Source organism: Thermobia domestica, chromosome 2 (assembly GCF_964235325.1).
Source record: "Thermobia domestica chromosome 2, izTheDome1.hap1.1, whole genome shotgun sequence".
NCBI classification, from domain to species: domain Eukaryota; kingdom Metazoa; phylum Arthropoda; class Insecta; order Zygentoma; family Lepismatidae; genus Thermobia; species Thermobia domestica.
Window position 1 is genome coordinate 296,253,999 of NC_137455.1, and position 576,716 is coordinate 296,830,714.

A 576,716-nucleotide genomic window follows, 5' to 3' on the forward strand; every position below is an offset into this window, starting at 1 on the left:
CTGATGGGGACTATTTTTGATCTTCCAGGTTAGGTGACATATCGATGTTCGAAGGTGGTGGGTGAAAAAGCAACAAAACTTTTCTTGGTTACCTTTATATTTAAATTTAAGACCTTGTATACAGAACCTATCTACACAAGATTGATTTTCTTTGAAATTTCACTTTATTTCTTTACGGTTTCCTGACAAAAATATTTATTTATTATTCGTGACTTAAAAAAACATAATTATTTTATTATACTGAGTAGAAATGAAAGAGAGAGCGAATGAAATCCAAATTGAATAAAAGCATTGTTTCTCACCAAATTTTCCATTCTCTATGTCTTTTAAAACACTTGTTAAAGCATATAAAAATTTACTGTACTTACACATCAGTTTAGTACCTTTGTTTTATGGCTGTATTTGTAGTACCTTGTTAAAACGTTTGTCTTCAAACTGTCAAATATAAAGCGCAGTGAATTGTGTAATCTGCTGTCACAAAATATCCTATTTTTCGATCGGTATAAGGAAGAGATACTATACTATTTTTCGCTCGGTGTAGAAAAACAATATTTCTCCATACTATTTTACCGTAAATTATTAATTGTCAATAAACTTTGTTACTTTTAAATGAATGAAGCGAGATAATTTTACTATGATGTTTTAAAAGTTGGTCATTTGGGGGGGCCAGGCCCCGATGGTCCCCCCTTGGCTACACCCCTGGTTACAAATGAATTTTTTTGTTAGTAGGTGAGGTGCAGAAAAGTTCATGGAACCAGTGGAAACACATTGAACAGCAAATCCATTTCTCATCACGTTTGTCTTTCGAGTACAACTTACCACAAATAGGGTACACTGCATCACCATCATCAGTTTCTTCGTTGTCTATGGACAAGTCGACATAATCATCATTGTCATCACTTTCACTTGACGCATCAACATATTTGTTTTTCTGCTTTGTTTTGTGGATGGAGGGTTCTTTGGTGATTTCCTTTTGTGAAGACTTAAGTTTACTATACTTTCTGACAATGGAGTCTTGAACTTTTGTTTTATGTGGGGAGCTAGTCACCAAAACAGAGCCTCTGTGAGCTGACGCAGATGACTTCACTATGGGAACTTCTCTGATTTGATGTGGACTGACAGTAATTCCTGACGTGCTAGGTGCGATCTCATCCTGTGGTGCTGAGGGTTGATTTTCGTTGTTACTCTGATTCAGTCTGTGTGCAACGAAGTCTGCCTCTGTAAAAATATCGGGGTTGAGTGGCATGATGCCTGTTTTGCGAAAACCATTCACTGCAGTTTGCAGAGTAGCTGCACGTATGTAGGCTTCGTTAAATAATCTTGCCAGCTGCAGATTTGTAACTACCTGTCCAGGATGGCTGCTTAGCCACTTCTCTAATGCCTGTGCGTAGAACGTCTTGAAGGGGAACATGAAGGCTACATCTAGTGGTTGCAATTTGGAAGTAGAATGGGGGGGGGGGGGGCAGACATACGATTGACACTCCACTGTCTCTTGCTGTGTCAATCACATTGAGATTGTGCGTATGGGAATAGTGCCCATCTAAGATAAGAATCACGAGATCTTGTTTAGTAGGTTTTACAATCGATATGAAGTGCTGAAATCATTTTTCGAACAAGGCAGCAGTTATCCAACCTGACTCGTGAACAGCACCTATGGTTCCAGGGTAAGGGGGGGGGGGGGGAGGGGCACCGTCGAGTAGTGCAGCCTTCATTCATTTCTTTGGAAATATCATCATGGGTGGCACATAGTGGCCACCAGCAGACATGCACATGACGAGAGTAACCAAAGCTCCTCTCTCTGCAGAGGACACTCTCTGCACCGCTTTCTTTAAAATTTACCTTTTAGGGCAACGATTTTCAGTGACTTATGCTGTACAACCGATATTCCTGTCTAATCGACATTGTACAATCGCATGGGGTTATGATTTATTTTGTCTAGTTCCTGTCTTAAAATTGAGAAAAAATGTTCAACGTTTTGAGGGGAAAATCCTGCAATTCTAGCAAGAGAAATTGGCTCTCGTTTTCCTAAAGATAACTGTGGATGTCGCTTGAAGAACAACCGCATCTAGTTGCGGCCTGCAGCACCTTCAACTTTCGAAAACGGGTTTGCAATGTTGTTTCGTATGGCAAGCTAATATGCCATTCGGCGAAGATCCTTCACAGTTAGACCGCAAGAACTTTCCTCCATTGTGCGACAATATGAGACTAAATCCTCTCCTATTCTTGCACTTAATACTGGTTTACGCCCTATTTTGGTATCCACTAGCTCATCTGTACTTAAATGTCCCCCTTTCCTGCAATAGTCTTTTAACGTAGCACAGGGAACGTTGAAGGCTTTACTGGCAGCTTTATAACCCATGTCCTTCTTGCGCACTGCATTAATTACCCTCTTCATCGATTCCTTGTCCCATTGTTTTCTTGGTGCATCTGAAACGACAAGAAATCAGAAGCACAAAATGAGTGCTCAATTTCGTCCCCGGGACAGAATAGGGAACATGACAGGGGACGAAATTAGGAACATTGCTACATGCAACATGATGGTACGTTTCCACGAACAGATGGAACCACAACACCACAACGATACGTGGCTTACAACTTCGTTATGCCACAACTATAATACAACACAGCACACTCACACATTGTTCATATATTCAGTTTTATAGTTTTATAAACTTGACACTGCCACACCTCGACGACAGCCACTCTCACAAACAACTGATTAGATGGCGCTGTATGCGTCTTGCTCATTGGCGTTGCCAGATCATTGGCTCATTGGCGATACATGGTTAGAACGCGTGGGGGACGGATTTAGGAACGGGGACGAAATATGGACCTATTGCCGTATATTTTGAGGAATGATGGTACAGGTCATGACAAGCAATTGATCGACATATCATTGAAAAGATGCATTTCGTATACATTGCTTCGAAGGCGCATATCTCCGGAACTAATGAAAATATGGGAGTTATTCAAAAACTAATATATAACACACGTAACAGGCATTAGATAAGTATCACATTCGTTACACTCACAGATCTAAGTATCCCGGAATTCATATTCAAATTCTATCTGTCTATTCAAATTTCTGTCTACCCATTGAGTTGAAACAATTCACAACAACGCAAGCGAGCGGGGAAAGTACAGAGGTGTTTTCACAAGTTTATTTGGCTTCTTTCTTCCACTCTTGGCTAGGTCATATGTATGTATGTGTGGGTGTGTTTATATCTGGGTATAACAAACGGTTCTGCGAACTCGAAATATTTTAACAACCGGTTCTAGAGAACCGGTCTGAACCGACTGATTAGCACCACTGGTTGAATCTACCAAACACACAAGATAAAAGACATTATATGATTTAAAATGTGGATAAATTTTTATGTTCAACTACTGTACGTACATAGTAGTTTAAGGTAGAATACCAAGTAGATACGTTATAATTAAAATAAAAAAAACACCGATTTAGTACTGCGTAGATGTAGTGTCTTCTACTATTGGACTGCTAAAAAAAAAAAAAAAAAAAAAAAAAAACTGTTTGCAACTACGGAATGTGCCACTTGGTGAACAGCCTTGCAATTATGTTTTCGGCTCTCGTTGCTAAAATCTTTTGCAAATGCACAAACAAAGGAGGCAAACAGTTTCTTGTTAATCAGTGGAACTAATTAGATGAAACTGAACTAAAGAAGTTTGTAGAAGTTTGTTGCTCATTGATATGTGTAAATCCAAGAACGAACTTATAAGTTAGTTGTGAAGCTGCCAGAAATTGGAGTTCGAAATTTTCTAATATACCCCTGTAACAAGTTGTAATAGTCCCCCCCAAAAAAACACTTTTAAGAGTGATGCACCTTAATGTGCTGAATGAAAAAAATGTTAATCAACGAATTATTTGGTGTGGGGGCTAAGTATTTGCAAAGACACACACACACACATTATATATATTGTTATAGATGAGTGACAGAGGGGTCATGCACTAACAGAAAAATAAATCAGTACCGTGACCATTATGTAACGTGCATTAATCTCTTTACACGTCAAGAACTTCTAAGGGTTTTGCTTTCAAAGTGTCTGACACGAATTCAGAGACCTCCCCAATAACTTGGTAACTCGATATATATTTACACATTCTCTTAAGAAATCTATATTTGTTTAGTAGAGAAATGATTGATATAGCCCATAGATTTTGATCTTACATTTCATCTGTATTCTTTCTTTCCTTACACAACCTAGTTCTATCATTTTTGCTGGGAATATAGATGGCAATACTTAACAATTACTTATCTGTTTCTCAGGTGCAGAATAACACCAATTAAATATTGCATACATGTAGTGTCTTGTACATTGGACTCCGAAGAAAATATTATGAGTTCACGCCTGTACGTATTTATTGGTACATTATGACGTAGTAAACTGTAATTGTCATCAGAGTTTACGGTTCCTAAACTGACGAAGAAATTCACAACTAGTGTTGTAAAATTTCTGGAAATTTTGAACTTGTCGGTAAAAAACCGTCTTTTCCGGTTTCTTTTCGGAAAATTTGGAAAAATAGGAAAAAATTAAAATATTTGTATTAGGTTAATTTTACTAGTAATGGAACAGTTTTCTATCGAACGCGTGAAAAATATAAGTTGAGAAATTTCAATATTGCGTATATTTAAAAAGAAACATTCGAAAATAAAACTGTTGTAATTATTCTTTAAAAGTAATAGTCTGCACTCATTTCCTTTATGTGCTTTTTAGTCTTTATTCGTGGTTGTGCATTAATTAAGAACTTTTACAGTTGCGTACACATCTACCATCATGAAGCGTTTCTGTTGCAACAAATAGGGCTCTTGAGTGAAACTGAGTTCTTAATGTGCTCTTTGATCTGGTGAAATTTTCTTAATTTTAACCAAGTTACTTCTTAAAAGAGAGAGCAGTAGAAAAATTTCACTAATACTCATGTGCTAAAACGTATAATTACTGTTATCTAATATTCTAATATAGACTTTTATATAAACTTTATGTACAAAATTTTGTATGTAAACAAATACCTGTTTTCTAGTGCGACACATTATCTATAAGATGAAAGTGACTATATTTGTAACTTAACAACTCTTGAATAATCAGATCGATCTGGATAAGATTTTCAACATAGATGAGGTTCGGACCTGGGATGTTTTTTATCATTTCACTTTGAAGGGCAAGTTCGAGGAAGGAAGGGGGCATATATTGAAAGCGACCGATATGAGTGTCGAATCCATAGTTTTCGGGGTTGTGAGATGAACAGTGACGCTTCAGATGCCGTTTAAATAAAATTTCAGGCCTGCACTTAGCGGAGGGGTAAGGGTGATCGAAAATAGCCGACATTGGTGTCAAATCCATAGTTTTCGGTGTGGCTGAGGTGAAGAGTGACACTTTCGATGCTGTTTAAATCCAAATTCAGCCTCATTAGTACTCATAGGAGGATGATATGTAAAAGTAGATGAAAATGACCGATACTTATGTCAAGTTCATTGTTTTCTGGGGTCCCTAAGTTCATTGGGGACAGTTTTGGTGCCCTTTATGTCCAAAATGAAACGTATTCTCCCCGTATTCCGCTAGTCTCTAATTATAACGAACAGAAGTTTCACATGTTAAATTTTTTAATGTTTCTCGCTGCTCAAATTTACCCATTTGTTAGGTGTATGTAGGCCTAAATATGTAAATAAGATCCTCTCTTTTTACCAGAAATAAGAAAACTATATAGTAAAATTAAAACTTGTTGTTTTAAGTATTTTTTTTCTGCTAGCGGAATAGGTATACATTATATATGCTGCAGACACGTTACAACAAATAAGATTAGCATCAGGCGAAGAAATAGTTTTTAAATTATATTTTCCGGTTTTTGCCAATATTTCCAAATAAAAGATTTTTTCTAATGGGTTCAAAATTTCGGAAATTTTACACAGCACAAGAAAGATACGTATCTCCATAAAATAAATATTGATTTTACCGGTATTAACTAAAATGATTCTGGCCCCGTTATGTTTACACTTCCCTGCCAGGAAGAGGGAACTTCGTGAGATTGCTTAAGATAGTTTAAATGCGTCTATATTAATTAATCTAACTAGGATTATATTTTAGTGTCTCCTGTAGCCATAATTCCATTCTGTTACGGTGCTAACTTTAAAGGAGTGGTGCAGATATGCGTATTTGTTGCTACAAATTTTCTCTATTTTCATTAAAGGAACTAGTAGATATAAAATAGTTTTCATTTTAAAAGCATAATGTAGTAAAATATTCGAAAATTTCAATTTTAAAATTTTTTTCCGTTTTTTTTTCCAAGCTCGCGAAAGAGTGGTAGACAAGAATTTTAAAAATGATCTAAAAATGAATCAAAAGATTGCGATCTTGGACAAGAAATTTAGGAATGATCCAAAAATGCATCCAAAGATTGCGATCTTGGACAAGAAATTTAGAAATGATCCAAAACATGCATCAAAAGATTACGATCTTGGACAAGAAATTTAGGAATGATCCAAAAAAAATGCATCAAAAGATTGCGATCTTGGACAAGAAATTTAGGAATGATCCAAAAATGCATCAAAAGATTACAATCTTGGACAAGAAATTTAGGCATGATCCAAAAAATGCATCAAAAGATTACGATCTTGGACAAGAAATTTGGAAATGATCCAAAAAATGCACCAAAAGATTACGATCTTGGCCAATAATTAGTTTTTGGATTAGGAGTTACAAAAGTTTGGAATGGCCCCTAAATCAAGTTTTCGAATTTTTTACGGAATAAGTACATCATACTAAGTAATTTGTTCGTTTTGGTTTGACTACGCTATATGTAGTTATCAAAGTATGGGGAGATCAAGAAAATGTTTGATTGAATGAAATATATTGAATTTTGTGGATCAGGGGCGGCAAAATTTTAGAGCTGCCCCTAAATCGAGTTTATTTTTATTTTTATTTTTTATTTTTATTTATTTATTTATTTATTTTTTTTTTTTTTTTGGAATAAGCGCATCATACTGAGTAAATTGTTAGTTTTGGTTTGGCTACACTATATGTAGTTCTCGATAAATAAGGCCTACAAGAAAATTTTGCCTGAAATATATTGGATTTTTTTAAATCCAAAAACTCGTTTTTTTTACTCAAAATTTCCGTTTTGTCCAGGGCTCTACAACACTACATCACGACCATTTTTGAAATTCAAGACAATGTGATGATAGTTTTCTAAAATTCTTGCTTTGTCTCTTGATCGCAGTCAATTTGAGGAGCATTGGCGCTGATTATATTCAAAATTTCTCCTTCTCCTGGTACGAGCTTGACTATAATAATTCTGTCTATAATATGACATATGAATATTATATTTTGTCTATAATGACTATAATAATTACTCTATTCACGTCTACCAATTTCTCCCTCGTATTTTTATTCAAGACAATTTCAATACCATTCTTTCTTTTGTTATTCCCCGTATATATAAGCTTGAATCCATATCCTATTTCCTTTGATCTTCAACCTTTCCATTTAGTCTCCTAGATGTATGCTATGCTTACTCTTCTCCTTACCAGAGTCTCCTTTAGCTCGTAACTCCTACCTGTCAAGGTTCTAACGTTCCACGTTCCTACTCTGATCTGCTGTTTTTTGGACTCATTTCCTTAGCTCTTACATCCATTGTTAACGGGTAGCCCTTGCTCATTTATCACGATCTTAAGACGATTTTTTCCAAACGTCGCTTCTGGGGTACGCCCTATCTTTTTTCTCACTCAAATTCCTTTTTCGATTCATTATTGGATTTGGAAATTGTTTTTACAACTGACTGCCTACCTGTCGTTAACCATTAACTTGGAGGACCAGGATTTTCTGTCGATTTTCTCCCTTAATTTGAAGGTTCTACTAGTATATGACTACTAAAATTTACCAAACTACTATTAAAATTACAAAAACTACTACTAAAAGTTACAGACCTGCTACTAAATTTACTGATCTAGTACAGCGTGGTCCAGAAGCGGGTGTACCCCCCTTTAGTTTCAATACTATAGTGTTAGTTATGGTAGAATGTCTGTACACAGTTACCTTGAAGTCTTAAGAGTCTTAAGAGTCATAAATATCGGTATGATCACCATCCATGTCGTAACACAACTGAATTCTGCGCCAAGTTCTGGCAAGTGTTTTGCGGAGATACTCCGGAGTCACGAGGGTGAAGGCGGTTTCACAGCTGCTTGTAATTCCTGCGTTGTATGATATCGAGTGTTTCTTACTTGTTTTATGAAACTCCAGAGAACATCGTCTGGTGTCGTCAGATCGAGACTTCTTGGAGGCCAGGCAAAGGGAGCTGTAAAGATGCACAACCTCTTTCAATCCAGCGGCCAGGAAATGTCTGATTCAGGTAACTGCGCACGTGAGTCGCGAAATGCGCTGGTGCTCCATCCTGCTGTATCACAATAGTCTTTGATACCAGTTTCTTCCAGTTTAGGCACCTACCACTCATTAAGCATCTCCAGGTAAGAATGTCCATTAACATTGTCTTCGAAGAAGTAAGGCCCAAAAATGTGTGTTGCACTCATTCCAGCCCACACCATCACGTGTGGTGAGTTTCTCTCCATCTCTTTGTAAAACCGGAGTTTTTCCTTACACCCATTACAACTTTCCAAGAATGCTTACTCCGGTAGATAGCACACTCGTCTGTGAAGAGGACTGCAGCACGGGATCCTTGGAGGGGAACGCCTTAAGAAGAGTTCTGCATCCCTCTTTCCGCGCATCCATGTCGGCGTCACTCCGTTCATTCACATGTATTGGACGGTAAACCTTCAATTTTAGATCTTCTTTTATGTGCCTCATCATGGTGGTCTGAGAAATACCAAGCTCCGAAGACCTTTAAGTGTTGATTTTGAAGGAGATTGATTCCACTTTACGTTTCCCACCGTTTTATCGGTCGACCGCCTCGGGGAAGATCTTTCGTGAAGCCAAACCTGTGTATCACCTTTCGTGAAGCCAAACCGCAACAACTAATGTTTGTTCATTGCTATATGGACTGTGATCACACATCATTGATTACTCCAACTTCACTGCAAATAACTGTTACCAAGCAGAAAACAGCGGAAAACAAATGAACATGTACAGCAATCTTGCCAGACAATGCCAAGCAGTGATACCTAACAAATGTGGGCAAAACCTGAAACCGTCAGAAAACACCAATTAGGAAATTACTCCTAAAATTACAAAGCTATAATAATAATAATAATAATAATAATAATAATAATAATAATAATAATAATAATAATAATAATAATAATAATAATAATAATAATAACTCTATGGCCTATGGAACCCGGAGGTTCAATGCTGCATTCACAAAAGCTCTCCACTGACTTCTATCCTTAGCCAATTGGATCCAGTTTCTACTTTGTATTCCTATCTCTGTGAGATCCATCTTAATATTGTCCTCCCATCTGCGCCTAGGTCTTCCTAATGGTCGTTTTCCGATTGGTCTTCCAGTCAAGACTTTGAAAGTGTTTCTACTTTCTTCCATTCTAGCTACATGTCCTGCCCACATAAGCCTTCTAGACGTGACGATCCTAACAATGTTGGGTAAACCGTATAAACTATGTAGTTCCTCGTTATGAAGCTTTCGCCATTCCCCATTCCCGTTCCTCTTGGGTCCGAATATTCGTCTCAGGATCTGGTTCTCAAATATTTTCAGTCTATGTTCTTCCCTCAGAGTAAGCAACCTGTTTCGCAACCATACAGAACAACAGGCATGATTATCGTTTTGTATATTTTAAGTATCAAATTTCTCGACAGAATTCGCGTCGACAAGATATTTTGAACCGAATAGTAACAGGAATTCCCTGCTTTTAGTCGACATTTAATTTCTTCGTGAATATGATTTTCGTCTGTTAATATTGATCCTAGATATTTGAAATTATCCACTTTATCAAAAGTATTATTTAATATTTTAACGCATTTGCCGTATTACGGTCCCGACGCACTTTCATGTATTTAGTTTTCTCTGCATTTGCTTCTGAACCCATGACCTTCCAAGCGTTTAATAAGATCTCTGCATTTTTTTCTATTGTTCTCCTATCATCCCCTATTAAATTTACATCATCATCATATGCCATAACCTGGTGAATACCGTTCAACTGTAGGCCCTGGTTGCTATCTTTGATTTTCCTTATAACGTATTCCAGAACAAAGTTAAATAATAATGGCGACAACGCATCTCTTTGTTTCAGGCCATTTTCGACGTAAAAGCTCGTGGACAAAAATTTTCCTACCCGGACTTTACTTTGGGATTCACTTAAACATATCTTAATTAATCTAATTAGCTTTCTCGGTATTCCAAGTTCTGTAAGAACGATGTATAATGTTTCTCTCCTAACGAGTCGTACGCCTTTCTAAAATCAATAAATAGTTGATGTACCGGGGTATTGTATTCCCACTTTTTTTTCGAGTATTTGGCGAATGGTAAATATTTGGTCGATAGTTGATCGATTTCGTCTAAATCCGTACTGATAATCTCCAATAATTTCCTCTGGGTAGGGGGTCAATCTTGCTAATAATAATAATAATAATAATAATAATAATAATAATAATAATAATAATAATAATAATAATAATGAATATTTCGAAAACGTTAATAACTTGTAATAAACCTAGCACTTTTGTTATAAGTCCTTTCTATTACTTTTAATTAAAATATAACTTAGGCACTTCATAACATACTAAAACAGAGTCTTTCTCCAGCTGACTTACGTGAACAACATTTACGTTTTCATGTCGAAGAAGAACAGTCGTTTTGCAGTATACCTAGTAACTTAATAACTAATAAGCCTTTTGGGTATGAAATGGTACTTGACGTTCGTAGATGTGTAAGAAGTGTCGGAATCAGATGTAATGAGTGAACTTTCCGCAAAATGGGGCTATATTGAACAATTCTAATTCAATAAGGACACAAATTCTGCGCAGGCTTGTGAAGAAATTTGTGCTGTTTATGGCCAAAATAGTTATCGAAAGCAACAGCCAAAAGATGTTTCAGTCGCTTTCTTTCTGGAAATTTCGATATAAAAGATGCTCCTCGCAGTGAGCGACCAATCACAGGCAAAATGGACTATATTCTGTCAAAAATCGAGCAAGACCAGAGTGTAAGAAGGCATGACATCGTCAAGCACTTAAACATCTATCACCAAACAGTACTAAACCATTTAAAGGAAGTTAGATACAAAAAGAAGCTCGACGTTTGGGTGTCACATGAGCCGACTCCAAAAACATTTATTCCATCGAAGTTCCATTTCTATCTTTCATAATCATTTAATTTACTTAATTGACCGTCTCCACTAGCCTGGGGAGCATAAACGTGGAACTTAAGTTAGAAATATATTCACAGTGCAGCAACTTTAAATAATAATAAAAAAAAACCTCTCAGTTTAACGACCTACGATTTACTTTCTAGGCTAAGGCTGACGATGATAAAGAAAACTGAATGATATTGGATGAATTGGTAGAATGAGAATGCAGGAGTACCCCTTGGAAACCCACGGCAATTTTAAATCGAGACTGGAGCTTCGAGGCTAGAAAAAAAAGAGTGAACATAGAAAGTTTCTTAGCTTGGATCATTCAAAGCACGACCCTCTTGTATCCGTTTATCGTTCCACCTTGGTCACCAGAGCATAAAAGAATTGCTGGAAATCCTTCTGTGGAATGCTGCTGGAAACCTTTGTCGTAGCCATCTTGATGGTCACTACATCAAAGTACGAACCTTTCAATGCAGACTTGAGTTTAGGAAATAGATTATAATCGCACGGGGTCAGATCTGATGAATAGGGAGGGTGTGACTACACATAGTTCCCCTTCTAGAACAGAAAGTCTTTCACAACAAAAGTCTTGTGATTTGGGGCGTTGCCATGGAACAGGCGCCACTGAACATCACACCGATATTAGGGCACATATACGTTGCAATAATCGCTTCAGAATTTCAAGATAAAATGTAAAATGAGGCATTAACTGTTTGACCTGTAGGCACAGATTCCATATGTACAATCCCGTACTATTGTAAAAAAGAAAGCAAAAACTTGATTTTACAGACTTGAACTCTGCTGCCCTTTATCGTGAGTCCCACGAATCTGTTTTGTCTTGCTTGCCGACTTTGGCTCTGCTATCTTGCCTCCTTCTTGGTGTTGAATTTTTAATGGCAATTAGTGTTTAAAAAATCGCACAGTTTTTGAGCGTATCGTAATTTCATAATATGAAATGAAAATAGAGAGACGAATCAAAGGTAGACTAACTCCAATAAAAGGTCAAAGGTCTATATATATATACAAGGCATTATGTCGTCTGATTTGCCAAAATGTATTATAATATAGTAATATGCCTAGACCGGCTTGAGGTGCTTTAAAAATCATATTTATTTGGTGACATAAATAGTTAATGGAAGACTCTGAACTATTTGTAGTAGTAGTATAATAGACCTATAAAGTTTGTTTTACATTTAATGAGATTCACTTATATAGCACCCACAAAAGTCCTTGAATTTCAACAAACAATCTGTATTTTCCTTCTCTAATATGGACTATTAACTTCGAAGCTTATAGTGGTTCCTGTTACCTACATATCACTCCCTAAATATGGTCTGATCAATGCATAGCACATAAAGAACTCATTTGTTGCTATATGGTTAGGATACAAAGCGTACATGCTTAACAAAGGAAGTTCGAGAAAAAGCACTCGCCTGCAGAGAAACTAAGCATGCCATTTGAAGGACCAATTCATGCTGATTGCAAGAAGCTAATACAATTTTTGTACGGTTGAGAACAATTCGAGAGATTCAACTTGGAAGTTTACATGAAAAAATGAGCATATGCGCATTTAAACGCATAAAACGCGTTAAGTACAACATATTTAGCAACGAAATTGAAATACTAATTAAAATCTATCGGAGGTAACAGAAAAAACTGTTTTGCAATAACTAACGGGCTTGTTAGTTAAAATTAGTCATTATATTGTTGACAATAATGATACGTTAGAGATAAAAATTGATCGCATTTCTTCTATTCTATCAAGAAATGACGCTAGCAAAAGACTTCTTTGCGCCATGAACATTTTATTTGTGCAATTGCGTTGTAGCCGTCAAGGGAACAGATTCCATAACGAAAGCAAATTCGACAGGTGATTCAAAAAGTATATAATTTGTTCGGTAACCTGCCTTGTGGAATGCAAACTGAAACAACCCAATATATCACGGTGATCAGAACTGATTCATTAGCATGGACACGAACTTCATTTGATTGTTTCGTTGGTACATCATAATGTCCATATGAAGGAGTTTCATACTATGTAGAAATTTCCTGCCATAATCTTTGATTGGTTGGAATCCAAACACATGAAATGGTTGTACAAAATCGAATGCAGTTCTTTGGTATATTCTCAACCATTACGTCTTTGCCATCCGCCATCCAACTTGCAATTGACAATTTGTCTGTGAATAGACTCCAGTGATTAAGCAGTAACAAGTTCAAACTATCAGGCTGTATAATAACGGTAGGTCGCTAGAAGACGCTTTCGTACATTTAATATTGAATCCCTCGAAAGTTCTCAACCGTACAGGAATTTTATTAGGTTGTTGTAATCAGCATAAGTTGGTCTTTCAAATGCATGCTTAGTTTCTCTGCAGGCGAATGCTTTCTTCCGAACTTCCCTTGTAAGACTTGGATTGGAGTCTCGGTGGGATCTTATGTGGGTAGAATTGCACGTTTAATTTTATATCTACTTCTTGTCTCAGTGATGAAAAAGGATATCGATACCAAGCTATTATATTCTGTTCGACTATTGTTTCAAAAAGTACAAGTGTATTTAATGCTCAACATAGCCTTCTACGTATTCATACTTCAAGTTAGTTCAAAGTACAGTGAAACTTGTCTACCAGGTATATTGAGCACAATCGGTTCCATTCAAAAGTGGCCAAAAGTGGCCAGAAAATAAGTGTGATTGAAGTATTTTTTAAATAGTATTTCTAGTATTAGTTGATAGTAAAATTTTATTAAGCGATGGCACGGCATCTACTTTTAAATAGTATATGTGATCATAACAACGTACAGTACTAGAAAAAATACAATGAGATGGTAACCTTTAACCTTGAGAATTTTCCGGAATTAATAAAAAACCCCACTTATGAATGGAGCAGATACAGGTATAGCTAATGGTTTTACCAGAACAGACAGGGTAAACAAATACGTACAACCATTTCCCGAATTTATGTACGCGCTTTTTCTTATTCACATCTTCCTTCACTATTCCTTTATCAGGGTAGTGTTCTGGCTATTGACCTCCAAGAACAAATCGAGAGAATCCACACTTCTTTGTCTTTAGTCACAAATGCAGAACATCTGCCTTTCATTATGAGAATATGAAAGAGTAAGGAAAATAATAAAACTTATTTTTGCGTGACCAAAATACGCAGGTAAATTTAACATTAACATCATAGAATGAATATTGCTTCAATGTGATAAACTTCCAAGATAGACAGGTGGCCAACTTACAGAGTAATAAGTAAGGCTGTCTTATGGGAAAATGCAGGTTCAAGACGAACCAGGCCAAGATGAGCAAATGACCAACTTAGAGATGTGGCCAAGTTGACAGGTTTTATTGTAAATAACGTATTTTCAAATCTAAGAAGGTGTGGGTACTTTTTCTTTCTGATGTTACTTAAAAGAGTTTTCAAAGTATACCACATTATTTAATCTATAAGAACGTATATGGAAGAAAAATATGTTTATTTATTTTGTACAAAATTTACGGATAAATGAACAGAATCAGACAGAATGTCATCAGGAGAATAACAAATAAATAAGTAAATAAATAAATAAAATAAAAAATAAAAAACTAAAAAAATAAAAAAATAAAAAAAAATAAATAAAGGTTATTAGAGTAGGTTGATAAGGAAGAAAATCGATGTTAAATTGTATACTGTATGTGTTCGCTGACATACGACATGAGGTGAAAAGGGAGTAGAACATAATGTGACAGTGTTTCAAACTTCTATGTTACTAATTAACCCAGAATGTGTATGCTGCTGTATTGGAGGAAAATATATGAACAAATAAGACGAGAGTTGCATCTGAGATAAATGTAGTAAAATGGAGCAAAATTTTGGGTGGTATCCTATTTTATAGGGGAATAAATTTATAAAGCCCAAGAAAGATTTTTTGATTTTGCAATAGGATTGTAAAAGGATGCAAAGAATGTAACAAAAAAATACAGGAATGTTACATATTAATTGTATAATAAAGTAGAAGAAGTACGAAATGGACAATGTGTTCTGTACCACAAAGTACTCAATAATAAAGACATGATGAAATGAGGTGCTATGTCAAGGCAGTGTGGAAACTAATACCGCAAGTGTCGTAAAGCTTTGCGACACATGATGCACATCCTCAATGTTTTCCACTATCCTTATTTATAAGTATACTCACTGTTGCTGACGCGCCTGCTCCCTATAACACACTCCCTCGCAACCGTTCGGGTCCTGCTGCCCTGATTCGGTTAGATAGCATTCGTGCTTTTTGTGCACTGTAGTTCTTACGTCATACATCCATACACTGTATTTATGCTCAGCCCTCGTGAAGTCAATCTGTACCTATTAATGGAGCTCTACTTCTAAGAAACACTTTCTAAAGCAGTATGAGTACATGTGATGCTGAAAGAGATTCATTTTTCATGAATGTAAGTATTCCCCCATTGAATGCTTAGCACGCAGGAAAGAAGTATTTTCGTATACGTTCTGTAACTATATGTGTTTGATAGGGGACCGCACCACAAATCCCCCTGAAACACACAAGAAGGAAGGATGATATCATCACCGAATTTTTAATAGCAGTTTTAAAGCTATATCCTCCATCGCAGTGAGAAGAGGATTCATAGTTTTAGTAATTTCTGAGTAGTACGTAGTTTGCAACACTTAACAATTCGAATGTATTAATTTTGCTCAGTAGTACTGTATAGATGCATACGGATGAAGGAAAGAGCAAAGGTAGTGTCAAAATAAAAAAAAGAAAAATATTTGTGATTAACGAAGTGAATAGTGGAGGCCTGAAATGAAACAGGGGTGATTGTAGATAAGGTATATTAATATAAGAACTGATAAATAGTAATACAATGCAAGGGTAAAAGTGGATCTGAAAAGATAGGAGGACGAATGATGCATCACACCGTCCCTCGCACCTATCTTTGGTGGGGTGCTGATTGCCACGGGTGCTGACTGCCACAGCCAATTATTGGTGCTGATTGCCATGACTGGCGCTGACTGCCAATATCAAGGTGCTGATTGCCACGATGGCGTGCTGATTGCCACGAGCCTGTGAGAAAGTTGCTAGACGTAACATTACCGGACGCCAAGAAGCATGAAAGAAACGTGATGAACCTTAGGATCGTGTTGTTCAGACCAACTCCTAATAAACGTAAGCAGGTCTCTGTATGTACTTTCAGTTCTGTCAGGAAGCGGTGCGTACAAAATTGGTACAATTTTTGCGTTCTCACTTGAACTCCCTATGTGAGCATGAACTGTGTACAACTGCGCAAATTGTTTCGAGCAACTCTTGAAAGTTCCATCAAAAAAACAGTGCTGGCTGTTCCTCACAAAGGAAGTTTGGGAGAAAGCAACGCCTGCAGAGAAACTAAGCATGCCATTTGAAATCCCAATTCATGCTAATTACAACAAGCTAATAAAATTCCTGTATGGTTGTGAACTGTTCGAGAGATTCAACTTGGAAGTTGATATGAGAAAATGAGGATATGCGCATTTAAACGCGTTAAGTACAACATAATTAGCAACGAATATTGACATACGAATTGAAAGCTATCGGAAGTAACAGAAAAATAACCATTTTGTAATAACTAACGGGTTTGTTAGATACAATTAGTCATTATACTGTTCACAATAATGATAGGTTAGAGATGAAAATTGATCACTGTTGTTCTGTTCTATGAAGAAATTATGCAGGCAAGACTTCCTAGCACCATGAATATTTTATGTGTGCAATTGCGTTGCATCCGTTAAGAGAACAGTTCGCAGAACCAAAGCAAAAAGCACATTCGACAATTTATGCAGTAGATATAGGCCTATAATTTGTTCGTAACCTGCCTTGTGGAACGCAGATTGAAACAATCCAATGTATCGCGGTGACCGGAACTGTTTCGTATGGAAACGAACTTTATTTGATTGTTTCGTTGGTACATCATAACGTCAAGATGAAGAAGTTTCATACTATGTACAAATCTCCTGCTATAATCTTTGATTGGTCAGAATCCAAACAAATCAAATGGTTGTACAAATCGTGTGCAGTTCTTTGATATCTTCTCAATCATTGCGTCTTTTCCATCCGTCATGCAACTTGTAATGGACAATTTGTCTGTGAATAGACCCCAGTGATCAAGCAGTAGCAAGTTCAAACTATCAGACTTCACCATGGGAGAGAATACTTAACGCGTTTAAATGCGCATCCACTCATTTTTTTAAATAAACTTCCAAGCTGAATATCTCGAACAGTTCTCAACCGTACAGGAATTTTACTACCTGTTGTTATCAGCTTGAATTGGTCCTTGAAATGGCATGCTTAGTTTCTCTGCAGGCGAGTACTTTTTCCCGAACTTCCCTTGTCAGCGCTGCCTTTAGACTATTATATCCAAAACACAAAATCCGTTTATCTTGTTCTTTCAATCTATTGTACTGCACAAAGGAAGTTCCATCTTCGAAGCAAAGATGTTCCTCTGGAAGATCTATTTCTTTAAACGTGGAATTGTTTTGCTTTATGCCAAGAACTGTCCTCCTAGCATTGTTTAAATAGCCCTTCCTTTGACTATAAAAAACATTATTAGGGTGAATAAATACACCCTAATTTTACTTTATAATACTGATCCTTTATATAATACAATAAAACAACTAATTAAACAATGAAAAGTGCAAATTGTACACATAACAAAAGACAACTTTATAAACATCCAAGCGTATGTCATTCTACTGTGAGCAACTTTGTAACTTACAGAATACTACATAGATAATTGATGATTACTAAATTAATCCCTAATACTAAATTTATTATTAGTAAATTTAGTATGAGGGATTAGTTAATTCCGCTCTTTCCAAATATAGTTTCTCCCAGGCTCGTGGCAGTCAGCACCTTGATATTTGCAATCAGCGCCAGTCGTGGAAATCAGCACCAATAATTGGCTGTGGCAGTCAGTACCCGTGGCAATCAGTACCAAACCCTATCTTTGCCCATCGCATTTTTTTTTAAATAGGGGACGCCACAGATATTTTCTGAAAGTGGAAGGACGGCATCCGTCCCGTACCTCTTCACTTTTACCCCTGATACAACGTTGAAAACAGGTTCATGTGGGTCTTATCCGAGGCCGCCATCTGCGGCAGTTTGACCGTTGTTTTTTTAAATCAACATTAATAACAAATATCTAAATCAAGTGTTTATTGGAGATTTACTTTTTTAAAAAGAAATTAAACAATTTTTCCGAAATATTTAGAAGTTACCCTTATGTTCTACATTTCTCGGCGTCACTGCACACTTCGGAGTTCATGGGATGCACCTATAAACAATAAAATTATAAGAAAAAATAGTCTAAAATAAAAAAAAAATAATGAGGAGACAATCATGCAACTAATATCACGCTCTAAATTAGGTTTGAAATTAATATTGAAAAACAAGAAGGTGAATTAAAAAAGAAACTACTTTCATAAATAACCAGTTGAAGCATGAAATTAACATGTGAACAATTGTTAGATATAAATAATCTTTGGAGCAAACATCAAACCAATAAAATAATAAGAATATATTTGTCCAAGAATAACAATAGTGTACGTCATGCTGCAATTATGTGGACGATTGAGGATTATTTAATCGTGGAAGCACAAAAATATGAATCTAATACATGGGATTATTTAATGAAAGCCAAAGAATAACGATTTAACAGAAGGTAAATGATATACTGTTCTCTATCTTAAATAAAGGTTACATGCAATGTGTTCGTCACGGAATATTATTTATTCATTCATTCATTTGCCTGTTTCGTTAGCTTACAAAGCATGAGAAATTCTCATGTAAGCATTACAGTTGTCCAAAAAAAAAAAAAAAAAAAAAACAATATTGTCAAGTACCAGAGGTATACATCATGCATCTTTCTAAAATACAAAATCACACAAATAGTATATATTAAGTATAAAAACATGACAATTTACATCTAATTAGGTAACTGTTTGTACCACACCAGGCATGTACTCACGGGTAAGTATCTGGAATTAGTCCCAGAAGCGACAGTCCTATTAGCGACAGGAACTGTTATTTGTCCTATGTGCGACCGATTCATTTACATTGAGATGATGGAAGATGATATGATTCCTTCTCCTAAAATATGTTTGCCTCTGGCGCTATTAGCTCTGGAACAACCTTGGTATGAAATATGTACGTGCCAGTGATACTGTTCGTCGACTATATTTTTCCTCTACTGTGAGTGCAAATAAAACTTATTTTAATTTTGAGTTAAATTTGACATAAAACATATCAAACAACTTAACGAGACAACATTGATTTTCCATGAAAAGCATATCCCTATGTAATTATTGAAAATCCAGTTGTAATATCCCCTTTCTTCAAAAGCTCTGTTTTCTGTACTTAATTTGATTCAAATCTAATTACTCACTAAGCATAGTAATATATTTTATTTTGAAAAACTTAAACGTGTAACAGTTTCTCCAACTATCTACTTTTTAGACTTCCTAAGACTCTATGAATAAAATGAAAAAAACAATAACAACACTCTAAACAATCCAAAAGGTAAACAAACTCTTTAAACTACCTTCCCCCCTATTGTAAGCTACTAAAACGTAAACTAATTGCTTAATTTGCCTTCCTCCCTTGTTTTGACTTATACATAACAGCTTGTCGTGTAGCAATCTGAAATTATCCCTTATAACCAGATAACCAGACGAACTGTTAAGTCCTGCGAGAGATTTGCAACTTGTGTAATAATTTCTTCGAATACACCGTGTTTTTAGATTTCTTTGATATAATCAAATGGTGAACACCTTTCTTCCATGGGCGCCCGATGGGAAGGCAGGGATCGCCCTCCTGGCTCACAAAAATGTATACGTAATATAGCAAACCACGTATATGAAATACCAGATATACCAGACGTGATACAGCAACCATGGAGATGCACCTCCCTAGAAAATTTTCTTCGGGCGCCCCTACCTCTTTCTTTCTTATGCCATAAACATATTCAATCTAAACGTATGCTCCGTATCATTTTAACATGAAAATTTTAATTACGTATATTAGAATCATAGACATTACTCTAAATATTTAGTTAGTTTTCCCCTTGATAGTCAATGTATTCATAGAAATTAATTCAAAAATATAATATTAGGAAAAACGTATAAAAGATTGTTAATGTAATGAGAGTATTCTCACGTATTAAATTCAGGTAGAGCGAAATTTTTCATAGTACATGTTGTTCGGTTCTAAATAACAGCATGAATCAAGTTAAAGAAGAGAGAACCTTATTTTCTTCCATTATCTTAGTATGAACGAATCGGTGACTCATAGGGCAGTTAACAGATCGAATCGGTCGCTCATAGGACAGTTAACAGTTCCTGTCGCTAATAGGAGTGTCGCAAATGGGAAGACACCAGTATCTGTTACCAAGTCTTCAGTTAAAGAGTCATTTAAATATTCTTTAATTGTATAATAGCACTTTTCAGTGAGTAGATTATATAAAGTCTTACCAAGAATGGAAACATTGGTAATATTTTTCAAGTACAGAGGAAGTTTATTATACAATCTGACACAATTCATGTACACGGTTTCGCTTATATTAGCATATTTTTGATGCATCACAAATATGTCACTACCCTGTCTTGTATTATGGCTATGAACATTTTTGTTAAAGATAATAAGATGCTTGTTTTTCACAGTAAAAAGAATAGATTTATAGATGTATAAGCTGAGAAGTGTTAAAATTTTTGCTTCTCTGAAAACCTTTTTACATTTCGATTTTGTGGGTAACCCAAAAATTATTCTAATCGCTTTCTTTTGCAATCGGAAAGTGCTTAAACTATTTTCAGCAGATCCCCAGTGTATTATACCGAAGTTAATTAATGAATTAAACTTGGCGTAGTAAAAGCTAAGAAGTGCTTCTCTCGATACAGTACCTTGAAGTTTGTATAAGGCAAAACATACGCTACTTAGTTTCTTGTTTAAAGTGGAGATATGAGCAGACCATGAAAGATCATCACTTATGATTACACTTAAAAGCTTTGTTATGCAAGAATATTGGAGTAGGTTAGAAGAATATTTTTATTCTAGGTAATATACGCGGTTTTCCTGGAAAATGAAAGTGTAAGAGAATCGACTTATCATGATTTATAATTAACCTATTCGCTGTTAACCATTTTACTAATTTGTCCGTAAAAATGTCAGATTTCCTCTCAACTTCTTCTATTGATTATCCTGATATTATCATACTGATGTCATCAGCATATAGAATACATTTTGCTGGATGCATAAATTCTAACAAGTCATTTATATATATCAGGAAGAGAATAGGACCCAAAATGGAACCTTGAGGAACACCTCTGATTACAGTTGATAAAGACGAAGAAGTGCATTACTTAGCGCATACTGTTTTAGTTATATAATAGGCATTCTTTGAAAGTGTTCATATTAATTCTATCGCTTTGAGTACAAGAATTTCTAACTCAGACCAAATGTTTACATGTATGTAAGAACAAATAACAAAAACATAGGAAGTAGATTCTTGTATCTTTCCATAATACAATATGTAGTACTAATATAGACCAGTTCATTGTGTTGTACGTGGCGGTAATTATGGCTTAAGTTTAGAGTTACCCCTCCAGTTTCAAACCTACAAAAAGGCAACTAAAACATTAAATATTGTTATAGAGTGAGTGATTTTAGATATTGGTATGAAGAAGAAATTAACAAGGATTATATGAAAAACAAATAGGTCTATCACAGTGCAATTCGAAGCAGGTTATGTAAATTCATTTATTTCATTCAAACGTTAAAAAATTCATAGAATAAGGATGTGATACAAGAGTTGTCAGCTGCTCTTCACGCTGAAATTAAGTAACGTGAGTGGAGACGGTAGTGCCGCCACTCAAAGGAGTTAAGTACCACGAACTACTAAAAGCAAGAACGAATTAAATCATTCAGAGCGCGTGAGAGTGATTAAATCAGCCAATGATACAATTAGCTAAAACCAGTAGCAGACGATGCAGTTAGTTACGACTCTAGCCGACAGTATTGTTGATGTCACTTTTGTTGCATTATGGGACAGATTTGAATTTCAGTTGAGTATATACTGAGTGGTGTATCAGGGTGATCAGTGTTAAAATGTAATGCAAGATTTTACTTTAGATAATTCAAATTTACTCAATTGTTGGACTTCTTAGAAGTTTGTTTAATTGGTTTCATCATTGCAACATAACAAAACCTAAAATAATTGAACAATACGACATCAAATATGCTCTACTACGTATAAAGTAAAATCAGCTCTTGTTATAAAAGAATTGCCAAAAATAAATATTATCAAATTTAACATATCAATAACATAATCAATATTAGAAACATACATACACTATGTGATCAAAAGTATCCGGACACCCCCAAAACATACGTTTTCATATTAAATGCATTGTGCTGCCACCTACTGCCAGGTACTCATTATCAGCGACCTCAGTAATCATTAGACATCGTGAGAAAGCAGAATGGGGCGCTCCGCGGAACTCACGGACTTCGAACGTGGTCAGGTAATTGGGTGTCACTTGTGTCAGAAGTCTGTGTGCGAGATTTCCACTTATAGGCCCACTGTGTCTGATGTCATAGTGAAGTGGAAACGTGAAGGGACACGTATAGCACAAAAGCGTACAGGCCGACCTCGTCTGTTGACTGACAGAGACCGCCGACACTTGAAGAGGGTTGTAAAGTGTAATAGGCAGATATCCACAGGAATTCCAAACTGCATCAGTATCCACTCCAAGTACTATGACAGTTAGGCGTGAGGTGAGAAAACTTGGATTTCATGGTCGAGCGGCTGCTCATAAGCCACACATCACGCAGATAAATGTCAAACGACGCCTCGCTTAGTGTAAGAAGCGTTAACATTGGACGATTTGAAGGTGGAAAAACGTGTGGAGTGACGAATCACGGTACACAATGTGGCGATCCGATGGCAGGGTGTGGGTATGGCGAATGCCCAGTGAACGCCATTTGTCAGCGTATGTAGTGCCAACAGTAAAATTCGGAGGTGGTGATGTTATGGTGTGGTCGTGCTTTTCTTGGAGGAGCTTGCACCCCTTGTTTTGCGTGACACTCTCACAGCGCAGACCTACGTTGATGTTTTAAGCAACTTCTTGCTTCCCGCTGTTGAAGAGCAATTCGGAGATGGCGATTGCATCTTTCAACACGATCGAGCACCTGTTCATACTGCACGGCCTGTGGCGGAGTGGTTACACGACCATAACATCTCTGCAATGAACTGGCCTGCACAGAGCCCTGACTTGCGCCCTATAGAACATCTTTGTTATGTTTTGGAATGCCGACTTCGTGCCAGGCCTCACCGACCTACATCGTCATCTCTCCTCAGTTCAGCATTCCGTGAAGAATGGGCTGCCATTTCCCAAGAAACATTCCAGCACCTTATTTAAATTATCCCTGCAAGAGTGAAAGCTATCGTCAAGGCTAAGGGTGGGTCATCTCTATATTGCATTCCAGCACTACCGATGGAGGGCGCCACACACTTGTAAGTCATTTTCAGCCATGTGTCCGGTTACTTTTGATCACATAGTGCATATTTGTATGTTTTCTTGATGTACGAACAACCTAGGGTTAAGTGCCATAGATGGCGGCCCCGAATTACAAAATTTACGGAGAAATAAACCAATCAGACGAAGTATCAGCATGATAGTAACAAAACAGGTAATGAAGGTCATCAGTGTACGATGTCCGTCGGCGTACGGTGTACAAATCTCTAACTCTTTCTGCGATTGCACATCCTTGCCTGTCTGCTACTATTAAATTTTTTCGTTTGCTTCCATTACGCTTTGCACTACTTTTTGGAACATTTTTTCACAAGCAATTTTACTTGCTTGTACATTCATTTGTTTAACATTAGCTACATTGTTAATTTCTACATTTGAACAACTAAATAGCCTTGCACTGTCAGTTTTATGCATCGATTTACGTGATGTACTTAATTTCATTCGGTCATTTTGTGTTATGTGATTGTCAAAAATTTTTAATCTATTCCACATAGTTATTGGTGATAGACTTTATGATGGATTCTTTGTAATGTTAACACCATTCACCACATTTATATAAGTGCGATCATTTGAGCCTTGTACTGTAGCATAGTCATGTAACTCAGTGTTTACCAATTCAGCATTTTGTTTTAGATTGTTCACATCTTCAAGAAGTATTTGGATTATTTCATCTTTGGTAGCAAGTTCGGATTTTAATTGAACACATTGATAGCATACTGAGTATCAGCTTCAGGTCTCACCTGTTTATTATTTTTACATTTACCACTGCACGGGTGTTTACTGAATCATAGTTTTTCACTTTTATGAGACAATTAGAACACAGAGAACTACATGTATTGCAATTTGCTTTACATGTTTTGCAGAATATTGCCAAAATATTAGTTTTCGCTCCAACTTGTTGATGTACCTTATCTCTATCATCCATCATGATTATTATTATAGTATTTCACTTGCTCTCTTGAACGATACCTCGCGATACCCAAGGATGTTATAAAATAGAGGATCTGCTCGTATGTATCTTCATCCTATTAGGTAACTGAATGACCGCCATATATGTTGCCTCAAAACATCGTGATCTTCATATGTCTGCCGTTTATCTTTATTTAAGTCGTTGCTTGAGATTTATATTATACAGTACCAGTACAATGGTTACATGCTGCACGTATGGATGTACAAATAGGAGTGAGAAAAAATTACCCTAAATAATCTTTCATAGGTAAGAAGATCACCAATACGTATGGCTATGATATATGGCTTCACGATTTTGTGGTATGGGCAGATCCTCTATTTTATAACATCCTTGGTGATACCTCCACGTGTTGTCACCAACCGCAATGCATCCTGGGAAAAATGATGGCAGAAAGACGACCCGCTCGGGAGAGTAATACTCCCGCAAGTACGTTTTTTCGCGCGCTACTCTAGACAGCTGTTTTACGCATTATCCTTGTCAGTTGTTTTAAGTTGGTCACAAACTCTATATCATTTAGTACAAAGGGAACAAAACGACCCTTTCATCACGGAATATAAGGGCAACAAAACGAGCCCTGCGGGGCTTCTAACCCGTTCCTACTACTACTACTACTTATCTGCACAAAAGTAAGTAAATCACATTTTTGAGCATTATTTTCGTATTATTTTAATTTAGAAAGTGTTATAAAAATGTAAAAAATAACTTTCCTCGGGCCGGGTTTGAACTCACGCCAAAAGAGATTTTCGTTACTAGCATATAGCGCTAGCACACTTTTTTTCGACCGTGACAGGATTCGAACCTGCAATCTTCGGATCCGAAGTCCGACGCCTTATCCGTTTTTTTTAACTGATTTATTGACAGCTTAACAATACATTTGTGCAATTAAAAAAAAACTACATATTGTACAACAGAACTACTGATCAAAATACCGCCCTAAGTTATGAGGGGGAAACAAAAACTTCAAATAATTAGCAAAAAATCCATAATAAGAAGGAACATTTTGACATTTGACATGCGCACCGTACATAAACAATTTGTATTGGTATTCTCAATAATCTACATGAGTAACCAGATAGTACACCGTATAAGCACACAACCAGAGAATCGAATTTTGTTTAGACTGCGGCATATAGCAAAAATCAGGAAGATGTAATAAAGTATCTGGGAATGCTTGAATTCCACAGTGGCATAGATATCCTAACATGGCCCGTAATAAATGCCATATTGTTAAAACCTTAGAACACGTCGTGAGACGATGTTGAGAATCATCTTCTTGTCCACAAGAGTGACATACGTTGTTTGCAAGTAAGTTAATGCGTGAAGGAAGGAGATTTCTGATACAGTTTACAATACCATTTTGTGAAATACAGAACATAACACTTTAAACGGATATTGATCAAATTAAGACCTCCACTCTCCTTCCTTTTACATAATATTGAATAAGGCACACGAAAGATTTGCCCTTTCCAAATATACCAAAGACTCAAAGATTGAATTTGACGGAGACTATCTTCCGGAGCAGGCAAAATTTGGGCAACATGCCATAATTTTGCATAAATATAGCTATGACAAATCCAGATTCGTTGTTCCAAATTAAATGGTCGAAAACGAATATCCTGACAAAGTAACTTCTTATTAGTGACCACTCTCTTCCAATTAGAAATAATCATTGAGGAAACATTTGGGTGGTAGACTATACCTAATATAGAGACTTGCGACACAACAGATATAGTAGTCGGCAGATAAGTCGGAGTTGTAACACCAAACTTTAAAAATTTACATTTATGTATATTTGGACTAGCTCCAGCAGATGTTCTAAAATGAGCCATAACCTGCATAACTTGTTGATAATCCTCTTTTGAACGGATAATGACACTAATGTCATCTGCATAAGATCGCAATGCAACTTTAGTGCCGTTCATTGGAATTCCAGTAAGCTGGCGATCGAGTTCCGTAATAAGAGGCAGGAGATATATACTAAACAAAACCGACGACAAGGGGTCTCCTTGGCGTATGGACTTACGAATTGGAAATGCTGGTGTCAAGAAACTATTGACTTGAAGTCTAGAAGCTGCATATAAAAACAGGGTTTGGACTTGTTGAATGAATTTCTGAGGTAACCCTATATGTTGCATAACATGAAATAAATAGGAATGTCGCACATTATCAAAAGCTTGACAGAGGTCTAAACTCAGTAAACCACCCATAGTACCAGTGGTATCAAACCAAGCAACTGTGTCGCGGAAGTCCATTAGAACATCTAACATTTTCTTACCAATACTAAAGCCACTTTGGGCGTCATGCGGTAGATCAGGCATGAAAGGGTGCAATCTACGAGCAAGACATTTCGCAATAATTTTGTAATCACAGTTGAGTAATGTAATAGGGCGGTAATCACTCAACACCTAGGGTTTATCTTTCTTCGGTATTAAAACAATGACCCCCGTAGCAAATGTGGCAGACACCTGACCCGTCTCTAGAATATAATGAGCGACTTCAAGAAAGTCCGAGGGAATAATATCCCAATAACATTGATACAAAGCATACGGAAGTCCGTCAACTCCTGGACTACTCAATGTACTACAAGATTTAACTACTTGGTGGATTTCGTTCATTGTATATGGTTGGGTCAAGAGGTGTGTTTCAGAGGTAGGAAAATTCACTTGAAGCAGAGGAAATGGCGGATCAGACTGAGTAGGATCAGGTATGTCATTAAATTTATTTTGGTATTCGGAGAGTATATAAGCCGCTATATCAGGTTGCTTCTGAAGGACATTCGCATCCCCTGTATGAAGAGAAGGAATACTGAGACGTTCTCGTCGGCGAGTTTCTTTTATATGTTGGTGCATGGATAACCTTTCGTGTGGAATCGTCAGAGGATCACGTCTTCTTGCCGTAAACCCTTCTAAGTTTTTTCGTTGCAAATTTAAAACTTTCGCTTTAAAAAATTGCAATCTTTGATATTGATCTGGAAGATCATTCCTGTGACTCAATTCTTGGAGACATTTGTGATAAAATTGCAAAGTAGGGGTAGTCTGTATAGCCTGATCTTGTGCGATGCGCATAAAGAAGGTTTTGATATTGGGTTTAACCATTTTCTCCCACCAATTAAGAATAGAGTTGAAGTGGGGCTTACGTTCACACCATTTAATCCAACAGTTACGGAAGTTTTCTTTAACTTCAGGTAAATCTAACAAAGAAGAGTTTAATTTCCAATAAGATTTACCCATTAACTTTCGTGGTACATCATAAGGGATCCATATTTGTACTGCAAAATGATCGGAAAAAGAATTACCACGCACATCATACATCACTTGTGGTGTACACAACCTATCACTAAAATAAAATCTGTCTATTCTACTCTTAGTACTATTACTACGGACATACGTGTACAAATGGTCTTTCTTTTTAAAAATAGCAACATCCTGTAACCTAAGTCCATCGACTAAATATCGCAATTCAGGACTATAACTAGTGTCTCCTGTGGCATCTTTTCCAGGTCGAATAATACAATTATAGTCTCCCCCAAAAATTACATGATCATATGTCAATTAAACATATATACTAATGTTTCATTAAAAAATATCTTACGTTCATTTATTTTATTATGTCCACTAGGAGAATATATATTAAGAAATAATATTTTGTTCCAAAGAAAACCAATAGCACGGCCATCTGGTGTCATGCGCAACTGAGAAATCTCAAATTCGTGCTTGATCAAAATTGCAGTACCTCTCCGGTTCACTCCAAAATTTACATAAGATTTATAACCAGTGAGATAAGCAAAATTATCTTCAACTACCTCTTGCAAAAAAATAATTCCGGGATCGTGGTCAAATATAAACTGTTTAAACAATTGACGTTTCGTTTCCGAACTCATGCCATTAACATTAACAGTAACACAACTCAATAAAGACATAAATAAACACAGTAAACTTAGTAAACCAAGTAAATACAGTAAACACAAGGCAACCTTAACACTCATTTCCTGTTAAATGTAAACAACTAAAGGAAAACGAAGTATTCAGGTATTTACAGACGCCGTTTCAGAACAGTCCATATTGCTTGGCTGATTATCACCCGCATTTAATTACTTTTGTGAGGCAGTACTATTATTTTGCAGATGAAGCGCACTTTGTTGACGTGTCCGTCTTTTTGGCGATGCATTATCATGTCTTTTATTCTCTAATTTCGAACGTTTAATTTTCGGTTGGCTAGATCGTAGTAACGGAAAATCATCATTACTATCGATGTCAGCGTCCTTGAGAAGGTCAGAGTTATTATCGTTTGTATCATTTTGAAGCACACAAGAAGCCTCTGGTTGCTTTCTATCAACACTCCCCGTTGTTGTTGTTGTTGAAATTAATTGACCTTCAGTTACCTCGATCTGAGCGAGTTCCGCGGGAGAAACACCAGCTACTTCCTCTGGTGTTACGTCAGCTGTTTCTGCCTGTGTTTGGTTCTCAAAACCTTCGCTTGTAGCTACAGGTCGAACATCATTAGAACTGAATTGAATTTCTTCCTTCGTTACATGTAATTCACTGTCCATAGTACTAGATTGGATGGCAGAGGGGGAGGTACAGGCACTTGACGGGGAATAGTAGGGGGTATAGGCAACACAGTAGGGCGAGAATTTAAAGGACAATTAGAGCGTTCATGTAATTCTGAATGACACCGTTGGCAAGTTTTAGACTGTCCTTCATAAATAATATGACCTTGATATTTTGAAAACATCACAAATGATGGATGATAGAATGTTTCGCTTAAGCTGGACACTGGCAAGATAAATGCCATTATTTACAGTATATCGATATTGTCTAGACCATGCATCAGGTGTAACACTTAACACATTACCATAGGCACTTAAAGTCGTCTGAATACAAGGAATCGAAGTCTCCGGGGGCAAATTAAATATGCGTAACACTTTCACTTCTAAAGTAGCATCATTTACCAATACTTTAGCAACGGCTCCATTATTATATTTGAAAGTGAGTTCACCATTAGCGTCGCGAAGAATCTGCTGCATTCGAGTTTTCCGCACTAATTTTAAATAAACACAACGTTGGGTTGTCGGAATTTGAATAGCAGCGATTTCGTCTTCTTGCAAATGAAAAGTTTCAAAAATCCAATCATGCAACTCAAAAGCACTAGGTTTCTGTGCGCCATTTTCAAATAGAAATTGAATCGTATTTACACGATTCATTTTACTTCACTTTTATAGGCCAAAAGAATAAACCACGTACCTGCAATACACAGGAGCAATAAGCTCAGAAAATTATTAATAACAGTACGTCTCACTAACTTTCCTATGCAACACAGTAAGAACAGTCTTCCGAGAACTCTTCCCCACGTCCGCACTCGTCTTGCTCGGCCACGAGGACCGACAACAACAATCGTCTGAATTCTGGTATTTGAATGCAACATGGCAAGACATAGATAACGCCAACCAATCAGAACTGTGTTTTTCGTTCCTACTTCCTGGAGCATTACTCACCTGAGCTAGTCCTGCAGAAAGGCTGAATCGAGAGTCCCCTGAAAACAATCAATGCAAAGATTGCCAGCTCTTGCTGATTGATTCTTTTTAAATTATGGAAGATTCTACCAAATTCTATATTAATTTTCTTCGTTGTTGTATGTTAAATGATAGCCAAAAATATTATTATTACTTATATAGTAAACGGTACTTTTATTTCTTATATTCTCAGTACTTAATTTAAATGTTTACTGAATTGCTTGTTATTTCTGGAGTTTCTTCTCTCCTCCTTCTGCCATCAGTTGACTATGTATGGAATGAGGACACTCTGCTCTCGCATTGCCACAGACTAACGCAAGCCAAAATACAACCAAGGTACGGGAGGCAGCCATATTGAGTCTAAAGCAAATATAAACATTTGCTACGTCGCAAATATATTTAACATAAATAATATGACAGAAATGGGTCCGTCATGAGGTAAAATCTATTATTGCAATGCTTAACTGATTGCACAAAATCTTTTCTTGCTATCTGTAGTGTTTTGCTCTATACTGGTTATTATAAAAACAAGAAATTGTTTATTTCTTCCACTTCTGATTTCAAAACACCGCCGTCAATGAATTATATTCCTATTCTTTTACTCTCTACATTCGGGTCAAAATTGATGGAGACCTATCACGTAGTTCTGAAGATTTTTTATCTTCCCGGACGGACTCATAAGCACTGTTAAACTAAACTCCTAGAAAAAAATTCTTAACCGTGCAAATTATTTTTCAATCATTTATTTCGTCTTTTTAGTCATACATAGGGACACGAATTTTTTGCACTAAGAATTTGAAAATTTCGCGTTTCGTTTTTTATATAAATACTAGGTGCTGTCCAGAATTTTCGGGACTGGTGCTGGCATCTGGAAAGTAGTGGTAGTAGTAGAGCTTTGCACCGATATCTGGTGAAAGAGTGCACCGTTTCATGCAGCTGGGTTGATATGTTGAGTTTTCACAGTGCTTTTCATGATACTCTGTGTGTGGTGTGTAGCAATTTTACGATGGATCCGAGAATAGAACAGCGCGTGTGTATCAAATTCTGTGAAATCTCGGGAAAAGCGCTACAGAGACCTTTGCAATGATTCAACAAGTGTTTGGGAAACACAGCATGAGCCGTACGCGTGTGTTTGAGTGACATGCTTGGTTCAGGGTCGGCCGTACAGATATCGAAGACGATGCCCTCACTGGAAGGCCGTAAGCCGCACAACGCCAGACATTGTTGCCAAACTTCAACAACTGGTTCGTTGGGATCGACGTCGAACCATTCACGACTTTGCTGATAAAGTGGGAATTGGTTACGGGACATACCAACGAATTTTGGCTGTTGAATTTGGCATGCATCGTGTGGCAGTTCGCACGGAGCTTCGTCAGACCGCATCTGATGATCCAACCTTCTTGTAATCGGTTATCAACGGCGACGAGAGCTGAAAAGCAAGTTGAAAGACCGCCGGTTCGACACGCTGGAGAGGATTCAAGAAGCATCGCTGGCGGTGCTAAACATCCTCAAAGAACAGGACTTCCAGGATACGTTTGTTGAAGTTTGGCAACAATGTCGGGCGTTATGCGGCTTGTAGCGCCCCAGAGGGCCCTAATCCCTGGAAAGCCACAGCTAAGTTTAACGCCCAGTGCCAGAGCACCGAGTTAATAGGTATACGAAAGGGGTCGCCACCTGTGAACTGCTGTGAACACAGGAATGAATTAAAACATAACACAAAACAGATAGAGGATAAACCTGCGCCAAAGAGATCCTAAGAATGCAATAAAACAAAAATACAACGGTAAACGAATCCAACCTATGCGATACTGTCACCTATACACTCTACGAGTGCATAGAGAACAGCCCTTTTCTTGCGTCATGATTTCCTTACCTGATAGTAAACCAAAATCTTAATTACCAAAGATACACTCGTGAGGTTTGGTTTCTCTAAATATAAAGAGTGGGATTATATGGGTTGTAACGTTTATTTAATTATATATATATATATATATATATATATATATATATATATATATATATATATATATATATATATATATATATATATATCTTTCCACAAGTAAAATTATTTAATAAGTATAGTGCACGTAAAACTTGAATACTGTTATTTTCTTGCATTGAGACTAGAATCAACAAAAACAAAGTCTTATGACTTTTGAACGTGTGCAGATATGCAGCAAAACAGGCTTTTGCTATGTATTGAGAAAGCTAAACATACTGCACGTATAAGTAAATATACAAAGAACACACATATAAAACAATAGAATATTATACTAATCAATTTACCATGGTTTTTAGTACACACGTAAACAAAATAGCTCGAGCACTTTGACTTTGAGAACCTCGACTAGTCGGATGGACATAGAATTGGATAGGACATAGTTATCTTTGAACATCATACATAACTGACTTAATACTAAAAGACAAATTGACCTTTCAAAAGAAACATCATGCCATATTAATGTTACTCGTAGTAAACGCATGATTCAATAAGGTGGACAGCAGGTGGACAATCGCCAATCGCGGCAATAATTAACAGTGTGACACACTATAATAATTGACATTGTTACATACTATAAGATAGACCCATGTAATCAATCTACTGTAGACCAAGAATGCGGCTGGGATACCTTCAGACAGAGGTTAAGAAAAAAAAGAACTGGAGAGGGAACAACATGACTTCCGCGGAGAATTGAATTAGCTGTGAAATAGCTAGTATAACCCAAGAGGACAACAGAAGGAACCAACTTATGCTAAGTGGCCAAGCAAACTTTGAATGGACAAGGTTCCACACAATGCCAAATCACATGGTGAACTAAAAAGAAGACCTATATCCCAACACCATTCGTAACTGCTTCGACTTTTGTTGATCACAATGACTAACTAGCGTAAAATGTTCTATGTAACACAACGTGAGCTAAACCCACTGCTGAAAAGCAGATGAGCTCTATAAACGAAGATATACCAAAAATAAGTTGACCATGGAGTATCACTACATCCTGTTATTCCTCCATGTTCTGGCGGGGTACCCAGTATTCTTTGCGCGCGACCGCGAGCATGATGTTTCTACAGGGTTGCAAACTACAATTATATTACAAGATGTGTCTTGTAAATTACACTAGTATTACAATTCTAGTCAGGTTATGTAGGGGCGTTACAACCCGCCCTGGTTGAAGAAAAAAAACTTTGCACAAACAGTTTTTTTATAAGTACGTATTTACTAAGAGTTCCTGGCGTTTTTCCAGAGAACAGTTGAACAATTTAACATTATCCAAATTATGAGCGCCAATCCATTCGTTATTTAAATTTACCAAACTTACTGCATTATTTTCCACAGCTATGACCAAAAATGGACCTAAATATTTCAAGAAAAATTTGCTAATGGTCTTATCTATTATAGAACTATGCTTTTGATTCTTTGCAAAAACAAGATCACCAATTTTGATTTCAATACCTTTGGTTTTAACCTTAGAATTGTTTTTTCTAAGACTCTTCCTAGTATTTAACAATACTGACTGATGTCTAAACTTATGGTCTACTTCACCAAACTCTGAAGGCCAATCTAATTCTTTCTTGAAGTTATCTAGAGCTGAAAAATTTAGAAAAAGCTCTGAGGGAGCGTATCCTGTAGCAAGAGACACAGAGTTATTTAATAATGACTGAACCTCTGACAATTTTTGACTCCATTGAGTATGATCCTTATTGATAAACACTCGTAACAAGCGAGAAACTTCTGAATGATACCTTTCCACAGGATTGGATTTAGGATTGTACGGACTTAATAACAAGTGCTGAATGCCATTCCAGCGACAAAAACGACGCCATAAACAACAAACGAACTGTGCTCCCCTATCAGTGATGAGTTCCTGGGGAATCGGCTAATGGTAAAATTACCTTTTAGTAAAGATAGAAATAATTTCTTTGGCATTAGCACTCCTTACTGGATACAACGCAAGAAATTTACTATAAACATCTAAGATAGATAATATGTATGAATAAGAGTTACTTTTTGGTAAACGCCCTATGAGATCTACACTTAATTTACAATGTGGGCGGTCTGCCTCGACATGACAAATTTGATGTATTTTAGCTTGAGAGCGTGGTTAAGTTGCGGCACAAATTTCACAATCATTTACAAATTTAGCAATATCACGCGTCATATTCGGCCAGTAGAAAAGCTTTTTACAATACAGGTAACATTTCATGGAACCAAAATGTGCTTCCTTGTGAATTTCGTCAATTACTACATGCACTAGACTTTTAGGAATAATTAATTTCCAGACATTAGCTTGCTTAATGTATACTAAATTCAAATGTTTACAATAATTTGAGTTACCTTCTTCCAATTTAGTCAAACATTTACTAACAAAAGCATCATTTTGCTGTTCTTTAGACATTAGCTGTAAAAAAGAAGATTGTGTTAAATTTCGAAATACAACATTCACCATATACATAGTATCACCAGATTCATCCTCATCAGGAGGATTACGTGTAATGACGTCAGCGATGTAGTTCTCACCAAAGGACAGGTGTTCGAATTGCAAATTATAATCCTGCAGCTTTAATAACAATCTAGTTGTTCTAGAGTCTAGATTACGTATGGTCTTTAAATGTGTTATGGCCTTGTTGTCTGTATGGACAACAGTTTCTCTATCAAGAATATAATCTGCAAACCTCTCACAGAGAAATACTACAACTAACAATTCTGTTTGGAAAATAGACAATGACATTTCAGTAGGTTTAATGCGTCTACTAGCATAAGAAATTACTCTAAATTCGTCACCTTCGTACTGGCCAATGTATCCGCCAATGGCTATGGCAGAGGAATCTGAAAAAATGTGAAAAGTTTTACTCATGTCAGGCAATGCTAAGGCAGGAGGAGAAATTAACTCTCGCTTCAGTAACTCAAAAGCTTCCACTTGCTTTGGACCAAATTGAAATTTCACTTCCTTACGTAGGAGATGCACTAAATCTTCAGTTAACTCGGCGTAGTTGTTAATGAACTTGCGACGCCAATTAGCTATTCCCCAAAAATTGACGTAATTGTTTACGAGTTCTTGGCACAGGAAAATTTCTGATAGTTTCGTTGAGCTTAGGGTTAACTTTAACTTCTCGGCCAGATATGATATGTCCTAGAAATAACAGTTCAGGGAACAAAAATCTACATTTACTAAAATTTAGAGAAAAGTTCAATTTGTTTAAAGTGTACAGGATAAATTCTAGGTGCTCGAAGTGCTGATTTATAGAGGGTGAAAAACAAAGGAGATCATCCAAATAACATGAGACAAAACGCTTTGTGGACAGGTTTAAAATGCTGTTCATGACGAACTGGAACAAACTAGTGGCGGATTTTAGTCCCATCACCAGATAACGAAAGCAATATTGCCTTCCTTCAAATAAGTAAGCTGTCTTCTCTTAGGACTCTTCTTCCAAGGGTAGACAGTAACATCCATCCTTACAGTCGAAGGAGGAGAACACAACAGAACCTTTGAGGCGAGCCAAAATGTCTTGTATGGGCTCCACGCGCACATTAGCAGTTATTACCTTTCTATTCAAGTGTCTCAAATCTAGCGTGGGCCTGATGGACTGCTTTTCTGCCTTGTAGACACAGTGCATAGGGTTTAAATACGGCGACAATCTTTCTTCGATCACTCCCCATTCAAGCCACTTCTGCAAGAGTTTCGTGAATGGTTCTCGCATTGAGTAGGCTATTGGGTACGGCTTACACACTACTGGCTCTTCATCGGTAAGCTCGATCTTTAGAGGTTTTATCTTCACTGGTCTAGGCCGCTCGGAGAATAACTCTCTGTAACGAATTAGTAAATCGGCTAACCTGGACTTAACGTCCTCAGCTAAATCAGTTCTAGACAAGATGGTGTCTCGAATTTCACTCACTGGCACTAAATAATCGTCTTCTTCGTTTACTTCTTGTATTAAAGGTTCCGGTTCCACTGAACTTATCCATAAGGAGTTCATGTTCAACTTCGCTGGCTTACCATTGAGATCTTTGAAGGTGAGAATGCGGTTAGAAAAGTCTACGAAACAACTATATTTATTCAAGAAAGGAGTTCCCAGGAGAACGTCTGATTTCATACCTTCCACAATGAAGAAAGAAACTTCGAGAACATGACCAGAGAATTCTAGATACAAAGTATTTTGACCTTTAACTCGGTGTTTGTTATCACCCACAAAAGCTTGCAAAGTTACATGCTTAGCCGGAACTAGCTTGGCAGTAGGCAACACTTTTACGATTCTTTTAAACTTATCATAACTCAATAGGTTAGCTTCACAACCACTATCGATTATGCAGGATAGAGATAAACCGGCTATTTGGCCTGACAGATAAGGTGATCTTATGAAAGCACTATTTTCACTACCACTGTCGTGTGAATTTTCATTCAAGATAAAGAGAACTTGTAGAGGAGACTGAGTAAACCATGTACCGTTGGTTCTATTAAATAACATAGCTTCTGGCCGCTGACAACAATCTTGGCGGGCTCCAGGCGACCAATCAGGAGTCTGCCCTGTTAATTTAAAGCTGCATTACATTGAGCATAAGGCTCAGAAACAGTTTGTGGATTTACACCCATACTTTCATGGTTGTTCCTAAAGTTAGGACAATGACTACAATTACAACAAGATGATGTAGGTTCAGCCTGCTCACAAGAAATTCCTGACTGATTATTGGTGTTTCTGGTAAAACCATTATTAATGTTGCGATTTCTAACGTTAACCCTTCTAACGTTGCGATTATTCTGTCTAGCTTGAAAACCATTATTACCTTGTTTATTGCTAAAATTATTACTACTATTGTTATTATTACGATTACCAAAGCCAAACCTTCTTCTGTTATTACGCCTAAAATTAACATTATTGTTATTACTATTGCTATTGTTATTACCAGTAGGATTATTGCCTAAGTAATCCTTCACATTGGCATATCCCACTCGAGCCCATTTCTCTTTAGTAGTTACCTTATTTTCAGAATTAGAATTTGTACCAGAACTACCTTTTTCATTATTATTTTCATTAATCATGGTAGTGGCAAGGTTAACATCAAAATGCACATTGCGTTTCTTACTTTTACTAGGAGGGTCGTTATCATTACCTGCTTTACGCTTGAAACTAAATGACTCTAAAGACACTAAAGGACTGTTTAGCAGCTTAGTTTTATCGGGTACCTCTAATCTCATCAAACGCTCGGCGAGCTCAGAAACAGAAGTGATTTCCACTTGACTTAAGGTAAATTGATATTCTGGAGGTAGTGTGTCAATCAGATAATCCACTAACTCTGTTTGTGACATATTATTCTTAAGCATTCTCAAACCTTTGGAAAGTTTCCATACAAACTCAGAAGCTTTTCCATGAATGCTGGGGTTGTACTTAGTAGACAACAAATATCTCCACTGAGCCCTACAGACTTTTGGATTTAGATACAGCGACAAGAAAAGACGTTTAAAGTCATGATATGAATGAATTTGATCTGAGACCTGCGAGATCCAACAAGCAGCGGAGTCCTTCATGGCTCTCATGACAACTAATACCAGATATTCGGGATCAAGATTCAACAACTTGAAATTCTGCTCCAATTATTGCAAGAAATCAAGTGGGGAAATTTCCAACACACTCCCTGTAAACTCAGGAAAATGACTCAAGTCTGACAAACGCAAAGACTTTAAACCATGACGATTATTATTATTGCCATTAATGCTAGACAATGGACAACCATTGGACAAGAATGAGGGGACATCTGGCTCCAAGGTGGAAGTTCTTGGGTAGGCAGAGTCACCACGACCTACACTGACTGACGAGATACAAGGCAAGTCATTCCTTGATTTAAGATTTTGAGAAATAAAAGGGTTGAATAAATTATTTCGCTCATAACCAGTAAAACTATCAGCCCTCCGACCATCCAAACCTTTGTCACGACTAGACTGAGAATGAGTACAATGACTATGAGAAGATGCCATGAGAAGATGCAGTAGAAACACAACTAACATTATTAAAGAAATGCTGTACTTGGGACAGATTGACCTTGGCAGGGCGAAAACAAGAAGTGGTGGTTAGTGAAGTAGCTCCAATCAAGGGACTAGAAACAACCACTGGAATTTCAGAATGACTACTACCTTCGCAAGTACTAGGATTAACAAGACCTAAAAATCTTTCAAAGTCTGTGAAGTGTCTACGCTCTACATTAACAGCCCCAGAATTGAACTGGTTACCTTGTTCTTCCACTTCTTCGTTATAATCTTGATCAAAAAGGCTATCAACCTTCTCCTTCAGGGCTTCCAGGTCATCTCTTAACCCTATACAAGAGCTGCTGGCCTGATGGATTTCTTTAACTTGGGTAGGCAAAGCTTCCAATTGACGTTTACACATACTATTGTCTCTTAAGCAATTAAGTAAGGTTTCTTCTTGAGAGGCTAAATTCTCATTTACTATTTCTATCTGATGATTCAGTTCAGCGGTATTGTTCTCTAATTGATTGCTCAATGCTGCAATACAAGCATCCTGCTCTTTGATGTGACGATCCACGGTGTCCTTCAGCTCCGACATTTCCTTTTCTACTACTTCGGATATTTTATTGATCACTGTTGCCTTAACCTGAGAAACTACTTCGGTTACAGCTGATTTTAATTGGGAAGTTTCTTTAACTACATCTGACCTTAGCTGCGATGTTTCTTCCGTTACAACCACTTTTAGTTGGGAAGTTTCGTTGGCCACATCCACCCGTAGCTGTGCGGTTTCCTCAATCACCTTTAACTTTAGTTGTATTGCTTCTTCGGTTACAACCACCTTAATGGAATCTATTTGGGCGGTGAGCTGCGCTAGGAACTCAGAAAAATTAGAAGCAATACCAATTTCACTACTACTTCCGCTTTGACTTTTCTCTACCAAAGATCTAGAATTTAAGTCCTCATTTTCAATGGTATCGTCTACTACGTCGGGAGATTGTACCAAACATGAATTACAATCCCACGAAACATTGGGCGTGCCCTTCTCGGCAAAAGCTTCCTCACTTAATCCTGAACATTGCTTATAGTACCAAGTATTACAGGAAGTACACTCTAATAAAGTGCCTGAATGGCCACACGAGCTTGGTCCTCTTAGACTTGTTCATTTTGGCACCAAAAGTTTAACACATGCACTAAAATTAAAAGAATACACTGAAAAATAGTTTGTCTGACGTTAAACACTCAAATAACTTTTACTTCACTGATATATAATGCGGGTCTCCAACCCAATCCGACACCGTCAACCAAGAGCACTTTGCACTTCACTTACAATGAAAGTTGATTTAAAGTGACTAGGTTTTTTTTAGGAAATATTCAGTGATGATGGTATCCATCTTTGGAACTTAAGAAACATACAAGATATACAAGATACCGATAAGCAAAAATTGTAACACAATACCGACAAGATCCTACATAGAGGAGTAAAAATAGAAATCACTAGAACACAAGAAAAATCAAACGCTACCAGCTGATATCCTGGCGATTAGGTCGCCAAAAACGATTAAACCGCTGTAGCGCCCCAGAGGGCCCTAATCCCTGGAAAGCCACAGCTAAGTTTAACGCCCAGTGCCAGAGCACCGAGTTAATAGGTATACGAAAGGGGTCGCCACCTGTGAACTGCTGTGAACACAGGAATGAATTAAAACATAACACAAAACAGATAGAGGATAAACCTGCGCCAAAGAGATCCTAAGAATGCAATAAAACAAAAATACAACGGTAAACGAATCCAACCTATGCGATACTGTCACCTATACACTCTACGAGTGCATAGAGAACAGCCCTTTTCTTGCGTCATGATTTCCTTACCTGATAGTAAACCAAAATCTTAATTACCAAAGATACACTCGTGAGGTTTGGTTTCTCTAAATATAAAGAGTGGGATTATATGGGTTGTAACGTTTATTTAATTATATATATATATATATATATATATATATATATATATATATATATATATATATATATATATATTTTCCACAAGTAAAATTATTTAATAAGTATCGTGCACGTAAAACTGGAATAATGTTATTTTCTTGCATTGAGACTAGAATCAACAAAAATAAAGTCTTATGACTTTTGAACGTGTGCAGATATGCAGCAAAACAGGCTTTTGCTATGTATTGAGAAAGCTAAACATACTGCATGTATAAGTAAATATACAAAGAACACACATATAAAACAATAGAATATTATACTAATCAATTTACCATGGTTTTTAGTACACACGTAAACAAAATAGCTCGAGCACTTTGACTTTGAGAACCTCGACTAGTCGGGTGGACATAGAATTGGATAGGACATAGTTATCTTTGAACATCATACATAACTGACTTAATACTAAAAGACAAATTGACCTTTCAAAAGAAACATCATGCCATATTAATGTTACTCGTAGTAAACGCATGATTCAATAAGGTGGAAAGCAGGTGGACAATCGCCAATCGCGGCAATAATTAACAGTGTGACACACTATAATAATTGACATTGTTACATACTATAAGATAGACCCATGTAATCAATCTACTGTAGACCAAGAATGCGGCTGGGATACCTTCAGACAGAGGTTAAGAAAAAAAAGAACTGGAGAGGGAACAACATGACTTCCGCGGAGAATTGAATTAGCTGTGAAATAGCTAGTATAACCCAAGAGGACAACAGAAGGAACCAACTTATGCTAAGTGGCCAAGCAAACTTTAAATGGCTAAGATACGCTCGTGGCTTAGCGGCGATGATCACAAACGACAACTATTAACCATGTGCATTATCTTACTCGAATGATGTTTATAACACAACTAAGGCTCCCGTAAGTTAAGAATAATTGTCTGAAAAGACAATATTTAAATAATGTACGTGCAAATCCACAAATGGGTGCAATACGTACTCGAAATGAAAATAAATCATTAGAAATGTCGATGAATTCTGTACGAAGCAGAAAAACTGGCCAGCTGCGAGGGCAGGCGCATATCCTTTGGGTACTTACCCTAACTGCAGACAATAGATAAATATACTTCACTATTATTTTCTTAGATGCACTTGCTACACAAATGAGCAACATATTTAGGAAAGAAAAAGAATTGCACGAGACACACGAACTAATGCATCACTCACATACACAATATAATGATCTTGGGCAAATTAATGAATCATTATTACGATGTTGATCCTCTTGACTACCCATGGCTGAAATCGGTTTGTAGGAAGATGTTCTCATCGTAAATAACCTCCTCCGGGCAGGGCGAAGCCGGCGACACATCCACTTCCTGGATAGTAGTGGGTAATTCGGATGATATGGTGGCTACACACTGGCTTAATGTGATCCACATGCATAACATATGTAGTAAGTACAAACATTGGGTTATCAAAACAAAAATCAAGGTTGGCTACTTCAGCTAGCACATTGCAGAAACACACACACACACAAAAAAAAAAGTGTCCGAGTAAATTCAATGGCATGGAACTATATACATTCAAGGCACAAAGCCATCTCTCACTTAAATGACATCTTGCTTCATCTTCACTTTTCTGCTACGTAAAGGGATTGAAGTGTTCAGATTGATTATACGGTTACATAAGCACAAGCTGCTGAGAGGTGAATTCATGGTTTTAATGATGGTATAAAGAGAGTATATGAACCCTGACTGGTTACCATACATGTTACATTGGCTGCTTCCTAAGAACACATTCACAAAATTAGCTTGTCCCTGTTGTACTGACAATAAGATCCGTGGACTTCCATAGTTGAGAACAGAATTGATGTGAGCTAATGGTGAAGGCAGATAGAATACTTAGTCATCGTGTTACTTAGTTGACGAAGTGGATGGGTTGGGGGCCACTGACGGAAGCTTAACTATGCATGACGAAAATTAAATTATGCTGAAAACTGAGTTTATATGCTATTAATGGCATAATGACAAATTCACACTACGACTATCACAGTAGATGCTAAAATATGCTTCACTGGAATCACAACACAAGACTGTGACAAGCTTCCACACAATGGCAAATCACATGGTGAACTAAAAAGAAGACCTATATCCCAACACCATTCGTAACTGCTTCGATTTTTGTTGATCACAATGACTAACTAGCGTAAAATGTTCTATGTAACACAACGTGAGCTAAACCCACTGCTGAAAAGCAGATGAGCTCTATAAACGAAGATATACCAAAAATAAGTTGACCATGGAGTATCACTACATCCTGTTATTCCTCCATGTTCTGGCGGGGTACCCAGAATTCTTTGCGCGCGACCGCGAGCATGATGTTTCTACAGGGTTGCAAACTACAATTATATTACAAGATGTGTCTTGTAAATTACACTAGTATTACAATTCTAGTCAGGTTATGTAGGGGCGTTACAGGCTAACGGGCCTTCCAGTGTGGGCATCGTCTTCGATATCTGTACGGCCGGCCCTGAACTGAGCATGCCACTCAAACACACGCATACGGCTCATGTTGTGTTTTTCAAACACTTGTTGAATCATTGCAAAGGCCTCTGTAGCACTTTTCTAGAGATACGCACAGAATTTTATACACACGCGCTGTTCTATTCTCGGATTCATTGTAAAATCGCCACACACCACACACACACAGTATCATGGAAAGCACGGTGAAAACTCAACACATCAACCCAGCTGCATGAAACTGTGCACTCTCACTCATCAGATAGGCTAGTCTTGCCACTTATCGGTGCAAAGCGCTACTACCAGTACTTTCCAAATGGCATCACCAGTCCTGAAAATTCTGGATAGCACCTTGTATTTCGCGTTTTGTCGCATTTTCCAAATAAAGTTTGCATTTTGCAGCTCTTGTGGAAAAGATGTTCCTGATATTTTTATAGTTGTTCCTCCTATTCATAGATCACTACAAAAATAAACAATTAATTACCTAAAAACAAAATACACTGAATATTCCACTTGACATTGTAAATTAAACCTATAGAAAATTATATATTTTTAAACCTGAAGGAAATCAGTAACTATACTTACTGTGAGTTGGAAAGTTTTGCTGTCTTCTCAAACACATAGGGACAAGTCACATTTAATTAAACATAAGCATGTTAGATATTTCCACATTGTTGCACGTTCGTCACTTATCACCAGTCCGTACTTAAAAAAAACTCCCAATTGACATTGCTTGTAGGAAGCCATACATATGTAAGTGCATTTACAACAAACTTCAAACAATCATCACTTCGGAACTTTTGTCCATTCAAAATATTCACTACACTGCACTTTCAAGACAAATCACTTGTCAAGAGTTTATAAACCACTTTGTAAAACTCCAAATACGGTACTTCATAGTCACATGCTTGCATATTTTTTAAATGAAGGCAAAGCTTTAAGAAACATCCTTAACGCAACAACGTCTGGTTCACTACCACATTCCATTACAGAAGGATCAAATAGCTTTCCCAAAGCATCGTATACTTCTGTAGTTTGGGAGTCTTTTCTTTTGGAAAAGCTTCAAGAATGATCTTTCTGCACATTTTCTTAAAGTCACATTCAACACTAGCCCTCTTTTCACATCGTGACAAACGTAAGTGTACTTTAGTTTTTTCACCAAAGAGGCAATGCAACATGTTCTCTATAGCTGTGTCCGAATCTCCCAAAATGCACCGTTCATGCCACGTTCTACTGTTCGGTTAGCGAAAAGCTGGCGTTTCCAAATTAATGAAAACGGACTTATAAAATTTCGCGCAAAATTGTCAATTTCGCGTTTTACCGCGCAACGGAAACCAATAAAAATACATATAGAATGCCATAAAACGTCAAGAAACTGAAAATTACCTAATTCTGACACATTTCGTTTTATCGCGCATTGTGAAAAACTCATGCCTCTAGTCATACATATTACACTATTACGTGCGTATGAATGACTCGTCAAAGGTACAAAGATATAAAATACATAGTAATGACAAATATATACCAATTGAATTAAACTACTATGATACATCTACGATACAAAAGCAGGACGGAAAAATATACATCTCCTAGACTATCAATAGACAAATTCATTCACATATCTAAAAATTCATTTACAGAATAAAAGCAGTGCTGGAACAGGTTATATTGTATTAACCTCGTGAATTCTCCTTTTTGTTCTGCCCTTCGAGTATATTGAGGAAGTTTATTATATAACATGGTACCCATAAATGTTGGATTCCTTTCGTATAACTTTGTGCAGTGCTGTTTGCTGGGGATTTTATCCTTACTCCTGGTATCATATTTGTGTGTTGATGGTGTGTTAATAAAGTCAATGTTGTTTTTAACAAAGAACCATGCGAGTAAAGAACAATTCTCTTTGTGTAAAGTGTACCTCTATATTCTTCTGAATTACTAAATTCTTTTAGTGGTATCCCTTCGTGGCCAAGCAGCTAGCACGAATGCTTTCTGTATGCATTGCTCTGGATTCAATCCTCTGTATGGGTGCTTGTTTCGGATAAAATCTCGAGCAATCGTTCAAGATCCCACTGTAAAAAGCAAACATCGTCTCTATACCCTGGATGCTCATCAGAAAATTTAAACTCAAAGAAAAGAAAAATCTTTAGCAAACCTCTCTCTAAAATATTTATTTATTATAGCTTCACCATGGCTTTGTGCTTAGTATACTTGTCTCAGATCTCTGTTCGATTGCCAAATGAAACTCACGTGCTTTGGATCTCAAATGAAACTGTATGTGCAAGTTTCTGATGCTGGAAGAAGACATTTAGCTCCAAATCAACTAAACAAATGTATTGTACTGTTACATTCATCATATTACTTTTCTACAGGAAGAACAATATCAAAACACAAAAGCAGTTGTAAATTCTGCTTTATTTAGAGCTGTCACATGAAATGTCAATTTTCTATGTAAATAAAAATTAATAAAACGACTTTGCATTTTAACTCTTCGTTGACCGCTGCATCGATTTTGACGATTTTTGGTACATGAGTGGATCCTCGTCTAACTTAAGCTTTTAGCATACTTCATTCAAGGCATGAAAGGGTAAGAAGGAGTGAAATGTATAAATAAACGATATTAGGATCCAAATCACAGTTTTTAATGTTACTGAATGGATAGTGACATTCACGATGCTATTTAAGTCCAAATTCATTCCACGTCGGCATGAGGGATGAGGAATAGAGGTCGAAAGTAGATGACATGTAAGAATATTGGAAAACAACCAGTACTGGAGTCCAATCCATAGTTTTCGGAGTCACTGAGTTGAATACTGACACATCCGATGTCGTTGAAGTCCAAATTAATCCTCTGGAACGGAGATGGATGGGAAGGTTAAGATATGTGAAAATTATCAAAAACTATCAATTTTAGTGTTCAATCCGTAGTTTCGGGGTGATTGAGATGAATAGTGATAATGCTGATGTTTAATTCGAAAATTCATCCATGAAGCGTATTCTAAGGGGAAAGAGAAAGGGGTTCATGTACTTTTCATAATTCCATTCTCCCCACAAAAGGGAAAACACCTAGTTATTTATAAATTTATTCCGACCTATTATTTGTTTTATTATGCTGCAATTTGTGATATTTTGAAACGGTTTTTTAAATTTTAAAATGATGCTCTTTTAATACAATCAAAATTAAATCTTAGGGGTAAATAAATAAGAAATAAACATAAATGATATTGTCAATTGTTACTTATTTTACAATTTGACTCACTTGAAGATATCAATGAAAATTGTTATTGTTATTTAGATTAAGTTTTCTCACCATTTATAAGGAAAGGAAGCAGAAAACGACTCAGCACAATCAATATCATAATCAAGGCTCTTTATAAGCCCATGTAACATTTTTTTTTAATTTACAAGACAACCACACAACTGACACAAAATTTTCTTACACTGAAATAAAGAAACATTCAGTTCTTTAATCTGTTTATTTATAGGTACACCCTTTTTGACCTTATAGGCTAAAGGAGATCAAAGAGTGAAAAAATGAATGTAAAGCAATTAGTGGAATGATTATGCTGGAGGAAACACCTGCTAAGATCCACGGACAGGTCTTATCCATTACAAACTCATATGACCTGGGATCTAACCACAAATACCTCTCAGCTGAGGTGAGCGTTCTACTAATGTATTACCGCCACGAAAACATCTTACTCTTGCTTCCAGTGTTTTAGTAAGTTTAGTGACAGATATTACAGTTTAATAACTGTTCATGAAGTGATTGATTGAGACAGCTCATCATGTCATCGTTGAAGAGATTTTCAATATTATTACGTTTCAGGCCAGACCTTGTACGTTCTTCCTTGTCAGTCCATAAGATCTGCTCTCCACAAGAAAAGGTATTTTACCAGTTCTTGCTCCAACTTACCCGAAACAATTAGAGGCCTTCCCAAAATTTGTAGAAATTACTTCAAAAGCTTTATTGCCTGTAGATGCAAGCGTATAGTGTGTTCATTTCGGCATTTTTAAATGTTTGGCTGCTTCGGAGGAAACTGGAAAACCTCAAGGAAACCCAACGGAAACGATGTTATTCTATACAAACTCACATGACCTATGATCAAACCGGAAACACCTCGCACCAAAGTGAATATTCTGTCACTGAACCACTTGACCCCACCTCCGAAATTTACCTTAGGCATTATTATCCTGGGCAAAATGATCACGATATGATATGAAGGATGTGAGACAAGAACATGGTAACCCACAATTTTACTATTTGAAGAAATTAGAGGTTTTCTCCTGGACAATTCATTTTAAAAGTTAGAAAGCTGATTTTTCACGTAAGACTATACATCAAGGACTAAAATAATAGTATCAAATCAAGATAGCGAATTTCTAATTTGTATGCTGCTGTATGGGTTATCATGTTTTAACATTTAAGCCATAATTGATACAAACATGATCTTCTGAAGCGTGTGGGTTTACTTTGTGTTGTTTTCTCATGTCAGGAAACAATATTATTGACTCGTTTTACAAAACATGGGTATTACAGAAAGGTACCTAACGATACAAGAAAACTAACAAGTGGGGTTTTAATTCAGCTAATGCAAATATTACAAACTTTGTGAAAAACCTTATTAAAATCGATTCTAAATTAAGAAAATCTAATATAAAAACGAATTGTTTTCACAATATCTAAACAGAAGTTCACAAAAAACTGAATCTTGAAAATCTTTGTTTTACGTCCCATGGTTATGCTGGCGAGGTTAAAGGGGACGGAAATGAATCTTGGAGTATATTCCTTTTACTTCATGACGTGTTGGCCCTCCTCTGTATCATCAAGTTCTCCTATGTTAATTTGATACACACGTAAGAATATTAAGATTGGCGCTATTTTCATTTTTCACCCCAAAGAGCTATTTCTAAACCTAACTTAACCCAACCCTAACCGTAGTCCAGTTCCACTCCACCAGCCTTGAATATATGTCACAATTAGGTTTGTTTTCTACATCAAACGAAAACTATAGTTACTTAGGATTCGAAAAGTGGGATGTGGGCCCTTGTACTTCACCAAAGTAAAGCAGTATTAATGAAAGAAAATCACGTCAGGCGACGTAACAATAATAGTTCTTTCGGTTTTGAAGTACACGGGTCACATGTTCACTTGTTTGCCCAAGTTACAAAATCTTGCTGGACCAGCCACAATCCGGCATGAATTCCCACCAACACAGTGCGTATTCCGGAAGAATGTTTGCGAATACATACTGTGCTAATGGAAGCTTGCTGTTGCAAAAAATTGTTACCCTGGATTTTTATTGGACCAGAAACAGATCCTCGTAATTTTTTTAAAAGACACACAGTGTTGCTGGAAATACATACTGAATTCTTGGTGGTCCAGAAAAAAGATCTGGGTGACGTATATTGAAATTACTAAAGTGCAATACTTTATATACCACAGCAACTACTACAATGCAAAACTTGATATCCCAAATTAACCGCTTTTATTGAAAATACAGCATGATTCACTCAACCCAATTGCACCAGTTGGTAACCTTTATCCTAAAACAATTATGGATTATGCAAAAGCGAATGGAAAGTACCCAGATTAAATTCTGCAAAATCATGAAAACAGATCATGGTAAGCCACGTACAGACCACGACGACCCAGTTGTTATCTTCGCGACAATACTCACTTTCTGAGTCACTCAACAATAAATCATCTTCATTGAATTGGTTGTAAGAAACATCAAATGTGCTAATTCTTTTCTTTCTAGATGGGAAGGTGTTACACGGTTCCTCATTGTCCGCCATCTTAGCTGTGAGTTACCATCTTATACATTCCAAAAAGTTACAAAGAGGTTTACCATGGTAATATTACTGCGATCTATAGAGCACAATTTGGTCTTGGACAAGATAAAACGAAGCAGTATGCTTTGCTCTCTATCGAATGTTGCATAACTCAGAAATTGAAAATTTGTACGTTATCATGTTCTTGTCTCACACGCTTCATATAAAACTCACTGAAAGTGAATCTAGAATCAATATCACTAGCCTGCGAATTTTAACTTTTGGATCATTGCATGAGGTATAGTATACCCACGTTTCATATTTCGGGTGTACCGAATTCAGAACAAAAATCGGTTTAGTTATTGCACATCAGGTTTTCTTGCAAATTGCATATTAACATTGCCAACATCAATGTATCTAATGGTTTATTGTTATTCATAACACTGCTACAAATACTGATACACTTACTAATATAAATAATATTAATATCTATTATTTGTATTTCAGTGCTGTATGCGACAGTAAGTTAACTCGTAATCACGATATTAGAAACACATGGTAAGAAAACGGGGAGAAAAAGAAGCAATGTTTATGGATAAGCATTCACTATAAAACAGTAAGTCTCTTAAAGCAAGCAAACGTAAACTCCATAGTGTTTTTGAATTTGTGCTCTCATCTGCGCTATTTTAAATGAGGAAATAACGCACCCATAGGTCATGACATACAGCACAAATATCCACACTAGTAGGTTTTACGCCTTTTCCGTGAGAAACTAAATCTTGTCGCTGCACGCTTGTGACTAGTGGCAGAATCTTCTCTCTACAAGAACCATCAGTAGTCTGCAAGCATGTTGCAATTCCACTTTCCTTGATAACGACGTTCGAGTTCCTTGAGGTCCTGATGTAATTTCTCTCCTTGTTCCTCAGTCACGACTCCAAGATTGTTTGGAAAATAGTCCAAATGGGAAAACAGCATATGCACTTTCAAACTCATGTTACAACCCAATTCTTTAAAACACAGTAGCATTCTTTACAACTTGTCTTTATAGTTTGGATCCTTTCTGTTGCCAAGAAAGTTTTTCGCTTCATCTCGGAAAGCTTGCCATGCTGAACGCTCTTTCTGTTCATGACATTTTCAAAATTTGGTCACCAAAAAGTTTCCTAATATCTGGACCATTGAAGATGCCCTCGTTAATTTTTGCATTACTGATGCCAGGAAATTTTTGACACAGATATTTGAAGCACTCACCTTCAGTATCTAGAGCTTTTACAAATGCTTCGTTAAGTCAATCTTAATGTGAAGGGGAGGTAAAAGTATATCATGTGCATTAACAAGACTTGCGCGTTGTAAGTTTTTCGAACCAACATTCCACTGCCTATCTGTCCATTCCTTTTGAGTCCAGTGAACTGCCCCTGCCTGACTGTCCCACTCACACAGAAAACATGGGAATTTGGTATAGCCTGACTTTTGACCCAACAGAAGGCCGATGACCTTAAAATCCCCACATATTTGCCATTGATGTTCGTGGTACTTTATCTTGCTCAATATCAAATCAAGGTTTTCGTAGCTTTCCCTCATGACAACAGAATAAGCAAATGGAATGGATGCTAGTTTATTTCCGTTGTGTAGGAGTATACACTTCAAACTCCGCTTGGAAGCATCGATGAAAAGTCTCCATTGGGATCGATCACAGTCAGACGATCTAATTTTAGTATTAACTCCGGAATGTTGTTGAAAAATACTATATTATCTTCTGCAGAAAAGAAAGCAGCAAATTCTTGTTCACGATGCCTGTGCCAATAGTACGAAGTCTCAGGCATCAACAGGTTTCTCTCCATTAGTCGTGATCCCAGTAGTTCGACAGATTCCTTTGTGAGACTAAGGTTACGAACTAAATCATTTAAACCACTCTGTTCGAAAAGTATAGGCTCTGTTGATTCTTATGGGTCAAAGTCCGAATCGTCATTGTTGTCACTAGGAGATTCGGAAGAGGCTTCGATTAATTGGTTTGGTGGCTGTGGGACAGGTATGTCAGGACCATTGGTTGATTGATTGATTTTGAGTTTTACGTCCCGTTCAGCAGCGAGGCTATATGAGACGTGCACCTACTGATTAACGTGGAATCCGAACCACATGAGCTCCCGCCGGTCAGGACCATTGGATACTAGTAGACTGACGGAGGGAATTGTAGTTGGATAAGCAAACCGTTGTAGCCGTGTTCCTACTGTTGAAACCTTCCACATTCACAGAACAAAGTACAATTTGGTGCTGTGGTCAGTAGGCTCACGCCACACAGTGGGGATTCCAAACGGCAATGCTCGTCTCTCACCTTTCATCTATTGCCGCAGTTGTTCGATGCACGTTCGACAAACCTTATGTGGTGCTCAAGACTTGTCCTGATCTCCCAGTGCTATACCAAAATACGCAAGATAAGTCTTTCGCACAAAGGAAGTTATATTGCGTCGTTGTTTCATGGGCACAAATGTCCCACATACATAACAGAATATATCTGGATTATTCTTACAATCACGACGCTGCATTTCGAAAAGTCTGCGAACAAGCACTTCACTTTCATCACTAAATACTAAGCACACACCACGATATTAGGGACTTCAAAGCACTGAGCACAATTAGGTAGTTTACAACGAAACTATGAATCATTCGTAGGAAAAGCAATATACTAAACAAAACAATGCCGCTAGGTGTTACTATCGTACTGTACCGCTAGGCGGACACGATAAGCTGTTGTTTAGCTACTGCTACAACATTTCACGCCATGAGAGTAATAGCATTTCAGCCAATCAGGATGTTTAGTCTTCCTGGCTTGAGACGCATATGAATGAATAGGTAAAATGATTATCTCGATTTTGTCACAAAATGTGATGTAATGAGACAAAACTAACTTCACTTTTAGGCTTAGGTGGCAATCACCAAATCACAGAAATATATTGCACTTATGCAATAAAATCATCGCAGGCTAGTGTATTTAGTCGAAATACTATAATTTATTCTATAACTTTTTCTATCAATTCATCTTTTTGGATCTCAGTTTATCTGTATTCTTACAGCTATAGCGTTTCTTAATCAAATATTAAACATTTAATTGTACTTACTCTTTTTTTTAAACACCATATTTAGCTTTTACTTAAATATATTTAATTTTCCTTTTCAGGTTAACACATGGTCACCCATACGTCCTTATAAAATTGATTATTACAGTATTAGAACGTTGAAGAGGACGTCACCATGAAACATGCTGAACTGTTGATCATGTGGTTAGTGTGCCTTGTTCGGATATTGCCTATCCATGCATCTAAAGACACAAGCTATAGACTGCCCACCGATATTATCCCTGTGCACTATGACCTTCGAATTCTTACTTATTTTGAAGAAAGAAACTTCATGTTTGATGGTGATGTGCGTATCTTGGTGAAATGTATAAAACCCACGACAGCAATTCGACTTCATTCAAAGGATCTCACTATTGATACAGATTCTGTGTTAGTGCTAGATAGTAACGAAAATTCATTGTCAATCTTGAATCATGACTTCGATAAGAAAAACGAATTTTATACAATTACTTTGAAGGAGGCATTGAAGGCGGGTCATGAGTATGTTGTAGATATACCATATAATGGCACACTTACTGATTTATTGTCTGGATATTACAGAAGCAGCTACGTTGACCAGAAAACTAAGGAGAAGAGGTGAGAATTAACTTCTTATATTATTGACGAATTTCTTTTTCTTTCTGCTATCAGTAATACTATTCATTCTAGCAACTGGACACATTTAATTTTCATTATATCTTCATATCTTGATTTATATCTTGACTTTAACTTGAGTGAGAGTATTTTCAATACTTTAGAAAGTACGGTGCAGTTTTTCAAAGGTACAGTTTGCTACAACTCAATTTTGATGCTGTTTGCCACAGCACTTACATCGTAGATTTTGACGCGTTCAGTGCTCTCTCTCTCTCTCTCACACACACACACACACACTTATATATATATATATATATATATATATATATATATATATATATATATATATATATATATATATATATAAAGATTTGCTCATTTTGGCTGTATTTCATCTTTACGATCTCTATATAAAACTCCTTCAGAGCGTTTTACTTTGCGATAGTCGTGATGGCACTAATAATTATTTCTTGAATTTTTGGTTGCGTCGCGTGGCGATTCGCAAATTTTGCGGAACCTGCTAAGGGATTTGACACAAGAAAGCATACCAGATGCCTAAAGGCGTTGCTATAAGATTGGACAGGTCAATTAAGCATTGTTATTGATCATATTGCTAAAATTATTTTAATAATAGTAATATAATAATAATTTTTCGGCATTCTACGGCTTCGAAATTAGTTACACTTGGGTTGTGTACTCACACAACAAAAATTCATACGCCTCTGCTTTACCTACATACTATAGGTATTATTCTTCATTTGAGCGAAAAACACACGTTCGCTAATGTATAATAACATATAATAATGACTGTATATTAAATCGTCCGAAAATATTGTTAATAAAAATATCAGGAGGTAAAGGAACTCTATAGGGTCAATCCATTCTAAGTGATCGGGAAAAAAGGAAAATTGCCGCTAGACCTTTTCAAAAAATCTAATTTGTTAAGAAATATTGAGTCGATATAAGAGTACTTCAAAACCACAATTAGTTATTTTTACAACATTGCATGGCGACGCAGCGGCTGCCGCCATTTTGCGTTTTCTCGATTTTAGACGTTGTTTTGAATATCTCAGCATGTATTTGTCCTACCAAAATGAAAATTGCTGGACGTCTTCAACTTGTGCAGAGCTAAAACTTTGTCCTCTTAACATTTTTGCTTAAACCACTTGAAGAGTTTGAAATCAGGGCCTACAGTAGCAACATTTTTGGACATTGAAGACATGTTTGTAAAGGGGAAGCAGCTGACGTAGAGGTCTGAATTTGTGTGTGCATGTCTACCGCGGTCATAAGTTTATAAAGAAAACTTTGCAGACCTGTAGCTGCTCCCAAAGGCCTGAAAAAATTCGTAAAGTTGCGGAACTATGCCAATTTGGAATATTTCACTGTCCAATATCTCCAATGGGTCTGGATTTTAAAAAAAATCTGAAACTCACTCACTGTAAACACTGGGGAATGCAGACCAAACTAAAGGACAACAGTCTCCTGCTTGAGTTGACAGTTGAAACAAGAATAAGCAAGGAATGAATACATTGATATAGCAAGCAGCAAGCGTAATGGGTACTTACAGACTTTTTGTCAAGTGTGCATTTTGAATTTTCTCACCTTCTGCTAATAGTGGCATTCTTCACCAGTGCTCCTGAGGGTGTGATAAGATAATGAGTCACAACTAGAGGAAAGAAACGAGCTTGAGAGCCTTGACTGGACTAATCATTCATCCTACTTTATTTTACTTCATAATAACGAATTTTCAGTTGAATTTGTGAACAAAACATCTCCTAAAGAATGACGTCATTCGTTAATACTTTGATCCCGTTCTGCTCAAAAACACAAAACGCGCTTTGTTATGTGTTATGATACACTAAAGGAGTAACTATTCCCAAAATTTTAGATTTTTAAAATCCAGGTCCATTGGAGATATTGGACTGTGAAATATGCCTAATTGGCATAGTTCCCCAACTTTACGAATTTTTTCAGGCCTTTGGGAGCAATTACAGGTCTGCAAAGTTTTCTGTATAAACTTATGATCCGGTGGACAAGCACACACAAACTCAGACCTCTACGTCAGTTCTTTCCTCTTCTCAAACATGTATTCAATGTCCGAGAATGTTGCTACTGTACGCTCTGATTTCAATCCCTTCAAGTGGTTTTAGGCAAAAATGTTAAGAGGACAAAGTTTTAGCTCTGCACAAGTTGAAGACGTCTAGCAATTTTTATTTCGGTAGAATAAATACATGCTGAGATATTCAAAACAACGTAAATACCTAAAATCGAGAAAACGCAAAATGGCGGCAACCGCTGCGTAGCTACGAGATGTTGTAAAAATACAATGATCATGGTTTTGAAGTTCCCTTATATAGGATAAACATTTCTGGGAAAAATTGATTTTTTGGAGATGGTCGAGCGCACATGCTTGATCACTTAAAATGGATTGACTCTATAGAAAATTATTACTTGTCTCCTGATATACAACTTACAATGTTTGCTTCTATCGAAACATTTTTCGCAACGAATTTTAAACATTGATAATAAAAAGTTAAACCAATGTTTCTCCAGTAAGTATCCAAGCAGAATTCCATGACTATTTCGTTTATTATCTGGCACCAGTAAACGCTCGATACTATCTGGCAACGCCGATTCATGCAGCGTTTAGCGTAGCACTAAGAAGACCTAGTGGTCCACCTTAAAAGATTTATGTCCAGATGTAGATAACTCTTAAAATGTAAATACTACTACTACTATTACTGCTACTACTACTACTACTACTACTACTACTACTACTACTACTACTACTACTACTACTAATAATAATAATAATAATAATAATAATAATTTTTCCATGCACTTAAGCGTATCGTAGAACTTTACAAGAACGTCCGTTCTACTCTATGATGAACTGAACGAGAACATTTCAGAATAATAACGATAAATCTTCGAAATATTGGTATGAAGAAGAATGAAAAATTGGGTGGAGCGGAACGTCAATAAAAGAATGAGGAGTGAATTGCAGTGCTGGATGTAGTCGAAAAGAGGAAAAGAAACTGACTTTGGACATTGTCTGATGATATATCGTATTATTATGGAAATTATAGAATTAGCTTAGGTTAAAATGGAATGATTGATACCTATGGAGGTGTAATATATGAAATCTTCTAAATTCACAAGTGACATACCAGTGATAACAATATACTGTTATGCAGTTCACAAGGCTTCATACACGCCAAGTTATTTGAGGTTCCTCATTCTCCGGGCTTCATCTCTGGATGCATCTAAATGAAAAAAGTAACAGGTTGCTTTGAAACTTTCTCTGTGACTATTGGTTTTCTCCGTTGTTAATACCTTAGAAGGTTAAATGAAAAATTTAGTTTAGGCAATTCGAATGATGATTTTAGGATATACAGAAGAGAACCCATCCATAAGAAAGGGATCCTCACATAATAATACGAATAGCTATTTTAAGAAAGTTAAAACAACGAGCGAAATGTTTCTGAATGCACCAATTTGTGGCTATATATATTTTGGAGTAATGAGCCAAAAATACTAAGTTCATGCACTTACCTAATATTTTATTAGTGCTGAAACATGAAGAAAATGAATTGTTTAATAATTTAGTTAAATCATAGTATTGTATCGTGTATTTTTTTAAAAAAGTTTGTATTCTTATTTGTATGTTCTGATTTAGTTTGTGGCGAGAAACGTTGGAGATCATTACAGTTTACATTCTCGAAGACTATGTTCTCGCCGTTGCTTCAAGTTCGATCATTATTTTTTCCACATAAATTTTGCAAATAGTTGGCTTAAGAAAACCATGGAAATCAACAACCATTTCTTCTCGTAAATTATATTTGTTTAACTGTTCAGTAAGTTATACTAATTACTTTTGTTTTCCTTTCAGATGGCTAGCTGTGACACATTTTGAACCCACAGACGCCAGAAGAGCATTCCCTTGTTTCGATGAGCCAGCAATGAAAGCGAGATATAAGATTACCATGGGAAGAAAGGAAGGATACGTCTCCCTCAGCAATATGCCATTGGAAAAAACTGAGCCAATGTAAGTCCTACCACTGCATATTATTCGAATTTAAAATTGTAAGTTCTAAGAATAACAATTCGATATTCTAAGAAGCTATTGATATTTGATTCGATATTTATTCGATATCTATTCGATATTTGTGTATAAACACACTGAATCTATAAGGAATTAGGTTAGAAATTGTTCCTGGGGATTACTGGCATCTATGCCCTATAAGAGCCCATACGTGTGTGGTATGATACCACTTGGCTATCTTACTACCCGGGAAATTGGGGAAGGAAAGCAGCCTGAGACGATATGTTAGGTACCATCCCGGGATTTTTGCCTGCCGTGAATGAGGAAAACACAGGAAACATCTCAGTCTGGATGGCTTGCATGGAAAACTTTTAAACTTTTTCGACCAAGTGTCCCCATCGAGTATAGAACCCAGGACATTTAAATATATATGCATATTGCCCTTAGAAAGAAGAATATAATTATACTTTGAAAATTTATATCATACTTCCATTTCATTTACAAATGGCACGATCAGTGCACAAGGGAATTAAATTAACTTTTTGGGTCATTTTGGACGTATTTTATCTTTAAAACCCCCTTCTGAAGGTCCTTTCAGAACTTAAAAGATTCATATTCTTATAGTGTGAATAATTGTGGGTTTATAATAATATAAAATCAGTGGTAACGTTTCCATGTACTACTATGAGCAAAATAAATGACGCGTCTCTTTATTTTGAAGTTTTTTGAAAATATCTCCGTTTTCTTTATATGTTCGAAATTTCGGAAGGTTTCCCCAGCAGGACAGGTTAATAACAAACTCGTTTTTAATATTTGTGTTAGATATTAGCTTAAAATAAAGAAATTAGAAGCAAAAAAACATTAAATCGACAGAAATCTCGAGAATTACCAACTCTGCTAAAGTGGGAAATTTTCAAGAACGCGAGGGAATTCTGCAGTTCAACACGAAGCAGCGACATCTATGTCATTGAGAGAAGCGTGAATTAGATCTACAAACGAAAATTTTAACGAAATATTTCTAGTATGTCTTATTATATGCATTATCAGCGAACTCCAAATATATGAATCTATGCTAAGTATTAACGTATAGATAGTGCAAATAGTGGAAATTACCTATGGAAAAAGACGAACTGTTAGCCCAATCGTAATGAAAATCGTCTTTACTGTAGAACAGGTTCAGCTTACGTAACAAAGCAAATAGCTCAGTTAGATAAAGCAACGAGTTTGTATACCGAAGGTAGACGGTTCGAATCCCGTGGAAGTACTGTTGTCATTTTTATCACTAAGGTTATTTTATTTATTTTTTATTTGGGAAAGAATCAAAATGTAACATATGTGTAAAACTCATGACGATACCAAAAAAAAAAAAGTTTGGATATTTTGATAACAGATTTCCCTATTAAATGTTTAATTTTCTCTATAAATATTTGTCTTAAATTGAAATTGTTTTGAATTTACTACATAAGGAAACTTGCCCGAAGGAGGAGAACTCAAGTAATTGATATTCTATGTAAAAGCAACCTATTGTAGAATGATGATGTTTCTTACCTTCAGCACATAATCTTAACGTTAGAGAGTCAGAGAGAGAAAAATCGTGTTTTTCCTCCCCTATGACCACTCATCTTAAAGCTCTATCTATAATGATTCGTGTCACATAATTTCGGCTCTCCAAAGACATTCATATTTATTATTATTATTATTATTATTATTATTATTATTATTATTATTATTATTATTATTATTATTATTATTATTATTCCTGAATATGAGCCAGAGCCCACTCTGAAAAATTGCATCTGGCGTTCTGAGTGAAAGTTCTATGGGATTATTAGAAAAATATATTCCCGTTTCCACGCTGATGGTAGAATTTCTTAAACAGTTATTGAATTACGTTCGAAAGGTAGGAGTAAATAGCGCCCCCGCAACAATGTGGCGTGGGGACCGCACAAGCTGCAAGGCCAAAAAATATACAGAAAGTACGCCGGGGCGGAGCAGGCCAAATTTTCACACGGGCAAAGTGACTTTTTGGCGCCCTTCCCCTAGTAGTAGCCTATATTTTACATTTTATCACAGTGTTTTTAATAGTTTAAACCAGGAGCGTCATTTCAGATTTTGCTTTGGGGGGGCAAGACCTCTTGATATAAGTAAAATTTCGCGTTTTTCACTGATTTACTACTATTCTAATGATAAAATCTATATACATCTCAAACTCAGGGGGGGGGCAAATGCCCCTCCCTGCCCTCCCTAAATGACGCCCCTGTTTTAAACCCATTTTCAAAAAGAAATCCATTACCTAGGAAAACTTCACAAAGAATATGGCCCGCTATAAACAATACCAACTCCACCCCCTCTGGTCTAGTGGCTAGCACGCCTGCCCTCTGTGGTACCGGGTCCAATTCCCGGTGGATTACTGTTGAACGATAAAAGTGGTTCGGATTCCACTATAATTAGTATCCACATCTCCCTTGCCCATTAAGGCATAACCGTGGAACGCTAAACTCAAGCAAATAAACAAACAATACTTAATTCCCGGCACTCTTTATTCTACATGCCATCTCTCAATTTTTCGATACAGCCCCCTTAGTACTATGAAACTCTCTTCTTCCATAGTGAAATGTAAAAAGATCATATAATTGCCACTACTTTACAAGAATATAAACCAAAAACGTCAGTAGAAAGCACATTGTAAAATTTACTTTTTGAGGCTCGTTTTGGTGCCCCTCTTTCTCTGGCACCCCGGGCAGTCGCCCGGCCCTTAGTCCGCCCTTGAAAGTACGGACGCATAACTAAGGACTGCGGAGGAGAGGTTAACCTTCATGTTATGCCACTGGTTTGACGTGTTTGAAATGTTCAGTAAGTGATCGGTTAGTGAAATAATTTCGACGGTTACTGATGTTTAAAGTTTAGCTAAGACAAAGCTACCTAATCAAATACATTTGATATCGCGATGTCACAATTTGATTTTTCCTCACATAAAAAAGATAAAAACAATAGTAATAAAAACCCTCACTCGTACTGGGCTCCTAACTAACTAACAACCTAATTCGTACAGACTAGTTGCTCTGACCAACTGAGTTTCGATTTCTTACGTGAGAGAAGTCTGTTATATTAAGAGGCATGCTTTTCATTATCAAAACTGTTCGAAGTAATACGAACATGGCTTAAGAACAGAGACGGAACTGAATTACCACTCGATTGACCTTGAGGGCAAATCACCAAAGCGTAGCTATAAACGTAAGTTCCAGCATGCATTTCTCTGGAGTTGTGTTCAGTATTCCTATCTGCCAGTCATGCTTGTTCGTAGGAGTAATATGTTACAAACCTAACCTTTCGATAGAGCACAATGACAGAGAATCAGAGGAAAGAAACTCTTGCCATTGTGAACGTGGGATACCACACTGTGCAATAAAACTGACGCGTCTCCTTGAAGTGATATTTCATCGAAAATAACTCGTTTTCCTTTATATAGTCTATCCGAAGTTTTTGAGGGTTTCAAAATGAGGAAATGTTCTGACAAACAAGAACGCATTTATGGGTGGGTCTAGGGGGTCCGGACCCCCTCTGAAACCCCAACTTTTCTGTAAATTTAGCCTAATTTTGGGGATTATCTTTTAAAATTTTATTATAATTTATCCTAATATTGAAGTCGGACCCCTCCCGAAATAAATTACTGCATACGTGTCTCTGACAATTTTCAATATATTCGTTAAATAATAAAGTAAAATAACTAAATTAGGAGCAAAAAGCTTTAACACGGGCTAACTTTTGTCTACTGCCAATATTGCTAGAAGGGATATTAATAGCAAAAACTGCTAGTCAATGCTAAACCTTGGAACGTCATCCCGAACAACAAGTCTATTATTGAGAACTACATATGAAACATGTTATTAAAACTTATCCAGCTTTTATCTGACATGAAATTATTATATACACCAAAATTCACTCTCCTAAAATGTGTATCTAAACAATGTACGAAGCAATGAAAATTTTTTATCGAAATATTTGGGCAGGAAACTCTAACAGCCAGCCATTTTATTTAAATCGTAATAAACCCTGTAACCGTACGTTAACGTGAGGACAAAGCTTGGTCCATTGGTAAATTGTTTGAAGAATAAAAACTCAATGTTCGTAGGTTCGAATCTATCCAGTCACCACAACATTTTATTCTTATGTGTAACGATGAAATAAGAAAGAAAAAATGTATAACCGTTAAGACAAAACTTCTACCAAGTCTGAAGAGAACAATACTAAAATAGTAACACAATGACGTCAACCAAAAATTATTTCATGCAGCGTTTGGACGAAATTACAGCTGTTAACAATTGCAGAAATAAAAACAGGCTGATAGCTGTAATGTAATCTAGACTTCTGAATGCATTTACTTCCTGAAAACTTCCGTCTCGTCATTGGTATGCCGTTAATCATTGTAAAACCTTTCAATTGGAAGTGAAATGACACAAACTAAAACAGTTTTAAATCAATAAATAATGTCTATGTGTAAAAGTAGGTGTCTTTTATCTGTAGTTCTGAGTTCCTTTTACTTTGAAGTGACAAATGAGAGAAGAAAGTATGGTGTTGAAAAAAAATCAAATTTGAGATTTCAACGAATTTATACGTATTATAGCATCTAACACCGAAAAAGTTATTTTTCGATACATAGTCCAGGAACTTTAGTCAAAAAATGGGTGTTTCTTCGGAAAAATTAGAAGCCAAGGTTTTTCTTCACAAAAACGTTCATTAGGTCATTCTAACTGACATATCGAAAGTCCCCGACTCTCTGATGTACGCTTCCCCTTTTTTCGGGGGGTGGAAGTAGGGAGGAAAACGCAATTTAAAATACAATCAAATTCAGCTTATTTGCATGTTAACCTAAATATTCCGAATAAAAAACAAAATTTACCGGGTACGCTTAGCACATTCGCTCGTAAATGTTTCACAGGAAATCCCAAAGAATATCGGGTCGGGTTTCGGAAATATGACGTCATCAAAATGGCCGACACCAGAATTTGTAGTGTTTTGTGGGAATGGTTATAACTTTCCGCAGAATAGTGGTAAAACCGTCGTTTTTGTTTCAGATTGAAGATAATTAGTTACCAAATGTACGGAATGAAACGTGCTTCTGTATCGTTAATTTCTTTCGAGATACAATAACAAAAAACTATTTTTTGAGTACCTGGTTTTAAGTGTAAATGCAAATAACTCAGTAATCATAAAATATTTCAAACTATATCTTCAAACAATGGTTGTAGGGCATTATAAAGCCTTTTCAAATGTACCTGTACCTGCATTTTTTTTTGTATTTTGAAATGTAAGGAAGGTATGTTGTTTTATTTAATAGACCGACTCTTGTAAACACAATATAAGCCTACTTTTTTAAATTTAAAAAATGGATATAAGATTCAATATCCATTAGAATCCGTAAGTCACACACACCCCAGACACAGATACAAAAATGAGGATTTACAACGCTCGGCAATAGATTCTTATCGTTTGTAGAATGAGCAATGTAAAATTCAGAGTAATAATGAATAAGAGATGTAAACTATTCAACTTACCTGTAATGGTTTACTTATTGAGTTCCTTTGCTGATTGATAAATAATAATTGTAATTATAGCATGTCCACCTGGTTTGGGACATGCTATAATTACAATTATTATTTATCAATCAGCAAAGGAACCCAATAAGTATTCGGCCTCTATTTCTTCGGCGTCCATGAATATTTCACGTTCAGAGATTCCTTCCGTTGGAGTGACATTCAAACAGGATTGTCCGTGACAATTCGCACAAGCAAGAGAGCAGAACAGACCCATCTTTCGACATCCACACAAATTGCCACATCCTTTAGAACATGAACAGAAAATCATTTTTAAAAGGGACGGTGGAGCAGGTGGCTGCGTTGGTCGAATTGGTACTAAAAAATTGTCTTTCATAACCCAACCCCACTCCTCAGGATTTAGTTGGTTTCCGAGCCATGTTTGTACGTGGTAATAAACCCGAAACAAATGTTGTGCTGCAGCTGAAGTCGGTGATATGGCTTTTAAATCGACAGACTTATTTTTCTTCACTGATTTGGTGAAATAATGATAACGGTAATCATTTAGTGAAATGTCATTTGCAGATGCACCGTATAAACTCCCCAAAAAACTGTATGTCATTTTCAGTTATTTCTGGATGGGAAACATTACTTCGATTTAAAATTTCTGCGACATGTTTTAAATCTTGACGTGTTTGTAATAATTTCAAACAAGCTGATTTCCCCTTCTGAAAAACGGAGATGTTCCATCATATCCTGAAAAAGCATGTAGAAATAAAATGTGATTTTTGTATACACCTTTTAAACTCCTTGATGAGTAAATCTTCTGCTCTGTATTTCCTTTTCCTGGCTTCAAGAAAAACAAATCTAAATTCGGCGGAGATCGAGGTGTCATGATTACTAACAAATGAATATCCTCACCAACAATAACTGCAGAATTAGAATTAATTTTTGATATCGTGAGTGCGGTTTCTACAATGAGGACATCGGCATCATTCTCTGCTTGTTTGACATCAATATTGGCAGTCTTGAATTTATCAGTGAGCAAACCAATCAACCTACTTTTGTTGTTTGCATTGGCGAGAAGGTTTTCTTGGCTCGTATTCGCAACCATGTTTCCATCAAATATAATTGTTGTTGATGCTGCTTTCGAGCACCGTCGCTCGAGGTTGCTCTATGCCTTTTACATTTTTCTGAGGATTACCATATCCATCAAATACGATAAAGTGTTTTGACCGAAGTGTTTTTCCACATATGCCACATATTTATCACTAATATCCATGAAAGAATCGTTTTGACGCCAAACCACTCAATGAAGAAGGAACCCTCCATCAACGACGTAGTTTGCGTTTCCGAGATCAGGATAAACATTGGTCGAGTTGAAGATGTTGAATAAGGATTATTTCTTCGTTTTTCTCATTCCAGTTGCATCAAAAAGAGCCATTGGGTAAGGATCCAGTTCGAAATTTAAACATGCTCGAAGGTCATCATCTGATCTTTTGATTACGCTGAATCGTTGAAACAACAGCAGTGGATCGACAAGCACAGTAACATCATGTACCGAAAGGTGACTGTTCACTGTTTGAAGAGAAAGAACCCTATTAGTATGAGAATATTTTATGTCATGAAAATTGTCACCAACTTTTCTTTAAATCATTGTTGCTCCAATGTTCAGTGTATCGTAGCAGTTTATCTTCTCCACATTACCTGTAACCTCTGTTGCTATGAACATGATCACTTTTACATTTGAGAAAGCGTTGTGGGCACTGAACCACTCTGATACTTTCCTAACATCTTCTTGGTCCAGTTTGATAAAAATGCTAAAGTTCCTGGACTATACATGTCTATCTGCTCGTCCGTCCGTTCGCTACACTTTTCTGTGCACTCGAGTAGAGGCCATACCGTTCAACTTATCTGCACCAAATTTTAGTTTAAGATTTTCATAGTATTTCCTATAGTTTTTTTTATTTCCCTCCTACTCCCAAAACAAGGGTAGTTTCCTGTACGATGAAAATAGAAAAAAGATATTTTCTCATAACTAGCTCTAACGATCTTGTTTTCTTTCTTTTTTTATAAATCAATATTTAATTAGCAACCCTATTTTGTGGTATAAGGCATTTATCTGAGAAAAATCTACAAGGGGTAGTTTATACTAAGGGGGTGAGTTTTTTCTCAGTGATTTTCTCAAAATGGACTCAAATGTTTTCGTTCATATTTCATAAATAAAGATTTCATTAATAACTTATCAATATGGCATAACTCGTTTGTCCTAAAAAATGCGAGGGGTAGTTTATTCTTGGTGGAGTGTTGTCTGGGCGATTTTCTCAAAAACGACTCAAAAGAGTTTATTCATATTTCAAAAATAAATATTTCGTTAATAACCGAACAATATGGCAAAACTCGTTTGTCCTGAAAAAATATGAGAGGGGTAGTTTACTCTTGGGGGTGTTTTTCCTCCACGGTTTTCTCAAAAATGAGTCAAGCAATTTTGTTCGTACTCAGAAATAAATATTTCATTAAAAACCTAGTAATATGGAATAACTCGCTTACCCTGAAAGAATCCTCTAGAGATAGTTTATTCGGGGAGTTATTTTTCCTTCACGATTTTCTCAAAAATTACTCGGACAATTGAGTATTGATGATTCATAAATAAGTATTTCATTAATAACCCTATATTTTAGTATAAGTCATTTCTATGAAAAACAATTACAACGGATAGTTTATTTTTGGGGTCAAGGTTATTTCCCCGACAATTTTCTCGAACGACAGGCGATTTTGTTCAAATTTCGCAAATAAATATTTCATTAATAACCAAAAGTATATCTTAACTCATTGTTCGAAACAATTCACAAGAGGTAGGTTACTCTTCACGTGTTCTTTTTGAACGACTTTCCCAAAGTGACTCATTTGATTTTTTTCATATTTCATAAACAATGATTGCATTAATTGGTCTATTATATGTCTAATGAAAATGTGCTCAAAGTGTGAGTTAGTTTTGTAGTGTGGATTTTCTTCAATCGAAGTTTTTTATTCGATAATCTGACATTTGATGTATTTGAATAATACGATAATTTTATTCGTATTATCCAAATACACACTTCAGTAACAACTGCGGCCTAACACAGTTAAGAAATTGAATTGGAAAAGTTTAGTGCGGTGGCCCTGTAATTGAATATTTTTTGAGAAACTCCCTAGCTTTTTGTGGTAAACTTAGGCTTTTCTTTTTCGAGCGACAAAAGAGAGAAGAAAATATAGTGATTATGAAAATAATATCAAATTCAGATTTCAACGGATTTACATGTTTCATGGCGTCTACATACCGAAAATGTGACTTTTTGACACCCGTCCTTCCGGTCCGTCCGTTCGGCACACTTTTATATGCACTCGCCTAGAGGCCATACCGTTCAACTTATCTACACCAAATTTTAAACGTAGGGTTTACTTAGTATTCTTACAGGAGCTTTTCCATTTTTTCCTACCACCTAAAATAAGTGTGGTTTACAAACAACCGAAAATCGAAAAACGCTATTTTCTCAAAAATGGTTTTAACAATTTTGTTTATTTTTCATTAATCAATATTTAATTAACAACCCTATATTGCAGTATCAGATATTTCTCTTAGAAAAATTTACAAGGGGTAGTTTATTCTTGGAGGTTACTTTTTCTCGACGATTTTCTCAGAAAAGACCCTGGCGAATTTTGTACACACTTCATAAATAAATATTTGACCTTACAACATGGTATAAGTCAATTGACCTGAAAAATATATGAGTAGTAGTTTATTCTTGGACTTGAATTTATTCTCAGTGAGTTTCTCAAACACGACCAGTTGGCAACCCTGTATCTCGACAACGAAGCTGAATTCGAAAACTGCAAGAGGACCATTTGTCTCCTTTTGATGTCACGAATCACCTCCCGAAGTTTGTGGACATATTTCAGGTTCACCCTTAATGAAGCTTCTTTTCGAAAAGTTAACTATTAACTTTAGACATTGTTTATCTTTTTTTAAATCACAAATGTTGTTATTAATTTTAAGGCAGAGAACTACTTCTGAGAGAATAGATCTTGAAAGATAATATTAAAACTTAGACTTTTGTTTTCGAGACATTCCAGACAAGACGAGACATTTTACAAGCTATCTCGTATCCAAAACATTTGCCTCGTATTATCTTGGATGTCACAAAGCGCGTCTTGTATCTTTCTCGAGACATGTCTTATCTCGTGCGCATTCGTTAACACTTGGAAAGGATTATCTTTCTACTCAAAGCATTGTTTTTATAATGGTTGCATATTTATGATAATTGCTGTCCACATAAATTACAGTCCTTTCAGTTGAATTAATTATTATTATTATTATTATTGAAATTGCAATATCTAGTTTAACGTTGGTCGATTATGCACCTACGATAAGGGAGAATGATGATGAATGAAATGGTGAAATGAAGAAAGTGGGAGGAAAATGGAAAATCTCAAGAAAACACATACCCATGCCCACGGTATTTGTCCACCTCAAATTTCACTTGGCGCGAAGTGGAATCGAGCCACGGACCCCATGCACCAAAAGTGAATGCTCTATTATTATTATTATTATTATTATTATTATTATTATTATTAATAATAATAATAATAATAATAATAATAATAATAATAATAATAATAATAATTGTAGCGAGCTCAACGGGTTTCAACCGTTCGACTTAACCAACGTTTGAGTGCCTATTCGTTCGTCGGCTCCATGAGAACTTCTCATAAAAGACATTTCATTTTAATGAAACTAGTAAGTGCCTTCTTTTAGCTCTGCGAAGTAACTATTGCTTGGAATATGAATCTGCAAAACATACGAGGTAAAATTAACCAAATGGTGCAAGTTTCCACTTATATATACAAAACAATTTTGCAATATCAACTACGTGAATCTTGTCCCATAAAGAAGATGAAACCCCTACACCGAAGAGCCCTCCGAGATTTGATCATTGTCCACACGGACTGAAATTGTCATTTGAAGCCAAGGCTTTAATATGAAGCCAATAATTTCTTTAAAATAGACGGAAAATTCGGAAGTTATAAGCATTTTCATATTTTTGCCTTTTCTTATAAGGGAGCCGTAGCCCCCTATACTGAAGAGCCCCCCCCGGAGATTTGATCATTGTCCACTCGGACTGAATTTGTCATTTCAAACCAACACTTTAATACGAAGCAAAATATTTCTTTAAAATAGACGAAAAATTCGAAAGTTATAAACATGTTAATAATTTTGCCTTTTCTCATAAGGGGGCCGTATTAGCCTACACTGAAGAGCCCCACGAGATTTGATGATTGACCACTTGGACTGAAATTCTCATTTGAAACCATAACTTTTAATATGAAGCCAAAAATTAAACTTTTACATCAATTTAAACTGACTGGGTTCCGGTTCCCCCCACTATTGTTTAGTTTAGTTAAGTGGTAATTTGTGACAGCTTCACATCATCAAAAGAATGTTTCACTTCAACTCCCCTCCCCCAGGAGTTCTTGCTGGATCCACCATTGGAATCAATAGACACTCTTCCTATTCTTTTTGTCACCCTTGTGTGTAGGGGCTCCCTCGTACAAATAAAGAAGCGGTAATATTACAATCAAGGGGCGCTATATATTAGGTATTTTTTTAGTTACCTACCCCTAACCGCACAGGGCCATCTTTCGTAGAATAAAAAATATTACGTGATATTCCAATCATGAAAGGGGAGAGGATTCTGTAAATATATTTCTTATTCATTTTATCTGTCCTGCTTATCAAAAATTACTTTCTGTTGGAAGGGTACTGAAATGAGAGGGGCAAAATAAAAAGTCGTACCCCCTCCTACATGGTTGCTCAAATAAGTACTAAAGAAAGCATTTTAAACTAAGATATTTAAGATTTAAACTAGGAAACTGATATCCTTACATTATGTAAGGATGGCATATTCAGGATTATTATTATTATTATTATTATTATTATTATTATTATTATTATTATTATTATTATTATTATTATTATTATTATTTGAATGTTTTTGGAGCACCGAAATTTTGTGAGACGAACAGTGATATGTAGAGGTTTAAGATGGGTGGTCATAGAGGAGGAAAAACCAGGATTTTTCTCTGTCTGACTCTCTAACGTAAAGATTATGTGTTGAAGGTAAGAAGCATCATCATTCTACAATAGGTTGCTTTTACGTAGAATATCAATTACTTGAGTTCTCCTTCTTCGGTCTACTTACCTTATGTAGTAAATTCAAAACAATTTCAATTCAATACAAATACATTGTAAAACTTTTCCGTAATTAAACATCTAGGGAAAATTAAACATTTAATAGGGACATCTGTTATCAAAATATCCAAACACGTAGATAGAAGAGTATCTAGTGAGAAATATTGTGAAACTTTATAAAATTCTCCAAATTAGAATTAACATTTACTGGGAAACATTCGTTATGCGCCAGCGAGCATATGGTGAGCAGTGAGCACAGGGGAAATAATTACGAAACTGTTTGCAAACAAAATTAGGGACGCTAATGCAAGTGCGACAACGGCATTTTTTTCTTTTTTTGGTATCGTCATGAGTTTTACACATACGTTACAATTTAATTCTTTCCCACATAAAAAAATAAATAAAATAACCGTAGTGTAGAGATAAAAATGACAACGGCACTTCCGTGGGATCGAACCCACTACCTTCAGCATACAGACTCATTGCTTTAACTAACTGAGCTATTTGTTTTTTTACGTGAACTGAGCCTGTTCCGGTAAAGACGATATTTCATTACGATCCTCATACCAATTCGTCCTTTTCCATAGATAATTTCCACTATTTGCTCTATCTTTATGTTAATACTTAGCATATATTCATATATTTGGAGTTTGCAGATAATGCATATAATAAGACATACTAGAAATATTCGTTAAAAGTTTAGTTTGTAGATTTAATCCACATTTCTCTCAATGACATAGATGTCGCTGCTTCGTGTTGAAATGCAGAATTCCCTCGTGTTCTTGAAAATTTCCCACTTTAGCAGAGTTGGTAATTCTCGAGATTTCTGTCGATTTAATGTTTTTTGCTTCTAATTTCTTTATTTTCAGCTAATATCTAACACAAATATTAAAAACGGGTTTGTTATTAACCTGTCCTGCTGGGGAAACCTTCCGAAATTTCGAACATATAAAGAAAACGGAGATATTTTCAAAAAACTTCAAAATAAAGAGACGCGTCATTTATTTTGCTCATGGTAGTACTTACGGATGTCGTAACTTTCTCTCTTTTTTTCTTATAGCTTTGGTATCTAGACTTGTTTTCTTTGTTCTCTGAACGCCCTCAATAGGAATTGAAGTGAGTGAAGCAAGCTTCTACCATTGGATGTATATGTTAATACTGCCGTCCTAATCGAAAAGACCTTAACTCCACATTTTTCGAAAATCGAGATATTGGTATGGGAATGTTCGTAGTACACTTCTGCATCTCTCTAAAGTGAAATTGACGTGGTTTGACCAATAGGTAGGGTTATGACGTCATGAGTGTTTACCTTATGTTCAAAACTGTAACTGAAAGTAAGCAAAAAGACCTTAAGTGGCAATTCATAAGCAAGAATATTTAACTGTATTACCACATAAATTTTAGATCGTGAAAATATATTTAATAAAGTTTTACTGAAATACAACAAATTTGAACGTACAGCCTAAGCCAAAACGCGTATTGCTTATATTTTCTCGAAAGTATGTGAAATGGAGATAAGGCGTTTTCGCTTAGCAGAGCAGAATAAGGCTTGTATGTATCTCTTTATTGCTTGATAAATTTTATTTAAAAAATGAAATGAAATCTTTCAGTTTTAAGTCCCATGGTTATGCCGTGTAGGCTAAAAGGGACGATAATAATGAGAATGAATGAAATAGTAGAATGAAGAAAGTGGGAGGACCCTTAGGAAGCCCCCTACAAGGTGTTTGTTCCTCATAAAGGCCAGCAAGCTGGGATCAAACCATGGACCCCACGGACTGGTGATGAACTCTTGAACACCGCGGCCCAACTTTCATAAAAGCCTACAGTGTATGCGTTGTCTAGGTTGGGAACAATTTGTCTAAGTAGTAATTTTAACTGTCTTTGAGACTTCTGTATTCGTGTCCCTATCGTGTTGAGATACATAGAAAATGATAAACGAGTGAAATCAGGATATGTAAGTTTTTTTTAAAAAAATATCTAGGGCGTGTCCCTTCGGTGTATGCGATTCTGGGTTGGACTCTCGATTCGAGAGCACAAAAACTTAAGTTTCAGTTAGTTAACTTTTTTGTGATCCACAAAAGGGTAAGTAAGATTTTCTCGTAAATTTTGTTGAAGTCTTGTCTTACTTTGTTTCTCGAAGAATTCTTTTTCGTCCTGTCTTGATTCTCGAAAAATTCTTTTTCGTCCTGTCTTGATTCTCGAAGAATTCTATTTTCGTCTCCTTCCGATTCTCGGAAAAGCTTTTCTCATCCTTTCTTGAAAATTTTCTTGTTTCGTTTTGTTAATTCATGTACACTCATGTCTAAAATCAGTGTTGCATATTTATAACTGTCTTCTTGTGAGAATATAATTTGATAATGATTTTGCAGGGTACTTTTAATACTGATACTATGTGTATAATTTGGAAAAGTATATTTTTGATAAATTTCATAGAAAAAGAATTATAAATACGAAAATTACATTGAGTAAAACAAAACGTTGCTAAATGGACAAGAAAGTTTTATTTTCGTTTTATTGTTCTTATTTACTGCTTCGAAAGTAACGCGTTACTTTTAGGTCCGAAACTTTGAATATATGAAACAAATCTTATTACTTCAATTTTCCGTACTATCATTACTACCGCTATTATTATGAAACTTGCGAGGTACATGACTTGCCGATTATACACGAATTAACATTATAAGAAGTATCGGGTGAATTCGTTATCAAATTATATTCCTACAACAACATATTTATAGACATGCGATAATAATTTTGGACATGAGTGTACAACAATTATGACCTGATTTCTTGCCTAATTCAATCGGTCAAAAAGTGCAAAAGCTTTTTCAGGCCAAGCATCCTAAGCGAGATTTTCCTGAGCTTTCTTTATTCACACCAGACAAATGTCGAGATGGTACCTAAAATACAGGTCCCAGGTCGCTTCCTTCTTTCCCCCATACTTTTCCCTCGGATAGTGTGATCCCCGAAGGATATCATCCTTCCTATGTGACGGGCGAACGTGATCATAGATGCCGAAAGCGCAGATATCTAATTCCTAATCCTAATTCTAATCTTGCCTAATTTAATCTAGTCCTAGAAAGATGCCTGACTTACGCATCTGCGCCTGCGCTAAATAACCTAAGCAGTTCACGATTTGTCTACGTTCAGTATTTGAGTAGTGGTCAAAGTAGGAATATTTAATTTTAATTGTTTGTTCTTCACTTTATTTGTGCTTATTTTGTGTAGCTGGGTCACATACGACCCCAGGGTGTTTTTTTCTGCTACGAAAATAGCATCGTTAGAAACTTTCATTTTTTGGATTTTCCTTTGCACTCTTTACGGTCGAAGAGCAAAACATCATGGCCTAAATAGGTAAGGAACTCATATTGGGAGAACTACCTGCAATATTGGGTGGGGGAGACCAGTGTTGGGTAAGTTACTTGTAATAATGTAACGCGTTACAAGTTACTTTACTTTCTCTTAAAATGTAACGCGTTACTAACGCGTTACTTGCCCCAAGAAAGTAACTGTTACTTTACTTCGAAAGTAACGCGTTACTTTTATGTCCGAAACTTTGAATATGTGAAACAAATCTTATTACTTCAATTTTCCGTACTATCATTACTACCGCTATTATTATTATTATTATTATTATTATTATTATTATTATTATTATTATTATTATTATTATTATTATTATTATTATTGTTATTATTATTATTATTATTATTAATAATAATAATAATAATAATAATAATAACACTGTGTATAAACATTAAAGATAGGCGGTTTGTATTTGAATACTAAAAAAGTAGGTGATTGCCAACCTCTGTAGTCTTGAAGTCTAAGAGTCAAGGACATTGTTTACGAGCTTCTGAATTTGGGTTGAGGATCTAGGTTGAGTATTCGGGCTCGAGCCAAACATTGTTAAAAGTTATAAGGCCCTGTTGAAATATCTTCAAAACTGGTCGGCCCAGGTTTAGAATTGCTAAAGACTCGAGCAGCTCGGCTCACAGCTCATTAACTATCGACCCGAGCCGAGAAGTGAAATTGGGCCCTTGGCTCAGTTGAGCAGAACCGAGCAGACGGCTCATTTCAACCAAGTCAGCTCGAACCGATGGTTCGCCCTAAATGAGCCGGCTCGAGCCATCGGATCAGTTGAGCCGAGCCGAGCTGAGCTTGTTATTTAAAAAATCTCTTGTGGTCTCGCTACCGAGACGAGACGCGATGCGAGCAGTATCCCCTCTCGTGAGCAACATTAAAAGTATTCCACATTACTGCTTAGCTTATATTTCTCATGGATTTCTCTTTCCACTGTAATCAGGCTATGATTTCAAAACGAGTTAAAACGAGAGAGCCATTTATCAAACTCGATTCGACTCGAAACTCGACTCCAAAAACAGTGAATCGGCTCGGAACTCGACTCGAGAACATAACCTTTGATTCGACTAGAAACTCGACTTGAATTCGAGTCGATTTTTTACTTGACTTGTGCCCATCCCTATGCGTTAGAAAAAATGGTTGCTTATTATTATTCTGCTAAACTAATTATATAATAATAACAATGTTGTTATGTAAAATTTAAAATACAGAGTATAGATAAACATTACACTACAATTAATAAAAAGAGAACATATAAACTGGGAATGAATCAAAACTTGCCAGTAACTAAAAACGATACATGCTTTTTAAAGCTAGTTGTTCCAAACTCTATAATCAACGGGAATTAGGATACGCAAACTAACCTAAAATAAGTAATATTACATACCATCAACATTACATCAATAAAGTAGGCCTGATCAGAACAGTTTATTCATATTAACCACTTACTGTATATTGTTAATTATGGCACCCTAGTTGTTGAAACATATTTCCCACCGGTACACCACTTTACTTTTAAATTCTGTCCACCATCATCTTCAGCTTTTAAGAAAAAGTGTTCTCAAATGTTCGAACGATAAAATATTTTCATTCTCCATCTTTATAAAAACAACACCAATCAAAGTAAAATAGACTACCGGTACCATTGCACTCGTAGTTCACTCACTGAATATATTGATTTGGAGCTGTCAAAATCTACAACAAAATCTTCCAGGTGCTTGCAATCAGTACACATGATTTCCCTGAGGCTGTTCTCATCTTCCAAAAACAGCAAGTGGCATTATGATCTTATCTGTTTCTTTTGTGTCAGTGACCGACTGTTGGTCACTGACATACGTAGTTCATGCTCCATTGTTCCATTCTGAGAAATTCTCTTACAGGAAAGAAAAATTTGTTTCCGACAATATATATATATATATATATATATATATATATATATATATATATATATATATATATATATATATATATATATATATATATATATATATATATACATGTATTGTAGTTATTCATCCGAAATGTAACACGAAAAAAGTAACGCAAACTAGGTACGTTACTTAAAAAGTTGTAACGCGTTACTAGGAAACGTTACTTGCGTTACGTTACTTCCCAAGACTGGCGGAGACATCTGCCCAAAACTGTGAAAGAATCACCAAGTGGAAGAATCACCTATTCGGTGTGTTTTTCTCTCCCCGGGAGAAACAAGCGTGTGTATTGCTTACGCAGCTTATATGCTGAACATCACTTTGGAATTTGTGGCGAATGTAAATATGTGAAACGCCCTTCAATAATGCTGTGAAAAAAATTGTGTAGTTGTGTATTGTTTCAAATAATTTGGACGGGAAAAATATTAACATTTGGATTACTAATGAAGAGAAAATTCTGTATTCTTCTAATTGGTGAAATACCTGGCTATAACAATAACCTAACCTAACTTAATCCAACCTAATCAGTTGCAAAAATACATGTTAGGTTAAGTTATACGTCGGTAGGTCACCAGTTAGAAGATTACTGAAAATTTAATAATAAACCATTAACGCAATATTTGTATTCAATAATCAAAGCTGTTCTCGAACTATGAGAAATTTCACTTGCATAAGTGTGAGTACACATTTTGTAACCTAATCTGCAATAAATTAGCACATGGTAAAAACTCTTACTTGACTGATGGTTTCTAAATGTATACATTTTGTAATGAGCCGTATATGACCCCACGGTGTACTTTGTGCCATGGTAATGCTATGATGTTCTTCCAGGGCTAGAAGTGATCAGAATCCTTCTGCGAGACGAAAAATGAACAACGAAAAGCGTGATAAAGTAACATTTAAACTATATTTATTATTGGAGTACATTGTATTGTGTAAATGATTTGCGTATCTTTAAACGTTGATAAGTGCTCATTATATTCGTTCAACCATTTTATCAATTTTCAGTGTTTATGCTATGATCCACACAACACTAAAACAGTGTTTAAGATATTTGGATGAAATGGTATTATTCCTCTCGTTGTCTCGAAAACAAGTATTGACAAATTTTTCATTTCGTCTCTGATTTAAATAGACACTTCTCGCCTCCAATTATTCTCTTTCATTATTAATCCATCTCCTTTAGCCTAAAGGGCAGAAACGTGGGATATTAAACTAAAAATAATCATTTCATTTTCTCAAGTTAATAATGAATATGAAATATAACCAAAATTTTCGATAATATTGAACTCTTTATTTAGTAATTATTTAGTCCCCATGTTATTTGCAAATGATGTCTTATTAATTCTGACACATTATTAATTTCAGTGAGGACAAACCAGGCTGGTTTTGGGATCATTTTGGAGAGTCTGTTCCGATGTCAACGTATTTGGTGGCGTTTATAGTTTGTGATTTTGCAGCTGTGGAATCAGAGAAAAGCTTAAGTAACACAAGGTTCCGAATCTGGGTTCGAAAGGATGCTATAGACCAAGCCAAATATGCAAGTGAGATTGGACCCAAAATTCTGGAACATTTTGAGGAGTATTTTAATGTTAGTTACCCTCTTCCGAAGCAAGATATGATAGCAATTCCTGACTTCAGTGCAGGAGCTATGGAGAACTGGGGTCTTATTACTTATAGGTAAGGATATTTCAAGAATATATTCCTCTTCGTAATAGTATTTCATATAAAATTACTTCATTACATGTAGATGGAAAACAGTATATCTACTTTTATCAAAATAAAAGGGTTAAAGACTAGAGTAAGGATGCTGATTGGGTATTTCAGATACGGTTTGATAAAATGCCGTATGTTTATATTAATTAGGTCAACAAATAATTGTGTTATGTGTACACCATGTGAAAGAGTTTGGTTTGTATGGCGTGAGAATTTCTCAATTGATACTGAAACCAGAAACGACCACTTCGGGTTTCAGTGGAGAGATTAGAGTGGAGTTGGCGTATACAGTATTCTTGTGGCGCTTAATTGATTGCAGAAAACCGCTTCCCGCTGTCTATTACAGTTTTTACTTTGTAGTGATTAACGTTAATACCGGAAGTGGTTTGATTCTGCCGAAGAGAGAAGAGAGTACTTATATTTAGGACACTAAATGAATTTTAAAAAGCTGAAAATGCTTGAAGAGAATTGCCAGAACGAACTTAAAAACAATTATTGTGTTCGAAATTTATATGAAATCGTATACTAAATTTATTTGATTAAATTCAATAAATAATACACTTACATATTTGAAACCAGTATAGTAGGGGATTTATTAACTTAGCTATATTGAGCTGCCACTTTTTATCACCGTATATATACTGAAAATGCAGATACAACCAGCCACCATTTATTATTTAGTACTAAAATGTTCACCATCCCCTTAGGTATTGATCAACGCCAATATGGTCTCTGTATCACTTACGCTTCCCGAGATATGGCTCCTTAAATCTCCCGAGATCGGAACTTCTCGGCAACGGTAAGAGTGACGCGAAAAATTCCATCACTTTCAGATAGTTTCTGATGCTCTATCGAATGGAGGGCTCCAAATTGAAAAATGGCAAATAATAGACATACATACACACAAACGTAAAGAATTCAGTAACGAAGTTTTTATGTTCGTTGATAAGAGCTTGTTATTTCTGATCGTTTTTGTCCTATGTAGATCAAGATTGGAACTGGAAGTTGTAGTGGATTTCAATCACTTCAAATTTTATTACAGAGATAAGAATGGAGATGAGATGTATTCTTGTAACGCTTAATGAATTGCACAAAACCGCTTCTAGGTATCTATGACCGCCTTTGCTCTATCGTAAGCAACGTCAAAACCGGAAGTGATTGAGTTCTGTTACTTCCAGTTTGAATATCATCTGCATACACGAATTTAATTCCTAATTTTTGAGCTTCCGTATCTTGCTCAAATTTGATGGTGATTAATCGACTAGTTCTTGGGATTTTCTTTCTCCCAGACGCACGGGACAAATGGACATAGAAAAAGGGAGATTAATAACACGGAGTTTTGGTACAACAAACTTCTTTAAAAATGTGCGCTTTCAGTGCTCACACATGATTACTCACTCTAAAAGAATTAATTGTTATTCATTACTCATTATAAATGTACAGGTTTTACCAACTTACATTCAATTGCAGCATAAAAAATTCCATATAATAACACTTGCAATCTAAAAGATTTTCAGTCACCCCACCAACATTGCAGTTTGTATCCAAAAGGGCCTTCTGACCGAAGTTAGCTTCTCTCAACAAATTTTCATTCTACAATATATTGGCGTATAATTCGAAACATTTTGCCCAAAGATGAAGCATACTCTGCCAACAGATCCCATTCAGAATAAGAAAAACATATACGTAAAGAGAACTGGTATGCCTGGTTATTTTTTTATAGGATATTCATAAAAATAATTTTATGCCACTAAAAATATATATAACGTATATTATTGGTGATCAAGGAGAAAAATCTCAATGGAATGCCCCTATTAAAATGAAACTGTTATTAAAACATACAATATTAAACTTTTCTTTACAACACTGGCTAAACAACAGTACGTATTTATGGCTAATTGAAGTAGCTCTAGTAGCCAGTTCACCGTGTTTTCATGCTGAGTGGAGGTGAGTTGAGAGCTCCGTGCTTACATCGCCTGTTTTCAATTGTTTTTTCTTCAGTTTTTGGTGGTCCTGTGAGTAGGACTGTTTAGTGGTTATATACTGTAAATTATGTTAAGTCGTACGACATCATGAATACTATTCGACAAAACACGTTAAAATTTGAATTTGACAAGAATTTCCGTCAATTACGACCACCTCTGGCGGAACTACGCGTTTGGTTAAGTGAACAATTTCCTGATATTATGAATCAAATGATTGCTATCCAATTACACAATGACGATTTCTGTGTCTATATTAAACTGGGTACTGCCCTGCATTTTGAGCATGCTTTACGTACTTTGCCCAATTCTGTTCCTTTCCGTCATTCGATTGGTGTTTCCTCTTTGGTGCATATTTTGGATGCTGCAACCATTATATTAAAGTTCGCATTTGTGAATTACCGTGCGAACTTAGTGACGATATAGTGCGTGATACTTTGAGTGAATATGGTGAGATTAAACAAATAATACATCAAAAAAGGAGAGTTCACTTAAAATATCCTGTGTTGAATGGTGTACGCGCTGTTTATATAGAATTGGTGAAACATATATCCCATCTAAACTTCATTTCATGGGTTATAAGGCTTCTATTGTGTACCCTGGACAGCTTCATACATGTTTCCGCTGCTTAAGTACTGATTATCTATTTTCCAACTGCAATGCCCCAGCTCGACAGTTCCCTCGTCCTTAGCATAAAACATAGGAACTTCGTACGACACCTTTATCCAACGGTACTCTCCCAAAAACCCCGCAATACTCGTTAAACCACCTGTCTATTTCCTTACGCCCCGGTGTTCCTACAAGTGGACCTGATATGTCTTCAGCTCCCTCTCCTCCGCCCTCTCCCGCAGTGAATGATCGTACTGAATTTTCTATTTTAAGTTCAGAAGCCATAAATAATACTGTGTCAACTACTCCGGCTCTACAAAAAAGTGTGATTCCGCATCAACGGACCTGGACCAGCCCAGTGTTCCTCGCTAAATTTGGCAACGTCGCAGAATGATAATGTGCCCTTGTCCACCTCAAATGTTCTTCTAACCAAGAATCCAATAACAACTACTGACACTTCATTTGAATCTTCTTCGCCCCTTACTAGAGTTCCTGGAAATCAACTCAGGAGGTCATTACGTAGAAAACGAACAGTGATATCAAATAAAACAGATAGTGGCAGCCAAGCAACCCAAGACTGCGTGAGTGATCCGGAAATACATATCGATGGCGGTGACCTTGACTCTAATCTGGTTTATAACACTCTCTGCTACAGACGAATCTCGTGATCAGAGTGTTGTTGCAGAACCTTTTGTTTCGTAAGTTCTTGTGTCGTGCTTCTAGTCTTCAACATTCATGTAATTTCTTTCTTTTTTTGTTTTGATGCTGTATGCATTCTTTTATACGATTCATGCAGTGCAGTGTTCATGTGATGTTTCCAAGACTGTTTATTTTATTTCTTTCTTCCATTATTTTTTTAAATAAATGTTGGGACAGTTGGAGGCGTATGCATTCTTGGAGACAGAAAGATTTTTCTTTCTTCATTTCTGTAGTGTGGGGTATTCTTACACACCTTCTCTGTTTTTTTGTTGTTATTTTTTCATGTTTTTTTCTTATATTTCATTATTCACTTGATGGCAGACCACCCATATATTAATCGACCTAATGTTTGCCGTTTGTGTTCTATAAACATTGTTGGCATTCACCATCCAGCGAAACAAAATATAGAACCATAAACAAATACTTAATATATCATAGGAAAAACTATATAATCTGAATCTAAACAATCCACATAATACACTATTCTTTTTTCTTCTTTTAAACATCTTTACACTTTTGGTATGTGCAGGTATTTATTACGGCACTTACATCTCAAAACTAATCAACCGTGTATACACAGACCAAAAAGTTTCGATAAGGCAAAAACTATTCAAAAATACAACAATCTCGCCAACACATTTGAGAACCTTAACTATATTATTTTTTAATATACAACCAATGAAATCTTTTAAATTTGAAAAGTCCGCAATTATGAAAAACTCAAAAAAGCAGAAAATAGTACATTTCTTTACAATAACAATTCTCCATTGACTCAAACCATAACAGAAAAAGGACAACTAGGATACTCATGTAACAGATCGTTACATCTCCTGCCTCCTGAAGAAAAAATTCACAAAGCAGGGAATTTTTTTATACATAGATAACCTGAAAATAAACAGATATACAGTATTATAAATATTAAAATTCCAATAAGCATAAACATTTAAATGGTTATTCAAAATTTATAGTTATCCTTCTAATAATGTCACAAATTTACTATTATAAAGATCTAACATTTTCAAATATTTAATTTTAAATTTACTTTTTAATTATCAAATGTTAATACTAGCATAGAAAGATTCCAGATCATCTAAAAACAAATTCATGTTGAAAATTTAATTACATTAACTATATAAATTTAAAAATTTTACTAATTGTACATTCTAACTACCATTATTTTAAAAAAATATTCATTTGTGAAATTTAAAGCTTTTAGTTAATGGATGATCACAATAATACTAAATATTAACAATTTCTATATCAAGTTAGAGCAAATATAATCCCTGAGAAAAGTTTTTAATGTACATTACAAATGTAAACTCCCAACAACACAAAAAATTTTAATTGATTGCCATCAATTAAGAAAATATTAATATAGTAATTAAATAACATTGAATGAAGTTCTTACATTTTTTACAATAAATTACAAACATTAAACAGAATACATAGGCTTTTTTGAGAACCAGACTTTCCCAAAATCAATTGTATCGAGGCTCTCTATAAATTTTAATTTCCGAAACGTGACTTCTGCGCTATGATCCCAAGTTATCATTTTCGTCTGAGATCAAAACAGTATTGGGTGTTAAAAATTTTCTAATAACATATGGTCCATGCCATTTATCACTCAGTGACTTGGCTATCTTATCCTTCAAAGAAGATCTTATGTGAGTCCTTAACAAGACCTTATCACCAATGCTAAGGTTAACATCCCTTCGACGTTGCAACATTAACTTTCATCTACGATTCCAACTTTTCTCCATATTCGACAATGCAGATTGCAAAATATCATTACATGTTTTTCCAGCGAGATCTGACTCAACAATGTCCCATCGGATTTCAAGAGGGGTGTAATTTCGACGTCCGAGAAAGGCTTCGATAGGAGACATCTTGAGTCCAGAATGCTCGCTCAGATTCAAGGTATATTGAAGATCTGGAATGAGAGTAGACCAAAGATGCTGTTTATCTGAAAAATACGTTCTCAACGATGACTTTAAGGTTTTTATAAAGCGTTCAAAAATATTCCCACCTGGATGGTATGGGCTCAATCTAATGTGTTTAATACTTAATCCAAAAAGGAAGTTCTTAAAATTCTCTGAAAGGAAGATAGAGGCATTATCGGTAGAAATAGCTTCTGGGAAGCCTAATCTACTAAATATCTCCAAAATCTTATTAGATACACATACAAAATAAGAGTTCTTAATTTTTCGAGAACAACAAACCTGCTGGCATTGTCCACACCAATTAAGATGAATCTATATCCTCTTGAATTAGGCAGAATTTCGATTACATCGAACATCCAGTGGGCTCCAATGCGTTTACTGTATTCCGACACTAGCTGACACATCTTCTTCTGATTTTCTTCTTTAGATAGTTGACACCGATGACAAGTTCGAACATAATTTTTGACATAATTTGTTATATTGACCCAAGTAAATCTTTTCATCAACTTCTTCAAAGTTTTATAAATTTCAGAATGACCAAAGACTAATTTATCATCGTGGTGATATTCCATCATCACACGACTTAAATCTTTCGGTATTACTATCTTATAGGGATTTATAGCTGAGTTAGTTTTTTCATCAGAACACGTTTGTTCAAAATATACCGGGGACAAGATTCCCATTTTTCTATTTGGTCACTAATAAGTTTTAACATTGGGTCGTCTCTTTGTAAAACATCAATTGCTTCTTTTACCAAGGGTAAACGCCAAGTATGAGCAATTTTTAAATTTTTATTGAATGTTGCCAAACCAACAGGACCATCGATAATTCTAATTTCAAAAAGGTCATGAACCCGGGTCAACACATCGGCAACTAGATTGTCAGCTGACCTTACATGCCTAGTTCTAAAATTAAATTGGCAGAGAGTCTCTACTAATGGACCATATTTCAACACCCTTTTGGAATTTCCCAGTATCCAAGTTAAAGCCTTATTATTGGTAAGCACATCCAATTCGTTGATTAAATACTGAGAAAATCTAGAGATTGGCTTTGCGAGACTTATAAATTCGATTTCGTAAATACTTCTGTGCTTATCGGCTTCGGACAATGTTTTATTAAAATAGGCAACAGGTTGCATCTCCCCTTTGCTATTTTCCTTGGACAAGCATCCAGCTATACTTTTCCCGCTTCCGTCAGCGTTAACAACAAACCGTTTGTTTAAATCTGGGGTCTTAAGGACCACATTATTAATCAAAATGTTCTTTAAACCATCAAGGATTTTTTGATGTTCTACGGTCCAGATAAATTTTGAGTTAGTCGACTTTAATTCGCTAAACGGTCCCATAATTTCTTGGATCTCTGACGCAAACTTAGCGTAGTAACTGAATAATCCCAGAATCTTCATTAACCCTCTTCTATTCCGGGGAGGTGGAATATATTTTAATAGCAGACTCCCTTGAAGGGTCAATTTCCATTTGGTCACCGGAAATAATATAACCGAGATAGTTTTTTTTAAAGAAAAACAAACAGTTGTCTGGAGACACTGTTATATTATATTCCCTAAATCTTTCTAAAAATTTAATTATCGTTTTCTTATGTTCCTCAATACTATTGGAAGAAATGAGGATATCATCAAAATGACTCTTAACACCTTCTTCTCCCAAGTCCCCAAGTACTTTTTGCATCGCTCGAGCTAGAAGGCTACTTCCGGTTTTGATTCCAACGGGAACCCGAGTATATTGATATAACCCCTTCGGGGTGACTATGGTCTTATATCTCTCGAGTTTTCATCCAGATAAATCTGATTATAAGCTTTCTTGAGGTCTATTTTTGAATGAAAGAGCTTATCTGCTAATCCTGTAAGATTAGGAGCCGGAAAAGCATCATTTACTATTCTTTCGTTAGCCTTAATATAATTTCCGACTATCCTGAAAGTATTGTTCTTATTTTTTACAAGGAATATTAGAATGATGTACTTCTATCAATATACCTTCCCTAACTAGCTCCTAAATTTGGTCATCGAAAATTTTTGATTTATCCCTTGGAACCGGAAATGGATTCTGCTTAAAAGTTTTATTTTCTTTCAAATGAATATGACCTACAAAATTCTCAATGCAACCAATTTTTGTTGAAACAACATCTGAATAATCATTCTTTATCGAGTCAATGAAATTTACAATGTCAGGACTCCTATAACTCCAGGATTCATTTACTGAATTTGGTTTTTCAACCTGAGTGTAATGTTCGTTTTTCACCTGATCCGACCGATCCTCAACTATTTTTGAAATTGAATCACCATCTGGCAAATACTTTTTATTTCGTTCCAACAGGGCATGGAATTTTTCCGCTTGCTCTATGTCCACATCTGACGTTTCTGAAGAACTGTCTTTTAAAAAGTCCTGCCTTGGCAATTGTTCTTTATAATTTTCAAGACTTTTTGTGTCACTAAAAGTCTTAGATTTCTTCTTCTGCTCTGAATCCATTGCTGGAACACAACCTTCTTCCCTGATTATATTTTCAGCCAAACTTTTATTTTTCTTCTTAGTTCTCTTCTTTTTCTTCTTCTGATTACTAGTAATTAACAAAGCATCAACCACCGAAGACTTCCGAGGAACATTCTGGGACTGATCCGTTGACACCTTTTGTTCATCACCGTGCATTGATCAAATTCTAGCCATATCTGAGGAACATTTTTCACCACCATCTTCTATCGAGCTCTTTATAAAGTCCCACTTTCTATTTTCGTGAACCTCAGCCGCCTTTAGTATATGATCATCAATCATAGTTCCCAATAGATTTTCATCAGCACCACTACATGGATTAAATCCTATATTAACTAATAAATAATAGCGTTACAGTTTCGGCAAATTAACTTTGCCTTCATCAGACACAGATAATGTGTCTGATGAAGGCAAAGTTAATTTGCCGAAACTGTAACGCTATTATTTATTAATTAATATATGCTTTGGTCAGAATTTGTCTGTTATTTTATAAAAGAAGTTCCAAAGCTAGAATGAGTGGCATTCGGATTAAATCCCTTAACCACTAATGGATCATCTTCATTTAAATCGCACTCAATCATATTAAGTAAGTCTAACAATTGAGTGGGATTAGGAGCGTTGATTTTCAAAATTTTTGATTCAAAATTATCAGTCTAAATCGCATTGCACTTCTTTATTAGATCTTCCAACTGAATTCAAATCGGCACGAATGAAGATAGAAGTCAATCCAGAATGAAGAACAGAAGCAGAAACTATCTTTTTCACTCATACTCGAAAACTTTTTATGGTCATCACGATCACCTGTCCTAAACTCCAAATCCCTCATTCCTCGGTGGTAACTCAAGCGAATTCTTTTGTTTCCGTTGTAAAGAATTAAATTATTATTATTATAGTCAACCACTGCACTAGTTGCTCTCAAGAAAGACATACCCAAAAGACACTCGCATGGTAGTTGCTCTACAATTCGAAAATTCACCCTTTCAAAATGTCCAGACAAATTCACGTTGAGTGATATTTCTTGTTTCGTAACGAAATTTAGTCCTGAAGGAGCATTAACCACTCGTTCTTCAACTACTCGAACGTATTTCTCGGCATTACAAGGTCTCACTAAGTTATAAGTGACGAGATTAAAACTTGATCCACCGTCAATGCAAATTAAAACCGAAACAACATTAATTTTTCCATAAACAAACGTCACCACACCTCCATCTAACTCGGATCGGATTCTTCGATCAAAATTTGAAATTTCATTCTTGGATCGGTCTTTATTTTTCTCCAAATGCAATCCTGAAGTCATCTGATTCCGTGACTTTCCTTTCAATTGACTCGATTGTTCATTCGGAAATAGCTTACAAGTTTTCTGATTAATTTCGGATTTATGAACAAAATTTCGATTATCCCGACTATTAGATAAGAGTACATTCTCTTTTCCTTTATTACTTCCTATAAATTTATTATATTCAAGCTGATCCCTATTTCTAAGTACATACTGTTCCGCAATATTAATAAGTTCAACTTTATCACGAGGAGCATAAAAGTTCAACATACAAAAACCTCTGGTTAGGATGCATTCCATTCAAAATGATTTTAACAAGCTCTGATTCTTAAATCGTCATTCCAATAACATTCATGAATATCACTATTGATTTAACATAATTATCAATTAATTCATTAAGTTTTTGTTTCCTGTAAATACGCTCGGAAATAAGAGTATGAATACATACAGGAGTGATAAAATTCTCTAACAGTATACGTCTCAGAGTTTCCCAATTCATACTATCATTTAATGCTGAAATAATATTCCGTAATACAGCCCCTTCGCACTTCGAAACCAATACTGTTAATATCATTCCTAATGAGTTTTACGTCCCACGGTTATGCCGGCTAGGCTAAAGGAGAGTCATTCCTAATGAATAGCTTGTTTCCAGCAAAACTTCTTCAATCCTAACTATTAACTCAAAAATCTGCAGGCTATTATTGCCATCAACATTTCTAAATTCTCTAAATTTATTTTCCAAATACTCAGAAGATCGCTGAAAACAATATTTTACCATAAATTTATGTTCCATATCTAAAGTCATACTCTGAGGAATGGAATGTGACACTGGTTTTACTAAATTTAATCTTTGTCCTTGATTATTTGGATTTTTACCATCTAAATCAAAATTTGGATTTAGATAACCAAAATTAGTATTTACTGCTTTAGGGGTACTGTTCCGAATATAAGAAACCCTTCTGTAATAATTATCAAGATTTAAATATCTACTGGCAAACCTATCATTTGGATCATTATTTTGAGGCGGCCTTGTATAACAGTTCTCTGGAGATGGCTCAGCAAAACTAACCTTACCATGATCTCTCCTATTTTCACCTAAACTCGGAGCATTCGCTACTCCACTATAACCAAAGGTATCATCAGATAACTGTATTGAATTATTATAATCATTCTGTACATGGGAAGGAAACCGTCTAACATCAAAACTATTTTGAGCCGGAGGAGTCAACTCCATACTCATGGTTCCGAAACTCGACCGTTGGTCTAACTGAAATTGACCAGTTGCATCTAAAGTCACATAATCTGATTCGGGTATTTCAATACTAACATATTCTCTAGTTTCCATAATGTTAACAGGAAGAAAAAGCAAGCTATTCAATAAATTAAAACATTAATATTAAAAAAACTACTATGACTATTATTACCAAAATGTCTACACCAAATGGAAAATGAGCAATCAAGGCGCCAAAACCCAATCAAGTTCTGGAAGTAAATAATTAATTTACTATAACAAAACTACAAAAATAGACAATATCACATGAGAAAAATTCTTATCAATAATTAATATTTGGTTTAATAAATTAACCACAAATTATTAAGCAAGAGGCAAAGATGTACTTACTAATTTCCAAATTACCAATAATTCAAATTACTTATATTATCACATTCAAACATGAGGACAAACACATAAATAAACAAAAAAGAAAAATAGTGGACTTGACTCTTATTTTATGTAACGCTCCTATCCACCCTCCTCCGCAAAAGAATCCGAAGCAATCGAACAAAACCAAATTTAACAAAATCGAATGATTCCTCCGGACTCACTCGAGGAAACTAATGGCAGACGGAGCATTGAGGGAAGCACAGGTCTCAGCCGAGTTCTCTTTTGGTATATATCTATGATCCGATATTTGGATTATGCAAAAGTTGTTATCAATAAATACAAACAAAACACAACAATTCAGATGTTTATATAACAATTTATTATAACCAAATCTGTTGTGGTGAATATGCGGTCAATCGTTAGTTGACTATATATACACCGTTAAAACAAAGCAGAAAAAAATCCATAAACTAGAAATTCGGTTCAGTAGAAATTTACCATAGGAATCCGGGCTCTAAACTTTCATTCAAAAATTTCAAAAACTATAAGCTAACAAACTTAGAGTCTTTTTTAAATCGATTGTAATCAAACTCAGCATTCCAATAATTAATCAATAAAGCTAAAAATATGTAAAGGTGAAAAAGCAACTACTAATCAACCGTGTATACACAGACCAAAAAGTTTCGATAACGCAAGAACTATTCAAAAATACAAATAGACATATCAACTTCGAGATCTCTTATCAATCAGATGAAAACTAACCCAATAATAGCATTAATTAAAAAGGTATACGAACTTTTGAATCAACCTAAGAATTTATATAATTAATCGGAAGTAAGAAATCATCCAATCAAATTACTAATTTTCCAGTCTAAAGAAATTCAATTCTCGCAATGTTGTACAATTTCAAAAAAAATTAATACTCCAAAATTCAAGAATTTATAAAAATTCACAAGTTGTATTTAATTTCAACCTTAAACAGTCATATATCCTGCATTCCTAGCTAATTAGAAGCAAAATAAGGCAATAAAACATTTTTCCAATTTTTTGTACGAACTTTCCAATTTTTTGTACGAACCTAATATTTGTTCTGAATTCATTTAAATATAGAATCACTCATACCAAGAATTTCCATTCCATTAATTTAAAAATCAGAATAAGTTTACATAAGTAATGAAAAGTATGATTCTAAACTTTCTTGTTCAATTTCTAAAAGTCAGAACGATTGAATAAATTAATTCGTATTCAGAGCATTAATCCGCTTTTTCTGGCCAATTTGTAACAAACACCAAAAAATACAGGAAAAATTCTTAAATCAAATAGGTAAGGAGGAGAGCAAGAATACTGGATCATATAACCGCGTCTCGACCATTTTTCGCGGGGGAGGGGATTCCGAAGAGAAAATATATTTTTTTAAAAAAAAAGTTTACAAAAACACAAGAGATAAGCAGAAAGGACCAATCAAAATGGGCTAATAGACAACCACTTTTCGGAAAGGCACATCTACACCTCTACACATGCAGTCTAAATAAGTCACTTACCATAATTTTAGAGACGTAAAACTTTCACTCCTTTTCGTTTACTGTCCAGAATTTATGAATCTGCACCCTTTGGTCTCTTCGTAGACTTGTATTTTCTACACTATTGACTGATTAAATGGAATCACGGCAGTGTAACGTAGTTTTGTCAAAGCGAGCCTAATGATCAAAAAGGACTCACGACGAAGATGAGATAATTCAAGCCAAAAAATTATAGTAGCAATAGCCATTCACATTGTGCTAAAAAGACACAGAAGGAAAGCACGAACTTTGCAAAAATAAGCTTGTAACACAACACATGACTATAGGTCAAACAGACCATGCTGCCCATATGAATCACATCCGACCATTTCAATTTTTTTTTAAAAATAGCAAAAAAGAACAAAACAAATTTGTAATTCTTTCACTCGTATTTAAATTGAATTAAAAAGCACTGAAATACGTTATAAAGCATTTCACGAGTCACTCACTTTCAACCCACGCTACACTGTCGATCCACGTCCAACTTTAACACACTATAACGAAAGCACAGCTAAGAGGCAGACACAAGCAACAGGAATAGAAGTCAAGGCCAAGACATGTTATCCCTGTGCACGACAAGAGTCAAGTCATCGCCGGGAAGCTTCCTCCCACGAACGACAGCTTGATTTCCAATACAAGGTTGCCAGCTCTGAACACCTAAACTTTATTCTCGTTCTTTCTGGCTTTTTTTTAAAAAAAGCTACCAAGTAATTAACACATATGAAAACCTTAACTATATTATTTTTTAAAATACAACCAATGAAAACTTTTAAATTTGAAAAGTCCGCAATTATGGACAGCTCAAAAAAGCATAAAATAGTAAATTTCTTTACAATAACAATTTTCCATTGACTCCAACCATAACAGAAAAAGGACAACTAGGATACTCATGTAACAGATCGTTACAAAAGTTTCCTACATACGACTGGTTTGTGATCTGACGTAATGTGCACACCAAAATATTATCTTCAGACATTCGTATTGTTTGATTGAGCTTTGTTCATGATTTACATCCTACTAATGAACGACTTCACACTATCCATCGTGCTGATTCTCCTAATTCTGTGTACTCTGGTTGCCTGGATACACTTTTGCATCGTGTATCGGAATGTAATGATAGTCTTATGGGGTGATCTGTCGGACCTCCTTATGTGGTTTATTGCTGTGATCTGTCGTAAACCGGATCACTATTTTGATCGCCGTGTGCTTGCTCTTCCGGACTATGTGTGGTATCCCTATACTAAACTTAATGCTGTTAATTAGCTTATTGGGTATACTATCTATTATACTCTGTCTTTGAGGCCAAAGTGTACAGTGGAGGAATGTTATTTGTGTTTAAAATATGTTCGTAATCAGACTTTTCTTCAGTTTACTAAGACTGACCGGTCTGTATTTGCAAATTTTCTCACAGTGATCTTGTAAAGTTTCATAATATCCTTGTCCGACGTTATGTAATATCAGTATCTGTAATGTAATGTAATAGGTAATTTAGTTCAATAAATGTATTTAGTAATTAAAAAAGAAGTAGAGCGTTGGCTTTGCATTCGGGAGGTCGTGGGTTGGATTCCCGCTGTTGACTATTCTAACAGGTTTTCCTACCAGGCAAATGCCGGAATGGTACATACTAAACCGGCCCTAGCCGATACGTTCGCAAATCTTTTCCATTGTTGTTAGATATCCAGTATAAAATGGCCTCTGAGCTGTATCGGGTGATTGTTAAATAGATAAATAAATAAAATAAATTAATGTAAGAACCTAAAATTCTATCTTACTCTTAAACTTTAATTTTAAATACCTTTTAACTACTTCTTTCTTGTTACTTGTACAAATATTTAAACTGGCTTAAATTATTCATCAGAGTAAAATATTTTCCAGTCTACTTTTCGCGTTTTCCCCACGGTAAATTTTTAAGGTTGAAGTTTTCTATGTTCTTAATGCATGTTTTTGAGTTTCAATTATTGCTGGATTTATAATAACTTGTTCTGCAGCAAACGTTATTCAGTAAGATTTACAATCATTTCAAAACGTAGATGTGAATACAATTTATAATAATGTGTTCTTGTATTTTTCTTAAACACATTTCACATTCGTACCATTTGACTGTGATTCTCTCTCTCTCTCTTTAGTGGGGACTTTTTTTTGTTTACTTTGTTCAACACAATACCCAGAAACATTTGATTAATAAATCCAATTTCTGACTAAAACTTTTAATGCTAAATTAATCGTTAGTGTTTTTTATTTTATTTATTGTAGAATTGGAGTTTTAAATCAATTAATCAGTAGCAAGGGTTTCTACTACTCTGGATTTATATTATGACATTGTGATGCTCTTGAACTATAGTGAAATAGAGCGCTTTATATCGTTTTATAGAGAAACAGCACTTCTATATGACCCTGAGGTTTCATCTTTACCAAACAAGGAATGGACGGCAAACGTCATAGCCCATGAACTAGCTCACCAGTGGTTTGGCAACCTCGTTAGTCCCAAATGGTGGACAGATCTCTGGCTCAACGAAGGTTTTGCAACATATGTTGCCACTTTAGGGGTTGATCACGTAAGTTGTTCTTCATAATATACAGATAGTTGATTTATTAGTATCACTAATTTTATACTAATTTCTATTTGAAAAAATGAAAAGAAATCTTTGAGTTTTACGTCCCACGCTTACGCTGGTGAGGCTAAAGGAGACGGTGAAGATGAGAAATGAATGGAATGGTGGAATGAAGAAAATGGAAGGAAAGGGGAGAATCCCGAGAAAACCCACGAGCATAGTATTTGTCCATCACAAAGTCCATTCTAATTTCTATTTGATTTTAAGGGTGATTTATACAATCATAATTAGTAGTAGAGGTTCGATGTGCATTTTTAACCAGTATGTTTTTTATTTATAGAGAAATCCCAAATTAATAATCATTACCTCTATTACAGTGATGAGATGTACTTTAATATACGTACTTTACTGAAGTTACGTTCAGCGTTACCTCTGACCAAAATTACAATAAAGCAAAGACTTTGCTCGAAAGAGTAAATGCACAAATTTTGTTGGATACAGTATGCAATATGAATCAAAAGTTCCAGAAACACTAAAAAAAGTCATTTATTATAGGAAATATGGAGATAATACGTGAAACTATTCCCGGCGACCAAATTAATTGTAATAATGTGGAAGTAAATCTCGGCACGGGTCTAAAAGGTTAATTAATGAAAGTAGAATTATGGGCTTTAGTCATGATATGCAAATGAATTACAGAAGGAAATAAACAGAGCAATGTAAGAATTTTACAAAAGAAAATATGAAGACATACGTAGAAGAATTCGGAAGAGCCGATGAAATATATGGAAATTCAGGGGAAACAAGGAAGTACAGGAAGATGGAAAGAATAATGCGTAGAATAGACTTTCAAGAAAGAAATATAGTAAGCGAGGATGATAAATGGTTTTTAGTACTTTGGGACAATTTTAAAATAGCTGCTACATTGAGGCGGGAAAGGAGAGGCAACGTAGTAATTTCAGTAATACGTCATTCGAATTTACTATGAACATTTCCACTTGTTTCTGTTATTCAACTTCGGAACAAGTAAAAATGTAAAACCCTATCATACTCCGGACCTCACAGTTTGCAGAATTCTCAATTTTGTCGCACATGCTCAGTGCTCACAAGTCGATAGCTTTGATATTCGCAACTAGGTTTAAATCTCGTTACGATGGGTATGGAGAGAGACAAAAAGGAAGAAAAAGATAATAAAATAATCAATTGTTATGTAAAGTATACTCTCTTCATGAAAGAGAATGATTGTAACTATGTATCAGTTTCCCTATCTTGTCATTACTTTTTTAAAAAAGAAGAAAAAGAGAGAGTAAAAAGATTGCAAGCTGCTTCGATCAGCTGAGTTTTGTAGTCAAGGAGAGAGGGGAGGAATTCTGTTGTATTGCCTCAAGGCCGATTACGTGTTACGCGTGTCTCAGCTGACGCGATGGTAGCGCCAATTGCTTTGGTGGGTTCGCTCGTCCTTCCTGACAGCGAACTGACCATGAAGTGCTAGGTGTGGAAGGATGTATAGAATATGTTGTTCGGAGGAGGAGAAAGGCTATATCCTGTTCGCGTTCTATATAGTTAAAAGAGGCCTTTACTTAATGTGACGTTGGATTCAAATTTCATTCCATTCCAAAGCTTTTGTGGAGTTTCATTACTGTGTGGAAGAATAATAGAAATGAGAATAAGAAGTTGTTACTGTGCATGTGTTTTGTGTAATTTTTCTAAAAAGAAGTGCTGTGAAAAAATAGTGTTACTTCGTGGTCGAATTAATAGTGCAGTGCAGTTTGTGCCCAACTGTGTTTCCCAGTGACTGAAGTTTCTTTCCATTTGCCACTCTTTATATTGGTTTCATTTTTATGCCTCTTGTTTTTCTGCCGTGTTTCTCACGTACGAAGAAGATATATAAGATACTTTGCCTAAGTCTGGCCAAATCGCTGAGTTTCCCTATTCAAGGAAAGCTCTTGTTGGAAGTGTTAATTTGCAGTTCTCTATTTGGTGGAATGAGAACGAAGGAAACTCGTGCTTGAACTGGCAGAAATATCCCACTTCAGACAGTGTTAGCATTCCGAAGCGTCGGGGATTGAATGGAAATCACGTGGTACTCATTTTTATGTGCTACTTTGGAAATTTGCTGAATGGTGGAATGGGAATGTAGAAAACGTAAGTGCGTATGGTGTCTAACCTTTGGTTTGTACAAAAAAGGTTTATTCCCACCACTTTGTAAAGGTTCCTTTTCTTCATTTTCATGAAGTTGCTATTAGGGGAAAAAGTGGAATGCGGATGTTGGATGTCACGAGGCAGAAAATAGCTCAAACTGATAGAGAGAGAAATATCAGTCCTGGTTATATCTTCATTGGGCTTAATTACAGAATTGTACAGAATTCAGTTGAATTGTTCAGAATTCAGTTGCAACAGTTACAAGGGAGTGTTGCGAAGTGCAGTAGTTGCATGCTGACTGAAAAGAGGAGTTTTCCTATCTATACGATTTGACTAAAGTTTGTCAGAACTTCAATACAGCTTGATTAGATTGCACAGCAATAACCAATTATTCTCGTTTCCCTTGTCAACTTGGTAAAGTCGACATGCAGTCCCAGGATAAGCATATGAGGAAGTAACTATAGAATTGAAAACGACGTGAGGTGAGTGTTAAACTATTTAATTATTAGTTGGTTGTCCTTGTGTGTGTTGTTTGTTCGTGGGTCGTGTATTCGTTTCCATTACAGCTCGTTGTGGTCTAATACGTTTCCGATTCTTCTGTAGTTATCTAACCGCGTGATAATTCAACATTTAATATTTTGGCCGAGAGCCATTATTATTATTCATTTATCATATTTATATGTTTATATTCGTATATTATTGGTGTTACCTTAATTTATTTCGTCTCCTGAATATCGAATATAGAGAACGTTTGGAATTTTGGTTTAATATTGAAAGATTGTGTACGAAGTTTAGATGCGTTAGACTTACGGGGTGAGATACTGCTTTGGCGTATTTGACATTGAATTCCAATTAAAGTTTTCCTTCATTAAACGTTAAATATTTAACTTTCTGCTTATTTGAATTGTATTTAGAATTCAATCCCCCCCCCCAGAATTTTTGACTACTTTGAATTACTAGTTTATGAATTGCTATTATCGCTTGTAATACTGAGGAAGTAGAAAGAATTGATCTCTCTCCTTATTAATATATTAAATATAATTAAATATTGAAAATTTTGGATATTTTTGTAAAACTTCGAGATTTCAACACATTTATGATTATTGATCTTTCACTAATTTTTGAAGTATTTAAATTGATATTTGAAACTACAACGTATTATATTTATCGACGGAGAATTTATTGTTGCCATCGGATATCTGAAGGATCAGATAATACTTGTAAATATTTTGTTAATAAAATTTATTAAGCTGAATTGTGTTTGCTTTCATTTCTTTGATATAAGTATATTTGGTTATTTGTGTGGTATTTATTTGAATTATTGGATAAATGCTGAATTATCTTTCATTGCCCGAATCCTACTCTGAATATAATCTGGTGACGTCCACTCGCGTAGATCCCTCTGTAGTTGGTTGAGGGTGTTGCTAACTAATCAACATATCTTGCGACGTCATTATCCATGTATCTTGGCGATTACTCTGACTTTGACGGCGGATGGGAACGCTACACCTCACAGTTGGCAGAATTCTCAATTTTGTCGCACATGCTCAGGGCTCACAAGTCGATAGCTTTGATGTTCGCAACTAGGCTCAAATTGACGAGTCGTAGGTAGAGTATGTCGCGTGCTAACTGCTAAAGTCGAATGTTCCTTCTTTCCTTCTGCTAGTGAACTCAAAGACGCTTTGAGTACATTGGCGGCAACTCAGTACAATGACGTAACAGCAAAGAATTTGTATTGCCTTATGATTAAATGCATGAATGTTCTGACTGATATGTTGAAATGTAGAGTACGGTAGAATTCTCTTTTATTAGTGACCTTTGAATATTTTCTAGGTGGAACCTCTTTGGAATGTAAAAGAATACACTGCTTTCAACTTATTGAGTTCTACATTTGGTTTGGATTCTCTCAAGTCTTCTCATCCTGTATCTGTTCCTATCGGAAATCCTGACGAAATTCCTCAGATATTTGATACAATCTCTTACGAAAAGGGTAAGTACTTTCATAGCAGTGTTGCAAATTGAGGACAAATTTAGATTTTAAATTTATTGAAAACGGAAATTAACTTTGTATACATGCTGTAATGCAGTAAAAATTTCAAAACAGAACTGAAATTAAAGAAATCCGCAGCAGATATGCTGTGAAACTAACGAAATTACACACAATAAAACAATATAGAGATAGCTATCAATGAAAACACTCTTGCACTGCAAGATATACTGTAGCTACTCTTTGGAGGTTAGTAACATTAAACATTCATGCACTGCGACTCTCTATTAGTGTTGTGTTGTGTGATAACACTGACTTGTGAGAAACACGTCACATATAGGCCCTATATCTGATATAATGTTCATTTCTCTAATGCAGTTTTTGAATCGGATTTCAAATCTGAAGGGCATTTTACTATAGCACGTCAAATTTTGATGATATCGTCAGTTTTGTCATTCAGCATTTATTTCAAGTTTCCGAGGAGTCGTGCTCAGATATATGAGCAATTCAGGGGAAGATGATGGTACGTAACATCTTGTAACTTTTGAGTAAGTATGAAAAAGTGCAACATTCCTATGCAATGTAATATTTGGTCCAGGAATTAATTCGTGCGGGTGGACAAGAGATGGCGCAACGAACGGAGCGTCCCACAGTTCCGTGTATCCACACATGTGTTGCAAACCCCTGTCATCGCGTATCGTTCGTAGTATAGGGCAGTGGATTAAAGCGTCAACAACACCAGTTTGTAGTTAAGTGAACATGGCGCAATTTGTGCCTGATAAAGTGTTTTTGCGGGGTGTCCTGCTGCATTACTTTAACATGCAGAAAAGTGCGACTGAAAGTCATCGTATTTTGGTGGAAGTGTATGGTGACCATGCTCTAGCTGAGCGAACGTGTCAGAAGTGGTTTGCACGGTTTAGAAGTGGTGATTTCGGCTTGGCAGACCAAGAGCGAGCTGGACAGCCAAAAAAATTTCAAGACGAAGAATTGACAGCATTGCTCGAGCAGGATTCGTGTCAAATGCAGGAACAACTTGCAGCAGCATTAGGCGTTGATCAAACAACAGTTTCCAAACGCTTGAAAGCCATGGGAATGATTCAAAAGATGTCACATTGGGTTCCACATGAATTGAAAGACAGAGACGTTGAAAGACGAAAAACCATTTGCGAATTGCTGCTTCAACGACAGAGCAGAAAGGGGTTTCTGCATCGAATTATTACGGGTGATGAGAAGTGGATCCATTACGAGAACCCTAAACAAAAAAAGGCCTGGGTGAAACCAGGTGAACCAGGTCCATCACAACCAAAACGAGATATTCACTGTGCAAAGGTTATGCTGTGCATATGGTGGGATATGAAAGGTGTGGTGTACTATGAGCTGCTGCAACCGGGTGAAACTATGAATGGAGAACGTTATCGACGACAATTAATGCGTTTGAAGCAAGCTCTGGCCAGAACACGACCAGAATGGGAGAACAGACATGATAAACTTATTGTTCAACATGATAACGTTCGCCCACATGTCGCAAAACCGGTCAAAACCTATTTAGAAAATGTCGGATGGGAAGTTTTACCCCACCCGCCGTATTCACCAGACGTTGCTCCTTCGGACTACTACTTGTTCGATTGCATGAACAACGATTTGATTGGACAGCGGTTTACTTCTTCAGAAGATATCGAAACATGGGTCTCTGACTGGATCGCTTCCAAGGATGAGGACTTCTTTCGCCACGGAATCCGTACATTGCCTGACAGATGGGCGAAAGTGGTGGCTAGGGATGGACAATATTTTTCTTAAGGTATTTATGTGTTTTGTGTTTGTACTACAGCTTCAATGTGTGCGTACCAACCGCACGAATTAATTCCTAGACCAAATACAATGTTACATATCAAGCAGGCCTCCCGTATGATGTGATGGTACATTTCCGAACTTCAACTACCTACATACTGTTTTGTGCTCCGATCCAAACAATCTTACTGAATAGCTCAATTTCGATGTAGGTGGCTCCTACTATTAACCTCTTCAGAGATTCATATAGGCTACATATGAGGATAAATGGATTTTAACTATTGGTACAGCGACTTCACACTTCCGGTACGGACAAAAATGAGTGGACAATTCTTTGCAATGAGTGACAATACGTATTTGCTATTGCACGAATTCGAGGTCTTATGCTAAGCTTCGGGTGGAATACAGTATTGAAGCATCTCAACTATTCATATTGAAACATCTCATTTATGTAAGACAATTTGAAGGCAGTATTATTACACAATGGAAACATATAAGTATCAGCATCGTTTGGATACTCTCCTCAGCTGAAAGAGATGTACGATACTATGTTGCTAGTTCTTGAAAGGAAGAAAAAAATGTGATTTTCAGAGTACAATTGGCGTGTATGTAGTGATCTAAAAGTAATGACCATTCGCATGGGAATGTAGAGAGAGTACAACAAGTGCTGCTGCTTCATCTGCGAGTGGGACAGCGGAAATTGGAAGCACCATTACATAAACAAGAATTGGCCGATCGCAGATAGGATGCAGGCAGGAACTAAAGATGTTCTTCATGTGCCGTTGTTTTAGAGTAACACACTTATCATGGCACTGTATCATATAAATCTGCGGTTCATGAATTTCGTGAAAACACCAGATAACAACTCAGGAATTTTACAGTATTTATACAACTACTTTTGGAAATTAAGTTATGCAAAATTGAAAGGTGTGGTCATAAGTCCACAGAAGAAGATAATAGCTGTCAGTCATTTCCAAGACTTAATGGGTGGTACTGAAAGAAATGTACGGGTGGCATCAAGTTATTGTACCCTATTTCCTATAAATCTGCTTACTACCTGTATGTGAATGTTGTGAAGAAATGCATTAGTGCGTACAGATAACTGGATTGCAACATATCCCTTAAAATTAATCACCTTCATTCTCATTGTCGTAATTAATCTAATTGAGTAGAAAATTGGTATTAATCAACGAAACTTATCACCATGAAAATGCCAAACACGTATTTCAAACTTTGACCGTTTCTGATTTTGGAAACGCTCCTGCGTACGCTATAAGTCTTAACTAGGAACCTCGTATATAACATCTTCATTAAGAAATCATATCTAATACTTTTTTTTTTAGTAATACGTCAACGTTTGTTGTAACTCTTATTGAAACGTTTGGGTTGCAAGCGGAGCAAGCAAGACAATTGTTCCAAATGTATTTCTTTGCAAACCAACAACAATCTTGATTTAATATTGCGCCAATACCTTTGCAACGGGCCACGTCGTTTACTCTTTTCCAACACATTTCCTTTCTGCTTGTGTGTTCGGCGCCCTCTTGCTTTCAGCGCCCGGAACCACAGCCCCGCTCGGCCCCCCAGTTGTTAAGGCTCTGCCAACTGAAAACATAGGAAAAGTTTCTTCCAGACTTTCATTAAATTGTTCAATCACTTACCACAAAGCAGTAAACTGAAAAAATAAACGAAAACATGTTAAGAAATTCAAGGCTGTAATAAGAAAATTTCTATTAAATGCTCCATTTTACTGTGTCGATGAATTGCACAATGAAAAAAAAAAGAACATAAAGATAGATGACCATAGCTATTATTATCTGTTCTGCTTAATGTCATTCATGTAATTAATATTTTCATATATTGAAATTAATATGTAACCATAGTATGTACCAAATTTCTCAAAAGTAAATCCCCACGTTAAGAGGGTTTGCATATCCAGGCTCCTAACTGTGAAAACATTTACGATCACTCTAACCCCAATCATTTCACAGATTCAACCTGTTGTATATAAGTTATTAGGACGTAAAATTGAACATAATTTATACGAAAAAGACTTCTATGCATTGCAAGACCTGTAACTGCCAAATATTCACCACAAACGTATAGTAGTAGTAATGGGGTTACTTTGCCTAACTTTTTGGCCCCTGGGTCCCTGCCTCAGGACCCATGGTCCCTGGCCGGGGTCAATGACCTAGGGGTACATAGGACCACCCCCTCTAAATTTTGGCAGGGGTACCATGGCCCACCCCCTAAATTTTGGCAGGGGTACATAGGACCACCCCTCTTAAATTTTGGAAATTGCCAAATCTAAAAATTCGGTATGGTAGGGTAGGACCATAGTATGTACCTCTATCAGTATTGGGGGTCTATGTCGTTCCCTTTCATGGGTAAAAAATTGCCAAAAAGTCAAATTTCGTGGGTTTTTGACCTAATTTATCCCCTTGGATGAGGTATTATTACCCTATATGGTTATATGGGCGTATACAGGGGTCCATTCCCTTTCATAAGACATGGGTATATTAATGCACCCCTTGAAAAATTTGGGAGGGATACCTTGGCCCACCCCTTAAATTTTGGAAATTGCCAAATCTAAAAATTTGGTATGGTAGCCTAGGACCACAGTATGTACCTCTATCAGTATTGGGGGTCAATGTCGTTCCCTTTTATGGGTAAAAAATTGCCAAAAATTCACATTTCGGAGGTTTTTGACCTAATTTATCCCCTTGGATGAGGTGTTATTACCCTATATGGTTATATGGGCGTATACAGGGGTCCATTCCCTTTCATAAGACATGGGTATATTAATGCACCCCTTTAAAAATTTGGGAAGGGTATCTTGGCCCACCCCTTAAATTTTGGAAATTGCCAAATCTAAAAATTTGGTATGGTAGCCTAGGACCACAGTATGTACCTCTATCCGTATTGGGTGTCTATGTCGTTCCCTTTCATGGGTAAAAAATTGCCAAAAATTCAAATTTCGGGGGGTTTTGACCTAATTTATCCCCTTTGATGAGGTGTTATTACCCTATATAGTTATATGGTCATGTATAGGGGTCCATTCCCTTTCATAAGATATGGGTACATTAATGCACCCCTTGAAAAATTTGAGAGGGGTACCTTGGCCCACCCCTTCAATTTTAGAAATTGACCAATTTAAACATTTGGTATTATAGTACAGAATCCTAATATGTATTATGATAAATTTGGATGGTCCACCTCGTTCCCTTCTAGGGGTACCAAATTGCCAAAAAATATAAACGTAAGCAATACGTAGTACCACGTGTTTGGTTTTCGACCTAATTTATTCCCTTGGATGAGGTCCTATTACCTTATATGTTTATATGAGCGTATACAGGAGTCTATTACCTTTCATAAGACATGGATATATTGGTGCACCCCCGGGAGGGGTACCTTGGCCCACCCCTTCAATTTTAGAAATTGCCCAATTTAAACATTTGGTATAATAGTATAGAACCCTAGTATGTATCACGATAAATTTGGGTGGTCCACCTCGTTCCCTTTCATGGGTACACAATTGTCAAATTTTAGTACAACCACGTGTTTGGTCTTTTGACCCAATTTATCGCCTTGGATGAGGTCCTATTACCTTATATGGTTATTTGGTTATGTACAGGGGTCTATTCCATATCATAAGACATAGGTACATTTGTGCACCCCAGGAGGGGTACCTTGGCCCACCCCTTATATCTTGGAAATTGCCCAATTTAAACATTTGGTATTATAGTATAGGACCCTAACATATATTACTATAACCTCGTTCCCTTTTAGGGGTACAAAATTGCCAAAAATATAAACGTAAGCAATACGTTGTACCACGTGTTTGGTTTTTGACCTAATTTATTCCATTGGATGAGGTCCTATTACCTTATATCGTTATATGGTCGTGTATAGGGGTCCATTACCTATCATAAGACATAGGTACATTTGTGCACTCCTTTAAATTTTTGTTAGGGGTACATTGGACCACCCCTTCAATTTGGAAATTGCTCAATTTAAACATTTGGTATTATAGTATAGGACCCTAATATGTATCATGATAAATTTGGGTGGTCCACCTCGTTCCCTTTAAGGGGTACAAATTTGCCAAATTTTAGTACAACCACGTGGTTGTTTTTTGGCACAATTTATCCCCTTGGATGAGGTCCTATTACCTTATATGGTTATATGGTCATGTATATTGGTCCATTCCCTATCATAAGACATGGGTATAATGATGCACCCCGGGAGGGGTACTTTGGCCCACCCCTTTAATTTTGGAAATTGCCCCTTTTACATGTTTGGTATTATAGTATAGAACCCTAATATATATTACTTTAAATTTGGGTGGTTCACCACGTTTCCTTTCATGGGTACGAAATTGCCAAATTTTAGTACTTTGGATGGTCCACATCGTTCCCTTTGATGGGTAAAGAACTACCAAAAATCAAATTTCGGAGGTTATTGACCCCTATTTAGCACGTTATATGGTTTATTACCTTTATATGTTTATGTTCCCTTTTAAATTTGGGAATTATCAAATAACAAAATTCGGTAAACGTTTTCTAGGACCCATTGGTGTTCCTTTTATGACCAAATATTCAAAATTTAAAGGTTATTGACCGGCTTTATTATTGAATAAGTACAGGATTTATTACTTTTTCATAAGACACAGGTGTATTTGTGTACCAATCTTAAATTTTGCGAGGGGTACATTTCTTATTGTCATATCAATAATTGGTAATTGGATAGTATCTCATTCATTGGGTAAATCATTATGATCACGTGATCAGTTATTAACCTATGATGGGATTAGGAGTCCAGAACATTGGTACATTGAAACTTTGTAGGATAATTTGAGAATGCGTCATTGGTTTTGATTATTCCCGCCAAATATAAACGCAAGCAAGACGTTGTACCACGTGATTGTCCTTGATGAGGTAGTGTACAGGGATTCATTTCCTTTGTTGTGGTACTTCTTAAGTTTGAATACACACACACTTCTAGAAAACAGTTGGTTCTACTCAGGTAAACAATTGACGGACATTATTGACCTTATTGAACATATAATGATATGATTAACTCTAAGACTTAGGTATATCAAGAGAAGTATTATTTAAATTTGGGAATGGTGATAAACAGAATTTTAACATAAGGTGCGAAATTTGAAACAATACATTGAACTTTAGTCACAGCTCATAGTCTAAGATCATTGGTGGTGATTGATTTGAAATCTGATAGCTAACCTTATTGAATCTTATGACTCATAGACGAAAGGCAATACATGCTACAACAGTTTAAAATTTAATCATAAGGTGATGTAATCTGACACTAGCAAAGTTATTGTTAATGCAATTTGATTGGATGATCACTATCTTTCCTGCAATCTGATTGGTTGATCACTATCTTTCGTGCAATCTGATTGGTTGATGATTTTCAAATCTTTGCTGTATTCAGTTTTAAGTTTTGTTTAACATTTAAAAATCTTGGTTTCGTTCAACATTTTGGACTCACTGATAAATATGATCAAAACCGTTTATTTGTTAATCGAATAGTTAAAAACCGGATAAAGTTTGACGGTTAACCGTGAAACGTAAAATTTTTAGTTTGAATTTTTTTTGTTTGAAACTTTTTGTTTGAAAATTCTTGCTTTCAAATTTTTGTTTGAATTTTTTGTTTCAAAATTTTGTTTGACATTTTTTTGACAACTTTTGTTTCAAACATTTTTTGTTTAAAAATTTTTCGTTTGAAATTTTTTAAAATTTTTTCGTTTCAAAATTTTGTTTAAAATTTTTGTTTGAAATTTTTCGTTTCCAAATTTTTTGTTTGAAATTTTTTGTTTCAAAATTTTGTTTGAAATTTTTTTCGCTTCAAAATTTTGTTTGAATTTTTTTCGTTTGAAATTTTTTGTTTGAATTTTTTTTTCGTTTCAAAATTTTGTTTCAAAGATTTTTGTTCTAAATTTTTGTTTCAAAGTTTGGTTTGACATTTTTAAAAGTTTGTGCACTCATTAGTAAAGAACCGGAACTGTTTAGAGCAAAAACCTCTGGCAACATTGTGGTGCAATAGTACACGTCAGAACATGATAATGGAACGTCATCAGTTCTTCATCATATATAAGTATCGTTCGAGTTAGTATTCATGATAACATCATCATGGCTACTTGTCTGCAGTTTCTAAACACGCGTGATGTGATGAAATCATTTACCAAGATTACTGATTTACAACAGAATGTACCTTATAGAATCTTAGCTAGCCAAATGATCCCTACAAAGTTTGGATTAAGAATCGTAGTGAAGCTTGAAAATGATAAGAATATAATTTTACCAGCAAGATATTTACCCATGGAAGCATCAAAACAAGAAGAACTGCTACGTTTCTTAAATACTGGATCTGTATCTTTATGTTACAAAGGATTCTTGGGTCGAAGTCATCAACTTGAATTTAGTACACAGCCAGATTCGTCAGAAATTGTGATGAAATCATGAATTCAAACGTCAGCACATTTCTTTGACGTCAGACATAGTTGTATGAATGTGGTTGCTCGGCATGACGTCAGCAACTGTGATGAAATCATGAATTCAAACGTCAGCACATTCCTTACCAATGACGTCAGCAATAACTATAAACCAGCAAATACAGTGTCATCCCACGAAATCATTTGAGCAAGTACTTTTCAGGAGGAAAGATGTGTACTTCTAACGATAAAGAGTTCATCTTCGCAAGCTATTATCCAATAAATATACTTCAAACAAAACATGTGATGATTGGTATCAGTGCTAGAACATTTGAACCTGTGATTCGATTGGGCAAATCAGAACAATTTGGTGTACAACTGACCTTTGAAGAATGGCAAATATTATGTTCACGAATCGACCAAATGAACGATTATTTTCATGATGAGCTAAATGTGACCATAGTCAAATCATTAGGCTCAAATCATGAAGTGGTGCTGCGTACAGTCCTCGAAGAGAAGATGGTGCTGTTACGTAAAAAGAGTACATTCCATGCCCCTCGCAACATGGTGTATCTAACGCAAAGGGAATGGAACAAATTCATCAGCGTATTTCAGTGTGCGAAACATGCAGTGGAAGTGTGCAACAAAACAAGTATATTTCTAAAAAAGTACTATTTTGAAAAATGTGTTATGCATATTGTACATCATGTATCTAGATATTGTGATGGTTGTCAACATCGTTCGTGGGTGCATACCTGTATTGATAAACAGTTTATTTGTGATCAAATGGACATTGAGTTTCCACTAATTGATATCGCAATAGACCTTAAAAGACTTCAATTGGAATTAAAATTATACGCTAAAGACAAACTAGTGCAAGAAGTTCAAAATACATTGTATCGACAATATCCAGAACCACTATCTGGTATGGATGTATGTGGAATGTAATAAAATGATCCATTTCAATGAATTGTGTTTTTTCATTTCAAGTACAACCCCATATACTGACTTGTACTATTGCACCACAATGTTGTCAAAGGTTTTTGTTCTAAACAGTTCCAGTTCTTTACTAATGAGTGCACAAACTTTTAAAAATGTCAAACCAAACTTTGAAACAAAAATTTAGAACAAAAATCTTTGAAACAAAATTTTGAAACGAAAAAAATTCAAACAAAAAATTTCAAACGAAAAAAATTCAAACAAAATTTTGAAGCGAAAAAAATTTCAAACAAAATTTTGAAACAAAAAATTTCAAACAAAAAATTTGGAAACGAAAAATTTCAAACAAAAATTTTAAACAAAATTTTGAAACGAAAAAATTTTAAAAAATTTCAAACGAAAAATTTTTAAACAAAAAATGTTTGAAACAAAAGTTGTCAAAAAAATGTCAAACAAAATTTTGAAACAAAAAATTCAAACAAAAATTTGAAAGCAAGAATTTTCAAACAAAAAGTTTCAAACAAAAAAATTTCAAACTAAAAATTTTACGTTTCACGGTTAACCGTCAAACTTTATCCGGTTTTTAACTATTCGATTAACAAATAAACGGTTTTGATCATATTTATCAGAGAGTCCAAAATGTTGAACGAAACCAAGATTTTTAAATGTTAAACAAAACTTAAAACTGAATACAGCAAAGATTTGAAAATCATCAACCAATCAGATTGCACGAAAGATAGTGATCAACCAATCAGATTGCAGGAAAGATAGTGATCATCCAATCAAATTGCATTAACAATAACTTTGCTAGTGTCAGATTACATCACCTTATGATTAAATTTTAAACTGTTGTAGCATGTATTGCCTTTCGTCTATGAGTCATAAGATTCAATAAGGTTAGCTATCAGATTTCAAATCAATCACCACCAATGATCTTAGACTATGAGCTGTGACTAAAGTTCAATGTATTGTTTCAAATTTCGCACCTTATGTTAAAATTCTGTTTATCACCATTCCCAAATTTAAATAATACTTCTCTTGATATACCTAAGTCTTAGAGTTAATCATATCATTATATGTTCAATAAGGTCAATAATGTCCGTCAATTGTTTACCTGAGTAGAACCAACTGTTTTCTAGAAGTGTGTGTGTATTCAAACTTAAGAAGTACCACAACAAAGGAAATGAATCCCTGTACACTACCTCATCAAGGACAATCACGTGGTACAACGTCTTGCTTGCGTTTATATTTGGCGGGAATAATCAAAACCAATGACGCATTCTCAAATTATCCTACAAAGTTTCAATGTACCAATGTTCTGGACTCCTAATCCCATCATAGGTTAATAACTGATCACGTGATCATCATGTGATTTTTTAAATGCAATTTCAATATGACAAAACGTGACTTAATATTTAAAGTGTTTGGCAATGTAAATGGAAAATTGGTTCATTGCTTTTAACAACTAAGCAGACGTCGATTTTGAGGTCCGAGTTCCCAGCTCATAAGATATGAATCGCTGTGCTAAACGAAATATGTCCTTTTCTTAAAGTTCTAATCGATCCGGGGTTCGACACCAGGTAAGGAAACACACATTTTTGTTTGTTCTATCGCAGGATGTCTTAACATTTGATGGTTCAGATTTCATCTTAATGGTCGCTAAACTAAGTAGTATTTCATTCCTGGTGATCGTACAGGCTATGTCCAGAAAAAATGTTCACGGCTACACAACTACAACAAGATTGCTTTCATGAGCTACGATGTGAAATCAGGCTATGGCTGGCCAATGGGTTCATTACATAAACGAAGTCAATCGTTCTCAAGACAATATAAATCTTAAACCGTAAACTATGTTACATTACTAAAAGGGACGGCTCGCGAAACGAGTGATCACTTTCAATCTCTGTTAAGATTTTCTAAAAGTTTGAGTTTGATAATTGTAGTTCGAAAATATTTTAAATTCGAAACTTGAGTTTCAAATTTTGATTTTAAAACTTTCTGTTCGAAAATTTTTAGTGAGAACTTTGAGTTCGAATTTTTTTAGTTCAAAATTTTAGATCGAAAACTTTTTTAGTTTGAAATTTTGATTTGCAAGTTTTAAGTTTGAAACTTTCTGAGTTCGAAAAAAAAATTGTTTGAAAATTTGGTTCGAAAAGTTTTTTAGTTTTCAAATTCGGTTCGAGTTCGAAAATTTTAAGTTTAAAAAATTTCGTTCCAGAAAGTTTGATTTTATTTTTTAGTTTTAAAAATTTTAGATTTTCAAAATTTGTTTCAAAATTTTATTTGAAATCTTTTAGTTTGAAAATTTTTGTTTGACAATTTTTTTGTTTAAATTTTTTATTTGAAATTTTTTAGTTCGAATTTTTTTTGAAAAGTTTAAATTTTTTTAGTTTGAAAATTTTTAGTTTTTAAAATTTTTAGTTTTGAAAAATTCTTGCACTCAGCGGAACCGTTTCGAAAAAAGAATCGGAGCAGTTTAGATTTTCAAAATCTGGCAACATTGTTTCCATCAATGAAGCGCTTACTAATCAACAAACGCTGAGCGTTTAAAAATCGCTCGAACAATGAACTAATCAGATTTAAGCAAAGAGTCATCTTTTTATTTAATCCATGAACGGAAACGAGAGGTCCAAAATCACATCATCCCATCCGCGTTTGTCACTAATGTGTGAGGTCCCTGCTTCAATCCTCAATCAAGTAAGTTCATGTTTTTCTCATGTTTCGTCCTATCACTTCTCATCATCATCGTTTTTCGGAGACGTTAAATTCATCATTTCCTGAAACTAGCACCAAGAATCGAAGTCGGGACGATTGCAACACATGTACGGTGTCCATGTTCACCCCTAAAGCGGAACAAAATGACCCCTAAAAGGGAACGAGGTGGACTACCCAAATTTATAGTATTATATATTAGGGTCCAGTACTATTATACCAAATGTTTAAATTGGTCAATTTCTAAAACTTAAGGGGTGGGCCAAGGTACCATTCCCAAAAATTTCAAGGGGTGCATGAATATACCTATGTCTTATGATAGGGAATGAACACCTATACATTACCATATAAGGTAATAGGACCTCATCCAAAGGAATAAATTAGGTAAAAAACGAAACACGTGGTACAACGTATTGTTTACGTTTATATTTTGGCAATTTTGTACCCTAAAAGGGAACGAAGTGAACCACCCAAATTTATCATGATACATATTAGAGTCCAGTAGTATATGCTTAAACTGGAAAATTTCCAAAATTTAAAAGATTGGCCATGGTACTCCTCCCAAATTTTTAAAGGGGTGCACAAATGTACCTATGTCTTATAATAGGAAATGGACATCTGTATACGTCCATATAACTATATAAGGTAATAGGACCTCATCCAAGGTGATAAAATGAGCCAAAATACCAAATACGTGGTTGTAGTAAAATTTGGTAATTTTGTGCCCCTAAAAGGGATATAATAATACATATTAGGGTCCTATACTATTATACCAAATGTTTAAATTGGGCAATTTCCAAAATTGAAGGGGGTGGGCCAAAGTACTCCACCCAAATTTTAAAGGGGTGCACAAATATGCCCATATCTTATGAAAGGTAATGAACCCCTGTATACGTCCATATAACTATATAAGGTAATAGGGCCTCATCCAAGAGGATAAATTGGGCCAAAAGACCAAACACATGGTACAACGTATTGCTTACGTTTATATTTTGGCAATTATGTACCTCTAAAAGGGAACATGTTTTCTCCTGTTTCGTCCTACCAAATGTTTAAATTGGGCAATTTCCAAAATTTAAGGGGTGGGCCAAGGTACTCCCAAATTTTTAAAGGGGTGCACCAATATACCCATATCTTATGAAAGGGAATGGACCCCTATACATGACCATATAACTATATAGGATAATAACACCTCATCAAAGGGGATAAAATCGACCAAAAAGCAAACACGTGGTACAACGTATTGCTTACGTTTATATTTTTGGCAATTTTGTACCCCTAAAAGGGAACGAGGTGGACCACCCAAATTTATTATAATACATATTAGGGTCCTATACTATAATACCCAATGTATAAATTGGTCAATTTCCAAAATTTAAGGGGTGGGCCAAGATACCCTTCCCAAATTTTTAAAGGGGTGCATTAATATACCCATATATTATGAAAGAGAATTAACCCCTGTATACGCCCATATAACTATATAAGGTATTAATACCTCATCAAAGGGGATAAATTAGGTCAAAAACCTCCGAAATTTGAATTTTTGGCAATTTTTTACCCATAAAAGGGAATGACATAGACACCCAATACTGATAGAGGTACATACTATGGTCCTAGGCTACCACACACAATTTTTAATTTGGCAATTTTCAAAATTTAAGGGGTGGGCCATGATACCCCTCCCAAATTTTTCAAGGGGTGCATTAATATACCCATATGTTATGAAAGGTAATGGACCCCTGTATACGCCCATATAACTATATAGGGTAATAATACCTCATCAAAGGGGATAAATTAGGTCAAAAACCCCCGAAATTTGATTTTTTGACAATTTTTTACCCATGAAAGGGAAGGACATAGACCCCCAATACTGATAGAGGTACATACTATGGTCCTAGGCTACCATACCAAATTTTTAGATTTGGCAATTTCCAAAATTTAAGGGGGGTGGTCCTATGTACCCCTGCCAAAATTTAGGGGGTGGTCCAAGGTACCCCTGCCAAAATTTAGAGGGGGTGGTCCTAAGTACCCCTAGGTCATTGACCCCGGGCCAAGGTCATTGGCCTTTGACCTATGACGTAAAAGAGAGTGAGGATGAGTCATTCGGGCATAACGGGACCCCTACTACTATAGTCGTATCGACATAAACAAAAAGAAGTGTGGAGCAGGAAACTACTTTACCCAAAAGTCAAAAGAGACCCACTGAAGACATACGAACTGGTTATTCACGCTGTGAACGTTGTCGAGTAAACACGTTCTCTGTGCTGTCTGCGGCTACACTTGTGTTGTGTGCCGTGAGTCAAACTCACCCATTAAGTGAAACATTTTTTTCTTTCGTTTTTGTTTCGTGTTATTATTGTCTGTAATTGTGTGGATCTTTCGGTGACAGTTTTGGTGTTTTTTTTTTCTGGTTCGTGACTGAGAATACCTTCAATATGTCTACACGTCGAGTGAATACATTGAAATTTGATTTCGGAGCGGTTAGCCAGCGGCCTACCTCTCTGACAATTCATGAATGGTTATATGATCGTTTTGCCTTTCCTGTTGAACAAGTTTTGAGTCTTGAACTGGATATTTACCGTAAGTGTGTGTTCCTCAAACTTTCATCTCTTGCGTTATGTGAACAAGTTTTGAATGACACTAGTGGCGTAGTTCAGTTTACTGATCCCTCAGGCACATACGATATCCGGATTTCTTGGGCTGATACTCAGGTTGTTACTGTGCGCTTACATGTAATTCCTACGGAACTCTTAAATGATACCATTAAGGATCTTATGAGTCAGTATGGTACTATCTATAATATTCATGATGAACTATATTCTAGTGACCATGTTGACCAAATTCGAACTGGGAGGAAATTATTACGAATGGAATTAAAGAAATCGATTCCATCATTCGTACTGATTCAACAGCACCGTTACTGGGTTACTTATCCTGGACAGGAGAAAACTTGCATACAGTGTCACAGTACCCAGCATTTACATTCACAGTGTCCCCAACGTCCCAATAACGCACCTCGCAGTTCCACTAGTTATGCGGGTAAAGTGGCTCCTTCTGCTTCTAGTTTGGATGCTGCAGTGAATTCTTTTGTTCCTCAATTCTCCAGCCTACCGGTGCCATCTCAGGCTCGGGTTCCCAACCTATCGCACTCTGAGGCACCTCAGTCCCATCAGAACTCCATGGGCATTAATGTTCCTCAAACAACAGATAATCTACATGAGCCGCATGCACCTCGTCTTCAGGATAGCGACTACCCCCCTCTCCCCTCTGTTGCCGTCCCTCCGGATGATGCCTCTCACGCTCCGTCTGTCTCAAAGCTCAGCTTATCAACATCTGTCGATGATCATCCACCGGTAGTCTTCTCAGCCTTTTCATCTTTGGTCGTCACTGATTCTCTGCATACTTGTGCTACTCCAGCGTCAACTCCCGACGTCCGATTGGCCCCTGCGACTCCTTCTGCTTCAATCAACACAGGAATGACGACTAGTGATAGTGAGTTCAGTGCAAGAACTCTCCCTTCTGTTACTGTTTTGCCAGTTTCTACCAGCTCTATGGCACCGGTGGTCCCTGTGGGTTCCTGCGTGGTCGGATCTGGCAACCCAGAGAGTGTCGATGGTGATAAAGATTTTTCAACTTCCATTGTTGCTACTGGTCCTTCTCCTCTAGTTGTGGAACCTCCAGTTGTGTGCCCTAGTGTAACCCCACCTAGTTCTGCTTCTGGTACTGGCGAACGGTCTCGAATTAAACGTTCGAGGCGGCAAGACCTCGGTGACAAACTGTTTAAGAAAAACAAAGAAGAGGCTGACATCCTTCTTGACGTTGACATTCCAATTGTCACTGCTGCTGGTGACTCTCAATCCGATGATTCCTCGCAGAATCAACTTTGATGCTGTAATATTTATAGAAAATCATGTTTTCCATTGGCACATGTCTTGATACTGGTGTTTGCTTTTTATGTGTGTGTATTGCAGTGGTGGCGCTCAGTGCGAATTGTGACAAACGTGTTATTGTTTTCCTTTTTTTCAATATCTGTACTCCGCCCTTGTTTGTAGTGCCTACTTGAAAGTTATGTGATGTGAGCGTGTATGTCATGCCCACCTCTCGTTTTTATGTATGTTTCCTTCTCTTTTCAATGGCCTTGAAGATTGCTACTATTAATATTAATAATTTACATAGTCCTACCAAGCTATTCTCGCTGCGTGACCTTTTTACTAGAAGCTCATATTGATGTCGCGTTATTGCAAGAAGTTGGGCTGGAAGTGTTAGACCTTGGTCCTAATTTTACTGTTTACAATAATTTTACTGTCACTGGCACTGGAAGGGCAATTGTTGCTCAGCATCATGTTCATTTCTCCCCCATATCACTACACCCAACTGGCCGTATTATCAGTGATAGGCTCGGTAGTATTCACCTTCTCAATCTGTATGCTCCTAGTGGCTCTCAGGCACGTGTGGATCGCAACAATTTCTTTGCCTCTGCTGTGGCTTCCTGTATTCTCCCCAACAGTGACATGTTTCTTCTTGCTGGTGATTTTAACTGTGTTTTAAATCCTGGAGACCAGTCTCCCGGGTTTAATTATAGTCCGACCTTGCAGGAGCTAACACAAGGTCTTCATCTCCAAGATAGCTGGCTGTCTACTTCTCCACGTCGGCAGGCCTTTACTTATTTCAGCCGTAATAGTGCTTCTCGCATCGACCGCATGTATATGTGTCCCAGGCTGATCCGAGACATATTTGACGCTGAAATTGTACCTACCATATTTTCTGACCATTCTGCTTATATTGTTACCCTGCGTATACCTGATGTCAAGGTTGAACGAGGGCCTGGTTATTGGCATTTTAATACTTCTCTTCTTGAGGATAATGAATTTTGCGAATCTTTTACAACCAAGTGGGCGAAGTGGTTAGCCCAGCAGAGACATTTTCGAACTGTTACTGACTGGTGGTATCAATATCTCAAACCACGTGTTGCCAGCTTTTGTCGCTGGTATTGTGCTGAGCGGGAGCGTGATCACCGAACTCTTTTCCATTTCTACTATCGTTGTTTGGCTGATGCTAAAAGTGCTGTTCTACATAACCCTTCTGCCTTACCTCTCATCAAGCAGTATCAAGCTAAATTGTTGTGTCTGACCCGCCGTCGCATGGAAGGAACGAAAATCCGCAGCAAATCTACAATCATCGAACCTCAAGAAGAACCGTCGATCAACCATGTCTTGGCAGAATATAAACGAGGTACACGCAAATATATTGAGAACATCAAGGATGACGAAGGCAACATCCACCATACTTTTGCAGGTATTAAGCGGACTTTTTACACCTATTACTCCACCTTATATGGCACATCGGACACCGTTGACATACCATCTTCCTTCTTAGATCGCCTCCCATGTGTGCTCGATCAACGTGAAGCGCAATCACTGGAAACTCCATTCACCAAAGACGAGGTGCAAACCGCAATTATGAGTGCTTCGTCTGGAAAATCTCCTGGAATTGATGGCCTTCCAGCTGAGTGGTACAAACGTTTCTTTCCACTTATTGGCGATACCTTAACTGCTATAGTGAACGAACATTTTGCTCCTGCTGCAAGGACCCCGTATAAAGCGGCTGGCGTGACTATCTTTTTACCGAAGCAATCACATCCTACTACCGTTTCCCATTACAGGCCAATCACCTTGATGAACTTTGACTACAAGATTCTCGCTCGCTGCTTGAACAACCGCTTATGCCCCTATTTAGCCAAGTTAGTGGGTCCTCACCAATATGCGTGTGTTGAAAACAAGATCTACCACCTTTTACAGTGCATTCGTGACGTTATCGCTCCCCTTGAAGACTCTTCTGCCTGTCATGCTCTCCTGTCACTTGATTTCCACCAAGCCTTTGACCGCGTCCGTCATGATTACTTGTGGTGTATACTCTCCACCTTAGGTCTCGGGGAGCAGTTCATTCGCTGGATTCGTATCTTGTACGACAATGCTCGAAGTAAACTTAAAATCAATGGATTTCTCACTGAGCCTGTGCGTATCAAACGAAGTGTGCGTCAAGGGTGCCCATTGAGTATGAGCTTGTTTGCCATTTCTCTTTGCCCTCTTCTTTATAGTATTCATGCTCGTCTCTCCGGCCTTTCCCTTCATGGTCATACCTTACGAGTCTGCAGTTATGCTGATGATGTGACAGTTTTCATCCACGATTCCAGGGATATTCGTACCCTTGATACCTGTTTGATGGAATACACCGCCTTATCTGGCGCTCAGATAAATCAGTCGAAAACTAAGCTTTTGGTTCCTGGCACACAAGCTTCTTCTGAGTATCCCACTATCACTAACGTTGTTCCTCAGTTAAAAATCTTGGGCATCACATTTTCCTCTACCATTCTTGAAACAGTCCATGTGAACTATAACTTACTCGTAACTAGTATCCGGCATGTTCTCCAGTCACATCGATCACGCCAGTTGTGTTTATTGTCTCGGATATACTTTCTCAATACTTATGCTCTATCAAAATTGTGGTATGTGTGTCAGCTGCTTCCTATGCCCAGTGAGATATCTCAACGCATTACGAGTGTCGTTAATTGGTTTCTTTGGCATGGTCACGTCTTTAGAGTTAAGTATCCCTTCACATGTCTCTCGCCAAAAGCCGGTGGTCTCAACCTTATCCGCGTCGGTCTGAAAGCTCGGGCTCTGTTTCTGCTCCGAGGCTTCCACAGCCTCACAACCAGCCTTACGGGAATCAGCCATACCCTTCTTTCTTCCTGCCTTGACACTGTTTCATATACATTTCCACTTAATATCTGCCATATTCCTGATGTTTATTGGTATTATAGTGATGTTATTTGTTCCTATGCGTATATGTCTACAGCTCTAACTGCTGCGTTGCCTAGATCAGTGAAGGACTTGTATCAGTATTTACTTCGCCAAATTTCTCTCCCTCCTCATCGCCTCTACGAAAAGCACCCCGCACGACATTGGACGAGAATATGGAGTAGTATCTTTGCCTCTCACCTTTCTGGACCGACAATCTCGAGTTGGTACGCTGTGGTGAACGACCCTGTGGACACTCGTGCTAAACGACATCGCTTACATTTCAGTGACAGTGCCCTTTGTATCAAGTGTAGTCGTGTCGATGATTTGGAACATCGATTAACAATCTGTTGTAATACAGTTCATATTTGGGCAAAGTTTCAACGAATGATCAGTACTATTTGCCGTACTGTGCCAGCTTCTGTTACCAGTGATCTCGTCTTATTTCCTGATTTCCGTCTCTTTCCCAGCGCTAAACACAACTCAGTGCTGTGGTTAATATCGAATACTGTTCATTATATCCTTACCACTGAGTTACGCCGTACCACCGAATACCAGGATTATTTGTATACCAGATATAGACATTTTCCACCCACCAGAAGAAAAACCCTATTTGCACAGTTCCTCGATGTAGCTCTTGTTCAAGCTTATAACTAACGCCCTCAACTTTGGACGTCTTACCACTATGTAATCGTGCATTCTGATCTCTGTCACTCTACTAATAGAAAACAATGACCTGTTCTCTGATACTCATGTAACCTGACTATACTTTATGTTTTATATGTAACTCTACTGCAATAAAAAAATGAAAAAAAAAACTGGTCGAGCGGTTTGGGTCACTAGTCTATTAATTAGAAGTTTGTGTGTTCAAACCCTGAAGGGAGTACTCGTTTTTTTAAGTGTGTCCCTATTTTCATCAGAGGACTGAGAACATTTCTTTAAATAAATCTTTGGCAACTACTTTTCTCTCAAATTCCATTAGAAGGGAACATTATATGAATTGCAAATCTAAAATCCACAGCTGAGAACAAAATATTATGTTCAATATTTCATTATTATCCTTTGATTTGTAATGAAAAACTAATTATAAACATTGACGATTTCAGAAGATTCTCCCCCGGTAAAGGCCAATATATGAATGAGAGAAAACTGATAAAACATTATTAGTCCACTTTGAGCATGGTCGAAGATAACTTATAGCCACGAAGGGGGAAATTTATGTCGACAGAGTCTCAAATTCTCCCACAGATCATGCCCTGAAATTATCAGTTTGAAAGGTTTCCTTAACAAATAGAATATTACATTTATTTCTCGTTCTACGTTTTGAAATTGAAAAATCATAATTTTAAAGTGAATTGTAATACGATAAGCATAAAGATTTATAGAACTAATGAAGTAAATATTCTTGTGTAAGTTATCGATTTCTAATCAGATTAAAACTCGAATATTCGTTTGCATCGCCTTTAAAGTAAATCCCCTCTCTATATAATTCTTATTGGAAAGTATGTTTAACTCCAACTACTTAATCAATATTTTTAATAATATATTTTTATTGTAATACTTTTACTATTCAATGTTGTATACACTTCATTTCCCAAAGCAAAACCTCGCAAATGTATAGTGGACTAGTGAATATTATCAAATAAATTATCATTTTGTTTACGTAAATACTGCATCGTCTCATTTGAAACTTCGTCCTTTAAATAATAATAATAATAATAATAATAATAATAATAATAATAATAATAATAATAATAATAATAATAATAAAATCATAGCCATACCTTTATCAGAATTTCAGGCTTAGTCGATAAATGAATTCAACGTGGTCTCTATTCGAAGTTCTATTTAATCAAATCCGATAGAAATACAAAGAGAAACTTCGAGAACAAGTAAAAGAAAACTCTTACCTTGGTGGGATTGGATGTAACTTTTAGGAGTTCTTTACCATTTACAAACAAATGCTTTAGACAGTTTTTTTCTTTTCTTTAAGTTAACCTATTCACCGAACGTATCTGAGTAACTTCTCTCTATTTTCTACCCGGTTATATACGTTTTACAATCATTTCCGTTAATCTTGAACGACAGGAACACGAATACAAAAACATCTAAGATAATTAAAATTCCAAACTCCCCCACCGGGAATCGAACCCGGGACCCCATACATCTCTAGGCACACGTGCTAGCCACTAGACCAGCAGGGAAAGCAAGTGAAATGCATTTTGTAGTATCTGAAGTTTACACCTATTTCATCCTGCTGTAATAATGTTTACCGTATTCGTTACTTTGAGGAATGATATATGTTATTCGTATAGGTTCTATTACATATTCGTTCATAAATATTAGATAAATTATCAGAATTATTCATGATCTTCCATGGAAATTCACTGTTGCATGCGCAGTAGAAACAGAAGAATGCAGTTTACTGATATTAGTCAGAATGCAAATTTCTAACAGGCTATCAGAATTCCTTAACGGAAAGTAATGGTTCCCAACCTGGGGACGCGCAGCTTCCTCTTGAATAAGCATGAAGTGGGAAAAGGGGGGCAAAAGCTACTGGCAGAAATGATTTGTGAAATAAATTATTATTATTATTATTATTATTATTATTATTATTATTATTATTATTATTATTATTATTATTATTATTATTATTTGTCATACCGCTAAATCAATTTCTTCACTGCTTTCTTTTCACAGCCCAATACCCTAGCGATCTGAATGAGAGTTTGTTCAGCTTTTACTCGACTATAATTTCTCCTCGCAGACTAACAGATAGTTCTCTACAGCCTTTAGAGCTAGACATTTTGACAACTTGTAGAAATTTGCATTATGATTCGTATTAGCAATGACAGCAAAGTGGATCTTTCTGTTTCTACTGTGCATCATCAGCATTATTATATCAAAAGTATTCCGCCATTACCAGTGGGTCACTTACCGCAGCTGAGAAGCTGCCATGCTCCACAATCTTCTGTTAACCTCTCCATCTTCACATACGATTTTTCTGTTTTGATATCGCCAATAGCCTAATTATGTTTTTATATAGTCTAATTCGTCCCCTCCCTCTCTTTCCTGCCACCATGCCCTCTAGTACATCCCTCATGATACAGTTCCTTCTTAACCAATATTCCAACCAGTTTCTCTTCCTCTTCTTAATAATATTTTTCTCCTTCCATTTCCAACCCTCTCATTCGTTTTCCTATTGACCCAGCTATTTCTCTCCATTCTTCTCCACGCACATATTTCGAAAGCCTCCAATTGTTTCTCATTTGTGCGTAATGCCCATGTTTCTGTCCTATAAATACAGTAAAATACAATACACGAAGCATTTTATGAGTCTTTTTTTTTTCAACTCTAAGGCCCCAATAAATAGTATTTTCTTCATCCTAAAGGCTTCTTTCGCCATTTCTATCCTTGCTTTTATTTCACGTTCGCATGACATATAATTAATAATACTACTCAGACATCAAAAACTAGTCACCTGTTTTTTTTTCCGCTTCTACTTCTATATTTGACACCGATCGCTTCGTTTCAATCACCATGTATTTTTTTTCTTTCTAACATTTATTTTCATCCCATATTCTTCAGAAGCCTTTCTCAAGTTTTCTACATCTTATTAATTTTCTTTTTAGATTCTGCAAGAACAATCATATCAACCCCAAACCGTATACACCTCATCATTCTACATCCTACCAAAATTCCATCTTCATTATGAAAACTCATTTTTGCTATCTCTTCTACATAGCTATTAAATAATGTCGACGATAATATCTGTTGAACTCACCTTTCAATTACACTGCCTGTCTACTGTGCATGCGCCAGTGAATTTCCATGGAAGATCATGAATAATTCTGATAATTTATATAATATTCCTCAAAGTAACGAATACGGTAAACATTATTGCAGCAGGATGAAATAGGTGTAAATTTCAGATACTACAAAATCCATTTCGCTTGCTTCCCCGCTGGTCTAGTGGCATACTGTGTTTGCTTCTTGAAGTGAGTAGACGTGTCTTCGCTCTGTGCAACAAGCTCTGACGTGTTTACTTTCAACGCTGCCTTCCTTAGCAATCAGGTTTGCTTTTGTTGTTTTTTTTCTTTCTTTTTTTCTGTGTTCTTTTTGTGAGTGAATTAGTTGAATGAACCATGTCATTAAAAAGGGTAAATACTCTTAAATATGATTTTGGTGGTGTTTCGCAGCGACCAAGCACCTTGAGTTTGCATCAGTGGCTCAGTGATAACTTCAAGTTTACTGTTGATGATGTATTAAGTATCGAAATGGATGTTTATCGCAAATTGTTATATGTGAAACTTCGTACCGAAGAGCTTTGTGAATCAGTTTTGCGTACTTCTGACGGAACTGTGTACTATAGTGATACAGATGGAAACCATCCAGTACCAGTTTTGTGGGCCGATGTGCAAATTGTAACCGTTAAGTTGCTTTGTACGCCAATGGAACTTGAAGAACCTGAAATTAGAAGAGTTCTTGGGGACTATGGTGTTATTTCTAAAATTTCAGATGAACTTTATTCTGCTGATCATGTTTACCCTATACGAACCGGGCGTAAATTGATACGAATGGAAGTGAAACGACCTATTCCATCGTTTGTTGTAATCCAAGGACAAAAGTTTTGTGTTACGTACCCCAATCAGACCCGTACATGCCTCGTGCCTCAGGTGCATGTATTCTAATTGCCCCCTTAGAGTTCCCAGTGATCCCAACAGTTATGCAGCTAAGGTTGCCCCTACACTTCGCACTAATAATTCTGCAGATCGTCTCATGCCTAAATTTGACAGTTTGCCCATTACTTCCTTGGAACAAACCCACCATCATTGTATCATTCTCATCTGACCCAAGTGTGCCTACAGTAGATGCAACTCAATTTCCAGAACTACCAACTACGAATGTTTCCTGTGAGCCGAACAATGCTACTAGTGTCTCTTCAGAATTGTCTGTACGTGCGTGTCCTAATCCTTCCACTGAAAAAACAGAAGCCCCACAGCAGTTACGAATTACATCTGATGCCCACTTGTCTAATTGTGTTACGGATGTTGAACCAGTTTCTGGAGAACATGACTTCTCATCGATTGCGTCGGCTTCTACGATCGTTCATCGTAACGAGTGCTGTACTTCTGGTTCCCAGGACAATTGTGGTTCGTCTGAGGATATGCTTCGTGCACCATCCACCCCATCCCCACCTAGTGAGATGCAGGGTGCTTCTCCTATCACGGAGTTCAATGCAATTAGTGACGAAAATCGAAATCGCCGCAAGCGTTCCAAACGTAATGAACTGAGTCAAAAACTGTTTAAGAAGTGTGAAAATGACCCGACCACATCTATTGTATCTACAAATATTGATACTATGTCATGATATCATGGTTGGTGCATGCGTTATGTGTCAATGGCTCCAGATCAATTGTGTTACGATCAGTTAGTATCTTATATACTGCGTTAGATTGACTTGTATGTCATTCCGATGTTCTACGCTTCCCATCACAGTTTTACTTGTTTTTAATTATGCTCTTATTATTATTTTCTTCGCTCTTTCTTTTGTATTGGTGGTGTTATGTGCTTTCTAGTGAGATGATGCTTAAAATTGCTATTATTAACATTAATAACTTGCAAAGTTCTCCAAACAATCTGCACTACGTGACTTTTTGCATGTAGAGGGTATTGATGTTGCTCTTTTACAAGAAGTTGGTCTTTTTGAACTGAATCTCGGTCCAACCTATACTGTAGAAAATAATTTTGACAATAGTGGCACAGGTACAGCGATTGTTTTTCGCGATTCAACAAGTTTCTCTTCTCCTGTGTTCCATCCGTCCGCTCGAATCATACGTGGTAACCTAGGCGATATCAATCTTGTCAATCTTTATTCTCCGAGTGGTTCTCAAGCTCGAACCAGGCGAAATGCCTTCTTTTCCCAGGACGTTGCTCTGTCGCTTGGATCCAATGTTGAAAGGTTAATTTTGGCGGGAGATTACAATTGCGTTTTAAGGCCTGAAGATCAAACGCCGGGATTTAACTACTGCCATGCTCTCCAGGAATTAGTGACTGGACTTCATTTACGAGACACATGGATCTGTCTGAAGCCGCAAGCACGGGATTACACCTACTTATCACACCAGAGTGCGTCACGCCTTGACCGCATATATGTATCTCCCGTATTGGTGCCCTGCATTAAGCAAGTTGAAATTGCCCCCACCTCCTTTTCTGATCACTCAGCTTATATTGTATCCTTCACCGTTCCTGATCTAACTGTTGAACGAGGTCGCGGTTATTGGCAATTCAACGCATCGTTATTGGAAGACGATCAATTTTGTGCTGAGTTTCAATCCAAATGGCATTACTGGCTTAGACAACGTCAATACTTTCCTACTGTTAGTGATTGGTGGCATGCTTATTTCAAACCACGATTTGCAAGTTTCTGTCGGTGGTACTCAGCTGAAAAGTCCAGAGATCTTCGTAATCTGCTTTACTTATATACCAGGTGTTTGCGCGAAGCTCGATGTGCTGCTGTTTCTGACTTCACTATGTTCTCTCAGGTTAAGCGTTATCAAGCCTTGCTTCTCAATTTGCATCGCCGCCGTATAGCAGGTATCAAGGTCAGAAGCAAGGTTCCAATAATAGATGCTGATGAAGAGCCATCATTACATCATATTCTCAAAGAAATCAAACGAGGCCAAGGAAAATGGATCCATCGAATCACAGATCACGAAGGACATCTTCATCAGGATGCTGCTTCCATTAAACATGTGTTTTGGTTGCACTACTCCAAACTTTATGGTATGGCTAACATTACTCCAACGTCTGAGGAATTTTCTACACCACCCTCTGCTCTTCTTGATGATGCTGCACAGCAATCTCTTGTTCGCCCTTTTAGTATTGAAGAGGTACAGCACGCTGTCCTTGCAGCTCCCAAAGGTAAATCTCCAGGGCTCGATGGAATCTCTGCAGAATGGTATGTCAAGTTTTTCCCTCTCATTGGTGAAATACTAACCTGTATCGTTAACGAGTATTTCAGTACTAACCCACAGCGACTGTATTGTAGCCCAGGTGTTACAGTATTTATACCTAAGCAAGCACATCCCACAAGTGTTAATCATTATCGCCCTATCACTCTCCTCAATTGTGATTACAAGTTACTTGCCCGTTGTTTGAACAATAGACTCAGACTCTATATTGATATTCTCGCTGGACCATTTCAATATGCAAGAGTAGGTGTGAAGAAAATATACCACGTACTTCAAACTATTCGAGATGTTATCGCAAATTTTCAGACTCACACTACTAGTCATGCCTTGCTTGCCTTAGATTTTAACCAAGCCTTTGACCGTGTAGATCACAATTACTTGTGGTCACTAATGAAGCATATGAACGTTGGAGACTTATTTGTTCGTTGGATTCGCGTCCTGTATGATGATGCGCAATCAAAATTAAAAATCAATGAGTTCCTTACTACACCTTTTCAACTCAAACGCAGCGTCAGGCAAGGATGTCCATTAAGCATGACTCTTTTTGTCATTTCTATCTGTCCCCTACTATACAGAATTGCCGAGCGTATCCAAGGCCTTAATATTTGTAATGTTCCTGTCAAGGTGTATAGTTTTGCTGATGATGTCCATGTTTTCCTTCGTGATCCACAGGATTTAGCAATAGTTGAAGACTGCGTTGAAGAGTACTCTGAACAGTCAGGAGCACTTCTTAATAGACTGAAAACGAACCTCCTGCCGTTAGGCAATAGTTCTACAACTGCATTTATAAATTTTCCTCAAGTAGTGAAGAATATGAAAGTTCTTGGCATTTATTTTTCCTGTAACTTGCATGAGAGTATAGCAAAAAATTTTGACGATGTTTTTCTGAAGATAAGATCTGTTTTACATCATCATAGATCTCGTAACCTCTCGTTGATATCTAGGGTCTACTTTGTAAATACATATGCCTTTTCCAAGTTGTGGTACATCTGTCAAATTCTGCCTATGCCTACACCTTACATTCAGAAGTTCACCAGCATTGCTAACTGGTTTGTGTGGACAGGTATGATTTTTCGAGTACGCTATCCAATTCCATGTCTACCATATAGTGCCGGGGGACTAAACCTTCTACATGTTGCCAGCAAAACGAAAGCCTTATTTTCTCACCGGGGGTTCCAAAACATTCAAGGTATTGGAGATCACCTCAGTACTACGCTCCTTTCGTCTCTAGTAGCTACTAATGATGGATTACTACCAGTGAACTTATCTATGATTCCTACCGATTTCTGGTATTTTAAAGATGTCATATGTAATTATTTTTATTTGTCTGTGAGTGGCCTGCAAAACTTACCTCAAACAGTAAAACTTCTCTATAAATTGTTTCTACACGAACAACCCAGCGAACGTCATCATATAATTTCCAAATTCCCATCTGCGATTGGCAACGTATTTGGAGGAACATTTCATGTAATTTTGTGTCCACCTCAGCTCGTTCGTTATGGTACAGATCTGTTAATAACATAATAGATACTAAGGCTAAACGGCATCATCTTCAAATTACAAATGACAACCAATGTCATATTTGTGGGAAAGTTGATACTTTGGAACATCGTCTCACTACCTGTAACGAATCGCTCTCCGTTTGGAAAACTTATCGTGAAATGGTTCAGTACTTGTGTAAAATAAGCATGGATTGCATTACTGTTCAAATGATCTTGTTTCCTGATTTTAGATTTTTTCCTACAGAGAAGCAAAATTCTGTTGTTTGGCTATCTGCTAATACTATAGAATTTATTCTGTCGCCTAGGTTACCTCAAGCACATCACACATACAAGGATTTCCTTTGTTCACGATATGGTAAATTCCCACCACCAAGAAAGAAAAAACTCTTTGCACATTACCTCAACTACTTATTGTATGGACGCCCGCTATAATTGACATGTAATTTTTTTTTAATTTCCCCTACTATACATTGACTTTGTGCCAATGTACACAGTGTGTACCAATATGTAACTTTATTTTTGTATTTTGATACAATATGTAACGTCAATTAGTAAAAATAAAAAGTGATTAAAAAAAGTGGCTAGCACGTGTGCCTAAAGGTGTATGGGGTCCCGGGTTCGATTCCCGGTGGGGGAGTTTGGAATTTTAATTATCTTAGATGTTTTTGTATTCGTGTTTCTGCCGTTCAAGATTAACGGAAATGATTGTAAAACGTATATAACCGGGTAGAAAATAGAGACAAGTTACTCAGATACGTTCGGTGAATCAGTGAACTTAAAGAAAAGAAACAAAGTGCCTAAGGCATTTGTCTGTAAATTGAAAGGAACTCTTGAAGGTTAGTTCCAGTCCCACCAAGGTAAGAGTTTTCTTTTACCTGTTTTCGAAGTTTCTCTTTGTATTTCTATCGGATTCGATTAAATAGAACTTCGAATAGAGAACACGTTGAATTCATTTATTGACTAAGCCTGAAATTCTGATAAAGGTATGGCTATGATTTTATTATTATTATTATTATTATTATTATTATTATTATTATTATTATTATTATTATTATTATTATTATTTAAAGAACGAAGTTTCAAATGAGACGATGCAGTATTTACGTAAACAAAATGATAATTTATTTGATAATATTCACTAGTCCACTATACATTTGCGAGGTTTTGCTTTGGGAAATGAAGTGTATACAACATTGAATAGTAAAAGTATTACAATAAAAATATATTATTAAAAATATTGATTAAGTAATTGGAGTTAAACATACTTTCCAGTAAGAATTATATAGAGAGGGGATTTACTTTAAAGTGCGATGCAAACGAATATTCGAGTTTTAATCTGATTAGAAATCGATAACTTACACAAGAATATTTAATTCATTAGTTTTATAAATCTTTATGCTTATCGTATTATAATTCACTTTAAAATTATGATTTTTCCATTTCAAAACGTAGAACGAGAAATAAATGTAATATTCTATTTGTTAAGGAAACCTTTCAATTTGTTTATTAGTTTTCTCTCATTCATATATTGACCATTAGCGAGGAAGAATCTTTTGAAATCGTCAATGCTTATAATTAGTTTTTCATTACAAATCAAAGGATAATAATGAAATATTGAACATAATGTTTTGTTGTCAGCTGTGGATTTTAGATTTGCAATTCATATAATGTTCTCTTCTAATGTAATTTGAGAGAAAAGTAGTTGCCAAAGATTTATTTAAAGAAATGTTCTCAGTCCTCTGATGAAAATAGGAACACACTTAAAAAAACGAGTACTCCCTTCAGGGTTCGAACACACAGACTTCTAATTGATAGACTAGTGACCCAAACCGTTCGACCAGTTTTTTCTACTTTTTTTAAAGTTAACTGAGCCACCGAACGTGCCTCAGCAACTTACTTGACCTAAGTACACTTCACTTGCTTTACGTGCTTTACTCGGTTAACTGGCTTTACCTAGGAACGACAGGGACACGAACACAGAAACATAGAGGACAATTAAAATCACAAAGGTTCTCCCATCGGGAATCGAACCCGGGACCCCGTACACCAAAGGCGCACGTGCTAGCCACTAGACCAGCAGGGAGGGCTTGACCAGTTCGTATGTGTTTAGTGAGTCTCTTTTGACTTTTGGGTAAAGTAGTTTGCTGCTCCACACTCCTTTTTGTTTATGTCGATACGACTATACTTTGTGGTGAATATTTGGCAGTTACAGGTCTTGCAATGCATAAAAGTCTTTTTCGTATAAATTATATTAAATTTTACGTCCTAATAACTTATATACAGCAGGTTGAATCTGTGAAATGATTGGGGTTGGAGTGATCGTAAATGTTTTCATAGTTAGGAGCTTGGATATCCAAACCCGCTCAACGTGGGGATTTACTTTTGAAAAATTTGGTACTAGTCACAATGTTTTCTGACATTTCTGACATATTATATACACTATCGTCTCTGGCATGTAAAATTTGTTGGGGGGAGGAGTATCAAAGAAAGTGATTTAAATGGTACTACCTAGCCCAACTTGTTTATTATATTCGATTCCATTTGTTACCTTTCTGCTTACCTACACGTTTCACAGCATGAATATTATATTACCAATAAATATTTATTATTATTATTTATATGTTATTCTGTCGTTAGGAAATAAATTAAATTAGAACAAAATATTAAATACTTTGTACTTCAAAATATTGTGGGGGACGTGTCCCCCCCTCCCAGAGACGCCCGTGATGATATACCAAAATGCCCTTGTATTTGATACACTGACACAATGTCTTTCATGCAGGGCAAGACGGAACGATGAAGACAGTAGCAGTCCTAGAAGAACAAACACAGAGTACTTAGTTTACAATAATGTCACAAGAGGACCTTACTCTCCGGGCGAAGCTGTTTGTGTTACGGAGAAGCACGTTATTCTTTGTTTCACCACCAGATGGTAGAAGCTTTTCTAATACACTCATGAACAACATACATTTTGAGAAACGGCGATCTTATTTTTTACAATTGCAACTCGCACTTTTTTAAACAACCTCCTATTTTTTCCCTTATAGGGAAGTTATCAAAAATCGCTGAAACATGTCTTTAATTATTTTATAATGAAAAATCGAAATATTAAATATCAAATACCATCCAATGATAACAACCATAACCCCCATCCTTTTTCATCCCTTCTAGAGCAAACACACGCACACACACACAGAGATGAGAAGTCTAAATAGGTCTACTGAATATCAAAATTCTAACTTTAAAAGATTCTGAGATATGGACATCTAAATATAATGATTGCCACCTTTCTTCCTCCCTTCCTTGTCGAATTTCCATCTGTCAGTTTATTTATTTATTTTGTTTTAAATAAAGATTGGCTGCATGTCGTCTTGGCATATTTTCTGAGTTCTATATGCGTATTAGGTTTACAGCACCTCATTTTAACTACATTCTATAATTTTAAATATAAGAGTATTTTTTCATTATTGGAAAACAGAGTTCGAATGCTAAACATTTGTTGATTCGTATTTTGTAAAGACAATTATGAAATCATATTTAAAATACTTTAACAGTGTTCGGGGATCCCCATCATTACAGATAAGCCTTTAACTTCGTCACCTTTCATTAAGTGAATTACGTACCTAACTTGGCTTCAATTTTATTGAACTTGCATTTGCCTATAAGACATGCATTAATTATTGACTTATAGCTTAACCATCTTTCATGGAACTCGTCAGGTTTGCAGCAACGTTATTTTTATGTTAAAATTTTCTCTTCTCTTTGGGGTCGTCCACATATTACGTAACGCGACAAAGGGGGAGGGGATTCGGCCTTACGTTACGAAGTGTGACAGGGGCGAGGAGGGGGTTTACGACCTCGTTACGTAAAGCACTTTTTTGCTATAATTTTTATTTTCAGGTTTATATGCAATCTTTTTAACAATTTTATTCAGATATTTTTTTTATAAATAAATATTTCTTTTGTTTTAAGAAATTGCGAACATATAGCCCATATAAATTGAATCATGCAGAAAGGATTCCAAGATGCTTGACTGGTGACGAACCTTGCATGTATTACAATACAATGAAACTTTATTTTGTGGCTATCGCAGCATTGTGTTTACGGTATATGCTTTTCTGGAGTTAGTTGTTAGTGATCGTAACCACTGCTTGAAAATGCCCTTGTCTCCTCACTCATATAGCTATTTTCGAGAATTTTATTTAAAACTTTTGATTTGAAGAATTGCCCACTCTATTCTTTTAAGGGGCTTCCCATGTAAAGCAGAGGAAACTCTGTTTTGTGAAGCAATATTTTCCGCGATGAAACGATCCACGATTTGCAGAGCTAAATAAGATACTAAAAATCTAATTCTTCGGATATTTATCTTGTGCTAATTTTTTGACTTTCGATTTGAATATTTTAAAAAGAATTGAGTTTATTCGCATTCTCGCACTGATTTAGGACAGGAAGAATTTGAAAAGGGGTAAACTGAAGTGCAAAGTCCAAAGAAGATTCTTAAAAGCTTGTTCACAAACAAGATTCCTGCTTTTTCAATTGTGCAGGGACTTTGAAGTGTCGAACTTCAAATACACGAAGTTCCTGGATCTCGGAAAACAATGTCGATGTTAGTTCTGTATATCCTGTTTTATTTGCACCTTCCTTGCCAATCATCGGTGACCTAAAAAGATAGGTGCGATCTTGGGAAACGACAGTATGCAATTTCGAAGAATTAAAACTAGTTAATTAAATAACCTTTTGGGGTTAAAATATTACTATACTACCATTTTTTAATAATTTTATTTGTTGGCGAAAAAACACGACAAATATGTTCAGAATACAAGCATTTTGTAATCAAAAGTTCTACTATTAAAAGTAACTAACAAAATAAGCACAACTGGTGAAAACAAAAATCAAAAAGTGTTACGTAAGAAAAGGGGGGAGGGGTTTGGCATTACGCTACGAAGTGTGGCAAGAGGGAGGGAGGGGGTAAAAATTTGTCCTAAATAGCGTTACGTAATATATGGACGGCCTTTTGGACACCAAACTAAACGTTCAACACTATACGTGATTTTAACTTCTTAGAGCTCTTTGCACATCATATTTTACAGTTTCTATAGTTTCGAAGATTAACAAACCCAAGAGGAAAAGGTGCGGGAGAAGTGGAGGGAGGGCTTTGTGAATTGAGCATCTTCTCGAAAAATATAAGAAGCAATGACCTACTGCTTTTACTGCTATTTGTGTTTATTGTCGCGGATATACGTACGAACAAATTAGCATTTTTAAATTTCCCGTTCATATCGCACATTGCGAGAGAATCCGAGTCCTTCTCAGATAGATTTATTGAAGTATTGTTGAACTTTGTCGTCGTAGCTAGTTCAAGGTTTTTTTTTCTTCCGGCACTTTTGCGGGAAATTTATAACAAACGATGATCGAGTTCATTTTGCAAAGTGTAAAAGAGAAAGAAAATATAACATCAGAAGACCTTATTTCATTTGGATGATACTGATCAAAATCCAGGATACAATCCACAACTCAGGGTTGCTATTGATATTTTTCTGTTTAGAGATGCGAAACAGCTTAGGTGTTTCGAGTGTTTCTTGGAACTGGCGATCTTTTCTCTATATCACCACAGATGGGAAAAAGAAAAGAATAAAGAGGGTGTTGTAGACTTTTAACATGCTGAATACAACATTTAAATCATAGTGTGTGCATGATAAATTAAAATGGATATTTATTACATGCGATATTTATTTCGCATGAACACATTTCACAATTAGATTGAGGAATATCTCATGACGGTTTTCCAAATTTATTTTAAACAAACAAACTATAACAAATTGACCATTAATACTATACTCTCCATTCTTGTTTACGACTTCCTCCCATCGCTCAATAAGTTTTTCGATGCCTCAACGATAGAAATCGACCAGTTTTCACTTAAAGAATTTGACCAAGCAAGCTTTCAATTGCATGAAGCAAGTGTGGCCTCTCGTAGCGTAGTCGCTAACGCTTTCACCTTCGGTGCTAGCGGCCCCTGATTTGATTCCCGGTGGGGGTACTCGGACGAAAAAGTGTTAAAAGCTTTTTCAGGCCAGCCATCTGTAATGAGGTTTTTCTCATTCACACCAGGCAAATGCCGGTATGGTATCTAACTAACAGGTCCCAGGTCGCTTCTTTTCTTCCCCGATACTTTCTTCCTTCCCTTTCCCCGGATAGTGTGCTCGCTGAGGGAAGTCATCCCTCATACGTGACGGGCTAAATGGCCATAGATGCCGAAAGCCCAGAAATCTAAATCCTACATCCTATATCCACAACGCAAGCCCTCAATACCAAAATATTGAACGATACCGCACATCGCGCAAAGCATCCGAAGACGATAGAAAGCGGTGAATATCAGATGGCGCCAAATATGGAAAGTATGGTGGATGAGGCAAGACTTTCGATTTGAGTTTTTGAATTGTGGATTTGGTCATATGGGCAATGTGAGGACAGGAGCAATCACGTTGGGGAAGAAGGCCATTTCGTTTATTCAGCCTTTTTCTTCCTGAATTATTTTGTTGAGTTGGTGCAGGTGTTGAACGTAGAAGTCCATATGATGTGTTTGGTGGTGCTCAAGCAATTAGTAAAGAATTATACCTTTCCAGACCCACTTTACACACAACATGGTCTTCATAGATGAAGGCCTTGTTTTGGTTGCGAAGTAGGTTGTTCGTCGGGGCTGAACGGTTCTCTTCACTGCTTACATATTGACGTAAAAGCACCATTACTTATCGCCAGTGACTATGGAGTAGAGAAAACGCTGTTCGTGACCGTGTGTTGAGCAAGGATACTGCCGACAATTGTGGAGGATTGATTTTTGTTGATTTTATTTCAAACGTGTAACACTCAAGCGGTGAACTTACCCATTGAGTAAGTTTAAATTAAGGTGGTTTATCATAGCCTTTTTTTTTTTTTTGCATCACAGTCCATTTGCTCCGCCAATTCTATGGTCATTTGATTCCGTGCATTTTCTCACTGTGCAGTTTCACAGGGTGCTCATTATCGAGGAATTTCACACAGTCTTCCTTATCGGACAAATCATTCTGCAGGTGTGGTGTATTTTCACACGGTCCACCTGTCAATCACATGATTCACCCTGAAACCGCTTTCACTGTAAGGAGAGAAATAACAGAACAAATGTCAACTAAGAAAAGGAAAAGAGCCAGGGCCGTGCTGGGATACTATTGAGGGCGGTGGACAAGTCTACTAAAAGGGCGCCGGTACAAACGGGAATAAATATATATATATATAGATAGATATATATAACGGGATATAGAAAGGCATACATACTTTCTTTCAAAGTATATATATATATATATATATATATATATATATATATATATATATATATATATATATATATATATATATATATATATACTTTGAAAGAAAGTATGTATGCCTTTCTATATCAAAATCACCACAAAATTTGTTTTAGTATTAACGTAAATAGCTAATTTGTGGAAAACTTGAATCGAAATCCTCTTTAATAGAGAAAAAACTTTTTATTTCCTCTAATAACATCTCTGTCAAATAAAAAGAAGCTAAATGTATCAACAATTTAATATAGCTCTATGTCCTGTGGACACAGGAGGTTCAGTGCCGCGTTTACAAAAGCTCTCCATTGATTTCCGTCCTTAGCCTACTGGACCCAGTTTCTACTTTATATTTCAATTTCTGCGACAACCATTTTAATATCGTCCTCCCATCTGCGCCTCGGTCTTCCTAATTTTCGTTTTCCTATTTGGATTTCCAGTTAGAACTTTGAAAGTGTTTCTAAATTTCTTCCATTCTGGCTACATAACATGCCCATTTGAGCCACCTAGACTTGATTACCCTAACAATGTTTTTGTAAATGGTATAAAATTATGCAGTTCCTCGTTATGAAATTTCCGCCATCTCCCATTCCTGTTCCTCTTGGAGTTCGAATATTGGTTGAAGAATCTTGTTTTCAAATACTTTCAGTCTGCGATTTTCCCTCAGATTCAGTGACCATGTTTCGCAACCATACAGCACAACAGGTATGATTATTGTTTTATATTTTAAGCTACAAATTCCTCAACAGAATTCGCTACAACAAAAGATTTTTAACAGAATAATAACACGAAATCCCTGCTTTCTGTTGACATCAAATTTTTTAGTGATTATGGTTTTGGTCTGTTAATAATGATTCTAGATATTTGAAAGTATCCATTTTGTAGAAAGAAAATATTATTTGGTATTTTAACGTATCCATAAAATGCAGTATTACAATCTCGACGCACTTCCATGTATTTAGTTTTCTCTGCATTTACTTTTAAGCCCATATCTCTGAAGGGTTAAGTAAGATTTCTGCATTCCTTTCTATTGTTCTATCATCCCCTATTAAATTTACATCATAAGCATACGCCATAACCTCCTAAATACAATTCAGTTCTAGGACCTGATTCCTGTCTTTGATTTTCCTTATAGTGTTCTCCAGAGCAAAGTTAAATAATAATGGCGACAACGCATCTCCTTCTTTCAGGCCATTCGCAACGTGAAAGCTCGTGAACAAGAATTTCTCTACTCGAACCTTACTTTGGGATTCATTTAAACATATCTTAATTAATCTAACTTTCTCCTTATTCCAAATTCTGTAAGCATGTTGTTCAATGTTTCCCTACTACCCAAGTCTAAAGTAAATAACTGATGTACCAGGATATTGTATTCCTATTTATTTTCAAGTATTACCGCTCTGATAATCTCCAATAATTTCATCTGCGTATGGAGACAATCTTTCTAATAGAATGTTTAAGAGAATTTATTGGATGTTGACGAAATTATTAGCCAGTTTTGTCGCCTTTCTTGTGTATTGGAACAATGATTGATTCTTTTCACTCTTGTGGCAATTCTTCCTTGTTCCAGACAAGGAGAATGAGTTTGTGTATCTTGCTCTTCAATTTTTCCCCTCCAGCTAAAATTAAGTCAATCAGAATTTCATCTACACCCGGAGATATGTGTTTCTTTATTTTTTTAATAGCGATTTCTATTTCTGTCTGGTTAGATTCTGGAATATACGGTTATGCTGTATGCATTTCACTTTCTCCACATACATTAGTTTTTGGCTATGTGTTAAGTAAACCGTCAAAGAAATCTTTCCATCTATTAAGATGCTATCCTGATCAGTGAGAACTGTTCCTTTAGCTTTATTTAATATATAAACACGAAATTGATAGCCTTTCTTAAGTCCGTTAATGCATTTATACATATCCCGAATGTTTTTATTTTTACTATTATCTTCAAGTTATTAATTTCAGCTTTCAAAAATCGCGTTTCTTTGTTCTAAAAGTTTTTGAAGTTTTCCCCCAGATGACAGTGAAATTTGATGTAGTTTTTTTCGTTCGGATTTTGTAGCTAACGCTGTTTCTTCTGTTTCCTCTTCTCTGCTACTTTAGTGCATTCCTGGTTGAACCATGCTTTGTTCCTACGTATTTCTGCGTTTCCCAATATTTCTTTTGCTGAAATCTTAATGTTATCTCTAATTTCAACCAAGTATCCTGAACACTAGTGCACTCCGAACTTTTTAAAACCCAGAATCTATTCGACACTTCAATCTGGCTCCCCTCTCATCCGACCCTCCTCTAATTTCTTTAAATTAAACCACTCCGTTTTCAGATATTGAATATCTCCTTTATTCAACGATAGTCTCTCTCTTATTATCATAATCAACTCCTCTGGACGACCGAACATCAGTTGTGCTAGGCTGTTTTCTTCTATCTACTAAAACGTGATCGATTTGATTATGTGTTTTCCCGTCTGGTGAGGTCCATGTATATTTATGAACGTCGCGATGTTTGAATTTTGTAATCATCACGATAAGGTTTCTGTATTTGCAAAGTTCACGAGTCTAACGCTGTTATCACAACCTTCCTTATGCAGACATTTATTCCCTATAATCGGTTTGAAAATACCCTCTCGTCCTACCTTCGCATTGAAACCGCCTAACAGAATTTTCATATGGTATTGCAGGAGATGATCAAATACCCGTTCTATTCTTTCGTAAAAAAAAAAAAAAAAAAAAAAAACTTTTTTAATTGTCATCCTTATTTTCTGTTGGGACATGCATTTAAAACAATAATATTACACCACCTACTCTTAAGAGAAGTAAAAGAAAATCTATCATTAACAAATTCAACCCATGTAATTGCTGATATTATGTATTCGTTCGTGAACGAAAAGTCCTGATCCTAGTTGGTAATTTTTAATTCGTTCTCCGTAAATGAACGTAACATTTCCCGACTTGACTAATCCATTTCCTCCTCATCTAACTTCCTGATATCCCAATAGGTCCATCTTCTATTTCTAAACACATTCGTTACACATTTTAACGCGCCTGCCCTTATAGAGACTTCTTATCTTCCATGTTTCAAATCTCATGTTGATTTTACTTTGCTGAGTTCGTGCCAAGTTATCAGTTCTGATCCGAGGATTCTGCGAATATATCTGAGCAATACTTTTTTTTTTTTTTTTTTTTTTTACAGGATGAGATTGTTAGCCCCACACCAAATTCCCAAGCTGGAGTATCGCCACTTGTCGTCTGTGCGCGACTGCTTATTCAGTATATTCGCAGCTAAGCTCTATATCTAGAGACCTTCTCCTCGACCCACAACCTGAGGTGACAGGAGGACCACATTTCACGGAAATAAATATAGCTATATTTTAGAAATACAATAGGTACTGATAATTCGAACACTGCTTTAAAACCTACAGGAACAATCGATATGCTCGGATATATAGATGCATATTAAGACTGTGAAAGCTCCGATGCCGTAAAAATCGTAAATTAGAGACTAGTGTCAGTGTAGTATTTCATAAATACATCGTACGTTTGACTATCCAAATTATTCTTGATGTATTACATTGTTTCGTTTTATAGCTACATAACTTTATAATATTTTTGTAAGTGATTATACTCTTTACCTGTTCTGCCTATAGCAACTGTATGAATTTATAATACAAAACTGAAATACAGAATATATATAATGTGATATTTTGCAGGGCATCTCATGGAAAGGGCGCCTTGCATTCTTCACAGCTTCTTTATTAACAATCATTATTCGAATTTATTATACAAAGCTGGCACACAGGATAACTAAAACCACTTAGTATCTATAATGTGATGTTCCGTAGGGCGCCTTATGTAGAAGACGCACTGTACCTTTCACGGATTCTTTACCAATAGTAACTGTATGTATTTATTGTACAGAACTGTGGTATAGAGAAGAGTAAATAAAATCGTTCATCTTTGGTGTGGACTCGCAAGGGCGCCTAATGTAAAGGGCGCACTGCACCTTTCACGGGTTCTTTACCAATAAAACTGTACTAATTTATTACTAAATCTTGTACCTTTATTTATACTGTGATGTTTCAGAGGGCGCACCGGGACACGTCCCGGTATCCCGGTGGGCCAGCACGGGCCTGAAAAGAGCAATCACAGGTTAAAATAAATACGAACAATTGAATTAATACTAGTTTCAAGTATTTTTTCCCAATTGTACACCATGCATGCAAATATAGGATCCCCACGAGTTAAGAATCTTAAGACGTTGATTATGCCAGTCTCGTATGCATTGATGCCAGATAAAACAGAGCAAACATACAAACAACTGTTCACATTTCTTAAAATGTGGTCTGGTCAGAACGAATCTCGAGTGCTAAAAGTGAATTTACAGCTTGATGGAATCAATGCATTGCGTGCGGTGTTTCCTACTTCCCAGGTTTCCGTCTGCCATTAGAATTTAACCAGAGCATCTGGTGGAAGGTTCAGAGTTTAGGCTCGTCGAAGAATCCCTCGACAATGAAGATATACGTCATCATGTTCGTATATGTAGTGCCTTAACATTAATATCAAACAGGATCGATGAAGGTTGGCTCATCGTCATGGAGGATGTCCATCTGGCCAGAAAACCGAAGAGTTAAACGATTATTTCGTTGAACAACGGATGAACATTTGAAACATTCTGAGAAATATAGAACTCTAATGGTCAAAGACACAGACCAATCCAGTGGAGTGTTGGCGCAATAAGTTAAACCGCAGCATATCTAAGAGTATACCACGTACCTTGAAGCGTACGAGTGTACTAAAAGCGGATGCGACGTCTAGTTTTCATGCTTTGACGAGACGGGGATTTGCAATCCGGAGAAGCGTAGAAAATCAACTTTCACCCATCTTGGCCCCAGATTGCAATTCGTCCTGGAGAAGCTAGGAAATGGCGTGAAATTTAAAAAATGCCTGAGGAGCTTGAGTTTAGGAATGCGCATGAGTCGAGCTAAATCTTTATTCGAATTCAAGTCGATTTTCGAGTCGAGTCGAATTTGATAAATAGATCACTCGTTCAACTTGTTTAAACTTGTTTTGAAATCATGATCTGATTAGACTGGAAAGCAAAAGCCATGAGGTTTGTAAGCAGTAATGTGGAATATTTAATATTGCTTACCAAAGAGGACACTGCTCGCACCTCGTCTCGTCTCGACAACGAGATGAAAACCGATTTTTATAACGAGACAGCCTAAAATGTCATGAGCACCAATATAAGCATATACTGTAGTTCTTACCAAAGCTGAGACCTACATGGTCGAATTTTTCAGCCCAAGCAGAAGCCCAATCCGGATAGTGATGTCAACTGGCTTGGCTCGGTTCAACTGAACGAACAACTAGTCCGGGTTGAAACTAGTCCATGGACTCGGTTTGAGTCTGCTCAACTGAGCCAAAGGCTCGATCCAGCTCGGTTGGATGACCTGCTAACTCGCTCACTTCTTGGTTCGGCTCGATAGTGAATGAGCTGTGACCCGAGTAGCTCGAGCCGTTGACAACCTTAAACCCGGGCTAAGCAGTTTTGAACATGTTTCCTCGACGCCCTATAACTTTTAACGATTTTTACCTCGAGCCCGAATACTTGCTCCTCCGGAACTCAAACTGAGAACTTCGTGAACGATGTCCTTGCTTCCTAGACTTCAACTAGCTTTTGGTATTCATATATAAACCGCCTGTCTTTCATGTTTATACGCTGTGTTATAATAATAATAATAATAATAATAATAATAATAATAATAATAATAATAATAATAATAATAATAATAATAATAATAATAATAATAAGTTGTAGCATAGTAATAACTTGATAATTATATTGTCTATGTAGGATACTTGAAGAGTGTATTTGAAACTACCACACAGGATTTGGCTCAATTTTGCTCGACTCAACTCTAAACTCGACCTAAATTTGGATAGAGTTGGAGGAAATTTTTCGAGCCGAGTTCTCGAGTCGGGCTCAAAGATGTCTGTTTCGAGTCGAATCGAGTTTCAGAGAAAACACGTTCTAACTCGCTCGTGCCCATCTCCAAAAGCTGGAATAATGAACTATGAATTATACAAAATGGATTGAAGATGTACAGAAGTAGATGACTAGGTTCTTCAAACCGCCTTGCAGTATGGAGCTAATGTTTTGTGTTTCACAAATCACAACGTTTTTCTATGCTCTAGAGTGGGCACATTTTGATTAGATTTTTGAACTATCTGTCTGAATTTTCTGATGAGCTGCTTATTTGGTTTTTATTTATTTTAATATGTGATTGTTCTATCTTCTATTCCTAATTATTTCAATTTTTGATTATTCTTTTCCTGTTTTTGTTTATTTTCATTTGTTATCCTTTTTTGTATTAATATCAATTTGCGATAGTTTTTATGATTTTTCTCATTTATTTCAATTTTCCATTGATATGCTATTTATAACTTTTGTTTGCTCATTTTTTGTTCTGTCTTGTTCTTTGTTATTTTAATTTCCGTTTTTTCTTTATTATTCTTTTTGTGAAAGAGAAATATTTTCTAAGTTCTACTCCTCTACTATTAATTGTAATTGTTAGCAAATATTTTAACTTATGTTTGCTCCTTTTCTGCTCTTACTAGTTCACATTTGTTCTGTATCCTTCCTCCCCTTATAGTGAAAGTGTATTCAGAATGAATCACGTGATTGATAGATGGATCGTGTGAAAATGCATGACACTTGCAGAAACGATTAATTCGATAAACAGGACCGTGTGAAATTGCTCGATATTGAGCACCGTGTGAAATTGCATCGTGAGAAACTGCACGTCACCGGTCGTTTGATGTAGATTTTTCGTGAAAAAGGTAATTCAATCGCTCTTTAACGAACACAATTGGTTGACCAGTGTTCGATCCACCATCCTTGAGTTAAAAATTCTCGTTTTTGAAATTCGAAAACAACGGTGGGCAGTATTTTGAAGCATTGCTTCTTCTCCATACATAGCACAAATCTTACGATCAGCTTCAGTGGCCTTAACATCTTTATGCTCAGTTTTGTTCGCGTGTTATTATTGATTTAGAAGGACACAAAAATCAATATAATTAAAAATTCAAATCATACTATCTTGTGAAGCAAACAGTTCTCTTTTAAATAACATAACACATTTTGCCAATGTATTTTATTTCTGTGTGCATTTTTAAATTTTAAAATATCATAAATTATTTCTTAACATAGTGTATAATAATTATAATATACAAACAAATACGTAGATAAAGACTGGGAACTTTATTAGAAATGTATGTACAGTAAAATCCAATAGTTTTTACTATTTAAAAACAAATATACACGCTGTACGTTGGCCGCCTGCCTAAGTTGGCTATTTTTCGATGGAACTGGTCAATAGTATCATATAAAAATGGGTTTCACTGTACATTTTATAAGGATCTCTTCTTAATTGGGTATTGAAATATTTCCATCACTGTCAGTTCACATAGGCTATAGAGTCAAACTGAAACGTACATGGTATACAATGTAATAGAGTTAACTGCATTGGTTTGGAAGTTATTTTACAATATGTACGTGAAGTACGATATTTCTTCAACAGATGCCAGTACTTTCATGACTATAAATTGATATATGACGTGTGATAGTGAAACAAAATGATCACTGCGCACTTGCTGTTGGGAATGGAAATACGGGAGATCTGAGGTCTTCCAGATTTTTCCTTGTAAACACTGCAAATAGTACTATGCTTCTCAAACTTGTCACAAAACTGTGTAATTGGCAAGCATCTAACAGGTTCTCTTTTGAGTTCACACCTCCATTGACTTGAACTTCACTGACATTTTCAAAGTTGAAGAAAAATCTTTAAAATGAACTTTCGTTCCTCGAATGTCAAGCAAGCACCTGACATTTTGTTTTGATATCATGTGTTATCGTTACACTTTTAGAACCATCATGAGAGTATCGACATGTGTTGAGGAAACAGCAAGCTAAATACGGTATCAATTTCAAAAGCAATATGGAGATACAATCTATTAAATTTTGTATAAATTTTTCATGCACTCTGTATATGCATCTAATATACTATACAGCATATTTATTAAGTATTAATATGTAACTTTATTAGAACTGAATTCTGGTTTGTTTTGTAGGTTCATTCCTCCTTCGCATGTTGAATAACTTTCTGACCGAAAAGACATTCCGTCGAGGTGTGTCCAACTATTTGAAGGAGAAAATGTTTTCCAATGCGGAACAAGACGACTTGTGGAAATATTTAACGGAGCAGGCACATCGTGATGGCAATCTACCACCAAATGTCACAGTGAAAACAATCATGGATACGTGGACCAAGCAGACAGGATACCCGGTTCTTACAATCACTCGTCTTTATAACGATGGGAAGGCAATTATCCATCAGGTGACATACTTTATTTGTGTTTGGTAACTATTTTTTATCGGTTCCCGAATAACTGAGTTCTGATTTCGGAGGTTTAAAAGTTCATCCTGCAACTATAATTTTTTCTATGCATGTTCTTTTAATCTCATGTATAACATTAGAAGAGTGTGTGAGCGTAATTCTTTCATTGCTCTCCACTTGCTATGACAGTCCTCAGAAGTACGGTCTACGTGGCTGCACAATTACCGACTCTTCCTGCTGCGAAGAAAAGGCTCTAAATGCCTGCGAAGTTAATGATCTACATCAGTCATTCCTACTGGTCAATGTATAACGTATGAACAGGTTTTTAAAATCGAGGAAAGGTCAGAGATGACGGATAAAGTAAATGAAATGAAGCGAGGAGGGAAGGGAATGGAATATATTAGTATAAAATAAGTTATTGAATGCGCGCTGGAGGAAAGGTTTATGAATAATGCACATTCCAGCGTTAAAATCTCCTAGTTACAACTAATATTAAGTTGTCTTTATTTTGTGTAATTGGCATCTAGGTTACAAAATAAACTGTCTTTGAAATTCGGAATAAACAGTTAACTCCTACGAACATCTTGAAAATGATTTACGTATTTAATGTTGACGCAGTTGGAATGAACTTACGCTAAAGATGGCACGTTTTTTCGCAAACAATTTGATCCTGGTTTTTGTAAAACACAGCTGTATCTGCAAATATTTCAATACTTGTGCAAAGCGGCAGAAATCGAAGAACATAGAAGTATTTACACATTATTTGCTGTTACCGGCACTAAACCACGTGAAGAGTTAACAGAATTAACTAACCTCAAGCAGAGGTCCTTTGACAAATTAAAAATGTTTACTTGAAAAACATGAAACTAAATACCATAGCTGAACGCTACAAGTTTCATACTACTTACCAAACTGATGAACAACCCTTTATGAAGTATTTGAGTGATTTACGGAAGCCAGTAGCTCTTTCTGAATGTGTTACTTTTGCCATTCAAACGGTAAGAGATCAGATGAAAATAAACAAGGAATCTTCAAGACGTCGGGTTCTAATAACTGATTTGACGTTGCAATCTGCTATGTATATTGTGACAGATGCTGAGAGAGTTCGAAACGAACTAAATGTTCAGTGCAGCAGATGGCACCTCTGAGAAAAATTGCTCTTTTGGGTAACGTTCGAAGGCCAATGTAATACATAAACCATTTGTACTTAAACAGAGAAATCTACTCAAAGGAGCTGATCTTGCGGTCGTGTTCACAGAACCAATTTTCGTTTTGGTAATGAGATGCTTGTGATATGATACTTGTCATTTCGCTCCATGTACTTGCAAAAGAATGTTTGCATGAAAGAAGGAATATTGAGATGCCCGACAACGTGCAAGATTACAAGAGCTAGCTTGTGTGTCGCAACAAATCGGTTGAGAACTACTGTTTTAGACTAGCCGGGGAAGGGGGGGGGGTAGATGAGTTTTTGATTGCACAGTCCAATGTACAACAAAATCCAGAAACTCTATTAAACAAAGTAAAACATAAAAATGGATATCTACTTGTTGTGTATATTATGCTGTGAAGTTGAAAAAATAAGAGCTCATTTATTCGTGAACGTATAATACGTAGTTCAAAATAACAGTTTCCCTTTGTTAATTTAGATGAATCACGAAATATCAAGAGTGTCTCATATATAGAGGTATTCCAATATTGAAGATACTGTAAACAATAATAATAGTTATCAAAAGCACGTACCATGGTTCGATAATTCTGGTAGGATTATGGAATAACTTTAGTAAAAATGAATGGCGAGAGTTGCAAACTCCGGACTAACTCTCGATTATGGGTTTACGTAATATGTTAACCGTTAATCTAAGACCGTTTTGTAATTATCTGTGTTATATCTCTTGCTCTAGAGACACAATATGCATGAAGATACTTTTATGTGTCGGACGAAGTAGTAGGGGCCGACGTATATTGCGCCGAGTCAGCAAAAATTTCTCGATTCTGATTGGCTGAGAGAGGTCACGTGACGTTAGGCCCCGCCCACGCGGGAAATTCAAATTTTCAGGTCACGTGGTATGACGTCATGAGTCACCCTGCGGGGAAATCCCTCATTCTCTTTTATGACTAGGATTTTTGAAAATTGTTCCCTTTTACGGGTAAGATGTGTGTTTTGATTGGTTGACAACTGTCACATGATCTTAGACCCAGGGATATTTGAAAATTCGTTCCCTTTTACGGGTAAGATGAGTGTTTATGATTGGCTGATAGAGGTTACATGATCTTAGACCCGCTACACGGTGAACAGGTCAGATGGTATGACGTCATGTTTTACCCTTGCGGGGAAATCCATTACTAATTCGTTTCCTTTTACGGGTAAGATGAGTGCTTTGGTACCTTGATTCTGATTGGATGATAGAGATCACGTGATTTTAGGTCCTAGGATTTTTGAAATTAGGGTGTCCTTTCTGATGTATACTTTGGTATCTCGATTCTGATTGGTTGATAGAGGTCACATGATTTTAGACCCGCCACACGATGAACAGATTACATGGGAAAACCCCTTACTTATTTGTTTTATTTTATGTGTAAGATGCGTGTTTTGGTACCTCAATTTTGATTGGTGGATAGAAGTCACATGATCTTACCCCCCCCCAGTCCATGAGGGAAATACAGAGCGATATGACGGCGATCCATCCTAGACCTGGATTTTAGAATTTTGTCCCCTTTTTATGGTTATCCTTAAAGTTCCCATGGAGGGTTCAACCTCCTCCTTAAATAACCCTTTTTGGTATCATGATATTGTACTGAAGTTTACATTAAATATTATCGTTCTTTTGACAGATAAGATGATTACCAGTTTTCTTACCTTGATGGAGAGACAGCTTGCCTTATACGTTTACGTATGGAGATCATGTCCTTGAATTAGTTGCCTATGTCTCTGGAAGTAACAATGGTGAAAGAGAGGTGTCGCTTGTAGATTTCTTATAGCACATTGTTGTGAGTTTAAGCGATTTTTTAAACGCTCAGTAAGCGCTTCATTAATGGAAACAGTGTTGCCAGATTTTTCTTACCGAAACTGCTCCGATTCTTTTCGAAACGGTTCCGCAGAGTACAAGAAATTTTAAACTAAAAATTTTTTCGAACTAAAAAAATTTCAAAACTAAAAAAATTTTAAACAAAAATTTTCGAACTAAAAAATTTTGAAACAAAAAAAAGTTTCAAACAAAAAATTTTCGAACCCAAAAAAAAATTTCGAACTAAAAAAAATTGAAACAAAATTTTGTCGAACTAAAACATTTTTAAAAACAAAAGTTTCGAACTAAAGATGTAAATCACATCTAAAAATTTTCAAATCAAACTTTTTATCGAACTAAACTTTTAAAATTTTCGAACTAGAAATTTAAACCAAGTTTTAGAAAAATCCTAAGAAATGTTTCTCCAGGAATCGAACTCAGGTCTTTCAAACCAAAGATGTGTATGCTAACCGCTTAAATGAATTCGGTTTTAATCGATCTTGGTGGGTTTCGAACCAGGGTCCTTGAAAAGGATACACATATACTTTAAGAAAATAAAACTGACAGTGTAACGCTTCTCAAATCAAACTTTTTATCGAACTAAACTTTTAAAATTTTCGAACTAGAAATTGAAACCAAGTTTTAGAAAAATCCTAAGAAATGTTTCTCCAGGAATCGAACTCAGGTCTTTCAAACCAAAGATGTGTATGCTAACCGCTTAAATGAATTCGGTTTTAATCGATCTTGGTTGGTTTCGAACCATGGTCCTTGAAAAGGATACACATATACTTTAAGAAAATAAATCTGACAGTGTAACGCTTCTCAAATCAAACTTTTTATCGAACTAAACTTTTAAAATTTTCGAACTAGAAATTGAAACCAAGTTTTAGAAAAATCCTAAGAAATGTTTCTCCAGGAATCGAACTCAGGTCTTTCAAACCAAAGATGTGTATCCTAACCGCTTAGCTATGAATGAATTCGGATTTAATCATGCTTGGTGGGTTTCGAACCATGGTCCTTGAAATGGATACACTTATACTTTAAGAAAATAAATCTGACAGTGTAACGCTTCCGTTCGTGGATTAAAATAAAATGCTGATAGACTTCTTTGTGTGACGACATAGAAGCACATATGATTGAAAAAATGCAAACGTCAGCGGATCGCATTACTTTAGTTTTACTACGAACGTGTCAGCATGATTCATGAAAAAAGCAAACATTGACATTCTCGTATGGAATATGATGAAAATGAAATGTCGTCACAGTTACGACAAGTAGTGACATGTAGAAATCATTTGGGATCGGAATTGCGATACTATTGAGAAACGTGAATGACGTCACGATCGATTGTTACACATCGTTTTGGTTCGTGATTCATGACAAAAGCAGCGAGCGTTTTGATTGGTTCGTTGTGATGTCATTTTATAAATTTCCTCGTTTCTGATTGGCTGACGGTGACGTCGTTTTCACAGCGACCTAAATAAAAATCTAAATTTCATTTTTCAAATCCTACATCGCTCTCAATTATCGTGTGAGAAGGTCTGTTCTTGAAAAGTGTCTTCATTTAAGAAGCTTTACTGCACCGACTTTTTGTTCATTGAATTTGAGGTAAGTTCAGTGAGATTTTATTTTTCACACAAGATTCCAAAATCATTTTTATTTTATATTTGTGGGGGCGGATCACTCATACACTGTTTTACTTTTAGTACGAAATATTTATGCTATGAAGAAATTAGTGGAATGGGAAAGTGGGAGTACGAATCAGGACCCCCACACATTAGAAGTAAGCACGATAAATGATATGGTTTAGCGTCCCTTCAGCGAGCACCCGTCGGGAATTGAACCATGGCCAGAAAAATGTGTATGCTTAGTTTTGAAAAGAATACATTACAAAATTTCAGAAACTATGCCTGAGAATAATATGGTTCGATACCCTTTGAAAGCATTAGCGTCCCTTCAGCTTAACGTGATATTCAAGCAATCACCTGGGATTGAACCAAGACCAGAGGCGTGTACGTCAATCATTTAGCTTAGTTTTGAAAAGAATGTATGATAACGCATGAGAATATTAAATTTCAAAAAAAAGGCTTGACAACGCTCCGATGTGTGAAAGCAAACCCCACCGAGGATTGAACCAGGACCTTCCATGTTAGAAGCATGTACGCTAACCACTTAGCCACGAGTACATGAATATGTGGTTAAAAAGATTTACGCTGTACAGATTTTGTTTTGACAATTACGTATGTGTAACGTTAATGGTTGGTGAACCTCTTCAACTTGCAAACGCATCATTTAAAGGTCGTTGTGAGTAGAAAAAAATGCTTACGCGTACTTTATCACATCTCAGTACTGTTGAAACATTCATTCATTCATGCATTCTTTTTTTATTACTATAGAATGGCAGGTCAGTTACATGCTGATGTAATGGTCTCGAGTTTGACAGCAATAAAACACACATTTCAGTAACATAATTATTTAAAAAAAAAAACTTTGATTTTTAGTACATGTGCTTTCATAATGAGATTCTGAACGTCACCGCCAGGGGAATCAAACTCAGGACCTTTACATGAATTGCTTAGTTAAGAATTTATCATGAATGTTATGATTTCCTGGGCTAAGCGGTTAGCATACGCGCCTTTGGCGTGGGAGACCCGGGTTCGATTCCCGGCGGGAGCTCATGTGGTTCGGATTCCACGTTAATCAGTAGGTCCGCGTCTCATATAGCCTCGCTGCTGAAAGGGACGCTAAACTAAAAAATCAAAAAATCAACTCAAATTCACGCTGCTCAATTCCTTTTTTCCCATTACATATTTGTTTTACCGTACCTGTTTGTTTGTTTTCATTTTTAACCATGGCCGAATCGGGTTTTACTGTTCCCAATGAAATCACTCGTCATTATAGACGATTTATGTACGTTTATGTATTATGAGGTGTGCACGTCAACCATTTAGCTTAGTTTTGAAAAAGAATGTATGATAACGCGTGAGAATATTAAATTACAGAAAAGGCTTGACATGCCCCCGACGTGGAAAAGCAAACCCACCGAGGCTTGAACCAGGGCCTTCCACGTCCGAACCATGTACGCTAACCGCTTAGTCACAATAATAAAAAAAATACGCTATACAGATTTTTGTTTTGACAATTACGTATGTGTATCGTTAATGTTTGATGAATCTCTTCAACTTGCAAACACATCATTTAAAGGTCGTTGTGAGTGGGGAAAAAAAATGCTTACGCGTGCTTTATCACATCTCAGTACTGATGAAACATTCATTCATGCATTCTTTTTATCACTATAGAATCGTAGGTCAGTTACATGCTGATGTAATGGTCTCGAGTTTGACAGCAATAAAACACTCATTTCAGTAACATAATTATTTTTTAAAAAACTTTGATTTCTAGTACACGTGCTTTCATAATGAGATTCTGAACGTCACCGCCAGGGAATCAAACTCAGGACCTTTACATGAATTGCTTAGTTAAGAATTTATCATGAATGTTATGATTTCCTGTTTATCAGGTGATTAAGATTTTTCTTTCTTCTTTTCTTTTGTAGTAAATTCACGCTGCTCAATTCCTTTTTCCCTTACACATTTATCGCAATTGTACCTGTTTGTTTGTTATCTCCTTTCATTTTTAACCATGGCCGAATCGGGTTTTACTGTTCGCAATGAAATCACTCGCCATTATAGACGATTTAACATTGAAGGCAGAATGCTCGAAGTTCAATTCAACGCACCGCCCGTAGGAACCGATATCATCCAATATGTACATAACAGTTTCCAAGCAATGCTGGACCATTTGTTAGCCAATGTCGACGATGAGGCGATGGTTGGTTTATCAGTAATATCGCCACGTAACACGAATAAACCGTTTTGGGTGAGTTTTCGCCAAGCACGAAACTTGACACTGGAAACGATGTGGGCATCGTTCGAAAGAGTTTTACAAAGTAACAATGCATTTCTCCTGCATGAACCATTCACCGTGCATTTTCATCGTGTCGATATTCCACGTGGCTATGGCGGTTTGCGGCAAGGAGTACTTCAAAACGAAGAATTATTACGTTGCAAGCGAGGGATTGTACGTGTAAAAAATCAAGATTCAAGGTGTTTGGCGTACGCCCTTGTTATTGATATTGGCCTGAAAAAATACAAGAATGTAGATGTGAAACGATATACACAGTATCAACATCAGAGAAAATGTATTGTGGACGATGAAGTGAATGCATTATGTGCAAATGCAGGAGTGAATTTGGATCATGGTGCCAGTGTAAATGAAATTCGACAATTCCAGGCATACCTCAAAGAATATAAAATTACAGTGTATACCAGTTTCACAGGTCATGATATCATGTACGAGGGGCCCAACGATGAAAATCGCACTCCCATAAATTTGATTTGTTTGGCTGGCCATTTTGACATCATTCAATCTTTAACTGCTTGTTTTGCAACCAATTTCTACTGTGAAGCGTGCCATAAAAAGTATGATCATCGTAACAGACATGTAAAAAATTGTCCTGTAACATGCTCCAAATGTCTACAGAGACCTCTATGCGACAAGAACCAAACGCCGATATTATGCAACGACTGCAATCGTCAATTTTACGGCGAACAATGTTTTAATAATCATCGTAATATTGTATATCATCATGGGGAACCTGTATGCAAAATGGTGCAGCAATGTACTAAATGCTACAGAGTATATTCTTTTGTACGAAGTGGACAACGCATTCATGATTGCAATGAGATCTTTTGCAATGTTTGTAAGAAGATTGTTCCAGGATCCCATCAATGTTTTATGCTTCCCGATCGACAATGCTTGAAACCTGGTGTTCCTTCACTCATGCACGCAAAGAAAGCCTTGTTGATATTCTATGATATAGAATCTATGCAGGACACGAATATTGGTGATAATACGTATGTACACATTCCAAATTTATTGGTTGCACAACAAGTATGTTATGCATGTGTTGAAAACGATAATATCCAGCAGTCTTGCAGTACGTGTGGTCAGCGCCAGCATATTTTCCAAGGAGAGGATCCAGTTTATAATTTTCTCCAGTACTTGCGGGAACGTCGTCCAAATATAAATAGGATTTTCTGTGTCGCGCACAACGCTAAGGGATACGATGGACATTTTATCCTAAAGACCATGGTAGAACAATGCCAATGGAGACCTGACGTCATATTAAATGGGACCAAGATACTGAGTTTAACGTTGAATAATCTGACGTTCATTGACTCGTTGAACTTCCTACCTATGGCATTAAGTAAATTGTCAAAAGCGTTCAATTTACCCGCAACCAAAGGCTACTTCCCGCATTTCTTCAACACCAAGGAGAATCAATCGTATATTGGACCACTTCCAGAAACAAAGTATTATGGTGCAGATGAAATGGCCGTCGAAGACAGAAACAAGTTCATGCAGTGGTACAACGATCATCGTAATGACACGTTTGATTTCCAGAAAGAAATTCTCAAGTATTGTATTCAAGATGTCAATGTACTGCGACAAGCATGCGTTTCGTTTATGACGTCATTTGAAACAGAAACCAAAGTGAATCCCTTCTTGGAGACGATCACGATTGCCAGTGCTTCCAATTTAGTATTTCGCCGGAATTTCCTTAAACCCAATACCATTGGAATTCTACCGGCACATGGCTATCGATGGAGAAGTACCCAATCGATCGCTGCAATGCAATGGCTGGCCTACATTGAAAAAACCGAAGAAAAACAAATCTTACATGCGGCCCGACAAAAAGAAGTGTTTATTGCGGGATTCCATGTTGATGGTTACTACCAAGATCCTGAGACGTTAGAGGAGCACGTCTACGAGCATGCCGGCTGCTTTTACCACGGGTGTAAAGTATGTTTTACTACAGGCCGTAATCAGCCCATCTACAGCAATCCAGAAGACACCATGGAATTCCGTTATGAACGAACGCAACGCAAAAATGCAAGACTGCGTGAATTGGGGTACATTGTACATGAAATGTGGGAGTGCGAATTTAATCAGTTCTTAAAACAAAATCCTGCAATGGCGACGTATCTGAAGAATCACCCGTACATGAACCGCAGACCATTAAATCCAAGAGATAGTTTTTTGGAGGAAGGACCAATTGCGTGAAATTGTACCACCAAGTCGATGAAAAAGCAGGAGAAGTAATAAAATATTTCGATATTGTCTCGCTTTATCCTTACATCAATAAGTGTGCTAAATACCCTGTAGGCCATCCACGAATTTATCTACAGGGTGATGAAAATATACCACCAATAAATAAAGTCAATGGTCTAATCAAAATGTCGATATTACCAAGTCGCCATCTTTATCATGGTCTCCTGCCTTACCGATGTAACAAGAAACTACTCTTTCCACTGTGTGCTGCGTGTGCCGAAGAAATGAACCCAGACCCTACAGCAACGTGTACACACAACGACCAGGAGCGATGCCTCACTGGAACATGGGTATCATATGAAATCCAGAAAGCAGTAGAATTAGGATATCAACCAGTGGAAATTTTTGAAATTTGGGACTATGACATTGAACAATATGATCCCATCACGAAAACAGGTGGCTTGTTCACGGAATATATCAATACATTTTTAAAATCAAAAATGGAAGCGTCTGGCTGGCCTAGTTCCTGTGTGACCGAAGAAGACAAATCAAAATTCATACAAACCGTCCTGGAGCGTGAAGGTATTGCATTGGATCCGTCCAAAATTGAAAATAATCCTGCACGAAGAAGTTTATCTAAGCTTTGTGTTAATGCTCTTTGGGGAAAACTTTCGCAAAGATCAAACTTTAGCCAGACCACAATTATTGATCGGCCGGAAGAATTTTATGAAAAACTCACTTCCCCCGACATTAAACTCCATCAAATTGTACCCATCAATGATACGATGTTGTATGCGTTCTGGGAGTACAATGAACATGTGCCTGTTCAAAACCGAAACACCAATGTCGTGTTAGGTGCATTTACAACATGTCAGGCACGTCTGGAACTGTACAAGTACCTGGAAATGTTGCAGGAACGTGTTTTATATTTCGACACGGATTCTGTAATATTTACGGAGAAGCCCGGGGAGCCAACCATTGAACCTTCAACGTACTTGGGATGCTTATCGAATGAGATGGAGTCTTATGGACCACGAGCATACATCAAAACATTTGTCAGTGGAGGACCGAAAAATTACAGCCTAGAAATATACAATCCGGATACCAACGTCACCAGTTACATATGTAAAATTAGAGGATTTACATTAAATTACAATGCAGGACAGCAATTAAATTTCAATACGCTAAAAGAAATGATTACAAATCAATGCCGTGGACAAGTCACCATCACTATCCCCCATAAGATATTCAGGACCAAAGACCATACCATCGTCACACGCAAAGAAGAAAAAATGTACAGTATCCAGTACACAAAACGTCGATTTAAAGAATTCAATTCCTATGATACGGTTCCGTACGGGTACGTTAAAAAACAGAAGATGGAACTGGAAAAAGAAGATGAAGAAGAAAAAACTGTAAATACCCAATAAGGCCGCCATTTCTTTTTTCCTTTTCCTTTTATTCTTTCCCTTCCTTAACCACAAAGCAGCAACACCAAGAAGAAAATGAAGTACCCACAAGAGTTCATAAACCATCAACACAACCATCAGTGGAAGAAATGCAGTCATCTCGTACCGAAGGAGGAACCTTGACCATAAAGGAGCAACACCTAGAAAAATGCAGTACCCTGAAGAGTTCATAAACATCCATCGGTGAAAAAAAATGCAGTGATCCTGTACCCGAGGAGGAAGATGAACCTAAACAGATCCATCATTTACGAGTAAGTTTTATTTCTCTCTTATCAATATTGACTCATTTTTCTTGTTTCAGAAAAAAAAAGAAATTCTTAAAGTAATCCGTCGTTTCTTCTTTTTCTTTACAGGATACGTCTACAACATTCGAAGATGATGACGCGTCCAACATATTCATTAATTAGATCCTGTATTTATTATGTTAATAAACATGTATAGGAAGACCACATACCTTTCGTTAAAATACAACAAGTTGAAAAAAAAATATGTTTTATTATTTCTTGAAACCCTGAACACTTGTTTTCAAATCATGGTAATCTTGAAAATTTAAGGTGAAAAATATATTCAAGATTTGGTTTACACGATTTTGTTCGAAAAAATAATTAAAGAATTTTTAGTGTCCAAAATTTGATTTTTAATTTAGTTCGAAAAATTTTTAATTTGAAAATTTTCAAATGTGGTTTACATCTTTAGTTCGAAACTTGTTTTTAAAATTGGTTCGAAATTTTTTTAAAATTTTTAGTACGAAAAATTTTGATTTGAAAATTTAGTTCGAAAGTTTTTAGTTTAAAATATTTTTCGAAAAATTTTTAATTTTTTTAGTTCGAATTTTTTTTTGGGTTCGAAAATTTTTTGTTCGAAAATTTTTTGATTTGAAAATTTAGTTCGAAAGTTTTTAGTTTAAATTTTTTAGTTCGAATTTTTTTGAAATTTTTGTTTCAAATTTTTTAGTTCGAAAATTTTTTTGTTTGAAAATTTTTGTTTAAAATTTTTTTTTAGTTTTGAAATTTTTTTTAGTTCGAAAAATTTTTTAGTTTAAAATTTCTTGTACTCTGCGGAACCGTTTCGAAAAGAATCGGAGCAGTTTAGGTAAGACAAATCTGGCAACACTGTTTCCATTAATGAAGCGCTTACTGAGCGTTTAAAAAATCGCTTAAACTCACAACAATGTGTTATAAGAAATCTACAAGCGATACCTCTCTTTCACCATTGTTACTTCCAGAGACATAGACTACTAATTCAAGGACAGGATCTCCATCAAGGTAAAAAAGCTGGTAATCATCTTATCTGTCAAAGAGAACGATAATATTTAATGTAAACTTCAGTACAATATCATGATACCAAAAAAGGGTTATTTAAGGAGGAGGTTGAACCCTTCATGGGAACTTTACGCATAACCATTAAAAAAAAATCCCGGTCTAGGATGGATCGCCGTCATATCGTTCTGTATTTCCCTCATGGACTGGGGGGGGGGTAAGATCATGTGACTTCTATCCACCAATCAAAATTGAGGTACCAAAACACGCATCTTACACATAAAATAAAACAAATAAGTAAGGGGTTTTCCCATGTAATCTGTTCATCGTGTGGCGGGTCTAAAATCATGTGACCTCTATCAACCAATCAGAATCGAGGTACCAAAGTATACATCAGAAAGGACACCCTAATTTCAAAAATCCTAGGACCTAAAATCACGTGATCTCTATCATCCAATCAGAATCAAGGTACCAAAGCACTTATCTTACCCGTAAAAGGAAACGAATTAGTAATGGATTTCCCCGCAAGGGTAAAACATGACGTCATACCATCTGACCTGTTCACCGTGTAGCGGGTCTAAGATCATGTAACCTCTATCAGCCAATCATAAACACTCATCTTACCCGTAAAAGGGAACGAATTTTCAAATATCCCTGGGTCTAAGATCATGTGACAGCTGTCAACCAATCAAAACACACATCTTACCCGTAAAAGGGAACAAATTTCAAAAATCCTAGTCATAAAAGAGAATGAGGGATTTCCCCGCAGGGTGACTCATGACGTCATACCACGTGACCTGAAAATTTGAATTTCCCGCGTGGGCGGGGCCTAACGTCACGTGACCTCTCTCAGCCAATCAGAATCGAGAAATTTTTGCTGACTCGGCTAGCCATACGGGGGGGACTACTACTGACGAAGGGGATTGTGTGCCACAGGAGAATTTAAAAATATATCATGTGTGGTTTATTACCAGAATAATACCTATATCAAACTGGTGTAAGTGGAGTAATCCACAAAAAGTTTGTGCAAAGAAGAAAGCAATTAATCCGGTGGTCAGAATGATGGAAATTACAGTGATTCTTACAGCAATGTGTAGTTAATTCTAGGCGGGACAATATGGTGTGGAATGCAACGGGAAACTATGATATTACTTTTTCTAACTTACTGCAAATGGAAAGTGGAAAAAAATATGTTCAATTGTCGATCGCAACTTAAAATATTACAAGGGTGAAATATCCTTACCTCCAGTTGGCTCTCCGGGAAAGATTTATTTTCAGAAAGACTATTGAGTGAGAACATATTAAATAACAGGAAACTAATAAATGTTAGGTGAAATAAGTGTAAAGTATTGAGATTGGAAGCTACACATGTTACAGAGAGAGAAATTAGAAAGTTTAAAACAAGAGATAAAAAAGCTAGTTTAGATTTAGTTGGAATATATGCAATTAAACGTACAGTTTGGAGTTGAAACTATAGAATGTTATGCTAAGCAGTGAAAGAAAAAGTAAAAGTAAGAAATGAAAAAGAATGACATAATAGTAGGGAATTGGCTTCGGAAAACCAAGGAGAAGAGATGATTATGAAACTAGAATTTGCAGATAATACAATTATGTCAAATTAAAGGAAAGAAGAAAGATCCCATAATAGTAAAGATGTGCACCGAATATGCCATACAAGACAGAAGGAATAAAGGAAATTTAAAAAAAAAATACAGAAAAAAATATGTCCTTAACCCAATAATAGTTCACCATCTTTTACTTGAACTATCACATCGATTGCAGTTGATATTGAGTGCTTTCACAATTTGTTTCTACACTATGAATTGATTGCGAAACCTCGCACGCCAAAACTACACACACTAGGGTTAAACCTTTCAAATATCAAATTGATTTTGAAACGACAGGTTGAAGTTGAAATAACAACCAAATACCAATAAACTCATTCTCTAAATTTCATTAAAGAAAAACTAACTATAATAAGATAAAATATAAAGGTCCGAAATTCAGAATACATTGGCCCTATTTAGTGAGAATATAGAAATAAAAAAATTGGTATATTGACAAAACCTTATCGCCAAGTTGTCCACTTGAGTTAAAAAAAAAAAAACAGAATCCGCAGAATTAAAATTAATCAGAATTAAAATCAGAATTAAAATTTCGCCTGGCCAAAACCATGCTGTGCTAAAGTTCGAGGGGCAAAATCTAGCATGCCCAAAACCTTGGGGACCAAATCTCGCGGGGTCAAAGTTTATAGGCTGAAATCGCGTCGGGCAAAAACTCCCATAACAATAAAATAATAGCAATAATCATAATGATGACAAGAAATGATTACTTTAGACACTAGAAGCACAAATAGTTGACAAGTTCAACATAAATTGATATATAATCTTAAAATAATCCCAACATTAGGGGGAAATTAAAGGAGAATCTTTTTTCGAATCTTTTTTCAGTTAAATTGTAAGGTGAGCGTGAACTGCGAATTGTACCGGGATTGAAAATGTCTGTCCACTGTATGTAAATTCCTAATTAAAAATACATTGATGCATATTCCAACATTTTTAGACTACTTTCTATAGTTCTTTTCTTTCCAGATTCAAGAAGTGAAAGTGATCTTGTTTCTGATCGCATCATGGGACAACAGGTGAACTGTTTGAAATTAATTTTTGATGTAGTTGGTATTTATATGAATCTGGGTTTTCATTACATCACTTTTATTAAAAAGTGTATTGTATCAGAGAGTCAAAATTTCTGCCTAACGAGCACCTGAACCGGTACCCCAGCACTTAAGAAAATTCAGGTTTTAAGGAGGAAGGGGTACTTACTATAGTTTTTCCTCACATTCAAGAGCACATCACGGGAAAACGGTTGAACCATTTGAAATGCATTTTGTGTCTACTATACTGTCCTCAGATTTATCTTCAAATAGCAGAAACTATTTTCTGCTAAATACGTCCTGTCCTGTCATGAAGAGGCTACTAAAATATTAGAGAAAAAATAAGTCTGTCCGTATCTCAGAATGTCCATAAAATAGATCTATGCCGTAATAATACATACATTTTTTCCGGGACAAAAATCTGTCCGTATTACAGAGATACCGTTGTTGGAAGGTGTCCGGTAATGGAGGTTTAATGGAATGTATTTTTTCAAATTATACTCACAGAGATATTTAGAACATTCTACACTGAAGAAATCAATATGGTGGGATTTCGGACGTCGAGGTTTTGTCCTAGACGAGATTTTGTCCACCAAGATTCTGGTCAGACAAAATTTCGTCCTGCGAGGCTTTGACCAGACGAAATTTTGACCCTCGTGGCTCTGGCTGTGACGTCTTTTTACCCTAACGGACCTTCACCTTCAAAGAGCCAACATATGGCAATTATGTATTTCATACTTTAATATGTAACATGCTTAGTTTATTTATGAAAACGTTTAATGGTTTAGAATTAATTTTGATATTTATTTATATATGCATTATATGTATTTCACTTTCTTTCGTGACATATGATTTTATTCTTTTGTCACAGGAAAGATTTCTGCGAAAGCACGATCCTAATGATTTATTGTCCAACGAAACCAGCTGGTGGATTCCAATTACCTACACACACGAAGACGAGCAGGACTTCGAGACAACGAAACCCAAAGTATGGATGGAGAGTTCACAAAAGGAAGCAGCAATCTGTGGACTTCCAGGAAAGAATAAATGGGTTCTCTTCAACATAAAAGCTTCAGGTAAGATTATTTTGGTTATATGCTCGCCATATCTCGAAATTACTTAAGATTAGCGACGTCTTTGGGATATAAAACTAGATTTATAAACTTGTTATTCAAAACAAACGGGCATATGCCACAGCGTTTCCGGATATTCCGCCACAACACTTTCAATGAGACAAGGGCAGTTTCTAATTTTTTCTCAATAGATAAAAATGATTTCGAGTTTGTCAGACATATCATTACAGAAAAACCGGTGAATCATTTAAAATGCATTTTTGAACATAGTTATCACTTAGGTCGACATGGGTTTCCATCATTTCACTTTGAAATGCGTATACCAAGGGGAAAAGAAACTTAAGTTCTGGCAAATAATAATAGTATAAACGTATTCTTACCATACAAAGAACGGGAGGAAAAGCTGAAATATAAGGTGAGAATTGTACGCTGAACAAACGCGGGGGTCTGATAGCAAAATCTCCAGTTAGCCAAAGGCTAGTTTATTCACGCATGTTTCAGATGTACAGCGATCATCTCTTGTGCATGCGGTCTTTGGTTCGATCCCAGCTGAGCTTAGTGGTGGACAAACACCATATCCGTGGGTTCTTCCGTTTCCTCCCACTTTCTCATTCCACCATTTCATTCATTTATCATCATCACCGTCTTCTTTAAACTAGCCGGCATAACCGTGGGACGTAAAAGTTAAAGATTTAATTTCATTTCCATGTTTCATAAGGAAACCCATTTTGTAGGAATTTAGTGTCTACCTTAAAAGTATCTAACTAAACTATTGGAGTAACGTGAAGGTGGAAAGGTTAAACAATAAAAATAACCTACTTCACAAATGCACTAAGTTGCAGAAAAGAAAAATTTTCTTTAAAAAAATCACGAAACGACTTTTGAAAAAGGATTAAAAGAAGAAAATAATAGTAATAAAGCAGTTAAAAACAGAAAATAAACCATTACTATTATCTACAAAAAAATCTTGAAATCGTGCCAAGCCAAACAAATTAAATTCTGACAAAATTACCATCAAAATAATTTAATAATTACACTGTTCAACAAATTTTGATCGAAAGTATGTAAATTCTTTGATATTGCGATTTTTACATTCATTTAAGCATAATATGAAAGGAAATGATAATAGAAGAATTTTCTTAGCTCAGGTTGTGAAAAAAACGACCTTGTACAACAGTAGCTGTATATATACAAATGTATTAATATTTATAGAACATTTAAGCAAAATCCTTGTAAAAACCTACATTTTACTACTTGTTTTTATCTATTTCACTGTGATGTGATAAGCTGGGGAGTTAAGAAGTACCCTAATCTATAGCTTTCTATACCCTTGTACTTCCTTTTTCAAAATTGCTCAAATACCAGTTTCACAGCGATACAGAAAATAAAGTAACCGTGGTCAAGTTAAACATTAACAATTCCGTAATAAAAATCAGTATTAACATCAAAACATGAAAAATATGTACAAATACCTTTTTTTCAAGAACTACACTGCAATGTAGACAAAAGTTTCAAGTGATCACTTGTACAGGATTATGTTTATTTTATTTTGAGCGTCTTCGCTTGGCTTGCCTTTTGTAGGTTACATGTGGAGCATCCCTTGCAATAGTCCAACAGTAGTCGGCCAATATGTTAGAACTCCACTTTCCCTCATATCTCTTCTCCATGGTTGCAATATCTTGATGGAAACACTCACCATGTTCGTCACTTACTGCTCCACAATATTCGGGAAAGAAGTCTAGATGTGAATGAAGAAATTGGAGTTTCAGAGACATATTGCAACCAAGATTTTCGTAGCACAATAACAACTTTGCTACCAGTTGTTTGTAATTTGTTGCTCGGCGTCTTCCCAAGAACTGTGAACAAACACTCTTCAAGCTTTTCCACGCAGCTTTCTCCTCACCTTGGAGAATTTCGTCGAACTTGTGATCTTTGAATAGTTGCCTAATCTGTGGCCCTATAAAAACACCCTCTTTAACTTTGGCATCACTTTAATCGAGGGAATTGTCCTCTTAGGTACTTATAGGCCTCATCTTCTTGGTTCATGCTCTTAACAAAACTTTTCATAAGACCTAATTTAATATGTAGAGGGGGAAGCAAAATTCGGTTACGATCTACCAGTGGTTCATGTTGCACATTTTTCACTCCCGGCTGAAGAGTTTCTCTGGTACTCCAATCACTTTTGCGGTAATGAGATCCACGATCTCTACTGTCCCATTCACATATAAAGCAACAATACTTTGTATACCCTAACTGCATACCTAGCAACAGTGCTATTACTTTAAGGTCACCACAAATGAGCCACTGAAAATCGTAATATTTAATGGCTTCAAGTAAACGTTTCAAGTTTTCATAAGATTCCTTCATATGAACTGTGTAACCTACAGGAATTGAAGGAAGTTCATTTCCAATATGTAAAAGCACTGCCTTTAACCCACAAACGCCCAAGACTTGGACAAATCTATAAAGAGTCTCCACTCCGTAGGTTCGTAATTAATTTTATGTGCCCTCATGAGACCATTTACATCTGTAGATGCCACAAGTGTGTCTTCCATAGTAAAAAATGAAGTGAACATCTTCTCCCTATTCCGATACACTGAAATATTTACTTTTTCCTGCAATAAATTCCATTGCTTTAAGCGTGACGCTAAAATTTCGGCTTTGCTTTTCGAGAGGTCCAAGTCTCTGATTAGATCACTTAGTTCCTCTTGAGTAAGCCTATGTGGTTCACATGGAGGTTCTTCTACAACAAACGTAGGGTCCTTCGAAGTACTTGATTCAGGAGCTTCAACTTCATGATCATCATCAGAAAAAAGATCGTATTCTTTAGGTTTGTCAGGAACAGGTAGTCCTTCTCTATGTGGAACAGGGCGCATTGCAGAAGGAATGTTAGGATAGATCAAGGCCCGCTTCTTCTTCGTGGAAATCCCCTTCTTGACGGAAGGAACCATAGAAAAATAACAGTCTCTGATGTGGTCGCTTGGCTCCCTCCAAATCATGGGCACTGCAAAAGGCATTGAGCGCCCCTTCCCATTAATCCAATTTCTTAGATTGCTGGTACAAGTGTTACACACAATGTGGGGTGCCCAAGATTATTCTTGGTCTCCAATTTTGCAACCAAAGTAATATTGATAGGCTTTTCTTATTAGTGGTGTTATAGTCTGCTTTTGTGACGAAAATATCACTTCCCCACACACGTAGCAGAAGCTATCCGCACTGTTTACACAATTTCGCGGCATTTTTGTTTATTGAAATCCTCAAAATGTCACTTGAAATAGTTCCGACAACTATTTAAAAATATACATTCGAAATACCAGTATTTTTGCGTACTTGTAGTTGTACTTTTATGTCCTGCACTACACAAACGTCACACCCAAAACGCTGATAACTGCACTAAACCTGTCTTTTCTAACAATAGCAGAATACTACTGAGATAAGGAACACAATGAAACCAAGCGTTCATATAGTTTTTCCAGTGTTGCCAGATCAGTGTAACATTTTACCCCAAACGAAGCGAATATATTTATTTTTAAAGCGTTATTATTAGACATGCCTGTAAAACGAAAAGTAGAGCTAATATTCGAAAATAACTTTCAAATTCGTGACCAGCACCACAAAATCAATAAGAATTAGCTGATTTTGTTGAATTTTCATTTTCGGTGTTGAACAATGTTATTTGCCTTGGCATGACTTCAATAAATTTTTATAGATAATAATTACGGTTTATTTTCTGCTTTTAATTACCTTATTATTATTATTATTATTATTATTATTATTATTATTATTATTATTATTATTATTATTATTATTATATGTTGTTTAGTGCTTTCTCTAAAGTCAGGTGATACATATTAAAGTTTTTATGAATTGGAATTTTTGGGTTACGATCAGGGGTAAAAGTGAGGGGGAACGCGGCGGGACGCCCTCCCTCCGCTTCCAGCAAATATCCGTGGGGTTCCCCACTTTCCAAAAAATTACAATAGGCAACGATAAGCTCGGAGGACGGCGGGACGTCAAGCGTCCCCCTACCTTTTCAGATCCACTTTTACCCCTGATTACGATGTATAGTAATCAACAACAGAGTCTCCTAATCTGTTTTCGTATTTCTGGATAGCATCTGTAATGATGGGACTACTAGAATAGTCATAGAAAGGGACGATTCTTTCAATTGTTATTTTCGAGAGACAATAGAAAGGAAAATGAACTTGTGATAAGAAAGGAAATGAATTTCAGATTTCATCATATTTATATATTTCCTGGAAACTACATACCGAGAAACTTATGTTTTGATGTCGCTCTGTCTGTTCGTCTGTACATCACAATGTATGTACACATACTTAGGCCATGCTGCACAACTAATCCGATCCAAAGTTTTTACTAAAGGTTTCTATAAGGTCATCTATGACAAAGGGGGAGGGAGAATGCAAATTTTAGGATTTAGATTTCTGGGCTTTTGGCATCTAAGGCCATTTAGCCCGTGACATTTGAGGGATGACGTCCCTCGCCGATCACACTATCCGGGAAAAGGTAAGGAAGAAAGGATTGGGGAAGGAAGGAAGCAGCATGGGACCTGTAAGTTAGGTACAACCACAGCATTTGCCTGATGTGAATGAGGAAAGCCCAGGAAAACCTCATTGAGGGTGGTTGGCCTGAAAAAGTGTACTTTACACTTTTTCGACCGAGTGGCCTCACCGGGAATCGAACCCAGGACAGCTCGCACAATACACAATGCTCATTACTATGCAAGCGGGTAGCAGGTGACTACATACACATTACAGTGCAAGAAGGGGAGCAGGTGACAGGTACATCTCATGAATATGTGCAAAGACGTGGCAACACTATAGTCATCTCATTTGTTAACCATGTTTAAAGGGAAATCTTTGAGTGCCACAAACATTGTTCCATACATACATCGTGAGAAAAATCTTGATATCCAAAATCGTTTTCATCGTTTTAATGACCCTGCATTACAACATGATGAAAATAAGGCCTTGTACGACTTTGAATAGTATTAGTATTCTTTTTCCTGATTCTTCGTACGTATAACCTTTTCTCCTAATTGTAGGTTTATACAGGGTAAATTACGACAAAGAAAATTGGAATCTGTTATCAAGAGTTCTTCTGCCCAACAATTTCACTGCAGTTACACCTTTGAATAGAGCACAACTGATTGAAGATGCTTTGGAACTTGCAAGATCAGGAAGACTGGAGTATGATGTAGCTCTGAACACGTTACTCTATCTGCGACTAGAGAAGGACTATATTCCATGGAAAGCAGCTCTCAGCAATCTTGGCTTTCTCAAAATAATGTTTCAACGGACTGCTGGATATGGGAAATTTAAGGTACTATGCTCTCTAATGCCTAAAACTTTGTTACTTATTCAGGTTAATTGAGAATTTCAACCAGTCTTGTTATGCTTTTCCTTTCTAAAAAGTGATAGTCAATATTGTAATTACGTAAAAGAGATCAAGTTTTATTATTAATAATTTTAATGTTTGTATTTAAGTCTATCCCACTTCGTTATTATATGGAGATATATTTTTCTAAAGTTCTCAATGCTATTTGACGTTAATGAAGACAATAAATGCAGGGGGTGGTAATGAAGACAATAAATACAGACAGAAAAAATCTGAAAACACTTCATACAGAACACGTAAGTTTGACCCTCCACTGTACAACACGTGTTGCGGTTGTCGATTGTTTTTTGTTTTCAATGTGTCATGTGGACCTTATCTTCCGTCAGCAGTAACCAGTTCACCTGTGAGTGTCGTGGTGTGAAAGTGGTGCGGTAAAATGGGTGACCTGACAGACTTCCAAAGAGGCATGATCGTTGGTGCCCGTCTAGTTGGAGCTTCAGTGGCAACAGTGGCGAATATTGTGGTGGTATAAAAAGACACTGTGTCCGATGTCAGAAGGGCATACACAATTCATGGGCAAACGACGTCTGCAAAGCACAACAGTGGTCGAAAGACAATCCTGTCAGATAGGGACCGGAGGGCGTTAAAATGGATTGTAGCAGCTAAACAGAAGACCACTGCAATTAAAATTATGTCTGAACACAATTCCGGCCTACAGAACCCGGTTTCGTCGAAAACAGTGCGACGAGAACTTCATAAAATGAAAGATCATGGCAGAGCCGCTATCGCCAAACCCCTGGTCACAGCAGTAAATGCGAACAGGCGTATCCAGTGGTGCAAGGACCACAAGACGTGGACTCATGAGCAGTGGAAACACGTAATGTGGTCCGATGAGTCGACCTTCACCTTGTTTCCAACAACCAGTCGTGTTTACGTATGGATAACATCGTTGCAGATCTATCATACGGACTGTCTGCTCCCAACTATAAAGTATGGGGGTGGTTCTGTTACAGTATGGGCAGTGATATCGTGGTTTTCTGCAGGTCTTATCATAGACTTCACGGAATGATGAATGCTAAGGTATGAGGCCATTTTGGGGGACCAGGTTCTACCCATGGCCCAAATATTGTTTCCTGATGGTGATGGCATATACCAAGATGATTTGGCACCCTGTCACTCTGCAAAATCGGTGAAATCATGGTTTGAGGACCATGACCACGAGCTATCATACCTGCCCCGAGTCCCACAATCACCAGATCTGAACATCATTGAGCCATTTTGTTCTTAGTTAGAAAGGCGTATTCGATCTCATTACCCTCCACCAGCATTCCTTAAGGAATTGGAGCATGTTTTGGAGAAACAATGGTACAAAATTCCACACACCACAATTCAGGAGCTGTATACGTCCATTCCACGTCGCATCCAAGCTGTTTTAAACGCAAAAGGAGACCCCACATCATACTAGTTATGAGTGTCACACTTTTGCAAACGTTTTAGGTTTTTTTGTCCCACACCTGTATATTTCCGTTGCATCTTGGAGATGTTCAGTTAATCAGATATTCAGAAACGCTCTTCTGAACATCCGTGGAACTGGAAAATTAAAGAAAATCCCAATTAGAACGTTGAAACGTTGCTCATGTAAATGCAATAATTAGTTTTGAGCTTCAAATGTAACCAAGTTGAACTTTAGAAGCTACTTGAAATGGCACTGTTAAAAAGATGCTTTTAATTAGATTAAAATGTTACTAGAATTAATGTGTATTTTTTTTATAATAATGCAGTTACAATAATATGACTAGATATTGTATAATATGTTGATGAAGTTTTGGATTAAATTTGATACCTATCATTTTAGATTACACAACTATGATTTAGACTTTAAGCTTAATGAGTACTCAATGAAGCGTATTTTGCTGCCTTTTCCACTAGATACTACAATGAGAACAGTTAAAAATAAAGATTTTTAGGGTCTTTGCAATCGTCCATCGTAATCATTTATAGATTTCAGGCAAATTCTACAGAGTACTTAAAATCTGTGGTGTAATAAAACATTGTCTTTATTTCTGAAGTATTGTTTTAGATTATTAAGGGGCACTTTATTTTTCAGATAATTATGACAGAATTTTGCTAGCAATCAGGATTCAGATAAATATTAGAAACAAACAAAATAGTTGAGATTTCACATATCAAATGTGTAACAACTCCCTAAAACACAAGAATAATAGTTAAGTATAGCTCTTAAGTTAAGTATAAGACACATATAGTATGTATGTGTCTTACGTACATTTCATGACTAAAATATGTTGCAGAAATTCATGTCCAAATTATTAGTTCCATTGTTCGAAGAAATAGGCTATGAACCTCGTATGGCAAATGACCTAATTGAGGCTCTACATCGCTCTCAAATATTGAGCTGGGTATGCGAGCTCGAAGTCAGTGACTGCATCGACACAGCAAAACATCTGTTCAATCAATGGATGGCCCAGGAAGATCCTGATACCAAGAATCCGTGAGTACAATAATAATGTTTATTTTTACACTAACACAAGGACCCCCCTTGGCTACGTGCCTGACTGGACTCAGACCAGAAGAACAGATTTTACTTTATAAATACAGAAATCATTTCTAACAAAATAAGGGTCATTATTTCTACAAAAATTCGACTTAACACTCCGAATATGTATTAAATAATACACTTGGTTATAAACTTAAGTTCAATCATGTAGAAAGAACACAGTAACGGAGCCGATTATGTCATCTTAATGTTCAAAGATTGACTTTAAATGGTATTTGGAGCTGTATCTTAGGACTAGAAGTTGACTGATATATTTGCTTACATTTTTTTCTTCAAATAAAAGAATTAATACCTTATAGCTTTCACGAATTGTTTCTTCACAGTCTTACAAGTATTCAGTTACATTTCATAATCATCAAGGTCCATTTGGCAGGAAGTATTATGCTAAGTAGAATATTTACACTATGGAAATATACAACTTCTTTACAACAGTCTACCACTCAAAAATATTTCTAGAGCTGCAATTTAGAAGTAAGAAACGTTCTTGTTACCTGGAAATGTTTAAATCTAAGATTGCAGTTTGTCCTCCTTTGAAGGATATTTCTTGTATTTATTTGAAGGTATATTGGTCTTATAAAACTTTCACAGAGATACGCCGGGCAACAGTAACAAAATATCTCAAGTGAAGAGTGCAACTTTGGCACTTCCTGTTCTAAAAGTGGAATTTGGTCGTAATAAGATCTGAGTGTCAAGGTTGTACTTTCCGCCCAGATTGAAATATATTTACTGTCATCCGGTGTGTCTTTGTGAAAGTTTCATAAAATCAATATGCTTTGGAGGTAAATACATGATCTATCTATCTATCTATCTATCTATCTATCTATCTATCTATCTATCTATCTATCTATCTATCTATCTATCTATCTATCTATCTATCTATCTATCTATCTATCTATGTATATATAGACGCGGATTTAGGATATGTTCAATTGAGGGGCTAAACCATAGTTTGCAGCTTTATTCACTGTAAAGTAGGATTGAAGCCCATTTTATCCAGTGTGTACCTGAGCGTTAAGCGGGCTGCTATAGCTATAGTCCGTATAGCCCCTCTTGGATCCGCACGTATATATATATATATATATATATATATATATATATATATATATATATATATATATATATATATATAGCTGGCTGGCTACATGCAAATGAAAAATGTTATATTATTGTACGAATCTGAAGGTAGTTTTTTTTTTTCAGAATTGCCCCACATTTGAGACGCGTATTCTATTGTAAAGCCATAAAACATGGGACCGAGAAGGAATGGAATTTCTTGTGGGAACGGTACCGTAAATCCAATGTGGCTGATGAGAGAAGTACTATCCTATCCAGCCTTGGGTGCACCCGACAGCTCTGGCTTCTTCAACGGTAAGCTACTACATAATGTATCAATATATAAACATTATATTCTGTTATAAATAGTTGTCTATCCAAGAAGTAAGAAGATTAATTCCAGGTTAAAAGTAAACTACATAGAATCTCATTTTTATTGAAAATATCGGTGAAATCAATAACAAAATAAAACTTCTTCCTTTGAAGTTTTAGGGCATTATTATGTCGAAAGTTAGAACTTTTCTTAAAGAGGTAATATTTTTTATTACACTAGACCAAATTTCTAATTTTGGGTGATCGGTAGCGTTAGCTTAGTTGTAGAGTGCTCATCTTTGTTACTTGGGAGTCTTTGGGTCGATCCTAGCTTTCGTCAAATGGGTTTTGTAGTGGACAAATACCTGCACGTGGGTTTCCTAGGGTTTCTCTCTAGTTCCTGCATTCTGCCATTTCATTCATGATCACTTTCCCTTAGCCTCGGAACGTACAGTTCGGATTTTAAACTAAAGAAACGGATAATAGTATTTCAGGATGTATTTTAGAGAAGTGTATTTTGAGTAAATTCGTTTTTCTTTCACTCCTTCTCATGCTGTATAGTTCCGATTCCTTTTTGACTAACGGCATACTTTACTGAACGGCATACTTTACGTGATATCTCGATACACTTGTTTGTTTCTTTTATTTATAATAATATAATTTATAATAGGATAAAACTATAAAGTTTCTATAAAGTAGTGACTGTACAGTACTGTGGATCGTTACTACCTCTGGAGGAGTTCACTCGCACAGTCTGTAAAAAAATTCAACTAATTATTAAATGCTTCATGAATCTTAAATCCTAGAATTTTCCGACACTCCAATATGTCGATACATACTGATTAGAAATTGCTGTTGTATTGCATGTTCGTTGTCCTGTGTGTTTTCCTCTCACAAGTCAGTGAGCATTGTTTTAAGTGTTAGGCGTAGGCTTGCTAATGTATGTAGCAGACTGTTGATTATCCTGTATCTGCAGAGTAAACATTTATCAGTGGGTCTTCAAAAGAAATCGAAACGCGAGCAATGACAATTCTCCATGAGTTTCTCAACTGCCATAGTCAATTGCCAGGCATGATGATAAAATAGGCTCCCTACAATTATTCGAAAAGTACTAATAATAAATCAATAAATTAGTAAAGTGTGCACATTTGCTTTTAAAGAAATTTTTAAGTGTAGCCCTATATCAATAGCACCTGGCTTATGAATTTCGAGGTGAGTTTCTGTACAGCTTACGACAGATATAAATAAGCTAATGCTGTCTAATAGATTTTTTTACTTTTATCTTAGGTAATCAACTTACTATAGATTCACACTTTTATAGATATACTTTTCAATTTACTGGAAATGCTTACACTTTGAAACACATCAGATATTGATTTGACAACAGCAGGCAGGTGGCGACCGCAGCGCTGGGTTGTTGGTGGTAGTATGTTAGGTAAATCTTCATACTACGTGAAGAGCAGTAGAATGGCAGTGTTCAGCGATCTGAGTAGACGGTAATGGCGTATAAGAGACGGCTTCCCTCATTCCCCAAGAGGACAAATTGTAGGCACTCGGTTATGTGGTCCGAGCGTGATGGAAGTAACACGTGTGTCGAGTTTGTTTCGAAGGATAGTGTTCAAGGAGATGATGACTTACAAATTCACAGAAAAACGACATCGTCGAAGTGGAACAGTGGTCGGAAGATATACCTCTGTGAGAGGTCCCGCTAAGCATTATAGCAAATTGTCACTCACAACCGTCGGGCGACTGCGGTATAAATAACAGAGGAACTCGAGCACCAAATCCCGCAACCTGTGTCTAAGATCATAATCTACTGTGAGCTACATGACATGACATACAGGTTCGGGTTCCACTGACAAACCACTAATAAGGAACCGTAATGCTTTGTTATGACGACAATGTTGACGCGAACATGCAACATGGACCGATGATGACTGAAAACGTGTCATAAAGTTGAGTAAGTCATAGAACACCTGTTTTGAAACCATAGGCTGTATTTGTCCGTGGAGGACGCGCAATGAAGCATATGATTCGCTATGTCCTTGAACAATCGTGTAACATGATGGTGACCCTTCCATGCTGTGTGCAGCAATATTCTGGTTTTCAGTGTTTTCTATGATGACCGTTACCGACCGATTTACTGCCCGTGCTTATATCACTATTTTGTGGGATCATGTGCATCCTATTGTGAAGGAGTTGTTTTACATCAAAATGATAATGCCCCATTCGCACAGCTGAAGGTATTGAAGTATGGTTTGACGAATATTGGGATCTACACAAAATTGTTCAACCTCAGGACCAGAACATGTAGGTAATTGAACGTTTGTGATCCGTTGTGGAGTCACGAACCCAGCTCAGATTTCCACCTGAATTCTCTCACGGAACTCAGTGATATATTACACATAAAATGAAGAAATATTCCGCTTACTACCATTCACGGCCTCTATGAATCCATGCCACCAAATAACAGAGCTATTCTGAGGGTAAAATGCGGTCCAACGTTAAATTGATCTCGTACGTTGTACATTTCAGGTGTTTTCTTTAAATTAATGAGCATCTGTAACATAACAGTGAAGTTGTATTAAATATCGTTACAATTATACAGATTGCGTTTTAACTGATTACATAATATTGTTTTGATCTTGCAATTCAACAACTATTCAGATGAAAATAATTCGTGAAATAGTTACTTGGTAGTTACTTCATATGCGAGCATTATTTAGGAAACTTCAGTAGTAAACAGTAATTTTAATTTTATTTCCATTCTACGCAATAATTTGAACAATTTGTATAGGCTGTTAGATATTATATTAAGTTCGCAATCTGTACAGAAAACAAACTTTGCCATGCCAGCAGTCCTCAGTTCCTCTTAATTTTTTAAGGGCTAAAAACAAATATCTAAGATATTTTAATGTCAGTAGTACTATATAAACATAAAACATTTCTAAAACTGAATTTGTTTCAGGTACTTAGAATGGGGGATTTCCAAGGAATCCCATATTAGGAAGCAAGACAGTTTTTATGTGTTCTCTTCTGTGTGTAGAAACGAAGAGGGATTCTTCTTAGCCAAGGACTTTCTTGTGAAAGATATCAAGAAAATCTACGACTAGTAAGTATAGTAACTTGTAGTTTTGAAACAATGATTTTAAGAATTTCCATAATGGACATTTTATTGTTCTTTGGCGTCTCAAAGTGTACGATTACTCATTCTATTCTTCTTTCAGGCTATACACTGGAATCTCTACGGCCCCAAATGGTTCACTTTTTATATTGGTTTTAGAATCGACTAGTATTTTTGTGTTCTTACTTAGATCGACTTTTTTTTATCTCACATTATCCAACCCCGCCTAGTACGCTACTTTCTTCAGAAGAACTTTTCAATTTAGTATATGCACGTGGACATTACCTATATAGACAGCCAAAATAGGATTGAGTAATATTGGTGGATGAGGCAACTCTTTAAACGAGGTGGAAACTAAGATTAGAGTATCGTTTCATTAGAATATTGCTGTGCTATCTTTATGAAATGTCGATGGATCGAACAGACACTATCAAAGCAATAATAGAGGTGTATCTTTCCGAAAATAATCATATGAAGAGTAGCATCACCCACTAATAATTTTGTATCCACTTTGATATGGAATAGGTATGTAGTAAGAAAAAAATAAGGATGTAGTGACGATTAAGCTAAAATGAACACTCAGATATAGAGTAATCAATAGACTAAACATATTCACAAATAACAAGAAACAAACTGCTATATAATGAGTATGCAGCTAACGAAGAACACCGACATGATGTAAAGGTACACTTATGTCCAAAATTGTTGTCATATGTCTTTAGAAATTACATAAATAGAAATAACTCTCTTTCTTGTGATACAAAATGTCACATGTCTTCTTGGAAATAAGCAGAAAAACAAAACACATATTTCCAAAAAATATTTCAATAAAAAACTAAGAAATAAGCAAGTTACAATTAAAAGAACAAATCTCCGAAACTTTCATCGAAAAATTCTAAGTTCCATTTTTGTAAATATGGCAAACGCGCAGCGAAATTTACAAAGAGGGAGGGAATTTTATGCTTTGTTAGAAATACAACGTAAATCTGTCATAAGGTTAGTTACTATACATGTGACACAGCTCTAACAATCATTGCTATTAACCATTTTACATTTCAACAAAGGACTAAATAGAAATAAGCTACAAAATGTACGAAGCGATCAGGCATTTTGTGTTAGTGGTTTTGTTATATACGTCTGCCAAGGTCTAATCTTTACTGTGCCTTTGTAGAGTAGTCGGTTAAAGCTTGTTCTTTACATGCTTTATTTGTCCACGATCATCACTTCGAATCCCATACCCTATAGTAACTTTTTTTTTTTTAAAGAAAAGCTTGATTCTGTGAATTCCTTAAGGAACAATGTTTTGTTCTAATAATGCTCCTTAGTATTATTCTCTTCATTCTAGTTTATTTGAACATTTCCAAATAATATAGAATTTTGTCTTTAAAAACATTAAAATTGTCAAGACTTTTATAAAAAGCGAAAGCTTCATTTATAATGATTTTCATAACTGAAATTAGAAACTTACAAATGGTGGAATTTTAATTAACATATGACTAAACTTTTATGAAACAGTCATTAAATAAAACATTTACTCCGCATAGTTTCTGCAAGTAATATGTAGGAAAATAGACAGAAATAATGATCGTAAACTATTAGATGTCGATTAAAAATTAGGAGGGATAGTTCTAAAGCCAAGTAGAAAATTCTCTCTGCTTCATGAAGATAATAAACATTTTACAAAAATAATGGTATTTTTGCTGTATCGTAAATTTGTTTAGTAATAAATAAATAAAATACAATTATATAATTCAATCACTCTGACTCGGTAGCTTGAAGAGAAACTGTGTCGGCCGCGATCCTTCGGCTTTCTTCGTAGCACACGAAGGGACACGAAGTTGATCCGAACCAAGGGAAAGGGTGTAGAAAAAATAGCGACACGCCACAGAACGGCATTATATGTGTGAATGGTCACGGCAGTGACACGGACGGATCATGGCAGGGGAATGACATGGGCATGATACATTATGTGTGAATTGATCTTTAACTGAAAACTGACACATTCAGTGCACGAGGGAGTCAAGTTCACTTTTGATATTTTAGACATGTTTTATCTTTATGATCTCTAATTGAATCTCCTTTCAGAGCGCATAAGGTTCAAAGATTCATGTTCAGAAATTGTTAAAAATGCAAAATATATCTGTTGTGTAATGTTAGTTACTATACATATGGAATAGCTCTAATAATGATATTAAGCATTTTACACGTAAACAAAGGAATAAATAGAAATAAGCTACAAAATATGCGAAACGATCATGCATTTTGTGTTAGTGGTTTCCTTGCGTCTGCAAGTAGTCCGCTCTCAACTTACCTTTGTAGAGTAGTTACTTTGCGCTTGCTCTTTATATTTTATTTTTCCATAACCATCAGTACAAATTACTTACCCTACCTTTTTTATTATTAAGAGACGCCTGTTTTCTCTATTCGTTATAGTGTTTTCCAACAAGTAGTAGGGTGATTTGTTAAAGCATGATTTAGTGCCTCCCTTTTTTTCGATGATCATTAGTTTCAGCTACGTACCTACAGTATTTTTAAAATTCTGTTCGCGAGATTTTGTTATACAGCTCTCTTCTATTAATAAAAGGTATTTGATATTATTCTTTTTATGTTAGTAATTTGAATATGGGCAAACAATTCAAATTTTTGCCTTTAAACGTGTTAAAATTATCGAGAGTATTATAAAAAGTAGCAGCGCCATTATCATAACGCGAAAATGAAACTTTAATAAAACTTAATCAACATATTAATTTTAATAAAACAATACTTTCGTTTTAATCATGAAGGGGCTAAACCATGGCTATACAGAGGATGGCCAAGAATTTCCCATGTGGGTCATACCCTTTTATTGGGACAAGTGTCATCTTACTTTTCAAAAGGGGTTTATAAACAAAATTTAATCTGCCTATTTTATGAGTTTCAAAAGATACTATATTTTTATCACAAATTTGGAGCCGATTTCTCTTTTAGGATACCGATTCTAATGAAAGCAATATGACAAAAAAGAAAACTGATTCGACTATCTTCGAAGTTTAATTTCAAACGATTCAGTCATTATCCGTGATGAAAGTGATGAGTACAAACTATTTCTTCCGGGGGAGAATTTTAATACACAGGGTTAAAGTAGCACTGCAAAAATACTGGTTTCTTCGGAAGTTTGGACGGGAGTGGTAAGAATTTCATTGGTCCCAGGAGAAAATGTGCCCCTGTGCTATCCCTTGAAATCATCAGTACGTGGTGATGAGGCAATCAACATCAACTTAATTTTTACAAATTGCCCTTTCTCCTTTTAGAAGCCAAGCTATCGTAAACGCTGGGATAAGTCTTCACTTACTTCACTGACGAATTTATGTAGGTCTTATTAGATTCAAGTCCCTAACGACGGACTCACAGGATACACTACTTTTATCATGTATTTTGAATCTCCCTCCGCTTTAGGATATATATTTTGGCGACAGTGAGGTGGTGAAATCACGACTCTAGCCAAAGGATTTGGCGTGGGAGACCTGGGTTCGATTCCCGGAGGGAGCTCATGTGGTTCGGATTCCACATTAATCAGTAGGTCGCGTCTCATATAGCCTCGCTGTTGAAAGGGACCTTAAATTCAAAATCAACTCAACTCCAGCCAATTGATTCTGATTTTCAAAAATCCGTTTCACATAGTTCAGCGTTTACCTGTGATGAGGAGACAGAAAACTTCGATTCATATTTATATGTTGAGAAAGTATTATATAAATTACCTTTATACCTTTTCCTGTAGATGCTGAGTAGTATACATTTAGTGTGGTGACCGTAAAAGAGATGCCGCGCCTTGATAAGAGATAGTTTATCGATTGTTTAATTAAGGATAAGGGCAGATAGTGAGTATCGAAGAAGGTGACGAAATTGGGCCAGGAGGGGAAAGGTCAATTGATTGATAAAGAACACGTGATGTGTTTCACAATGATAGATGACGGAATAATGTTAGGAAAGGTTGAATGACCACTACGAAGGTCACAGTGGATGCTCCCTACCGCATGATCCCTGGAAATGGCCCCCAGGACCCAAGATTGACCCCTGTATAGGGACCACGGTTTTTAGGGACATCCTCCCCTTTTTAATGAAATTATATTTATGTGAACACAGGAATTGAACTCGGGAAAATAGGAAATAACTTTATTTTATTTTATTGCATTATTTACCCATACTTGGTGCCCGTACTAAAGACGGAGTCTTGTTCTTGCACATCCATCACCGAAGAAGTTAAGACATGAACTGAGGTTTTGCGCGCTTTGGAAATTCGGATGAATTGACCTTTGTACGATTACATAAACTTGTTGAACGACGAAACATCATGTGACGATGAGTAATTTTGACCGTTGATACATGACTAAACATCATATGATAAGTAATTGGGTGTACAACTGTGTGATTAAGGAACATGTGATTGATGACTCACCACTTTGATTAGGCATAAGGTGAACACGTGATGAATCTGAAAGTACTTTAAATACAAGTCCTAAGAGAGAAAATATATAAAGACAGAAAATGCAGTCCTATGAGAAGAAGGATTACTGCGATATTAATATTGAAGCATCATTATCTGATGCTGAAACAGAATTATATGAATCATCTTCAGATGAAGAATTTGATATTGACGAAATAGATTCATCAGTATTTACAGTTTCAGAAACCCCAGCATCATCACCATCATCATCAAGATTTTGGAGTTTAGACTGTTCTTGTAATAGTCAAAATGTGGACCGAGAATGTATAAAGAAAGCTATTGAAAAATGGGAATTTAACGACACGTTAATATGTGATGGTTGCAGAGAAGGATCGTATCATGTGTATGCGCATGATTGTATGAATCTACCCCCAAAATCATTGGAAGTCCGTGCTTGGAGTGTTATAGCAAGCCCTAGTGTTGAAGACGATGTGTTTTACCTGTATGCCAACACCCACATTATTGGAATACTAACAAGAGAAAAATTTTATGAAGCATATTTGGAATTATTAAATGATATAGACTATTTTCCGGAATTACTAGAGGTTCTATTAAGAAAAGACAGAAGGAAAAATGTATCCGAATAGTGTGAGTGTTTTATGTGTGTTATGTAGTGTTAAAAATATTAATGTGAATTGTGTATTAAAAACAATAAATGTATACTTACGTGAGAATAATCCGCTGGATTGCACATCAAGTACTCTTCATGATATTGGATCATTTGCAGCAAAGTATTTATCTCTTGATAAAACTCCTGGTGAACTTTTTGAATTGTATGAACAAGAACATAGTGAAATCTCATTTATATGCTTTATGCGTAAAATTTGTGATCTTTTAAAAAATACAGAATTTGTTGGACAAATTATACCATATTTCATTCAGCGCACAAATGAAATTTCACCTTGCGTAAATCAATACATTATTGATATTCAAGGTTTTAAAATGTCTGATAACGAATTTATTATTCGTGAGTTTTGTCTTAGCGCATGTGATGATGCAGTAAATTTCCATTGCTTGGTAAAATCACCAATAGAATATAATTTATTGTCATTAGGTTGCCAAAAACAAATTGATTGGCTGACATTGAATTTACACGGATTGAACTGGGATAGTAAAACAGGATATACTGTATCATTCATACGTAACCTTGTATATCAATTATGTACAATGAATTCAACCTTTTATTGTAAAGGTTTAGAAAAATCTCTTTGGATTAAGAGAATATTTGCATTAGATAATGTTATTGATTTAGAAACGAAAGAATGTCCAGCGTTAAATGATTTGTGTGGAAATACATTTAATGAATATTGTTCTTTTCACAAAAATGTTGTAAAGAAATCAGGATGTCCATATCGTAACGCACAACAGTTGAATTACTGGTGGAAATATGAAAGATCAACAGCATTAACTAATGCATTATCAAGATTGTAACGAGGATTTGCAAATTAAATGCATAAATATAGTTTAAAAATTTTTATTGTAAAAAATATACAATAATAAAAAATAAAAAAAATACTTGTGTTTTCTTTTTAAAATGTTGTTTACATGTTTATAAACAATATCATCATTCTTTTTTAAATTTTTGTTGTTAAACAATTTTAAACACTTTTCAAATGATTGAGTGCGAATAATATGATGCAAAAAATATAATACAAAGTATCCGCATAACACAGAATCATCGTGCTGATATTGTTCACTGTTTGTAAAATACAATTTAGTATTTTTGGATAATTTTTTTTATTTCCTTGGGAATGTCCATAGCAAGACTGTCAGAATAGAATCCATGTTTTTTCTCATTAATGTACACTGCTACCCAGTGTGATCCACTTGAATTGGATGTATCAAGATTAATTACAAGTGCTGCAGGTGGTTCTACCATTACAGGAAGTTTATCAATAGGATAAATCCCGGTAACACTTGCACCAGTCACTTTATCAGTCACTAACACTTTTAACAATTCGTCACTATACATGATTATTATTTTTCTTAATTATAGTAGGTATGTAATTATCACTGTTTTTCACATGTAAAACATAATTATACACTTTTACATATTCACTATATAGTAATGCTTCATGAATACTGCACCTATATTGTCCAAAACGATGTTTATTATGTGCACACTTGTGAACGTAGAAACTTAATGCAGTATACTTTGGACAGTCTATTTCTTCCAAATTTGTAACATTTCTTTGCAGAATTTCTTCAAGAAAACACTTTCTAGTTAATCCATACGTGTAAATACTGGTGGTATTTGAACAATATGATTGAATTATTTCCTTAAGAAGTGAATACTCTACATCGCCTTCGTGCGAGGTAATGCCATATACATTTTCACTTAGATATTTGTTTGTATTTATGATTGGCTGAGACAGCTTATTTAATGGATATGGTGGTTTAAATATCCAATTTTGTAAAAACGGAACGTCAGGATTTACAATTGCTAGTTCCTTTACAATAAATTCCTCATCATTATTATGGAATGCGGAGAAGTGTACAACAACCCTCATTCTACTCAACTGAATAAATTAGAAGGTGTTATCAGTATTAATATTTCTATCTTTGTCTATTTGTGCTAACGAGTCAAATTGCGCATAGACAATACATGTACTTGGTTCAGTTAAAGTTTCTGAAAATGATACTTTTAAATTTACAGGAGAATCACGAACTACATCCCAAGTGTTGTCATCTAAAGTACCAGTTGGAGATAGAATAAAAGCATACAGATTATATCCATTAGGATATTCTTCAAGAGTAACAGTATGTGAATAATTTTGATAATATATACCAGTACCTGATATCAGAGTATAGTAACTTAGAAGTTATAAATCATTATTAAAATCAGGAGTAAGGGGGTTGGGAGGGAATGATTTTGATCCAACATGTAATTGCAGTTTTTTAACGTTAAAGTTTCGGATTAAGATGTGATTTACCATTGAAGGATGTGTTGGAAATGAAACCAATAACCAGACCTTTAGGAACATTACCCAGAAAGAGATTATCAAGGTTATATGACTTGACTTGTGCAGGAATAGTATAAGATCTTGTTTCTACTCTTGTGAGAGGTAACTTGGCCGTTTCTGAAACCATTCGTGTATTTAATTGCATAGCTAAATCTGCAGGGACATCAATACGTCGTACATGTAGAATAACTTCCTCAAGTGCAACTTTGTAACTTGTATTTTCAGGAGACATTAAACAAAAGGTATCTTTACTACGATGTAATTTTACACGTAAACTTACTTTATTAGGAAGCATACGATCTAAACTTACGATATCAGTATGAAGACGTCCGTACATTTCAAAAGATTTACTATTTTTTATTTTATTGGCACGCTTTTGAAAACCATCATTTGTATTATCTAATTTATTAAAATTTTTTGCAGTATCTTTATGCCACATAGCACATGCTAAATGTGTTTGAGAAGCATCATGAGAATAATTTCAATGTATGCACGATAAGGATAAGATCCTGATGAAGAACTAATTAATTTATCATTTAACGAAATATCAATTTGACTAAATAATGAATGTAGGAAATTATTTACTGGTGCAACAACATCATCATTAACTAAATTTTTACCATCATCTTTTGTAATTTTACAACGTACATAAAGATATAGATATGCCGGATGAATAAATTCTCCTGTTTCTCCAGGAATAACAAATTCAATTGGTCCTTCTGATGTTAATGTAGAAATAGGAAGATATTCAGCATTTATAGTTGCTTCAATAGCTGTTTGTGTCATTGGTATTAAAAAGAAATCAAATTCATTGGTACAGCATTCAGAACTATCGGAATTTAGGACATTATGAAAAGATATCGTTTATATGTTTACGTTTTGTTGGTGGTCCAAAATTTACAATTGCAGGAGCCTTTCTTTTGCGTGACCGTCTCTTACCACTACCAGTTAGCAACTGTCCAACTTTATTAATAGCTTTTGTCTTTAAATTATTACCAGCTTCTTTTACACGTGCACGAACCGCTTCTTTAAATGGTTTATTTTCCAATACATCACCCGCAACTTGTATACCGGTTTGCAATGCTTGACGTCCTACAGTTTTTGCACCTTGTTTAAGAAATGATAATGCAAAACGAAATAACCCTTTAAAGAAACTTCCTATACCATGTCCCCTTTGATATACAGGTCCTGAAAAATATGGTATTCCACGTCCACGATGTAAAGTAACACGTCTAGATCTCATTTTATTATTATTATTTAACAGGAGAGCGTTTAAAATGAAGTGTTACGGTCAGTGTCCCAGATCGGAATGGCAAATTTCGCCCTGCATGATCTTTTAATAGTTTTTCAATTGTGTTAAAACAAAATTTTGCAAGTGGCATATAATGAATATCTTCAAAGGTAATTGTTTAAACTTTTCCATATTTAATATCTGAAATTGTTGCTATACGCAATAATGGTGCTTTTGTATCACCTAAAAATTGATATTGTATAATGTCGGTATAAATAAAAATTTGATGTGGATATCCAATATCTACGTATGGCTGTTTGAACCCACGACGTTCTTTTACAAGATCTGATTTTTCAAGAAAAACCTAATTGTAAAGCTAATGTAGGTGACAATGTAACAGATTCTACACGTTCATCGCATTCAACACGTACAATATTTGAAAAGCTAAACCGTATAAATCTTGATAATGTATTTAATTCATCTATTAAATGATGAATGGATGGATAATATCCACTTTACTTTTCATAGGATCTGCATTTTTAAATTTGTACCATACAACATTTTCACCTTCGGTGACGTTATAACATGTTAATGGAATATGTACTTCACTTAACCCTACGTACCAATCGGATTCTGATAATCGTATATTGTTTTTCAACTGATTAATAAAATGTGTTGGATTATTTGTAGGATATACATTTGTACTAGCGTTTGAAACTAATGTAATGTAAAAACTATCATCAATACTTTCAGAAATCATTTTCGTTTAAAGTGAAGTGTCAAGTTTGAAGTCCCGAAACGAAATGGTAATTTTAAACCGTGTTCATCTTTTAAGTTTACTTCTATTGTATCAAAATATTTCTTTTCAACTTTAACATAATGTGGTGTATGAAACACAAAAGATTTTACATTACCGTGTTGTACATTATATACACTAAGTTTTCGAACTAACGGTCCAATATTTTGTTGATGTTTTACAATATCAACACATACATTAATTGAATTGGGAATATTATAATCTAAATTACATGGAAATTTACCCCGTGATAATAATAAATCAACATTTCTAATTTTTGTGTATACTACATTTTTAATATCGTGTGTATTTTCATTAATAAATCCAAAAATATGTTGTAATCCTGGTGTAATGCCAATCATACATTGATCTTCTAATTTTAAAGAATGTTTAATTACAATTTGATTTTTATTTTGTAACTATTGTAACATACGAACATTTTCAGGAATTAACTCAAGAATAGATTCGATAGAGGAATAATATCCCGGTGTAACACGAACATGATGACGTTCAACTTTATCATCGATAACAGTAGTAATTATTATTTCTTCATTTTCACCAACATTATAAAAACTCCACGGAATATTAATTTGTGTTAATGCAACACCCCATTCGTCATCACTTAAATCAATAGGTTGTGCTAATTTAACGCGAAATGAAGCTGTTGTATTATTATTAAAAAGTTTACTACTGGCATTTGAAGGCAGAGTAACGTAAAAGTCATGTGTAAGGTTTGAATTCATTTTGCAGACTGAATAGAATCTGATCTAATCCATGAATTCATACTTGACGGATATCCCAACCATTTTACGTACATCCACCCATTTTTACGTTTTAATACTTTTTCAATGAGATAAGTTTTCTTTGAATTTATAATTACTTTTTGTAATTCTTGTGCATAAAATATTCCTTTAATTTCTTCTCCATTCCAATCTTTTAATTTATAAGTCACAGGATTAGATTTAATACATTTATCAACAATAAATATTTCTTGCGACCATTTAGGTAAATATCCTTTTTCCAATACATGTTTATACTTACTAACACGAACATAATCACCCGGACTAATTTACAACTTGTATTCTTTTTATTTACAGTATTCCCGTATAATGTTTTCCACACTTGATTCACATTGGAATCATTTACTTCTGCAGGCGCCATTTTAATACTTGAATGATATGAATGGTTATAATTATTGACAATTTGATCTAAGACATTAATATAACGATAAGTATTTTTTCCGTAAAGTAACGATACAATTTTTCTTTTAATGTTCTTATAAAACGTTCTCCTAAAGCACATTTAATTTCGGAATGAACACTATAATGATTAATTTCATATTCTTTAAACAATTGTTTTACATAACGATTATAAAATTCTGTACCTAAATCGGTTTGGACATTAAACACGGGTAACTTGAATTTTTTTAAAATTTTTCTTATTGCTTTTACCATTTCAGGAGCTTTCTTTGTTTTTAAGGGGACACAATATGCATAACGTGAAAAAATATCAATGCAACATAATATATACTTATAATTATTATTATACTTTGCAATGTTTTGCATATCTGCCAAATCCATTTGTAATGTTTCATTTGGTGCACTAACATAATACTTTTTCCGTTGAAAAACTTTACGAATTGGTGCATGCAATGTATATGCATCTTGAGAAGCTAACCAATTTTTAATTTTCTTTTTAGATAATTTTGTTTTACGATGTAATGTTTGTATACTCGATAATGAATTAGGATTTGAATAATCATAATATGTTTTTGATAATTTTGTCATTTTTACATACTATATTCTTTCCAATGTTTAAATAAATTAGATACTGCTTTAGGACTGGATGATTTTCTTATTTTACGAATACGTTGTCTACTACTAGTATTCAGTTTTGATGCTGGTGTGCCAATAAATTCTTTAGGAACATTAAGATCTTCTAATAAATTTTTAAATTCATGAATACCTATAGGATTTCTTGAATATTTTCTTGTACGAACATCATTTACTAAATTTATAATATTTGAACCAGGTATTGTTTTTCCTTGGATACGTACTACGCCAGAGTTATCCCACTGAATTTTATCAGAATTTGTTAACTGGTTTAATAATAGATCTGTTTTCCTACGTAGTGTTTTTGGTACTGATTGTAAAATGTCTGATACAAATGGTAAAATAGAAGTATTGGTATCACGTTGCAAAGCAAGTGATGATAATTTTTCTTCTTCTTTTTGTTCATCCTGAATAACAGGTAATGTAATAGGTTTATGTGAAGAAGATGTATACTGTAAGTAACGATGCAAAGCTTGTTGATATAATTTCCATTTTTGTTGTACACTAATATCATGACGTTATAAATATTATTCATTCCTTCATCTAAACGTGATTGATGTGAATCTATTGATTTAAGATTGGACTGAATTCCATGTATTGCATTTTCAGGAACTAATATCATTTTACGTAATTCTGACATAATTATCGACTAAAAATACTACTACCTACTGCTGCTAGAAGTGGTCCCAAAATTAATGGTAAAAGTGCACCACCTTTTTGTAGTAACAACCTCTTCTTTATCTTTAAGGCAGTACGCTGCTGAGATAAAGCGCGCAAGATCTTTTTATGTCTACGTAATCGTTGCTTCTGACGAGGATTTAAAGGAATGTTTCCTTTTATTGTGTTTTTAGCTACTTGAGAAATTGTTCTTATTAAATCCCCTGAAGCATTTTGTAAAATTTGTTTCCGTTTTGTATTTTTGCATTTGCACAAAGCACGGAGCGTGTTGTAGTGTTGTTTTACCTTCAACATCTTGATACCAACTAAATAAAAATTTCTGTATGCATGTCTTTTATGTTAGCGTATACATGCATAATTTCATTAGGAAAGATATTTGTACGTATTCGCAATGCATCGTTTGTTTTTTGGGTTAGGTCAAATAATAAATAAGTGTGAGGCTCACGTGTTACCTCTTCGAATACATTCACGATTTCCTTACTATATCGACGCATAATTTGCCTTGCTAAATATTGTATTCGTAATTTATCACGCGGATTTTTAAATACTATAATATAATGTGCATTTAAACTAATATCACGTGCATGTTTTCCTTTTGGAAATAAATTTTGAATAATAAATATAACAGTCAACTTTTTATGATGTGCATACTTTGTAAATAAATTAGCAACATCGCCATTAGTTTCTGACATTAAATCATCAAGTATTAATAATGAATTTTCTTTAATTTCAAAATTATTCATGTCAGGTATCCCTTCTACAGAACGTATTTTTGCATGTGCATCGAGGTTTGGTATTACTGCCCCATAACACCAAACAATATCATTAAATTTTATACTAAACATTTGATCATGTTCATTAAGTAATCGATTTACAAAACATGTTTTTCCTGCCCTTGATGAACCCGCAATTAAAATGGTAGAGGGATGTTGAAACTTTAACATGTTGTACTCAAATGAATGCATACAATAGAGCTTTTGCTTTATATACACTCACACATTCAGAAAGAAAGATAGAGGTTTCTAAGAAAACAATCTACGATTGTTCTGAGCTTCTAATGAAGCGAAGGAAAAAAGTTAAAGCTTTTGAGTTAAAATAAATTATTTACACTCATAGAGTGCTCCTAACACTTAGGAAATTTTAAGAATGAGCTTTTATAAGAAGCAATCCAACAAATAATTAACGACTTTCCACTGGAAATTTTAACATAATCACAATCTAAAGATTGTTCCGAGTTTCCATAAGAAACGAACTGGTTAAAAAGAAAAAACATTCACACAAGTCACATTTACTCGTTCGTGGGCCTATATCCGTAAGGTAAAGTCGCACGTTTTGTTATTGGTATATCGTCAGTTACGTTATCTTCGTCAACACGTTTACGTTTTTTATTTACCTCACGGTGTGTCTTAGTCTCTGTACGACTAAAGATACGGAACCCTGGTTTACGCAAAATACTATTTGGGTTTTCTATTACTGTGGACTCTAATTGTCCAGACACTAATTTATAGAAACTCTCAAAGTTAATTTTTTGAGAGGTCCTATCGTTTAGTATTATCCCCCTAATTTTGAGAATGTGCCGAACATCCCCTTTGGCATTAATCAGCCTATAACAATAATTTTTCGCACCTAAACCGTAGAAGGTTGTAAATTCCCAACCTTCTGGAACTTCATCTGTTAGATCACCCAGATAGTTTCCAAGTGGTAACAAAGGTTCCTCATCTTTTTTCTGTATATACATAATACTGTCAGTGTCACAGTAAATGGCTCTGTCTGGTCCTACAGTCGTTAGTAATTTATATAGTTCAAGTCTAGCCCACGAAGTAATAAAGGGAGCTAATATGACGTTTGAAAATTCCAGTGGGACATTTTCAGTTTCATTATCTCTATATGTGATAAATAAGTGATCATCATTAATTGGGACCACACTTTGAATTTCATACCTTGCCGACGTTAAATACCTAAGGAACGTAACTTCGTCACTAACAATTACACTATGTGACATATCAGTGCGCTGTCCCCATTTGCCTTATAATGAATTGAGGTAAAGTTTTGCACATTGCCTCAATCCCGGGTTCGTCCTGATGTTATCATAATTTAACTGTATGCCTTCATGAGCATAATAGTCCTCGATATATTTTTGTTTGTCTCCTTCATTTTTACAATAAGCAGGAAAACCAGAGGCTTCCTGCTTCATCTGAAGGAAGGAATTCACATAAGTTCCGAACAAACCACCTGAATTCCCCTCTTCAGGATCCATGAGTTCGAATTTCCATATTTCGTGTATATCGAGTATTTTGTACCCTTTTTGATGAGCGAGGTGTAACTCTGGAGTACAAAACGTACCTGTAATAGCACACTCATTGTCACTATGTGTACAATCATCAGGGTTTTCCTCTTCCATACATGTCCGGCATAAACCAAAAAGTAATCGGCCTCCAGCCACATACGGAATAATTGGAAAATACAAGTTTTTCGGGGGCAAAATAGTGCATTTTACTACACCATGAATACTTTCCACATCTGGAAAGTCCGGCCCCGTATGTATCTTAGGTGATTTAACGGGCATAGGTTTACGTGACATCACATATGGATATAACGAAGTTATATCGGCGTAACATAACTTCTCATTACCCATACAATTCACATAAGATTTGAACACTTCAGTGCGTCCGCCATTGTAACAGTTCTTGGGAATAAGGAAATCAGGCAGGTTAGTACAACGTTCTTTAATAAACCTTTGTACGTCCTTATCCGTCTTTACCTTTTCATCCCAAGAACATTCCCAGATTTCGTATAGGTTTATACCTAAACGTTTTAGGTACTTTCGGCGAAGCATTGTTTGTTCATATCTTTTTTCCATTGTATTGCATGAGTCTTGAGCGTCATGTAAAATGTCGTTACGGTTGAAAGGGTAACAACGCGGGCACGAATGCCAGTAACAACCATAAAATTCGAAGGCGGCGTTGAGTCCCTCATGCCATCCATCAACTTGGTACCTACCAATATACTTTTCCCCACCTCTCCTAGCATGCTGGATTTCTATCCCTAATTGTTTTTCCATATACATAAGCCATTGCATAGCTTTGGTACTATACTTTGTCTTATGATGGAAACCCAACGCGGGAATTACGGGAATAGTATTTTCAGGTAAGTACAAAGTGCGATATGTACGCATTGCAAGACCTGCAATGGTGGATGATGTAATGAAACATTGCAAACCATTCGTTTTCTCTTCAATAATGTCACTAAATTTGATGATCGCTTCTGCTAGAATTCTAACATCGTTCTCGCAATAAGACAGCATTTCCTTTTCGAGGTTAAATTCCTCGCCACTTGCCGCACGTTCTTGGTGCCAGGCTATTAATTCTTGTTTTTCTTCGGTGCTTCGTCCTTCAGGGTCATAGAATTCAAGTGGTGGCAAGGGGCCAACATAATTTTGATTTTCCTCGGTGTTAAATAAATATGGGAAATCTTCCTTTTTAAATTTCCGCGCAGGCCTAAAGTTTTGGGAAGTCTAGATAATTTACATCGAATAAATAAATAAAAATCTTTAAAGAAAATACGATTACCAATATTAATATTAAAAATTTTCTGACCCTGAATTACCACATTAGGAATAAGATGCTGCTCTTCTATTAGATTTCTAAGCCAGAAAAGACCATCGTATCTGCTAGCATTATGTGCAATACAAATTATACGTCTAAAGTCAGGTCGGTCTGCCAATACATGGTTAATAAAGTCCGTCATTGTCTTAAAAGAAAACGAACGATTTCCATTATTATTACCACAAGTTTTACAGGACTCACCGATACCTTTATTCATACAGTTGTGGCAAATATGCTTACAGCATACAAGTACTACCACATGTTCCCTTTCACCGCGCGCATTTAGCGCCTTTAACATCGTTTCTATATCATATGCAATGTACATAAACCTATCAGTATGTACAAGCTTTTGTTGTTGTACAAAACATGTATGAGTGATATCAACATGCTTACGACAAGTAGTGTAAAAATGTTCACCACACACATTGTTTGATTTTGGACGCCTGTTATCAAAGATGATACCACAATTATTGCAAATCTTAACATTATCACACACAGATTTTCCGCCTTTATTACATTTCTTATGATTCTGAAAACATGTACCATCAGCAAACTCTCTATTGCACGCATTACATTTAATTTTATCACTATCATAATTCCGTACGTGTTTGCATTCACAAAGAGAACACTGAGTTTCACACTTATGTTTATATGCTAACCCATTATATGCTTGCAAACAATAATAGCAATACTTCAGTTTACCCAGTAATTTTTTAATGTATGGAATGGGTTCAAAATGGCCAACAGTGTCACCTCTCTTATAAAAAATAAAAATCTTATTCTCTGCATACTCTCCCGGGTAACGTACTATATATTCCCGGTCATTATTTTCATCTTCCTCATACACCACAATTTGATACTCACCACTTAAATATGATTGTATCAAATCCAGGTCTTTAAAATCACATCCACCCTTTGCTTTAACGTCAACTCCTGCCATCTCGCAGAGAACTTCTGCTTTAAGAACCCATGTGTCATAATCTCTTGTTTTTAATTTATATAAACTTTCCTTACTTGCGGTGTGCTTCGTAATCCTCCATACAATTGCCATGGGAAGGCAGTACATATTTTTGTTTTCTATGCGTATTAAACGCTTTTCCAAATAATCTTGATGTTTGGAATACTTTTCAACAGCACTTGCTGCATTTCTTCCGTTTCCATGCATACTCTGCTACGTGGAAGCGAAACAATACCTCATGCCCCAAAAGGAAATCCTCATTTGAATTTAAAACTCGTTCAACTGAGGAAAGGACAGTTTGAGCAGAAAAATCGGGTTTACTTCTAAATGGAACATATACAGACTTGTTATTTCTACTATTGCTACTATCAATGTACAGTCCAATATAATCTGTGGGGCGAGGATTAGATAACACATGTTCTAATGCAAAATTAAATAAGCTTTCAATATAGGCCTGTGGATTATCAATACGTCGTTCATTATCCACTGGTCTAACCGCGATTTCATGGCCCGTAAGGTGAAACTTACGAAACCGTTTTCTGCTCTCTCTTACTACTTCTAAGTTATTATTACAGTTATTATTACTCTGATTTTCCCCCTCATTATTATTTCCACTACCACTACTACTAGCACTACCACTAGCACTACAATCAGTACTATTTGTACTTTTCCCATTATTGCTCCCATATCCAACAAACACGGGGTCAGGAGCATGTGAGGGTCCAGGTTGAGGATCAGATTGGTCCCCATAACCATGATTGTCCTGTACACAAGGCTGATTGTATACAGGATTTTGTCCCTGGATTTGTTGCGTGGGTTTAACCACAGCATCGTCCACATTTTTAACCAATCTCCTCACTTCTTGTTCTTCATCGGAATTTAGATTTACTCCATCTAAAAATGCCAAGTCTTCATCACTCAAGTTGTAATTTTTTTGAGGGGTCACAGTTATGGGTGATTCAGATGGAATTAAAGATTCATCCAAAACAAATCGCGAACCATAATCAAAAAAGTTGGATAACTCTGTATTATTTATTCTATCTATTTGCCGTTCTCCGCACGCCATTAAATACATAAATCTGTCTTGAGCATAATTATAAATGTCATTACTGCGAAAAAATCCGTGCACGAATAAATCAAGCACATCGGCGGCTGAAACGCAATGATTTAAAAGTATAAGGTCATTACCTTCCAATCCACGAAGAGCGTGTAGTAAAGCTTCACACCTTACACTGGCTCGATGACCTAATCTCTGCAGCTCCACTATCGCCTTCCACGTACTGAAGACACGAGAATAGTCATCAAGACCGCGTAAAACTTCATGCAGGAAAAGTTCATCAATCATATTGAACTCACCAGTTGAACACAGGAAATCCATCTAAAACAAAAGAAAAGAAAACATTTTTGAGTTCTAACATAAGTCTAGCAAAACAGGCAATAATCAATAACTTGCTTTGAAAAAATATATAAAAAACTTGCTTATTAATTACTGGTTAAAAAACAAGCTCAGCTAAAAATGATCAAGAACTTGGTTTTAAAAAGTCTTGTTTACTAAGTGTTGGTTAAATAATTAATGGTTAAAAACAACCTCAGCTAAACAAATGATCATTAAATTGGTTATAAAAAATCTTGTTTACTAAGTGTTTTCAATAAATATATTAATAATAATTATGAAATACACTCACCTTCTAATTCTTAGTTGTTCTTCAAAACTGTTAAAAATGGTCTCGCTAATTTTTATTCTGCAACTGCAGGGTCCACACACTGTAAAACAGAAATAATATTTGTCACTAAATGTTATATTTTCAATTCAGTGCTACTACTACTACTACTAGCACTAGTAATAAGTCAGGGGTAAACAACACGTTACGTCCAACGGCGTACAATAAAATGATATTAAAACGGAATATATATTATTATATATGTCATTACATTGAACAGGTTTACGCATGTTTTGACGCAATCATGTTGTAAGTATTGCCACCTAGCGGCCTTATTCAAAAGCATTCAGTATAGTGTTAAGTCGTCTGCAAACGGGTTCATAAAACAACACGTCTCTATGTATTTTTTCCGATTCACATTCTACACGTATTTGCGTTAACAGTACACCTGTATGTAGCCTTGTTCCAATTGTAAAATATCCTAAATCCCATTCTGTCCATCGCAATATTTATTCTCAAACTAAATATACCAAAACAAAAGGCCCTCATTCTGTACTGCGGCCCACCGCAAAAATTTATTCTGAATCTAAGTATAGCAAAAAAAGGTCCTCATTCTGTACTGCGCCCCACCGCAAAAATTTATTCTGTACTGCGCCCCACCGCAATATTTATTCTCAAACTAAGTATCGCAAAAGAAAAGGCCCTCATTCTGCATTCTATAATTAAGCTTCCCCTGAATATTCCTTGAATATCCCCTGATTATTCCTTGAATATCCTTCAAATATCCCCTAACTACACCTTGACTATCTTTAGTATCCCTAATTAACCTTTAATTATCCCCTAAATAATCCTTGAATATCCTTAGTTTGATCTAACTAGTCTTTAAATATCCTTAGTATGGGCTAACCTCCTTTAATTATCCTTAATATCCCCTAAATAGTCCTTAAATATCCTTAGTTTGGGCTAACTACCCTTTAATTATCCCCTAATAGTCCTTGAATATCCTTAGTAAGGGCTAACTAGCCTTTAAGTATCCCCTAAATAGTCCTTGAATATCCTTAATTTGGGCTAACTAGTCTTTAATTATCCCCTAATAGTCCTTGACTATTCCTAGCTTGGGCTAACTAGTCCTTGAATGTCCTTAGTATGCCCCCTTAACTATCTTTAGTATTCCGTAACTACCCCTTGACTATCTTTAGTATCCCGTAACTACCCCTTGACTATGCTTAGTTTGCCCCTATTTTGTTTGTTACTAACACATTGTGTCTTACTAAATTGTCTTAGCATTTTAGTTTGCGTAAATAATCCATCGCAAAATCCAAAAATAAGCAAATGTGTGACATTGTAGTCTGTGTTTTGCAGTCTAAATATCATAAAGGGTAGTGAATCGGCTCATATTCCTACAGGCTACATTACAAAATCACCTAAAGCATTTTCATTTATATTTATTTTACAAACTAGGCAACACATATATTTTTTCTGCACTTGTGAATAAAGTATACCAAAAACCACTCCCCATTTCATATAAATTTCTTATTTATTAATCTCTTTAAATCAAAAATCTTCCATTACCATTCTCTAACTAAACACAAAATATAAAAATTTACCAACACTGCTACAGGAAGTTGAGTCACTTCCTGTCGTCGCACATGTGACCATATACGCCGTTGGAAGTGGTTTACAGGCAAAATTAAAAAAGAATATATATAAAGGTAAGTTTAATATCATTTTTAGCATTAAATTATTTAGTATGTACTAGGAATGAAGTATTTCAAATTGGTGATCTTTTTTTTCTACATTTATTTTATGAATGCTTAATTTATTATTAAAATAAAAACGTCGCTATGTTCATTAAGCAAATGATGCTAGTCTACACTATTTAAAGGTATTTCAGCCATGTGAATGTTAGCCAAATGGAGGTTGTTGGTTTTCTTCTTATTTTAAAAATCAAATTATATTTCGTATTTGTTAATGTATGTGCTTAAAATATATCAGTAATTAATTTTAAAAGCGTGGCAAATGGTGTCCATATGGAAAAACGTGCGTGCATTTATACGAAAGCATGCGTACATTTATTAATTTCAAGCCGTAGCAGTGTAAGTCCATTCGTAAAAAAACGTACGTGTATTTATACGGAAGCATGTGTACAATAATTACATTAAATAGTTTTTAAAACGTGGCACTCAATGTCCGTGTGCAAATTAAATTTAGGGCTCGTTGTATAAAAACTATGCGTGCCATCATGTGGGCGGGGCCGTGCAAAGCAAGTATACCTTTAAGTTATTTTCACAAATAAGTTCAAGGTATATACATGGTAGTGTCGCTTAATCTATATAAAAAAAGCATACGGACCCATATATAATCAGGGCAAGGCAGGATAAAGCCACCGCGCAACCAAGTGGGCAGGGCGGTGCAGAACAGGTATACATTTAACTTCTTTCCACAAATAAGATTAGAGTATATAAATAGCAGTTGCGCTTAATTTATATAAAAAAGCATACGCGGCAACATGTAAACAGGGCAGGGAAAGCATACGCGCAAACAAGTGGGGAGGGCGGTACAAAACAGGTATACATTTAAGTTGTTTCCACAAATAAGCTTAGGTATATACATAGCAGTTGCGGTCAATCTATATAAAAAAGCATACGGACCCACATATAATCAGGGCAGGGCAGGGCAAAGCATACGCGCAAACAAGAGGGCAGTGCGGTAAAAAAGCCGGTGTGCATTTCCAAGCAATTATTTAGTATTAGCAAACGCGTAACAACAAGTTAAAACAAAATAATAATAATAATTAATTTATACATTATTATCAAAGGTGAACAATGCTGCGTTAAGTTAGGTTATACGGTTAAGGCGCATTAGCAATGGTTACGTTACGATAGGTGGCGTTAGCAAGTATAACCATTTTAGGTTAGTTTATTAAGGAACCATATGGTTTTCCAGTAAAGGCGCGTTAGCGAGTATAGGCATCTTAGGTTAGTTTAGTAAGGAACCATATGGTTTTCCAGTAAAGGCGCATTAGCAAATATAAACATCTTAGGTTTGCGTAATAACAAACTGTTCCAATAAATATTATAATAGATAGGCAATTTAATTTTTGTGCTAGGCAACTAATTTGTCCGCGGAAATTATATAACACGAACTATTTTATAAAACGTTCTTAAATGTAAGCTGGTGGGTTAAGTATCCGTATTAGCGTACGTGCAATTTTAAAAGTACAAACAGCTTGTGCTAGGTGTACACATTAATTTTTATTTCGCTTTCGCGTACGTGCAATTTTAAAAAGTTCAACCAATATGTGTTAGGTGTACACAGTAATTTTTATTTTATGTTCGCGTACGTGCAATTTTAAAAAGTACAACCAACATGTGTTAGGTGAACACAGTAATTTTTATTTCGCTTTCGCGTAAGTGCAATTATAACAAAGGCGTAACCAACCTGTGTTACATCGCAATGGCATTTTAAAATTATTTCCGTAAATGCTTGCTATAATTAAAAATAAAACTTTGTGTAAGCGTGCAACATTAATAACATTTCAAACAAAAGGCGTAGCATTAATGCCAAAAAATTTTACAAATAATCACTTTTTTCTCACGTTTCAATGTAAATGCCTGTGGTGGCACGTTAACGATTATGTGTTATACTTTTAAAGTAAATTACAATTTTACATTTGTTCGGTAGCCCTAGGTTTAAATATTAATGTACAAAAGGCGCGTCAGTAAATATGTGTGGATATATACATCAACTACAATAATATCTTACAATTTTCGCTGGTCGTCCAAACTTTTTTAGAAATCGGAAACACACACACACGCAGTCACACAAATAATTACTATAAAAGGCACTCTCAATAGTAACAATTATAATATATAAAAAAGGAACATAGGAATTTATATATAAGTACTTTATTTAGTATAGGCGGAACCATTTTTTCCCATAAGTCCATATGCTTTATTGCATATAGGTGGTGCATGCTCAATGTTCTCACCGTGGACATTGAATCCATACAATAATAATAATTGTGCAGTTCGGGACATTAATCTCTAAAGTTACAGCTTATTTTTTCGTATTAAATTGTAATAACAAAATAAATGTTTTCGCCGTTCTCTGGTTATCTCTAAGTAATAACGTTTCCAAATTGTTTATATATATATATATATTTATATATATATGATCAGTTCAATAACCCATCAGTTCTCGTGATTATCGGTTTTTATCGGTTTATTTTTTCTCTATCGTCAATATCAATTAAACTCGGACACATAAACTCGTGATCCATCTGTGATTAGCTCTGTTAGATATCACTCATGCTTGTCGATAATAAAGGTTTTTAACCTCGCACGTGATTGTTATTCAAAGTTCTCATTAAGTTCAAATCATACAAATGTTTGTAGATGATTGCAAGTAATCTGTGTTTCTTGTAAATAAGTAAAGTCTATAATCATATAGGTCAATCAGTTTTATCATTCTAATACGGTACAAAGTTAATCTTGACGTCACTAAAGCCAAGCCAAACGGCTTTTCGCTCGTTCATTTCAATTTCATCGGCTCTCAAGGAAGGATGTCTGTGCCATTTAGTCTTCAGCTCACAAGTAAGAAAAATGTTGTTAATAAATATTACCCTTTTCATAGTATACTTGTAGTAGGGGGTAGGAGGGGGAGGGGCTTATTTTTAAGTTCTCACGTTGTTCGAGTCGAGGGATTAAAATATGCTCACATGTTGTTCGTATGGGTCAAATATGTTCATATTTTTTAACAGGTAGCTTCTATTGTTCTCACATACTGTTTTTATGGGTCCTGCATTAGGGATCATGGGTCCTGGGGGTCATTTCCGGGGGCCCTGCACGCAGGGAAGGGAACCATTTCCTTTTTTTGCTCACACACATAGTGTATGAGTATAGCTTGCTATATTTTTCACTTCTCACATCTTTTTAACAGGTAGCTTCTAATGAAGCGTAGGGACCATGGGTCCTGGGGGTCATTTGCAGGGGTCATCCATTGTGGTCCTGGAAACCATGAACCATTTCCTTTTATCTGCTCACACTTTTTTAACAGTTAGCTTGTAATAATTTATATTTGTACACATACTATTCGTATAGGTCCTGCATAGGGGCCATGGGTCCTGGGGGTCATTTCCAGGGGCCCTGCACGCAGGGAAGGGAACCATTTCCTTTTATCTTTTCCCACCTTTTTTAACAGGTAGCTTGTAATCAATTATATATCATCACATCTTTTTAACAGGTAGCTTCTAATGAAGCGTAGGGGCCATGGGTCCTAGGGGTCATTTCCAGGGGTCATCCATTGTGGTCCTGGGAACCAGGGACCATTTCCTTTTATCTGCTCACACACATAGTGTATGAGTATAGCTTGCTATACGAAACATTAAAATATGCTCACATACTGTTCGTGTGGGTCATGCATAGGGGCCATGGGTCCTGGGGGTCATTTCCAGGGGTCATCCATTGTGGTCCTGCACAGGGACCATGCGGTAGGGACAATCCACTGTGACCTTCGTAGTGGTCATTCAACCTTTCCTAACATTATTTCGTCATCTATCTCCAGAAAAAAAAACCTGACCCAATTTCATCACCTCCTTCGATACTCACTATCTGCTATTATCCTTAATTAAACAATTGATAAACTATCTCTTATCAAGGCGCGGCATCTCTTTTATGGTCAGGATACTAAATCAATACTACTATGCTGAATATCCGAAAACTCGATTACACCGAACCATTTATTTTAGTGAGGAGTTTATATATCAAACTTCATCTATCTAGCATGAGGGACTTTTGAGATATTTTATTTATAGGTTAAATTTCAAAATTCTATTTCCCCCTTAGGATGCAAATTTTAACAAAACATTGACAAGACGACAGTGCTAATTATGTTCAAAAAACCATTTCACTAAACTAAAAAATGAAGCAACCACCCCTTTTCGTATAATTTGTTTATATGTGTTATCAAGATGTATTTAGTAAGCTAGCAATCGTGGAGCAGTCAGTTAGTGTGCACTCACTAAATGTTCAAGTTTTGTGATGATCAGCAGTTCAAATCCGGTATACAAGTTTTTTTTTTAAATTTTTATTTATTATTATGTTTACATTTTGTTAGTGATATTTTGTTGAACAACTCTCTTTTAATCCAGCGTGGGAGGCCCGCGTTCGATTCGCTTCGGGAGCTCATGTGGTAGGATTTCACGTTAATCAGTAAGTCCACGTCTTATATGGTCTCGCTGCTGAACGGGACGTTAAACTCAACTCAACAATCTCTTTTAATCCAAAAAATATTTCTCAATATTACTAATTTCATGCTATTGAATTTAAATATGTGCATAAATAATAATTCAAACTTTTATATTTATCAAATATTACAATTAGCAAGATTTCAATAAAAAGAAAGAACTTGATTATCACAACCTGAAAATGAAACTTTAATAAAAGTTTAGCCAGTCAACATACCCCCAACTTAAATAAATCATTACTTTCCTATTTATTATGCATCATGTAGTACTAACTATATTTGTTGTATAATTTTGCAGTACAAATTAATTGAAATATTCTAGAAAAAAGTAACTATATTTGCTAATTCCTTTTGTACACAATGCTGTGATAAATCGTTACATTATTACATAAACAAGTATGAAAGTATCAAAATTATTTTATCGAAAATTTCTTCTAATTCAATGTAGAATATTTTAAAATCATCATTCAATGTTTTGTTGCATAAAAATGACCATAATAGGATTGCTTTTTTTCTGTTTACTCTACATATGCACTGCAAGTTATACGTAAATGTGGTATTATACGTAAATGTAATATTAAAAAAAGCGCTTAATACTCTTTGATGAGTGTGAAAAAGCGACGTAAATAAGCTTTCGGTTTGATGACTGATCTTGAGTTTGTCGTCTCTTTGAGCACTTAGGCTATATGAGACGTAGATCTACACCTTAACGTGGGTTCCGAAACACATGCGCTCTCACCGGAAATCCGAACTGGATCTTTTGCGTCGAAAAGGCGTACGTGAACCTTATAATCACGAAGGAACAGTTTTCACTTCAAGGAGAAATTCCAATCGGAGGTGACTTGAAAGAGTTTATTTCGGAAGAAACAATAAATATTTGCATGAACTTCAGAATGGTTAACTTTTTTTGGGTCTGAAAAACCTATTTAGTTGTGTCTGAACTTTTGGAAATGTCATTTTGAAGGTAGATAGAATCTTGAGTGTGTGTGTTTTATAATGTATTTTACAGTGACCTTATTGTTTCTCATAGTCATTCTCTGAAATGAATTTTTTAAAGTGGCCATTTTAGTCGAAATCTTTTATTTTAAGGTATGTGTATGAAATTAAGTTAGAAGAATTCAGTAGTGTTTGAAGGATTGATCTTAAACGCTTCATACTTAATACGTTATCTTTCACCCAGTGTTTTTTACGGACAAGCTCTGACAGTGCCCCCCCCCCCCTGTAATACTGTCAAGGAGAAGGTAGAGTTTGGTAAGCGAACTTCGGAGCCAATTTTTGCAAGGTGGTAGTGCACATTTAAAGAGTTAATATTACAAACTGAGAGAGCGCAATGGCCAAAAGTAACGGAGAAAAACCGTCTTAAAGTTTTCTACTTGCCGCATATATCGTATGACGTACGAATTTACCAATTGACGGTGTGGCAGAGCGAGTAAAACCTGTAACTTACGTGTAAAGTGTCCCGAGTTCGATTCCTGTTCGAGTCACATCTTTTTGTTGTCTTCAGCCAATAAAGTAGGCATTTGTAACTATAAGCAAAATATTAATTCATCGTATGTTTATAATGAATAAAACAATAGAAATTTTCAAATCACTTGTAAAATCTTTCAATGTTCCATGTTAACTGGTAAACAAAATTTAATCTATTCCGTAAATATACTGATATCACGAGTTATATTATGGTTACGAACAGTGATGTATTTGCGATTTTATTTCGGGGGGCTTTGCCAAATTTAGCCCTGGAAATGTGAAAATTCTCGAATATATTTAATTTACTTTAATATAGTAAATAACATTTCGGGAGGGGCTTAAGCCCGGAAGCGCCCCCAATAAATACGCCACTGGTTACGACAGTCATTGTGTAACAAATGTTCTTGACGCTTCATGTCTACATCTGTTGACAGTGTACGAATTACAAAGGAGTTGAGGGGGAAATCACCTTTGCTAATACTGGATGTTGCTATAACCAAAGGAGATTTCCTCCTCATTCCCCTTGTAATTCGCACACTGTCTACAGATGTAGATACGAAGCGTCAAGAACATTTTTTACACAACGACTGCGGTAAGAATAATATTTACGGAATAGATTAAATTTTGTTTCTACCGTAGTTAAAATAGAACATTGAAAAATTTTACAAGTGATTTGAAAATTTCTATTGTTTTATTCATTATAAACATATATGAATTAATATTTTACTTATAGTTACAAATGGCTACTTTATTGGTTGAAGAAAGAAAAAAAAGAAAGATGTATGACTCGAACAGAAATTGAATCTGGAACCCTTTCCGCATGGGTGAGCTCCTCCGTGGCTAAGCGGTTAGCGTACGCGCCTTTGGCGTGGGAGTCCCGGGTTCGATTCCCGGCGGGAGCTCATGTGGTTCGGATTCCACGTTAATCAGTAGGTCCACGTCTCATATAGCCTCGCTGCTGAACGGGACGTTAAACTCAAAATCAACTCAACTCAATCTTTCCGCATGAGTCAAAGATTTTCCTCACTTTGTTACGCCGACACTTGGTATACGTGTGCGTCGTACCAAATTTCACAAAATTAAATCCCCACGTTAAGCGGGTTTGCATAACCAGGCTCCTAACTATGAAAACATTTACGCTCACTCCAACCTCAATCATTTCACGAATTCAACCTGTTTTACGTATGTTATTAGGACATAATATCGATTGTGATTTATTCTAAAAACACTTTTATACATTGCAAGAGCTGTGACGTCCAAATATTTACTGAGAACTCATAGTCGTATCGGAATAAACAAAAGCGAGTATGGAACAAAAAACTGCTTTCACAAGAGGCAGAAGAACATGTGCAAAGGCATACAAAACGGTCGAGTGGTTTGGGTCGATACACTATCAATCACATGTTTGTGTGTTCAAACCCGGAAGTAAGTTGTTTCTTTTTTAAGTGTCTTCCTATTTTCATCCGGAGGCTGAAAATATTTCATTGAGTAACTCATTGAAAACTTCTTTTGTTTCAAATTCGATTAGAACGGAACATTGTATGAATTGCGAATCTTAAATCCATAGCTAAAAAAAAAAAAAAAAACCATGAAGTATACTCACTACTCCATCATCCTCTGATTTGTAACGAAAAACTATTTATAAGCAGTGGTGACTTCAGAAAATTATCCTCGGGGGGAATTTCAATATGCGGGTGGAGGGCAAACATTGGTAGTCCACATTGAGCACGATCGAATATATGGTCCTGAAGGCGGAAATCTCTTAGCTCGAAAGGGCTCTCAAATTCTCCCTCAGATCACGTCCTGAAAGCATCATTGCTTAAAAGCTTTTCGTAACAAATATAATATTACACTTGTTTCTCGTTCTACATTTAGAATTGGTAAAATCATAACTTACAGAGGATTATAATAAAAGTATAAAAATTACAATACCAATCATGTATAAATTATCCTGTAAGTTACCAACTTTGGGTCAGATTAAAACTCAAATATTTGTTTTCAGATTGCACTTAGAAGTAAGTCCTCTCTATATAATCCTGATTGGAAAGCCATGTTTAACACTAATTAATTAATCAATATTTATACGAATATTTTTTATTTTACTATTTTTACTATTCAATATTATATGCACTTCATTTCCAAAATCGAAATCTCGAAAATGTATATTGTACGAGTGCAGACTCGCAAATAAATGATTATTGATCATATATATATTGGTCTCTATTCGAAATTCTATTTAATCGAATCCAACAAGAACACAGACAGAAACATCGAGAACAGGTGAAAAAAGAGAGAGAAAAAGGTGCTGTATCCGGCGGAGACTCGAACTTGGTTCGAATGGTGCTTTATAAGCCGAACGCCTTAGACCACTCGGCTATGGTAACGACTAGTGATTGTAGCAAAGGCTTCGAGTAGTAGTTCTTATTACAGAATAACGTTTTCTATTGCCTAAAATTTAAACCTAATTTACTTTGATATAATATATCTATTAATTTGTTTCATGAACACGTTTTCGTTACTTTGATGAATGATGTATGTTGTTGATTTAGATTCTATTAAACGTTCTTTCGTAACTATTATAGAAAGTATCAGGGTTGTTTATGATCTTTCATGGAAATTGACTGGAGCATGCGCAGTACACACGGTTCAATTGGAAGGCGAGGAAGGAAACACTAACACACTGTTAGAATGTTTCCTTCGCAAGCAGTAGTTCCCAACCGAGGGACGGCGGGACGCACTTCCTCCTCCTGGGGTGGCGTGAAGGGTTTACGAAGTCCCTTCGTTGTGTTATATTTCTTGAATGATTATGCACAATATACAGTCACATCTTCGACACATTTGGAAGTGATAAATCATAGTATAAATAAATCGCCCTCCACACACAGTGATTGCTTTTCCAAGATTATAAACTGAAACACTTTTTATTTAAATAGAATATAAAAGTTTCCATGGGAGGGGTTACAACCCCCTGGGTCTTTGATATGTCACCGCTTAAACTGTAACTTTCAAGTTAGAATCGAAAAATGGAGACATGTGACCTACTAAATATATTTTTAGTTCATTATACATTTTAATAAATAAAATATCCACAATTACAATGACAGTAAATGCTAAGTAATTATTGTAAATGTTTGTACTTTCATTTTCCCTCTTTCTTCTCAACTGAGCTTGAAAAATGTAAAAATGGGAGGTTAAGAATTTCAAATATTACGTATATTTTAGCGTATTACGAAATTATAATTAATAGAATCCGGCAGGATCACAAACAGAAACGTCAAGAAGAGGTAAAACCAAATTGTACTGGGGTGGGATTCGAACTACTCTTGAACGGTGTCTAAGAATCTCTAGCCGAATGCCTTAGTCCACTCGGCTAATGTCACAAGTTGAAAATACAGTAAGCGTGTTTCGTGTTCAATCTTTTGTTACAGTATGAAATTTATTTTGTATTCTCTGAAGTTTAAGCCTATTTTGGCCTGATGTAATAGTCTGTTGAAATTGTTTTATGTTTACGGTATTCTTTACTTTGACGAATGATGTTGTTAATATAGGTTCTATTACGTATTCGTTCATAAATATTACAACAATTGTCAGGATTATTTATGATCTTTCATGGAAACTGACTGGTGCATGCGCAGTAGAAACAGAAAGATGCACTTTACCGACATTTGTCATACACGCCAGAACGCAAATTTCTAACAGGTTCTGAAAATGCCTCGCTCTAAAGGTTGTGGAGAACTGTCTGTTGCTCTGAGAGGAGAAATCATAGGCCGAGCAAAAATGGGACAAACTGTGCCTCAGATTGCTAGAGATCTGGGATGTGACAAGAAAACGGTCAAGAAATGGGTTCAGCGACATGAAGAAGATGGCGAATGGTTCAGGTCTCGGTCAAGAAGTGGAAGGCCAAAAGTGACAACTGCAGCTCAAGATCAAGCTTTAGTTACAGAAGTAATCAACAGACCTCTACGCCACACGTCAATCCTCTTGGACACGAAACAATAAGAAGAAGATTATTGGGGGCTGGTCTACACTGTTCAAGACCCACTAGGAAGACTCTCCTGACTGAAACTCACAAGGCCAGACGAATGGAATGGGCACAGAATAACATAACCCAACCTCAGTCATATTGGGACTTAGTCATCTGGACCGACGAGAAGGTTTTCAAGTTTAACCAACAAGGCAGAGTTATATTGTATAGACCGCGCGGAACCAGGTATGCTGAACAAAATATTATCAGAACTTCTTGTTCAGGACGAATATCAGCACACTTTACACTAATATCCTCGAAAATACGTTGTTACCGTCCTTAGAAAGAAACTTCCCCGAACAGGAAGAATATATATTTATGCATGACAACAGTGCTGTTCACACTTCCCGGCAAACACGAGAGTGGCTAAGTGAACATCCAGAGTTAATTTGTATTGAGTGGCCCCCTCTATCCCCAGATTTGACCCAATTGAACATCTCTGGGTCTACATGGTGCAAGAATGGGAAAAGAGACGTGAAGACAGAGACCACACGTTTCTTCAAAATCATGTTATGGAACTGTGGCAACATTTTCGTGACACACCGTCGTATTGCTCGAGACTTGTATCTAGTATCCCCTCCAGACTTCAAGAAGTTATTGACTCTGGAGGTGATTACACGAAGTACTAGTGTGTTATTTTTTGTGTAAACATTTATTTAAGTTTCATTTATTTATTATATTTTTTCAAGAGCAATACTTTCGTTCTTCATTCTTTTCCTTTGCTTGTTTACTTATTAGTTCGTTAAAACGTTCAGGAAGAGTAGTATATCTTCAAAAAGTATTTGTGAATTTACTTCGAACGTTTCTAAGAATACATTTACTTTTTTTTTCTTACTCTATATCATGCCCATTATTACTTTCATTTCATTTAATTAATAACTTTATTTTACATCTCGGATAAAAGTATTATTGCCTTTTTAACGATGTTTTTCCTTTTGATTGTGTAATTTCTAGTTTCATTGAATTATCTCAATTCGAATGAATAAATCACATTTTGTTTATTGTCACTTCCTTAGCTAGGTTCGAATTCGAGAACAATGTGGTGTAATTTACGTTCTTTATTCTTCATATTGTGCAGTAATGACAATATTAATTATTTTTCATGAGTCCAGTTGATCAGTGAGAACTTGGACAAACATTAACCTGGTGATTCTTTACGCAATGACAAGAGTAAAATTCATTTTAGCTGTTCTTTATACTTCACAGCGATGAGACATTTTAACACTGTGTTAGCGTTTCCTTCCTCGCCTTCCAATATAACTGTCTGTGTACTGCGCATGCGCCAGTCAATTTCCATGAAAGATCATAAACAACCCTGATACTTTCTATAATATTTACGAAAGAACGTGTAATAGAATCTATATCAACAACATACATCATTCATCAAAGTAATGAAAACGTGTTCATGAAACAAATTAATAGATATATTATATCAAAGTAAATTAGGTTTAAATTTTAGGCAATAGAAAACGTTATTCTGTAATAAGAACTACTACTCGAAGCCTTTGCTACAATCACTAGTTGTTACCATAGCCGAGTGGTCTTCTGCATAATGTACCTTTTCTTGTATCTGCCCATTTGTATCACCTTCCTTAGTTTGTTTATTGACTTGTACTGACATTAAGTTGCAATAAAAAAAAAAGTGGTCTAAGGCGTTCGGCTTGTAAAGCACCGTTCGAACTAAGTTCGAGTCTCCGCCGGATACAGCACCTTTTTCTCTCTTTTTTTTCACCTGTTCTCAATGTTTCTGTCTGTGTTCTTATCGGATTCGATTAAATAGAATTTCGAATAGAGACCAATATATATGATAAATAATCATTTATTTCCGAATCTGCACTCGTACAATATACATTTTCGAGATTTTGATTTTGGAAATGAAGTGTATATAATATTGAATAGTAAAAATAGTGAAATAAAAAAATATTTGTATAAATATTGATTAATTAATTAGAGTTATACATGGCTTTCCAATCAGGATTATATAGAGAGGACTTACTTCTAAGTGCAATCTGAAAACAAATATTTGAGTTTTAATCTGACCCAAAGTTGGTAACTTACAGGATAATTTATACATTATTGGTATTGTAATTTTTATACTTTTATTATAATCCTCTGTAAGTTATGATTTTACCAATTCTAAATGTAGAACGAGAAACAAGTGTAATATTATATTTGCTACGAAAAGCTTTTAAGGAATGATACTTTCAGGACGTGATTTGACGGAGAATTTGAGAGCCCTTTCGAGCTAAGAAATTTCCGCCTTTAGGACCATATATTCGATCGTGCTCAATGTGGACTACCAATGTTTGCCCTCCACCCGCATATTGAAATTCCCCCCGAGGATAATTTTCTGAAGTCACCACTGCTTATAAATAGTTTTTCGTTACAAATCAGAGGATGATGGAGTAGTGAGTATACTTCATGTTTTTTTTTTTTTTTTTTTTTTTTTTTTTTTTTTAGCTATGGATTTAAGATTCGCAATTCATACAATGTTCCGTTCTAATCGAATTTGAAACAAAAAAAGTTTTCAATGAGTTACTCAAAGAAATATTTTCAGCTCCGGATGAAAATAGGAAGACACTTAAAAAAGAAACAACTTACTACCGGGTTTGAACACACAAACATGTGATTGATAGTGTATCGACCCAAACCACTCGACCGTTTTGTATGCCTTTGCACATGTTCTTTTGCCTCTTGTGAAAGCAGTTTTCTGTTCCATACTCGCTTTTGTTTATTCCGATACGACTATGAGTTCTCAGTAAATATTTGGACGTTACAGCTCTTGCAATGTATAAAAGTGTTTTTAGAATAAATCACAACCGATATTATGTCCTAATAACATACGTAAAACAGGTTGAATTCGTGAAATGATTGAGGTTGGAGTGAGCGTAAATGTTTTCATAGTTAGGAGCCTGGATATGCAAGCCCGCTTAACGTGGGGATTTAATTTTGTGAAATTTGGTAGAATATATGCAGCGAGTAGAAAACTTTAAGACGGTTTTTCTCCGTTACTTTTGGCCATTGCGCTCTCCCAGTTTGCAATATTAATTCTTTAAATGTGCACTAACAACTCGCAAAAAATTCCCCCGAACTTCACTTACCAAAGTCTGCCTTCTCCTTGTGAGTGTGAACAGTGCTTTCACCGAATACTGATTTTTGTTTCTAATCTTGTAGACATATCTGCTGAGGTGGTTGTCATAATTTACGTTTTAGCGAAATATTTCTGAATAGAATTTCGTTCAGACAAAGGATGACTTCAAATCTATACTTCTTACACATTATGGATTAGAGGGGATACCTAGTACTTTGCCGTACTGAACAATTGTTCGTAAGGAGAGTGCACAAGAAAGTAAAAAAGCAGTGTCATCTTTAGATTTTTATTCAAAACTTTCAATTGAAAAATAATTCGTTGAGCATTGAGACAATTTTAAACAAATTCAAAATACTTTGATGGATTCCTAATTGCAATTATTAATTCAGAAATCTGAGGACGTTTATATTCTAAGTGACGAAAATACCAGAGGTTCTTGTCTAACGAGTTAATAGGGTTCCTAGCGTAATTCTTTATTTCTTTTCTGTACACGAAAATACATAGATTAATACCTATGATATTAATCAAAGAAACTTCTTTTTGACGTAACAAGCAATTATTATAACCACACTTATTTCTAACTTAATATGATGTGTAACTCTTGTTATAGATGTTATATCAACTTGAGAGTTTACACTGTAAAAGTTAAAAAAAGAGAGTCCTTAGCTATCTGATGATTAGGCGGCTCTAGAGTGTATTAACTGCTAAGGGGTGCGCCATTAAGCATTGTTCTATTGTTAAATTATTATTTATTATTTAACACTATTTTGAAGAGGGAACATAATTAAATTAACTCTCGTAGAAAATAGTAAACATTTAAAAAAACAATTGTTTCAAAAACTTTATCACATGAATGGTAACTAATGAATGTAGGTGTGCAGTTAGCTCTGGCGCTTCAAAATCAGGAGTCTCCGTGTTTCAATTAAATATATGCTTTCTTGGCTAGAGATTCTCCATCGCATTACGCGGAGGCAGGGATACATATTTTTAATATATAGGCCATGGCTGAATTAATAAATATTATGTTCATTTTTTTGTTAATGTTTCAGTGCACCTGGATCTTTTGGGCTATCAATTTTATCTAAAATCTTTTAAATAAATAAAACACATAATGCAATCACCACAATTTGATCCCACATTAAATACAAGAGTGAAGTCAAAACATACTTTTACAAAACATTATACAGCTCAATGAAGACAATAAATATAAATCATTAATTCTAAATGAACGTTTAAAAGAAATGTGAATACCATATTGTATGTATACTGATAATCAAATAATTTCCCTAATTTCAGAGATTCAGTTATTCAGATAAGGTTGAATACTAACATGTGCAATCTTTCTAGTTGGTGGTTTTATACAGGGTGTTTTAAAACAACACCGACAATGTTTGGGATGTGATTAATGACACCAAGATAGGACAAAAAGTATAGACCAATCTGGATCCACAAACGCTTCCTTTCAGAGATATAGTGTGCCAAAAATATGAAAAATGAACTTCAAAGGTCCATAGGTCCAAAAGTATGGCACCCACCATAGTCGGGTCCAGACTTCACTTAGGAACTGTATGTGCTCTTTCCAAATATCTAAGTTTCACAATCCTGCGGTACTTCCGCAGGAAGCTTTATAGAGGTAGTTGGTGAGTACTTCAAATTATATGCCTTTAGCCAAACTCCCTCTATAAAAATTGTTGCCTGAGTACCTTAAGATTCTGAAACATGTATTTTTGGATAACGTATATATTAGTTTCTAAGTGAAGTCTTGACCCGACTACGGTAGATCCCATGGTTTTGGACCTATGGACCTTTAAAATTCATTTTTTTTATGTTTTCGGCAGCCTATAACTCCAAAAGGAAACATTTGTGAATCCACGTTGGTCCATATTTTTTGATTGATTGATTGATTTTGGAGTTTTACGTCCCGTTCAGCACGTGGAATCCGAACGTACGAGACGTGGACCTACTGATTAACGTGGAATCCGAACCACATGAGCTCCCGCCGGGAATCGAACCCGGGTCTCCAGCGCCAAAGGCGCGCATGCTAGTCTATATTTTTTGTCTTGTCTTGGTCACCTCCCAATCACCTCCCAAACGTTATCGGTGTGGTTTTGAAACATTCTGTATATTTGATACCAAATAATAGATATGGTTCAGAAGTATAAAAAAGATAATAATCAAAATTTAGTAAGGTTTATCAAATTTGCTTTGGAAACACGCGAAAATCTAGTTAAGAATTTCAAAATTACTTTAAGAAATTTAGAGATACGAATCCATTTTATTTTAATGGCGTAGAGGACTCGGATTCGATTCCCGGTGGGAGCTCATGTGGTTCGGATTCCACGTGAGTTAGTAGGTCCACGTCTAATATAGCCTCGCTGCTGAACGGGATTTTAAACTCAGAGTCAAATCAACTCAACTCAACTTCATTTCAAGTTTAGTTATGAATACGAATTTGCTTTAAATCACTTGCAAAGAAAATACAATTTTCGACTATTGCATTTTCCTTTTCATCAGTCAATAATGAAGCCCTACGTTTTCAACGCAAGAGACGTATTCTTAATAATGCCAAACAATGGTAATAATTAGGTATCTCTCTTGTATATAATTTTTAATTACGAAGGAATGTTACGTATGAAATTTTGGCGGCTTGGCAGCAATTGTGCAAGATATTGGTACACACTAACCACTAGTGAGAGGCTAGAGTAGAGGTAGCATTTTGGGTTTCGTATTTAGGGTTGTGAGTTCGAATCCCACTCAAAGCACATTTTATTAAAAAAATATATTTCGATGATTGCATCACAATTTTTTATGCATGCTTAATCACATATTCACATTCATTTTATGGATGAAATGTAGTCCTTAAAAGGGCTGTTTGAAACTAAACACGTTCTTAATTAGCCCAGTAAATAAAGGCCCAAAAAGGGTGTCGAGCTGAAATAATTTAGAAAAAGCTGAAAATTTCAGGATTTGTTTTCCATGTGATCTTAAATGAAATATCAAAAGTCCCCTAAAATCCCGTGTGCGCTTCATCCTCAAAATGGCGGCCAAAGATGGCGGCCGTCCGGAATGCGCATGTCTCCCGATTTTAGCTTGTAACTCTGAGACTACTTAAGATATTCCAATTCTGTAAAAACACTTTTGTTCTAGAAGCTCTAATCTATGACTTTTCTTAATACTTCTTTCTCGTAAAGTTTGACACAAAGCCACCATTTTCCATTAAAGTATAAAGTGATACATTTTGGAAGTCCTGTTCTTGGATTGGTTGTAGGAAATCTCCAAAACCGTTAGGAATTCGCAAACAATGCTCGGAATAGTTTCGATAGTACATTTAATTAGCTTTGTTTTAAAAAAAGAATCATCTAATTTTTCATACCGTGAATTTCATACCAATCTGGCGCCTTAAGAGGACACTTGTCCGACATGTCCCCGTCCTCCCCCCCCAAAAAAAAGAAACTAACAGCTAGAAAAGGGATTATTATGTTTTAATTCTGTAAAAAGCACTTTTATTATGAAAAATAAAAGCCATATTCTGTAAATTTTGTTGAGTAATATAATCTTAAGTATATTGAAAACAGTAGTGGCTCGTTATGCAACCGGTGGTGCACACGGAATAACTAAGTTCGGTTGCATTTTTTGGTCTAGGAATTAATTCGTGCGGTTGGTACGCACACATTGAAGCTGTAGTACAAACACAAAATACATAAATACCTTAAGAAAAATATTGTCCATCGCTAGCCACCACTTTCGCCCATCTTTCAGGCAATGTACGGATTCCGTGGCGAAAGAAGTCCTCATCCTTGGAAGCGATCCAGTCAGAGACCCATGTTTCGATATCTTCTGAAGAAGTAAACCGCTGTCCAATCAAATCGTTGTTCATGCAATCGAACAAGGAGTAGTCCGAAGGAGCAACGTCTGGTGAATACGGCGGGTGGGGTAAAACTTCCCATCCGACATTTTCTAAATAGGTTTTAACCGGTTTTGCGACATGTGGGCGAGCGTTATCATGTTGAACAATAAGTTTATCATGTCTGTTCTCCCATTCTGGTCGTGTACTGGCCAGAGCTTGCTTCAAACGCATTAATTGTCGTCGATAACGTTCTCCATTCATAGTTTCACCCGGTTGCAGCAGCTCATAGTACACCACACCTTTCATATCCCACCATATGCACAGCATAACCTTTGCACAGTGAATATCTCGTTTTGGTTGTGATGGACCTGGTTCACCTGGTTTCACCCAGGCCTTTTTTCGTTTAGGGTTCTCGTAATGGATCCACTTTTCATCACCCGTAATAATTCGATGCAGAAACCCCTTTCTGCTCTGTCGTTGAAGCAGCAATTCGCAAATGGTTTTTCGTCTTTCAACGTCTCTGTCTTTCAATTCATGTGGAACCCAATGTGACATCTTTTGAATCATTCCCATGGCTTTCAAGCGTTTGGAGACTGTTGTTTGATCAACGCCTAATGCTGCTGCAAGTTGTTCCTGCGTTTGACACGAATTCTGCTCGAGCAATGATGTCAATTCTTCGTCTTGAAATTTTTTTGGCTGTCCAGCTCGCTCTTGGTCTGCCAAGCCGAAATCACCACTTCTAAACCGTGCAAACCACTTCTGACACGTTCGCTCAGCTAGAGCATGGTCACCATACACTTCCACCAAAATACGATGACTTTCAGTCGCACTTTTCTGCATGTTAAAGTAATGCAGCAGGACACCCCGCAAAAACACTTTATCAGGCACAAATTGCGCCATGTTCACTTAACTACAAACTGGTGTTGTTGACGCTTTAATCCACTGCCCTATACTACGAACGATATGCGATGACAGGGGTTTGCAACACATGTGTGGATACACGGAACTGTGGGACGCTCCGTTCGTTGCGCCATCTCTTGTCCACCCGCACGAATTAATTCCTAGACCAAATATATTCATAAGGATACCAAATAGTCAATTTGCATTGAGTTTACTTGTAGATACACAACCCAACTTACAGTTATGTAGTGTGCCTCATTGATTACACACCAACGATCCACCATTGTTGAAAATTAAGTATCCGTTTTTACATCTCATTTGAACTCCTTGTACAGTAGATTCTTCATTGTAGATAGTCAAAAAGGGAGTGAAAAGTTTTAAAAATATGTATTACATCTACCTTCTTTAATACATGAAAATTTCATGGTCTTCAGAGTCGTCAGGAATTAACATATTTGAACAAATATTTCCCCGACAATTGAAAGGAAGTTTGGAACAAGCCAGCCCTGCCTTTCTATATTCACATTTGCTGTCACAGTCTTTCTGCGTTTTGATCTTACATGGGCAAGATAAAGGTTCAGCAGATTGTCAGAAGCAGCTTTTAAGTTTATTGCACTGGAAGCAATTTACCTTCTATTAATTGCCACTGGAAACAATTTACCTTCTATTAATTGCCACCCCCATTTTGTTGGGTTCAAATCATTCCCCAATCATTGGTGTACTTGAAGGTAAACACATATACTGTGTTGAGAGGCAGCAGCACTTGTAAGAGGGAAATTTGCCAAATTGAATTTTGAGGATTGTTTTCTAGTCATTATCCTGTTGTAGGCTTATATCGAAGTTCATCTAAAGAAATTTGATTATGTTCTCCATACAACCGCGTAACCAATCTTTCTCCTATTTTAATGACTGTTTGGGAATCTAAATTGGGTTGGTGAAAGACTGTGACCGCTTTAGATAGTTCTTGCTACTTCTGAAGAATTTTGATGGCAGCCTTTGTTGAAAAAAGATGATGATGTGTTACACCCTGTGATAGCATGAAGACACCCTGTGAAATATGTCCTTCAGTGACTCTAGTTTCCTTTGGATGTTGCCAATGTGGAAGCATTTCTATTCAATTTTGTTTGTTTTCGGCCTCACAAAGTACACTGTAGTGTCTGGAATTGTTCGAGCAATTAAGATGGCCAATAAGTCAGAGTCAGTTCCTACTACTACAGCAACAAAAATGTTTTATTTACTTAGATTAATAGCTGTGCTGACAATCACAGCATCTGCATCTCCTTCAGCTTCGTACACTGTAATGTTTGAAGAGTTAAAGTGGGTTTTGAAGAAATCAATCAAACGTCTTTTATTTTCAGAGTTCAGTGCTTGCTCAGTGGTTACTTTCGTATTTTCATCAAATGCGATTGTAGAGACATCTTTGACATTGCTCTTCTCTGTCGTTCAACATTTTTGGTGTTATTGCCTGTTGCATAGCCATCAAAAACTGCAGCTCTGCACGGAGAAATGTGTTTCTGTATATATCGTACATATTTTTCATAAGTATTTGCATATGTTAATATCGGACAAACAACCGCATGAAGTAAGAAACCACCGTCTACAACGTAACTCAATTCTGATAGAATTTTCATACAGGGTTCTATAGGTCCTACAATGTTCACAAGTACAGATTTTCTAGTTTTTCTAATTGAAATTTCATCAAACAAAGAGGGAGGATAAGGTGTTACTTCATATTTTAAAAAATAATGCATCAATTCATATGATTGCAATACCGCAGCAATTCGGCTGAACAACTAAAGTGAGCTGATGGTAACAGCTTCCTTCCTACTATTAATTGTATTGCTTGGCGCAGACACACAACCTTCTCTTTTCTTTTTAGAACTACGCTACCAAAGGTTTTACCTATCATTTGAGATAGTGATTTTGATCCTATCATATTTTCTGCCGGTATCAAACTCTTTATTTCAATATTTAAAAGTTAATTGTTTGTTGGTTTGTTATAAAATTTAATATACCTTCTAGCAAGAGCGGATACATAACTGCTGAAGGCAGTGCAGCACGTTCTATACGTAAATCTTGTCTATTTATTTTAGGTGTGCATATTTTAATCCCACCCATACTGTGGAAAGTATCGTGACCATCTAATGTTCTCGCTGCATTATAAAAAACAAACTGAATCAAATTTTGAGAATGATCGGTTTGGATTGGAATAATAGAACATATTCTAGAATATGCATATCTTCTTACTTCAGCGTAGCTGGCTGATATTCCAAAACTATGCAAATATATCTATCTATATATTGACGATATCCATAGTATTGCAAACAGTAAACACCAATTGCTAGATGGATTGGTGATATAAACGTACGAGGCCGACACATTGAAATAATTGAATGGCAGATCATGATATGCATTCGAGATAACATATTTGAATCACCTTTCTTACTTCTAGTTATATTTTCAACAAAAAATTTTAATGATTGTGGATCCTCGGGAGCAACTTTTTTCCAATGAAGGAATTGCTTCTTTCTAGGTAGACGCGATACGAATGCATTGTTGATGCTTCTATTTTTAGACATGATCTGCTTTTCTTTTCTTGTTTGCTTCATTCTTTGAGATAAGAAGGCAGGGGTTTGCTGTTTACTTTCATACCACTATGAACCACATTAGCTTAAAATTGATGTATGTTTAGAACATAATAATATATAAACTATATAGACTACCAGCTGTTACGCCAATGATGTTAAGGGTGAGTCTACTGAATATATATATATATATATATATATATATATATATATATATATATATATATATATATATATATATATATATATATATATATATATATATATATATAAATTTCTGCTACTAAAAAGAAAAAAAGGAGATTTAAAGGAACACAGTATGGACAAAACTGGGTAACAAGAAAGCAGCTCTGTTCACGTATATTTTTCAAAAACGTCGAATTTCTCCACTAATTGTATTCCGATTTAGATGATTCTTTTTTTAAAACAAAGCTAATTAAATATTCAATCGAAACTATTCCGAACATTGTTTGCGAATTCCTAACGGTTTTGGAGATTTTCTACAACCAATCCAAGAGCAGGACTTTCAAAGTGTATCACTTTATACTTTAATGGAAAATGGTGGCTTTGTGTCAAACTTTACGAGAAAGAAGTATTAAGAAAAGTCATAGATTAGAGCTTCTAGAACAAAAGTGTTTTTACAGAATTGGAATAACTTAAATAGTCTCAGAGTTACAAGCTAAAATCGGGAGACATGCGCATTCCGGACGGCCGCCATCTTTGGCCACCATTTTGAGGATGAAGCGCACACGGGATTTTAGGGGACTTTTGATATTTCATTTAAGATCACATGAAAAACAAATCCTGAAATTTTCAGCTTTTTCTAAATTATTTCAGCTCGCGGTCCTTTATTTACTGGGCTATAATATGATGTCCAGTGACCACCTGCTTCAACAACGCTAACATTCGACGAGGCATTCTTTCTATCATTCGACGGACATAGCCCGTGCCATTCGCAGCAAGATCTTCCCAAGTATTAACGACCGAATCCCAGAGGTCATTGGAAGTTCTAAGAACTTCATTAGCCCATTTCTTCCTCAAACACCTCTTTATATCTGCCCAGACATTTTCTATTGGGTTAAGATCTGCTCCGCGTGGAGGCCAATTGATTACCTCTGCATCATTTTGCTCTGCCAGCCACTCTTGGACAACTCGTGACATATGGACAAGTGACCGATTTTGTTGAAAGTGGATTGATCCCTCAGGATAACGTTCGCGAACAGATTGCAGCATAATATTTTCCAAGATGAACTTATACTGCTCATCTGTAAGACGCCCAACAAACCTGTGAAGATACCCAAATCCATCTGCAGAGATCCAGCCCCAGACAGCCACTGATATGCGTCCGCTGGAACGCTTGTGCCATATGTATTGAGGATCGAACCTGGAACCTCTCTCACGAAAGACACAGACTGGTCCATCATTTGCAGAAGAAAATATACATTCATCGCTGAAAATGACACATGTCCAGTTCCGATGCATATTTTCCTCTGCAAATTGACGTCGTCATCTGATGTATTCCGCAGAAAGAAATTTCTTAATGGCTACACGCCGAGCGAAGAGATTAGCTTCCCTGAGTCGCCTAATAGCTGTTTGACATGATCCAGGAAAGTCAGCGGCTTGTCGCAGTTGACGCGAATTTGAATGGGGAGTTTCCTTGGCTTGTTCAACCAGACGACGGTCTTGTTCGTTTGTGGTAACTCGCCATCTCCCATTACCACGACAACGAATTGTTTTCCCGGTAACACGATATGTGTCTACCGCTGACCTGTTCTAGGGTGAGTATTTACATGTTCCGCGGCTTGCTTAGCGCTGTAACTTTCGTCAAGAAGCGTTACGAAACGAATTCTTGCTTCCTTCATGATGCCTACCATTCAAATGTAAGTGAATGTCTATCTACAAGAAATCTCATGTATTACGTGGCATTTACTAGACACGAACTCCCTTTTATCGAATTTTGATTGGTTGTCATATCAGATATTTGGTAGTGTGAATTGAGTCCTTACTTAATAGCCCTACAGTATCACACGAAACACAGCCAGAGGCGTTTTCTTTCAGCTTTACCTTTGAATGTGCACAGTGGCGTATTTACGATTTTGTTTCGGGAGGGGCTTTGGTAACTTTCGGGGGGGCTTTGCCTGGAAATGTGAAAAATCTGCAAGATATTTCATTTACTTTACTATACTAAATAATATTTCGGGAGGGGCTTAAGCCCGGAAGCCACCCCCTAAATACGCCACTGAATGTGCATATAACTTGTACAGTATTCTCCAGGCGTTTCAATAACCAAACACACTTAACTTCAGAACTAGTAACAGTATATATGTATATATATCTCAGTTTCATTCAATGACATCTTACAGCACCGAGGTTATATAAGACGTAGATTTACAGACTACCGTTTAATTTGAACAAATGCACATTCACCGATAATCGAATCAGGTCCGTATCCAGGGGGGTCTAGGGAGGCCCCCCTAAATTTTTGCTTCCCCCTAAAATTTTCACGGTAGGCTTGCAAATGAACTATAATATGGTTGGATCGGGCCTCCCCTAACTTCGGCCGGGCCCCCTTTACATTTTTGGGCTGGCTACCGGCCTGAATCGACTCCAAACTGCCCCCATTCCTTTCACAAGGATACCCCTTAGCCGCAAGTGAACGCAACATTCTTTTAAATTATATATACCGTACTTAGTAGGATAATATGGAAAATCTTAGCTTTTTGGTAATTGAAGTAATGTGTATTTTCAATGAGAGTCTAATTACTCTAATAGCGCAATGAGTTTTTTTGCAATTGAAGTCATGAACGAGTACGGTATATGTAATTGAAGTTATAAAAGGGTACGGGGTGTTAATGATAATATGAATTAATTTTTTGCATTATTTACATATGTAAATGTTATTTACGTATGACATAATGTTTCGCGTAATGAGTTTAATATGTAATTACGATCTTTTATGATTTACATATACATGATGTTTTGCACAATGCGACTTATCCCTAATTACGAATTTTACTTGTACTTTTTATTAGTCTAATTACGAATTTACCTTGCACTTTGTTAATGAGGAAGAAACAATATTTTTATTATATTATTGATTTTTAAAGTAATTAACTTATTGAATAACTAATTACCTTTAATTTACCATATGCATATACTTACCTATTGGAGCGGTTTTATTGAAACCTACTGCATATATGACTGACCGAGTGTAGCGCCATGAAATTAATAGCGGGAAAATTGGGCAGCATTTCCTGCATGCCACTTTGAAAACGAAGGATGAATGACGGGCATTCATAATTTGTTTTACTGGTTAGCCTGAAGGGCTAGCTGCCTTTCAGAGGGTTACGCCCTCTTTTAGGAAAGAGATTGGCGATTAACAATGGAATGAGTATGTTGGATGGGCTAAGTGATTTTAATCTTTATTAGCAGCAACATTTACATAAATAAATAATTTTGAAGGTGGAGACTTATGGAACATTAATCCTTAACATTAGGTGCAGGTATGAACACAAAGGAGAAAAGAATACGGTATATTTTAAACAAATAAGTAGCAGTGGTTAGGTATAGCATTCATGATCTGTACAACTATAGGAATGAGCGTGAGAGATGTGGTGAGATGCATTCACAGGACAACACATGGGTGATGTTAATTAGACAAATGAGGTTATCTTCAGCCTAGGGGCTGCTCTAGGCAATGATGAAGACGAATGAGGCCCATGTTAGTGAATAATGATAATCACTGTGCTGGAAATGATGGATGAATGAGAGGAAGATGTTCATGAATGACGTAATCTGTGATGATAAGGAAGGCGGGATCTAACGGTGGTAGAGTATAGTGATATAGGGTGAAGAGAAGCGATAGTGGAGGATGATAATATCGGTGAGGCGTTGGATGAAGCACTGAATATCGCATTGTATCCTGTAGTAAAGGATGTCGTGTTTCGAAGCGTTTGGTGATAAATGTTAGCCGCAGCTTTTCAAGGTAATATTGTAAAGTTGGAAAAGTGATTTTGCGGTATAGATCCTGTGTAGGACTAGGCAGCTTAATGCGGAACGCTGTACGGAAAGCATGGAGTTCTCGAATTAAAAGTTTATTATAGAACTTAGTTGGGGCAGCTATCCAAGCAGTAAACCCGTAAGTAAGGACAGGTCGTAAGAAAATCTTGTAGGTATTTAGGATGGTGTGTGCTTTAAGGCCCCAGGTGGTACCAGTCAATAGTTTCAGGAGATTGAGTGTATTATAAGCTTTAGTGGTAATGGTTTTCAGGTGTTGCGCCCAAGTAAGGTGGTGCTCATATGTAATTCCCAGATATGTCACATTGTTACTGATTTGAATAGGCACCCCATCAACACACAGAGAGAGGTTGCGTGGGTTTCGGCGGATTTTGGAAGTTCTTCTAGGTGGTAAGAATACGATGGCTTGTGTTTTAGCTGCGTTAATAGTAAGCCGCCACTGAGCGCACCAGGTATAAAAGCGATCGATAGCTGTTTGTAAGAGAATGTTAAGCTGCTGGATAGTTGTTCCAAGTGCGAGAAGCGCCGTGTCATCCGCATATTGGAAAAGATGGACCTTATCTGGCAGTCGGGCCATATCAGCTACATATAGCAGGTATAGTAAAGGAGACAGGGCTGACCCTTGTGGTACTCCAGAGAACAGAAAGATAGAATATGACAAACTGCCTCGTACTGAGATATAGGTGCTACGATTTGTAATGAAATGGTAAATAAGACTAATGTAGGAGATAGGAAGCTGAATTTGCAGAAGTTTGTATATGAACCAATGATGCCAGACTTTATCGAATGCTTTCTCCAAATCAAATAATACTAAGCAAGAAGGATTGGTTGAATTATAATTCTGATTAATGAGGGTTGTGAGTCGAAGTAGTTGATCATTTATGGAGAAAGCTGGTCGAAAACCTCCTTGTATGACTGGAAGTAGGCTGTGATCTGAGATGAAGTTATGTAATCGTTTAACCAGGATAGGTTCCAGGATCTTACTGAATGTGTAAGTGAGTTGTATAGGCCTATAGAATGCAACATTCTGGGGAGATTAATGTGGTTTGGGAAACATTAGCGTCTTAGATGTTTTCCAATCTAAAGGAAAGAAGCCAGTGCGCAATATGAATGTATAGATATTCGCAAGAAGAAGTAATAGTGAAAAAGGACATTCCTTGATGTGTCAATACGTCACGTTATCTAGGCCAGGTGCAGTATTTCTTTTGTTATGGAGAATTTGAGATATTTCGTGAGTGGTGATTGGGGCGGACACAGCAATATTAGGGGGTAAAATATGAGTAGTATTTGGTTGCAGTTGTGGTAATGACATATTGAGTCTGTCTGCGGGATGAGGTGCTTTCTCAATTGGCGGTGTGAAAATTTCTTGGAGGCGATCTGCAAAAGCATTCGCTTTATCGCTATCGGTATAAACAGGTGTCACCCAATAAAATGGGATAGGGTGTAGTAGAGAATTTGCCACACAGCGCATTGAAGCGATCCCAAAATTTAGGATGCGATGTTTCAGACAGAGTGTTGTATGTCTTCACCCAGCACCGGAGCTTATAAGCTTTGATGTAATTGTGCACTGTACGTTGTAATTGTTTGTGATGTCGGAGTGCTTCTGGGTTGCGAGTGTGGAGATACTCTCGATAGAGTTGACGTGAACGTTTGATCATGGAGAGATATTGTGGCGGAAGTTTTGGCTGATATGGAACAGATTGTCTTGTTGGAATATACAAGTTGCTGGCTTCCTGAATTGCGGATGTAACGTGATCGACAGTCTGGTATAAATCGTCACTTGTGGCGGGTTCTGTTAAATCACTGGTAAGATCTGAAATATGCGAACGATATTGATCCCATTTAGCTTTACCGTAGCGCAAGCTGACTCGGATTGGTAAATAGGAACGTAGTGTAGCTGAGTATGGTTTGTAGACAAGCTTGATGGGTGCATGACCACTACCAAGAAGATCAAGAATTTCTATAGTGGAATGTGAAACAAGATTTGACAATGACTATGTCAGGTTTGGTGTTTGAGATTGGGCATGTAGCTTGTGGAAGATCTAGAATTATCTCTGTAGTGTGGGTCGTTATGAAGTTAATGAAATTTGTCTGGTCACCATTGCTGCGGCTGTGCATATTGAAATCGGCCATAATGATGTATCTATTGAAAGTATTGGAAATATATTGAACGAACTGCTGAGGCATAGGATGATTTGGTTTGATGTATACAGTTGCTAAGGTGATGACGATATTTTTGAAATAAACTGTGGCAAGGAGATATTCGGGAAGAGCTGTTGCAGTATACTGATGCTGGCGATAAGGAATATGAGGGGAAATTCCTATGGCTACTCCCCCATTGGCTCGAAGTGCAGGTACGGGATTCGCAGAATGTAACATGGTATAGCGTGGTAAACGGCAAGTACGAGAGTTTGTTAGAAAGGTTTCATTGAGTAAGAAACATGTAACACGTTCCTCAAGAAGAAGCTGTTCAAATAAAACTTTGTGTTTTGGTAGTGTTCGGATGTTCAGAAAGAGAAAAGTTAGAGCCATGACGTTAAACGAATGAACTAGCATGGGATTTATGAAAATGAACAGTATTGCCGGAATAGGTTGCAGTAAAATTAACATGGAAAGTGGTTGTTGCTGCAAGAATGATTTGTTGTAAGATATGAGGCCTAATGAAGGGATGGATGTTTTGCAAAGCTAGTGTTAGAAACGTCAATAGCTGGTCTAATGATACTGGAGCGTCAATCGGATGTGGATTGGTTTGAGCTGGTGCCGGCGGTCGCAAAGGAACAACGAGCTCAGGATGATCCTGAATAGGGTCCGGTTTTGCCTTACACTTGTAGCTGTAGGCCGGATGTTATTCGTTACAAGTGGTGCATTTTGGTGGCAATTGCAAGTTGTTACAAGTCCGGGTGTCATGTGGACCAGCACAGTAGCCACATTTACTTGAACTTTTACAATCGGACGTATGATGGGAATGATAGACCTAGCAACGTTCACAGCGGACTGGCATAGGAACTGGTGTTCGTGATGGTTCTACTCTGTGCTTGTGGTTGTAAATGTATGCACCTGATGCTAGTAACTCATCAATGGTGTCTTGGTGGTTTGTAAGCATACGGACCATATAGTTAGGCCCGTTATTATTTCGAATGCGTATTACTTTCGTAATGGTGTGGCCCTCGAGCTTGAGCTACTCTTGGACTTCTTCATCTGTATAAGATGGATCAACTCCCCGAATAACGACAGATAGCAATGGTGATTGTTTTGGTGGTGGAGGCTGCTTACGTGTAGGGGAATTGAGTGACTGAATTTTGGCATTTGGACCAAAAGTGTCAATAGGAACTTTGGTTTTTATTGTAGCGAGCAGAGTTGGGTCCGGAGTTTTTAAGATAATGCCATTCCTCGTATGAACGATTTCTGAAATAGCTGCTCGAGGGAGGTACTTGCGTAGTTGTATGGCAACAAACTTCGCATTACTGAATTTTACGTCGAAATTAGTGAGCAACATGGAATGAACTACAGGTGGAGTGGATCCGTCAGAATGATTGGAAGAGGTAGTTATGTCCATTCGAACTTGGTTTAGATCTGAGTTAGAAGCAAGATGTTGCTTTTTCGGAGGTGGCGATTGTTGAAGACGTTCGGCATAACTGTCTGTATGTTCTGATGGATGTGGCGATCTGCTGCGGACAGAACCAGAAGAGATGACTGAAGTTGCAGAGGCAACTGAGGCTTGAGAACCTCGCCGCTACTGAGATTTGCTAATAGTAGAAGTGTGACTCGGATCCTTGCGGTCCTGCCCTTCGGGGTGCTCTCGGAGGGTCCTGGTAGAACTTGAGGTGTGCGTGTGCTACACAATGTCCTCAAAAGCACGTTAACACTTCCCAGCTAGGGTAAGCTTTATACAAAAGACAGCTTATGACGTTTGGTACGTCAAGCTGATTGGAAAGTATGCAATTTGTTTTCATATTTTTTTCCGTCGTCCCGTTTAAAGGGTTTTCCCTTTCTTCGGGTAAGTGCTTCATATATAGAAAAGTTGATTGCACTTTAATGTGGTTGGTCTAAGAGGTGTACATATATTTAATATTTATTCATTCATTAAGTACATATACATATAGAAGACGATTGAAGGGTGGGAAATAACATATAATAAGGTACAAGCATAATATAATGGAAGACCAAGTGTGCTACAGTAATATTTAAAAAAATACATTTATTAGCATGCCGTGCTGAGTTATGACGAATGTAAAACTGGAATGAATATAGAGCAGGGTGCAGTGGGCAGAGAAGTAGATGAAGATGGAATGCAGTGCTCTGGACGCCACATCACAGGGTTTTGTTAGTACTGACGAATGCAAGTTATCTTCTGTTTCTGGGGCGATTCAGGAACTGATGAAGACAGAGGTAGCCCATGTTAATAGCAAGTTACGGTGCATATGATGGGTAGATGAATGATGAAAGTTCACGTGCTTCATAGATGTGAAAGATTTCGGGATCCACTACAGCATTATCTAGTTGTAAATGATAGAAGGTCATGAAGTGCTGGAGAGGAGTATCGACGTAAGTTGAAGGTGCGTCGTGGTCCCGATCGTACCGTAGGATATCAAGTAACATGGGATGCTGCTGGTCAATTTGCTTGCAAACGTATTGAGTACGAAGCTGTTCGAGATGATGCAATAAAGGTGGAAAATCAATCAGCTCGTAAAGGAAGCGTGTCGGATGCGGTAAGCTGATGCGATGTGCTAGGCGTAGAACATGACGCTCTAGGATAGCCAATTTCTCATAGAATTTTGGCGGTGCGGATGTCCAGGCAGTGTGTCCATACGTTAATGTTAATGTTAATGTACTGCGCATGAAGGCTTTGTAGGTATTAGGTACTGTTAATGCTTTTAGCCCCCAGGTTGTACCGACTAAGCGCTTGAGTAGGTTGAGCCGATTTTGTGCTTGGCGTACGATCTTGGTGAGGTGCGTATTCCAGGTAAGTTTGGATTCAAATATGACACAAGATAAGTCAGAGTATTTGACGCCACGACAGGTATATGATCTACGTGCAGGTTTAATCGACTTGGATTCCGGTATATTCGTGAAGGGCGTCTTCATGGCAGGAAAACAATAGCCTGAGTTTTCGTAGAATTAATACTTAACCACCATACCTTACACCAGTGAACGAATGCGTCAATTGCCGTTTGCATGTTTTTACTGATGGATTGCACTGTGTGGGCCGTCGTGAAAAAGGCGATGTCATCAGCAAACTGAAATATGCTCATGTTGTGTGGGACAATAAGGTCGGCAACATACAATAAGTATAATAGAGGAGATAGTGACGAACCTTGAGGAACGCCAGATTGTAGGAAGATCGGATGAGGGAGTGTTCCGTTAATAGAGATATATGCTAGCCTCTCTAATAAGAAGGAATGTATGAACCTGATATATGAAGATGGTAGTAGATAGTTATGGAGTTTGTAAAGTAAACCAGGGTGCCAAACTTTGTCGAAAGCTTTCTCTAGATGAAAGGCTACCAGACAAGAAGGAAAACCCGTGTTGTATTGATTATAAATAGCCGTGGATAGTCGTAATAGTTGATCCAGCGTACTAAAATGAGGTCGAAAACCGGCTTGGTTAATAGGAAGTAGGTTATGAATTGCAAGGTGAGCGTGCATGCGGCGGACTAGAATTCGTTCCAAAATTTTACAGAGACAACTGGTGAGGTGAATAGGGCGATAAGACTGGACGTCAGACGGAGGTTTCTGAGGTTTCAGGAAGAGAAGAACTTTTGAGTATTTGCAGTCGATTGGAAAAATCCAGTTCGGGGAATGAAAGTATATATGGTGCTGAGAAACAGAAGAAAAGAAGGTGGAGCTTCTCTGATGAGAACATACGTAACAGAATCAAATCCTGGGGCAGTGTTGCGTTTACGAAATAATGTTTGGCGAATATCATCTGGTTGGATCGGAGTGGTAAGTTGATTATTGGGTTCCAAAGAGTGGTTGATAGATGGGCGCAGAAAAGGAGAAGATGGATCTGTAAGTCGGTTTGTTGACTTTTGTAGGCGTTGCGGTGTATGCCAACCTGGGAGAGGTGTAAAAATATCTTGAAAAAATGAAAAATGAAAAAAAATCTTGGCTTTATCCATATCAGTGGTGACTGCCTGATTATTTTGAACAATGGGGTATGGTGTGCGGGAAACTGTCCCTGTGAGTTGATGGAATTTGCTCCAATATTTACTAGGGTGTGATTCACTTGCAAGTGTGTTACAAGTTTGAATCCAATGACGTTTCTTACATGCAACAATATAATTATGCGTAATCCGAAGATATTGGCGATGAAGCCGAAGCGCTTCAAGATTTCCAGTAGTGAGATACTCGCGATGTGCTCTGCGAGAAGCGGATATGAAAGGTAAATAATGAGGAGGCAATTTTGGTTTATGCAAATGTATTTCTGTTGTTAGAATGGAACGTTGTGCTGCTTCTTGAATAGATTCAGTAAGATTAGCAGTTGTGTTATCAAGATCGTATTGTGTTGTAGCCATGAGTAATGTATTAACAGCAGTGTCCAGATTGGAGCAATATTGTTCCCAATTACCTCGTTTGTAGCAGAATACTTTCTGAGGAGGTAGTTTAGATTGAGATCGATGAGAGCAGTGAAGTGTAAGTTTGATAGGCACATGATCACTACCAATTGAATCAAGCACATCGATATGAATACTCTGTGAGAGAGATATTGATGTGATGACAACATCAGGAGTAGTATTGCTGACGGGCGTGTAGGCTTCGGTAGAACATGGAACTCAGCAACTGTTTCAGTTTGCAGAAAGTCGAGAAAGTTATTTTTGTCACGTTGTGACCGGCTATGAATGTTTAGATCTGCCATGATAATATAGTGCCTAAAGGTAGAATCGATATATCGAAAGAAGTCGTAGTTGAGTGCTTTATCTGGACGAAAATATATGGTGACAAAGGTGACAGTGCGGCCTCGAAAATAAATAGTCGTGACATTATGCTCAGGTAGGTAGAGTGTGAGCGTTAATGGAACCGTGACTGCTCGATAAGGAAGGCGTTGGCTAACACCTATAGCTGTTCCTCCATAGACTCGTGGATCAGATGGAGCATCATGTCGGAGTAAGTGATAGTTCGGAAAGTAACAGTTGAGATGTGGTGCGAGATACGTTTCGTTAAGTGCAAAGGCTGCAATTTGTTCTTGAAGAAGCTGTGTAAACAGCACGTGGTGTGTTAAGACTGATCGAATGTTAAGAAAAAGTAAGCTATAAGCCATAATTATATGTAGTACACAAATGTATGTAGCAGTACCCATGTTAAACATAGACTTCTATTGGTTGAATTTGAAAGTGAACTGTAAGTCCGGAATAGGTAGCATGAAGTTGTAAGTTAAACAGTAATTTGGCTCCATATATGATCTGGTTCAGGATGTGGTTGCGATCAAAAGGATGAATATTTTGTAAAGAAACAGTAAGGAATCGTAATAGGTCTTCAACGGTTATTGGATGGCGTAACGAATTTGCTGGCGGGGTTGGTGGGTCAACGGAACGTATCGGTACAACAAGCTGTGGCTTAGCGGGGTCGCGTTTAGGCTTAGCTTTACACTTGTAGCTATAAGTAGGATGTCTTTCAGAACATCGGTCACAGTGTGGTGGTTCCTTAAGATTTGGACAGTTTTTTGTAGAATGTTGAAGTGAACAGTAGCCACATTTGATGTTATTTGGACACTCAGATGTTGGATGAGAATTGTACTGTTGACATTTCTCGCATCTAACAGGGAGAGGTGCCGGTGTGCGAGATGGTTCAACCCTGTAGCGACGCCGGTATAGGTATGCACCGTTGAGAGGAAGTTGGTCGATCAACTGTTGTTGGTCAGTAAGAACACGGACTAAGTATGTTGGACCTTGGTTGTTCTTAATACGTATACATTTGACAGGTAGTTCTTCTTGATGCAATTCAGAGTAAATTTCTTCATCGGTGAAGTCAGGTTCTACGCCACGAATGACAACAGATAACATTGGAGGACGCCGTGGTGGAGGTCGTGTTTTCCGTCCGCTCGAACTTAAAGTGGATATTTTTTCTTTTACTCCAAAACTTTCGTAAGTGGCTTTGTTCCGGACGTGTGTGGCGAAGTTTGGATGGGTCGATTTCAGGATTATGCCTCGACGTGTCTTGATTATTTCTCGTATTCTGGACGAGGAACGTACGTCACTAGTTGTTGAAATACAGCACGTACTGAGTTGTATTTTGTATCATAATCGGTTAACAAGAAGTTGTAAACTGTTTCTTGATGTGACATTGATTGATATTCAGCAGAGGTGCATGCCCAATCCATATTAGTGCTGATACTATTAGCAGCAATAGGATCTGCGATGGGTGTAAGGCGTCGTTTCTTCGGGTCTAATGTTTGTTCACCATCGGAAAGAGATCTCGAACGAATTCGTTGTCCGTTAGTTACACATGATGCATAACTTGTAGGAACAGTTGTGGCAGCTTGTACTAGACGTGCAGTACCGGTAACAATTCGCGGTTGCGTTTTTTGCCGACCATGTGGACCAATATTTAACGGAGATGTGTGAAAAAGATTCGAGTGTCCATGATCATTGCATGAGTCCGCCATAAGGATGAAGACTACCAGGGCCGAAGCCCAAACGAATATGAAAGAAGATGAAAAGATGAATAGGTGAAATTCAAAAAACAAGGAACCCTTCGAAAGTGATAACTTCCATCAATCCTCTAAGTGTGGTATTTGTGTTATGCTCACAGGTACGTATTGCAATACCTGGTCCTCGCTGACACAATAACAAACACAAGAGAGGCTAGGTTTCTTGGTAAGGTATGCATTCATAAATTTTGAAGTTTGTTTTAGTAACATATAGACAAATATAAGAATTGTGAGAATTCGAATTTAGTGTTTGTTTTTTGTGTGTTTGTTTTCAAAATAGGAGAAAAAGTTCGTATGGACCTATGGCGAAAAGTGCATAGTTTCAGAGCAAGGGTTGACCAAAATCGGGAAAAAGCCAAATTTGAACAGGCTCTATCTCGAATTCTAGAAACTGTGGATGGTGGTCCTTATCAGCGTAATGAAAGCCACGCTTACACAATCCAAAAGTGCATATTTAGTCAATTTTTAATAGGTATACAAGGTATTCCCTACAGGGTGTAATTCTCAGATATGCTCTCATTAGAGTTTTCAGATATACGCTGATTTCAAGGAGGGTCCAAAGTAGGCAGAAGGTAAGCCTTAACAATAATGGACATCCAATGTTTCGGAGGGAAGTCGGAAGTGTTAGGAACCGGCAGCTCCATGTTTTTTTGTGTTTGCAATAATGTGTGATGCGATGTATTTCGTCACGGTATATTTCACGTTCTCTTCACTTAATAAGCGTGAAAGAAAACATTGCAGCATGCGTTTTCCCGAGTAGGAGAAACCGTGCTGCTGACGATCCTTAACACTTCCGACATCGCGTTAAAGGATTTTATGTGTTCACTGTTATCAAGGCTTATCATTTGCCTACTTTGGACCGATCATGAAGTCAGAGCATATCTCAAAATTCGGTTGATGGTATGTCTGGGAATTTCACCCTGTTTGGAATACTCTGTACACCCACTGAAAATTAATGAATATGCATTTCTGGATTGCTTATGTGTGACTTTCTTTACCTGATAAGGACCACCATCCACAGTTTCTGGAATTCGAGATAGGGCCTGTTGAAATTTGTCTTTTTCCTGGTTTTGGTCAGCCCTAGCTCTGAAAATATGCACTTTTCGCCATAGGTCCATATAAACTTTTTCTCCTAATTTGATGTAAGGAATCAGCTCTTAGAGTCTGTCGGTATAGTTCATTAACACCCTGTATAAAACTCTAATACTAGGAGTAATGGCTGTTCCTTTGACGAAAAGAAAAAGTAAATATTACAATTAATGGCTGTTCCTTCGGCGAGAAAACACAAAATACACTTGGCGAAGACTCGAACATAGATCAACTGATTGGTAGATTAGAACGTTATCTACTACGTCACATACTCAGATACTTTTTTTTTTTTTGCTATACAGTTTAAACATCCAGTTTGTGATTTTTGTTTTTGTTGTCTTACCATATAACAGTTTCTCTGCTTTCCCTGCTTGTCACACTATTCGTGTTATTTGTCGTGTAAATTGCATCTGCAAACGTAATATATTTTGTTGATTTTCCAGCATCAACAGCTTTTAAAAGTTTTTATGGTCAATTACATTAACTGAACCGATTTTCTCGTATCTTCCATCGCGTCAAGAAGCAACAAATACTATCCTGCAGAGAACATGCATTTTCTTATGTGACAGGCAATACGTATCCGACCCTGAGTGCCATTGCTTCTTTCTACACCCTTTTCCTTGGTTCGGATCAACTTCGTGTCCCTTCGTGTGCTACGAAGAAAGCCGAAGGATCGCGGCCGACACAGTTTCTCTTCAAGCTACCGAGTCAGAGTGATTGAATTATATAATTGTATTTTATTTAATTATTACTAAACAAATTTCCGATACAGAAAAAATACCATTATTTTTGTAAAATGATTATTATTTTCATGAAGCAGAGAGAATTTTCTACTTGGCTTTAGAACTATCCCTACTAATTTTAAATCAACATCTAATAGTTTACGTTCATTATTTCTGCCTATTTCCTACATATTACTTGCAGAAACTATGGGGAGTAAATGTTTTATTTAATGACTGTTTCATAAAAGTTTAGTCATATGTTAATTAAAATTCCACTATTTGTAAGTTTCTAATTTCAGTTATGAAAATCATTATAAATGAAGCTTTCGCTTTTTATAAAATTCTTGACAATTTTAATGTTTTAAAGACATAATTCTAAATTATTTGGAAATATTCAAATAAACTAGAATGAAGAGGATAATACTAAGGAGCATTATTAGAACAAAACATTGTTCCTTAAGGAATTCACAGAATCAAGCTTTTCTAAAAAAAAAAGAAAGAAAAAAGAAAAAGTTATTTTATGGTATGGGATTCGAAGTGATGATCGTGGAAAAATAAAGCATGTAAAGAACAAACTTTAATCGACTACTCTACAAAGGCACAGTAAGGACTACGCCTTGGCAGACGCATATAACGAAACCACTAACACAATATGCCTGATCGCTTCGTACATTTTGTAGCTTATTTCTGTTTAATCCTTTGTTTAAATGTAAAATGCTTAATACCAATGATTGTTAGAGCTGTGCCACATGTATAGTAACTATCCTTATGACAGATTTACGTTGTATTTCTAACAAAGCATAAAATTTCTTCCCTCTTTGTAAATTTCGCTGCGCGTTTGCCACGTTTACGAAAATGGAACTTAGAATTTTTCGATGAAAGTTTCGGAGATTTTTTTTAATGTAACTTGCTTATTTCTTAATGTTTTATTGAAATATTTTTTGGAAATATGTGTTTTGTTTTTCTGCTTATTTCCAAGAAGACACGTGACATTTTGTATCACAAGAAAGAGAGTTATTTCTATTTATGTAATTTCTAAAGACATGCGACAACAATTTTGGACATAAGAGTACATAAGTGTACATTATTGTAGGAATGCTTAAGAAGCAAATAGACATAGCAACCCGAGATCCTGTCCCAAGTACCGTCTCGGAGGCATTGAGTTGTTTGACCTTACGAGAAAGAGTGCAATATTTGAGTTCCCACGAGTTCCCAAGAGGTCTTGAACTCAGGTTTCTCCTATACGAGACTGTGGTTTGGAGGTCAGACAAGAAATAGTTATATATATATATATATGGAATGATTAACAGGGCTATTCACATCACCCTAAAATATGTTAGTCACTTTCCCCACCTCATCATCTTTTTTTCAAAACATGCTCGCAATATATTGAGGAAGATCTATATACATGCGCACCTAATAATCGCCTTATGCCGCTGTGGAAGTATTGGATGCAACACGATTACATCAAGAAAGAATTGCCCTAATTCGTTACTGTCCCGTATTACAATAGCAACAAAAAAGGCTACAAATATATTCACCTTCCAACTGTTCGTACTCGCTGCATTCAATAGCTCGCTTCTTTCCTCTGTACACTACCTTCTTTGTCAGTCCCAGACTCAATACTGCACACACAGGAGTTGTGCAAAATCAGCGCCGATCATATTTTGTTGCCACATATCATTAACATTAACTCTTATTCGCTTCACCCCTATGGACACTTCCCCCTGAATGTAAAGAAAATGCATAGTGTTTTTAATTTAGTGTTTATATTATTTAATTTTAAGTTTTAATGATTTTGTTTAAAAAGTATTAAGCGAAGTTGAAGTATTGGGAACGATTAGTGAGATAAATGCGTGGTTAATTACCAACGATAGGAAGCTATGGATGGGCTAAAGGTACTGTGTTAATTGACTCGATGTTACTAGTACATCTTGAGTAAACATATGATAATAATAACTCCATGTTATTGTAGAAGGTAATATGACTGAGTATGGATAGATGAACGCAATGATCTATTTGAGAATCATTACACGTAACTTTACGGTAACGTGGCCTTCTTGGGAAATGGGCATGGCCAATGGGGCCTTTGAAACACCCATGGGTTGTAAGGGACGGGTTGGCATCCGTTACAATATGCTGAATTTTTTCGATTATGCATCCTTACAGTTTATGCTTGCTGGATATAGTTCTCACTACTATGATGGTATTGTATCATTTGCAGAATATTTAAACGCAACATTAACATTTATGACAAATTGGAGCATTCTGTATCTGTGCCTGTGTACTAAGTTGCGATAATGATATGAATTTCGATGCTGATTTTGTTCTTTCTCTAATTAGAAAAAGTCAATGATATATATATATATATATATATATATATATATATATATATATATATATATATATATATATATATATATATATATATATATACTGTATATATAATACATAGAAATATATATAGTTATATCAGTTCTACGAGCATTGTGTGAATACCTCGTCAACATTGTTCTTATCTTCTTGTTAAAAAATAATACTATGAATAGGTAATAACAAATATGTCGTTTTAGTGGTTAACGTGCGGAATCCGTTAGAGTTTCGTAATGGATATAACCCTTTCCTAGATTGCTCCGACATATAAACCACATCAGGAAGTAGTAGTGCACTTTCATATATGTAGAAGTCGGCCGTGATGTATGGCAATTAGATTCTTACTTATGCTGAGTATAATTGATTCCGTATATAGGGAACGTATTTCAATATTTGCTTTCTGTTGCTAAGTTAATGTCATAGTCTCTTCATTCTACTACTATGAATAAATTATTATAGAACGATACATGTATATTGTAATGAGAATGATGAAACACTGTGATTAATAAGAAATACATGTATGTGTTATAAAAATTGCTTCGATTATGTATTAATAGTGATTACCTCAATTGAGATATGATTATTAATGCTCACAGGAAAGCGTAGTATCTGACGAACGATAATTTCAAGCAGACTTAAATACGCTATGAGATTATTATATATTTGTTTTTTGAACTAGTTTTATATGGTCGTTTGACAGGTATTCCTGACTTGGTAGATAATTTGTCATATCTACTCCAGGATATCTGCAATTCTTAATTTCAGATAGATATAGGTTGACCTAAGCTAACGCCAACGATATGTACGTTAAATTCCGATGGTTAACACGGGTCTGAGTTTACCATTTAGAATATAAGTAATTATTAATTAAGAAAGTAAGTCAATCGTCAATTTCTATATAATTTACAGGCTTAGTCATTGGCTGTTTGCTCAAAGTGTTTCGTTAATGAAAATGGAAGAGGAGAACTGGGTTGGAGATGTTGTTTAGACATTTAACAGATCGAAATGCGGTTGGAGAATCTCTTAATCTTTTTCTCCAAATTTTGTTTTTCTTGATTTTGTGTAGTATGAACATGTCTAAGCTATGCGAGGTGTGCGAAATCGTTGTATCGTTTCAATTATCACACTAGTAATTAGCCATTCGTATCATTGATTATATTCTCATTAACTATACTTAAGCATGTATATGCTACAACGAAATTCTCAAATATAACTATAATATAATTTATTTCAAATCTTTTTTAAACATAAAAATACTTAATTTTCCTAATCTCGGCTTATAATATTTGATCGTTCACTGAGATATATTTTATGCAGTAAGTGTAGCGAAATAATAAGCACTTAATACATTTTTAATCAGTTTCTATAAAACAAATTGAAATAGGAAAATATATTTACCTTATTTGGAATATTATTAAAGTACAGTATAAAAATATTTACAAATGTTTTGTTGAAATAAGATTATTGGTACGATAATAAAAAGGATTTCTAATTATTAAAGATCATTTACATGTGTTTACTAATTTTCATAGTTATGGCGAAAAATCGGACAGTCTATCAAGGTTCATCACATCGGTTGCTGCTTACATGAATAGTGAATCGGATATGAAACAGGTAAGTCTCCATCATAATTGGGCATTATATACAAGATTATCTAAATAATGTAATGTACACCTTATATTCTACTAAAATATAACCAAGTGCCATAACTATGATATGCATGTCGGTTATTGGACTTTCAAACTATGTTATGCGTAAGTGTCGGAAGAATTATACAGCGGCTTTGTCCGTTCGTCTGTCTGCCTGGCGACAGGTATCAGAGTAAACAACGGTAAGAGATATCGAGATACAGTTTTATGCAATCGATTCAACACTCCTTGGATAGTTTTCATATCCTCTGTTAACCCTCTCTTCAAGTCGGAAGTGGTTCTAATTAGACATTTCCGGTTTCAACGTTTATCCCCCTAACACAACAGATAACAAGAAAAAGGTCAGTGTCTCAAGACAACATATTATGATTAACCACAACGCTCTAACAGAATCGGAAGTGTATAAATACGAGGTGTGGCACTTAAATAATAAGACTGGTGTCATAAATGTGATGTATTGCAAAGGAAGTTACAATTGATTGTTATCCCCTTCAATATACTCCCCTCTCCTATGTATACACCGCTGCATACGTGCCTTCCAGTACTCAAAGCAATGCTGTAGGCCATTAGATATCACACTGTTCAACAACTCTGTCGTTTTTCGTTTCACCTCTTAAACAGACTGAAAATATGTTCCCTTCAATGCACTTTTTACTTTTGGGAATAGATAAAAGTCACAGGGAGCCAGGTCTGGAGAATACGGAGGATGGTCGAGCACAGGAATGCGCTTGGCTGCTAAAAACTGCTTCACAGAAAGGGCATTATGGGCAGGCGCATTGTCTTAGTGGAGGGTCCATGCATCGTTCTTCCACAAATCCGGTCTCTTAATCCTTATTCTTTCCCTCAGCTTGATTAGGATTATCAGTAGGTTTGATTCACTATTTGATTCTGAGGCACCCATTCAGTCATGATGATACCCCTGATATCGAAAAAAACGACGAGCTTTGCCTTCACTTTCGAATTGCTTTCGTGCTTTTTCATTCTTGGCGATGTGGGAGTCTTCCAGTGCGTAGATTGACGCTTAGTCTTGGGGTCATACTGGAAAATTCATGTTTCATCACATGTGATGACACGTGTTAGCAAGTCTGGGTCTGCTTTGACTCGTTACATGACGTCACAGCAAATGGTCTTTCGAATATCTTTTTGTTCTTGAGAGAGGTTTTTCGTGACAATTTTTTGCATAAACTTTTATCATTTTCAATTGTCATGCAAAATTTGTCTTACTGTCTCTTTGTTAATGTTCGTCATATCTGCGATCATCCGAATGCTCAGACGTCTGACCTTCCGCACAAGTTCATTAACTTTCTGAACATTTTCGTCCATTCTTGAACTCAAAGGGCGGCCGGGACGTTCATCATCTTCAACCTCCTTCCTACCTTCTGAAAATCGTTTGTACCATTCGAAAACTCGCGCACTTGACATAGCATTATCAGCATACACTTCTTTTAACATTGCACAACATTCCGTCTGTGTTTTGCTTAGTTTCACCAGAAATTTGATGTTAATGCGCTGCTCAACTTTACTGTTCACTATGATTCTGGCACTACTACAGAACACTGTCCTTTTCATGCAAGCCTGCAAAGAAAAGAAAAGCTTTTAGAATCATGAAACAAACAGTGACTGCTCATGAAGGTTCAAGATCAACAACACATCATTAGCTACATCCCCCAAAGATCCTGAATTACAGGAGGTGAGCAGTCTCGTTATTTAATTGCCATACCTCCTACACTATTACTTCGGATTTCAATACTGATTTCTGTATAGCAACAACAGTAAAAGCTATCAAGATGCCGATTTTTTCAATCGATTCAGAGTCTCAAGATAACATATAGTGATTATCCACAACACTCTACCAAAATCGGAAGTGGTTCTAATTTACTATTATTTCCGATTTCAATACTGATTTCTGTAGAACCAAAACTGTCAAGATGCAGTTGTTTGCAATTAATTCAGTGTCCCAAGAATAGGTTCCATCTCCTCCGTAAACCGTCTACTCAGAACAGAAGTGGTTAACTAAATCATTTTCGGTTTCAACATTTATCGGAAGAGAACGAAAATGGAATCCGATTGCAGTAAGTGGTGTTTTGTGACGAATCGATGTTACAAGGAAACATAACATGGCTATCCACAACACTCTACCGAAACCGAAAGTGGTTCAAATTTACTATTACTTCAGGTTTCAATACTGTTAATCCGTAGAGCAAAAACGGTAAATGCTATTAAGATATATTCTTTTTGCAATCGGTTCAGTATCACAAGAGTAAGTTTTATCTCGTCTATTGAAGCACTATAGAAAACAGAAGTGGTTAAAATTAGTCATTTCCGCTTTCAGTGTTTATTGCTACGTAACAAACGCGATAATAGATAGCGAAAAGAACGTTTGCTAACGATTCAGTACCTCAATGCAACATATAATGACTACCGACATCACTCTACCAAAACTGGAAGTGTTTCAAATTAAACTATTATTTCTGGTTTCATTACTGAGTTCCGTAGAGCAAAAAGGTAAAAAAATATATATATATATCAAGAAACGGCTTTTCGCAATCGATTCAGTGTCCCAGAAATAGGTTCTATCTCCTTTCTTAGTTCTTTACTCAAACCTGGAGTGATTCAAATAAACAATTTTTGGTTTCAAACCCTCAATACCATAGAATAGAAGCAGTAAGGAATAGCGCTTAATGGACTTTTGATACGGATTCAACATCTGACAAACAGGTAATATCCTTGACATTAATACTCTATTGCAACTAATATTTATAGATGCACTTCTTCAAGTTTGGATATTAAATTCATATAATTTGGAAGTCTTATAATTTAAATCGTAATTCCAAGTTGACTTTCTGATTATTTAGTTAGACGAAAACTTTGCATAATACAATGAATCCATTAGTGAATAAAATCTCCTAGATGCAATTTCTGTACAGTTTCTTATTTTGGGCAAGGTTTACAAAACTTGAAACAACTATAACAGATTCCACCTGGATTTTTGATTGTAGTGGATGGGAAACGCTATCCGAAAAATAGGTCACATGTACATAATTAACTTGAACTAATATATTTTACCAATACTTTTGTAATAAAATATTTTATTCCTCATATAGCATTAGTCAATGGTTACTTTAGTTTACAGTAAAGAAATGTTGATAATAAACTAGCATTTCTTTGGCAGTCATATTTGAAACACTATTGTTCTTTCAACAACAATAGCAGTGTTTGAAGCATTTGCCTTGCAAATCGAAAGTTACTACTTTTTCGAGAACAACAACACCCTGTCAGGACTGTTGAACGTTTAAGCAACAATATTGTGTTCGCAAAAGTTGTGAATTAGTGCTGCTCGTAATGAATTTAAAATTAATAAAGACCACTTCCAATTGTTCGGATCGCATGCACTAATCGGTAAATTGTGAGGTTTATTTACAGTTTGTTCAAATTCAATTTTTATATCACAAAAATTTATAGTAATAAACATATTCAAACATGAATAATACATAAAATACCTTGAAAGATACAAAAGTTGTGAAAAAACGTATTTATTTAATTGTGAATAAAATGTTTCAGTTTTACGTCTCACTGAATAATCTGTAAACTGAATCACAAAATGTTTAATAAAATATTATTATGAATAAAAATGATTAAATGATAATGTGGGAGGAAAAGGGAGAACCTCTAGAAAAGCCATGAACACAATTCACAGATTCACATCATCGAATCTTGGACCCCTCGCACTAAAGCTTTATCAGTTAGCCACTGTCACTGCGTTCTTCAATTGTAGTTTAATTCGTCATATCACAAGCCAATACTTTTGCGGTATTCATATATGCACATTCATATGTCTTATTTACTGGTTTTATTGGGTTACTTTTTTAAAAAAAGAATTGAACTTCCAAACCTATTAACAATTTGTCAATATATGTAAGTACAAAAACATTGTAGTTAAAACTACCTTATGCGCTGTACTTTTCGTATTAGTTTCTTTGGCAACATAAATTTCATGTGACATCGGAAAAATAACGGATTATCATTATGATTTACAATTCTTCCTTACAACATGATTAAGAAATTACTCAAGATAATAAGATTAACACTTTTAATATTAAGGTTTCATGCCTAAGTGATTGTGTACACTTTAGACTTGTAAATTGTGAACATTGAACTTCAAATTGCTCAAATTCAGGTTATTTTAGGTATTTAAAATGTAACAAACAACCCTATCCTTCACTGAGAAAAAAAAACTTTCTTAAAAACGTAAGTAACATGCGTTAACCTTGTGATTTGTAGACTCAGCGTTTGTCCGTATGTCCTACCCCAAAAATATAATTGAATGTGCGTACTATTCGTATAAATGTAAGACGTGATTTAAATTACTTCATGCGCTACAATGGTGCCTTCTTATGTACATCAAAATCACGTTTCTGGTGTCATGATAGTATGTAGCATACGGATGAAGAATGATGAAACATACATAGTTGATCTTTGGAAAGGACAAATGTTCCGTTCGTTTTAATTAGTGAATACACAAGATGAGAAGATATATAGAAAAAGTTCGTATCACTTAAAAAAATACCGCGACAGTTACAAAAGGAATCGACAGATGGAATAGTGCTAAGAAGTAGAAAATAGTGTTTCTACCTTAATCCCTAGTATATATTTCGTATCCGATAACTTGCATACAACAGAATAATAATTTTAACATGATCTTGAACATGTCTCTTGTCTATAGATTGTAAAACAAAAACAGACGAATTGATAATTATTTCTAATTGTACACAAAGAATATGACATGTAAGAGCTGCAATTCTTGTGCGTAAAGAATAAAGTACGAAAATACGTTTTTTGTTTATTTTTGACCTATCTTGTCATTTCGAGTGTTAAGCGATGAATACTTTTCAAAGGTAAGCATTACACTTCAACGGCTATCGTTTTTCTTATTACAGTTGAAGAAGTTGACTGAAGACAATAAGAACTTGCTTCACCGAGACACGTTGGCTGTGCAGCAATGTTTGGAAAGAGTGGAAACCAACGTAGAATGGATGAAGAAAAATTACGATACAATCATGAATTGGATAGACAAACACATGGACGATCCTAGACTTGAAGTATAAGAGGAGTAGATGTATAGAAATTAATTTGATGATTTCTTTAAATTTTTATTTTATGTCTCTCTTATCAATGAACCAGTGGTGTGGCTGCAGTAAAAGTAATACGAAAGTTTAACTATAATTGACAATTTTAAGTATTTAAGTTATTTCCTATTTTGTGTGAAACTACGTACCGTTAAAGTGCTTTTGTATATGAGCCTTGTATTTTTATCTGGATATTAAATATTTTTTTTGCATAAAATGTGCTTTGTACTTTCAACTGTTGTATAGATTATGTATGTATACTTTCATTTGAAGAACTACTCAATGAGGTGTAACTTCATGAATTATTGAAGTTTTATTTGGAAAGGTCCACATTTTTATACTACAAGAAATGAGTGCCTTATATTATAAGAATAATAATTAACTTGTTTATGTGAATTAATTACAAATTAATCCATAGTTATTTCATTGTTGAATGATGTACATATCTCTAATCCTAACTCTCATTCCAGGTATCTAATTTCCTGTTTACAATATATACTACTAAACTGAAAAATGAAAGCAAGTGTCTACCCTTCCCGACTTTACGGGTTAAATTGTGATAGGTAAATGGGATAGAATGTTCCTTTAACCAGAATACTATGGCAAGAAAAATGAAAACAATCCTTCACAAGGAATATCGAATTAGGAGTTTTCCTTACTGAAATGTTTCAAATTCTTAAGCGTATGAATAATAACATTATGGCTGGGTGTTGACATGTAATTATTATTATTTGTGCAACAGTTGTGCAAAGATTTGATCCATCAGTATCTATTCCATTGTCATATTCGAAATTAAAACCATCAAATCATAAGATGTAAGCATACATAAATAATGATCCAGGAGCTGCATCAAGAACCAAAATGACCTATAATTAAGATCAGACATCAAAGGCATTTGAAAAACACCACCATTTTGCTTCATCGTTATATTTGCGGTTATTCGGACTTATTTATAATTTGCCATGAACAATGGTTTTAACGATTTACATCTCTAGGTAATACCACTGAATTTTGAAGACGGCTATAAATGAAATAAAATATAATAGAAGAAATTGAAGAAGAACTTCAGTCAAAGTAAACGGAAAAGCTCTAGAAAACCTCACATAAACTATAAAAGGCTTTAGATGCTGTTTGGATGCAATTTCTGGTCCGTAGCACAAGACATTAGACACTGACTTTGTCTTGATTAAACCTACGACCTCTACGACGTTACATGTTTTGGGAACTCTCCAGTACTATCTTTAAAATAATAGTAATACACGGAAATAATACCAATTCCACAGTACTAACTTTAAAACTATTTAAGAGAGCAAATTTTACTTTGACATTTACAAATATATTAGCAAAAGTAAGCAAGTATACCTCTAGCATGGAATACCTACGATTAGGATCAATAAAACTGTAATATCATATCAAGTTTCATTCACAGAACTACTCACCTACTCCTGAATTTAATGGTAATACGTAATCAAAACTATTATTGCTTAAAAGAAGTTTTGTTCATTCCATTCTTATATCGCTTGTGCTCTACCAGGATAGGATACAGCTTCTATTCACACCGCTCTACATAGTTGCACAAGGGTCACGACCCTACTTCTTTACACATGAATGCATGCTCTTTGATGCATCACTTGCAGTGTTATTACAATGTATTTTTTTCGTTATTATGTTATTGTTCATCCAGCTAATATTTCTGTTATACGTTGTGTATCCATATTTATGCATTTATCTTAGTTCAGTGAATGAGTTCAACGCACATTATGAATTTAAATTACAGTTGGATTTTCAGAATTGGAAATAATGATTTTACATTTTGAGGTATTCTAAATCTGGATTAAAAGAGAGAAGAAAACTTTGGTTTAAAAAATAGTACACACTAAATAGTTGAAATAAAGAGTACGTAAAACAAATTCTGTAAATAAATATTTACGAATAATCCCCAAACATATTGAAATTACATTAATATTAGGAAAAACATTCACAAATATTGAGTTCAAGGAAGAACTTCAGAAGAAAAATTAAAACAATATCAAGGTAAAGTATTACTTAGAATTTGGATTAGTTGTGCGTAAATGATGGAATCTGAATTTGAAACCAGATGTAAATAGGTTTCGGTTCCAGCCAGATCCCTAAATGGCATCGATACCGACGATATAACAAAACAATTAAATTCACAATCAAAAATTTAGCAAGCGTTCCTATATATTTTGGTTACTATCACCTGTTTCGATACTTACCAATCAGTTGGTTTAACTGTTGCCATCCAAACTCTGTGGTCAAACCTCTAGCCAAGACTTATAGTTTGTTCTTCCTGTAGTCAAAAATGTTGTGAAATCGACTCTCTGAAAGGGAATAGAGAAACATTATCTATCTCTCTATCTAGTATATTCAAACACTCATGTACTTGATTTATAGAAATAGACAACTAATAAGAATAATAAAGGGATGATATTATTTATGAAGGAGTAAATAAAGAAATAATAGATACTAAGTAAGTATAATAAATTAATGAAAATATTTCTTCTCTGAAAGTTAATGAATGTAACGAATAGTCGACATGGAATATATATTATTGTAAAATTAAAGTAATAAAAATAACATTAGAGTAGGACCCCAACTTGTGGGAGTGGCAGGGGGTCAACTACACCCTCAAGGAAGATGTCAGCCGCTCCAGAGGGCCTAGTTTAAGACAAAAGGTTCTTACTCCATGTACGATACGGACATGAAATTATAAATGAAGCATCAAACAGGTTCACTACATTACATAAGCAAAACAGGACACAAAAGATAAAACAAAAATGAGTCCTGGACCCATTTCAGTAAAAAATATGTCTACTATTATGGATCCTAGATATCAACACCTTTTGCCAACATTTCTGCAACTGCACAACACTCTGGTGATGCAACTCGGTGGCTGTGGATACAAAGAAGTCCGTGAGCGCGTTCCGTAGATCTCCCTAATTTGCGAAAAATCTCCTACGTAGGTGGTTGTTGAGGGAATGAAACAGGTGGTAATCTGTTGGCGCAAGGTCCGTTGGCGCAGAACCTTTTTTGGTTACCTTGTGCCTAGAAAGGCCTTTCAAAGGTAGGAGTTTCATTTTACTCGTATATAAGTTATAATACTCCGAAGTTCGAGTTGCTCGACATTTCTATTCTCAACTTAATCTAAGTAAGAGGAGCTTCAGAGATTCTTTGATAGGTTAAAGAATATTATAATGAAATAATGTGTAACATACCATAATTCAAAATATTTATTGGTGATTTGAGCAAGAAGTAAACATAGCAGAAAGTTATATATTACCAAGATAAAATCAATCATCCAAACTTTTTCTTTGCTTGATCTACCCAAGACGTGTTTCAAATTCAATTTCAAAAATTTATTATATCTACTAATAACAAACAATATTGTATTAGTTTACAATGAAACAATATAGTTTAATATATTTATTAATGAATTGAACTGGAAACGAATTTCCATGTAGCCGTAATTTATACAATATTGCTAAGCTGAAATTATGCAAGCAAGCTTTATATCAGTTTAATCTAAGCAAGAGGCATTTTCGAAAATTTAATAAAGTACTTACACAAAATGATATTACAATGAAACAATAAGTAAATGAGAACGTAGTTGAATGTCATACTGTAAATATTAAGTAACTGAATAGAAAATAAATTTCCTAAGATGATGTAATATTACCAATTTCACCATAGAAATTTTTAAGTATCTCAAGTTCATATCGTGTATGGTAGCTTGGGATTAGAAAATTTCGATCTAATATTCATAAAGTAATAATACTGAAAAGGTTTTGTAATGATAAACTATAAGAGAGATGTTTTGAGAAATACAGAAGAATTAAAAATATATATATATATATAATTGAAAAAAGAAAAATAGAGACCATAAGTATTACTTTCAGGCATCCCTTACGTAGACTAGGGTTCATAAGAACAACTAATTGTTCTTCGCAGAACACAGTCCAAGACCAAAAACGTCTGAAAAACCTAAAGTGATTACTATATTTTGTGAACTGTACTATGATGCTGTTGTTGCTAAGTAACTAATCAAGGTACATGAATTGGATTACTTGGAAAGATTTTTAAAACTATTTTGTTAGTGATAAATTTACTTCTTTGAATCAACTTTACTTCTGCAAGCAAGGCCATACAGTAGCTTTTATGAAAGTAAACGAATGTATCAAGAAACTTTTAATCAATTAGAAATGAAGATATATATTTAACAAAATTATAATTGATTTTTGCAATACTGAACCACGTTACTGACAATTTTATATTTGGGCATAAAAAGCATAGTCTGAGGTTGTGTAGAAACTTTTACTAGTTAAAATATTACACGGTATTATTTTCACAGTTGACTAATTATTTGAATAAACCAATTTTTACTGGCTTCTATATAACATATACATTTTTATACAAAACTTCATACCGAAGTAGTTAAATTAACACATGTAAAATATCGCGTAATCGTTGGAGATAGATGAATGTTGCCACAGGTCTCTCACACATGCATAGTAAGCAGGAAGATACATGACGTGAAGTCAACGTGACTGTGGCACTGAAATTGTTAGCACCTGTGACATGAATCTATTGAATGAAAGGGATAAGAGCTGTTGAGACTCATAGTAGTGATGTTACTCTCAATAATATGGCCCGAAGACACACGAAGAAGAATTTTTCGTGGACTGGAAGAAGGACGGAATGTAACGGATGTGGTCCAGAAGTTTGTTATTCCTATAGTATTGTTTCACACACGCGGAGCATTCCAAACCACAGACAAGCTATGTGGAATAAGTTTGGTGACGGTCAACTACAATAAAGGACGATTAATTGCTGCGTTGTGATAAAAGCAATAAGGACCTGATCTCAAAAGGAGTTCGAAATACATTTAATTAGAAATGGCCACATTTTTCGAAAAATACCTTTTCGAAAAATGAAAAACAAAATCGAAATTTTTTTCGGAAAACGAAAAATTTCCGAGAAATGGAAAACAAAATGATTTTTCGAAAAACGAATAATTTTCGTAAAACAAAGAACTGAATTCATTTCAGTTGTTAAGACTTCCAAACTACAATATACGATGCATAAGTATAGGATGTCAAGAATGGCTTTATCTGTTCGTCTGTTGACAAGTACCAGAGCAGAAACGTTAACAAATATGGAGAAATGTTTTTTTTTTCAGTTGATTCAGAGCCCAGATTACCACTTTCGGTTGTAACATCTGTTACCATAAAACAAAAAATGGTAACAGATAGCGACAAGCAATTTTCTGCAATCGATTCAGGATCTCAAGAGAAAATGACGTCACAACCCGCAACACTCTTCCGAAACCAGAAACGCTTGAAATTTACTACTATTTTTGGTTTCAATACGTATATTTATAGAGAAAAAACTGTAACACATATAGAGAAGAGGTTTTCTGCAAGATTGTACTCTCTCTGTATCCAAATGACGCAGGTTGAAGTTAAGCTTGAAGTTCAACTCTTTGAAATAATCAGAATATTGTCGAATTAGCAACATTTATAGAGTGCTTCGAGTGATTATGAAATTTAATACATAGATGTTTTATCTTCAAATACAAAGGCATTTGCACGTTACAACTTAAAGATGCTTCATCTTAAGTAACAGCTTTATATTTTTTCCTTCCTGACGGAGGAATGTATTCTATTCAATATTATGAGAGATACATAGTTTCTATATTAAATTAGATTTAAGTTGATTCCAATTATATGAAAAGGAATAATATTTGGAACAATAATTATTCCAATTGAAATAATATTTGAGGAAAATAGCATTTCCTTTACACATTCATGTTTTATTTTAGCACCTTTTCCCTTCTTTTTTTCTATGAAAATTTTTTCTAATAGTCTTAACCTTACAATTATTTTTCTAGACTAATTCCATTTCTGAAATGAGAATCATAAACCAAAAAAGAAATTATATTTAAGATCTCAAACAGAAGGATGTAATAAAAGAAGTGAAAACAAATTTTAAAATTAAAAAAAGAAATCGAATGTGAACCGATTCGAGCCAGCTAAGTTAAAACTAGTCCATCGGCAAGTTTCGACTCAGATCAACTAAGTCGATGGCTCAAATAGGCTCGGTTGGGTGAGCTGTTGGCTCCGCTCACTTCTCGGTTTGGTTCGATAGTGAATGAGCTGTAAGTCGAGCCGCTCGAGCCGTTGAGAAGCCTAGACCCGGTCCCAGCTGTTTTGAACATGTTTGGCTGAAGCCTATAACTTTTAACAATTCTTGGCTCGAGCCCGAATACTTGCCCCTTCGGAACTCAAATCCAGAACGTGACCGATGTCCTTGCCTCCTGAAGACTTCTCGACGACCGAGATCGACAGTCAATTAGCTTTTACTATTCAGATACAAACCGCATATCTTTTAAAGATTATACACGGTGTTGATATAATAATAATAATAATAATAATAATAATAATAATAATAATAATAATAATAATAATAAAAGTTTTAAACTTGCCCTGAAATTTGGCAAAACTTACTTAAAAGTAGAGATTTCGGGGAAAGGGTTCCGTACCTTCAAGACACACCTCTGCAACTACCAACATTTTAAACTAGAACGTTCCATTAAAGTTTCATGTAGGAAGTATTCTACTGTATGTTTTAAGGAAAATAACTGTAATAAATATAACTGAATATCATGCAACAGTAAGGCATATGATAAACTAATTTTTAGGATATGCAGAGGTAAATATAAAAGCTTTGCTACAAAATATCTACACAGAGCATAATTCAATGAGCTCTGAAATAGAATGTAACGAAATAGCCTATGAGATTCAGTATACAGAGCAATTGTTAGTTAAAGAATGGACACACACTATTTCGAGAATCGAGACAAGACGGGAAATGTTTACGATACTTTTCGTTTCGTCTCGATTCTCATCTCCAAAGAGAGACGAGAATTTTGAGTTAGCCCTGACCTCTCTCGAATACAAAATGTTAATTCTCATGTTATTTTATTTATTTTAGAAAAGAGATGAGAAATTCCTCTTCTCGTGAACAACATTAAACCAAACCGAAATATTCTTTCCAAATATCACGTTTCTGCTTGTAATGGTATGACCTGAGCGATAATTAGCTCCTAGCTTTTAATCTTCTACGAGATAATAATAACTATTATTAATTTATTATTATTACTATTATTATTCCTGAAGATTTGATACTTCAAGTATTGAAACGTCCGAGTATTCAAATATCTGAATATAATAAAACGTATGTTATCGCGGATCAATCGCCATCAAAAATCCTAAAGTAAAAAAGAAATACAACATGCATTCGCACAAGCACCTCGACCACTGAACCACGATCGCTACGCGGTAAACGATTCTTTTTTAGTCTGGTTACGTTAGGTTTCTTTATCTCCGCTTGCAAACTTGTATGTTATATTTCTTCGATTCAAAATGTCTTTCGTATTTTTTTTATGAAGTCGGCAAAGTTTACATGAATAACTTGAGTTTTTCTTGAACCGCTGGTTCACAAGTTTGTTTTTTCTCCACACAAAGCTACAAATATAACAGATTGAATTCTCATACTCTCCATTCCTTTCAAAGCAGTCGCCATTGCCTGGTCAAAGACTTTTTTCCGCCACGATTCATATTAACCAAAATAAATTTATTTTTCGGAAGCGGAACTTTCACTTTCCGGATTTCGGAAAATTATGGAATTCAGTTAAACTCCGGAATTCAGAAGAATTTCGGAACTCGGAAAGAATCCGGAATTTAGAAAATTACGGAATTGAGAAAAACTCCTTATTTCGAAAAAATCCGGATATTTTCGAATTCCGAAATGTTAACCAAATCAGAAATTTCTAAATTCCGGATTTTTCCGAATTCCGGAATGATTCCAAAATCAGAATATTCCGCATTCCGGAATGATTCCAAAATCAGAATTTTCCGAATTCCGGAATTTGTCCGGTTTTACTTTCGGGAGTCCGAAAAGTAATAATTCCGGAATTGGCTATCCTTAGTTTATACACAACCTTTCAGAACACTAAGCCAGTAGCTGTCTACAAACAAGTTATGCAAATCATTTTGTATCCTGCAATACGTCATGTATTAAAATCCGACAGCAGTTTCAGTATCTAACCAGAAATTGCATGTATCTAGCTACTGGAAGCTCAGGTATGAAGAATTGTATTGTGTCTTATACAACCCTGCAAACCACTGAATATCTAAACGGCTTTCGTTAAATCCAAGTTGTAGTACTCACAGTTACATCCATTTGTGTCTTTATGATCGTGTTACTAAAGCTGTGTTAGTGGCGAAATCAAGGCTGAGATCTGCACGGTCGAATTCTTGATCCCAAGCAGAAGAACGACTCGGGTAGTGATATCAACCGGCTCGGCTCGTATCAACTGAGCGAACAGCTCGAGTCGGCTCGGTTCGGATGAGCCGATGACCCGAGCCGGCTTAGTTGGAACAAGCCATCGACTCAGCTCAATTCAATATCGCCACTAACAACACTTATCATTATTATTATTATTATTATTGTTTTACTTACCACTAATGTTACCTACCTTTATTTGCATTGGAAAGTGTTACTTAAAAGCAAATCAAATAACACTCCTCGCCATTCACGCTCCCGAACTCAAAATACATGATTTACATTTCTCTGTGTTAGCGGAAAGCACATTTATTATATTATTCTTTCAAATACCACGTTTCACAAGTTACTTCACTTTCAATGTGTAATTCAACATCATCACTCATAATCATCTTCTTCCAATAGGATATAACTCCCTCCTGCAAGAAAAAAAATCCTGACCGTAGCGAAAGGGCGTGAACCTTCTTTAGGCGATTAATCGGGTCCAATATTTCAATAAAAGAGGATCAGTCCCTGCACACAAATATTTCAGTAAAAGAGGAAAAGTTATTCAAACATTCTGAATACCTATTTATGGGCGAAATTTGGTTCCCTTGGAACTTTTTAAGAGTTTGAAGGGCCGCCATTTTGAACATTTTCATCTGATTATTCTGGTTAAGGAACTCGTCAAGATATTTCAACAATTAATGTTTGTTCCAAGTTTCGTCTCAATCCGCTGAAAATTAGGGTGGTTATGGCATTCGCAAATAGCGTTATATATATATATATATATATATATATATATATATATATATATACAGATAGATAGATAAATAGACACACAGAGGGAGAGAGAAAAAGTGTTTTGCTCCCTTCTCGCACCTGTGGTGCGTCAGAGCTAAACCGGGCCCCTTTGCAAAACGTATTGACCAGCCTAACCTAAACACAAGCCTCTTACTTGCTAACGTAGAAACGTGGTCAGGAGGTGTAAGGCATGTAGAAATTGTATTTTTAGTAATCATGAGTATGGTCCACTTCCATGTTTTTCTTTTTACTTTTTGCAGCTACTTAGGAACGTTTAATTTTTATTCTTCACTAATCGCAAATGGCGTTTACATTCAAAATAAGAGAAATTTTGGTGGTATTTGTTCGGATATTCTTCTCTTTTGAAATGAAGAAGAGAATAAAAGCAATACGCAAAGACAAAAAGTATTATCAGTACTAAACATTACCAATAATAATTGCTACGAAAAACTAAATACGACCTCTTTCACCCTCTCATGAGCTGTATGTATTATCAACAAAAATTTTTAAAAAATTCCTGGGGATCCGAACTGGCGACCCTTGCATTTGTAAGCCAGCACCTTAACCACTACACCAAGATCATGACATGGTGAACGTAGAGTTGTCGGCGTATTTGTTGTATTTGTGTTTTATGTTCCCACTTCGACAATTTTTACTCTTTTTTCTAAGTTTAACAGCTGTTTCTGGCTTTCTCTTTCGGTGTTGTCCTTTATTTACACTATGCACTATTCGTATTCACAGCTTGTGCCCCTCTGCAATGTCTTATTCAGATTAAACTTTTCTTTTTGCCCCTCAGTAAACATTTGACTGATTTAATTCTCATACTCTCCACGGATGGAGCGCAGGAATGCCAGACTCGAAAAATAGGTGTACATTTACTTTCCTGACAGATAATACATTATCATTGAATGTAGTTTCTGGAATAAGAAAGTTCTCATCTGTTCGGTGTACAGACCGCCAAAAGCAAATTTTAAAAATTTCGAAGATGAAATATTGCAACACTTGCCCTTTTATGAAAATTGTTTAGTTCTCGGTGATTTTAACTTTAACATGCTGAAGTCGAACAGTGAGAATGAAACATTTCGTGATGTTTTATTTGGCCTTAACCTGGCAATGTGTGCTCTAAATCCCACTTTCCATACTGCTACATCCATGGGCGGCGATTAGGGGGGGCAAAGTGGGGCAGTTGCCTCCCCACTTTTCTGAAATGGCCTATTAATGTATGTAGTTTCAACCAGGGAAATATGTATATTAACATTGATATACAAATATTCAGATCATGTCTTGCCCCCCACTTTTAACGTCCAATCACCGCCACTGGCTACATCACATTCACTACTCGATCTCACCTTAACGAATAATCCGCAAAAATTGTTCACTATGGGCAATTACCAATTCCAGGTATATCTTACCACGATCTAGTGTTTGCCTGCTACTCTATACATACTCCGAAGAGACAGTCAAAATTTATTTCGTACAGAAACTTAAATAAAATAAATGAAGCTGCCCTTTTTTTCTTTCTTTCTTTTTTTTTTTTTTTTTTTTGATGCGGCAAATATCCCTTGGCAGGTAATCTACAACTCTTCGTCTTTAGACAAACAACTTAATTTCTTTAAAACCGAGATATTAACACTAATTGATAAGCATGCTCCACTCATTAAACGCAAAATATTGCAACCTTATTCCCCGTGGATAACTTAAGAAATTCTAAATTTAATGGCACAACACGATTTCTCTTATAGACAATACACGAAATCTTGTAAAAGTAATCCAGTACAGGCTGACGGGTGTTTTAAAAAATATAAAATCTTACGAAATAGATGTACACACTTAATTAGGAAAGGTAAAATGGAATTTGCTTCGAACCTAGCGAACAGCACTTCTAACTCGAAAATTTTGTGGAAAAAGTTAAATCTATTAGAGATCAAGAGCAGTAGGAAACAAAATATGGCTAACAATAAATTTACTGCAGATAATCTTAATAACAATTTTTGTGACATTAAGTTTTTAAGTTATACAAAATCTAAAATTACATATGATGAGAGTCCAGAATGTTACAGAAAACGTTTTTTTCTTTGAATGTGTCAGTCCTCTAATAGTAATGAAGGCCATCAATAGAATAAAATCAAATGCTACTGGAGCTGACCAAATTAGTATTAAATTTATTTTAAAAAAATGCCTTTTATACTAAATCCCATCACTAATATTTTCAACCGTTCTGTTATGAGCGGCAGTTTTCCATCTGCTTGGAAAACAGCTGTAGTCCTAGCGTTTCCCAAAACAAGTAATATCACAAGTATTAACGATTTTCGGTCAATTAGTATTTTACCTGCTCTTTCAAAGGCATTAGAATACATTGTTAGTAATCAAATACGAACCCATCTAATGAAATACAATTTTCTTGATCCGTTTCAATCAGGTTTCAGAAAGTACCATAGTACTGCTACAGCTGTTACTTAAGTCACTGACGACATTAGACTAGCAATGGATAGAAAGCAAGTAACGGTTCTTGCTTTACTAGATTTCTCTAAAGCTTTTCAATCAATTATACATAAAATTCTCTTCCATAAATTGGCGACGAAATTTAACTTCTCCAATGGGGCTGTGAAATGGGTCAAAAATTATCTACAGAGACGGAAGCAGTTTCTAACCGTAGCCGATACTTCTTCTGCACTGCGGAATCTCACTCACGGCGTCCCTGAAGGAAGTGTCCTTGGCCCTCTCCTTTCCTGTTTGCACATTAACGACCTTCCTTCTGTCTTACAATACTCTAAGTATCACCTATACGCAGATGATTTTCAAATATATATCTCAGGTCAACCCAAAAACTTGGATAATTCAATTCAACAAATGAATGACGATTTGCAGCGCATTTACTTATGGTCAATTGAAAATGGGTTAACTTTTGGACGTCCTTTTTATGTGTGTGTGTAATTTACAACAGATAGGAAGCCTCGGTATAGGAAAATACAAATCAGAATACTTGAAGGGGATTGGCTGCTGCCCGGAGCCAATCAGAAGCAAGATGTCTCAGCTCTTGTTTGTATATAAGACTGCACATTTCTCATGTATCTCATAGTGTCTGATGAAGCCAAAATGTTAGTTGGCGAAACTGTAACACGTATGTAGTCTTTCAATGTGAATATATTGTTTTGCTCAGCAAATAGTTTGTGTGTGTTTACGTTAATCATATTTATTCGATTTTATAAGTAACTCGCTAAAGATCGCTGGGGGCTCTGCGCCAAGACCCCTGGTCGTGGCTTTGCCATGAACTATGATCACTTGTAAAAGAAGTAGTGTAGACGCATTTACTTCCTTTCACTGCAGGGACCTCTCACCAAACACACTTCAATCCAAACGGCATTATTTCCTGTATATCATCTTCAACTGCATGTAAACTATGTATTCATAAACCTTTACAACCTTTAACAATGATTTAGGGCAGATGAGCAACGCAGAAGTACGACATGCTCAAGAAACCATGCTCGTATATAGAGAACACGTAGGTGGAAAACTTTAATTGGTTTATACATTATTGAAGTATTCTCTTTGTTATTTTCATTTTTACTTGTTATAATTTAAACATATTTATAATATTAAATTAGATTTTTTTAAAAAAATAACCGTATATATGAAATCATGTAATAACGAAAATACTTGGTTTGCGCAATAGAAACAAAAACTTTTTTCCTAATACAAAACAATCATGATAGGAAAAAATAAGAGAGGAAAACAAGTTTTTTCCGAGATTGAAACCGGAAGTTCTACTAGTAAGCGGACGTCTTATTTCTTGCCCAAGCTACTACTGTACGTCCAATAATTACCATTCTATTACTTCCACATGGTACCAAATTTCACAGAAGAAAATCCCCACGTTAAGCGTTTTTGCATATCCAGGCTCCTAACTATGAAAACATTTACGATCACTTCAACCCCAATCATTTCACAGATTCAACCTGTTGTATATAAGTTATTAGTGAGTAAAATTGAATGTAGTTTAGACGAAAAAGACTTGCGCATTGCCAGACCTGTAACGCCCAAATATTCACCACAAACGTATAGTTGTATCGACATCAACAAAAAAAGTGTGGAGAAGGAAACCATTTTACACAAAAGTCTAAAGAAAGTCAATGAAGACGTACGAACTGGTCGAGCGGTTTGGGTCAATAGTCTATCAATGATAAGTGTGTGTGTTCGAACCCTGTAGGGAGTACTCGTTTTGTTTTTTCTTAAAAGTGTGTTCCTATTTTCATGAGAGGACTGAGAACATTTCTTTGAATAAACCTTTGGCAACTACTTTGCTTTCAAATTCGATTAGAAAGGAGCATTATATGAATTATATACCTCTATAATCGGAAACACACTTAATTGTTTGCATACTTCCACAAAACATACAAACACCAAATTTTACATACTTGTTCGTCATGGGATGTGAGTAATGGGAAAATTCCGATATCACGAAAAAGGCGACATTTTCCATGTAAATGAAGTGTCGAAATTTTTCGTCGTTTCGAAATGCTGGTTTTTAGAGTAGTTCCGCACACCATAGAAACGTCATAATTGGTCAGGCAGTGAAGCTAGGAACATAGTTTATGATATAAAAAAGAGCATTAACATTCGTTTTCGTTTCGCGGCGCAAATCGAAAAAATGTGAAATTTGTAATGGCTGTATGTAGGACGTTGAAATTTCGAGGTGATGTTTATTCTGATGCGTAGTTTGCGAATCCGCCCTTAAACTTGAAAAAATAGTCATGTTCGGTGTAAGAAAGTGCTAGGAATGTTATAAGGGGGCGTCTAATTCTACACAACTTGTAGATATGGTGGAATCACGAAATTACGTTCAAGTGTGTAGATTACAGGGCATGTGAGGGGAAAAATCCGACATGTTGGAAAAGTCGCCATCTTCGATTCAAAATGGCGGCTCAAAAATTTGTAACCATGAAAATTGTAAGTTGTGCTCTTGGTAGGTAAGCCAGGTTTCGCTATGTTATTAAGGACGTAGTTCAGTTTAAGTGAAGAAACAAATCATTGGAGAAGTCGCCATCTTGAATGCAAAATTGCCATATTTTTGAAATGCCTTCATTTGGACTCTTATGTGGTATATTGAGGAGAATAAAACAAACAGAATTCAACGTAGTAAGTTAGCTCCGCGGTAAAGTGTTTGCTTTCTGAGTAGCAGGTGAGGGTTCGATTCCCCGCCGAACCTTCTTTTTTTTCTTACTTTTTTTCTTATCACGTTGCTTCGTTTTATCAAAATAGTTTCTGTTGGCATTGCGTGAACAAAATATTTTCGTTATTACAGACACAGACGAAAGGAATATATTTATACACTAACTGTTGATATCGTCCCGAAACTAGGCAGTATGTTCGTGTGAAGCTTCGAGACGATACTCAACTATTTAGAAAGAAACATATGTAGCTTTAGAGATGGGGCAACACCAGTGTTTCTTTCAGAAACAATGTTCCTGAGGATCACAGTTAGTATTCCCAGGGGCACTGCTCATAGTATTCTATTTATTATTCTATTATACACGTATTATTTGGTCTCCTGCGGGGGCACTCTAAGAGCCCCAAGGAGGCAGTGTACCCCCCAAAAACATTTTGGAAAAAACATTGAGCATCATTTCCACGATATAGTATACAGACGAGACAAAAATACATTTTGTCTCGCGAGGATAGTGTGTGCTTCGAACCGGAAATAATTGCAAACAATCTCCCTTTTTATACTGGTCGTTTAGATAGATGCGTATACCAAGTTTGAAGTCTATACCACAACTGAATAAGTATAAGATTATAACTTTTAAGGAAATACACACACACACACACACACACACACACACACACACACACACATATATATATATATATATATATATATATATATATATATATATATATATATATATATATATATATATACACATACACCTTTTGGCAATTTTCTCGTTGGCAGCGTATATAGTTATACGGGATACGTGGAAAAGTGGCTCTTTCGGTTCAGTAGTTTGTTTACAGGACCGGTTGGAGTGAAATGCGTTTTATAATAGACTCAACCTTATAGGCAAACAATATATGCTATGAAAATAAACTTTCAAAGAAAGAAAAAGTCTGTTAGGAATCGAACCCAGCTCTCCTGCCCAGTAGGCTCACGTCAATCCCCTACGCTACCGATTTGCTTAGATTTTCGACTTCGTTCTTAGTGCTCACATAATACTGGTACGTTGCGGCCGGCATCTGTATGGAATTATATACCTCTATAATCGGAAACACACTTAATTGTTTGCATACTTCCACAAAACATACAAACACCAAATTTTGCATACTTGTTCGTCATGGGATGTGAGTAATGGGAAAATTCCGATATCACGAAAAAGGCGACATTTTATGTAAATGAAGTGTCGAAATTTTTCGTCGTTTCCAAATGCTGGTTTTTAGAGTAGTTCCGCACACCATAGAAACGTCATATTTTGTCAGGCAGTGAAGCTAGAAACATAGTTTATGATACAAAAAAGAGCATTAAAATTCGTTTTCGTTTCGCGGCGCAAATCGAAAAAATGTGAAATTTGTAATGGCTGTATGTAGGACGTTGAAATTTCGAGGTGATGTTTATTCTGATGCGTAGTTTGCGAATCCGCCCTTAAACTTGAAAAAATAGTCATGTTCAGTGTAAGAAAGTGCTAGGAATGTTATAAGGGGTGTCTAATTCTACACAACTTGTAGATATGGTGGAATCACGAAATTGCGTTCAAGTGTGTAGATTACAGGGCATGTGAGGGAAAAAATCCGACACGTTGGAAAAGTCGCCATCTTCGATTCAAAATGGCGGCTCAAAAATTTGTAAGCATGAAAATTGTAAGTTGTGCTCTTGGTATGTAAGCCAGGTTTCGCTATGTTATTAAGGACGTAGTTTAGTTTAAGTGAAGAAACAAATCATTGGAGAAGTCGCCATCTTGAATACAAAATTGCCATATTTTTGAAATGCCTTCATTTAGACTCTTATGTGGTATATTGAGGAGAATAAACCAAACAGAATTCAACGTAGTAAGTTAGCTCCGCGGTAAAGGGTTTGCTTTCTGAGTAGCAGGTCAGGGTTCGATTTCCCGCCGAACCTTCTTTTTTTCTTACTTTTTTTTCCTATCACGTTGCTTCGTTTTATCAAAATAGTTTCTGTTGGCATTGCGTGAACAAAATATTTTCGTTATTACAGACACAGACGAAAGGAATATATTTATACACTAACTGTTGATATCGTCTCGAAACTAGGCAGTATGTTCGTGTGAAGCTTCGAGACGATACTCAACTATTTAGAAAGAAACATATGTAGCTTTAGAGATGGGGCAACACCAGTGTTTCTTTCAGAAACAATGTTCCTGAGGATCACAGTTAGTATTCCCAGGGGCACTGCTCATAGTATTCTATTTATTATTCTATTATACACGTATTATTTGGTCTCCTGCGGGGGCACTCTAAGAGCCCCAAGGAGGCAGTGTACCCCCCAAAAACATTTTGGAAAAAAACATTGAGCATCATTTCCACGATATAGTATACAGACGAGACAAAAATACATTTTGTCTCGCGAGGATAGTGTGTGCTTCGAACCGGAAATAATTGCAAACAATCTCCCTTTTTATACTGGTCGTTTAGATAGATGCGTATACCAAGTTTGAAGTCTATACCACAACTGAATAAGTATAAGATTATAACTTTTAAGGAAATACACACACACACACACACACACATATATATATATATATATATATATATATATATACACATACACCTTTTGGCAATTTTCTCGTTGGCAGCGTATATAGTTATACGGGATACGTGGAAAAGTGGCTCTTTCGGTTCAGTAGTTTGTTTACAGGACCGGTTGGAGTGAAATGCGTTTTATAATAGACTCAACCTTATAGGCAAACAATATATGCTATGAAAATAAACTTTCAAAGAAGGAAAAAGTCTGTTAGGAATCGAACCCAGCTCTCCTGCCCAGTAGGCTCACGTCAATCACCTACGCTACCGATTTGCTTAGATTTTCGACTTCGTTCTTACTGCTCACATAATACTGGTACGTTGCGGCCGGCATCTGTATGGAATTATATACCTCTATAATCGGAAACACACTTAATTGTTTGCATACTTCCACAAAACATACAAACACCAAATTTTGCATACTTGTTCGTCATGGGATGTGAGTAATGGGAAAATTCCGATATCACGAAAAAGGCGACATTTTATGTAAATGAAGTGTCGAAATTTTTCGTCGTTTCCAAATGCTGGTTTTTAGAGTAGTTCCGCACACCATAGAAACGTCATATTTTGTCAGGCAGTGAAGATAGAAACATAGTTTATGATACAAAAAAGAGCATTAAAATTCGTTTTTGTTTCGCGGCGCAAATCGAAAAAATGTGAAATTTGTAATGGCTGTATGTAGGACGTTGAAATTTCGAGGTGATGTTTATTCTGATGCGTAGTTTGCGAATCCGCCCTTAAACTTGAAAAAATAGTCATGTTCAGTGTAAGAAAGTGCTAGGAATGTTATAAGGGGTGTCTAATTCTACACAACTTGTAGATATGGTGGAATCACGAAATTGCGTTCAAGTGTGTAGATTACAGGGCATGTGAGGGGAAAAATCCGACATGTTGTAAAAGTCGCCATCTTCGATTCAAAATGGCGGCTCAAAAATTTGTAACCATGAAAATTGTTAGTTGTGCTCTTGGTAGGTAAGCCAGGTTTCGCTATGTTATTAAGGACGTAGTTTAGTTTAAGTGAAGAAACAAATCATTGGAGAAGTCGCCATCTTGAATGCAAAATTGCCATATTTTTGAAATGCCTTCATTTGGACTCTTATGTGGTATATTGAGGAGAATAAAACAAATAGAATTCAACGTAGTAAGTTAGCTCCGCGGTAAAGTGTTTGCTTTCTGAGTAGCAGGTCAGGGTTCGATTCCCCGCCGAACCTTCTTTTTTTCTTACTTTTTTTCTTATCACGTTGCTTCGTTTTATCAAAATAGTTTCTGTTGGCATTGCGTGAACAAAATATTTTCGTTATTACAGACACAGACGAAAGGAATATATTTATACACTAACTGTTGATATCGTCCCGAAACTAGGGAGTATGTTCGTGTGAAGCTTCGAGACGATACTCAACTATTTAGAAAGAAACATATGTAGCTTTAGAGATGGGGCAACACCAGTGTTTCTTTCAGAAACAATGTTCCTGAGGATCACAGTTAGTATTCCCAGGGGCACTGCTCATAGTATTCTATTTATTATTCTATTATACACGTATTATTTGGTCTCCTGCGGGGGCACTCTAAGAGCCCCAAGGAGGCAGTGTATCCCCCAAAAACATTTTGGAAAAAACATTGAGCATCATTTCCACGATATAGTATACAGACGAGACAAAAATACATTTTGTCTCGCGAGGATAGTGTGTGCTTCGAACCGGAAATAATTGCAAACAATCTCCCTTTTTATACTGGTCGTTTAGATAGATGCGTATACCAAGTTTGAAGTCTATACCACAACTGAATAAGTATAAGATTATAACTTTTAAGGAAATACACACACACACAGACATACACACACACACACACACAACACATATATATATATATATATATATATATATATATATATATATATATGCACCTTTTGACAATTTTCTCGTTGGCAGCGTATATGGTTATAATATACGGGATACGTGGAAAAGTGGCTCTTTCGGTTCAGTAGTTTGTTTACAGGACCGGTTGGAGTGAAATGCGTTTTATAATAGACTCAACCTTATAGGCAAACAATATATGCTATGAAAATAAACTTTCAAAGAAGGAAAAAGTCTGTTAGGAATCGAACCCAGCTCTCCTGCCCAGTAGGCTCACGTCAATCCCCTACGCTACCGATTTGCTTAGATTTTCGACTTCGTTCTTACTGCTCACATAATACTGGTACGTTGCGGCCGGCATCTGTATGGAATTATATACCTCTATAATCGGAAACACACTTAATTGTTTGCATACTTCCACAAAACATACAAACACCAAATTTTGCATACTTGTTCGTCATGGGATGTGAGTAATGGGAAAATTCCGATATCACGAAAAAGGCGACATTTTATGTAAATGAAGTGTCGAAATTTTTCGTCGTTTCGTAATGCTGGTTTTTAGAGTAGTTCCGCACACCATAGAAACGTCATATTTTGTCAGGCAGTGAAGATAGAAACATAGTTTATGATACAAAAAAGAGCATTAAAATTCGTTTTTGTTTCGCGGCGCAAATCGAAAAAATGTGAAATTTGTAATGGCTGTATGTAGGACGTTGAAATTTCGAGGTGATGTTTATTCTGATGCGTAGTTTGCGAATCCGCCCTTAAACTTGAAAAAATAGTCATGTTCAGTGTAAGAAAGTGCTAGGAATGTTATAAGGGGTGTCTAATTCTACACAACTTGTAGATATGGTGGAATCACGAAATTGCGTTCAAGTGTGTAGATTACAGGGCATGTGAGGGGAAAAATCCGACATGTTGTAAAAGTCGCCATCTTCGATTCAAAATGGCGGCTCAAAAATTTGTAACCATGAAAATTGTTAGTTGTGCTCTTGGTAGGTAAGCCAGGTTTCGCTATGTTATTAAGGACGTAGTTTAGTTTAAGTGAAGAAACAAATCATTGGAGAAGTCGCCATCTTGAATGCAAAATTGCCATATTTTTGAAATGCCTTCATTTGGACTCTTATGTGGTATATTGAGGAGAATAAAACAAATAGAATTCAACGTAGTAAGTTAGCTCCGCGGTAAAGGGTTTGCTTTCTGAGTAGCAGGTCAGGGTTCGATTCCCCGCCGAACCTTCTTCTTTTCTTACTTTTTTTTCTTATCACGTTGCTTCGTTTTATCAAAATAGTTTCTGTTGGCATTGCGTGAACAAAATATTTTCGTTATTACAGACACAGACGAAAGGAATATATTTATACACTAACTGTTGATATCGTCCCGAAACTAGGGAGTATGTTCGTGTGAAGCTTCGAGACGATACTCAACTATTTAGAAAGAAACATATGTAGCTTTAGAGATGGGGCAACACCAGTGTTTCTTTCAGAAACAATGTTCCTGAGGATCACAGTTAGTATTCCCAGGGGCACTGCTCATAGTATTCTATTTATTATTCTATTATACACGTATTATTTGGTCTCCTGCGGGGGCACTCTAAGAGCCCCAAGGAGGCAGTGTACCCCCAAAAAACATTTTGGAAAAAACATTGAGCATCATTTCCACGATATAGTATACAGACGAGACAAAAATACATTTTGTCTCGCGAGGGTAGTGTGTGCTTCGAACCGGAAATAATTGCAAACAATCTCCCTTTTTATACTGGTCGTTTAGATAGATGCGTATACCAAGTTTGAAGTCTATACCACAACTGAAAAAGTATAAGATTATAACTTTTAAGGAAATACACACACACACAGACACACACACACACACACTCACATATATATATATATATATATATATGCACCTTTTGACAATTTTCTCGTTGGCAGCGTATATAGTTATAATATACGGGATACGTGGAAAAGTGGCTCTTTCGGTTCAGTAGTTTGTTTACAGGACCGGTTGGAGTGAAATGCGTTTTATAATAGACTCAACCTTATAGGCAAACAATATATGCTATGAAAATAAATTTTCAAAGAAAGAAAAAGTCTGTTAGGAATCGAACCCAGCTCTCCTGCCCAGTAGGCTCACGTCAATCCCCTACGCTACCGATTTGCTTAGATTTTCGACTTCGTTCTTACTGCTCACATAATACTGGTACGTTGCGGCCGGCATCTGTATGGAATTACACCTCTATAATCGGAATAGTAATCGGGTTATATATGCGTTTTTTAGTATCATTAAGGAAATGATGTCTTGTTATTTAATTGTATTAAGAAATGAGAAAGACACCATTCTAATACAGTTATACTACGATGCAAAAAGTGGTTTGTTTAAAATGCTATAAACAAATTTTCAAAAGCCTCCAATAATATTCATATTCTAAATTACTTAGTTAATAATCATCTTCATTTTAAATATGAGAGTAAAGATACACGAAGACTCTATGTAATTACCCAGTGTATATAAACATTTCAAGAAGTCTTTCTGCCCAGTAAGTATATTTTTTACCAAAGGACACCATTATAATAAGATGTACTACGTTACACTGCAAAAACTAGTGTTGAATCAAATGTTATGAACTAATGTTTAAAAAGCCTTAACAAAATTCATTTTTATAAATTACCTACAAATTGTAGTCTTTATTGAAAATAGAAGACGAGAGATACAGGTTGACTGCAAGAAATTGTCCAGTAAATATGAAATATTTGAAAAAGTCTTGCTGCAGGTAATATGTACAACTACGCCCAAGGTTTCCATTATAATCCACTGTACTACATTACAGTACAAAATTAGTGTTCACTAAAATGCTATGAAAAAATTTTAAATAATTTCCAACAATATTCGTATTTGTAAATTACCTAGTAAATTGTAGTCTTCATTGTAAATACAAGAATAAATATGCAGGGAGCCTGAAATATTTTCGCACTCTATCACAGATGTGAATTACTTTTAGTGCAGGTAATATGTACAATTAACAACAGGGACACTATTATAATACATTGTACGTACTAAATTACACTGCAAAACATAATATTTAAAAGGGTGGAAAAATTCAAATTTGTAAACAGTGAGTGAGTCATTTTCGGAAAATGAAAGGTTTAATTGGTAGGCTATTGCAAGACAGTTTCCGCTGTTTATGTTTCAGAAAATAAATTCTGTTATTGTCTCTAACATGTATAGATGTGCGCAAAGTGTATATAATTAGCCATGTACATGATTGCCAGAATAGAAGTAGTAATAGAGTTCTTCTTATAAATTGTGTGTTTGCTGTCCAAAGTTAAATGGAAGAAATAATACCGGTTCAATTGAAGTATGTGTTGGTAACAGGTGTGTGCTGTAAAGGGAAGTGAATTCCTTAAGGAAGTTTTCTAGAACTTGACACCTTATGGCAAAGCCATGACCGGGGGTCTGGGGGCGGAGCCCCCAGCGAGCTTTAGCGAGTTGCAAATCTAAAATCCAAAGCTGAAAACAAAATATTAAGTATGTTCAATATTCACTATTTTCCTTTGATTCGTAATGAAAAACTAATTATAAGCATTGGTGATTTCAGAAGATTCTCCCCGGGTAATGGTCAATGTATGAATGAGAGAAAACTGATAAAACATTATTAGTCCAGTTTAAGCATGATCGAAAATATGGTCACGAAGGGGGAAATTTATGTCGGCAGGGTTTCAAATTTTCCCACAGGTCATGCCCTGAAATCATCACTGTTTGAAATGTTTCCTTAACAAATACCTAGGTAGAATATTACATTTATTTTTCGTTCTACGTTTTGAAATGACAAAATCATAGTTTTAAAGAGAATTATAATACGATAAGCATAAAGATTTATAGAACTAATGAAGTAAATTGTATTGTGTAAGTTATCGATTTCTAATCGGATTAAAACTAGAATATTCGTTTGCACCGCACTTTAAAGTAAATCCTCTCTCTATATAATTCTTACTGGAAAGCATGTTGAACTCCAATTACTTAATCAATATTTTTAATAATATATTTTTATTGTAATATTTTTACTATTCAATGTCGTATACACTTCATTTCTGAAAGCAAAACTTCGCAAATGTATAGTAGGCTAGTGGATATTATCAAATTATCACTTAGTTTACGTAAATACTGCATCGCCTGATTTGAAACTTCGTATTTTAACTAATAATAATAATAATAATAATAATAATATCGTAGCCATATCTGATAAGAATTTCAGGCTTACTCAATAAATGAGTTCAATGTAGTCTATATTCCAAGTTCTATTTGTTCGAATCCGATAGAAATACAAAGAGAAACTTCGGGAAAAGGTAAAAGAAAAATGTTACTTTGGTGGGACTGGAACTAACCTTTAAGAGTTCTTTACAATTTACAGACAAATGCCTTAGACACTTTGTTTATTTTCTTTAAGTTAACTGATTCACTGAACGTATCTGAGTAAGTTGTCTCTATTTTCTACTTTGTTGTATACGTTTTACCATCATTTCCTTTAAGCATGAACGACAGGAACACCAATACAAAAACACTTAGGACAATTGAAACTCTAAAGTTCCCCCACCGGGAATCGAACCCCTGACCCCGTACACGAAAGATACACGTGCTAGCCACTAGACCAGCGGAAAGAGCGAATGAAATGTATTTAAATACTTCGTTTCAAAACAAATACGAATAGTCAAACGCATCTCACAAAAAGATTTCACCTATCAGACCAAACCGTACTAACAAATCATGTACTATCTCAATTTATATATACAAATGATCTTTCATTTGAAGAAACAAAGAATAATTAAACTGAAGTACTCACATATTTAACCTGAAGAACAAAACGATACCAAAAACTCTCATTGAAACACTGATATCTAACAGACACGCTCGCAAACAGTACGAAAGCTACAAACAAACATATTCACATATTAAAAAAATAAGCATGAATCAAACCGTGCAGCGATTCTCCCCATTATTAAATTATATATAAATAAAAAATAATAACACAGCCAATTTCTCAAAATCCCATTCACTAATATAAGAATTAACAAGATATTTTATTCATTACGAAATTCTTTAAAAGAGCACATATAAAAGGTCATTAGTGTTTCGACTTCAGAGATGTAACTCGCTAAAGCTCTTACCCGCGGTCATGGCTTTGCTATGAACTTTGATGACTTGTAAAAGAAGTAGTGTAGACGAATTTTACTTCTTTTCACTTCAGGGATCTCTCAGCAAACACACACCAATTCAAACGGCATTACTGCCTGCGTATCATCTGCAACTGCATGTAAACTATGTATTCATAAACCTTTACAACCTTTAACAATGATTTAGCACAGATGAGCAACGCTGAAGTACGACATGCTCAAGAAACCTCGTATATAGAGAATAAGTAGGTGGAAAACTTTAATTGGTTTATACATTATTAAAGTATCCTCTTTGTTATTTTCATTTTTAGTTGTTATTGTTTAAACCTTTTTATAATATCTAATTAGATATTTTTAAATAAAGGAATATATAAAATCATGTAATAACGAAAATACTTGGCTCGCGCAATACAAACAAGAACTTCTTTCCTAATACAAAACAATCATGATAGGAAAAAATAAGAGAGAAAAACAAGTTTTCTCCGAGATCGAAACTTTAGTCCTACTAGTAAGTGGACGTCTTATTTCTCGCCCAAGCTACTAAGACCAATAATGACTGTTTATTACTTCCACATGGTACATAACGCACAGCAAGTCCATTGAGAAGCATGCGAACTATCTTCAAAACAAGCGTTAAGAAACTATGAACAATTTCCACACTTCGTTTGCAACGTAAATTGCACCCTTCTCGCGATATCCCAATTGTCTCGTTACTCAAACGACATGCAGAACATGTCGCAAAATGCTCTGTTTTTATGTTTTCGGGAAGTATGTTCAGACATTACAGACATATAAAAATAAAAAAAATCCTTAAATTAGACATTTTACTCATTAACAATAGTAAAAGGAAATCTAGAATTCCACTGTTCCTCGCATTTAAATACTTCGTTTCAAAACAAATACTAACAGTCAATGTACTACCGAAATTATATATATATATATATATATATATATAATCTTTCATTTGAAAAAAGAAAGAATAATTAAACTGAAGTACTCACATATATAACGTAAGGAAACAAAACGACAGAAAAAACACTCATTGAAACACTATGATATCCAACAGCCATAAACTCTTGGAAACAGTAAGAAAGGAACAAACAAACAAACATATTCACACATTAAAAAAAACATGAATTAAACAGCGCAGCGATTCTCTCCACAACTAAACAACATATAAATAAAAAAAGAATAAAATATCCAATTTCTCAAATTACCATTCCTTAATAAAAAGAATTAACAAGACAGAATTTTCCTCATTACAATACTCCTTACAAGAGCACATATATAAGGTCATTAGTATTTCGACTTCAGAGGTGTAATTCCATCTACACTAGGGATGGCCAAAATTTTCCGGAATCCGGATTCCGGAAATTTTGTTTTCCGGAATCGGAAAATTTACTTTCCGGAATTCGGAAAAATTCCGGATTTCGGAAAAATTCCGGAATTCGGAAAAAATCCGGAATTTAGAAAAAATCGGAATTTTTCCGAGATCCGGAATTTTTTCGATTTTACTTTCCGGAAAGTAAAAATTCTGGAATTGGCCATCCTTAGCTAGTAGGTTGGATATGTCTTTATCATTTACGTAGACAATTGCTACTGCAGTTATTTACTACTTTATGGGAAAGGTCTTATTTTCACACACAAAAAAGTCGCCGGTATGTCTCAAACATTATCGCGTTCCCACCTGCAGCTGCTCCAAAGCACTGCAAACTACTTTTTAACCAGGCGAAAGGCAGTGAAGGAAAACAAATCTCAACAAATATTCTAATAACATTCGCTTATTGTCAACATACCTACAGTGAGCGCAGAAAGTGTTCGTACACCGTGCATACTTTATACTGAAAACAGCTAGCATGAGAACGGGAGGTGGAAAATACATATATAACCAGAATTAAGACTACACATTCATACATTTTATTTCTATATACAAGAGAAAGGCCAAACAAACACAATCACTGTTTTGTTCAGAAGAAAAGAGAGAATTCCTTTTTTGTAAACGCAAAAAGTCACCGTACACTTATGCTTGAATTAATGCTTATAAAGTATATTACGTTATTTAATATTTTGTGGGATTACCCTGTGCGTTAATGATTGTCTGTAGTCTTCGTGGCATTGATTTCACCTGTAGTAGTTCGTAGTTCTGTAGCTTCGGGACTGATTATGTCCCATTCTTCTTGAATAGCTTTTCTTAGGCCTTCTTTAGTAGACAAGCTGTGCCTTCTGATTCTTGTCTCCAGAACAGATCGTAGATGTTCTATGGGGTTCATGTCTGGGGATTGGGGAGGTGTGCGAAGCTGTTTCAAGGTATTATAGAGTCAGGGGCGGATCCAGAGGGGGGCGATCGGGGCGATCGCCCCCCTCACAAGAGGAAACTCTTATTTTATATATAAATAAACCCATCCATAACAAGTTTGGAGCTCTTAAAGTAGCAGTATTACCGCCGACCGCTCCCCCCCAGAAGTCCGTCCTGGATCCGCCCCTGGCAAACCTTGCAGACAGGCCTCGTTCAACAGTACAAACAATAATTGCGATGTATAATGTTTCTATCACTGTGCGAAACCATAAAAAAAAATAAAAAAATAATAATAAAAAAGAACTGGAAGACCAAGAGTGTTGAGTGAACAAGTTAAACGTTACATTATTAGGGAAAGAAAAAAGGTTCCGAAAAGTAGTGCTGTGGAATTGGCAACGGATCTGGAAACACGCGGTGTTAAAGTATCAGCCAGTACAGTGCGGAATATTTGCAGCAAGGTTAGTAGAAGGGTATCATGGTCGGATAGCCAGGAAAATGTTCTGGGTGAACAAGACAAATCGTATAAAGAGACTAAAGTTTGAAAAAGAGTATAAAGATAAGGGATCAGGCTTCTTTCTGGAATAGGGTCATATTTTCGGACGAAAGTAAATTTAATTTTATCGAGTCCAATGGGAGGCGTATGGTATGGCACAAGGTGAATACAGAGATGAATCCTCAAAATCTCGTCCCTAAAGTAAGACACGGAGGAGGGTCCGTGCTCGTCTGGGGTTGTATGAGTGCCTCAGGAGTGGGTCGTCTCCACATTATCGATGGAGTGATGATCCACAAAGTGTATATTAACATATTAAAGGAATATCTCCATCCTAGTGCGCAGAAGATGGTTCTTGAAAACAATTTATTGTTCAGCAAGACAACGACTCCAGCGGAAAATACTCGATTGTGGCTACTCTATACAGGGGCGGATCCAGGACGGACTTCTGGGGAAGGGGCGGTCGGCAGTAATACTGCTACTTTTAAGAGCTCCAAACTTGTTATGGATGGGTTTATTTATATATAAAATAAGAAAGTTTCCTCTTGTGGGGGGGGGGGGGCGATGGCCCCGATCGCCCCCCTCTGGATCTGCCCCTGAGGTTTGCTATCTTTCTCAAAGACTTACCCTTCTTATGCACTTTAATAATTACTTTTCTTGTCTCCTCATTTGTTTCTGTTCGGTTGCTTCCCATTTCGACAGCCCACCGTGCAGTTTTTTCACTCCTATTCACAACTAAACTCATTCTGTTACTCGTCATGCTATACAGAGGTGTATACTCAGGTGAATACTAGTGAACCCCAGTTGTGGTATCTTTGTTTCGTATTCGTACGTCAGGTGTACGATCACTTTTTGTGTCTACTCTATACATTTTCTACGGAATTTATTTACTTTCTGACCATTAAACTTGTCTTTGTGGTTCTTTATTGATATATTCATAAAGCTTAGTTTTCATTATTCATATTGTGTGTGTTATTACACTTCTTAAATTTTCTGTTTCTTTTTCGCAGGCATTCTCGTTTCAATAGCATAGGTGTACGAACACTTTCTGCGCTCACTGTATGTACAGTAAATACAAATTTATAATTTTTGACTTTACGAAGTATACAATGTGATTGTTCAATAATTAACATAAGCAGGCATTCATTAATTTATATTAATATAATAGTTAACAAAACTAATAAGAGGGTGATTGATGACTCAGTGGTAGAGTTTTCATCTATGGTATTCTAACCCAGGACATGTGGGTTTTCGATGGCTAATTTTGTGTTCGAAAATTTTCCCGGTGGTACTCTTGGTTCCCTTCCTTATATTTGTTCCATCATCACTCATTAACGAATTTAGTTTATCAAAACTCTATAGCCATATATTCATTCTGTCCGTCAGTGAAACAAACAGTCTCAAGAACTATCTGATGGATTACCAATCAATTTTGGCCATGATGTACAGAGTCAATAGTTAAGAATCGAGTTCCCTGATGAATGTAATATTCAAACCGGAAGCGGTACAAATCAACCATTTCCGGTTTTAACGTTAATCATTATATAGTAAATATGGTAATAGATAGCGAGAAGCGGTTTCCAGTAATCGACATATATAACATTCATGTAGATAGAATGTTACCCAGTTTGTGCATCTGCTGAAAATAATGAGCTTAGGTATTTAGAGAGCATTTTCCGCTTTAGAAAATGTGTGCTTGGTAAAGAATGTAGAGAATTAGCTGAGTCAGGCACGTAGCTAGAATATGGTAATAGGAAGGGGGGGGGGTCTGTCACGAAATACTGTGGTTATTTACCAGGGGCTCAATCATTCTAAACTATTTTATTGGCAACATATATTGGTTCGTTTAGCCAAGATTTCTAATGGGGGCATGATATGAAATACTGTGGTTACACACCAGAGGCTCGATCAATCTAAATATTTTACTGACAACATACCCATATTGATTGGTTAGGACAATAAAATGAGGATATATTAGTAAGTATTTTAATAAGAAGCATTGAAGAAATCTCGAGTAAAAGAATATTTAAAAAGTATTGAAAAAGATATCGTCTTCCGAGGTCATTCGAACGGTGTCGAGAATTTTGCGTCTGGGAAATTTGCGCCCTACCTCAAGAACAGGGAAAATTGCGCCTGCGATGTACCTCCACCGGGAAGTTTGAGCCCTGCGAAATAAAAGAACCTATTGGAGCTTACGCATTTCCTCGGAGGGGCTGACATTACAGCATAAACAATCCTCCCCCCACAACCATGCCATTTGTGATTTATCATTGTGGCTATATAAGGGGAGAATAAACTTCAATATAAGCCAAAAGAACACAACGGATCAACGCAATCACTGCTTCTTCCAGAGATGATTTTGGGGGAACACTGGCCTCCCCAGAGCTCTCAGAGTGCCCCCTCGGAGGAGACCAAAATAATACGTCTATAATATAATAATAAATAGAATAGTACCAGCAGTGACCCCCCTCCGGAATACTAAATGTGCCCCCCGGAACATTTTTCCTGAAAGAACGACTGAACGCAATTGTGTGTTTGAAGTGTAATTCCAGCAAGTAAACACACTGTACATAGTTTTCTTGATAATATTACTGAACTGATTTTACATTCACTTTACATTTTCTTCTCTATATTTTGTGTCCTGAAAAGCCAAACAACTCGCAAGGATTGTGAACAGAGATATCTGGGTAGAGCCAAAAAGCCTTTTGTAGATTAAATTATACTCTTTGATTATATTAATAAATAATTATATATAAGTTATTTATACGTTTATTGTAAATTTTGTAGTATAACGAAAAATTGTATTTGTATGGATTGCCCTTTAGTGAACTAAAATTGTATTTTTTTCATTTGTTCGGAATATTATAACGGATGGAGTAACTCACTGAGACGATGAGAGGCAAGCCTAGTTCAAGTGCGAGTGGAAGTTACTTTACACAATACAATAATAAGTTGAATTGTAGGGCGCTAACATCCCAGTGCAAATATATTGCGAGCGCATTTTTTCCTATTTTTGTGGTAGGGCGCAAATTTCCCGGGCGCAAAATTCTCGCATTCAAGGAAAATATAATGTCCGTGAAGTTGACAAGCCACTTATGTCAGACTCCAATTTCGACTTTAAACGTCGCTAGTGCTACGTTAGTGTTCGATAGTGACGCAAATCGTTAGTACTCCAACTGCATGCCAACACGGCCACTTCTAAGAATCATCTCAAAAATGAGGTTAACCGTTAGAGCAAGTAAGTGCTCATTGGTGCCATTAACATTAACGTTAAAGCCTCCATCGTACGGCCCTTTGAGTAATAATAACACCACGTTTTTTGCTAGTCTCAATGCGTCCCTATATTCTCGCGAACATTCTGACGTGCCCAAGTTAGTTATTTTTTTTGGGGGGGGACTATTGTTTATCTGTTATTGTTTATTGTTTATTGCTAGTCTGCAGAGTAGTCCTTACATTAATATGCCATTGTCCTTGATAATCATTGCGTATTTACAAGCAATTTGTTATTACTGTTAGAAGATATCAAAAAACAACAGATAAAATCTACTACTTAACGGTTCATATTTTTCTTTTACAGTACATAAACGATTAATAATAATAATAATAATAATAATAATAATAATAATAATAATAATAATAATAATAATAATAATAATAATAATAAGACTATTCCAGCATAAAAGTTATCAATTGCATCACACTGGCAACAAGCGACGCATATTTTAACTTCATAAAAAATCGTTTCTCACGATTTTCTGGAAAACTACGTATGATAACATCTTCATTATGTCAAGTTGTTTATCTCAGTGTGATATATGTCTTACCTCTGGACAATATCACAGTAAAACAAAAATTAAATATTAGGAGTACATCGTACTTTTGGACTACATCTCATTAACCATGGGAAGATTGAGTAGTGTATACTTTAGGATGTAAGTTTCAGCTTAACTTGCATCATACATTCTAAGGAAATTTGTTCGTTTGCATTTGAACAAAATTCTTAGGATTACAAAAAGAAAAAATATTTTTTCCGAATTCCGGAATTTTTCTGAATTCCGGATTTTTTCTGAATTCCGGATTTTTTCTGAATTCCGAATTTTTTCCGAAATCCGGAATTTTCCCGAATTCCGGATTTTTTCTGAATTCCGGATTTTTTCCGAAATCCGGAATTTTTCTGAATTCCGGATTTTTTCCAAAATCCGGATTTTTTTCGAATTCCGGAATTTTTCCGAAATCCGGAATTTTTCTGAATTTCGGATTTTTTCGAAATCCGGAATTTTTCTGAATTCCGGATTTTTTCCGAAATCCGGAATTTTTCCGAATTCCGGAATTTTTCCGAAATCCGGAATTTTTCTGAATTCCGGATTTTTTTCGAAATCCGGAATTTTTCCGAATTCCGGAATTTTCCGATTTTACTTTCCGGATTCCGGAAAGTAAAAATTCCGGAATTGGCCATCCCTACGGTGTAGATTCTACACCGGCCCCATATGTACTATATGAGCAGTAAGTAGAAAAAATTAAAAATATAAGAAATTGAGTATTCCAGCGGAAACATATGAGGATACAAACTAGGAGACCCCGGTTCAATTCCTACTAACTTCTTATCTTACTTTTTATCTTTCTTCGAACGTTTACTTTTATATTGATTACTAAAAAGCTTGAGTCTATTATGCATGGAATTTGATTTCCACTTTGCCCAACAGACAAACTATTGAATCGAAAGGGGCACTTTCCCACGTATTTCATATATTATAACTATGTAAGCTGCCGACGAGACAATTGCCAAAAGGCGTTTGTGTGTGTGTCTGAGTTTTCATAAAATTTATAATCATGCTTTTTCGGCATCTATTATGACTATTTTACAAACCGTTTTGTAGATATTGACGTACTTTCGGTTTGAGGCTAGAGATGTGCTATAGACTTCAAAACTGGTATACGCATGTATTTTAACGAGAATACACAAGGGGCATAAAAAGATTTTTTACGATTTCTTGCATCGTTTCCGGTTTGAGGCAGACACTGTTATCGTGAGACAAACTGTATTGTTGTCAGGTCTGGACACTATATCCCGGAAGTAATGCCCAGTGTTTCTTCCAGACCTGTATATTTTGGGGGGACACTGCCCCCAAGCTCTGTGAGTGCCCCCGGAGAGGAGCAAAACAATACGTCTATAATACGATATTAAATAGAATATTATTAGCAGTTTCCACCCGGAATAAAAAATGTGTCCCCCGGAACATTGTTTCTGAAATAAACACTGGTGATGTCCCATTTCCAAAGCTACATATGTTTGTATTTAAAGACTTCTGTGTCGTCTCGAAGCTTCACACGAACATAATACCTCCTCTCCAGACCATCTGAACAGTTGCCGTATAAATATATCCTTTCGCTGTACGTATGTAATAACGAAACTATTTTGTTCGCGCAATACAAACAGAAACTACTTTGCTAATACGAAGCAATGGTGATAAGAAAAAAACGCAAGTGTAAACGAGGTTTCGCTGGGAATCGAACCCAGATCTGCTACTTAGAAAGCAGACGAGATACCTCGGAGCCAATTTACTACGTTCGTTCATGTTCGTTCTATTACCCTTAACATAGCACATAATAAGGCAGATCAAGCCAATTCATCAACATGGCAACTTTGCATTCAAGATGACGAATTCTCCAATGATTTGTTGCTTCACTTAAAGTCCCCTTCATCCTTAGTAATATAGCAAAACCTGACTTACCTACTTTGAACAAAACTTACAATTTTCATGGTTACAAATTTTTGATGGATATTGGATCAAAGATGATGACTTTTCCAACATGTCCGATTTCCCCCCTTACTTTCACTGCAATCTACGCATGCTAACAAATTTCGTGTTTCCATCATATCTACAAGTTGTCTAGAATTAGGCGCCCCCCCTTTCAGACCTGGTGGTCACATTTGTGTACATTAAGTTTTAAGCTTAATATAATTACTCTGGAGGATTCTAAATGGCTGGGTTTTTATGTCAGAATTCATTGAACTTTTCTAAATCATTTTCCACTATTTCTGTGGTGTTTTAATCTGTTGTCAGGAAGCAATGCACATTTCTTGTAGACTACTTGCAGGAGCTATCACAATGGACAAAGCTCACCCACGTAGGCTGTTTTATTCTTGGCGAAACAAGCTATTTGCAATAAATTCTCCTTTTGTTTTAGTGATGTATTTTGAGTTTCTAATCTATATAGATCACAATGATGTGTTCGATTAATCCCATTTTTATTTTATATACGTATTTCAACCCTAATGCACGCAAAATGTTTCGTCCATAATTCTCTAAATATGACATCCGCAAACGAATTGACGGTTGTAATTCATTTGTTAAGTCATAAAGAATAATAATTCAAAATAACAATAACACCGGAGAGTAAACAAAAAATCAGGTCTGAAAGGGTTAAAACATTCCTAGCATTTTCTTACCCCGAAGATGACTATTTTTTTTTTCAAGATTAATCACGCATTCGGAAACACGTTTTTGAAGGTATCAGAATTTTCCTGTTATTCACATCACATAATGAACATGTATGGAAAATTTTGTGATTGTATGTTTGTGGAAGTATGCAAACATTTAAGTGTGCTTGCGACTTTAGAGGTATATAATTCAATACATATTCAGTTAGTAAAATTATTTATCGGACTTTTTTCCTATATCGAAAATCAGATCCAAGATAAACCATTATAGCTCGCTTTATGACGCAAGTATGCCTGTCATGTTTGTTTGTGAATGTAGAGGAAGCAGTGACATTTCATGGGGTGTAATAAACACACATATTAACCTGTAGATTATTTTTTAACTTCTTTATTGAAAAACACCAAATATGGCTGGTTTTCTGAGTATTTTTTAAAACAAATAATCCGGCTTTCAAAGTGTTAATGTAGCAATATTAAAGGAAATGACAACCATATTTGTTTTATTCATTTGCTTTTTGCCTTTATTGATTTTACTTTTCCCTTTACTTTCTTTTTATTTCACAAATACACCCAGCCAAAAATAAGTGCAAATTACTGAACTTTTAACACACACACACAAACTATTGCTATTGTATTGGTTTATTTCTGAAGAACAAAGAATTTCTTCAATTTCGTCTGGTAGATGTAATGGAGGATGTTTATTGCTATCAAACGGCGCCATGGGTAACTTCTACTACCTTAGTCACAATAGTTGAAAGTAGCATGTGGGTAGCTACTGGTAAAGTTATCTGTGTTTTCTGTGAAGATGTTAATGGATTGATTTCGTTATACAAATGGCCGGAATAATCGTTCTAGCTGTCTATTAAAAAAAAATAAATAAATAAATAAATTCGCTTTCGTTCAAGAGTATCGTGTACAAAAACATACGTAGTAATATCACGGTCTTGTAGCTCCCCTGTGAGTGATCCTAACAAAGTAAAGCCTCCCTTAGAAGCAGAGACAACTTGTAAACTTCTTGCTGTAAGCTTGAATAGCAAGATGGCGAAGCTTGCATCCAGCTTGATTAGAAAACGTGCAAGCATGTCGCAAGCTGGATTCCAATAACGAAATTACATGCGGGCAACCTTGCATTCAGTGCTCCATTCAAGCTTGACGCAAGCGTTTTACAAGTCAAGTCAATATTCAATGAATGGCCAGTGATGCTATGACGCTCTAAAGCATCGCTTGCAAGGACAACAAAAGGCAGATTGTATGAAAGCATGCGTTTCAAGTGCAAACGTAGAAAGACAAAAGTCGAGCACGTGCCAACTGGTCGAAAGCTTTCTTGCTAGTAGGGACCCAGTCTTATCTTAGAATTTGAAACTAAGCAAGCAAAGAGTATCTACTGACCTCATGTGTACTTTTCTTGTAAATATTATTATAAAACAAAATAAACTCTGCTAAAAAAACTGAATAGAAAAAGAGGTTCATGTGAAAGTACATTTATTTCTATTTCTAGAATTTTCAGTTTCGTCCGGAAGATGTCAAGCGCTAAAGGATATTTGCTACCATCTATCGGTACGGTGTGAAACTTCTACTATTCTAGAATTAGGCCTATACACCTTTGTTTCAACAGTAGAAAATGGGATGTAGTTAGCCGTCATTAAACGGACCATTACCTCTCAGTGTATTGATGGATGTACTACATTAACGAAATCGGCCGAACTGATCACTTTACCCAACTATTGCAAAATAAATAAATAAGTAAAATAAAAATTAAAAATAACTTTTGTTCAAGTTATTGTGTGGAGTAACGTACGCACGTGTAGTCAGACGGACGTGTTAACATTACAACCTTATAAGTCCTACTTTGTGTGATCACAATAAATACGCAGTTAATCATTAATAAAGTAAAAATTGCAGGTGGTAAGCCATCGACAAAACAAAGTAGCGTATTTTATATACAGAAATTGGCATTAACACGTTAAGTGCCGCGTAAGACCACGTTGATCTCGCATCAAATATTGTGGCGATAAAGATGGCACTTAATCTGTTAAGTTTTATTGAAAATAGCAAATATCACATTAATCCGTAAACGAGTGTTATGTCCATTCACGTATAACCTATTAACTCTTCCTTCTTTCTGTATGATTGACTTCTGTACTTCCTTCAAAAAGAAGTGTTAGTGCTGATAAGGGCCGTTCAATCTCCAATCAATAAATGAAGGAACTCTGCTAAAGACAGTAAAAACAAATCATGAGAAACTTACACGCATTTTATGTGCATAGCAATTGTTAAAGATATCCTTAAAGATATTAACGGATTGATTCAATGAATGACTCGGTTAAGGCATTCGCTCTAGCAATGTATCGGAAAAACAGAATTTAAAAAACTCGTTTTCCTTCAAGATTTATCAGATAGTGTACAGGAAGGCGTTACTTCTTAAGATATTAACGGATTGACTCCATGAAAGACGTCGAATGAGATTTTCGCTCAAGAGTTATAATGTGGAGAAACGAACGACGTTACAAATTAATATGTTAAGCATGCGTCACTTCTTTACGAACTCGGCCGACATAGCACGTCTAGCTATGTAGCTATTGAAAAAAGAATCACTTTCATTCCAGAGTTATTATGCAGCTTAACGAACGGCGTTACCCTTTAAGTTATTAATGGATTAACTCCATTAACGAACTCGACAAAGGCTCTCGCTCTACCTACCTATTACATAAAACAGAACACAAGAGACCACTTTCATTCAAGAGTTACCGTGTGGAGTAGCGTACGGACGGACGGATGTACTAAGAAACCAATCTTGTAAGTCATGTTCGGTGAATCAAAAAAAAAAAAAAAAAAAAAAATGAAAGTGTTAAGATAGAGCTAGAGAAACTTAAAGTTATATTTTCTATATACTTCAAAGGACAAACATATAATGGACAGTATAAAGATATAGCATATTATCTGAAATACTCGTTCTTCGTACGGGAATAATGATGTTGATGTAAAATGTTTGGAAGTAAAATAATAATAAAGGTCAACGCTCTCTGCGTTGCCTTCCGTTGCGATTCCCAGACTGGTTGACATGTGCAAGAAGAAAAAGTAAAGAAACCAAAGGAAGGGAATAAATAAGGAAGATCGATACTTGTGGCATATCCACTATCCATTCCGGGGCCAGTTGACTTGCCCTTTCTTGCCTTAAACTTGGGCTTAAATATAATCGGAACTCCTTCAAATGAGCGGGGCTGCGGTGACTCAGTGGTAGAGCTTTCATCTCTGGTGCTTGGGGTCCCGGGTTCGATCTCAGCCCCCGCCAAGTAAACTTTATGGTGGACAAACACTGTTTGCGTAGTTTTTCTCGGGGTTTTCCCGTTTCCTCGCACTATCTTTATTCCACCATTTCATTCATTACTCATCATCACCGTCTCCTTTAGCCTAATCGGTATAATCGTGGGACCTAAAACTCAAAGATTTCATTTCATTTCCAGTCTAACTACAATATACGAGAATTAGAATTAGAATTTGAAAATAAATCAATCAATGAGTGAAACAGATAACCAAGAGCTATATTTTGGACGTTGCTAGGTCCTACTATCATTTCTCGGGCCAGATGACTTCAATTTAGCTAATTGTTTTTTTATTTTTTTATTTTTTTATTCATAGCTGCTAAGAAAGAACAGAAATGGCCACGTGCGATTTCGAAGATGGACATTTTTTTTAGGAGGAACATCAAAGTAAGTAATTTCTTCCTATTTATTGCTTTATTTGACTTTTACAACGTAACTGCCCTCTCCCCAAAAGTAAGGCTATTTTAGGTTTTATTTTACATTTATAATACAAAGGTGAAAATTCTTAGGATAGGTTTTATTTTTAAAATAAAAAAAAACTCCTATTCTGGGGGGCGATCACTCCCTTCTGGATTCGCCCCTGATGCCAAGTAACATTTTAATTGGGTCAATATTTTGTGTGTGATGCAATCTCACAGAAACTTACAGTTGCTTTCATATAACAGAGGAATTATAATCCCTGTTCTTTTCTTCCCACCCTATTCTCTATTCCCTCTTCTCTATTCTATATATATACAGGGTTTTCATAAAGTATGGACGGATTTAATTCGCTTATAATTTACATAAAAATGCTCATATTGAAATCAAATAAAGTGCAAACGGTAGCGGAAGAATTAAATTTTTACCTGTAATCTGCACCAGCTCAGTTCATTCACCGCCACACCTCTAACTGGGCGCCATTTACGTCCACACATTCGCGTAGGCGGCAGAACGTCGCCATGTTCCAACTGCTTGAGCATGGCGTCACAGAAGTTGAACCGGATGTCCAAATCTTCATCATGCAGATCCTGGACTATCTTGATTTTGTAACCTTTGGCCTTGATCGTCTTCTTGGCTATCTCAAACACGGTTGTCTGTGGAATTCCGAGTTCCATGGACCGTCTAGGAATCGACTTCTGTGGGCTGTTGATGATGCTTTCCCTTACCCTGCTCACTGTTGCAGGTGATGTTGGCGGCCTCCCACTTCGAGGACGGTCCAGGACGCTTCCTGTCTCCAAGAACTTAGCATGCCACTTTCGGATTGCACTCTCAGTCGGTGCCGGCTTTTTGAACTCTTTGGTGAACTTTCGACACACCAGAATTGGTGATTTTAGCTCTGCGTACCACAGAACACATTGCGCTTTTTCTTTCACCGACGCCATCCTTGATACGGTAAAAAAAATAGTCTTCTCAAAGAAGTTTTTCATTTATTTATTTCTTTAAAAGACACACACACCAATACAGCTTACAACTTACTTTTAACAGTCAACATTGAAACAACAATGAAAACAACAATGGATGGAATTTAGTAAGAAACTGACCCTTGCCCTCCCTCTCCCTCTCTCAACGTGTTCAGAGTTGCCGCTTATCTAACAGTGTTGCCAACTAAAAATTTAATCCTTCCGCTACCGTTTGCACTTTATTTGATTTCATTATGAGTATTTTTATGAAAATCATAAGCAAATTAAATCCGTCGAGACTTTATGAAAACCCTGTATGTATATATATATATATATATATATATATATATATATATATATATATATATATATATATATAGATAGATAGATAGATAGATATAAACAATACTGAAATAGATATTTAATTTATTTAAATGAGAAAACCAAATACCAAATTTCATGTCTCTAACATTACGAGATTCCAAGATATAGATACTTTCAGGGCCGGATTTAGGGGAGTGCATATGTGCATGTGCACACCCCCTTCGTTGTAAATTTACACTACCTAAAGTGAGAAGCTAGCAGTAAATTTGGCAAAATCAATAGTTTCAGTCAAATTTCTGAAGGTTTGAAGGAAAATGATTCATCGAGAGCAGACATTTAGCATTTCCAGGGCAATTTCTCATTCATACCACAGATTCCTAAAGTCATTTAAAAAAAAAAAAAAAAAAAAACTAAAATTCAATTCAAATGTACTGGCTGCTATTTGGTGCACCTCCCCCTCAGAAAATCTTGGATTCGTCCCTGGATATTTTAGTATAACAAATCGAGGTGAACTAAACTTAAAAGCTCCCGGAGTGTGAAGCAGTAGATCACAGCCTCTGTTGTTTAACCGATCATGTCTCTGGCTAAGTCTGTTCATCAAATATAGTGATCTTTAGTTTCTAACAGGTAGGATATTTGTCCAGCGGATTTCGTTCCGACCAGTAGTCACCAACAAATAAAGACATAGAGGGAGAGCCGAGCCTATCCCTGGCCGAACCCATCCACAAAATATAGCAATTTTTGTTTCCTACATCAATGGTTCTCAACCTTTTTTGACTACCTACACGCTTTACTGAACGTCTGGGACATCACGGCATACTTCTTTGATATTTGTATTATAAATACTACTACTACTACTACTACTACTACTACTACTACTACTACTACTACTACTACTACTACTAATAATAATAATAATAATAATAATAATAATAATAATAATAATAATATAATTGTTATAATAGTGAAAACAATTAGTTTTTACAAGATACTATGTGGCCAGTCCCGTTTTTATGTATTGTGCACCTCAGTGCTCTAAATAATTTGCCACCACCCTGTACCAGTATCACTGATAACTCATAAGAAAATTAATTGTTTACATCATTCACCGTCAGTAATGATTTAATAGCATCTATATTAATAATACAATAAGCTGTGTGTCTGTAGCGCTTTTCAACTCGAGAACCTTAATAGATAGAAACATGAAATTTTAATATGTTTTCAAGCTCTCAGAGAAATGATCCAAAAGATCTGTTTCAGGGCCCTAGGTCACATCTGAGTTTAGATATGCGGGTGCAAGATCCAAACAAGACTAACATGGGGGCATTTTAAAAATAATATAAAAAAAAGACAATATTGAGTTCAATTCATAGTTTTTGGAGTCGCTGAGATGAATAGTGACAGTTTTAGTCCAATTCAACTTCAAGATCATACTCCACTCCCCAAGGAAGGGCGAGATGTTAAAAGTGTACTCTAATCGAAAATGACAGATATTAGTGTTGACTTCATAGTTTTCGAGGTCGCTGAATTTAACGGTATCAGTTTTCGTGATGTTCAAGTTCATCCTCATCCCTTGGGATTGGGGTGGAAGAGGATGACTTTTTAACAATAATCAGATAAGCTAGCTAATTAGTAACTACTGTAATTAGAGTGAATTAAACAAATTAACATATTTTCTCACGTTTGCACGGGACTCTACGGGTTGCTAGTTTTAAATATTACTTTATTGTGAATCTTAAAAAAAAAATCCAAACTTTGCCGCCTCCTAAATTCTGTCGCCCTGTGCTGGAGCATAGAATATCACTTACCTAAATACGGGCCTGTATGTAGCACTGAGCATTATTGCTGCCGCTGGAGTTGTTGACTCGTACAGTCTGTCTTGATTTTAACTAATTTTTATTAAATTCTTCAGGATATTAAATTCTAAAATTTCGCGACATTCTTGAGGGGACTGCGTGACACACCAAGGTGTCGCGACATATCGGTTGAGAACCACTGCCCTGGACCATGGGCTATTTGCCGATCAAGTTTGGTTCAGTTTGGTTCAGTATTTACAGAGTAGGGCTGTACAAGATTTGTGGCTGTCTCGTCTCGAAAATGTGCTGTAAAAGTGATGTCTCGACTCCAAAAATGTATATTTCTCTATTGGAAGAGCCGTGTCTCGACTCGAATTTTGTCAAGAAAATCCTGTGTTGACTCGTCTCGTGCGCATCCCTATACAGAGAAATATAGAATCACCTCTCCATATATATATATATATATATATATATATATATATAGGGTAAGAACCCCAAATATGAGACCCTAAAAGTTAAGATGCTATGTACTGTTTAATTATAGCATAAACGAACACTGTCGTTACTTTAATATATTCAATATTATAATATATTGAAAAATGTGACCAAAGTTGCTACACTGCAATTTTTATGAGGGATACCTAATAAGAGACCCCGGCTTTTTGTGTATTAATTCACCATTCAAGAGATCCCGGTGTATTAATTCGCCATTCAACACTGTCTTTAATCCAAATCCTGTGATGGCACAAAAATATAAAACGTTACACTTTCAATCTAACTCACTTTCTTCAATTTTAGAATATACTTTTAAATACACTGTAAAATTTTATACTTTTTTGTGCATAAACTGCAACGACTTTTGGTCAATTCTTTTAATGTTCAAATATGTACCAAATGAGAAGAAATGTCCAAAATGACAGTACAATGCCAACGAAAACACTGGCTCTATATACAGGACTAAATGTAAGAGACTACCTTGCGAATACAGAAATGTCGATAGAAATAAGCTCCTAATATAAGACTCAATATTACTGTACGGGTCATATTATGAGACTGGTCTCATATACTGAACCCGTTAAGGGTCTCATAATAAGACATTCGACCGATAAATAAAATGACTAACGCCATCTCAAATATAAGTGGAAGAAAACCGGTAACTCATTACATGTTGCAATTCGCATATCAACTGGTATAAAAGAAATTAAAGATAGAATGAATATCAATTTACCTTCTTCATTTTCAGCGCCTGATGTGTGCTCGTTAAGAAAACTTTGTAGGGGCGCAATTTCTTCCAGCCCCCACTATACTAACAACTCTCCACATAACGAGCTCACGGGACTTCAGGTGCTGTAGTGGGCTATTTCCTTTTGTTTTAGCTCGCTTCCACTAGATTGCAGCTCTTACTTCACAAGATAGGGAGGGGTCTCGATTTAGGTGTCTATCCTCATATTAGGGGTTCTTACCCTATATATATATAGTGTGTGTAACAGAAAGGGCAGTAAGTCAGGAGTATCGGCCACCAGATTTGAATTCTGGAATCCCTTAGTGCGAAGCAAGAACAGTAACCAATACAAATTAAGAAACACAGGAGTGTGACGTAAAAACAGTTAACCAAAATTGTGAAGGAAAGTGGAAAAGTGTTAATCCAGAAGTTGATTGAGTACGGTTGAATAATATGATATTGAAAGACGCTGTATTGTTACTATGTATTTATTTTTACTGTATACCGTCGTGCAAGAGCTTTATTTATTTGCTTTTGTTTGTTTTCAATTATTCTGTGTACAGGTGTATTTTCCTTGTAGTCAAAACAAAAGTTGTAAATTATCCATTTTACATAGTTTGGTGAATTGTATAATGTATATAAATGCTTCACTCTTTAGTTGATGCATTTTTATGTACTCGTATGCAATTTACTTTGTTGACTGGTTGGATTGAATTGATTGATTTATTTTGAGTTTAGGTCCTGTTCAGCACCAAGGCTGTATGAGATGTGTGCCTCGAGTTTAATGTGGGATCCCATATGAGCTTCTACTGGGAATCGGACTCGGGTCTCCGGTGCCTAAGGCGCCTTACGCTAACCATATTGCCACGAGTGAACTTATGAATTATTTTGTGTAGATGGCTTAGTAATGTATTACAGCGTTTAAATTGCTGTTTTGAAACAACGTTGGATATATTGTCCCGAGCAGGTTCTGTCCCGAGTGCTTGTCTAGTATATGCGATAAGTTCATCGCTGTCATCCCCTGCCTTCGTCATTTGTAAATGAAATAAAATGAAATCTATCAGTTTAACGTCCTATAAGGCTAAAGGAGACGGATGATCAAGGCAAGTGAATGATGATGGAAGAATTGGTGGAATGAGAATGCGGGAGGAAATGGAAGTACTCTCAGAAAACCCTCGTACACAATGTTGTCCACCACGAACTTACTTGGTCCACGCGTAGGGATGTGCACGAGACAAGATTTGAGACTGTCTCGTCTCGAAAATGTGCTGTAAAAGTGATGTCTCGACTCGAAAAATATATATTTTTCTATTGGAAGAGCTGTCTCTCGACTCGAATTTTGTATGGAAAATTCTATCTCGACTCAACTCGAGCGCATCCCTACCCACGCATCACATGCAAGCGCTCTACTACTCAGCCATCTTGTTTGTCATTGATATGTTGTCGCTTTATTGCATGTATCAATTTACTTGAAATCGAATAAAATTTCTAATTTTGCGTCGGACAATTATTCTCCTTAGAAAGAAGATGGATGATTAATACAAGTGAATTATTATGAATAGTTGGTGGAATGACGATGTGGGAGAAATTTAATAAAACCGGAGAAAACTCATGAACACGTTTTTGTTTACTACCAACTCGCGCGACCGGGAATCGAATAAAGGACATCTCGCATCAGAGATCAGCTTATAGTGCTCCCTGTATTATGATTGTATTCTATAGTAGCCTCATACTCACATACAATGTGAAATCACTGATTTATGGCTGTAAATGCTTCTTTAATAGTTCACCTGAAAACCTTTATTGCCATTTTATATTCATACGAAAACCACATTTTATGCCAAGGATGCGGTTATAAGGACTGGTGAAGTAGTATATCTTCACATTACGAAATCCGAAATGGAAAGAAATAGTCCATCGATTTATTCAGGGATTACCTTCATAGTCTACGTGAATAAATTAAAAAGTTTTTTTTTTAAATCTATAGTCAAGTTACGATGTATTTTCTAGGGAGGTTAAAGAAAGTGAAGCTAAACGGGAAGAAAATAGAATGAACTAATTCGTGAAACAATAATACAGGGTGTCTCAAAACAACACCGATAATTGGGAGGTGATTCCTAACACCAAGATAATACAAAAAGTATAGACCAACCTGGGTACATAAATGGTTTGTTTTGGAGTTAGAGGCTGTCAAATTCATGAAATAAATGAACTTTAAAGATCCATAGATCCAAAACAATGTAACCTACCGTAGTCAGGTCAAGACTTATTTAAGAACTGGTATGTGCCCTATCAAAATACCCAAGTTTCACAATCCTGCGGTACTTTCGCGATAATTTTTATAGAGATAGTTGGTGAGTACTTGAAATTATATGCCAGTAGCCAAACTCCCTCTATAAAAATTGTTGCGAGAGTACCTTAGGATTCTGAAACATGTATTTTTGGATAGCGCACATATTAATTCCTAAGTGAAATCTTGACCCGACTACGATAGGTTCAATAGTTTTGGAGCTATGGACTTTTAAAGTTTATTATTTTCATGTGTTGTGCAGAATATAACTCTGAAAGGAAGCATTTGTGCACCTAGGTTGGTCTATACTTATGATTTTTTCTTGGTGTCAGGAATCACCTCCCAAACGTTGTCAGTGTTGTATTGAAACACCCTGTACATAAACTGAAAACCATGCTACTGCATGTACAAACAAAACCAGGATCCTGTTTCCAATTTCATCTCTACACAACTAATCAGCCATGCCATTTTATACAGACATACTGAAAATAGAAAAATTTGCTAAAAGCATGCAGACTTGTGATGGGACTTTACGTGAGTTCAAAAGAAAACTCAAATTATTAAGTAAGCGTTTCAAGTTTCTATTATCCAGCTCAACAGATACTAATATGTCTGTCTGTTCCACAATAACTTTCGTAAAATTTAAATTATATTAATGATTCTTAGCATCTGACTTCCTTTATGCTTAAGAAGTAGGCCTATTTATTTGAAGGTTTTAAGAATAAGGGGGGAAGAAGGGTAACATGCTTCGTTCAAGTTCCAGTACCCCTTATCGCAGAATCCCTCCAAGAAGGATAATAGAATACCGTATGCCCATAAACGTGATGCATCGGAATTCTCATCTACCAGTTATACCTACTGGTGGAGGGGACTTCCCTTAGTAAATGGGAGTCTACTGAAATATCCAGTATCAGACTGAAGGGTTAAGACAAGCTCACATCTCCCTTAGGCGTCAGGAGGTGTCCCGAGTGTGCAAGTCACCGCATCCCATGGTTTGACTACAACCCGGCAAAGTTGAAGAGTCCAACCCAGATCCGAGACCGAGAGCTTCCAGGAAACCAGCAAAGGTTTTAAGTTCCAGACCTGCCTACCTAGTGTTGCCTACGCGACAAGACAAGACGAGAAATAGGGTTATTTCGTCTTGTCCCGTAAAAGACTCTCGTCTCTTTTCGATTCTCAAAGAATTGTATCGATTCTTTTCTCGATTCTCGGAAAGGTTTCCTCATATAATCTCGAAACTTTCACATCCCTTCTTAAAATTTTACTTTTCTCCTCTCGAAATTATTCTCTGTTCGTTGTGCAAATTTATGTACAAAAATTATGCCCTGATTTTCTTCTTAATTTTATCTACAAGTTATCAGAAGCCTTTCGTGTCACGTGAGGTCCATGGGGTGTGTGGAATAACAACATTTAAACCATATTTATAATTGTAGTATGTTGTGTAATGAATTGTCTGTCTTTAAATGTTGATAAATCTCTTCATTGTGTTCGTACAAACACTTTTATCAATCGTGTCGCCACGTTTGGCCCAATCCTCGTTTCGGCTACCCAATTATCTGACACTTTTATGATAGATAAATGATAAGATTTGTGTCTGCCATTTTAGGCGAAAAAAGGTCCTCGTGTGGCCTAATCCTAGTTACGCCTAAAATGGCGGACAATAAGAAAAAATCGTGGAAATTCAACCAGAGGGAAATTATAAGAGAAAATTCCCTAGTATATGAAGAATTAAGAAATGCAAGATATATAGATTGATATTATATTAACTATTTTCGAGGAGTTAGAATTACCCCCAAAACTCCTTTATGTATTTACTATGACCATGAATATATATATATATATATATATATATATATATATATATATATATATATATATATATATATATATATATATATATATATATATATATATATATATATAATCGATCCAAACGATTTATGGTATGGATTCAAAATCTTAAGAATAGATTTCATCTCAGCTTCATTCTTCTATTGAAGCCAGAAGTAGTAACAACTAGTACAACTTCCGGTTTCGATATTGATTCCTAAATATTAAAAATCGTAAGAGATAACGAGAAATCGTTTTTGATGAAAATTCAGCTTCCGATAAAAAGGTTGCATGCCTCACATTATCACTCCATTGCTGCCGAAAGTTATAGATATATTTACAGTTTCAATATTGAATCTGCATAATCTGGAAATCTACAGTAAAAGAAACTCATATGTAAGAGAACTAGGTATAAATGTTTTCATAACTTTGCTTACTGCACCGAACAGCAGTAAACCTTAGCCTAGACGGCCACCCAACTGAATAAGGGGTTCAGTCGGATAGGTAGTAGACAACGTTCGCTTCATCGTATGGACTTCAGAAACCGATAACCCACGAGGTTACCACTTGTCATTATACCTCACTGCGGTTAATGTCTTACACTTGCAACAAAATGCCGTGACCGGACCATAAAAACGAGTAGTATGGAGCGATGAGTCTCGATTTCAATCTCATCACGCCGATAGTGATCTATAATTTGGTGCCAGCCCAACGAAATCATGTCAGATTGGAACTGTACAACATAATGGAGACTCCATGTTGATTTAGAGTGTTTTCCTGTAAGCAATATTTTGGACCTTTGGTACCTACTATTCAGCCGTATTGTATCGAAATACGAAGGTCTCCAGCGTCAAGCATATCTTTATTTATTTCTGTCTTATGAGTGGAAATGGAGTGTACCAGCAGGACAACCACCCTCATAACAGATCTCGGTTGGCCACCATCTGTTTGGAGGAGCATTCCACTCCTTCCTTCTGAAACAACCAACGAAAAGCCCGAATTTCAATCTCATTGTACATCTCAAAGACTTATGCTATGGACATTCCCGATGTGAAACGAGTGGAAATTCAACTCAAATGTTGTAATTTCAAAAGTAATAATAAGAATTGAAATATATTTTTCTTCTTTCTTCGTTAGTAACACATTGAGATGTTTGGATTGTGGAATTATTCAAAGAGCAATTTGTCAGCGGAGCGATTTGTCACAAATCACTCATTTCAATCAGTTGTCCATTGTTAAGTTATGAGCAATTTTAGGGATCTTTTGTCAGATCCAGCTCGAAATATTTACAAATTTCATACGAATTATAATTACAATAGAATCACAATACGAGTATCCTTTATAATGCAATATCCCTTATAATGCATTAACAGTTGCAAAGAGCATTGAAACTGGAATGAAATCCTCTTAAAGATCAGTAAAGCCTACAATAAAATAACTTCTGCATCCAGATAAGAAGAAACACACAAACTATATTTCCTTTAACATACTGATTAGCAGTACCATTTGACAATATCAGATATTTGGAAACAAGCTGCAAACTAAAAGTTAATTTAAATAGCACTCACCTTTAAACAAAATTATTAACAGGTGTAACTTGTTGTTTTTCTTTCATCTCAAATATAGCTACTATACACTCTGAGAGAGCATTAATATTCTCAAAATGATTTTTTTTTCGAAAAAATTCCCTCCAGTTTTATCTCTACGATTTTTTTATAGTTCGCCATTTTAGGCAAAACGAGGATTAGCTCAAACGAGTATCCTTATTTCGCCTAAACTGGCGGACATAAATCTTATCTTTTATCTGTCATAAAAGTATCAGATAATTGGTTAGGCGAAACGAGGATTAGGCCAAACTATGCAACATCTTTACCAATTTATAGTTTTTACTGTGACTCATGTAATACTAAAACAGAGTTCGTGAACTAAAACTTGGGAAACGAATATTACCCACGATATATGAGAAATTTCTTGCACTTATTGTCTCGACTCTCGTGAACATAAATAAAGATGAGATAAGCTAGTCTCGTGGGCAGCACTATGTCTACTTCATAGGGATTACAGCTGAAGTTCCATGTGCATTGCCGCAACCTATGGCCCACTCCAGCTAATTATTCGGAAATGAGATGAACCCTTCCTGTTCCGCAGAATGTCTCTTCACATTTGGCACATTTTACTCCATAGCAAAGATGTTTACATAGAGAAATGTACAGGTACTTACTGTATATCCGAAGCTCTAGTATAGTAACCCCTACTAAATTAGCTACCTCTTTGACTTGGTCGTCTACTAAATTTTGCCGTACATCATTCAAACATAGAACATTGTTCCGCGCTAAGTTGGTCACTTTTCGGGACACTAGAGATGACCAAGATAGACAAGTTTCACAAAAATTATTATTATTATAGAAAACATGAAATTTGCTCAGGAAAACCACACACTTCATTCAACTGCATGATGCACGGTCAGGACATAAACTCCAAACGTCATTATTTCTGGTTTTGTAGATCAGGATTCTTTACTTCTTAACTAAAATCAAATGATAAGTTAGCCACCTACAATTTGGATATTACATAATTTCGCTGCATTTCTTGACGGGAATAAATAGCCTCGCTATTGATGTCCCTATTAAACTCAGAGTAATAACAATCACTATCACTGTGGGTACATCATTGAAACTATCGGCTAAAACAGTACGAGTCTATTAGTCGTATATTGGGCACTTATGTGGGTCAGACATTGTTCAGTTAGATTGGAGTATAACATTCGTTTCAGCAGCGAAGCTACATGAGACAAGGACCTAGAGAGCGTATTCATGAGCTCACGCTAAGAATCGAATCCAGCTCTTCCATGTCAAAGGTGGGATGCTAACCACATAACCACGGAAGCAAGTGTAATTCAGTTTTCTGTGGTACTAGAGGTGGTCAAGTTAAACATGCATTATAATAAAATAATAAATAGTATCAACATTACTAAGACAATAAATTAAAATATAATTATTATTATCACACTGCTGTACAACTTACACGTGCGCATGTTAGAAAGGCGTGACAATTTCGAAATGGGAGAACCGAAACCCGTTACAATGCTATAAGGCAAATTGTTATCTGAAATCTGAGATGATGAAGCAATGTCACTGAAGAGGTATTCGCAGACCATTCACATTTTAACTTTGGCATTTGTATACAACACAACACATGTCAACGGGTCCTTCACATAGGTCGTGCAAGCTAAGCTTCTTTGCATTGCTATCGTATGTCCACAGCATACTCAAGTGGATGACACACTTATTGTTCCAATAGATCGTGTATCAAGAAATGAAGGCAGATTATAACAACGCCCAGCTGTGAAGTTAATTGATTTTCTTTTGTTAAAATTCCGTAAGTGAAATCGAAATATTATCTTTTTTTTTCCTGCTATGTTTTAAAAACGCTTTCAATATTAGCCGGTTGGAATTCATGTTCTTAGTGCGTGTTTGTGAAACTTCATATGTTTGATGAAAAGAAGGAAAAGTAAGGAAAAAAGTTAATGAAACAAAAAATATTAAAAACACTTTCATCTCTGAGCATGAAGTAGAAAGTAAACAAGAGTGCCAGGCGGTGATTATTTCCTCTGAGAGCAGCTACGACCGCTGGGGAGAACTTTGCCCTCAAATATTGTATTCTAGTGTAAATAGTAGGTGACAAGAGATTGCAACTACATGCAGCTGATTCCAGACCATCTCTGCTTCTAGGTGAGTATTAGTTGATTCATATTAATTTCGCATCTTAACTATATTTCCAAAGCATATATTTTCACATTGCAACACAATTATTTTAAGAAAAAATATAATATAAAGGTATTTCATTTCATTAACACCCATGAGAAAGGTAAATATAATTTAAGGTATAGGTACAGTATAAGTATACCACATTAATAACTTAGCGTTTCCCAATCGTTTTAGTTTCTGGCACACTAACTGTGTAACTTAAAATCCTACAGATTATTTATATATATTTAGAAACATGGACATTACGCAAAAATGATGAAAAACGTCCGGAAGCTTTCGAAATGTGGGTGTGGAGAAGAATTGTGAGAATTAACTGGATAGAGCGGAAAACGAATGAGATGGTGTTATAAATGGTGGGAGAGAAAATAACAATTTTAGATTTTATTAAGAATAGAAAGATAAACTGGTTGGGACATTGGTTAAGAGGGAACTGTATCATGAGGGACATGCTAGAGGGTATGGTAACAGGAGAGAGAGGGACGGGACGAAGGAGACTACAATTAACAGACGGTATCCAAACAGAGAAACCGTAAGTAAAGACGAAGACGTTAGCGGAAGGCCTGAAGAGTGGAAGCTTCTCAGTTGGACAAGTGATTTGCCAGAAATGGCAGAATACCAATGATGATGTTGATGATGATCACGATAACGTATAGCCAATGCCAAGCTACTTTGTATTTTTCACTATACAAACCTGGAACTGCCTGACTATCAAATAATATAAAATAGTTACTGTTACCGTTCTACAAGATAGAAATAATAACCTTCTCTATAAAGCGTGCATTATGTTCCGTAATATTTTATCTTTTTGCCGCCACACCACTGGTTCCATCGCAGCATACCGTGTAAGAATGGATGGCAACCCCTACTCAACTCATACTCTTTGCCATGGGCGGCGATTAGGGGGGGCAAAGGGGGACAGTTGCCCCCTCACTTTTTAGAAATGACCCATTATTGTATATCATTTGGAAATATAAAGTTATTATATGTATTATTGGTTCATAGAAAAAAATGATGCCATATAATATTTGCCGTTACGTGATTACGTATTGGTTATCTTCCCGTGGAGTTATGAAAGCTGCACAAATTACGTTTTAATTGCCACGGAAAATTGCCCAAAATTAACCTATTTTAGCTCCACAATTCCAGCGTACTTTCATTTCTTCTTACAAGGGCTCGATATGTTAGTCAACCGCTTTGAAACTAATTGAGATAACATTTCGAGAAAAAGAAAAAAAGGAAAAGTTTTTCACAAGTTATTCTTTAATTGCACAAAAATTGACAGTTCCTGAAATGTCTTTTCTTCTTTCTAATAGTAAGGAATATTGATTAAAAAGAGAATAACAAGAAACAACTTCTATCTTTTGTATTGTTTTGCAGTGTAATATACTAGTGAAGTGATGGGTTTATTGGTGTACGTGTGTATATACAAATAAATTTAGTGAATTCAACAGAATTCTAGATTCTAGGATTATTTTGTATAATTGGAGTGTGGAGTAATTCTAGAGATTGTTGAGTTTTGATTTATTCCAAGAAAGTGAAAACTGCACCTAATGGCAATGAACATGTTTCGGGAAGCTGCAAATGTATTTCTTTAAATGTCTTAGCATATGCTTGTAGTATTTACTGTCTTTCTAAGAGTAATAACATACATTTAACAGCATGTGTAGAATTAAAAATATAAGATGTTCATTAATTCCCAGTTTCAATATAACTTTTGCAAAACAAGGCTCATTATTCATTATTATGATTAATATTATCCTTTATATTTACTTGTTTTGCAAATTTCTTATTAAATAATTAAATCATACAATTTTCCAGACAAAATTTTAAGATGTTCATGAGCAATGAATCAAATTTCTTCTTACACCTTCGTTGTATAAGAGTACAAAGGGCTAGTACCTACTTGCGTTTCTCTTGTGAATTTACTTAAGAAAATATGAAATACGATATACAGTATTTTAACTGAAGAAGATAGTATCCTATTAGTTATACAACCTTTTGTCAAACGTAGTGTTAGCATCAACCAGGAAAACCAACATTGATATACAAATATTCAGATCATGTCTTGCCCCCCCCCCCCACTTTTAACGTCCAATCGCAGCCACTGTTCTTTGCATCATTTGTTGGTTGGTTGATTTGGTGTTTAAATTCCCGTTCAGCACCGAGGCTATATGAGACGTCGATCTACAGCTTAAGTAGGATCCGAACCACATGAGCTCCCTGCATTTAGCGCTCCTTTTCGGTACCAAGTCTAGTGTTGCCAACACATGACGAGAAAAAGTGCCTAAAACCAATAGCTAAAAATGGGCAGAATGAGCTAGAAAACTATCCAAACGGATATTGCAATTTTGAAATCCCTAGAAGATTAAAAAAAAAAAATCTGCATAAGTGCGTAAAATCTGCGTGTACATGAGTAGTGATGAATGTGCTGCTATAAAGAATGAAAATTTCGCTTTTGCCTTATTCAGTACTACCCGAGACTGAAGGACTAAGCTCAGAACTAAGTTTCGTTTGTCGTTTACTGATAACCGGCTTTGATACTGAAGTGTGTTTATTTATTTCTTTAAATAGACCCTAAGGTCTTGTTTTTTTAAGTCATACATTTTAGCTCTCGTTTCTGATTCCTAAAATTTGCAAAATACGTTAGTATTGTCTATTGAAACAGGCTTAATCCAATCTTCTAATTCTGGCATATTCTCCCATTCAGTTCTACGACTGTGTATACTGAGATTTGGATTTTTTTTTAATTCTCACACTAATTACTGCTAATCGTACAACCCAACACAGCACTAATAAAGAAAAGAACATGATACACAACCAATAAAAAAATCTTAGGCAGTATTCCAACAGACTCTACTTCACAAACTTTCTGCGCACAAAAACTTATATCTAATTGAACTTTAATCTAATTGTAAATAGCAAAATGATGCACAGAATCTAGCAACAAGTAGCTAAACTCAGGAAGTGGCTAGAAACTAAAAGTATATGGCTAGAAGAGCCACTAGTAGCTTTTCCAAAAATTAGTGGCAAGCTAGGCTCTCAAAATGGCCAAATCTAGCCACAAAGTGATTAAATTGGCAACATTAATCAAGTCTATAGGTTCTATAAGACATGGATTTATAGTTAAATTCAAACCATCGTGTAATACATTTAATGCTCTTCCATTAGTAATCGAACCTCGAATCACGCGAACAAGATTGATTTTTGAGTTTTTACGTGCCGTTCAGCAGCGAGGCTATGTGAGACGTGGACCTACTGATTAACGTGGAATCCGAACCACATGAGCTCCCGCCGAATCGAACCCGGGTCTACGCTAACCGCTTAGCCACGAAGGAGCTCCACGCGAACAAGAGGTGCACATGCTAACACTAATATAGACTAGAAAGGGGGGGGGAGCTCTTATGGACTAACAAAATACAAACAAAACTGACAAATCATTTTCTAGAAAATCGTGTCAACGAAACGTATTTGTCATTGAAACTACTTTGTGAATTTTCCTTGAAAAATAAATACATACATAAAACGACAGAGCGTTATTAAGAAAACAATATCGCCTTTTTTTTTTTTTTTTTTGTTAGGAAGAAACTAATTATGAAACCTTCAAAAGCATTAGTGACATGTTGATTTATAGAAAATTTAAAGAAAATACGAATTTTTGAGCTTTCTAAACTAAAACATCGTTAGTTTTACTTTCTGTGGTTCGATAAGAGACCACATGTATTCATGGCGTCGTGAGTTTTATCGGCATTCTCCTCTTTCGTTCCACCCTCTTATTTCACCATTTCTTTTTCATAATCAACTGCTTTTATTAATCATCTGTCTCCCTTAGCCTAAAGAGCATAACCGTAGGGTATTAATAAATTAAAGATGTAATTTTTTGCCTCATTTTTAGTTTTGTTGATTGATAGTTTTGCAATTTAAACTTTCTTTTCAGCGTCGATACTATATCAGATGTGGATTTACGACTGATCGTGGGAATTGAGCCATATAAGCTTTCACCGGGAGTTGAATCCGTATGTGTTCTTCTGTCCAAAATGATTGTCGCACATCTATAACTGTCTTGTTGTGGGAATATAATTTGATAATGATTTTGCAGGGTACTTTTAATACTGTTACTATGTGTATAATCGGGAAATTTATATTTGTGGTAAATTTCATAGGAAAAGAATTATAAATACGAAAATTAGAGTGAGTAAAACAAAATGTTGCTAAATGGACAAGAAAGATTTATTTCGTTTTATTGTTCTTGTTTACTGCTCCTTTGACATGAAATTTGCCGCATACATGTCTTTGCCGATTATACACATACTAACATTATAAAAAATACCGGACGAAATCGTTATCAAATTATATTCCTACAACAACATATTTATGCGACAATCATTTTGGACATGAGTGTACCACACTAAAGGTGAAGACGCTAAGCATTAATCTCATAATCGTTATAGGGTAGAGTAAGTTAAAAATAGAATCAACTTTCCTAAGGAGCTCCACAGGAGCAGTAGATTTAAAATTTCGTTCCAGTTGATTGATGGATATAGCTTTTAGGCCTTTGCGTATATAGACAGACGCAGGGGATAAAATTGAACAGGAACACCGGGGGACGTAGTTTCCCCACGTCCAAAAATATCTATGTCGTTCCTCCACTTCCTAAAAAATTACAATGGACAAAGATAGGCACGGGGGACGGTGTGATGTCATGCGTCTCCCTATCTTTTTAGATCCCCTTTTACCCTTGTACAGACGGACATAAAAACGGCTGTTTCTTTTGTATATTTGTTAAAAATTGGAAATAAGTTTCAGTCAACTTTAAATTTTTCTCTATAGATAGAGGTATTATATGTTCCGTTTCGACCGGAACAGTTTAGGCTTGAGGGTTGTCATTTTCAAATTCGAGTTAAGAAATTTCCCTGCTTTCGTGGAGAACACTAATTCATTCAAATCTTAGATCTCAAGCGCTGTTTTAGTGGTGCATGATTCAAACCATTGATAAAGTGATTATACGGACATAATGAAGATCGTTCATCAGCGTTTGAAAATATACTAGTCATTACACAATTTGCTTCAATAAAATAATTGGTTTGAATCTTGTTATATCACACACATCGTGGACCTCTTGTGACGCGGAAGGATTGTGATAACTTCTGGAGAAAATTGAGAAAAAAATCAAGACATAAGTGTTCTACATACATTTACAAAACGTGACGAGAACAATTCCAGTCTAGTCGTTTTCTGATAATCGAGACAAGACGAGAAAAAACATTCTTCGAGATTCCAGACGAGACGGGACTTCTACAAAATTCACGAGACGAGACCAAAACAAGAAAGGCTTATTTTTTGTATCGTTTCGTGTCATGAACAACACTACATAAGAGGAATGAAGTAAAAAGTGTTCTTTTGCACAGTAATATCGATCTTTTCGATCATTTTTACATGCGCAAACCTTTCCTCCACCTCACTCTTTACCCATATTAGCAATAAATTTGATCTTCAAAGGCATAGGAAATGTCACTATGAATTGGATACTTATATTCTAATATTTGGCGTTTTCTATTTGGTCTAGGAATTAATTTGTGCGGTTGGTACGCACACATTGAAGCTGTAGTACAAACACAAAATACATAAATACCTTAAGAAAAATATTGTCCATCGCTAGCCACCACTTTCGCCCATCTGTCAGGCAATGTACGGATTCCGTGGCGAAAGAAGTCCTCATCCTTGGAAGCGATCCAGTCAGAGACCCATGTTTCGATATCTTCTGAAGAAGTAAACCGCTGTCCAATCAAATCGTTGTTCATGCAATCGAACAAGTAGTAGTCCGAAGGAGCAACGTCTGGTGAATACGGCGGGTGGGGTAAAACTTCCCATCCGACATTTTCTAAATAGGTTTTGACCGGTTTTGCGACATGTGGGCGAGCGTTATCATGTTGAACAATAAGTTTATCATGTCTGTTCTCCCATTCTGGTCGTGTTCTGGCCAGAGCTTGCTTCAAACGCATTAATTGTCGTCGATAACGTTCTCCATTCATAGTTTCACCGGTTGCAGCAGCTCATAGTACACCACACCTTTCATATCCCACCATATACACAGCATAACCTTTGCACAGTGAATATCTCGTTTTGGTTGTGATGGACCTGGTTCACCTGGTTTCACCCAGGCCTTTTTTCGTTTAGGGTTCTCGTAATGGATCCACTTCTCATCACCCGTAATAATTCGATGCAGAAACCCCTTTCTGCTCTGTCGTTGAAGCAGCAATTCGCAAATGCTTTTTCGTCTTTCAACGTCTCTGTCTTTCAATTCATGTGGAACCCAATGTGACATCTTTTGAATCATTCCCATGGCTTTCAAGCGTTTGGAGACTGTTGTTTGATCAACGCCTAATACTGCTGCAAGTTGTTCCTGCGTTTGACACGAATCCTGCTCGAGCAATGCTTGATTTTTTTTTGGCTGTCCAGCTCGCTCTTGGTCTGCCAAGCCGAAATCGCCACTTCTAAACCGTGCAAACCACTTCTGACACGTTCGCTCAGCTAGAGCATGGTCACCATACACTTCCACCAAAATACGATGACTTTCAGTCGCACATTTCTGCATGTTAAAGTAATGCAGCAGGACACCCCGCAAAAACGCTTTATCAGGCACAAATTGCGCCATGTTCACTTAACTACAAACTGGTGTTGTTGACGCTTTAATCCACTGCCCTATACTACGAACGATACGCGACAGGGGTTTGCAACACATGTGTGGATACACGGAACTGTGGGACGCTCCGTTCGTTGCGCCATCTCTTGTCCACCCGCACGAATTAATTCCTAGACCAAATATTATTTTTGCACAATCCATCTCAATAAACCCGAAAACTATGGATTGACGGAACGCTAAACAAGAATTTTAGGAATGATCCAGAAATGCATCTAACTATTGCGATCTTGACAAACAATTAGTTTTTGGATCAGGGGCCACAAAGTTTTTGAATGGCCACTAAATACAATTTCCATTATTTTCTTAATGGAATAAACACATCATACTGACTTAAGTGATAGATTGGGTTTGGCTACACTATATTCAGTTTTCCAGATATAAGGCATACAAGAACATTTATGATCAAAATATATTTGAGTTTTTGGATCAGGGGCTACAAAATTTTTGAGTGGCCCATAAATCAAGTTTCCTTATCTTTTACGGCATAAGAACATCATACTGAGTTAAGTGATAGTTTGGGTTTGGCTATAGTGTATGTAGTTCTCCAAATATAAGGCGTACAAGAAAATTTTTGCCTAAAATATATTGGATCTTTTGATTCAAAAACATGAAATTAATATCAATAATAAATCGGATGCTGGAGTGATCTACAAGAAGTTGAAAATGACATTTAAAGACAATTAAATCAGACAATGTCCATAAAACTTACTTTAAGTACATTGTGGAAAACGTTTAATGTTCGCTGCTTTGCATTTTTCTCTTGGTTTCTGACAGTTCTATATCCCTTACGAACATTTTCTATATACTACACAAGTCGTTTCCCTTGACATCGCTACTCCTGTAACCTATATAAATCATAACATATATTATTTTGGACTATGAATTGTAAGTGAAGAGAAAACAAAGATAATACAAAAGAGTGTAATATTGAACACATAGAAAACTAAGAAATTTCCTGCAAACACAGTACAAACCGGAAAATAAAGAGAAACAGTAATGAGTAGTGAAGTAAAATACGAATAATAATAATAATAATAATAATAATAATAATAATAATAATAATAATAATAATAATAATAATAATAATAATAATAATAATAGAAATTGCAGTTCTTATCTTTTAGATTTTCGTTCTTACCGCTGATAGTGAGAGAAAGTTTTCATGCAATGTCATCAGTATGTGAGAAAATTTCTCAGCGTATATGGAACGAGATAAAAATCAGAATAACAAACACATTGGTAGACACTAACAAGTCATTCCTTAAAATTATATACTGTATGTAGTATTAAGCATCTTTGAAAGGAGAGCAAAAACCTTGAAAAAGAGAAAAAGCAATTTTCTTTGTTCGTAAAGTGTGTGTAGGGTTAGGGAAACGACCTCTCAATCGTTTTATTATGTATGTAGTGATGTAAAACGAGTAGAAATGTTTTAAATGCAAACATCTAAAAAGAACTAAGAAAATTAATAAGATGTAGGGGTAGACTCACAGCAAATCTAGCGAATTTAATCCCTTTCAAATATTTTGAGTGCCTTCGTTTATTTTAGGGAATTTTGAATTATATATTCGCACACATGAATATTGGATGAGCTTAAAATAATTAAATTTACTTCCTTCTTCGTAATGCAACATTACCCATGCTTTTATTACTATTTACTATCTTGATCTTCTTTTATTTTTATTTTTTAAGACACCTTACCAGGCCCGTAGCCAGCCCAAAAATGTAAAGGGAGGGGGGGCGGCTGAAGTTAGGGGTGCCCGATCGAACCATATTATAGTTCATTTGCAAGCCTACTGTGATAATTTTAGGTGGTCAGCAATAATTTAGGGGGGCCAGACCCCCTAGACCCCCCTGGATACGGGCCTGCACCTTACTCCTAATCAACTTTATAACTACAACAGTAATATAGATCACACACAATGCAGCATTGCATCACAAACTTAATCCGTTCCGTGACGTTCTTCGTGACCCAAAATGTTCTTAAACCAAAATTTACTTTTCCCACTGAAATTTGTGCAAATACAACTAATTCGCTCTAACCATAGAAGCATAGTACTGTATGGATTTTTACACTTTTAAATGCTTTGAAAAAATAGGACGAAAATGTCATTATCATTTTTAAAGACAAATAACTAACACTCAATTAAACAAAACAACTTGAAAGCTAAAAAAAAAAAAAAAAAAAGACTCAAAACAGTTTTTGATCACAACATTCTAACAGATAATGTTCACGGCAAGCGCACAAAAGCACTAGTGGTTGCTGCTTGGAATTGTGGGTACATGTGCTAGTGTCCGCGTTCATAAGCCCACAGAATAAATAGTTCACATAACTGTTCATGAACCGAGGCGTTCATAATCGGAAGATCCCACCCTGGTTCGATTCCTGGCGGGAGCTCTTGAGGTTCAAATTCCTTGTCGAGGTGCTTCTCTTGTGAAAGGAACGCTGAACTTCAAACTAACCACCAATCGAACATGCAAATCTAGTCCTTAGTTGTAAACAACTTGCCATTAAGGTTCTCTAATAATTCAGCAAGGAATTATGATTTAATATATTGTATCTATATAGGGGCCTAACTATAGGGGCCTAAATAAAAATGAAAGTGGCTATATTTGTGACTTAACATTTGAACCAGAAAACCGATCTTGACCAAAATTTTCAACGTAGTCGAGGTTCGGGGCTAGGATGGTTTCTATCATTTCACTTTGACGGTGCAACTTAGGGGAGGGAGACATGTATAAAAATTATCGAAAATGACAGATATTATTGTCGAATCCATAGTTTTTGGGGTCGCTGAGGTGAACAGTGACACTTCCGATGCTGTTTAAATCCAAATTCAGTCCCCCATTAGTACTTCTAAGGGAAGATGGAACATGAAAAATAATTGCAAATGACCGATATTAGTGTCGAATTCGTAGTTTTTGAGGTCTTAAAGTTGATTGGACCCATTTTGATGCCCTTTTATGTCCAAAATGATAATATTCTCCCCGTGCGAAGAACGGCTATTCTGCTAGTGGAAAATACATTTCTCTTTGACGCCATCTTAAATATTATTTTGTTAATTTGTAGTGGGTTTATTAACCTGTGGATTGGGATCTTTCAGGGGGACTCGAGAGGAATACGTGAGGGCCGAGAATGAAAGTAAAAAAGATAAGTATAAGTAGAATCTAATAGCAGTAATATATGTTTCTAAAGAGTATTTTCAACTTCTTATTTTGATGGCCATACTTTTATTTGCTTTTGTCAGCTTCAGCAAAGAGTGTTAAATAAAATTTCAAATAAATAAAGAATTGTCTAAAGAAAAAATGGAATAAAACAGGAATGTGTAAAACTCCATATTGAAATACTATTTAAAATTATGCTTAGTGTGAAACCTGTCTGATTTCCCTAGATTTCATAAGTGACAAGCTTCAATAATAATCAAAAACATACTTCACAAACCGGAAATTACTTTTAGGGCCACATACAAGACGATATTATGAAAAAAAAGAAGAAAAAAAAGAGAGAGAGTGATCTTGATATGAAACTGGTTGGGAAAGCCTGGTTTATAGTGTTGACTATAAGGCCTAACAACGTATTAAATCCGTAGGGAATTTGTAGTTAGTATTTCCACGAGACGAAAAAGAATTTTCTTCATTGGATACGGGACGAGAAACAAGTGTTGCAATAGAAAAACGTTTTTCGAGACGAGACAGCACTTTCATGGCACCTTTACTAGGTGAGACATGCATCGTCTCTCGTGTGCAACACTATTTATGGTAGAGTTGAATGGAAAATATTGCAAATATTAAGTTATCTATCATTGCTAAGTACGATGACATATTGTACAACCGACAATACAGGAAAACATGTAGCTTACTGAAATTCTAGGTACGACTTTGTTATTTCATGATGAGAAGTAAATAATTAATGATTTGAATTATTTGGAAAGTTTTTAAAGTATTACGAAAATTGTAAAAAAAAAAAAAAAAGCCTATATCAAAATGAGAGTTAATTGTGTTATTGAAATTGAAAAAAAAAAAAATCAAGAATTTCTTCCAGAATTTGCTCAAACAGGTAAATCAATACGGGTGTAGAACAGTATGGAATGAAAAAATGGGAATTTTAAAACTTTATTTGTAACAATGGGGAAAATATGCATTTAGATGTGCAGAAGACAAAACTAAAATTTTAGGGTAATTTGAGCATGCTTTGAGGTGTCGCAAATACGATAAAGTTTCATAAATTTGAAATTCTTGTTGTATTTCAGCCTCTTACGCTCTTCTTTTATATGCACTATAAAAGCTTTAATTATACTTGTTATTTATTTTTATTGAATTAACAGACATTTGGGGAAGGGAAGAAGAAGTAAGGAGTAATAGTTCCATCTTAGAGTAACATTTTGTTTTAAACAAGTCGAGAGGTCCTTCGTGGCTAAGCGGTTAGCGTACGCGCCTTTGGCGTGGGAGACCCAGGTTCGTTTTCCGGCGGGAGCTCATACAGTTCGGATTCCACGTTAATCAGTAGGTCCCGTCTCATATAGCCTCGCTGCTTAAAGGAACGTTAAACTCAAAATCAACAGTCATTAAGCAAGTCGATTTTTGCATGATAATTTATTTTTTTTAACTTCGTAATACATTTAAAGCTCTCTTTGCTTTCTACGTTGAAAGTTTGTTTCATCAATAATAATTAAAAAAAAAAAAAAAAAAAAAAAAAACATAAGTACAATAAAGGTTTTTATAGTGCAAATAAAACAAGAGTGAAAGAAACTGAAATAGAACAAAAAATTCAAATTTATGAAACTTTATCGCACTTCCGGCACCTCAAAGCATGCTCTGATTACTCAAAAATTTTACTTCGGTCTTGTTCACATCTAAATGCATCTTTTCCCCGTTATTAGAAATAAAGTTTTAAAATTCGCATTTTTTCTCGTTTCACTCTAATGTAGAATTCTTTCTTTACATGCTCTGAGAAAATATCTAAAGAAGGTTCAGGATATATGATGACATTAAGTGACTCAGACCTCTGCACGTTACAGTAGTCGTTTCCAATAACCTAACAAGGCATCAATTTCTGGATTAAGGAAAAAGCCAGATGAAATATTAGCAATTAGGTTTGACCCAGATATTGCAACCAGTAACAAGAACAAACTCTCTCTCTCTCTGTCTCTGCCGCCATCTATCAAGAACTCTTGCGCATGTCTTGAGGCGACGACTACACAATTCGGATGGTAATTACAGGATAGACTCCTCGCAGTCTTGGTTATTGCCCCCACACGAACAGGTGAAAGTTATATATTCTGCTGTGCTGTAACTTTTTATAATAGATTCAGTAGAATAGTTTTCCTTATAATAGAATACATCATTTTATTCGAGCGACTTGGTGAGTGGAACGATTTTTCAATTTTGTCTTCTTTCTATGTTACTTCACAAAACTTATATAGTCGATTCAACAAATACAGGAATTGGTATGTTAATTTGACATTCAGGAGAACTTGTCATGCAACATCACTTAATCACAGTGCAGTGCACTTCGTGGGTCATGTTCCAACCATTGATTGTGGTTTAACTACTTAGTACGGAGCAGTGGCGCCCGAAGAATTTTTTTAGGGGCCCATCTCCATGGTTACTATATTACGTCTGGTATTTCTGGTATCCAAAATCAGGGGTTTGCTATATTACGTATACATTTTCGTGAGCCAGGGGCCCGGACTCTACCCTGTCCCCCTTCGGACGCCCACGGTACGGAGCTAACCAATTGGCCCATTAAACAGAATCTACTTTTAAAGTGAATATGTCAGCTAACTATAGTTTCAAAACAGACGAAAATCATATGCACGAAGAAATTAAATGTCGACTAAAAGCAGAGAATTCGTATTATTCAGTTCAAAATCTCTTGTCATCGCGAATGCTGTCGAGGAATTTGAAGCTTAAGATAGACTCTATATAAAATGCTAATCATACCTGTTGTTCTGTATGGTTGCGAAACAAGGTCGCTTACTCTGAGGGAAGAACATAGTCTTAAAGTATTTGAGAACAAGATCCTCAGATTTTTACGTCCCGTTCAGCAGCGAGGCTATATGAGACGTGGACTTACTAATTAACGTGGAATCCGAAACACATGAGCTCCCTCCTGGAATCGAACCCGGGTCTCCCGCGCCAAAGGCGCGTTCGCTAACCGCTTAGCAACGGATGAGCTCAGGGAATGGCGGAAACTTCATAACAAGGAACCATATAATTTATACGGTTTACTAAACATTGTTAGGGTCATCAAGTCTAGGAGGCTTAGGTGAGCAGGACATATAGCTAGGATGGAAGAAAATAGAAACACTTTCAAAGTTTTGCCTGGGAATCCAATCGGAAAACGACCATTAGGAAGACCTAGGCGCAGATGGGAGGACAATATTAAGATGAATCTCGCAGAAATAGGACTACAAAGTAGAAACTGGATACAGTTAGCTAAGGATAGAAGTCAGTAAAGAGCTTTTATGAACGCGGCATTGAACCTCCGGGTGCCATAGGCCATATATTATAGTTGGATAGTTAGTTAGCTATAGATTCAAATATTTGTTTGTCATCATATTAGAGGTTCGCATGGACAGAATTTGAAACGTCCAATCTGATGGGATTTGTAATTTAAAACGTACGGTCCACCCCAAGCTAAATCGCAAAATACAGTTCAACCAGTTTCAATCCCGACTGGGTTACTCTACAGGGGCGTTATTTGGACGCCAGGGAAGGGAGGGGGCACTTGCCCTCTGTGTGTGGGAAAGACAATTTAATCAATAGTATCTTCTAAATAATTAAAAATAAATTTAACGATATTTGATATTTAACATCTCGTAGACTCCTGAAACAATTTTGGCGATTTTTGCTACATGAGTGGATAATGGTCTTAGTTTTTTTAATAACATATTTTCAGCAAGGGAGGAGGTATGGGTGACGGAGTGACGAGTGGGAGTGAAAAATAATCGAAAACGATCGGTATTAATGAACAAACCATAGTTTAAGGGGTCGCTGAGATGAATAGCAACACTCCGTTGCCAAATTCATCACCCGTCGGTATGAAAGAGTGAGGAATGGGAATGGGAAAAGGTTACATGTAAAAATAAAAAAAAAAGACCGATATTAGTGCCAAACCCATAGTTTCTAAAGATACTGAGAAGAATAGTGACACTCATTAAGCCCAAAGCCCTATATCATTAAGCCCAAAATCATTTTCTATTGACATGGGGTAAGGGAGTGGACTGGTAATGAGTGACGGATAAAAATAATCGAAAACTACTAAATTTAGTGCCCAATCCATGATCTCAGGGTTGCAGATATGAATAGCCCAAATTCATTCCTTATGGGCATGGGTGGTGTGAAATGAGGAGATATGAAATGAAGTGAATTATTTCAGTTTAACGTCCCAGGATTATGCACTTTAAACTAAGGAAGACGATGATTAAGGCAAGTGAATGATGAAAAAAGAATTGTTGAAATGAGAAAGTGGGAGGAAATGGAAGTACTCCGAGAAAACCCACGGACATGATGTTGTTCACCACAAATTTACTTTGGTGGGAATCGAACCAGGGACCCTATGCACCAGACGTAAGCGCTCTACCGCTGAACAACCGTGCCTCCCTTGAAGTGAGAAGAAGGGTGACGTATAAAAATAATCGAAAACGAGCAATATTTGTGTCTCTTATCCGTAGTTTTCAGGATCACTGAGATAAATAGCGTGATGCTTCCATCGGTATGGGGGTTCGAAGGGCGAGGGTGGGAGTGGGTAACATTACGGAAATCTATCATTACACTTTCTTTGAAATGCGTATCCTAGGGTGAAAAGAACTAAAATACTTTCCACAAATCTACTCTCTCTGTAGGGAGAATCCACAAATCTATTTTCTCTGTAGGAAGAACATACATTCCAACTAATAATACAGTTTGGGAAAGACAATGGGGAAGATGACGTGAAATATTTCCGTGTGTGGGGTATGGATAGACGCCGTTATCCGTTAAGATGTTAATGAATTGATTTGATTAACGACCTCGTCCGAGATAATCGTTCTAGTACACCTATCTATTGCAAATTATTATTATTATTATTATTATTATTATTATTATTATTATTATTATTATTAATAATAATAATAATAATAATAATAATAATAATAATAATAAATAAAATATTCGCATTCGTCTGAGAGTTATCGAACGGAAAAATAAAATGAAATATTTGAGTTTTACATCCCACGGTAATGCCGGTTAGGCTAAAGGAGTCGGTGATGATGAGAGATGAGTGAAATGGTGGAATGAAGAAAGCGGGAGGAAACGGGAGAACCCCGAGAAAACCCACGAGCACGGTGTTTGTCCACCGCAAAGTTCACTTGGCGGGGGTTGGGATCAAACCCGGGACACCAAGCATCAAATGTGAACGCTGTACCATTGAGCCACCGCGCCCCCCAGTTATCGAACGGAGTAACAGACAAACACAATAACAAAACAGACGGAGTACATAACAAAACAACACAATCTTATAGGTCTCTCGGTGTGATCTTACTAATATAGTGTTCAATTCCTGGTGGAGATATTCGGTCGAAAAATTGTAACAGTTTTTTTTTTTCAGCCAACCATCCTGAGTGATAGTTTCCTCATTCACACTAGGGTTGCCAACTCTGGAAAGTAAAAAGCCAGCACCTCCTTAAAATTCCCTGTAATATAGGTCTAAGTGTCAAGTATCTCTGTTCGGACTGATACATGGGAAAGAAATGTACTATCGTGAGCAAAAGTGCATTAGCACCTATATTTTGCATATCCTTAGTACAATACATTCACTAATAGGCTTAATATATATATTGTGCTATAAATGAAAAACTGAAATTGGCATTGATCATTTTATTGTATTTAGCAGTAATTGTCACTTCTTTAAAATTATCGAAACAGATTAATAGAAGTATATTATCCTTTATGTTACCATTTTAGATGTGGAAAGTTAAATTTATTCTTTAAACTTCAACTACAGGAAATTGCTTTAAGAAGTCTTTTTTCACTCTCAATGAATGTATAAAATTCCTTATAAGTAAATTTCAAATTTTCCATGTTACAGTCCCTGTTATCCCTTTAAAATTATATAAACAAATTAACAAAATATATTAGTCGTTGATAGATGGTGAAAGGTAACAGTTTTGAATTTACAAAATGAAAGTTACTTTTTAAATCTATGCTTCGAACTACATACAAATTAAAAAAAAAAACTGTCATAAAGGGGTTGGTATGAAATTTGTGCCGGCCACCGGCTTTAATCAAAATAACAGGAATATTTCCGACCAGACCGGTCAGAAACCGGCCAGTTGGCAACCCTAATTCACACCAAACAAATGCCTGGATAGTACCTAATATAATGATCCTAGGCCGCTTCCTCCCTACCCAATTCTTTTTCTCCTCCCCGATTCCTTGGACAGTATGTTCGGTGAAGGACTTCATCGTTCACACGTGACGGGCTAACACGTCCATACCTGCCAAAAGCAAGACATCTAATTCCTAATCCTAATCCTTAATAATAATATAAGAATGAAAAATGTAAAAATCTATTTATTTTAGAATCACGCAGTGAGACTTATAAAGTTATGTTGTTAGTGCATGCGTTTCTTACTCTGCACGACAACCCCTGAAAGGGAGAGTTTTTAAAATCTGTTCCTGGTAATAGACAGCTGGAATGATTATCTCGACCGAGGCCGTTAATGGAGTAAATTCGTTTACATCTTAATGACTAACGGCGACTTTAACTGGGACTACCGTATCTATTCCCCTATTCCACACATGTAAGCTAATTTTTAATTGTTTTTCGTTAATAGATAGCTAGACCCATTAGCTCGGCCGAATTTCTTAATGGAAAAATGAAATGAAATCTTTGTGTTTTACATCCCATGGTTATGCCGACTAGGCTAAATGAGACTGTGATGATGAGAAATGAATGAAATTGTGCAATGAAGATAGTGGGAAGAAACGGGAGGACCCCGAGAAAACCCACGCACACGGTGTTTGTCCACCACAAAGCTCATTGGGCGCGAGCTACGATCGAAGCAGGGACCCCACGCACCAGAGATGAACGCTCTACCACTGAGCCACCGCGGCCCCCAATTTGTTAATGGAGTCAATTTGTTAACATATTCAGACCTTCACAGATAACGGTGGCTATGCATGTCCTATACGAGGAAATATTTTAAGTAACCCACTCTACTGCTTTTACCGAAGTTTATATCAGATTGTCTTGCGTCCCGCGTTTCCAAACCTAACCTAATTATTTTACTGTTGTCTTGGCTCAAGATAGGACCCTGATGATCTCCGTTCCTGCGACAATAAACTCTTGGATTTCCGTAAGTCAAACAGTCAATTATATCTGTTTGCTTTATATGCTCGAAATTTTGGAAGGTTTCTATAGCAAGAAAGATGGATGATAAAAAAAATTTAATGTTTGTGTTCAATATTATTTTAAAATGAAGAAATTAGAAGCAAGAACCCTTAATTTAGCCGAAATTACGAAAGTTACCAACTCTGTTTGAAAGGTCATTTTTCTATACCAGGATGGAATTCAACGTAGAACTGAGGCTTCCACGTCAGTGATAGAACAATGTGGATTCATATCCAGAAACAAAATATTTAATCAAATATTTCTAACATTTCTTATATCTACAGGCTCCATATAAATGAAGCAAAAAGTGGAAATTATCTATCAAAATGGACGAATTAAAACATAATATTAAATGAAAATCACGTCTTGCAGTAGAACAGACGCATAGCACGTTAGAAATCGGTAGTTCAGTTAAGCACGAGAACGTAGAATCAACAGTAAATGTGGTTGAAGAGAGTTCGAGTCTCGTACACATTTTGTTTACTATTACAATAGCTTATACTTTAGATTTCTGTATGTAAGAAAAACAATTAAGCTACTTCATATGTTTAAAACTCATCATGATATCAAAATGAGAAAAAAATACCATGCTTCTATCTGTATTACTGAACTGTTCTTTATTTTTGTTTGTAGAAGTTTTGTAATTATTTTCTGTATGCTCTTTTATGTATAAACAATGCTTTCCAGTAAATTCTAATTCCTCAAAGCAGTAATTTAGGAAATTTTATGATCAGTTTTCACGTAACGTATCGTCATGAAAATGGTATGAGTCTAAAACATGTAGTAATAGTAATCATTGGAAGTATTACTAATGTATTGATCTCAAGTGAAATATATTAGGCTATATTAATAGACAATACGCGCAAGATAGTCGAAGAAACGGTGTAGTTTGAATCTATCAAAATATTAGGTGGGTAGAGTAGATCTCAAAATGATGGTAAAAACAAGAGTATGTATAACTTAGTGATTATGAAAGAAATTGTGATAGCCGATTAGAAAGTAATGTGAAATTACTTGTTCCTGAGTGCAGGAGATCTGCTTATTTAAGAAACAAGAAATCTCATAACGCAAAGAAAATACAGCAGATGATTATTAATTCAACTAATGTTTGCAATTTTCTTTTTCTCTTTTATTAATTCGACTGATGACTGCAATTTTCTTTTTCTCTTTCTTTCTTTCTTTCTTTCTTTCTTTTTTTCTGTTTTCTTTTACAACTTTTATATAATACCACTGCACAAGCCGCAATTTCCTAGTCATTGACTCATCCTAATGATTTTGTTTATTCGGTTGAAAAAATAGTTAAATTGCATATCCAGAGAAGAGCCTCTTGCGTTTCAAAACAGTTCTATTTCCTCTTAACAGCAAGGTGCTTATTATGCTCCTACATCCTCAATTTGAAATTATTTAATATTCTCTGAGTGAAGACATTATAATGAAGAAGATATTTATATTTTTTAGTTATTCAAAGTAATCTCTCTTACTAATGGTGTTTCAGATTTTTTCCTTTAATTATCGTTATTACAAAGCTTCAAGCCTTTGATTTTTTTTTTGAGTATAGTTTGAATCATTAAGAATCTCAAACAATACAGGAAACTTATTAACTGATTTGTTTTTATACAGTTATATGCTATGTATAATAATAGTTGTTTTAAATTGAAATATGATAATCAACTCTATAACTCAAATGATACGGAGGTTCATCTTTAAAGGAACAGCATTTACAAGTACATGTGATGCTAGTAGTCTACTATTCCACGCTTAATTGCATGCATGGAGAGCATGCCCGCGACCGTTCGATCTCCTTAATGGACGGGTATCGCCTACGATGCACCCCGCCCGTAGTTGCTCGTGTTTGGAGCTTACAAGGGACATCACCCAATTGTCCGGCTCCGATTTCAATGAAATTTTTATTGCTGATAGAGGACATATATTCATTACTTGTGATGACAGAAATTTTTGCCATGGTGCATGTTTTCTATTTTTTAATAATTTTTAAATGTTGTGATGTGGTTAATAGATATTACTGCAGAAGTCCCTTACTACCCTTTGTAAACGGAGTGTTAATGAAAGAACAACCATGTAGATACGTATAAGGCCTAAGGGGAATCGTACGGTACGTATGACCTTGACGGCAGCCGTCTTAAAATCCGCCATTTTGAATTAAGGTCAAGTTTTTTAAATGGGAATAGGGTAATATGATACATAATTTCGAGCTAGAATTTAATCAGGAAGACAATGCTGAAGTTAGTTTTAAGATGCGCCCATTTGGTGAAAAGTTACATGCATATTAATTGTTTATACTTACTATGTGCGTAAGTCCCTTACCTCCGCTTCTAACCCGCGTATTAATGATAATAAGTGGATAAAGGTTTCGGTAATACATATTATGTCTAGAGGGAAGTGATACGATAAGGGTATTATTGACGGCAGCCATCTTGAAATTCGCCATTTTGAATTAAAGTGAAGTTTTGAAAACTGAAAACCATAGCACGTGGCACCAAATTTTAATAGTAAATTTTCCCCAAATGCCAATGGTATGCTTATTTTTGTTCTCTAGTTAACCAGTATGAATTTATGACTCTTCTAATGCGCACGAAACGTCCATTATTCGCTCTTTCAAATTGGCAACACTCTTAATTTTCACGCATGTTTTAAGATTTCAACTGGCACTTTCCAATTGTTTCCATGCTCATGTTTTCTAAATTTATTAATTTTTTTTTTTAAAAAAAGTTGCGATTTGTCAGTTCATGAATAGTGTTGGGTTAAGCATCCAGCAATCTTTCTGAATTTTGAAGACTTGCCATGTAATTATTAATTTCCTAGGCAGTGTAATTATTTATTTTACCCAGAGTACATGAGGAACTTATGGACCTATGTGATGTAAAGATATACAAATGAAATTATAAGAAATTTGTGTAACACGGACTCAAAATTATCATGAAATGTAGCATACATGTTGCGCAAACGACAAACAGTATTTTTTAAAAAAATAAATACAACTTTACAACTTTAAAGGAACAGCAGCAATGATAGAAAATATCAAAGAGACATAATATGACTGTTCCCAACACACTGTTTCTACCATGAACAAAATATGAAAACAGGTAACTTGTCCTTAAAGAGGTGTAACTTAATCGAGTTCCCGACCAATACTGATTATAAATCTTACAAACATGAACCATCGACAACAATCGCTAGAAAACGAATGACTTTTTTTTGTCTGAGTAGCTAAAATATTACCATAGAAAATAAATAATTAAGTAAATAAATATACAATAAACAAATAAATATAAAACAAAACAAAAGATCATTGATTTACACAACAATCATATTTCCTTTTCTTTTTCGAAGTGAATTTTCAACTTATTTCTCGTCTCATCTACTATCCATTACAAGCTACGTCTCCGGTATTACCTGAATGCAAAGTTGGAGTTCTTTCGTTCTGCGATGATTCATGTCAGTAAACGAGTTTTTGAAGGGCAGGTATAGGAAATAAATAATTACATTGCCTATGAAATTAATAATTACATGGCAAGTCTTCAAAATTCAGAAAGATTGCTGGATGCTTATCCCAACACTATTCATGAACTGACAAATCGCAACTCTTAAAAGATGTAATAAATTTAGAAAACATGAGCCATAGAAAAAATTGGAAAGTGCCAGTTGGAATCTTAAAATATGCGGTGAAAATTAGGAGTGTTGCCAATTTGAAAGATCGAATAATGGACGTTTCGTGCGCATTAGAAGAGTCATAAATTCATACTGGTTAACTAGAGAACAAAAATAAGCATACCATTGGCTTTTGGGGAAAATTTACTTTTAAAATTTGTTGTCACATGCTATGGTTTTCAGTTTTCAAAACTTCACTTTAATTCAAAATGGCGAATTTCAAGATGGCTGCCGTCAATAATACCCTTATCGTATCACTTCCCTCTAGACATAATATGTATTACCGAAACCTTTATCCACTTATTATCATTAATACGCGGGTTAGAAGCGGAGGTAAGGGACTTACGCACATAGTAAGTATAAACAATTAATATGCATGTAACTTTTCACCAAATGGGCGCATCTTAAAACTAACTTCAGCATTGTCTTCCTGATTAAATTCTAGCCCGAAATTATGTATCATATTACCCTATTCCCATTTAAAAAACTTGATCTTAATTCAAAATGGCGCATTTCAAGATGGCTGCTGTCAAGGTCATACGTACCATACGACTTCCCCCTAGACCCTATTCGTATCTACGTTGTTGTTCTTTTATTAACACTCCGTTTACAAAGGGTAGTAAGGGACTTCTGCAGTAATCTCTATTAACCACATCACAACTTTTTAAAAAAATATTAAAAAGTAGAAAACATGCACCATGGCAAAAATTTCTGTCATCACAAGTAATGAATACATGTCCTCTATCAGCAATAAAAATTTCATTGAAATCGGAGCCGGACAATTGGGTGATTTTCCTTGTTAGTCCTCTTGCACGTGGTGGACCACCAGGATTTCTCCCATAATCCTGACTCGCCTAAGCGATGTAACACCCATTCTCTGAGGGAGTGGGACACGCTCACTGTGCGGCAGACCGAAGTCCTATGTGCCTAGCAGTTAACCTACTGGTGGAGGCAGACTGCTAGCGAGCCAGTCTTACCATGCTTTGCAGGCATGGCGCTCGAGCGTTTCGAGGCATGCTCACCGTTACCGAGATTCAGGAATTGGCTCCCATGAGCTACCGAATCCCACGGTATGACCACAGCCTGGCAGTGTCCAATCCAAATCCGGGACCCCAGGCAATACCCGGGGGAGCTTGTTCAATCCCGGCCCTGCCTACCTCTATCGTTCAACTGGCCATCACCCTCGCGTGTAGAGGTAGCACACACACGTCGAGATGCTTCCGCATTTCATCCCGGATCCAATGGTACGTGTTAAGTCACCATTTGAGTTTGGTGCCGGACCATATCCTGCAGGGTTTCCTCCCTTCCGCAGGATCAGAACTGTTACCCAGATTCCTGGGATTGGCCCCTCTACCACTTCCGTTCAGTCTCCCCGCAGGCAGGAATCCGACACTCCCCTCCCGGTAGGATCGTCCAAGCAATACATGACTTCCTCTCTTTAGCGTGTTGAGATACCACGAATACGTTCAGATACTTAGTATCTTCTCCCAGACCTAATAGCACGTGTAAGTCGCCATTTGGGAGAAGGGCCGTAGCCACTGCTCTCCCCCGGTAGGGTCATCCGAAGGACTACCTCGCTTTTTCCCGTGTTGAGGTACCACGTACACTACCAGACCCAATTTGACGTGTTAGTCCCCATTTGGGAGTCAGCGGGAGTCTCGCAGTAATCTCTCCTCCCCTGGGAGGGTTCTGAACAACATTTAGAAGTACTGTAGACTTTCGAGTATCCTGCGTCCGTACTATTTGGCCTAGTTTAGAAAAATCCATTATATAATTAGGAGGCTCAGCTTATAACGCTTTCATAGAAACACAACTTTACACAGGAAGAGCAGTTATCTATCAAGGACTGTTTCAAGTGCTAAAAACTATAAGTTTTGACTTTTTTCTTAGGCCTACCTTTTCAAATTTGTGTAGTCATATCTTAATGACCAGTAAAATAAGTTTAAACCATTTTCTAAGAAGAGGGGCATGGTGGCTCAGTTGTAGGGCGCTTACCTCCGGTGCATGGTGTCCCTTGGTTTGATCCCTGGCCAAGTAAGTTTGTGGTGGACAACATTTTGTCCGTGAGTTTTCTAGGGATACTCCCGTTTCCTCCCACTGTCTTATTCCACCAATTCTTTCATCCTCATTCACTTACCTTAAACATCCGTCTTCCTTACCTTAAAGTATATAATCGTTTGATGTTAAATTTAAAAAAAAATCATTTCTAAGAATTAAGCCTAGGTTTTACGTTAATATTTTATTTATTTAAAAGTTGTGTGTAAAGCATGCATGTGCAACTTGCAACAGGGGGTGGGCCAATCACAGAGGACATACTGGCTTCGAGGCCTGTACGCATTCAATGGAGAAACACGTTCATCATACACCAATATCACAGCGACAAACAAATCTGTTATAACGGTGACCAATATTACTTAGTAAAGAAAAACAGAAAAAGTCTATTTATTTACCATTTTAATGGGAAACTTTACCCTTTATGTTCTGGACTAGTCTCTCAATGTTCGGGGTATACTGGATGTTCTAACACGGAGAATATTTTCAAGATAGGCATCAGTTATCCAGGAAAAAATATTCAATTCAATTTAAGAAATTACGTAAGAAATACATTGTCAATAACTGGTCAGGCGAGCCAGATGAAAAAGTTCAGTGGGCTGGAACTGGCCCGGGGGGCGGCAGGTGCACATGGCTGATGTAAAGCATACATGATTTTGTTTCCTGCTTGAAAGTAAGTTAGACATTATAAAATTTGTCTCAAAATGTGAAAAATTTTTATTCTTGGAGTTTTTCTGCACTTTTTTTAACGTGCAGTACAGTACATAATAATCATCTATAAAGTACGGGCTAAGAAATCACAAAATATGAATAAGACCTAGTTTTGGCATAAAAAGTGTGTTTTTAATAGTATGGGTGGGGCATAAAAATGAGTAATATAGAATTTCGATTTTTATTGCTATCCGGCCTGTTCTTCCGCCACATTAGCATGCAATCGGGAGTCTAATGTATACAAGTATGTTCGTAAAGGAGTTTTGTTTTAGCGTTAGGAAAAGATACACAACAGTAGATAAAATCTGTTAGTTAAATCATCATCAAAGGTATTCTGCCTTTATTGGCAGGCCACTTGCTGCAGCTGAGAAGCTTCCATGCTCCACGGTCCTCCTTTAACTTCTTCGTCTTCGCGTATGGTCTTTCTGTTTTTATATCATCCATTAATTGTAGTCTCCTTCGCCCCCTCCCCCTCTTTCCCGACACCATACCCTATAGGACGTCCCTCATGATAAAATCTCTTCTTAGGCAATGTCCCAACCAGTTTCTCTTCCTCTTCCTAATAATATCTAAAAGTTATTTTCTCACCCACCATTTATAACACTCTCTCATTCGTTTTGCGCTCGACCCAACTAATTCTCTCCATTCTTTTCCACACCCACATTTCAAAGGCTTCCAGTCGATTTTCGTCTCCTTTACGTAATGTCCACGTTTCCTCCCCATACAGTACAACACTCCACACGAAGCATTTTATGAGTCTTTTTCTCAACTCTTTCTTCAAGTTCCCACAAAACAGACTTTTCTTCCTCCTAAAGTCTTCTTTCGCCATTCCTATCCTTGCTTTTATTTCACGTTCGCACTTCATGTTATTACTAAGAATACTACCCAGATATCGAAAACTATTCACTTGTTCTATTTTCTCCCCTCCTACTTTTATATTTGACACAGACCCCTTCGTTCCAATCACCATAGCTTTTGTCTTTCCAACATTTATTTTCATCCCATATTCTTCAAAGCCCTTTCTCATTTTTTCTAACATTTTATTGATTTTCTTTTCAGATTCTGCAAGAAGCGCCATATCGTCTGCAAATCTTATGCATCTAATCATTCTACCTGCTACCGAAATACCATCATCATCATGTAAACTCTTTTTCACTATCTCTTCTAGATAGACATTAAATAGTGTTGGCGAGAGGCAGCATCCTTGTCGAACTCCCCTTCCAATTGCACTCTCTTCCGTCAGTTCTTCCCCTATCCTAACACTTACTTGTTGGTTCATGTATAAGTTTCTTATGAGTCTTCTACCTTTCCATTCCAACCCTATCTTCGTTAGAACTCCCAACAACAATTCCCAATTCACGCGGTCAAAAGCCTTTTCAAGATCAATAAATATAACATACACCTCTTTCCCTTTTTCTATAAATCTTTCACCGATCGCCCTTAATAATCCAATTGCATCTCTTGTGCCCTTGCCTCTTCTGAACCCGAACTGCTCCTCCTCAACTTCTTTATTTGTTCTTTCGTATAAGTTTCTGTTCAGTATTCGGAGCAGAATTTTAGCTGCATGAGATGTGAGACTAATAGTTCTATAATCCTCACATCTCTTTGGGTTCGATTTCTAAGTATCGGTATCATGATCGTTTTCAGAAAGTCTTTTGGTCATTCTCCTGTTTCATATATTTCATTGCATAGTCGGAACAATTCTTTCTTTCCCTTGTCTCCTATATTTTTAATGAATTCGATCGGTATGTTATCTATTTCAGTTGCCTTTCCATTCCTAATGTCGGATATAGCCTTTTCAAACTTATCCCTAAGAATACTAAATCCTTTATCATCCTCGCCTACTTCATTTTCTACTTCAACATTTAGGCTACACGGTCTATCCATACTCTCATATAAGTCTTCAATGTATTCTTTCCACCTTCCTATGACCTCATTTCTCTCGCTGACTACTTTCCCATTCTTATTTTCTACTGCCATCATAATACCCCCTTGTTTCCTCCGAAATTCCATAGATTTCACCTCCTTGTACATTTCCTCATATTTCCCAACTCTTTCTAATTCTTCTATGTACTCGCATTTTCTTTTGTAAAACTCTTCCCTCGCTCTATCTGTTTCTCTTCGTAATTCATTATTTAACTTTCTGTACATCTTTCTGCCCTCTTCTGTATTAACCTATTTCCACATCTTCCTCTCCCTCATTTTCTGTAACATCTGCTCTGCAACCCATGGTTTCTTAGCAGTTTTGTGTTCGCGGTAACCTACTGCTTCTTCTGCGACTTGCTGGAAGCAACGTTTAATATGTTCCCACCATGCGTTACTACCTGCACCCATTCTTTCCTCGTTTGAACATTTTCTTCGAATTATTTCCTCGTTTTTCAACTTTTCAGTATTCAACACTTTGTTACCTACTTTTCTTCTGCCTACATTTTTCAGTTGAATTTCTACTTCGGCCAGCACAAGATTATGATCAGAGAAAATATCAGCCCCAGGAAGGGTCTTCGCGTTCTTTAAGCTAGTCCGATACCTGTCCTGAATCATAACATAGTCTATCTGATATCTTCCGCCGTCTATTGGTGATTTCCATGTATATCTTCTTCTGTTGTGCTGATTGAACCAAGTGTTTCCAATTACTAGTGAATTCTGTCTACAGAAATTCACGTCCCTCTCCCCTTTCATTTCTTTCGCCTAAACCATATTTGCCTACAATACTACCTTCCTGTTTTTCTCCCACAACTGCATTGAAATCTCACATTAGAATTATGCATGCACCTTTCTTCTCCCTATCTATAATGTCTTCTATTTTCTCATAATTTTCCTCTACTTCTTCATTTGCATGCGAAGTCGTCGGTGCATATGTTTGTATCACCACTATATCCTTTTTTTCCCTTTAGGTCTTAACATCATAACTCTATCATCAATAAATTCTACTTTCACTACCTTCTCCTTTAAGCGCTTTCCAAGAATTATTCCTACGCCATTATGACCGCCCTTTACATTACCCGAATAAAACATTCTATATTCTTCGCTGTTCAATACCCCATTACCTTCCCATCTAAGTTCACAAACGCATACCTAATCTAAATTATTTTGTTTCATTTCTTCTTTAAGATTTTCTAATTTTCCTTCCTGCAACATAGTACGTATGTTCCATTTCCCTATCCTAAACCTTTTGCTCTTCCTTGTCTTTCTTTCTCTGTCCTCCCCCCATTATTACTTTCTCGTCCAATAGTCCTTCCCAAGCCATCCCCCTCCCGGAGATCCGAATGGGGGATATTTTACCTCCGGAACTACATTTTGACCTGCAAAGACCATTGTTCATATGTTTTCTTTTTGCTGCCAGTAAACTAAGGAAAATAGAGTAGTGGTTTCCCGTTGCCTTCCATCCCGCAGTATCCCAGCCGTTAAAGTCACTCTGACCACGCCTGGGACTAAAGTCCAAGTTGCCGTACCAATCACTATGATTTCCGCCAACTTGGCTACTGGAGAACTGTTGCCTTCTCCCAGAACACTCTTCGTCTAGCTACTCCATTTAGACCAGTTCGGTAGGGGTGGTCCTTTTGGTAGCGAACTACCACCGACACAGCTCTAAATTTCACTGTAGCACACAATCCTCCCCTTTCTTCCAGGAAAATAAAAAGTGTCAAATACTATATTACTAGCAACGAACGAGCGCACAAAGTCTTTTTTTTAATTTTCTTTTAAACTACGCATGAGAATTTCCTTACGAGCATGTTATTTTGTCAACTTTGACGTCATCTATCGACTGATATACAGTGTGTCCCAAGAGGAAGGGCAATATTTCGGAAAGTGGTAGTATGGGTGACTCTAAGAAAAAAAGTTCATATGAACATGGACCTTAATCTCAACGGTTTGAGAGCTACAGGTTGTGAACCATTTTTAACTTTATATTGCATATTGCTCACCCTGTAGTTATTCTACAGAGGTGAGACATAGCGGATTTGAAAGGTGATGGAATGGCTTTCCTAACGGTATGCTACCCATGTGGCAGTAGTTCTTTAGAATAAAAGTTATTGACGGATATTTGGGAATCAGTGTTGCCATCCAACTTCTTTAAATAGCTTTAACTCTCTCAAATTTCCCTCAATTTCTTCCCTTAAAAAGATATCACTGCTACATGTTGCACACCGTTGGAAACTCCATTCCATAGTCTTTCAGATCCGCTATATTTCATCTCTATAGAATAACAACATGGTAAGCAATACACAACATACAATCAAAAATGTTTCACAACCTGTAGCTCTCAAACCGTTGAGAATAGGACCAACGTTCATATGAACTTTTTTGCTTAGAATCATCCATACTACCATCTCCCAAAATATTGCCCCTTCCTCCTGGGACACCCTGTATATCATATCTTTAAACAATATTTTAGTTAAACAGAAATTAAAATATAACCCTAGAACTTCCAATGGGGTCCAATGGACTCCATGATTTTAATTTCTCATTGTTTGTTTCTTTAACGTTCAACAGATGGTAGTTTGGTTTTGGTTACTTGGTTTCGTCTTTTCCACATTCTTTTTACTTTTAATGTCTATAAATTTGGACAAGATTCTTTCAAAATGAAACATAATACACACTCTAGTTGATGATATTCTCAGTTTGTTACTTGAGTCGTAGTGGGCCTTAAAACAGTATAAAGTATTAGACGAAAGTATTGTGGATGTTTCCACAGTTCCCGTAGTGTGGTTGTGGCGTTGATGACGAGTGGAAGAAACCAGCATATCTTATGTGTGAACAGGTTGTTCAATTCCTTCTTAAGAAAAGTTTGGATACAGAGGAAGTCATTAACTACATGTCCTTAGAAGACGACTTCAATCATATGAAGTTTTATTGAAGGGATTGATAGTAATAATTGTTCAGGTGTAAATTATAGCTAAAAGATTCGTTACAGGCCGGTAGCAAGCCCAAAAATGTAGGGGAGGCCCGGCTGAAGTTAGGGGGGCGCGATCCAACCATATTATAGTTCATCACTCTATTATAATTCATTTGCAAGCCTACCTTAAACATTTTATTGGGAGCGCAAAAATTTAGGGGGCCCGGCTCCCCTAGACCACCTGAATACGGGCTTGATACATTATAAGTTATAAAAAGATTTTTTTTTAAAACCGGTCCTTTCACTCACTCTCTCTCTCTCTCTCTCTTCCCCTATATATATGATTTAAATAGCCGATATTAGTATCAAATCCATAGTTTTCGGGGTCACTGAGGTGAACAGTGACACTTTCGATGCTGTTTAAATTAAAACTCATTCCCGCGAATTAGGGAAGGGCGACATATAAAATGATGGAAAATGATCGATATTAGTGTCGAATCCATAGGTTTCGGGGTCGCTGAGATGAACAGTGACACTTCCGGCCGTTTAAATCGAAATTCAGCCCCATTAGTACTCGTAAATGGGGAGGGTGACATGTAAAGGTAGATGTAAATGACCGATACTTGTGTCCAGTTCAATTTTGTGTGGGGCCTAAGTTCATTGGTGACAGTTTTGGTGCCCTTTATGTCCAAAATGAAATGCATTCTCCCCGTATTCCGCTAGTCTTTAATTATAACGAACAGAAGTTTCACATGATAAATTTTTAATAAGTTTCTCGCTGCTCAAATTTACACACTTGTTCGGTGTACGTAGACCTTTATATGTAAGTAAAATCCTCTCTTTTTGAGTTATTCGAAAAAATATACAAATAAAGAACAGTTTTTTTAACCAGAAATAAGAAAACTAAAAAGTAAAATTAAAACTTGTTGCTTTAAGTATTTTTTTCTGCTAGCGAAATACATTATATATACAGTATATATGCTGCAGACACGCTACAAAAAATAAGATTAGCATCAGGCGAAGAAATAGTTTTTAAATTATATTTTCCGGTTTTTGCCAATATTTCAAAATAAAAGATTTTTTCTAATGGGTTCAAAATTTCGGAAATTTTACACAGCACAACATGGGTACGTAGACCTATCTCCATAAAATATATATTGATTTTAACATATCGGTATTAACTAAAATGATTCTGGCCCCATTATTTTTACTCTTCCCTGCCAGGAAGAGCGAACTTCGTAAGCTTGCTTAAGATAGTTTAAATGCGTCTATATTAATTAATGTAACTAGGATTATATTTTAGTATCTCATGTAGTCATCATTCCATTTTATTACGGTGCTAACTTTAAAGGAGTGGTGCAGATATGCGTATTTGTTGCTACAAATTTTCTCTATTCTCATTCAAGGAACATAAGTCCTCAATGACCTTAACTGTAAACTAGTAGATATAAAATAGTTTTCATTTTAAAAGCATAATGTAGTAAAATATTCGAAAATTTCAATTTTTAAAATTTTTCCAGTTTTTTTTTTTTTTCAAGCTCGGGAAAAAGTGGTAGACAAGAATTTTAAGAATGATCTAAAAATGGATCAAAAGATTGCGATCTTGGACAAGAAATTTAGGAATGATCCAAAAAATGCATCAAAAGATTACGATTTTGGCCAATAATTAGTTTTTGGATCAGGGTCTACAAAAGTTTGGAAGGGCCTCTAAATCGAGTTTTCGTATTTTTTACGGAATAAGCACATCATACTAAGTAAATTGTTAGGTTTGGTTTGCCTACGCTATATATAGTTCTCGAAGTATGGGGAGAACAAGAAAATGTTTGATTGAATGAAATATATTGAATTTTGTGGATCAGGTGCGACAAAATTTTAGAGCTGGCCCTAAATCCAGTTTTCATTTTTACGGAATAAGCACATTATACTGAGTAAATTGTTAGTTTTGGTTTGGCTACACTATATGTAGTTCTCGAGAAATAAGGCCTACAAGAAAATTTTTGCCTGAAATATATCGTTTTTTTTATCCCAAAACTCGTTTTTTACTCAAAATTTCCGTTTCCCTCCCCCCCAGGCCTTCACAACACTACATCCCGCCCATTTTTGAAATTCAAGACAATGTGATGATAGTTTTCTAAAATTCTTGGTTTGTCTCTTGATCACAGTCAATTTGAGAGACATTGGCGCTGATTATGTTCAAAACTTCTCCTCCTGGCATGAGCTTGACTATAATAATTCTGTCTATAATATGACATATGAATATTATATTCTGTCTATAATGATTATAATAATTACTCTATTCACGTTCACCAATTTCTCCTTCATATTCTTATCCAAGACAATTTCAATACCATTCTTTATGTTGTTATTCCCCGTATAATGTATAAGGATACTTTTCCCTTTGATTTTGAACCTTTCCATTTAGTCTCCTAGATGTATGCTATGCTTACTCTTCTCCTTACCAGAGTTTCCTTTAGCTCTTAGCTCCTACCTGTCAAGGGTCTAACGTTCCACGTTCCTACTCTGATCTGCTGTTTTTTGGACTCGCTTCCCTAGCTCTTCATGCATTGTTAACGGGTAGCCCTTGCTCATTTATGTATCCCCCTTTTAGTTTCAATACTATAGTGTTAGTGATGGTACAATGGCTGTACATAGTTACCTTGAAATCTTAAGAAAATGAAATGAAATCTTTGAGTTTTACGTCCCACAGTTATGCCGGTTAGGCTAAAGGAGACGGTGATGATGATAGATGAATGAAATGGTGGAATTAAGAAAGTGGGAGGGAACGAGAGAACCCCGAGGAAACCCACGCACACGGTGTTTGTCCACCACAAAGTTCACTTGGCGGTGGTTGGGATCGAACCCGGGACCCCAAACACCAGAGGTGAACGCTCTACCACTGAGCCACCGCGGTCCCTTGAAGTCTTAAGAGTAATAAACATCGGTATGATCACCATCCATGTCGTAACACAGCTGAATTCTGCGCCAAGTTCTCGCAAGTGTTTTGCAGACATACTCCGGAGTTGCGAGAGTGAAGGCGGTCTCACAGCTGCTTGTAATTCCTGCGTTGTGTGATATCGAGTGTTTCTTACTTGTTGTTTTATGAAACTCCAGAGAACATTGTCTGGTGTCGTCAGATCGAGACTTCTTGGATGCCAGGCAAAGGGAGCTGTGAAGATGCGCAATCTCTTCCAATCCAGCGGCCAGGAAACGTCTGATTCAGGTAACTGTGCACGTGAATCGCGAAGTGCGCTGGTACTCCATCCTGCTGTATCACAACAGTCTTTGATACCAGTTTCTTCCATTTCAGGCACCAACCACTCATTAAGCATCTCCAGGTAAGAATGTCCATTAACATTGTCTTCGAAGAAGTAAATACCAAAAATGTGTGTTGCACTCATTCCAGCCCACACCATCACGTGTGGTGGGTTTCCCTCCATCTTTGTAAAACCGGAGTTTTTTGTTACACCCATTACAACGTTCCAAGAATGCATACTCCAGTAGATAGCACACTCGTCTGTGAAGAAGACTGCAGCACCGGAACTTTGGAGGGAACGCCTTTAAGGAGAGTTCTGCATTCCTCTTTCCGCGCATCCATGTCGGCGTCACTGAGTTCATTCACATGCATTGGACGGTAAACCTTCAACTTTAGATCTTCTTTCATGTGCCTTATCATGGTGGTCCGAGAAATACCAAGCTCCGAAGACCTTTTACGTGTTGATTTTGAAGAATACTGCTTTACTGATGCTTCCACTTCACGTTTCCCACAGTTTACACTGCACGTTTCCCAACGTCTTATCGGTCGAGCGCCTCGGGGAAGGTCTTTCACATTGCTCGTAGCAAATGCACGTCTTCCCTACCCCCAACATTGTTGCTTTTCTTGGTGGATTAATACCAAAGCGGTGTGTAAATTTCGCTTTGTAACACTTTCCATGGTGTCACCTGTGTATCGCCCTCGTGAAGCCAAACCGCAATAACTAATGTTTGTTCAATGCTGTATGGACTTTGATCACACATCATTGATTACTCCAAGTTCACTGCAAATAACTGTTACCAAGCAGAAAACAACAGAAAATAAATGAACATGGATAGCAATGTTGCCACACAATGCCAAGCAGTGTTACCAAACAAATGTAAGCATAACCTGAAACTGTCAGAAAACACCAATTAGGAAATTACTCCTAAAATTACTAAGGAATAATAATAATAATAATAATAATAATAATAATAATAATAATAATAATAATAATAATAATAATAATAATAATAATAATAATGAATATTTCGAAAACGTTAGTAACTTGTAGTAAAACTAGCACTCCTGTTATAATTACTTTCTATTACTTTTAATTAAAATATAACTTAGGCACTTACTATCATAACACACTAAAACAGTCTTTCTCCAGCTGACTTACGTGAACAACATTTATGTTTTCATGTCGAAGAAGAACAGTCGGTTTGCAGTATACCTAGTAACTTAATAACTAATAAGCCTTTTGGGTATGAAATGGTACTTGAAGTTCGTAGATGTGTAAGAAGTGTCGGAATCAGATGTAATGAGTGAACTTTCGCAAAACGAGGCTATATTTAACAATTCTAATTCAATAAGGACACAAATTTTGCGCAGGCTTGTGAAGAAATTTGTGCTGTTTATGGGCAAAATAGTTACCGAAAGCAACAGCCAAAAGATGTTTCAGTCGCTTTCATTCCAGAAATTTCAACATAAAAGATGCTCCTCGCAGTGAGCGACCAATCACAGGCAAAATGGACTATATTCTGTCAAAAATCGAGCAAGACCAGAGTGTAAGAAGGCATGACATCGTCAAGCACTTAAACATCTATCACCAAACAGTACTAAACCATTTAAAGGAAGTTAGATACAAAAAGAAGCTCGACGTTTGGGTGTCACATGAGCCGACTCCAAAAACATTTATTCCATCGAAGTTCCATTTCTATTTTTCATAATCAATTAATTTACTTAATTGACCGTCTCCTCTAGCCTGGAGAGCATGAACCTGGAACTTAAGTTAGAAATATATTCACAGTGCAGCAACTTTAAATAAAAAAAACTCTCAGTTTAACGTCCTACGATTTACTTTCTAGGCTAAGGCTGACGATGATAAAGAAAACTGAATGATGATGGATGAATTGGTAGAATGAGAATGCAGGAGTACCCCTTGGAAACCCACGGCAATTTTAAATCAAGACTGGAGCTTCGAGGCTAGAGAAAAAAAGAGTGAACATAGAAAGTTTCTTACCTTGGATCATTCAAAGCACGACCCTCTTGTATCCGTTTATCGTTCCACCTTGGTCACCAGAACATAAAAGAATTGCTGGAAATCCTTCTGTGTAATGCTGCTGGAAACCTTTGTCGTAGCCATCTTGATGGCCACTACATCAAAGTACGAACCTTTCAATGCAGACTTGAGTTTAGCAAATAGATAATAATCGAACGGGGTCAGATCTGATGAACAGGGAGGGTGTGATTACACATAATTCCCCTTCTAGAACAGAAAGTCTTTCACAACCACTGTCTTGTGATTTGGGGCGTTGTCATGGGACAGGCGCCACTGAACATCACACCGATATTAGGGTCTAGGGCCACATATATGTGATACGTTGCAATAATCGCTTCAAAATCTCAAGATAAAATGTAAAATGAGGCATTAACTGTTTGACCTGTACGCACAGATTCCATATGTACAATCCCGTACTATCGTAAAATAAAGAAATAAAAAAAAGAAAGCACAACCTTGATTTTACACACGCGAACTCTGCTGCCCTTTATCATGAGTCCCACAAATCTGTTTTATCTTGCCTGCCGAATTTGGCCCTGCTATCTTGCGTCCTTCTTGGTGTTGAATTCTTAATTGCAATTAAGGAAAAAAAAATCACCCACTTTGGAAGCGTATCGTAATTTCATAATATGAAATGGAAATAGAGAGATGAATCAAAGATAGAGTAACTCCAATAATAGGTGTAGCTATTATATTCTGTTTGACTATTGTTTCAAAAAGTACAAGTGTATTTAATGTTCAACATGGCCTTCTACGTACTCATACTTCAAGTTAGTTCAAAGTACAGTGAAACTTGTCTACCAGGTATATTGAGCACAATCGGTTCCATTCAAAAGTGGCCAGAAAATGAGTGTAATTGGTGTATTTTTTGAATAGTATTTCTAGTATTAGTTGATAGTAAAATTTTCTTAAGCGATGGCACGGCATCTACTTTTAAATAGTATATGTAATCATAACAACGTACAGTACTAGAAAAAATTACAATCGAGATGGTAGCCTTTTAACCTTGAGAATTTTCCGGAATTAATAAAGCTCCTCACTGATGAATGGAGCAGATACAGGTATAGCTAATGGTTTTACCAGAACAGACAGGGTAAACAAATACGTACAACCATTTCCCGAATTTATGTACGCGCTTTTTCTTATTCACATCTTCCTTCACTATTCCTTTATCAGGGTAGTGTTCTGGCTGTTGACCTCCAAGAACAAATCGAGAGAATTCACACTTCTTTATCTTTAGTCACAAATGCAGAACATCTGCCTCTCACTATAAGAATACGAAAGAGTAAGGAAAATAATAAAACGGTATTTTTGCGTGGCCAAGACGAACCAGGCCAAGATGAGCAAATGACCAACTTAGAGATGTGACCAAGTTGACAGGTTTTATTGTAAATAACGTATTTTCAAATCTAAGAAGGTGTGGGTACTTTTTCTTTCTGATGTTACTTAAAAGAGTTTTCAAAGTATATCACATTATTTAATCTATAAGAACGTATATGGAAAAAAAATATGTTTATTTATTTTGTACAAAATTTACGGATAAATGAACAGAATCAGACATAATGTCAGCAGTAGAATAACAATATATATATATATATATAATAAAGGTTATTAGAGTAGGTTGATTAAGGAAGAAAATCGATGTTAAATTATAGACTAGATGAGTTCGCTGACATACGATATGTGGTGAAAAGGGAGTAGAACATAATGTGACAGTGTTTCAAACTTCTATGTTATTAATTAACCCAGTATGCTGATCACAAATATGCTGCTGTATTGGAGGAAAATACATAAACTAATAAGACGAGAGTTGCACCTGAGATAAATGTAGTGAAGTGGTGCAAAATTTTGGGTGGTATCCTATTTCATAGGGGAATAAATTTATAAAGCCCAAGAAAGATTTTTTTGACTTTGCAATAGGATTGTAAAAGGATGCAAAGGATGTAATAAAAAGTACAAAAATGTTACATATTAATTGTATAATAAAGTAGAAGAAGTACGAAATGGACAATGTGCTCTGTACCACATAGTACTCAATAATAAAGACATGATGAAATGAAGTGCTATGTCAAGGCAGTGTGGAAATTAATACCGCAAGTCGTAAAGCTTTGCGACATATGATGCATATCGTCAATGTGTTCCACTATCCTCATTTATAAGTATACCCATTGTTGCTGACGCGCCTGCTCCCTGCAGACACACCCCCTCGCAACCGCTCGGGCCCTGCTGCCCTGATTTGGTTAGATAGCATTCGTGCTTTTTGAGCACTGTAGTTCTTATGTCATACATTCACACACTGTCTTTATGCTCAGCCCTCGTGAAGTCAATCTGCACCTATTAATGGAGCTCTACTTCTAAGAAGCGCTTTCTAAAGCAGTATGAGTACATGTGATGCTGAAAGAGATTCATTTTTCATGAATGTAAGTATTCCCCCATTGAATGCTTAGCACGCAGGAAAGAAGTATTTTCGTATACGTTCTGTAACTTTTAATGTCCTACGAACATGTGTTTGATAGGGGACTGCACCACAAATCCCCTTGAAACACACAAGAATGGAAGAATGATATCATTACCGAATTTTTAATAGCAGTTTTAAAGCTATATCCTCCATTGCAGTGAGAAGAGGATTCATAGTTTTAGTAATTTCTGAGTAGTACGTAGTTTGCAACACTTAACAATTCGAAGGTATTAATTTTGCTCAGTAGTACTGTACAGATGCATACGGATGCAGAAAAGAGCAAAGGTAGCGTGAAAATAATAATAAAAAAATATTTGTGATTAACGAAGTGAATAGTGAAGGCTTGAAATGAAAATGAAATGAAATCTAAGTTTTACGTCCCACGGTAATGCCGGTTAGGCTAAAGGAGACGGTGATGATGAGAGATGAGTGAAATTGTGGAATGAAGAAGTGGGAGGAAACGGGAGAACCCCGAGAAAACCCACGAGCACGGTGTTTGTCCACCACAAAGTCCACACGGCGCGAGCTGGGATCGAACGAGGGATCCCAAGCACCGGAGGTGAACGTTCTACCACTGAGCCAGCGCGTCCTCCAGGCCTGAAATGAAATAGGGGTAATGGTAGGTAAGGTATATTAATAAAAAAACTGATAAATAGTAATACAACGCAAGGGTAAAAGTGGATCTGAAAAGATAGAAGGACGCATGATGCATCACACCGTCCCTCGCACCTATTTTTGGTGGGGTGCTGATTGCCACGGGTGCTGACTGCCACAGCCAATTATTGGTGCTGATTGCCACGACTGGCGCTGATTGCACGGGTGCTGACTGCCACGAGCCTTAGAGAAAGTTGCTAGACGTAATATTACCGGACGCCAAGAAGCACGAAAGAAACGTGATGAACCTTAGGATCGTGTTGTTCAGACCAACGTAAGCAGGTCTCTGTATGTACTTTCAGTTCTGTCAGGAAGCGTGCGTACAAAATTGGTACGATCTATGTGTTCTCACTTGAACTCCGTATGTCAGCATGAACTGTTCACAACTGCGCAAATTGTTTCGAGCAGCTCTTGAAAGTTTCATTAAAAAAAAAAAAAAAAAAAAAAAAAAAGTGCTGGCTGTCACTCACAAGGAAATTTCGGGAGAATCCACTCGCCTGCTGAGAAACTAAGCATGCCATTTGAAATCCCAATTCATGCTGATTACAACAAGCTAATAAAATTCCTGTATGGTTGTGAACTGTTCGAGAGATTCAACCTGGAAGTTTTGTATGAGAAAATGAGGATACGCGCATTTAAACGTGTTAATTACAACATAATTAGCAACGAATATTAACGTACGAATTGAAAGCTATCGGAAGTAATAGAAAAAAAAACTATTTTGCAATAACTAACGGGTTTGTTAGATACAATCTTTTTAATCAATTGTAATCAGCATGGATTGGTCCTTCAGCATGCTTAGTTTCTCTGCAGGTGAGTACTTTATCCCAAACTTCCCTTGTCAGCGCTGGCTTCAGACTATCATATCCAAAACACAAAATCCGTTTATCTTGTTCTTTCAATCTATCGTACTGCATAAAGGAAGTTCCATCTTCGAAGCGAAGATGTTCCTCCGGAAAATCTACTTCTTTAAACGTGGAATTGTTTTGTTTTATGCCAAGAACTATCCTCCTAGCATTGTTTAAATAGCCCTTCCTTTGACTATAAAAAACATTATTAGGGTGAATAAATACACCCTAATTTTACTTTATAATATCGATTCTTTAAATAATATAATAAAAGAATTAATTAAACAATGAAATGTGCAAATTGTACACATAACAGAAAATACAATCCTTTTATAAACATCCAAGCGTATGTCATTCCACTTATGAGCAACTTTGTAACTTACAGAATGCCACATACATTTGCTGTGATGATTACTAAATTAATGCTTCATACTAAATTTATGATGATTAGTAAATTAGTATGAGGGATTAATTCCGCTCTTTCCAAATACAGTTTCTCCCAGGCTCGTGGCAGTTAGCACCAAACCCTATCTTTGCCCATCGTTTTTTTCTTTCTTTTTTTTTTTAAGAATTTGGAGGACGCCACAGATATTTTCTGAAAGTGGGAGGACGGCATCCTTCCCCATTCCCCCTCACTTTTACCCCTGATACAACGTTGAAAACAGGTTCATGTGGGTTTTATCCGAGGCCGCCATCTGCGGCAGTTTGACCGTTGTTTTTTTAAATTAACATAAATAACAAATATCTAAATGAAGTGTTTATCGAAGAATTACTTTTAAAAAAAATTAAACCATTTTTTTCCGAAATATTTGGAAGTTACCCTGATGTTCTACATTTCTCGGCGTCACTGCACTCTTCGGAGTTCATGGGATGCACTCTCTTAACACTTCCTTAACATTTTCTATAAACAATAAAATTATATGAAAAAATAGTCTAAAATAAAAAAAAAATGAATGAGGAGACAATCATGCAACTAATATCACGCTCTAAATTAGGTTTGAAATTAATATTGAAAAACAAGAAGGTGAATTAAAAAAGAAACAACACTCATAAATAACCAGTTGAAGCATGAAATTGACATGTGAACAATTGTTAGGTATAAATAATCTTTGGAGCAAACATCAAACCAATAAAATAATAAGAATATATTTGTCCAAGAATAACAATAGTGTACGTCATGCTGCAATTATGTGGACGATTGAGGATTATTTAATCGTGGAAGCACAAAAATATGAATCTAATACATGGGATTATTTAATGAAAGCCAAAGAATAACGATTTAACTGAAGGTAAATGATATACTATTCTCTATTTTAAGTAAAGGTTACATGCAATGTGTTCGTCACGGAATATTACTTAGCGCATACTGTTTTAGTTATATAATAGACAATCTTTGGAAGTGTTCATATTAATTCTATCGCTTTGTGTACAAGAATTTCTAACTTAGACCAAATGTTTACATGTATGTAAGAACAAATAACAAAAACATAGGAAGTAGATTCTTGTATCTTTCCATAATACAATATGTAGTACTAATAGGCTATAGGGGGTATGTTTAGTACAAGGGGTCCAAAAGCACATAAAAAACACAAAATTTACAGGAGAAATGAGTGATGCAAGTACTTAGACGTAACATAACGTAACCAAATCTAACCTAACCCAACATTAACTAACGTAAGCTAACCTGAACTAACCTAAACTCACGTAATATTAGTAGAAATAAGCGAAATTCTATCATTTTTTGGAAAATTATGCGGGACTCCTACACTAATATAACATAAACTAAACTAACCTGACGTAACCTAAACAAGCCTAACCTAACTTAAACTAACCAACCCTACCCTAAACTGACCGAATGTGAACAGAAATTGCCAAAATTGTAACATTTTTTAGAGAAAAGAGCTGGACCCCTTCTGCTAAACATAGGCCGGCTATAGACCAGTTGATTATGTTGTACGTGGCGGTAATTATGTACGGTAATTATGGCTTAAGTTTAGAGTTACCCCTCCAGTTTCAAACCTACGAAAAGGCAATTGAAACATTAAATATTGTTACGTTAGGTTAGTTTGGGTACTCACTACTCGTTTGTTTACTATGTAGTAGTATTGATAACATTTCATGACTTTTAGTTAAGCTTAGCTGAAGTTATGGTGAACTGTGGATGTCCATATATGTGAGTGATTTTAGATATTGGTGTGAAGAAGAAATTAACAAGAATTATATGAAGAACAAAAATGGCTCTATCACAGTGCAATTCAAAACAGGTTATGGACGTTCATTTATTTCATTCAAACGTTAAAAATTCATAGAATAAGGAAGTAGTACAAGAGGTTTCAGCTGTTCTTCATGCTGAAACTAAGTAACGTGAGCGAAGGCGGTGGTGCCGCCACTCAAAGGAGTTAAGTACCACGAACCAGTGTTGCCAGACCGATTAGAAGTAAAAGCAGAAGACTCGAAGATAAAAAACAGGAGAAAACAGTAGACACATAAAGGGGCTTCATTTGAGTGCAACTCCAGGGAGAGCAAAAAAATTGCCATTATTAAAGGGACAGTGGTCAAAACAAGCAGTGCAAAATGCATTATTGCTATCATTTCAAAATAAAACAATACATACAAAACAATGTTGAATTTTAAATTTCATGTTTTCCGATTATTAGGTAATCTTTTGGAGGTAGAAAGACCCTCATGCACCCTTTATATCAATAATGTTTGATACACATGTGTGTAAAGTAAGACGTAGTGAAGGAGCAAAGTGGAGTTCGAAAATGTCTTATCATGCACTTAGCGATAGTATAGCTATATGATAAAGTCACACATATTCATAAAATAAGACGATTTTTTGCTAACGATCGTAGAGAGGTGACCTAAGTTACTCTTCCAATCCAAGTCCCAATCTAAACAACATGTACTCTTAAATTTTACAGTAAATCATATAAAGATCCCTAAACTATCATGCATACAGAAGATGACGTACAGTTGTATCCTTGTATTCATATTATATACAGCAAAACTCTATAACTATATGCTCTACAGATCTTTGTGTATGCATAAAGAGAAATTTCATATTTTTATGAAAGGAAAAATGAAAATTCAATATTATTAATAATGTATTTCTTTAACTTCCTAAAATAAGAAAAAATCAGGAGATTGTTAACTTTTCATTTTCGTTCGCAGTAGATCAGTAGAACGTGAAAAAAACAGGAGATCTTCTGCAAAATCAGTAGCTCTGGGAACACTGCCACGAACAACTAAAAGCAAGAACGAATCAAATCATTCAGAGCACGTGAGTGTGTTGATACAATTAGCTACTGCCAGTAGCAGACTATGCAGTTAGTTACGACTCTAGCCGACAGTATCGCTGATGTCACTTTCGTTGCATTATGGGACAGATTTGAATTTCAGTTGTGTATATACTGAGTGGTATATCAAGGTGATCAGTGTTAAAAATTAATGCATGATTTTACTTTAGATAATTCAAATTTACTCAATTGTTGGACTCCTTAGAAGTTTGTTTAATTGGTTCCATCCTTGCAACATAACAAAAACCTAAAATGATTGAACAATACGACATCAAATATGCTCTATTATAAAGTAAAATTAGCTCTTGTTATAAAAGAATTGCCAAAATTAAATATTATCAAATTTGCTTTTAGTCGAATGACTTCATCAAATTAAAAAGCATACATACACTATGTGATCAAAAGTATCCGGACACCCCCAAAACATACGTTTTTTATATTATTTGCATTGTGCTGCCACCTACTGCCAGGTACTCATTATCAGCAACCTCAGTAGTCATTAGACATCGTGAGAAAGCAGAATGGGGCGCTCCGCGGAACTCACGGACTTCGAACGTGGTCAGGTGATTGGGTGTCACTTGTGTCAGAAGTCTGTACGCGAGATTTCCACACTCCTAAACATCCCTAGGTCCAATGTGTCTGATGTGATAGTGAAGTGGAAACGTAAAGGGACGCGTAGGCCGACCTCGTCTGTTGACTGACAGAGACCGCCGACAGTTGAAGAAGGTCGTAAAGTGTAATAGGCCGACATCTATCCAGACCATCACACAGGAATTCCAAACTGCATCAGGATCCATTCCAAGTACTATGACAGGCGTGAGGTGAGAAAACTTGGATTTCATGGTCGACCGGTTGCTCATAAGTCACACATCACGCAGGTAAATGCCAAACGACGCCTCGCTTCGTGTAAGGAGCGTAAACATTGGACGATTTGAAGGTGGAAAAACGTTGTATGAAGTGAAGAATCACAATACACAATGTGGCGATCCGATGGCAGGGTGTAGGTATGGCGAATGCCCGGTGAACGTCATCTGTCAGCGTGCTTAGTGCCAACAGTAAAATTCGGAGGTGAGGTGGTATGGTGTGGTCGTGTTTCTCTTGGAGTGGGCTTGCAACCCTTGTTGTTTTGCATGGCACTCTCACAGCACAGGCCTACGTTGATGTTTTAAGCACCTTCTTGCTTCCCGCTGTTTAAAAGCAATTCGTGGATGGCGATTGCATCTTTAACACGATCGAGCACCTGTTCATACTGCACGGCCTGTGGCGGAGTGGTTACACGACCATAACATCCTTGTAATGGACTGGCCTGCACAGTGTCCTGACTTGCATTCTATTGAACAGCTTTGGGATGTTTTGGAACGCCGATGTGCCAGGCCTCACCGACCTACATCGATACCTCTCCTCAGTTCAGTACTCCGTGGAGAATTGGCTACCACATCCCAAGAAACGTTCCAGCACCTGATTGAATGTATGCCTGCGAAGGTGGAAGCTGTGATCAAGGCTAAGGGTGGGCCAACACCATATTGAATTCCAGCAGTACCGATGGAGGGCGCCACGAACTTGTAAGTCATTTTCAGCCAGGTGTCCGGATACTTTTGATCATATAGTGCATATTTACTTGATGTACGAACAACCTAGGGTTAACTGCCACAGATGGCGGCTCCGAAATACAAAATTTACGGAGAAATAAACCAATCAGACGAAGTGTCAGCGTGAGAGTAACAAAAGAGGTAATGAAGGTCATCAGTGTACGATGTCCGTCGGTGTACGGTGTACAAATCTCTAACTCTTTCTGCGATTGCACATCCGTGGCTGTCTGCTACTATTAAATTTTTTCGTTTGTTTCCATTACGCTTTGCACTACTTTTTGGAACATTTTCTTACAAGCAATTTTACTTGCTTGTACTTTCATTTGTTTAGCATTAGCTACATTGTTAATTTCTACACTTGAACTACTAACTACCCTTGCACTGTCAGTTTTATGCATCGATTTACGTGATGTACTTAATTTCATTCGGTCATTTTGTGTTATGTGATTGTCAAAAATTTGAAAACTATTCCACATAGTTATTGGTGAATTACTTTATGATGAATTCTTTGTAATATTAACACTATTCACCACATTTATCCAAGTACGATCATTTGAGCCTTGCACTGTAGCATGGTCATGTAACTCAGTGGTCACCAATTCAGCATTTTGTTTTAGGTTGTTCACATTTTCAACAAGTATTTGGATTATTTCATCTTTGGTAGCAAGTTCGGATTTTAATTGAACACATTGATAGCATACTGAGATGCATGCTTCAGGCCTCATATGTTTATTATTTTTACATTTACCACTGCACGGGTATTTACTGAATCATAGTTTTTCACTTTTATAAGACAATTAGAACACAGAGAACTACATGTATTGCAACTTGCTTTACATTTTTTTTTTTTTTTTTTTGCAGAATATTGCCAAAGTATTAATTTTCGCTCCAACTTGTTAATGTACCTTATCTCTACCATCCGCCATGATTATTATTACAGTATTTCACTTGCTCTCTTGAACGATACCTCGCGATACCCAAGGATGTTATAAAATAGAGGATCTGCTCATATGTATCTTCATCCTATTATGTAACTGAATGACCGCCATATATGTTGCCTCAAAACATTGTGATCTTCATATGTCTGCCGTTTATCTTTATTTAAGTCGTTGCTTCAGATTTTTATTATACAGTACCAGTACAATGGTTACATGCTGCACGTATGGGTGTACAAATAGGAGTGAGAAAAAATTACCCTAAATAATCTTTCACAGGTAAGAAGATCACCAATCATAATATACGTATGGCTGTGATATATGGCTTCACGATGTTGTGGTATGGGCAGATCCTCTATTTTATAACATCCTTGGTGATACTTCCACGTGTTGTTACCAACCGCAAAGTATTCTGGGAAAAATGGCAGAAGGGTGAATCGAGAGTCCCTTGAAAACAGACCACGCGCCGAAGATCAATGCAAAGATTGCCAGCTGTTGCTGATTGATTATTTTTAAATTATGGAAGATTCTACCAAATTCTATATTCATTTTCTTCGTTGTTGTATGTTAAATAATAACCAAAAATATTATTATTACTTGTACAGTGAACGGTACTTTTATTTCTTTTATTTTCAATACTTAATTGAATTGTTTACTGAATTCCTTGTTATTTCTGGAGCTTTCTTTTCTCCTTCCTTCTGCCATCAGTTGAATATGTATGAAATGAAGACACTTTGCTCTCGCATTGCCACAGACTAACGCAACCCAAAATACCACTAAGGTACGGGAGGCAGCCATTTGAATCTAAAGCAAATATAAATATTTGCTAAGTCGCAAATAGATTTGCCATAAATAATATGACAGAAATGGGTCCGTCATGAGGTAAAATCTATTATTGTAATGCTTAACTGAATGCACAAAATCTTTTCTCGCTATCTGTAGTGTTTTTGCTCTATAGTGATTATTATAAAAACCGGAAATTGTTTATTTCTTCCACTTCTGGTTTCAAATCACCGCCGTCAATGAATTATATTCCTACTCTTTTACTCTCCACATTCGGGCCAAAATTGATGGTGACCTATCACGTAGTTCTGAAGATTTTTTATCTTCCCCACGAACTTATAAGCACTGTTAAACCAAACTCCTAGAAAAAATTCTTAACCGTGCAATTTTTTTTTTAATTTTATTTATTTCGTCTTTTTAGTCATACATAGGGGCACGAATTTTTTGCACTAAGAATTTGAAAATTTCGCGTTTCGGTTTTCAAACTAGGTGCTATCCAGAATTTTCGGGACTGGTGCTGCCATCTGGAAAGTAGTAGTAGTAGTAGAGCTTTGCACCGATAGGTGCAAAGACTAGCATATCTGGTGAATGAGTGCACCGTTTCATGCAGCTGGGTTGATGGGTTGAGTTTTCACAGTGCTTTTCATGATACTCTGTGTGTGGCGATTTTACAATGGATCCGAGAATAGAACAGCGCGTGTGTATCAAATTCTGTGCGAATCTCGGGAAAAATGCTACAGAGACCTTTGCAATGATTCAACAAGTGTTTGGGGGAACACAGCATAAGCCGTACGCGTGTGTTTGAGTGACATGCTTTGTTCAGAGCCGGCCGTACAGACATCGAAGACGATGCCCACACTGGAAGGCCGTTAGCCGCACAACGCCAGGCATTGTTGCCAAACTTCAACAACTGGTTCGTGGGGATCGACGTCGAACCATTCACGACTTTGCTGATGAAGTGGGAATTGGTTACGGGACATGCCAACGAATTTTGGCTGTTGAATTTGGCATGCATCGTGTCGCCGCAAAATTCGTGCCAAGGATCTTAAGGCACAGCGTGTGGTAGTTTGCACGGAGCTTCGTCAGACCGCATCTGATGATCCAACCTTCTTGTAATGGGTTATCACTGGCGACGAGAACTGAAAAGCAAGTTGAAAGACCGTCGGTTCGACACACAGGAGAGGATTCAAGAAGCATCGCTGGCAGTACTAAATACCCTCAAAGAACAGGACTTCCAGGATACGTTTGTTGAAGTTTGGCAATAATGTCGGGCGTTATGCGGCTAACGAGCCTTCCAGTGTGGGCATCGTCTTCGATATCTGTACGGCCGGCCCTGAACTGAGGATGCCACTCAAACACAGGCATACGGCTCATGTTGTGTTTTTCAAGAACTTGTTGAATCATTGCAAAGGTCTCTGTAGCACTTTTCCCGAGATTCGCACAGAATTTGATACACACGCGCTGCTCTATTCTTGGATCCATCGTAAAATCGCCACACACCACACACAGGGTATCATGAAAAGCACTGTGAAAACTCAACACATCAACTCAGCTAAATGAAACTGTGCACTCTCACTCATCAGATATGCTAGTCTTGCCACTTATCGGTGCGAAGCTCTACTACCAGTACTTTCCAAATGGCATCACCAGTCCTGAAAATTCTGGATAGCACCTCGTATTTCGCGTTTTGTCGCATTTTGCAAATAAAGTTTGCATTTTGTAGCTCTTGTGGAAAAGATATTCCTGATATTTTTATAGTTGTTCCTCCTATTCATAGATCACTACAAGAATAAACAATTAATTACCTAAAAACAAAATACACTGAATATTCCACTTGACATTGTAAATCTCACGCATAGAAAATTATATATTTTTAAATCAACCTGAAGGAAACCAGTAACTATACTTACTGTGAGTTGGAAAGTTTTGCTGTTTTGTCAAACACATAGGGACAAGGCACATTTAATTAAACATAAGCATGTTAGATATTTTCACATTGTTGTGCGTTCGTCACGTATCACCAGTCCATACTTAAAAAAATGAACTTCTCACAATTGGCATTGCTTGTTGGAAGCCATACATATGTAAGTGCATTTACAACAAAATTCAAACAATCATCACTTCGGAACTTTTGTCCATTCAAAATATTCACTACATTGCACTTTCAAGACAAATCACTTGTCAAGAGTTTATAGGCCACTTTGTAAAACTCCAAATACAGTACTTTATAATCACATGCTTGCATATTTTTTAAATTAAGGCAAAGCTTTAAAAAAAAACACCCCCAATGCAACAACGTCTGGTTCACTACTACATGCCATTACAGAAGGATCAAATAGCTTACCCAAAGCATCATATACTTCTGTAGTTTGGGAGCAGTGATGCCAATTCCTTCAGAGCCGTTTTCCCTTCACAAGCTTCAGAATTTCCCTTTTCAGGACAAAATTTCCCTTCATCCAAACCGTTCAAGTACTTAGTAAACGTATTTTTAATCGTTTTCGCTTCCACCCCGTCACCCCAATCTTATAACCACATACAAGCAGATACCTGACAAATTTCCTTTGAGCTTACGCAGAATTTAAACTTGATTTGTTGTTTAGGTATCTAAGGCGTCGCGATAGAGGAGGGGAAAGGATATGGAAAGGTGTAGGCCAGGACCTATGTTAAAGGTGCAATCTGTGCATTTGCCTGGTGTGACTGAGAAAAAACCCTATAAATACCTCTGTCAGGACGGACAACCTAAAGAAATCATAAAAAATGTAAAATAAATATTATGTAAATTTAATTTTTATCCTAGACATCGTGATAGATTTTAATATTAATGTAACCTAAGGTACAAAGAAAATATTAAGTATATATTTGGTATGTACTTACTTAAGAACAGCACTCCCATATTTACTGAAACGAATACGAACAGTTACAAAGAAAAGTCTAGTTGCTACTGTCTTTGGCTGTACGCGAGGAATGTTCGTAAGCACAATACAAAGTTTAGAGATACGGAATTCTTAAGAATTAATAATTCTGTGCGCACAGTCACCAGAAAATTTGTAAAGTTACACAAACACACATACACTAATGACCCAGTATTCGCCCATTTATACATATTTACATTCACGACACGCAGATTTTCTTCTCTTACATCGATTAATCCTCTTCACAATCAATTTTCTGGTTGGGAAAAACATCTTCTGATTGGGAAAACCAAACTTACAATAGTTGGAGTGGTAATTTAATTGAGAAATATTTCATCTTATTGCATTGCATTTAATTCAACAATGGGAAGATTAATTTTGATAAAAGATTTTAAATAAGCATCGTTGTAATGTTTCGAATTTAACTGAATATATTGATCGATGTGTAATGTTGATAAATATTAACGAATGCAAAGCAAGATAACTTGTGAGAATTTATGTGAAATATGTGCAACGGATTATGTTTGGGAAAAATACGATGTTGAACTTATACTGAATTTTAATGAGATTAATCAGATACATAAATATGTTCAATCTATAAATGATTGAAGAGAGGTTCAAATTTCCCTGCAATATTGAGAGATCACAAGCAATTTCCCTTTTTTTCCTTTTCTCCAAAATTTACTCAAAATTTCCCTGTGCCAAGGGAAATTTCCCTTCAGTTGGCATCACTGTTTGGGAGTCTTATCTTTTGGAAAAGCTTCAAGAAAGATCTTTCTGCACATTTTCTTAAAGTAACATTCAACACTAGCCCTCTTTTCACATCGTAACAAACATAAGTGTGCTTTAGTTTTTTCGCCAAAGAGACTCTGCAACATGTTCTCTATAGCCGTGTCCGAATCTTCCAAAATGCAACGTTCATGCCACGTTCTACTGTTCGGTCAGCGAAAAACTGGGGTTTCCAAATTAATGAAAACGGACTTATAAAATTTCGCGGAAAAACTGTTACTTTCGCGTTTTATCGCGCAATTGAAACCAATAAAAATACGCATAGAATGCCATAAAACGTCAAGAAACTGAAAATTACCTAATTCTGACCCATTTCGTTTCATCGCGCATAGCGAAAAACTCATACCTCTAGTTATACATATTCCACTATTACGTGCATATGAATGACTCGTCAAAGGTATAAAGATATAAAATACATAGTAATGACAAATATATACTGATTGCCAGGCCCGTAGCCAGCCCGAAAATGTAGGGGGCCCGGTGGAAGTTAAGGGGGGCCCGATCCAAAAATATTAGTTCATTCCATATTATAGTTCATTTGCAAACCTACCGTGAAAATTTTAGAGGGGGCCAGTAAAAATTTAGGGGGGGCGACCCTCTAGACCCCCCCTGGATACGGGCCTGCCGATTCATTAAACTACTGATACATCTACGATATAAAAGCAGTACGGAAAAATATACATCTCCAAGACTATCAACAAACAAATTCATTCACATATCTAAAAATTCATTTACAGAATAAAAGCAGTGCTGGAACAGGTTATATTTTATTAACTTCGTGAATTCTCCTTCTTGTTCTGTCCTTCGAATATATTGAGGAAGTTTATTATATAATATGGTACCCATAAATGTTGGATTCCTTTCGTATAACTTTGTGCAGTGTTGTTTGCTGGGGATTTTATCCTTACTCCTGGTTTCATATTTGTGTGTTGATGGCGTGTTAATAAAGTCAATGTTGTTTCTAACAAAGAACCATGCGAGTAAAGAACAATTTTCTTTGTGTAAGTGTACCTCTATATTTTTTTCAAGTACAAAATTCCTGTAGTGGTATCCGTTCGTGACCAAGCAGCTAGCACGAATGCTTTCTGTATGCATTGCTCTGGATTCAATCCTATGTATGGGTGCTTGTTTTGGATAAAATCTCGAGCAATAGTTCAAGATCCCACTGTAAAAAGCAAACATCGTCTCTATATCCTGGATGCTCATCAGCAAACCCCTCTCTAAAATATTTATTTAATATAGCTTCACCATAGCTTTGTGGTTAGTATACTTGACTTAGATCTCCGTTCGATTGCCAAATGAAACTCACGTGCTTTGGATCTCAAATGAAACTGTATGTGCAAGTTTCTGATGCTGGAAGAAGACATTTAGCTCCAAATCAACCAAGCGAATGTATTGTACTGTTACATTTATCATATTACTTTTTTAAAGGAAGAACAATATCAAAACACAAAAGCAGTTGTAAATTCTGCTTTATTTAGAGCAATCACATGAAATATCAATTTTCTATGTAAATAAAAATTAATAAAACGACTTTGCATTTTAACTCTTCGTTGACCGCTGCATCGATTTTGACGATTTTTGGTACATGAGTGGATCCTCGTCTAACTTAAGCTTTTGGCATACTTCATTCAAAGCATGAAGGGGTAAGAAGGAGTGAAATGTATAAATAAACGATATTAGGATCCAATTCATAGTTGTTAAGGTTACTGAATGGATAGTGACATTCATGATGCTATTTAAGTCCAAATTCATCCCCCGTCGGCATGACGGATGAGGAATAGAGGTCGAAAGTAGATGACATGTAAGAATATTGGAAAACAACCAGTACTGGAGTCCAATCCATAGTTTTCGGAGTCGCTGAGTTGAATAGTGACACATCCGATGTAGTTGAAGCCCAAATTAATCCTCTGGAACGGAGATGGATGGGAAGGTTAAGATGTGAAAATTATCAAAAACGATCAATATTAGTGTTCAATCCGTAGTTTTGGGTAATTGAGATGAATAGTGATAATGCTGATGTCGTTTAATTCGAAAATTCATCCATGAAGCGTATTCTAAGGGGAAAGGGAAAGGGGTTCAAGCACTTTTCGTAATTCCATTCTCCCTAGAATGGGTATATTACCTAGTTATTTATGAATTTATTCCGACCTATTATTTGTTTTATTATGATCCAATTTGAGATAGTTTCAAACGATTTTCTTTATTTTAAAATTATGTTCTTTTAATACAATCAAAGTTAAATGTTAGGGGTAAATAAATAAGAAATAAACGTAAATGATATTGTCAATTGTTACTTATTTTACAATTTGACTCACTTGAAGATATCAATGAAAATTGTTATTGTCATTTAGATTAAGTTTTCTGAGCATCTATACGGAAAGGAAGCAGAAAACGACTCAGCACAATCAATATCATAATCAAGGCTCCTCATAAGCCCGTGTAACATTTTTTTTTTAATTTACAAGACATAAACCACACAACTGAAACAAAATTTTCTTACGCTCAAATAAAGAAACATTCAATTTTTTAATCTGTTTATTTATAGGTACACCCTTTTTGACCTTTTAGGCTAAAGGAGATCAAAGAGTAGTGAAAAAATGAATGTAAAGCAATTAGTGGAATGATTATGCTGGAGGAGACGGGAAACATCTGCTATCACGGACAGGTCTTATCCATTACAAAATCATATGACCTGGGATCTAATAACAAATACCTCTCACCTGAGGTGAGTGTTCTACTACTGTATCACCGCCACAAAACATATTACACTTGCTTCCAGTGTTTCAGTAAGTTTAGTGACAAATATTACAGTTTAAAAACGGTTCATGAAGTGATTGAGACACAGCCCATCATGTCATCCTTGAAGGAATTTTCAATATTATTACGTTTCGCTAACTAACAGGCCAGACCCTGTTCGTTCTTCCTTGTCAGTTTAAAGATCTGCTCTCCACAAAAAAAGGTATTCTACCAGTTCTTGCTCCAACTTACCCGAAACAATTAGAGGCCTTCCCAAATTTCTAGAAATTATTTCTTCAAAAGTTTTATTGCCTGTAGATGCAAGCGTATAGAGTGTTCATTTCGGCATTTTTAAATGTTTGGCTGCTTCTGAGGAAACTGGAAAACCTCAAGGAAACCCAACGGATATGATGTTATCCTATACAAACTCACATGACCTAGGATCAAACCGGGAACACCTCGCACCAAAGTGAATATTCTGTCACTGAACCACTTGACTCCACCTCCGAAATTTACCTTAGGGATTATTATCCTGGGCAAAATGATCACGATATGATATGAAGGATGTGAGACAAGAACATGGTAACCCACAATTTTACTATTTGAAGAAATAATGGTTTTCTGCTGCACAATTCATTTTAATAGTTAGAAAGCTGATTTTTCACATACAACTATACATAAAGGACTAAAATAATTGTATCAACTGAAGATAGCGAATTTCTAATTTTGTATGCTGCTGTATGGGTTACCATGTTTCAACATTTAAGCCATAATTGATACAAACATGATCTTCTGAAACTTGTGTTTACTTTGCACCATGGCTTACATTTTGTGTTGTTTTCTCATATCAGGAAACAAGATTGTTGACTCATTAATACAAAACATGGGTATTACAGAAATGTACCTAACGACATAAAGAAAACTCGAACGAGTGGGGTTTTAATTCAGCTAATGCAAATATTACAAACTTTGTGAAAAACCTTATTATCAAAATCGATTCTAAATTAAGAAGAAAATCTAATATAAAAACGAATTGTTTTCACAATATCTAAACAGAAGTTTACACGAAAATGAATCTTGAAAAATCTTTGTTTTACGTCCCACGTTTATGCTGGCGAGGCTAAAGGAGACGGAAATGAATCTTGGAGTATATTCCTGTTACTCCATGACGTGTTGGTCCTCCTCTGTATCATCAAGTTCTCCTATGTTAATTTGATACACATGTTAGAATATTAACATTGGCGCTATTTTCGTTTTTCACCCCAAAGGGCCATTTCTAACCTAACCGAACCCAACCCTAACGGTAGTCCAGTTCCACTCCACCGGCCTTGAATATATGTCACAATTAGGTTTGTTTTCTACATCAAACGAAAGCTATAGTTACTTAAGATTCGAAAAGTGGGATGTAGGCCCTTGTACTTCACCAAAGTAAAGCAGTATTAATGAAAGAAAATCACGTCAGACGACGTAAGAATAATAGTTCTTTCGGTTTTTGAAGTACACGGGTCACATGTTCACTTGTTTGCCCAAATTATTACCTGACCAGCCAACGAGTGTGGATGGCCTGTTTTGGACTAAAATGGAAGCAGCAGTGTTTATAACCGCATTACTTGTAATCAATCTATCACAGTTCTTTTTGTTCTGTTCGTAATAAATCACTTCAGGCATATGCTCAAGTCAGGGGCAGATCCAGGGGCGGGGCGATTGGGGCGATTGCCCCCCATAATACGGTATTTTTTTATTTTAGAAATAAAACCTAAGAATTTTCATCTTTGTATTATAAATGTAAAATAAAACCTAAAACAGGTAGGCCTTAATTTTTTTGTTTTACTTTGCAGAAGTCAAATAAAACAATAATTGCAAGAAATTACTTACATTGACGTTCTTGCTCAAAAAAAGGTCCACCTTCGAAATCGCAGGTGGCCATTTCTGTTCTAGAAATTGCAGACAATAGCTTCTTCTCCTTTTCTAAAGTTGTTTTACTCTTTTTTTTTTTTTTTTTTTTGCAATACACTCATACCTTGATTTGACTTCGAACGACCGCACCCCAAACATTCAGCCTGGATCCGCCCCTGGCTCAAGTTAAGACAAAAAGTTTCAAAAGTTATTGAGGTTATTTACAGAACATCTTAAGTAACAAGCAAAACGCAACTACAACAAAAATACACCATCCATATTAACTTGCGAACAAACTAGCGAGCAGCGTTTTACAGGCTGCTCCTATTTTATAATGACATCGAATAAAACGTAATCAATTTTTATACAATCTGCTTAATACACGGTAGAAGCTCACTGAATTGTCAATTGTTCTATGCTGTTCTTAAATTGGTAATTTCCATTCATATATCACTATCCACAATACATCTGCATTACTGCAGGAATGGTTCACTACAACCACATAACTTACGGCTTTCTTTATTAAGCGGAATGAGATTAGACTATGTATAACGTCCAAACTGCAACTTTTAAAAACCGTTGGATACACTGCAGAATGACACCTCCGTTCCCCTGTCCCACCGCGCTTGCCAAGATACTTTTGTAAACACAAAGTATCCGCCATCCTTCCAAAACCGCACTGCTATTCTGGTCAGGTAATACAAAATCTTGCTGGACCAGCCAGAATCCGGCATGAATTCCCACCAACGCAGTGCGTATTCCGGAAGAATGCGAATACATACTGTGCTAATGGAAGCTTGCTGTTGCAAAAAATTGTTACCCTGGATTTTTATTGGGCCAGAAACGGATCCTCGTAAATTTTTAAAAGACACACAGTGTTGCTGGAAATACTTACTGAATTCTTGGTGGTCCAGCAAAAAAAATCTGGGTGAGGTGTATTGAAATTACTAAAGTGCAATACTTTATACCCCACAGCAACTACTACAATGCAAAATTTGATATCCCACATTGACCGCTTTTATTGAAAATACAGCATGATTCACTCAACCCAATTGCACCAGTTGGTAACCTTTATCCTAAAACAATAGTGGATTATGCAAAAGCGAATGGGAAGTACCCAGATTAAATTCTGCAAAATCATGAAAACAGATCATGGTAAGCCACGTACAGATCATGATAGAAAACACAGTGCAATTTACCTCATCATTTCCCCACGATGATCAAGTTGTGTTATTTTCGCGACAATACTCACTTTCTGAGTCACTCAACAATAAATCATCTTCATTGAATTGGCTGTAAGAAACATCAAATGTGCTAATTCTTTTCTTTCTAGATGGGAAGGTGTTACACGGTTCCTCATTGCCCGCCATCTTAACTGTGGGTTACCATCTTATGCATTCCAAAAAGTTACAGAGAGGCTTACCATAAGTGAATATTACTGTGATCTATAGAGCACAATTTGATCGCGGACAAGATTAAACGAAGCAGTATGCTTTGCTCTCTATCGGGTGCATAAATCAGAAATTGAAAATTTGTACGTTATCATGTTCTTGCCTCACACCTTTCATATAAAACTCACTGAAAGTGCATCTAGAATTAATATTTAGTCGAAATACTGTAATTTATTCTATAACTTTTTCTATCAATTCATCTTTTTGGATCTGAGTTTCTGTATTCCTACAGCTATAGCGTTTCTTAATGAAATATTAAACATTTAATTGTACTTACTCTTAAAAAAACACCATATTTAGCTTTCACTTAAATATATTTAATTTTCCTTTTCAGGTTAACACATGGTCACCCATACGCCCTTATAAAATTGATTATTACAGTGTTGGAACGTTGAAGAGGACTTTACCATGAAACATGCTGAACTGTTGATCGTGTGGTTAGTGTGCCTTGTTCGGATATTGCCTATCCATGCATTTAAAGACACAAGCTATAGACTGCCCACCGATATTATCCCCGTGCACTATGATCTTCGAATTCTTACTTATTTTGAAGAAAGAAACTTCACGTTTGATGGTGATGTGCGTATCTTGGTGAAATGTATAAAGCCCACGACAGCAATTCGACTTCATTCAAAGGATCTCACTATTGATACAGATTCTGTGTTAGTGCTAGATAGTAACGAAAATTTATTGTCAATCTTGAATCATGACTTCGACAAGAAAAACGAATTTTATACAATTACTTTGAAGGAGGCATTGAAGGCTGGTCATGAGTATGTTGTAGATATACCATATAATGGCACACTTACTGATTTATTGTCTGGATATTACAGAAGCAGCTACGTTGACCAGAAAACTAAGGAGAAGAGGTGAGAATTAATTAACTTCTTATGTTATTGATGAATTTCTTTTCCTTTCTGCTATCAGTAATACTATTCATTCTAGCAACTGGACACATTTAATTTTCATTATCTTCATATCTTGATTTATATATTGATTTTAACTTGAGTGAGAATATTTTCAATACTTTAGAAGGTACGTTGCAGTTTGTCAAAGGTACAGTTTGCTACAACACAGTTTTGATGCTGTTTGCCATAGCACTTATATTGTAGATTTTGCGCGTTCAGTGCATAAAAAAAATGCTCATTTTGGTTGTATTTCAGCTTTAAGATCTCTATCTGAAACTCCTTTCAGAGCGTTTTACTTTGCGATAGTCGTTATGGCCGTAATAATTATTTGTTGATTTTTTGGTTGCTTCGCGTTGCGATTCGCAAATTTTGCGGAAACTGCTAAGGGATTTGACCCTAGAAAGCATACCAGATACTTAAAGGCGTTGCTATAAAGTTGTACAGGTCAGTTAAGCATTGTTCTTGATCATATTGCTAAAATTATTTTAATAATAGTAATATAATAATAATTTCTCGGCATTCTACGGCTTCGAAATTTATTACACTTGGGATGTGTACTCATACAACAAAAATTCATATGCCTCTGCTTTTACCTACGTACTATAGGTATTATTCTTCATTTGAAAGAAACACACAGGATCGCCAATGTATAATAGCATAAAATAATGACTGTATATTAAGTCGTCAGAAAATATTGTTAATAAAAATATCAGGAGGTAAAGGAACCCTATAGGGTCAATCCATTCTAAGTTATCGGGAAGAAAGGAAAATTGCCGCTAGATCTTTTCAAAAAATCTAATTTGTTAAGAAATATTGAGTCGATATAAGAGTACTTCAAAACCACAACTAGTTTTTTTCTTTTTTTTTTTTTTTTTTTTTGTTTACAACATTGCATGGCGACGCAGCGGCTGCCGCCATTTTGCGTTTTCTCGATTTTAGACGTTTACGTTGTTTTGAATATCTCAGCATGTATTTGTCCTACCAAAATGAAAATTGCTGGACGTCTTCAACTTGTGCAGAGCTAAAACTTTGTCCTCTTAAAATTTTTGCTTAAAACCACTTGAAGGGGTTGAAATCAGGGCCTACAGTAGCAACATACTTGGACATTGAAGACGTGTTTGGGAAGGGGAAGCAGCTGACGTAGAGGTCTGAATTTGTGTGTGCATGTCCAACGCGGTCGTAAGTTTATACAGAAAACTTTGCAGACCTGTAGCTGCTCCCAAAGGCCTGAAAAAATTCGTAAAGTTGCGGAACTATGTCAATTTGGAATATTTCACTGTCCAATATCTCCAATGGGCGTAGGAAAAATCTGAAATTTTGGGAATAGTTACTCCTTTAGTGTATCATAACACACAACAAAGCGCGTGTTGTATATCTGCATTCTCCGGTGTTTACAGTGAGTGAGTGTTCACTGACTGGGGAATGTAGATCAAACTAAAGGACAACAGTCTCCTACTTGAGTTGACAGTTGAAACAAGAATAAACAAGGATTGAATATTTTGATATAGCAAGCAGCAAGCGTAATGAGTACTTACAGACTTTTTGTCAAGTATGCACTTTGAACTTTCTCACCTTCTGCTAATAGCGGCATTCTTCACCAGTGCTGCTGTGGGTGTGATAAGATAATGAGTCACAACTAGAGGAAAGAAACAAACTTGAGAGCCTTGACTGGACTAACCATTCATCCTACTTTATTTTACTTCATAACAACGAATTTTTAGTTGAATTTGTGAACAAAACACCTCCTAGAGTATGACGTCATTTGTTAATACTTTGATCCCGTTCTGCTCAAAAACACAAAACGCGCTTTGTTATGTGTTATGATACACTAAAGGAGTAAATATTCCCAAAATTTTAGATTTTTTAAATCCAAGTCCATTGGAGATATTGGACAGTGAAATATTCCAAATTGGCATAATTCCCCAACTTTACGAATTTTTTCAGGCCTTTGGGAGCAGCTACATGTCTGCAAATTTTTCTGTATAAACTTATGATCCGGTGGACAAACACACACAAACTCAGACCTCTACATCAGTTGTCTCCTCTTCCCAAACATGTCTTCAATGTCCGAGAATGTTGCTACTGTACACTCTGATTTGAATCCCTTCAAGTGGTTTTAGGCAAAAATGTTAAGAGGACAAAGTTTTAGCTCTGCACAAGTTGAAGACGTCTAGCAATTTTTATTTCGGTAGAACATGCTGAGATATTCAAAACAACGTAAACATCTAAAATCGAGAAAACGCAAAATGGCGGCAACCGCTGCGTAGCTACGAGATGTTGTAAAAATACAATGATCATGGTTTTGAAGTACCCTTATATAGGATAAACATTCCTGAAAAAAAAAATGATTTTTGGAGATGGTCGAGCGGTACATGTTTGATCACTTAAAATGGATTGACTCTATAGCAAGTTTATAGTTGTCTCCTGATATACATCTTAAATGTTTGCTTCTATCGAAACATTTTTCGCAAAGAGTTTTAAACATTGATAATAAAAAATTAAACTAATGTTTCTCCAGTAAGTATCCAAGCAGAATTCCATGACTATTTCGTTTATTATCTGGCACCAGTAAACGCTCGATACTATTTGGCAACGCCGATTTCTGGAGCGTTTAGCATAGCCCCAAGAAGACCTAGTGATCCACCTTCAAAGATTCATGTCTAGATGTAGATAACTCTTAAAATGTAAATAATAATAATAATAATAATAATAATAATAATAATAATAATAATAATAATAATAATAATTATTATTATTATTATTATTATTATTATTATTATTATTATTATTATTATTATTATTATTATTATTCCATGCACTTCGTACAACTTTACAAGAACGTCCGTTCTACTCTATGATGAACTGAACGAGAACATTTCAGAATAATGAAAATAAATCTTCGAAATATTGGTATGAAGAAGAAAGAAAAATTGGGTGGAGCGAAATTTCAATGAAAGAATGAGGAGAGAATTGCAGTACTAGGTGCAGTCGAAAACAGGAATAGAAACTGACTTTGGACATTATCTGATGATGTATTATTATGGAAATTATAGAAGTAGCCTAGGTTAAAATGGAATGATTGATACCTATGGAAGTGCGTAATATATGAAATCTAGATTCACGACGACAAGTGACATACCAGTGATGATAAAATACTTCATGCAGTTCACAAGGCTTCATAGACGCCAGGTTATTTTAGGTTACACATTCTTCGGGCTTCGTTTCTGGTTGCATGTAAATGAAAAAAGTAACAGGTTGCTTTGAAACTTTCTCTGTGACTATTGCTTTTCTCCGTTGTTAATACCTTAGAAGGTTAAATGAGAAATTTAGTTTAGGCAATTCGAATGATGATTTTAGGATATACAGAAGAGAATCCACCCAAAAGAAAGGGATTCACACATAATAATACAAAGCTATTTTAAGAAAATTAAAACAACGAGCGGAATGTTTCTGAATGCACCAATTTGTGGTTATATTTTGAAGTAATGAGCCGAAAATACTAAGTTCATGCACTTACCTAATATTTTATTAGTGCTGAAACATGAAGAAAATGAATTGTTTGATAATTTAGTTAAATCATAGTATTGTATTTCATAGTAATTTTTTTTTTTAGTTTGAATTCTTATTTGTATGTTCTGATTTAGTTTGTGGCGAGAAACGTTGGAGATCATTACAGTTTACATTCTCGAAGACTATGTTCTCGCCGTTTCTTCAAGTTCGATCATTATTTTTTCCACATAAATTTTGCAAGTAGTTGGCTCAAGAAAACTATGATGAAAATCAACAACCATTTCTTCTCGTAAATTACATTCGTTTAAATGTTCAGTAATTTATATTAATTACTTTTTTTTCCTTTCAGATGGCTAGCTGTGTCAGATTTTGAACCCACAGACGCCAGAAGAGCATTTCCTTGTTTCGATGAGCCAGCAATGAAAGCGAGATATAAGATTACCATGGGAAGAAAGGAAGGATACGTCTCCCTCAGCAATATGCCATTGGAAAAAACTGAGCCAATGTAAGTCCTACTACTGCATATTATTCAAATCTAAAATTGTAAGTTCTAAGAATAACAATTCGATATTCTAAGAAGCTATTGATATTTGATTCGATATTTATTCGATATCTATTCGATATTTGTGTATTAACACACTAAATCTATAAGGAATTAGGTTAGGAATTGTTCCTGGGGATTACTGGCATCTATGCCCTATAAGAGCCCATACGTGTGGGGTATGATACCACTTGGCTATCTTACTACCCGGGAAATTGGAGAAGGAAAGCAGCCTGGGACGATATGTTAGGTACCATCCCGGGATTTTTGCCTGCCGTGAATGAGGAAAACACAGGCAACATCTCAGTCTGGATGGCTTGCATGGAAAACTTTTAAACTTTTTCGAGCGAGTGCCCCCATCGGGAATAGAATCCGGGACATTTAAATTTATAAATAGATATGCGTATTGCCCTTAGAAAACAAGAATATAATTATACTTTGAAAATTTGTAGCACACTTCCATTTTATTTACAAATGGCACGATCAGTGCACAAGCGAATCAAATCTACTTTTTTGGCCATTTTGGACGTATTTTATCTTTCAAATCTCCATCTGAAGTTTCATTCAGAACTTAAAAGATTCATATTCTTATAGTGTGAATAATTGTGGGTTTATAATATTACAAAATCAGTGGTAACGTTTCTATATACTTAAGGATGTCTTAACTTTGTCTCTGTTTCTTTTTTAAACTTCTTTGGTAACTGGACTTGTGCTCTGAACGCCTTAAATAGGAATTCAAGTGAATGAAGCAAGTTTCTACCATTGGATATATATGATAATAAGGCTTGTATGTATCTCTTTATTGCTTGATAACTTTCATTTAAAAAAATAAAATGAAATCTTTCAGTTTTAAGTCCCATGGTTATGCCGTGTAGGCTAAAGGAGACAATAATAATGAAAATGAATGAAATAATAGAATGAAGAAAGTGGGAGGACCCTGAAGAAGCCCCTACAAGGTGTTTGTTCCCCACAAAGGCCAGTGAGCTGGGATCAAACCATGGACCCCACGGACTGGTGGTGAACTCTTGAACACCGCGGCTGAACTTTCATAAAAGCCTACAGTGTATGCGTTGTTTAGGTTGTATGGAACAATTGGTCTAACTATTCCAGGCCGTTAGGGATTTCTGATGCAGTTAGTTTATGCAGAAGTTGAATCTTACTTATTGTGTCATAAACATACACGAGTTTCTTTATTATTTATTAGAATGAACTTGATAAAAGAAATAATATTTGATTTCCTACCTGATTTGTTAATTTTTCGTAGTTCATATTTTCGCTAGATAATAGTTGATAGTATATGACCATTACTTATGCTCTAGTGTTTAGCGAATGCGCCTTTTCTATACGTGATCCCAAGTTCGATTCTCGGTGGAGAGATTAGTAGCAATTTTAACTGTCTTTGATACTTCTGTATTCGTGTCCCTATCGTGTTGAGATACGTAGGAAATGATAAACGAGTGAAATCAGGATAGGTAAATCATGTTTTATATATATATAAAAAAAAAACTTATCTAGCGCGTGTCCCTTTGATGTATGAGATTCTGGGTTGGACTCTCGGTTCGACAGCACAAAAACTTAAGTTTCAAAGTTAGTTAATTTTTTTTGTGATCCACAAAACGGTAAGATTTTCTCGTGTTGTTCTCGTAAATTTTGTTGAAGTCTTGTCTCACTTTGTTTCTCGAAGAATTCTTTTTCGTCCTGTCTTGATTCTCGAAGAATTCTATTTTCGTGTCCTCCCGATTCTCGGAAAGCTTTTCTCATGCTGTCTTCAAAATTTTCTTGTATCGTTCTGTTAATTCATGTACATATGCCCAAAATGATTGTCGCATATCTATTACTGTATTCTTGTGATAATATAATTTGATAATGATTTTGCATTGTATTTTTAATACTGATATTATGTGCATAATCGGAATATGTACCCTGTATATTTGTGGTAAATTTCATAGGAAAAGAATTATAAGTACGAAAATTAGAATGAGTAAAACAAAGTGTTGTTAAATGGACAAGAAAATTTTATTGTTCTTATTTACTGCACTTTTGACATGAAATTTGCCATATACATGTCTTTTGCCGATTATACACATACTAACATTATATGAAATACTGGGTGAATTCGGAATCAAATTATATTCTTAAAATAACATGTTTATAGACATGCGACAATAATTTTGGACATGAGTGTACAACAATTATGACCTGATTTCTTGCCTAATTCAATCGGTCAAAAAGTGCAAAAGCTTTTTCAGGCCAAGCATCCTAAGCGAGATTTTCCTGAGCTTTCTTTATTCACACCAGACAAATGTCGAGATTGTACCTAACATACAGGTCCCAAGCCGCTTCGTTCTTTCCCCTATCCTTTTTCCTCGGATAGTGTGATTCCTGAAGGATATCATCCTCCTACATGACGGCCTAACGTGATCATAGATGCCGAAAGCGCAGATATCTAATTCCTAATCCTAATTCTAATCTTGCCTAATTTAATCTAGTCCTAGAAAGATGCCTGACTTACGCATCCGCGCCTGTGCTAAATAAGCTAAACAGTTCATGATTTGTCTACCTTCTGTACTTGAGTAGTGGTCAAAGTAGGAACATTTAGTTATTAGTTCTTCACTTTATTTGTGCTTATTTTGTGTAGCTGGGTCGCATACGACCCCAGGGTGTTCTTTCTGCTACGAAAATAGCATTGTTAGAAACTTTAATTTTTGGTGTTTTCTTTCGCACTCTTTACGGCTGAAGGGCAAAACATCATGGCGTAAATAGGTAAGGAAATTGCAATATTGAGTAAGGAGACATCAGCCCCAAACTGTAAAAGAATCACCAAGTGGAAGACCTATTCGGTGTATTTTTCTTCCCCGGGACGAACAACAAGTGTGTGTATTGCTTACGTAGCTTATGTGCTGAACATCGCTTTGGAATGTGTGGCGAATGTATGTGAAACGCACTTCAATAATGCTGTGAAAAAAATCACATTTTTTAAAACTTCTGCAGCTGTTTCAAATAATTTGAACGGGAAAAAAATATTAACATTTGGATGACTAATAAATAATATAATGAACAGAAATTCTGTATTCTTCTAATTGGTGACCTACCTGCCTATAACAATAACCTAACCTAAATTAATGCAACCTAATCAGTTGGAAAAATACATGTTAGGTTAAGTTATAGATATACGTCGGAAGGTCACCAGTTAGAAGATTACCGAAAATTTAATAATAAACCATTAACGCAATGTTTGTATTCAATAATCAAAGCAGTTCTCAGACTATGAGAAATTTCACTTGCATAGGTGTGAGTACACATGTTGTGGTCTAATCTGCAATAAATTAGCACATGGTAAATGCTCTTACTTGACTGATGGTTTCTAAATGTATACATGTTGTAATGAGTCGTATATGACCCCACGGTGTACTTTGTGTCATGGTAATGCTATGGTGTTCTTCCAGGCCTAGAAGTGATCAGAATCCTTCTGCGAGACGAAACATAGACTACGAAAAGTGTGATAAAGCAACATTTAAACTATATTTATCATTGGAGTATACTGTATTGTGTAATAAATGACTTGCGTATCTTTAAACGTTGATAAGTGCTCATTATATTCGTTCAACCATTTTATCAATTTTCAGTGTTTATGCTATGATTCACACAACACTAAAACAGTGTTTAAGATACTTGGTTGAAATGGTATTATTTCTCTCGTCGTCTCGAAAACAAATATTGAAAAATTTTTCATTTCGTCTCTGATTCATTTCTTCACTTCTCGCCCCCAGTTATTCTCTTTCATTATTAATCCGTCTTCTTTAGCCTAAAGAGCAGAAACGTTGGACATTAAACTAAAAATAATCATTTCATTTTCTCAAATTAATTATGAATATGGAATATAACCGAAATTTTCGATAATATTAAACTCTTTATTTAGTAATTATATAGTCCCCATTTTAGATGCAGATGATGTCTTATGTAATTAATTCTGACACATTATTAAATTTCAGTGAGGACAAACCAGGTTGGTTTTGGGATCATTTCGAAGAGTCTGTTCCAATGTCAACGTATTTGGTGGCGTTTATAGTTTGTGACTTTGCATCTGTTGAATCAGTGAAAAGCTTAAGTAACACAAGGTTCCGAGTCTGGGCTCGGAAAGATGCTATCGACCAAGCCAAATATGCGAGTGAGATTGGACCTAAAATTCTGGAACATTTTGAGGAGTATTTTAATGTTAGTTATCCCCTTCCGAAGCAAGATATGATAGCAATTCCTGATTTCAATGCAGGAGCAATGGAAAACTGGGGTCTTATTACCTACAGGTAAGAATATTCTAAAAATATATTCCTCTTCGTAATAGTATTTCATATAAAATTACTTCATTATATGTAGACGCAAAACAGTATATCTACTTTTATCAAAATAAAAGGGTTAAAGAATAGAGTAAGGATACTGATTGGGTATTTCAGATACTCTTTGATATCCTGCCGTATGTTTATTAGGGTGGGCCGAAAAAATCGAAAGTTGATGAATCGAGTTCCGATAGTGCGGTAAACTTGCCTCATGACCTCAAAACAAGGTCTGTGAGATTTCAACGAAATCGGCTAATATCTTGAGGTTTTTCAGAGCTGCCAAAAATTTGAAAATTATTCGAAAAACGTTTTTTTATTTTATAAAAGTTTTACATTAAACAACTTCCGACAGCAATTAAAATTCACTTTTAATAGTCTTTAGTAACAGTAAAAAATTTCAGCTATATCAAAGAATATCTTTAGGTTCCTCAGAAATGCCAGAAAAATGACAAAATTTCACCAAATACTTATTTGAAAATCTTTATAATATTTTAATCATGCGCGTAAAACAAATTCTGATTTTTCTTAAGATTAGTTGCCAATTGTTCATTTGGCAACACTGTACGTAGTAAAGAGTAAACTAGTTGGAACCTTTAATTGTTAGCGAGCGGTTGAGAAGAGTGTTGTACGTATAAATCAGAAACAATCAATACGTGGCGTTCAATGTGAGGTTAAAAGTTTATTTTAGTTCAATTAGATATTAATTATTAAATCAACATTAAAATAAAACGTGTTGATCAGTTCCATTTTCTTTGAACGCAAGCCAAGGAATTGAGGTAAAAAGTTTTGTTGTTTTAGTACAGTAAGAAATTAAAGTTAACGTCGAAATGGCCTCCTGCAAGGCAGTAGACAAGAACGAGTCCGTGACCTCTACGCCAAAGTCAAACATAGTATTGCGGAGCGAAATGGAGTGTCCGATAATCGGACCGTTGAATCCTTGCCAACTTCTAACTATCCTCGATGTACTGCGATGTTGTTTAGAAGAGAGGTTCAACATTATAAATGCTGCAGGCAATAAGAAGGACACAAGTTTTTCTGCTGTTGCCGAAACAGTTGCAGTAAAAGTTGAGGAATTGTACCAAAAGTGTTCCATCCCATTTGTTAGTCACGACAGAGTTATCAAGATGATTAAAGGCTTCCACGTGAAGTATCAGGCACTAAAGAAGAACTACAAACGTAATAATGAGAAACCGCAATATGCCGCTAAGCTGGATGAATTCATCAGGGAAGCTGGGGAAAACTTTTTGACATAGCTGCTTGCAAGTGCAAGGATTTCAAAACCTGCACTTGTGAAAAGTGAAAAAGATTCCTCCACTTGAGCAACCCTTTATTTTGGACAGAAGACTACGAGGAAAGAGAAAATTAGCTCGGTGGTCAGGAATGAAACTAAAAGGATTCAGCGTAGAGAAGACAGAAGGAACCGTGATTCCATAAGGAAAGAGAGGACTCTCTGAATGGAGTCTACCGATCAGCCGGACTTCGAATTCGAAACTATGCACATGCAGGAAGACTATTCAAATTCAGATTCAGAGGAGATGCAGGCAATTGATCTGTCTAAGGCACTAACAGTAAGCGAGAAAACTGACGACCAGCCCTGCTCTTCTGCCAGCACCGCTACAATCACCCGCACGAACAGTCCCACAATACAAAACATATCGTCATCGACATCACAAACGCGCTTCCATCTGGCGAAAACAGCTTTGGCTAGCGACAGGTTCGGCGTTTCGGACCGTACCACGGCAGCTATTGCCACAAGTGTTCCGCAAGATCTAAAGCTCGTGAAACCAGGTGAAACAGTACTTGTAATCGATAAGAATAAAATTAGAAGAGAAAAGATAAAAGTGAGAGGTTCGCTTCAAAATGGAAACGACACCAAGGTGAAAGGTCTTTACTTTGACGGAAGGAAAGACAAAACTATATACATTGAGAAAGAAGAGTCTAAGTCATATCGGAGGAGCAAGACTGAAGAGCACATTTCTCTTATCGAGGAGCTAGGGTCGAAGTATGTCGGCCACGTTACACCTTCATCTGGCTCAGCTGATAGCATTTTCAGAAGCATAACTGCTTACATGGCGGATATTGGGGACGATCTGGAACCCCTTATCGCTATAGGTTGTGATGGTACGGCTATCAACGCAGGTTTGAAAGGTGGGATCATTCGCCGCCTGGAACAGAAGCTTAACAGACCCCTTCAGTGGCTGATATGCCTTCTGCACCTAAACGAGCTTCCGTTGAGGCATTTGTTTGAGCACTTGGATGGTGCAGCCAGAGGTCGACGATCCTATGGGGGTGAGATTGGTCAGCAACTGGAGGGATGTCAGAGCCTGGGAGTAACGACCTTCGAAGCCATAGATTGCGAGCTACCTAACGTCAATGCGAACGACCTTAGCTCTGACCAAAAGTAAATGCTAGAAATTTCTCAAGCAGTGAAATCCGGAGTTTGCACTGACGATTTGTCCAGCCGATGGCTTACGACAGCCAACCGCATTCTCCGTTTATACATAGGAACAGAGAATCCAATACCTCAGTTGAAGACACTGGCAGAGTTGTCATGAAGTGCTACGTACCCGGATGATTCACAATCAAGTGCAGTCATTCAATCAAAGACGGAGCCCGTAATCTCTGGAACATCATTCAGACCAGTAGATATTTACAATTGAACCTGAAGAACGTAGTGGATAAGGTTATCTTTCGAAACGCGTTCTTTGCTCATCCGGAAAACATTATCCTCTCCATGGTGACCGAGAATAGGGCGCACATTCGAGAGTTGGGTCTCAGAAGAATTCTGAAAGCAAGGGAGCAAGAGGAGAGTGTCATCAGAGTGTTTGAAGTTTCTAAAATCAATTTTGATGGAACAGATTATGTGGATATTATTGACTGGATAAACTGCAAATTTACCTCGCCTCCAGTCATGCAGAATGTGGAGAAAGTCTTTATCAAGTCATTGATCCAAAATAAGGAAACAGTTGTGGACTGGAAATTCTCAGCCTTTCCGTGCCACACCAAAACCGTTGAGCTTTGTGTGAAGGTGATCACAGAAGCGTCCCAAATGGTATGTGGTTCCCAGTGAAGGGGCGGATTCATTCGTGCAAAACTGGCTTGTCAGGCGGCAATTCCGAAGTTTGATCACAAATCTGACTACAGTGCAAATTAAAAACTAATGAACAATGAACGTTAAGAACTGAATTGTCAAGTAACTGAGATTTGGTGATTTTTTTTGGGGGGGGGCAGTTCTGAGAAACCTAAAGATATTCATTGACGTAGCTGAATTTTTTACTCTTGGTAAAAACTATTAAAAGTGAATTCATTATGTTGTCCGAAGTTGTTTAATGTAAAACTTTTAAGAAATAAAATTAGTACCAAAAACAGTATTTTGAAAATTTGTCAAAACAAATTGGGTTTTTGGTAAAATTTTGTCATTTTTTGGCAGTTCTGAGGAACCTAAAGATATTCTTTGATATAGCTGAAATTTTTTACTGTTACTAAAGACTATTAAAAGTCAATTTTAATTGCTATCGGAAGTTGTTTAATGTAAAACTTTTATGAAATAAAAAAAATTAAAAGAGAAACGAGTTTTGATTAATTTTCAAATTTTTGGCAGCTCTGAGGAACCTCAAGATATTAACCGATTTCGTTGAAATCTCGCAGACGTTGTTTTGACGTCATGAGGCAAGTTTATCGCACTATCGGAAGTCGATTCATCAACTTTCGATTTTTTCGGCCCATCCTAATGTTTATATTCGTTAGGTCAACAAGTAACTGTGTCATGTGTACACCATGTGAAAGAGTTTGGTTTGTAGGGGGTGAGAATTTCTCAATTAATACTGAAACCAGAAAAGATAGTAGATTTCTACCACTTCCGTTTTCAGTGGAGAGATTAGAGTGGAGTCGGCGTATACAGTATTCTTGGGACGCTTAATTGATTGCAGAAAACTGCTTCTCGCTGCCTACTACACTTGTTTACTTTGTAGTGATTAACGTTAATGCCGGATGTGGCTAATTCTGCCGAAGAGAGAAGATGGTACCTATATTTAGGGCACTAAATGAATTCAAGAAAAAAATTGAGAATGTTTCAAGAGAATTGCCAGAACGAATTTAAAAACATTTTTTTTTTTTGAAATTTGTATGAAATCGCATACTAAATTTATCTGATTAAATTCAATAAACAATACGCTTACATATTTGCAACCAGTGTAGTAGGGGATTTATTGACTTCACTATATTGAGCTGCCACTTTATATCACCGTATATGTACTGAAAATGCAGATATAACCAGCCACCAGTTACTATTTGGTACTAAAATGTTCACCACCTACTTAGGTATTGATCAACACTAATATGGTCTCCGTATGAGTTACGCTTTCCGAGATATGGCCACTTAAAACTCCCGAAATCGATTTTTTGACCAGTATCTGGGGAAAGGTGGCCAGTTGGCCAGCGTCCACAGGTTACCGTTTAGTACCAAAATGTTCATCATCTTCTTAGATACCAATATCGTCTTTCAATGATTTACGGTTTCCGAGATATGACTGTTCTGGGAACAGTAAGAGTGACGCGAAAAATTCCATCACTATTTCAAATAATTTCTGATGCTCTATCGAAAGGAGGGCTCGGAATTGAAAAAATGCAAACAACAGACACACATACACACAGACATAAAGCCCCCCCCCCACCTTGGAGTTTCGAAACAAAACCTATGCCAATCGTTTGTGCTACGATTGTGCCGAAATGTACCACAAAAATTTTCGTTTTTACCACTTCCGGTGCAACGTTATAAGAGTTTTAAAATGGGGCTGGGGAAATGGCAACCTCCAACCTTGGAATTTCGAAACAAAACCTATGCCAATCGTTTGTGCTACGTTTGTGCCGGAACGTACAGCAAAAATTTTCGTTTGTACCATTTCCGGTACGAAGTTATAAGAGTAGTAAAGTGGAGTGGCTGCGAGAAACGGCAGCCTCCCACCTTACAATTTCTAAGCAAAACCTATTCCAATCGTTTGTGCCGGAATGTACCGCAAAAATTTTCGTTTCCCCAGCAGGTTGGTGGCTGCCGTTTTCTCAGGCGGAAGTGGTACAAACGAAAATTTTTGCGGTACATTCCGGCACAAACGTAGCATAAATGAATGGCATAGATTTTGTTTCGAAATTCCAAGGTTGGAGGCTGTCGTTTCCCCAGCCCCCACTTTAAAACTCCTACAACTTCGTACCGGAGGTAGTACAAACGAAACTTTTTGCGGTACATTCCGGCACAAACAATTTGCATAGTTTTTTTTTCGAAATTACAAGGTTGGAGGCTGCCGTTTCCCCAGCCCCCACTTTTAAACTCTTATAACGTTGCACCGGAAGTGGTAAAAACGAAATTTTTGCGGTATATTTCGGCACAAACGTAGCACAAACGATTGGCTTAGGGTTTGTTTTGAAATTCCAAGTTTGGAGGCTTCCGTTCCCTCTAGTCCCCCACTTTAAAACTCTTATAACTTCGTACCGGAAGTGGCACAAGCGAAAATTTTTGCGATACATTCCGGCACAAACGTAGCAAAAACGATTGGCATAGGTTTTGTTTTGAAATCCCAAGGTTGGAGGTTGCCATTTCCCCAGCCCCCACTTTAAAACTCTTATAACTTCGTGCCGGAAACGAAAATTTTTGTGGTACATTCCGACACAAACGTAGCACAAACGATTGGCATAGGCTTTGTTTTGAAATTCCAAGGTTGGAGGTTGCCATTTCCCCAGCCCCCACTTTAAAACTCTTATAACTTCGTACCGGAAGAGGTACAAACGAAAATTTTTGTGGTACATTCCGGCACAAACGTAGCACAAACGATTGGCATAAGTTTTGTTTTGAAATTCCAAGGTTGGAGGTTGCCATTTCCCCAGCCCCCACTTTAAAACTCTTATAACTTCGTGCCGGAAACGAAAATTTTTGTGGTACATTCCGGCACAAACGTAGCACAAACGATTGGCATAGGTTTTGTTTTGAAATTCCAAGGTTGGAGGTTGCCATTTCCCCAGCCCCCACTTTAAAACTCTTATAACTTCGTGCCGGAAACGAAAATTTTTGTGGTACATTCCGACACAAACGTAGCACAAACGATTGGCATAGGTTTTGTTTCGAAATTGCAAAGTTGGAGGCTGCTTTTCTCCAGCCCCCAACTTTAAAACCGTTATAACTTCGTACCGGAAGAGGTACAAACGAAAATTTTTGCGGTACATTCCAGCACAAACGTAGCACAAGCGATTGGCATAGGTTTTGTTTCAAAATTCCAATGTGGGGGGCTGCCGTTTCTCCAGCCCTCTCACTTTAAAACTTTCATAACTTCGTACTGGAAGCGGTACAAACGAAAATTTTTGCTGTACATTCCGGCACAAACGTAGCACAAACGATTGGCATAGGTTTTGTTTCGAAATTCCAAGGTGGGGGGCTGCCGTTTCCCCAGCCGCCCCACTTTAATACTGTTATATCTTCGTACCGGAAGTGGTACAAACGAAAATTTTTGCGGTACATTCCGGCACAAACATAGCACAAACGATTGGCATAGGTTTCGTTTTGAAAGTCCAAGATGGGGGGAAGGGGGGGCTGGCGAAATGCACCTAAATTTTCTCATAGTGATCTTGTAAAGTTTCATAATATCCTTGTCCGACGTTATGTAATATCAGTATCTGTAATGTAATGTAATAGGTAATTTAGTTCAATAAATGTATTTAGTAACTAAAAGAAGTAGTATAGCGTTGGCTTCGTATTTGGGAGGTCGTGGGTTGGATCCCTACTGTTGACCATTCTAACTGAAGATTTCCTACCAGGCAAATGCCGGAATGGTACGTACTAAACAGGCCTAGCCGATACGTTCCCAAATCCTTTCCATTGTTGTTAGATATCCAATATAAAATGGCCTCTGAGCTGTATCTGGTGATTGTTAAATAGATAGATAAATAAAATAAATTAACGTAAGAACCTAAAATTCTCTCTTTCTCTTAAACTTTAATTTTAAACACCTTTCAATTGCTTCTTTCTTGTAAATGTACAAATATTTAAACTGGCTTAAATTATTCAACAGAGTAAAATATTTGCCGGTCTACTTTTCGTTTTTCCCCACGGTAAATTTTTAAGATTGAAGTGTTTTATTTTCTTAATGCATGTTTTTGAGTTTCAATTATTGCTGGATTTATAATAACTTGTTCTGCAGCAAACGTTATTCAGTAAGATTTACAATCATTTCAAAACGTAGATGTTAATACAATTTAAAATAATGCGTTCTTGTATTTTTCTTAAACACATTTCACATTCGTACCATTTGACTGTCATGTCTCTTTCTCTCCCTCTTTAGTTGGGACTTTTTTTTTTGTTTACTTTGTTCAACACAATACCCAGAAACATTTGATTAATAAATCCAATTTCTGACTAAAGCTTTTAATGCTAAATTAATCGTTTGTGTTTTGTTTTATTTATTGTAGAACTGGAGTTTTAAATCAATTAATCAGTAGCAAGGGTTTCTACTACTCTGGATTTATATTATGGCATTGTGATGTTCTTGAACTATAGTGAAATAGAGCGTTTTATATCGTTTTATAGAGAAACAGCACTTCTATATGACCCTGAGGTTTCATCTTTACCAAACAAGAAAGGGACTGCAAACACCATAGCCCATGAACTAGCTCACCAGTGGTTTGGCAATCTCGTCAGTCCCAAATGGTGGACTGACCTCTGGCTCAACGAAGGTTTTGCAACGTATGTTGCCACTTTAGGAGTTGATCACGTAAGTTATTCTTCATAATATACAGGGAGTTGATTTATTAGTATCACTAATTTTATACTAATTTCTATTTGAAAAAATGAAATGAAATCTTTGAGTTTTACGTCCCACGGTTATGCCGGTGCGGCTACAGGAGACGGTGAAGATGGGAAATGAATGAAATGGTGGAATGAAGAAAATGGGAGGAAACGGGAGAATCCCGAGAAAACCCACGAGCATGGTATTTTTTCATCACAAAGTCCAAACTAATTTTTATTTGATTTTAAGAGTGGTTTATACAATCATAATTAGTAGTAGAAGTTCGATATTCATTTTTAACCAGTATGTTTTCTATTTAAAGAGAAATCCGAAATTCAAAATCATTACCTCTATTACAGTGAAGAGATGTGCTTTAATATGCGTACTTTACTGAAGTTATGTTTAGCGTTACCTCTGACCAAAATCACAATAAAGCCGAGACTACGCTCGAAAGAGTAAATGCACAAATTTTGTTGGATACAGTATGCAATGTGAATCAAAAGTTCCAGAAACACTAAAAAAAGGTCATTTATTATAAAAAATATGGAGATAATACGTGAAACTATTCCCGGTGACAAAATTAATTGTAATAATGTGAAAGTCATTCTCAGCACATGCCTAAAAGATTAATTAATGAAAGTAGAATTATGGGCTTTAGTCATGATATGCAAATGAATTACAGAAGGAAATAAACAGAACAATGTAAGAATTTTACAAAAGAAAATATGAAGACATACGTAGAAGAATTCGGAAGAGCCGATGAAATATATGGGAATTCAGGGGAAACAAAGAGGTACAGGAAGATGGAAAGAATAACGCGTAGCCTAGACTTTCAAGAAAGAAACATAGTAAGCGAGGATGATAAATGGTTTTTAGTACTTTGGGACAATTTTAAAATAGCTGCTACATTGAGGCGGGGAAAGGAGAGGCAACGTAGTAATTTCAGTAATGTCATTCGAATTTATTATGAACATTTCCACTTGTTACAAACAGTTGTTCAACTTCGGAACAAGTAAAAATGAAAAACCCTATCATACTCCGCTCCTCACAGTTGGCAGAATTCTCAATTTTGTCGCACATGCTCAGGGCTCACAAGTCGATAGCTTTCATGTTCGCAACTAGGCTTACGTCGCGAGCTAAGACGAGTCGTAGGCAGAGTACGTCGCGTGCTAAAGTCGAATGTTCCTTCTTTCCAAACACTTTCTTTCTGCTAGTGAACTCAAAGACACTTTGAGTACATTGGCGGCAACTCAGTACAATGACGTAACAGCAAAGAATTTGTATTGCCTTATGATTAAATGCATGAATGTTCTGACGGATATGTTGAAATGTAGAGTACGGTAGGATTCTCTTTTAATAGTGACCTTTGAATATTTTCTAGGTGGAACCTCTTTGGAATGTAAAAGAATATACTGCTTTCAACTTATTGAGTTCTACATTTGGTTTGGATTCTCTCAAGTCTTCTCATCCTGTGTCTGTTCCTATCGGAAATCCTGACGAAATTCCTCAGATATTCGATACAATCTCGTACAAAAAGGGTAAGTACTTTCATAGCAGTGTTGCAAATTGAGGAGAAATTTAGATTTTAAATTTATTGAAAACGGAAATTAACTTTGTATACATGCTGTAATGCAGTAAAAATTTCAAAACAGAACTGAAATTAAAGAAATCCTCAGCAGCTATGCTGTGAAACTAACGAAATTACACACAATAAAACAATATAGAGATAGCTATCAATGGAAACACTCTTGTACTGCAAGATATAGCTACTTTTTGCGGGTTAGTAACATTAAACATTCATGCGCTGCGACTCTGTTAGTGCTGTGTTGTGTAATATCACTGAAAAACACGTCACATATAGGCCCTATATCTGCTATAGTGTTCACTTTCTCTAATACAGTTTTTGATTCTGGTTTCAAATCTGAAAGGCATTTTACTATAGCACGTCAAATTTTGATGATACCGTCAGTTTTGTCATGCAACATCTATTTCAAGTTTCCGAGGAGTCGTGCTCAGATATATGAGCAATTCAGGGGGAGATGATGGTACGTGACATCTTGTAACTTTTGAGTAAGTATGAAAAATTGCAACATTCCTATGCAATGTAATACAATGTTACATATCAAGCAGGCCTCCCGTATGATGTGATGGTACATTTCCGAACTTCAACTACCTACATACTGTTTTGTGCTCCGATCCAAACAATCTTACTGAAAAGCTCAATTTCGATGTAGGTGGCTCCTACTAGTAACCTCTTCAGAGTCGTTCATATAGGCTACATATGCGGATAAATGGATTTTAACTATTGGTACAGCGACTTCACACTTTCGGTACGGACAAAAATACGTGGGCAGTTCTTTGCAATGAGTGACAATACGTATTTACTATTGCACGAATTCAAGGTCTTATGCTAAGCTTCGGGTGGAATACAGTATTGAAGCATCTCGACTGTTCATATTGAAATATCTCATTTATGTAAGACAATTTGAAGGCAGTATTATTACACAATGCAAACATATAGGTATCAGCATCGTTTGGATACTCTCCTCAGCTGAAAGAGACGTACGATACTATGTTGCTAGTTCTTGAAAGAAAACAAAATATGTTATTTTCAGAGTACAATTGTTGTGTATGTAGTGATCTAAAAGTAATCACCATTCGCATGGGAATGTAGAGAGAGTACAACAAGTACTGGTGCTTCATCTGCGAATGGACAGCAGAAATTGGAAGCATCACTACATAAACAAGAATTAGCCGATCGGAGATAGGACGCAGGCAGGAACTAAAGATGTTTTTCATGTGCGGTTGTTTGAGAGTGACACACTTATCATGGCAGTGCTTCATATAAATCTGGGGTTCATGAAGAATTTCGTGAAAACACCATATAAGAATTGCATTAGTTCGTACAGATAACTGGATTGCAAAGTATCCCTTAAAATTAATCACCTGTATTCTCATTGTCGTAATTAATCCAATTGAGTAGAAAATTGGTATTAATCAATCAAACTCATCACCATAAAAACGTCAAACATGTATTTCAAACTTTGACCGTTTCTGATTTTGGAAACGCTCCTGCGTACGCTATAAGTCATAACTCAGCACCTTGTATATAACATCTTCATTAATAAATCATATCTAATATCGTTTTTTTAGTAATACGTAAACGTTTGTTGTAACTCTTATTGAAACGTTTGGGTTGCAAGCGGAGTGAGCAAAATAATTGTTCCAAATGTATTTCTTTGCAAACCAACAACAATCTTGATTTAATTTGGCGCCAATACTTTTGCGACGGGCCACGTCGTTTACTCTTTTCCAACACATTTCCTTTCTGCTTGTTCGTTCGGCGCCCTCTTGCTTTCAGCGCCCGGGGCTACGGTCCCGCTCGGCCCCCCTGTAGTTAAGGCTCTGCCAACTGAAAACATAGGAAAAGTTTTTCCCCCCAGATGTTCATTAAATTGTTCAATCACTTACCACAAAGCAGTAAACTGAAAAAATAAAAGAAAACATGTTAAGAAATTCAAGGCTGTAATAAGAAAATTTTTATTAAATGCTCCATTTTATTGTGTGGATGAATTTCATAATGAAGAACACAAAGATGGATGACTATAGCTATTATTATCTGTTCTGCTTAATGTCATTCATGTAATTAATATTGTCATATATTGAAATTAATATGTAACCATATTATGTACTAGTCAGGTTAATGTTTTTTGGCATTTCTGACATTATATACACTATCGTCTCTGACGTAAAATTTGTTGGGGGCAGGGGTATCAAAGAAAGTGGTTTAAATGGTACTACCTAGCCCAACTTGTTTATTATCTTCCATTCCATTTGTTATCTTTCTGCTTACCTTCACGGACCCTTGTGGTATATCAAGAATTCACTTATAATCGTTTCACAGCATGAATATTATATTACCAATAAATATATTTATTATTATTTATATGTTATTCTGTCGTTAGAAAATAAATTAGAATAAACTATTAGATACTTTGTACTTCAAATATTGTGGGGGGACGTGTCCCCCCTCCCAGGGACGCCCGTAATTATATACCAAAATGCTCCTGTATTTGGTACACTGACACTTGGCTTTCATGCAGGGCAAGACGGAACAATGGAGATAGTAGCAGCCCTAGAAGAACAGACACAGAGTACTTAGTTTACAAGAATGCCACAAGAGGACCCTACTCTCCGGGCGAAGCTGTTTGTGGTACGGAGAAGCGCGTTATTCTTTGTTTCACCACCAGATGGTAGAAGCTTTTCTAACACACATATGAACAACATACAGTTTCAGATACGGCGATTTTATTTTTTACAATTGCAACTCGCACTCTTTTTACACAACCGTCTATTTTCTTCCCTTATAGGGAAGTTATCAGAAATCCCTGAAATATGTCTTTAATTATTTTATAATGAAAAATCGAAATACCAAATATAATATACCATCCAATGATAATGACCATAACGGCAAGGTGACCAGAACTTTTACTTTCAAAAACGGGAAGCATACGAATCGGGGCGGGGGACGGGGGGTGACTTCCACATTGCATTTTGGAACCCAGCAGTGTTTTCAATTTACAAAATACACGAGTAAGAGTGATAACACAGCGTTTCTAAATTAAGTACTACCCAAAAATGCTTTTAACTTCTTCAACACTCAGAATTCCACTTGAACCACAGAGCACTCGATTCTCATTTGAATATTCAGAAGTTCTAGGCACGGCTGAGCCTTCCCAATGAGTGTTGGTACGGAAGAGTGTAGAATAAGCATTGACCATTTATATTTTGATTAATAATTACGGGACACCTGAGTCATGTTTGCTTAAAAACGGGACATTTAGGCGTCCCGTTTGAGAAACAGAAAAAAACGGTACAACGATTGAAAATCAAGGACTGTCCCGGCTAAATCGGGACGTCTGGTCACCTTGCCATAACCCCATCCTTTTTAATCTCTTCTAGGGCAAACACACCAGCGTTGCCAGACTCACAGCTCGGAATTATTCCAAACCCTGATCGAAATTATGCTAGATTTGGTCAAATTATGCTAGATTCTCATAAATACTAATTCAGGAGTTTTAAAAGAAAAAAAAAAAAAACGAAGTTGATATACGATAACGTAACTTAAAATACGCAGAGCGCAAGAATGTGTGGATAGAATTCAATACTTCACGCACCAAAGCTTTAACTCAACTAAACTAGTGCAGTCGTTGTCCGACTCAATGGTGTATATATCATATAAATGAATGCAAAGTGTTCGTTTACATATTTTGAAAGAAAATTGCCTCGCAGCATAAGTGGAGTTGGGAATTGTCTGCTGGGGGGCAGATTTTTGGTCGGTCTGGGACCTTTCATTTCAGGAATAAAGATGGTCATGAAGTCAGAAATAAAGATGGTGAAGTTGTCAAAAAGTTGGGGGGAGAATGGCTCCCATAGCTCCGCCCATGCCTTGCAGTTAAAGGATTAGAAAACCCTGAGTGGAACCACACACACACACACATACACACACACACAAAAGCCCAAAGCCGTTTCTAACTTACTACGGAAAATGAGACTGCCTGTATGGTTTATCGACTGTATGAATCAATGGGAGAGGATACATTTCTGACGTTCTTTTGCTTCCCACGACCAACTTCTTTCTCATTTCCAGGGTTTGCGGCTTTTTGATAAACTTGCTGAAATTATGCTAGATTTGCGCAAGATGCTAAAAGCAAGATGCTAGATGCTAGATGCTAAAGACATGCAAATTATGCTAGATCTAGCGTCATTATGCTAGATCTGGCAACGCTGAAACACACACACATACATGAGAAGTCTAAATAGGCCTACTGAATATCAAAATTCTAACTTTAAAAGATTCCGAGATTTGGACATTTAAATACAATGATTGCCACCTCTCTTCCTCCCTTTCTTGTCGAATTTCCATCTGTCAGTTTATTTATTTATTTATTTTGTTTTAAATAAAGATTGGCGCCATATCGTCTTGGCATATTTTCTGAGTTCTATATGCGTATTAGGTTTACAGCGCCTCACTTTAACTACATTCTATAATTTTAGAGTATTTTTTCATTATTGGAAAACAGAGTTCGAATGCTAAACATTTGTTGATTCGTATTTTGTAAAGACAATTATGAAATCATATTTAAGATACTTTAACAGTGTTCGGGGATGCTCATCATTACAGATAAACCTTTAACTTCCTCACATTTTATTAAATGAATTACATACCTAATTGGCTTCAATTTTATTGAACTTGCATTTGCCTATAAGACGTGCATTAATTATTGACTTATAGTTTAACCATCTATCATGGAATTCGTCAGGTTTGAACCAACGTTACTTTGTTAAAATTTTCTCTTCTCTTTGGGGTTGTCCACATATTACGTAACGCGGCAAAGGAGGAGGGGATTCGGCCTTGCGTTACGAAGTCTGTCAAGGGGGAGGAGGGGGTTTACGACTTGTTACGTAACGCACTTTTTTGCTATAATTTTTATTCTCAGGTTTATATGCAATCTTTTTAACAAATAATTTTATTCAGATCTTTTTTTTTTTATAAATAAATATTTCTTTTGTTTTGGGAAATTGCGAAAATATAGCCCTTATAAATTGAATCATGCAGAAAGGATTCGAAGATGCTTGACTGGTGACGAACCCTACGTGTATTACAATACAATAAAACTTCATTTTGTAGCTATCGCAGCATTGCATTTACGGTATATGCTTTTCTGAGTTAGTTGTTAGTGATCGTAACCACCGCTTGAAAATGCCCTCACGTTCCCATCACTATTTTCGAGAATATTATTTAAAACCTTTGATTTAAATAATTACCCATTCTATTCATCTAAGGGGTTTCGCATGTAAAGCAGAGGAGACTTTTTCGTGAAGCAATATTTTCCTTGACGAGACGATCCACGATTTGCAGAGCAAAATAAGATACTAAAAACCTAATTCTTCGGATATTCATCTTGCTAATTTTTTGACTTTCGATTTGAATATTTTAAAAAGAATTGAGTTTATTCGCATTCTCGCACTGATTTAGGACAGGAAGAATTTGAAAAGGGGTAAACTGATGTGCAAAGTCCAAAGAAGATTCTTAAAAGCTTGTTCACAAACAAGATTCCTGCTTCTTCTTGTGTGCAGGGACTTTGAAGTATCGAACTTCAAATACACGAAGCCTGCTGGATCTCAGAAAACAGCGTCGATGTCAGTTCTGTATATCCTGTTTTATTTACATCTTCCTGCAGTATTTCCTCCTTGCCAATCATCGGCGACCTAAAAAGATGGGTGCGATCTTGGGAAACAATAGTATGCAATTTCGAAAAATTAAAACTAGTTAATTAAATAACCTTTTGGGGTTAAAATATTACGGTACTACCATTTTTTAATAATTTTATTTGTTGGCGAAAAAACACTACAAATATATTCAGAATACAAGCATTTTGTAATAAAAAGTTCTACTATTAAAAATAACTCCCAAAATAAGCACCACTGGCGAAAACAAAAACCAAAAAGTGTTACGTAAGAAAAGGAGGGAGGGGTTCGGCCTTACGCTATGAAGTGTGGCAAGAGGGAGGAAGGGGGGTAAAAATTTGTCCTAAATAGCGTTACGTAATATATGGACTGCCCTTTGGACACCAAACTAAACATTCAACACTATACGTGATCTTAATTTCTTAGAGCTCTTTGCACATCATATTTTACAGTTTCTATAGTTTGGAAGATTAACAAACCCAAGAGGAAAAGGTGCGGGAGGAGTAGAAGGAGGGCTCTGTGAATTGGGCATCTTCTCGAAAAATATAAGAAGCAATGACCTACTGCTTTTACTATTTGTGTTTATTGTCGCGGACGTACTTTTACGAACAAATTAGCAGAATTAAACTTCCCGTTCATATCGCACATTGCGAGAGAATCCGCGTCCTTCTCACATAGATTTATTGAAGTATTGCTGAACTTTGTGGTCGTCGCTAATTCAAGGTATTTTTCTTCCGAGACTTTTGCGGGAAATTTTTAACAAACGACGATCGAGTTCATTTTGCAAAGTGTAAAAGATAAAGAAAATATAACATCAGAAGTCCTTATTTTATTTGGATGATACGGATCAAAATCGAGGATACAATCCCCAACTCAGGCTTGCTTTTGATATTTCTCTGCTTAGAGATGCGAGACAGCTTAGATGTTTCGAGTGTTTCTTGGAACTGACGATCTTTTCTCGATCTATCACCACAGATGGGAAGAAGAAAAGAATAAAGAGGGTGTTGTAGCCTTTTAGCATGTTGAATACAGCATTTAAATCACAGTGTGTGCATGATAAATTAAAATGGATATTTATTACATGCGATATTTATTTCGCATGAACACATTTCACAATTAGATTGAGGAATATCTCATAACGGTTATTTTAAACAAACAAACTATAACAAATTTACCATTGATACTATACTCTCCATTCTTGTTTACGACTTCCTCCCATCGTTCAATAAGTTTTTCGATGCCTCAACGATAGAAATCTCCCAGTTTTGACTTAAAGAATTTGACCAAGCAAGCTTTCAATTCTACAAAGCAAGTGTGGCCTCTCGTAGCGTAGTGGCGCCAAATGTGGAAAGTATGGAGGATGAGGCAACACTTTCGATTTGAGTTTTTGAATTGCGGCTTTGGTCATATGGGCAATGTGAGGACGGGCGTAATCACGTTGGGGAAGAAGACCATTTAGTCTAATTAGTCTTTTTCTTTCTGAATTATTTTGTTGAGTTGGTGCAGTTGTTGAACGTAGAAGTCCATATGGTGTGTTTAGTTGTGCTCAAGCAATTTGTAAAGAATTATACCTTTCCAGATACATTTTACACACAACATGGTCTTTATAGATGAAGGCATTATTTTGGTTGCGAAGTCGGTTGTTCGTCGGGGCTGAACCGTTTTCTTCACTACTTAGTATTGACTTAAAAGGACCATTTCTTATCGCCAGTGACTATGGAGTAGAGAAAACGCTGTTCGTGACCGTATGTTGAGCGAGGATACTGCCGACAGTTGTGGATGATTTATTTTTGTTGCTTTTATTTCAAACGTGTGACACTGAAGCGCTGAATTTACCCATTGAGTAAGTTTAAATGATGGTGGTTTATCATAGCTTTTTTTTTTTTTTTTATCACAGTCCATTTGCTCCGCTAATTCTATGGTCATTTGATTCCATGCATTTTCTCACTATGTAATTTCACACGGTGCTCATTATCGAGCAATTTCGCACAATCTTCCTTATCGGATTAATCATTCTGCAGGTGTGATGTATTTTCCCACGGTCCACTTGTCAATCACATGATTCACCCTGAAACCGCTTTCACTGTAGGGAGAGGGATGTCAGAACAAATGTCAACTAAGTAAGAACAGGAAAATAACACACAGGTTAAAATAAATACGAACAATTGAAGTAATACTAGTTTCAAGTATTTTTCCCAATTGTACACCATACATGCAAATATAGGAACCCCACGAGTTAAGAATCTTAAGACGTTAATTATGCCAGTCTCGTATGCATTGATGCCAGATAAAACAGAGCAAAAATACAAGCAACTGTTTACATTTCTTAAAATGTGGTCTGGCCAGAACGAATCTCGAGTGCTAAAAGTGAATTTCCAGCTTGATGAAATCAATGCATTGCGTGCGGTGTTTCCTAATTCCCAGGTTTCCGGCTGCCATTAGAATTTAACCAGAGCATCTGGTGGAATGTTCAGAGTTTACGCTCGTCGAAGAATCCCTCGTCAATGAAGATATACGTCATCATGTTCGTTTGTGAAGTGGCTAAGCATTAATATCAAACAGGATCGATGAAGGTTGGCTCATCGTCATGGAGGATGTCCATCTGGCCAGAAAACCGAAGAGTTAAACGATTATTTCGTTGAACAACGGATGAACATTCCAAACATTCTGAGAAATATAAAACTATAATGGTCAAAGACACAGAACAATCCAGTGGAGTGTTGGCGCAATAAGTTAAACCGCAGCATATCTAAGAGTATACCACGTGCCTTGAAGCTTACGAGTGCACTAAAAGCAGATGCGACGTCTAGTTTTCATGCTTTGGCGAGACGGGGCTTAAATTGCAATCCGAAGTGTAGAGAATCAACTTACACCCATCTTGACCCCAAATTGCAATTCGTCCTGGAGAAGCTAGGAAATGGCGTGAAATTTAAAAAAATGCCTGAGGAGCTTGAGCTTTAGAATGCACATGAGTCGAGCTAAATCTCGATTCGAATTCAAGTCGAGTTTCGAGTTTCGAGTCGAGTCGAGTTTGATAAATAGATCACTCGTTCAACTCGTTTAAAATTGTTTTGAAATCATGGTCTGATTAGACTGGAAAGCGAAAGCCATGAGATTTGTAAGCAGTAATGCCAAATACTTAAATCTTCCTCACCAGAGGTTATACTGCTCGCATCTCGTCTCGTTTCGATAACGAGATGACAACATATTTTTATAACGAGACAGCCTCAAATCTCATGAGCACCAATATAAGTATATACTGTAGTTCTTACCATCAAATCTGAGACCTGCATGGTCGGATTTTTGAGCCCAAGCAGAAGCCCAATCCGGATAGTGATGTCAACTGGCTCGGCTCGGTTCAACTGAACGAACAACTCGAGCCAGCTCAGTTGGGATGAGCCACCGACTCGATTCGACTCGGCTTAGGTGGGACATTGGCTGAGCCAACTGGGTTGAAACGAATCCATGGATTCGGTTTGAGTCTGCTCAACTGAGCCCATGGCTCGATCCGGCTCGGTTGGGGTGAGCCATCAGCTCGGTTCGATTTGACTCAGGTGAGTCATCGGCTGTGTTCGGCTCAACTCAGCTGAAGGCTTGAGCCAGCTCGGATAGAGCCGCTCACTTCTCGGTTTGGCTCGATAGTGAATGAGCTGTGACCCGAGTAGCTCGAGACGTTGGCAACCCTAAACCCGTACGAAGCAGTTTTGAACATGTTTACCCGGCGCCCTATAACTTTTAACAATTTTTGGCTCGAGCCCGAATACTTATTCTTCCGGAACTCAAACTGAGAACTTCGTGAACGATGTACTTGCTTCCTAGACTTCAACTAGCTTTTGGTATTCATATATAAACCGCCTGTCTTTCATGTTTATACGCTGTTATAATAATAATAATAATAATAATAATAATAATAATAATAATAATAATAATAATAATAATAATAATAATAATAATAATAATAATAATAATGAGTTGTAGCAGAGCAATAGCTTTGTAATAATTATATCGTTTATGTAGGATACTAGAAGAGAGTACTTGGAACTACCACACAGGATTTGGCTCAATTTGGCTCGACCCGACTCTAAACTCGACCTGAATTTGGAAAGAGCTGGAGGAAATTTTTCGAGCCGCGTTCTCGAGTCGGGCTCAAAGATGTCTGTTTCGAGTCGAATCGAGTTTCAGAGAAAACTCGTTCTAACTCGCTCGTGCCTATCTCCAAAAGCTGGAATAATAAACTATGAATTGTACAAAATGGATTGAAGATGTACAGAAGTATGAAAGTTCCACCTTAAAGATGTGTTCTTCTCTCGAAAAATAACGAAATGACATGGTTCATCTTCAAGCCGCCTTGGAGTATGGAGCTAATGTTTTGTGTTTCACAAATCACAAAGTTTTTCAATGCTCTAGGGTGGGCACATTTTGATTAGATTTTTGAACTATCTGTCTGAATTTTCTGATGAGCTGCTTATTTTGTTTTTATTTATTTTAATGCGTAATTGTTCTATCATCTATTCCTAATTATTTTAATTTTTGATTATTCTTTTCTTGTTCTTATTTATTTTCATTTGCTATCTTTTGTACTAATATCAATTTGCGATAGTTTTTATGATTTTTCTAATTTTTTCAATGTCCCATTCGATATGCTATTTTTCTCCTCTTGTTTACTATAATTTTTGTTTGCTCATTTTTTGTTTTGTGTCTTGTAGTTTGTTATTTTAATTTTCGTTTATTTGCTTTATTATTCTTTTTGTGAAAGAGAAACATTTTCTAAGCTCTACTTCTCTACTATTAATTGCAATTGTTAGCAAATATTTTAACTTATGTTTTTTCCTTTTCTATTCTTACTAGTTCACATTCGTTCTGTATCCTTCCTCCCTCTATAGTGAAAGCGTATTTAGAATGAATCACGCGATTGACAGATGGATCGTGTGAAAATGCACGACACTTGCAGAACAATTAATCCGATAAACAGGACCGTGTGAAATTGCTCGATATTGAGCACTATGTGAAATTTCACCGTGAGAAACTGCAGCTCACCGGTCGTTTGATGTAGATTTTTCGTGAGAAAGGTAATTCAATTGCTCTTGAACGAACTCAATTGGTCGACCAGTGTTCGATCCACCATCCTTGACTTAAAAATTTTTATTTTTGAAATTCGAAAACACCGGCGGGCAGTGCTTCTTCTTCATACTAAGCACAAATCTTACGATCAGCTTTGGTGGCCTTAACATCTTTATTGCAAAATGCAAATTAAGACGAAAATGCTCAGTTTTGTTCGCGTGTTATTATTGATTTAGAAGGACACAAAAATCAATATAATTGAAAATTCAAATTATACTATCTTGTAAAGCAAACAGTTCTCTTTTGAGTAACATAAAACATTTTGCCAATGTGTTTTATTTCTTTGTGCATTTTTAAATTTAAAAAAATATTATGAATTATTTTTTTTAACATAATGTATAATAATTATAATATACAAACAAACACGTAGATAAAGACCGGTAATTTTATTTGAAATGTATGTACAGTAAAATTCAATAGTTTTTATTATTTAAAAACAAATATACACTGTGTACGTTGGCAACCTGCCTAAGTTGGCTATTTTTCGATGGAACCGGTCAATAGTATCCAATAAAAACGGATTTCACTGTACATTTTATAAAGGTTCTCTCCCTTATAGGGTATAGAAATATTTCCATTATTGTCAGTTCCATTGGCTACAGAGTCAATCTGAAACATACACGGTATACAATGTAATAGAGTTAACTGCATTGCTTTGGAAGTTATTTTACAATATGTACGTGAAGTACGATATTTTTTCAACAGATGTCAGTACTTTCGTGACTATAACGTGATGTATGATGTGTGATAGTGAAACAAAACGATCACTGCACACCTGCTATTGGGAATGGAAATACGAGAGATCTGAGGTCTTCCAGATGTTTCCTTGTAAACATTGCAAATGGAATGTTTACTATCCTTCTCAAACTTGTCACAAAACCGTGTAACTGGGAAGCATCTAAGAGGTTCTGTTTTGAGTTTACACCTCCATTGACTTGAACTTCACTGACATTTTCAAAGTTGAAGAAAAATCTTTAAAATGAAGTTTCGTTCCTCGAATGTCAAGCAAGCATCTGACATTTTGTTTTGATATAATGTGTTATCGTTACACGATTAGAACCATCATGAGATTATCGATATGTGTTGAGGAAACATCAAGCTAAATACGGTATCAATTTCAAAAGCAATACGGAGATACCATCTATTAAATTTTGTATAAATTTTTTATGCACTCTGTATGCATCTAATATCCTATACAGCATATTTATTAAGTATTAATATGTAACTTTATTAGAACTGAATTCTGGTTTGTTTTGTAGGTTCTTTCCTCCTTCGCATGTTGAATAACTTTCTGACCGAAGAGACATTCCGTCGAGGTGTGTCCAACTATTTGAAGGAGAAAATGTTTTCCAATGCGGAACAAGACGACTTGTGGAAATATTTAACGGAGCAGGCACATCGTGATGGTAATCTACCACCAAATGTCACAGTGAAAACAATTATGGATACGTGGACTAAGCAGACAGGCTACCCGGTTCTTACAATCACTCGCCTTTATGACGATGGGAAGGCAATTATCCATCAGGTAACATACTTTATTTGTGTTTGGTGATTTTTTTTTATTATTATTATCGGTTCCCGAATAACTCAGTTCTGATTTCGGAGGTTTAAAAGTTCATCCTGCAACTATAAAATTTTCTATGCATGTTCTTTTAATCTCATGTATAACATTAGAAGAGTGTGTGAGCGTAATTCTTTCATTGCTGTCCACTTGCTATGACAGTCCTCAGAAGTACGGTCTAACTTACGTGGCTGCAAAATTACCGACTCTTCCTGCTGCGAAGAAAAGGCTCTAAATGCCAGCGAAGTTAATGGTCTACATCAGTCATTCCTACTGGTCAAGATTACATTCCAGCTTTAAAATATCCTAGTTACAACTAATATTAAGTTGTCTTTATTTTGTGTAATTGGCATCTAGGTTACAAAATATACTGTCTTTGAAATTTGGTATAAACAGTTAACTCCTACAAATATCTTGAAAATGATTTACGTATTTAATGTTGACGCAGTTGGAATGAACTTACGCTAAAGATGGCACGTTTTTTCGCAAACAATTTGATTCTGATTTTTGTAACTTAGAGCTGTATCTCCAAATATTTCAATACTTGTGCAAAGCGGCTGAAATTGAAGAACATAGAAGTATTTTCACATTACTTGCTGTTACCGGCACTGAACAACGTGAAGACTTAACAAAATTAACTAAGCTCAAGCAGAGGTCCTTTGACAAATTAAAAGTGTTTACTTGAAAAACATGAAACTAAATACCATAGCTGAACGCTACAAATTTCATACTACTTACCAATCTGATGAACAATCCTTTATGAAGTATTTGAGTGATTTACGGAAGCCAGTATCTCTTTCTGAATGTGTTACTTTGGCATTCAAACGGTAAGAGGTCAGATGAAAATAAACAAGGAATCTTCAAGACGTTGGGTTCTAGCAACAACTGATTTAACGTTGCAATCTGCTATATCCCTTAAGGGATCCGGGGTTTTGGGGGTATTTTTTAGACTTTCAGTCAAGCAGCTACTGCATCGTCACTATTTATCCTAGGATCATGGTTCATACCTCATTCTCTTCAAAATGAAGCTGGCTTTCAAGCGGTACCACTTGCATGCTCATACCACATACCAGGAGAGGGAAAATGATGTCAAAGAGAAAATTTCGGGGGAAATTTTTTTCACACTTTGGGCCCCTCTGGAGCGGCCCTGTGTGAACGTAGAGATCTTAAAAAAATCCGATAAATAGTACTTGGTACACTGAATGTGTGCTAAATTTCAAGTTTGTATCTTGAATACTAAGGGCGGGAAAAATTTTATCAAGAATTCCCACAATGCCCCAAATTACCGCAAAACACCATGATCTCCGGTAAAAAATTTCCTGAGACATCTCTATTTATCCTAGGACTATAATCCGCCAATCATTCTCTTCAGAATAGAACTGTCTTTCGGGCGGTACCATTCACATGTCTCCATCATATATTTAAGGCGGGAAAATCCCGAAAAAATGGGATTTTGGTCTAAATATACCTTTTTTCAACTTTTAGCCCTCTGGACCCCCCTGTTTTAACGCAGAAATCTAAAAGAATCTGTTAAATACTACTCGGTGGGCTGAATGTTTATGCCCAATTTCAATCTTCTAGGTGCAAAAATAAGCTCGCAAAAAGAACAAAAAATACCGAAAATGTCCCATATTCCCCTATACAGAAGTATATTTTAATAAAAATTCCCTGACACATCCCTAATTACCCTAGAGTCATGTTTCGCCCATCATTCTCTTCAGAATAGAACTGCCTTTCAGACGGTATGACTCACGTGTCTCCATCATGTATCTAAAGCGGGAAAATCCCGAAAAAAGGGATTTTTTGGTCTAAATATTCCTTTTTTCAACTTTTAGCCCCTCTGGACCCCCCTGTTTTAACTCAGAGATCTGAAAAAATCTGATAAATACCACTAGGTGGGCTGAATGTTTATGCACAATTTCAATCTTTTAAGTGCAAAAGTAAACCCGCCAAAAATATATATATACCAACAATGTACCATATTCACGTATACAGAAGGATATTTTGTAAAAATTCCCTGAGATATCCCTAATTACCCTAGGATCATGATTTGCACATGATTTTCTTCAGAATATAGCTGGTTTTTTAGGCTGTACCATTGACATGTCTCCATCATGTATCTAAGGCGTAAAAATCCCGAAGAAACGGATTTTTTGGTAAAATATTCCTTTTTCAACTTATTGCCCCTCTGGATTTCTCCTGTTTTAACGCAGAAATCTGAAACAAATCTGGTAAATACTACTCGGTGAACTAAATGTTTGCGCAAAATTTCAAACTTCTACGTGCAAAAATAAGCCCGCCAAAAAATAATGAACATAGGCTTAATAAAAGAAAATATATTTTAGAATTATGACGTCATCACCTCCTATGTCTCGACGCAGGAAGGTGTGAAACCATACGTAAGGTCTTCTACAATGCCTCTGGACTTGAAAAAAAAAAAAAAACTGGACGAAAAAGCTCAAATAGGAGAGTTATAACGCAATGTACCATGAAACACCCGTATGGTACACATTGTACCATCGGATCCCCAAAGGGATATATATTGTGACAGGTGCTGAGAGAGCTCGAAACGAATTAAATGTTCAATGCAACAGATGGCACCTCTGAGAAAAATTGCTCTTCTGGGTAACGTTCGAAGGTCAATGTAATACATAAACCATTTGTACTTAAACAGAGAAATCTACTCAAAGAAGCTGATCTTGCGGCCGTGTTCACAAAATCAGTTTTCATCTTGTTAATGAGAAGCTTGTGATATGATACTTGTCATTTCGCTCCATGTACTTGCAAAAGAATTTTTGCGTGAAACAATGAATATTGAGATGCTCAACGACGTGTAAGATTACAAGAGCTAGCTAATGAACTCAGAGAAGATGATCAAGATGATGAAACCCTCGTACAGGATGAACATCAAGCCCCAGATTCCTTTCATAATCGGAATTTTGATAAGCTAATGTAAATTTGAAGGAAGATGGAGGATTGTCAACCGGTCCTGTTGAAGCAGACGAAGTCTTTTGCGATGAATCTAATGACGAACCAAATACTATACTAGAATGTTACGAAGAATTTAATACAAATTAAGTTGATCAAGTTACGGAACGATGATCCACACGAAGATCTACTTGTGAAAAAATTATGAATTAGAGGAACATTGTTCGAAAACTGATGAAGAACCTATTCTATATAATGATATTGGCTATATTTCAATGATTGATCCACGATTTGGAATAGGACTGATTTCTTTGGAGAATTTGAACATGACGTGGAGTAAATGTGGAATTGGATTGAGGCGAAAATCTACATGAAATTAAGATACCATCCTCTCACTAAAATAATAAAAAAATCTTATATAATTGTTAATGTCTCAGTGGGGATACTCAATTCTTTGTCTGAATGAAGGTAATGTTGTGATTAGTCTTAGTGGAGACAAGGAGTATTATGAAAATTGGAATATGTTGTATAAGTCTCACTGGAGACAATGATGTTACATCTTAGTGGAAACGAATAATCTACATATTTATTTGCTATGGAGAGCGGAGAGTGAATGTTAGTATAAGTTATCAAATGTAGTTGGTGAAAAATTTAAATCTGATTTAAGCTACTCGCTGAGCAAAACAATACGTTGATTATAAAAATTATTAACGTGTAATTGATTCGCCAACTATCTATCCGCTTAGCTTCATCATACATTACCTAGTGGTAGAGTGCTTACTCTTGGTACATGAAGTCCCTGGATCGATCCCCGAACCAAGTAAATTTGTGGTAGACAACATCGTGTCGGTGGGCTTTCTCTGGGTATTCCCATTTTCTCTCACATTCTTATTCCATCATTTTTCCAAGATCATTCACTTGGCTTAGTCATTAATCTCTTAGCTTAAAGACCATAATTATGGACTTAAACTGAAAGATTTCATTTTTTGTTAAATATCAGATGCGCTAGCTGCTCCTTGTACTCTCTATGTGGTTGCCTAAGAATGGAAGCAAAAACCAGCTAAGTCACAGAGCTCCTAGTTGTAAACAACTGATCTAGATCAATATTAATTTAGAGCTCTTGGCTACAGAAGCAGTAAGCAATGAAATAGTTAAGTTGTATTTAAAGATTTCTTTTTGTAAGATCCGCGTACAATCACGGTTTAAATTCATCTCAAAATTCTCTTTTTATGTTCGTTTGTTTATTTCTTGAAATTTTCGAAGTCAAGCGTCACTTTTGAGTACCAATGGTATATGAGACTTTAAAATAGGACCCGAACCACTGAAAATGTGTTCAATTTGTTTTAATGCTGTCCCACTGGGAATCAAACCTATTACCACGTACACCAAACACGCACGTGCTAGCTTCTAGACCAGTGGTTCTCAACCTTTTTTGACTGATGGCACACTTTACTGAACGTTCAGGACTTCGCGACACATTTGTTTGATATTTTTATTATAAATAACTAGCTGAACCTGCGCTCTCTACACAGCGCATCATTCGCATATGAGCTAAGTTGACTTGAGTTGATTTTGAATTTAACGTCCCTTTTCAGCAGTGAGGCTATATGAGACGTGGACCTACTGATTAACGTGGAATCCAAACCACATGAGCTCCCGCCGGGAATCGAACCCGGGCCTCCCACGCCAGTCACGGAGAACCGCTTAGTCACGGAGAAGCTCTCGCATATGAGCATAAATCTCCTCATTTCTCACAACATATGTACATGTCCCTTTACAGACACAAGTGAAAGACTTGAAAGACGTGAAAGACACAAGTGAAAAATCAGCAAGGGGTATCATAAACGGGAGATTTTTTCGATTATTTTTTCTCAATATCTCGCACCGTTTGCAAGATTTGAGTCTACTTCCGGTTGGAGTTTCTAATTCATGTATGACCAGTGTTTTCTTTCTTCTTGCGTGCAGTATGTAATAAGCCAATACATTACATATACAATTAATTATAATGCCAGTTATATATGGTGTTCATTGGGCAAAACACTCAGAAAATAAAGATTTATCTTAGACTCGAGAAAAGATTATCCTTTCTTTTTTATTATTATTTGGCCATGAAACAAACGCTTGAGACATATACAACCCGAATATACAACAATGTGATGTTGGAATGTATAACGCATAGGATATTTGAAGATACTATAAACAATAATAATAGATATCGAAAGCACGTACCATGATTCGATAATTCTGGTAGGATTATGGAATAACTTTAGTAAAAATGAATGGCGAGAGTTGCAAACTCCGGACCAACTCTCGATTATGGTGCTACGTAGTATGTTAACCGTTAATCTAAGACGTTTTGTAATTATCTCTGTATTATATCTCCTTCTCTAGAGATACAATATGCATGAAGATACTTTTATGTGTCGGGCGAAGGGGATTGTGTGCCACAGGAGAATTTAGAAATAAATCATGTGTGGTTTATTTCCACTATAATACATATATCGAACTGATGTAAGAGGAGTATTTCGACAAAAAGTTTCTGCAAAGAAGAAAGCTGTTAATCCGGTAGTCAGAGTGATGGAAATTACAGAAAATTAGAGAAAAAATATGTCCTTATCCCAATAAGAGTTCACCATCTTTTACTTGAACTATCACATCAATTCCAGTGCGATATTGAGTGCTTTCACAATTTGTTCCTACACTATGAATTGATTGAGGAAGCTCGCACACCAAAACTACACACACTAGGGTTAAACCTTTCAAATATCAAATTGATTTTGAAACGACAGGTTGAAGTTGAAATAACAACCAAATACCAGTAAACTCATTCTCTAAATTTCATTAAAGAAAAGCTAACTATAATAAGATAAAATATAAAGGGCTGAAATTCAGAATATATTGGCTCTATTTAGTGAGAATATAGAAATAAAAAAAATTGGTATATTGACAAAACATCATCTCCAAGTTGTCCACTTGAGTTAAAAAAAAAAAAAAAAAACAGAATCCGCAGAATTAAATTAAATCAGAATTAAAATTTCGCCTGGCTAAAACCATGCTGTGCAAAAGTTCGAGGGCCAAAATCTCGCATGCCCAAAACCTTGGGGACCAAATATCGCTGAGCCAAAGCTTACAGGCTGAAATCGCGTCGGGCAGATTCTCCCATAACAATAAAATAATAGCAATAATCATAAAGATGATCCAAAATCATTACTTTAGACACTAGAAGCACAAATAGTTGACAAGTTCAACATACAATAATCTTAAAATAATCCCAACATTAGGGGGAAATTAGAGAACTTATCGATCAAATCTTTTTTCAGTTAAATTGTAAGGTGAGCGTGAACTGCGAATTCTACCGGGGTTGAAAATTTCTACCCACTGTATGTAAATTCCTAATTAAAAATGCATTGACGCATGTTCCAACATTTTTTAAGATTCTACTTTTAAACGGGAAGTGGGGAAATTTCTATAGTTCTTTTCTTTCCAGATTCAAGAAGTGAAAGTGATCTTGTTTCTGATCGCATCATGGGACAACAGGTGAACTGTTTGAAATTAATTTTTGATGTAGTTGGTATTTATATGAATCTGGGTTTTCATTACACCACTTTTATTAAAATGTGTATTGTATCAGGGAGTCAAAATTTCTGCCTAACGAGGCCCTGAAGTTAGAAAGATGAAACCGTTAATCAAACTCATTAAAAATAAGTGAATAGGTACCCCAGCATTTAAGAAAATTCAGGTCTTAAGGAGGAAGGGGCACTTTCTATAGTTTTTCCTCACATTGAAGATCACATCACAGGAAAACGGTTGAACCATTTGAAATGCATTTTGTGTCTACTATACTGTACTCAGATTTATCTTCAAACAGCAGAAATTGTTTTCTGTGCTAAATACGTCCTGTCTGTCATGTAGAGGCTACTAAAATATTAGAGAAAAAATAAGTATGTCCGTGTCCATATCTAAGAGTGTCCATAAAACAGATTTGTGCCGTAATAATACATACATTTTTTCCGGGACAAAAATCTGTCCGTATTACAGAGATACCTGTTATTGGAAGGTGTCCGCTAATGGAGGTTTAATGGAAATGAAATGAAATCTTTAAGTTTTACGTCCCACGGTTATGCCGGTTAGGCTAAAGGAGACGGTGATGATGAGAGATGAGTGAAATGGTGGAATGAAGAAAGTGGGAGGAAACGGGAGAACCCGGAGAAAACCCACGAGCACGGTGTTTGTCCACCACAAAGTTCACTTGGCGGAGGCTGGGATCGAACCCGGGACCCCAAGCACCAGAGGTGAACGCTCTACCACTGAGCCACCGCGCCCCCAGGAGGTTTAATGGAATGTGTTATTTACAAATTATACACACAGAGATATCTAGAACATTCTACACTGAAGAAATCGCTATGGTAAGATTTTGGAAGTCGAGGTTTCGTCCTAGACGAGATTTTGTCCAGCGAGATTCTGGTCAGACAAAATTTCGTCCCGCGAGACTTTGAGCAGACGAAATTTTGGCCCTCGTGGCTCTGGCTGTGAAGTGCTTTTACCCTAACGTACCTTCACCTTCAAAGAGCCAACATATGGCAATTATGTATTTCATACTTTAATATGTAACATGTTTAGTCTATTTATAAAAACGTTTAATGGTTTATAATTAATTTTGATATTTATTCATATATGTATTATATGTATTACAGTTTCTTTCGTAACATATGATTTTATTCTTTTGTAACAGGAAAGATTTCTGCGAAAGCACGATCCTAATGATTTATCGTCCAACGAAACCAGCTGGTGGATTCCAATTACCTACACACACGAAGACGAGCAGGACTTCGAGACAACGAAACCCAAAGTATGGATGGAGAGTTCACAAAAGGAAGCAGCAATCTGTGGACTTCCAGGAAAGAATAAATGGGTTCTCTTCAACATAAAAGCTTCAGGTAAGATTATTTTGGTTATATGCTTTCCATGTCTCGAAATTACTTAATATTAGCGACGTCTTTGGGATATAAAACTAGATTTATAAACTTCTTATTCAAAACAAACGGGCATATGCCACAGCGTTTCCGGATATTCCGCCACAACAATTTCAATGAGACAAGGGCAGTTTCTAATTTTTTCTCAATAGATAAAAATGTCGCTCTGTCTGTTCGTCTGTACATCACAATGTATGTTCACATACTTAGGCCATGCTGCACAACTAATCCGATCCAAAGTTTTAACTAAAGGTTTCTATAAGGTCATCTATGACAAAAGGGGGGGGGGGAGAATGCAAATTTTAGGATTTAGATTTCTGGGCTTTCGGCATTTAAGGCCATTGAGCCTGTCACGTTTGGAGGGATGACGTCCTTCGCCGAGCACATTATTCGGGAAAAGGGAAGGAAAAAAGGATTGGGGAAGGGAGGAAGTAGCCTGGGACCTGTAAGTTAGGTACCACCACAGCATTTACCTGGTGTGAATGAGGAAAACCTCATTCAGGGTAGCTGGCCTGAAAAAGCGTTTTAAACTTTTTCGATCGAGTGGCCCCACCGGGAATCGAACCCAGGATCGCTCGCACAATGCAAATTTTCTCCTTACTTCAAGAAATAAGAGTAATTTACTGCTGGATGGTGATTGTGAATTGCGATTTTCTCAGAATGCCTTTAACGACTTTGTGTTATTTCATAAATCAATGATATTTTTAATAATTTTATCATAATATGGAATACTTCTCTGAACAAATTCGAGAAATGCTAATTTATTCTTTTGGATGATTTTTAAAGACAATTTTCTGAAAAATAGCTCTGGTCATTTTGCAAATAATTCATCCTACCATTTTTTTTTTTTTTTTTTTTTTTTTTTTTTTTTTTTTTTTTACAGATACAGAAAGGGTAGTCTAGTTTTCGAAATATTTCTTTCTTATAATTTTCTCAAAATCAGCCCAGACATGTAACAAGCGTAACAATATTGACATTCAAAAAATGAAAAATGAAATCTTTGAGTTTTACGTCCCACAGTTATGCCGGTTAGGCTAAAGGAGACGGTGATGATGAGTGATGAATGAAATGGTGGAATGAAGAAAGTGGGAGAAAACGGGAGAACCCCGACAAAACCCACGCACACAGTGTTTGTCAATATTGAAATTCAAATACCTCAACGTCACTGGCCGAGGAGGAATGAAATATCTCCCTCCACATTAAATGATCTGTCAGTATTAAAATAAGAATAGTTTAACTTATATGTATAAATAACTAGATCCAAAATTGCAACTATATATTACTCTATTACTGAGAATCTTTTATATGCTGAAATGAGTAAGCAAATGTTCAAATAATGATATTTTAATATAAATCTTTTTTCAAAAAAATTGTAGCGAACAACAACATTATAACTGGTTCAAAGACAAATGATCGAACATACAATTCAATTTAAATTTTCTAATCATGAAACAAATCTCCGGGTATGATTGGCATTCAAACATTTAACTTCTAACTGATCAAATTTAAGCAAGCTCTGTTAGAATACAAGTTCGATCTTGAATTTTGGAATCAATTTACAATCCTTTAAATAACCTATTAAATCCGGGGATGCAAATAAGCAACACAATTGTACTCGCCCAAGAAAAAAACTACTAACCCACATCCCACAATAGAAATGATTTAGTTATCTTCGGTATGATATCAAATATTCGCCCGCACCGATGAACCACTCGCCCCGGGCGAGTGCTTATTTGCATCTCTGTATTAAACCAGTTATTTCAAGAAAAAAATATGTAAGCATTAAAACTCAGCCAATACAATTCGTAACTGGTATCTACCACAATGTGTTATGTAGTTGCCTTTTTACATTCGCGAAACAATTGCTTTAAAGTAACTATTTTATACAATACCTTGAAATTGCACTGGTCACTAACTCAATATTACAGGTTTTACTTACGACCAGTTTCATTTCAACTTCACAATTGAAGCATATAACGCGTGACGACAAATTTGAATAGATGTAGTTCTATATATTGCCACTACAGCGCTATAGTCGGACTATTTCCCTGACATCTGTAGAATTCTATTTCAGTTTTTTTTTTTTTTGTAGAATTTTATTCGCTTACTTTTTTTAAACAACTCATTACAACCATCCCTTAAATTTCATAAATAATTATTTTATTAACAACCCTTCAATATAGCACGTCACTTCCTTGGAGAAAGCCGGAAGGAGTAATTTATGGCTGGGATGAGTTTTCTACTGTTGAGTAGAATAGTGATTGTGAGGAAGAGTCATGTGATTGTTCAATGAAACTCACAAGTTTTGACGGATTTATACGTTTCATGACCTGTATGTAGCTAAAGAGTGTTGAATTTTGTATTTCGGCTATCTGTTCCTCTTGTGTTTAGATGCCTAGGTATAATATCATTCAGTATACGTATAGACAAAGTTTTAAATTATGGTTTTAATTAAATTTCTCAGAATTATGTTTCAAAATATTCCTCCTATTCACGGAAATTTGCTGTAAAATAAATAAAAAATCTGCATTCTTTCAAAAATGGCTTTAACTCAGTGTGAAGAATAAGAAATTGTATATCGAATTTCTTCAGGACGATGGTTTCGGTTACTTGCTGCTCCTGCTCAGATGTTAATTGGAATCTGAAGTGTTAACCTCATTTCTTCTAATATCTTTTTAGTATTTATTGTATTATCGTGAATTTACATCTCGTTTTTATTACCAATATTTACATTACTAACTAACTAACTAACTAACTCTATGGCCTATGGAACCCGGAGGTTCAGTGCCGCGTTCACAAAAGCTCTCCACTGACTTCTATCCTTAGCTAATTGCATCCACTTTCTACTTTGTATTCCTATCTCTGCGAGATCCATCTTAATATTGTCCTCCCATCTGCGCCTAGGTCTTCCTAATGGTCGTTTTCCTATGGGTCTACCAGTCAAGACTTTGAAAGCGTTTCTACTTTCTTCCATTCTAGCTACATGACCTGCCCACCTAAGCCTCCTAGACTTGACGACCCTAACAATGTTGGGTAAACCGTATAAACTATGTAGTTCCTCGTTATGAAGCTTCCGCCATTCCCCATTCTCGTTCCTCTTGGGTCCGAATATTCTTCTCAGGATCCTGTTCTCAAATACTTTCAGTCTATGTTCTTCCCTCAGAGTAAGCGACCATGTTTCACAACCATACAGAACAACAGGCATGATTATCGTTTTATATATTTTAAGCTTCAAATTCCTCGACAGAATTCGCGACGACAAGAGATTTTGAACCGAATAGTAACACGAATTCCCTGCTTTTAGTCGACATTTAATTTCTTCGTGAATATGATTTTCGTCTGTTAATATTGATCCTAAATATTTGAAAGTATCTACTTTATCAAAAGCATTATTTAATATTGCATTTGGTTTCGTGGCACCTTCGAATTGGTTTCAAGAAAACTTGATGAAAAACAGACTCTTCTTCAAATCGAGACGTATTTCGTACATTAATTAATTTCGGTGCAGAATTTGACAGCGCTCTCAAGAGTCATTTAGGAAGCACAACAATTTTCAAGAGTGCGTCAAAAATAATACAAAATGAGCTTCTCCATTGCATGCTTGAAGCATGCCATGAAGAAATCTCTATTATTATTTATACAAATTGCGGAGCCAGGGGGGCGATTGCTCCCACAGAAGAGAAAATTTTTCTTTTCTTTTATATATAAATAAAACCCATCTTAGAGTTTGGAGCTTTTAAAAGTATCTCTAAGTAGCAGTATTACAACCCACCGCCCCCTAGAAGTGCTTCTGGATCCGCCAATGATTGATTTATACAATTAATTATTATTATTATTAAACTATTATTATTTATAATAATAATAAGAATGAAAGAGGAGAGGTCATCCATCCATTGTGTATCAACAAAAATTCAAAGCACGAGCCGCCACTGGTATCTCTGCTATAATATTTTTAACGCTAGATGTAAGTGCCTTTGAATTCAAAGCATTTTGTGCTGAGAAGCGACAAATATGAAACATATTAATTTCGTATGAAATAAAAGTTCATTATCATTATCATATTATTATTATTATTATTATTATTATAATCAAAATTATTATTTCTGTTGGTACGATAATTAAAAGTTTAATCTAGATAGTAAGGAATTTGCCTTGAGGTTCTCTTTTCCAGACATTTTTCACTGTGCAACTTTATCAATACAATCTGGAAGACAGCTCTAGTTTTCGCTGGACAACCAAAATAGTAAAGAAAGCTAGTACAACTGTTGAAGAAACACCTCTTTGATTATACTGTATTTTTTGTAAAATGTGCTCAATTAAATAGTTATAATTAACTCCTGGGAGACAATAAATTGCGTGTGGGTTAGGCCGATTGAAGGAAGATTGTGGCGCGACGTTGTCATGTAGCAAAAACTGCGTCTGGGCAGACACACTACTATACAAGCGGGTAGCAGGTGACTACATACACATTACAGTGCAAGAAGGGGAGCAGGTGACAGGTACATCTCATGAATATGTGCAAAGACGTGGCAACACTATAGTCATCTCATTTGTTAACCATGTTTAAAGGGAAATCTTTGAGTGCCACAAACATTGTTCCATACATACATCGTGAGAAAAATCTTGATATCCAAAATCGTTTTCATCGTTTTAATGACCCGGCATTACAACATGATGAAAATAAGGCCTTGTACGACCTTGAATAGTATTAGTATTCTTTTTCCTGATTCTTCGTACATATAACCTTTTCTCCTAATTATAGGTTTATACAGGGTAAATTACGACAAAGAAAATTGGAATATGTTATCGAAAGTTCTTCTGCCCAACAATTTCACTGCAGTTACACCTTTGAATAGAGCACAACTGATTGAAGATGCTTTGGAACTTGCAAGATCAGGAAGACTGGAGTATGATGTAGCTCTGAACACGTTACTCTATCTGCGACTAGAGAAGGACTATATTCCATGGAATGCAGCTCTCAGCAATCTTGGTTTTCTCAAAATAATGTTTCAGCGGACTGCTGGATATGGGAAATTTAAGGTAATATGCTCTCAAATGCCTAAAATTTTGTTACTTATTTAGATTAATTAAGAATTTCAACCAGTCTTGTTATGCTTTTGCTTTCTAAAAAGTGATAGTCAATATTGTAATTACGCAAGAGATCAAGTTTTATTATTAATAATTTTAATGTTTGTATTTAAGTCTATCCCACTTCGTTATTATATGGAGATATATTTTTCTAAAGTTCTCAATGCTATTTGACGTTAATGAAGACAATAAATACAGGGGGATAACTAAAAATCTAAAAAACACTTCATACAGGACACGTAAGTTTGGCCCTCCACTGTACAACAAGTGTTGCGGTTGCTGATCGTATTTTGTTTTCAATGTGTCATGTGGACCTTCCTCTTCCGTCAGCAGTAACCAGTTCACCTGGTGTGAAAGTGGTGCGGTAAAATAGGTGACATGACAGACTTCCAAAGAGGCATGATCGTTTGTGCCCATCTGGTTGGAGCTTCAGTGGCAACAGTGGCGAACATTGTGGTGGTATCGAAAGGCACTGTGTCCAATGTCACGAGGGCATACACAATTCATGGGCAAACGACGTCTGCAAATCACAACAGTGGTCGAAAGACAATCCTGTCAAGATAGGGACCGGAGAGCGTTAAAACGGATTGTAGCAGCTAAACAGAAGACCACTGCAATGAAAATTATGTCTGAACTCGATTCCGGTCTACAGAATCCGGTTTCATCGAAAATAGTGCGACGGGAACTTCATAAAATGAAAAATCATGGCAGGGCCGCTATCGCCAAAACCCTGGTCACAGCAGTAAATGCGAAGAGGCGTATCCAGTGGTGCAAGGACCACAAGGCGTAGACTCATCAGCAGTGGAAACACGTAATTGGTCCGATGAGTCTACCTTCACCTTGTTTCCAACAACCAGTCGTGTTTACATATGGGTAACAGCCTTACAGGCCTATCATACGGACGGTCTGCTCCCAACTATAAAGTATGGGGATGGTTCTGTTACAGTATGGGCAGTGATATCGTGGTTTTCTGCAAGTCCCATCATAGCTTTGCATGGAATGTTGAATTCTAAGCCGTATGAGGCCATTTTGGGGACCAGGTTCTACCCATGGCCCCAATATTGTTTCCTGATGGTGATGGCATGTACCAAGAATATTTGGCACCCTGTCACGCTGCAAAAACGGTGAAATCATGGTTTGAGGAGCAGTACCAGGAGCTATCATACCTTCCCTAAGTCCCACAATCACCAGATCTGAACATCATTGAGCCATTGTGGTCTGAGTTAGAAAGGCGTATTCGATCTCATTACTCTCCACCAGCATTCCTTAAGGAACTGGAGCATGTTTTGGAAGAACAATGGTACAAAATTCCACAGCACAATTCAGGAGCTGTATACGTCCATTCTACGTCGGATCCAAGCTGTTTTGGACGCAAAAGAAGGCCCCACACCATACTAGGTATGATTTTCACACTTTTGCAAACGTTTTAGATTTTTTATCCACCCCTGTATATTTCAGTTGCACCTTGGAGATGTTCAGTTAACCAGATATTCAGAAACACTTTTCTGAACATCCGTGGAACTGGAAAATTAAAGAAAATCTCAATTAGATGTTGAAACGTTGCTCACGTAAATGCAATTATTAGTTTTGAGCTTCAAATGTAACCAAGTTGAACTATAGAAGCTACTTGAAATGGCACTGTTAAAAAGATATTTTTAATTAGATTAAAATATTACTAGAGTTAATGTGTATTTTCTTAATAATAATGCAGTTACAATAATATAACTAGATAATGTATAATATATTGATGAAGTTTTGGATTAGATTTGATACCTATCATTTTAGATTGCAAAGCTATGATTTAGACTTTAAGCTTAATGAGCACTCAATGAAGCGTAATTTGCTTCTTTTTCTACTAGATACTACAATGAGAACAGTTAAAAATAAAGATTTTTTTAGGGTCTTTGCAATCGTCCATCGTAATCATTTATAGATTTCAGGCAAATTCTACAGAGTACTTAAAATCTGTGGTGTAATAAAACATTGTATTTACTTCTGAAGTATTGTTTTGGATTTTTAATGGCACATTATTTTTCAGATAATTATGACAGAATTTTGGTAGCAATCAGGATTCAGATAAATATTAGAAACAAACAAAATAGTTGGGATTTCACATATCAAATGAGTAACAACTCCCTAAAATACAAGAATAATAGTTAAGTATAGCTCTTAAGTTAATTATGAAGACATATAGTATGTATGTGTCGTACCTACATTTCATGACTAAAATATGTTGCAGAAATTCATGTCCAAATTATTAGTTCCATTGTACGAAGAAATAGGCTATGAACCTCGTATGGCAAATGACCTAATTGAGGCTCTACATCGCTCTCAAATATTGGGCTGGATATGCGAGCTCGAAGTCAGTGACTGCATCGACACAGCAAAACATCTGTTCAACCAATGGATGGCCCAGGAAGATCCTGATACCAAGAATCCGTGAGTACAATAAAATTGTTTATTTTTACACTAACAAACCATTAGTTACTATAAATATAAAACAGAAAGCTATATTTTATTTATATTTTGTGTCTTGCACATTATGTTTCAATCATGACTTTAGTCTGTATTTAGCCATACTATAAATTTTAAATCAAAATCTATTTTTCTACCGACAAGTGAACAAATACATTTATTGGAATAAGAGTTCAAGAACATTGGCGCAAACAATTCCTTCTGTGGAATTCATATATATGTATGCAATCATATGTATATGGCAGTATATGGATATTATTAATGTAAGTTCATTTATTTGTAAATGTGTTATAAGGAATTACTGGTAAGCTCCAAATCAAGATCAGTAATTAAACATCTTTGAGTTTTACGTTCTACTTTTATGCCGGCTAGGATAAAGAAGATGGTTATGATGAAAAATGAATGAAATGGTGAAATGAAGAAAGGGGGAGGAAACGGGACAACCCCGAGGAAACCCACGCACACGATGTTTGTCCACCACGAAATTCACTTGGTGCAAACTGGTATCGAACCAGGGACCCCATGAAACAAAAGTGAACGCTCTACCACTGAGCCACCGCGACTCCCGAGATCAACAATCAGAATTAAATATGAACTATCAGACAGTGTACAACTCCTTGGACACCAATTGTAACAATCTCTAGTACGAACAGAGCTATAACTGCAAATACATCTGACACGCCTTCATTCGTTAGCTACGCCATTATACAGATTGACCGTAAACTTTTTAATCAAACAAAATATACCAAACTAGATCTAAAGCTCTTTCGCCACTAATATTTAAATCGTTTTGATCCTATATTATAATTGATAATCAACAATAATTAGCTTCCAGAGAAAACACAAAACAATCTACAGAAACTACTTAATTTCAGGGTTTTTCAGGGTTGGCGTCTTATCGGAAAACTTCTGAACCCGAGAATTGATTTAAACTATTAACTTTCAACATCCACCACCTGTTCTTAAAAAAAGAAAAGAAAATTATATTCTTTATTTTATAACATTCTTTCATATTTAAATTTAAATTTCTTAATCATACTGCCCTTTGTATTATTATTAAATATTCGGCCTTTCGGCAGGTCTTAGGACCAAAGAACTTTTTAAATTTTTTTTTTCAATTTTAGATTTGGACCTGGAGATGTCTCTTCCACGTTTTTGATCCCCAGCTTCCTCTCTTAACTCCCAATATTTTCTTCTTTCTCAAGTCATCGATCAGTTGTGTTCTCCTTCTTCTTCCTATTTCTCGCTTTCCTTCCCCATTTACTTCTATGGTGGTGTGAAGAAGGCAATTTCTTCGTAAGATGTGTCCAATCCAATTGGCTTTTTTTTTACGAAGGACGCCAGCTGGAAGTGTCCTCTTCTCTCCTATCCGTTTTAACACATCTTCATTTGTTGCTCTGCCTGTCCATTTTATCTTCTCCATCTTCCTCCAACACCATATTTCAAAGCTCGCTAAATGTTTCTTCTCCAACTCCTGTAATGTCCAAGTCACTGAACCACACAGTTTCTCCTTCATTCAAACGCAGCTTCACTAGCTGTCCTATGTACAAGTTTCGAATTAGTCGTCGGTCCCTCCAGTTGACTCCGATCTCTTTAAGTATTGTGAAAAGTTTCGTCTAATTGACCTGGTATAAAGCTTTTTGCCACGCGATGAAGCACAAATACAGCTCTTCCTTCATATCAACAACTAACTCGTTCTGATATAATTCTCATCAACCCAATAGCATCGCAGGTGCCTTTTCCTTTCCGGAATTCAAATTTATCTTCTTCTATCTTACTTTCCAGCCGCCTGTTCAGTATGCGTGCAATAATCTTTGCAGTGTGAGAAATAAGGCTAATGATTCTATGATCGCTGCACTTTGTTTCAGTTTTCTTGGGCAATGCAATCATTGTAACATCAAGAAAATCTTTTGGCCATTCTCCACTCAGATAGATCTTCTTAATAAATGAAGTCAGTACTTTCATTGCATTCCACTGCCCTTTGTATTATCCAAAAATTCACAACCAGTTATTCTAATTTTTCTTCTAAGATTCAACAGTTTCCGAGTGACTGCTTTCTAAATGGCATTAGTATAGAATTGTCAACCTCTTCTTTCATTTCTTCCCTCACCCTTTAACTTCATACCCCTCCTTCGGTGGTGATACATTATTCTCTTGTGATGATTTGTTCTGTGTATACTATATCTATTCAGGAGAATCAATTCTCATCAACTCTCTAAGTATCGCCTCCCTTGTAGAATTAATTTGCTATCACTTATTTTGAATTGGCCCTAGAGTCAGTACGAAAATGTCACAGCCAGCCAATTCCACACTAGAGTTTGAAAACCATGTCTTTTCGGTGTAATAATCACCTGTCAGACATATTCTTAAGAATATAAAAGTTTATTTACCTTTCAGTATGCGTCTTTAGTATCTTGAAATATTTTCTCCATTAGATTGAGGTGGAAGCTAGAGTTACTATTAATAATAACTTTGTTGAACTCCTCCTCTCTCTCCTACGATTCAGATGTAAAAGATCTTTGAAACGTACCACAGTCTCTAGTTGAATAATGCTAATTACGTCTTCTTGAATGAGGATCAAGTTAATTGAGTTATCCTCACAAGGATCTTCATTTTGTATCTCCGTAACGTTGACTCACGTTCTTATCAGTTTTTACCTCTTGCGCTAAGGTACCGTATACACTAAAAGAAATTTGCTTACCTAACTCAACCACATATTGCATGACGAATGAATTCGACTTGTACCACCTTATGTAAATAGAAACATTGAGCAATGTGACTTAATTTTCTTCCACAATGCTAAACGAGTATATCCTTAAGCTCCTTGCATAATTGGATTGTTGTGTTTACGGCCAAGTCATGTTTGTAATTTGCTGATATGCTGTGGTATCATTTATTGTTAACAACACAGATATTTGTTTCTTATTTTCTACCTATGCTGTTACACACGATTCTTCAAATTGGTTAAGGTAGCACTATATCAAAAGTTTGAATGGACATAATGTGTCATCTTTACTTAGTCGATATTGGAGCTTAAATTAAGTTCATAATGACGCACCAAAGATGTATTTGTAGATGGACAATAAGTATGAACTGGTAAACTTCATGATCAGGAATAAATATAAGGAAAGTAAACATTTTTTAACTCATTATATGACATTTCTTGGATACCAATCATAACAACCACCAGTATGAGATGAATTATAATTGCAAGTCCGTTATTCGTTGTTAAGTCACTATACAAATTCATAAATCCCTTAACCAAACTAATTATATTAAATCATTCATAAAACACTTCAATCGATAATATTTAAATCCTTTTAAGTGTATACATTGTTAGTCACAATCCACTGTAATTAACTTCTAAAACAAATCCAGATATTATCAATCTACATAGACTATTCAATTTCATGGTCCAGTTACATTATTCGAATACTTTTGAATCTGTTGACAACGTCCAAGTAATAGTTACATATGTACGATAATTGAATTGAATTTCAGTTTCTAATTATAAAATTCTTTCTTCATTAGTATGAAATCTTGATTACATAACAAAAAGAATAATAAACAAGGAATTCAATTATCAGCAATACACAAAATAACTCATTGTAATTGAGATAATGGAAATTAAATACGGGATCATACGCGTACAGGGAGCGGATTTTAAGGTGTAGCACCCTTTCTAAAGTGTAGTTGTTATAAAAACCAAAGTTCAAAATATGTATTTCCGGGCATAAACGAACTGAAATGAACGCACTTTGTTGCACCTTTTTCGTAAATGTTGCACCTTTTTTGCTAGGTTAATAAAATTTTCCCTTATTTTGTACTTTTTTCAGCCTTCAGCATCTTTATTACTCCTTTTCTTTTTTTTTCAAATTTGGACAGAGCAATATGTTTTATTTTTACCTTGGTTTACATATAATATTCCATAAATTTAGAAGCAATCTTGACAGATTTCTTGGGACAAATTTGAACTGAATTTGCGAAACAATCCGGATGTAGAAATCTTTGCAACGTCAACTGAGCTTTCTTTCCGTGTGCTTACAAGGTATTGATGTCGAGAGAAGTTTCTCTGCATTCAAGGATCTCCTGAGGTCCAAGCGACAGAAACTAACATTCGAAAACATAGAAATTTTGTGCATAATCAAGTATAACCAGTTCCTGAAAACCCAGTAGTATGTAGTAGTTTCTCAAGCCACAATATTGCTAAATTATTATTATTATTTTTAATATCGAGCTAGTTTTAACCATAATTTTCTTACAAGAATGTTGAATGTTGTACACGTTTAAGATTAAATAAAACAATTTTGCAATTTATGTCAGTTGTTTAAAGCCAAGGTTTTAACAATATGCTGGTGTAATGAATGAATGTCCATGTAATTGTATACTATAGCACTTAATAAAGATATCCTATTATCACCTCTTTTTGCACCTTTTTCAATGATTTTTTAGCCCTTTTATTCGCGCTTCCTACCACATTTTTGCACTTTAAAATCGGTTCCCTAATTATCACTATGTTTAACACTTGTCATTGGCATCATTTTGTTTATTTTCCACTCAAAGTGCCATCAGTGAACCTCAATCACAAACGTACTTTTTCTTAAAAGGTATTAATTGGTAGAATTTATCATTTATTTAACTATATATATATATATATATATATATATATATATATATATATATATGCCGTGACATATTTAGGATCTTGTCGCGGGGTGGCTTGAGAACCAGTAAGAAGCATTTGTGTTGGATTTATAATGCGAAAAATAATAATAAAATTATTTCGGGGGCGGGGGTGAGCTTTAGCCCCATAGCCACCCCCATAAATACGCTACTGTCTATGTATGTATGTATGTATGTATGTATGTATGTATGTATGTATGTATCTATCTATCTATCTATCTATCTATCTATCTATCTATCTATCTATCTATCTATCTATCTATAATTCTCTTTCTACCTTTCTTATTCTTTCTTATTCTTCACATTGACTGTAGAGTGACTTAGTCTTCCATCTAGTCTATTAATTATGTTTTACGAACAGGTCGACCAGTTTATAACGAAACCGGAATAAAAGTTCTAATAGGCTACTTAGATGCTTTCGAAATTTGGTTAAGATTGGTGAAATCTAATGGCTAAACTGAGAAACTTTTATCCGTGAAATTTATTTCTCAGTGATAGCTTGACTGATTTGAACCGTGATTGGAACTAAGATCATTGATAACCTACTTAGATAACCTGTTGAATGTAGTTGAGATCGCTGAAGGTAAGCGACCAAATTTGATCAATACAAAAATCAGCAAGTGGCCAACATTAACTGATTTTTTTATGAAACTGCCTAAAAGAAATATCAACATCTACATGAAGAGGTATGTGGTATTCTTAATTTACTTAGGTGGCCTGAAAAGTTTGGAAAGGTCATAGGCCAAACACAACGTTAATCAATTTGGATGAGCTTTGCAAGACGGCGTCTTTAAGATTCATAGCGAAGAATTAATCAAGAGCAGGAGGAAAGAATGATTGTTCCGTCGAAAGTTATAAGTGAACAACAGTCTGCATTAAATGACCATGCTCAAAGGAAATTTAAAATGAAAATAGACGTGTACTATCCGCAACTACCATAAAATTACTGTTATATTGGGTATGAGTGATACTGAAAATAGTTCATAATTTTAACATTGCTGTTGACATTTTTGTGAATCTTTCCCAAGAACATAGCACTAATTACCAGCAGGGTGATATATTAGACGAAATAATATCACCAACAACAGAAACAGAAATATGTCATGTACCACTGGACTGGACTCAGAAGATTAGGTTTTACTTTATAAATTCAGAAATAATTTCTAACAAGGTAAGGGTCATTATTTCTACAAAAAACTGACTAAACATTCCGAATATGTATTAAATAATACACTTGGCTATCAACTTATGTTCAATCATGTAGAAAGAACACAGTAATGGAAACGATGATGCCATCTTAAAGTTCAAAGATTGACTTTAAATGCTATTCAGAGCTGCACCTTACGACTAGAAGTTGGCTGATATACTTACTTACATTGTTTTCTTCAAATAAGAGAATTAATACCATATTGCTTTCACGAATTGTTTCTCCACAGTCCTACCAGTATTCAGTTACATTTTATATCAAGGTCCATTTGACAGAAAGTATTATGCTAAGTAGAATATTCACACTATGGAAATATGCAACTTTTAATCAAGAGGCATAAATATTTCTGGAGCTGCATTTTAGAAGTAAACAATGTTTTTGTTACCTAAAAATGTTTAAATCTAAGATTGCAATTTGTCCCATGAAGAATATTTCTTGTTTCATAATGTATTTATCTGAAGGTATAAAGGTTTTATGAAACTTTCACAGAGATATTCCGGGGAACAGTAACAAAATATCTCAATTTTGGTGGAGAGTGCAACTTTGGCACTTTCTATCTTAAAAGTGGAATTTGGCGGCAATAAGATCTGAGTGCCAAGGTTGCACTCTCCCCCGATATTGAAATATTTTGATATTGTCGTTCGGCTTGTTTTTGTAGAAGTTTCATAAAACCAATATTCTTTCCAGGTAAATGCATTATATATATATGAAAAATGTTATATTATTGTACGAATCTGAAGGTAGTTTTATTTTCAGAATTGCCCCACATTTGAGACGCGTATTCTATTGTAAAGCGATAAAACATGGGACCGAGAAGGAATGGAATTTCTTGTGGGAACGGTACCGAAAATCCAATGTGGCTGATGAGAGAAGTACTATTCTATCCAGCCTTGGGTGCACCAGACAGCTCTGGCTTCTTCAACGGTAAGTTACTACATAACGCATCAATATATAAACATTATATTCTGTTAAAAATAGTTATCTATCCAAGAAGTAAAAAGATTAGTTCCAGGTTAAAAGTAAACTACATAGATTCTCATTTTCATTGAAAATATCGGTGAAATCAATAACAAAATAAAACTTCTTCCTTTGAAGTTTTAGGGCATTATTTTGTCGAAAGTTCTTAAAGAGGTAATATTTTTTATTACACTAGACCAAATTTCTAATTTTGGGTGATTGGTAGTGTTAGCTTAGTGGTAGAGTGCTCATCTTTGTTACTTGCGAGTCTTTGGGTCGATCCTAGCTTTCGTCAAATGGGTTTTGTAGTGGACAAATACCTGAACATGGGTTTTCTAGGGTTTCTCTCGTTTCTCTCTAGTTGGTGTATTCTGCCATTTTATTCATAATCACTTTCCCTTAGCTCCGGAACGTACAGTTCGGACTTTAAACTGAAAAAAAAAAACGGATAATAGTATTTCAGGATGTATTTTAGACAAGTGTATTCTGAGTAAATTAGTTTTTCTTTCACTCCTTCTCATGCTGTATAGTTCCGATTCCTTTTGACTAACGGCATACTTGCTGAACGTCAACATTATCTCGATACACTTGTTTGTTTCTTTTATTTATAATAATATAAGTTATAATAGGATAAAACTATAAAGTTTTCATAAAGTAATTACTACACAGTACTGAGGATCGTTACTGCCGCCGGAGGCGTTCACTCGCACAGTCTGTCAAAAAAATTCCAACTAATTATTAAATGCTTCGTGAATCTTAAATCCTAGAATTTTCCGACACTCCAATTTGTCGCTACATACTGAATAGGAATTGCTGTTGTATTGCATGTACGTTGTCCTGTGTGTTTTCCTCTCACAAGTCAGTGAGCATTGTGTTTTAAGTGTTAGACGTAGGCTTGCTAATGTATGTAGCAGACTGTCGATTATCCTGTATCTACAGAGTAAACATTTATCAGTGGGTCTTCAAAAGCAATCGAAACGCGAGGAATGACAATTCTCCATGAGTTTCTCAACTGCCATAGTTATTAGTCAATTGCCAGGCATCGTGATAAAATACGCTCCCTACAGTTATTCGAAAAGTACTAATAATAAATCAATAAATTAGTAGAGTGTGCACATTTGCTTTTAAAGAAATTTTTAAGTGTAGCACTATATCAATAGTACCTGGCTTATGAATTTCGAGCCGAATTTCTGTACAGCTTACGCCAGGTATTAATAAGCTAATGTTGTCGTAATAGAATTTTTATACTTTTCTCTTTGGTTATCAACTCACTATAGATTCACACTTTTATAGATATACTTTTCAATTTAATGGAAATGCTTACACTTTGAAACACGTCAGATATTGATTTGACAACAGCAGGCAGGTGGCGACCGCAGCGCTGGGTTGTTGGTGGTAGTATGTTAGTTAAATCTTCATACTACGTGAAGAGCAGTAGAATGGCAGTGTTCAGCGATCTGAGTAGACGGTAATGGCGTATAAGAGACGGCTTCCCTCATTTCCCAAGAGGACAAATTGTAGGCACTCGGTTATGTGGTCCGAGCGTGATGGAAGTAACATGTGTGTCGAGTTTGCTTCGAAGGGTAGTGTTCAAGGAGATTACCTACAAATTCACGGAAAAACGACATCGTCGAAGCGGAACAGTGGTCGGAAGATATACATCTGTGACGGGTACCGCTAAGCATTATAGCAAATTGTAACTCACAACCGTCGAGCGACTGCGGTATAAATAACAGAGGAACTCGAGCAGCACCTCCCACAACCTGTGTCTAAGATCATAATCTACTGTGAGCTACATGACATGACATATAGGTTCGGGTTCCACTGACAAACCACTAATAAGGAACCGTAATGCTTTGTCATGACGACAATGTTGACGCGAACATGCAACATGGACCGATGATGACTGAAAACGTATCATAAAGTTGAGTAAGTCATAGAACACCTTCTTTGAAACCATAGGCTGTATTTGTCCGTGAAGGACGCGCAATGAAGCATATGGTTCGATATGTCCTTGAACAATCGTGTAACATGATGGTGACCCTTCCATGCTCTGGACAGCAATATTCTGGTTTTCAGTGTTTTCTATGATGACCGTTACCGACCGATTTACTATCCGTGCTTATATCACTATTTTGTGGGATCATGTGCATCCTATTGTGAAGGAGTTGTTTTAGGGGAATTACATCAAAATGATAATGCCCCCATTCGCACAGCTGAAGGTGTTGATGTATGGTTTGACGAATATTGGGGTCTACACAAAATTGTTCAACCTCAGGACCAGAACATGTAGGTAATTGAACGTTTGTGATCCGTTGTGGAGTCACGAACCCAGCTCAGATTTCCACCTGAATTCTCTCACGGAACTCAGTGATATATTACACATAAAATGAAGAAATATTCCGCTTACTACCATTCACGGTCTCTATGAATCCATGCCACGAAATAACAGAGCTATTCTGAGGGGAAAATGCGGTCCAACGTTAAATTGATCTCGTACGTTGTACATTTCAGGTGTTTTCTTTAAATTAATGAGCATCTGTAACATAACAGTGAAGTTGTATTAAATATCGTTACAATTATACAGTTTGCGTTTTAACTGTTTACATAATATTGTTTTGATCTTGCAATTCAACAACTATTCAGATGAAAATAATTCGTGAAATAGTTACTTCATATGCGAGCATTATTTAGGAAACTTCAGTAGTAAACAGTAATTTTAATTTTATTTCCATTCTACGCAATAATTTGAACAACTTGTATAGACGGTTAGATATTATACTAAGTTCAAAATCTGTACAGAAAACAAACTTTGCCATGCCATCAATCCTCAGTTCCTCTTAATTTTTTAAGGGCTAAAAACAAATATCTAAGATATTTTAATGTCAGTAGTACTATATAAACGTAAAACATTTCTAAAACTGAATTTGTTTCAGGTACTTAGAATGGGGGATTTCCAAGGAATCCGATATTAGGAAGCAAGACAGTTTTTATGTGTTCTCTTCTGTGTGTAGAAACAAAGCGGGATTCTTCTTAGCCAAGGACTTTCTTGTGAAAGATATCAAGAAAATCTACGACTAGTAAGTATAGTAACTTGTAGTTTTGAAACAATGATTTTAAGAATTTCCATAATGGACATTTTATTGTTCTTTGGCACCTTAGAGTGTACGATTTATCATTCTATTCTTCTTTCAGGCTATACACTGAAATCTGTACAACCCCAAATGATTCACTTTTTATATTGGTTTTAGAATCGACTAGTATTTTTGTGTACTTACTTAGATCGACTTTTTTTTGTTTATCTCTCCTTGATCCAACCTTCTACTTTGTTCAGAAGAACTTTTCAATTTAGTATATGCACGTGGACATTTCTTACATAGACAGCTAAGATAGGATTGAGTAATATTGGCGGATGAGGCAACTCTTTAAACGAGGTGGGAACTAAGATTAGAGTATCGGTTCATTAGAATATTGCTGTGCTATCTTTATGAAATGTCGATGGATCGAACAGACACTATCAAAGCAATAATAGATACGTACCTTTACGAAAATGATCATATGAAGAGTAGCATCATCCGCTAATAATTTTGTATCCACTTTGATATAGAATAGGCATGTAGTAAGAAAAAATTAAGGATGTAGTGACGATTAAACTAAAATGAACAGTCAGATATAGAGTAATCAATAGACTAAATATATTCACAAATAGAGTAATTCTGGGGTGGGGGTGAACATAGAAAGCATGAAATTGAAAAAATCTTACACAGAAATGGTAGCACGGCTGATTGATAATTATATATAAATAGGACAGACCTTCTACATTTTGAAAACACAAATATGGTTCGTGGGGGTGAAGTAAATATATACATAGGGGTGAAGTGGTGAGAAGTGTCCTCGATATAATGTAAATAACAAGAAACAAACTGCTATATAACGAGTATGCAGCTAACGAAGAACACCGATATGATGTAAAGGTACATACGCTATTATTGTAGAAATGCTTAAGAAGCATTTCTAGCTATTGTAGAATTATTGTAGAAATAGACATGCCAACCCGAGATCCTGTCCAAAGTATCGACCGTCTCGGAGGCATTGAGTTGTTTGACCTTACAAGAAAGAGCGCAATATTTGAGTTCCCATGAGTTCCCAGTAGGTCTTGAACTCAGGTTTCTCCTATACGAGACTGTGGTTTGGAGGTCAGACAAAAAATAGTTACATATATATATATATATGGAATGATTAACAGGGCTATTCACATCACCCTAAAATATGTTAGACACTTTCCCCACCTCGTCATCTTTTTTTTTCAAAACATGTTTTGTAGCTTTATGTTCGCAATATATTGAGGAAGATCTATATACATGCGCACCTAATAATCGCCTTATGCCGCTGTGGAAGTATTGGGTGCAACACGATTACATCAGGAAAGAATTGCCCTAATTCGTTACTGTCCCGTATTACAATAGCAACACAAAAGGCTACAAATATACTCACCTTCCAAGCTGTTCGTACTCGCTGCATTCAATAGCTCGCTTCTTTCCTCTGTACACTACCTTTTTTGTCAGTCCCAGACTCAATACTGCACACACAGGAGTTGTGCAAAATCAGCGCCGATCATGTTTTGTTGCCACATATCATTAACCTTAACTCTTATTCGCTTCACCCCTATGGACACTTCCCCCTGAATGTAAAGAAAATGCATAGTATTTTTAATTTAGTGTTTATATTATTTAATTTTAAGTTTTAATGATTTTGTTTAAAAAGTATTAAGAGAAGTTGAAATATCGGGAACGATTAGTGAGATAAATGCGTGGTTAATTACCAACGATAGGAAGCTATGGATGCACTAAAGGTACTGTGTTAATTCACTCGATGTTACTAGTACATCTTGAGTAAACATACGAGTAATTACTCCATGTTATACGTACTGAAGTTAAAATAACCGACATGATCACGGACTATGTGATTATAATATAAGTAGACTTCGGATTTTTGCATATTTGCATGTTTTATTCCTGATGTGATATTGATATGCTCTTTAAACAGAAATTCGTTTCAGTTGTTTTACGGTAATATAGCAGAGTTTTATAGTGCATATATTTGCATATTTCGGAGGTTAGTGCATGTTTATATCGTTCCTGCATATAAATGCATATTTAAAGGAACGACCAAATTGATAATTTTTAACGACCAACAACTTTCCTCAAAAATGGAATTTCAAGTTTCTAATATAAATAGACTTAAGTATTTAAGTGGTTAATTGTTATCGGTTTACAATATCTTCCAAAGTCTGTGAAAGAAAAATAAGAAAAGGATGAATGATTCATCCTCCACAGAATTTATTCTTGATGGTGCAAAAATGTTCAAAAATTCGTCACAATTCTGAGCTAATTAAAATTCGAATTTGAAGATGTCGCCGTACAGATGATCGAAGTACCCAAAATTTTGAAATAGTCCTCCCTCATTTATTTGAATGATACAGTTTTTTTCTTGGATGGACAGAAATTGAACAAAATTCTGAACAAGTCAAAATTCGAATTTGAAGATGTCGCACTACAGGTGATCGAAGTGGCCAACATTTTGAAATAGCTCTCCTTTCTTGATTTGAATGGCACAATTTCTTTTGATAGTACAAATGTATGGAAATTAGACATAATTCCAATTCGAATCCAAAATTTTCAGCTAATTAAAATTCGAATTAGAAGATGTTGCATTACAGGTAATCGAAGTGCTTAATTTTTTTAGATGACTCTCCCTAATTTATTTTAATGATACAAAATGCTTTGTTGCTAGTGCTTTAATGCACAGAAATTGAACAAAATTGTAAACTTGTCAAAGTTCGAATTTAGAGACGTCGCACTGCAAGTGATCGATCTGGCCAATTTTTGAAATGGCCCTCCCTCGTTTATTTGAATAGCACAAAAGCTTTTCTTGGTTGGACAAAAATGGACAACATTCTGAGCTAGTTAAAATTAGAATTTGAAGATGTCGCACAACAGGTGTTCGAAGCGGCCGAAATTTTGAAATGACTCTCCCTCGTTTATTTGAATGGTACAAAGTTTTTTGCGTGGACAAAAATTGGACAAAATTCTGACCTACTATAGTTAAAATTCAAATTTGAAGATGCACTACACGTGATCGAAGTGACAAAGCTAACTTGGCGTGAATTGGGATCAAACTAGAGACCCCATGCACCAGAGGTGAACACACTACCACTGAGCCACCGTGGCCCCTTCTGTTACTTTGAATGGTGCATCTTTTTCTTGGGTGGACAAAAATTGGACAAACATGTCACACTACAACTAAATGGGCCCGAAAAATCTAGAAGTTATCTTCTGAAACAATGGATTGAAGTTGAGAGACATTAACAATTCAAGAAGAAAATATATTTTACAAAGTGTATGCTAAACAAGTAATATTTTCAAAGTAAGTAAGCTTGTTTAAAGAAAAGGACATTTCTATTTCTCACAACAGCAAAAGCTCAAACTTCAGAAGCGCTTATTCTTTTGGCCTTCTTATATTCTCATACCGGTTTCAAGTCTGGTAAGGAGTTTATACGTACAACTATGAAACAACCCAAATTTGGATTTTTTTCATACTCGGCAGAGTTCATTCCAAAAAAACCGTTCAAGAATGTATTCGAGAAGAAATGAACAACCCTTTTGAAATATTTGCTTTATAAAATCTAAAACTTGTTACAGCAGTTACTTTCTGAAATAAGTTCTCAAGTTTTCCTTTAAGGAGTTTAGGAGACTATTAAAATAAAAACTTGTGTTGCTTTGATACACCTCTGTCTCTCGAAATGTATCAATAACTTTAGCTTCGTCACATTTATGATCCATGCCTCGCTCAAATCACTTTATTCCATCTAAAGTATCAATATTATACATTGTAAATTATTGCTGTTTGAAACGGACAATGTTACGCTAGAAGAAAATATTGGATGCAATATTGGATTTACACATAATTGGCTACAAAAAGTAATTTCAAGTGATTTATTTTCTTTTAAACAATAACAAGGTTTTCGAATGCAGGCTTTTAATGCAGTAAAAACTGCCTTCAACAGGCCCCGTATTAAACGGAAATTTATTTAAGTGGAAATATTTCACGCTCCCATGAATTTAAAGGAATAATAATAATAATAATAATAATAATAATAATAATAATAATAATAATAATAATAATAATAATGGCTATATTATCTTGATTAGACGGAACCTGTGTTGCGAACAACTGATGTTAATATATGCTTTTTAACGTAAATTTTCAAGTTCTCTAATGCAGCGTTCAGAAAAATTTTAGACATATCTGTGAGAAGTTAGGTATATGAACTACGTTGTGTGTAAAGGTCTTTGTTTATTTGTTACACTAGACATTTAACCTTTAGTCCACCGCCAAGTAAGGCCCTAGATACCGTGCGAGTTTTTGAACGAAGTGCAATTTAAATAGTAAATTCCAAATACCAATAACTCGTTCTCTAGATGGTCTAGATACATGGAACAAGGAGCATAATATATACAATAGATCAAAAGGGAGACTAAAGTAGAGGGAGGAGCGCTGAAAAGGGCATATTGAAGTCGTATGTATTTTTTTTTTTTGTTCACTGTAAGTTTTATGTGTATTAATTCGTAGCATAAATAAATACTTTAATTGAATACGGTAGGCCTATGTACAAGATTTTATTTTCTCACTACGTCCATTACATGTATGTACCTTATTTATTTTTCTCATAGATCTATCTTCCTTAACTTAGAAACCTTTAACGGAAATTTTTGTGAGTCCTGTTCAATTTCGCTAGGCAGGTTTTATTATGTGCTTATACCAGAAGTGTTTATTTGCTTCTCTGAGTATATTTATTCTTTATTCACAGATACTTGGAGTATTCTTTTTTATTTGTAAATTTATATATATATATATATATATATATATGTATGTATATATATGTATATACATTAACTGGATGTATTTTGATTTTCACATACTGACTATCTCAGTATGAGCTGTTTGAACTTAAAGAAACCGAATGTATTCAAGAAGCCTTAGACGCTTGTGGAGCTAAAAACATTAAAACCGACCTTGCATTTATCAATTTCAGTTCAATTTCAAAGATCATAACGAGATTAGAAGAGCGATGATTAGGACTTGGAGTGTATTTGAGCTGTTTGATTCAATAACGAAATAGACGCCACCAAGACTAATCGGACAAGCATTTCTTCGAAACGCACAGTCAATAGACGCGAAAAATCCTGCCATAAAATTCTTATCTAGTCTAAATAAAGTGTTCCTGGGAACAAGGACGCACGAATTTCAGATTTATCGGCAAGTAACATTGCTTCTTTGAAATACTGTCTCTTCACGCCCGTGACACGGAAGGGATATTTTCAATGTACAGTAATGTTTTGACTGATAAATGCAGGTTTTTGCCAGAAAACAGCGAAAATTACACAGTTGTATATTGTAGCATGAATGCATTATAGCTATGTACCAAGTATATGTAGTTCAAGTAATACAACTTTTTTCTCTAAAGTAATAAAATTCCTCATTTAACTTTAGCTTTTGATTGGTGCATATTATAATTTTTAGTGCATATTTGCACATTTTCAGTGCATATTTTCGTGATTTTTAGCGCATATTTGCATGCATATTTTGCCGTTTTTTAGTGCATATCGATCCGAAGTCTAAATATAAGTAAATGTTGTAATGGTGTAGAGTAATAGACTGTCATGTGATGAACCATTTTGCGTTGTATACAGCGAAATGTAATGTTAAGCCAAAAGACTGAGCTTACGTAATTATTGAAATTTGTTATATGTGATGAAAATCAATTAGATATTGTAGAAGGTAATATGACTGAGTATGGATAGATGAACGCAATGATTATTTGAGAATCATTACACGTAACTTTACGGTAATGTGGCCTTCTTGGAAATGGCCATGGTCAATGGGGCCTTTGAAACACCCATGGGTTGTAAGGTACGGGTTGGCATCCGTTACAATATGCTGATTTTTTTCCGATTATGCATTCTTACAGTTTATGCTTGCTGGGTATAGTTCTGACTACTATGATGTTATTGTATCATTTACAGAATATTTAAACGCAACATTAACATTTATGACAAATTGGAGTATTTTGTATCTGTGCCTATGCACTAAGTTGCGATAATGATGAATTTCGATGTCGATTTTGTTCTTTTTCTAATTAGAAAAAGAGACAATGATATATATATATATAGTTAGTTCTACGAGAATTGTGTGAATACGTCGTCCACATTGTTCTTATCTTCTTTTTAAAAAATAATACTACGAATAGGTAATAGCAAATACGTCGTTTTAGTGATCAACGTGCGGAATTCGTTAGAATTTCATAATGGATATAATCATTTCCTAGATTGCTCCGACATATAAACCACGTCAGAAAGTAGTAATGCACTTTCATATATGTAGAAGTCGCCCGTGATGTATGGCAATTAGATTCTTACTTATGCTGAGTATAATTGATTCTATTTATAGGGAACGTATTTCAATATTTGCTTCCTGTTGCTAAGTTAATGTCATAGTCTCTTTATTCTACTACTATGAATAAATTATTATAGAACGATACATGTATATTGTAAAGAGAATGATGAAACACTGTGATTAATAAGAAATATATGTATGTGTTACAAACATTGCTTCGATTATGGATTAATAGTGATTACCTCAATTGAGATATAATTATTACTGCGCACAGAAAAGCGCAGTTTCTGATGAACGATAATTTCAAGCAGACTATGCAGATAATTTCAAGCAGACGCTATGAGATTATTATATATTTGTTTTTTGAACTAGTTTTATGTGGTTGTTTGGGAGGTATTCCTGACTTGGTAGATAATTTGTCATATGTACTCCAACATATCTGCAATTCTTAATTTCGGATAGATATAAGTTGACTTAAGCTAGCGCAAACGATATGTACGTTAAATTTCGATGGTTAACACGGGGCTGAGTTTACCATTTAGAATATAAGTAGGTTATTAGTTGAGAAAGTAAGTCAATCGTTAATTTCTACATAATTTACAGGCTTAGTCACTGGCTGTTTGCTCAAAGTGTTTCGTTAATGAAAATGGAAGAGGGGGACTGGGCTGGAGATCTTGTTTAAACATTTAACAGATCGAAATGGGGTTGAATAATGTCTTAATCATGTTCTCCAAATTTTGTTTTACTTGATCTTGGGTAGTATGGACATGTCTAAGCTATGCGAGGCGTGCGTAATTGTTGTAGCGTTTCTATTATCACACTAGTAGTTAGGAACTCGTATCATTGATTATATTGTCATTAACTATGCCTCAGCATGTATATGCTACAACGAAATTCTCAAGCATAAGTATAACATAGTTTATTTCAAATCTATTTTAAACATAAGTATACTTAATTTTCCTCATCTCGGCTTATAGTATTTGATCGTTCACTGAGATATGTTTTATGCAGTAAGTGTAGCGAAATAATTAGTACTTCATAAATTTTTAATCAGTTTCTATAAAACAAATTGAAATAGGAAAATATATTACCTTATTTATAATATTATTAAAGTACAGTATAAAAATATTTACAAATGTTTTGTTGAAATAAGATTATTGGTACTATAGTAAAAAGGATTTCTAATTATTAAAGATCATTTACATGTGTTTATTAATTTTCACAGTTATGGCGAAAAATCGAACAGACTATCAAGGTTCATCACATCGGTTGCTGCTTACATGAATAGTGAATCGGATATGAAACAGGTAAGTCTCCATCACAGTTGGGTATTATATACAAGATTATCTAAATAATGTAATGTACACCTTATATACAACTAAAATATAATCAAGTACCATAACTGTGATATGCATGTCGGTTATTAGACTTTGAAACTATGTTATGCGTAAGTGTCGGAAGAATTATACAACGGTTTTGTCCTTCGTCTGTCTTCGGAGTAAATAACCGTAAGAGATATCGAGATACAGTTTTATGCAATCGATTAAACGCTTCTTGGATAGTTTTCATATCCTCTGTTAACCCTCTCTTTATGTCGGAAGTGGTTCTAATTACACATTCCGGTTTCAACATTTATCCCCGTAAAATAACAGATAACAAGAACGAGGTCAGTGTCTCAAGATAACATATTAGGATTAACTACAACGCTCTAACAGAATCGTAAGTGTTTCAAATACGAGGTGTGGCAATTAAATAATAGGACTAGTGTCATAAATGTGATGTACTGCAAAGAAAGTTACAATTGATTGTTATCCCCTTCAATATACTCCCCTCCCCTATGTATACACCGCTGCATACGTGCTTTCCATTCTTCAAAGCAATGCTGTAGGTCATCAGATGTCACACTGTTCAACAACTCTTTCGTTTTTCGTTTCACCTCTTCCACAGACTGAAAATCTGTTCCCTTCAATGCACTTTTCACTTTTGGGAATAGATAAGTCACAGATAGCCAGGTCTGGGGAATATGGAGGATGGTCGAGCACAGGCATGCGCATGGATGCTGAAAACTGCTACACAGAAAGGGCATTATGGGTAGGACCATTGTCTTGGTGGAGGATCCATGCATCATTTTTCCACAAATCCGGTCTCTTTTTCCTTATTCTTTCCTTCAGCTTGATTAGGACTTCTTTGTAGTAGGACTGATTCACTATTTGACGCTGAGGCACCCATTCAGTCATGATGATACCCCTGATATCGAAAAAAAAAACCGATGAGCTTTGCTTTCACTTTCGAATTCCTCTTTCGTGCTTTTTCATTCTTGGCGGTGTGGGAGTCTTCCAGTGCATGGATTGACGCTTAGTCTCGGGGTCATACTGGAAAATTCATGTTGCACCACATGTGATGACACAAGTTAGCAAGTCTGGGTCTGCTTTGAGTCGTTCTATGACGTCACAGCAAATGGTCTTTTTAATGTCTTTTGTTCTTGAGAGAGGTTTTTCGAGACAATTTTTAGCACAAACTTTTATCATGTTTAAATTATCATGCAAAATTTGTCTTACTGTCTCTTTGTCAATGTTCGTCGTATCTGCGATCATCCGAATGCTCAGACGTCTGACTTTCCGCACAAGTTCATTAACTTTCTGGACATTTTCGTCCGTTCTTGAACTCAAAGGGCGGCCGGGTCGTTCATCATCTTCAACCTCCTTCTTACCTTCTGAAAATCCTTTGTACCATTTGAAAACTCACGCACTTGACATAGCATTGTCAGCATACACTTCTATTAACATTGCACAACATTCCCTCTGTGTTCTGTTTAATTTCACCTGAAATTTGATGTTAATGCGCTGCTCAGCTTTACTGTTCACTATGATTCCGGCACTACTACAGAACACTGTCCTCTTCATGCAAGCCTGCAAAGAAAAGAAAAGTTTATAGAATCATGAAAAAAAGGTGGCTGCTCATGAAGGTTCAAGATCAACAACACATCATTAGCTATATTCCCCCATGGTCCTGAACTACAGGAGGTGAGCAGTCTCGTTATTTAATTGCCACACCTCGTACACTATTACTTCGATTTCAATACTGATTTCTGTATAGCAAGAACAGTAAAAGCTATCAAGATGCCGATTTTTTCAATCGATTCAGAGTCTCAAGATAATATATAGTGACTATCCACAACACTCTACCAAAATCGGAAGTGGTTCTAATTTACTATTATTTCCGATTTCAATACTGATTTCTGTAGAACCAAAACTGTCAAGATGCAGTTGTTTGCAATTAATTCAGTGTCCCAAGAATAGGTTCTATCTCCTCCGTAAACCTTCTACTCAAAACAGAAGTGGTTAACTAAATCATTTCCGGTTTCAACATTTATCGGAATAGAACGAAAATGGAAACCTATTGCATGAAGTGCTGTTTTGCGAACGATTCGATGTTACAAGGAAACATAACATTGCTATCCACAACACTCTACCGAAACTGAAGGTGGTTCAAATTTAGTATTACTTCAGGTTTCAATACTGTTAATCCGTAGAGCAAAAACGGTAAATACTACTAAGATATATTCTTTTTGCAATCGGTTCAGTATCACAAGAGTAAGTTTTATCTCGTCTATTGAAGCACTATAAAAACCAGAGGTGGTTAAAATTAGTCATTTCCGCTTTCAGCGTTTATTGCTACGTAACAAACACAATAATAGATAGCGAAAAGAACTTTTTGCAAACGATTTAGTATCTCAGTGCAACATATCGTGACTACCGACATCACTGTACCAAAACCGGAAGTGATTCAAGTTTAGCTATTATTTCTGGTTTCATTACTGATTTCCGTAGAGCGAAAAGGTAAAATATATCAAGAGGCGGCTTTTCGCAATCGATTCAGTGTCCCAGAAATAGGTTCTATCTCCTTTCTTAGATCTTTATTCAAATCTGGAGTGATTAAAATAAACAATTTTTGGTTTCAAACCCTCAATGCCATAGAATAGAAACAGTAAGGAATAGCGAGTAATGGACTTTTGATACAGATTCAGCATCTGACAAACAGGTAATATCCTTGACCTTAATACTCTATTGCAACTAATACTTATGTATGCACTTCTTCAAGTTTGGATATTAAATTCATATAATTTGTAAGTCTTATAACGATTTAAATCGTAATTCCAAGTTGACTTTCTGATTATTTAGTTAGACGAAAACTTTGCATAATACAATGAATCCATTAGTGAATAAAATCTCCTAGATGCAATTTGTGTACAGTTTCTTATTTTGGGCAAGGTTTACGAAACTTGAAACAACTATAACAGATTCCACCTGAATTTTTGATTGTAGTGGATGGGAGACTCTATCCGAAAAGTAAGATCACATGTACATAAGAAACTTGGACTAATATATTTTACCAATATTTTTATAATAAAATGTTTTATTCCTCATATAGCATTAGTCAATGGTTATTTTAGTTCACAGTAAAGAAATGTTGATAATAAACTAGCATTTCTTTGGCAGTCATATTTGAAACACTATTGTTCTTTCAACAACAATAGCAGTCTTTGAAGCATTTGCCTTGCAAATCCAAAGTTATTACTTTTTCGAGAACAATAACACCCTGTCAGGACCGTTGAACGTTTAAGCAACAATATTGTGTTCGCAAAAGTTGTGAATTAGTGCTGCTCGTAATGAATTTAAAATTAATAAAGACCACCTCCAATTGTTCGGATCGCATGCACTAATCGGTAAATTGTGAGGTTTATTTACAGTTTGTTCAAATTGAATTTTTATATCACAAAAATTTATAGTAATAAACGTATTCAAACATGAATAATACATAAAATACCTTGAAAAATACAAAAGTTGTGAAAAAAACGTATTTATTTAATTGTAAATGAAATGTTTCAGTTTTACGTCTCACTGAATAATCTGTAAACTGAATCACAAGATGTTTAATAATTTTTTATTATGAAGAAAAATGGTTAAATGATAATGTGGGAGGAAAAGGGAGAACCTCTAGAAAAGCCATGAACACAATATTGTTCACACAGATTCACATCATCGAATCTTGGACCCCTCGCACTAAAGCTTTATCAGTTAACCACTGTTACTGTGTTCTTCAATTGTAGTTTAATTCGTCATGTCACAAGCCAATACTTGTGCGGTATTCATATATGCACATTCATATGTCTTATTTACTGGTTTTATTTGGTTACTTTTTTTAAAGAAAAAAAAAAGAATTGAACTTCCAAATTTATTAACAATTTGTCAATATATGTAAGTAAAAAAACATTGTAGTTAAAACTGCCTTATGCGCTGTACTTTTCGTATTAGTTTCTTTGGCAACATAAATTTCACGTGACATCGGAAAAATAACGGATTATCATTATGATTTACAATTCTTCCTTACAACATGATTAAGAAATTACTCAAGATAATAAGATTAACACTTTTAATATTAAGGTTTCATGCCTAAGTGATTGTGTACATTTTAGACTTGTAAATTGTGAACATTGAACTTCAAATTGCCCCAATTCAGGTTATTTTAGGTATTTAAAATGTAACAAACAATCCGATCGTTCACTGAGAGAGAAAAAAAAATTCTTAAAAACGAAAGTAACATGCGTTAACATTGTGATTTGTAGACTCAGCGTTTGTCCGTATGTCCTACCTCAAAAGTATAATTGAATGTGCGTGCTATCTGTATAAATGTAAGACGTGATTTAGATTACTTCATACGCTACAATGGTACCTTCTTATGTACATCAAAATCTCGTTCTCTGGTGTAATGATAGTATGTAGCATACGGATGAAGAATGATGAAACATACATACTTGATCTTTGGAAAGGACAAATGTTCCGTTCGTTTTAATTAGTGGATACACAAGATGAGAAGATATATAGAAAAAGTTCGTATCACTTAAAAAAATACCGCGACAGTTACAAAAGGAATCGACAGATGGAATAGTGCTAAGAAGTAGAAAATAGTGTTTCTACCTTAATCCCTAGTATATATTTTGCATCCGATAACTTGCAAACAACAGAATAATAATTTTAACATGATCTTGAACATGTCCCTTGTCTATAGATTGTAAAGCAAAAACAGACGAAATGATAACTATTTCTAATTGTACACAAAAAATATGACAGGTAAGAGCTGCAATTCTTGTCCGTAAAGAATAAAGTACGAAAATACGTTTTCTGGTTTATTTTTGACCTATCTTGTCATTTCGAGTGTTAAGCAGTGGATAGTTTTCAAATTTAAGCATTACACTTCAACGGCTATCGTTTTTCCCATTACAGTTGAAGAAGTTAACTGAAGACAATAAGATCTTGCTTCATAGAAACACGTTGGCTGTGCAGCAATGTTTGGAAAGAGTGGAAACCAACGTAGAATGGATGAAGAAAAATTACGATACAATCATGAATTGGATAGACAAACACATGGACGATCCTAGACTTGAAGTATAAGAGGAGAAGATGTATAGAAATTAATTTGATAACTTCTTTAAATTTTTATTTTATGTCTCTCTTATCAATGAACCAGGGGTGTGGCTGCAGTAAAATTAATACGAAATTATAAATATAATTGACATTTTTAAGTATTTAAGTTATTTCCTATTTTGTGTGAAACTACGTACCGTTAAAGTGCTTTTGTATATGAGCCTTGTATTTTTATCTGGATATTAAATATTTTTTTCCATAAAATGTGTTTTGTACTTTCAATTGTTGTAGAGGTTATGTATGTATACTTTCATTTAAAGGAATACTCAATGAGGTGTAACTTCATGAATTATCGAAGTTTTATTTGGAAATGACCACATTTTTATACTATAAGAAATGAGTGCCTTATATTATAGAAATAATAATTAGCTTGTTTATTTGAATTAATTACAAATTAATCCATAGTTATTTCGTTGTTGAATGGTGTATTGTACATATCTCTAATCCTAACTCTCACTCCAGTTCTCTAATTTCCTGTTTACAATACATACTATGAAAGCAAGTGTCTACCCTTCCCGACTTTACGGGTTAAATTGTGATAGGTAAATGGGATAGAATGTTCCTTTAACCAGAATACTATGGCAAGAAAAATGAAAACAATCCTTCACAAGGAATATCGAATTAGGAGTTTTCCTTACTGAAATGTTTCAAATTCTTAAACGTATGAATAATACCATTATGGCTGGGTGTTGACATGCAATTATTATCATTTGTGCAACAGTTGTGCAAAAATTTGATCCATCAGTATCTATTCCATTGTCATATTCGAAATTAAACCATCAAATCATAAGATGTAAGCATACATAAATAATGATCCAGGAGCTGCATCAAGAACCAGAATGATCTATAATTAAGATCAAACATCAAAGGCATTTAAAAAAGACCACCATTTTGCTTCATCGTTATATTAGCGGTTATTCGGACTTATTTATAATTTGCCATGAACAATGGTTTTAACGATTTACATCTCTAGGTAATATCATTAGAATTTAGAGGACGGCTATAAATGAAGGAAAATACAATAGAAGAAATGGAAGAAGAACTTTAGTCAAAGTAAACGGAAAAGCTCACATAAACCATAAAAGGCTTTAGATGCTGTTTAGATGCAATTTCTGGTCCGTAGCACAAGACATTAGACACTGACTTGGTCTTGATTCAACCTAGACCTCTACCACGTTACATGTTTTGGGAACTCCCCAGTACTATCTTTAAAATAATAGTAATACACGGAAATAATATTAATTCCACGGTACTAACTTTAAAATTATTTAAGAGAGCAAATTTTACTTTGACATTTACAAATATATTAGCAAAAAGTAACCAAGGATACCTCTAACATGGAATACCTACGATTAGGATAAACAAAACTGTAATATCATATCAAGTTTCATTCACAGACTACTCACCTACTCCTGAATTTATGGTAATAATCAAAATTATTATTGCTTAAAAGAAGTTTTGTTCATTCAATTCTTGCTCTACCAGTATAGAATACAGCTTCTATTCACACCGCTTTACATAGTTAAACAAGGGTCACGACCTTACCTCTTTACACATGAATGCATGCTCTTTGATGCATCACTTCCAGTGTCATTACCAGTGGCGGCCGGTGGATTGTGGTTTCGGGTGTTGCAGTACAAACGATAAGAGAAGATATAAAGTTGACTCATTGACTAATCAGCATAACTTTAGATGCAAATGCTATGTGACATGTTAAATTAAATAAAATTCTGTTTAAAAAAAAAAAAAACAAAAAATGCAGAACATTTTATCCGATTAATCTCCTTAATTAATTAGTAAGTTCATTCTCCTCTCTTTGATTGGAGCAAATCTGTCTAATACATGCTGGTTGAACTCTGGTATTCTTATTGTCACGTCCTTTTCGATGGAAAGCATAACCAATGGCGATAACCTTTCTTGGGACGTTCAATTCCTTGAAAGTGTCAATTCTTTCTCTTGTGGAAAAAAACTTTTCGTCTTTTGCTGACGCCATAGTACAGTTAATATTAATTTCAGAAGCTTTGTAAATTATTCACTAAATATTTTTTCTAGATTATTGCGAGCAATTCATTCTGACAGTGATCCGAATTCCTCTTCAGCGTTTACTGAAGAGTGTTCGTAGCAGAGATTAGTGTTATAAAAAAATGTACATTGAACGCACTTTATTCACAGTTTATCCAGGAAAATTTAAAATAAATTGAGGAAGTGTATCTGGTGCAAACAACACTACTGCCATAAGATATCCTGTAAATTTAAACTGGATTTTTTTCGAACACTCTCCTGAATTGCCCATTGCTTGTTTTGTCTAAGCCTTAATTGCAAACTTTTCCTCAGTTGAAAGCTGGTCAATGTTTTTGTAAGTTATTTACATAAGTCATGGTATACAATTCATTCAGAATTTGTAGGTTATTTATAGAATTAAAGCACACACAATAAAACAAACCTAATAATTAAAAATCAAAACAGCTGATACAAAAGAGGTACTGGTATATGAATTCCGAATGTCGCATATTCATGTATCAACACACACACATGTGCGTAAAAGAAAAAAACTACATTCCAAATCACCCGTCTTGGTTGTTACGCAATGCACGATGAACACAATTTACTTCCACATGAGGCGAAACAGTGCTTATCAATGTGATATGTTCTGGAAAGGAAACCTTGAAACCCGCCAGATGAAGGATCAGCATGTAACAGAAGCCTAAAATCAAAGAACATCAAAAGAAACAGCACTGCCAGTTCTACACCTAGAAATGTTAACTGGGAGGGGTCCAAAGTATTTGAGGGAGGACCAATACGTCTACATAATATGGAACCTGTCTTATACTGCACCCGAAAAGACGATAAGTAATTCTTTCATACTGTCACCTATATTTTTAGAAAAAATGATACAACGATTATTATTTTATAAGAAAAGAAAGTATACATGATGAGGCGTAAAATAAAATATTTAGCCTACATCAATAATTTCTCTGTTAAACAAGTATAGTTCGTTAGAAAAGTCTACAAATGTTAGTCAAGTTTCGAAATTTTTGGGAGGTCCGGACCCGGTGGACCGCCCTCGTGGCTACGCCCCTGATAATTGCTAATTAGTCCCAAATTGAATGTGGCGTTCTCCATCATACAGTTTTATGTTGAAATTATCAAGAGTATAAAATATACTTATTTTATAAAAGAAGTATGTTTATACTAAAATACTATCCACAGAGGCGGGGGGGGGGGGGGAGCGATTCTACATATTGACTTATTAATATTTGATTCACAAATTACTGTAGAAGAAGTCTTCGTTATTAATATAAGCTAAGAATTAACTTGTAAATGCGGGTCTACTTTCATTTGTTTTCTCTTCTACTAGATATTTCTTTCTTATTTTGTAATTCTGCAATCAATTTTTAAAATTGTCATTATATTGACTTGCTTCAGTATGGTCCCGTAATTTAAAAATATGAATGCATGAAAACAAATTCCATTTGTTAATTGGTAGTGAAATAAAATCCAGAAATCTTATTTAGTGCGAAAAACCTTCTCGTTCACTGGAAACCGTGCTGTGTTGCAGAAGCACTGCAACGACCAGTCCCTTTAGCTTCTGACAAGTAAACCTTACGTTTGGGTGAATCGAGTTGCTGACTGAGACACATATGAGAAAGTAGTACTAAATGTGGTCAGTATTTCAGTGAAGTTGTAGGTGCGAAGCTCCAGGGGTTTAGGAGATACAGCTACCAGAACATCACATGGAAGTACAGAATAGTCTTCATACAGTTGGAGGTAAAAGCTCTGTAAGACCTCTTGTAACGACAAAAGGTAAATAACAAATATATGGGTACATATTAGGACTAGGGGGAAGTCATATAGTAAGGGTATACCTGACGGCGGCCATCTTGAAATCCGCCATTTTGAATTAAGGTTAAGTTTTTAAAATAGGAATAGGGCCATGTGATACATGATTTAAGGCGCAAATTTAATCAGAAAAACAATGGTGACGTTAATTTTGATTTACGCGCAATTGGTAAAAAGTTACAGTGAAATTAAATATTGTTGCAGCATATGTATTAGTCCTTTTCCCACTTTGTAAATTTTGTGTTAATGATAATAATTAAATAAAAAGCAGGTGGATAAATATTAGGTCTATCGTAAGAGTTGCCTTGATGGCGTCCATGTTCAAATCCGCCATTTTGAATCAGACAAGAGTTTTAAACAAAACGCATAACAGTGACACCTTATTAATAGCAAATTTTACCATAACTCCAACGGTATAACCATTTTTGCTTTATCATTAACCAGCACAAAATTAAATGAATCGCTCCTTACGACTACTGCTTTGACGGAATTGTTAACGACAAATATGTCAAGTGTAACTCGATTGCCTTTGTCAGGTGTGCTCACTGTGACCAAAGCATTTGTGCAAGTCATGTACTCTTTTCTGAACTACATATTGATTGTACTAATTGAGGACTTTTCTGGAAGTAAGACTCAAGTTCAATTATGACTCAATCCCACTTTGGTCATTTTTCCTTAAATTAGCAACTTGTTTATGCGATAACAAATGCTGGTTAATGATAAAGCAAAAATGGTTATACCGTTGGATGTAGGGTAAAATTTGCTATTAATAAGGTGTCACTGTTATGCGTTTTGTTTAAAACTTTTGTCTGATTCAAAATGGCGGATTTGAACATGGCCGCCATCAAGGCAACTCTTACCATAGACCTAATATTTATCCACCTGCTTTTTATTTAATTATTATCATTAACACAAAATTTACAAGGTGGGTTAAAGGACTAGTAATACATATGATGCAACAATATTTAATTTCCCTGTAACTTTTTACCAATTACGCGTAAATCAAAATTAACGTCACCATTGTTTTTCTGATTAAATTTGCGCCTTAAATCATGTATCACATGGCCCTATTCCTATTTTAAAAACTTAACCTTAATTCAAAATGGCGGATTTCAAGATGGCCGCCGTCAGGTATACCCTTACTATATGACTTCCCCCTAGTCCTAATATGTACCCATATATTTGTTATTTACCTTTTGTCGTTACAAGAGGTCTTACAGAGCTTTTACCTCCAACTGTATGAAGACTATTCTGTACTTCCATGTGATGTTCTGGTAGCTGTATCTCCTAAACCCCTGGAGCTTCGCACCTACAACTTCACTGAAATACTGACCACATTTAGTACTACTTTCTCATATGTGTCTCAGTCAGCAACTCGATTCACCCAAACGTAAGGTTTACTTGTGAGATAGGGGAAAGGAGACTAAACATTTGCTCCAATTGACGCGCTGAAGGAATCTGGTCGTTGTATGCTCGCTGCAACACAATATAAATGAGACACTCTGTGACGGATTATTTTTCGCTTTTTAAAACGGATTAACGGAACCGACAATTACAGAAGTAAAAAATATGTTATTAAAAGTGTATATATGCGAGTATTAAAAAGTATTTTTTCTGTTCTTTACTACTATTGATAATAATATTTTTTTTTCTTGAAATATTTTGGTCGTTGCGCAATGCTGCAACTCTAACATTAGCCGCCACTGGTCATTACAATGTATTTTTTCGTTATTATGTTATTGTTCATCCACCTAATATTTCTGTTATACGTTGTGTATCCATATTTATGCATTTATCTTAGTTCAGTGAATGAGTTCAACGCACATTATGAATTTAAATTACAGTTGGATTTTCAGAATTGGAAATAATGACTTTACATTTTGAGGTATTCTAAATCTGGATTAAAAGAGAGAAGAAAACTTTGGTTTAAAAAATAGTACACACTAAATAGTTGAAATAAAGAGTACGTAAAACAAATTCTGTAAATAAATATTTACGAATAATTCGCAAACATATTGAAGTTACATTAGTATTAGGAAAAACATTCACAAATATTGAGTTCAAGGAAGAACTTCAGAAGAAAAATTAAAACAATATCAAGGTAAATAATTACTTAGAAGTTGGATTAGTTGTGTGCAAATGATGGAATTTGAAACCTACCAGATGTAAATATGTTTCGGTTCCAGTCAGATCCCTAAATGGCATCGAAACCGATGATATAACAAAACAATTAAATTCACAATCAAAAATTTAGCAAGCGTTCCTATATATTTTGGTTACTATCACCTGTTTCGATACTTACCAATCAGTTGGTTTAACTGTTGTCATCCAAAATCTGTGGTCAAACCTCTAGCCAAGACTTATAGTTTGTTCTTCCTGTAGTCAAAAATGTTGTGAAATCGACTCTCTGAAAGGGAATAGAGGAACATTATCTATCTCTCTATCTAGTATATTCAAACACTCATGTACTTGATTTATAGAAATAAAGACAACTAATAAGAATAATAAAGAGATGATATTATTAATGAAGGAGTAAATAAAGAAATAATAGATACTAAGTAAATATAATAAATTAATGAAAATATTTCTTCTGTGAAAGTTAATGAATGTAACGAATAGTCGACATGGAATATATATTATTGTAAAATTAAAGTAATAAAAATTACAATAGAGTAGGACCCTAACTTGTGGGAGTGGCAGGGCAGGGTGCGAAATCCCGGGGGGGACGGGAGGGATTTCCCCCCACCAAAAATTTTGTACTTGAGTTTCCCCTCCACCAAAATATGTAAGGGGGAACACCTTAATATGAAAATATAAGTAGGTGCCTGTAGAAAATGCCGATGCAAAATCCCTTGAAGAGAAAATTATTCAAGCGTTTTCCGAATATGGCATATTTTTAATCTTAAAGAAAAGCTTGTTGGATTTGGTTCGGGCGGGGATGTAATGTTTACTGGGAGAAAGAAGGTGTTACCGCCCAAATTAGAAGAAATGTCGACCAGTGCCTAATTAGAGTACACTACATGGCACATCGAATGGATCTTGTATCTGAAAGAGTTTTTGGTGTTGTGAATTCTGTTCACAACTTTGAATGTTTGTTAGGCGAATTTCACAATGTGTTCAGTAAGTCATCTACAGCTGCAAAACTAAAAGTATCGCGACAGTCACAGATGCCACAGGACTGCTGAAAATCAAAAGATTGTTTCACATACGTTGGATTTCAAATGAGGAGGATGTATTATTTGCAGTCTTTACACATTTTTCTTGTGTAATGCAATTCCTACTTTTGGAGTATGAAAATACTGACCATTTCAACAGAGATAGTTTTAAACTGAGTGGTATTTACAAAAATAAAAATAAAAATAAAAAAATCTGTTGGAGAAAAAGAACATTCTATTGCTCAGTTTTCTTCTGGATATTGCGTCCATTCTGTCTAATATTAGTAAAACGATGCAAAAGGAACCAGTTTTGTACAATGAAGTAGAGCAAAAATTGAATTTTTAATCCAAGCTCTGAGAGAAATGCGTATAAAAGATGATGTCTACCAAAGTCTTTATATTAGTGCACTGCAGACAAGCGTCTGATACAGGGAGTGATGATAGTGAGTTTGATCAAATAAGGGGGTAGGTAATCCAGGGTTTAGTAGAAGTGGAAAGAAGGTTTCCTTCTAATGATGTCCTAAAGTGCTTTTCAGTGTTTGAAAATAAAGATCGTAATAGCATGAGTGATTTATACGGTAACGTAGACGTGTATAAAGAAGCTCAATTGTTTGGATTAAATCCTGGTACTGCAGTGTTAGAATGGCTTGGTTTGATTTAGCTTAACGTCCCACGGTTATGCCTGCTAGGCTAAAGGAGACGTGGACCTACTGATTATAATGGAATCCGACCACTTTGGTCGTTCAACTGTACGCCACCGGGAATCGAACCAGGGACCACGTTAACCGAAGTCAAGCGTGCTAGCTACTATACCAAACGGGGGTTCTACAGTGTCAGAATGGAGAGAGTACAAGTCAAGTTGTAAGTCGGTAACTTGCATTATCAACTGCTGCCTGTGAACGTGGATTCAGTGTTGTTTATATTAAAAGTTCCGAAAGAAACCGTATGTTGGCGAGTACCTAGCAATCTTTATTGACAATTAAACTCAGTGGATCTCCTTTAAAATTATGGGATGCTGTTACTGCTGCTCATACGTGAGTTTCTTCTGGCAATCACATGTTCAACTCTCGTTACACACGGAAAGAAAGTGAAGTTTAATCTTAAATTTTTTCTCTAAGGTAAGATACGTTATTGCAAACTATACTTTAGGTCTAGAAATACAGTAACACAATCATTCATTACTCGTATTATTGTGGCTTTCTCCGCTGGTCTACTGGCTAGCATTCGCGCACCATTTTCGCTGCACGGGGTCCCGGGTTCGATTCCAGGTGGAAGCTCCTTACAAAAAATTGAATGATTACCGTGGTTCGGATTCCACCTTAAACTGTAGGTCCACATCTCATAGCTTCGCTGCCGAAAAGGGACACTAAATTAAAATAAGCAAATCAATCGTATTGTTGTTTTTGTGCTTTCATTTCTTAAGGTTTAACGTCCTACGAATATTCAGTAAGGCTAAGGAAGACGGCCATGATGAGATAGATAATAATGGTGGATTAAGATAGTGGAAGGAAGCGGGAGGACCCCGGGAAAACACCCACACAATTGTTTGTATACCACAAGCAGAATTTGGAGCGAGCTGGAATCCAGCCATGGATCCTACGCACCTGAGGTGAGCGCTCAACCACTGAGGCTTTTTGTTGTGTATCAAGTATTTGTATTGAAATCATATGTTATTTATATTATAATAATATATTCTTGCTAATAATACAATATAAATACATAGTATTATTTAGACTTACATAAGTGACCGGGTATCTGAGCGACCAAACTGAAATACTAAATACTTAGTGAAGAATCGGGAATTTCATAAATAATAAAAACTATGCTCTGACTCTACTCCTCATGGGGATCTATGGCCAGGTGAAGCGCTTCAAGTTAGTAGTTCTAATGCTTGGTTAGGTCATCGGTTCTCAGGGACTATTATTTCTGACTTATAGATCTCTACCGCTATTTTCGTGAATGCAGTCTTCAATACGATGGTAAACACAAGGGTACTGTGCTCCCACGGGACTCTAACCCTGGACCATACGCATCGAAGTGTATATTAAATGCAGTAAATATGTTACCAATTTTGTTTAAATGGATAAATAGCATTAAAGTATTTTTAAATAATAATGTCGACAAGTTTGAACATTTATTATTATTATTATTATTATTATTATTATTATTATTATTATTATTATTAGTAGTAGTAGTAGTAGTAGTAGTAGTAATAATAATAATAATAATAATAATAATAATAATAATAATAATAATAATAATAATAATAATAATAATAATAATAATAATCCATTAAAATTTCAACTTTTTGGAGGCCCACGAAGCATTAGTGTGGATCGATGAACTTCTTCCCCCCACCATTTTCAAATGATTTCGCACCCTGGCAGGGGGTCAACTACATCCTCAAGGAAGATCTCCGCCGCTCCAGGGGGCCTAGTTTAAGACAAAAATTTCTTACTCCATGTACGGCACGGACATGGAATTATAAATGAAGTATCAAACAGGTTCACTACATTACATAAGCAAGACAGGAATGATCCAAAAATGAATCTAACGATCGCGATCTTGGCAAACAATTTGTTTTTGGATCAGGGACCACAAAATTTTTGAATGGCACCTAAATCCAGTTTCCATTATTTTCTTAATGAAATAAACACATCATACTGGCTTAAGTGATAGATTGGATTTGGCTACACTATATGCAGTTTTCCAGATACAAGGCGTACAAGAACATTTTTGATTAAAATATATTTGTTTTTGGATCAGGGGTTACAAAATTTTTGAGTGGCCCAAAATCAACTTTCCTTATCTTTTACGGAATAAGCACATCATACTGAGTTAAGTGATAGTTTGGGTTTGGCTATAGTGTATGTAGTTCTCCAAATATAAGGCGTACAAGAAAATTTTTGTTTTGAACTAAAATAGATCTTGAATCAGGGACCATAAAATTTTTGAACGGCCCCAAATCAAGTTTTATTTTTTTTTTAACGGAATAAGCACATCATACTGAGGTAAGTGATTGTTTGGGTTTGGCTACATTACATGTATTTCTCCAGATATAAGGCGTACAAGAAAATTTTTGTTTGAAATAAAATAGATCTTGAATCAGGGGAAATCAGGGGAAAAACTCATTCATATGTAAATATGTTTCATAGAATCTTAAATATTTCTAATTTTCTCGTTTTCATCACATTTTCTTGCCTTTATTACTGTTATAATCGATTAAATTTGGGCTTAACTTATAATTTACAAAAAGAATCATCAAAATCGAACCATTGGTTACCGAGATAATGATCTTTTAAGAGAACATTACATAAAATCCAATATGGCGGCATATTTCAAAATGGCGGCCAGAAAATTTTGGCACCTGACCCTGAAACGAATTGAATACCGAAGTACTTTCAGTCTGCCAAGTTTCATACTTGTGTCTGGTCTGTCACGATCTTATCCTTAACAGACCAGACTAGTATGGTTCATTCTGTAGTGATGTAAAAAGTAGTAGAAATGTTCTAAATGTAAACATCTAAAATGAACTAAGAAAATTAATAAGATGTAAGGATAGACTCACAGCAAATCTAGCGTATTTAATCCCTTTCAAATATTTTGAGTGCCTACGTTTATTTTAGGGAATTTTTAATTATATATTCGCACACATGATTATTGGATGAGCTTAAAAGGAATTAAATTTACTTCCTTCTTCGTAATGAAACATTACACATGCTTTTATTACTATTTATTATCTTGATCGTCTTTTATTTTTATTTTTTAAAACACCTTACCATGCTCGTAGCCAGCCCAAAAATGTAGGGGGCGGCTGAAGTTAGGGGGGCCCGATCCAGCCATATTATAGTTCATCACCATATTATAGTTCATTTGCAAGCCTACCGTGACAATTTTAGGGGGGCCCATGGAACATCTGCTTTACGAGGTGAGACATGCATCGTATCTCGTGTGCAACACTATTTATGGTAGAGTTGAATGGAAAATATTACAAATATTAAATTATCTATCATTGTTACGTACGATGACATATTGTACAACCGACAATACAGGAAAACATGTAGCTTACTGAAATTCTAGGCACGAATTTATTATTTCATGATGAGAAGCGAATCATTAATGATTTGACTTATTTGGAATTGTTTTAAAGTATTACGAAAATTGTAAATATAGCCTATAACAAAATGGGAGCTAATTGGGTTATTGAAATTGAAAAAAAAAAAAAAATCAAGAATTTCTTCCAGAATTTGCTCAAACCAGGTAAATCAATACGGATGTAGAACAGTATGGAATGAAAAAATGAGAATTTTAAAACTTTATTTGTAATGGTGGGGAAAACATGCATTTAGATGTGCAGAAGACAAAAATAAAATTTTAGGGTAATTTGAGCATGCTTTGAGGTGTCGCAAATACGATAAACTTTCATATATTTGAAATTCTTGTTGTATTTCAGCCTCTTACGTTCTTCTTTTATATGCACTATAAAAGCTGTAATTATACTTGTTATGTATTTTTACTGAATTAACAAACATTTGGGAAAGGGAAGAAGGAGTAATAGTTCCATCTTACAGTAACTTTTTGTTTTAAACAAGTTGAGAGCTCCTTCGTGGCTAAGCGGTTAGCGTACGCGCCTTTGGCGTGGGAGACCCAGGTTCGTTTTCCGGCGGAAGCTCATACAGTACGGATTCCACGTTAATCAGTAGGTCCCGTCTCATATAGCCTTGCTGCTGAAAGGAACTCAAAATCAACAGTCATTAAGCAAGTCGAGTTTTACCTGATGATTTATTTTTTTTTTTTTAACTTCGTAATACATTTAAAGCTCTCTTTGCTTTCTACCTTGAAAGTCTGTTTCATCAATAACAAGACATAACAAGTACAATCAAGGTTTTTATAGTGTAAATAAGAGAAGAGTGAAAGAAGCTCAAATAGAACAAAAAAAAAAAAATCAAATTTATGAAACTTTATCGCACTTCCGGCACCTCGAAGCATACTCTGATTACCCAAAAATTTTACTTCTGTCTTGTTCACATCTAAATGCATCTTTTCCACGTTATTAGAAAGAAAGTTTTAAAAATTCGCATTTTTTCTCGTTTCACTCTAAGGTAGAATTCTTTCTTTACATGCTCTGAGAAAATATCTAAAGAAGGTTCATGATATGATGACATTATGTGACTCAGATCTCTGCACATTACAGTAGTCGTTTCCAATAACCTAACAAGGCATCAATTTCTGGATTAAGGAAAAAGCCAGATGAAATATTGGCAATTAGGTTTGACCCTGATATTGCAACCAGTAACAAGAACAATTTCTCTCTCTGTCTCTGCCGCCATCTATCAAGAACTTTTGCGCATGTCTTGAGGCGACGACTACACAATTCGGATGGTAATTACAGCATAGACTCCTCGCAGTCTTGGTTATTGCCTCCACACGAACAGGTGAAAGTTATATATTCTGCTGTGCTATAACTTTTTATAATAGATTCAGTAGAATAGTTTTCCTTATAATAGAATACATCATTTTATTCAAGCAACTTGGTGAGTGGAACGTTTTTTTCAATTTTGTCTTCTTTCTATGTTACTTCACAAACCTTATATAGTGAATTCAACAAATACAGAAATTGGTATGCTAATTTGACGTTCAGGAGAACTTGTCATGCAACATCACTTAATCATAGTGCAATGCACTTCGTGGGTCATGTTCCAACCATTGGTTTTGGTTTATCCACTTAGTACGGAGCAGTGGAGCCCGAAGAATTTTTTTTTAGTGGGACCATCTCCATGGTTATTATATTACATCTGGTATTTCTGGTATCCAATAGAAAAATATAAGTGGTTTGCTATATTACGTATACATTTTCGTGAGCCAGGGGCCCGGACTCTACCCTGTCCCCCTCGGACGCCCACGGTACGGAGCCAATATTATTAACCAATCGGCTCATTAATCAGAATCTACTTTTAAAGTGAATATGTAATGTTAACTATAGTTTCAAAATAGACGAAAATCATATGCACGAAGAAATTAAATGTCGACTAAAAGCAGGGAATTCGTATTATTCAGTTCAAAATCTCTTGTCATCGCGAATGCTGTCGAGAGATTTAAAGCTTAAGATACGCTAATCATACCTGTTGTACTGTATGGTTGCGAAACAAGGTCGCTTACTCTGAGGGAAGAACATAGTCTAAAAGTATTTGAGAACAAGATCCTGAGACGTATATTTGGTCCCAAGAGGAACGGAAATAGGGAATGACGGATTGACTGATTGATTGATTTTTACGTCCCGTTCAGAGGCGAGGCTATATGAGACGTGGACCTACTGATTAAAGTGGAATCCGAACCACATGAGCTTCCTCCAGGAATCAAACCCGGGTCTCGAGCGCCAAAGGCGCGTTCGCTAACCGCTTAGCCACGGAGGAGCTCAGGGAATGGCGGAGACTTCATAACAAGGAACTATATAATTTATACGGTTTACTAAACATTGTTAGGATCATCAAGTCTAGGAGGCTTAGGTGAGCAGGACATATAACTAGGATGGAGGAAAATAGAAACACTTTCGAAGTTTTGACTGGGAGTCCAATCGGAAAACGACCATTAGGAAGACCTTGGCGCAGATGGAAGAACAATATTAAGATGAATCTCGCAGAAATAGGAGTACAAATTAGAAACTGGATTCAGTTAGCTAAGGATAAAAGTCAGTGGAGAGCTTTTGTGAACGCGGCATTGAACCTCCGGGTGCCATAGGCCATATAGTTGGATAGTTAGTTAGCTATAGATTCAAAAAAAATGAAATGAAATCTTTGAGTTTTACGTCCCACGTTTATGCCGGGTAGGCTAAAGGAGACGGTGCTATAGATTCAAATATTTATGTTTGTCATCATATTAGAGGATCGCATGGACGGAATTTGAAAAGTCCAATCCGATGGGATTTGTAATTTAAAACGTACGGTCCACCCCAAGCTGAATCGCGAAATACAGTTCAACCAGTTTCAATCCCGACTGGGGTGCCCTACAGGGGCGTTATTTGGACCCCAGGGAAGGGAGGGGGCACTTGCCCTCTATGTGTGGAAAAGACAATTTAATCAATAGTATCTTCTAAATAATTAAAAATAAATTTAACGATATTTGATATTTAACATTTCGTAGACCCCTGAACCGATTTTGGTGATTTTTGGTACATGAGTGGATAATGGTCTTAGTTTTTTTATACCATATTTTCAGCAAGGGAGGAAGTATGGGTGACGGAGTGACAGGTGGGAGTGAAAAGTAATCGAAACAATCAGTTTTAATACGCAAACCATAGTTTAAGGGGTCGTTGTGATGAATAGCAACACTCCGTTGCCAAATTCATCACCCATCGGTATGAAAGAGTGAGGAATGGGAATGGGAAAAGGTTACATGTAAAAATAAAAAAAATGACCGATATTAGTGCCGAATCCATAGTGACACTTCTAAAGATTCTGAGAAGAATAGTGACACACATTAAGCCCAAAATCATTCCCTATCGACATGGAATAAGGGAGTGGAATGGTAAGCGGTGACACATAAAAATAATCGAAAACGTCTAAATTTAGTGCCCAATCCATGATTTCAGGGTTGCCGATATGAATAGTGACGACCCTATGACTTTAAGCCCAAATTCATTCTTCATGGACATGGGTGGTGTGAAATGGGGATATATGAAGTGAAGTGAATTATTTCAGTTTAACGTCCCAGGATTATTCACTTTAAACTAAGGAAGACGATGATTAAGGCAAGTGAATGATGATAAAAGAATTGTTGGAATGAGAAAGTGGGAGGAAATGGAAGTACTCCGAGAAAACCCACGGACACGATGTTGTTCAGCACAAATTTACTTTGGTGGGGATCGAACCAAGGACCCTATGCACCAGACATAAGCGCTCTACCGCTGAACAACCGTGCCTCCCTTGAAATGAGGAGGAGGGTGACGTATAAAAATAATCGAAAACGAGTAATATTTGTGTCTCTTATTCATAGTTTTCAGGATCGCCGAGATAAATAGCGCGAATCCAAGTTCAGCTTCCATCGGTATGGGGGTTGAAGGTCCAGGGTGGGAGGGGGTAACATTACGGAAATTTATCATTACACTTTCTTTGAAATGCGTATCCTAGGGACAAAAAAACTGAAAGACTTTCCAAAAATCTATTCTTCCTGTACGAAGAACATACATTCCAACTAATAATACAGTCTGGTAAAGACAACGGGGAAAATGACGTGCAATAGTTCCGTGTGTAGGGTATGAACAGACGCCGTTATTCGTTAAGATGTTAACGAATTGACTTTATTAACGACCTCGTCCGAGATAATACTTCTAGTAGACCTATTTATTGCAAAAAAAAAAAAAGAATTAAAAAATTCGGATCCGTCAGAGAGTTACCGAACGGAGTAACAGACAAATGTACTAACTTATAGGTCTCTCTGTGTGATCTTAATAATATAGTGTTCAATTCCCGGTGGAGATATTCGGTCGAAAAATTGTAACAGTTTTCTTCAGCCAACCATCCTGAGTGATATATTCCTCCTTTACACTAGGGTTGCCAACTCTGGAAAGTAAAAAGCCGGCACTCCATCAAAATTCCCTGTAATATAGGTCTAAGTATCAAGTATCTCTGTTCGGACCCATCCATGGGGGAAGAAATGTACTATCATGAACAAAAGTGCATCAGCACCTATATTCTGCATATCCTTAGTACAATACATTCACTAATAAGCTTAATAGATACATTGTGCTATAAATGAGAAACTCAAATTGGCATCGATCATTTTATTGTATTTAGCAGTAACTGTCACTTCTTTAAAATTATCGAAACAGATTAACAGAAGTATATTATCCTTTATGTGACCATTTTAGATGTGGAAAATTAAATTTATTTTTTAAACCTCAACTAAAGCAAATTGCTTTAAGAAGTCTTTTTTCACTCTCAATAAATGTATAAAATTCCTTATAAGTAAATTTCAAATTTTCCATGTTACAGTTCCTGTTATCCCTTTAAAATTACCTAAACAGATTAAGAAAATATATTAATCGTTGATAGATGGTGAAAGGTGACAGTTTTGAATTTACAAAATGAAAGTTACTTTTTAAATCTATGCTTCGAACTAGACAAATTTGAAAAAAAAAAAAAAAACTGTCATTTGGTTGGTATCAAATTTGTGCCGGCCACCGGCTTTAATCAAAATAACAGGAATATTTCCGGCCAGGTCGGTCAAAAACCGGAAAGTTGGCAACCCTAATTCACACCAAACAAATGCCTGGATAGTACCTAATATAATGATCCTAGGCCGCTTCCTCCCTACCCAATTCTTTTTCTCCTCCCCGATTCCTCGGATGTTCGCCGAAGGACTTTATCGTTCACACGTGACGGGTTAACACGCCTATACCTGCCAAAAGCAAGACATTTAATTCCTGATCCTAATCCATAATAATAATATAGGAATGAAAAATGTAAAAATGTATTTATTTTTGAATCATGCAGAGTGACATATAAAGTTGTGTTGTTAGTGCATGCGTTTGTTACTCTGCACGACAGCCCCTGAAAGGAAGAGAATTTTTAAAATCTGTTCCTGGTAATAGACAGCTGGAACGATTACCTTGACCGAGGCCGTTAATGTAGTAAATTCGTTTACATCTTAATAACTGACGGCGACTTTAACTGGGACTACCGTATCTATTCTCATATTCCATATATGTAAGCTAATTTTTAATTGTTTTTCGTTACTAGATAGCTACTTCGGACGAATTACTTAATGAAAAAAATGAAATGAAATCTTTGAGTTTTACATCCCATGGTTATGCCGACTAGGCTAAATGAGACTGATAATGAGAAATGAATGAAATACTGGAATGAAGGTAGTGGGAGGAAAAGGAGATCCCGAGAAAACCCACGCACATGGTGTTTGTCCACCAGAAAGCTCATTTGGCGCGAACTGCCATTGAAGCAGGGACCAGTAAGTACGCCAGAAATTTTTACTTGGGGGCTGTTCAAAATAAAAGGGGGGTGTGCTCTCAGAATAATGATATAATTTTTAAACAAACTCAAACAAACAAGAAAACAGTATATTTTGTTACGCAACTATTGTAATACTACCGTTACTACTACTACTACTCTTACTACTAATAATATAATAATAATAGCTCTTCGCAGTGGTAGGTTCAATAAAGTAAGTTCACACATTAGGGCATTTATTATTATTATTATTATTATTATTATTATTATTATTATTATTATTATTATTATTATTATTATTATTATTATTATTAAACTAAGTAATACAGTGAAACTTCTCAAAACGGATATCGGTGGAACCGATTATTTGTCCGTAAATGAGAGGTGTCCCTAAAAGGAAGGGTTCTCTCTCATAACACCACACCACACATATTTATGGCATGGAAAAATAAGAAACTTTGTCCTCTTATGAAGATGTCAACTATTAAGAAATGCCCGTTAAGAGAGGTTTCACTGTAGGAATTATCCTCCACTATTTTACCCAGTAATTACATGTGAATTGATTACATACGAATTATTGTAATTATTTTGCAAAATTCTGCTCTTATTTCAATTTATTCACCCACAGCAAGTTTTAGTGAGTTATTTTTCCAAAATATTAATTGGGAAAAAATTCCCTCGTCCCATGCTGAAATCACATTCGTTTAGTAATTAATACTGTACATAGTTCCAATTTCATTATTTTAATATTCTAACCCTGTTGTTAACGTTAATTGTTGTAATATTATTTGATCTCTTAATCTCCGTTCGTGTCCCTTCCTGGCTACATTATTCGCTCCGAATATCTTTCATAAGAAAATTATTCATTGATTTAGTTGTTTTCCAGAAATACAGTTTTTGAATTTACAAATATTTTGTATCTTTCTGTTTTGTCTTCCTTAATATACCCTAATTTTAATAATCCCAGGGCTCATAGTGGTCTGGTCTCTCGTACCACTACTGTACTGTACTGTCTTCGTGCTGTCATTTCCCAAATGAGATCGCACCAATCTTTTTAGGACAACGATGAGTAGCAAGGAGGGAATACTGCTGGATGGTGCAGGTGAAACAGAATCTAAAGAACTGACATCGACTTTTTTTTTTTTTCGGGATCCAAGATGCTTTCTGTATTTGAAGTTCGTCAGTGTCGACGATGCAAAGAAGTTTTCTTCCTCGTTCGCCCACAGATTCAAAGTGAATGCAAACGTGAAGGAGCAAGGACATCTCGTTCGTGAACAAGGTTTCGAGCCTCTTCTTTGGGCTTTGGAATTCAGTTTGTTTCTTTCCAAATTATTCTTGTACTAAATCAATCCCAGAATGCAAATAAATTCGATTTCTCCAGAAATATTCAAATCGAAAAAATCAGTACTAAATGAATATCAGACGAATTAGGTTTTTAATGGCTTATTTTGCTCTGCAAATCGTGGATCGTTCTGTCGCGGATAATATTATTTCATGAAAAAGAAGTATTCTGCTTAACCTGTGAAACCCCTTGGAAGAATAGAGTGGGTAATGATTCAAATCAAAAGTTTTAAATAATATTCTCAGAAATAGCGATACGAGTGGGAACGTGAGGGTATTTTTAAGCTCTGATTACGATCACTAACAACTAATTCCAGAAAAACATGTGCTGTAAACGCAATGCTGCGATAGCTACGAAACGAAATTTTATTGTATTGTAATACACGCAGGGCTCATCACCAGTCATGGTGATGTCTAGTAGCGTCTTCGAATCCCTTCTGCATGATTCAATTTATATAGACTATATGTTCACAATTTTCCAAAACAATATAAATATTTAATTATCTATTTACAAAAAAAGGAAAGAACTGAATACAATTATTTGTTTGAAAGATTGCATATAAACATAACAATAAGAATAAAAAAATACAAAGAAATCATGCGTTACGAAACGAAGACGTAAACCCCGTCTTTCCCTTTGTCACACTTCGTAATGCAAGGCCGAACCCTCTCCCACTTTACTGCGTTACGTAATATGTGGACAACCCCTAATCACTATGAATATCACTTTTTAGTTTACCCAACCATAATCATCATAGATATAAAGCCATCATTGATAGGTGATTTTTCGCAACTGAGAAGTTTACATGTTTTACAAGCTTTCGTCATCAAACATCTACTTTTTTGTTTTGTTTTCGTATCGTCCATTAACTGTAGTGTTCTTCGCCCTCCCTCTCTTTCCTGCCACCATACCCACTAGTAGGTCCTTCATGATACAGTTCCTTTTCAGCTAATGTCCCAACCGGTTTCTATTCTTCTTTTAAATTACATTTAAAATTGAACCACTGATTGGAAAAAGGGAATAAGTACAATTTTTTGCGATTTTAACCTGAGATAGCAGATGTGTTCCTTTGAGATAGTTACATCGTTGAGTAGAAAATAGGAATGTTTGGGCAACTCTATATGACCAATGTAGAAGACAAAATATCTCGCTGATTAGAAAAAGGGAATAACTACGTTTCTTATTTCCTTCTTCCAATCACTATAGGATACCACCACAACTGTGAGACTGTGTGTATGTAGACAACCATTAGAGCCCTCTGCTGACGTAACGATACTTCGCCTTGTCTTCGCATTGCACAATCTATAGAGAAATATTTGCCCCAATCAGTTACAGATTTACGTATTTTCAGTGATACAAGTGGTGATCATACAATGCTAAAATTCCAATCATACAGTGACATGAATGCTTTTCAGTCTGATCGTGTCATAACGCTTTACCACTGTACAGCAATATTTGCCTGTCAGAGGTCACAGTTTTTACCATGTAACCGAAAATTTGTTATAATCAAACGAGAACTCAAACGACACAATCGCATTTATTTACCAGCACAGTATAACCATATGATTACGAATGCAAGAAATACTGATACTCCATTTCAGGTTTACGAAGTTGTCAATGAAGAAATCTTAGATTTTAAACATTGGTGGCAACCGTTTTACAAGAAATCTTCAGATAGCATTGTGGACAAAACAGTGAAATTCCAAGTAATTAAATAGAGATACTGTTTATAAAGCAGAATCTCTAGGTTATGTGCAAGCTCATAAGAACTGATATTTTTCGATTACTCAAAAGTAATGTCACAAACGTTCCACTGCCAACGTCAAAGGCATACGATTGGCAAGTCCCGATCAATCAGAAAAAGATAAACGATTCTTCACAAATCATCAAATGCATACCTGACCAATACAAAAAGTTTTATAGGATGATTTGTACATGGAAAACCACTGACCAAGAAACAGTAGAAGACGAAGATGCAGACGGATAGGACCCTATGTAAAGTCATTCTGTTTTGACAATGTATTTTGCTACGTATTGTTTCAGCTGTCTATTGTATTACTTTTCTTGCTGTAAGAATAACATGTGCTTTACAAAAAAAAAAAAAAAAAAAAAAAAAAAAAAAACGAACGGTGACAATAACAGTGTTAGAAGCCTAACATGCGTGATAGTTCGGATACATATATCCAAGATTAACATACAACATTGTATTCAGCATGTATATTTTCATAGCTTTCTATCATAAACTGCACATTACATGCCCTACACTCAATTATAATTGCGTCCAACTCTAATTGATTGGAAAAAGGGAATATTTTTTCCATTTTTAAGCTTATCTAACCAATTACAGTGCTGCAATACAAGATTCTTCTTCTTGTCTTAGTGTTTGTTAGTTCTTTTGCTACAAGTAATCAATTATACACTTTTTGCAACAAATACAAACAACGCCTCGGGAAGGTTTTTTAGCGTTTTTGAAAACTTAGGTCTGATGCACTTATTCCCTTTTTCCAGTCAGTGATTCAATTGTTCTTTTGTCCTCCATCATTTCTAACATATCTTTATTAGTTTTCGCACAACCCTGCTAATCCTCTCCATTCTTCTTCTAGCTTGCATTTTAAAAGCTTCCAGTTGTTTTTCATTGCTTTTGCATAATGTCTGTGTTTGACCCACACAGTACAATACTCCACATGATGCATTTTATGAGTTTTTTTCTCAATTCTTTATTCAAGAACCCTCAAAATAGACGTATCTTCCTCCTAAATGTTTCTTTCACTATTCCTATCCATGCTTTTACAAACTTTCACGCCTTCTACAGTATATCATCACTAACAATATCGAAAATTAGTCAGTTGTTCAATTTCCTCCCCTCTCCCTACTTCTATAAATGACACCGATCGATTCGTTCTGATCACCATTATTTTTGGCTTTCTAATATTTATTTTCGTCCTATATTCTTCACAACCTTTCCTAAAGTTTTTAAAACACCTTATTGATTTTCTTTTCAGATCCCGCCAGAAGTGCCATATCCACAAACCGTATACACCTAATAATTTTACCTTCTACCGAAATGTCGTCTTCATTATGTAGACTCTTTTTCATTATCTCTTCCAGATATATATTAAATAATTTTCGCGACAGACAACATCTCTGTTGAACTCCTCTTCCAATTGCACTCTCCTCTGCCATTTCTTCCCCTATTCTAACAAATTACTTGTTGATTCATAAGTTTTTTGTGAGTCTTTGATCTTTCCATTAAAACGCAACCTTCTTTAGAATTCCCATCAACAATTTCCAGTCCACGCGACCAAAAGCCTTTTCTAGATCAATAAATACAACATACATCCCTTTTCCTTTTCTTTAAACCTTTAACAGATCACCCTTAATAAGCCATCTCTTGTGTCCTTATTTCTCCTAAACTTGAACTGTTCCTTTTCAACTTTTTCATTTGTTCTTCATACAATTTTATGTTTAGTATTCGAAGCATAATTTTTGCAGTATGCGATATGAGACTAATACTTCTATAATCTTCACATCTCTTTTGGGTTCGATTTCTTAACCATCGACATCATGATCGTCCTGAGGAAGTCTTTTGGCCACTCTCCTGTTTCATATATTTCATTGCACAACCAAAACAATTCTTTCTTTCCTTTGTCGCTCATATTCATTATGAACTCGATTGCTGTGCTGGTTGCCTTTCCATTTCTAATCTCGGAAATAGCTTTTTAAATTAATCTTGAAGAATATTAAACCCTTTATCATCTTCATGTACTTCTACTTCAACATCTAGGTCACACGGTTTATCCCTACTCTCAATATATTTTCGTAACTCTTCGGTCCCTCCAATTCTTATTTTCTACTGTCATTGTAATACCCCTTTGTTTCCTCCGAAGTTCCATAAGTTTCAACTTCTTGTATATTTCCCCATGTTTCCCAACTCTTTCTAATTCTCCTATTTCCTTACATTTAATTTTGTGAAATTCATCCTTGCTCTTCGTAAATCCTTGCTTAACTTCCTGTACATTTTGCTGCTCTTTTCTGTATCAATCTGTTTCCACTCCCTCCTTTCTTTCACTTTCTGTAACATCTGTTCTGTAATACATGGTTTCTTAGCTCTTTTGTGGCTGGCTACTGTATGCAAAGTATAATATGCTCTCACCGTCTGTTACTACTGCACCTATTTTTGTTTGTTTCTACAAAACCGCTACTTTTGTTTCTGACATGAGGGTGATTATAAATTATTTATCTAATTTTATGCAACAGAAAACATCCTGTGTTTTGTAATATGAGAAATGGTTTCCCATTTTTACTCCACAACAATATGCAACTGCATTGCTTGGTCACCAAAACATTTTGAGATGGTACCGACAGTTTAAGGACCTGACTGCCTGTGTAAAGATAAAAGTGAATGTGTTTATTGCAGTGTCTAAATCAAAGGTATATGAACCATTTTCTTCGCAGAGAACCCTGTGAGGGTAAGTCACTCCTCAATATACTACAGATGTTGTTGTTTTCACAAGTGACAAAGAATTCAAATAACCTCACATTCCAACATGATGGGGCACTGTCCCATTGACACATTGGAGTGTGTAGCCATCTGAACGAAGAACTACACATTCGATTGGTCGATGTTCTAAAGATGACTTAGCACTTTTCTCATGGCCTCCTAGATATCTCGATCTGATATTTTGTGATTTTTCCTTTAGGGGTTGTAAAATACGTAGGGTATACGATCATTAATAAGGGTATGTTAGAGTACGTATAGGGCGAACTAGAATATCTCATGGATGAGTGTCCTGCGAGAAAGAAAACCACATCGAACATTGATAACAGTATGTAAGAAATTTAGACAGTTTTGCATATTTACCACTACTGCATATTTACTACTACTACCACTGCGTCTGTTACTACTGCACCTATTCTTTTCTAGTTTGGGTATTTTCTTTCGAATTTTTCAACGAAAAGGTTTCTTACTTCCTCATTTTTCAACTTTTTAGTATTTATCATTTTGTTGCCTACTTTTCTTCTACCTACATTTTTCAGTTGAATATTCACTTCGACCAGCACAAGCTTATGATCAGAGAAAAAGTAAGACCCGGGGAGGGTCTTCGCTTTCTCCAAGCTATCCCAATACCTGTTCTGAATCATAACATAGTCTATCTGATATCTTCGGAGCCTATTGAAGGTTTCCATGTATATGTCCTTATCTTGTAATGAATCAACCGAGTATTCCGGCAATCCTCTTCTTCTTGTCTATAATTTCTTCATTTTTTTCTCACGATTTTCGTCTACTTCTAGAGTCGTTTGCAAGGTGGTTGGTGCATATGTCTGTATTACCACTAGATCCTTCTTTTCTCTTAAATCTTAACATTATAACTCTATCATCAACAAATTCTATTTTCAGTACTTTGTCTTTTAAATGCTTACCAAGAGTTATAAAAAGTGGATTAAAAAGAATCTTCAATGATGGTTTCAAGAACAAGCGACACTACGAACCAAATTACTTTCGAATTCAATTTTCCTACAATCTCGATATTCTTTATTAAAATTACTTTCATTTCACAGAACATATGAATCAACAAGTAGTTTTCTTGCTTCTTTTCGGAAGTTAGAAGAGCTCTCTCACAACTAAGTGGATAACGTAGGCTCTTTCTGCATGGGAAACCTAGGTTCGATTTCCGCCGAGAGTTCCAATGTGGTTCGAATCCCACGTTAAGCTGTGGGTCCACGTCTTATATAGCCTCGCTGCTGAATGAAATGCTAAACTAATAATGAAATAGTCAGATCAAATTAGAAGTTAAAATCTGAAACGATCGAAACTAGGGTTGGTAACTCAAGTATAATTGCAATTTGTTTTGATAGTGCGAAGCACGGAAACCTTGATTAACATTACCAGTGTGACCGTTAAATACAGTTTATTTTCACACATTATTTCTTTTTCTTTACTTAAAGCGCCTTCGTTTTCTGCCAGCTTATTAAATCTGTTTATGCTTAATAAACATGTATAAATATCTTTACGTTTTAGACATGACCGTACAGTTGACAACACCGAAGTAAACTCTTATGAGATTAGAACGGTCAACTCTTCATCAAATGATAAACTATTCTTGTTTAAAATTGAAAACGTCAGACGTGCTTCCCCGCGGGTACATGGTTAGGCTATAGACCAGCAGACCCAGTGGAAACGCATATGGTGCGGATTCCACGTTAAATTGTAGGTCCATGTCTCATAAAGCCTTGGTGCTGAAAGGGACGCTAAATTCCAATCGAACCAACCAACCAGTGAGATATGTAAGGAATTCAGTATATTTTCCCGTTCACTGTCTACTTATTTTTTCGAGTTGATGAAAGTTTGTAGTTTCTATAATTCTATTACCAGACGGCATAATTCGGTAACTGATTGAGAAATACAAACATACCACACACACACACACACACATATATATATATATATATATACAAAATTTTCTTGTTTCCTGACCAATCTCCATAGATAATGCAAGCTCTGTAATTAATGTAGTGGGTTGATTTAATCTAGATAAACGATATAAATGTCCCTTTTTCTATAAACTATGCGGAACAAAGCGGAAATGTTGCAGTGTTCTCTGTGCCTCAACAAAATGGTGTTGGATGTAGGCCAATGCCTAAGGTCGCACATTTTCCTGAGAAACAAAAGTAAAATTGTTTTGCAATTTTTATTGGAAAAAGAATATATGTGACATTTAGGATTTACACATTACAGACACATATGGTGTTTCGTAGTAGCACAGAATAATTTTATTTTGAAACGGTCAGTTTTACTAAAAATAATTGCAGCACTTATGTGGATCGGATTCCACGTTAAACTGTAGGTCTTAGTTTTATATAACTTCGGTCATGATAAGAACGCTAAACTCAGGTGCAACTAATTAAGGATATTACACAAATCTTTATTACCTTCTAATTGTATTGCAACGAAGATGTCCCATCACTTAACAGTCCCACATCGTTTTTTATACGCTTAAAAATCTTTGCAGGACATACCGAAATTCACAACTTTGGTTCTGTAAGTTTTATTGCTACTTTTGTTTCTGACATGAGGGTGATTATAAATTATTTATCTAATTTTATGCAACAGAAAACATCCTGTGTTTTGTAATATGAGAAATGGTTTCCCATTTTTACTCCACAACAATATGCAACTGCATTGCTTGGTCACCAAAACATTTTGAGATGGTACCGACAGTTTAAGGACCTGACTGCCTGTGTAAAGATAAAAGTGAATGTGTTTATTGCAGTGTCTAAATCAAAGGTATATGAACCATTTTCTTCGCAGAGAACCCTGTGAGGGTAAGTCACTCCTCAATATACTACAGATGTTGTTGTTTTCACAAGTGACAAAGAATTCAAATAACCTCACATTCCAACATGATGGGGCACTGTCCCATTGACACATTGGAGTGTGTAGCCATCTGAACGAAGAACTACACATTCGATTGGTCGATGTTCTAAAGATGACTTAGCACTTTTCTCATGGCCTCCTAGATATCTCGATCTGATATTTTGTGATTTTTCCTTTAGGGGTTGTAAAATACGTAGGGTATACGATCATTAATAAGGGTATGTTAGAGTACGTATAGGGCGAACTAGAATATCTCATGGATGAGTGTCCTGCGAGAAAGAAAACCACATCGAACATTGATAACAGTATGTAAGAAATTTAGACAGTTTTGCATATTTTCGGATACTATTTGTTATACATTTCTTAATACAGCCTTTTGAAACCCGATTGATCATTTATAATCATCTTGTATATCACAATCGATCGAAACTGTGATATGATTAAGACGGTGCTGACGAATGAAGAATAAGAAGCAGAAACTAAATTATTCTTAAACATAAGATTGTTGCGAATTCCGATTAGGTAGAAGACAGAAACGTACCCTGTTGTGTTTTCTATCTGGATACTAAGTCTCATTGTTGGTTACGATGTTAACACTGTGTAAGAAGTCATTTCGTCTAATTAAAAGATATTTACCCCTGCACTAAGAATATATGTATTTAAATTGACCAGACTATCATTTCTATCATTTATTAAATCGGAAGAAATTATTTACGGGAAAAATTAAAACGCGTAACATAAAACGTGCTGGAAGAAAAGTCAAACGTACGGGAAAACTTGAAGAAACCATTTTACGGAGAAAATAAAAACCTTCAACATAAAACGTTCTAGCAAAAATGTAACACTTACGGGCAAAACAGCCATATCTATCCAACCCGACAACTTCAATGAAATCTTTGATGAAGTGAATGCTATGTCACAGTTACGTAGACAAATTCCCAAATCTAAACTTTTTTCGGTTCCAACTGTGTCGTTTGTCTTTTATTTTATTTTACCGTCTTCTTCTGTACAGGTACGAGCTAAATTATTGACCGTCTTTTTAATCTGACGTTTTTTGAAATTATCTTTGTTTGCTTTATATGCTTGAAATTTTGGAAGGTTTCCGTAGCAAGAAAGGTGGATGACAAACAAATTTTTAATGTTTGGGTTCAATATTATTTTAAAATGAAGAAATTAAAAGCAAAAACCCTTAATTTGACCGAAATTACGAAAATTACCAACTCTGTTTGAAAGGGTATTTTTCTATAAAAGGAGAGAATTCTGTAGTTCAACGTAGAACTGAGACTTTCACGTCAGAGATAGAACAATGTGGATTTATATCCAGAAACAAAATATTTAATCAAATATTTCTAACATTTCTTATACTACAGGCTTCATATAAATGAAGCAAATAGTGGAAATTATCTATCAAAATGGACGAATTAAAACATAATCCTAAATGAAAATCACGTCTTGCAGTAGAACAGACGCATAGCCCGTTAGAAGTCAGCCCGGTAGTTCAGTTAAGCACTAGGACGTAAAATCAATCAGTAAATGTGGTTGAAGAGAGTTCGAGTCTCGTACACATTTTGTTTACTATTACAATAGCTTATGCTTTAGATTTCTGTATGTAAGAAAAAAAAAATAAACTACTTCATATGTTTAAAACTCATCATGATATCAAAATGAGAAAAAAATACCATGCTTCTATCTGTATTACTGAACTGTTCTTTATTTTTGTTTGTAGAAGTTTTGTAATTATGTTCTGTATGCTCTTTTATGTATAAACAATGCTTTCCAGTAAATTCTAATTCCTCAAAGCAGTAATTTAGGAAATTTTATGATCAGTTTTCACGTAACGTATCGTCATGAAAATGGTATGAATCTAAAACATGTAGTAATAGTAATAATTGGAAGTATTACTAATATATTGATCTCAAGTGAAATATACTAGGCTATATTAATCGACGATACGCGCAAGATAGTCGAAGAAGCGATGTAGTTTGAATCTATCAAAACATCAGCTGGGTAGAGTAGATCTCAAAATGATGGTAAAAGCAAGAGCAAGTATAACATAGTGATTATGAAAGAAATTGTGATAGACGATTAGAAAGTAATGCGAAATTACCTGTTTCTGAGTGCAGAAGATCTGCTTATCTAAGAAACAAGAAAGCTCATAACGCAAAGAAAATACAGCAAATCATTATTAATTCAACTGATGACTGCAATTTTCTTTTTCTCTTTTATTAATGCGGCTGATGACTGCAATTTTCTTTTTTTTTCTTTTTTTTTACATCTTTTATATAATAGCAATACACAAGCTGCAATTTCCTAGTCATTGACTCATCCTAACGATTTTGTTTATTCGGTTGAAAAAATAGTTAAATTGCATATCTGGAGAAGCGCCTTTTGCGTTTTTAAACAGTTCTATTTCCTCTTAACAGCAAGGTGGTTATTATGTTCCTACATCCTCAATTTAAAATTATTTAACATTCTCTAAGTGAGGACATTATAATGAAGAAGATATTTATATTCTTTAGTCATTCAAAGTAATCTCTCTTACTAATGGCGTTTCAGATTTTTTCCTTTAATTATCGTTATTACAAAGCTTCAAGGCTTTGATTTTTTTGGAGCATAGTTTGAATCATTAAGGATCTCAAATAATACAGGAAACTTATTAACTGAATTGTTTTTTTTTACAGTTATATGCTATCTATAATAATAGTTGTTCTCAACTCTATAACTCAAATGATACGAAGGTTCATATTTAAAGAAACAACATTTACAACTATATGTGATGCTAGTAGTCTACTATTTCACGCTTAATTGCATGCATGGAGAGCATGTCCGCGACCGTTTGGTCTCCTTAATGGACGGGTACAGCCTACGATGCACCCCGCCCGTAGTTGCTCCTGTTTGGACCTTAGTCCTCGTGCACGTGGTGCACCGCCAGGATTTGTCCCTTAATCCTGACTCGCCTAAGTGATGTAACCCTCATTCTCTGAGGAAGTGGGATTAGTGATGGGCAGTGGGAATATTCCCGGTGGGAAGTAAATAAAAATAGGAATATTCCCGGGTTTTTTTCCTGGCATATAAATTCCCGGGAAGGAATTTATTTCCATTTTTTTACTTTATCTTCCAAATTATAAGAGCCATATGATAAATTACTTTATTTTTATTTATTACGATTTACTTCTAGGTTTTAAATAATTTGGAGGTTAAAAAAGTTAAAATTTCTTGACTGTACTTTATATAACTAATAATATGACTTTTTAAGTTCCATTTCAATTTGCACTAAAAGGCAGCAACCAACTAACTTACAAATGGTGAAAAGGAACCAGTTTTTAAAGTAATGTAGAATTTCTGTAGAAATAGAGGTGGAATAGCATCAATATACCCCGAACCACCGTTAATAATAGACGTCGGTCTGTCTCCTATCTCTGACTCGAATTTTTCATGAGGTACTCCGGACTTCTCTTATGTGTGAATTAACGCATGACATTTGGAGAAATAGGTAGGAAGAAAGGTCGTAAGGTCGTGTGGCAATGTTACATGCAAAATTATAAAGATAAGCCAGTATCTTGCAAATATTGTGAACATAAAAATGTATGCGCAAATGTTAATAAAATGATGAGACATGTGTCTTCTGGTAGTTACCCAAACTAATTTGTTTATATCATTTAAAAATTTAACATATTTATAATATCAGTAGTAGAATCAAATTTAGAAAATCCACTTACATATAAATTTAAGCTGTTTAGCGATGTAAAAATATGTGGACTTACTATACCATTTTTCCTCACACATTTACTTGCATATAACATATTGTAAGTAAATATACATTTATGCGTACTCTCTAAATATAATAAAATATTAATAAAATAACATAATATCGCTCAGAATATACATTTTAAAGAATCCTTTGGAGACAACAGTAATAATACACTGTGATAAAGAAACAAATTTAACTTAGAAATCATAATATAGTAATAGAATGCTTTTTTTTTGTGATTGCAAATAAATTTCCGAAATATTCACATTTTTGGCATGATGTAACATCTAAGGGCAGTGCGTATGTAGCTTATGCTCCATACTGATTTTTGTAGTAAGCAAGAGGATTTTGTATATGTGTACAATATACCGCTGTCCGGAGAACGGATTTTTCTTAGTGTGCAGTTCATAAGCAAGGGCGCCCATGTTGTGGTTTCCAAGGGGGGCAAGTAGAAGCGACGTTTCAAATATAGTTTCAAATTTTGCTGTAAGTAATATAACAATTCTATTGGGTTTTCAGTATTTCCAAGTACAATTTTCTCTTAGGGGGCGAGCGCCCCACCTTGCCCCCTTGATGGGCGCCCTTGTTCATAAGTAATGCATTTATGCTGTGGGTGCAGGGGCGTCATTTAGGGAGGGCAGGAGGGGGCAATTGCCCCCCTCCCAAGGGTTTGAAGAATACACATACTTTAATCGATGTCTACTAATATACTAGTACAAAACGTAAAAGTCTAATGTCGGTGGTGCCCTTGCCCCCCTCAGGTGAAGTCTGAAATGACGCCCCTGTGTGGGTGCTGAACCTGTGGGCTCAGTATTTCTTGATAAATCCATTAAATGTTGTGCGTATAATCCACAACGCACACAGATATAAGCGGGAATTCATGTCACTTAAGGACCTCCCCATTTTAAGGCAGTAATAAATGCGAAAATTGTCGATAAGTGATTCGCCTACTTTGATTTTGCGGTGGGTGCGTAAACGTAAACCTCGTGTAGCTTAGGTGTAGGCTGCATAATTACTTTATTACATCAGTGTTAATGTGTATCCTTAAATTGGGATAGAGCAATTTCCGCAGTTCAGATCAATAATACGTGGACAAATTCATATTAGTTTGAAACCCACATTTCTCGATGAAAATAGCGTCATCACACCTTCTAGACTGTACATATATTGGCGCATGCCAGTGATCCACCAGGAACAGGTAAAATTCAGGGGCGCTACAAGAGATAATTGTTCAAAAATTACATTTTTTTAAAAATTTATGGGTGCACACTTAGTAGTAGTAATAGTAGTAATGATAGTATAGTAGTAGTAAGGCAGTAGTAGTAGAGTAGTAGTTTAGTAGTAGCCAGGACCGCAATCAGAGAGGTGCCAGGTCCCTCTAAACTTTTTGTGGCCCCTCCAGACTTAAATCCAAAATTTTATTATTAATACAAAAAACACAATTTAGATATTTATAAGATAATTTTAAAGACTTGGCCCCCCGTAACATATTCACGGTCCTCTCAAACCTTTGTAGCTGGTTTCGGCCCTGTTAGTAGCAATGATAGTATAATAATAGGCTAGTAGCAGTAGTAGTAATAGTATAGTAAGGCAGTAATGGTAGTAGTTGAGTAGTAGTAGTAGTAATAATAGTATATTAGTAGTAGTAGAGTAGCTGTGGTTCGAGTTAGGTTAGGGTAGGTTTAGGTAGTGAAATAGTCATATTTCAAGTCCCTTGTACATTAGTTTGCAGCCCTGGAATAACGCCCTTATGGAGAGTTTCATAGAAATGAAAGCAACATCTTATTGCTGTATCTACGTTCACAGATGACTTACATATTCTGCGCCTTCATAAATAAATTCCCTAAACATTTGTCTTTTGTTCTGAATTAACACCTTTTACCTGTAAATTGTAATTTTAAAAATGTCCACGTATTCTTAATCCCGTTTCTGCCACTCCAAAACACTTACTAAACCTACAAGAGTCCATTTGGTGCTAAAATAAATTGATATATCATGAATGTCAGTACACTTATAAAATAGAACATAACTGAGGAAACCTGAAATTTCAATCTTGATACACGTATCAGTGCGCAGCACGAAATGAGATTTTTTAAAAAATCCCTGTGTTCTTTCCGCCTTTGATGGGACAAGCCGCAATTACTTACGCATTATTCAGTGCATTTTTTGTGTATAATCTTGTTAGTTTGTTGAATGTAAAACGCAACTCACACAACCGCTGTAACAACATAATGTGTTTTTATTGTCCACCAGTACACGAGCAAATTCCAAATTCCAGGTATGTCTTAATTTAATCCACCTTGGCATATTATCTCAGCAGTAATACTGTCAACAGAGCTGCCTTGCTTATGGATACACTGCGCATTAAGTGCTCCAGGGTACTGACGACATTAAGTGACGTCATGTCCTGTTGCTGTGGTTATGTCAACTTAAGAACTCCCAGCAGTTAACCTACTAGTGGAGGCAGACTGCTAGCGAGCCAGTCCTACCATGCTTTGCAGGCATGGCTCCCGAGCGTTTCGAGGCATGCTCACTGTTACCCAGATTCCTGGAATTGGTTTCCATGAGCTACCGAATCCCACGGTATAACCACAGCCCGGCACAGTCCAACCCAAATCCGGGACCCCAGGCAATACCCGAATGGGGCTTGTTCAATCCCGGCCCTGCCTACCTCTATCGTTCAACTGGCCACCACCCTCGAGTGTAGAGATACCACACACACGTCGAGATGCTTAGTCATCTCATCCCGGATCCAATGGTACGTGTTAAGCCATCATTTGATTTTGGCGCCGGCCCATATCCTACAGAGTTTCCTCCCTTCTGCGGGATCAGAACTGTTTTCCAGATTCCTGGGATTGGCCCCTCCCCCACTTCCGTTGAGTCCCTCCCGCAGGCAGGAATCCGACACTCCCCTCCAGGTAGGATCGCCCAAGCAATATAGGACTTCCTCTCTTTAGCGTGTTGAGGTACCACGAACACGTTGAGATACTTAGTATCTCCTCCCAGACCTAATAGCACGTGTAAATCGCCATTTGGGAGAAGGGGCCGTAGCCACTGCTCTTCCCCGGTAGGGCCATCCGAAGGACTACCTCGCTTTTTCCCGTGTTGAGGTACTAGGTACGTACACTACCAGACCCAATGGGACGCGTTAGTTCCCATTTGGGAGTCAGCGGGAGTCTCGCAGGAATCCCTCGTCTCCTGACAGGATTCTGAACAAAATTTACAAGTACAGTAGACTTTCGAGTATCCTGCCTCCGTACTATTTGACCTAGTTTATGGTAGAAAAATCCATTATATAATTAGGAGGCTCGACTTTTAACGCCTCAGTAAAAACACAACTTTATCCAGGAAGATCAGATATCTATTAAGTACTGTTTCAAGTGCTAAAAACTGTAAGATTTGACTCTTTTTTTTCATATTCTTACCTTTTTAAATGTGTGTAATCATATCGTAATGACCAGTAAACTATGTTTAAACCATTTTCTAAGAAGAGGGGCATGGTGGCTCTCAGTTGTAGGGCGCTTACCTCTGGTGCATGGTGTCCCTGGTTTGATCCCTGGCCAAGTAAGTTTGTGGTGGACAACATCGTGTCCGTGGCTTTTCTCGTGATACTCCCGTTTCCTCCCACTGTCTCATTCCAACAATTATTTCATCCACATTCACTTACCTTAAACATATGTCTTCCTTACCTTAAAGTAGATAATCGTTTGACGTTAAATTAAAAAAAAATAATGTCATTTTCTAAGAATTAGTCCTAGGTTTTACGTTAATATTTTATTTATTTAAAAGTCGTGTGTAACGCATGCATGTGCAACTTGCAACAGGGGGTGGGCCAAACACAGAGGACATACTGGCTTCGAAAGCCGTACGCATTCAATGGAGAAACTTGCTCATCCTACACTAACATCACAGGGACAAACAAATTTGTTATAACAGTAACCAACCTTACTTAGTAAAGAAAACGAAAAAAAGTCTATTTATTTACCATTTTAATGGGAAACTTGACCCTTTATGTTCTGGACTAGTCTCTCAGTGTTTGGGAATACACTGGATGTTCTAACGCGGTGAATATTTTCAAGATGAGCATCTGATATTCAGGAAAAAATATCCAATTCAGTTTAAGAAATTAGTATACGTAAGAAATACATTGTCAATAAAGTGAGGCGAGCCGGATGAAAAAGTTCAGTGGTCTGGAATTAGCCCGCGGGCCGGCTGTTGCACATGGCTGATGTAAAGCATACATGATTTTGTTTCCTGCTTGGAAGTAAGTTAGATATTACAAAACTTGTCTCAAAATGTGAAATATTTTTATTCTTGGAATTTCTCTGCACTTTTTAAACGTACAGTACAGTACATAACAATGATCTATACTGGCCTGAGAACTCAGGAAATATGAATAAGAACTGGTTTTGGTATAAAATGTGTGGGGCATAAAATGAGTAATATAGAATTCTGACTTCTATTGCTATCTGGCCTGTTCTTTCGCCACGTTAGTATGGAATCGGTAATCTACTGTATACAAGTATGTGCGTAAAGGAGTATTGTGTCAGCGTTAAGGAAAGAGAAACAACAGTAGATAAAATCTGTTAGTTAAAAGGGTATCATAAGTAGCTAGTTTCTTCTAGCAAAATAAAAACTGTCAAGTACTGTATTATTGGCAACGAGCGAGCGCCACAAAAGGCTTTTTTTCAAATTTCTGGAAAACTACACATGAGAATTTCCTCATGAGCATGTTATTTTGTTAACCTCGATGCCATCTATCGACTAATATACAGTGTGTCCCAGGAGAAATGGGCAATACTTCGGAAGGTAGTAGTATGGGTGATTTTTTTTTATAGTTCATATGAACGTAGGCCTTAATCTCAACGGTTTGCGAGCTACAGGTTGTGAACCATTTTTATATTGCATATTGTTCACCCTGTAGTTGTGAGACATAGCGGACTTGAAAGGTGATGGAACGACCTTTCCAACAGTATGCAACATGCGGCAGTGTTTCTTTGGAAGAGAAATTATTGATGGATATTTGGGAAACAGTGTTGCCATCCAACTTCTTTAAATAGCATTAACTTTCTCAAATTTCCCTCAATAGCTTCCCTTCCAAAAATACCACTGCTACATGTTGCACACCGTTGGAAACTCCATTCCATCGTCTTTCAGATCCGCTATATTTCAACTCTATAGAATAACAACATGGTAAGCAATACACAACATAAAATAAAAAATGTTTCACAACCTGTAGCTCTCAAACCGTTAAGAATAGGGCCAACGTTCATATGAACTTTTTTGCTTAGAATCATCCATACTACCATTTCCCAAAATTTTGCCCCTTCCTCCTGGGACACCCTGTATATCTTATCTTTGAACAATATTTTAGTTAAACAGAAATTAAAATATAACCCTAGAACTTCCAGTGGGTTGCAATGGACTCCATGATTTTAATTTCTCATTGTTTGTTTCTTTGATGTTCAACAGATGGTAGTTTGGTTTTGATTATTTGGTTTTGTCTTTTCCACAATCTTCGTATTTTTAATGGCTATAAATTTGGACAAGATTCTTTCAAAATGAAAACATAATAGATAACTCCAGCTGATGATTTTCTAAGTTTATTACTTGAGTCGTAGTGAGCTTCAAAACAATATAAAGTATTACACGGAAGTATTGTTGTGGAAGTTACTACAGCTTCCCGTAGTGTGGTTGTGGCGTTGATGGCGAGTGGAAGAAGCCAGCATATCTTGTGTGTGAACAAGTTGTTCAATTCCTTCTTAAGGAAAGTTTGGATAGAGAAGAATACCCTTAGAAGATGACTTTAATCATATGAGGTTTTATTGAAGGGATTGATAGTGATAATTGTTCAGGTGTAAATTATAACTTAAAGGTACGTTGAATCCAGTGGTGCTATTCTAATTCTTTTAACAACAGGTTCTCTCTCTCTCTCTCCCTATATATATATAGGGTGTTCCACCAGAAAAGGGCTAAGGTAATAGGCCCAAATTTCGTCCCAGTTGCATTTTGCCGAAGGCCCGACAGTTGCATTTTGCCTTCTGGAAGAGTTTTGTGAAATAGCATGGATGGCCAAAAAAAAAAAAAAAAAAAAAATCTGTCGTTATTCTAGTATATATTGATAATAATTATATCTATGCAGAGCAAAAGATTAGAGAGAGAAAAAAATAAATTCTAACAACAAACAAAATAGCAGTTACATCTAAAGTGGTTCCTAATTTCGTCCCCTGGGTGTTAGTAAATGAAAAGAGAAAAACACACAGTAGTTACACAAACTTATGTTACTGTATTGACATGAAATGATTGGTGTACAATACATAGAATGTAATGTTGATGAACAGAGATAAAAAAGAAAATAAAAGAAAACTCAGCTTTAGCAATGAAATCTCAACTTCACCCAACTTCAGCTGTATTTAGCAAAAAAAAAAAAAAAAAAAAAACTCAGATTTAGCAATGACAGCTGTTCAAACCAACTGAATTTAGCAAAAAAAAAAAGAACAGCTTTAGCACTGAAAGCACAACTTCACCCATCATAGCAAAAATCACAAATGCATTTTTTGCGAGTAGGTGAGGTGCAGCAAAGTTCATGGAACCAGTGGAAACACATTGAAAAGCGAATCCATTTCTCATCACGTTTGTCTTCCGAGTACAACTTGCCACAAATAGGGCACACTGCATCACCATCATCAATTTCTTCGTTGTCTGTGGACAAGTCGACATAATCATCATTGTCATCACTTTCACTTGACGCATCAACATATTTGTCTTTTTGCTTTGTTTTCTGGATGAAGGGTTCTTTGGCGACTTCCTTTTGTGAAGACTTAAGTTTACTATTCTTTCTGACAATGGAGTCTCGAACTTTTGTTTTATATGGAGATCTGGTCACCAAAAAAGCAGAGCCTCTGCGAGCTGACGCAGATGCCTTCACTGTGGAAACTCCTCTGATTTGATGTGGACTGACAGTAATTCCTGACGTGCTAGGTGCGATCTCATCCTGTGGTGCTGAGGGTTGATTTTCTTTGTTACTCTGATTCAGTCTGTGTGCAACGAAGTCTGCCTCTGTAAAAATATCGGGGTTGAGTAGCATGATGCCTGTTTTGCGAAAACCATTCACTGCAGTTTGCAGAGTAGCTGCACGTATGTAGGCTTCGTTAAATAATCTTGCCAGCTGCAGATTTGTAACTACCTGTCCAGGATGGCTGCTTAGCCACTTCTCTAATGCCTGTGCGTAGAACGTCTTGAAGGGGAACATGAATGCTACATCTAGTGTTTGCAATTTGGAAGTAGAATGGGGGGGGGGGGCAGACATACGATAGAGACTCCATTATTTCTTGCTGTGTCAATCACATTCAGATTGCGCATATGGGAATAGTGCCCATCTAAGATAAGCACCACGGGATCTTGTTTAGTAGGTTTTACAATCAATATGAAGTTCTGAAACCATTTTTCGAACAAGGCAGCAGTTATCCAACCTGACTCGTGAACAGCACCTATGGTTCCAGGGGGGGGGGTGTACCGTCGAGTACTGCAGCCTTCATTCATTTCCTTGGAAATATCATCATGGGTGGCACATAGTAGCCACCAGCAGACATGCACATGACGAGAGTAACCGAAGCTCCTCTCTCTGCACCGTTTTTTTAACCTTGTAGGGCAACGATTTTCAGTGACTTATGCTGTACAACCGATATTCCTGTCTCATCGACATTGTACAATCGCATGGGGTTATGATTTATTTTGTCTAGTTCCTCTCTTAAAATTGAGAAAAATGTTCAACATTTTGAAGGGAAAATCCTGCAATTCTATGAAGAGAAATTGGCTGTCGTTTTCTTAAAGATAACTGGGGATGTCGCTTGAAGAACAACTCCATCTATTTGCGGCCTGCATCACCTTCAACTTTCGAAAACGGATTTGCAATGTTGTTTCGTATGCCAAACTAATATGCCATTCGGCGGAGATCCTTCACAGATAGACCGTAAGAACTTTCCTCCATTGTACGACAATATGAGACTAAATCCTCTTCTATTCTTGCACTTAATACTGGTTTACGCCCTATTTTGGTATCCACTAGCTCATCTGTACTTAAATGTCCCCCTTTCCTGCAATAGTCTTTTAACGTAGCACAGGGAACGTTGAAGGCTTTACTGGCAGCTTTATAACCCATGTCCCTCTTGAGCACTGCATTAATTGCCCTCGTCATTGATTCCTTCTCCCATTGTTTTCTTGGCGCATCTGAAACGACAAGAAACAGAAGCACAAAATGAGTGCTCAATTTCGTCCCCGGGACGGAATAGGGAACATGACAGGGGACGAAATTAGGAACATTGCTACATGCAACATGGTGGTACGTTTCCACGAACAGATGGAACCACAACACCACAACGATACGTGGCTTACAACTTCGTTATGCCACAACTATAATGCAACACAGTACACTCACACATTGTTCATAGATTCAGTTTTATAAACTTGACACTGCCACACCTCGACGACAGCCACTCTCACAAACAACTGATTAGATGGTGCTGCATGCGTTTTGCTCACTGGCGTTGCCAGATCTACCATACATGGTTAGAACGCGTGGGGGACGGATTTAGGAACGGGGACGAAATATGGACCTATTACCGTATATTTTGAGGAATGATAGTACAGCTCATGACAAGCAATTGATCGACATATCATTAGTTATTCAAAAACTAATATATAACACATGTAACAGGCATTAGATAAGTATCTCATTCCTTACACTCACAGATCTTAGTATCCCCGAATTCATATTCAAATTCTATCTGTCCATTTAAATTTTTGTCTACCCATTGAGTTGAAACAATTCACAACAACGCAAGCGAGCGGGAAAAGTACAGATGTGTTTTCACAAGTTTGTTTGGCTTCTTTCTTTCACTCTTGGCTAGGTCATATGTATGTATGTGTGGGTGTGTTTATATCTGGGTATAACAAACGGTTCTGCGAACTCGAAATATTTTAACCGACGGTTCGAACCGGCTGATTAGCACCACTGGTTGAATCTACCAAACACACATGATAAAAGATATTATATGATTTAAAATGTGGATAAATTTTTATGTTCAACTACTGTACATACATAGTAGTTTAAGGTAGAATACCAAGTAGATACCTTATAATTAAAAAAAACACCGATTCAGTACTGCGTAGATGTTCGGTCTGTACACTAATTCTCGTGAAAAATGAGGGGAATTTGCAGCAATTTTGGTGAGATTTCCGGTCTCTGGGTGAATTTTGGTACAAAATGGCGGATTTTAGGCTCAGTTTGGTGAGATTTCCGGACAAAGTTGGTGAGAAGTACGGTCTATACTACTCAACATTCGAAAGCAAATCGTTTGTATCGTTTGTACCGAAAAATGTTTTGTTTGTACCCTGATAATTTTCAAAAAAGAATGGATGGCATTTGGGAGGCTATCTTGTACGCAAGATAGGCCCTCTAATATGTACTTTTTTCCATGCCCATTAATAAGTATTATGTGTCTATTCATGTGAATTTATGTGTATTAGAACTCTGGTTGTACATATCCAAATAAAATAAAGAACTTGTTGGGAATAACTCAACGTTAAAATTGAATCGGCGAGTGGGAAGACAGTGTGAGTTCAAAATAAGAAATTTTGAGTTGGAGTCGAAAATAACACTGAAGATGTAGAACTACAAGTTGTAATGAAGAGCAGTACTATTTGGGAGACCTCGCACGTTATAGCAGAATGCTATAATGTCTACTGTACATTTGTGGCATTAACAAACGAAAGTTCTTTCTTCAAATATCTCAAAATGCGTTTTGTGGACTAGTAGTGTTTTTCCAGTCAACGATTTAATTAAATTTTCTCTATTTGTGCCCTTCTCCGTAAGTAAATTCCGTAGAAAGAATAACAAAGTGTGTACATATTCAGAAAGAAACTGGATTTACAGAAATAATCTTAAACAAAGAAAACTTAAAAATGAAATGTTTGCTCACCTAAACTGCGTCCTTCCACGTTTCAGCTTTACACCAACTGAAGAAATTAGCTGTTTATATCTGTCACATTAACTGCTCGAGAAGTTTGCCGCTTTCATAGACAATAGACGAAAGCAAATAGGCCATTGCTGAATAATACTTATTTACTTAAGGAAAAGGGCAGAAATAGAGAAAATTTAATTGAATCGGTGAGTGGAAAACCACTACTAGTCCAGAAAACGCAATTTGAGATATTTGAAAAAAGAACTTTCGTTTGTTAATGCCACAAATGTACAGTTGACATTATATCACTCTGTTATAACGTGCGAGGTCTTGCAAATTGCACTGCTCTTCATTACAACTTGTAGTTCTACATCTTTAATGCTATTTGCCTTTACTTCAAAATGGTTTATTTTGGACTCACACTGTTTTCCCATTCGACGATTCAATTTCAGTAATTGAGTTATTACTGAAAAATTCATTTTTTTTATTTTGATATACACAACCAGAATTCTAACTACATATCAATTCACATGGATAAACATATAATACTTATTTATGGACATGGAAAAAGTACACATAAGTGGGCTATCTTGCGTACAAGATAGCCCCCAAATCTCCTCCCTTGTTTCTGGAAAACTATCAGGGTACAAACACAAATTTTTTCCGTACAAGCGGTACAAACGATTTGCTTTCGAATGGCGCATTTCAATTTTTTGTCCTGTGATACGGGGGGGGCTATGTTGGCGCCAAGATACCCCCCAAATATCATCCCCTGTTATTCGAAAACTATCAGGGTACAAACACATTTTTTTTCGGTACAAACTGTACAAACGATTTGCTTTCGAATAGTGTATTCCAATTTTTGTGCTGTGATACGGGGGGGGGGTATCTTGGCGCCAAGATAGCCCCCCCAGTTGACCTCTCAAGTAACCCTATAAGGAAAATGGTAGAAACGAAAATATTTTCGGTACAAACGGTACAAACGTAGTACAAACGAATGACCTAGTCATTGTTTCAATTTTCTAAAGTGGGGGGGCTATCTTGCCATACGTCACATCTACCATCATAAAGCCTTTCTGTTGCAACAAATAGGGCTTTTGAGTGAAACTGAGTTCTTACTGTGTTCTTTGATCTGGTGAAATTTTCTTAATTTTAACCAAGTTACCTGTTAAAAGAGAGAGAAGTAGGCAAATTTCACTAATACTTATGTGCTTAAACATATAATTACTGTTATCTAATATTCTAATATAGACTTTTTATATAAACTTTATGTACAAAATTTTGTATGTAAACAAGTACCTGTTTTCTAGTGCGGCACATTATCTATAAGATGAAAGTGACTATATTTGTAACTTAACAACTCTTGAATAATCAGATCGATCTGGATAAAATTTTCAACATAGATGAGGTTCGGACCTGGGATGGTTTTTTATCATTTCACTTTGAAGGTGCAAATTCGAGGAAGGAAGGGGGCATATATTGAAAGCGACCGATATGAGTGTCGAATCCATAGTTTTCGGGGTTGCGAGATGAACAGTGATACTTCAGATGCCGTTTAAATAAAATTGCAGGCCTGCACTTAGCGGAGGGGTAAGGATATATATATCTATATCTATCTATCTATCTATCTATCTATCTATCTATCTATCTATCTATCTATCTATCTATCTATCTATCTATCTATCTATCTATCTATCTATCTATCTATCTATCTATCTATCTATCTATCTATCTATCTATCTAAGTGATTGAAAATAGACGATATTGTTATCAAATCCATAGTTTTCGGGGTCGCTGAGATGAACAGTGTCAGTACCGGCCGTTTAAATCCAAATTCAGCCTCATTAGTACTCGTAAATGGGGAGGGTGACATGTAAAAGGAGATGAAAATGACCGATACTTGTTTCGAGTTCATTGTTTTTGAGGTCCCTAAGTTAATTGGCGACACTCTTGGTTCCCTTTATGTCTAAAATGAAACGTATTCTCCCCGTATTCCGCTAGTCTCTAATTATAACGAACAGAAGTTTCATATGTTATTTTTTTTAATATGTTTCTCGCTGCTCAATTTTACACACTTGTTCGGTGTGTGTAGGCCTATATATGTAAATAAGATCCTCTCTTTTTACCAGAAATAAGAAAACTAAAAAGTAAAATTAAAACTTGTTGTTTTAAGTATTTTTTTTTCTGCTAGCGAAATACATTATATATACACAGTATATATGCTGGAGACACGTTACAACAAATAAGATTAGCATCAGGCGAAGAAATAGTTTTTAAATTATATTTTCCGGTTTTTGCCAATATTTCCAAATAAAAGATTTTTTCTAATGGGTTCAATGTTTTTTCGGAAATTTTACACAGCACAAGAAAGATACGTATCTCCATAAAATATATATTGATTTTAACATACGGTACCGGTATTAACTAAAATTATTCTGGCCCCGTTATTTTTACACCTCCCTGCCAGGAAGAGGAAACTTTGTAAGATTGCTTAAGATAGTTTAAAAGCGTCTATATTAATTAATCTAACCAGAGACGGAGTGGGTCAGTGGGTCGGTGGATCAGTGGGTCACGTGGGTCAAGTTTTTGAGTGGGTCAGTGGGTCGTGGGTCAACATCATGTGACCCACTGTGACCCACCACCCACCGTGACCCACTGTGACCCACCACCCACCGTAACCCACTGCGACCCACCACCCACCCTGACCCACTGCGACCCACCGACTCAGTATGATCTACCGACCCTCTCTGCTCACTGCATTGTTGGCAGTATCTTCTGAAGACTAGAAAATTTGTCTCCGTTTTACTTTCAAGACCTTCATTTCCCTTCCTTTTCCACTTGTTTCTGTCTACTTACATGAGGTGAGTATATCTAACCAAGTGAAAATAGAACTTCAGGCACTTTTGGATATTAATATTTTTAATAGTAATAATAGCAATAGGACTTACACTACAACTTGGCTTTCGATAGCTGTGAGTTTTTATAGCTAACTTCTGGAAAATATACATTTTTGAATCACTGTAATAAATACATCGTTATATAAAAATTGAATGTGACTATGTGTGCTTGATCATTACGGTCAAATTGCAAAGTAAAATGAAATTACTTTTTGTATATAGTTAGGCCTTATTCCAAATTGGGATGTTATATTGCTTTTATTATAATGCATAATATCCTAAGGGGGCAGTGAGGATCCACATTTTTGCGAAAAAAAAAAAATGAGTATCTCGCAAGCCGTTAAATTTGCGGAGCTGAAATTCTGTGTATTACCTCTTTATTGAAAATAAACAGAATGTGTCCTAGCATTTTTTAAAATTCTCCTTTATATGGAGGGGGGGGAAGCACTTTCTATATATGGAACATTGGTAGTGAGTTGGTTTGTAAAAATGATCGAAAACGATCGATGTTATTTAAGAGAAAAAATCAGAAACAAAAAATACAGTGCTTGGCTTCATATATCCATTGCTTTCTGCAATAATAATTGCTGAAGCTTATGTTTATTATATGGAGCGCTTACAGCACAGGGTAATCAATCCATAAAGTTGTGAGAAAAATAGGCATAAAATTTGTACTGTTGGTGTGATATGTTAGCGTAAGTATCCTGCATTCCCGGTTACCAGCATGAAAGTTTGCCATTTTGTTACATGTCCAATCAAGGTTGGAAAATTAGCGGGAGACAGTTCGTAGGATCATTATGGTCGACACTGGACGCCATATTGGAAAATGGCTAACTTCTAGCAACTTAATCTAAATATTTACATGAAAGCTTTGGAGAACCTTTTCTTTTTCTCCAGTCTGCTGTCAAACAGAATAAGAAAAAGTTAATAGCAAAATTTTTACAATTTTAGTTATTTAACCTTTTGGGGACCGATGGAACAGATCTGCACCATAGCGTCGACCTTTGGAATTTGCCTTATAAGTCTTTAGTTAAGCTTTTCACACCGGGTTTTTTTGCATTTATTCAAGTGTGGAAGAATAAAAGAACGTGTTTCATGGACATTTTTAGTCACGCGTGCGATGCCTATGGGTAGTGACGTCACGGACATTGAAGAAGAAACAAATTGGGTAAGTTTTAGGTTTTTTTTTGGGATTTTTTTGACACATTCCTATTTATTCTAGGATCATGGATCGTACTTCGTTGTGTTCGTAATGAATCACTGTTTCGAACTGTACTATTACAATTTCCCTATTGTGTATCAGAAGCGAGAAAATTCGTTTCCAAATTGAAAAGATTTTTCAGGAAAAATTTCCCTTTTTCGGGACTTCTCCCCCTCAGGAACACGATAGAAACATGTGACTGGTACCGTTTAAAAGCTACGCTAATTTGATACGAAATCGTTTGCGAATTATGACCCTCGGATAAATAGGGACGTGTCAGGGATTTTTTGTTTTTAACTTAAATAGTACGATTTATGCTTTCCACGTGGAGAATTTTCTTAACTGCCCTTAGTTTATGAGATAGGAGTTTAGTATTTTCCAGGGATATTACATACACCATGTAGTATGTTTTAGGCGATTTTGAGATCCAAGCGTTAACACAAGGGGAAGAGGGATCCAAACGTGTAAAAGAGTGATTTTTTTCTGACAAAATTTCCCTTTGGAGGTAATTTTCCATCCACAGGCACATGGCACCCACATGCGAGTGGTGCCACTCGAAAGGTTGATTCATTACAAAGACAACAAGGTACGATTCATGTTCCTACGAAGAATAATCTTTATGCTGAAGCTCATTGAAAAACAATTGACTGATAATGTATTATTGGGGGAAATTGGTAAATCGGCTAGAACATCTACACTAATTTTGAGGAGACCATTCTTCATACTTCATTCTATTCACTATAAAGCAAAGTTTTTTTTATATCACTTGCATGTTCGTGTCGTGTACAACTTGCATGTTGGAGGGGAGATATTGGTGCCATTTTTTTTTGTAATTTCCGTTTTTCACATTTTGGGTGGGAATTTCCCGTCTTAGGTACAAATTTGACTACTACAGTTGGAAACGCAGCTTCATTACAAAAATCGAGGTATGAACCATGATCCTATGATAAATAGTCTCGTAATAGCTGCTTGACTGAGACTCGAAAATTTACCTAAAAAGGCAAGGTCCCATTAGGGTAAGTGCATGAATGGCCGCCCCGGTCACCCGACCTCACTGTGAGTTTTTATTGTAGAATTGTTGTATATCAAGTACAAACTAATACAGTTCATTATTCTACAACTTTAATACGTTTGCTGCAATGTTACATATCTACATAACTCATATACAGTTTCCCATTTTAAAAAAAAAGTTCAGCTGTTGTGTTCATAGTGATATCACTGTAAGCATTGTCCTTCACATTCGCAAAGCAATGTACAGACGAGGCCGTTCTTAATGCAAGTACATTTCCCAGTACAGCGCAGTTTGCAACGGCATGTCACTAGTTGTCGACTGTTATCAGACACACTCCTCAACGTAGTGCACACAGGTTGGTAACCGAGTCCGTCATCTGTTTCCTTCCAACCCCAGTTCAGGGATTCAACATCATGCACATACTTTTCGAGGCACTGTCGCCAGATCTTCCACTGAAGAGTTGCTCTTCTTGTATGGAGATTCAATGCGTCTTCGGTTGGAGGTATTGTGTCTATTGTGCGATTTTTCTTGCTGAATAGAACACGTCTGGTTTCGTTGACTTCCTCGCAAGTACTTGATCTGTCGTACATGAGCGTCACAAATCGCTAGATTAGCATGCGAGATTGGTAGCTTACAACATCGTGAGGATGAACGACTGACAGTTCGCGGAAAGCTGTATCCACTTTTCTAAACGCCATCCACGTATTCCATGCACTTGTCTTGCCAATGCCAAGGAAGGCTGACACAGTATCACTGCCCGTAAAACTGTGAAAAAACGGCAGCAAATATATCGTTCCAGAAGGTAAGTTGTGCACATGGTGTGTATAGGAATGAAACGTCGCATTTTTGCAGAACCACAATTAATGCATAGTTTCTCCAGAGTGGGTGATAGATGCAGAAACGCAAAGAGAGCGATAACAACAACATCGGAGTGAAATGTACGAACTGTAATATTTTTGTGTCCCTTCTCGGCGGCATGACGGACGTGCAGAAGGATTCTTCCATCAGCTTCTATGTGGGATGAGGTAGAAAGACCAGTAGTATCTTAGTCTGAGGAAGAGGATAAGACTTATTTTTTCTCTTGTGTAGAATATTTCTCTTTCTGAAATATCAGCTACAGTTATTGTTTTGGTGCGGTAATGAAATAGCCTTTCCTTGTTGTCATCGTTTGCAAGGAACTTCTGGAAAAATTTTTGGAAGCGGTCCCGTTGGCTTGACAACAAAGCGGTAGCCCTGCCCACGCTTCTGATGCGTCTGTGTTTTCAAGCTCTTTTCAAGGTAGAGGTCAAAGACCACGTCTAAGCGTTTAGTGTCTCGAAGTGTGAAAGAAACCCAGTTATTCACAACTGTAGCATATTCTGCAAATGTTTTCGCTGCTCCTGGTTGCAGTTGATGTACCAGCATCGCTCCATCGACGACAAGAGAAATGGGGGATGATAGTACTTGTACACCCATCAAATAAACTCTTGTACACTGACACTTGTACACTCATCAAAACATTTCAAAATATCTGATTTAGAGGTAAAAAGTCTGAGATCTCCAAATTCAGATATTGGTAAAGGATAAATTGTGTTCTCATGAGAAAATAATTATCTGATATCGCGCTCCCTTTCCTGACATGCTATGAACATCTTGCAGAACAGGTTAGAATCTTTGTGTGCACTAGAATGTTTCATCTTCGCAACGAACTTTCAACGAGCTATAGTTGAAAAACTGCATATTAACTTTCTTTATAACATCGTGTATGGACTGCTTGCATGTCATTAGACAGTTATAAACAAAGTCCTCATACATTTTGGTTCCTGTGGTAGCTTCGATGCGGACAGACTGGCATGAATCTTCTGGCTATTTCCAATGAAATATTACTAAATGCAGTAGAAACATGTATTAATAGTCGATATATGTTACAAATAATGGCAGCACTCTGACAACGCTAGATGGAAAGAAGGGGGCAAGTGCCCTCCGGTGGCATCGTGAGCCAGGCTCGTAGCTATCGCAAAAATATAAGGGGGTCGGTAGAAGTTAGGGGGCTCGATCCAACCATATTAACTGTAATATCTGCTCTTGCAAGCCTACCATGAAAACTTTAGGGGGCAGTAGAAATTTAGGGGGTAGCCCCCATGACCCCCATGGATACGGGCCTGTCGTGAGCTCCCTTTCCTGAGATGTTGACTTGATATATAGGTTAAGTAACACAGTAGTCTTATTTTTAGTGTACACAAAATAAATGCCCTCCTAGAATACCTGTGCCCTTTCACTACTTTCCCTCAAGAAATTAAAGCTATTGCCGTTATTGTCTAGCAGTTCACAGTCTTCTATAGTCGTTTTGCCTTTGAATTTGAGCCCAAAGACGGTGTAAATCGGACAAAATTTGGGGAACTTGTGAAAAGTAAGCCATTTTTCAAGATGGCGCCCAGAGTCACACGAAACATATTTAGAAGCTGTCTCCCGGCTTTTTTCTCATTTACATGTCGCGTTAAACACTCTGACCAAATTTCGTGCTGGTAACCGGAAATGCACGATCCATACAAATTATTGCACTTACGGACCGCACTATGTAAGCTTAATTACACGGAAATTTTGAAGTTTTGATTATACGCATAATTGTATGGAAATTTTTACACTTTTCTCCCATTACGTTGGTCTACTTGCTTTGATTTGGGACTTTGAAATTTCATCCTTTTTTCCACTGAAAAGTATTGATAATTCAACAAGGAAATAATTATACTATGATAATTTAATTTGTTATTCATCGTAATTTGGCACATGGCAAACAGCAGTGTGGTAATTGAAGTTGAAGAAGGAGGGAAATTCCCGTTCACCTCTGAACACTTTCCAGGAACCTCGTCCCCTTTCGCTTTCTAGACGGGGGAGGGAACTTGGTAATGGTATCAAGTCTTCATGTGTAATTACAAAAATTAAATTTATAAACAAATAAGAAATCATCAGTTTATCAGGCTTTAATTGATAATTTATTCACAAGATTCCCTATCAAAGGCGTGGTAAATGAACTTTCTGTTCTACATGGGTCGACATTGCCAACTGACATGGTCGATATGGAAAAGATGTTGTATGGTGATAGAGAGATGATGCTTCTTGCTGAGTGTTTCAAAACTGACCAAGAAAAATCGTTATCAGACTTAAGTCTAACAAGTAGATTGTCGATGAGAAGTTGCAGAAATCGGGTAGAAGTATTATCAATTTCCACGACAGAGTGCGAACGGGGATTTTCCCTGATGAATTTACGGATGACTGATATTAGAAATAGATTAAGCGCTCAAACATTGTCTAACTTGTTGTTCATCAATGTTAATGGCCCACCGCTAGACAAGCTCAAAGTAGACGAGCTAGTTATTTCTTGGCTGAAGAATGGACATCATTCCACTGCGGATGATTTACCGCCAAAAAGTTACCAACAGGAAATAAATCCGATTTCAGATTTGTTTTAAGGTGGAAAATTAAGAGTTACGGAAAATGTATACTTGTATTACTAATGGCTTATTTGTATTATTCAACTTTGTACCTACTTTTTAGTAAGTTTCTTCTTTGCTTTAGGTAAACTACTTTTGAATAAATATTCATAATAACAATTATGCATATTCGTAACTTAAATTTAACATGGTGTTTTAGTGATTACACAAATTACAATTATGAGCATACTTTATGGAGATGCTTTCACATAGGGTACCCGAGTACCTCTTAGTACAAGTATATTTTAGGCACACACTAATTTCCTCACCCCACCTCGAACTGTTTCGATTTCCTCACTGACAAATACTTTACCATTTTATATCGTAAAGGTCAGATCCACCGTTATTGTAACAGAGTGGTGCTTGAGCGATTGACTAGAAATTCAAACTCTGATTAGTGACAATTTCACAGTCTTGTTTTATTACAAGTGTAAACTCTTTAGTTAGTTCAGAAGAGGCCGTGGATTGTGTTCAGAGTTGTTGACGATGAATTTTGGTGAGTCAGAGTAGGTCAAAGTGGATGAGAGTGGTTCATGGTGGATGGTGGGTGGTGGATCAGAGTGGGTCACGGTGGGTGGTGGGTCATGGTGGTCGTTGGTCAGAGTGGGTCATGGTGGGTGGTGGGTCAGTGGGTCGTGGGTCAAGTTTTCATTGACCCACGCCAACTCTGCTAATCCCAAATAACTCTCACCTGAGGTGAACGTTCTACTACTGTATCACCGCCACGAAAACATCTTACTCTTGCTTCCAGTGTTTTAGTAAGTTTAGTGACAGATATTACAGTTTTAAAACGGTATGAAGTGATTGATTGAGACACAGCCCATCATATCATCCTTGAAGGGATTTTCAATATTATTACGTTTCACTAACTAACAGGCCAGACCTTATACGTTCTTCCTAGCCAGTCCATAAGATCTGCTCTCCACAAGAAAAGTTATTCTACCAGTTCTTGCTCCAACTTACCCGAAAAAATTAGAAGCCTTCCAAAATTTATAGAAATTACTTCTACAAAAGTTTTGTCTGTAGATGCAAGCGTATAGAGTGTTCATTTCGGCATTTTTAAATGTTTGGCTGCTTCTGAGGAAACTGGAAAACCTCAAATAAACCCAACGGAAACGATGTTATCCTATACAAACTCACATGACCTATGATCAAACCGGAAACACCTCGCACCAAAGTGAATATTCTGTCACTGAACCCCTTGACCCCACCTCCGAAATTTACCTTAGGGATTATTATCCTGGGCAAAATGATCACGATATGATATGAAGGATGTGAGACAAGAACATGGTAACCCACAATTTTACTATTTGACGAAATTAGGGATTTTCTGCTGCACAATTCATTTTAAAAGTTAGAAAGCGGATTTTTCACATAAGACCATAGGCGGAGTTAGGAATTGGTTGCTGGGGACAGACCTTTTGTCTGTTGGGGGCACCGTTAATACAAATCAGAATTGAAGGATCTTATAAGTAGCATTTTTGTTTTTTGTCAAAAGTTGGGGGGGGGGCAATGCCCCCTATGCCACTCATAGCTCCGCCCATGCTCAGACTATACATAAAGGACTAAAATAATTGTATCAAATCAAGATAGCGAATTTCTACTTTTGTATGCTTCTGTATGGGTTACCATGTTTTAACATTTAACCCATAATTGATACAAACATGATTTTCTGAAGCGTGTGTGTTTAGTTTACGCCATGGCTTACATTTTGTGTTGTTTTCTCATATCAGGAAACAACATTATTGACTCATCATACAAAACATGGGTATTACAGAAATGTACCTAACGACATAAAGAAAACTGGAACGAGTGGGGTTTTAATTCAACTAATGCAAATATTACAAACTTTGTGAAAAACCTTATTATCAAAATCGATTCTAAATTAAGAAGAAAATCTAATATAAAAACGAATTGTTTTCACAATATCTAAACAGAAGTTTACACGAAAATGAATCTTGAAAAATCTTTGTTTTACGTCCCACGCTTATGCTGGCAAGGCTAAAGGAGACGGAAATGAATCTGGGAGTATATTGCTTTTACGACATGACGTGTTGGTCCTCCTCTGTTAATTTGATACATCATCAAGTTCTCCTATGTTAATTTGATACACACGTAAGAATATTAACATTGGCGCTATTTTCATTTTTCACCCCAAAGAGCTATTTCTAACCTAACCTAACACAACCCTAACGGTAGTCCAGTTCCACTTCGCCAGTCTTAAGTATTTGGCACCATTCAGTTCGTTTTCTACATCAAACGAAAACTATAGATACTTAGGATTCAGAAAGTGGGATGTAGGCCCTTGTACTTCACCAAAGTAGAGCAGTATTAATAAAAGAAAATCACCTCAGGCGACGTAACAATAATCGTTCTTTCGGTTTTTGAAGTACACGGGTCACATGTTCACTTGTTTGCCCAAGTTACAAAATCTTGCTGGACCAGCCACAATTCGGCATGAATTCCGACCAACGCAGTGCGTATTCGGGAAGAATGTTTGTGAATACATACTGTGCTAATGGAAGCTTGCTGTGGCAAAAAATTGTTTCCCTGGAATTTTATTGGACCAGAAACGGATCCTCGTAAATTTTTAAAAGACACAGTGTTGCTGGAAATACATATTGAATTTTTGGTGGTCCAGAAAAAAAATTGGGTGAGGTATATTGAAATTACTAAAGTGCAATACTTTATATCCTACAGCAACTACTACAATGCAAAACTTGATATCCCACATTAACCGTTTTTATTGAAAATACAGCATGATTCATTCAACCCAATTGCACCAGTTGGTAACCTTTATCCTAAAACAATAATGGATTATGCTAAAGCGAATGGAAATACCCAGATTAAATTCTGCAAAATCATGAAAACATATCATGGTAAGCCACGTACAAACCACGACGACCCAGTTGTTATCTTCACGACAATACTCACTTTCTGAGTCACTCAACAATAAATCATCTTCATTGAATTGGTTGTAAGAAACATCAAATGTGCTAATTCTTTTCTTTTCAGATGGGAAGGTGTTACACGGTTCCTCATTGCCCGCCATCTTAACTGAGGGTTACCATCTTATGCGTTCCAAAAAGTTACAAAGAGGTTTACTATAGTGAATATTACTGCGATCTATAGAGCACAATTTGATCTTGGAGAAGATAAAACGAAGCAGTGTGCTTTGCTCTCTATCGGATGCTGCATAACTCAGAATTGAAAATTTGTACGTTATCATGTTCTTGCCTCACACGCTTCATATAAAACTCACTGAAAGTGAATCTAGAATCAATATTAGGCGAAATACTATAATTTATTCTATAACTTTTTCTATCAATTCATCTTTTTGGATCTGAGTTTATCTGTATTCTTACAGCTATAGCGTTTCTTAATCAAATATTAAACATTTAATTGTACTCACTCTTTTTTTTAAACACCATATTTAGCTTTTACTTAAATATATTTAATTTTCCTTTTCAGGTTAACACATGGTCACCCATACGCCCTTATAAAATTGATTATTACAGTATTAGAACGTTGAAGAGGACGTCACCATGAAACATGCTGAACTGTTGATCGTGTGGTTAGTGTGCCTTGTTCGGATATTGCCTATCCATGCATCTAAAGACACAAGCTATAGACTGCCCACCGATATTGTCCCCGTGCACTATGATCTTCGAATTCTTACTTATTTTGAAGAAAGAAATTTCACGTTTGATGGTGATGTGCGTGTCTTGGTGAAATGTATAAAGCCCACGACAGCAATTCGACTTCATTCAAAGGATCTCACTATTGATACAGATTCTGTGTTAGTGCTAGATAGTAATGAAAATTCATTGTCAATCTTGAATCATGACTTCGATAAGAAAAACGAATTTTATACAATTACTTTGAAGGAGGCATTGAAGGCGGGTCATGAGTATGTTGTAGATATACCATATAATGGCAAACTTACTGATTTATTGTCTGGATATTACAGAAGCAGCTACGTTGACCAGAAAACTAAGGAGAAGAGGTGAGAATTAATTAACTTCTTATATTATTGATGAATTTCTTTTCCTTTCTGCTATCAGTAATACTATTCATTCTAGCAACTGGACACATTTAATTTTCATTATATCTTCATATCTTGATTTATATCTTGACTTTAACTTGAGTGAGAGTATTTTCAATACTTTAGAAAGTAGGTGCAGTTTGTCAAAGGTACAATTTGCTACAACTCAATTTTGATGCTGTTTGCCACAGAACTTTCATCGTAGATTTTGACGCGTTCAGTGCTCACACACACACACACACATGCACACACACACACACACACACACATATATATATATATATATATATATATATATATATATATATATATATATATATATATGTATGTATATATATATATATAAAGATTAAAGATTTGCTATTTTTGGCTGTATTTCATCTTTACGATCTCTATATAAAACTCCTTCAGAGCGTTTTACTTTGCGATAGTCGTGATGGCACTAATAATTATTTCTTGAATTTTTGGTTGCGTCGCGTTGCGATTCGCAAATTTTGCGGAACCTACTAAGGGGTTTGACCCAAGAAAGCATACCAGATGCCTAAAGGCGTTGCTATAAGATTGGGCAGGTCAATTAAGCATTGTCTTGATCATATTGCTAAAATTATTTTAATAATAGTAATATAATAATAATTTCTCGGCATTCTAAGGCTTCGAAATTAGTTACACTTGGGTTGTGTACTCACACAACAAAAATTCATACGCCTCTGCTTTACCTACGTACTATAGGTATTATTCTTCGTTTGAGCGAAAAACACACGTTCGCTAATGTATAATAACATATAATAATGACTGTATATTAAATCGTCCGAAAATATTGTTAATAAAAATATCAGGAAGTAAAGGAACTCTATAGGGTCAATCCATTCTAAGTGATCGGGAAAAAAGGAAAATTGCCGCTAGACCTTTTGAAAAAATCTAATTTGTTAAGAAATATTGAGTCGATATAAGAGTACTTCAAAACCACAATTAATTATTTTTACAACATTGCATGGCGACGCAGCGGCTGCCGCCATTTTGCGTTTTCTCGATTTTAGACGTTTACGTTGTTTTGAATATCTCAGCATGTATTTGTCCTACCAAAATGAAAATTGCTGGACGTCTTCAACTTGTGCAGAGCTAAAACTTTGTCCTGTTAACATTTTTGCTTAAAACCACTTGAAGGGTTTGAAATCAGGGCCTACAGTAGCAACATTCTCGGACATTGAAGACATGTTTGGAAAGGGGAAGCAGCTGACGTAGAGGTCTGAATTTGTGTGTGCATGTCTACCGCGGTCATAAATTTATAAAAAAACTTTGCAGACCTGTAGCTGCTCCCAAAGGCAAGAAAAAATTCGTATAGTTGCTGAACTATGCCAATTTGGAATATTTCACTGTCCAATATCTCCAATGGGTCTGGATTTAAAAAAAAAATCTGAAACTCACTCACTGTAAACACTGGGGAATGCAGACCAAACTAAAGGACAACAGTCTCCTGCTTGAGTTGACAGTTGAAACAAGAATAAACAAGGATTGAATACATTGATATAGCAAGCAGCAAGAGTAATGAGTACTTACAGACTTTTAGTCAAGTGTGAATTTAGAATTTTCTCACCTTCTGCTAATAGTGGCATTCTTCACCAGTGCTGCTGAGGGTGTGATAAGATAATGAGTCACAACTAGAGGAAAGAAACAAACTTGAGAGCCTTGACTGGACTAATCATTCATCCTACTTTATTTTACTTCATAACAACGAATTTTCAGTTGAATTTGTGAACAAAACACCTCCTAAAGAATGATGTCATTCGTTAATACTTTGATCCCGTTCTGCTCAAAAACACAAAACGCGCTTTGTTATGTGTTGTGATACACTAAAGGAGTAACTATTCCCAAAATTTTAGATTTTTTAAATCCAGGTCCATTGGAGGTATTGGACAGTGAAATATGCCAAATTGGCATAATTCCCTAACTTTACGAATTTTTTCAGGCCTTTGGGAGCAGCTACAGGTCTGCAAAGTTTTCTGTATAAACTTATGATCCGGTGGACAAGCACACACAAACTCAGACCTCTACGTCAGTTCTTTCCTCTTCCCAAACATGTCTTCAATGTCCGAGAATGTTGCTACTGTACGCTCTGATTTCAATCCCTTCAAGTGGTTTTAGGCCAAAATGTTTAGAGGACAAAGTTTTAGCTCTGCACAAGTTGAAGACGTCTAGCAATTTTTATTTCGGTAGAACATGCTGAGATATTCAAAACAACGTAAACACCTAAAATCGAGAAAACGCAAAATGGCGGCAACCGCTGCGTAGCTACGAGATGTTGTGAAAATACAATGATCATGGTTTTGAAGTACCCTTATATAGGATAAACATTTCTGGGAAAAATTGATTTTTTGGGGATGGTCGAGCGCACATGCTTGATCACTTAAACTGGATTGACTCTATAGAAGTCAATCCAGTTTAAGTGATCAAGCATGTGCGCTCGACCATCCCCAAAAAATCAATTTTTCCCAGAAATGTTTATTACTTGTCTATTATTACTTGTCTCCTGACTTGTCTTTGATCCCGTTCTGCTCAAAAACACAAAACGCGCTTTGTTATGTGTTGTGATACACTAAAGGAGTAACTATTCCCAAAATTTTAGATTTTTTAAATCCAGGTCCATTGAAGATATTGGACAGTGAAATATGCCAAATTGGCATAATTCCCCAACTTTACGAATTTTTTCAGGCCTTTGGGAGCTTTCTCTATTATTACTTGTCTATTATTCTTGAAGGATGTTATTATTACTTGTCTCCTGATATACAACTTACAATGTTTGCTTCTATCGAAACATTTTTCTCAACGAATTTTAAACATTGAGAATGAAAAATTAAACTAATGTTTCTCCAGTAAGTATCCAAGCAGAATTCCATGACTATTTTGTTTATTATCTGGCACCAGTAAACGCTCGATACTATCTGGCAACGCCGATTCATGCAGCGTTTAGCGTAGCACTAAGAAGACCTAGTGGTCCACCTTAAAAGATTTATGTCCAGGTGTAGATAACTCTTAAAATGTAAATACTACTACTACTACTACTACTACTACTACTACTACTACTACTACTACTGCTGCTAATAATAATAATAATAATAATAATAATAATAATAATAATAATAATAATAATAATAATAATTTTTCCATGCACTTAAGCGTATCGTAGAACTTTACAAGAACGTCCGTTCTACTCTATGATGAAGTGAACGAGAACATTTCAGAATAATGACGATAAATCTTCGAAATATTTTTATGAAGAAGAATGAAAAATTGGGTGGAGCGGAACGTCAATAAAAGAATGAGGAGAGAATTGCAGTGTAGTCGAAAACAGGAAAAGAAACTGACTTTGGACATTGTCTGATGATATATCGTATTATTATGGAAATTATAGAATTAGCTTAGGTTAAAATGGAATGATTGATACCTATGGAGGTGCGTAATATATGAAATCTTCTAAATTCACAAGTGACATACCAGCAATAACAATATACTATTATGCAGTTCACAAGGCTTCATACACGCCAGGTTATTTGAGGTTCCTCATTCTCCGAGCTTCATCTCTGGTTGCATCTAAATGAAAAAAGTAACAGGTTGCTTTGAAACTTTCTCTGTGACTATTGCTTTTCTCGGTTGTTAATACCTTAGAAGGTTAAATGAGAAATTTAGTTTAGGCAATTCGAATGATGATTTTAGGATATACAGAACAGAACCCATCCAGAAGAAAGGGATCCTCACATAATAATACGAATAGCTATTTTAAGAAAGTTAAAACAACGAGCGAAATGTTTCTGAATGCACCAATTTGTGGCTATATATATTTTGAAGTAATGAGCCAAAAATAATAAGTTCATGCACTTACCTAATATTTTATTAGTGCTGAAACATGAAGAAAATGAATTGTTTAATAATTTAGTTAAATCATAGTATCGTATATCATAGTATTTTTTTTTTTTAGTTTGAATTCTTATTTGCATGTTCGGATTTAGTTTGTGGCGAGAAACGGAGATCATTACAGTTTACATTCTCGAAGACTATGTTCTCGCCGTTGCTTCAAGTTCGATCATTATTTTTTCCACATAAATTTTGCAAGTAGTTGGCTTAAGAAAACCATGAAAATTAACAACCATTTCTTCTCGTAAATTATATTTGTTTAACTGTTCAGTAATTTATGTTAATTACTTTTGTTTTCCTTTCAGATGGCTAGCTGTGACGCATTTTGAACCCACAGACGCCAGAAGAGCATTCCCTTGTTTCGATGAGCCAGCAATGAAAGCGAGATATAAGATTACCATGGGAAGAAAGGAAGGATACGTCTCCCTCAGCAATATGCCATTGGAAAAAACTGAGCCAATGTAAGTCCTACCACTGCATATTATTCGAATTTAAAATTGTAAGTTCTAAGAATAACAATTCGATATTCTAAGGAGCTATTGATATTTGATTCGATATCTATTCGATATCTATTCGATATTTGTGTATAAACACACTAAATCTATAAGGAATTAGGTTAGAAATTGTTCCTGGGGATTACTGGCATCTATGCCCTATAAGAGCCCATACGTGTGGGGTATGATACCACTTGGCTATCTTACTACCCGGGAAATTGGGGAAGGAAAGCAGGCTGGGACGATATGTTAGGTACCATCCCGGGATTTTCGCCTGCCGTGAATAAGGAAAACACAGGAAACATCTCAGTCTGGATGGCTTGCATGGAAAACTTTTAAACTTTTTCGAGCGAGTGCCACCATCGGGAATAGCACCCAGGACATTTAAATTTATAAATAAATATGAGTTTTGCCCTTAGAAAACAAGAAAATAATTATACTTTGAAAATTTATATCATACTTCCATTTGATTTACAAATTGCACGATCAGTGCAGAAGGAAATCAGATTCACTTTTTGGGTCATTTTGGACGTATCTTATCTTTGAAATCTCCATCTGAAGTTCCCTTCAGAACCTAAAAGAGTCATATTCTTATAGTGTGAATAATTGTGGGTTTATAATATTATAAAATCAGTGGTAAAGTTTCCATGTACTTACGGGTGTCGTAACTTTCTTTTTTTCTTATAGCTTTGGTATCTGGACTTGTTTTCATTGTTCTCTGAACGCCCTAAATAGGAATTGAAGTGAGTGAAGCAAGCTTCTACCATTGGATGTATATGATAATACTGCCGTCCTAAGCGAAAAGACCTTAACTCCACATTGTTTGAAAATCGAGATATTGGTATGGGAATGTTCGTAGTACACTTCTGCATCTCTCTAAAGTGAAATTGACGTGGATTGACCAATCGGTAGGGGTTATGACTTCACGAGTGTTTACCTTATGTTCAAAACTGTAACTGAAAGTAAGCAAAAATACCTTAAGTGGCAATTCATAAGCAAGAATATTTAACTGTATTACCACATAAATTTTAGATCGTGAAAATATATTTAATAAAGTTTTACTGAAATACAACTAATTTGAACGTACAGCCTAAGCCAAAACGTGTTTTGTTTATTTTCTCGAAAGTATGTGAAATGGAGATAAGACCTTTTCGCTTAGCAGGGCAGAATAAGGCTTATAGGTATCTCTTTATTGCTTGATAAATTTTATTTAAAAAATGAAATGAAATCTTTCAGTTTTAAGTCCCATGGTTATGCCGTGTAGGCTAAAGGAGACGATAATAATGAGGATGAATGAAATAGTAGAATGAAGAGAGTGGGATAACCCTGAAGAAGCCCCTACAAGGTGTTCGTTCCTCATAAAGGCCAGTGCGCTGGGATCAACCCACGGACCCCACGGACTGGTGGTAAACTCTTGGACACCGCGGCCCAACTTTCATAAAAGCCTACAGTATATGCATTGTTTAGGTTGGGAACAATTTATCTAAGTAGTAATTTTAACTGTCTTTGAGACTTCTGTATTCGTGTCCCTATCGTGTTGTGATACATAGAAAATGATAAACGAGTGAAATCAGGATATGTAATTTTTTTAAAGTATCTAGCGCGTGTCCCTTCAGTGTATGTGATTCTGGGTTGGACTCTCGGTTCGAGAACACAAAAACTGAAGTTTCATTTAGTTAATTTTTTGTGATCCACAAAAGGTTTTCTCATGTTGTTCTCTTAAATTTTGTTGAAGTCTTGTCTCACTTTGTTTCTCGAAGATTTTTTTTATCTTGTCTTGATTCTCGAAGAATTTTACCGTATTTTCGTCTCCTCCCGATTCTCGGAAAGCTTTTCTCATCCTTTCTTGAAAATTTTCTTGTTTCGTTTTGTTAATTCGTGTACACTCATGTCTAAAATGAGTGTTGCATATTCTTCTTGAGAGAATATGATTTGATAATGATTTTGTATTGTACTTTTAATACTTGTACTATGTGCATAATCGGGATATGTACCCTGTATATTTATGGTAAATTTCATAGAAAAAGAATTATAAATGCGAAAATTAGAATGAGTAAAACAAAGTGTTGTTAAATGGACAAGAAAATTTTATTTTAGTTTTATTGTTCTTATTTAATGCACTTTTGACATGAAATTTGCCATCTACATGTCTTTGCCGATTCTACACACACTAACATAATAAGAAGTATCGGGTGAATTCGTTATCAAATTATATTCCTACAACACCATATTTATAGACATGCGACAATAATTTTGGACATGAGTATACAACAGTTATGACCTGATTTCCTGCCTAATTCACTCGTTCAAAAAGTATAAAAGCTTTATCAGGCCAAGCATCCTAAGCGAGATTTTCCTGAGCTTTCTTCATTCACACCAGACAAATGTCGAGATGGTACCTAACATACAGTTCCCAAGCCGCTTCCTTCTTTCCCCCACATACTTTTTCCTCGGATAGTGTGATCCCTGAAGGATATCATCCTCCTACATGACGGCCTAACGTGATCATAGATGCCGAAAGCCCAGATATCTAATTCCTAATCCTAATTTTAATCTTGCCTAATTTAATATAGTCCTAAAATGATACCTGACTTACGCATCTGCGCCTGCGCTAAATAAGCTAAACAGTTCATGATTTGTCTATCTTCAGTGCTTGAGTAATGGTCAAAGTAGAAACATTTAATTATTGGTTCTTCACTTTATTTGTGCTTATTTTGTGTAGCTGGGTCTCATACGACCCCAGGGTGTTCTTCCTGCTACGAAAATAGCATCGTTAGAAACTTTTATTTTTTGTATTTTCCTTCGCACTCTTTACGGTCGAAGAGCAAAACATCATGGCCTAAATAGGTAAGGAACTCATATTGGGAGAACTATCTGCAATATTGGGTGGGGAGACCAGTGTTGGGTAAGTTACTTGTAATAATGTAACGCGTTACAAGTTACTTTACTTTCTCTTAAAATGTAACGCGTTACTTGCCCCAAGAAAATAACTGTTACTTTACTTCGAAAGTAACGCGTTACTGTTAGGTCCGAAACTTTGAATATGTGAAACAAATCTTCTTACTTCAATTTTCCGTACTATCATTACTACCGCTATTATTATTATTATTATTATTATTATTATTATTAATAATAATAATAATAATAATAATAATAATAATAATAATAATAATAATAATAATAATAACTGTGTATAAACATTAAAGACAGGCGGTTTGTATTTGAATACTAAAAAAGTAGTTGAATGCCAAGCTCGGTAGTCTTGAAGTCTAAGAGTCAAGGACATTGTTCACGAGCTTCTGAATTTGGGTTGAGAATCTAGGTTGAGTATTCGGGCTCGAGCCGAACATTGTTCAAATTAGAAGGCACTGGTGAAATATCTTCAAAACTGATCGGCCCAGGTTTAGAATTGCTAAAGACTCGAGCAGCTCGGCTCACAGCTCATTAGCTATCGACCCGAACCGAGAAGTGAGATTGAGCCCTTGGCTCAGTTGAGCAGAATCAAGCAGACGGCTCATTCCAACCAAGTCAGCTCGAACCGATGGTTCGCCCTAAGCGAGCTGGCTCGAGCCATCGGATCAGTTGAGCCGAGCCGAGCTGAGCTTGTTATTTAAAAAATTTCTTGTGGTCTCGCTACCGAGACGAGACGCGATGCGAGCATTATCCCCTCTCGTGAGCAACATTAAAAGTATTCCACATTACTGCTTAGCTTATATTTCTCATGGATTTCTCTTTCCACTGTAATCAGGCTATGATTTCAAAACGAGTTAAAACGAGCGAGCCATTTATCAAACTCGACTCGACTCAAAACGTGACGCCAAAAACAGTGAATCGGCTCGGAACTCGACTCGAGAACATAACCTTTGACTCGACTTGAAAGTCGACTTGAATTCGAGTCGATTTTTAACTTGAGTTGTGCCCATCCCTATGCGTTAGAAAAAATGGTTGCTTATTATTATTCTGTTAAACTAATTATATAATAATAACAATGTTGTTATGTAAAATTTAAAATACAGAAAATAGATAAACATTACACTACAATTAATAAAATGAGAACATATAAACTGGGGGTGAATCAAAACTTGCCAGTAACTAAAAACGATACATGCTTTTTAAAGCTAGTTGTTCCAAACCCTATAATCAACGGGACTTTAGGATACGCAAACTAACTTAAAATAACTAATATTACATACCATCAACATTACATCTATAAAGTAGGCCTGATCAGAACAATTTATTCATATTAACCACTTACTGTATATTGTTAATTACGGCACCCTAGTTGTTGAAACATATTTCCAACCGGTACACCACTTTACTTTTAAATTTTGTCCACTATCATCTTCAGGTTTTAAGAAAAAGTGTTCTCAAATGTTCGAACGATAAAATAATTTCGTTCTCCATCTTTATAAAAACAACACCAATCAAAGTAAAATAGACTACCGGTACTCGTAGTTCACTCACTGAATGTATTGATTTGGAGCTGTCAAAATCTACAACAAAATCTTCCAGGTGCTTGCTATCAGTACACATGATTTCCCTGAGGCTGTCCTCATCTTCCAAAAACAGCAAGTGGCATTATGATCTTATCTGTTTCTTTTGTGTCAGTGACCGACTGTTGATCACTGACATACGTAGTTCATGCTCCATTGTTACATTCTGAGAAATTCTCTTACAGGAAAGAAAAATTTGTTTCCGAAAAAAATATATACATGTATTGTAGTTATTCATCCGACATGTAACGCGAAGAAAGTAACGCAAACTAGGTACGTTACTTAAAAAGTTGTAACGCGTTACCGTTACAGTTACTTTGGGAAAAATGTAACGAGTTACTAGGAAACGTTATTTGCGTTACGTTACTTCCCAAGACTGGCGGAGACATCTGCCCCAAACTGTGAAAGAATCACCAAGTGGAAGACCTATTCGGTGTGTTTTTTTCTGTCCCCGGGACAAACAAGCGTGTGTATTGCTTACGCAGCTTATATGCTGAAGATCGCTTTGGAATTTGTGGCGAATGTAAATATGTGAAACGCCCGTCAATAATGCCGTGAAAAAAGTCACATTTTTTAAAACTTGTGTAGTTGTTTCAAATAATTTGGACGAGAAAAAATATTAACATTTGGATTACTAATGAACAGAAAATTCTGTATTCTTCTAATTGGTGACCTACCTGGCTATAACAATAATCTAACATAACTTAATCCAACCTAATCAGTTGCAAAAATACATGTTAGGTTAAGTTATAGATATACGTCGGAAGGTCACCAGTTAGAAGATTACCGAAAATTTAATAATAAACCATTAACGCAATGTTTGTATTCAATAATCAAAGCTGTTCTCAGACTATGAGAAATTTCACTTGCATAGGTGTGAGTACACATGTTGTGGTTTAATCTGTAATAAATTAGCACATGGTAAAAGCTCTTACTTGACTGGTGTTTTCTAAATGTATACATGTTGTAATGAGTCGTATATGACCTTACGGTGTACTTTGTGTCATGGTAATGCTATGGTGTTCTTCCAGGCCTAGAAGTGATCAGAATCCTTCTGCGAGACGAAAAATGAACCACGAAAAGTGTGATAAAGTAACATTTAAACTATATTTATTATTGGAGTACATTGTATTGTGTAAATGATTTGCGTATCTTTAAACGTTGATAAGTGCTCATTATATTCGTTCAACCATTTTATCAATTTTCAGTGTTTATGCTATGATCCACAGAACACTAAAACAGTATTTAAGATATTTGGATGAAATTGTATTATTTCTCTCGTTGTCTCGAAAACAAGTATTGATAAATTTTTCATTTCGTCTCTGATTTAAATAGACACTTCTCGCCTCCAATCATTCTCTTTCATTATTAATCCGTCTTCTTTAGCCTAAAGGACAGAAACGTGGGACATTAAACTAAAAATAATCATTTCATTTTCTCAAGTTAATAATGAATATGAAATATAACCAAAATTTTCGATAATATTAAACTCTTTATTTAGTAATTATTTAGTCCCCATGTTATTTGCAAATGATGTCTTATTAATTCTGACACATTATTAATTTCAGTGAGGACAAACCGGGCTGGTTTTGGGATCATTTTGGAGAGTCTGTTCCGATGTCAACGTATTTGGTGGCGTTTGTAGTTTGTGATTTTGCAGCTGTGGAATCAGAGAAAAGCTTAAGTAACACAAGGTTCCGAATGTGGGCTCGAAAGGATGCTATAGACCAAACCAAATATGCAAGTGAGATTGGACCCAAAATTCTGGAACATTTTGAGGAGTATTTTAATGTTAGTTACCCTCTTCCGAAGCAAGATATGATAGCAATTCCTGACTTCAGTGCAGGAGCTATGGAGAACTGGGGTCTTATTACTTATAGGTAAGGATATTTCAAGAATATATTCCTCTTCGTAATAGTATTTCATATAAAATTACTTCATTACATGTAGATACAAAACAGTATATCTACTTTTATCAAAATAAAAGGGTTAAAGATTAGAGTAAAGATACTGATTGGGTATTTCAGATACCGTTTGATAAACTGCCGTATGTTTATATTCGTTAGGTTAACAAGTAACTGTGTCATGTGTACACCATGCGAAAGAGTTTGGTTTGTATGGCGTGAGAATTTCTTAATTGATACTGAAACCAGAAACGACCACTTCGGGTTCCAGTGGAGAGATTAGAGTGGAGTTGGCGTATACAGTATTCTTGTGGCGCTTAATTGATTGCAGAAAACCGTTTCCCGCTTTCTATTACAGTTTTTACTTTGTAGTAATTAACGTTAATACCGGAAGTGGTTTGATTCTGCCGAAGAGAGTACTTATGTTTAGGAAACTAAATGAATTTTAAAAAGCTGAGAATGCTTGAAGAGAATTGCCAGAACGAACTTAAAAACAATTATTGTGTTCGAAATTTATATGAAATCGTATACTAAATTTATTTGATTAAATTCAATAAATAATACACTTACATATTTGAAACCAGTATAGTAGGGGATTTATTGACTTAGCTATATTGAGCTGCCACTTTTTATCACCGTATATATACTGAAAATGTTCACCGTGTGTTTTCATGGTGAGTGGAGGTGATTTGAGAGCTCCGTGCTTACATCGCCTGTATTTTCAATTGTGTTTTTTCTTCAGTTTTTGATGGTCCTGTGAGTAGGACTGTTTAGTGGTTATATACTGTAAATTGTGTTAAGTCGTACGACGTTATGAATACTATTCGACAAAACACGTTAAAATTTGAATTTGACAAGAATTTCCGTCAATTACGACCACCTCTGGCGGAACTACACATTTGGTTAAGTGAACAATTTCCTGATATTATGAATCAAATGATTGCTATCCAATTACACAATGACGATTTCTGTGTCTATATTAAAATGGGTACTGCCCTACATTTTGAGCATGCTTTACGTACTTTGCCCAATTCTGTTCCTTTCCGTCATTCGATTGGTGTTTCCTCTTTTGTGCATTTTTTGGATGCTGCAACCAATTATACTAAAGTTCGCATTTGTGAATTACCATGCGAACTTTGTGACGATATAGTGCGTGATACTTTGCGTGAATAAGGTGAGATTAAACAAATGATACATCAAAAATGGAGAGTTCACTTAAAATATCCTGTGTTGAATGGTGTACGCGCTGTTTATATAGAATTGGTGAAACATATATCCCATCTAAACTTCACTTCATGGGTTATAAGGCGTCTATTGTGTACCCTGGACAGCTTCATACATGTTTCTGCTGCTTAAGTACTGATCATCTAGTTTCCAACTGAAATGCTCCAGCTCGACAGTTACCCCGTCCTCAGCAAAAAACGTAGGAACTTCGTACGACACCTTTATCCAATGGTACTCTCCCGAAAACCCCGCAATACTCGTTAAACCACCGGTCTATTTCCTTACGCCCCGGTGTTCATACAAGTGTACCTGATATGTCTTCAGCTTCCTCTCCTCCGCCCCGGCCCGCAGTGAATGATCACACTGAATTTCCTATTTTAAGTTCAGAAGCCATAAATAATACTGTGTCAACTACTCCGGCTCTACAAGAAAGTGTGGGACCACATCAACGGATCTGGACCAGCTCAGTGTTACATATTTAGTTCCACGATAAATGTGGCAACGTCGCAGAATGATAATGTGTCCTTGCCCACCTCAAATGTTCTTCTAACCAAGAATCCAATAACAACTAGTGATGGGTAAATTCCCGGGAAGATATTTTTCGGGAATATTTCCTGGGAATATTCCCAAAAATGGGATTTTTCCGGGAATTTATATACATTCACAAAGAAAATTGCATTCTATTACTATATTATGATTTCAAAGTTAAATTCGTTTTTTTTATCACAGTATATTATTACAGTTGTCCCCAGAGGATTCTTTAAAATGTATATTCTGAACGGCACTATGTTACTTTATTAATTTTTTATATTATTTCGAGAGTACGCATAAGTGTATATTTACTTAGAATTCTATGAAAGTACACATGTGGAAAAAATGGTATAGTAAATCCACATATTTTTGCACCGCTAAACCGTTTAAATTTATAAGTAAGTGGATTTTCTAAACTTCACTCTACTACTGATATCATAAACATATTACATTTTTAAATGTTATAAACAAATTAGATTGGGTTACTGCCAGAAGATACGTCTCAGCACTTTATCAACATTTGCGCATACATACTAGTTCACAAAATTTGCAAGATACTGACTTATCTTTATAATTTTGCACGTAACATTGCCTCACATGACCTTTCTTCCTAATTTGTTCTCGAAATTTCATGCGTTAATTCACATGTAAGAGAAGTCCGAGTACCTCTTCAGAAGCTGAAGTCAGAGACAGGAGACAGATCGAGGTCTATTACTAAAGATGGTTCGGGGTGTATTAATTGTACTTCATCTCTATTTCTACATAATTTCTATTTTACTTTACAAACTGGTTCCTTTTCAGAATTTGTAAACTAGCATTTTGCTACTTTTTAGTGCAAATGGGATTGGAACAAATAAATCATATTATTAGTTATATAAAGTACAGTCAACGAATTTTATTTTCTAAACCTCCAAATTATTTAAAGCCTAGAAGTAAATCATAATAAATGAAAGTAAAGTAATTAGTCATACGGTTCTTATAATTTGGAAGAGAACATAAAGAAATGGAAATAAATTCCTTCCCGGGAATTTATTTGCCTGAGAAAAAATCCTGGAATACATATTCCCATTTTTTACTTTCCTTCGCACCGGGAATATTCCCACTGCCCATCACTAGTTCAGGATTTGTTAATAGTACTTCGTTTCTATTTCTACATAATTCTATATTACTTTACAAAATGGTATCTTTCCATCATTTGTAAATTTGTACTTTGCTACTTTTGGCGATTGTTCAGCTTTGGCGGGTCAGATTTTGTACTTTTTTTTGCGATATTCTATTCCGATGTTTTTGTTTTATGGTTTCATACATTAAATTACGTTACCAACATTAAATTTTGACAACATTACCGAGTAAGCGTTAGTGAGTGAAGGCGGGTTATAGCCACGCAGGGGAACGTTGTTTTCTGTCTTCGTTACCAACAATTCACTTTCTTTTCTCACATAAATCACTTCGACTTACCTTTACGGTTTGTACAAATCTCCTACTGCCCCCCCAAAATGTGTTCGATACTTTCTTGACTACTTGAACACTACTATCAATTCATGTCTTCCGTAAATCATCCTACTTTTTGCTAGTTTTGGCCCTCCAATACTAAATAATTACTCTTTTTTAGTGCAAATGGAAATTGAACTTGATAAAACATATTATGAGTTATATCAAATACTGTCAAAGAATTTAAAATTTTTTAACCTCCAAATTCTTTAAAACCTAGAAGTAAGTCATAATATATAAAAATACAATAATTAGTCATATAGTTCTTATAATTTGGAAGATAAAGTAAAGAAATGAAAATAAATTCCTTCCCGGGAATTTATAGGCCAGGGAAAAACCCGGGAATATTCCCATTTTTAAATTCCTTCCCACCGGGAATATTCCCACTGCCCATCACTAATAACAACTACTGACACTTCACTTAAATCTTCTTCGCCTCTTTCTAGAGTTCCTGGAAATTAACTCCGGAGGTCATTATGGAGAAAACGAAGAGTCATTTCAAATAAAACAGATAGTGGCAGCCAAGCAACCCAAGACTGCGTGAGTGATTCAGAAATACATATCGGTAGGGGTGACCTTGACTCTGATATGGTTTATAACACTCTCCGCAACAGACGAATTTCGTAATCAGAGTGTTGTTGCAGAACCTTCTGTTTCGTAAGTTCTTGTGTCGTGCTTCTAGTCCTCAACATTCATGTAATTTCTTTCTTTTTTGTTTTGATGCTATATGCATTCTTTTATACGATTCATGCAGTGCAGTGTTCATGTGATGTTTTCAAGACTGTTTATTTTATTTCATTCTTCCATTATTTTTTTAAATAAATGTTGGGACAGTCGGAGGCGTATGCATTCTTGGAGGCAGAAAGATTTTTCTTCATTTCTGTAGTGTGGGGTATTCTTACACAACTTCTCTGTTTTTTGTTGTTATTTTTTCATGTTTTTTTCTTATATTTCATTATTCACTTGATGGTAGACCACCCATATATTAATCGACCTAATGTTTGCCATTTGTGTTCTGTAAACATTGTTGACATTCACCATTCAGCGAAACAAAATAGTCTAAAAATTGTTGTGCTTCAAAATGATTACGACCTGGTTCTACTTCAAGAAGTCAGCATGTCCAAATTTGAATTTATGCCTATGTACACTGCGATTGTGAATTTTGGTACTCAGAACCGAAGTACTGCTATTCTAGTCAAAAAGGGTATTGTTGTAGAACGTGTTAAGCAACTTCCCTCTGGCCGTGGCATCAGTATCTTTTGAGATGGATTCAATATTATCAATGTATATGGTATTTCTGGGACGTTAATAGGCACTCTCGTGAAGATTTTTATAATGAAAAAATTGTCCATCTTTTGCCAGATAATTGTGCTCCTATTATTATGGCTGGGGACTTTAATGTCCTTGAAGGACAAATCGACACAACTGGCATTTTCCACCCTATTGTCACTTTTACCCGCCTTCTTCAACAGTTAAGCCTTCGGGATGTATGATGGCAACATTGGACTGTCCCAAAATTTACCTTTAAGAATAGTTCTATGATGTCAAGACTAGATCGCTCCTACATAACGTCTTCTCAGTGTTCCAATATAGTTTAAACGGGCATCCATGCTCTCATTCAGTGACCAGGCAGCAGTTTATTGTGTTCTTAAAATTCGAACAGGTGTTTCCCATACGCATGTTAGAAGTTACTGAAAATTAAATGCTCAACTTCTCCATTCAGATACTATTAAGAATGATTTTTGACAACGTTGACAATTTTGGATACGTCAACAACGTTATTTTTCGACTATCTCTCAATGGTGGACTTGTTACGTTAAACCAAATATAAAACTTTTCTTTCAATGGCATGGCAAAGAACTTAAGCGCGAGACTCATCACACTTTAGAATATTACTATACGTTTTCAACCTAGTAGCCCTCAAAATATCAGCTATATACATAGGATTAAAGCACAGATTACACGTTTACAACTTCGCACTCTTCAAAGTTTACAACTTCTCATCTCATGAAGCATGTTGTAAATCAGAATGAATCTCCTTTTATCAATTTATTCAATCGAAGCAACGTCGCCAACAGCAATATATTGAAGCTATTATGGTAGATGGTGTTGGTGCAGTTATGGATGTTCATGATATTCAACATCATGTTTATGAACATTTTTTTCGGTACATTGTCCTGGACAAATCAATGTTACTGCACTCGAGACATATTTCTTTGAGTCACTGCCCGAGGTACGCCAACAATTAATGGGGGATATTACTCCAACTGAAATACGAGAAGCATTGCGTACATGTAAGGATCGTAAATGTCCCGGACCTGATGGGTTTATTTATGAACTATATGTCACATACTGAGATCTTGTTGGATCTGAGTTATGTCATATTTTAATGAACTCATAAGGCATCAAAATTTTATAGATAATCAAGTGTCATTGTCCTCATACCTAAAACGAACTGTCCATTGACTATACAGAATTACCGTCCGATCACGTTACTTAATACTGACATGGAACTTTTCTCTAAAGTGTTAACACAACGTTTGGAACATGTTTGTCATGAGCTTATTAGTGATTTCTATTCACCAATTCATCCTACCAAGAATGTGTTTACTGCACTTAGCAAGATCCGTGACATCACTGAATATTTTAAATTTAAACGCATCCCTGCATGCTTATTATCAGAATGCGTTTGATTTTTTATGCTATGAATATACTTATACTGCCTTAAAAGCTTGCAGGTTTCCTGATTATTTTAATGACCTTCTTAATACGTTTTACTCTTCCGCTACTTCCATTGTACAAATCAATGGTCACTTGACGGCGCCTTTCTCAATATGTCGTGGAGTCCGATAAGGTTGTGCTTTATCTATGCATTTATTTAGTCTCGCGCTTGAACCTCTGTTCTACCATTTAGTGTCCCTAACCTCATCAGTAGATCATGATTTTCACAATATCAGCGTTCAACTGTTTGCTGACGATGTGAACATTCTTCTCACTAGGAATAACCAGTTTGAGCACATTGAACAATGTATACAGACTTTTGTGCAGGTGAGTGGTGAAAAAATCAATGTGAGCAAATCAAAATTATTAGTATATAATGTTTCTGTGGATCACTCACCCTTTTCTCTTGAACACCCTTATCTGATAGCCGAACACGTACAAATCCTTGGTATTATATTTACAGAGCGCAATGACATCACGACAGATATAATTTGGTACCCTGTTCTTCAGAACTTACGTCTATTTAGTGCAGCTAACAAATGTCGGAACGCATCTGGTTTGTTAACACTTATATACTTTTAAAAGTGTGGTATGCCGCTCAGATATTTCCGCTGCTTGAATCTTATGCCAAAAAATTGATTCTTTGATAGGTTGGTTTTTATGTACTGGTTTTTATTTTCGACTACCACAACCCATTACCTATTGTTCATATCTTCAAGGAGGACTACAAGTTTTTAATGTGCGCCAGAAATGTAAAGCTCTTTATATGCGTACTGGCTTGAAATTATTCCTTGATTCTGACTCCCACACGTCGTAATGGATAGCGTGCTGGGCTTTTTCATTAACTGACAATAATCCGCCTTACATTCGATTTTTTCTCATTGCCCTAAATATGTAAAGCAACTCGTGTCCGCATGGGCGTATTTCGCACAGTCACCTGCGACTTGCAACATGTCCACTAAAATATTACTTCACAGTGTTGTATGTCATTCTGTGCCTCGTATTTCTATGAAGTTTCCTACATATGACTGGTTTGTGATCTGACATAATGTGCACACCAAAATATTATCTTCACACATTTGTATTGTTTGATTGAGCTTTATTCATGATTTACATCCTACTAATGAACGACTTCACATTATTCGTCGTGCTGATTCTCTTAATTATGTGTACTGTGGTTGCCTGGATACACTTTTGCATCGTGTATCGGAATGGAATGATAGTCTAACATCTGGACCTCCTTATGTGGTTTATTGCGGTGATCTGTCGTAAACCGGCTCACTATTTTGATCGCCGTATGCTTGCTTTTCCGGACTATGTGTGGTATCCATATACTAAACTTAATGCTGTTAATTGGCTTATTGGGTATACTATCTATTATACTCTGTTTTTTCGGCCAAAGTGTACAGTGGAAGAATGTTATTTGTGTTTAAAATATGTTTGTAATCAGACTATTCTTCAGTTCACTAAGACTGACCGGTCTGTATTTGCAAATTTTCTCACAGTGATCTTGAAAAGTTTGATAATATCCTTGTCCGACGTTATGTAATATCAGTATTTGTAATGTAATGTAATAGGTAATTTAGTTCAATAAATGTATTTAGTAATTAAAAAAAAGAAGTAGAGCGTTGGCTTCGCATTCGGGAGGTCGTGGGTTGGATTCCCGCTGTTGACCATTCTAACAGGTTTTCATACAAGGCAAATACCGGAATTGTACATACTAAACCGGCCCTAGCCGATACGTTCCCAAATCTGTTCCATTGTTGTTAGATATCCAGTATAAAATGGCCTCTGAGCTGTATCTGGTGATTGTTAAATAGATAAATAAATAAAATAAATTAATGCTAGAACCTAAAATTCTCTCTTTCTCTTAAACTTTAATTTTAAATACCCTTCAATTACTTTTTTCTTGTTACTTGTACAAATATTTAAACTTACTTAAGTTATTAATCATAGTAAAATATTTTCCAGTCTACTTTTCGTGTTGTCCCCACGGCAAATTTTTAAGATTGAAGATTTCTATTTTCTTAATGCATGTTTTTGAGTTTCAATTATTGCTGTATTTATAATAACTTGTTCTGCAGCAAACGTTATTCAGTACGATTTACAATCATTTCAAAACGTAGATGTTAATACAATTTAAAATAATGCGTTCTCGTATTTTTCCTAAACACATTTCACATTCGTACCATTTGACTGTGATTCTATCTCTCCCTCTTTAGTTGGGACTTTTTTTTGTTTACTTTGTTCAACACAATACCCAGAAACATTTGATTAATAAATCCAATTTCTGACTAAAGCTTCTTTTAATGCTAAATTAATCGTTTGTGTTTTGTTTTATTTATTGTAGAACTGGAGTTTTAAATCAATTAATCAGTAGTAAGGGTTTCTACTACTCTGGATTTATATTATGACATTGTGATGCTCTTGAACTATAGTGAAATAGAGCGTTTTATATCGTTTTATAGAGAAACAGCACTTCTATATGACCCTGAGGTTTCATCTTTACCAAACAAGGAATGGACGGCAAACACCATAGCCCATGAACTAGCTCACCAGTGGTTTGGCAACCTCGTTAGTCCCAAATGGTGGACAGATCTCTGGCTCAACGAAGGTTTTGCAACATATGTTGCCACTTTAGGAGTTGATCACGTAAGTTATTCTTCATAATATACAGGGAGTTGATTTATTAGTATCACTAATTTTATACTAATTTCTATTTGAAAAATGAAATGAAATCTTTGAGTTTTACGTCCCACGATTATGTCGGCGGGGCTAAAGGAGACGGTGAAGATGAGAAATGAATGAAATGGTGGAATGAAGAAAATGGAAGGAAAGGGGAGAATCCCGAGAAAACTCACGAGCATAGTATTTGTCCATCACAAAGTCCACACTAATTTCTATTTGATTTTAAGAGTGGTTTATTCAATCATAATTAGTAGTAGAAGTTCGATGTGCATTTTTAACCAGTACGTTTTCTATTTATAGAGAAATCCCAAAGTCACAATCATTACCTCTATTACAGTAATGAGATGTACTTTAATATACGTACTTTACTGAAGTTACGTTTAGCGTTACCTCTGACCAAAATCACAATAAAGCCAAGACTTTGCTCGAAAGAGTAAATGCATAAATTTTGTTGGATGCAGTATGCAATGTGAATCAAAATTTCCACAAACACTAAACAAAGTCATTTATTATAGAAAATGTGGAGATAATACGTGAGACTATTCCCGGTGACCAAATTAATTGTAATAATTTGAAAGTAATTCTCGACACGGGTCTAAAAGGTTAAATTAATGAAAATATAATTATGGGGTTTATTCATGATACGCAAATGAATTACAGAAGGAAATATACAGAGCAATGTAAGAATTTTATAAAAGAAAATATGAAGACATACGTAGAAGAATTCGGAAGAGCCGATGAAATACTGTATATGGAAATTCAGTGGAAACAAGGAGGTACAGGAAGATGGAAAGAATAACGCGTAGCCTAGACTTTCAAGAAAGAAATATAGTAAGCGAGGATGATAAATGGTTTTTAGTACTTTGGGACAATTTTAAAATAGCTGCTACATTGAGGCGGGGAAAGGAGAGGCAACGTAGTAATTTCAGTAATACGTCATTCGATTTTAATATGAACATTTCCACTTGTTTCAGTTATTCAACCTTGGAACAAGTGAAAATGAAAAACCCTATCATACTCCGGACCTCACAGTTGGCAGAATTCTCAATTTTGTCGCACATGCTCAGGGCTCACAAGTCGATAGCTTTCATGTTCGCAACTAGGCTTACGTCGCGAGCTAAGACGAGTCGTAGGCAGAGTACGTCGCGTGCTAAAGTCGGATGTTTCTTCTTTCCAAACACTTTCCCTCTGCTAGTGAACTCAAAGACAATTTGAGTACATTGGCAGCAACTCAGTACAATGACGTAACAGCAAAGAATTTGTGTTGCCTTATGATTAAATGCATGAATGTTCTGACTGATATGTTGAAATGTAGAGTACGGTAAAATTCTCTTTTAATAGTGACCTTTGAATATTTTCTAGGTGGAACCTCTTTGGAATGTAAAAGAATATACTGCTTTCAACTTATTGAGTTCTACATTTGACTTGGATTCTCTCAAGTCTTCTCATCCTGTATCTGTTCCTACCGGAAATCCTGAGGAACTTCCTCAGATATTTGATACACTCTCTTACAAAAAGGGTAAGTACTTTCGTAGCAGTGTTACAAATTGACGAGAAATTTTGATTTTAAATTTATTGAAAACGGAAATTAACTTTGTATAATGCTGTAATGTAGTAAAAATTTCAAAACAGAACTGAAATTAAAGAAATCCGCAGCTGATATGCTGTGAAACTAACGAAATTACACACAAGAAAACAAATAAAGATAGCTATCAATGAAAACACTCTTGCAGTGCAAGATATACTGTAGCTACTCTTTGGAGCTTAGTAGCATTAAACATTCATGCACTGCGACTCTCTATTAGTGTTGTGTTGTGTGATAACACTGACTTGTGAGAAACACGTCACATATAGGTCCTATATCTCATATAATGTTCATTTTTCTAATGCAGTTTTTGATTCGGATTTCAAATCTGAAGGGCATTTTACTATAGCACGTCAAATTTTGATGATATCGTCAGTTTTGTCATGCAGCATTTATTTCAAGTTTCTGAGCAGTCGTGCTCAGATATATGAGCAACTCAGGGGGAGATAATGATATGTGACATCTTGTAACTTTTGAGTAAGTATGAAAAAGTGCAACATTCCTATGCAATGTAATACAATGTTACATATAAAGCAGGCCTCCCTTATGATGTGATGGTACATTTCTGAACTTCAACTACCTACATACTGTTTTGTGCTCCGATCCAAACAATCTTACTGAATATCTCAATTTCGATGTAGGTGGCTCCTACTAGTAACCTTTTCAGAGTCGTTCATATAGGCTACATATGCGGATAAATGGATTTAACTATTGGTACAGCGACATCACACTTTCGGTACGGACAAAAATACGTGGGCAGTTCTTTGCAATGAGTGACAATACGAATTCAAGGTCTTATGCTAATCTTCGGGTGGAATACAGTATTGAAGCATCTCGACTGTTCATATTGAAGCATCTCATTTATGTAAGACAATTTGAAGGCAGTATTATTACACAATGGAAACATATAAGTATAAGCATCGTTTGGATACTCTCCTCAGCTGAAAGAGACGTACGATACTATGTTGCTAGTTCTTGAAAGAAAAAAAAATGTTATTTTCAGAGTACAATTGGCGTGTATGTCGTGATCTAAAAGTAATCACCATTCGCATGGAAATGCAGAGAGAGTACAAGTACTGCTGCTTAATCTACGAATGGGACTGCAGAAATTGGAAGCATCACTACATAAACAAGAATTAGCCGATCGGAGATAAGATACAGGCAGGAACTAAAGATGTTCTTCATGTGCCGTTGTTTGAGAGTGATACACTTAATCATGGCACTGCTTCATATAAATATGGGGTTCATGAAGAATTTCGTGAAAACACCAGATAAGAACTCAAAAATTTTACAGTACCTATACATCTAGTTTCGGAAGTTGAGTAATACGAAAGTGGAAGGTGTGTTCATAGGTCCACATAAGATAATAGCTGTCAGACATTTCCAAGACTTAATGGGTGGTACTGAAAGAAATGCATGGGTGTCATCAAGTTATTGTACCCTATTTCTTATAAAACTGTTTACTATGTAAATGTTGTGCAAAAATGCATTAGTGCGTACAGATAACTGGATTGCAACATAACCCCTAAAATTAATCACCTTCATTCTCGTTGTCGTAATTAATCCAATTGAGTAGAAAATTGGTATTAATTAACCCAATTAATCACCATGAAAACGCCAAACACGTATTTCAAACTTTGACCGTTTCTGATTTTGGAAACGCTCCTGCGTACGCTATAAGTCATAACTCGGAACCTTGTATATAACATCTTCATTTTTTTAAAGTAATACGTAAACGTTTGTTGTAACTCTAATTGAAACGTTTGGGTTGCAAGCCGAGCGAGCAAGACAATTGTTCCAAATGTATTTCTTTGCAAACCAACAGCAATCTTGATTTAATATGGCGCCAATACTTTTGCCGCGGGCCACGTCGTTTACTCTTTTCGAACACATTTCCTTTCTCCTTGTTCGTTCGGCGCCCTCTTGCTTTCAGCGCCCGGGGCTACGGCCCCGCTCGGCCCCCCATTAGTTAAGGTTCTGCAAACTGAAAACACGGAAAAAGTTTTTTTCCAGACATTCATTAAATTGTTCAATCACTTACCACAAAGCAGTAAACTGAAAAAATAAAAGAAAACATGTTAAGAAATTCAAGGCTGTAATAAGAAAATTTCTATTAAATGCTCCATTTTATTGTGTCGATGAACTTCATAATGAAGAATATAAAGATGGATGACTGTAGCTATTATTATCTGTTCTGCTTAATGCCATTCATGTAATTAATATTTTCATATGTAGAAATTAATATGTAACCAAAGTATGTATTAGTCAGGTTAATGTTTTTTTTTGACATTTGTGATATATTATATATACTATCGTCTCTGGCATGTAAAATTTGTTGGGGGGAGGGGTATCAAAGAAAGTGATTTAAATGGTACTACCTAGCTCAACTTGTTTATTATATTCGATTCCATTTGCTACTTTTCTGCTTACCTTCACGGACCCTCTGAAGTATATCAAGAATTCTCTTATAATCGTTTCACAGCATGAATATTATATTACAAATAAATATATTTATTATTATTTATATGTTATTCTGTCGTTAGGAAATAAATTAAATTAGAATAAAATATTAAATACTTTGTACTTCAAAATATTGTGGGGGGACGTGTTCCCCCTCCCAGAGGCGCCCGTAATTATATACCAAAATGCTCTTGTATTTGGTACACTGACACAATGGCTTTCATGCAGAGCAAGACGGAACAATGGAGATAGTAGGAGCCCTAGAACAGACACAGAGTACTTAGTTTACAAGGATGCCACAAGAGGACCCTACTCTCCGGGCGAAGCTGTTTGTGGTACGGAGAAGCACGTTATTCTTTGTTTCACCACCAGATGGTAGAAGCTTTTCTAACACACACATGAACAACATACATTTTGAGATACGGCGATCTTATTTTTTACAATTGCAACTCGCACTGTTTTTAAACAACCTCCTATTTTCTTCCCTTATAGGGAAGTTATCAAAAATCGCTGAAACATGTCTTTAATTATTTTATAACGAAAAATCGAAATATCAAATACCAAATACCATCCAATGATAACAACCATAACCCCATCCTTTTTCATCCCTTCTAGGGCAAATATACACACATATATGAGAAGTCTAAATAGGCGTATGAATATCAAAATTCTAACTTTAAAAGATTCCGAGATTTGGACATCTAAATATAATGATTGCCACCCTTCTTCCTGCCTTCCTTGTTGAATTTCCATCTATGTCAGTCAGATTTTTTTTCTTTTAATAAAGATTTGCGGCATGTCGACTTGGCATATTTTCTGAGTTCTATATGCGTATTAGGTTTACAGCACCTCATTTTAACTACATTCTATTTAAACATAAGAGTATTTTTTCATTATTGGAAAACAGAATTCGAATGCTAAATATTTGTTGATTCGTATTTTGTAAAGACATTTATGAAATCATATTTAAGATACTTTAACAGTGTTCGGGGATCCCCATCATTACAGATAAACCTTTAACTTCCTCACCTTTTATTAAATGAATTACATACCTAACTTGGCTTCAATTTTATTGAACTTGCATTTGCCTATAAGTCGTGCATTAATTATTGACTTATAGCTTAACCATCTATCATGGAACTCGTCAGGTTTGAACCAACGTTACTTCTATGTTAAAATTTTCTGTTGTCTTTGGGGTCGTCAACATATTATGTAACGCGACAAAGGAAGGTAGAGGATTCGGTCTTGCGTTACGAAGTGTGACAAGGGGGGAGGAGGCTGTTTACGACTTCGTTAGGTAACGCACTTTTTTGCTATAATATTTATTCTCAGATTTATATACAATCTTTTTAACAAATAATTTTATTCATATCTTTTTTTGTAAATAAATATTTCTTTGGTTTTGGGAAATTGCGAACATATAGCCCATATAAATTGAATCATGCAGAAAGGATTCGAAGGTGCTTGAGTGGTGACGAACTCTGCGTATATTACAATACAATAAAACTTCATTTTGTGGCTATCGCAGCATTGCATTTACGGTATATGCTTTTCTGGAGTTAGTTGTTAGTGATCGTAACCACCGCTTGAAAATGTCCTTCCTTCCCACTCGTATCACTATTTTCGAGAATATTATTTAAAACCTTTGATTTAAATAATTACCTACTCTATTCTTCTAAGGGGTTTCGCATGTAAAGCAGAGGAAACTCTGTTTTGTGAAGCAATATTTTCCGCGATGAGACGATCCACAGTTTGCAGAGCAAAATAAGATACTAAAAACCTAATTCTTCGGATATTCATCTTGCTAATTTTTTACTTGCGATTTGAATATTTCTAAAAGAATTGAGTTTATTCGCATTCTCGCACTGATTTAGGACAGGAAGAATTTGAAATGGGGTAAACTGAAGTGCAAAGTCCAAAGAAGATTCTTAAAAGCTTGTTCACAAACAACATCCCTGCTTCTTCTTGTGTGCAGGGACTTTGAAGTGTCGAACTTCAAATACACGAAGCCTCCTGGATCTCGGAAAACAATGTCGATGTCAGTTCTGTATATCCTGTTTTATTTGCATCTTCCTTGCGAATCATCAGTGACCTAAATGATAGGTGGTATCTTGGGAAACGACAGTATGCAATTTCGAAGAATTAAAATTAGTTAATTAAATAACCTTTTTGGGGCTAAAATAATACGGTACTACCATTTTTTTTTAAATAATTTTATTTGTTGGCGAAAAACACTACAAATATATTCAGAATACAATCATTTTGTAATAAAAAGTTCTTCTATTAAAAGTAACTCTCAAAATAAGCACAACTGGCGAAAACAAAAATTAAAAAGTATTACGTAAGAAAGGTGGGGAAGGGTTCGGCCTTGCTTTACGAAATGTGACAAGAAGGAGGGGGGGGGGTAAAATTTGTCAAAAATAGCGTTACGTAATATATGAACGGCCCTTTCGACACCAAACTAAACGTTCAACACTATACGTGATCTTAATTTCTTAGAGCTCTTTACACATAATATTTTACAGTTTCTATAGTTTGGAAGATTAACAAACCCAAGAAGAAAAGGTGCGGGAGGAGTGGAGGGAGGGCTTTGTGAATTGAGCATCTTCTCGAAAAATATAAGAAGCAATGACATACTGGTTTTACTGGTATTTGTGTTTATTGTCACGTATATACGTATGAACTAATTAGCAGCTTTAAACTTCGCGTTCATATCGCACATTGCGAGAGAGAATTCGAGTCCTTCTCAGATAGATTTATTGAAGTATTGTTGATCGTCGCTAATTCAAGGTATTTTTCTTCCGGGACTTTTGCGGGAAATTTATAAGAAACGACGATCGAGTTCATTTTGCAAAGTGTAAAAGACAAAGAAAATATAATATCAGAAGTCCTCGTTTCATTTGGATGATACTGATCAAAATCCAGGATACAATCCACAACTCAGGGTTGCTTTTGATATTTCTCTGCTTAGAGATGCAAGAGAGCTTAGGTGTTTCTAGTGTTTCTTGGAACTGACGATCTTTGCTCGATCTATCGCCACAGATGGGAAGACGAAAAGAATAAAGAGAGTGTTTTAGCCTTTTAACATGTTGGATACAACATTTAAATCATAGTCTGTGCATGATAAATTAAAATGGATATTTATTACATGCGGTATTTATCTCGCATGAACAATTTCACAATTAGATTGAGGAATATCTCATGACTGTTTTCCAAATGTATTTTAAACAAACAAACTATAACAAATTTACCACTAATACTATACTCTCCATTCTTGTTTACAACTTCCTCCCATCGTTCAATAAGTTTTTCGATGCCTTAACGATAGAAATCTACCAGTTTTCACTTAAAGAATTTGACCAAGCAAGCTTTCAATTCCACAAAGCAAGTGTGGCCTATCGTAGAGTGGTCACTAACTCCTTCACCTTCAGTGCTAGCGGTCCCTGATTCTATTCTCTGTGGGGGCACTCGAACGAAAAAGTGTAAAAAGCTTTTACAGGCCAGCCACCTTGATTAAGGTTTTCCTCATTCACACCAGGCAAATGCCGGTATGATTTCTAACAAGTCTCAGGTCGCTTCTTTTCTTCCCCGATCCTTTCTTCCTTCCATTTCCCCGGATAGTGTGCTCGCTGAGGGAAGTCATCCCTCATACGTGACGGGCTAAATGGCCATAGATGCCGAAAGAACAGAAATCTAAATCCTACATCCTATATCCACAAAGTAAGCCCTCAATATCAAAATATTGAACGATACCGCACATCGCGCAAAGCATCCGAAGGCGATCGAAAGCTGTGAATATGTGATGGCGCCAAATGTGGAAAGTATGGTGGATGAGGCAACACTTTCGATTTGAGTTTTTGAATTGCGGCTTTGGTCATATGGACAATGTGAGGACGGGCGTAATTACGTTCGGGAAGAAGGTCATTTCGTCTATTCAGTTTTTTCTTTCTGAATTATTTTGTTGAGTTGTTGCAGCTGTTGAATGTAGAAGTCCGTATGGTGTGTTTCGTTGTGCTCAAGCAATTCGTAAAGAATTATACCTTTCCAGACCCACTTTACACACAACATGGTCTTTATAGATGATGGCCTTGTTTTGGTTGCGAAATCGGTTGTTCGTCGGTGCTGAACCGTTCTCTTCACTGCTTAGCATTGACGCAAAAAGACCATTTCTTATCGCCAGTGACAATGGAGTAGAGAAAACGCTGTTCATGACCGTGTGTTGAGCGAGGATACTGCCGGCAATTGTGGATGATTTATTTTTGTTGCTTTTATTTCAAATGTGTGACACTGAAGCGCTGAATCTACCCATTGAGTAAGTTTAAATGATGGTGGTTTATCATAGCTTTTTTTTGTATCACAGTCCATTTGCTCTGTCAATTCTATGGTCGTTTGATTCCGTGCATTTTCTCACTGTGCAATTTCACACGGTGGTCATTATCAAGCAATTTCGCACAGTCTTCCTTATTGGATTAATCATTCTGCAGGTGTGGTGTATTTTCACGCCTGTCAATCACATGATTCACCCTGAAACCGCTTTCACTGTTGAGAGAGGGATGACAACCAATGGCAAATAAGTAAGAACAGGAAAAGAGCAAACACAAGTTAAAAAAAATACGAACAATTGAATTAATACTAGTTTCAAGTATTTTTCCCAATTGAACACCATACATGCAGATATAGGAACCACACGAGTTAAGAGTCTTAAGACGTTGATTGTGCCAGTCTTGTATGCAGCTAAAACGATTGATGCCAGATAAAACAGAGCAAACATACAAGCAACTGTTTACATTTCTTAAAATGTGGTCTGGCCAGAACGAATCTCGAGTGTTAAAAGTGAGTTTCCAGCTTGATTGAATCAATGCATTCTGTGCGGTGTTTCCTAATACCCAGGTTTCCGGCTGCCATTAGAATTTAACCAGAGCATCTGGTGGAAGGTTCAGAGTTAGGTTCGTCGAAGAATCCCTCTACAATGAAGATATACGTCATCATGTTCGTATGTATAGTGCCTTAGCATTAATATCAAACAGGATCGATGAAGGTTGGCTCATCGTCATGGAGGACTGTCCATCTGGCCAGAAAACCGAAGAGTTAAATGATTATTTCGTTGAACAACGGATGAACATATCAAAGATTCTGAGAAATATAGAACTCTAATAGTCAAAGACACAGAACAATCCAGTGGAGTGTTGGCGCAATATGTTAATCCGCAGCATATCTAAGAGTACACCACATACCTTGAAGCTTACGAGTGCACTAAAAGCAGATGCGACGTCTAGTTTTCATGCTTTGGCGAGACAGGGCTTAAATTGCAATCCGGAGAAGCGTAAAATCAACTTATACCCATCTTGACCTTAGATTGCAATTCGTCCTGGAGAAGATAGGAAATGGCGTGAAATTTAAAAAAAATGCCTGAGGAGCTTGAGCTTAGGAATGCGCATGAGTCGAGCTAAATTTTGATTCGAATTTAAGTCGAGTTTCGAGTTGAGTCGAGTTTGATAAATAGATCGCTCGTTCAACTCGTTTAAACTTGTTTTGAAATCATGATCTGATTAGACTGGAAAACGAAAGCCATGAGATTTGTAAGCAATAATGTCGAATACTTTGGTCTTGCTCACCAGAGAGGATACTTCTCGCATTTCGTCTCATCTTGATAGCGAGATGACAACAGATTTTTATAACGAGGCAGCCTCAAATCTCAGGAGCACCAATATAAGTATATACTGTAGTTCTTACCATCAAAGCTGAGATCTGCATGGTCGAATTTTTGAGCCCAAGGAGAAGCCCAATTCGGATAGTGATGTCAACTGGCTCGGCTCGGTTCAACTGAGCGAACAACTCGAGCCAGCTCAGTTGGAATGAGCCACCGACTCGATTCGACTCGGCTCAGGTGAGACATTTTCTGAGCCGACTGGGTTGAAACGGACTCGGTTTGAGTCTGCTCAACTGAGCCCATGGCTAGATCCGTCTCGGTTGGGGTGAGCCATCAGCTCGGTTCGGTTTGGCTCAGGTGAGTCTTCGGTTGTGTTCTGCTCAACTGAGCCGAAGGCTCGAGCCAGCTCGGTTGGATGACCTGCTAACTCGCTCACTTCTCACTTCAGCTCGATAGCAAATAAGCTGTGACCCGAGTAGCTCGAGCCGTTGACAACCCTAAATCCGGGCGAAGTAGTTTTGAACATGTTTTCCCGGCGCCCTATAACTTTTAACAATTTTTGGCTCGAATCCGAATACTTGTTCCTCCGGAACTCAAACCGAGAACTTCGTGAAAGATGTCCTTGCTTCCTAGACTTCAACTAGCTTTTGGTATTCTTATATAAACTGCCTGTTTTTCATGTTTATACGCTGTGTTATAATAATAATAATAATAATAATAATAATAATAATAATAATAATAATAATGAGTTGTAGCAGAGCAACAGCTTTGTAATAATTATATCGTTTATGTAGGATACTAGAAGAGAGTACTTGAAACTACCACACAGGATTTGGCTCAATTTGGCTCGACTCGACTCTAAACTCGACCTGAATTTGGAAAGAGTTGGAGGAAATTTTTCGAGCCGAGTTCTCGAGTTGGGCTCAAAGATGTCTGTTTCGAGTCGAATCGAGTTTCAGAGAAAACTCGTTCTAACTCGCTCGTGCCCATCTCCAAAAGCTGGAATAATAAACTATGAATTGTACAAAATGAATTGAAGATGTACAGAAGAATGAATGTTCCACCTTAAAGACGTGTTCTTCTCTCGGAAAATAACGAGATGATATGGTTCTTCTTCAAGCCGCCTTGGAGTATGGATCTAATGTTTTGTGTTTCACAAATCACGTTTTTCTATACTCTAGGGTGGGCACATTTTGATTAGATTTTTGAACTTCCTGACTGAATTTTCTGATGAGCTGCTTATTTTGTTTTTATTTATTTTAATATGTGATTGTTCTATCTTCTATTCCTAATTATTTTAATTTTTGATTATTCTTTTCCTGTTCTTATTTATTTTCATTTGCTATCCTTTTTGTATTAATATAAATTAGCGATAGTTTTTGTTATGATTTTTTTTATTTTTTTCAATTTCCCTTTGATATGCTATTTTTCTCCTCTTACTATAACTTTTGTTTGCTCATTGTTTTGTTTTGTCTTGTTGTTTGTTATTTTAATTTCCGTTTATTTTGTTTATTATTCTTTTTGTGAAAGAGAAACATTTTCTAAGCTCTACTTCTCTACTATTAATTCCAATTGTTAGCAAATATTTTAACTTATGTTTGCTCTTTTTCTGTTCTTAGTAGTTTACATTTGTTCTGTATCCTTCCTCCCCCTATAGTGAAAGCGTATTCAGAATGAATCACGCGATTGATAGGTGGATCGTGTGAAAATGCACGACACCTGCAGAAACGATTAATTCGATAAACAGGACCATGTGAAATTGCTCGATATTGAGCACCGTGTGAAATTGCACTGTGAGAAACTGCACGTTACCGGTCGTTTAATGTAGATTTTCGTGAAAAAGGTAATTTAATCGTTCTTTAGCGAACTCAATTGGTTGACCAGTGTTCGATCCACTATCCTTGAGTTCGAAATTTTCATTTTTGAAATTCGAAAACAACGGCGGGCAGTACTTTGAAGCATTGCTTCCAGTGGCGTGCCGTGACTTTTCTCACAGGGGACTAGGTTCGAAGAGAATGTGTGCTGTAGAGTGGAGGTCCTGAGTACTATTGTTGACACCAAATAACACAATTTATATGTTTCTGTAAACGCTTCTTCTACCAAGCCTCTTTCTTTCAGGAAATGGATAATTTCATTCACAGTTTTATTTGAAATATCTAAGTCTGTAAACCTATATTAATTCACTCCGCAAATTGTTAAAATTAAATAAAAAAACTCCCGTAAATTGATTTAAGGGTGAAAAACAAGCAATCAGGAAATCGAGATTTCAAGCACTGAAAATTCTTTAAATTTAACAGCTCAAGAAATTGTAACTCACTGAGATCTTGAAATCACAGTATCAATAATGTCATTGAAGATACGCACGTATTTAATTTCTGAATCTGTTGAGTCATTTACTTTGCGTCTTTTCTTAGAAGGTTCCCGTTGCCATCCAATTCTACTTTTCTACAAGTCTTCAAAATCGTTTCTTGCATTTCTAAGTTGAGATACCATCTCTTGTACTTTTTCGATGCAATATTTCACATCCAAGGTTTTACTTTAAAGAATGTTGAATAGTATATCCGTGCGCGAAAAAGAAAAATGACTGAAAACTTTTAGTAGAAATGCAAAATCCAAATCTTTCAATGATAACTCACACATTTTTTCTTTTTTCTTTTTTGTAGTCATGAAACTTTGGTGTCGCAATCATCTGAATCTTCTACAATGTTCTCAGAACACCGTAAGAGTTTTATTTGATTTTCATTTACTGCATTCACAATTTTGGAGTTGTAATTCCATCTTATAATGGCAACCGTTGGAAATCGCATAGTTACTTCTGATTCAGCAAGCGCGTTACAGCGTTTCGATGAATATGAAAAGAATTTTGGAATGTCACTTATTCTAAAAAATATTTTACATTCCTTGATGTGATTAACAGATTGTGGAACAACGAGATTGAGTCTGTGATGATAGCAGTGTATGATGAGTGCACTCAAACACCTTTTCACAAAAGATTGTACACCGTTCAAATGTCCAGAAAATGTGGCAGCTCCATCCATAGCCTAGTGCTACAAGCTTTTGCTTACAATTAAAATGAGAGAGAATTTGGAAAGCATGCTCATTTAAAGCAGTCGCAGTGCAATCACTAGTAACATCTGCAAAACAAATAAATCTTTCATGAATTGCCGTCTTTCACGTATCGATTGAATGTTGAGAGATCTTTGCAATGTCCGTAATTTTGTCCAACATTATTGCTGTAAGAAGTGTATTGTTTATTTCTGACCTAATTTTATCCAGAATTACTCACCAACACATTTAATAATATAATTTTGAATTCTGTTTGATGTTCCTTTAAACACTCCCATGCTGTGAAGATGACAAGTCAACATGGGCGCCCGAACGAGAGGGCAGGGTGGGGACCGGACCTTCCTCTGGCTCAAGAAAATGTTTACGTATTATAGCAAACCACGTATATTAAATACCAGAAATACCAAACGCAACATGGCAACCATGCAGATGGGCCCCTCCCTAGAAAATTTTCTTCAGGCGCCCCTGCAAGTCCATTTAATGTCCTACTTAGAAAGTAACTGAATTATTCAATATAATTTCCCTAATTGACAGAATCTTCCTGTTCGTTATGACCTCTAAATGATAGCTCTTGTTTAGCCATAAAACAAGAGGAATAAATCAATCGGTTCATTAGTTCTCGGTTTGAATCAACTTCTGCATTGCTTGCTCAATTGAAAGTCAATTTTGGTTTCCCGAAAGTTTTCAATTTAGTTATTGTGGACAGGTGTGAATAACACTTTTCGTGGCGCAACTTGGGTTTGTGAAAATTGTTCATGTCACAAAAGCCATCATTCTTCTACACGTTCTTTTCTATGTGGAACAGAATACAAGGCCAGCAATACAGTTTGTTTCTTGTCTTACATGCAGTTAACTATTTCGAAGAAGCAAAATAATCCGTTTTGATATTATGTATATAATCTTTCATTTTTTGTCTAAATGAAAATGCTTGGAGTTGTTCTACCACTATTTATTATTTATTACATTTCTTGAAAATTGAGGAATCCAATGGTCCAGAATACAAGACTGAAACGGCCGATCCCTACCCCTACTGTCCCCTATACTAATTGAAGTAATATCACTGCTTGCGCCGTCGTTTTGCTGCAAGGGACTCGGTTTCTCAGACGAGTTCCCTTCCATACTTTATTCTTCGAGTCATTTTCAAAATATATGAATAATCTAAAACGTTCACACTTCACTAGATCTCTTAAAGTGTCAAGATTAGTACTGTAAATTTAATTGCGTTAAAACTATTAACTGTAAAAAGCAAACGAGCATTAAATTCGTTTACGACAGAACGCCCGTGTTTAGAGCTTAGACAACATAATATGAGGACTAGCTGGCTGGACCCTGTTCCCTTCTCTGAGAAAAGCCAAGTAAAACCCGAGCGTTTCCGATCTCTACTTTGCTGTCGCACCCAGCACACGGGCGCTGACTATAATTGTGTCAGAACAATTGGAATAGTGTTATTTTACGAAAATAGAGAAATACAAACAATGTTTTCGTTTTCTTTGGTAGATATTTATCACAAAATACTTTATTTAAAATGCCAGGGGACTAGCCTAGTCCCCTAGTCCCCTTGACGGCACGCCGCTGATTGCTTCTTCTCCATACAAAGCACAAATCTTACGATCAGCTTCGGTGGCCTTAACATCTTTATTGCAAAATGAAAATGGTGACGAAAATGCTCAGTTTTGTTCACGTGTTATTATTGATTTAGAAGGACTCAAAAATCAATATAATTAAAAATTCAAATCATACTATCTTGTAAAGCAAACAGTTCTCTTTTGAATAACATAACACATTTTGACAATGTACGAGGGCAAGTCAAGAAAGACTTGGACTGATTTTTTTCCCGGCAGTTCTGTTAACGCTGGAGCTTCATAGTTTGGCATACAAGTAGGGTGGGTCTTGCTGTGCATATATATAAAATGTTGTTAAGGAATCATTGCATGTTTGGTAACCACGACTTTTTATTGCAGGTGATGTTCTGCGCCGCCTCTAGAAATCGCCTGTAGAAGAAATGGAGTCATTACGAGATGAACAATTTGCAGCTATACGGTTCTGCTATCGCCTGGGGAAACGTGCAACAGAAACTCTAGGAATGTTGAGAGCAGCCTACAAAGATGACGCTCTGCCACGAAGTACCGTGTTCTGGTGGTTCAAAGAGTTTAAAGAGGGCCGAATGACAATCACGAAAGCTGGTGGACCAGGTGTATCAGCGTCAGCTGTTACTGAGGTGAACATTAACACGGCGGCAGTCATTGTTAGAGAAGATCTCCGCATCAGTATCGACGATCTGGCAGCCGCACTACGCATATCTCATGGCAGTGCCTTCACAATTTTGCATGACCACCTCCACATGAGCCGAGTGTGTGCGCGATGGATTCCGCGACTCCTGACACCAGAACAGAAGGCCGTTCGAGTGGAGACTTGCAGGGAGCTGTTGCAAAGGTTTGAGGATGGTGGAGACGCCTACCGCACCGTGCGACTTTTTTCTATTCCCTGCCCTAAAATCCAGACTGCGTGGACGCCGCTTCTCCGATAATTCCGAGGTTCTGAAGGCATCGGAGGCGGTTTTGAAGGACCTCTCAAACAATGGCCTGCGACACGTGTTTGAGGACTGGAAGACTCGAATGAAAAAGTGCATTCAAATGGGCGGGGACTACTTTGAAAAGGATCATGTGCCTGTTGCTGAGTAATAATTAATTGCCTAAAAAAAAATCAGTCCAGGTCTTTCTTGACTAGCCCTCGTATTTTATTTCTGTGTTCATTTTTAAATTTTAAAATATCATGAATTATTTCTTAACATAATGTATAATAATTACAATATACAAACAAATACGTAGATAAAGACTGGCAACTTTATTAGAAATGTATGTACAATAAAATCCAATAGTTTTTACTATTTAAAAATAAATATACACTCTGTACGTTGGCCATCTGCCTAAGTTAGCTATTTTTTGATGGCACCAGTCAATAGTATCCAATAAAAACGGGTTTCACTGTACATTTTATAAAGGATCTCTTCTTAATTGGGTATTGAAATATTTCCATCACTGTCAGTTCACCTAGGCTACAGAGTCAAACTGAAACGTACATGGTATACAATGTAATAGAGTTAACTGCATTGGTTTGGAAGTTATTTTACAATATGTATGTGAAGTACGATACTTCTACCAGATGTCAGTATTTTCATGACTATAACGTCATATATGACGTGTGATAGTGAAACAAAATGATCACTGCGCACTTGCTGTTGGGAATGGAAATACGGGAGATCTGAGGTCTTCCAGATTTTTCCTTGTAAACATTGCAAATGCAATGTTTACTATCTTTCTCAAACTTGTCACAAAACTGTGTAATTGGCAAACATCTAAGAGGTTCTGTTTTGAGTTTACACCTCCATTGACTTGAACTTCACTGACATTTTCAAAGTTGAAGAAAAATCTTTAAAATGAACTTTCGTTCCTCGAATGTCAAGCAAGCACCTGACATTTTGTTTTGATATCATGTGTTATCGTTACACTTTTAGAACCATCATGAGAGTATCGACATGTGTTGAGGAACAGCAAGCTAAATACGGTATCAATTTCAAAAGTAATATGGAGATAAAATCTATTAAATGTTGTATAAATTTTTCATGCACTCTGTATATGCATCTATTATAGTATACAGCATATTTATTAAGTATTAATATGTAACTTTATTAGAACTGAATTCTGGTTTGTTTTCTAGGTTCATTCCTGCTTCGCATGTTGAATAACTTTCTGACCGAAAAGACATTCCGTCGAGGTGTGTCCAACTATTTGAAGGAGAAACAGTTTTCCAATGCGGAACAAGACGACTTGTGGAAATATTTAACGGAGCAGGCACATCGTGATGGCAATCTACCACCAAATGTCACAGTGAAAACAATTATGGATACGTGGACCAAGCAGACAGGCTACCCGGTTCTTACAATCACTCGCCTTTATGACGATGGAAAGGCAATTATCCATCAGGTGACATACTTTATTTGTGTTTAGTAACTTTTTTTTTATCGGTTCCCGAATAACTCAGTTCTGATTTCGGAGGTTTAAAAGTTCATCCTGCAACTATACATTTTTCTATGCATGTTCTTTTAATCTCATGTATAACATTAGAAGAGTGTGTGAGCATAATTCTTTCATTGCTGTCCACTTGCTATGACAGTCCTCAGAAGTACGGTCTACGTGGCTGCACAATTACCGACTCTTCCTGCTGCGAAGAAAAGGCTCTAAATTCCCGCGAAGTTAATGATCTAGATCAGTCATTCCTACTGGTCAATGTATAACGTATGGACAGGTTTTTAAAATTGAAGAAAGGTCAGAGATGACGGATAGAGTAAATGAAAGGAAGCGAGGAGGGAGGTGAATGGAATATATTAGTATAAAATAAGTTATTGAATGCGAGCTGGCGGAAAAGCTTTATGAATAATGCACATTCCAGCTTTAAAATATCATAGTTACAACTAATATTAAGTTGTCTTTATTATGTGTAATTGGTATCTAGGTTACAAAATAAACTGTCTTTGAAATTCGGAATAAAGAGTTAACTCCTACAAATATCTTGAATTAAAATGAATTATTTAATGTTGACGCAGTTGGAATGAACTTACGCTAAATAGGGCACGTTTTTTCCAAACAATTTGATCCTGATTTTTGTAACACAGCTGCATCTGCAAATATTTCAGTACTTGTGCGAAGCGACAGAAATCGAAGAACACAGAAGTATTTACACATTACTTGCTGTTACCGGCACTAAACCACGTGAAGAGTTAACAGAATTAACTAACCTCAAGCAGAGGTCCTTTGACAAATTAAAAATGTTTACTTGAGAAACATGAAACTAAATACCATAGCTGAACGCTACAAGTTTCATACTGCTTACCAAACTGATCAGCAATCCTTTATGAAGTATTTGAGTGATTTACGGAAGCCAGTAGCTCTTTCTGAATGTGTTACTTTTGCCATTCAAACGGTAAGAGATCAAATGAAAATAAACAAGGAATCTTCTAGACGTCGGGTTCTAATAACTGATTTAATCCAGTTCCACACTTATGCCATCTGTTGCATATACATTGTGACAGGGGCTGAGAGAGCTCGAAACTAATTAAATGTTCAACGCAACAGACGGCAAGTCTGAGAAAAAATGCTCTTCTGGGCAACGTTCGAAGGCCAATGTAATACATAAACCATTTGTACTTAAACAGAGAAATCTACTCAAAGAAACTGATCTTGCGGTCGTGTTCACAGAATCAATTTTCATCTTGGTAATGAGATGCTTGTGATATGATACTTGTCATTTCGCTCCATGTACTTCCAAAAGAATTTTTGCATGAAATAAGGAATATTGAGATGCCCGACAATGTGCAAGATTACAAGAGCTAGCTAATGAACTTCTCAGAGAAGATGATCAAGACGATGAAACCCTCGTATAGCATGAACATCAAGTCCCGATTCCTTTCATAATCGTAATTTTGATAACCTTGTGTTAATGTGAAGGAAGATGGAGGATCGTCAAGCGATCCTGTTGAAGCAGACCAAATCTTTTGTGATGAATCTACTGACGAACCAAATACTATATTAGAATGTTACGAAGAATTTAATACAAACTAAGTTGATCAAGTTACGGAACGATGATCCACACGAAGATCACTTGTGAAAAAATTATGAATTAGAGGAACATTGTTCGAAAACTGATGAAGAACCTATTCTATATAATGATATTGGCGATATTTCAATGATTGATCCATGATTTGGAATCGGACTGATTTCTTTGGAGAATTTGAACATGACGTGGAGTATATGTGGAATTGGATTGAGGCGAAAATCTACATGAAATTAAGATACCATCCTCTCACTAAAATAAGAAAAAAATCTTATATAATTGTTAATATCTCAGTGGGGATACTCAATGCTTTGTCTGAATGAAGGTAATCTTGTGATTAGTCTCAGTGGAGACAAGGAGTATTATGAAAATTGGAATATGTTGTATAAGTCTCACTGGAGACAATGATGTTACATCTTAGTGTAAACGAATAATCTACATATTTATTTGCTATGGAGAGCGGAGAGTGAATGTTAGTATAAGTTATCAGATGTAGTTGGTAAAAAATTTAAATTTGATTTAAATTACTCGCTGAGCAAAACAATACGTTTATTGAAAGAAAATATTAACGTGTGACAGATTCGCCAACTATCCGCTTAGCTTCATCATACATTACCTAGTGGTAGAGTGCTTACTCTTGGTACATGAAGTCCCTGGATCGATCCCCGAACCAAGTAAATTTGTGGTAGAGAACATCGTTCCCGTTTTCTTTCACATTCTTATTCCATCAACTTTTCCATCATCATTCACTTGCCTTAATCATTAATCTCTTAGCTTAAAGACCATAATTGTGGACTTAAACTGAAAGATTTCATTTTTTAATATCAGATGTGCTAGCTGCTCCTTGCACTCTCTATGTGGTTGCTTAAGAATGGGAGCAAAAAGCGACTAAGTCACAGAGCAGTTAGTTGTAAACAACTGATCTAGATCAATATTAATATAGAGCTGTTGGCTACCGAAGGAGTAAGCAATGAAATAGTTAAGTTGTATTTAAAGATTTCTTTTAGTAAGATCCGCGTACAATCACGGTTTAAATTAATCTCAAAATTCACTTTTTATGTTCGTTTACTTATTTCTTGAAATTTCCGAAGTCAAGCGTCACTTTTGAGTACCAATGGTATATGAGACTTTAAAATAGGACCCGAACCACTGAAAATGTGTTCAATTTGTTTTAATGCTGTCCCACTGGGAATCAAACCTATTGCCACGTACACCAAACGCGCACGTGCTAGCTCCTAGGCCAGTGGTTCTCAACCTTTTTTTGACTGATGACACTTTACTGTACGTTCAGGACATCACGACACAATTGTTTGATATTTTTATTATAAATAATATCTATTTAATAGTGAAACCAATTAGTTTTTTTTTATATAATGACTGTATATAGCACTGAGCATTATTGCTACCGCTGGAGGTGTTGACTGCTACAGTCTGTCTTGATTTTAACTAATTATTATTAAATTCTTCATGATTTTTAAATTCTAAAATTTCTCGGCATACTTCAGGAGATTGCGTGACACACCAGTGTGTCGCAACAAATCGGTTGAGAACTACTGTTCTAGACTAGCTGGGAGGGCTAGATTAGTTTAAGATTGCACAATCCAACGTACAACAAAATCCAGAAACAGCATTAAACAAAGTAAAACATAAAAATGGCTATCTACTGGTTGTGTACATTATACTATTAAGTTGATAAAATAAGAGCTCATTTATTCATGAAAGTATAATACGTAGTTCAGAATAACAGTTTCCCTTTGTTAATTTAGATGAATCACGAAATAACAAGAGTCTCTCATATACAGAGGTATTCCAATATTGAAGACACTGTAAACAATAATAATAGTTATCAAAAGCACGTACCATGGTTCGATAATTCTGGTAGGATTATGGAGTAACTTTAGTAAAAATGAATGGCGAGAGTTGCAAACTCCGGACCAACTCTCTATTATGGGTTTACGTAATATATTAACCGTTAATCTAAGAGCGTTTTGTAATTATCTGTGTTATATCTCTTTCTCTAGAGGCACAGCATGCATGAAGATACTTTTATGTGTCGAACGAAGGAGATTGTGTGCCACTGGAGAATTTAGAAATAAATCATGTGTGGTTTATTACCATAATAATACCTATATCGAACTGGTGTAAGTGGAGTATTCCGACAAAAAGTTTCTGCAAAGAAGAAAGCTGTTAATCCGGTGGTCAGAATGATGGAAATTACAGTCATTCTTACAGCAATGTGTAGTTAATTCTAGGTGGGACAATATGGTGTGGAATGCAAGGGGAAACTATGATATTACTTTTTCTAACTTACTGCAAATGGAAAGTGGAAAAAAATATGTTCAATTGTCGATCGCAACATAAAATATTACAAAGGTGAAATATCCTTACCTCCAGTTGGCTCTCCGAAGATTTATTTTCAGAAAGACTATTGAGTGACAACATAACAGGAAACAAATAAATGTTAGGTGAAATAAGTGTAAAGTATTGAGATTGGAAGCTACACATGTTACAGAGAGAGAAATTAGAAAGTTTAAAACAAGATATAAGAAAAAAAATTGTTTAGATTTAGTTGGAATATATGCAATTAAACGTAAAGTTTTTAGTTGAAACTGTAGAATGTTATACTAAACAGTAAAAGAAAAAGTAAAAGTAAGAAATGAAAAAGAAATGACAATAGTAGGGAATTGGTTTTGGGAAACCAAGGGTAAGAGATTATTATGAAAGTAGAAATTGCAGATAATACAATTATGTTAAATTAAAGGAAAGAAGAAAGATCCCATGATAGTAGAAATGTGCACCGAATATGCCATACAAGACGGAAGGAATAAAGGAAATTATAAAAAAAGGAGAAAAAATATGTCCGTAACCCAATAAGAGTTCACCACCTTTTACTTGAACTATCACATCGATTGCAGTGCGATATTGAGTGCTTTCACAATTTGTTCCTACACTATGAATTGATTGAGGAACCTCGCACACCAAAACTACACATACTAGGGTTAAACCAATCAAATATCAAATTGATTTTGAAACGACAGGTTGAAGTTGAAATAACAACCAAATAGCAATAAACTCATTCTATAAATTTCATTACAGAAAAGCTAACCATAATAAGATAAAATATAAAGGGTCGAAATTCAGAATACATTGGCCCTATTTAGTGAGAATATAGAAATAAAAGAAATTGGTATATTGACAAAACATTATCGCCAAGTTGTCCACTTGAGTTAAAAAAAAAAAAAACGAATCCCGTAGAATTAAATGAGAAGTAAAATTTCACCTGGCCAAAACCACGCTGTGCAAAAGTTCGAGCGCCAAAATCTTAACCTTGGGGACCAAATCTCGCTGGGCCAAAGCTTACAGGCTGAAATCGCTTCGGGCAAAAACTCTCATAACAATAAATTAATAGCAATAACCATAATGATGGCCACAAATGATTTCTTTAGACAGTAGAAGCACAAATAGTTGACGAGTTTAATATAAATTGATATATAATTTAAAGTAATCCCAACATTAGGGGAAAATTAAAGAAGAACTTATGGATCGAATCTTTTTTCAGTTAAATTGTAAGGCGAGCGTGAACTGCAAATTCTACCAGGGTTGAAAATTTCTGTCCACTATATGTAAATTCCTAATTAAAAATGCATTGACGCATATTCCTACATTTTTTTTAAGATTCTACTTTTAAAATGGAAGTGGGGAAATTTCTATAGTTCTTTTCTTTCCAGATTCAAGAAGTGAAAAAGATCTTGTTTCTGATCGCATCATGGGACAACAGGTGAACTGTTTGAAATTAATTTTTGATGTAGTTGGTATTTATATGAATCTGGGTTTTCATTACATCACTTTTATTAAAAAGTGTATTGTATCAGGGAGTCAAAGTTTCTGTCTAACGAGCATTTAAGAAAATTCAGGTCTTAAGGAGGAAGGGGCACTTTCTATAGTTTTTCCTCACATTCAAGAGCACATCACGGGAAAACGGTTGAACCATTTGAAATGCATTTTGTGTCTACTATACTGTACTCACAAGTAAACCTTACGTTTGGGTGAATCGAGTTGCTGACTGAGACACATATGAGAAAGTAGTACTAAATGTGGTTAGTATTTCAGTGAAGTTGTAGGTGCGAAGCTCCAGGGGTTTAGGAGATACAGCTACCAGAACATCACATGGATGTACAGAATAGTCTTCATACAGTTGGAGGTAAAAGCTCTGTAAGACCTCTTGTAACGACAAAAGGTGAATAACAAATATATGGGTATATATTAGGACTAAGGGGAAGTCATATAGTAAGGGTATACCTGACGGCGGCCATCTTGAAATCCGCCATTTTGAATTAAGGTTAAGTTTTTAAAATAGAAATAGGGTCATGTGATACATGATTTAAGGCGCAAATTTAATCAGAAGAACAATGGTCACGTTAATTTTGAGTTACGCACAATTGGTAAAAAGTTACAGGGAAATTAAATATTGTTGCAGCATATGTATTAGTCCTTTACCCCACCTTGTAAATATTGTTTCAATGATAATAATTAAATAAAAAGCAGGTGGATAAATATTAGGTCTATGGTAAGAGTTGCCTTGATGGCGGTTATGTTCAAATCCGCCATTTTGAAGCAGACAAAAGTTTTAAACAAAACTCATAATATTGACACCTTATTATATTGACAACTCATAATATAGCAAATTTTACCATAACTCCAACGGTATAATCATTTTTGCTTTATCATGAACCAGCATTTGTTATCGCATAAACAAGTTGCTAATTTAAGGAAAAATGACCAAAGAGAAATTGATTCATAATTGAACTTGGGTCTTTTTTCCAAAAAAGTCATCAATTAATAGAATCAATATGTAGTTCAGAAAAGAGTGCATGACTTGCACAAATGCTCTGCCCACAGTGAGCACACATAACAAAGGCAATCGAGTTACACTTGACACATCTGTCGTTAACAATTCCGTCAAAGCAGTAGTCGTAAGGAGCGATCCATTTAATTTTGTGCTGGTTAATGATAAAGCAAAAATGGTTATACCGTTGGAGTTATGGTAAAATTTGCTATTAATAAGCTATCACTGTTATGCGTTTTGTTTAAAAATTTTGTCTGCTTCAAAATGGCGGATTTGAACATGGCCGCCATCAAGGCAACTCTTACCATAGACCTAATATTTATCCACCAACTTTTTATTTAATTATTATCATTAAAACAAAATTTACAAGGTGGGGTAAAGGACTAATACATATGCTGCAACAATATTTAATTTCCCTGTAACTTTTTACCAATTGTGCGTAGCTCAAAATTAACGTGACCATTGTTCTTCTGATTAAATTTGCGCCTTAAATCATGTATCACATGACCCTATTCCTATTTTAAAAACTTAACCTTAATTCAAAATGGCTGATTTCAAGATGGCCGCCGTCAGGTATATCCTTACTATATGACTTCCCCTTAGTCCTAATATATACCCATATATTTGTTATTCACCTTTTGTCGTTACAAGAGGTCTTACAGAGATTTTACCTCCAACTGTATGAAGACTATTCTGTACTTCCATGTGATGTTCTGTTAGCTGTATCTCCTAAACCCCTGGAGCTTCGCACCTACAACTTCACTGAAATACTAACCACATTTAGTACTACTTTCTCATATGTGTCTCAGTCAGCAACTCGATTCACCCAAACGTAAGGTTTACTTGTCAGATTTATCTTCAAATAGCAGAAATTTTTATGTCCTGTCCTGTCATGAAGAGGCTACTAAAATATTAGAGAAAAAATAAGTCTATCCGTGTCCATATCTCAGAATGTCCATGAAATAGATCTGTGCCGTAATAATACACACATTTTTTCCGGGACAAAAATCTGTCCTATTACAGAGATACCGTTGTTGGAAGGTGTCCGCTAATGGAGGTTTAATGGAATGTGTTATTTTCAAATTATACACACAGAGATATCTAGAACATTATACACCGAAGAAATCATTATGGTGGGATTTCGGACGTCGAGGTTTTGTCCTAGACGAGATTTTGTCCACCGAGATTCTGGTCAGACAAAATTTCGTCCCGCGAGACTTTGACCTGACGAAATTTTGGCCCTCGTGGCTCTGACTGTGAAGTGCTTTCACCCTAACGGACCTTCACCTTTAAAGAGCGAACATATGGCAATTATGTATTTCATACTTTAATATGTAACATGTTTAGTCTATTTATGAATGGTTTGGAATTAATTTTGATATTTATTTATATATGTATTATATGTATTTCACTTTCTTTCGTGACATATGATTTAATTCTTTTGTCACAGGAAAGATTTCTGCGAAAGCACGATCCTAATGATTTATCGTCCAACGAAACCAGCTGGTGGATTCCAATTACCTACACACATGAAGACGAGCAGGACTTCGAGACAACGAAACCCAAAGTATGGATGGAGAGTTCACAAAAGGAAGCAGCAATCTGTGGACTTCCAGGAAAGAATAAATGGGTTCTCTTCAACATAAAAGCTTCAGGTAAGATTATTTTGGTTATATGCTTGTCATATCTCGAAATTACTTAATATTAGCGACGTTTTTGGGATATAAAACTAGATTTATAAACTTGTTATTCAAAACAAACGGGCATATGCCACAGCGTTTCCGGATATTCCGCCACAACAATTTCAATGAGACAAGGGCAGTTTCTAATTTTTTCTCAATAGATGAAAATGATTTTGAGTTTGTCAGACATATCATTACAGAAAAACCGGTGAACCATTTAAAATGCATTTTTGAACATAGTTATCACTTAGGCCGACATGGGTTTCCATCATTTCACTTTGAAATGCGTATAACAAGGGGAAAAGAAAGTTTTGGCAAATAATAATAGTATAAACGTATTCTTACCATGCAAAGAACGGAAGGAAAAGCTGAAATATGAGGTGAGAATTATACGCTGAGCAAACGCGAAGGTCTGATTGTGAAATCTCCAGCTAGCCAAAGGCTAGTTTATTCACGCATGTTTCAGTAGTAGAGCGCTAATATCTTGTGCATGGTGTCTGGTTCGATCCCAGCTCAGCTTAGTGGTGGACAAACACCGTATGCGTGGGTTCTCTCGTTTTCTCCCACTTCTCATTCCACCATTTCATTCATTTATCATCATCACTGTCTTCTTTAAACTAGCCGGCATAACAGTGGGACGTAAAAATTAAAGATTTCATTTCATTTACATGTTTCATAAGGAAACCCATTTTGTAGGATTTTAGTGTTTACCTTTAATTCAAGTATCTAATTAAACTATTGGAGTAACGAGAAGGTGGAAAGGTTAAACAATAAAAATAACCTACTTCAAAAACGCACTAAGTTGCAGAAAAGAAAAGATTTCTCCAAAAAAAATAATAAAATAAAATAAAAATAAAATAAAATAAAATAAAATAAAATAAAAATAAAAAAAGATGAAACGACTCTTGAAAAAGGATTAAAAGATAATGGTAATAATGGTAATAAAGCGGTTAAAAACAGAAAGTAGCTATTATTATTATCCACAAAAAATTCTTGAAGTCGTGCCAAGCCAAACAAATTAAATTTTCATAAAATTGTCATCAAAATAATTTAATAATTATTTGGCTTGGCGTGACTTCAATAAATTTTTATAGATAATAGTTACGGTTTATTTTCTGCTTTTAATCACATTATTATTATTATTATTATTATTATTATTATTATTATTATTATTATTATTATTATTATTATTATTATTATTATTATTTGTTGTTGTTTAGTGCTTTCTCTAAAGTCAGATGATATATTAAAGTTTTATGAATTGGAATTTTTGGGTTACGTTCAGGGGATAAAAGTGAGGAGGGAACGCGGCTGGACGCCGTCCCTCCGCTTCCAGAAAATATCCGTGGCGTCCCCCACTTTCTAAAAAATTACAATAGGCAGCGATAGGCTCGGAGGACGCGTGACGTCAAGCGTCCCCTACCTTTTCATATTCACTTTTACCCCTGATTATAATGCACAGTAATCAACAACAGAGTCTCCTAGTCCGTTTTCGTATTTTTGGATAGCATCTGTAATGATGGGACTACTAGAATAGTCATAGAAAGAGACGATTCTTTTAATTGTTATTTACGAGAGACAATAGAAAGGAAAATGAACACACAAGGGAAATGAATTCCAGATTTCATCATATGTATATATTTCCTGGAAACTACATACCGAAGAACTTATGTTTTGATGTCGCTCTGTCTATTCGTCTGTGCATCACAATGTATGTACACATACTTAGTCCATGCTGCACAACTAATCCGATCCAAAGTTCTAACTAAAGATTTCTATAAGGCCATCTATGACAAAAGGGGGGGGGGGGTAGATTTCTGGGCTTTTTACATCTAAGACCATTGAGCCTGTCACGTTTGGGGAGATGACGCCGTTGCCGAGCACATTGTCCGGGAAAGGGAAGGAAAAAAGGATTGGGGAATGGAGGAGGCAGCGTGGGACCTGTAAGTTAGGTACCACCACAGCATTTGCCTGGTGTGAATGAGGAAAACTCAGGAAAACCTCATTCAGGGTGGCTGTCCTGAAAAAGTGTACTTTACACTATTTCGACCGAGTGACCTCACCGGGAATCGAACCCAGGACCGCTCGCACGATGCACAATGCTCACTACTATGCAAGCGGGGAGCAAGTGACTACATACACATTACAGTGCAAGAAGGGGAGCAGTTGACTGGTACACCTCATGAATATGTGCAGAGACGTGGCAACACTGTAGTCATCTCATTTGCTAAGCATGTTTAAAGGGAAATATTTGAGTGTCACAAACCTTGTCCCCAGTGGCGGCGATTGGACGTTAAAAGTGGGGGGGCAAGACATGATCTGAATATTTGTATATCAATGTTAATATACGAATTTCCCTGGTTGAAACTATATACATTAATAGGCCATTTCAGAAAAGTGGGGGGGCAACTGCCCCCCTTTGCCCCCTTCCCTAATCGCCGCCCATGCTTGTCCCATACATACATCGTGAGAAAAATCTGGATTTCCAAAATCGTTTTCATCGTTTTAAATTAAATGTTTGAACTACCAAGCAAAAATTTTGACCCGGCATTACAACATGATGATAATAAGGCCTTGTACGACCTTGAATAGTATTAGTATTCTTTTTCCTTATTCTTCGTACGTATAACCTCTTTTCCTAATTACAGGTTTATACAGGGTAAATTACGACAAAGAAAATTGGAATCTGTTATCGAAAGTTCTTCTGCCCAACAATTTTACTGCAGTTACACCTTTGAATAGAGCACTACTGATTGAAGATGCTTTGGAACTTGCAAGATCAGGAAGACTGGAGTATGATGTAGCTCTGAACACGTTACTCTATCTGCGACAAGAGAAGGATTATATTCCATGGAATGCAGCTCTCAGCAATCTTGGCTTTCTCAAAATAATGTTTGAACGGACTGCTGGATATGGGAAATTTAAGGTAATATTCTTGCTGTACTGTACTGTGGGGTTAAAACCACAGTTATTTGCTCAATTATCAGTTCTTTACTGAAAGAATGTGGGGATAGCACTTCGCATGGCAAGAGAGAAAGTACGTGGGGATCTGAGCAGTACAGCGCTGAAGTAATTAATTGGGGATGAATGAAATGAAATACATGTTTTCTAATAGAAGAAATCACAGAGACGCAAAGGTTAGGAAAGGAAAGGGTTTACTGTACCTCAGCCATTTCGATATGATGAGCCTCTTCAATTATCGAGTGAAGCCTTATCCTCCAATCCGTTGAGTGTTTCCGTCTGGTATTGATCTTTGACCTCACGTTCGAGAGTGAAGAACCTCTCGACCTCAGGGCAACAGCTCCCAGATGTCCTGGCCTCTTTGGAATGACACCTCTGTCATGCAATGGATGGTGAGGGCCCAGGCGTGCCGACCGTCTCTCAATTGCTGTTACGACGACTCTTCTGAATAGGGGTCCAAAGTATGTTTCTGGCGGCTTCTGTCACACTTCTCACCTCGAATGTTCCGTGTCCCCTGGTTTTGTTCTACTTCCTAGCTTTCGCTTCTTCCTGGTGCTCCGCACGTGGATGACTAGCTCATCACAATTATCTTGGTCAATAGGGAAGTTTAATTGCTGAAATGGCGTGGCTGAACTTGTTTTGATGAAGTTACGGAAACTAGGAAGAGAATGGTAAGCATGAATTTGTATTGGGATTAGGTGACAACATAGGGAAGTCTCTTCTTTATTATTTAATAATTACAATTTCTTGTTTGAAAAACAAAATAACTACATACAGGGAGAATTCAAAATAGAGGCTAAGCCTGATATCCTCTACAATATGCTCTCAAACGCCTAAAATTTTGTTACTTATTCAGGTTGAGTAAGAATTTCAACCAGCCTTGTTATGCTTTTCTTCTGAAAGTGATAGTCAGTATTGTAATTACGTAAAAGAGATCAAGTTTTATTATTAATAACTTAAATGTTTGTATTTAACTCTATCCCACTACGTTATTATATGGAGTTATATTTTTCTAAAGTTCTCAATGCTATTTGACGTTAATGAAGACAATAAATACATAGACAAAAATGATAGGCAAAAATATCTAAAAACACTTCATACTGAACACGTAAATTTGGCCCTCCACTGTACAACACGTGTTGCGGTTGCCGATCGTTTTTTGTTTTCAGTGTGTCATGTGGACCTTACTCTTCCGTCAGCAGTAACCAGTTCACCTGTGAGTGTCATGGTGTGAAAGTGGTGCGGTAAAATGGGTGACCTGACAGACTTCCAAAGAGGCATGATCGTTGGTGCCCGTCTAGTTGGAGCTTCATTGGCAACAGTGGCGAACATTGTGGTGGTATCGAAAGGCACTGTACCCAATGTCACGAGGGCATATACAATTCATGGGCAAACGACGTCTGCAAGCACAACTGTAGTCGAAAGACAATCCTGTCAGATAGGGACCGGAGGGCGTTAAAACAGATGGTAGCAACTAAACAGAAGACCACTGCAATGAAAATTATATCTGAACTCAATTTCGGCCTACAGAACCCGGTTTCATCGAAAACAGTGCGACGGGACCTTCATAAAATGAAAAATCATGGCTGGGCCGCTATCGCCAAACCCCTGGTCACAGCAGTAAATGCGAAGAGGCGTATCCAGTGGTACAAGGACACAAGGCGTGGACTCATGAGCAGTGAAAACACGTAATGTGGTCCGATGAGTCGACCTTCACCTTATTTCTAACAACCAGTCGTGTTTACGTATGGATAACATCGTTGCAGGCCTATGATGCAGACTTTCTGCTCCCAACTGTAAAGCATGGGGGCGGTTCTGTTACAGTATGGGCAGTGATATCGTAGTTTTCTGCAGGTCCCATCATAACCCTACATGGAATGATGAATGCTAAGGCGTATGAGGCCATTTTGGGGACCAGGTTCTACCCATGGCCCAAATATTGTTTCCTGATGGTGATGGCATGTACCAAGATAATTTGGCACCCTGTCACGCTGAAACAACGGTGAAATCATGGTTTAAGGAGCATGACCAGGAGCTATCATACCTTCCCTGAGTCTTACAATCACCAGATCTGAACACCATTGAGCCATTGTGGTCTGAGTTAGAAAGGCGTATTCGATCTCATTACCCTACACCAGAATTCCTTAAGGAACTGGAGCATGTTTTGGAGGAACATTGGTACAAAATTCCACACACCACAATTCAGGAGCTATATACGTCCATTTCACGTCGAATCCAAGCTGCTTTGGACGCAAAAGGAGGCCCCACACCATACTAGTTATGATTTTAACACGTTTGCAAACGTTTTAGATTTTTTGTCCAACCCCTGAATATTCAGTTGCACCTTGGAAATGTTCAGTTAACCAAATATTCAGAAACGCTTTTCTGAACATCCGTGGAACTGGAAAATTAAAGAAAATCTCAATTAGATGTTGAAACGTTGCTCACGTAAATGCAATAATAATTAGTTTTGAGCTTCAAATGTAACCAAGTTGAACTTTAGAAACTACTTGAAATGGCACTGTTAAAAAGATATTTTTAATTAGATTAAAATGTTACTAGAATTAATGTGTATTTTTTTTATAATAATGCAGTTACAATAATATGACTAGATAATGTATAATATGTTGATGAAATTTTGGATTTGATTTGATACCTATCATTTTAGATTACACAACTATGATTTAGACTTTAAGCTTAATGAGTACTCAATGAAGCGTATTTTGCTGCCTTTTCCAGTAGATACTACAATGAGAACAGTTAAAAATAAAGATTTTTTAGGGTCTTTGCAATCGTCCATCGTAATTGTTTATAAATTTCAGGCAAATTCTACAGAGTACTTAAAATCTGTGGTGTAATAAAACATTGTCTTTATTTCTGAAGTATTGTTTTGGATTTTTAAGGGGCACATTATTTTTCAGATAATTATGACAGAATTTTGGTAGAATTAGGATTCAGATAAATATTAGAAACAAACAAAACAGTTGGGATTTCACATATCAAATGTGTAACAACTCCCTAAAACACAAGAATAATAGTTAAGTATAGCTCTTAAGTTAAGTATAAAACACATATATTATGTATGTGGCTTACGTACATTTCACGACTAAAATATGTTGCAGAAATTCATGTCCAAATTATTAGTTCCATTGTACGAAGAAATAGGCTATGAAACTCGTATGGCAAATGACCTAATTGAGGCTCTACATCGCTCTCAAATATTGAGCTGGGTATGCGAGCTCGAAGTCAGTGACTGCATCGACACAGCAAAACATCTCTTCAACCAATGGATGGCCCAGGAAGATCCTGATACCAAGAATCCGTGAGTACAATAACAATGTTTATTTTTACACTAACAAACCATTAGTTACTATAAATATAAAACAGAAAGCTATATTTTATTTATATTTTGTGTCTTGCACATTATGTTTCAATCATGACTTTAGTCTGTATTTAGCCATACTATAAATTCCAAATCAAAATCTATTTTTCTACCAACAAGTGAAAAAAATACATTTATTGGAATAAGAGTTTAAGAGCATTGGCGCAAACAATTCCTTCTGTGGAATTCATATATATGTATGCAATCATATGTATATGACAGTATATGGATATTATTAATGTAAGTTCATTTATTTGTAAATGTGTTATAAGGAATTACTGGTAAGCTCCAAATCAAGATCAGTAATTAAAAGTCTTTGAGTTTTATGTACCACGCTTATACCGGCTAGGATAAAGGAGACAGTGATGATGAGAAATGAATGAAATGGTGAAATGAAGAAAGGGGGAGGAAACGGGAGAACCCCGAGGAAACCCACGCACATGATGTTTGTCCACCACAAAGTTCACTTGGTGCGAACTGGGATCGAACCATGGACCCCATGTACCAGTAGTGAAAGCTCTACCACTGAGCCACCGCGGCTCCCGAGATCAGCAATTAAATATTAACTATCAGACAGTGTACAACTACTTGGGCACCAATTGTAACAATCTCTAGTACGAACAGCTATAACTGCAAATAAATCTGACACGCCTTCATTCGTTAGCTACGCCATTATACAGATTGACCGTAAACTTCTTAATCAAACAAAATATACCAAACTAGATCTAAAGCTCTTTCGCCACTAATATTTAAATCGTTTTGATCATATATTATAATTGATAATCAACCATAATTAGCTTTCAGAGACAACACAAAACAATCTACAGAAACTACTTAATTTCAGGGTTGGCGTATTATCGGAAAACTTCTGAACCCGAGAATTAATTTAAACTATTAACTTTCAACATCCACCACATGTTCTTAAAAAAAGAAAAGAAAATTATATTCTTTATTTTATAACATTCTTTCATATTTAAATTTAAACTTAATCTTGCTGCTCTTTCTATTATTATTAAGTATTCGGCCTTTCGGTAGGTCTTGGGACCAAACAGCTTTTTTTTTTCTTTTCAATTTTAGATTTGGACCTGGAAATGTGTCTTCCACGTTTTTCGATCCCCAGCTTCCTCTCTTAACTCCCAATATTTTCTTCTGTTTCTCAAATTATCGATCATTTGTGTTCTTTTCTTCCTATTTCTCGCTTTCCTTCCATATTTCCTTCTATGGTAGTATGAAGAAGTAGTATTAGTAGTATGGTAGTATTTCCTTCTATGGATTCTGTGTAATAATCACCTGTAAGACATATTCTTAAGAATATAAAAGTTTATTTACCTTTCAGTATGCGTCTTTAGTATCTTGAAATATTTTCTCCATTAGATTAAGGTGGAAGCTAGAGTTGCTATTAATAATAACTTTGTTGAACTTCCCCTCTCTCTCCCACGATTCAGATGTAAAAGATCTTTGAAACGTACCACAGTCTCTAGTTGAATAATGCTAATTACGTCTTCTTGAATGAGGATCAAGTTAATTGAGTTATCCTCACAAGGATCTTCATTTTGTATCTCCGTAACATTGACTCATGTTCTTATCAGTTTTTATCTCTTGCGCTAAGGTACCGTATTCACTAAAAGAAATTTGCTTACCTAACTCAACTACATATTGCATGACGGATGGACTTGACTCGTACCACCTTATGTAAATCGAAACATTGAGCAATGGAACTTAATTTTCTTCCATAATGCTAAACGATTATATCCTTAAGCTCCCTGCATAATTGGATTGTTGTGTTTACGGCCAAGTCATGTTTGTAGTTTGCTGATATGCTGTGGTATCAATTATTGTTAATAACGCATATATTTGTTTCTTATTTTCTACCTATGCTGCTCATACAATTCTTCAAATTGGTTAAGGTGGAAGCTAGAGTTGCTATTAATAATAACTTTGTTGAACTTCTCTCTCTCCTACGATTCAGATGTAAAAGATCAAAAGTTTGAATGGATATAATGTGCCATCTTTACTTAGTCGATATTAGAGCTTAATTTGAGTTCATAATGATGCGCCAAAGCATGTATTTGTAGATGGACAATAAGTATGAACTGGTTAAACTTCGTGATCAGGAATCAATATAAGGAAAATAAACATTTTGTAATTGATTATATGAAATTTCTTGGATAACAATCATAACAACCACCAGTCTAATTGCAAATCCGTTATTTGTTGTTAAGTCATTATACAAATTCATAAATTCCTTAACCAAACTAATTATATTAAATCACTCATAAGACCCTTCAATCGGTAATATTTAAATCTTTTTAAGAGTATATATTGTATATCTAGGATCAATATTAACAGAGGAAAATCGTACTCACGAAGAAATTAAATGTCGACTAAAAGCAGGAATTCGTGTTACTATTCGGTTCAAAATCTCTTGTCGTCGCGAATTCTGTCGAGAAATTTGAAGCTTAAAATATACAAAACGATAATCATGCCTGTTGTTCTGTATGGTTGCGAAACATGGTCGCTTATCTGAGGGATGAACATAGACTGAAAGTATTTGAGAATAAGATCCTGAGACGAATATTCGGACCCAAGAGGAACGGGAATGGGAAATGGAGGAAACTTCATAACGAGGAAATACATAATTTATACGGTTTACTCAACATTGTTAGAGTCGTCAAGTCTAGGAGGCTTAGGTGGGCAAGTCATGTAGCTAGAATGGAAGAAAGTAGAAACGCTTTCAAAGTCTTGACTGGAAGACCAATCGGTAAGCGACCATTAGGAAGACCTAGGCGCAGATAGGAGGACAATATTAAGATGGATCTCGCTGAGATTGGAATACAAAGTAGAAACTGGATGCCTTTAGCTAAGGATAGAAGTCAGTGGAGAGCTTCTGTGAAAGCGACATTGAACCTCCGGGCTCCATAGGCCAGAGAGTTAGTTAGTTAGTTAAGTATATATATTTTTACTCAAAGTCAACTGTAATCAACTTCTAAAACAAACCCAAATATTATCAATCTACACAGACTATTTAATTTCAGGTTCCAGTTACATTATTCGAATACTTTTGAATCTGTTGAGAAGGTCCAAGTAATAGTTCCATATGTACGATATTGAATTGAATTTCAGTTTCTAATTAGTAAAGAATTTCTTCATTAATATGAAGTCTCGACTACACCACAAAAATAACAATAAACAAAGAATTCTATTTTCAGCAATACACAAAATAACTCACTGTAATTGAGAAATGGAAATTAAATACGGGAAACATATGCGTACATGATAATAAATTATCTAGGGAGCGGATTTTTAGGTGCAAACCTTTTCTAAAAATTTAGTTGTTATAATAACCAAAGTTCGAAATATGTATTTCCGGTCATATACGAACTGAAATGAACGCACTTTGTTGCACCTTTTTGGTGAATGTTTCACCTTCTTTGTTAGGTTAATAAAATTTCACTTTTTTTACTTTTCCAGCCTTCAGCACTTTTATTACCCCTTTTTAAATTTTTAAAAAAGTGGACAGAGCAATATGTTCTATTTTTACCCTAGTTTACACATAATATTAAATAAATTTAGACGCAATCTTGATAGATTTGCTAGGGACAAATTTGAACTGAAATTGCGAGACAATCCAGATGTAGAAACATTTGCGACGTCAGCTAAGCTTTCCGTGTGCTTACAAGGTATGCACCACTGGTTTCCATTGATGTCAAGAGAAGTTTCTCTGCATACAAGGATCTCCTGAGCTTCAAGCGACAGAAACTAACATTCGAAAACATAGAAATGTTGTGCATAATCAAGTATAACCAGTTTCTGAAAATCCAGGTATGTAGTAGTTTCTTAAGCCACAATATTGCTAAATTATTATTATTATTATTATTATTATTATTATTATTATTATTATTATTATTATTAGTAGTAGTAGTAGTAGTAGTAGTAGTAGTATTTTTAATATCGAGCTAGTTTTAACCACAATTTTCTTACAAGAATGTTGAATGTTGTACAAGTTTAAGATTAGATAAAACAATTTTGTGATTTATGTCAATTGTTTAAAGGCAAGGTTTTAACAATATTTGCTGGTGTAATGAATAAAGAATGTCCATGTAACTGTACACTATAGCGCTTAATAAAGATATCCTATTATCAGCTTTTTTTGCACCTTTTTGAATGATATTTCAGCCCCTTTTATTCCCTTTTCCTATCACATTTTTGCAATTTAAAATCCGTTCCCTAATTGTCACTTATCATTGGCATCATTTTGTTTATTTTTCACTCAAAATGCCATCTACATTCGATTATTTCTATTAATGTTCAGTGAACCTCAATGAGCAATGTACTTTTTCTTAAAACATATTGATTGGTAGACTCTATCATTTATTTATATATATAAAATTCTCTTTCTAACTTTCTTATTCTTTAGTAACATTGACTGTAGAGTGACTTAGTTTTCCATCTTGTCTATTAATTATGTTTTACGAACAGGTCGACCAGTTTTTACCGAAACCGGAATAAAGGTTATGATAAGCTACTTAGATGTTTTCAAAATTTCCTAATCTAAGGGCTAAATTGAGCAACTTCTATCCGTGAAGTTTTATTTCTCAGTGATAGCTTGACTTATTCGAACCGTGATGGGAACAAAGATCATTGATAACCTACTTAGATAACCTGTTGAATGTAGTTGAGATCGCTGAAGGTGAGCGACCAAATTTAATCAATACAAAAATCAGGAAGTGACCAACATTAACTGATTTTTCTATGAAACTGCCTAAAAGAAATATCAAAATCTACATGAAGAGGTATGGCCTATTCTTAATTTACTGTCACCCGGTGTGTCTTTGTGAAAGTTTCATAAAACCAATATGCTTTCCAGGTAAGTAGACGTGGATCCTGGATATGATCAATTGAGGTGCTAAACCATAGTTTGCCGCTTTATTCAGTGTAAAGTAGGATTGAAGCCCATTTTATCAAGTGTATACCTGAGCGTTAAGCGGGGTGCTATAGCTATAGTCCCTATAGCCCTCTCTTAGATCCGCGCGTATATATATATATATATATATATATATATATATATATATATATATATATATATATATATAAACCTGGCTGGCTACATGCAAATGAAAAATGTTATATTATTGTACGAATCTGAAGGTAGTTTTGTTTTCAGAATTGCTCCACATTTGAGACGCATATTCTATTGTAAAGCCATAAAACATGGGACCGAGAAGGAATGGAATTTCTTGTGGGAACGGTACCGTAAATCCAATGTGGCTGATGAGAGAATTACTATAATATCCAGCCTTGGGTGCACCAGACAGCTCTGGCTTCTTCAACGGTAAGTTACTACATAATGTATCAATATATAAACATTATATTCTGTTAAAAATAGTTGTCTATCCAAGAAGTAAGAAGATTAATTCCAGGTTAAAAGTAAACTACATAGAATTTCATTTTTATTGAAAATAGCGTTGAAATCAATAACAAAATAAAACTTCTTCCTTTGAAGTTTTAGGGCATTTTTATGTCGAAAGTTAGAACTTTTCTTAAAGAGGTAATATTTTTTTATTACACTAGACCAAATTTCTAATTTTGGGTGATTGGTAGCGTTAGCTTAGTGGTAAAGTGCTCATCTTTGTTACTTGGGAATCTTTGAGTCGATCCTAGCTTTCGTCAAATGGGTTTTGTAGTGGACAAATACCTGCACGTGGGTTTTCTAGGGTTTCTCTCTAGTTCCTGCATTCTGCCATTTCATTCATGATCACTTTCCCTTAGCCTCGGAACGTACAGTTCGGACTGTAAACTAAAGAAACGGATAATAGTATTTCAGGATGTATTTTAGACAAGTGTATTCTGAGTAAATTAGTTTTTCTTTCACTCCTTCTCATGCTCTATAGTTCCGATTCCTTTTTGACTAACGGCATACTTTACGTGATATCTCGATACAATTGTTCGTTTTTTTTATTTATAACAATATAAGTTAAAATAGGATAAAACTATAAAGTTTCTATAAAGTAGTGACTGTACAGTACTGAGGATCGTTACTGCAGCTGGAAGCGTTCACTCAGACAGTCTGTAAAAAAAATTCAACTAATTATTAAATGCTTCATGAATCTTAAATCCTAGAATTTTGCGACACTCCAATATGTCGATACATACTGATTAGGAATTGCTGTTGTATTGCATGTTCGTTGTCCTGTGTTTTCCTCTCACAAGTCAGTGAGCATTGTGTTTTAAGTGTTAGGCGTAGGCTTGCTAATGTATGTAGCAGACTGTCGATTATCCTGGATCTGCAGAGTAAACATTTATCAGTGGGTCTTCAATAGAAATCGAAACGCGAGCAATGACAATTCTCCATGAGTTTCTCAACTGCCATAGTTAGTCAATTGCCAGGCATCATGATAAAATAGGCTCCCTACAGTTATTCGAAAAGTACTAATAATAAATCAATAAATTAGTAGAGTGTGCATATTTGCTTTCAAAGAAATTTTTAAGTGTAGCTCTATATCTATAGTACCTGGCTTATGAATTTCGAGCTGAGTTTCTGTACAGCTTACGACAGATATGAATAAGCTAATGCTGTCTTAATAGAATTTTTATACTTTTATCTTAGGTAATCAACTTACTATAGATTCACACTTTTATAGATATACTTTTCAATTTAATGGAAATGCTTACACTTTGAAACACAGCAGATATTGATTTGACAACAGCAGGCAGGTGGCGACCGCAGCGCTGGGTTGTTGATGGTAGTATGTTAGGTAAATCTTCATACTACGTGAAGAGCGGTAGAATGGCAGTGTTCAGCGATTTGAGTAGATGGTAAAGGTGCATAAGAGACGGCTTCTCTGATTTCCCAAGAGGACAAATTGTAGGCACTCGGTTATGTGGTCCGAGCGTGATGGAAGTGACACGTGTGTCGAGTTTGTTCCGAAGGATAGTGTTCAAGGAGATGATGATTTACAAATTCACGGAAAAACGACATCGTCGAAGTGGAACAGTGGTCGGACGATATACCTCTGTGACTGGTCGCGCTAAGCATTATAGCAAATTGTCAGTCACAACCGTCGGGCGACTGCGGTATAAATAACAGAGGAACTCGAGCAGCACCTCCCACAACCTGTGTCTAAGATCATAATCTACTGTGAGCTACATGACATGACATATAGGTTCGGGTTCCACTGACAAACCACTAATAAGGAACCGTAATGCTTTGTCATGACGACAATGTTGACGCGAACACGCAACATGGACCGATGATGACTGAAAACGTGTCATAAATTTGAGTAAGTCATAGAACAATCTTTTTTGAAACCATTGGCTGTATTTGTCCGTGGAGAACGCGCAATGGAGTATATGGTTCGCTATGTCCTTGAACAATCGTGTAACATGATGGTGACCCTTCCATGCTCTGGACAGCAATATTCTGGTTTTCAGTGTTTATTATGATGACCGTTTCCGACCGATTTACTGCCTGTGCTTATATCACTATTTTGTGGGATCATGTGCATCCTATTGTGAAGGAGTAGTTTCCGGGAAATTACATCAAAATGATAATGCTCCCATTCGCACAGCTGAAGGTGTTGATGTATGGTTTGACGTATATTGGGATATGCACAAAGTTGTTCAACCTCAGGACCAGAACGTGTAGGTAATTGATCGTTTCTGATCCGTTGTGGAGTCACGAACCCAGCTCAGATTTCCACCTGAATTCTCTCACGGAACTCAGTGATGTATTACACGTAAAATGAAGAAATATTCTGCTTACTACCATTCACGACCTCTATAAATCCATGTCACGAAGTAACAAAGCTATTCTGATGGTAAAATGGGGTCCAACGTCAAATTGATCTCGTACGTTGTACTTTTCAGGTGTTTCCTTTAAATTAATGAGCATCTGCAACATAACAGTGAAGTTGTATTAAATATCGATCTTGGAATTCAACAACTATTCAGATGAAAATAATTCGAGAAATAGTTACTTGATAGTTACTTCATATGAGAGCATATTTAAGAAACTTCAGTAGTAAACAGCAATTTTAATTTTATTTCCATTCTACGCAATAATTTGAACAACTTGTATAGACTGTTAGATATTATATTAAGTTCGCAATCTGTACAGAAAACAAACTTTGCCAGCAATCCTCAGTTCCTCTTAATTTTTTAAGGGCTAAAAACAAATATCTAAGATATTTTAATGTCAGTAGTACTATATAAACGTAAAACATTTCTAAAACTGAATTTGTTTCAGGTACTTAGAATGGGGGATTTCCAAGGAATCCGATATTAGGAAGCAAGACAGTTTTTATGTGTTCTCTTCTGTGTGTAGAAACAAAGCGGGATTCTTCTTAGCCAAGGACTTTCTTGTGAAAGATATCAAGAAAATCTACGACTAGTAAGTATAGTAACTTGTAGTTTTGAAACAATGATTTTAAGAATTTCCATAATGGACATTTTATTGTTCTTTGGCACCTTAAAGTGTACGATTTCTCATTCTATTCTTTTTTCAGGCTTACACTGGAATCTGTACGGCCCCAAATGGTTCACTTTTTATATTGGTTTTAGGATCGACTAGTATTTTTGTGTACTTAATTAGATCGACTTTTTTTTGTTTATCTCACATTATGCAACCCCGCCTAGTACGCTACTTTCTTCAGAAGAACTTTTCAATTTAGGAAATGCACGTGGACATTACCTATATAGACAGCTAAAATAGGATTGAGTAATTTTGGTGGATGAGGCAACTCTTTAAACGAGGTGGAAACTAAGATTAGGGTATCGTTTCATTAGAATCTTGCTGTGCTATCTTTATCAAATGTCGATGGATCGATCAGACACTATCAAAGCAATAATAGATATGTATCTTTCCGAAAATGATCATACGAAGAGTAGCATCATCCGCTAATAATTTTGTATCCACTTTGATATAGAATAGGTATGTAGTAAGAAAAAAATAAGGATGTAGTGACGATTTAACTAAAATGAACAGTCAGATATAGAGTAATCAATAGACTAAACATATTCACAAATAGAGTAATTCTGGGGTGGGGGTGAACATAGAGAGCATGAAATTGAAAAACATCTTACACAGAAATGGTAGCACGGTTGATTGATAATTATGATTGACCTTCTGCATTTTGAAAATACAAATATGGTTCGTGGGGGTGAAGTGAATATATACATATGGAGTGAAGCGGTGAAAAGTGCCCTCGACATAATGTAAATAACAAGAAACAAACTGCTATATAATGAGTATGCAGCTAACGAAGAACACCGACATGATGTAAAGGTACATACGCTATTAGTGTAGAAATGCTTAAGAAGCAAATAGACATACCAACCCGAGATCCTGTCCAAAGTACTGTCTCGGAGCCATTGAGTTGTTTGACCTTGCAAGAAAGAGCGCAATATTTCAGTTCCCATGAGTTCCCAATACGTCTTGAACTCAGGTTTTTCCTATACAAGACTGTGGTTTGGAGGTTAGACACGAAATAGTTATATATACATATATATATATATATATATATATATATATATATATATATATATATATATATATATATATATATATATATATATATATATATGGAATGATTAACAGGACTATTCACATCACCCTGAAACATGTTAGTCACTTTACCCCATCTCGTCATCTTGTTTTTAAAACATGTTTTGTAGCTTTATGTTAGCAATATATTGAGGAATATCTATATACATGCGCACCGAATAATCGCGTTATGCCGCTGTTGAAGTATTGGGTGCAACACGATAACATCAGGAAAAAATTGCCCTAATTCGTTACTGTCCCGTATTACAATAGCAACAAAAAAGGCTACAAATATATTCACCTTCCAACTGTTCGTACTCGCTGCATTCAATAACTCCCTTCTTTCCTCTGTACACTACTTTCTTTGTCAGTCCCAGACTCAATACTGCACACACAGGGGTTGTGCAAAATCAGCGCCGATCATGTTTTGTTGCCACATATCATTAACCTTAACTCTTATTCGCTTCATCCCTATGGACACTTCCCCCTGCATGTAAAGAAAATGCATAGTATTTTTAATTTAGTGTTTATATTATTTGATTTTGAATTTTAATGATTTTGTCTGAAAAGTACTAAGCGTAGTTGAAACATCGGGAACGATTAGTGGGATAAATGTGTGATTAATTTCCAACGATACGAAGCTACGATGGACTAAAGGTACTGTGTTAATTCACTTAATGTTACTAGTACATCTTGAGTAAACATATGATAATAATTACTCAATGTTATAGGTACTGAAGTTATCATAATCGACATGATCACGGACTATGTGATTATAAAATAAGTAAATGTTGTAATGGTGTTGAGTAATAGACTGTCATGAGATGAACCATTTTGCGTTGTATACAGCGAAATTTAATGTTGAGCCAAAAGACTGAGCTTACGTAATTATTGAAATTTGTTATATGCGATGAAAATCAATTCGATATTGTAGAAGGTAATATGACTGAGTATGGATAGATGAACGCAATGATCTATTTGAGAATCATTATTCCTAACTTTATGGTAATGTGGCCTTCTTGGTAAATGGGCATGGCCAATAGGGCCTTTGAAACACCCATGGGTTGTAAGGTACGAGTTGGCATCCATTATAATTCTGATTTTTCGATTATGCATTCTTAGTTTATGATATATATATATATATATATATATATATATATATATATATATATATATATATATATATATATACAGTTATATCAGTTCTACGAGGATTGTGTGAATACGTCGTCCACATTGTTCTTATCTTCTTTTTAAAAAATAATACTACGAATAGGATATAACAAATACGTCGTTTTAGTGATCAACGTGCGGAATTCGTTAGAATTTCGTAAAGGATATAATCCTTTTCTAGATTGCTCCGACATATAAACCACGTCATGAAGTAGTAATGCATTTCGATAGATGCAGAAGTCGGCCGTGATATATGGCAATTAGATTCTTACTTATGCTGAGTATAATTGATTCTATATATAGGGAACAGATTTCAATATTTGCTTCCTGTTGCTAAGTTAATGTCATAGTTTATTCTACTACTATGAATAAATTATTATAGAACGATACATGTATATTGTAATGAGAATGATGAAACACTGTGATTAATAAGAAATACATGTATGTGTTACAAACATTGCTTCGATTATGGATTAATAGTGATTACCTCAATTGATTATTACTGCGCACAGGAAAGCGCAGTATCTGATAAACGATAATTTCAAGCAGACTTAAATACGCGATGAAATTATTATATATTTGTTTTTTGAGCTAGTTTTATATGGTTGTTTGAGAGGTATTCCCTACTTGGTACATAATGTGTTATATCTACTCCAACATATCTGCAATTCTTAATTTCGGATAAATATAGGTTGACTTAAGCTAACGCCAACGATATATACGTTAAATTCCGACGGTTAACACGGGTCTGAGTTTACCATTTAGAATATAAGTAGGTTATTAGTTGAGAAAGTAAGTCAATCGTTAATTTCTACATAATTTACAGGCTTAGTCACTGGCTGTTTGCTCAAAGTGTTTCGTTAATGAAAATGGTAGAGGGGGACTGGGCTGGAGATCTTGTTTAGACATTTAACAGATCGAAATGCGGTTGAAGAATGTCTTAATCCTTTTATCCAAATTTTATTTTACTTGATTTTGGGTAGTATGGACATGTCTAAGCTATGCGAGGCGTGCGTAATTGTTGTAGCGTTTCTATTATCACACTAGTAGTTAGGAACTCGTATCATTGATTATATTGTCATTAACTATACTTAAGCATGTATATGCTACAACGAAATTCTCAAGTATAACTATAAAATAGTTGATTTCAAACATAAATATACTTAATTTTCCTCATTTCGGCTTATAGTATTTGATCGTTCACTGAGATATATTTTATGCAGTAAGTGTAGCGAAATAATAAGCACTTAATAAATTTTTAATCAGTTTCTATAGAACATAAATTGGAATACGATAATATATTTACCTTATTTAGAATATTATTAAAGTACAGTATAAAAATATTTACAAATGTTTTGTTAAAAAAGGATTATTGGTTCTATAATAAAAAGGATTTTTAATTATTAAAGATCATTTACATGTGTTTATGAATTTTCACAGTTATGGTGAAAAATCGAACACACTATCAAGGTTCATCACATCGGTTGCTGCTTACATGAATAGTGAATCGGATATGAAACAGGTAAGTCTCCATCACAATTGGGTGTTATATACAAGATTATCTAAATAATGTAATGTACACCTTATATACAACTAAATTATAATCAAGTACCATAACTGTGATATGCATGTCGGTTATTAGACTTTGAAACTATGTTATGCGTAAGTGTCGGAAGAATTATACAACGGCTTTGTCCGTTCGTGTGTCTTCGGAGTAAATAACCGTAAGAGATATCGAGATACAGTTTTATGCAATCGATTAAACGCTCCTTGGATAGTTTTCATATCCTCTGTTAACCCTCTCTTTAAGTCGGAAGTGGTTCTAATTACACATTCCGGTTTCAACATTTATCCCCGTAAAATAACAGATAACAAGAACGAGGTCAGTGTCTCAAGACAACATATTAGGATTAACCACAACGCTCTAACCGAGTCGGCAGTGTTTCAAATACGAGGTGTGTCAATTGAATGATAAGAATGAAGTCATAAATGTGATATATTGCAAAGAAAGTTACAATTGATTGTTATTCCCTTCAATATACTCCCCTCCCCTATGTATACACCGCTGCATACGTGCGTTTCATTGTTCAAAGCAATGCTGTAGGTCATCAGATGTCACACTGTTCAACAACTCTTTCGTTTTTCGTTTCACCTCTTCCACAGACTGAAAATATGTTCCCTTCAATGCACTTTTCACTTTTGGGAATATATAAAAATTACAGGGAGCCAGGTGTGGGGAATACGGAGGATGGTCGAGCACAGGAATGCGCTTGGCTGCTAAAACTGTTTCACAGAAAGGGCATATGGGCAGGGGCATTGTCTTGGTGGAGGATCCATAAATCGTTCTTCCACAAATCCGGTTTCTCTTCCTTATTCTTTTCCTCAGCTTGATTAGAACTTCTTTGTAGTAGGTCTGATTCACTATTTGACGCTGAGGCACCCATTCAGTCATGATGATACCCCTGATATCGAAAAAAAAGAGCTTTGCCTTCACTTTCGAATTGCTCTTTCGTGCTTTTACATTCTTGGCGATATGGGAGTCTTCCAGTGCATGAATTGACGCTTAGTCTTCGGGTCATACTGAAAAATTCATAATTCACCATATGCGATGGCACGTGTTAGCAAGTCTGGGTTTGCTTTGAGTCATTCCGTGACGTCACAGCAAATGATCTTTCGAATGTCTTTTTGTTCTTGAGAGAGGTTTCTCGGGACAATTTTTTGCACAAACTTTTATCATGTGGAAATTGTCATGCAAAATTTCTCTTACTGTCTCTTTGTTAATGTTCGTCATATCTGCGATCATCCGAATGCTCAGACGTCTGACTTTCCGCACAAGTTCATTAAGTTTCTGATCATTTTCGTCCGTTCTTGAACTCAAAAGGCGGCCTGGTCGTTCATCATCTTCAACCTCGTCCCTACCTTCTGAAAATCGTTCGTACCATTCGAAAACTCGCGCACTTGATCTAGCATTATCAGCATACACTTCTTTTAGTGTTGCACAACATTCCGTCTGTGTTTTGTTTAATTGCACCAGAAATTTGATGTTAATGCGCTGCTCAACTTTACTGTTCACTATGATTCCGGCACTACTATAGAACACTGTCCTCTTCATGCAGGCCTGCAAAGAAAAGAAAAGTTTTTAAGATCATGACACAAACAGTGGCTGCTCATGAAGGTTCAAGATCAACAACACATCATCAGCTACATCTCCCCACGACCCTGAAATACAGGAGGTGAGCAGTCTCGTTATTTAATTGCCATACGTCGTCCACTATTACTTCGGATTATAATGCTGATTTCTGTATAGGAAGAACAGTAAGAGCTATCAAGATGCCGATTTTTTAAATCGATTCAGAGTCTCAAGATAACATATAGTGACTATCAACAACACTCTACCAAAATCGGAAGTGGTTCTAATTTACTATTATTTCCGATTTCAATACTGATTTCTGTAGAACAAAAACTGTCAAGACGCAGTTGTTTGCAATTAATTCAGTGTCCCAAGAATAGGTTCCATCTCCTCTGCAAACCTTCTACTCAGAACAGAAGTGGTTAACTAAATCATTTCCGGTTTCAACATTTATCGGAATAGAACGAAAAATGGAAACCTATTGCATGAAGTGGTGTTTTGCGAACAATTCGATGTTACAAGGAAACATAACATGGCTCTCCACAACACTCTACCGAAACCGAAAGTGGTTGAAATTTACTATTACTTCAGGTTTCAATACTGTTAATCCGTAGAGCAAAAGCGGTAAATGCTACTAACATATATTCTTTTTGCAATCGGTTCAGTATCACAAGAGTAAGTTTTATTTCGTGTATTGAAGAACTATAAAAACCAGAAGTGGTTAAAATTAGTAATTTCCGCTTTCAGTGTTTTTTTGCTACGTAACAAACACGATAATAGATAGCGAAAAGAACTTTTTGCTAACGATTCAACACATCAATGCAACATATCTTGACTACCGACATTACTCTACCAAAACCGGAAGTGGTTCAAATTTAACTATTATTTCTGGTTTCATTACTGAGTTCCGTAGAGCGAAAAGGTAAAAGATATCAAGAGGCGGCTTTTCGCAATCGATTCAGTGTCCCAGAAATAGGTTCTATCTCCTTTCTTAGATCTTTATTCAAATCTGGAGTGATTAAAATAAACAATTTTTTGTTTCAAACCCTCAATACCACAGAATAGAAACAGTAAGGAATAGCGAGTAATGGACTTTTGATACAGATTCAGCATCTGACAAACGAGTAATATCCTTGACCTTAATACTCTGTTGTAACTAATACTTATAGATGCACTTCTTCAAGTTTGGATATTAAATTCATATAATTTGGAAGTCTTATAACGATTTAAATCGTAGTTGCAAGTTGACTTTCTGATTATTTAGTTAGACGAAAACTTTGCATAATACAATGAATCCATTAGTGAATAAAATCTCCGAGATGCAATTTCTGTACAGCTTCTTATTTTGGGCAAGGTTTACAAAACTTGAAACAACTATAACAGATTCCACCTGAATTTTTGATTGTAGTGGATGGAAGATGCTATCCGAAAAATAGGATCACATGTACATAAAAAACTTGGACTAATATATTTTACCAATATTTTTATAATAAAATGTTTTATTCCTTATATAGCATTAGTCAGTGGTTACTTTAGTTCACAGTAAAGAAATATTGATAATATACTAGCATTTCTTTGGCAATCATATTTGAAACCCTATTATTCTTTCAACAACAATAGCAGTCTTTGAAGCATTTGCCTTGTAAATCGAAAGTTAGTACTTTTTCGAGAACAATAACACCCTGTCAGGACTTTTGAACGTTTAAGCAACAATATTGTGTTCGCAAAAATTGTGGATTAGTGCTGCTCCTAATGAATTTAAAATTAATAAAGACCACATCCAATTGTTCGGATCGCATGCACTAATCGGTAAATTGTGAGGTTTATTTACAATTTGTTCAAATTGAATTTATATATCTCAAAAACTTATAAACATATTCAAACATGAATAATACATAAAATACCTTGAAAGATACAAAAGTTGTGAAAAAAACGTATTTATTGAATTGTAAATGAAATGTTTCAGTTTTACGTCTCACTGAATAATCTGTAAACTGAATCACAAGATGTTTAATAAAATATTATTATGAATAAAAATGGTTAAATGATAATGTGGGAGGAAAAGGGAGAACCTCTAGAAAGAGCATGAACACAATATTGTTCACACAGATTCACATAATCGAATCTTGGACTCCTCGTACTAAAGCTTTATCAGTTAGCCACTGTCACTGCGTTCTTCAATTGTAGTTTAATTCTTCATATCACAAGGCAATACTTTTGCGGTATTCATATATGCACATTCATATATCTTATTTACTGGTTTTATTTGGTTACTTTTTTTTTAAAGAAAGAATTGAACTTCCAAACCTATTAACAATTTGTCAATATATGTAAGTAAAAAACATTGTTAAAACTGCCTTATGCGCTGTACTTTTCGTATTAGTTTCTTTGGCAACATAAATTTCATGTGACATCGGAAAAACAACTGATTATCATTATGATTTACAATTCTTCCTTACAACATGATTAAGAAATTACTCGAGATAATAAGATTAACACTTTTAATATTAAGGTTTCATGCCTAAGTGATTGTGTGCACTTTAGACTTGTAAATTGTGAACATTAAACTTGAAATTGCTCAAATTCAAGTTATTTTCGGTATTTAAAGTGTAACAATCAATTCGATCTTTCAGTGAGAGAAAAACTTCCTTATAAACGTAGGTAACATGCGTTAACCTTGTGATTTGTAGACTCAGCGTTTGTTCGTATGTCCTACCTCAAAAATATAATTGAATGTGCGTACTATCCGTATAAACGTAAGACGTGATTTAAGTTACTTCATGCGCTACAATGGTGCCTGCTTATGTACATCAAAATCTCGGTTTCTGGTGTCATGATAGTATGTAGCATACGGATGAAGTATGATGAAACATACATAGTTGATGTTTGGAAAGGACACATGGTCCGTTCGTTTTAGTTAGTGGATACACAAGATGAGAAAATACATAGAAAAAGTCCGTATCACTTCATTAAAACCACGACAGTTACAAAAGGAATTCGACAGATGGAATAATGCTAAGAAGTAGGAAATAGTGTTTCTACCTCAATCCCTAGTATATATTTCGTATCCGATAACTTGCATTCAACAGAATAATAATTTTAACATGATCTTGAACATGTCTCTTGTCTATAGATTGTAAAGCAAAAACAGACGAAATGAGAACTATATCTAATTGTACACAAAGAATGACAGGTAAGAGTTTCAATTTTTATGCGTAAAGAATAAAGTACGAAAATACGTTTTCTGGTTTATTTTTGACCTATCTTGTCATTTCGAGTGTTAAGCGGTGAATACTTTTCAACGGTAAGCATTACACTTCAACGGCTATCGTTTTTCTCATTACAGTTGAAGAAGTTAACTGAAGACAATAAGAACTTGCTTCATCGAAACACGTTGGCTGTGCAGCAATGTTTGGAAAGAGTGGAAACCAACGTAGAATGGATGAAGAAAAATTACGATACAATCATGAATTGGATAGACAAACACATGGACGATCCTAGACTTGAAGTATAAGGGGAGTAGATGTATAGAAATTAATTTGATAACTTCTTTAAATTTTTATTTTATGTCTCTCTTATCAATGAACCAGGGGTGTGGCTGCAGTAAAATTAATACGAAATTATAAATATAATTGACATTTTTAAGTATTTAAGTTATTTCCTATTTTGTGTGAAACTACGTACCGTTAAAGTGCTTTTGTATATGAGCCTTGTATTTTTATCTGGATATTAAATATTTTTTTTCATAAAATGTGTTTTGTGCTTTCAACTGTTGTAGAGGTTATGTATGTATATTTTCATTTGAAAGACTACTCAATGAGGTGTAACTTCATGAATTATTGAAGTTTTTTTTGGAAAGGACCACATTTTTATACTATAAGAAATAAGAGTGCCTTATATTATAGGAATAATAATTAGCTTGTTTATGTGAATTAATTACAAATTAATCCATAGTTATTTTGTTGTTGAATGATGTATTGTACATATCTCTAATCCTAACTCTCACTCCAGGTCTTTAATTTCCTGTTTATAATATATACTACTAAACTGAAAAATGAAAGCAAGTGTCTACCCTTCCCGACTTTAAGGGTTAGATTGTGATAGGCAAATAGGATAGAATGTTCCTTTAACCAGAATACTATGGCAAGAAAAATGAAAACAATCCTTCACAAGGAATATCAAATTAACAGTTTTCCTTACTGAAATGTTTCAAATCCTTAAGCGTATGAATAATAACATTATGGCTGGGTATTGACATGCAATTATTATTATTTGTGCAGCAATTGTGCAAAAATTTGATCCATCAGTATCTATTCCATTGTCATATTCGAAATTAAATCATCAAATCATAATATGTTAGCATACATAAATAATGATCCAGGAGCTGCATCAAGAACCAAAATGATCTATAATTAAGATCAAGCATCAAAGGCACTTTAAAAAGACCACCGTTTTGCTTCATCGTTATATTTGCGGTTATTCGGACTTATTTATAATTTGACATGAACAATGGTTTTAACGATTTACATCTCTAGGTAATATCATTAGAATTTTGAAGACGGCTACAAATGAAGGAAAATACAATAGAAGAAATTGAAGAAAAACTTTAGTCAAAGTAAACGGAAAAAATCTAGAAAGCCTCACATAAACCAGAAAAGACTTTAGATGCTGTTTGGATGCAATTTCTGGTCCGTAGCACAATACATTAGACACTGACTTTGTCTTGATTAAACCTACGACCTCTACCACGTTACACGTTTTGGGAACTCCCCAGTACTATCCCTAAATAATAGTAATACACGGAAATAATATTAATTCCACGGTACTCACTTTAAAGTTATTTAGGAGAGCAAATTTTACTTTGACATTTACAAATATATTAGCAATTAATAAGCAAGTATACCTCTAACATGGAATACCTACGATTAGGATCAACAAAACTGTAATATCATTTCAAGATTCATTGATAGACTACTCACCTACTCCTGAATTTAATGGTAATAATCAAAATTATTATTGCTTAAAAAGAAGTTTTGTTCATTCCATTATTTGTCTCAAGATCAAACAAAATCCTATCTGTTGTTAACCACGTAATGACCTTCAGTGATCCCCATACACCAGTTCCAACCAGTTTTGTTCGTTGCTAGCACATCCATGGCGTAAATACGCGAAATTTATTTTTAATATAACCTGTCTCTAGCTGTACGATTTGACAATTGACTTTCATGGAGTTGAACAGTTTCTTCTTCATGTAACCAAGGTTAGTATGAGAATTATTTTATTTTGGGCTGCGTATTTCCAGTGAACGGTTTTCATTCCTGATTTAATAAATGATTGGAAAAAAGAGCAAAATCAAAAGAGAAACTGAATAATAATGCATAGACATTTGACTGAAATCACAAGTTGCAATACTCTAGTTTAGTTTACTCTGTCTTATATACTTCAAAATTACTTTTTCTTACTTTTGAATGAAAATTAGATAACAGTAAAATATATAATGATATAACGTAACTGCATCTGAATCAGTGTATTTCAATATGCATCGTAAAATGAAAAATCCGATTCGAAAACACTGTTACAATATAGTACAGAAGAAAGCTTATGAAACTTCTATTTTCTAATTAGCAATAGATTACTTATCATCTTCTACATCTTTTTTTTAAAGGAATTGCCTCTGATTTTATTATGGGAAAAGTTAGTGTAGTGATTAATCGGGAATATTTATACTGAACTTATGACTACTGAGTGCTATTCTGTAATCTTGCTGGGAACTCTAATGAAAAGAGATCTAACTTTATTCTGAAAACTGACTGAACTGAAAATTTAAGGCGAGTCAATAAGAAAACATTTGGATATAATTATTTCTTAATTTCCAAGAATCACGAGAAAAAGACAGGATTTGTAAATAAATATAACTTGGCAATAATTGTAGTTTTGAAATTAGTAGAAAATGATTATCATAGTGTTTCATCCAGCTGCGTTCTTATTCTACTAATCACTTACTACATATACATGTTGACATTTAGTGGGTTGCTTTTAAAATATTAAGCGCACGGTAAATTAATTAACCCTAGAAAGTCAGTGCTCGCATCTGATATATGAAGGACCAGAAGGGGAGACCAAATTTCCACGTGCTGCTTTTAAGTAGTTTTCAGAGTATATTTATTCAATTTATTCAATTCAATTCAATATTTATTCAGTTCAATTGATATTTCAAAGTGATGAACTAAATTTCAAAATAGAAGTTTTTCAAACATTTGTGCTTTTTATTTGTAAAATTCGGGCAACACACAGTGCGTAAATCTGCTTACATGTTATACGAAATTTCTTATAATACTATAGAGAAAACCAGTATTATAACTAACAATCGACAAGTTCTATGAAAGCCTAAGTGTTTATATGAAAGTAAAAATATAATTTTTGAAAAGTAATCCAATTATTATATACTAGCAGCGTTCACCCCGCTTCGCTGCGGTCACCCCGGAACGCAATAAACTTTGTTACTTAGATAATTTTTACTTTTTCGCTTTCAAGTGATATGATAAAAACCATAGAAGATTGCAGTAAATCTTAACATTATATCGCCTGTCATTTATGTTAACCCGCCCCGCTTCCCTGCGGTCATCCTGGAAGTTTTCGCTTTCAAGTGATATGATAAAAACCATAGAAGATTGCAGTAAATCTTAACATTATATCGCCTGTCATTTATGTTAACCCGCCGAGTGACACGGTCATGCGGGTTGCATATAAATACGTTTATTTTTACCTATGATGAACTAACAAAGGATTTGTACGTTATGGACACTTGAATGGTCAATTATCTCAAGACACTGGTAATTAAAAATTAAAGTGATATGATAAAAACCATCTAGGGTCCAAATCCTAATAACCCCCCAAAAATAAAAGAAATTGGTTCAGCCGTATTAGCGTGATGAGGGAACAAAGGATTTGTGCGTTCTCTTTTATATATATAGATAAAGGTGGGGTAAATCGTCCCTCGAACATGAATTATTTCTTATTTTACAAAAAAAAAAAAAGAGAATATTTTCCAGTTCAGAAAAAGCAGAAATGAAGCATTGAACTAACTTAACAATTAAAAAAGAAAAACAAATGTATAATCCTTAATACATACAAATCCATATAAAGTAAACAAAAATGAAATCGCAGCGAAAATTGATCCGCCATTTTTTCAAGGGTTAGCATTTCACTCTTTCAATTGTTGCAAACTTCTAGTTGTTTAATGCCAATTTAGATATGCTCATAATTATTGCATAATCAAGTATGAATAGTATCAACGTAGCACCATTAGCGTTTATCACATAGTAAATACAATTTCAATTATTCTAGTCCTTGGCGTCCTCAATTTATTCGCCCTTATCTAAATTGATGAAAAACTAGTCATGCTATTTGAGCCTCGAATGTATGTTCGCTGAGGATTTTTTTCACCAACAGGAAAGTCCAGGTTCGAAACTCTGGTTTGTAAATTAAATGTAGTAGAATAGAATGTTTTCACTACTCATTCCAAATTTCTTACTCTCGTTCCAAATCTGCCAATTAGTTTTGCCTACCTCCGTCAAAGAAGTACTTTTATTAAATTTAGATATTAAAAATGGTAGTAGCGCGATTCTCACATCATATCCTATACGTGCAGAAGTACGAGAGCTATCCAGAAAACTCCAGAGGTTTTGACCTATCGCGACAGTGAGAGGGGGGGTAGAGTCGAAGTCTTCGTGTAACAATGTTGCCATACTAAGTACTCTTTCAGCTGTAGTAGCGTGAGGACTGTGGCGCTTTCTATAATGTGTTAGTGTGCGCTGCGTTAGAAAATCCCGCCTCTTGTAAGGTGCGTTATGTGGTTAGGTTTGTGTTGGTAAAAGAATACATACGGTGTGAAATCTATTTTTGTGAAGTGTCGGACATGGAATTTAATGAGTGAAGGCCGAGTGGGGCAAAGGAGCATTAATTTTAAAAATGGGCGTTGCAATGTTCACGATGAGAACCGCAGTGGTAGGCCTAACCTTGTGTCTGATGTATTGTTGAAACAAATCGACGACAAAATTCGTGCAAGTCTTCGTTCCACTCTTATGGAACTTGCAGAATGCCTTCCTCAAATTTCCCGGAGTTTTTAGCAGGTGAAATTGTGGTGGAAATTTTAGTTACTGCAAATTTAGTGCTAGGGGTTGCTGAAAATCCTAATGGAAGACAGTAAAATAAAGAGAATGGCTGCATTGAATTTCTTTGAAGATTACGTAAACAAATGGAAGCAAAGTGATCGATCGTATAGTCACTTAGGTCGAGACTTGGGAGAAGCATGTCAATTGTGAAATAAAACGCCAGTGGATGGAATGAGGAGACACATTCTCCAAGAAAGAAAGAAAGTGTTAGCAAACGCTATCAGATGGAAGATAATAGCTATTGTATTGTGGATGCTCAGGGAGTAGTTTATTTTCTTGAACACAGCATAACAAATACTGCAAAGAGATACTGTGAGACACTGAGAAAGTTAAGGCAGGAGATTTGAAACAAACACCGGGGAAACTTAGCGCGAATGTGTTTTTTCTTCATGGCAACGCACGTCCACACAGAACTAAGCGTACTCAAGAGGTCTTGGTTGGTTTTGGATGGAAGGTGTCCGATAACCCACATACAGCTTGCATTTAGCGCCAAGCTACTACTACCTCTTCCCACAGATGAATGCATTGCTCCCTTCAGACCCCCTTGATACTGGCGTTGAACTGCATGCCAGTGTAACACAATCGTTGAAATCGCAGGCAGAAGATTTCCATAGAAACGGTATTAAAAAAGACAAGTTGTATCACATTATGATAAGTGCCTTTATTTGTATGACGATCATGTGGAAAAATAGCTTAAGGTTTAACTTTTCTAATGTTCGTGGTTTGTTCATTCTGTTACATTTTTAAATTCAAACCGTCTTGGACTTTCTAGAGAACTCTCGTACATTATGGGTGAAAATACCACCATATTTGACAGTGAAAAACCTCAGTTCATTCCAAATATGACACTTTTTACTTTTGGATTGCATAAATTAACAATACAGTCTTCTATACAAGGGTGATAAATCCTGGTTTGAATATGAGAAATTCCCGAATCTGATATTTTTGTAAGGAAATTCCTCTTTTATTAAAAATTTACTCTGGGATGAATAAAATTTTACTTTTTTCAGAACTTGGCAAACTAATTACAGTTACTCCTATATGGGGCTATTTAACATATATTTCAAATGTAAATATAATTAATGGGCGAGCTAGTGTTAGAATATATCCATAATCTTACATTCTTTAATAATTATGGAAGTTCTAATATGTGAACTCTCTATGTGGAAACATACCCGTGCAAAGAGATGCTTTTACGTTTCTTTCTTTCGTAAATTTCGACTGTTATGAATTCGCACCTTGACCAACACTAAAAGTTAGATAACTAGAAAATGAAAACTGGAAAACTAGTATTTAGAGATATTTAGAGAAAAAGATCATTGTAAGAATATATCAGAATACCAGAAAAGAACATATCAGAATAGGCCAAAAAACTTAAGCCGTGGTTGTCACAATAACAAATGTTAATGAGGCATTTTAAAAGACTATTCAAGAAATGTCATTTAAGCTATAATTTTCCACTTACTTGATCTAAGCGGTCTACAGCAACGCTAGCAATTTCCAGTGTATCCAGGCCGGTAGGCAGCCCAAAAATGTAGCGTGGGCGGTGGAAGTTAGGGAGGCCCGATCCGACCATATTATAGTTTATCACCATACTATAGTTCATTTGCAAACCTAACATGAAAATTTATGGGGGCAGCAAAATTTTTGGGGGAACGGCCCCCTAAAGCCCCGGTGAACGTTGAATAAAATAACAATAGGGACAGTGTAAGAAATGCGTCTGCTTCTTACTTGTTATTAACTAGTAAAGACATGCCCAATTACCATTAAAACCTTTACTACCATGCATTTCCCCTGTAAAAGAAAAGCTTTTTATCGATGGTTTTTATCTGGTCTCCTGGTAGAAGAAAATGGTGAAACATGAATTTCCTTTCGAGGATATGATGTCGCGTACCTATTTAAAACAAAAAACTCTAGCCAATTTAAAATCATTATACAATTACTATGAAATGGTTTTCGTGGTTGCGTGAAACATCACGCAACACACTACTTGGGAATAAAGCTACATTATTTCAAGGAAGTCCAGCAAAGGTTCTGCTATGAGATTCAATTGGCATTTGTGTGTGTGCTTATTTGTCCATCTGTTCAACAATAACTCTCGCAAAAGTTATTCCATTTTGATAAAAGTGGGTATATTCTATTTTGTATTTTCATAAACATTTCTAATGGTCTGGGATACAATCCACCAAGTAAGAGAGAGGTAAAATCAATACCTTCTGGAGAGTTTACTTTTTGTTTTCTTTTTTTCGTGTTTAGACACTTTAATATATGAGTGATTTATAGTATTGGAAATATCCCCAGAGCTCAGGGTTAAAATTTCCTAAGAACGAAATTTTGGAAACATCTCCTCTCATTGTAAAAGTTTGTTTCAAGATAAGTTTTGTTTTCAAATGTTTGGTTTTGGTGAAATATGTCTATTTTCTATGAGGCTTCCGAATCATTCCTTATGGAGTATGTTAAAATCAGTATATAAGAAAGTTGATAACCCTCCTAGTCTCCATGTTCTTCATTCGATTTCTTTTATAGTTCCAGTATTTCCTCGTTGCTAAGCTGTTATCGTACGCGACAGACACAAATGCGCTGTCGGTTAGATGAAAGATAAAATACGAAAGGGGAGAAGAAGAATAATTTCAAAACTCGTTTAATCTTTATTGTTAAATTACAGCTGGAATAAATCGTGTAAACTGCTTATGAGGTATGTGATAAAGAACATATGCACCAGTACAGTAATCCTGGGGTAAAATAGTCCGCTAAGGTGGAGGTATATATGTATTCTGTGAGTGATTGTGTGGTTGAGTTTTGAGATATATAGTGTTTGCTATTGAGTTTAATTTTTCTTATCTCCGTTGCAAATGAGTTGTATGATTGTGTGTAGTAATTGGGGTATATTGGTGATTGTTAAGTTTTGTTACTACTCATATTGAGAACATGACATACGCTGATCCTATGTCATAATGATAAATTAAAATAAATAGATTTATCTTTGGCAAGGGGAGCCGACATCTGTTCTGATTTATTTATTTATGTAATTATGTATCAATTTGAAGGATCAGTATTATCTGCCTTGGCCGCTACAGCTATTAGAATATGATGGTACCAATAGTTGCCAACTTGGGAACTATAGGTCTGCTATTCGACTGAACAATTCCAGCTGTTGGTTGCAAACTTGTATTTACGAGGGAACCTATCCAGGTGTAACTCTGACTTCGAGTCGAGACTATGGCCGTTGGATACCTTGTCCCAAAAGAACATAACACGAAAAGGGATAAATCCTTGGTCGCAACCGTTGCCGAGATATAAGCGTGAAAAGTTACAAATTAAGCTCCATACTATACATTACAAAGTCACATTCTGGGTCAAATTTTTCGGAAACGGTCGAGTAAGGAAAGTCAGCGAATACATATCAAATGAGTGTGGGGAGCACAACACTTTTTGAATAAAAAATGTGTGTCCCTCGAGCACTAACTCAAAATTTGCAAACGGAACCGGGGGTCAAGTAGCATATTGTATGAAAGCTACTGTTAAATAAAAGAAGTTAGAACAAATCTCAACTCTCTACGATAATCCTGTGCAAACGGGCAAATGGTCAAAATGTCAATACAACCTACATCAGAAAATCTATGGCCACGCTTCTAAATCCGTTAAGTTGTGACAATAACAAAACAGAAAAACACGTTTAAAAGTGCAAGGTATTGAAGTAAAGGTAATTGCTACAGAGTCTCTCTTTTAAAAGCACCCTTCGATATATTTTATTTCTGAACCATTATTCCAGTTCCTCCAACACCACTCCTCTCCAAGTTGCCTCACAGTTTCAAGGTTACTCTTTTTCGTCTTTATCATCGTCTTTCTCGTTCAGCAAATTGCCCGATAGAAATTTCACAGTGCAATCTGTGAATTTGGGGTCCCGATTCGCGAAGTATACACCGTTGCCATTTGACCTTCTCACCCTCCACGACGATTGCAATTAACAATGTATCCTTTCTCTTCTAGGACACGAAATCCAATGGTCATGGTTATTCTATGATCCATTGGTCATTCCTTTGTGGTGGACAAACACCGTGCTCGTGGGTTTTCTCGGGGTTCTCCCGTTTCCTCCCACTTTCTTCATTCCACCATTTCACTCATCTCTCATGATCACCGTCTCCTTTAGCCTAACCGGCATAACCGTGGGACGTAAAACTCAAAGATTTCATTTCATTTCATTGGTCATTCGAAGTAACACATATACTGGGATAAGGTTCGTTGTGCGACTCTGTGAGAGACTGCAGCAATTTGCTTTACTGCAATACCTTGCACTTTCAAACGTGTTTTTCTGTTTTGTTATTGTCGCAACTAAACGAATTTAGAAGCGTGGCCATAGATTTTCTGATGAAGGTTGTATTGACATTTTGACCATTTGCCCGTTTGCACAGGATTATCGTAGAGAGTTGAGTTTTGTTCTAACTTCTTTTATTTAACAATAGCTTTCATACAATATGCTACTTGACCCCCAGTTCTATTTGCAAATTTTGAGTTGGACACTGCCTGGTACCCTGCAAGTGCGCCGGTGACACGAATTTTTCATTCAAAAGATGCTGTGCTCCCCACATTAATTTGATATGTATTCGCTGAGTTTCCTTACTCGATCGTTTCCGAAAAATCTGCCCCGGAATGTGACTTTTTAAAGTATAGTATGGAGCTCAATTTGTAACTTTTCACGCTTATATCTCCGCAACGGTTGCGATCGAGAATGTATAACTTTTCGTGTTATGTTCTTTTGGGACAAGGTATCCAACGGCCATAGTCTCGACTCGAAGTCAGAGTTACATCAGGATAGGTTCACTCGTTAGACCCATCGAAATCAAATTGAAATTGTTAATAAGTGTAAAATGAAATATTGGATATACGAAGTGTACGTTAAATTATGGATGCCAAGAGGTCATAGTGATACTTGTTGGAAATATTAGGTGGGTTAAAAGAAATTATAATCACTATAAATGATATTAAAACTTATATTTACATAAGAGCAGGTTGAAATGAAATGTAAGGTTAGTAATTTTCGTCATAAGATTAATGGGACGTGTTTAACTGTATATTCATTTTTATCCGTTAATTCTTCATTGTTGCTTCATATGTTTGTTGAATACTTGGAAAGCTATATTTAATCAAATTCAGAATATTGTTAAAATTTTTGTTATTCAACTTTTTTAGTTCATTATAAATGGTAGTTTTCTCTAAAGATGATTTTTTGTTTTACCTTGATTGGAGTCACAGTTCTCTTATAAATAATAATTGTCTTGCCAAAATATAATTTATAGCTATATGAATGTAGGGAATGATTAACTTATATTAGCATTCCTTATTAGGGCAACGTAGGGCAACCTTTTCATGAGTTTCTCTCATGTTATAACATACATTATATATAAGTATTTAGCCATTCCATCCTTCAGTACGAAACACACCTTTATTTCTTAAGAATAGAATGCATTTCTACATTTCAAGTGTGTAAGTTACAGCATACTAAACATTAGGTTAGGAAAAGAGCTCAAATTGCAATTTCGCTTTTCTAAAGTTAGTCGTTACAAATAGCTATTAAATATTTTTACGTGTGTTAGCAGCTGACCTCTGCATGCGTTTATACGTGTGGGCATTCGTTTGTTTTTCAAATAATTTCAATTTTGATTTTACTATTCGATTTTTATTAATTATCCTCTGCAAACAGGCTACAAAATAACCACCACATAACAACTACAGTTTATGTTCTGGCACTCGCAGGCAATTAATGTACTGCTATTAAAGCGCTCTAGTTTTAAGTCATAAACCGCACTATTTTTTTGTGATATCAAATGAATGTGCCATTGTTGTCTTACTTCAGTTATCTCATTTCTCATAGCATACACACACATGTTTCCACAGTCTAATATATGAAAAGAGCACTGTAGAGACACTTTGGAAAATTTTAATACTGAAAAGATATCTACATATACCAAATAATATTATAATGAAACAGTATGCAAGTTAGAACACAATTTGAGAAATTTATTATTGTCTCCAATTGAAAAGAATCTTTTTTTTATTTATTTGGTCCATTACCAAATTAGCTACCAAAAGTTGTAAGAACCTATTTCGCTTTCGTTATGTAAGATAGCTGAGAATATGAAACTTTCAGCTTAATTTTCGTAGTAATATTATAAATATGCGATTTTGTTAAGTTACTGAGTAAGAATTTACTGAGAAGTTCCTAACGGCTTGAAAATATATAACGTTTGTCAAGAACAGAGAACTTTTCTGTTGACTAGGGTTAACAAACGTATCTAGTTATTCTACGCAGAACTTTGTTCCAATAAAACAGTTTAAAAACCTATGGTGCATATTCTATTTCTCAGTGTAGTAATTACTAGCTAACAAACACGCAAGACAAATTGATTACTGTTCCCTTCAACATTTTTTAACAGAAGCGATTGTCTTTTTGTACTAAAATGTTCAAGCAAATAGATAATGATCCTTTTGAAGAAAGTGTAAGAACGTGACAAGAAAATTCTAGTCTATTACAGTATTAACATATACAATTCATACATATATACAACTATATTTATTAATACGCTAAATTTATTTCGATATATAAATGAATACTCATGTTTGATTGATATTATAGCTGTGTACAGCAAAAGAGAACAGCGTTGCTACTATAATTATCTAAAACAAATGTCATCACAAAAAAGGAAAGACAATGTATCAATCGTAATACTGCACAAGATTAGTTTCACAGTTGAGAATTACATGAATGGACATTTTTTCTAACTTCAGTTCAAGAGATAGTATTACTCATCAGGAGTCTGTTTTAATACATCAACATACTGAAATTGGAAATTAATCTTAGTTGAGACGTCTTGTGTTTCTTCAAATATTTACAATTGGAAACTTGTGTAGCATGATTATGAAATTCTTTCTGGGCCTTCTAAATGTTATTTGTGCTTTCACAATTCAATGATATAATCTTGAAAATCATATGATTACTGAATACCCGTGCAATAAAAATATCTACTGAAGATTAATTAAAAGCTTTTTTAACATTTAAAATATATATGAGTGTTTTGACAGTATGTAGAAAATCATAATCAAGCTGCTCGTAACTGAAAACATTAATGTTTGAACGTTAGCATATAAATAATAGAAGCTCTCAATGAACAGAAAAATATTTCCATAAGAGACCACATCTTGGTAAAGCGCACCATTATGTGAAATATCCTATCAACACACTTTGGAATATTCTATGCCTTGCATGACATTTTTTCCGACACTTACTTTTGAAAATGTAGTTATTATAAATTTACTTGTTAATTACAAATCTTTCCTCAACACTACATATGAGATATAAAATAGAATTATGACGTTTACAATTTTTGGTGACTTCATTTCATTTCAGAAATAATTGTCTTTAATATTCAGTAAGTACTAACACTTACTGCCGGTATATTAGGTAATTTTCATATTCATATTATATTTTTTATATTTATATTTAAAGGGTTGATGTTGCACTTTGTGTTTACTTATAATATTGGATATTCAGAGACCAGGAAATCAAGCCGAATTAACAAAGTTGTGAGAAAAAGAGAAATAAAGTTTGCCTGGAGCACTTAAGTACACGGAAAAGTTAACATCTTTTTCATTGGAAGTATTTTTTACGGTATCTGGATATGAATATTTTAAGCTCTAAAAGGAGGTTCAGGTCCATATATTAAGGAAGAAATTTGTTCAAAATGACAACATTGGACTTGATTTCTTTATGCACTTAACTTACCATATGCTAAACACTTTACTAGAAACTACCTCACTAACTTTAAGTCATAAAGTATCACTATTTGAAATTGATTTATAAACATTGCAAATCTTTGTTCTAGTTTTCTATACACTATTGGTTAAAGATCACCTGTTTCAAGAATACATGTAGACAAAATGTAAATATAGAAATATATATTATATCAACAAACAATAAAATGTTAATGTTTATATCCATCTACTTACAATAATTTACAGTAATGTCTACTTTACTTAAAGATGCCAGTTCCTCAAATGACCATAAGACATACGTATTTTTTGGTCTGGTAACGAAATATGCTTTATCATCTTTAAAGAAAGAGGTCTTGAGTTCGTTTTAGGTCTTATAGTGACAAACGAACTACATCTTCAATATATAGTTCCATGCAATGTGTTTCAGCCGTGATATGTTGTGTTAATTTTCTTGTTAAATGAAATATAACAAATATATATTCATTGAAACGTGTAAGACGATCTTCAAAGTAGCACTCAGTTATTTTAATATCAGTTGAAATTTTCACGTACACAAACAAGATGTATTAGAACTACACACTTCTGTTGATTCATATGTACACACTTATAGCTTTTCGGAATTAAATATTAATTTTAGTCACATGCGGAAGCACAAACAATTTTGTCATGGTATAATAACAATACATAGGGTATGTAGAGATTAATATTTATACACTATTTGCAGGTCTGAATCACACAAATTGTTTCACTATTAATGTTAGAGTCCCCGAGTTTTCACAGTGAATATTTTTGATTGGTACGGAAGTTTAAGATGGGAGATGTAATCTGTCATTCCTGTATAAAATAATTAAATCTGATATATCATTATTCAATAATTTGTTGTTTTCATCTACGTCAGACCGTAAATATTTTTTAATATATAACTTGTAGGATTTTTTGTTAATCACTAATTGTAGCATATTTTAATTTATGTAACACAGTGCATTGTTCTTTTATCGAAGTATTGAAGTGGTAAAAGCATTTTCTATATCATGAAATACTTACTTACCCGAAATTGAGAAAAATATTAAATGGCACAAAAATATATTTTTGTGGAATAGTAATGCTATGGTCCTTATGTATATTGCATCACACGACAAGGTGGAATGAACTTCTGAACGTTATTTATCTAAATATAGGAATAAATAATGAAAAAGTGAAAATAAATTCGGTTGTCTTTCTAAGTTTTAACTGCGTATTCAGATGGAAATGCGCCGTATCTCACTGAAGGCCATTTTTACAAAATGTACGAACACAAAAATAAGTTTGTACCAAACTTGTTAGGGTCAATGATATGTAACTATTACGAAACAGAGGAGATGCCTAACTATATCGATGAATTGGTCGATAGTGCTTTGTGTGTTCCTATACCAATTGTTTTATATTTATAAGGCTACGATATTTTGTGAAAATAATATTGAATATTTAGTTTAAATTAACATGTGCTTCATTACTACACAGTTGGAGGAGAGAGTAAAACTGTGGGTATAGGTAGACGATACTATTAACACGTCCAAAATGAGTATGACTTTATTATTGTCAATTAAATAATAAATTACTAGGAAACAAGACTTAGGATACACATTCATTATACGAAATATTTTGAAGTTATTATCAAATTTCTGTGGTTGGGGAATTTATATATTTACGTTGCATATATTTTCGCTCCTCACTATAGAAATTTAGATATTACAACTTCGAGCGGCCTTACATTTTGAGACATTCAATGCCTGTCTAATGTTTTAAGATGGTATTTGTTTATAACACTATAATAGTTGATATATGTTTGCTAATTCTTCCCCCTTCATTGTCCTTATTAAAAAGTCACACTACATTGTAAATTCCTCTGTGAGCTTGTAGACGATCAGGATATGTAACGTATAACCACTATAATCTAATTAATACTTGTGACGGAAATATATGAAGAAAGGTCTTAATATAATAAAGTAGAAAAATTCCAGAACACTCATAAAACTTGCTCCAAGGAACAGACCAAATACTCCTCCAACATTAACTGGAAAGAAGAGAGAAATTTAACTGTGCCATAATTTTGTTTGACTAATAAGAACATATAAATCTTACAAGTATAAGGTTTTGAAATATTGCAGTAAATACTAAAATGTTAGTTGAACTTACGGTGAGCGAACTTCAGTGAATAAAAATATACAATTTTTCTCTTAATGTGTTATTACACATGCTACAACTGCTTTATATATATCTATATCTATATCTATATCTATATCTATATCTATATCTATATCTATATCTATATCTATATCTATATCTATATCAATATCTATATCTATATATACTATGGCGCAAAATTTGTTGTACAAAAGCAGAGGAGTGATTCTTGAGAGTAAAACAAACAAAAAAGTTCCCATAAACATAGGGCGAAAACTCCATCGTTTACGTGTTATAGGCTGCCGAAAACATGAAAAAATGAATTCTAAAAGTCCATAACTCCAAAACTATGGGACCTACTGTAGTCGGGTGAAGACTTCACTTAGGAACTATCATGTGCTCTATTTGAGAGTACTTTATATCATAGGCCCGTAGTCAATCTCCTCTATAAAAATTGTTGTGGAAGCACCTAAGGATTCTGAAACGCGCATATATATATATATATATATATATATATATATATATATATATATATATATATATATATATATATATATATATATATATATATATATAGATAGATAGATAGATAGATAGATAGATAGATAGATAGATAGGTATATAGATAAATGACAGTCAGTATGCTTGTAACTTCACACCTCTTGAACCACATGACCAATCTCGATCTAATTTCAAATATAGATGATTTCCGAGCCTGAGAATATTTTTATCATTTCACTTTGACAACACAACGTATGGTTTGCGGAGGGTGAGATATAAAAAAATTAATAAAACTTAATAAATCTTGAACCATAATATCGATCTCGATTGAATTTACCGCTATGTTCAGTTTCTAGCCTGAACTGGTTTTTATTATTTCACTTTGTTAGTACAACTTTGGGTTGGGGAGGAGGGAGATATAGAAAAATACATAAAAATGAAATTGACTACCTTTATGACTTTGATTATTTTTGAACCACCCGAACGATCTCGACCAAATTTTCATCATAAGTGAGGTTCAGGCTCGGGAATGTTTTTTATCATTTAATTTTGACGGCGCAACTTAGGGGAGGAGGATATTTAAGGAAATTGACGGATATTAGTGTCGAATGCATAGTTTTCTTTGTTGCTGAAATGAACAATGACACTTCTGTTGCCGTTTAAGTTACATTCAGTCTCGCAACTTGGGAGAGGAAAGATATATATATAAATGATCGTAAATGACCGATATTAGTGTCGAGTCCATTGTTTTCGTGGTCACTGAGATGAAGATCGACACTTTCGAAATCGCTTAACTCGAAATTAAGCCCAGAATAGTAATATTTAATTTTTACTGCCATTTTTAGCAAACACAACATAAGAAGTTGTGAATTTTAAGTTTTCACTTTTACTCAGAGAAGCGGGTAATCAACACTACTATAGTACAAAACATAATTGGCCGAAGTCAACTGTGAATATGAAAGTTATGCTTTCTCTGTCTTACTTAATCATCATGATTCAACAGTAAAGACGATTCATTTAAGAAACATATCGTTCGGTCACCTAACATGAATTTCTGATGGAGAGTAGCTGTCTGAGCGCTCTGTTTGTGGCCTCTTTTTAACTATTTTCAAAGCAAATCAACATTACTCTTTTCATTTAGCATAAGTAAATATTATATTGCTTAAGTAGATCGGTATATTAGACATCATTTTTTGAAATAAAACTTACTATTAATTGACATTGACATTAAAAGGATTCTAGTTAAAAACTTTAAAGGAACCAAGAAAGTTCTGGTGCTTTTCACCTACTACTTTCTAACATCGATATGTCACCTAAGACAAACCCGGAAGATCAAAAATAGCCCCTATTAACGTCGACGACTTTCTATCAACGTTCTGAAGGCCATGGATTCCATCGCAGTAGAACTTGGTAGACCGCGAAGCGAAGAAAGTACCAATTACTTTTTCGCACTTCTACTAGGAATTTGAACTGGCGTCTCCTAAGGTGATTGTCCAAGGAATGGAACAGGTGATAGTCGGACGGTCCAATGTATGGTGGATGTGAAGTGTTTCCCATCCAAAGTGTCCCGGGTCATCCCAGACACGTGGAGCTTCGCGTTGTCCTGTAACAGGAGGACCACTTTGCGATTCAGAAGTGATGGCTAAAAGAGTTTAGAGTTTTTCTTGAAAACGGCTCAACTGCTGTTGACAGTACACAGTTGTATTGATGGTCTGACCAGCTCGTAGAAATTGCCGGTGCTGGATGCTGCGAGCAGTCCATCAGACACACAGGAGGACCTTCTTGTTGTGCAGTAAGAGTTTCGGCTGTTTTGGAACTGGTATATGAGATGCTAACTGATGATGACCGCGCCATGGAGGTTCCTACAGGACCCAGTTCTCATCACATGTCAATAATCTATCCAGAAATGGCTCCTTCCCCAGGCAAGGCAGCAGAGGAACACGGGTTTATGCTCGCGTTTTCTTTTGGCCCAAGTCAAATGACGTGGGACTCATCTACCCAACTTGTAGTACTTCTCAAGTCGATGGAGGTTCTGCCGAATGGATTCGGCACTCACACTGAATTGTAGTCTCAGTTCCTCACATGTCTTGCCAGTGTTCGCCTCAATTGCTGCCTGGAGATCTTCATTTTGTACAAGTGTTGGTCTTCCGGCATGTGGTGCATCTTCCAGTGTTTCGTCACCGTCCTCAAACTTGTTAAACTACCGCTACACTGTCCACATAGTTACGACACCCTCACCAATGGCCAGATATATCTTTCACCAAGCTGCAGTGGCCATTGACCCCAGTTTTAACTCGTATAGCATACACGCTCTTATGACGCTCTGTGGAGGTCCCATGTTCACTCTGCCCTTACGCAAGTTCGCGGTGTAATTGAACTGCCACATCCAGGTAGTATATTAGATATACCCAGACAAAGAACGGACTTTTACTTTGTTTCCATTTGCACTCAACTCACAGGGTGTGGGCAATTGAATACAGACATCCACAAAATGCGACAGAACTAGCTTGGTTAGCTTTACACCATTTTAAGATTTGCTCAAGCTATTCTTCTAGGAGTGGTACGATGTGTTACCAAGCAAGCTCGTCATAGTTCACAAACAACCATAGTGGAAGCAATGTATCTTTATCCTTTGTAAATGAAATCCGGCTTAAGGGCATATCACGATCTACTGTAGTTAAATTTATAGCAGATTTAATGCAATAAATTTCGGAGACAAGTTTATACCTGTTACTCCATAGTTAACAACTTTGGTCTTCATTCTAAATTTTATTGCACCTATGTGACCCTATCACACAGCATAGTCTATTCTCGAATCATATCTGTGTGCGCTTCCTCACTTATTATTGTCTCGTATCTATGGGTTAATTCAGGGTTATTCCTTCTCTTGTCACATTTTGATTTAACAATTAGTTTCATAATCACTCGCTTTCATAATCATCCGTCTCCGTCTGCCTAAAGGGCATATAATGGTGAGTGAAACTGAAAACTTCATTTCAATTACTTTATTCTATGTTTGACATACATTTTGAGTCATCCTGTCTCGAAGAATACGTTGGTTATTCAAGGCGACATAATGTAAACTCAGTTTGAGGTGTGAACTGTGTTCTAACGGTCATTTCAAATGAGTCAGCATTTTTATGGACTCCGAAAACAATGTACTCTATACTAATGTGTGTCATTTTGGAAATTTTATTTTTCAACCATTGTGACACCAAGTTGATGTGACTTAAACGAAAGTAATCTGTATGAAAGATTTACGATACAGACAGGCATACACTAATATAGTCGTCCGTCAATTGTTGTTACATATGGTATGCTACTTTCCTTGTTATTTATAGTTATTTATAAATCTCGGGGATACCTTCTCACATGAGTGAAGAAAACATTCTTCCATCCTGCAAACATATATTTGGCCATAACACGTTCAGGAAAGCTCAACAAGGACAGTTCCGCAAGTGGCTATACAGATCATTGTGAGAGGGATATGCTAGAACTCACCTCACAACAATTACCATGACATTAGTGTTTATACAAAAATGACTCACGTTTCAGTTACAACCTTCGGATGTGTACGGTTTGTCATTGTATAAAGATTTTGTAAGTAGACTTTCAATATTGAGATTATGGAGATATCCGATATTAAATTACATGTGCATAATAAAATTATCAAAACGCAGCCACTTGTAATAATTTTCTTCTCTACGAATTTAAAGTGTATTTCAATATGACAGGTACAAATCAGGGCACATTGTACACCACCTCCAACTATCTGAAACGCCTATTAATTTTTTCAACAAAAAAGAAAAAGCAACATTTAATATTGTGGTGAAGCTACAGTCATCAGATGCAATTAGTGAAAGTGCTTGTTGTATTTACATCTTTTTCAACGTGTACTATTTTAGTAACAACTTCATTCAATAAATAATGGATAATTTTCAAGAAGTGGGGGATTTATTTGATCTGGAAGTTTGAGAGACCTTTGCCTTCTTAAGCCCCACGATTACCAGTATTACAAAATACTACTCTTTCATTTTGTCTCTAGTGTCTACGATGTAAATTTCATTAAAATCGCAGATGTATTTGTGTATTTTCGCTGCCACAAAACATGTGCAATCTTGAATTTGATTTGATGTGATTTGAAGTTGACTTTAGTGTCTCTTTCAGCAGGAGGCTATATGAGACGTGAACCTGCACCTTAACGTGGGATGCGATCCATATTAACGCTCACCGTGAATCGAACCCCAAATTTATCATTCCAAAAAAAAAAAAAAAAAAAAAAACATGCTAATCGCTTGTCCAAAAGGGAACCCATGTGCAATGTTTAAGACGAAGGCTCTTTCTGTTTTCTAACACCACCTTTGCGGATATAACAAAATAGTGGCCTGTTAAATTTGTTTGTAATTTCTACTGTATGAGTATCATTTAAATTGTAGTATTTGTGTGGTTTTCGCCGATACAAAATAGATACAATATTGAAGTTGGGCGGAGAATTTCCCCCTTAAACTACACTGATTCCGGTATAACAAAAGATTTGTTTGTTTAATTAGTCTAATCCACAATTTATAAGTTTCATATAAATCGGTGTGTACCACTTGGGTTCCTTCCCTTGCAGGTATAATACAAAGTTGTTTAAAATCTCAAAGGAGGATAACTGTGGAGACATACATTTTTCTACAAACAGAGTCAATTTCAGGCGGAAGCTTGTGTGTTTCGCGTCCCATGTTAATTTGTACGTCCAAGTCTTACATGTTCTCGCTGCTAAAAGGGTCGCTAATCTCATATTAACTGGAACAATAACTAAATTAGATATTTTAGAAGTTCTCTGCAAGCCATTATCTTTATAATGAAACTTTGTCCTTATTAAACTGAAAAACGATTATGTGTAAATAGAATTCTGCAAAACAATAACCAGGGATGGAAAAAGAACCGTAATTTTGTTCCAGAACCGGTTAATTCAGGAACCGAGACCCAAGATATAGCTAGGACCGGTTCCAAAACAGGTTTCATTGTTTTGTTGAATTTATGAACCGTTCTCATTACCGGTTCTGTTGTTTTGTTAATTTTAGAAACCGCTCCCAGAACGGGTTCCATTGGTTAGTGAACTTTATAAACCGCTCCCAGAGTCGGTTCAACATATTTCCTACATTTAAGAACAGCTTTCGAAACCGGTTCTGCGTTTAGACCCTTCTTCAGTAAGCGGTTCAAGAACCCGTTTTATTTATTAGGAAGTGGTTGTGGAACCAGTTTTGTAATCTGAAGGAAAGACCAAAATCGGTTCTTAGATATCAAGAAACTACAGAGAGCAGTTCTTGTGTTAGTGCTTTATATAAGGTAGAAGTGAACGCGGTTTTTAAATGTAAGAAAAATGTATAACCTGTTCAGATCTAGAATCTTAGAACCTGTGTAGATGTTGGTTGGATTTTGAAATAACGATGAATGCGTACGTATCGTTATCAATTTAGTGGAAACACGCCAAATGTCTCGTTACCAACGGATAGTCGGTAATCACAGCAGCGAATAGTGAACGATCAGTTGAACGCGGTACGCTAGACGAAACTCTGTACTACGAGAGAAGCAATAAAACGGCACTGTACAGTGAAATAAGCAGACGATGATACTGTAAAATAAGCAACGTCTGTGATTTCGAAATGTATTGTTGCCGTCGCTTATGTAGTCCGAGCGTAACAAAGGTGGCAAGTATGTTGAGTGTGTAGCGAAGGACAGTGCCAAAGGGATGACGAGCTACAAACACAACACAATCACATCAGTTAAGAGGAACGGAGTTAAAAAAACAAACCTCTCAGTGACAGGTCCCTCAGAACATTAAAGCAAATCATCACCCTGAACCGTCATGCGACTAGGGTGTAGGAGACGGAAGAACTCAAGAAGCACTTCGGAAACCTGTCTTCATAATCACAGTCCGTTACGAGTTACATGGACATGGAAATACGAAGTCGAGTTACATGGGCGAAACTGTTGATAAAGGACCATACTGTTTTACGCGAACACACAACATGGACTGCTGATGACTGGAAACGTGTAATATGGTGTAATAACTCATCCTTCACCTTATTTCAAGGCACGAGCGGTGTTTATTGTGGCGGATACCCAAAGAAAAGTATGATCCGTAGTGTCTTTGCCCAAAGATGAAACGACTCTGTGATAATGTTGGGTTATAATATCGAGGTTATCAGAGAATTCTGTGCTGACACTTTCCGGTGACGTCATTGCCCGTAATATGTCGCCATTCTAAGGAACCATGTGAATCATATGATCTAGATATTGTTGTTGCAATAACGCTATATTTTAAAATAATGGGCCTATTCACACGGCTCAAATGTTGGTGTGTAGTTTGAAGAACATCAGGATGGAGTTGGACACCTGCCGAATCACCGGATCTTAACATAATTGAATGTTTGTATTCCGTTTAAGATACCCGAACCCGGTGCAGATTTTTCCTACATCTTCCCTCATGGAGCGTAGGGATGCACTGCAAGCGAGGCGGTGTGATATTTTACTTGTTACCATTTGCGATCTTTAAGACTAGATTTTTACATTGCATTAGATCTGTTCTAAGGGCAAAGGTGGTCCAACGCCTATTAATCCATCACGTTGCACTTTTTTCAAGGTGTTTCTATTAAATTGAGATCGATTTCAATGTATTATGCATGAGCGTCCATAGGTTGAAATAGTTGGAAAGGATTTGGGCGTCCAACCCCCTGCAACCCACCTCTTGACTACGCCCCTGTCGTTTTGTCTCATCAACCAATTCTTTACTAATACACTACCCATTTTTAAGCTATTAGGAAGAAAATCCTCCTGGATGTATGAACCCGGAAGAACGTCGCTATTGCATCATAGTGAGTAAGCACAAGTCTACTCGCTATATATATATAAACCTCTTTTATGATTACCAATCAATTGTCATAAGGATTTATGCATTAAACTTATTATTATTATTATTATTATTATTATTATTATTATTATTATTATTATTATTATTATTATTATTATTATTATTATTATTTTCACCCAGAGAATCGGGTAACCAACACTAGTGTAGAAATAATAATTTCCAACCATAAAAGTTTATGTTTCTGCTATGGTGATCAATGATGGGGGTAGTTCATAATATATTTCTGCATCGTGTGAAATCGCCACTGCAAACCATTACAATGTTGAACGCTGTGAAATGTTCAAGAATGTCCAGAAACATCCATCAATGACCAACAGACATGGTGTTCTAATGTTCAGTTCAATACACTCCTGCACCATCATTATTACTTAAAAAAACGCTATGTGTAAAATTTAAAATTTTAAAGGAGAAATAAAAAACTGCTGCATTGTTTGTGAGGTGGCAGGAAGACACTCGGATATGTGCAACTTCTAGACGCGCATTATTGCTATCTTCAAACATAAAATCACCTAGGTGTTTTTGACAGAAAATGATAGGAGCAGTTTACTGCAGCATCACATAGCGAGGGTTGTTTTATGATGTAACAATCCCTTAAATGAACGATATCACATAACGGTTATAGATATATACTCAATACCAAACTCCAACTCCATCTGTAAAATCATACTTTGAGCAAAATCTGCACATAGAACTTTCTAAAGGCTCAGCAATGATATGCATTTCAATGCAACTCCTCAAAGGATGATGCATACTACATAAGATTTCAAGTATAAAACCCTTCCCTACTCACAATATTATCGCAATATCTCCCATCGATTACTGACTTTTCTGATATTTCAGTAACTTCTTTGCAGGTAGAGAGAGACTGCTGACTAAACCTATTGTATTTTAGTTTTCTATTGTAGTTTTTTATGTTATTGTAGTTTTAATTTTTTTATCTTTGAAAGTGAGTCATATAACATGGACATTTCAGTCGCTCCAACCTCTTTTAAATAACATATCCTCGATATCTTCATAATATTGTAGGGCTTTGTTCGAGTGATTTATTTATTTGGTTTGGTCTATTTACACAGTCCTTTTTATGCATCGATTTGTTATACCTTAAGTGGAAATCGGTTATCGGATCATGCGCTTAAGCCGCTTGGCCACGACAGGCACATGGGAGTTTTTCTTTCGATTTCCTTAAGATTATTGCTAATGGTATTACTTTTAAAACTATGTTTAAAAAAGAATACACATCGACGCACAAGACGATAATCTGAAACCTAGGAAATATATTGAATTGTTTTTCATTTGTTCTCACACTACCCAACAATAATTATGCTTTTTTATTACAGCCTTTTAATACAAGCATTTCACACTCACACTATTGTTTATTCTAGGAAGATACAATTATAGATCGTGTATATGTTAAAACCTTTTAAATACAGTAGAGTTTCGTTTATCTGACAGAAACAGACAGGCAGATCGCCGGACAGTATGGATGTGTTAAAACAAGACCTATTAGAAGTCAAACTATTCTATAACTTTACATATTACGCATCTAATAATCACGTTTTATGACAAGTAAATGTGCGCACTGAATCAGAGACGTATCCAGCGTGAGGTTCTGGCAAGGGCGCTGATTTCTCTGTATCTTTAGGGAGGGCACATTCAGATGTGTGTTTGGTTGCAGAAGGCATATATGAGGATTTTAAGACAAATTGAATTCAAATTATGCCAAATATTGTATATTCTAAATAGAATGTGGAAGCCCACATGAGCAATGGGCGCCCAGGCACCCCCGGGACCCAGGATGGAAGGCCTTGCGTCTGGGGTTGTCCCACTCCGAAACTCAAGCACTTTTTAATAAACCTACTTTTACTAATTTGAAGTTCTTATTTAACAGATTACTTTGAGTCGGTGTCCAAACTTTGGGCCATGTCTTGTTATCATGTTATACTCAAAGAAATACCTTAATGCAATTGACCTCAAGTGGAATTTAAAACACTTTTAAATATAATTGAAATTTCATTTCCATTCTGTTTATAACTTTAATGTATTAGAACAATATACTTAATGTCTTCTTCCTATTTTTGTTATGTTATATATGTAGCGGACAGTTTTCCTTAGTTAGAATCAGTGGTGTATTTACGATTTTGTTTCGGAAGCTTTCGCTATTTTTAGTAATGAAAATATGAAAATTATTCAATACACTTTATTTACTTTAATATAGTAAATAAAATTTCTGGGGCTTAAGCCCGAAAGTCGCCTCCCTTAAATACAGCACTGATTACAAGTCTCTGAAAAATATTTTTAATTTTGTTTGTGCTACAAATGCAGTTTGTTCAAAGCAAACCGGTTCATAAATGAAAAGTAAGTAAAAGTTTAAGAAAAATACAGAACTGATGCATTATTATTATTATTATTATTACTAATAATAATAGTAGTAATATTAGTAGTAGTAGTAGTAGTAATAGTAGTAGTAGTAGTAGTAGTAGAAGTAGTAGTAGTAGTATTGATGATATAATGTTTTTAAACATTAGAATTACGTGATTAGGATAATTCACGTTGGGCCTCCTTCGAAAAGAAAACGTGGATACGTGCCAGCCCTGAATGGTAGCCATATGAGTCATGGTGTAGACGGGCGCGCTAGGCGATAGTTTAGAGTATCAAAAATAGACTAAGACCACAACTTCCAGATCTTGCCAATTGATTACAATTTTTACCTGCAATGATATGTCAGATAACACGGTATGTGAAATAAGTGAAGATCGGATAAGCAAGACCATGGTGTATTGGTGTTTCACGCACCTAAACCTGTAATACATTTTTGTAAAAAATCATCTTTCACTCCCTAGCTAAATTTGTAGGTACGATCGCACACCTTGAATTGTAAAGACTACTCTTATAAAGAAAATATATTTTTTACATGCTGGAAAGTTAAAGAAAAATCAACATCAATAATTTGGGGTAGCTTTCCTTTTTAATAGCGCAAACTTGTCCATTTCATCAGGATAAATCACGTTTGGTACTAAATGCCTGTTTCTGGGTATATATATATATATATATATATATATATATATATATATATATATATATATATATATATATATATATATTGGTCTAGGAATTAATTCGTGCGGGTGGACAAGAGATGGCGCAACGAACGGAGCGTCCCACAGTTCCGTGTATCCACACATGTGTTGCAAACCCCTGTCATCGCGTATCGTTCGTAGTATAGGGCAGTGGATTAAAGCGTCAACAACACCAATTTGTAGTTAAGTGAACATGGCGCAATTTGTGCCTGATAAAGTGTTTTTGCGGGGTGTCCTGCTGCATTACTTTAACATGCAGAAAAGTGCGACTGAAAGTCATCGTATTTTGGTGGAAGTGTATGGTGACCATGCTCTAGCTGAGCGAACGTGTCAGAAGTGGTTTGCACGGTTTAGAAGTGGTGACTTCGGCTTGGCAGACCAAGAGCGAGCTGGACAGCCAAAAAAATTTCAAGACGAAGAATTGACAGCATTGCTCGAGCAGGATTCGTGTCAAACGCAGGAACAACTTGCAGCAGCATTAGGCGTCGATCAAACAACAGTCAACAAACGCTTGAAAGCCATGGGAATGATTCAAAAGATGTCATTGGGTTCCACATGAATTGAAAGACAGAGACGTTGAAAGACGAAAAACCATTTGCGAATTGCTGCTTCAACGACAGAGCAGAAAGGGGTTTCTGCATCGAATTATTACGGGTGATGAGAAGTGGATCCATTACGAGAACCCTAAACGAAAAAAGGCCTGGGTGAAACCAGGTGAACCAGGTCCATCACAACCAAAACGAGATATTCACTGTGCAAAGGTTATGCTGTGCATATGGTGGGATATGAAAGGTGTGGTGTACTATGAGCTGCTGCAACCGGGTGAAACTATGAATGGAGAACGTTATCGACGACAATTAATGCGTTTGAAGCAAGCTCTGGCCAGAACACGACCAGAATGGGAGAACAGACATGATAAACTTATTGTTCAACATGATAACGCTCGCCACATGTCGCAAAACCGGTCAAAACCTATTTAGAAAATGTCGGATGGGAAGTTTTACCCCACCCGCCGTATTCACCAGACGTTGCTTCTTCGGACTACTACTTGTTCGATTGCATGAACAACGATTTGATTGGACAGCGGTTTACTTCTTCAGAAGATATCGAAACATGGGTCTCTGACTGGATCGCTTCCAAGGATGAGGACTTCTTTCGCCACGGAATCCGTACATTGCCTGACAGATGGGCGAAAGTGGTGGCTAGCGATGGACAATATTTTTCTTAAGGTATTTATGTATTTTGTGTTTGTACTACAGCTTCAATGTGTGCGTACCAACCGCACGAATTAATTCCTAGACCAAATATATATCTTCCATACTTTGTTGGAGACAAAAAAGTTCTTCTTCGAAGAAACGAGGGTAAGGGAAGATGTTATTCATCAGTATGAACTGAAAACAATCGCTATTACCAATAGTACTTCAATCCTGAAAAATGTCATTAAAGCAAAATATCAATAAGTTACTTCCTTATTATATTGTTTTGGTTCGTACCAACATACTAAAAAAATTATACATGTTTGGTAAAAAAGCAGGATGGGTTGGGATGGGATTCGATCTGACTTCAAAACACTATAAAAACTACTGGATCACAACTCTTCCCAACTAACAACGAAAACTACTTTTCGGTTGCTTTCTTTTTCTTAATAAATAAATGCTCATAGCCATGGTGTGTGTCACTTCCAACTTCAAGACTAGAGTTTTGTTTTTGTTTCTATATTTCCGTACGACATCTTGTTTACAGAAGCTAATTTATATCTTGCAGACAATCTAGACTCTAAGTTAAAACCAATAAATGCAATATTTTTCTCCACTTTCTTCTTAGTTCCTTGGTTCAACTTTCCCACTAAATTCCCTTCGCAATCGTGCTCTGCTACTTCAAAAATCCCTTGAAAGCATGATTTTCAGTATACACAAACCCGAGCATATATATATTTTAGCTTATATTTAATTATCTTATTATATTTTTTTAGAAACATATACTTAAGTGGATTGTTTTCTATTATCTCCACTTACTAATAACTAAATTTTATACATAAACGTAAGGAAAATGGAACAAAATGCGAAAAACCGTGAGTAATAGTATATGCGCAATTTGTTTGAGTATGGAGTACTATGCATTCAAAAAGAAACTTGTGTTTCAGCATATAAGAAAATATTTTTGCTAGCTTTGAATATCTTATTGCTCATTGCAGTTTATTTTATTACAAACCATTGCTCAAATTATTACAGAAATATTCATAATGTTTATCACATTATTTTTGTTATTTTCAGATATGTATATACATTCATTTTTTCCATCGATTTGTGCAACGAAACTTAATGGCATGAAGACAGTTTGAACTATCATCTGTGCTTAGTTCCAGCAATAGAAGAGATTGAACCCAACGAAATCTCTCTCGTCAACGATGGCAGCTTTAAACTGTAACGGAAGAGAATTAGAAAAGTCCGGATCGATATTTAAGCTTGTAAAATCCTAAAAAGAAATACTTCATGCTTTTTACTTAAAGAAAAGAAGACTACATAAACAAAATTACATTCACATTCTTATTTCCGCACTGTTCTGACTGATCAATTGAAAATAACAAAAAAAAGGTCCAAGGAAGAGTCAAACACGTGTTCTGGAGATTTGAGTCGAGTATGGATTAAGTGAACTACAGTAAAACATGTAACAAAGCGGTGTACTGTGCAAAAATGTAATAATAACAATAAGTTTAAAGTTGTGCAATATATATATATATATATATATATATATATATATATATATATATATATATACTTTCTTCTTTTTAAGTCTTATGATATCTTTTAGTGACTTGTGAACTGCAAAGAAAAGTTTTTAGGGTTTCGTCATTTAAAACATTTAATTAATTTGTAAAATAGGGAAAAGGCACGCGTCAAGATTTCATTTTCGTAGCAACAGCAAACGGCATCTTTCCTGAAAGATATATATGTATATATTTGCGAAAGATAACACGTAACCAGTGTTACGTTTTGACGAAAATAATGCAATAGAATCTTTAAGTTTTATGTTTCACGGTTATGGCGGCTAGGCTAAAGGAGACGATGATGATGAGAAATGAATGAAATGGTGGAATGAGGAAAGTAGGAGGAAACGGGAGTACCCCTAGAGGACCTACACAAACGATGATTGTCCACCACAAAGCTCACTTAACGCCAGCTGGGATTGAACCAACGGCCCCATGCACGAGAGGTGAAGGCTCTACCACTGAGACATCGGAGCTCCTAGTTACGTTTTGTTGCTTGAGGTTTATATAATAGAACAGGATAAGCACCCGAATGATTGCATGATTGTGAATGCATTATTCTTTCTCTTATTTATCCAGATTACGTATTAAGAACCTTCAAAGACAGGTTCTTACAGCTTATTACACATATTTCAAGAATGTGTTTTCATAAGCACTATACTTTACGGTGGAAAAAGACAAACTGACTATTTTTGAGCATATTCAAATCGACGTTGCCTCTTACATGTTATGGATAAATGGATGAACTGTTTGAAATGAAGTTTTAAACTTCGAATTGTTCTTGCGCTGTGCTCTTGTCGTCTAACTTTCATCGCAATCCGTAACATAACGAAGCTATACGTGGGCTTACAATGGATGCAAATATTACAGTATCTTAGAAGTCATTCATGTTAGAGATATGAAATTTGGTACACAGAATATTCATTAAAAAGAAGTGGAGTTACAGACTCTTTTGAAATTACTACTTTAAAGTGGGAAGTTGAGCAGTTTCTACATTTTTGTCACTATAAAATGACATCAAGTATGGCTATCTCACCTCTCTGGTAAAAGGGTGAAGTGTTTGGATTTACATTCTTAAAGAAAGCATTCGGTAGAACCAGGCTGTTATCGTGTTACTGTGTTCTAAGAGAAAGAACCGTGTAATGTGGGTTTCTGTCACCACGGCATGGGGCGTGCTCAAGTTGCCGATCGAAAAATTAAATGAAATCTTTAAGTTTTACGTCCCACGGTTATGCGGGTTAGGCTAAAGGAGACGGTGATGATGAGAGATGAGTGAAATGGTAGAATGAAGAAAGTGGGAGGAAACGGGAGAACCCGAGAAAACCCACAAGGACGGTGTTTAAGTTGCGGATCAAGGAGGAGGACCCTAGATATAGATGTTAGCTGCTAGTATACTTAAGAAGCAGTCGCAGATAGACGACAAGGAGTGGTCCTCCAGCTTCTGGGTTAGGGTAAGACTAACAACCTCGTCCTGTAAAAAAGACACTTATTCAGAAACATTCACAGAAGCCTAAGACAATTACTGATAACTTGGCACGACCTCAACTAAGGAAAATTGACATCAGATTTGAAACATGGAATATTAGAAGTCTTTATAGGACAACAGCGTTAAAGTCCGTAACGAGTGAGTTAGGGAAATAGGATGGACCTAGTAGGTGTTCAGGAAATTAAGTCGGAAGGAAATGAAACTGTGAATTCCGGAAACTTTACGTTCTTTTACGGGGAAGGAAATAAAAATCACCTATAAGGAATAGGGCTTTTCGTTCGCAAAGGAATAATATCAGTAATTAAGCGGGTTGAATTTGTTACTGATAGACTTCATTTTATTACTCTTAAAGGTTGGTGGTGTGCTATTACATACCCCAACGGAAATGACTTTAAATGTACATACCAAAACAGAAGATCAAGATGACAATATACAGAAAAGTAGGAAAGGTAGAACGGTAGGATATATTCAATCCGATTATAGGGAACGAAAGTCTGCATAGGAAAGTAAGGATAACTGTGTTTCAGTACCTTGAAAGACTGTTTCCATGAATCCATTCGAACCAACTTTATAATAATCTTCAACCATATACTTTACTGTCATAAGAATTGAAAGATCACGCCAGTACTGGTAGACGTAGGAACAGTTGTTTTCACAGCTTTTAGATAGAATGCAATAACTGTGGGCTTATGCTAGCATGGTCTATATTGTAACTTTCCCGAATGTTCCCAATTTCTCAACTGTGAGTTTGTTCTTTTGACGAGGTATCTCTCTTGGTTAGAGCAGGTACGTTGGTAGGTGTAATGCATTTTATTCCTCCCAACCTGTGAAACGGTTTGTATCCACCAACGGTTGTAACGTTGAAATCTGCATTATGAAAAGAAAAAGTATAAAAGCACCCTCTCCGATATCTATATCATTATAAAGAGACAAGACAGATGATTCGTAGTGTAGCATTTCTGTGTACTTAACCTGTTTTATGATTATCAGGAATTTTACGACTTCTATAGACCTTAATTTGTGCAGCTACATGTGAGCCTTTTAATTATTGAAGGACATTATATCATTGAAAAGTATATAAAATATATATTTTAAAGATATGTTCTTTGTACCTCACTAACCAATGCGCCAGACATTTATGTACATCAAACTCAAGAATTGTTGACCTTAATGTACTAAAACAACATGTAAAAGGTGGCAGAATAATTTTAGAATAGAAATGACTTTAACCATATTGAATATGGCGGCCATTTTGAATGACGCATAACTACCAGGTGCGGTGACTTTTGAGATGTGACATTTTTGGATGAAAGGAACTTATGCCTCAAGTTTCAGAAAGTTACTAATTTTGTCCGGGTTCCGACCTCTACCGATTGGACTAACAAGGAAAACCAAGGGTAGTAAAAAGGGTCTAGAGTTGAATGGTGATCACTAGGTTATGGCATATGCTGATACATAAATTTAACGTGGGATGATAGGAGAACAACAGAAAAAGTGTAGAGGTCTTATTAAACGCTTGCAGTGGCATGGGTTTAAAAGTAAAGGAAGAGTAAACTAAATACTTGGAAGTTCGTCGGGATCGTAATACGGCAAATTATGGATGCGTTAAAACAATACTTTTCATAAAGTTGATACTTTCAAATATCTAGGATTAATATTAACAGACGAAAACCATATTCATAAAGAAATTAAATGTCGACTAAAGGCAGGGAATTCGTGTTATTATTCAGTTCAAAATATCTTGTGGCGAATTCGGTCGAAGAATTTGAAGCTTAAAATATATAAGACGGTAACTCTGCTTTTCTGATTGTCTGCTTTTCTGTATAGTTGCGAAACATGGTCGGTTACTCTGAGGGAAGAACATAGACTGAAAGTATTTAAGAACAAGACCCTGAGACGAATATACGGACCCAAGAGAAACGGGAATGATGTATGGTAGAAGCTTCGTAATGCGGAACTACATAATTTATACGGTTTGCCAAACATTATTGAGGTCATCAAGTCTAGGAAGCTGAGGTAGGCAGGTCATATAGAAATAATGGAAGAAAGTAGGAACGCATTCGAAGTCTTTACTGGAAAACTAATCGGAAAACGACCATTAGGAAGACCCAGGTGGAGGTGGGAAGACAATATTAAAATGGATCTCGCAGAAATAGGAATACAAAGTATAAATTGGATGCAGTTGGCTAAAGATAGTAGTCAGTGCAGAGCTTTTTCAAACGTGGCGTTGAACCGCCGAATTCCATAGGCCATAGAGTTAGATATTTAGTTCTAAGAGGAAGAGGGTCTTCAAAGGTTATGCAAAAAAAGCTCCGTTATCATCGACTCAGCTATCTAACTTAGACAGGATAAGTTACCTGTCCTATAAACACATTTTTAGTTCCATAGGTGCCAGAACAATAGTGCGGATATTCGATTATAATCATAATCTCTAAAACACTAAGGAATCAGCGAAGAACAATGGTGTTAAAAGTGGTATAGAGTTCACTCTTATCTAAATCCTTGTCTTGTAACTCTCCAACAACTACTACCCACCATATCTAGTCTTTTGTTTCATTCTGCGTGGGACATTGTCAGCTTCCATCACCATTGCATCCCATGATTCTGAATAATTTTAACGTAACTTTTGAACAATTCCATAGTGATTTCTGAGCTAAACTAGCTGACATCTCCCAACTGCCCATGTAGTTAATCATTACTTTCGAAATGCAGATGTTCACTGTTACAAACAAGATAAATGTTATACTCTACGAGTGCGATGCTGTGTATACTTTCATCATTGTTCTCCTGACTTTTAAGTACTTGAAAGATAAACAATGAAGGAATTACGAGTATCTTCTTATTCCGTAAGACAAAGAAATGTTTCTCTAACTAGTGCCTTTCAGTAAATGCGCGACGATTTTTATTAGCCTTTCTCCTTTTGCTTTCTATATAATAAAATCAATTTATTCTTAACTCCTGTAGAATAGACTACTACAGTCCGACGAGGCTAGATTTTTGATTAAGTTCATAACTTGCTGATGATTTGAAATAATTGAATATATATTGTTCTTTATTCAGTTATTTCAAATCATTGTTCGCTTCCCTGTTAAATAGAAATCAAAATTTCTTGATAAATTATTCACATAAAAACAACAGAAGTAGATACAGCTTGGTACGCACACGCATAATAACCGCAGATTTCTCTGAAAACCATAATGTCAACAATAAAACAAAAAAGTACATGTATATTACAGGGAAAGTTGCAATAATTAAAGTGAGAGTAATTACGCCATTACTTAAATAATATGTTTGTTAATAAATGTCTTATTCGCTTGTTCTACGTGCCTCTTGTTTCGTTTTGCTGGCCCCAAAAAGCTTCCTAACATACATGAATTCTCAAATTGCTACCCGTACAGCATGATCGGAGATATTTTCAAAGAAACCACAGCTGACATACACACCTTCCCATACTGTTCGCATACTGTTCGCCAGGTAACACTTTATCTTCTGCTTTCAATGGCTCCAACCTGTCATGTTATGTCACTGTCTTGACGTACGGTACAGCATTCTGCAGTATTTTTTCATATAAACTTATGGACTGTGAGCTGTCTCTCCATCAGTGTTGCCACATTTGGTACAATTGTACCAAATTCAGCCCTTTTTCTCATTCATCGGCCTGTTGGTACCACGCTGGCATTTTCAGCCCCTTTTGTGACAAAGTTGGTACAATTCTACCCAAGTCAGCACCATTTATCAAATACTTGTCACATTTTCTAAAGTGTCGGTAAGATTTCTCCTGCATCTCACGTTACTTATGTGTGTTGGACTTAAAAAATGCTGTTGAACTTGTAATTTGTGGCGTTGCACCGCTTAACGCTTAGGAACTTTGTGTAGAAATTTGTAATTCGAACTATACTGGGATACAAATGACGCTAGGAGGGCGCATGCACGCCACGCATGGAGACGAGAAGGAAGCAGTATGGTGGAAATATTATCTTCAAACTTAGATAGAATAAATAAATAGAACATAAATAAATAAAACAAAAATAAATAGAACCACACAAACACGTTGAATGAAGTGTTGAATATTCTGAAGAAGACCAGCGTGTGCTCAAGTAAGTCTATAATTTAAGTCATTACCAGGGGCGGATTCAGGACGGACTTCTGGGGGGCTCGGTGGGTTGTAATGCTACTACTTAGAGCTACTTTTAAGAGGTCAAAATTCTGGGATTAGTTTTTTTTATTTATATATGAAATAAGAAAGTCTCTTCTTCTGGTGGGGGGACCATTGCCCCGATCGCCCGCCTGGATCCGCCGCTGGTCATTGCAAAGATTCTACACCAAAAGATAATATCACGAAAAATACATTGACATAATTGCTGGCTTAGAGGGCTAAGTTGTTTATTAGTGACGCCATATTGACGAATATAATGATATCCGAACATTTCTGCGTTTTATACATCTATATCGACACGTTGATTTGTGCTCTTAGAAGAGGGGGGTTGTTTTAGAACATTACCTCTTTCAGTTTCGTGTTATAAAGCCGTGTATTACACTGGTATAAAATTCAGCCCTTTTTGTTTCAATTTGGTACGATTTTTCAGCCCACTTCAGAGCTAGGACTGTGGCAACACTGCTCTCCATACCTCTTGCTCGGTTGCTACATAAATTGTTGCACCAATGATGTATGTCTTTACTCCAAACCTCCCTGCTCTGCAATCACAGAAGAAAGACCTGTTCTAGCTCTTTACCAGTAGGCGACGTTCCAATAATAGCCGACACGTTCCCAGGTTGAATGGCTATCCTATTGCGTTGAATCAGGAAACATTTTGCTCGAGTATCTCCTGATATAATTGATAGACAGTGGCCGATTTCGTTTATAAATTTGAAGCCTTCTTCTTTCCTAGAACCGCTAGACTCGTTTGCTATTGCAACAAAACATTTGTTATCGAGTAGACTACTATATTTATTCCTAAATCAAGAAAAAACAGCTTTCTTAGAAGGCTTTCTAGAGTATTTACTATAAAAAAATAAACTAGAAATGTAACGGTTTCGGAAGTATAGCACTTCCTTCCTAGATGTGTGGTCTGAGGAAGGAAGTGCTATAATTCCGAAATCGTTACATTTCTAGTTTAATTTTTTATAATTAATACTGTAGCCAGACTTGTAAGAAAGCTTTGTTTTTCTTTATTCAAGATGGACACAAGGCCATATTGTCATAATATATTTATTCCTTTTTTCTTTTTCTCTTCCAGCAGCTAAAAGTCTAGCTTGTACAGAGAAATATTGAAGGTTGGAGGGGCAGAAGTATCTGAACATGTGAAGTTCAAAATCAATGCCTTTCCTTTCTTCCATGGTACTAATGCCATACCATCAGGTCTTTGTCCGTCAGAACGGCTACATCCATTCGGTTCCCTCACTGCTGGGAGCCCCGCAGATATTAAACCTCTTAATATTATATCATGCACACTAGAGTGGCGTGGGTGTCTGCCGGCGCTGCTTTTGCACTACAAGCCGTGCAATCCTTTTTTATCTGCAAACGTGTTACAATTGGAGCAGTGGTGTGGTTGAGATATATCTGCTCCCAAGCGTAGAACGGCGGATACTCGGAATCACTCATTGAATAGATGTAGGCTCAGAGAAGGTGATGGTAGAGTTTGAAGCCAAGCACCGCTTTCAGGGGACATGAACGCTAGAAGTCTGGCCTTATCTTAAATGTTATTTTAGTCTGCAATAAAAAAAGCTACATGGCAATTAACGATGGGTTCATCCCAGGCCGACTGATTGTTACAATTTTTGAGAGCCGGAGGGACTAACTGAACTAAATTTGTCCATTTAGGTATGCAGTCCAGCACATCTGGATTGGTGATTTCGTCATTATTCCATTGAAGAAGAGAACTAATTATTTGACTTGCACCATGAAAAGACGCTTAAAAAAGACGGAATAGTTATATGTCTAGCGCGACGGATTCCAAAACCTCCATTTTTGACTGGTAATGAAGCTTGTATCCAAGAGTTGTTATTAAGAGAACAGTTGAGGATGAATTCCAGTCCAGTTTTAAGAGTATCGTCAAACGTTTCCAATAGGGCATCTTCCTTCCAAGATGGAGAGCATCGGAGGAAATAAAATAATCTCGGCATTCCAAATTAAGCCCTTAATAGATAAAAAGCAGATTGGGCTGAAAGCTTGGAAAGTCTGACAAAAAATTCTAGTTTGGAGGTCTTGTCTACTAAAATTTTGCTCCGTGACTCTGTTGGGATAGCTGAACCTAAAAGCTCTGCATTAGTTTAAGTAAAAAGCTGAATACCAGGTGCTGATTTATTAAAGATATCATAGAGGTTCTTAATTTGTTCTTCTGTAGTACTGAGGAATCCTACTTCGCATTTGGAGTCAGTTAGCGATAAGCCAATTGATGATGCATATTGACGAATGTTGTCTAATGTTTGTCGTATTACGTCTGTATTTTCAACTATTGTTCCATCATCCAAATACACTGGCCGATGTCAGTTTAGTTACAGAAAGAAAAACCTCTGATTCTGACTAATTTGATGTTGCTGAATTCGAAATTGATAGCCGTTTTACTACATTAGCTCGTATTTAGGCGTTATGCATTGTTGCCAATTTTGCCATTTTGTAGGGACGTCTTCAGTTGTCATCGAAATAACCGGTCTGACAATGCTATTTGAGTAACAAATAAATTAGATTTCACTCAGTTGGCGACAGATAGGACCCCCCTTGTTGTTGGCATATATATATATATATATATAACAATGAATACCGGGAGGACGGAGATGATTGGACAGTTGTTTTCCTCACCCTCCTTTGTTTGTTTGTTTTTAGATCACTAAAACCGGTTTAAAAAATAGGGTCTATGTGGCAACAATGAGCGGCACGATGTCGCGGGCGAAAAATGCGCCGACTGCGCGAATATTGCCTGGCTCAGTTTTGTTCTTATGCATTGCAGTAAGTAATCTCTCAAGTGTAGAAATATTTTGTCGGGAGAATTGACTTGGAATTTTTACGTCAGTAACTTCAGTTTTATTTTACCGTATTTTTAGAACCGTTTGCCTATGTTTTCAGTATCTTTTAGTGTAATTTTATGGAATAAGTGGTTGTGCTATTGCTCTAAGTTTCGCATTCCTGTGCAAAATGTCAAGTTCTTCTCGCAGAGGATTAAAAACTCACCGTACAGATTTTTTATATCTGTTGTGTATTTATACTTAAGTCGCAGATTAGATCGGTAAATGATGACGTTAGGAAAGCATATTATTTTTATTTTGGCTGCAAGATCGGTGATCAAGATAAAAGCTGGACCCCTCATGTGTGTTGTTTGATGTGTTATGCGACTCTGACTGCCTGGTTTAAAGGAACCAAACGAAGTAAGCCTTTTGCAGTTCCGATGATATGGAGAGATCCCAGGAATCGTTATGATGATTGCTATTTCTGTATGACGAATACAGCAAGAAGTAACAAGAAGAAACAACGTGCCATCGAATAAAGAAACTTGCAGACCAGTGCCCCATGGAGAAAATTTACCTGTACCTACTCTTCCGAAAGATTGGGAAACTATCGATATTACAGTGCCTACAGGATGCGATGAGGACACCAACTCAATATCTGCAGATGAAGATTCTAGAGACAGTTCCTTCCACGTAAAAGATGAGCCCCATTTCATCCTACAACATGAGTGGAATGATTTAGTGAGAGAGTTACAACTTTCGAAAGAGAAAGCTGAATTTTTGGGTTCTTGACTGGAATTTACTGGCTCCTGGAACTACTTAAACTCACTACAGGAAAAGGAACGAGCCCTTTTCAGAATACTACAGAATGGAACGTTCCCATTGCGTATGCACAGACATCAATGGTCTCATGAATGAATTAGAAATTCAAAATGATCCATCCGATTGGCGCATTTTCATAGATTCGTGTAAGTACAGTCGAAAGCAGTTTTAGTTCATAATGAAAATAAGCTGGTGTCTATTCCGGTGGCACATTGTCTCGATGAAAGAGACTTACGAGAATCTCGCACTCATTTTAAATCGTATTAACTACAAAGAATATAGTTGGCAAATTGGCGGAGATTTGAAAATTATTGCAATATTATTTGGTCTGCAAGGTGGTTTTACAAAGTATTGTTGTTTTTTTTGTGTCTTTGGGACTCAAGAGCCACGGGAAAACATTTTTCACGAAAAGAGTGCCCCCACCCCCCAGAGAGGCATTTAAGCTCGGTACCAACAGTGTCAAGTATGAGTCTCTGATCGATCCAGCTAAGGTGCTGCTTCCACCTCTTCATATTAAGTTCGGCCTCATGAAGAATTTCGTAAAAGCTGTGGACAAAGAAGGTGAAGGATTTAAGTATTTTAGACAGTGTTTTCCAAAACTAAGTGATGGTAAATTAAAAGAAGAAGTTCTCACAGGACCTGATATTCGCAAACTTGTCCATGACGAATTGTTTGAACAGAGTTTAAACAACAAAGAGTTAAATGCCTGGCATGCTTTTGTTCAGGTTGTAAAAGGTTATTTGGTCAAAACTAAAGCTCAAAATTACGAGGCTCTGGTGCAACAACTTCTGGTCGCATATGAAGCTCTGGGATGTCGAATGTCTTTGAAAATCCACTTTCTCCACTCTCATATCATCTTCTTTCCAGAAAATCGTTTAGATGTAAGCGACGAATTGGGAGGACGGTTTCATCAGAATATAAGAACGATGTAAAGTCAACGATGTCAAGAACGTTGGGACCCTGCAATAATGGAGGACTATTGCTGGTCGGTGAAGAGAGAAGACCCAACATTTCATAAATGAAAAAAGTAAAGCAGATGGTGTTATTTGCAGCTCTAAACATTATACTTTGTAAATTACTCTGTGTATGTACATGATAATAGGCCTACACTAACAGAATATATATAGTTTTTAGTGCTGATACAGAAACAGAATATATAATTTTTAAACTGGTTTGATTCAATAAATTAATTTTAAGAATTTTTAGAACTGAATGTTGCTCTTGACTAACTGTCGAAATGAAGTTGATTCCCTTTCGGCACGCAAACAGCTCATTGGCCGTTACACTTCATGATGGCATATTTTCCCTATTAAGGAAAATCTGGCAAACTATGCGTTACACATAAATGCGAGCTAATGAATTAAACTTTATATCATATTCATATTCAAGGATCCTAAAATGAGTCAGAATCAGTGAGTTATGTTTCTGTAACTTCTCAAAAGTTTAGAAACGTCGCCCCGTGATACTACACATTCAGCTCTGCATTAATATTATTAACAATTGGTTGGAGAATCAAAGCAAACAGAATGGTTCTAACGGATCAATTTGAACGGTGATAGAATAGTGTTATCTTCTATATATAGGTTGCTCGGTTGAGAATATCATTCAGAGATGTACGAAAAATATGACGGAAATTGTTTTTAACAGAAATTAAAATTGTATATGTTGTAACAAAATTATTAATATTGATTTAACAATATTTATTTGATTGTTAAAAAACTATTATTGAAGGTAATTATTACATGTTCAATTAAAATTGTATATCAATAAAAAATTGTTCCATAATTCTCTTGTTCTTCTTTTGTGTGTAAGTCACAGTAATAATCTTTAAAATTGACATAAATGGGCAAGGTTTCTAAGACAAGTTACTACCAATTATTATCATAACCAAAAGACAAGAACAGCATAAGTCATGTAAAATAACATAATTATGAATGTCGGCAAATAGAATGAATTACTACCAGTATACGGTGGCTCGTTAGAAACTTCAATACATCTTTCCAGTACCTAGACTATATCAACCTAAGTTTTATCACTTACTGCGAGATTAGAGCTACATGAACTGCCGTACGGAATTTAGTCTGTCTTCTCTCGCACAAGCGGTACAGTAACAGTGTAGCTATTAGTAAGCTCTAAACAGCGCAACATCAAAGCTCACTCAAATAAGATTCATGTACTTATTGGAATTTGGAATGATATCCAACAAATCCGTGTTTAAAATTGAGAACGTCCTTTCACACTACGTAAAAGTGCCAGTTCAAGAGATGTAATGAAAGAGGGGATGACTTGTATGAGGATCTCACTTATTAGTTACTCGAGATCAAACTATTAAGTACATACATTACCCCACATTTTTTTGTTGAAACATTGTATTCCTTTGAATGAAACAGATTAATAGGAGGCAGAACGTGAGACTGTTATTGCTATTCTAACTTCAATTATGCTTTTCACTTCCCTTTTTATATTTAGGATGTTCTATGATTTTTCCGGGCATCGTTGTTTAACTTCTCGTTATATACTCAGTTTTCCGTTTATCCAGCTAAAATTACAAAAATAACCACCATGATAATTCATTTAAAAATTTAGGATCAAAATGTTTTCATCACTACAGTTTTAGAAAAGATAAGTCTAGAGCTTAACTTTGAAAATGAAATGAAATCTTTGAGTTTTACGTCCCACGCTTATGCTGGTTAGGCTAGAGGAGACGGTGATGATGAGTAATGAAAGAAATGGTGGAATGAAGAAAGTTTGAGGAAACGGGAGAACCCCGAGAAAACCCACGCACACGGTGTTTGTCCACCACAAAGTTCACTTGCCGGGGGCTGGGATCGAACCCGAGACCCCAAGCACCAGAGGTGAACGAGCTTAACTTTGAATCCGAACTAGACGATCTTCCATTTAGAATTGAACGATGATATACAGTCTCTAAGTGTAACGTTCATATGCCTACCATGCATTTCCTCTAAGAAGACAATATTCTATTACACGTGAGTGTAAAATATGCTGATAATATATGCTTTTTGTAGGTATTTTGGTTTGCTACTTACCAGCAATATCAGCAATTCCTCTCATAACCCTCATTCGTCTACGTTGGAGACCTTGCTTAGCAATGAATGTAATATGTGGATAGCTACCAGGTTTAGCATCCTGTTTTGATCTACAATTAAATTCACGTATTTGGATTACATTTGAACTAAGTCATTATATCGAGATACACATATAATTTGTACGTGAAAATTTCCAAACATATACTCATGTTAAAATTCAATAAATTACGAATAAAAGTAAAATAGGTATTAACTCCTAGTCTTATTTTTATAATGTATAATAATGCTCATTCTGGTGCACCGCCTTCACAAATGTTTACTTGCAAACATTGATCATACAGTTAACAGCAAAAATTAATTCCCTCTTACTACTATAAATCCATTACATCGAGTCCAATTTTCTTTCATGTATCACAAACACTTGGACTGATGGAATCAAAATTACACATAACATTTGAAATTGAAAAGAAGAGTCTGGAAGCCTGTAGAGCACTGAAACAAATTTTTGCTTAAATACAAACTAATTATTTGCTGAGCAAAACTATATATTTTCATTAAAAATCAACACTTGTTACAGTTTCACCAACTACTCTTTGGCTTCTTCAGACACTATGTGATACAGGATAACTGTACAGTCAGCGACAGTAGAAAATGGAGGTTGGATACTTAAGAAATGATAGCTTTTTCCAGTAGCAGAATAGTTTCACTCGATGTCTGATAGTTCTACAACCAACATGACAGCAAATACATGCCCGAAAACATAACATGTCAGGATATTCCTCCATTTGGAGGAAAAAGTATTACTATCTGAGAGCATGACTTAGAGAAACAACCACGAGATAAATCTACAGAAATTCCATTCACTTTAAGATCAAAGAGAGGAATTAATGCAAAGGAAACTAAAACAATAATACGCATCATGCAGAGACCGAAAAAGTATGGAAAGCTAAACAAAATGAGAAAAGAAGGAAAGAGGGAAAGGAAAGAGCATGGGAATAAATTAAATTTTAACACTTAAGGATAAACATTGTCCGTCTTTCGTCCTGCCCCCTTTATCCGTCCTGGTTTTTCTCCCTTCATAGGATAAATCTCATTCAGCATCAAACGCGAACATCATTTACAGTGTTTAACTCTTTGAAAAAAACGTAACTCAGTCCAGGCCGTGACTCGAACCCCGAACCCTTAGCATAACAGTCAGACGCTGTAACCACTTATCTACACACGCTTTAGCAAATGTGTTTATAAACCAGCCATTACCCGCGCTATCAAACGTCTTAAATCAGCCAATGTCGGGAGTTACCCCAGTTACACTTGAAGTTTAAATTTTATAGCCATCTACGGCAACAGGCCCCATGTTTTCATTAAAAGCATTTGTTCTGTAGATTAAAATCAAGAATAACTTAATCTATACTCTTACTTACTGTTGTCAATATATATATATATATATATATATATATATATATATATATATATATATATATATATATATATATATAGAGAGAGAGAGAGAGAGAGATAGGTATATAAAAATCGGATTAATGGGGGTTAAAAGAGTGATTTCGTAACTGCGAAATGGGTGATCGTACCACTACTGACATCTGGTAGCGGTGTTACGTAACACACACACTCATTAGAAATAAAGCTTCGAAACGACAAACTGCAGGTTGTGCCGTGGATAAGTCGGTAAGGTGTCTGCTTATTGAGTAGGCAACTCGAGTTCGAGTCTTGAGTACACCAATTACTTTTCCTTTCAAAATACATTTCTATATTTTTATATATGTTATTAGTAATTGCTTTCCTGCATTTTTTGTAAATTATCTTAAATTAGTGAAGGTTCAGTAAAATCAAGAAGGTTAAAATACATATATATGATTGTTTTATCCGTATGTACAGTCCAGAGATGGAGCGGGTCAGGGGGCCGCGGGTCAACAGAACGTGACCCACTGCAACAACCCACTCTGACTTAACAACGTATTACGACCCACAGATTCATTCTGCTCAGTGCATTGTAGACAGCTTCTGAACACTGGTGAATTTGTCTACTTTCAAGGCATCCTTTTTCTTTTCATTTGTTTCTATTGACAAAAGAACTTCAGGCAATTTTAGATATTGATATTTGCAACTGTAATAATAGCAATAGGACTTATTTGAGACGCAGCCTGTGATTTCTTAGAGGAGCTAACTGCTGGGGAAAATGTTTCAATCATGTGTAATATATGAATTATTATATAAAAAATTGAATGTAACTATGTGTGCATGATCATCATATCCAAATTGCAAAGTCAAATGAAATAATTTTTGGTATATACTTAGGCCTCAATCTCAACTAGGAAGTTATCAAATTCGGTATCGATTTCATTATATTACATATTCTGAGGGTCCGAATTTTTGCGGAAAATTTAGTATCTCACAAGCCGTTCAAGTTAGAGAGCTGATATTCAGTATATTAATTCTTTATCTAATATAAATAAAATAAAGAGTTTGTTTGTGTGTTTGTCTGTCTGTCTGTCCGTGTGCGGCCTGGGAACCAGACGAGTGGACCGAGAGTTACCAAATTTTGGTCAGGGGTACCTAGCCCAGGCCCCAGATCAAGACGAAGTCGTTTTTTTAAATTTCGAACCAGGGGGGTCTCAGGGGGCTTTTACCGGAACCGGCTTGGGAACCAGACAAATAGACCGAGAGTTACCAAATTTTAGTCACAAATATCTTGGTCCACGGTCCAGATCAGAGTTAAACGTTTTTCTCAAATTTCGAACCAGGAGGTCTCAAGGGGGCGTTTATCGGGACTGGTGTCTGGTGATTCACGTATAGGGAATTCATTTATGCCTTTTAATACTAATTTAGATAAAGTAAGTGTAGACATTGCTTCAGACAGCTTTAGTAATTTATATAAACAAATCCCGATTTGTGATGGACAAGATGATTATGTATTATTTCAATTTCTATTGTCAGATTATAAAATAGCTAGATTAAAAACCTTCCCTGAAGAAAGCATTCTCACGGCACCTATAGGAAAAGTCATAGCCCATTCAGCCCTGACCCACACAATTGTGCACGTAGAATGAATGACCAATCTTTCCGTCTTTCGTAATTATTAAAATAAAACAATACTGTTTTTGTGGAAAACTGAATTTGTGACTTGTAACGTAGCCTGAGTGGAAGATAAAATATTTCCACAAAAACTAACGCTATGGGACCAGTACTGGTAAAGTACATAAACAATTGGTTTTAAATAACTAAAGAATATATATATATATATATATATATATATATATATATATGTGTGTGTGTGTGTGTGTGTGTGTAATAAATAAGCTGAAACAGAAGCATTAATACTATCAACTGAGTAAATCGCTCAATAGGCTATTTGAATTATACAATGAAATAATACATAAAGTTCGTCGGATTATAATATGTAAATTTCATTAAGGAAACAGAATATAAAATTTGACTTAAATAATTTTATCAACAATTTGGTCACTCCAAAATAGATCCTGCAACAAATATAAAAAATTAATAACTGTGTATTCATTGATTCACAAATATATTCAATATTTTATTAAAGTTATTTTATTTGATAATCTTCAATAATCTTCAATCAACTTAATATAATAACTTTGAGATAAAAGAGTATTCAGTTAGGAAAGTTAACATTTACCAATATTTTTCGCATATCACTACAACATCTTTCATAGCGAATATTACACTTTATACAATAAATATATGGTTTTGTTCCAAAACAAGCTAATAAGGAACCTTCAAAACAACTTTAAACACAATTCATTTATACTCAATACTCACAAGAATTTGACTAATACATACACTATAGCAGTATTCATAAAATTCATGAAAAGCAGAATAGCATTTGCCACTAATAAACTTCAACATATTTTCGGATCAACCACAGAATATAGAATAAATCTTGAGATATTGGAAAAAATTGCTATATAACTCTACTATCCATATAGCAATAACTTGAACGTTATCACAAAATTTCACACAAAAGTTAACTTCCCGTAATAAACACAAAAAATGTGGAGCAGGAAACTACTTTACACAAAAGTCTAAAGAAGCTCAGTGAAAACGTACGAACTGGTGGAGCGGTTTGGGTGAATAGTCTATCAATCATAAGTGTATGTGTTCAAACCCTGTAGGTATTATTCAATTTGTTTTTTTTTTCTTTCTTAAAAGTGTGTTCATATTTTCATCAGACTACTGAGAACATTTCTTTGAATAAATCTTTGGCAACTACTTTTCTCTCAAATTCGATTAGAACGGAACATTATATGTATTGCAAATCTAAAATCCAAAGCTGAAAACAAAATATTAAGTATGTTCAATATTTCATTATTATCCTTTGATTTCTAATGAAAAACTAATTATAAGCATTGGTAATTTCAGAAGATTCTCCCCGGGTAATGGTCAAGATATGAATGAGAGAAAACTGATAAAACATTATTAGTCCACTTTGAGCATGATCGAAAGTATGGCCACGAAGGGGGAAATTTATGTCGACAAGGTCTCAAATTCTCGAACAGGTAATGCCCTGAAATCATCACTGTTTGAAAGGTTTCCTTAACAAATACCTAGGTAGAATCAGGGGCGGATCCAGGAGGGATCGGGGCGATTGTCCCCCCCATAAGAGGAAACTTTCTTACTTTATATATATAAATAAAATCTATCCCAGAGTTTGGAGCCCTTAGAAGTTTCATTATGACAACCCCCCGCCCCCCGCAAGAAGTCGGTCCTGGATCCGCCCGTAAGTAGAATATTACATTTATTTCTAGTTCTACGTTTTGTAATGACAAAATCATAATTTTAAAGAGAATTATAATACGATAAGCATAAATATTTATAGAACTAATGAAGTACAGTCGAGCGTCGATTATCCGAACGTCGGTCAACCGAACGACCGCTTAACCGATCTGTGTACTCGCTCGCACCTGTTACTCTCCCACCCTACCGTCCATCATCCCCCTCACTCCCAAACCAAGTTTCCATAGTAGTCGCCGTACTGAGCCACCGCTGGCGGAACATTGCTTCTAATTGGGAATTCATAAGGCGCTGCTGACCGGCCAAGCCGCCAGTCGCTGTGTTTCAACAATCAGCACACTTCTGTCGGTTTGGCACTGGCTGTAGAAGTAGCGGCAGTATCAAAGCTGTTCAAAGCAACAGCTGCGCCAGCTTAGAGTTGAGGCGTGCCGCTCCGCGCATGGCAAATAAACATGTACAGTTCGATTATCCGAATAAACCAGTTTTCCGAAGACCCATGTCCCCCAAATACTTCGGATAATCGACGCTCTACTGTAAATAGTATTGTGTAACTTATCGAATTCTAATCGGATTAAAACTAGAATATTCGTCTGCATGCACTTTAAAGTAAATCCTCTCTCTACATAATTCTTACTGGAAAGCATGTTTAACTCCAATTACTTAATCAATATTTTTAATAATGAATTTTTATTGTAATATTTTTACTATTCAATGTCGTATATCCTTCATTTACCAAAGCAAAACCTCGCAAATGTATACTGGGCTAGCGAATATTATCAAATTAATTATCATTTAGTTTACGTAAATACTGCATCGCCTGATTTCAAACTTCGTACTGTAACTAATAATAATAATAATAATAATAATAATAATAATAATAATAATAATAATAATAATAATAATAATAAAATTTTAGCCATGTTTTATAAGAATGTCAGGCCTACTCAATAAATGAATTCAACGTGGTCTCTATTCGAAGTTCTATTTGTTCGAATCCGATAGAAATACAAAGGGAAACTTCGAGAACAGGTAAAAGAAAACGTTACTTTGGTGGGACTGGAACTAACGTTTAAGAGTTCCTTTCAATTTACAGACAAATGCCTCAGATACTTTGTTTATTTTCTTTAAGTTAACTGATTCACTGAACGTATCTGAGTAAGTTGTCCCTATTTTCTACTCAGTTATACAGGTTTTACAATCATTTCCTTTAAGCTTGAACGACAGGAACACCAATTGAAAAACCAAACACAGGAACAATTAAAATTCCAAAGTTCCCCCACCGGGAATCGAACCAGGGACCCCGTACACGAATGGCACATTTGCTAGCCACTAGACCAGCGGTAATAACGAATGATATGTATTTTGAAGTGTCTGAAATATATATCTATTTCACCGTGATGTAATATGTACTGATGTTTTTATGTTTAGCGTATTCGTTACTTTGCGGAATGATATGTTATTCATATCTGTTCTCTTACGTATTCGTTCATAAATATATAAATTATCAGAATTATTCATGATCTTTCATGGAAATTCGCTGGTGCATGCATAGTAGACAGACAGTGTAATTGGAAGGTGAGTTCAACAGAGATTTTCGCCGACATTATTTAATAGCTATATAGAAAAGATAGCGAAAAGGAGTCTACCTAATAAAGATGGAATTCCGGTAGGAGATAAAATGATGAGGTGTATACGGTTTGGGGTTGATATGATTGTTGTTGCAGAATCTAAAAAGAAACTTGATAAGATGTAGAAAACTTGAGAAAAGCTTCTGAAGAATATGGGATGAAAATAAATGTTAGAAAGACAAAATCCATGGTGATTGAAACGAAGCGATCGGTGTCAAATATGGAAGTGGGAGCGGAAGAAAACAACAAATGACTAGTTTTCGATATCTGAGTAGTATTATTAGTGATGATATGACATGCGAACGTGAAATAAAAGCAAGGATAGAAATGGCGAAAGACGCCTTTAGGATGAAGAAAATACTATTTTTTGGAACCTTGAATAGAATTGAAAAAAAAAAACTCATAAAATGTTTGGTGTACTGTATTTTACTGTATTTATAAGGCAGAATCATGGACATTATGCAAAAATGATGAGAAACAATTGAAGGCTTTCGAAATATGTGCGTAGAGACGAGTGGAGAGAAATAGCTGGGTAGAGAGGAAAACGAATTAGAGGGTGTTAGAAATGGAAGGAGAAAAATATTATTAAGAAGAGGAAGAGAAACTGGTTGGGATATTGGTTAAGAAGGAACTGTATCATGAGGGATGTGCTAGAGGGTATGGTGGCAGGAAAGGGAGGGAGGGGATTAATTAGACTATATGTAAGCAGAATTAGGCTATTGGCGATATCAAAACAGAAAAATCGTATGTGAAGATGGAAAGGTTAACAGAAGATCGTAGAGCATGGCAGTTTCTCAGTCGCGGTAAGTGACCCGCTGTTAATGGGGGAATACTTCTTATATAATGATGTTGATGATGCACAGTAGAAACAGAAAATTCCACTTTACTGTCATTACTAATGCGAGTCACAATGCAAATTTCTACAGGCTGTGAAAATGCCTTGCTATAAAGGCTGTAGAAAACTATATGTTAGTCAGCGAGGGGAAATCATAGGTCGTTTAACTATGGAACAAACTGCCATTCAGATAGCTAGAGGTATGGGCTGTGACAAGAAAACAGTGAAGACATAGATTTAGTGGTATGAAGAAAGTGGTGAATATTTCACATCTCAGCCAAGAAGTGGGAGACCAATAATAATAATAATAATAATAATAATAATAATAATAATAATAATTATTATTATTATTATTATTATTATTATTATTATTATTATAATCTCAGGTATTTATATTTATTTCCAGCAAGTCTTTAGCATACCCTCCTAGTTCAGTATTATTTTTTAAACGGTCATTATAAAATTGTCAATCTAAATTGTAGAGTCATTATAAGTGGTGCTTTATTTATATATTTCAAATTCATTTCTGCCAGTAGCTTTCGCCCCCTTCATGCTTAACCAGGAGTAAGCTGCGCGTCCTCAGGTTGGGAACCACTGCTTTAATTAAGGAATTCTGACAGCCTGTTAGAAATTTTCATTCGGACAAATATCAATAAACTGCATTCTTCTGTTTCTACTGCGCATGCACCAGTGAATTTCCATGAAAGATCATGAATAATTCTGATAATTTATATATTATTTATAGACGAATACGAAACAGAATCCATATGAACAACATTTATCATTCCTCAAAATAATAACTACGATAAACATTAAAAAGTCAATAGACAAATTACATCAGGGTGAAATGCGTATAAACGTCAGACACTACAAAATACATTTCATTCGCTCTTACAGCTGGTCTAGTGGCTAGCACGTTTGCCTTTCGTGTTCGTATAACTGAGTAGAAAATAGGGACAACTTACTCAGATACGTTCAGTGAATCAGTTACCTTAAAGAAAATAAACAAAGTATCTGAGGCATTTGTCTGTAAATTGAAAGGAACTCTTAAACGTTAGTTCCAGTCCCACCAAAGTAACGTTTTCTTTTACCTGTTCTCGAAGTTTCTCTTTGTATTTCTATCGGATTCGAACAAATAGAACTTCGAATAGAGACCACGTTGAATTCATTTATTGAGTAGGCCTGACATTCTTATAAAACATGGCTAAAATTTTATTATTATTATTATTATTATTATTATTATTATTATTATTATTATTATTATTATTATTAGTTAAAGTACGAAGTTTGAAATCAGGCAATGCAGTATTTACGTAAACTAATTGATAATTTATTTGATAATATTCACTAGCCCAGTATACATTTGCGAGGTTTTGCTTTGGTAAATGAAGGATATACGATATTGAATAGTAAAAAATTTACAATAAAAATATATTATTAAAAATATTGATTAAGTAATTGGAGTTAAACATGCTTTCCAGTAAGAATTATATAGAGAGAGGATTTACTTTAAAGTGCATGGAAACGAATATTCTAGTTTTAATCCGATTAGAAATCGATAACTTACACAATACTATTTACTTCATTAGTTCTATAAATATTTATGCTTATCGTATTATAATTCTCTTTAAAATTATGATTTTGTCATTACAAAACGTAGAACTAGAAATAAATGTAATATTCTACTTACGGGCGGATCCAGGACCGACTTCTTGGGGGGGGCGCGGTGGGTTGTCATAATGAAACTTCTAAGGGCTCCAAACTCTGGGATAGATTTTATTTATATATATAAAGTAAGAAAGTTTCCTCTTATGGGGGGGGGCAGTCGCTCCGATCCCTCCTGGATCCGCCCCTGATTCTACCTAGATATTTGTTAAGGAAACCTTTCAAACAGTGATGATTTCAGGGCATTACCTGTTCGAGAATTTGAGACCTCGTCGACATAAATTTCCCCCTTCGTGGCCAAATTTTCGATCATGCTCAAAGTGGACTAATAATGTTTTATCAGTTTTCTCTCATTCATATCTTGACCATTACCCGGGGAGAATCTTCTGAAATTATCAATGCTTATAATTAGTTTTTCATTAGAAATCAAAGGATAATAATGAAATATTGAACATACTTAATATTTTGTTTTCAGCTTTGGATTTTAGATTTGCAATTCATATAATGTTCCTTTCTAATCGAATTTGAGAGAAAAGTAGTTGCCAAAGATTTATTCAAAGAAATGTTCTCAGTCCTCTGATAAAAATATTAACACACTTTTAAGAAAGAAAAAAAAAACAAATTGAATAATACCTACAGGGTTTGAACACATACACTTATGATTGATAGACTATTCACCCAAACCGCTCCACCAGTTCGTACGTGTTCACTGAGCTTCTTTAGACTTATGTGTAAAGTAGTTTCCTGCTCCACATTTTTTTTTGTTTATTTCGATACGACTATAAGTTTGTGGTGAATATTTGGGCGTTACAGGTGTTGCAATGCATAAAAGTCATTTTCGTTTAAACTACATTCAATTTTACGTCCTAATAACTTATATACAACAGGTTGAATCTTTGAAATGATTGGGGTTGGAGTGATCGTAAATGTTTTCATAGTTAGGAGCCTGGATATGAAAACCCGCTTAACGTGGAGATTTACTTTTGTGAATTTTGGTACATTTATTTATACACATCTATGGAAAATTTGATTTCTATAGTTATTTCAGGATTCTAGTTATTTATATGTTTGTTTATGAATGTATTTAGTACTTGGACTTTTAAGACTATAGATTACGTTTTGACGTTTAGACTTGGGACTTCTTGTTTGTATTTAGGTAGTTTATTTTGGGAATTTTTAGTTTTGGGGATTTTTATTTTGTAGTTAGAATATTATTATTACTTGGGTATAGGTAATTAAATTATTAATTTTTGTTTTGACAGATGACTATTGTACTTTTACATTCATAATTAGGAAAAAAATATACGTTGCATTTATTTGTAAATATACTGCTGGTTGTGTGTAACGATTTCATTGAAGTTAAAAAGGTGAGGAAATCGGCAGTCAATTTAAAGTATAAAGTGGATAGAATTGGAACTCGTGCGCTAGGCTGTGAGTTGTCCGTAGCCGTCCGTATGTTCATAATTACGACTACGATAGAGAAGTGGACAGTCAAATTCTCAAGGTTCAGTATCTGACCCTGGGTCTTCATTTTAGTTTTCTACAAGTTATACATAGTCAGAAGTGAAAACATGGAAATGTATACAAATTCATGAGTAATGTATTATTTATGAAATATCGACGAAATGTTTTCTGTAACAATTTCATTCCGAAACTGGAAGAGAAACGTGAAAGGCAAGAATCTGTATGTTATTACGGGAAGTTAAGTTTTGAATGAAATTTTGTGATAACAACGTTCAAGTTATTGCTATATGGATAGTAGAGTTATATAGCAATTTTTTCCAATATCTCAAGATTTATTCTATATTCTGTGATTGATCCGAAAACATGTTGAAGTTTATTAGTGGCAAATGCTATTCTGCTTTTCATGAATTTTATGAATACTGCTATAGTGTATGTATTAGTCAAATTCATGTGAGTATTGAGTATAAATGAATTGTGTTTAAAGTTGTTTTGAAGGTTCCTTATTAGCTTGTTTTGGAACAAAACTATATATTTATTGTATAAAGTGTAATATTCGCTATGAAAAATGTTGTAGTGACATGCGAAAAATATTGGTAAATGTTAACTTTCCTAATTGAATACTCTTTTATCTCAAAGTTATCCTATTAAGTTGATTGAAGATTATTAAAGATTATCAAATAAAATAACTTTAATAAAATATTGAATATATTTGTGAATCAATGAATACACAGTTATTAATTTTTTATATTTGTTGTAGGATCTATTTTGGAGTGACCAAATTGTTGATAAAATTATTTAAGTCAAATTTTATATTCTGTTTCCTTAATGAAATTTACATATTATAATCCAACGAACTTTATGTATTATTTCATTGCATAATTCAAATAGCCTATTGAGCGATTTACTCAGTTGATAGTATTAATGCTTCTGTTTCAGCTTATTTATTACACACACACACACACACACTCTCTCTCTCTCTCTCTCTCACACACACACACACACACACACACACATATATATATATATATATATATATATATTTCTTTAGTTATTTAAAACCAATTGTTTATGTACTTTACCAGTACTGGTCCCATAGCGTTAGTTTTTGTGGAAATATTTTATCTTCCACTCAGGTTACGTTACAAGTCACAAATTCAGTTTTCCACAAAAACAGTATTGTTTTATTTTAATAATTACGAAAGATGGAAAGATTGGTCATTCATTCTACGTGCACAATTGTGTGGGTCAGGGCTGAATGGGCTATGACTTTTCCTATAGGTGCCGTGAGAATGCTTTCTTCAGGGAAGGTTTTTAATCTAGCTATTTTATAAACTGACAATAGAAATTGAAATAATACATAATCATTTTGTCCATCACAAATCGGGATTTGTTTATATAAATTACTAAAGCTGTCTGAAGCAATGCCTACATTTACTTTATCTAAATTAGTTTTAAAAGGCATAAATGAACTCCCTATACGTGAATCACCAGACACAATTCTTCTAGGTTTAAAGCCTAAAGAAAAATAACTTTCGTTTTCATTTTCCTTCGACTTCAAAACAGCTGATTCGCACGAGACACTGAATGAATTGTTATCAGCCAAGCCATCTAAACAACTCGCGTGAACGAACTTTGGCTGTGTTCACACACACACTGTCAACCAAAACCCCTCCCTTAACGCTATCGCTACTAAGCAAACTATTGCTATGATCACTCTCTGTTTCTACGAGAGGACTAAAAATATCGCCAAAAGACAATTGTTAGTCGTCTATCTGAGTAGTTGTATTTATATTTTTCTGAGTAAAAATTCCATGCCAGCCATTAGAAAAAACATTTAACACTAACTGACTTGAATGCTACTTCGGGTTGCTCAGGTTCCATTATGAATAATAACTAACAAAAGTCAACTGAACAAGTCGGATCACGACGAAAGTGTCTGTAGCTTTCGTTAATGTACTATCATGGCGTTCGTAGTTACTACCTGTTTCAGATAGGATTGCCGTTGTTTATGGTGGCAAAACACAGAACTAAGAAGTAAACAGAACGCAGCTAAGACGTGACATCCCACTCGTGATTCAGTAATCTGCAGTGTTGAAAACTCAGTACGTTTTTTGCCGAAAACATGGTACCGGTACGTTCTTTGTGGAAACAAGCATGGTTTAAGTTAGCGTAGGAGTATATATGTATGGGCATGTGACTGACAAGGATTGTTTGCTTCAACCGCTCTCCTCCCTCCCTCCCCCCTCTCTCTCTCTCTTTCTCTGTGATAGTCACAAAACTCCCAAGCTGGGGCTTGCTGCCAGTGTTCGAATTAACGGCGGATGCCGGGAAAATCCCTCTCTCGTGAAAGCTTATTCCCGGCTCATACAATGAAAATAACAAAGTATCCCTGACAGGAATAATTAACCCGTCCTAGTGTATATAAGATTTCCTCCTCTCGTTTAAAAATTAATTCGAGCACTACTTACTAGGGCCTACTACATGCCAAAAACCAAACTGAGACGAATACTATTATGTTTGCGTATCAGTTACACAAAATCAGAGCACAGTTTCTAGGGCTGCGTGCGAGAAAATAACGTCATAGTTACAACAATGTAATAACAATACTTTTCATGGCGTCAATATTTAGTTTTATTGTACAATACCAAACTGCAACATAAAACACATGCAATTGTTCATAACAACTAATAATAATTTCATACCTAGCTTTGCTTTTGTCCCAATGTGTCATTGTTTTATTTTTTTAGGGGGGGGTAATAAGTGACAACGAATATTAGTCTCGTAATTCGATAGCAAATCATTTATTTCTATGCTCTTTTTCATGTTTATATGCCTTCAAAATAGTACATTGTCTAGTTCCTGGCATGAAGGATGTCTTGTGTTAAGCAGAAACAACACCCAGAGTTCAAGTAATTTCACTCCATGAACTAAATTTGCCTAGAAGCCTTGAAATTTACAATATTTTAGGTAATATCAGTGCATCATGAAACATCATGTACATACAAGCCACGACACTGTCATAATATCAAACCTGACGCTTTGTTTTAGGTTTTCATTTCTCGCTTGATGCTTTGTACTCAAGGGATCCTGGGTTGGTTCCCGGTGGACTGTAGGGTAAGTCCGGTCCTTTGAAGCTTACCAGCTCATTTAGGACGTTACTAACAACTCAGTCACGCAATATAGGTCGTTCTGCCTCCAAAGAAGACAATTCCGAATAAATAATAAAAAAAAAGAAAGAAAGAAAGTCCAGTAAACAGGAACATGTTTCTTTATGCATAATGTTGTAACGGTCGTTTAATTGCACACATTTGTCAACATGGAATATCAGTTATAGGGCTCTTTAGTTTACTTAATCTATTGCAACATCGGTACAAATACATGCATATCACCCATAATTCAAACAACGTTACAAGTTCCCCCGATTTTCCCTGGCATCTCTGGAAAAAACATATGGTCAACCTTAATCAGAATTTTAAACTCCTTTGCAAAGCTTTTGTTCGCATTGTTGTTGCAAGAAATTGTTGTTTCTTTTGCTAATCTACAAAAAATTATCTACAGATCTGGTCGTTGGGACATACATTTCACATGAGGAAGTATGGAATGCTTCTGTATGCGAGTTATTTTACTATTTCAGCTATGTTCACCTGTTCACTTCTTTGAACACTTTCTTTCTGTCTCTCTCTTGCTTTGTGATGATCAGATACGTAGCTAGCACTAAAGCCGAGAGGGGGCTAGGATCCCGCCGTGGTGTAGTGTATAAAACACCACCTATTAAAGGAGCGACGGAGAATATAGAGAAGATAGGGGCCTACTGGGATATAGACGGGGTCGTGGGTCCCGGCCCGGGTAAGGTACCAACTCGCAAGAGGATTGGAGGAATCTCACCCATTAAAAACTTCATAAAATGTTATTTCTACTTTATTTCCACTTGCGAAGAAATATTCCCCCCACTTCCTCGTCACCTAGGTTGGGACAATTTCGCACCATAATCCCTGGTCCAGCATACTAACAATAACCATAAAACAATAATAAAGACTGAAATATGAAATGTAAGGTTTTACATTTCTGTTTTAGTATAGATGCAAATATTTGTCGAACATTACGCAGTTTGTATTGGGTAAAACTTCAATAATCTTTTGCAATTATTTCCATGAGTTCTTTTTCCATAGAACTTTTGATTTTTCTCCGTGGGATTAAACTTGGATCTATGTGGGGTTTAACCACCTCTAGAACCCCCTTAGCTACGCCACTAGTGAGAATAAATCCTTTACAATTCTACATTTTGTTTTTATATTATTCTTACAACAGGATTAACAAAGGGATGCATTAGGATGCCTAAGTGCTTACACCAGGATTCCTAAAGACCATCAAGACAATTCTTACATCTTTTTTTATTTTCCATGTTTTTAGGAGTATTTTATAAAACTTCAAAATGTAGCACGTACCTTGTGTTGGAACGTGACGCTTTGTTCAGTTTGTTTTCGATATTGTGCATTAGCAACACTCGCCAATACAGAGACAGGCAGCGCATGACTCACTGTTGACTACATCAGCGCCTCCAAATAAACAACGGCACTCCTGGATGAAATAGGTAGTACTTAATCTCATCAATTCTCGCTATCATTTTTGACTATTCTGGTTCAATATGAATGTGATATTAAGATAGAAGTTAACAACCATTAATATAAATTATAACAATGTAAATATACACAAAATTATATATATATATATATATATATCCTCAAATTATTTTAAGCAGATACATAGGGATTTTATAGAACAAGAAGACTCTAGGCAAATACCAAGATTATATAAATACACAGGAAGCTACATAACTGTATAGTTATTTCTTGTTAGTTAGTACGAATAATTACGACTACGATTTTGTTAACATAGTCTGAGTGGGGGGAATAAAATATTCCAACAAAAACTAACGCTATGGGACATGTACTGGCAAAGTACATACATAATTGGTATTAAAGAACTAAAGAAGTATATATATATATATATATATACCAGCTGAATATACCCGTTCTTCGCATGGGGCCAGTACTTGGAAGTCAACGCTTGTGGAAGTATTA

At 35.9% G+C, this 576,716-nt stretch overlaps 3 protein-coding genes and 1 long non-coding RNA gene across 8 annotated transcripts; 3 read left to right on the forward strand and 1 right to left on the reverse strand.

Moving 5' to 3' along the window:
* Nucleotides 1-18,771: 18,771 nt before the first annotated feature.
* Nucleotides 18,772-228,902, forward strand: LOC145678598 (aminopeptidase N-like). Its single transcript, XM_081748941.1, has 14 exons — nucleotides 18,772-18,951; nucleotides 51,666-52,200; nucleotides 56,090-56,245; nucleotides 74,665-74,976; nucleotides 89,553-89,736; nucleotides 93,709-93,865; nucleotides 136,486-136,751; nucleotides 152,123-152,327; nucleotides 157,390-157,667; nucleotides 159,992-160,191; nucleotides 161,458-161,625; nucleotides 164,591-164,734; nucleotides 223,493-223,574; nucleotides 228,547-228,902. Exons 2-14 carry the CDS (start codon nucleotides 51,740-51,742, stop codon nucleotides 228,712-228,714), a joined length of 2,781 nt encoding a protein of 926 aa, XP_081605067.1. The 5' UTR covers nucleotides 18,772-18,951; nucleotides 51,666-51,739; the 3' UTR covers nucleotides 228,715-228,902.
* On the reverse strand, nucleotides 78,866-324,354 carry LOC145678599 (uncharacterized). The gene is made up of 3 exons (XR_014130409.1): nucleotides 323,926-324,354; nucleotides 230,973-231,077; nucleotides 78,866-79,187 (listed from the first exon to the last, which is right to left on the reverse strand). It is a non-coding gene; the product is annotated as an uncharacterized LOC145678599 (long non-coding RNA).
* LOC145678596 (aminopeptidase N-like) lies at nucleotides 277,215-401,253 on the forward strand. 5 transcript variants are annotated; one of them, XM_081748937.1, is made up of 15 exons: nucleotides 289,730-289,873; nucleotides 328,265-328,444; nucleotides 332,137-332,671; nucleotides 336,570-336,725; nucleotides 340,754-341,065; nucleotides 348,666-348,849; nucleotides 350,246-350,402; nucleotides 362,496-362,761; nucleotides 370,458-370,662; nucleotides 375,461-375,738; nucleotides 378,026-378,225; nucleotides 384,908-385,075; nucleotides 388,045-388,188; nucleotides 395,790-395,871; nucleotides 400,849-401,253. In XM_081748937.1, exons 3-15 carry the CDS (start codon nucleotides 332,211-332,213, stop codon nucleotides 401,014-401,016), a joined length of 2,781 nt encoding a protein of 926 aa, XP_081605063.1. In that variant the 5' UTR covers nucleotides 289,730-289,873; nucleotides 328,265-328,444; nucleotides 332,137-332,210; the 3' UTR covers nucleotides 401,017-401,253. The 5 variants fall into 5 exon arrangements, with proteins under 5 accessions (XP_081605062.1, XP_081605065.1, XP_081605061.1 ...); XM_081748936.1 differs by lacking the exons at nucleotides 289,730-289,873; nucleotides 328,265-328,444 and adding an exon at nucleotides 277,215-277,778; XM_081748939.1 differs by lacking the exon at nucleotides 328,265-328,444 and having other exon boundaries at nucleotides 289,675-289,774.
* A 12,203-nt stretch (nucleotides 401,254-413,456) lies between these two features.
* LOC145678597 (aminopeptidase N-like) lies at nucleotides 413,457-521,353 on the forward strand. The gene is made up of 14 exons (XM_081748940.1): nucleotides 413,457-413,578; nucleotides 452,488-453,022; nucleotides 457,276-457,431; nucleotides 463,526-463,837; nucleotides 472,297-472,480; nucleotides 473,879-474,035; nucleotides 488,995-489,260; nucleotides 497,184-497,388; nucleotides 500,064-500,341; nucleotides 503,499-503,698; nucleotides 508,923-509,090; nucleotides 512,004-512,147; nucleotides 515,913-515,994; nucleotides 520,949-521,353. Exons 2-14 carry the CDS (start codon nucleotides 452,562-452,564, stop codon nucleotides 521,114-521,116), a joined length of 2,781 nt encoding a protein of 926 aa, XP_081605066.1. The 5' UTR covers nucleotides 413,457-413,578; nucleotides 452,488-452,561; the 3' UTR covers nucleotides 521,117-521,353.
* The last annotated feature ends 55,363 nt before the right edge of the window (nucleotides 521,354-576,716 follow it).

What these genes read in the sequence shown, in the direction of transcription:
- LOC145678597 (XM_081748940.1), top strand. Translation starts at nt 452,562, where the DNA reads ATGAAACATGCTGAACTGTTGATCGTGTGGTTAGTGTGCCTTGTTCGG. An exon ending in CCACTTTAGGAGTTGATCAC is followed by an intron (nt 472,481 to 473,878) that starts GTAAGTTATTCT and finishes AATATTTTCTAG; the next exon opens with GTGGAACCTCTTTGGAATGT. An exon ending in GATCCTGATACCAAGAATCC is followed by an intron (nt 503,699 to 508,922) that starts GTGAGTACAATA and finishes TTTTGTTTTCAG; the next exon opens with AATTGCTCCACATTTGAGAC.
- LOC145678598 (XM_081748941.1), top strand. Translation starts at nt 51,740, where the DNA reads ATGAAACATGCTGAACTGTTGATCATGTGGTTAGTGTGCCTTGTTCGG. An exon ending in CCACTTTAGGGGTTGATCAC is followed by an intron (nt 89,737 to 93,708) that starts GTAAGTTGTTCT and finishes AATATTTTCTAG; the next exon opens with GTGGAACCTCTTTGGAATGT. An exon ending in TACAATCTCTTACGAAAAGG is followed by an intron (nt 93,866 to 136,485) that starts GTAAGTACTTTC and finishes TTTGTTTTGTAG; the next exon opens with GTTCATTCCTCCTTCGCATG.
- LOC145678596 (XM_081748936.1), top strand. Translation starts at nt 332,211, where the DNA reads ATGAAACATGCTGAACTGTTGATCGTGTGGTTAGTGTGCCTTGTTCGG. An exon ending in TGGGGTCTTATTACCTACAG is followed by an intron (nt 341,066 to 348,665) that starts GTAAGAATATTC and finishes ATCGTTTTATAG; the next exon opens with AGAAACAGCACTTCTATATG. An exon ending in TACAATCTCGTACAAAAAGG is followed by an intron (nt 350,403 to 362,495) that starts GTAAGTACTTTC and finishes TTTGTTTTGTAG; the next exon opens with GTTCTTTCCTCCTTCGCATG.